Source organism: Caloenas nicobarica, chromosome 3 (assembly GCF_036013445.1).
Source record: "Caloenas nicobarica isolate bCalNic1 chromosome 3, bCalNic1.hap1, whole genome shotgun sequence".
Lineage (NCBI taxonomy): Eukaryota > Metazoa > Chordata > Aves > Columbiformes > Columbidae > Caloenas > Caloenas nicobarica.
Window position 1 is genome coordinate 92,639,690 of NC_088247.1, and position 576,716 is coordinate 93,216,405.

At 38.9% G+C, this 576,716-nt stretch overlaps 2 protein-coding genes and 1 long non-coding RNA gene across 5 annotated transcripts; 2 read left to right on the forward strand and 1 right to left on the reverse strand.

Moving 5' to 3' along the window:
• Positions 1 to 30,627: 30,627 nt before the first annotated feature.
• On the reverse strand, positions 30,628 to 323,525 carry PRKCE (protein kinase C epsilon). 2 transcript variants are annotated; one of them, XR_010605909.1, is made up of 16 exons: positions 322,431 to 323,525; positions 224,196 to 224,259; positions 141,160 to 141,319; positions 139,957 to 139,991; positions 138,696 to 138,781; positions 136,373 to 136,505; positions 133,685 to 133,827; positions 132,437 to 132,533; positions 130,557 to 130,771; positions 129,069 to 129,242; positions 82,504 to 82,658; positions 58,535 to 58,673; positions 56,683 to 56,871; positions 51,468 to 51,614; positions 33,255 to 33,786; positions 30,628 to 31,514 (listed from the first exon to the last, which is right to left on the reverse strand). XR_010605909.1 is itself a non-coding variant. In XM_065630857.1 (15 exons), the coding sequence occupies exons 1-15, from the start codon at positions 322,776 to 322,778 to the stop codon at positions 33,640 to 33,642; spliced, it is 2,232 nt and encodes a 743-aa protein (XP_065486929.1). In that variant the 5' UTR covers positions 322,779 to 323,525; the 3' UTR covers positions 32,740 to 33,639. The 2 variants fall into 2 exon arrangements, 1 of the variants encoding a protein (XP_065486929.1); XM_065630857.1 differs by lacking the exon at positions 30,628 to 31,514 and having other exon boundaries at positions 32,740 to 33,786.
• A 21,969-nt stretch (positions 323,526 to 345,494) lies between these two features.
• Positions 345,495 to 480,098, forward strand: SRBD1 (S1 RNA binding domain 1). 2 transcript variants are annotated; one of them, XM_065631093.1, is made up of 23 exons: positions 345,495 to 345,592; positions 346,819 to 346,951; positions 351,256 to 351,450; positions 352,771 to 352,853; positions 353,237 to 353,402; positions 354,458 to 354,820; positions 356,276 to 356,442; positions 358,632 to 358,749; positions 358,889 to 359,027; positions 361,855 to 361,951; positions 363,372 to 363,507; positions 368,994 to 369,097; positions 376,189 to 376,296; positions 382,226 to 382,383; positions 383,569 to 383,659; positions 384,735 to 384,842; positions 412,932 to 413,023; positions 426,908 to 426,990; positions 456,590 to 456,696; positions 459,600 to 459,776; positions 462,498 to 462,650; positions 476,438 to 476,622; positions 479,137 to 480,098. In XM_065631093.1, exons 4-23 carry the CDS (start codon positions 352,771 to 352,773, stop codon positions 479,424 to 479,426), a joined length of 2,925 nt encoding a protein of 974 aa, XP_065487165.1. In that variant the 5' UTR covers positions 345,495 to 345,592; positions 346,819 to 346,951; positions 351,256 to 351,450; the 3' UTR covers positions 479,427 to 480,098. The 2 variants fall into 2 exon arrangements, with proteins under 2 accessions (XP_065487165.1, XP_065487166.1); XM_065631094.1 differs by lacking the exon at positions 345,495 to 345,592 and adding an exon at positions 346,114 to 346,128.
• A 31,239-nt stretch (positions 480,099 to 511,337) lies between these two features.
• On the forward strand, positions 511,338 to 512,572 carry LOC135986443 (uncharacterized). The gene is made up of 3 exons (XR_010605892.1): positions 511,338 to 511,423; positions 511,510 to 511,628; positions 512,512 to 512,572. It is a non-coding gene; the product is annotated as an uncharacterized LOC135986443 (long non-coding RNA).
• Positions 512,573 to 576,716: the final 64,144 nt, after the last annotated feature.

A 576,716-nucleotide genomic window follows, 5' to 3' on the forward strand; every position in this document is an offset into this window, starting at 1 on the left:
GCAGCTATTTCATGTTATAACAGCAGCAAACAAAAAACACGAAACATATATATCATCTTGAATTTAGAAAGGCCAGCTCACTCAGCTCTGCAAGGTAAAGCACATGCTCATTTGTAAGTACGTGAGTAAATCCCATAACGACTCCTGCTTGAACACAAATATGCACTTCAGTGCTTGCATTTGGCTAGACCCTTTATTTCCAGCTCATTTGTGTAAAGGCTTTGGACATTCCCTAAGCAAAGGGAAGCTGTTACAAGAAATTACCTGCTTATTCTTCCCAATAATGAAAAAGCAAGTGTCATTTCCCATTCTCTTATTCCTCTTGGTTTAGAAAGCCTCATACCGATACACGACATTGATTTAAAAGGAAACACTTTCGGGCAAAGAGGAAACAGTATTTGTTTCAGAGAGCAAGACAAAATTGCGTATTCAGCTCTGCTTCGAACAGGACCTAATTTAGAGCTGTGGGTGTCGTAGGTACTGACAGTATTTAACCATGTAAGTAACAGCACTGGGATGGTTAGATCTTGAACTCTTTGTCAGGTAAGGCGTGCAGATGAAACTACCGGTGCCCTGAATGTTTCGTGACATTCACAGGCCAACTGTTTCCCTCTGCCAGAAAACCACACTGAACACTCATCTGGAGTGAGAGTCTCCACTCCCTCGAGCATGACAGTCTTAATTCAAAGCTTTCCTTGCATACTACTGGGTGAGAGGGTGTATTTGCTAGGAGGTGGGACATGAAGACTCTTGCATTTAACAAGAACACTTCAAATTTTAAGTAGTGCATACCATGACCACTGTAAAGACGAATATGGTAGCTATTAATAGTTGGTAGAATGAAACACTGGGAACAAATAGTAGATTGTTACTTTTAAAGGAAGCAAACTTAAAAAAACCCCCAAAACAACACAACAAAACACCCTCACAAACCACTTCACTAAAAGGTAAGAAATCCAAGAGTTGAGATTCCAAGAGCAGCTAACATCACTGCAATTTCCAAAAACCCCTTCTTGAAAACGCAGTCTACTGTGGAATCCACCGAACACACTGGGTCTTTGGATTTGCAGCATGTGGGTAGATTGCTGGAAGTTGCAGGATTGAGAATTAACCACCAAATTGTGAACGTGCCCAGGCTGTGTAATCAGACCATCATTTAACAGTGACCCTTATCCTTTCCTGTGTCTTTCCCTCTCCACCCTTTATTAGTGCATCAGCGTCAGGCTGTGGCCTCTTCAAGGATGGAACATATCTTTCCATATTTTTTTTCCTGCAAGATGCCCAAAGCACTGCCTACACACATGCAGGCAACTCTCAGGGAGCTTAGCTAAGTGGGCTACAATCATTGCACAGCAGACTCATATGCTTGAGCATTTACTAAATATGTGCCGTAAGAATCAAGTGGCTATGCTGCTGTATTAGCGTTGTTTTCCAGCTGTATCTTTTGCATGGGTTGACTGCAGTTTCCAGATCTATAGCCTTAGACTTCCACTGCCCTAGACTGGATCTTGCATATAACCCATTTGTGATATTACTGTAATATTTCAAAGGACAGAATTGGTACTCTATGTTGTATTCTGAGTTCCTTGAGTACACAGCATTTAACAGTAATTATTATTGTACAAAGTTTTGTTTTTACTGTTATCCCCTAATATTAGGGTTTTTTAAATATAATAATTGTGCCAGAAATTCCTTACAAGCTGCCCTTTATTTTTTTTAACACACTTTTATAAAACTGATCTTGTAAACTGATTCTCTCAGGACAGTTATTGGTAGTTTTGGAAGAAAGAAACCGAATTCCTAAGAGCTTCGAGACAAACAACATTTAAAAAGCCTCCACCCTCCTGTGTCTCCCCAAGAAGGGTTTTTGTAACACTTTCTAGCACTTCAGGAGAGCTGCACTGCCAGCACAGGAAAGCTCCAGCAGGTGACTGGAGGCCCAGAGGGGCTCAAAATGGTGTTGACCTGAAGCCCTTACTCCTGGCTTCTCACCCCACATACAAAATTTGTCCAAAGCATTAAGAAAAATGCTAAAAAAAAAAAAAAAACAAAAAACAAAACTGCAGCTCCAGGAGACCAGATGAGCAGAAATAACTGTTCATCACAGATAAAAAAAAAAAACCATTCCCGCACCCATTCCTGTCCTACATTGTGCAAGACCCGATGTTCATTAGACTGTTCTTATCAGCCACATTAGCTCATTAACCCAGGAAGAAAATAAAGTAGTACATAATTTTGTGCTGGTATTAAGACTGAATCATCTCAAGGAGTCCAAGCAGCACGCAGCAAAGAAGCACGACAGACATCCTCTGTGGTGAAAAACCAATGCACCTGCTGAATCCACCTGTCTATTTGCCCACCTGAGTAAGGGCACTGAAGGACTCCAGCTTGATTACTCCTAGGGCAGAAAGTTATTTTGAGATCAAGACTAAAACCAAACAACTGACCAGTGATTTCAGCTGTGCTACAAGAGCAATACCAGAAGTTCCTGATGTCTGAAACCATACGGCTGCCTCCTCCACAGCAGGAGAAAGTGGAATGTTGAAAAAAGAATCACCACTTCTGTTAATTTTCTCAAGATCTTGGCTTTTGAGCTCCCTGGGATACCTCAGGAAATGTGGGTTTCCTCATGCAAACCCGCCAATCTTGTAAATTGGTACTGTAGAAACCAGTAGCGGGTGTGGTTAGCTCATAAAACCACGGGAGAAATAAACTGCAGAGACTGTCTAACAATGCGATCGGTGTGAGGGCACGGGAGCAGCCACGGGCACCGCATTGGATTCCCTTGTCTCGGGGTGGCGGGGGGGGAATTTTACCATCCCTGATCTCAATCTAAGTTACCTTACATCAACCACAAGCCAGTCCCATACTAGCTGGCTGCTTTTCCACCAGCTGCCTGGGATTGCTGGCACATGGGGCCACCAGTCCCACGCTCTGCCTGGTGCCTCTCCCAAAAGGGGCAGAGGAGCCAGAGATGTTCTTTGCCTTGCCAGGCAGCTGCAGAGATGCAACAAGTATTCAAGCACACTTTGAGCCACAGGAATGGTGCAAGAGAAACAGCCAAAGGGCACAGCACTATTCTGTCAGACGTACTGGTACAGAAAAGTGGGGTTGTTGTTGGTATGTGTTTGTTTTGGTGTTTGGTTGTTTTTTGTGGTTTTGTTTTTTTCTTTTCCCCTCTCTCTCTCTCTCTCTCCACATAGACCCTGAGACTAAAAAGGTGGAAGGACTGACAATAAGCTTTTAAAATTCAAAGTAGGATTTTTTTTTTTTTTTTTAAGTGCAGGAAATCTGCATCTTTATGTGGTACAATAAACGTTTTGGGAGTTTCCTCATGTAATAATTTGCTAATGGCTGTTACAGATGGGCTGCCTGTAAGACTACGAAAGGCTTGAGCAAGCTTGCTGCACAGTTACTGGCAGCGCGCTATGCCAGCTGACAAGCAGCAATGCAGCACATGGTGTCTTCCACAATAACCTGCAAATTTGTTGGCTGTCTTCATGGCTTTATATTGCATTCTCACTTGGTCCTAAAGCATTTAACACCTTGTACAGTCCCTCTATAAAATAGATTCTTATAAAAGCAAATATCTGTATATGTTACTACACAGCAGAAAAATGGCTGAGTGATCTGATAGCAGAGTAGGGAGAAAAATTTGAGGTACTCTATCACAGCAAGTCAAATGTAAAAGTTTACTGAAACCATAGTAAACAGGTTCACTTTTAGCTGTTTACTGTATGCTATTTAACAGCTGAATTCACTTTAGACCCCACTTTAACACTGCAGTGATCATATACTTTGCTTTAAACACTGGTGTCACATACCTGAGATTAGGGAGGTATTCAACTAGATTGCTGAGAGTTTGTCAATAATTATTATAATTATTCCAGTTTAACAGGAACACTAATACTTCATCGAGTTCAATTTGGGCAGAAGAAACAGACGAAGTAACAGGTCTCCTATAAGAGCACATATAGATTTTACAGACCTTGAGCCAGGGTAAAAATCAATGAAGATCGAGATCTTTAATGAACGCTAAGGCTGAGCAATACTGCCTAAGGATCTGTCTTTAACAAAACCAATAGGTTTAATTAATCTATAGAGTGTATGAACAAGAAGTACTGCTCTAACATTTTTTTTTTCCCCTTTGGTTGAATGTTCTCTTTGGGGTAAATGGCAAACTCATGATGGGCTTCCAAGAAAAGGATGAAGTTAAGGAGGAACAAGTTTCCCTCAGTACTTTTTAAATTATACTGAAAGCATGTTTGAATTGCACCTTGTTCATCATCCACAGATTACACAATGAACAGAAGAGGGCCAAAAAGGGTTAGAAATAAGGACAAAGTTAAATGGAATAAAACCTATGAAAACATCAGCTACATGTGGGGTTTGGAAGGAAAACAGTTTCACAAGTGTTCATTAAAACACAATAACATGGAAGTGAAAAATTCAGAGCTGGGCCCCACTGCAAAGCTGTATCTTTTCAATTAAATTCCAGCAAGAACCAGTTTGGCCCTTGCAGTGAGAACAGGCAGTGCTGCAACCAACAAGTGTAGCCTTTAGAAGGCTTAAATAAGAAAGGGCAAAAACGCATTTCTTTGCAAGGCCAGTGACAATCCAGCAGTATTTTCATCTGAACTCCACAAAGATGTAAACAACTGTCAGACATTTTGGAGAAGAGCTTCAAAACAATTATGTGGTTGAAGGAACTGACTAAAGCTTCTTCACAAGTCCTAAACATATCTAGTCTGGCTGAGCAGTCTCCAGCAGCAGATTTTAATTGGTTTTGAATTTAATTACATGAGTGTACATGGGCACATCACTGGACTGGTGTCTCACAGGAGAGTTGCATGTTGGCAGGAAAAACAGACTACAGAGATCTAGTAAGTATTTTCTAATTCTTAGACCTATGTCTTACTGAAAACTGGCAATCCTCCCTGCATATTATTCCATCTTAAAATAAGCCCTAATTGTGGTGTAGTCCAAAGCTTGGCATCTGTCAACTTTATGGCACACAGATACACAAATATAGTAACATTTATTTTCTGCATATTATATCTTTCCGTTTATGTCAGTGAGAACCATTTTACGTCAAATCTTCTTCCAGTTCCTCTCCCCACTGCCTTATCTGCACACAAACTTCATGCTCTTGTCTATTTTCCCTTTTAGCTCAATTTTTCTCCCCTTTGGGAACAATAACTAAGGCACATAAAGTTTCCAGTTACATTTGTTTTTCCCTCAGAAAGTGATAGACATTGGTAGGGGAAACAGACCGCACAGTAGCAATTACACTCATGTTAGATACAGCATTTAGTCTGTGTATTTTGGTTGCATTCTGAAGGTCCTTTTATTCCAGCCCCAGGCCTACTTGGCTGCAGTAGGTCACTTGTTTCCGACAGCAATAAAAATAAAAAAGAAACTGCTCTGAAAGCAGCTTTTTTTTTTTTTCCTCCCTCCCAAGGATGTTGTTTTCTGGTCCCTCTCAGTTTCCGGTTCCCATGAACCAGCTTGTCACTGTTGTGTTTGGATTCACTGCGTCATAGGAAAATCTTCAAAGGCTTGGTTGCTTTTAAAGAAAGAGCAAGACAGATTTTAATAGAAAGCCATATTGATATATTGACTTCCATGCATTTAAAAAAAAAAAAACCTGACAACCTAGTTTTTCAATCTCTGTTTTCCACTCTGTATTTATTCCAGAAAATCTCTTCCAGCTTTCCTGAGACTGAGTGGTATCAAAGGGCCAGGGCTTGGCTTTTTGCAGCAACTCACTTTCCCTATGGATGGTGCTGCTCTGCCAGGAGAAGCTCTCGAGGATTTTACCCATTGCAACCGGCGTTTCGGGAAAGCGCGCTCTGTTACCCCTCGAAATGCCATCCCGTGTGACCCTACCCTGGCTTCACCAGCTAGCTAAGAGTGGGAACTGGGCCAGGGCCTCGAGACCATTCGCCTCCCTCTTCAAATCCAACCGATCCCTCTCTGCTCCAAAGACATAGGTGAGGAGATATGAGCACAACGGGTGGCAAAAGCCCAAGGAATGGGTCTGTTGCTCTGTGGAGATCACAGCTTGTGTAGAACACACACATATGTATAGATCTGTCTCTCTCTCCATATATAGATAAAAATATATCTCTATGCTCTAGTATTCAGTCATTACTGCAGGACTTGGAGTCAATAGCGCTTTTTGGGCCCCCTCCCTTATTTTATCTTTTTTTTTTTTTTTAAATAGCCTAGTATCAAGAGGTAAAATAGCTGACCCTGCTTCCATTAGTAGGTTGGAGTGGATGATCCATGGAAGCCCCTTCCAACCTGAATTGCTGTCCTATGACCCTAAAATGCAATTAAACTCTCAGTCCACTTCCCCACCTCAAATAGCTTTTGAACTCAACTGATTTCTATCCAGCTTGACAAAGGGGTATTAAAATAGAAGTAAGGTCCTGGAAATGTTTGTTGTTTTTTTAATTTTATTTGGTGATTTTTGTTTGGGTTTTTTAAATTATGGCAGGGTACAGAAGAAAGATGAAAAGCAGATTCCTCCCCTCCCTGGGAAAAGCAGACAGATTTCACATTTTGGATGTTATTTAGCAACAGTACATATACCAACCAGCCTGTTTCCTTCAGCTGTTTATGCCTGTGACTCTGATAAGTTGAAGACACCAACTCTCATGCAAACAGCCCTATTTTCCCCTCCTCAAGATGCCAACCTTTCTCCAGAGGTGCTCACACCCTGATCTAGCAGATGTCAAGCAGAAGTAACGATGGCCCATGGCTGCAGCTCCAAGCTCTGGGGCTCTCCCGCACACCCAGAGATACACCCCATACTCCTAAGGAACCACAAAAATAACCCCAAAAAGTGGCTTAGACGAAACCTGGGGGAGCTGCCACATACTTTTGTGTCACTGGCACAGATAAGTTGCATTTTTTGGTGCAGTTTTATGCCAGAGACAGCTGTTACATGCTCTGGCAATTTTCCTCTCAAAAACAGCTACACGTACTTCAGACTTCAGAGACTTCGAGATGCTCTCACGCCCCAGAAGGTTTCCAGCCCGGAGGAGAGGCACGAGGCAGATTGGAGAGTGAGATTGGGCCCCCAGTCAGCAAAACATTCAGGTTTCTAAGGGCACTATCTGTCCCTGGGCCAGCTCATCCGGACAGCGGGAGAAACCCAGCAGGAGCCACCCTTGGGGCGACAGGTGAGCAGCTCCAGCTGCTGCTGAACGGTGAAGGGTCGTGCCCCACCTGGGCTGTGCTCACAGTGCCGGTTCCAGCGAGGCACGTCGGCTGCCTGCAGGTAAAGGGGATCAGAGATAGCGGGATCCCTCGCCACGAACAGACCTGCGTTTCCACAGAGGAGCCAGGGGCCCCAGGTTGTACCTCTCTGGTTCCCCCTCCCTCCCCTGATGTTGGGTAAAATGCAGCAGTGATTGAAAGGTTTAAGTAAGTCCCATATATTTATTTATGTGTATATTTTATATATATACATGACACAGACAAACCCATTATGTCCACCCTGGGATTTTTACTCCCTCTGTCCTGCCTGTCCTCTCCTGTTTCTACTTATTCCTCCCAGGATGTTTAAAAAAACCCCAAAATAATTAAAAAAAAAAAAACCAAAACACCAAACCAAAAGAAACCAAAACCAAACTAGCAGAGTACTGGTAGTACTGAGGAAATCTTAAAGGCCAGATAGACACCTCATTGCATGGAGTAGTAATTCACAGATCCCTCACCGACCTCACATTGCACAAGGGTGTACTTCTGTGTACGACGGAGGAGAGCACCACTGAGCTCCCACAGGCTGCTGCTCTTCTGGAGAATTCCTGTAACCCCTTGAGAAGGTTCAGAGCTGAGGAACCCAACCAGGAGGTGTTTGTTTTGCCATGCAGCTAGCCTCGTATGACGGGCCAGCAAGCTGCCTGGAAAGCCTAAGTTTCCTCTGCACACATGATGTTCCGAGGCAGTCTGCAGCTGGCCTGTGAGGAGCCCTGTCCCAGGAACACACATGGACAGGATGAGGAACCTGCATAACCTCCAGCTGTCCTGACCTGGGTGCTGCAGCACTTGGTGACACCCACTACAAAGGGTGTCACTCCCAGCCGTGGCAGCTCGAGTCTGCCTCGCATACGTGGCGGTACCCTCTCCTGCACCTCATCCAACCCCTCCAGCCCATCCTCAAGATCTCTCAGAAAAGCAAAGGCAACACATTTTGGTCTACAGGAAAGACTGGTGGGCCACACCACCATCCTTGTGAGTCCTGATTTGGTGCCCAGCCAATGCAAATTACTGTTGCTTCATACGAGCACTTTTATACAGGCAGCATTTTGTGTCTGAAAGATCAACAGAATCCAAGTAACTGCAAAAATAGAATCAGATGCAATAACATCTTACATAAGCTTTGGTTAATAATAAACTCAACTTTACTCAAATCCTAGTGACTCTAGTCCTATAAGTGACAAGATAGGAGATAACTCTGAGAACATATTGAACTATTTACTGCGATTTTATGATATTATCCTTCCTACCCTTTTCAAATCGTCAATAAGGAAAGGACATATCTGGGGTCCCCCTTCCCATTGCTTGGGATTGTTCAGGTAGCTTGAATCAAACATCTGATTTAATGGACTGCTTACAAGTGTTACAGCACAGATTTGTGAATTACGTTTTACTTGGACCCAAAAGATGTAGAGACATAACAAGTGGGATTCTAAGTTATCTTTTGGTTTACCTCTCTTTAAAATAAACAGTAAACCCCTATTAAAAAAAAAAAAAAAGCGCAACATTACTACATTACTTCCACTAGTGGGATAAACAAGGTCCTTTTGAAGTCTCTCCTGGCTATCCTTGTGCTTCTTGATTAGACAAGCCAGCCTTTATAAACTATGTTTGCTTCTGCCAAAAAACAACCTGCTCGGTCAGGGAATAAACTGAATTTCTGCTAAACTACATTATCCATTTTGGAGCCCTTTGAACTAAGAAAATATTAGTCTTCCCCCCGCCCCTTAGCAGTTGTAACAGGGGTCTGAAATACTATCATCGAAACTAGCAAAGCTACCTGAGAGCAGGCCCTAGCCTGCTTGTTCCTCCTATTCAGGAGATGTTATTTGAGGAAAGTGTTAAATAGATACTATTATCAGCCATGCCCATCCCCTTCTGCCATGGAGACAGTAATGTTCTAGGACAGGTTAGAGACAAAAAGGCATCCAAGCCTTCAACAGCTAGGTGACTAAGAACACACATTCCAGGGGCAAACAAAGGAAAGGAATTTAAATGCATTGAAATGCAACAGTCTCAGCCTCAGAGATATTAACAAAGAACATGCCCTATAAAGGAATTTGCAAGGTCACAACCTGGTAAGAATATTCATATTCCTTCTAGACACTGCCAACTGGATTGGCCAGCTTCTCTAAAGCCTGCTCTAAGTTATGCATTGCTTCGAGTTTTGGTGTCTAAATAGCCTACATGCTGGTGCATCAATAGTACATGTAGCTGACACAAGTTATTTAGGCATCTTTGTTGAAAGCAACAGAAAACATAGGTTTGCTCATATCAGATCATCTGTTTTTCCTCAATTTGATGACAGAACTCCAAACCAGACATTAATTAGAGACAACACTTCAAAAGTAAAGGCTCTTCTCGGAACAACTTTGTAAGAACTTAACACTCACTTTTCAGTTACAAACTGAATTTGCTTTACCATTTTTGACCATGCCTCTATTTTTGGCTACTTATACTCTTGCTGTTGTTCTAGATACTTACTGAGGCAAGGAGTATTTGTAGAGAGATAAAATAGAAGCATATGCACTGACATAATGAGACACTTCCATAACGTATGAAAAAGGTGATAGATTTTTAACAACATTAATCATGACTGTTCTTTGAAGTGTTAGACTTCATAACTTTAACAATGTTGTAACAAATTTTTGATGCCTAATTTTTTTTTTTTCCTATTCTTAACAAGGGAATACACATGCGTGCATGTCATGGTAACAGCTGGCATCTCCAAGTCATCACAGAGGGAGTACTCAGGTTCAGATGTGAGCAGTAGCACTGCAGATGTCCAGCAGGCAGACAGGAGCAGGTATCAATGGATCACAGCATGACCCTGAATAAGTTATTTGACTGCTCAGCTCCAGTTTCTCAGTTTGTGAAATGGAATATTAATGTTTAACTATCTCAATAAACCAGCACACACAGATGAATACTGAAAAGGCCATGGCACTTCCATGCTAGAAATACAAGTTATTACAGGGGAGCTGCCTTTTACCAAGAATTTCACCCTTTGCTGTTCTCACTCCCTCAAAAAAAAAACCCAAAAAACCCCAATGAGTCTTAGAAGAATGACACAAAATTGACACATGGCCTCACAGCAAGGATGATATGGAGATTTAACTTATCGAAGAGAAGGTCAAAAGTTAACTTGATCACAATCTACAGGTACTTATACAAAGTGAGTAGCTGTAACTAGAGGGCTCCATCTCTCAAAGGCAAAACGACTACTAGAAATTCAAATTACCCATGGCTGAAATGAACATGCCAGCAGTAACAATCTTCAGATCAAGGCTGAAGAGCATAAATTTCTGAGATATGCTTGGTCACTAGGTTACCTGCAGGCTTTGCTGGCCAAGATCACACATGCATTCTTTGGAGAGGGGTCAGATTAGGCTATCTTAATGCATTCTTCCAGCCTCCATCTAGAAAATTGTTTTTTAAAGAGCAAAAATTCAATTAAAGATCAAACAGTGCATCCTTATTCCAGGGCTGGTAGTAACTCAGGAAAAACTAAGACTGAAGCACTAACATTGGCTAGAATGTTATTAAAGTTTCTGTAGCAACGGCTGAAGTTGATAGCTTTAACATTAGCTCAGTATGGTTTGAAAATGGTTTTCTTGGGGGTCTATGGGGGTAACAGGGTGGCAATTTTTGCCAGAAAGTGTTGGTGAGGATAGCAGACAGCTGAGGGCAGCCCCACAGCACACTGCCTGGTACAGGAGAGGGAGGGACAGGTAGAAGAAAGTTATTGTGTGTCATAAGCGCCAGGAATGAGAGCAAAGGTTTCACATCAACTGTCTCGCTACTGGGAATACTCAGCTTTTTTTCACCTGTGAGCAGCCTGTCTTCTTTCCCTGATTTGAAACCTTTGTGTGGCAATGCACAAGAGCCTGTTTGGCTTTCCCTTGTCCTCTCATTTTTGGTGAAGGTGGGTAGCTGGCACTCACTAAATTTGAACAGCAAAGTTTTTTTGAACAATTAGTCTAGCAGGAAATAACTACATCAGGTAAACAGTAATGGACAAAGACAGCCTTTTTGGACCCACAGTTCTTTCAAACAAAGTTTATCAAGCCTAGGAAATCAAAGCCCTGCACTGTTAGGCTGCTCTTATGCATCTCCAGCACAGTTGACTCCAGCATCTACAGGTAACATGACTCAGTAATGCAGGAAACCCCCAAAGGGCCAAGTTAAAACTACAACTGCAATCAGGGATTAATTTGGATATTCTCACTAGCCTGTTATTCCTTCACACATTCCAGAGCCGTAGGTAAGAGCCATCTTCTAGATCATTCCCCATTTCCATACAAATAAATTAAAAAAGAAAAACCCCAGAAAGTAGCACCCAGTTCCATGGAAACTCTCCCCTTTGGATTTAGATGTCTAAACAGATTGCCTTTCCATGAAAAACTGAGACATTCAGGCTCCAAATTAACCAGGGTTAAAGGAGCACTCTGTTTGGATACAGAGCACTTGGGTTTAACCCCTCCTCTTCTGTGTGATTTAGAAATTAAATATGAACCTACGTCTCCTACCTTCCAGAGGCTCAACAGGCTACTGCATCCTAAAAGTCCTCTGGAGCTAATACTGGTGAAAATTATGTTGAAACGATGCACTGCCTGCAGTATCACATTCCAAAATGTCACATTATTTACTGTAAACATCCATGAACTACATGTACTCTTATCTCCCAATTCAAAGGTAGTTGGCTGCAGAGACCAACAGGAGCAAAACCACAAACACAACATTATGTGATTTGCTGTTTACTTTCTGTCATTTACCCAACTGGCAAGGGATCTGGTTTGTGTAGATGTGTGGAGTTGTTTTTCTGTGTGGGTTTTTGTTGTTGTTTGTTTGCTTTTTGTTTAATTTGTAAAAAATTACAAGTTTGTAAAATCAAATAACTTTATGTTGCCAACAGTAAATAAGAACAGCTTTGAGTAAGCACTGCGTGTCTGACCCATTTAAATGCTCCATCTACTCTTTACCTATACAAACAATTAATTCAACCTTTTTAGATATTGCAGTTAAAACACTGCTCAGTGAAGAGGTTGGATGGAATCCTGGTCATGGACGTGAATGCCTCTGCAGTGCACTGAGTCCCATTAAGAAGTTCTAGGAAATACTTCAGATAACACTTATGATCCCAGACCTCTTGTTAAAAATCCTCTCTCTTTCCAAATATTTCACAGAAATCAGTAAAACATAGTTTCCAGGAGGACCTTTAAATTGGCTTTAGTGGAAGCTGGGCAACTACTGGTCATTAGGAGAAATTATTCCCCAGTTGTGAATCTCTCAAGTACACAGTATTTGTATTTCTACTGTCAAAGGAAAAGGGCTTTCCTCATTTTAGGGAAGACATTCTTGTGTGCTATAAACTTAGCAAAGTACAAGCCAAGTTCTGCATTGTTCACGTTCTCTGTGCAACACACCTGAGATAATCAGGACTCCATAGGAAAATAAATTTGGTTCCTTAAATGTGAAGTATACTTTACTAACAGACCCAGACTGACTGTTCCAGGTAATAATCAACTGTAAAAAGAGAGGAAGATTTAGAATGCAGGTTTTTCCCTTCACCCCCATCCTTAAGCATCCTAGAGATACTGCTCTGCATCAGTCTCAGGCCAGAAGAGGCGAGGCACCTTCTTGTCTGGCCCAAACTTCCCTGGTCCTGCTTTTACATCCCTCCCAGATGTCCAGTCAGACCTAATAATCCTGGCTAGCCCAGGCTGAAATTGTAGTGTAATCCAGAAACTAGCAAGTGATAGCTAGGCCACCTGTGTCCAAATAGGCAGGCATGCCCTGCATGTGCTTAGCACACCAGAGTAAAATAAAAACGCATATGCTTGATCTTAGAAACAAAAGTTAGGGTACTAAGTAGCACCAGCCAGCTTCTGTATAACAGCCTAGCAGAGTTCTTCCCAAGAGAGCACAATCACAGGGCTGATCCCTCCTTTAGAAGTTGTAGTATCATACAGTCAATAACGCAAGGGTCAAAATACAGCCTGAGCTGCCGTACTGCATGTAGGACACTCAAACAAGAGTTTTGAGCGTCTTGCTCACCACACTAATGCAAACAAACAAAAGAACCACACGGACACTGAGTAAGGGGATTGACCCTACAGCAGGGGTGTCAAACTCCTTTTCACCAGAGGCCACATCAGGCTCACGGTTGCCTTCAAAAGGCCAAATGTAATTTTAGGACTGTATAAATGTAGGTGAAAATGAGTTTGACATCCCTGCTCTAGGGTGATCAGTTTAACAGGTGTTTGGCCATTCTGAGTTGAATACCCTCCATGCTCAGTTTTGGCCACCACACTACTTGGCGCAGATACTTGGATTGCACATGAGAATTACTGAACATTGACTTCAGGGCATGCAGTGGCAAGGTATCCAAGTCCTACTGACTACACAGCACGTGAATGATTTTTCTTTTCTTTGTTTTCCTCTTATCTTGTCCTAAACCTAGCAGTTATTAAAAGAAATCTCTCTTTTCCAGCGGGGCTACATTTCTAAGAGGGCAATGACATTTTGTGTCTGTAAAAAGCACTTTTGCCTTCATCTGGTCAGATAAAGATAACCAAACTCTTATGTTCCTGACTACGCATGGACTGCTAATGAGCCTTGACAAGGGAGGACAGATGCCTGTTCAGCCTATTCAAGATATACATTCGGTGAATCTCTAGCCCAACACATACTGCTTTGCTGCTGTGTTCACACTCCCGTGTTGTGATTTGACAGGCACATCTCTCCTCAGCAGCAAGACCAACTGTAGCAGCCCCTTATCCCTTTACCTCAGTCTTTTTATTTTGCTCCTCAGTGTCTCTCATTCACATTATGCCAGTAGGTTTTATCAATGTAGCCATGCATTCAGCCAAGTGAGAACTGACTCTTGTTAAAAATAGGCTATTAAAAGTGTTGAGTTTTAACGCGGGTGTATTCACGGTTTGGTTCAATGAGCACAATTCAACTCAGTGTACTAGTAAAAGGGAAATAAAAAGTCACTGCGAAGATAAGCAAACTATCTCTGGGAAAGGTGCGCTCGGTCTCTTCCCATAGCTTGCACCTTGCCTTGCTGCCACCCAGTCCTAAATGGTGTTGTCAAAAGCCATAGATGGTAAGTTCTGGGTTAGTAAGCTGTCAGTTATACACATCAAGAATTCTCTTGCTTCCCAGACAGAAGAGGCAAAGACAGGCCCAAACCGTCAGCAGAGAACCTCTCTGCCATCCCCCGTGCCCCTGACACCATTCCAGTCCTCCTATTCTGCAGAACCACCCAAAGGGGCAATGAACAAACATGATGAAGAACTCCCAGCCTCCAAATTTTCGCTCCACTTTACATCACAGTTATAATTTTTCATTAGTCAAACAATGGACAATTGTGGGAAGAGGGATGAAGAGGTCTTGGTTCAGAAATGCACGTACACACCAAAATGAAGACTGCAAGTGACAAAGTGACAAACCAAAGGTTCAAATATGCAATTAATGTTCTTCTTATAGCTCAAATCATTAAATATGAGCTTCATTGTTTATAGGAGTGTTTCACACTCCAAATAAAACCACCCCTGCTTTTAGACACAGAGATACAACTACGTTACTTGAAATAAGACTAGGTGGGAAGAGAGGAAAAGAGAATAGAAAGCAAAGGATTGAATAAAAGATGAATCAAGGAAGTATTTCTCAATCTATGGATTGAAAGATTTCAGTGGGTTGTCCAAACAACTAAGAGAAAAAGACAGCTCACTGTCTTTTTACTCATTCAAGCAAAATCCACAAGGTTGAGCAAATATAACCAATATTCAAAATGTAGTCTAGAATTTAGTTTGTATTTGAAATAAGATTGTCTGCAGGCTTTTCTGCCCTAAAAAAATCTGAGAAACCTCAAATTAGGGCACCACAGTGTTTTAGATCTTATATTAATATAAGATTTTGAGAGAATAATTAAAAAAAAAATCATTCTTCAAAAAATTAAACCTTACAGCCTGCCGCAATAGCAAAGACATGCAGCAGAGATGTTTCCTGGCATTTAGTAAACACTGCTATGTGAGCCTCAGCTATAGCTTCCTTTCTTCAAGTTAATTCTGGTTCATGAGCACAAGAAAACACAGAGAATTGACATATAAAGCCTCGTAAGAAGGTGAACATTTACACATGCGTTGACCAAGAATAAGAAATCTAAGTAGCTTTGCCTTTTAGTCTTTTCTGTTTTCTCTTTTTTGGTTTCATTCTTGCAGGGAGTTAAACTTGGAGGAGATGATGCAACTGTAAGAGTGTATTTGGACCATAAAATCCTGCATCTGTAAGTGCTCTGAGATCAAGCCACATGAGTGAAAATCCTCTCTCACAGGCTCCAGTTTCACAGACACTTTAGCAGCTGGAATAAGCCAGCAATGCTAATTACAGAAATCTCACCACCGTCCTGCACAGCTTCTTAGTGTAACAGAAGGGCTGGCCTCAGCCTGGCTTCAAAGTAGCTCAGGTGGCCTCACCATCACTGCCCAGGGACAGAAAATACAGTACAGGTTCCCTGGGTCACTATGACATGTGGTTTCCCACAGAGATATTCGTATCTTTTCACGTGCCAATACAGGAAAATCACCTCTAGAAGAAACTTGACCAGTATAAAGAAAAATACACAAGGAAAGAGGGTGGACTGAAGTCAGTGTACTCACTTTCTTGTATTCTCCAGCTCATGGCAGCTCAGGACACTGTCCACTACACCACATTAATAGCAACTGCATTGGTGGCCAACAAACAACAGGTTCCTTATCTGAACTGCTTCATTTATGTGTCCAGTTGCAGCCTGTCCCATCCCAAGGGCTACCACAGACAATCCTACCAACTTGCTTATCCTTCCCACAGGGTCTCCAACGAGGAGCAAAGCCCCCATCATTCGAGTTAGTGCCTCACCACAAGTACGCTTTTTTATGAAGTAGTTTAGTGTTTTTTCACTCCAGGTGCTTCAGGGCAGATCTGCCACAGGCACTACACCTACTACGAGAATAACCACAGAGGTGCAACCAAACGTTTCACCTTCTATTTTAAAAGGGAAATATTTGCAGTTAAACTAAGGATAAACTGCACGCAAATGAAGCTAGCCTGAACCTTCACCCATTAATTCTATTCCAATCTTTCAAAGAGAGAGGGATGCATTAGTAATGGATAGTTTTTGCACACAGTTAAGGTAGAACACAGCCCTGTGTATTTTGTCTCTGCTTCTAACCCATCAGCCTCCCTCTACCCCTGCGAGACTGCTAAAGCACACCAAAAGTTCACCTACAGCTCCGTCCTCTGCCCTCTCATCCTTCCCACGGTGAGCAAGGGGCAAGAATAGGCTGATGCTAGTGTCGGAGGACTCTTTTTCTTAGCTTTTATGCTTTTACTGAAATCATACAAAACCAGCTGACTGCAGGGCTCAGCCTCTGATCCAGAACACATATGTGAATTTACTCGTCGTATAGCAAATCCGAAACAGAGATCAAGGAACAGATCTTGAGATTTTACTATAAACGACCATACCTTAAGGTGCAATTTTGTCTTTACTAGCTCCTCTTAATTGTACTTTTCTGATGAAAATAATAATTAAAAATAACCCTGCACATCAACATACAGTAGTGTAATGGGAGGCTAGTTTCTTCTGCACTTATTATGAGAGGCTGAGGGATACATCCAGTTCGTGTTTAAGTATAGTAAAGTCTTCACACATCAGTTATTTTTAGGATCACATAAGATTATGTCATTACATATCAGTAAATTAATTTCATAATACAACAATAAAGTAACCTGTTTTATTTTTTACCATATTTTACTCTACCACAGAGCTCACAAAACACAAGGCACCTTGTATTTAGTAGTGATAACTAGAAAACTCCTTTTTTTTTGCTAGAAACAAGCAAAGAATTTGCATTTGAACGAAACCTAACACAACAGAAGCCTGACTGAAACTCCTGCCTGCTACTACGAGAAACAGTTCAGTAACAACCAACCATTTACTAGAAAAGCATTGGAAATCCTGAACATTTATGCAGACTACATACAGTACCAAGGAAACGCACACCTCACATATCAGAATTTTTACAAGAGAACAATGAATTCTCCTGATAAGTTCCAAAATTGTCATCTTCTTTAACAGAAGACCGTTTTTACCAGCCTCTTCACAAAACATTCACAGGTACAAACAATACTTCCTCCCCCTGATCTTAAACTCATCCCTGATATCACCATCACCTTGAACAACTGCACTTTGTGCTGCCCTACCTGTATTTTTCCCATAGCAGTCCTGCAAAACCACCTCAAGACAGAAATGAGAGCACATCTTCAGACCAAACCCCTCCCTGAACTGAAGTCCTGACCATGGGGCTTGCTCAGGGCCTTACATGGCCACCACAGCCCTCGTTAGCCCCAGCTGGGCCAAGGGCGCTACCAGCAGCTGGACCTCCTCATGGTCTGGCCAGCTCCACTCCGCTGCTCAGCAGCCTGCACCTGCAACAGGAGCAAAGTTTCATGCCCTCCCAAGGTGCCTCCTCAGACCTGCTGGGAGGCAAAAAACCCCTAAACCCCAGTGCAGTGGGAGGTGGGTAAAACCACCACCAGAACCTCCCAAACATGAGTGAAAAGGTTGAGAAATAAGTCGCTTCCCTGTGGAGAATTGCTACCAGTAGTAAAAAGTTCTATGAGGACTTCAGCTGTCCCTAAGCAGGCAAAATAGCCTTACATATGTAAATGTTGAAAGAGTAAATAATTAAGTCACTGCATACAAAACAAGAAACACAGATTTCCTTAGCTCATAGGGTGTTGGGTGGTGGTGGGGTAGGCTGGAGAGCACAATGTGTTCATGTGATGTGGTATGCAGGGTGATTGGGGAGAAAATGAAATGCTCAGTGAGGGAAAAGGAAAGGCAGTCTCTTTTTTTTTTTTTTTTTTTTTCCCCTGAAAGCTCTTCACAACTCAGCTCCCCTCTGCTGTTGAGATCTTCCTCTCATTAGAAGATCAGCCCTGCTTTTTACTCTGCCAACATTTGATTCCCTTGCCAATACTTTAACTCCTTCCCAGACTACCTTTTACAAGAAGAATCAAGTCTTGCGTTGTAAGCACCATCTTCAACATTTCCCTCAGTTCTGTGTAATGCTCATCAAGTGCTGCAGTGCGCTGTCAGCTATGACCTCAGCTATTGGTTTTGAGTCTATGTTTGCCAATACAGCCCTTCTATTCGTTCTTCTGCTTTTCTTATCTACCTGCTCACCCTTCTTTTTAGATTAGAGATGGACTTCCGGGCAAGAATGACCATGTTTCCTAAAAATGTAGATCCTCAGGGTGGATAATGCTGTGGACATTTCACAGACAGAATGGAGGCATCTGGCGCTGACTTAAGTAAGGACTGCTAGATTTCCATTCATACAAGCAGCAGTTCCTTTGCTGGTCTTTGCAGTTAGCACACTACTTAAGAAATAGAAAGATGTGGTATCTGAACATACTTACTGCACTGTCAGACACTGGAAGGTGCTAATACAGATGGCTGAGTAGAAACTCTGAATCACTGCAAAGCAGCCAAAGTGATGCTCACTTTGCCACTCCTAATTATCATTGCATAACACAGAAAAGAATGAGATGACAATACATGTTTTTGAAAACATATCACCATAGCAGATGTCAGCCCTTCTTTCCCATTATACTTATGCCTATTGTACATGCAACAATGAAATCATCTGTCACTTCAGCTATTCTCAGGAAAGAGAGTTGTATATATTCACACTGACATGTCAAGCAACAAGTAAATTTGATGGATATCAGCAATATTAAAGCTTACAATAAGAGGAAAAATCATGTGCTTCTAGGTCCTTGTAAAAGAAATTCCTTCTTTTTATAGCTTTCAAATTTCAATTGGCCGAAGGAAAGCACAGGAAAGGGGAAAAAAATAAAAGGACATGACCAGCAGCACATTGGAGACGAAACATTATTAAATCCTGGCTAGATGCCTCCAAGTACAGCTAACATTGTTAAGGGCCTCATTTACTCCAACAACCAAGCTGGCACACGACTCTTTTACTCTTCCCAGTGCAGGGATATCACTAATATGCCGAATCCCGGCCCTGCCCAGCTGTGTTGGTGACCTGCACCTGTGAAGCACAGGGTACCCATTCCCACCCTGCCCCAGGCTCCCTCTGCCTCGCGGTGGGAGAGAATGGGTCATACGCTCCGGGGGGCAAGGCAGGGCAGGGCGAAAAACAGGACACTCAAACCGCACAGAGGTCAGAGGAAGCGGCTGCTGGGCTCTCACCAGCAGCGCAAACTGACAGAGGGAATAGCACGCACGACCCAGCACCATCGTGAAAACAGCCACCAGCCATCTAAAATCGATAGGAGCCCAAATGCCAGGGCTCTTCTCGTCCTCTCCCAAGCCACAGTAAGAGATTAGTATTTTCCTCATCTCACAGTCTCAAAGGGAAAGGAGAGGTAGCAGAGTGCTGACATTATTCCAGAAGCCGTGGGGCAATGGGGATCAAAGGGTCTCTCCTCTAACAAGCTCAGTCACTTCTCTGAGGGTTCTGGAGTATTTACAGCACAAACGTTTTAGGACTTGGGGCAACTGTATTTGAGACTTTCTGGTCTCAAAGTCATATGTTTGAGGAATCACCCTGCTAAACCCCTAGCTTAATCTGGTCTTTTCTTCATTTACATGATATACAGTACTATCACAGAAGAAAATCCCCACAATGTGTTTTTTCATTGATAGTTGCAGTATCAATATGGATTTCTTAATTTAGGGGTAAGTCTGCAAGGCCAATTCATCTGTCTCTTTCCACTGTGAATCTCAAGCACGTTTCCCATCTCCAAAGAACAGCAGAGGACTGATCAGTAGTCACAGCAGCTACCGACAAAACCACAAGTATTTGGAGTAATTTTTCCCCCCCTGTTTGCATAGATCTACTTTGAAAAAGATTTCAAAGAGTCGATTAGTGTTTGGTCGTTGGGCATCTGTGACAGAAAATGACTAAGTGAATCAGTAGTTCCTTTCACTTATAATCACTCATTGTGGGTATTGGGTAGCAGTTGCACAAAAGTGTATGGCTACTTTTATTGTACATGGAAACGAGCTTTCAAAGCAAACTGAGGGACAAATGTTGCTGCTCAGAACACCCATTAGCCTCCTGATGAAACCTCTCTTTGATATCCAAAGTGGTGTGTTCCAAGAGCACATGCTATTGACTGCAATACTGTGAAAACTGGCTGGCTCACATGCAGGATTGTAATTTGGGTAAATCTGTTTCCTTTAACATACTTTTTGCAGCGAGGTGGGAAAGGGGTTGTGAGGACGAGAAGGGGTGTGTGATACCAAAACAAGGCAGAATGCCAGCGTTTTCCTTCAGTCAGGGTTCATACCTATTAAAACATCTTGCCAAATCAAATAGATGAATTACCACACTGTTTCTGGAGTCTGATGCAACTCTTTTTTTCTCACTCTGAGCCTGCAGTCAGCTGGTATCATTTTGCAGGCTAGGAAAGCTCTGATTTGCAGTCTGGGGGCTATGAACTCAACAGTTGGATCACAAGTTCTGGAACTTTCAAAGCACAACATCGGGCGTCTGTTCTTTCAGGATGCGTTTTGGCAGATGGCAGTAGCCAAGGAAATTCATCCAGACTTCCACCTCCATTAAATATTGGCTGGTGGGTAACTAGTGCTCTGTGTTTATATGTAGTTGGTAGTATCATCATTGTTCTGTGCTCCTGTAATGAAACAATTTCTTCTCTGCTCCTGCTGTGAATGACGCTGCATGAATTGTATTATCTCAGCCAAAGTCACAGCAGGCACTGGGTCAACGGGTAAAACTGTCCAATGTAGGAAGAAATCTCACCCAACAGCTCAACCTCCAGCTGTTGACATGAACTGGAGGAAAAAAATGGAAAGATGGGGGAAAAGACAAAATTAGATTGAAGGGAAAGGAAATTAATCATATCAGTGGGAAAATACCCAGAAATGGACTAAAACCAAAGCAAGACACACAAAACAGTCAGAGTGAGTGTTTCTGACAGGTAACTTTCAAATTTCCACATAACTGAGGAGAATGGGCACTTTGAAGTACTGTTTTTCACATCTTGCATGCCTCCATTCCTGTGAATTGGAGTACTCTGTTTCCTCCTGAGACCTGAGGATGCTCTGCACCTCACAGACCAGGCTCTCTGCTCACTTGCTTTGAACAGCTGCACCCAACCTCCCGTCATTGTACTAGCCAAGGCTGCAGCTGAGCTGTGAGCTGATGGCTTGGAAGGGGCTGCTAAATACTGACCGCAGTCCATGGAAAGCACAGAAACAAAGATAAGTTTCAGCAAAGCAACTGCTAGCTCATCAGCTCTTTTGGTGAAATACTAAGCATGCTCAGTTCTTTGAATATTGCCACAGATTCAAACTGATGATCTACAATATCTGCTTGTAGTCTCTGGTGTCTACATTTTGGAAAAAAAATGTGGGAACGGCAGGATGTGTGGATCCAGCTAAAGGGCCTTGGACAGGTTATACAGAAGTATGTTTTTTATGAGCGTAAGGAGTGATAGCCCAGGCCAGTGAGAATGATATCTTGGGTCGGAAAACTGCCCTCGTATATATGATGTGTGAATGTTGGGCCTGGGCACGTGAATGAGTGGGTCGGAATGCCACCCACAAGATATGCGTGGGAAGGTGGCTGAAAACAGACACAACATGAGTGCGGTGTGTTTTGGAATAACAATTATTGAAAAAACATCCTGTCTAACCTCTTAGTCCAGGTCCGTATCTGTAAACCTATAAATTGAGAGCTGTTAATAAAAGTCAGCTCAGCCTGGCTCAGCTCTGCGTGGCTCTGCTCTCGCTGCTAACAAGAACTCTGTGTGTGTGCGTCTGTCTGCCTCTGGATGCATCGTTCCTCATCGCCGCAAAAAATCCATGAACATCTGCTTGTAAAAAACCAAACCAAACCAAACACAAAACCCCGAACAAACAAACAAAAAACAACAATCACCACAAAAACCTTCTGCTAAATTGCTACATTTTTGTCAGCCCCATAATTTATTACTTTCCACAGCCACCAAATAGGAAAGTGGGTGCTGACCTGCACCATTTCTGCAAGCCCTTAGGATCTCTGTGGGAGACTGGTAAGTGCATCAGGAACGTGTGCCTGTGATCAGTCCCTGGCATAACTCTGGATTCTGGTCCCAGTGTGAAGGCTACAGGGGGTATGCTAGTAAGTCATAGCCTGTTGGATGTTGTTCATGTTTGAGTGGGAGGAGTGGCTGTTGTTCAGCTGTAGGCTGCTTGCCTGAGGACAATATATTTTTTGACTGGAATCACTGGCAATTCTCACTTTGCTTGGGTGGGTCATTTTAACTTCTTTATCTAATTCCCTGTCGAATATTACCCCTGAAAACCGTGGGTGTTTTTTTATTTTTGTTTGGTTGGGTTTTTTTGTTGTTGTTTTTCTTTTTTTTTTTTTAATGCACTTTCAAGAACTTAATGTCTCCTTTGAATCACTACATTTGAACTGCCACCTTTTCAGCAACCGCATCCTCTAATTCATCATGCCAGCACTGGACCAGCACAGATTCCAAGACAGGGCAACACCGCACTGATTCACCAATTCACCAGTGTCGTTTCCTGCAGCACAAGATTGTCCTTTAGTTATTTCTCACCTTTGCAATGGTGCCCCTGAGCCTGCTTAGTTAAGGAGGGATAAGATGACCTGAGATGAACTGCCCAGCCCCACTAACCCAAAGAACAGCCTTTCCTCTTTCTCCCACCTTGCAATTCCTAGTTCCACGACCACACCACTTGCCTTCAGTGGTCCAGCATGCACCCGACCCTTTTATGGACTAATTCAGCCTTCTAAACTGGCGGAGGAAAAGAAAAAAAAAAAAGTGAGTAGTTTCCTATCAGAGAGATCAGGCAATTACCAGAGCCAGCACAAAGCCTGTAGCCAAACAGGAAACTCCAAGAGGCAGGAAAGGCGACTGCCCTCCTTGTGCTGTGGAGTGAGCTTAGCAGGCTCTACACACTGTCACTAAGAGAGTGGGTGTTGATCTACACTGTTTCCCATAGAAGCGTTTCAGGGAACTGGTAAGCAGAGAGGAGGAATGGAGCACAGCACATAGCACACTTGAATCTCAGCTCTCAGTGCCCAGGAGGTTGGTTTCACATGGCTGAGAGCAGGGAGAGATGGGCAGGAACACCCCTTTCAGCCACCACGAGCTGTCAGGCTGGTTTAGCTACCACAGCACGCTACACCTATGAAGGCGTCTCGGGCTAAAAAAAGTCCTGAACGACCCAAACCAAACAAAAAAAAGATCTTGCAAAGCACCCCTTTTGTCAGCTTGGTCTACCAGTAATGTTATGCTAGTTTTCCATTCTGAAAAGTCAAGCAAACATAGAGCAGAAGTCTGAATGTTGATTAACTAAAATACACTCTGAATACATTAAACATTTGCTCTAGCATAATTTTCTATCTATTACTTGGAAGTTAACAAGTTATTAAACAGATCTCATATTTGTCTTGTTGCTTTGTTTTGCCCTATTGCCTTTGATGTGTAAAAGAGTTGTTCTTGTATTGCTGAATGAACAGGAAGGACAACACTGAAAAAAATCAGTGTGCCCATTTGGTGCAGCATCCTGATAGCAGTGGGCTAACAGTGTAGACTGGCATTGTAATTCTTTACCTTATGATCTCCCTACCTTTTTTTGATGTTTCCATCATGAAAAAACACGCATATTTTCATTGTATGAGAACATATAGAACACCAATAATGGAGGTTCATTCTGTTTTATATTAGAACAATCCAGCTCTTTACTTTTTTTGGGGGAAAGCCCTAGCACAATATCTAGATTTTTAACACCAAGGCCGTAAAGCTTGGATTTCCTGCAGTGTTTCAAAAGCATTTTATTACTGGTTTTAAAAATCATGCCCTTCCCTTGAAAGAGCTAAATGCAAGAGCATTATGAACATACTTTTGGGAATGAGATGGTGGCCAAGCAGTAATCCTGATGGAAGAGACCATGTCATTCCATGGACACAACCTTTGGGTTTTTATTTAGATGTGCATCCAGCATAGGGCAACACTACGATTTGAAATTGTGTATAAACACCCTGGATTAGCTTTAAGCCAGCTTGCTCTTTACTCCTAGCAATGCAATCAGCAGCCATGTTGAGTTCTCCCCTCTTCAGGTGCCAAATAAATATTTGACCACGAGGCCGCACTGCTGAGGTAATGGTACCCACGCTAGCTATTTTAAAAGCAGCTTGGGCATACCTCGGGGCATGTCTTTGAAGCACAGACATCCACTTTGAATTTTTCATGTTCAATCCTATGTTTAGCTTCTATCCAAGATTCACGTTTCCTCCCGCAATCACCTTTCAGCAATCTTCTCACCGTTCTCTTTGATCACTGGACATCTCCCCCATTCCAAGGGCATTTTTCATTTTGGACTGCTGCTGCATTTTCTGTCTTTCCCGTTCTCACCTACTTGCTCCTCAGTCCTCCTGCTGCCATTAAAATAACCATCCTGTCCTTCCACTCAGTTCTTTGAATTCCTTCGACGACTTCCCGTTTCATGCCAGAGCGAGCTCAAATCGCGTGTCCTCTCCCCCTTGGCACGGCTCAGCCACCGCCTGCGGATGCCTGATAGCGCGTTAACGAGGGGCTCACGCACAACAACATCTCTGGGTTACATATTTCCACCAGGAGCTCCCAAGGGTGGGTGTTTTCCCAGCTGTCAGGCAGGAGGTGGCCTCTGCGGTTTCCCCACAATCAGCAGTGCATCTCAAGGTCTCGCATTCTTCAACTTCCAGATTCTTGCACTGAGGAAAGCATGTTTATTGCTAAGTACAATTTCGCCTTAGTAATGTATGGTTTCCAGCAGAATTCCTGGAATCTGCTGTTTACAAGCAGGGTCAGAGGTTATAGAAATACTTTCTATTTGCATATGAGTAATATAGCAGGAGTTTTTTGCCCATGCATAGTGTCTAAACTATATGACAACTGTGTTTTTCTTGGTGTTGGTAACCTCCCTGGCTCTGAAATCAACTTGTTCAGCTGTGTGGGTGGTTCAAATTATTGCTAGACAGCTCAGTAAATGAAAATTAATACTCTCCACTCCTCTTCATCACCCAGACTCTTCTCCCAACACAGGCAGGAATATTAACAAGAACAAAAACATCATTAAAGCTCTCATATTTGAAGTCTTTCAGCTGGAGACCCTCTCAGAGTGGGTCAACCAAGTACATGGTGGCTGTATTATTACCCACTGCAAAATACTCCTGTGGCGTGTTACTTTTATCCCTGAGCAAGCAAATGAGAAAAAGGATAACAGGACTGAGATGGGCATCTTGACAGTTCACCACTTGGCATGGGTCTCTCAGAAGGCTGATAGCACACAGGCTTTCAGCAGGGATGGACTGAAAAGATGTTGTACGTAAGTCGATTCCTTCTGGAGGAAGAAGACTGATGGTTTAATGCTGCTTTTGTAGCCCTTCAACTTGTCAGAATAATGGTGTTCTGCACTGTTTCCCATTTCTTCTCCCACTGAAGTCAGTATGTGTCCAGCTGCTGCCTGACCAAGCCAGCAGTGGTGATGTGCCGTGGGAGATAGGGTCACAGTAATCTCACATCTACAGTGCAAGATGACTATGCCATTAACAATACGAGGGACTCCTTGTAACGTGGACTTTGGATCAGGACTTTATGGCCCACATTTGGTAGACTGAACACACTGATGATTTTAGCAGGCTGTTTCTATGACCAGAGATGCTTTAAATGGGATCACGCATCATAGACTGTGTTTCAGAGTGCACATAAAGTTGTGTGGTGACAGCTTCTTAAAAAGTTGGTCCTGTATTTGGGAATGCAAAAGTGGAAAAAAATCTCCTCTAGAACACTAGCGAGATTCCTGCACTCCAGGAGAACTGATCTTGGGGTTACCCAGGGCCTCAGGTAGGAGGTGGTGTTTGAGGGATTTCACACAACCCTGTACTTCAGTAGAGCAGCATCATAAACCCTGAACAGGCCTCAAAACAGCAGAATTCAAGAATCCTGACCTTAATGGAAGGATAACAACAGTGCAGTTGCAATACACTAGAATGTACGGGGTTAGCATATCATTTAATCAAAGAAAAAATGTCTCCGCATTATCCCAACAAGTAAAGTTTAAAGGTCTTAAGTTTGCTTCTAAACAGGACAGTGATCCCCACCCTAACATAAACATTTACCTAAGCTAGATTTGCATAATCTCTTTGCCCCTCCATGTGCTCACCTTAATCAACCACATCATTATTTAGAAAAATGTGCCTCCCTGTGCCTGATATCTTTGCCTACTTTTCACTGCTCATTAACCAGAAATCAACAGAAAATGTTCTTTTTGATGTACCAAAGACTGAGCAAATAGCTTTCCTAGAACACAGAGGTTCTCAAACTTTGCCTGGGTGTGACCATGTTTCAATAAACATCTTATTCCACTGTAAAACCAAACAACCACATCCCTTATGCATCAACTACTGTATCTGATTGCACACAACTTTTGGCTGTCTTTTGGCTTAGCAAGTGAAAAGAGGAATGAAGAGGACTCTAGTCCCTTTCCTGGGAGACCACCACCAGATATTTAGTTAAGCATGGTTTGAAAACACCATGTGCTCAGAAACGCCAGCACAGTGAGAACACTGACTGGCTTCACCCATGCTCTTTCCCTAGCACTTCAGCTGATTTTATGCTAACACATTAACATGCAAATCATCATCATAGCACCTAGTTTCAGTTTGCTGATTTGTGATATGGCCACAATAGTATCTCTCCCTTTGCACAATTTCAAAGTCTCAAGCTCCATGCCACTTGTGTCAATGAAAACAGAAGGTTGCTTAGGCAACTGTACTAATTTTTTTTCTACGTGAAAGCACAAGTAATAAGTGCATTTCTGACATTTAGACACACTTCTTCGTGTTGATAATCAAGTCTCTCCCTCTTTGTAATTGTCACCATCTGACAGACATATTTGAACAGGGATGTATTTATCGCCACTCAAGAAATATCTGGCCTATTCCTAAAAGGTTGCCAAGAGTACAGCTACACAAGGTGACCAAACTAACCTAACAGCTCATGTGTGCCAAAAGCAGGACTCTTGTTCTTTACTTTCCACTTGTGACACCAATCCTAGATGCATGGCACCTTTGGGTAACATTCTGTCTTGACAGGTTTAGAGAAAAGAGAATGTACATTGGGACACATGAGCATCAGCCTGGCATCGACTCTTGCTGTTACTAGAAGATTTAGTCTTATCTTCATGTTGCCTCCTGTAGTACATAAGGCACTAGTTCAAACTGGTAGTATTGGATGGCGATGACAAGTGCATGCAATGCTCAATTCAGTTCTTAATCCAATGCCCAAAGCAGCAGTAGACTCCAGGTCACTGACTTTCTTCCTATTTTCCAAGGATTAAACATTAGTGTACAAATGTGAAAGTTCTTTAATGCTTTTCCAAATTTTGGACAGTCTTGCATAATCATTTCACAATATTTATAGTGGCAGCTTGTGTTCCACCTCAGGCTGCTGCTCTTATCTCCTGCTTCCACAGCAACGATGAGGTAAAAGGAAAGATGGAGTGGAAACTATTTTGGCACATATATACATTTTCCCAATGTGCTAAGAAAACCTTTATCTTTCTCCCCTTCATTGTAGCTAATGTGTCAAAAGGAGGGATATTCAAGAATACAGTAAGAGCCTGTTTTGATACGAGGGTAGCAGAGCACGTCCTATATCTCGGTTTTGGAAAAATATTTATTGCGTGCAATGTTCTAAGAAGCAAGGTAGGGAAAGACAGTCTAAACATAGCTATATATTGGGGGTACGAAAGCAGTGGGAAAACCATACTGAGAAGGTAACCATCAAAGGTTTACTGCTAAAATGGAAGCCTGCCCCGAAGCAGCATTTTGCACTGGTTAAATTCCTATTTTCATTATGTCCCGGGCAGAACCTGTTTTCATGATGACTGGAGAATCTAATAGAGAGCATGAATATTAGATTTACAACTGACACTAATCTGGGAAGGCCTGTGAAATAATTGAGAACAAACTTAGATTAAGAAAAAAAACCTGAAAAAATGTAGCAGAAAACAAAACAGAACACACTAGTCATTGTAATAATCCACATCGCATCCACATACTGAATCTTTTATGTCATTCTACTCCCCATCTTCAAAAGGGATACAGTAGAACCAGAAAAGATTCAGACAAAGTTGACACAGATGATGAAATATATTGTATCTTTATGAAGCCTTTTTACAGACAGGAGAAGACTTTTCAGTCTCAAAAATAACTCTCTGAGGATGTATCAGTGACCTATGACACCCAGGTAGCATAAAATGAAATTACAACCCAGTCAGAATAAACAAAAGGAGAGAATTTTTAATACAGTGATTAGTTAAGCTGTGTAGCTCTTTCCCACAGAATGTTTTTGCATGCCGGAACTTGACGTTGTTCAGAAACTGATTAATGAAAGTTAATTCAGAGATATTAACTATAAATACAGACATGACCATCTACTTCATAACATCATGGAGTCAAACTGCTGCAGGCAGAATACCATCTCATGCTTTCTTGTTCTCAGATTTTTTCCACAGGTATTTTCTATTTGTTATCCAATGAAAGCTGACTTCTTGATTTCTGGTCAGTGCACATCACTGCTAAGCTACTGACCATTGCCAAGTGCAGGATACCCAATGTGAACGATGTTTGGTTTGACCCAGTATGGCTGCTCATGCCTTCTTCTGATTGTATGAATACCTTATTTTTGTTACTCAGATGAAAAGTCTTCTTGTTCCTAAAAGAGGTCCACGCTGATCTAATGCATTCTCATTTTCTCCTCATGCTTGGGATGAGGCACGTTCATCCCACGTGTTTTTAATTCAAATACTTTTTTGCTTAAACAGGGTATATATAGGTGAAGACCCAAATTGAATTTCTGTAGCTTCTGTTAGGATATGTCAACCTATTCAACGCTTCAGTTCACCACTGGATAACTATTCTGATTTTGATCAGTTTGTTCAGGTGCTTATCATATTGATTTACTCATGGACCTTGACTGGACTATTAGGAGGCTAAAAACATGTAAAGTGATCTAACATCCCTTGAGTGGAAGGCCACCAAAGCAGACAGATACATGCTGATACTCTTTTGGTACCACATTTACAGCATGGACAGTCGACCAGACTTGCAACTCATTCCTCTTCAAAAGACTGCCATCTTTCCAAATTTTGCAGTCCACCAGTAAGGATAAAAACTCTTCTTAATAGACATCGGTTACAGCATTACAAGAAAACACAACATGGATTGATGTATTTGGAGACCAGTGATGCTCATTGCTTGCAAGATGATGGTTAAGTTCTTTGTATGTTTTTAAGGTTGCAAAACACACCCAGAAAATTGAGATGTTACACAGCTGTTTAACTGGCAAAATCTGTGTGACAAAGCTTATGCTAATGCTGTCAAGACACAGGATTTGGATTAGGCTCATAGGCTCCAAACACATTCAGTGACTTTGAGGAGACTCAGCATGAAGGAAAAAACCAGAGTTTTATGCAAAAGCTGCAATTTGATAGCATTCTTCAAATTATTATTATTTTTTTTAAGCTTAGTTAGTGTATCTACTAGCTAGGTATACTAACTGGAGATTGTTAACTGGAATTACTGCCAGAGTATGCTGATAGGTGATCTACTGAAACAGAAGAATTTTTTCCATGAAAATGGAAAGTATTTAAGGTGCAAACTGAAACATGAAGTATTTAAATATTTCAGATAATGTCACATTGACAGATTAAGTTAAATAACTCAATAAACTCTATGACCCTAATTAATTAAATTTATGCATACTATTAATCCCTCTAATCAATCCAGTTAAAGACTAAAGCAGTCTCACATATTTGCACACAAAGTGCCCTACTGAGGTAAGTTTTAACAATGGAGCTAAGCAGAATGCTGGGATCAGTCAGAACTCAGTGACCATTCTGTGACTGGTAATTAGAAAAAGTCTGCAAACTCACCTGCTTGGTGTTTTTAAGGTAAATGTTGTATTGCCCGAGATAAATAGTGTTCACTCTCTGTTACCTGTGCATAGTGCGTCACAGATGAGGCTCTTGTTAGCAAATCCTGCCTTTGCAAAATGTCCACTCCTAAAAGACAAGCTCACGGTATTTTGCACAACATGTAACAGGAAAAATATTCATCCTCCATCTTTGTTCCTTCCTCATTAGGAAATACTCAGGAAAACTTTGGGGAAAAACATAAGATTTAACATCATTGTATTTATTAGGTTCCGAAACAATACACATTCACATCCTTTTGAATACAGTACATTTGGCACAGTAATAATGTTTACGATGAAATAACACTAATGAATGGCAAGAGATTCAAATTACATCCATAAGAAAAAAATTCTGTACAAATAAATCCTCACAATAAAAAAAAAAACAACCCACAACTACCCCCCCCAACTGAATACATTTTATATTTAGCCAGAACTACTCTGCACATAATTTAAAAAGAGGTAAGTTGTAAGCCTTTTTTGGAGAGAATTATTTTTCACGCTACGGAGAAAAATGTATTTGCCTTTTTTAATAAAGTCTATTTGGGAGGAAAAACAAGAAACAATGGATTCTTTATAATTATTATTATTAATAATAATCTTTTTGGCATTTTGCACTCATTTTACAAAGAAGGAACAGGAAAGATTTTACAGAACAGGCAGAAATGTAACAGAATGTCCATTTTTAAGAATTATCTTTAAAAAATGTTCAGGGTAACAGACAAACCTTCTGATGTAAGACCAATGCAGAGGATCTAACTATTTATATTGAAGAAATATCTGCCCGTGCAAAGGTTTTTATCTCGATTTTGCTCTTAGCATCCTACCAAACACTGCAGGTGCTGAGGCCTCTTGAAATACAAACGTTTGCTAATTCTCTTTAGGTTAGAAATGGGAATACAGACTACCTAGCTGGCTAACAAAAGCTTTATGGGATGCTTTTATTCCTTCAGAATAAATGCTCAGAGTTTTGTGTAAAGGCCTCTTGTTATACAAACAGTAGTGCACTATCCGATAACTTGTCTTCCTAGCCTTCTACTCACCTACGGAAAAGAACGCTTTAGCATTGTGATCAGTCTTGCCTGGATGTCAAAAGCTAACCGCGATGAGAAATAAAGAGAGCCAGTGGCGAGACACAAATTGATGGGCAGTTCTACAATATATTTCTAGAAGAGAAAGAAATTTAAACATTGAGATGATGCAATCATTAAGATGTTTCTGTGCTGGTACTCAGCTCCAGAAGCTAGTTTTTTCCCAGTACAAAAGATTACTGAAGATAAATTAAATTAAACTAAAGGCTTGATCCATTATTACACCTGTAGGCCAGACAACACATTAATTGATATATCATAATATTTAATATTTTGAAATCATCATAAGAATATATATAATAATTACACCTGAGTTTTAAAAACAAAACAAAATGGAACTGAATGTTGTCATCAGTAACAGGCCATGAGCAGCCAGACGCAAAACTGACACAAACTAACTCATCTGCTTGAGACCAAGATTATCTCTTAAAGCCAATGATTCACACTTTGTCCACCACAATTTGTAACATTCCTTTCTCTTTCTGAGCTCTATCATGTCATAATAGAGTTGAAGAGAACTATACAAGAGATTTAGTATAGCTTAATATATGTCTACATCTTTTATAACAAAAAACCTCATCTCTCCGACAGTAACTTGAACCAATACACATACAAGAGTATTGCACATGGACATTATTATAATTATTCTTTCATAGACTAACATTTTAATAGTATGCCTGAACATGCAGCAGTTGATACCTCTATATTCAATGAATTCCACAGGCCTTGCAGCAAACACTATATACAAAATCTCACCTGTACAAAAGGCAAAAAAGCTTCTTTAGTGCCACTTTGCCAATCACAAGTATATATATTTTTGTGCAGCTGGAAATCCATGTGCAACAATTAAAATGGATTTCAATGACCGCTCACTCAGTCCAGTAAAATATATAATAAAATGACCTCAGCGATACATGTACACAAAAAAAAAAAAACCAAACCACAGGGTACTCCTGGAAATATAAGTAAATAACACTGTTAGCGTATCTACAGGAGGTAACTTCACATTAGCAATATTGTCCACATGAGTTACCATTTCAATTCATACACAAAAAAAAATTCAATTTACAACTTTCAACAATGTCAGTTTGTGAATGTTTGATCTTCAGTTTTTTAACATACTTCCACATAATGCATGTGTAGCCTTATTTTGTGTCTTCTAAAAGCAGATTTCTCTTTAGATCTTAAACTTAAAAAACAACAAACACAGTAGTATTATGGTTTCGTAAAAGTGTGCAAAAGTAACACACTGCTGAGAAAATAAATATAAATAAAAAATTATTTATCAACTTAGCTACAATGGAAAAGGCAAATGTATAATGTTTATAATTAATTTTTAAGGTAAAATTAACCATAAACATTTGCAAGCTTGCCATCACATTAATGGTTCATTTAAATGGATAGTAAATTTGGTAACACGGATAGTACACCCAATTGCCTGAAAAACTGTAAAATGCCTATATATAGCTGTGTTAAAGTACTATAGGCTTTTTATTCTTTAGCCCTTTAGTAACTATCCATATAGTTTCTATTTCCTGCTCTAACTAAAATTTCAGTTACCTTTGTGAATCTTCTTATTCCCAAGAGTTTTCCATAAATGGCACAAGGAACTTCATCGAAAGCCTGAATTGATGTGCTTCTTTTTCTGGACGGCTTTATTTTAAGTTTGTATCTCACCACAATAAATTCATAATTGAGGATTACACCTCCAAAAAGGCAGACTTCTTTGCTTACCAAAGGGCAACATATTACTTATTTGTTCCACATCTGAGTAAAGATGTCACCATAACCACCACTGCAGAAGAAAGTTCTCACCTTCTTGGCTTAAATATATACGACGATTACAGAATGTGATCTGTTAAATGGCTTTGAATAGCACGGCTTCATTTTCCATGGAAAAGATGCGAATTTGTCCTCTGGGGAGATCTTATGAATAAAAGAAAAGCTGCAAATACACAGCAGTGTGTTACATCTACAATTTCTGATACAAAATTATTTTGCATTGCTTTGTGAGACAGAAATTAAGAGTGCTCTCAGGCCAGAAGATTAAATGAAAAAAAAAACCAATAAATATATACTTTAACTGGGGATATGGGCTCAGGGTAAGAGAAGTAGTTCTTGATCTATTGAGTCTCAGTAATTTGATGATCTCTTCAGAATCACTTCTTGCAGCATTATTCATCTGTCAGCCTAACGTTGTCTATGGCAGCAGCTCTTCTCCAAAATAAGAGAACCCTTTAAATTCTTCTTGATTGATTTGTTTTATAATTGTCTCATCCACTAGCGTTAATACTGGTTCTTCTCGTGTAAAGTCTTGATCAAAGTTATTTACATCCCTTTTGGTTTTCTGAGAAGAAAAATACAAATAAGGTGAATGGTAAAACAGCACAGTGAAATAAAAACTGATCTCCCTCCTCTCCATCCCCCCGAAAAAGGCTGAATTTTCTGGAATGATTGAAAAAAAAGAGGAGCTACTTCGCACAAAGAATAACAGATGTATGAGAGAAGCTACAGGAGCAAGTACTAGAAATGAGTTCAGGAGAGGCCACAGAAGCAGTACTAAAAATGAGTTCCCAGAAACTCACGGGTCTCTGACAGGCGAAGGAGTAGCAGTATGATGATAAAGCAGGAAGCTGAGATTAGGACTAGTTTAAAGAAGGCTTTGGCATAGTAGGTGGTATGGCTGTTTCCTCTTAGGTTTGAACATAATATCTCATTTCAGAGGCACAGAGTGAACTGATTTAATTGATTGCCCCACAATATAGCCTACTGTTTCAACTCTAAGTTAACTGCCTCTTTATATCTGGCTACACTCAACTTTAAAATCAGATGCAGACCTCGCAACAGCTCTCAGTCCAAAATCCTTGAGCTCTGCATTGGCAACCCAGATTTCCTAATGAAGCCAAACGTTGTTCAAAGCATCATGGCAAAGTGTGAAATTCTGGCACCAGAGAAATCCACCTCAGAAGCTCTTCTTAACTTCAGTGGCCTCAGGTTTTCACCACTGAAGTCTAAAGAACCTCAGTCTTGCATTGAAGTTGGGCAAACAAAGTGCAAACATCCACGCTGTGGTTGGGATAAGACGTATTAATTAGAGACAGTCTTGGGGAGGCTGACTTGTTGTCCTCAAGGACCTCACGACAGTGACTATCTGTGACCATTTGCGTGTAGAAAAGCGTAACTCTACAGTCAAAAACTTTCCCCGTGGTCATTGCCCCGAGCCCCTGCACCGTACATGTTTTCCATATTAGCAGTGTATTTCAGGCATGTACAGGTTCAGGGAATCAGAACAAGCATTTTCTTTTACATTTTGTCTTTTTTTTCTTTTTGTTTGATGAAACCTAACGATTTCCTGAGTGTTACCTAATGGAGGCACACCGACATACTGAAAACTAGCTTTGTGTCCATCCTGCACACGTCTGAGATTAAGATGATACCAGAAACAGAACAGCAATTTGACTCGCAAAGTAAAATGATAAAGTCATAAAGTGATACATCAGAAAGCACATTAATGTATTCCAAATGGGATATACGCCTTCTTTCAATGTAGATAAATTTTCCTGTAAAATAAATATATTTTAAAACTATTTTCTTCATCAGCTCTACTGAGGCACTAAAACACAGTTTTCTTTCTCACAATTGTAAAAAGGTCATAGTAACTTTCACCTACATTGTAAGAACTTTATAGATATAGAGGATAAAAGGTCTATATAAATGCAAGAGACTGCCACTTGTAAACCAAGTACTTTCTAAGTGCAGACAAACTAAAATCCACATCCTCTGTCTACAAAATTCCATTAAAGAGAAAGGAATATGGACTTAACCAACATGTACATATATTTATATTGTTTACATTTGTAATATTTACTTTGTACATAAAGAATGGACATAAGGGGACACAGCTTTGGGCTTTATGTTTTTTCTCAGTCATTTGGGCTAATACTGCAAAATAAAAATGAAATTCCATATACATTTTTAAATGCATTACATTGCAACTACATCTACAGTCTTTTTGTTCCCCATGTCCTACCAGAGTATTTTCACACACAGAATAAATTTGCTACAGGAATAGTTACTAAAGCAGAAGGAGGCAAGTGAATATTTGTTGAAAGTAGAATTCAAATTCAGAAGTGTAGTTATGTGCAAGAGAAACATGACTACACTCGCACTTCAACCACTAGTTATCCAGGGCAAATAACCTCTGGACTAGCTGAGAACAAATACAATATGTATTATTTTCAGGTGTTCATACTGAACATATTTGTGAAAAGTGTTATCTCCTTGCTGAAGCTAAAAGAATAACAGGACAAGTATGGAGCAATCTGAGATTGCATGGATATGCCAGCAAGCCTCTATCCAACTGATGAAGTGATATTAAATAAATCACAGGGAACAAAAGTGAGTGGATTAAGCCACAGAAGACAAAAGGTAGAGTTCATAACAAGTGCTTCTTTTCAACAGAAAGATTTATTTGAGAAACCCTCCTTAGCAACTCAGGCACTTTCTTCCTGAAGCTATGACTATTTTGCAAGGCCCCATCTGCTAAGGTGAAACAGGTCTGGCCACATTTCTGCTACTATTGCTATTTTAATGTACTTGCATTGTGAATACTCTATTGGCCAACAGCATGAGCCAGTATAGAGTTGCAGCACGAGGGCTCAGGATGAAGGTAGGAAGGGCTGTGGCTGTCTCCTAACAGAAAGGCTGAGAAATGAAAGAAGATCTGCAAGGTAAGAAGAGTATAAGAAGGAACAGACTGCAGCCACTATCCAACTTTGAACATGAACAAAATAACGAAGAAAAAGGGAAAGATACTTAGATTGCCTGGCAAATGCATCATTGAAATACTGTCATTAAATGGATGGGATTTTGTTTGTTTAGCTTGCAGCTCCTGAGACTTTTGGACACATTATTTTTAATTTTTCCAACTTTTTTCCAGGTAAGACTTTTCAATTTCAGATGACTGAAGAAACTAGGGTTATTAGGAAAAAAAGAACCCCCAAAACCACAGCTGTCCACCCAAACACAGAGAAATTTGATTAGGTTTCAGATTCTACTTTTTTTTTTTCCTCTCTAGACTACTCAAACACCTTGTGTTCAGCATGCGCCAATGCTGCACGAGAGAAAGGGCATGAGCAGCTACCCAAGAGCTTACAGCAATAGGTGCCAAATTCCAGGCTGCCCTGAAACTGCTCTCCTGCGGCAGCACTTGGGCCGCCTGTCCCTGTCTGACAAAGAGCAGCAGCAGCGTGACTCCCAATTCTAAATCACGGCTTCTCCACCAGCACGGTATCTCTGATGGGAGGAATAGTGATTCACTACCTCTTGTGCTGGAAGTGTGCTGGCTAGTTGATATTTTCTATTTTTTCCCCCAGCAATGTGAATGCTTCTTCATAGGTCTCCTGTCTCAGCATTGACCTCGTGTGACCTGCTAATCCTGGGAGACATGGTGGACCTGCTTCATGTCGGTGGTACGATTTGATTAGTTGTAACACTTATGCTACAGAATTAGAACTCCTTGAACTAATAAATATTAACATGACCTACTACCCATCAAGGATGATAACTTTTAAGTCAAAGTCATGTTTTAGTCTATTCAAAGATTACTCCTTCTGTTTGAAAGCTAAAGATATTGGAAATTTTAAAATACTATCTCTTCATAGAACAGCATTTAATCAGCTTTCCTAGTTGGCCTGTACAACTTTGCGCTAAGCAATATTGTTTTACGAGTCAAAACGCTTTTTTTTCTTAGATCTCTTCACATATTTACTAAAAGATTTAAAGGAACTTCATATACCATTAATAAGCACACCTTAAATGGTGGTTTTCCAAACTGGTTTTATTTTCACTACCATTTCAACGACAGACTAATTTTCTACCTGCAGTCACAGACTCAAAAAATCCTCCAAAACATGCTTAATAAGCTTTCCAGTGTCAAAGATTACCAACCTTGTCTGCTAATGATTACTGAATGACACTGTATGAATTGCAACAGTGAAAAGAAATCTAAGTTGATGTTCTCACCAGTGAAAACACATTAAGAAAGGTAGAACTTGCCAGTTTTTCCATTAATCACATGAACCAAATGTGAATGACAGAAATCTTTGGTACTGAAGAGCCACAGAAATCCCTACAAGAAGGGACCTGACAGAGGGTGTTCCAAACCAGGGACCTCAGCAAAGCTTGGGCACCTCATCAGCTGTGTCATGAGGCCAAGAGGCTCAGTGGACTTTATTTCGCCTAACAAGGATTAAACTGATTCTCCAGCTTTGAGGCATTAAGCGGGATCTGTTTCTACTCCATTATTTATTTTCACTTAATTCACAGAAAATCACCAAAACTATTTCAAGCCCTTTGCAAGCTCAAGGGCTCCACTGAATTGGGCTGGAATTGTCCAGCAGGTTTGAAGGCTGCTCAGAGGAGGTGAAAGAAAGATGTAGGTGGTGGCTAGAAAACATCACTGCCACAAAAGCCTAGTTTTTGTATTTTACTCTGATCTTCCTACAAATTCATGATATGCTGTTTAAATATAACTGTAGAAATCCTTTCAAAATCAATTAATAGATTTATGTTTAGCTTAGTAGAATGAGGAGTTAATCCAGAACAGGCAGCCAACACAAGTGAGGCCAGAAATGATTATTACAACCATGAACAAATATGTTGGAAGAAAACATTATTGTGCTATATTTTTCATTAAGTCAACTTTAAGGTATACAAAGCTCATCCACAATTTTCACAGTCTGAGACTGTCAGGACAGAAATGCAGATTGGCTTTTCTATATCACTGAATGAAACATCTTTACTTCACTGCAATTTTCTGCCAACAGCAGTGCCCGATGCCTCTTCCTATATTTTCAAGCCCACAGTGAAATCCCAGAGTTTGTCTTTCGTTTGGGGAGCTTCACCAGAGAAGCCTCCCGGCGCAGTGCCTGGCTGTACCAGCAGTGCGTCAAACATGCCACAGGCACGTCACATCTGGGCAGGACAGACACTGCTGCAGCGGTCGGTGTGCAGCCACAGGGCACAGGGCAGCAGGAATGGGACACTCAGAAAGAGTCGCACCTTCTCATGTGTGTTACATGGCATCATTTGATTTTATCCAGAATTTTGCTTCAGTAAGGAACAAATGATTCCCGTGTTTGATACAACATCATCAAGAAGAAATTCTTAGATCAGGATGATCAGAGTTTGAATATCTTCTATTTCCTTTGTCACTGACAAGTTTTTCAGATTGTTTTGTTCAAGACACATGGAAACTAGACATCAAACAAACTGGTTTGAAGCACAAGGTTATGTGGCTAACCTCACATATCACTGTCCTCTCATTCACCTCTCTCTATTATGATAACAAAAAACACAGCACAGTCAGAGATCACTTTGCACCAATGACTGGATCTCTCTTCATAAAGATGTAGTAGTTTCTAAGGAGTTGAGACCAACTGTAATGAGCACTTGCTATCACACACAACTCATTCCATATATACAGAAAATTAGTATGAATACTGTGAAAGAACTCTGCTGAGCAGAACACTTCAGGCCTGCCTTTCTGTTTATCCTGTTGATGCCTCTTCACTGTATTTGCACACCCTGAGAATCTGTATCAGTATTAGAAGCATTTCCTAGAATGTCTCATTTCAGAAGATATAAAATATATGTTATCAGAATAACTTTACAGGTGATTTTTTTTCAGCATGTTCATTGCTCTGTTCACATATGGAAGAGTTACAACAAGATCAGACAAGAGCTGCAGTATATTCAACTGCAGGTCATGATTATAAAAAGGGTTTGAGTCCAAGTAGTTTTCACAAGCATACCAACAATCATTCCTTTCAAGCAGAGGGTGAGATTTCATGCTCCTGGATTATGCTTTCATGAGATGGAAAAGACACTAAATTAAGAGAAAGAAGAGGGGAAAAAACCCATTCAATAAAGATTTTGACAGTGAAAACAGTATTTGAAAAGCAGTCCACAATTTAACCTGTTATGGACGTACACAGATATTTAATAAACATCAAGCTAATTCACAGAACTATGAATTTTAAAAAGACCATTTGTGACCCAGTAAACTGATACAACCTTTCAACTGAAACAGCGTGTATCTTTCCTAGGAATGTGAAATGGGTCAAGTAGGAAGGAGGAATAACCTGAACAATTAGGGGGTACAAACATTTAATAACTACATAGCCAGGATGCCACCCATAGTATTTCACTTTTGCACAGTTTTTCTCCTATCCTCACACCACAAAAGCATCACAACAAAACAAACAGCAAGGCAAACAAAATCAAAGCTCTGCAGGTTCACTGACAACCACCCTGAATTCGCAATCTGGGCAATGAACCTCACCCAGAAAAAGTCGCTGTAAAGCTGTTGTTCCCTATGGCTATGCTTGAGTATGGTTTCAACATGAACGAGTACACGGTCACTAAAGCTATACATACCAAACCTGTTTTGCTCCTAGCCTGATTGCTAAAGTGCAACAGTTATCTCTGTCTAAAATATCGATGTAGATAGAATTCACAGGAGCTGCAGGGGAGGTCAGCACTACAGCTTCCCACCTGTGGTTAGTCCTTTACCCCAAAGATCCATCTTGTCCACCTTACCAGGGCTTGCTTTCGTTAGGACTCAGCCATGACATAACCAATGTACATAGGCTATGCTGTGGTAGAATACATGGATTTTTTAGAGTGAAAAAAATTGTACGAGATGAGTGCCAACTTCTGAATTTATACACCATATTTTTCCCTTACAGTGGGTTTCTTTGATGGTTTAACTACATGGGAAACAATCTAATACTTCTTCTTGAAGTGGGGAGGAAATACGAGAAGAGAAAGTAATGGAGCAATCATATGAAAATACCACTTATACGCGCAATGGAATTCCTATTACAAATTTTATGATCTACTCTGCAGTGCAGATTTTATGTGTGTGCCTCTCTAATTCACATTATATTGGCAAGCCTCCATTGATATCCTCAGCTGCTCTAAGGTCATGATCACCAATGTCACCTCCCCTCTTACAGCCTGGCACACAAGCAAGATTAGTCCATTTTTGGTTGTGCTCTCCTGAAATGGTATTTTGACCATAGTTATTGCAGCAGAGTAGTCAGGGCTGGTGCATCTGTGTCATGCTAAACCACCTGCTGGTGAGTCCTCAAATACACATGTAGAAGCCTTTTTGTCTTCCTGGTAACTAGCACGTTAGCACAAAGGACTGGCTATACCCAGAAAATGGAGCTGACTTGCAAAGAAGAGAAAAAAAGTGATGCAGCAGAGTTGGTAAGTCTAGGGCACGTGTCCCTAGAATTCCAGTAGCTGTCAGGAGACATCCCATAAATCACTAAAAAAATTACCCAAATACAGATAGGCTAGCAGTGCACTGAAATATTTGACCAGATTCATTCTGTAAAAGATCAATAGATTTACTTTGCTTTCCATTCTTTAAGCAATCACAAAGACAAGAAATAAATTAAGGAGAATCTGATGCTCGTGAATAGGTGAATGATGTAATGAAATTTGTCAAAACTCATATCTCTGCCATGTATCCTGAATAAATACTGACTGACTTTCCAATGTTTCATTCTGCCTGCAGTCACCTATCCCACTTAATTACAGAAATGTAACGCATTATGAAAACCTCTCTGAATATGTCATGAAATACTAAATATACAGCAATATCTTCTAATTGTGAGACCTTCCTCTATCAAGGACATGTGCATTGTGACACCAGACGCAAAGAAACACTGCAGCATGAAAGGTAACAGTGAGCACATACAGTGGGAGCATCATTCCAAGACAGTTACACACTAGAAATGTTTGCTCTATAGGCTGCAGAGCAGGAATGCTACAGAGTTTTTGGCAAGATTGCCTTCTTCATACCATTTTGGGAAACCTGTCCTCTCTGATGATGATCTCTAGCTCATTAAGGAAAAAGCTTGTAGCTTGAGATGGATGATGTATATGAAAGGCTTTCATACAGAGATATAGTAACAACAGGTCTCACCTTATATGATACAAATGGAGAAAGCTACACAGTGATAGTTTAATTCTAAGACTACTGAATTGTTTGAGATCATATTTTGAAGCCTAAACATTATTTTTAAGCCTTCGTAAAGACAGATTAAAACAAAGATATATGTGACTTTTTTAGAAAGCAGCTGAAGCTGGTTTTTTTCTTTTTTTCTTTAAAAAAACCCAACAAACAAACAACTAATGAACATACTCATACAAATTGTAGACTGGAAAAAAAAAGTCATTGCACAATTATGCACGAATGCCTACTATTAATACTTCTGCATCTCAATATATCTCCTCTCCACCTTTTCTCCAGACACTGGAACTGATTTTTTGGAATACAATTTATTAAAAGAGTGCAGTAAGAGATAGCAGAGTTTGTAGTGACATGGGTTTCATTCTTGGTTCTACTACTGATCTGCTTTGAGCTTGAGTAATTTTCTCCTCACTATGTATCTAGTTTTCTTCCTATTTTTGATCTCATATACATGGATTGTGATCTCTCTGTCTATCATCATCTATGATTTCTTGGCTGTTTCTCACTTATATGGCTTTTTGTACAGCAGGAACCTCACCTTGCTGGGAACTCAAGCTGTTATTGTGGACCTGAGGGTACAAATTCAATTTCTCTTTCTTCTTTTTCTTGTTAAATATAAACACAATCCTTCAGAGAGTCATGGGGAGTCATGATCTTCCACTCCTTCTTTTCCGTAATTAGGCAAATTGAATCATTGTTCTGTAGGTCCTTTGCAAACATGAATATGGCGTGCAAATCAAGAAACAAGATCTGTGCTTAAGGTTCTACATAAATATCTAAACCGAGTGTTCCTCTCATCCTATGTAATTTAAGCACATGACTCTGGAGCAGGCTGTTGAGAGGACCAGTACAAGGTCTGTGCCTCCGCAGTAGCAAAATCCCTTGTAACAGCACAGCAGCATAACAAGAGGAAGCAGCAGTTAATGTAGCGCAGGGATTCCTTAACACTTACAGATGCCTTCCCTGTCCTGCTACTGAAGAGAGGTGCTTACACATCAGCCGCTTCCATCAGCCATCTGCATATCAGCGCCTATGTCAAAGGAATTCAGTTTTGCACTAGTATGCTGAGCTCTGAACACATATGTTGACAAATTTTTGCGGCCTGTTTCGGATGAACATCCTAGTAAGACACTGTTAGCTTTACGCTCACATTAACATGGTATACTGCTAATACAAAAGGTTCTGAGAAATAAACGCAAAGCCAAAGCTCTTCTTATACTATGTGTTCAGCAGACTCCAGCTGTGAATGGGGCTAGTCATGGACTGCCAGCCTTTCCATGAGTCTTTGCTTTTTTATAAACTCCTCTCCACAGTCTGATAAAGAGCCAGATGCTACTGCTTCTTAAATCACCTGGTGTTTTGCCACTGGGTTTTAATGACAACAGAAATGGGCCCAAGGCAGGAATATTATGTATTATCTACATTAATATAAAAATAAAATAGTTGTTTGAACGCTTAAGAATGTACTGTAAGTAACCATAAGATGATTGCACTTCATGGTTTAGATAATTTTCTGAAAATAGCACTGGAGATTAAAGTAGCCAAAAAGTGAAACAGAATTTGTCTTACTCTGAGCAAGCTGAAAAGGAAAGCAGGAACACTCTGGCTGCTTATCACTCCATCCCAATGGGCACCACTTAACAATGTAAGTTTAACAGATGGTTAAATGAACCTAATTATTCAGTATGAAAAGATTTTAGTGCTGTAAGACGAGGACTCAACAAAACCAAACAAACACTGCTGGATCCCCAGTACAGAATCAAAAGAAGCATAATAAAAGTTGTTTAACTTATAAATATTTGGGAACCTGCAGTGCTGGGAAGTAGCTTTCAAACTTCTGTAATTCTAGTGTTGTGGTAATCAAAGCTAAAAACAGCTGCTGCAGGCACTGACACTGAAGAGAATAAAAAACCCAAACTAAACCAAAAAATAAGACTAACTGAATGGGCAGATTCTGGCAAACAGAACCTTGTTCACCCAAACAAACACCACCGACATCCTTTAAAATTACCTGCTCACTCTTGACTTCTCCAAGTTGTGATACAAGCTGCACATAGACTCCTCGAAAGCTATGTACTAACACTCTGAGCAAATTTAGTGGTTGTACAAAGTACCAGGCTAGTTGAAGCACTTTGGAAACCAAGGTCCTTTATTTTGTCGAGGGAAGAGGCAGCAGTGTTCCAGACTTCTCTGCCCTGCCCAGCCACACTCTAGATCGACTGGCGTGAGCTACATTGCAGGAAGTTATAGTACTGTTGTTCCACAACTGTTGACTGCAAACTAAACTGAGATTATGAACCTCATCGCCTGTCAACAGCCAAAGCTTCTCAATCAGCAGCAACTGGGCTAACACTTCAACCAGTAGCAGAAAAGCGTAACTTTTAGGAACCAGCTGATAGTAAATATTCTATTAATAATTCATGATACCCTGTGGCAGGGGCAGCGTGCTAAAAAAGTGTGTTGGATTTCAACCCTTGTGGCTGTTTGTAACAAAAAGGCTAAGTCCCAAAAGTCCACATCCATTTTTCTTTACTTTTTCTAAAGGATATATGCTAAACATTCTGACAAATATAGATCCCTCCCTGTTTCTAACCCCTTTTTTTTGTACACCAGTATTAATCACCACGGTGTCACTTTCAGAAGAAAGCCCACTCTTTTCCTATGCCTGAAATGCCTGCAGCAAGTGGGGAATACATAATGTGCAATGTTTAACAATGGTACATGAGGGTCTGAGGTCTCAAGATCACTCCCCAGTGTTTCCCCTAAGCAGTAACACTTCATGCAAAAACATGCACTATAGCCTCTTGCGTGCCCATCTGCTAAATGCTCGTTGCCATGCACTGATGACTGAATGGAAATATATTATGAAACTGAAGGGTCACCTCAAGGTTATTAGGCCTAAAAATGGACCTACCTTGACATTTTCCCCATATTGAAGGCCTTACCTTAAAGAGGGACATTCACACTGAAGCAAACTTGAAAAGAGAGAACATTTATACAAAAAGAAATTTACTTGGCCGGTAATTTCCTAAGTTCCTTTTGGTGCTACTGAATGACATTGCATTTTACAGGGCTTCTTCCCCACAGTGTAAAGGCAAAGTCATAATTCTGCATGTATGACGACACAATCCACTGTCACAAAAAATAGAGGCGTGCCAAAAAACCCCACCAAAACAGTATCATGATTTCCCAACACCAGGTTAAAAATCCCTCATTAAAAAGTTTAAAAAAAAAAATAAAAAAAAAATCTTTGCCTGTTAGCAGTCACGTATGCAAGCAAATCTGAGATTATAGAACTTATGTTTCAGGCGAATATATGGGAAAGTTTTCTCCAGAAACACGGTCCCTCTTTAAGGATTCCAGCCATTTTTCACAGTAAGCAGATGGCTGCTGCAGCAATTTAAACACACACCTCTCTAATTGAAGACATTTTCCGGAGCCGTTCAGTGAGGCACCCACCCATGAGGCAGGTGCGGCCTCTGCCCGTTTGCCTGCACAAACAGGTCAGCTGCACACTCCATAGGTGCTGATTTGTATTTGCTATTTACTACCCAGCTTCCAAACACTGTGGGCGTCCAGCTTGTCATAAGTCATTGACAAAGGGCTGCCAAAATTTGGCCAGTTTTTCACTCTTAGGGGAGGGGGAAAAGAAAATTCCCAGTGCTCAGTGACTCTGGTTGTAACCCACAATCATTGGCTAGCACTAGAATTTGGTATTTGGGAATAATTTTATTTCAAACCTTTGCTGCAGCACAAAATTTAAAGATGACACATTGCTGGCATCCTTAAGTCAAGACTTGGTAAGGGAGTACAGGTTCACGAGGAAACTGCATACAGACAATGCGGCTCATATAGTGATAACTAAGGGGGGAGAGACTTTGATAATGGTTTATGATTATCTCAGAGCTACCAGAGCTGAGAGAGATGTGCAAATTACTGTAGGAAATTTGAGACTGAGGATCGAGATTCAATCTGCTAACACTGAGGTCTGGTATAGCATAGAACATTCTTCCAAGGGAAGTGCTACACGTTCAGTCAATTTAAAAGCCAGGCTGACCTTGAGTATTTGGCTTTTAACACTTCTCAGTCATATTTCTTCACTGTCACAGAACTTGGCATTAAGCATCCTGAGATTACCACAGAGTGGAAACTGAGGTGTGAAAAGGTTAGGTGATGAACCTTGGACCACACCATCGATTTCTAGAAAATCTGGTAGAAGAACAACTGTATCTTGCAATTCTCAGGTCTCTGGTTTTAGCTGCTACACCAACTTTCTACCTCCAAGAAGTGAGAACTGAAGAAGGAACATACAAATATTCAGAAAACATTCTCAGTGATATAACGGTGGGAATGGAAGAGGCAGCAATGAATGGATTGCCACAGGCACAGATAAAGCCATTAGCAATGAAACTTTGGCTTAATTGCTAAAAAGAAATACATATGGCAAACATCTGTTTTACCAGGCTTTGGTAAATACTTCGTATTACTCTCTGGCTCAGAGTTCTTCAGGTTTTTCATGTTAGTCAAAGTCTCAAATTTTCCCAACCCTGACATTTACAACAAGGTGGATGAAAACAAGTCTGTCTGCAAGCACACGTTTCATGGGCTGACAAAGCAAAATCAGCTGGAAAGGACAGGAGCGTGCCCATGGGGAGACCATCATTGCTGCACAGTGTGTAACAGCTCCCTCCGGTCCCACAGCTCCGCACTGAGCCACTGTGACCAACAGTGTAAGAAATATGAGAGTGATGTTATTGTGCAGGTCTAATTCTACAAAAACCAAGAAGAAACTGGTGCTCATGTGAGGCTACCACTGACTTCAACCAAACGAGCAACAAATTTTGGGCCGTGATGTTCCTCCATCCCCGGCAAGTGGGGCTGGGATATGTATTTTTATGCCACTTGTGCACAGCTCTCTGAGCTCCACTGGTTGATGTCGGTGGCACGTCAGCAGGCCACAAGTTCAGCCTGGGAAGCTTGCGGCTGGCCAGCCATGCTGTCAGAAATGGCACAAAGAATTTCTTGCAGGGAATCTAGTAAGAGACGGAAAGGATAGAGGAAAAAGCAGAATACGACAAAATATACCTTTGCTTCACTGTTTCAAATATAGGCTTTGCCAGTAAATAACAACTTGGGACAATATAAATTAAATCAATACATATTAAAAGTGAAGTGACAATCTGTTTCAATCACTGTTTTTAATGCATATCTTATTATTCTGTATGGGATAGACAGAATCATCCCATCATGTCACTAAGCAAGATCTACCACACTTAACAGCCATATCAACAACTTTAGTAAGAAATTAATCTACTGCACCTTTGCTTTCACTTGTAATACGGCAAATGCAGTTTGAAAATGGAAATAACATATTCAACCAAGCCAGGAACATAACCATGGAAACGAAGAAAGATGGAGAGCAGACAGTCACTAAATACTATCAAGGCTTTTGTGGTTCTTGAGCAATAAATTATGTTGCAAACCACAGCCTGTTCTTATGGCTACTGATTAGGGAAAATTCATTCTCCAAATGGAATAAAATTCCAGGAAGAATACACGAGACAAAATATCTCAACATAGGAATAAAGTGCCTCATAGGGATTTCTGTCTCTCAACAGTTGCTCTGGAGAAGATACGTGTCTGCACTAAAACTGTGCTTTCCTCTTGCATATGCAGTTCATGTCGGCATTAGAAGCAGCAGGGAAGAGTAATATTATTCTGAAAATTTCAAGACAGGCTGTGAAACTCTAAGAATTAGGTTTTAAGAAAAGCAAAAATGTTTTTCAAGAGACACTGTCAAGGTCACTGGAGCTTAGACGTAACAAATATCCTCTTAATAGCCATTCAAAAGTTTGCTTGATCTCCAATGTACGTGCCCCAGAGCTACTACTTTTTCTACAGTAGCTTGACATTTATAATAGCTCTACATGGGACAAACCCTCAGTACAGTAAACCATAGCGTATATATCGATATAAAATAATTTTACCACTAAAAAGCCTCATAATTCTGCATTCATGAAAGGCAGAGCTGGTAGATAATACACATCATAGGACCCCAGTGCATTTTCATCCCTTCATATTCTCTGTTCCAAGCCATTAAGCTGGAGGAGCAGCGAAAGATCTTTCACAGCAGGTTTCAGGGTCACCCAATCTGCTTCAATTGGCTCTACCTGGCACAACCTGCTGTGGCACTCCTGTCACTGCCTAGCAATCTAAACCTCAGCCATTTGTATGAGTGCTCTGCCCAGGGCATTCTTGGAAGCCTTCAGAAAACACAGTCAGTTTTTCAAGGACCTTCTGGACTCCAGTAATTTTCATTCCAAGGCTGAAAACAGTTGGGAAAGAAATTTCAGCTTCCAAAACATCATTAGAATAATCAAATCATGTACAAACCAGAAGGACATCGATGGTATATTTCTGGTATAAGATGGAATATATTTGCAACCATTCACAGAGTGAATGAGATTTAAAAAACCAAACAAAACTCAAAAGTCTGGCTAATGAATAGCCATGCACTGTTTCTTCCAAGCCCAGTTGAAAAATTCAGACTTCAGGCTGGCAGAGCTGAAGACCCATTCCTGAACTACGGAGAAACACAGGCCTTAGAGGACCATGTAACATAACTCCCCAGAAAAACTATTATAGAAGAGAAATGAAAAAAGGTAACTGAAAAGGAAGACATCTGTGCTAACCAAGGAACTTGCGTGTTTTTGGGATCAGTGGAGTAGTGAGGCACAACTGAAGCAAAGTTTGTTTCCACGATAGCACATCCATGACCTCCCTTGGCAGATTATTCCATTGTCTGACAGGACCTCAGTGTTTGACCATTCTCCCTAATGACTTTACTTGTTCAGTGTCAGCATTTTATATTGCCCAGAGCTCATTTGAATACACCTTTTTTTTTCTAAGTATGTACTTAGAAAATTTCCCCCCTTAGTCATCTTAATAGTTGGTCAGAAAATAGAGGAATACCCATGTAAATATGTGCATTCTTGAGTGAGCCAAATTTTGTATGTGCATGCAAATCTCAATTTGAATGCACAAATGACTATATATACATTGTATGCCTCTTTCCCTACACATACGTACACTCACATATCACATGCAAGAATGTCTATTTTCTGACTAATAATCTGGCCTCTCTTCTCATAGCTGTTTTCACAGACCTAGGCTCTCCTGAACATCATATTAAAAAAATATATTTTTAATCCCCTTTTAACATTACAAGCCACTTTTAATAATGAACGGCCCTTTACCAATACTGAAAGATGTTAAAAACCAGAAAACATTACAAACACATGCATTAGTTTTGTTTTTTCCATAGTTATTGCATAGCTATGGAACAGTTATGCTTGCTAATCTGAATCAGTGAGTCTCAGTACTACATCCACAACTGAGTTTAGAGAGAAACTCTCTACTTAGATTTAAAAGTACACTTTATTTCATTAGTGTTCACTTACTTCCCTTTTGCTGGTATTTTTCAAAGGGAGTGCAATCGCTTCTAGCTTGGCAAGTATCCCAAATCCCCTTTTCAGCATTTTTAACTTCACTGTTCTAGACTCCTTTACCATTTCTGAAGTTGCATAATTAATAATCTTTCTCTCCAGCCTAGATATATGTCATACTTTACTTTCCAGGTAACAAATCCTTCAGTTTAAAGAGGACAAGTGAAAATTTCAGTATGATCTTCCTCAAAGATTTCTATACAACAACAAAATCCAAACAATTGCAAAATTATACAGCTGGTACAAACCAGCTGATGGATCATAGTGTAACTATATAAGGTACACGCTTTCTAAGTATAGAAAAATTATCAGTAAAAGTTGATAGGAGCAGGTCACTGGGGAAGATACCTTAGAGAGAGCAGACTAAGAAAATGAAAATAATAGAGATGCCTGTAACGCACTACATATTATCTGAATTCAGCACCGAAAAAAAGAGTTCAGAAAAAAACGAAGCATACAGAACCACTAGACTGCAGGAATCAGATTTGGTAGAATAAAGAAAGTCGGCATATACAATATGGAAATAAGTAGTATGAAAATCCGACATTATAGAAGCAGCCTGAAGACAAATGAGAAAAAGTGTAAATAAAGATGTATAAAATCGACCTAACAATTACTAAAGAACAAGCAGCTGTCTTGAAAGTTATAAAAAGGACTAGTCTGAAATCACTACTAAAACTGAAATATCCAACTAAAATATCATTAAAGGAACAGAAAAGGAGAAAAGGAACAAAATAACAAGAATGAATAAAATAGGAATGGCTTTACAATATAACAATAGTGAAATAATTACCAGATAAAGAAAGAAGCTGCACTGAGAAGGCAAAAGGTATTCACATCAGCAATGAATAAAAATGTCTGATATACTAAATCCGTCCTGACTTTTAAGAAGGACCGCCGCAGCAGGAATACTTACAAAAATAATAAAGGCCTTGTAAAAATACCTATTGTCAAAGGGACTGTGCATCTCAATCATGAAAGGAAAACAGCCAATAAATAGAGTAGATGTGAGGAATCTAGGAGTTACTAGATAAAGGCAGAAAGTGAAAATTATTCTGGAATTGTGCATCCTGATTTTATAACTGTATTATCAAAACATTGATGAATACTGAGCAAAACAATGAAAAAAATCTGTGAAATGAAAGGCCAAATTCTTGTGAAAACAGGGAAAGAGCTACATACAACACAACTCAGCTAAACACTGACAGAGCCTGTCTGCGACTATCCGAGAGCTGGGGAACCTGACTGGAAAGCAGTTAGTTACAGTATTAAATAAGCTTCAGACAGATACTAACGGGGTTAGTTGTTGTTTACACTTCCTGTATCAGTGCAGAGATTTCTAAGTCAGCTCTGGCGTTAGGTGCAGTCTGGCGGTCCCTCCGGAGCAGAGCTGGTGTGCCCAGTTGGCTGCAGCCTTTCCAGGAGACGGGCTGGTTCAGGCATCCCTCTGCCTGGAGCTACCGCAATACAAGGTTTCCCTTCTCCAAGAAATATATTAAGAAAATCTTCCCCACAGGATAACACTATATCTTACTATTACTCCCAGAAAGGCATCCGCAAGGCCTAACTTTCACTTACAGTTGTCAATCCCTTTGAGTTCTTTTTGAATAGCTACAGAGAGAGAGAGATTTCTCCAAGAATGGACACAGAGGAGCTACCTCAGGCTCCTGCTCCAGACAGGCAGCCCCGCTTTCACCACCTATACAAGGAACTTGGGCAAATGCATCTCACTGGACTAAAGGTAAATGCATTAAATACGGCAGACAGCAATTCCGCAATGACAGAGGGGACTTTTTCACCTCTAAATTTAAGTTAGGATTCAGTGTTGAGCCCCAAATTTTTTCTTTTTTAAAATACGTTTTTAAAGTATCTAAAGAAAGAAACAAACAAGTACCTTGGTCAAATTTACGGGGAAATCAAACATTGTAATTAGGAATGTGCGAAGTCAGAAGATGCAAATCAATCTCAAAGGATTTATCATAAAATTATGCTCTCGTAATGTTCAAGCACAAAATTTACTGCACACATTCTCAGCTGAAAAGCTGACATTTGGTGAACTCTAAGTATTTTCCTCCAGAGGAAGTTTTTGCTTGGCTTTTGTAGTTTCTGCATGTGGGGCTGCTACATATTTTTGTTACTTTAAAATGGAAACAATTATTATCTAGGAAAATGTAAGTACACCGATTTATCTAATCATGATCCAATCAAGGTATCTTTAGGGACACAGGAAAATAATTAAAACAGGGCCTCAAACCCTCTTGTGTTTTATGTGACTCAACATGAACATCTTCCTGTGCATTAAATCTGACACTTACCTTCACAGAAACCATGACAAGGCAATCTTTTCAGCGAGGTTTTCCTGTTACTATTTCAACCCCCAAATGTTGCATCAAGTAACCTCATGTCTCAGAAAAGCTAACAACTAGAATGGTCACGACCAAGTTTTTTCTGAATGTTATGCAAACTGCTACTTACAATCCGAGGCTTGAAGGGTGGCTTGATTTTCCTTTGTTCTAGAAGAACCCAGTCAATTTCCTTGAAAAACGGATGCTGCTTTATCGCGTCTTCCCCGTTTTGCGATGCCACACAGCCAAGTCGCTTATTTGGGTTTTTTGTCATGAACTACAGAGTGGGGGAGGGAGAGAAGGAAAAAGGTAAGACATGACTGGCAATGGCTGGAAACCATTTGCAGTTCAATTACACATCCCAATTCCTAACACCTAGTTTTTAGAGATAGCCCCCTTTCAGAAGGTTATTTTTTCAGTAAGAGTGACAAGGATGCCTCTCCAAATTTCAGAGGTTCCAGCCAAACTAGAAGATCCAGAGACTCTGAAGTGTAAGTTTCCTGCAGGAAGCTCTTTCAGCTGATTGCCAAGACCTCCTAACTTTGTACGGCCGGGAGTGCTACAGGAACAGATTCTCTTTCAGCATTTCTAGTTCCAGTTTTAGGCAAAAATACTACAGAAAAGAAAATATTAAACTTCCCAGAGACATTTCCAAATAGGTGGTCAGGATAGCTCTTATTTTATCTTATTTGCTCTATCTTGACTATTAATTTTGGGGATAGGGGCTACATATTATGCTTACTGGTTTTTATTTTCTTTGGGTACGTAGGTTGCATAATCATACACTCCACTGAAGCAGATACATGAAGAGCCATAACCTCCTTACTAATTTCTAGGATTTTATTCTAATATGAGTAAGAACAGCACCTGCAGCTACGTGTATTATAAGTGTTCTGTCCATATGTTTCACAAAATACATGGAGTGATCAGTACTAGCAGAAAGCTTCCCTTGAGAAACTCCATGACATTTGCACCCTCCCTTTCATCTTTAGTACGCTGTTAGTGGCAGCAACTGGAATGAACTGGTCTTTTCTGGTGTGGTCATTTCTAAACTTCTCACTTTCAAACTCTTACTCTTCCTTTCAGCAAAAAGCTGTAGGACCAGCATAAGACATTGATAACAAATCACGGCAGCTGATAGTATTTTGCTCTGTTATTTCTTCATTCTTTTATTAGCAATTGCTCTACTTATTTCTTAATGTATGTGGACGCAGAATCATTGCAATTCGAATATGCTGTTCGTTAACACATGCACACTCATATTATAGAATTATCCCAAACTTTGCTATAACTTCATATTCAGCCGTTACTATAACATTTTCTAAATTTACCAAAAAAAGTGTACAAATAAAACAAAATGTGATAATTGCTGATTGCCTTTTTAGCCTAGGTACTACATCATACTATACACCTGCAGAAAAAAATAAACTTAAAAAAAAATACCTCACTATAATGCATACCCTGGCTTTAGTAGTCCAGTTCTTATCTAAGTAGCTACTGAAGCCCTTAAGATGGTTTTAGATGGTTAGATCAACCATCCACAGGAGAATACCACTGCTATCATTGAAAAGATATAACATAGATCATCTAGGCAATTCTCTCCGTGACTCCTGACAGATACACGCTGCTCCAAAAACAACCCTTCTCTTTGGTCTTCTGTTCAACCGCTCTGCAAGTTCTTTTGCAAGTGGGCAAGTCATATCTAAACTACAGGTCACATTTTCTATGGGCAGGCGAAACAAAGGTTTTCAAAGGATTACTGTGCTTTGGTGAGGTCTCTTGAAGAATCACAAAATGCATTCCTACACTCCTCTGCTTTATTTCACCTCCAGGACTGGAGTGAGCAGGCCTGGAACCAGTAGCCACACATTTTGCAGAAACATGGAAACTACAGGATATGCTTTTTGTACCGTATAATCCAGGTATCAAAGAAGTAAAACCTGATCCTAGTATCTGTCATGCTCTATCTTTGTTTTAAGCCAGAGGCAGGGAAAACATCAGAACATGTCATTTTTAAGAAGGCCAGGACATGAAAATATGTCTAGATAGTACAGTTTAGTACTGTACTTCCCAAACTTCAATAAACTTGGAAATGGATGATAAGGGAGAACAATTTTTAAGAATGAATACTTAAACAAACAAAAAAACCCATATGCAGATACAATGAAATAATCTCAGACTTCTGAAGTGGACAGTTAATTCTATACATTTCATCCCCTGCAATAAATAGTGATTTTTTTCACCTTCTATTTCTGAAGTACAAGCTGACATTTATTCCCTGTTTATCAACAGCATCAACAATGATGCAACTGTCAGGGTAGAGACAGTTGTTAACTGTATTGTGTTGCTGAGATGGTTGCCAATGGAGCTGACAGCCACAGCTGTTAAGTGTTGCTGTTTTATCTTCCAATATTAAGGCAGGAACCTCCTTTTATGAAAAGAAAAGACTTCTACACTCAGAGTTCCTACTGACTTAAATGACACCAGGACAAAAGGTTGCTGAGATAGACAAGCAACTCGAGGCCCGAATCAAGGATCATCAGGCTCCTAAAATTTTGCCTCTTGAAATAAATAACAAAGCTTAAAAATAGAGTTCTGCTTCTGTACCCAGAGATCTCTGTCATCTGGGTACACAGGGAACACTCACTGGTGACACAACCTGTCTCCATTGCTTGCAAAGGAGCATAGAACTAATTTCAATGAAGAATTGTTTTCCTTACCAGACAGGAAAGAATTTTAAATAGCAATTCCTGTCGATTCACAGAAACAGGACTAATAAGATCTGCAGGATTTCATGGGATAAGCAACGTGCTGCTTTGTAATACCAAGCTGTAAAGCTATCCTCCTTATTGTTTGGTTAGAAATAACAAGAAAAATGTTTCTTCAGAAAATAAGAAAACATTGTTACTTAACACAAGAGAACATCTTCTTATTAAAAATTCCTTATATGCTGTTTGAAGGAGTGTAAAAATACACAGTTTCTAAAGAATAAAACCCATGCCTCAAAGCACAATGTGAGGAAACGAAGCATTCCAAAGTTAATCCCTTGCTACCATTCAGCAACAAAATACATAGACGCCTCTTTCTTTCCTCCTTTTTTCCTGTTCTGCATTTAACAGCATGTTGACAAGGATCAGATGAAGAACACAAGTTTCAAACATGTTTCACACCATAGTTGCATAGGCAGCAGGTTGCTAAACGTGCGGAAATCTTTTTATGGAGTAAACTGGCACAGCTCCATTATATTCTATCGATTTATGCCAATGAAGACATCTTGCCCAATGAGGGCAATCTATTATTATAGTGCAAATCTACTTAATGGATACAACTCTTTTTTAAGGTTTGTAATGGCATTAAGAATTAGCTTTAGACAGAAAGATGTGGAAAAAAAATGCTGCGACTACAGCAAAATACAAACCACTATGCCTACTTATCAAAATGTTGACCCAGGAAAACATCCTCATGAGAATTCATTGCAAAGTCAGCTTTAAAAGAAACTAGAGGGTTTAACACCCTTGCACTTATATTCTCAAAAATACATAGTTTACACCTGCAGCCCAATTCTGTATCTGCATTTGCATGTGGTTAATGAATAACATGTATTAACAGTTAGCCATCTCACTACTTGCACCACAAATGAGATAACTGTAAAGCTCTGTCTGTCAAATCTGTTTCTCCCTTTCCTCTGTAAAACAAATTGCTCCTGTATTACATGCTCAACCAAGAGTTATCGCTTAACTTTTCCCCTCCAACAAATATTTCCACAATTCAGAATAACAGAAAGGTCAGGTAACGTAGATTCGCTGAAGGAGCCTGTAGATGGCAAAGGAACAGATCTTACAAACTGTGAAACCAAAACACTGCAGAAAATCTCCCGGGTTTCAGTGAAATTCAGATGCAGATATGAATATTGACAACAACGCTTTCTCTGAAATAAGCCAAAATAACCCCTGAACCCTGGATATCAGTCTGAGTTCTGCAGCTAATGTCCATACATTTTAATTGCTGAACTGAAAATAATCAAAAGGTCTGGGAACAAAAAGGGATGCATAAAAGTATCATGTCAGCTAAAAGTCACCAGAGAGGTATCTGGGGGGAGATGGGAGAATGCGTATAAAGGTCAGATTTAATAAATCCATGTTCTCAGCAGGGTGAATGGAGCAAAAGAGATACTCCAGCAAACAATTCAGAGGTTAACTCTGACTTCTGCTTTGAATCATCTGCTCTCAGCTACAATGAGACTGAAGATATCTTTATTAAAAGAGCAAGATGAGCAGTTCTGCAGAATGTGCTACCTGTCTACTGGTGTTAAAATCAGCATTTGTTCAAGTTTTATATATACTTTCAAAATGTAACCCTATATGAAGATGTCTGCAGGGCTTTATACTACCAGTTGCCCTCTTAATTGAAAGTTTCCCTTATTCCAGATGCTGAAAGAAAAATAAATGTGAAAAAGTAGAAATTTTCCACTTTCAAAGAAGGTGAAAAACTGGAATAAAAACCAAGGGTTTTTTAAAGCCAGAAATCCTCCTCGGGTTTTCAAACTATGGGGACTGGCATACTGCTTCTGTTTTCTTTTGGTTTTTATTTCTATTACTAACAGAGAAGAAATAATTTATGTCAGTGTTACATTAATGACGTAATGATGTAAACCTGGCTTTAGGAAAGGTAATCTAAAAACTGAAGTTGCCCAGTGGCACATTTGGCTGATTAAAACAATTGTGGCATTTGGTGACACGCATTTCTGTCAAGTCACTACTCATATTGAAAAACACCAGCCAGGGCAGAAACAATTACTCTAGAGTAAGACTGTTTATCGAAGTGTTATGTGAGCTATAAAATAGAACATGCAGCTGCAAATAAAGGGCTTTCAACCCATCTTGATGATAGGGGAAGAAAGGCAGAGGGATAGGAAATTTTATAAGTGGGTTAGATAAAAACATGGTTTCTTTAATTACATAGTGCCTCCTCCCCTCTAGTGAACACACGGCATATAAAGTGTCAAAGTGATAGCACAGTTCTAGTTGGTTGAGTTTTCCCTGAAACATGAATCTGCAGTACACAGTTTTACACGGTGTATAACTGCGTGGAATACAAACATTCTGTTCCTTTCCCACAAGCAGTGTAATTTATCCCAGGCTCCATTATCCTAACAGTGGCACTCTGAACTGTGCTTGAACTCCCAGCGGTGACTGCTCTCAACAGCTTTCAGCAAATTCAATTTTAATCAAGGGAAAAAAAAAAAGCAAAAAAACAAAAAACCAAAACCCAATCCCGCAAAAAAAAAAAAAAAAAACCCAGCAAAAACACATGAAGAGGAGGAAAGCAAGTAATAGAAGACTCACTGCTTTTAAAATGCTGACAGCTTCTTTACTGAGCCAGACTGGATACAAGACATCATCGTGAAGGATGGATTCAAAGAGATCATCTTCATTGTCAGCTTCAAAGGGGGGTTGCCCAGCCATCATTTCGTACATGAGAACACCCAGCGCCCACCAGTCTACTGATGGGCCATATTCTAACTCCTGGAGGATCTGGTATAGAAAAAGAGATCGGATTGAATAGACAAGTTAGACAATACTCTCGGCTGCACATTTGCTGTTTCAACATGATATACCCCTTCTTTTCCCCCAGAGTTGGGCTAAATCCCACACTGATTTGGGTAACAGCAGGCATGGTTTCTTGCCCATGCAGTTTGCACTTGCACAGCTAAGTGTCAATGCATAGTTATTCTCAGAAGTACTGACTGAGTTTATCAGTCCCCTGGGCAAAAGAGCATGCTCATGAACAAGAGAGCTGTATATCCTTCCAAACTGCTCAAGGCAGATCACGCTATAGGGGAAAAAAGATCACAGATACAAAACAGACTGGTGGAAAATGTGAAACATTTCCTTGTCTCTATCTTGAACAAAACAAACTGAACCAGCTTGTAATGCTGCAATCATCTGAGAGACTTGTTCTAGTCCTTTAGGTAGGGCTGAAGGAAGCCAAAAGCATTTTTGTTCAAGATCTTTCTACAGCATTAAAAAAATGTACCATCCGTGGCAGCAGGACTCACTTTAGCTGTCTCTGCTTTCAGAAAAACTGGCTACAGTTTTTCATGTGGCACAAGCTCAACCTTGTAGCAAATACCTTTAGTGGGCAGTAGCAGGTTAGCATGATGGAGTTTCACTGCGCTGTACCTGGCGTTAGAAAACTAGTGTTGTACAAGGAGCAAGTTGAATTCTTGGCTCCTCTCCACGGAAGTTTGTAGTTTGGCTGCAACGTTTCAGCGTGACAGGGGACTGGGGAAAGGAGAGTGGGTGACTGTTCAAGGTGAAGCTGACTGCCTTAAAATGAGTTGAAATGGCAACAACTCCACTGTCTCCATAAACAGCACTAGCGTTACAGTCAGAAGCCTTGTGGTGAACCGCGTGAGCTTAGTGCTGTATTTGGGAATCACGACCAACATAAAACCAAACGCAGTCCTAACATGAAAACAGAAATGAGTTTTAACATTTGAATACAGAGGTCTGGATCCCAACTTGATTATTAGTTGAATGGATATTACATTTTCTAGACAGTAATTACAGAAAACGAAGCTCTTCAACAGCATACTTTACAAGTGTTCTGGGCACTCCTTGGAACTCATATATTGAGTTCCAAGAACTTTCTGTTCATCCATATGGTAAGAAGTATCACAAACATAGTATTATTTCTTTCATGCAGATACTTTAAAGAAAGGAAAAAAATTATATTCCCAAAAAGACCCTAGGCAAAATGACACCAAACATGCGGCCTCTTCCATATGAACATCCCCTTCTAAGTCTCATGAAAAATCAAAACAATTTTTGTAACTACTGAAGGCCAGTGCTGGCAGTACTTAGTTGCACCCAGCACCTTAAAGACTATTAAGTGCCTTCACAATGATGGTGAGTCAGAAATGAGCATATAGACAAGAATACAGTTAAGTTCGCAGAATAAATAACAGGAAAACCAAGCTTTGCCACTCCTATCAACAAGAAATACTGCTTATGAGCAGCGGAGTAACCAATTCCTGCAAGATTAGCCAGGAAAAACCGTGGCACAGTCTCTATCTTCTACACAGTCTGCACGTTCTACTGTTTTCATCTACATGTAAAACGTGTCTAAAATTATACATGTAACAGTCTGATGAGTGATAATATCTGTAATTCTTAGTGTAGTTTAAAAAAATACCTCTGGAGCTATATAGTCAGGTGTGCCACAAAAGGTTGTGGTGGTCACTCCATTCAGAATCCCTTCTTTGCACATCCCAAAATCAGCCAGTTTACAGTGGCCTTCTGCATCCAGAAGAATATTGTCCAGTTTCAGGTCCCTGAAATAAAATGGCCCAAAATTAAATCAACTCTCAAACTTTGATCACGTGCTCTTGAATTTCATCATAAGCTGCAGAACATGACAAATAGATGGTTTCAGAAACACCACTGAGAAACTATCCTTCACGCGTGTGCATGCAAAGTTGGTAGCAGTCACTAAACAGAGCTGGTTAAAGGCAATAAGGAAATAGGCAATGACAGGCATTTTGCAAGACTGAGCCTTTGCTCTCTTTAGCTGCATGAAAGCACAGCTGTATTCAAGACAGAACGTTTGGAAAAGATCAGATTCGTTTGTTACAAATCTAACATTCTGCCTATGTGAAATAGGTCGACAATGTCGAATGAAGCCATTCTCCATTTTTGAATTAATAGGTACGTTCATACTCGGATTATTTTGAATTGGATTCTTAATATATACTAGGAATTCCAAGTTCAGATTGCAATGAGAGGGACAAATAACAATGCGCTTGTCTTAAGAGTATTATTTTCTGCAGTTTAAACCTGCTCAAAAATAATCTCACAGGAATATTTTGCATTTATTGTTAAACACCACATCTTAGCAGCTGTCTCTGATCACTTGTTGTTCAAATGTCTTTGTGTCAAAAATACACAATTCTTCAGTTATTAAATTGAGTGAGGTCAAAAACAGGTTGAGAAAGGGATATCCACCTTTCCTGTCTTGCCGCCTGCACATTTTCTAAATATACCATTGATGGTTATCGCCTGTTCCAACACAATGGATGCTAGGTACCATTTAACTTACCTGCCACTTGCCTTGGACTAAACTATAAATGGATCTGGAATGTCAATGCAGAAAAGAACCCTCACTTGCATGAATAAAGCCCCACAATCAAAAACATTTTATTATTTATGAATAATAAAATAAACATAAAACAGAGGCAAAACCACCCATATTGCATGGAGCATTTTATTTTCAGACTTCTGTCCAGGCTTGAGATACCTCCGCTGTGTATTAAAAACACTCAATAAATGAATGCATTGTATGTATGAATTCATAGAGAAGTGAGAAACAAATGCAGAACACACGTCCTTAGGTGATTCTGTGTGGACACTTTCTGATCAGAACATTTTTCCTAGAAGAATTAGAGAAATTTCCACAGGTGGAATTAATGAGAAAAAAAAAAGTGCGGGTAGGCAAGTTCTAAATCAGACAGAGGAATAAAATCCCACACCAGCCTCTGTAAACAAATTTCACCCCAAAAGCCTACAAAAAGATACAGGTCTTGTTAAAAAAATCCTTTATGCCAACAAATTCCACCTGACTGAGGTATGATAATTCTTCACCTTTCTCTGTGGACTTTTTTCAGGGAAGTATCTCCTTATCAGCCCCCAGACCTTAGAACCACAGGCACCGTAGCATGGTGGAAGCATTCATACACTTTAAACGTTTAAATAACCCTTCCAGGGCTGCATTATGTTAAGAGTTTTTGTGGACATGTTCAAGGCTACAGTATGCTGGGATTTTGCTAGAAATGTTCTTTTCTCCCTATCAACCCAGCTTCACTAGGTGGATTTAATTCCTTTTTTATTTTTTTTCTTTCAATATTTGTTCAAAATTTTTGAACGTGCTGGTCCATCTGTATCTAACATATATTTCTCAAACATGTACACAGGATAGCATAGATATCAGATATTTCTGGGACACCGTGCGCTTACTACTCAAGGTCTGCGTAATCACTGCACATTTGTCCAGTAAGTCAGACACTTCTTGGAAGCACTGGATGATGTACTGTGCATGTAGATATCGCATGTGCTGTGTACATGTTACAAAGTGGTTTGTGCATATACAAGAAGTCTGACGTGGCAAAACAAAGTCAGATTTACCTCACTAACAGTAAATTCACTGTCTCCCACATAAACTAGCTTTATTGTATATGGTTTATGTAGCTGAAGTATATACTGGCTGCTCAAATGTCCATTGTAACCAATATGCTGTACACCAGAATTTGGTACCTCCAGATCAGTTACATGGCTCTTCTAGGTTCTCAGCTGGTCACCCATGTAAGGCCCCTTAGAGCAGACTGCATATTTTATCATTCCTTAAGGTCGTCCTTTTTATGAGTTCCTAAACAACCCAAGATCCAATTGGCTATAACACAATCTGGTACATCTAACCATTTAACCTTTCAAATAGCTACCCCTTCTTATCCCTGGAAAGTGATTTGCAAGAATTATCCAACATCATGCAAGGGCAAACAGATACCAACAGCTCTGTGCTCCCCAAAGAAGTAAAATAAACAAAATAAAGCTACCCACTCAAAAAATCACGTGCCTTCCCAAAACTGCTCTTTCAGTGAAATACAAGTGTTACAATCAAAAGACCTGCATTAAGACAAGACTATAACATCATCAAGTAGAATGTGATCAAGAATAGGATAAGGCTTTTGCAGATGGGAGAAGGAAACAAGCTTGTAGCTGTAGCTTTTAACCTCCCATATGCAATGTTATACATTGCATGTTCCTAATCTAAGGAAGAATAAAGGCTGTATCGTAAAAAGCCAAGATGTTCAGATAAAGAAATCAAAGTATAATCATATTTGATGTAATCTAGGAACCACTTCCAGCCACCATCACAACAGACTGTTAGGAAGAAGGTCATAATACAAATAATTATAGTAGGAACTGATGAAATTCAAGAGGCTGCTCAGAAAACTGGATCCAACTTGGTTCAGAGTGCTAAGTGATCATCAGAAGACCCTTACATGTTGTCTTAACTGTGATCCCAGAAGCAGGACTTCCCAGTGCAGGCAGATGACACAACGGAGCTGTTAGGACCTTAAAGTGTTTAAGTTTCCTTTAATGCCATCCATATGCTCCTCATGGAATTGAATATTACTGATATAATCAGTAACTCAAGAAACTCCTAACCTACGAGAAATCTCAACAGTAATAAAACACTAACAGTAAGCCACCACATAACGGAGAAGGACAGGATACTCACCATTGTTTTTATTTCCTTGAAGATTCGTATAACACACACAAATTAGCAATAGAAAGATAACTTGAGAGTAGAAAAAGAGAATGAACAAACTGAGCAAAGAGTAATACAGGAAGAGCCTAAATACTAACTTTTGACTACCTTTAAAGACCAACTGAAATTTTAAGCCTACCCGTAAAAGCACACGTCAATATAACTTTCTTACCATTTACCAAACTATAATGCTACTTCACAGAAGAAAAACATCTGGAACCCCTTCACCAAGCCAAAACAAAGCAGTGAAGTCTCTAAGCCTCTTCAAAACCCACCCTATTGTAGGCACTGATGACATCACCTTAATTACTCAGGCAATAATGGAATTTAATACCTGTACATTTTTGTTATCATGAAGTGCATCAAAGTTTCAAAAGAAATTTGGAAGAGGCTAAAACAACACCAGCATGACTTGTGTTAAAGTACAGATGGGAGGTTAAAAGGTAAGCCCCGAGTCTGCCAGTCAAATTCATAGCTAGCCTGCAAGGTTATCATGGTCCATAAAGGTGCTTGCATCAAACCCATTCAAAGCCATTCTGTTAAACTGCAGTTGCCAGATTAAAAAAAAAAAAAAAAAAAAAAGCAAAACAATAAACCAACAAACAAACACAAAAAAACCCCCAAACAAAACCAAAACCAAACCAACCCAACCAACCAAACAACCCCACCCAAAGCCCCCAACTATGCAACGTTGGAAAAAGCAATCTTAGTTAACTAAATAAATATAAGAGAATAGGTAACATGCTATTTAACACCTCACAGGGAAAAAAAAATAAAGCAAAACAAAGATGAAGTAACAAATGACAAAGTAACAGAGAAAGAGTTGTCAAGGAAGCTTGTCTTTCCAGAGTAACAGTCTGACTGAAAAGAAAAAAAAAACAACAAACCAAACTTCTAAGTTCTAGTTTAAGACTTATATCTCCCCAGAACAGCTCTCTTATATCTCAAAAATTAAACAGCTATAAATCCCTCGAATGTAAATTAATTGTCTGTACAGAATGATCCATTCTGATACATTCTGTCTTTTATTCGGTTCCTTGTATTAGTGCCAGTTGTCTACCTCTAGAACAGAGCATACCAAATAATGTAGTATCAGATAGCTCAGTGACAAAGGTCTACTAAATTCTACTTTTTCTCATTTTGTTCTCTTTTTGTAGGAACTAAGAAAGTCTCTGTGCCTGACAAAAAGAGTTCCTATAACCCGAGTAATTACATGCAACTGCAAACAACCTAACCAGTTAAGCCAGGAAAATGTCCAGATTGTTCGAATACAGTAATGCTACATTAAGCTATTTCTCTCCTTTGTTTGCCAAGATACTTTGTACAGTCAGTTCAGTTGACTTGAGCAGTCAATTGCATAATTTTTAAAAAAAAAAAAAAATTCTTTTTTTCTTTCTCAGACAACCTTAAACAGAAATTTAAGCCTCGGTTTCTATTTCTGGATACCCGCCAGCACTGCAATCACCTCAGAAGCTGGAATGACTGGCAGAATCTCAAGAAAGAATCAGGATTATAACAGCAAGGTTTATGCAAGTCGGAACAGAAGAGTGGGCGGACGGCAGGTAACCTGCGAGAAAACTTCCCTGACGCACATTCCTTCCTCCACACGCCAGTGCCACGAGACACGGACTGCCCCGGCTTCCCACGAATGCTCGGAGGACGAGGCCTTCACAGGACTGGGTTCCTAAGTCTAACTCCCAACAGTAGTCAGGCAGACAGCCACCTTGTGAGCGCGGCCCTACGTGTCGCACGTGTCATTTAGATAACAGGTAATTTTCTTGTTGAAAGTAAGGCAATTAAACAGTCAAGATGCGTCTTGACCAGTAAAATCAGAAAGTCTGCCAAACATTACTAAAGGTAGCCTTTGAACACAGTAAACATTAGTGGCTAAATAAATCCATATTTGAAGTACAAGATCAAGTAGCTAAGAAACATGATCCCGCGCTGGTTTAAGCAATCACTTTACAATGAAATACCTCTGCAGCATCTGCTTCTACTGTAACTGCTGAATGAGCAACAAAACTAGAAAGCATATACATTTCACAGTGAACGTCAGAATGAACCACAATAATTATTATCTACAAATAACAATGTCGGAAGCGAGAATATTTCTTTATAGGGCGAAAGTGTGATGAAGGACTGTACCTTACTAAACATCCATACAACAACACCGAAGAAGAAAGATCCAAAAGCAACATAGATACTAAACTTTTCTGGTGACTTTCAGCTGCAATAAACCCTTTCAATAGTGTATTTGAAATCATTGCCGTTGTTCCCCTACATGGGAAAATCACATCCTCTCTGCAGGCTTTAAATAGACAAACTGTTCACAGAAGAAACCACAGAGGGTAAAAGGGAAGCTTCCCCCAACAGCACGGAAAACCATCAGAACCACTGTCTTATTACTACAGTTCTTGAAACTCATAACCAAAGGCAAAATGTTCATTATATCAATATTCAGTGAGTAAGATGAAATATTTTTTTCTATTTAATTATTGTCACACTGTCTGAAATGGTATTTCCTGGAATACTGATAAATTCACTAAAATCTTTGTCTCAGTTCTTCAAACACATTGGTGCCCTCAAAACATTGATAACTAATGTACTAGGTTACAGTTTAAGCAAGAAGAAGTTATATATGGAACTGATCAGAAACAAAAAGAAACATCAACAATTTTAATGTTCTGATGTTAGCTTCTTGAGTGATTAGCTCTCACCAACTTATTCTTACTTTCCATACATGAAGTATGGGACAGATATATATTAATATTAGGACTGTACTTCACTAGGGGACTCTTTTGTTGCTTTAAGTATTTTAGTCACAGCACATCAGCAAGGCTTTCTCCTCACCCCAAAAGATCAGAGATTAACGGGAAAATCCAAATTGTAACTTCCAAGAAAACACAAACTAATAATATAATTTTTTTCCCATCTGAAAAACTGAATGCGAAAGAAGCAGCCTATACTTTCTGATGTTACCAAGCATTAAGATGCAATAATATCAGTATCATTGGGTGTCAGGTTCTACCAGTTGATGTGACCTTCTTTATCCACGGAGTAAGAAATAGGACACACGCTGGACTGTTCATGCTTATGAGTGGATTCATGACAGCAGGGCAGTTTTTATTAGCAGGGAGGGAAGACAGAAAACCCTGAGTAGAGACTAATAGTGAGAAAAAGATGGTTCTTCTGCTGCTTTTGTTGTAGGAAATCTCAGGAAGTCTTGCCTATGTTTATCTGAAAGTCTTGGAATTCCTCTGCTTTGCTTTCATGTTGACCCTTTAAGTAATTACTGGATTTATGATACACATTTTCTTTGTCACTGTTACATTAGTTGATATTATCAAAGAATAAAGATGTTATCACAAAAACAATAGGCAAAGCCATATTCAGCAATATACAGAAAAACCTGCTGCGCAGATTTCAAAACAGCTACTGTTCATCAGTGCCAAGTTTGGAATAAAGTGAATCCACCTTATACTGATGTATATCAGGATTTACGATGGCTAGCAGCAGATGAATTAAGAGCACACAGAGTCGGTTTCAAATAAAGTCAGAGATCATAGAATCATTCCAGCTGGAAGAGACCCTCAGGGTCATCAAGTCCAACCAGAACCTAACTCTAGCACTAAGCCATGTCCCTAAGAACCTCATCTAAACACCTTTTAAACACCTCCAGGGATGGTGACTCCACCACTTCCCTGGGCAGCCTGTTCCAATGCCTGACAACCCTTTCTGTGAAGATTTTTTTCCTAATATCCAATCTAAACCTCTCCTGGTGCAACTTGAGGCCATTTCCTCTCATCCTGTCATTTGCTACTTGGGAGAAGAGACCAACACCCTCCATGCTACAACCTCCTTTCAGGTAGTTGTAGACAGTGATAAGGTCTCTCCTCACCCTCCTTTTCTCCAGGCTAAATAGCCCCAGTTCCCGCAGCCGCTCCTCATCACGCTTGTGCTCCAGGCCCCTCACCAACTTCGTCGCCTCCTCTGCACTCTCTTCAGGACCTCAATGTCCTTCTTATGATGAGGGGCCCAAAACCGAACAGAGGATTCAAGGTGGGGCCTCACCAGTGCTGAGATACTACAGCTATTATTCATTGAAGCAAACAGTGATAGTTCAGATAGCAGAGTACACATTAATGCGACCATAGTGACTCCCTCTGTCAGGCACGTTTACCTCTAAAAACACACACATTTACTTTCCTTGTATAACATAAAGCCCATCACCCTGCCATTTGCACAAATATCTTGTGGACTAATGGGGTGGCAGAGATGGGAGGAGGGATGCAGCAGAAGGCAGTTGGCTGTCTACCTGCCAAAGGACATCAGAGGGAGACAAACACGTGACTGCTATCTGTGGCTCTGTAAACTCCAATCCCTACCAGGTAAAAGTATGGCTTGCACGATATATATAACATCACCCGTTCCAGCAATGTCTACCATTGAGAAAACTTTCAGGTCACCAAGGTCCTGAGATGGAAAAGGAGGCCGTGTGTTCATCATGTAGCCCTAACTATTTACTGAGATCTTAATGACGTATTGAACAAAGGTTTAATATTAGTTTCCAGTAGTTTAAGGAAACCAATGACTTTTCTGGCAGCCTAAAAACATTTTCTGTAAAATAATTTCTATATATGGCTTTTTAATGGCTTGGACAATAACTTTATTACAATTGTCGGTAGCAGCTTAGGACATTACAGTGCCTGATCTGCTTATCTTATTATGCTGAGTTTCCTTAAAATAATGTGCAGACAAATAAATATATTGTACTTAACAGCTTTCCTTTGTGTGGCTTTTCTTATTATTTCCACATTTTTATTTGTGAGGATAAGTGAAATATGTAGAAGTTTAAATATGCATGATGTGCAAGATTCTCAAAAATCGGCTAAGCATAGAGGGGAGCGATCTCTATTTCTTTTTCAAGAGAGGGTTGCCTTTTACATTCACATTGCACTGCTTTATAGGGGTTTATAAAGGGGTTTACAAGCCCCTACCTGGGAATGCAGCAATTTTTCCACGAGCCTGAGGCAGGAGTGGGATGCAGCGCTACAACTGTGCTTCTTGACTTAGCCTACTGCCAAAGCCCTCATTTAGACAAGTTTTGTGTTGGATCCCAGTGGCAATTTTGCCATGGCCAGCGGGCCTGCAATTTTTATACCAAGTAAGAACCATCACGAATGCAGCTGGCCTTTTGTACAGGACAAGCGATCTGCCCCAGAAATTTGCAGCTAAACTAGATAGCAAATTATTTTCTCATTTTGTAAGGCAGCTTGAGATTTTTACAAACCATTTGTGTTTCATGCTGGGTGAAAACACAGACTGTTCAAAGCTTTTTGTGAAAGTAGCGTGTGAAGAGCCGATGGCCCGGTGCTCAGGACAGTGACTCGTCTGAGCCACAGCTGAGCTGCCTGGTCATCCTTGTCCCCATCACCCGTGTGACTGCCCTGACATTAAGGCTACCAACACTTTTTTCTTCCTTCTTTCTCACCATTTCCACTTTGGATACCAAAAAAAAAAAAAAAAAGGCATTTTCTAACATTTTTTTCTTGAAGACTTCAGCTGAAAAATTCCTAACTGGCTCTATGTATTCAGGCTGGGAATGACAGAGTGAAATCTGTACTGCCACTAACGATATTTACTGTTTCAGCCTCTGCTACAAAGCCCATGTTATTGCTAAATATGTAATATGATAAACCCTGTCCTCACTGAGACCTCAGTGATCCCACTGAAGACAATAGAGGTCCCCAGGCTTAGCCAAGGGCTGACTCAAGCTGCGGTATTCCACTCTGTGAGGTTCAATGCTTGTTTTTATGTATCTCAAATGACATAAAAATAAGATTGAATATTACAACAATAGGTTAGGTGGAGCGCAAACTGAAAGTGCCTACTATGTATGTCTATAATCCTTTTAAACAAAACAATACTAAATTGTTATTTGATAAAACCACTCGATGAAAGACAGCAAGAGGATAGCGTGAAGCTAGAAAAACTTGTCAGATCAAGTTTTGAAAACTCTATTCTGAAAAAATGTTGCCATAACCTTAGAAAGCAAATTTATCAGCAGATACACTAGTTAAATTTGGATCTGTTCAAAAGTTTGTCTTTGGAAACAAAAAGCAATGTTTTCTTTCGTTGTTTCTTTTTTTTTCTCAGTGACCTCAGTAGGTAGGATGACAAAGTCAGTATCATTTGAACAACAATGGCATACAAATTATGCAAACGCAAAGAAAAGAGTACTTGGTTTTGGGGCATACAGTGTCTGTGGCTAACTGAAAAGACTGAAATTCTTTCTTCTCTTTCCTATTTTTGAATGAAGCTCTCTCACAAAGAACAGAAAAACATACAGCTAACAAATGCACGCCTATCCAGGTAGCATCTTGCATTTCTGTAGAAGATCCCATTCAGTTATCTCAGCACCGAAGCCTTGTAACGCTTAATAATCCACAACAAGGTTGTGTTACTGCCTTACACACACAATAGTAAAGATGGAATAGAAGCCTATAATGTAATAAACCACAATTCTATCCTTTAAAAAAAAAATTACCTTAACCATGTAAGTAACTACAGCTCTGCAACATTTTCTCTGGTTTTATGGTAATTTTCTTTCCTGTATTTTCCAGGATTCAGACCCAGATTTATCCCACCAGACATTAGGGTTTGAGGTATCACAGTTTGCCCCAGGCTTCCTTCATGGTCATCTCCACAGATATCTCTGAGCGGATGATTTATGGAACATGTGGGCTGCACAGCTTCCTAAAGAAGCCTACCCTTCTCCACCGACTGTAAATACACAAGCAGGATACTGACTCGGGAGCTTCACTTGCATTCCTAAAGTTAGGTGAGATGAATCTGAGCCTTTGTGTATATTAATGTAATTCATATCTTCCAGCTAGAGATTTCATTCAAATTAGTTGTAAAGGTCAAACAAAGGGAATTTTTTTAAAAACAGACCTGCGTTCATTTGTCTTGTTACTCATGGTGGAATTGCCGCACACACACACAGAGTTTACTAGGCTTTGAAGTTATGCACTGTAATACTCAATTTTTCTCACTTATGTCATATGGCACTGTTCTGTATGCAAAAACTCCCAAGACGCATATCCATCAAAAAGCCAAATGTTTAATTGCTCTAGTTGGGCATAGCAAATCAAGGGCTCCAAAGCATTATTATTCTACATTGTTTTAGGCACATAGAAAGAGCATTCTAAAAAAATAAAAACAACAGAAGAAAAGCTGCTACTGTAATCAGCCATGATTGAAGCTATTTCCTGTATTTTGCTATCAAACCAGTTGTTTTTTCCATTACATACTAAGTGAACTTTAGTAAGGTCAAGACACCAGAGAAAAAAAGGATCAGAATATCTTCAATCAACTAAAGTTGACTATTTTAGTCTCTCTCTTTCAGATGTTTAGTCCTGGATCTCATCCCACATCTCCAATTTTGTTACTTAAATCATAGATGCATAATCCAGGTCATTTTGAATTTATGATTTAGATAGTTGTTTTCAATGGCATTTAACTTATTAGCCTTACACTTCCCTCAGCCTAAAGGTCAATCAACCTCACGCTGCATAACAATACCAGTATTATTTTAGGATGCTATAAGTCCAACAGGGGAGATGGGTTTTCATTTACAATCGTAACACTGGGCCAAAAGCTTCCCTCAGTTGGAAGCCTATCATTTTCCGTCATGCTGCCTATCAAGATCAAGTACAAGTTTTGAAAGGACTATTAAGCAAAAGTCAAAGCTACTATAGCATAGGTTAATTTGATCCAATCCTGTATATTGTCATCTGGCTGTTACACTAAATACAAACTATTTTAAGGTATCTAGCATCCCTGTCCTGTGCTCTGACTCTATTCCTTTTCTAGAGAAAGCATTTTTTTTCCTCCATGAATGCTAAAAGACATTCTTTTACTTGTTAATGTAATACAAATGTTGACAGCTCCCTCAGGAATGACCAGTTCCAAGCATGTTGTTGACTCGATGAAGAAGGGAAAAGCTTGCCATGTTTTCCCAGCAGCTACTACGAAAATCCAGTTCTGTCACCTAAAGGAGAAGACCAGCCTGCCTGAACACTGTTGACAAGGCTGAAAGCCAACTCATCATGACGTCTTTTTGTCTGCCTACTGAACACAGGTGCACACAGTGGAGGCTCCAAAGCTCAGCTTAGGTCCTGTTCTTCTTTGCTCTGCACCACTTTTCTAGCTTTGGGACTTTAGAAAAGTTCTCTTTTTAATTCAGCTGAAGTTGTTTATCAAAAGAAAACGAATGACACTCACATAAATCCTGATTTTTCAGCCAAGGGACCAGACCTTCACCATAATGAAAGATGACAACGCATAGTGAAGATGAGCTCTTAAAATATTACAGTCTGCTTGTAAAAGGTAGCACAAATCTTTTACATCCTCAATAATGCTTATTTTGTGCTTCTGTTAGGAACAGACAGAACCACTATTAGATTCGGGGCAAAAATGAAAATGTGGCAATGGTGGGGACCTACTTCATAATTTGAATTGATCTCTTTTTCCTTCATTTCTTTGAGTAAACTCTATACACACTGTAGACTTTTAAAGAAGATGCTTTAAAAAAAAAATCTTAGTCTGGCAACCACAACATAGGGCATACAATAAAATGGCCAAACCCAGGTGATTGGGAGCACATCCTGAGCGAGCCATTGATGCACCAGCATGAGCTTACATTTCAGTGCCTTTTCTATACTAGCCAAGGCTCTCTGCAGCTTTGTGATGCCCAGAAACTGTAAAAGAGAAGGGTTGCTGAAAGTTTTTACATACAGTGTTTCTTTCACAGAAGAAACAAATTTATCAGAGTTCTCTTTCCTATGCTCCCAAGGGTGTCCTTAGCAGGGAACAAACGCAGCTCCCAGCAGTAAGCAGACTCCTGGTAAAGCTCCATATCATGTTTCCATGGTGAAAAATGCTTTCTTAGTCAGAAAAAAATCCCAACAACTCTGCAGTGAACTTTTGCACAGACACTGATTTTTTTCCAACCTCACTTTGGTCTCAGTTCAACCTCCGGGGTCTTTTTATGGAAAGCCTTTCCACAGATTGGTGCACGTAATATTACGCAGAATGGATTACATAAATTATACAGCATAAATGAAATGAGGTAACTCATCAAGAATGTTGCTTCCAACAAAATGGTTATCACTAGTAGATCGATTTTAATAATTTCTGCTTCTGATTTCAGTAGCATAGCTCACATGGCTAAACATGTTTGTACACAGTCATGTGGTCTGAATTTGGGAAGGGTATCTAGGCTCTCAATTTAAAATCTTTTCCAACCCTGCTGTATTTATCAAGGATCAAAACAACAGCAGTCAATAACAGTTCAACAGATTTCTGGAGAAATTATTGTAAAAACAGTGAGTTAAGTCTATTTCGTTTTCTTTAGCTTCTAAAAACATTTTGCTATACAGATAGATTTGTCTGTTTCAAAATTCTGTAGAGTTAACCATTTTCTATTTTGTTTGACAGCAGTGGAGGGATTCTGGAAAACTTAAGAAGAACCTCTACTGTTTGTCTGTAAAATACAAAGAAGATGCCTGAAAAAATGGGAGATGCTTGCCCATCTATATTGATCTGTACATAAAATAAAGTCCTAATGCTGCTTCCAGAGAGACTTCATAGAGGTCTGGGCTTTGTACTGATGGTTCCAACTCCAAACCTTGCTTCGATACATAATTAAAAAGGGCTATATATGCTAATACAGAGAACTGCATTTTACAAGATACTCTTTTAAAATTATGATTGTGTAACAAAATCAAATTCCTTGCACCCCCCTAGCTCTGCCTGAAAGCTGCACAAACATTCCTAGAGAAACTTTTCTTGTGCAGGAAGTTTCGGCTCCAGCATTGTTTCAAATGCAGCTCCTGCAGCCTCCCCCAGAAAACACATGCTCCGGAACACCACTTCTGCTGTAGTGCCAGTGTCTAATATTATCACTTAAAATCTACTTATACAAAGCACCCCACTATTTTTAATTAATATGAATGCTATGGAAAGATGACTCATGGGTTACTCACATGAAATAAAACACGGCACGACTTAGGAAATTTACAGTGTATTCACTTCTGCCAACATCAAAGTTGGCAAAGAGCACTATTACCAATTTACCTTCGGCTGTAAAGACAGAGAGGCTACAGAGAAGAGCCTAATAGTCCAGCCCAAATGAAGAAAAGAGAGGCAATTCTGAATACAAGATTCGGGAGACTAAGACATTATTTTAATCTCTACCATTTGGTACTTCCTGGCTAGTCACTGCATGTAAATACTGACTTCGGTAGGATTCTAAATGTAAACTATTGACCAAAGTGGGCTGTTCTTAAAACAATTTTGTCAACATTAAAAAAAAAAAAAGTTACTTTGACCCTGAAGAATTACCTTTGTAATTCCTACGTGCCCAGCCACTAGGTCTCTCTTGAGGGCCCTGATAATCAGACTCTATGCTCTGACAAGATCAGAAATTATCTTATAAAATTCCCAGATAGTTACGTGGGCAAAGACTTGCAAGAAACCTAATTATACAGCTTACAGAAGAACTATTTTACATAAAGTTTCATTAAATTATAATGTTCAAAAAGGTCTCTTTGCAGCCTTCTGACAGCACTAAACTGAGCAGACTGAGTACAATTTAATTCCATTGTAAAATTGCTTTGCTCTTCTGGTGTCAGAAAGAGCTTTTACTGTAAGTGAGAATTGTGATTTTTAAGGAACCAGTGTCTTATACACCAGATAGCAACCTCTATACACCCATGTCATGTTATAATCACATTCTGAATTCCACGTAAAAATATGCGAACAAATGTGTCTCTGAGAAAGATTATCAAAACACTGTAAAACAAAATAGGAGAAAAGCTGCAGAAGCTGTGCTATATCCCAAAGACGTGTATACCATGTATTAAACTCAACATTGCCCAACCCTGAAACAAATGTGGATATCAGTTTAGAGCCTCTGTAGCCGATCTGCAGCATTGTGTTAAGACTTGATAGTATAGCAAATGAAATATTAAGGGGTACGATAGTGTGGTTCTCAAACCGGATTGAGACTTGGAATGATGACATAAAGTACTCTGTTAGGATTGATACAGTTCAACACTTTACTGCCCGCCCTGCCCCAGCCATCACACCTTCCACTTTCTTTCATACACCCATGCCATCATCACTATAATTATGCAAACATAACTGTGTTTGACTGCTTTTTAAATGGAACTCATTAAATAAGGCGTGAAAAAATAAAACATTTTCTATGGCAGGATTTTGAGATTTTAGCCTAAAAGTCTTTCAGATTGGGTTTCTACAGACAATTAGCTTGGCCCAAGAGGCAATGACTTATACCAGATTTGTCACTGATTTATCTATGGCTTTATAAGCTATAACTCACTAATATCAGTTAATCTGTTGTTATTACTACACAGAAAATTTCCAGGATGCTCTTTCAAAATTTCTTCTGACCCTTTTGCTCACGGACAGAACAACTTCTACCCAATCTGCAGATGTTTTAAAAATCTTAGCTAAATCATTTTCCTCTTGGGTCACCCACAGAAAACCAGAACTTTGTTCTACTGTGTGTGCAAACACATCGCTCACTCTGATCTCGTGAAGGCTGACAGAAGATCCCCTCTTTTTCCTTTCATGAGTTTTACAAAGGTGAAAAGAGAACCTGACTAAACTCCAGTGTTGTCCAAAGGGTTTTCCACCTCTGCTATGGGTATCTCTCCCTCACCATCTGTGGAAACCGGCTCAGAGGGTTTTGGCAGAGGCAGCTTCAACCAGCTTGCAAAGGACTGCCTTCAGCCTCCTGCCAAGCAGGACGCTGCTCAGGCAACTTTCCCCCTTCACAATCTCAGCATAATTTTCTGCTATCAGGTATTTAAAGGCTTTTGCATAAATGAGACTCAGGGCCTCTCTGTCGTGGTTATGTAGCATAATAAACTGCACTGGCCCCATTGGACCTATTACAAATTATCAACAAATGAACTGCCACACATTTGGTATGCCTTTTTATGCCCTCAGTATACAGTACCATAAACACTTGCTGTCCTCTTACTGGTAGTTAAGTTTAGGTGAGTATGTACTCAGGCAATTTCTAAAGTGCGTATTATTTTTGTTATACAAGTACTCCTTTAGAGCTGTTTCAGATTTATTGATGCTTGGAAGCTTTTAAATATCCATTACCCACTTAATTGACCATAGCAATCCATCTGACTCATTATTTGTGTTAGAATATATTTAGGCATCTTTTTCAATGTGTGTTAATAGACCATAGGATCTCCCTTGGAAACACTATAATAAATCAAGTAAATACCTACTGAAGTGCTATAATGTTTATTTGTTACTACTTAATTTTACCCTCAATATTCCACATTTCGAACACATGATGTTCCTCAGCTCAGGTTATTAGTGACCTAGCTGTCTTTGGGCTTTTTTGGGGGGGGCACTGCTTCTATGTTATGCAGTTTCACACCAAGGTGCACACGTTCCAGCTGCTATATTGGCTATTTACTGTTAAAGCCACCCCATCCTTCCTTCCCCTTGACAGGGCAATCACATGCCCCGAGACTGGAATACTTTGTGAAAAATACTTTTACAGCTGCCACTGTCAAATCTACATTAAAAAATTATACACAACCACGTGTACTATTTGCATTTGATATGCTTTGAAGAGCATTATTTTCTGAGACTTTCATACATCAGCAGAAGGAAATAAAAGTCTGCAGGAAAAAGTATATCTTTGTAAGTATTGGCATTATTTCTGGCCTCTCCCCTTTATTTTTTTTTCCTCTCTCTGCTGTTTCGCAAGACTAACTACTGGAAACAAATTCTGAAAGCAGGAGGCAAGAAATGAAGACCCATCTGGTGTTTACATCGTGAGAAGTGCTGCTTGGGCTTCTCCTCATAAACTGGATGTTGCCGTAGGAATTTTTTTTCAATCTGATACATTACAATCCCAACATACGTGGTCTTGGAGGGTCAAAATTCAATTTGGCCGTGGTAGGAGAGTGTCTCTCCCTGGTGCCATCCACCCCTGGGTGTATCGCAGTGCAGAAACCACGCAAACTCCCATCCTCAGTAAAAGCTGGCCTTGGCCTCACTGCCGTTCCTACTTAGCCCCGCTCCACATCTGCCTCCTCCAGACGTACCCAGTGCTGCTGAGATGATGAAGACACTGTATTTCTGCCACTGTCCGCTGCTCTGGGCAACTCCTTGTTTGGACTCTGTGAAACTCTGGCAGCCAAGGAGAGGGGCAGGCAGCATTTCTGACACAAGATGGTAAGCTGAGTGACTCGTTACCACTCTGGCCTTGTTACTCCTCACCTTTCTGCTCATTTGCAGCACAGTCACAGCCACCTGATCCCTTTTGTTCCACTTTCAGATTCCCCTGGTTAGGCTGCACCTAGTCCGTCCAAGGTCCTTCTGATGTAATCCTCCCACTGTTTATTCTGGTAGCAGCAGAGACTTTGATGCACTCCCCAGAATGCTGGGGTTCTTACTGGCTGTATTTTCTCCATTTTAGTTCATTAGGCCACTTCAGTTAACCTCTTGGTGAACAATATTATTTCTGTTTTCTTACTTCTGAGTAAAAGCTGTCAGCTAAACAGACGTTTTGAAAGTTTTCAGAAGTTTCAGCGATAACTCAGTTATGTTGGCTTTCAGATCGGCTAAATTCTCATTTTCCACAGCCTTTTGCAACGGTAAGCAAAACAACATGGGTTTTTATAACAGTGCATTCTCAAATGATAGGATTTTATATTTTAAAATAAACACATCTTCAATCTGAAAAGTCAAAGCAAGGTCCCAAATCATGTGGGAAGCTGCACACGTCATGCATATGAATAATCTCATTGAATCAAAATCAGCCTATGAGTACACTGATCTTCACGCAGAAATGTTTGCTGGAGCAGCGTCTAAGTGATAAGCCCTTTTATAATGACGAGGTGGATAAAGTGAAGGGCGGTGAGAGGAGGCAAAGAGAATAAATGCAAACCTTGAGCCAAAAATAGCAAGGTTCTGGCCAAAAGATGGAAAAAACTTGCATGCAAATGTCTTTACCAAAGTGCATCATGCAAATTTTCTTTTAAGGTTGTTTAGTATTTTGAGTATCATTTTAAAAACACTAAATAGAGTTCCTTCCATGCTTTCATCTATTGTTTCGCATTACTGTCCAACTTCTCTGCTGCACCTCAAGAGCACAACAAAATCTTTGTGAAATGCCTATCACCCCCGAACCACGTCTGCCGAGCACACTTTGTATGACTATGAAACTTCAGCAGATGCACTCAATAGCATGCAAAAAGGCAAAGCCTCCGCCGTAATGTGACATAGTTTCGACACCACTGCAACTGAGTTATGGAAACATTTTCCATTCTTGGAAGACAAATATGACTGAAGGGCACAGCAAAATTTAGTCCTAACCTTTGTCTGTTAGCAGCAAAATTACATCTACAAAGCACCATCAGAGTTTTAATGCACTATGAAACACGTAACATTCTGTTCTGTCAGAAATTGTTTGAAGATAATGATTTTGTTTGGAACTGGTGTACGTGTTTCTGTAGAAACAAAGCTGTGTCTCGGCATTTTAGAAAAACGACAGGGATTGTCTTGTGTCAGTACATTTCAATTTTACATGTGCTGCAGCTCTAGGGGATTTTAATTTTGTGTATGTTTCCCTCAGCTAAAATCTTCTTATCAAATGCAGAAAGATAACACACATTTCTTCCTGTTATAAAATAAAAGCACAAACATCAGTCATCTAAAATCTCCAACATTCACCCAGAAATAAATACAAATACGCTCTGTAACATGTCGCTGCTATTATCTGTTGAGAAGCACTGCTGCCCTTTCTACTGAGCGTACCGGAACATGGCTGCCCTCGCAGGAATGTAAACTTGGCATTAACCCTGGCAGATTCCCACTCCCTGCCCTCTCTCATTTAACATTAACTCACTCCTATACTGTTATCGGAAGGTAAAGGTCATAGCTTCGTTTACACAATACAGCACTATACAAATGGTCATTAAACAAGAAAATCTTGCACCAAATAAACATGTGGCAAAAAAACAATGCTGACCTCGCTACCGGGAACTCCCCCTGGAAGTACCTTGTCATACCCGACATGAGGTCAATGGTGCTGCTCTATCCTTCTAAATATTAACTGCCCGGCACTGCTCCTTCGCATACCCAACTTCCATGCAAGAGCCAACTGAGGACTTATGTTCCAAACCCAGGAGAAATTTAGAAAGCATTCCTCTGTTGGCAAGACCGCGTGGTTCATATCCTATTCCCACAGCCTTTACTCATCCTTCCACAGCTGGAAACCTTGTCAAAGGCTCTCCTATGCGACAGCAGCCTTCAGCACAATACATAAGCTGGGCAGATGGCAGGGTGGACTCCCTCGGTCTGAATGCCAGAAGCCTGGGAACCAACCCTTCTTCCTGCTTCTCATCTCCCTCAGCCCTGCTCCTCTCCACCCCGGCCCACCGCTGCCTTTTCCTGCGGGGAAGATATCCTGCTTATTTATGGGTTTCATGACTGCTGGCCTGCCTAGATCCAGCAAGAAAATGTGAAAAGAGGGCAGGAGGCCACCGACTAAAATCCCGTCGGAGCTCATGCTTAGTTTTGGAAACTAGACCAGGCAGAGCAGAGCACGGATGCGGCCCAGGATGCAGACTGCAGGGAGCACTGGTCGGTGGTGTGGCTTGGACAGCCGTCCCTAGAGATGCTGGGACTCGGACACACACCCAGCAGCACAGTTCCCTCCTTGCTCCCTGCTTTTACTGAAGGTGATGGAAATAGCTTGTTGCTCACAGGAACAAACTGTAACTTCTCCACAGCAGACTCTGCAACAGGCAGTTTATGTGGAGAAGGGCTTGAGTTCAGGAAATTCCCATGCTTAGGGCTGAATATGATGTCTGAGGGTACAAGGTCTTTCTTGCCCTCCCTCATGGACCACAGCTCAGGCAGCAATTTAACCTTTAACTGTTTAGAGTTGCAATAAGATGATCTTTACATACTTAAAACCAAATTTAAACCAAAAATGCTCCATGTCTGGCTTTGTATTTTAAAAAGCCAAAAACAAAAAAGGGGGAGGAGGGGAATTTTATTTGGCTTCTGCCACTCAGAAATAACACAGTAAGGAAACTTGGGAGAATTATGACTTTTAACATGTTAACCACTGACCATGCAACATTTTAATCAGTGTAAATATAACTCCTCGCTACTCCGCCAAGGTTGCACTGAATCATACAACCACCAGTGAAGTCAGACTTTCTAAATATTCTTATTTCACATAAAAACACACTAATGAAAGTGCTTTTAATTTTAGGTAGTTCTTCTTTCTGAAACACTGGTGTGTGTTACCCTGATAAATGGGAATGCTGGGAAAACTGATAATCCAAGGAAAAAATTCAGTTAATGTTAAAACAAGTTTTTAGGGTATTTGTGTATGGAAAAAGCCCGAGGGTATTCAGGGATTGGCATCGGTATATTTATATTCGCATTCTCCTCAATTCAGTGTTAATATATCCTTCATCACAACCAACTTTCTAATTACAGAGTGCACAGAGCCTCAGAAAGCTGCAGCAAGTTACAGGCTGGATTTTTACTTCATATGGCTGAGGAACGTGATAACCACAGCTACGAACGAGGACTCCCCCGTGACCATGTGCTGTACGATTTGAAGGCAACATCTCACAAACCTTACATTCAAAACCAAAAGAATGAGTTAACCAAAAGCAGCTTCAGACATTTTTTTTTATCCTCTCAGGTGAACCAAAATTGTGTACATTCAGTTTCCTTATCTTGTGTTTCAGAGCAATCCTTTTAATCACTTGAATGGTCTGGAGCACACCAGAGATCAGGCGACATGCAACTACTGGCCCTTCAGGTCTTCACTGTAACAAGGTTTGTAAATCACACAGTTATTCTCTAAAACAAATATGAACTGGCGACACTGGCATTTATGTTAATGAAGTGTTACTCCATTCCATTGCTGATGTCCCTGCCTGGGGAGGCAACAGTTCTTTGTATGTATTTCAGGCCAGAGCGAGCCACTTGTGTCACCTCACTTGAACTCCTACAACGAGAGCCAGAGATGCCCACCCGGGTACTCCTGTCCTCAGCCCAACAGCTACTGGTGAAATAAGAACATATAACATTCACATATATCTGTGGGAAGTGCACAGGAATGCTGAAACTCAGTACAAGAGGTGAGCACAGAACTGGCAGTTTCTTAACACCCCATTTGTTGCATCTTCCCTACATGAGAATATCTATTAAGCTGATGATGACGGACTTTAAATATACCAGACTCCAGGGACAGGTGACAGTGAACACAGTCCACAACCTTTCACCACCGAGTTTGAAGTCCAGTTCAGCTCACAGGCAAAACAAGATTCATAGTCTAGCCCTTAATTCCTGAAGCTTGGATACATTTTTTCAAAGTGATGCAATTGCATAACACAAACAACAACAACTGCCAGAAACTGCAATTGAAACTTCTCTAGAGTCTGACTGACTCTACTTGTATTATCAGGCCCCAGCTTGACAAGTGCCTGAATAGCTGAATGCCAGATGAGAGGGAAGGTGGCAAGGATAATGCAAATATTTTTATTAAGTTGTTGAGGTGTTTTTGACACAACAACAATAACATTACACCCTTAAAAATGCCACACTGAAAATTATCCTAAAGTTTATGCATTTATTAACACCGGCATCTTTATATATAAAAATTGTGGGTTCATCTTGGTTTCAAACATAAACTCAACAAACAAAAGGAAGGTATGTAATTCCAGCGAGCATACAGAAAATTGGACAAGTCTGGGAGCAACTGTTGGGCCAATTGCAAAGATGTGAATTTAGAGAATAATTTCTATTGCCAAACAGGGAGCTAGGTTTCTCTTTGAACTTCAGGGGAAATAAGGATAAACTAGTTATTATAAAAGATGATCATTTAGTATCATCATAGCACTTTCTAAAAATCTAACCAACAAGCCAAAGCATGAGCTAAAACTAGTTATTTACTTCCAAAAATACAACTATGTTTAGCTCCAAACCAACACTTCCACATACATGGCTGAAAAAAGATCAGAAGGTATAGCAGCTATTTTGAAACCTGCATTTCCATCTTAGTTTATTTATATATTCCCCACTTTCCTTGAAGTGTTGCCCACACAAGCAGCATTCCCCACTTTGGAGAGTAACCATTAATTTCACACCACGGTGTTTTTTCTAGAGATATAATTACACAGAAGACAAGTATTCTTTATTAAAATATCTGACGGCATGTTAGGTAGTCATGACTAGTAGTTATTCAGGACTGTAGGTTTCTTCTTTTTTTTTTTTTCCCCTCCTCCCCTGCTTTCCTTTCCTTGTTTGCCAGTTAATAAGAGGTTTGGAGATGTAAAGGAGTGACTTGATCCCAATGAGTTTTTAACATTGTAATAAAAGATGCAGAGAGGTACTGAATAATCAGGCTGAAACTGTTCTGTGCAAGACAAATATTCTAACTTATGTGTGACATCAACAAATGCATTCTCCCAGGGACACACACACTATGAATGAACTGTGACATTTTTTTATGATTCATTCTTTTAAGGTAATCTTTAACTTCTTCCTTCTACTTGTATTTTATAGAGTAACTGGGATATTCATTTTTTGAATTGTTGAAACTCTAGTATTCCCTGGTTGGGAAAATGAGTTATTCTTACAGACCTAACTACACCCAGATCCAAAAGCCTGTGTCACAACTACATCTGTTCCTAATGTTCTTCCTGTTGCTTTTTTTCAGTTTCTGCCTTCATCCTACAACTCGTGTTATTTCTCTTCTTTTGTCTCTTCTGATAATATACCCAATGTAACATGCCATTTACAATTTTAGTGTTTTACTGTAGCACGCCAAAGACATGTCAGCATAGTCTGAATCAGAAGTTGCGAATTATCTTGCAAATTTTAAATTACAAAGCATTGTCTCATTGGAATGACATTTCTCTTGGGATTGAAGCATTTTGATGATAAAAAGTCACAGAAAGAACGCAGGCACACAAAGTGATTCAATGCAGCTAGGAATCAACACACAGTAGAAGCTACGTATAAGACAATAGAAAAGAGGAGAAAAAAAGGGATGTGTGCTGAAGGATGGGAACAGGGAGCTGGAGAATGAATGCACACTCATATAAAGAAGGGGGAAAGTAATTTTACCAATTCTTTTTTGCTGGTTCACAGAAATCACTAAACTGACCGCTAATTATGAAGTGTCTAAACTCCAGTTTTCAGGAAGAAGAAATTAGCTGAAGTATTTTTGTGGAAACAAATCCTCAAAATCCTTCACTTTTTGAAGTACCAATCTTGTCTGCTTCCCTTATGATAGATACTTGTAAATTCTGAAGTTGCCACATTCTTACTATGTAAATGTACAAACACATAGCTTTGGAAAAAAATGCGGACAACCAACAGGAAATGTGATATGGGCAGCAAAGGTAAGAAAAGTTTTGGATCTTCAGCACTTGAAAACAAACCCATGCAAAGTGGTAGGGCCGAAAGACCAACCCAGTATGCAAACATCTTACCAGTGTTCACGAAAGATGGAGATTAAGGGCTGCAGCTAGAAAAAAAGTTTGACTGAAAGACCACTTTCAGAGAGATTTGTTTTCCTTAGAATATGCGATGTCCTGCTGTTTCTGATGTCTCTGGAGAGGAGACTTCTTCTCTGAGAAGTTTCCCTTTGGATCCCGGTTGGTGGGAAAGCCAGTGGCCTCTGATGGAAGTTACCACTCAGTCCTGGTTACTAGACATTTATAATTCACTTCTTTCAATTTCTAGTACTCTTGAGAACAGCCTTAATATGAATCCAGGGATGTGACTAATTCCACATCCTCATCTTGAAATCTGAGACTGCCTGTCCCTGAGATGACTATGCCAAATCAAAACTGATAATCTGAAAGAGGGTGAGACTCTCAAGAGAATATCAAAATGCAATTAGAGCCACAGATCTCAGAATTTTTTGTAGACATGGCAGACCTGTGTCACAAAGCTGGTAAAGCAATCTGCTTGTGAAAGTCTGCATTTATCACAAGCAATGACAGGCTGCTAAAAACAAATAAAAAGAGAGAGGAAGGGTGAAATGATGAGATAAAAGACTTACTAAACACATTGACATCAGGGTGAAAATTTTCAAAGTGATTCCTTTCAATACTGAAGTTTATCCCTAAACCTGTTCTTCACCATAGCGCAACTATATGCATTTTTGTGTGTGTGCACAGGTGCTGAAGATCAGAGGTCTGGGGTGGGGGGGGGCAGAGGTTCGGGTAGATGTGGGGCAGTTGCAAGCACATCGAAATTGTCTGCAAAGAGCCCCTTCCTGCTGGTGACTGAGCCTTCACCCAAACAGTCAAGAGGAAGGGGCAAAAGCAAAGGATTGCAAACGACCATCGTGATTATATCAGAGTGGAGACAAGTAGGACAAACAAACTCAGGAAACGGCGGGGAGTTAGAAACCCAGAGGAAATCTATGGCACAGGGAGGAAAGTGAAGAGATTGCGCTGATCTGCAGAAAGGTCACCTCTGGGTCGCACCGTGCCAAGCTTTTTCAAACCCACTTTATTTGGACTATAATACAAAACTGGCACACACAGCTGGCGACTGCTGCAGGGGCTATTCAAATGTTAACGTTCTCAATGATAAACAGCCAAAAAAAGTTCTAGGTAAGCAAACTGGAACAAACAACTAATCTAAATCTGGTTGCTAAGAGACAGAGGATTTCAGCCAAAACCAGCCCCAAGCCTCAAGAACACTTTATTTTTGATCAAGAAGAGTACCTGTAGATGACGCCATGTTGGTGAAGAAACATGAGTGCTGATGTGACCTCTGCTGCATAAAAGCGGGATCGAGGTTCGTCAAATTTGCGTGAGCGCTGGATTTGAAACATTAGGTCTCCTCCATTTACATATTCCATGACGAAAAAGAGGCGGTCCTGAAATGAATTAAACAGTGCTATTTAGCTAATTTCTTTTAGTCACACAAAGGACTGCTTGAAGCGACTGCAGCATTTACGTCAAGAAAGGAAAGAAACAAACGCTAGAATTCTGAAAAAAGGAGAAGCTGACAACCAAAATCCCCCAAACTTAAAGAAAACGAGACATGATTCTCAAAGTGAGAAATTAGAAAAAGGGAATAGAATCAAAATTTGGTAATAAGCAACACACACACAAATATCCACACATCAAATGCATATGGAAATATGATAAATTTTATATAATAATGGACATACATATAGGATATTGCTTCTTTTAAAATTTAGCCATAACAATGAAGTGATAAAGTCAATTCTGCCAGCTACTGAAGGGCTCCTGGGCAAACTTCAGGCTCCTTATTTCTTCTCTTAACTCTTACCAGCTACTTTGCCTGCAAAGTATCTTTCCCAAATTATGTAAAAATTAATTACAGTTGTCAAGCTGTAAAAACCAGTGCTAAGAATCAAAACCACTTACATACAACTTTTTGAATTGCCTCAAACTCTCATAAGACAATGACATATAATTACATTATTAAAATACATATCTAATTATGTTTATTTTCTTCTGATGTTCATTGCTTCAAAGTTCAAGTTTTCAAGCCTTATTTCATGACGGAGAATGAGAAATGAGCTTTACTTGAGAACAGCAACGGAGATTCTTAAGCAATCACCCATTTTGGTGTTTCAGAAAAAATATCCAAAAGTTAAGCACTCAGTGAAATAGTGAGAGAATACCAGTAAACTGTGTGTGTGGCATCTTGAAACATTTATGATCTAAAGTGACAATGCAGATGAAGGCATAAGCAAAGAAATGACACACATTCACTTGATATAACTCAGATACCGTTTTTGTAAATGTTTCTTGTAAATTTTCATAGTTTTCCCTAACGTGTACTAACAGCCCTAAATCATCAACTCTTTGCATTTATAAGCCTACTTGTACATTATTTATTTCCTTACTGTACAACACCTACATCTATATGTACAAGAGTTTAGACAGAGGTGGAGGCAGTTCTCATGTGATGTGGAGAACGGATCTCCAGCTTCCAGGTCAGCTGCAGTTTGGCTCTAGCTCATCGTGTCTGGTGTGCTGGGTTGAAGAAAAGGAGACAAGATGCAGCGTTGCTTTGGATGAGCAAAACCAACAGAAGATGGAAGTTAATTAACCTCTCACAAGAGAATCCAGGCCTGCAGATTACATGGTTTATACATATGAGTCCAGAAATTCATAAATGTTTGCTGTTTGCCTTTAATGATCTAGTCTAGGGCTCAGATTCAAAGCATGGCACTTAAAAATATCCTTAAGCTTAAGCATGTGCATTAATCCTGCTCATTAAGTGCCTAAATGTTATACTTATCAGGGATGTTTCCTGGAGGAGGCTAGAAATGTTTGGCTGACACTTTGCTGATTACAGAAAGAGGATGCAGAAAAAAACCTTGTGCCTTTCCCTCTATATCTTGGGAACACAGAAACTGGCAGACTGGACCAAATTCAGGGTCCAGGTGGACTGGCATTCTTGGTAAAACACTGCTAACAACATTGGTACACTTTCCAACATTTTTCTTACCATTCCCTAGCAAGGAAAACCTACTAAAGAATAGAACAAGGTTTCTGGCTGTATCATACACCCAAAAGAGCATGGCTTTAGAGCCATGCCATTGTTCTTTTTGCAATGCTTAATAGTGCTGATAATAAACACTCAACATCATTACGCAGATTTCTCAATATTATTGTAGGCTTGAAATATCACCTTTGCTTGTTTTAACCAAAAATATGGGTCCTTGTGCCGTCTTCCTGCTTTCTCTTTGGAACCGATGAGAATTACAGCCATGCTTTGAAAAGAAAATCTGATAGCTGTCAGATGGTATTATGATTTCAGAAGCCAGAGTTTAAGGACAACACCCAGTGCAGTCAGTTTTGTGATAAAGAAGTCGGTCAAAACCATAGTTACGTTGGTGCTGTAATGTAACACAAGAGGGTACACCATCCCTAAGGAGATGATGCAGGCATTGTCTTTCGTTACGCTCCCCATCACTGCACTACAGACCAAGTGTCCTCTCTGAAGAGCAGTTTCACTACAAGTGTCTCTTCTCACGTGGATATGATTCAGTGTTTCAAGTACAAAACCCATTTGGCCTGCAGGCTGGGGAGCGTCTGACTAAAGTTTGGCTGAAGTAACTTCTCCTAACACTTGCTGAAGTTGAAACCTCTTACATGGCTGTTTTAACCTTTCCAAAGTCAACAGTCTGGACGTGAGTGGGCACAAGCAGGACAAGGAACCTACAATTCACATTCACCTGAGCAGCCATACTCACTCCCAACATTGCTACCTTTTTTCAGCACCTGCATCGTAAGTATAAAACGATGCTAATGCAAAGTGCAAAGTGACTGTGATGTAGCTCACAACTGTGACTTGCAAACGGTGATCCTCAACTTGCCATGGAGGTGGGAGCTGCTGCTCCCAATGGTGATACCACCAACCTTCCAGCTGCCCGTGATGGTACACAAACACGTACACACGAAGGCTGGTTTACACAGCTGTTTAGATCATGGTCATTTCCTAACATTTCAGGATATACATAATATCATTTTTACATTATATATTCTTTGTTCGATCTGAACAGAACCCGTGTTTTTTGCAATGTTCACCAAATGCCTAACTGCTGATTCTGAATACCACAAATTGTGTTGAGTTCAAACTTCAAGTAATTTTAATTTTGGTTCAGTCCTTTGTAGGACATTTCCAGTTCAGCCAACCAAAAATTTAACTTGCATTGTTTGGCAGAATATCGCGTCGTTATACAGCCTGAACAAAAGCTTTAGTAGCAGCACCGTTCCCAGAGCTGCAGAGCGCTAACTCTCCTGCCCTCTTTCACATCTTCCTATTTACGCACATCCCATTCTCAATGTGCAGGGGTGTTTCTGGCAGATTCTGCAGCTTAGTTGGCTACCTTTTCAGAAGTATACCTACTAAAACCAGATTTAACAGCTCAGTGACTGAAATTGCTCTGCCGTTGTATTTTTCTGCTATATACTGATATTTCAAGTTATTTTTCCAGCTTTCCTGGGTGCGCATTTCAGCTTCGTCATGAAAATTCATAGGAAAAAAAATAGTTTGAAAGTTCTGTTTTCTGTTTACAATGAGTCTTGGAAAGGGTTTGATTTCTGAGAGAAGAAAAATACTAATTGTGACCCACTAACAAGGGATAAGCAATAAGATGCACAACATGCCCATTTTTTCATGAAATATACTCAGTCCCCCTGAAAACTACTTTCTTAAAACACCTCTGTGGTGGTTTGTTTGTTTTTTGATCAGGACAATGACATGGTCAGTTGGGACTCAAATTTGCATGAGAAGAGGATATAAGAGACAAGAAAATATATGATGAATGTGAGCTGAGATTGATAAGTCCATTTTTTTCCTGATTCCCATAACCTGAACAACAACAGGGACATTATTTCGATATTTGGTACTTAAACTTTTTTCCTTGTCTTTCATCAGAAGTTAATGATCAAAATATAGGTTCTTAACACTCTATTTCCATTCTGTCATAATGTAAGCACACACACAGACCTCTGTGACTTCAGTGCAGAGGGGATTTCATTATGAAACAGCAATTGTGAAATAATTGTATTATGCCTGATTATATGCATCTCGCTACATTTATCACCACGATACAGTCAAATATTGAAGTGGGAGAATATAAAGTGAATGCCCTAAAGAATTATGCATTAAGGGACAACACAGTATTTACTCAGTTAAAAATGAGATACAAGGTATGACTTTACCATTGACTGTATTCCAAGAGAAAATGGAATGGTTCTGGTTTGGATTGCATTGGTTTTGGACTCTGTTTTCATAACATTTGAGAAGTATGTTTTGGTGAACAAAATAAATGTCAAGCAGTCCTGGGAACTCTTTTAATTATATAAAAAGAAATAAAAGGCAAAATCACAAGCAAAGACATTATAGATTAATCCTCTCTTGGCATCTATAAAGCAAAAAAAAAAAAAAAAAAAACTGCAAAACAAGCTAATATGTTTTCTGAAGTAATTACATTCTTTTACAGCATTTATTTTAGCCCTTATTCATACCTGGTTTTCCTTTAATTTCTTGAAAGGTATAGTTGAATGAGAACATTTAAAATAATAAATGGAAAGAAAACCAGCAGAGAGCATGGATAAGAGATTTTAAAACCAAAGGGGAATGAAATAGGCTAGAAGACAAAAAACATTCAACTTCACTCTGTATTTCCATAGTATTTTCTGAGTATGGCTTTACCTACTATACTGCAATGCATAACTGCCCGTCTTGACGTCTCTATTATTCCAGTCTCACCCCTTGATTTTCCTAATTGAGATACTCTCCTGCATGAGTTATGTTTTCAAAACTGGACTCTAAGAGCAACCTCTCTTCTAGTCTCTGTCCCTTTTACTATCTGGAGAAATACACTTGTCACTTAAACTAGAAATCTTGTTTCATCTTCTCTCTTATTCCACTCCTTTAACTGTGCCCTAATTTTGTTTTTCATCCTCCTTGACATTCAAAATAGCCACCCTTTAGCTCTGCGGTAGTTTCTAACTAATCCTTTACTCTTTATTCTGATTATTACCACAGTCTTGTCTCTTCAAAACCATTCTCTGATTTTTAGTTTTATTTATATATGTTTCGTAAACATCAGCCTATACACGATGCACACTCCCTACCAGCTTATATTTGCTTGTTTCTAGATGTTATGAGTTCCATTGGATAGAGCTTCTACCTTTTGTTTCTTTTGGAATAATGTGTAAGTTTTTAATTGAGAAAAGGGGGTGATTTCCAGAAATATCAAAAGTAATAAACTCTCAGGAGATTACAGACTCAATCCAGCTCCTTTTTGTGGAGGTGTAATTAATGACCAAGACCTTCCTGCTAGTAAGACCAGATAATCTTGCCAATCAGTTTTGATTTAACAGATGACACTATACGGTCTGTTAGTTGTTTACATGTGGAATAATACCATTGTTGAGGAACAAGCTTCTACGTAAACCCTGTATGGAAGCTTAGACATGGAAAGACTTTGATGTATTGTTTACATTAATTAATGTGTAGCCCTTAAAAGATTTTTGTAAAAATTGTTATCAGGCATTAACTTGCCCGTCTTTTGTTTGTTTTCCAATTAAAATATCATTAACATTAGATTGCAGCTTAAGGACAATCCATTGATAGACATAAGGCCAAGTATAATTACCACTGCAATCTGAAGAGTACAATTTTTTTTTTTTTCTTTCAAATGAGTCCCAGCAGTTGGGTGACCCAATATGCAGTTCAGGACAACCTCATTACTGAAATATTACAAGCCAAAAATAAATAATGCAATCTGTCTCTCACTTTCAAATCTGAGACATGCATCCATGCTACAAGCCTGAGAACAAATCTTTTCACTACTAGTTTTTGCTTCCCAGTTCAACCATTAAAACACGTAAAATCAGAGAATTCAGGAAAAGCATCAAACATGGACTCCTCACGTAAAATTCAGACCTGATAAATCTTACCAGCCTACTCCAGTTACCATTTTTTTCCTCCGTTTACGTTTTCATACAATTGGCTTTGAATAAATTCTTGCTGATTCTCACTAGTTCCCTAATTTAAGTTCTTCATGTGAATACACTTTTTTTCTCCCAATTTCATTAAGTCGTATTTAAATCAGATTTCTCCAGAGGCTACTGAAGATATCAAGGAAACCAATATGTGTATTAACTATAGGTAAATTTAAATACAATATAGTTCATATTCTAGTAGAGTACTGTTGTATAGCAGAACAGGTTTAGCCACCAAACTTGTTGCAAAATAAAACTCAAAGATGTAACTTTTATTGCACAAGACGTCAGATATATCACAACTTTGGTATGCTCCGTAAGATGATATTTTATTCATGTCATGCATGTATGGAATTATTTTCCAGCTAGTACAAAACTGTGTTACTTAACTCTATTTAAACAGGATGCTCCAACAGTTTGTTTAAAGTTACCTAAAACTACAGCAACTGTTCCACCCCTCAGAACTTGAATAAACATTTCCTGCTTCTGATGGAAATTGCACAGGCACACTGCACACAAACCTATATGCAAACCTTCAACACCCTGAGCAGAAGACTGACAAGGTTGGCAGATTCATTTTCCACAATCCCCAGCATTAGGAGGGATAAATACAAAAAAAAAAAGATAAACCAGGTACAACACTAAAGAGAACAACAAAAAGCTCTCTCCTCTCCATTTGATTCCGTTTTGAAGTTTACAGTAACAGTCTTCAACAGGACACTACAACATGTTATCTGTCTCTGATTCCAGTGTTTATACTCAGGGCTAACTGTGTTGTTTTTCCTGTTTTGTACCAGTGCTCTCAAGGAGTTCCAAATAAGAAGGGAACAATTTCTATGAATCCCATATTTCTTGGAATAAATGCCCTGTACATAGGAACTGCTATCTCAAATTTCACAGGGGATATTCGCATCTTCCGCTTAACAAAAAAAATGCATGCATACATATTTTTTATTAAAGGTTTATTTTTTGGCAACGAGACACTTGAAATTTTTCTCAAGCTGGTGAATACTATTATAGCTAGGGACTTATCCCTCAGCTTTGTCCAGTATTCAATTTCAAATCAATTTTTTTTTGCCCTTGAAAGGAGGAATGACCTCAAAGCTAAAACACAGGCCAGAGAGAGTCAGAGAACCACACAACAAACTGGATCATCTACCTTATCCCACAGCTGACAGGCAGGATCAGCTGTACCCAGGCTGAGGGGAACTAACCTTGCCAATGCTGCAAAAGTCAGCCTCTGGGCACTGCGAGCCAGCGACCTAACCGTGAACATGAGCGGCCCTGCTGAGCGGGCTCCACTTGGCCCACAAAGCCCTGGGAAGCAGAAGTCTCTGCTAGTCTGGCCTGCTGGAGGGCACGTGGGTTCCGCTGCACTCCATTGTGAAGAGGTCTCCTGCTGTGCCAGAAATGCTCTGTTCCCTTCTTGGTCCCCTCGGCAGCAGCAGAAGCCAGCAGTGAAGAGTGTTCCTTGAACATATTCTGCCTCGCAGGTCAGAAAATGGCATCAGTTCCTGAAATTAATCTGATCAGCTCTTAAAAATCACCACTGATAAGCACGGCTTGGCCTCCACTGGCAGTCTATTTCAGTACTTACAGAAAATACCACTGAGGACTCTTTCCAGTGCTGTGAATAATTTGCATTGCTTCTTGTGCTTACCTTACTCACAATATCAATTCCTGGCTGTGCTGCAAGTTATATGCTACCTTCAGAGAAACACTTCAGTGCTTTCCACCTTTGTTTCTTCTGTAAAGATCTGGTTATTGACTTTCCTGGATTTTATAAAACTGATCACAAAATATCTCTGTTCGCAGAGACCCCAGACATTATGTCAATTGAGCACCTATGGGATAAGAAACTCTTTAAAAGTCTTGAAAATGGTTTCAAGAATAGCTGGCCTTCCTTGAGACACTTCCTTGAGACACGTCCTTGAGACACTCAGAAAAACCCTCTCTATCCTATCATTCCATACCATGTGTAGGGGCAGAAAAAGCTACAAATAAACTAGAGTTTCCAAACAGTATTTTCAGAATCAGTACAGAGGTTCTCAAAAGCTTTAGACCGTGTTACTGTAAAGACTTGCATTGTAACATTTACTCATATATAATGTGAGTCACTGGAAAAGGGTTATTAAGCAAGATGTTTGTCTGAGATCTCCAGTCTTCATAAAGCAGACCTGGTATGTCGCTTTCGTCACGGGAGATTTATGTTGCCTCCCTGTGGAATACGAATTCATACTGAACAGAATGGGGTTCTTAACAAGTTTTTCATGCCCCTAACACATCCCATAGTGCTGTTCCACACGGAAAATATGGCCAGTGTATTTACATTGAGATACACTGGCTGGCTGTGGGTGGGGGACTTACCATGTGCCAGGGGTAGGTCACACAACTATGAAAATCACAACTTAGCATTCAATGCAGGAAACATTAGCCAGGACCTTGTATATATCACCTATTCTTTTCCAAAAATGTCAAGGGATGATTAGGTTTTACCTAGACTGGCATTCAAAAATCAAGTCTTGTTTAATGATTATTCCAAAGACAGGTCCGAGAATACTTTAAAATTGTCCAAAATTAAGAGAAGCCAGCCTCTCCCAAATTAGTAGTGAAAAAACGTGCCATTTGTTTATCCCCTTAGCACTAACGCTTCTAGAAAAGTTTAGTTGATTCTTTCCATCGTTCAAAGAATCTAATCCCACTTTACTGCAGCCAGCAAAATCCACTGACTTTTGAAATGTACAGATCTTCATTTGCACCATTAATTTTGGAATACAATAAAGTATGGATATGAAGAAAATCTATACCCTAGAATCTGCAACTAACAACCATATGCACATTAGAATAACAGATGAAAGTTACGTCCCTGACACAGAAATTTTCCCTGTGTAGTTTACAAATACCTGATGTTTGAATATTGTCTTCCTACTGTTTGTTCAGATAATGAATTCCATCAGCTTACTATCTGGACCAAGTTTATGAAGCACTGGATTAGTTGGTGTATCAGGCTCATAGTAGGGCAAATAAAAAGAAACTATGGTTCATTAACCCTGTTTTTTAAAAAAATATAAAATTTAGACTAATTCAATGTAGCACAGAAACAGGTGGAGAGTTGACAGCCTGCTCTCTATAGAGTTGTCATTTTATTCACTGAGAATGACATAAAATTCTAGCTCTACTTGAGTTTCTTAACTAGACTTTGTTTTGGTTTTGTTTTTTTCTTAGTTTCTTCCAGCTTTAAAAAATAACTACAATTCTGGGGTTTTGTTCTTCCCAGTCACTAACGGATATTGCGCCTTTTGCGTATGTGAATGTTTTCTGTGACACCTGTAATAGAATATCTAATGTTCTGACAGAGTATCTACAGGGCTTAGTGGTGAGACTCTCCGTAGCTTGGATGGGGTTTAGGTCAGGATTAAATTTTTAATGCTGTAATATGTGGAATTTGTTAGCTGAGGGCATGCAATGAAGATGCAGATCAAATTACACATGCTGCCATTTCATCAGCTCGATCCTGTACCACCTAACCTTAGAAATGAACTGAAACAAAAAGACTTTGGGAAAATCTTTACCCCAAATTGCCCTGGAGAGATACGTGTTCCATTGTCACTGGATTTTTCTGGTTAGTTGGCGCAAATCTTTTAGGTTGCCCCAAGCTGCGTTGTTGGTAGCCGGGAGCTCCACGGCAAGCTCAGGGAAGGGTTGGCAACCCTGATCCCTGCCCGCTCCCTGAAAGCCCAAGCGAGCCCGGAGAGCAGGGACCCCAGAAGTGGTCCAGCTGGTGTAACGTGTTCTTTGTGCCCTTCCTCTCATACAAGGCAGAAACACAACCCGAACCCTCTACAGAAATGGTGTGTTTTGTAGTTCCAGTCACTTCAAAAGGGGTATCAAGTAGGAAAAGCTTCTCAGGCCATTTCCCTAATACCTTCATTTGATGACAGATAAGCTGTGAAAAGCACCTTTTTTGAAATTCTTTGATCTCATCTTCTTTCGGAGTTTTTTGGAAAGAAGAACTGTTCTGGTGAGATAATTTTAAAGACCGCTCATTTAGTGGCCTGATGCACATGGTAGAAAATTATATCAAGCCTGCAAAATGTCATTATGCAGAAAATGTTACAATGTGCAGGCAGCAATTAATATGCCTTTGTTCTGATTCTTATAGGAAAAAATACAAACACTGTCTTCCAATTAGAACTAACTATATCGTTTTTGAAGGCACTTCAGAACTTCTAAGAACAACTTTTAACCTATCTATATTCTACCAAGGAGCTTAGACAGAGATTGCACATGTCCTAGGTGTCTCCTCAGCCTCTAGGCTGGTTCTGGGACCTTTCTTGTCTTTATAATTCCTATTTTCTTATGCTGTCTGGGTATCTAGTTTATGTCTTTGAGCACACAGGGAAATGCATCAAATGCTACAACTAATAGAGAACACTCTGGGAAATGCAGCCAGCTGCCCCAGCAGCAGTTGTATCAGAAGGAAAAGGAACCCAGTTAAGGAAGATAATGAAAATGATGGGACAAAATACTCATCTGGCAACCATTTTCTGAGAAATTATCCATTATTGCTGAAACAAAACAACTAGAAGTAATTAGCTGAGTGAGCAAGTTTTTATATCACAGTCATGATGTATTGCATCAGTGCTTTTTGTTTCTAGGAATGCAATCAACTGACTGAAAGACAGAAGTTGTCTTCTCAGATCTATTAAACCATCAGTCATGATCCAGGATGAAACTACAATTTCTTTACCAATGAGTTACTTGTATAAAAGTTACCCAGACAAAGAATTCTTTTGAGATATGATTTCCAATCACATACATGAGGCCCAGGCATACTGAATCAAATGGGCACTACGGCAGAGTGAGCATATTTTATATTTAAATTTCACTGTTTCAATTTTCAGAATTAGAATTTCACTTAGAAAAATCACCATAGAGCTAAAATCTTTGTAAGAAAAGAAAGCATACATATCTAGAGCTTTCATTTCTCCCCATGCAATGAGAAATTTTTGTCGTTGCACCAGCCTGTGAAAGCAGAGTTGTCTTGCTCTACAGAATTAGGCACTGGAAAAACCTGCCCCTTCTTCCAGCTGAAAATTGTACTTGCCCACAAACAGAGTTGCCAGCAGTGTAGAGGGAAAGAAGTCAATGCAGAAAGGTACAAAAAGTTATTCAAACATTCAATATGTTGTATTGTAAGTTAACTTGGCTAATAGGAGCACGATGTGACCATTAGTGCATTTATTAAGAAAGAAGTCAACCAGTATTCTCCAAAAGCTTTCAAACCCCATTCCCCGTAATGTGAGAATGAGCTTTGGAAAACTGCTGCAGTAGCACCAGCTTCTGCACATAACGCCTAGATATTCCATTTATGATGTTCTATGTGTTACAGAAACATTTGCTACCAGATATTCTTTACTGCTTTTAAATCGTTATTTTTGCATAAGCAAAAAAGGGGGGTGGGTGAAAAGACTGGTGCTCGCCTCGCAGCTAATATTTTTTCTGAAAAAGAATCACCACATGAAACTCCGGAAACAAAGTATGAGCATTAAATAGAGGGCTTTTACCAATGTCTCAGTATAATCTCCTCATGCTTTGGAGCTGGTAATTTTCCAGTCTCTAGCTGACTATCGTCTCCTCCCAATGACAATAAGTCATTGATAATCAATGTTCCCATCAGAGCACTTCTTTACATGTTCTTCACACTTCCTTACTCTTATAACTGACCCAATCATTCTGCACAACGGGAAAAAAAAAAAAAAAGTGTAAGATTATTCACTGATGCACCTACCAGCACCCAGTATTTTGCATTCAGCAATTTTACAAAAGTCAGAACACGAAAAAACATTCTCTGGCCTTGTTTTAGGAATTGATTTTCCAACTTTTGTTCATCAGACCAGGCCGCTGACTCCTACGGGACATTTTGCGAGATTAAGTGGTAAGGAATTGGCTCATTTGTACTTTTAGAAAATTCGTGGTGGGGGAGGAGGGGGAGCCCTGTGCTCCATTCAAAAGGAGGAGATGAATGAAGTCTTTGGCAACATAGAGATATTCACTACCACAGAAACAGCTCTTCTCTGTTATGTGAAGTGTTTCAGTAATGTTCCCATGTACTTAAAAACAAAGGTCAGCCAGTGACAACAGTTGGTTCTAGTTTGACAACACAGCAAGAAACTTCTACTGCACTGTGATCATCCAGATGGAAAATTTATATGAGATACTGTCACATCAGTTCACAAACTATGCCCTGGATGCCAGAAATAACTTAAACTCTACAGTTTACTTGAACATGATGTTCTGAATAGTAAAAAATAGTCGCATTTCCACTAACAAAACCTTGCTGAGGATTTAAAGTTCCCTAAAACGAGACATTAGAATGAGTAACTGCATCTCCACTCACATTAAAGAAAAACAGCATAGTATTATTTTGCAGTCTTTACAGAAGATACTTTCTTTTCAGCAACTTGGCTGAGCCAAAACAAAATAATTATGACAGCAAAAATATATGTGTTACTGCTGTAAAGTAAGTTAAGAAATGTTTCCATTCAGAAATATCTAATTCCAGCTTTTTCTTGAGACCTCCTCTTTTCTTACAGGTATGAATTCATAGCACTCTAACAGTGACAGACACATTAACATGCTGATGCGCATTTCCTCAAATTCATGCTCAGTCCTTCAGACTGTACATATACAAAAAATATGTTGAACTCAAATGTATACTATTATTAGTCGTAACAAAATACTGTAACAAGACCAAATGACAGACCAACTTTCCACTGATACTGTACTTAGTAATACAGACTGAAATCTCCTCTGCACAGGGACTCAGTATGTGCCAGGAAGGAGCAGAGTCAGAATGTACAGGGAGAAACAGCAACACAACTAGTGAAAGCAACACTAGAAAAAAAGTGCTTGTGGAATATCTGCCTAACCTGAGCGAGTTGCAGCCTTTGCTGAGTGCTGGAGCTGCTGCTGCAGCCATAGGAACTGCCACACTTTGCTGAGCTCCAGGGATTGCAAGTTATGCCTCACATTTTACAGGTGCCCAGCCTATTTCCCATTGAGTGAGCCGCATCACATTGACTGCAGCGATGAAAGAAAAGATGCTCATCAACACTTTGGGAAGTGTATCCTTCACTCAGAGAGGACAACAACAAAACTATCACTGAATCAGGCTATTTGGGAAGAAAAAGACTAAAAGATGTGTTGTTAGGCCAAACACAAAATTGCGTTCTCTCTCCATCTCCTTTTACACTACCTTTCTTACCCCTAGGCTGCCCTAGGTAACAGTTCACCTCACAGATTCATTATATAGCAATAATATAAAATAATTTCTCAACATTTCAGTGCTTTTTCTGAAATCTCTCTGTGGAAACATGACAACATCAAATTTCCCTCGTCATGGGGAGATGGAGCAGCCGTTTACCCACCCTGGGTAAATGTTCTAAGCAAATCCCTGTGCAGTCTCTATGGCTAAGCAGAAACCAGACAGCCTGCTCTGCTAGAGAGCAGCTGCCAGGGAGGGAAACTTAACCTTCATGTGCTCTCCCTTGTGTCTCTTGTATACACCACCATTGTACCCACAAACTCAGTGTTCTATGCTTTGATTTGAAAGAAAAAAACTGGAACCAACAAAACGAATAGACCCCAAAACAAAAAGAAATACAACAGCAAGTGAGAATGAAATTATAACTATAAATAAAGACTAAAAAAGTTAACATTTAACATGCTTAATACAAAGTCAAATAAATACATCTATTTCAAAATAACTAATATATGCACAGATTCTCCTATTCAGCAAATGGTAAGAGGTCGGCATATGTACAGAGCTACCACATGAACTGACACAGTGAGAAGACGACTGACAGGCTATGTCAGTACAGGACTTTCTGCTAAGCTGAGCACTATCTTTCTCTGTAGCCTCAAATTTAGCATTTGACTTTCTTTGCGTTTACAAAATTGCTAGTGGAAGTCAGGGCCCTGAGGGCACTTGCAGGCCCCAATGTCCTTGGCCAGCCCCTTGGCAAGGGACAATCTCTCAGCACTGCCCACGGGAGCCCCGTTTCAGCCCAGCCCAGGGCAATATGTGTGCACGCCTGGCCCTGGTTCATCCCCTTGCCATGCTGGGGCTGTTGATGGACACCCTGACCAGCACCCAGCTCTGCCCATAGTGGTCAGAGCCCAGGGGTCTGTGCCGGCTGGTGAGGGCTGGTGCTCAGGCTGGCCCTTGCCTCCCTGATAGATGGTGCGTATCTACCTTCAACAGTGTGAGCAAACCTGAAAAAATGGTTATTACACTTATATCTCCAAGGGAAGGCAATTAGCATTTGGTACAATGCGTCCCCTGGAATTTCACGTACAGGAAGATATCCTGTTTGAAGCACAGGTTGTCCCCTGCAGGACTGAATCAGTAGGCAAGCTCCTTATGGGAAAGAAAGCGGAGGGAGAGTTGCCTTTGCTTATTGTGGAGACGGCCAGTGCCTTACAGGTCACAGATCAAGACTTTGCTCTGGATTGAGTAAGGCTGAGCTCACTCTAAGACCCAGTAAAATGTTAGTAGTTTTTAAAACTGAATCAGCAAGTTTCCCCTGAAGCAACAAGCAGCGACACACACATCAAGTGATGCCATTAGGACGGTACCAGCAGTCACTGAGCTCTGACTTGGGTGAAGCCTTTGTGAGACCAGATTTGCACCTGCTGCTTGGAGCAGCATAGGGATGGAGGCTTCAGGTTGCACGTATTCACTGGGCATCTTCCGTGCATACTGAAGCATGGCTAATTTAAAACATTAGAACTGTAAATACATGCTTGTATGTGGAAATAATTGCATATTTTGACATACATTTATTTTTTTATGAGGTCTCTAAATTAAGTTTTGCTGCTAGTTGCCCAATGAATTTGTATCTCCCCATAGAGAGAAAGTGTTTTGATACACAGCAAACACAGACTTCAACTTATCTACAGTGTCTATAGCCTTTTAAAATTATCTAGAAATCTGCTTCTTTGATTTGTTCTTTGGCTGGTTAAAGGTTAAAAAACTTTAAAGAACACAGCATTTACTGCAACATCAAAGATGATTACAGAATAGCCTGACAGTTTACTTCTCTGCAGAATGCCCATAAAAAAGAAAGATGTATGTATCAGGAATTCGCAGAACACATTGCACTGTAAGATAAACTGAAAAAGGAATGCATATCTGCATGAATACAGTAAAGTTCCTATTCTGACAGTTACTGAAATAACTTAAGTGGCACCACTTTTTTGTAAATCTAGAAGGAAAGAGGTTTCTGAAAAATACTTAAAGATATGACAGAATGGATCCAGGTCAGAACGGCTTAACTCCAAGTTAAATAGAAAAGGTAACATGCTTCAAAGTACAAGAGAGAGCAATTACAAGGTGGAAACATTCAATTTACACTGGATTCTTTGTATTTTTACTGCCACAAAATTTTCAGCCATCTGATGCCATTACAAGCATATAATGCTACCCAACGGATGGAACAAATTAACCTCAGAAACTAAGACCTGGCTGTGGTTCATGAAGTCTGCAAACACACCTTGCTCAACAATTTCAGTAAATCTTTGAATTAAAATCCCTTCAAAACGACTCTATTTATTCATCTTGAAGAAATGAGGGGCTAATGCAAACCCAAGTTCACACCAACTCAGATTTGCAATAACGTGTGTGCAGGACTCCTAGAGTGGAAAGCCCACTGCACATACGACTGAAACGTCTCCCTTACCCAGAAAAAGGGCCTCAAGACAAATGATACAAAATGGGGCATCATCACCCAGGACAGTGGCACAGTGTAAATGGTTCAGCCTAAATCCTGCCCTGCCACTACCCATTATGCTGTGCCATACGTCAGTACCAACATAAAGGTGTATACCTCACCTGAACCACCTGTGAGGACAACTGTCCCCTGAATCCCCAGAGGTAGTGAGCGTATGGTGTGTGATGCCACAGTGGAAACAGAAAAAAATAAAATAACTTTCTGACTTTTTAATGATCAATTTCCACATCTGGAAAATAATATTGAGAGCACCATTTTTAGTCTAGCCCAAAACCCAGGAACGCTTGTGAGGTGATGCAACATAGATCCTACTAAGCCCTTTCAAACAGTTAGATGCTGTGCCAATGGTTAAAAAAACTCCAAAAAGGATCACTCAAACTGCGTGGGCAAAAGGGTGGTGAAGAGCTTCATAACAGATTAACTGTAAAGCAAAAAGACTTTCTTTCTAGGGGAAAAATATCTGAAACCACAGCTACACGATGCTGAACTTGGAACAGAGTTAAAACTTTGGAGAAACGGTGCTTTTGCTGACAGTTCTCCAAGGTGCAGCAGCACTCAAAAATGCCAACAAAATATTGGGTAACACCAGGAAGGTCACTGAGAAAAAAAGCTGAAGGCACTACTCTGCTGCTACATAAAATCTTTGTGTTCCCACATCTTGAATATCATGTGCAGTTCTGGCCTGCACAACTCGAGAAGGACACAGTGGAGGTACAGAGAGTACAGAGAAGGGTCACTGAAATGGTCACAGGGATGAAACAGCTGCCACACAAGAACTGACTGAAACCTGGGGGCTGAGGAAGAATACAAGTGAGATTCACATAATCACGAAGGCAGCGGGTCAGCTGAAAGTGGAACTGGTGTACACCAAATCCTGTAATACTGGAACTGGGGCACTGGTGAAACTCGTAAAACAGGTAAAAAATGTGTTTCTCCACATAGTGATTAGGGAACTTCAGGAATTCACTGCTGTAGCTGTGGAGGCAGGCTGTATCAGCTACTTGAAATAGAGATTAGAAACATTCATGGATAATAGATCCATAAGCAGACAGTAAAAGGAAGAAAGCAGAGAAGTCCCTTTTAACATCCCTCTACAATTCTGGATGCTGGTGAAGTACGAAGGGAATAGACTGCAGAAAGGGGCAACTACATGTCCTCTCTAAATAGCCTCTTTATTGCATAGTGTCAGTAGCAACAAAACGGATTAGACAGATCACAGATCACACACGGTAGGTCAGTTCTTATTTTCATAGGTTACAAAAAAGCTTGGAAGATATAAAATGGATTTGTTTTTAAAGATCATTAACCTAGTGAAAGTGGAAATTTATCTGAAGAATAAATGCATTGTTATAGTAATTATTTTAAAAGAACAATGAAGGAGGTGATACAGGCATCATCGGAACAAAGACTGAAATTATGATTGCAGCAGATCGAAAGAAGAATGATAGCATAAAATATAAAGGTCATGTTTAGTTTCACTTTATTTTGGAAAACAGACTGCAGATTACCTTGTTTCAGGCTTTCAATTCATACTTGGCTCTAAACATTCTTAATTTAGGAATAATGCACTAACATTAACGTGAAAATATTTAAACAAAAATTTTCGGAAAAAGCAAGAACAAACAGGCGTCTTTCAACTCTGAAAAAGAATTTCAAAGCCTTTTCCTCTGCATCTATCAATGAATTGTGACATCTGTTAACGTGCAACAATGCAGATCAAATACAAATCATAATCAAAAAATGCCATTGATCAATCACAAAGTCTCATTAAAAGCTTTCAAGAGTGTAGTGGAGCATTAAAAAAAAAAAAAATCTCCTTTAGAATATCATGTTCTGAATAAAGCTCATTATGGTTCCAAGCCTCCAGTCACATGGATCTACAGACTTTGCATTGATTGAAAGGTCAATTTGAAGATTTGACTGCTGAATGAGACCTAATTATTTTACTGGGTCTTTTACCTGTATGTATGTTCTGTTTGCACTCAAATACTAGAAAAAAAAGCCAGGGATGCACACACACATAAATAGATTGATTTCAAGCTGTGGATTAAAAAAGCCAACAAACTACACAAACTACACACAAGAAAACCCAAACAAAATCCCTGAAGTTTTTCAAAGTAAAGGTATCTATGTCAACATGAGTTTTACATAGATTCATACGACATATGGGAACACTATAGTTGTATAAGATTATCCTCGTAAGAGAATACTTGAAAGTGAAAATGATAATATTAGAAAGTAATTCCACAACAAAGCATAACCACCTTTGTTTCTGAAATATTTTTCAAACTATATGCATTTTACTTTGGTGGCAGGGATCACTTTTAGTTTCACTTATTGTACCTTGGAAAAAATATAAACGCACCATTGACTCACTGAACCTCAAATGCCTCTAAAAAAAAATGTTTCCATTCCCCCATCAGGTGGGCTTTTTTTTTTTTTTTCATTCTAACTTTAAAACCAACCAAAACATGTTTCTATGTCTGCAGTAAGCAGGAATAAAACAATAAAATTATTTCAGCTGCTGTATTTCAGAAAATAAAACAAAAACACGATGCCAGGGCAAGAAAGAAAACTCCTAGCTTTCTGCCTCCTTTTTCTTTTTCTACATTTATTATCCTGTTGCTAAAGTGATTACTTTGCTAGAAACAGTCCTTCATCAGTATTTATTAGGTTATTTTCTAGGATGATACAGCTTTGCTGGCTTCAAAGTGCTTTCTGGTCAAATCATTCAGACAAAGTGCTTCTAAGTGTGAAGTCAGCCTGCGAGCAAGTGCACAGACCGCACCCAGTGATGTGCATTTTCAGAGGATGTGTGCTGTGGTTTGCAAGTTGTATTACTGTTGAAATTCTACCGAATATGAAAATATTTTAAAAGTACTTGAAGAGCACAGCAGAAGGAAAGATGTTCAGCCTGGCAAGTTCAGACTTACGACATCTTTTGCACCAAAGCTGCCATAAGAATGAGGAAGGTCCCTCTGTCCAAGGCAGAAAATAATTCCTCTACCATTAAAAAATTTAAATAATTCCTTTACCATTTAAGCACCATTTTTACGTACTGCCTAGCGAGCATTTTAACACAACAAGCAATTTACTACTACTGTGGAACCTTTTTAGTCTTTTCACCTTACAAGTCCTTTTCATTTTTGAAATCAGTGGAGCATTAGGGTGAATTTCCACTCTAGTGCAAGTTACCAAGGTATCAGAGGCAGCATAATCATCAGCTTCTTTTGCACTTCTCATATTCTCCTTACTTATAAATGAGACACGTTTTACTCCTACCAAGACAGTAGTGACAGAACAATTGCTTTCACTAAACATTTAAAATTTTAAGTTCTACAATCTCCACATCAATAAACCATAAAAAATGCAAAGTAAATAATTTCGACCCAATGTCAACATGATAATGCCCTACAGCTGAGTGAAAGCAGATGCCCTTCTCCTCCAGCCATCGAACTTTAGTTAAATCCACCCCGCCAGAAAAAGAGTCTAAGTGTAATATCAAAGGTTTCCCCTGAGTCCTAAAGGCAGTCTGGCAACAATCGCTAAGGGTCCATTCACCACCTGGTGACTGCAGGAGTGTGTTATATTTCATTCTACTCTAAGGCCTCCAGGCAGCCCCTTTGCAACGAGCAAAACGGGGATCTTGGACCTCTGTGGGTCTGTTATGTGAGATTCTACTATACTGTGGAAATAAAACCAAACGCAGGATGATGCCATTCAGGCTTACTCTTATTAAATGATTAAAAGAAAAAAAATCCACTTAATTTTAATTATACAGAAACTAGAGGATATGATGGTTAAAATACAGTGAGACAGGTTGGACCTGATTTAAGTATTCTGCCCTTTATAGTTGCTAAATTCTGTGTCAGCCAGCACAGCAAGCCTTGCCACTTTTTTTCCCTTTCACCTTACTTAAATGCAGTCTTGTTTTATTGAAAAAATATTTAACATCCTGGACAGTGAACTCGTTGCTTCCAAGCGTTTCTTTCCATCGCAACGCAAGGAGTTGCTGGACCTTTGCCAGGGTGATCTTGGCTTACGGCGGGACAAGGCGCTTACCCTTTGGAAAGGGGTGGCCATGGCAGTGTCCTGAGTTGCACTGTGCTCTCTGCAGCTTGTGGAGTGTTCCAGTGCTGGTTTATTTGTGTCTTACCAGAGTAGAAAACATGTAAGTTTAAGTAAATTGAGGTCACAAGATGTAATAAGCTTCTACAAATCCAACTCCAGCACGGTATTAAGTTCTTGGCGAACTTTTGGTAATATGATCTCATGTGAAAAAAAAAAAATAATGAACTATTCACTGGTATAAGCAAGTCAAAACTCACTTGAATCAATGGATCTGTGCTTACTTAAAAGATACATGAAGCTGAATTGTCAAGATTTTTTTTTTCTGATTTCAGTACTGGTTGCAATCTTATTAGTCTGACGAAGACTGGAAGCAAAACTCTTAGATAGGATAAAGAACCTTTTTTTTTTTTGCCTACCCCAACTAGACAGAGGAAATACTCTGACATGATTCCTACTTGGGATGCAGAGGAAGAAAATTTCTAGTCCATACTAAATCAATCACTCCTCATTTGTATCCTGTTTAAAACTTTACAAAGCTCTAAAAGCCTTTCACTGAATCCAAAAGAGAAAAAGACCACTTTTATTCAAAGCACATTAAATAAAATCACACACACAAAAAGTGAACTATGTAAAGCCTAATAAGATCAGAATCAGTAGCAATAAACATTCTGACAACACAACAGTAGTTTTTAACTTTTCTTCTGGTAGCACATCATTTAATTTCATCTAATTTTATGTCACTTTATTGAGATTTATATGATCGGTTATAAACTAGTTGCTTTTTTTTGTATACCTAATAAATATTTGCTCAGCTAGCAGAACACTAGATGATTCTTTTACTCAGAGCTGTACTAATTCTCTTCCCTGCTACAAAAGTAGAGTCCAGTTGTTGAAGGAACGAGAACAGTATCATGAGCCTTGTGATGTTACTTATCTGTGGAGGCAGAAGAGAACTTACTCTCTAAGCAGAGTTACATTTTGAGGCAAACCCCCTGGAATGAGGAAGGGGGTGAAGGAGAAAAGTAGCCAAGGAATAAATTTACTGAACTATATTTTCCAGACCTAAGAAATTTCACTAATTATACAGTCAGACTCTGTACTATTAATTTCTCTGTGAACAGAAAGCAACGTGCTTCTGTGTGGCTGAAGAAAACAACTAATATATAACGTTAAACAGAAACTACAGATACTGGTAAGACTACACATCCTGTTACCATCAGCTTAAGCTACAGAAATAAGAAATGCACATGAATCTAAATGTAATGTTATCCCGATCCCGTTTGTTTCTTCTTTTATTTTTTTTTTTCAGTAGGCTCCATGAATCGCGTATCTGGGGATCCAAGCCCTACGTATCACACACTTCGAGCAGTTCTCATTAGAGCATCAGTTGCTCTGTGCCATCCTGGTGAGGTGGATCAGCATTTCTTCCATCAGGAAAAAACAGGTAAGTTTTTTCTTAACAAATGATCACTCTTTCCTACCTGCAGACTATCTCACAGATGACAGACAGAGGAGCTCACTATTTGATTTCCACTGGGCCTAGTTCTCCTGCAGTCAGCACATCAATAAGAAATATTTTGACTATATTTCAGTATTTCCAGCTCATGCTATACAGAGCATTCTGGCAACTGGAAACTATTAAATCAGCAGCTTCTATTTAGGAACAGATGTCCATCACTTAACTGAACAGACTATACTTCAAGTGTGATTTTGGGTGTAAAGTGGAGAATGGGAATGTGTTTTTCTTTAGATTTTGCTTGTAAAGCCATCCTCTTTTATTCCTGAAAGGTGTTCTTTACACAGTCTTTGGGGACTATGTCACTTGCTGTGCTGGCTCTCTTCTGGAGAGTTTAGCAGATAATTCTGGTGAACTATTTATCTCTCTCTGAGATAATACAGCAGGCTTTTTTTAAAAAAAACAAAAAACCCAAAAAACCAAACAAACCCACTATTCCTTGATTATTGAGTTTCACAGTTCTGGTCCGCCTAGATTTCTTCCTTTTTTCCCATTCATGGAATATTCTGGGGAATGGCTAAAAAACAACATTGACACTTTTACCATCCACATATTTTACGACTGAGCACAGCAGCAAGATGTTAAGTATTGATGGATTTGCAATATCTAGCATTGCTTTGGACAACTGACTTGAAATAAACAACATTATGATGCAATATTAATCTGTTGAAACCTTCTGTAGAAAATGACTGTCAGTTATTTTAATGCAATACATAAATTTCTGTCTCACACTGGATTCAGACACTGGAATTTTCACAAACAACTTTTCAACAAGTTGCCCGTTTGTTAAGCTGTCTTTCAGGAACTTGGCTTTAGGTAACTAAGTTTTAAAAATCTTTAACTACAGTTCACACGCAGTTCCAGAAATGCTTTAAGAAAAACAGAGCAGCTACAATTAAACACAGTGCTTTCAAAATTAACTTATTGTTGGACAGGGCTTTTTTTTAGCCTTTGAGGCCTGTCACAAAGACTCAATAAACATAACTTCAGTCCTCTCTTGCTTCAATGAAAGTGCATGATCAGTTCACTGTGTGCCATACAGATGCATATTAAATGGTAGCCCAGCACACTATCTCCCACTGGCCAGGTGGAAAGATGAGAGAGAAGCTTAGAAAAAGCCAACAATTATTTTTTTGTTTTGCTACAGATAAGCTTACACTAACACTTCAGATAGCATTCTCAGGATTCCACAGGAGGGACAGTTCCTGTTGTGGTTCTCCAAGAGAGATGTGAATTCAGAAACAATGTCCGCAGGAGAAGATCCAAAGCCAAGATAGACACCAGGGCTGCAAATGATACTGTGAAAGACGTGTGCTACAGATTCACAGCAATCCCTGGTCAACACAAGCTTCCCATGTTAAATGCTGTTAATTATGCACTCTTGAAAACACAAAGAATGCTGGATATAGTGAAACACCACATCAACATTAAATATAACATAACCATTCCTAAATTGGAAATGACCTATTGAAAGATCTGGAAAAAGCCCTTAATTTTACCTTTCAGTTCCCTTGACTCTGAATAGATGTGATGACATACAAACTAGGAGGTGACAATAACACTTAAACTCTTCTGTCATCAAAGAGCAGACTTTCCATTAATCACACAACAGCACATATGTTACTGAAATCACTCTGATAAAGGAATTTATGATAGGCTTCAGACATCGCTGTACACTTCATGTTACTGGAGACATACAAACAACAAATTTAGTAAATGCGGTCAAGGCAAGCCAAAGAAATCTCCCTGAAGAAAATAGACAGTATATGTGAAACTACTCTAAAGACAAGACGTAGCTAAAACTAGGGCCAAATTATGTACAGCCCTGAAATAAGTGAAATTGCTCATAGCAGTAAAAGCTGGATTTGGAGCTAAAGAACTAAGTTTGATTTCCCATCACTGTGTGCATATGTATGCATACAGCAGTGTATATGTGTTTTGTAATTAAACATAAAAACTACACACAAGAATATGTAAAATGGCATTACAGAAGCAGTGAAAGACTCAAAATCCAAGAAACGCCAGAATTAAGAATGCTTACATAGCCTCATCTATTCCCCCTTTGACTCTTTAGTCTGCAGTTTTATGTTGTTTACCTAAATGATAACTATGTTTTCTTCTGAAACCCAACTTCATTACCACAGAAAAGCTTAAGGAAATGTCACAAGTGAAGCTGATCTTTGGGGAAAGAATGGTTTCAGAATTAATCATCACTCTAAACAGAAGGAGTCTGTTCTTCCCTTGGTTACATCATCAACCCAACCAAGTCAGGCCTCTTATTTAAAAGTGGACATGAACAGTGATGCCTGAAGTCAAAGAAAAAGTGCTGTTCATAGAGTATAAAACACTAACACTGAAAATATATCAATATGCTTTGAGCAAATTTTATTCTATCCAGCTGTAAGACAGCTAATAAGGATGCCTAGTTTTGGAGCCTTGTCAATCTCAGCTCCTTACATGAAGACAGAGTTTATCTCCAATTTCAGTGCTACAGTTAGGCAGAATGAATCTGGGCATCCGTGAATCTTTACAAAAACAAAACTGTTGAAGATTATGGCTGTGATCCCTCTGAACTCAAGGTCTCCAGCTGTAAAACAGTCACAGCAGTTTGAGCCGCTCCCACTCTGTTTATTGTTTTGTGAAGCATTCAGGCAGTATGGAAAAAGAACCATAAATACACAGGCTGGGAAATAATTCAGCAAAAGGTTTACATCTGGTAAGTAAACAAGGCATCGCACTGATTATCACAGATGCAGAAAAAGACACCTCCTCTTTTACTACAGCAATGGCTTGAGATAAAAATGTACACAATCATGGAATTAAGAACTGCATTACACTGAATACTCAGAAGGAATACTCTCACAGGAAATCTCAGTACAATAATGAATTTTCCTAAACTTATGAGTGTTTGGCGATGTGATTTTACCTCAGCGTACCATGATGCACTTTTGAAGAAAGGTTATAGAGTGCTTGTTTTTAAGCTAAACATTTAAAGGATAGGTGATCAGTTTCTTTAAAAGTAGCTGTTTGCATATAAGAAGAAGATACTAATGTATGCTTGGCCGACCATTTCCTATGGGATGTGTGAGTGAATCACTGGAGTAAAAAGTTTCAGGGAGCTATCATGCAAATTTTTGTACTAAAAATTTCAAAGTACAAGCCTTTATACAGCACCTTAAGAGGTTTAGGAGGAGGAAAAGATACCGCTCCTTACAATAGTAATTAAGAGAGCCAGGCAAGCATCAGAAAACTAAAGCGAACACCTTCCTAAAAGTCCTCAATGAATTCCAGAGAGTGAGAATTTCACCTTGCACTATATCTGTGTATAGGAAAAATCCTCCAAAGGTAGGGAAACTGATCTTGGCTGGCTTACATTAAGCCAACTTTAGAAACTGTTGTCTATCTTTTTGCCTAGTCAGCAGGTAACTTGGTAAAGACAAGGTTTATATCCTTGAAGGCGTGCCCCACAATATCTGGGGACACATTACATTGGAGGTGCTGACGGAGAAGGGACATGTTTAACCTTGGCAGGGGGAAGAAGGGGAACTTAACAATAAGCAGTTTTCTTTTAAGAGCAGCTGGTATCTTGAACTTCACTTAAGCAGAGGAAGTAGCACCCAGCTGGGCTACTGCTATAACAAAGACCTTGACTAGCACAGAAAAGGGGCTGGGCAGAAAAGAGAGGAAATAAAAAAAAAAAATCTGACTTCTTATATAAGATAGTTTGTATGCCAGCATAGTTTCTTGGAGCTATTCATTGCTGGAATCCTCTCTTCTCTTCTAAACTTGTTGCTGCAGAAAAAATGAAAGAGCAATTTCAAAGTGTTGCAAAAAATGTTTCTAAGAAATAAAAAAGTAACTAAATATCATGATGCTGCCGCATAGATGAGGAATGTTTAGCACAAACACTATTGTGATTAGTGCCATGTAAGGACATAGATACACTCAGAGAAACTGGCCCCCCCCTCCATGCTTGGATACCTCAGCATTTATTTCACACTTATCAAAAATAGAAGGAAAAAAAAGCCGGAGTGGCAGGGACCAAAATGAATGCTCCAGCAGCTTTGGAGGGCTCAGAAGTGACTTTCTCCACTCAGAGGCAGTAATTCAGATGCAGGTGTTGCCAAGAAATTAAAACTCCTGAGTGATCTCCCCAAATATTGCTACTTCAAGTTACTCTTCAAGCAAAAACAAATTTAAAATACCAAGTGACAGATTGCCCAGTAAGAAATAGTCCTGATATGAAAGATAAAGTGTACAGACATTCTATAAATAAATGAAGATGATCTTTGCAGTCTGAAGGCAGCAGCCAAACTCCTGACAGTCCTTGTCCAAGCAAAGTTCTTAAAAATCCATTTTAGAGGGGATTGCCAACTATACACACAGGGTTTTACAGTCTGAATGGAGCCTCTTCTAGGACAGACAACAACCACTAATGGAAAAAGGATTACAAAACGAAGTGCAGTTGGAGAACTGGCCAGGAAAGGCCCCTGCTCCAGGGAGAGGAATTGTGGAAGCCCCTGGGCTCCTCTTGGGCAGCCTCTGTTAGTGATACAGGAATGTGACTGGTACTGCAGACTTTCACTATCACCAATTACATGTGGGTGACTTTTAAAGTTCTAACAAAGGGGAAATAAACCAATGATCTTCTGTGTTAATGTGATCGTCAAGTGAAACTCTGACATGGCAGCCACCAAAGCCAACGAGTCACACAAGCAATTCCATTATAAAAATGAAAATGTGATGTAGCCCTCAAAATGCCCAGATTATTCAGAGACAAAACACACAAGAACTGGAAGTCTGGATCTCTACTAAAACCCCCATATACCCATTCCAGCAGGCAGTTCCTAAATATCAACAACTTTTGTGTCCTGTACATTACAGATGTTAAGTTCATGTAATAGGTTTTACAAGAGTTATGAATTAATGTGACATAGTTAGACAACAGTGGCAGCTTAATGGCAGCTTTGACATTCAGATTCTTTGAGTCCAGACAATTTGTCAGGTTGTAAAATATATGTGTTATTCACCAAGAATGACTGCTGCGGTCCAAATATATGCCATCTTTTCCAATAATCCTGATGACCTGAACACCAGTAAAACTCTTTATACAACACTTTCGTTTTGCCACTCTCTTGTCTGTATCCACAAACACGTACAGCTACATCCCATTTCCGTTAAGTTATTCAACAGCCAATGTGTTTCCGATACACGATGGAATTTCCCATAACACTTTAACACACAGTAGACCATTCAAGAGACTAAGCCTGCAGAAACTGCTTTTATTATGCTCCCACCAAACGAGTTTGAGTTCCCTGCGAATGGCCTGAGCTGCTGCCACGTGAGGATCTGCTTGCGCTGTCAAGCTGAGAGACCCGGTGGCTCCAGGTGGAGTGAACAATCTGACCCTGTGCTAAGCATGTTTGGGGGCACATGTGCGCACACACCTGCACGATAGGTGGAGTGGTCCGTTCTAAGCCTAAATTTTACTATGATTATATGACCTGTTATTTGACATTTAAAAGAAAGTAGTATTAAAATATGAGAGATTTAAAATGGCATTGAGTCTGAAGCCACAGAAAAAACACGCGCACATAAACAAGGGAAGTTAGAAACAGAGTTAATGAACAATTCGGAAGGTCAGTAGCTCTTACAAAAATGACCTTAAAAACCTTTAATCTACACACACGCACAAAATGCTCTTGTTAACTGAATTTTTTTTTTTTTTTTTGCCTTCAGCATTACAGTTATGATGACATTAATGACAAACTTGTAACTGGTTTCCTCAGCACAGGCAAGAACATCTAGGAATGGTTTAACTTTCCCACTGCTTTAAAAGTGCTTCTTTCAGGGACCCCAGGAAAGGAAATGCCGACGACCTTCACAATGTGAAAAGGCAGAAAGTCATCCTGATTCTAGCTAGGTAAACCCTACAGGCATAGATTTCAACAACATGCATAAATCTCAAATATATTTTATTTCTATATGAAAACAATTAAATGATAGTTTTCTAAATTACAGATAGAAGATGATGCAAGTAATTTTGTGGAACACATTTTTAACCTGTTAGAACCTGACTTAATAAGAAAAACCATGAAGTTTGCTATAACTTCGATTTGACAAATTCAAATTTACTCAACTTCAGTGCTTAGATCATGAAGTCTACATTTTTCAGAGAACCGTACTGAAAACGTTCTTTGGGATTTAATGTTTAATGTTTCAAAATTTGTTTCTTGTCAACACTATCTCTCTAGAAATTTCTTTTTAGAAAAATCAGATCCTAATTGCTGTTTGTATGACTTTTCCCCTATGCCACTGTTGGACTGCATACTGTTTTTCCTGCCACATAAGCATGTCTATAAGAAGCCTGAACAAGTTCAGAAAGAGTTATATAACATTTCTTGCATTTTTGGGGACTATAATTAAAGTGCTAAGATTATGGCTGAGATCCTAGAACAGATTAAGCTCAGAATTCTATGATGAATGAACGTTTGGGTCACTAAAAGTGCAAACCTAGATTTTTTTTCTTTAAACCACACACAGTTCAACATCTAGTACATACAATTTTGCACTTCACAAACACCTCTAGTGGAGGTCAGCTAGAGTACAGGTGCATGCATTATGGAAACATCAACAACCAACAACAAAACACACAAAAAATACACACGAAACCAAACAAAAACCCCCAAAACATTTCTAGCAGCAAGCCTGACCCAAAATGTCTGTGCTGTACCTAGACTGAAAGTATTTACATGGAAGGACATAACTAGTCATAGATCTAAGAAATTTACAGGAATTCTTTGGGAAAAATCTTTTTAAGAACTCCTGACAGAGACAAATTGGATGTACACAGAACCTGATCTATCTCTGAACCCAAGTAAATCAATAGTTTCATAGATCTTGAAAGCCGTCTGAAGACAGAGCTTACTATTTAAATTTAGCATACCAAAGTGTAGGAAATAGAAAGCTAAAAGATTCCGTGGTTTGAAAAATGGAAGAAAAATAAAGTCACCAAGCCTCCAGCATGTATAGTGCTGGTTTACAGCAAAAAGAACCTTTCTGTTCTAAGATAAACATGAACAGCTTACCAACATAATATACTCCTATATATTTCTCCTCATGCAGACAATTTATTTTTGCATTAAAGATGTGACTGTGTTATAACACAGAAAAGTAACTACATGGACATCTGTTGTGACCTTCCACTTGCTAGACCATGAACAGCAGGTATAATTTCCACGCATCATCAGTCACAGGCCTTCAACACTGAGAATTTTTCCCAGTGACAATGCATTTCAATGAGGTTTTTTTTGCAGTCCAAGGTATTTTTATGTGGGATTTGAACTGTTTCTCTACTATTGAGTCATATAGAAATGTAAAAAAACCCCAACCAAACAAACAAACCACACAACAACAAAAAAGCTTCTATTAGTACATATCGATGAATTTAAGTTAAACCCATGTTTAAAATCCTCGCAGCAGATCTAGCTTTCATCTGTAATGTGAACATGATTTTAATCACAAAGATATATATGAAAACTCAAATCAATTCAAGAAGAAAGCCAAGACTTTTTGGAAAGTAAGAAGAAATGAAAGAGGTTAACTTCGTTAAACAGCTCCAAAAGCTTTACAGTTGCAGCAGACATATTAAAAAAACAGTTATGAAAACAACTAACCTGTGTGTAGAGGAAGCTAGATGAACACTGAACAACCAGGACAGAAATACATTCTGGCAAAAGCATACATGCTTTGGGTGCATGAGTATACAAACATATTCCTGCAAATGTTTTATAGACATGGTTTGGCCAGAAGAACAGTGACAGACTAATCTCCTTCTGTCTCCTAAAACATACTGTCCTCCATTCTCTTTTCTGATTTAGAACAGGAAGCAGAGACTGTTTCAAAAAGTAGTTGGAAGCGTGTACAAATACAGTCACTTGGGTTTCAAGACACATGAGAAAACACCTCATGATACACAATCAAAAGAGCAATGGCAAACTCACTTGTGCATGCCTTTCATGCCATTTCACCTATTTGGCTTTCCTATTTTATCAATTTCATCCCCAAAACTCCCGTAACAGTGGGTAAGGCACAAAGTAAATGTCTCCAGCAGGTTAAGACTTGTATCTATGTAACTGAGTCAGGCCTTGCTCAAACACAGGATGCCGGGATTGGAGACGGGAGCCCGGCAGGCCGGTGCTTGGCAGTGACGCTGAGCAGAGCAGCGCCCGGGGAGCCGGGCTGATCGCGCCCGGAGGGCTCGCAGTCCTGCAAGCAGATAGCGACAGGCAGGCACAGGGGAGACTTGAGAAAGTTCAGACAAAATTGCCCGAAGAAAGGAGAATACACAAGGACCTGCGAGTTCCTGAAAGACTGATGTGTCTGGAGAGTGCTAGCACCAGTGTGCATTAGAATACAAATGCTCCGCAACCTCTAGCTGTTTTCCAAATTAAGTCCTGCAGCTGATATACAGAAAACTACCCACCATTTTTTTTCCTGTCCTAAAAAAAAAAAAAAAAACACACACACAGTCAGATATTTTACATTCCATTTGAGATCAACCATTTTAAGTCCCCTACTGCATAGGTAACATACTGCCTAATCCACATAATCTAATACGGTTCAGAAGTGAAATAATTACTTTGAAAGATGGACGTGGAAAACTATAGCATGTCACCTTAAGAGTTTAATTAATTTATGTATAACAATTACTACTGAGGCTTTATTGACTATAAACACTAGAATTAACAAGAAATAAAACTAAAAAAAACCCCACTCAAGCCCAGAAAAAAATAGCAATTGCACACACTGCTCGCATATTTGCAGTGTCAAAAGCTGTATTTCTAACAGATGACAAACTGACACATCTCATCTGCAATACATACTTCTGGTCATGGCAAAATAAAAAAGGAAGGCTAATGTTTCTGACCCTTCTGAAGTCAGTGAGAATATAACCATTATCTTCAAAAGGATAAAAACTGAGCCACAAATCTTGTTTTCCATTCTCATGAGCAACTTAATAGCAATCATGAGAATAAAGAGTTTAGGATCACATCTAAGGTGATTACAGCCACAAAACACCAACGTGAAAAAACTGCAGTTCCAATTTTTTTTTTATTGATCTTTTAAGAAAATCCATTGCTGTCTGGACAGGCCGGGCTATGCGGGATTTCACAGCTGGCTTCACCGTCCCAGCAGCGACCTGCTGGGGCAGAGAGCGACGGCTGCCTGTCCCCTCGCTGCCTCTCGGTGAGTGCCCGGTAGGTTAGAGCTGCTCATCCACACACAGGTTATTTTTTGCAACTTTAGCTTTCAGCTCTACTAGCACACTGATCCAACCCATCCACACAAGGGCTCACTGGAGCAGATGCAATGGAAAGACTGGGAAGCCCTGGCAAGACGGAGCAGGGAGGCGATGTCCTCGCCCACCCGCAGCAGCACAGTCCTGAGGCAGTGTGCACAGATCATGAAACCGCACTATTAACTGGTCAATGTTCAAATGGCCTGGAATAAAACACCAGGGCTTTGGTTTTGTAAAAACAGATCCAAACTGCTTGTTTTCCATTTTTCACCCCTCAGGAGTTAATTTCATTTTTTTCAGCTTCACTGAAGTAAATGTAGTCACTATCAAAACAAACAAAACCCAACTCCTCCACCGCACACAAATTGGGCAATATCCTGAACAAGGTTTTCAATGACTTATACCTGGCTGTCAGATGCGGACTGAGGAGGTTTTCTGTATTCTTTGCATAAACACTCTCAACGAATGACAGACTGCAGCAGTGAAGTGTTATAAAACATTGCTAAAATCTATACAGTGCCATCACACAGTACCTTGCTTTCATCATTATGAGCCTGATCTAAAGCAAAGTAACTTCTGTGAGTTCTAGAGTTCTAGTTCAAATCACAATTCCAGTTAAAACTTTCGTAACTTCCCTTAATTTTTTCGTGCAAACAGTGATAATGTAAGAACATTACTTTTTTAAGACATGGCTTCAAAGACAGAGCTTTCAGTACCCTTTTCTCAATATCAAGCTTGACTACAAAGAATATATAAAGATTAAAAACACGCAAAAATAAGTACAGGTTTTGATAAGCAATAAGTAAAAATGATGAATGTTTATATACTCAGTTGTGTTGCTTACCTGTCAAAATTCCCATCCCATATGTATAACACCAGCAAGTTTTAAAGCAGGTTCAACAGCTTTCTATATTAAGAATATAAGCAGAAAGAGCCAGTGGCTTGGTGAGATTACAAGCATCAGCTATGAAAATACCAATAGTATTTACAAACAGCGAAGTGACGGAAGCTTCATAAGAGTTGGAGAAGATATGGAAAATTCCTTCCAGGAATTTTTTCTTCACTGCATATGCAAAGTTAAGGCAAAATGCCTTTTCTTAAATAATGCATGAATAATGCATTCTCTTTGGATAATGCAAACAGTATTGCAACTAAAAATTTTAAAAGACCACCCATAATAGGAATTTGCTGAATTTATTAAAAAAAAAAAAGAGAAAAAGAGGAGTTGTACCTGAGATTGCTGACACACACCCTCTCTCCATTGTGGTAGATAGACATATTTAAATTTGAGCTCTCATTAAATAAAATAAGCTCTCTTTCTTTTAGTTATAAATTAACTGATTTCACTCTGTGTATCAGAGAGAAGCATGGTCGCATTTATTTTTCTGTTTATTATTTATTTTTCTAGTGATTTTAGGCCTTAAGGTTCAAGCTGTGGAGTGTTCTGTCCCTGAAGTGGCAAAGCTTTCTGTCATATCAAAAAACATTAATATATTAACAACTTCTTGTTCACTGTCATCAGTATCTTGAACACAACAATTGGTGAATTGTATATTTCAAAAATCATGGCAAAGGTTCACAAAATTATTTTTAAAATCAATAATAAAAAAAAGGAGTAACTTCCAATGTATTCATTTTACTTTTCTTTTGTAGCAGTTGTGGTGTTGTGTGAAATACAGCAAGGAGAGGGCAATGTTTTTATCCTTCTTAATTCAGGATGAAAAACTACACTCAGGCAGCAAGAAATGAACTGACAGACCAACACAACAAGCCGGTAAAGCAGAACGATGCAATTGGAGTCTCATAATTAACAAGAATTAGAAAGAAATCCCATATGTTAGGAGAAAAAGAACAGTGGGATAGATTTCTGACTTTGTAAGATTACAAAATGTTGAATTTGTAGTTTATATTTGCCCCGGTGGTTTCGCATTGCATTTCTACAACGATTCCTGGACTAAAACATGTTCAGGGAATACAACGTGCCGTAACATTGGCCCAGTGCAATATTTCATTCTAAGAAAAAGTATATTAATCATTAAAAAATGTTCTCTGGAATTAGGAACAAAAGAGCAGTGGTAACAATTTGCACAATCTCAGCCTTTGTGATTCAGTAAGAACACCAGCAGTGATTTGAAGCTTCCCGTTCGGTACTTTGTGGTTGTGCTAACCCAGCATTTCAAAGCAAACTTCAGTTGTACTGACACGATTTCCCATGTCTTGAGTTCCATAGGAGAGGGGAGGTCTTTTTGAAATTTTCCCCTACTTTCACCTCAAGGCTTCATGAGACTTCTTTGAAGTTTATAACCTAAGGTTTCTATGGGACAACAATTTACATAATTCGAAGAAGAGCTTTAAGGAAAGATCACAAATTGCTACTTGTGAAATTACCAGACATCTACCCTTACAGAGAAAAAGAAGGAAAAAGAAAAATAATTCAAAACCGCATAATTTTTCATTTAACCGATTGTCATTCTTATAGCCTTCTAAGCATTCTACTTAAACACTCAAATAATTTTATTTGTAGTCTCTTTATCTTTCTGAGACCATCAGTAATTTGACAAAGGCGGTAACTTGCAAGCAAAAGTTGTGGGTAGGACCAACAATAAAAAAAAAAGATATAATTCTTCAGTGTATCATGATAAGATCTGGGAACTTTTGTCATAGTTTAGATTTCTTTATTCAAACATAACACAGTAAATTCAATTTGCCAAGACACAATGTTCTCTCTGCTGTCTGTTACTTGAGTAATGTAATTTAGCATTTGCTTCAATAATATTTTCAGAAAGAACCCCTAAACTCATATGTCCTCTAACCTCTTCAAGCGGTAGCTTCCGCATTTTCTCAAAGAATGTAAACAACTTTAAAAACAACATACTACTAATGGATAAAACAGTACTTTTCTCTGGACAAGGCCCATAAATAAACCTCTTTTCTGTCAATGTTATTTGCAGAATGATGTTAGCTATGCAATCAGATAATGGTTAATGAATTCTAATGAAGTCTGTATTGTCTATCAAATACGACCTTGTCTATCGAAAATATCACCTTGAACTTGGCAATATTTTAGGTTCTTGGGGGCTGCCCGTGGCTTCTTAGACCCAAATCATCAGTCTAAATCCAGTTAAAAAGCAGAGTGAAACAATACTCAGATATTGGGTTACACGTGTGGCTGAGATTACATGTTAGCCTAAGGGATATTCGAACCACTTCGAGTGTTTTCTATAATAATACCACACCGAACTGCATTGCAGAAAGCAGTTAATCTCCTCGGGCATATCACCCAGCAACAATTCTTTCCTAACTTTTCCCACAGATTCATGGCAAATTTCCAAAAGTTCAGAGGTTGGGTGAGTTTAAGCCTCTTGAAATTCAGATTCCTATCTAAAACTCTCTCATTTCTGATCCAGAAAGCTCATTCGATATGATCTGCCCGTTCCTCGTTCTGCTAGAAAAGCTCTGCACGCTTCCTTTCCTACGCTGCAGCAGCGCGGCAGTTGCCATTAAAGGACTTGCTCTGGAGCACTGCGAGCACGAAGCGGGTGTTTATATACATAACGCACAAAGGGAACATGTGGCAGAAGTCTCTATGAATGAGACCTCAGCAACATGACCACCAAGTTTCTCACAGCTGAATGCAACCAAAGAGGGCTTTCCAGGAGTTAAATACGTCACAGGGCCATATTGAGTTTTAAACCCCTGAAGACAGCCCCTTTTCCTGCACAAACCTTGTTTTATTTTTACTCTTTGACTATCACAAAACACAAGTGAGATTTCTTGGATCTCCAAAGAAGCTAATTAACTTCTCTTTTAGGACTTGTACTGTAGGGGTCCATAAATGAATCCATGAGTTATACTCATCGATGTATCCGACACAGCTATTCTCATTTCTGAAAGAGTTGTCTGTAGTCTATCTTTTATTTAAAAAATACTCAGATAAATGTGTTAAAAAGTGGCTGAATTAAGTTTAAAATAACCCTTACTTCATTTCTACTTCGGAAATTCAACAAAAGAACACTGCAGACCAAAAATCTGAAAAAGGATGGCATCACTCTTTGGCATGCTCCTTAATTGAGTCTAATGCATTATGCATGATGCCCTTTTGGCTCTGGCATGACATTGCCAGCTGTGGTTCACTGCCTACGGTCCTGATGGGAAAGCACAAGATACTGTAACACTTATCTCTCTCTTTCAGCATCTTCGGATGCAGTGATGGAAAATGTAACTTGAGAACTGTTATATCAAATTTTTTTATGTACTATTTACCTGTATTACAGCATGTAATATCTTTTTTTTATATGTAATGTATGCGTAACAACGCATTATGGAAGCACATATCAAAATACCTGTAGGGAATCCTGGGGTTTTTTTTCTATTTGAAAAACCTCAGTATGTTTAGTTGCTATTTCAGGGTGATCATATACATTATTTCACTACTGTAGAAGATGATGGAGCAATAGTGCAGCTACAGCAATTTGGATATTTTTTTAATGGCATAGACACTTTCAGAAACACCATTAAAAAGAAATGGTATAAATATTTACACTGCACTATAGGGTTGTCTGTTTGCAGATGTGGTATTAAGAGGATTTCTCCACTCCAGGATGCAGAACAAAACAAAATGCTCTCCAACATTTATATTTCTAAAGAGTTTCTCACTTTTAAACACTTCTCCCAAACAATATTACGTGCAAAGACGACAGTTCATTAAATGCAAACCCACCATCTTTGGCTCAGGAAATGCCCACGTCATCCATCTTCTGATATTGGGATAGTATTCTGAAAAAATGTCATTATATGCTTTACCCTGTACCTACATTCCTCCTGGGCATCTGCTTTGGCACTGCTAGAGATGGGATATTGGGTCAAACAAGCTGTTGGCTGTTCCTACATGTGTATGCCTTATGCAGCCCTCCATGAGATCAGAGCCTGGTATTGCCCTTTCTTTGGCCTTTTGTACAAATTTGCTGTTGCTGAGAGGAATCTAACAAGAGGTTAAAAATTCACGTTCCAAGTCAAAAATTACATAAGCACACAGAATTAATGAAAATTGGTAAATATATGCAAAATCCTTAGTCTACATATGACATCCTGCGTTCGACACATTTTCATAACCTCTTCTTTATAAAGATCCATCAATCTGTGTAAGCACCATATACTGATTTTATTGTTCTATATGGTAAACATGAGCTACCTGAGCCAGGCTTTTTAATATCTATCGAAAGGCATTATTCATACACCCTTCTTCACTGTCTGGATTTCTGTAGTTCTATAAATGCAACAGTGACCTTTAAGAGCATTAATTGTATCTACTTTATTTTCCATACTTTCCTGTTTCCAGAACATGATTATTTTTTGGCAAAGCATATGCTTTACACAGCTGAAAACCCTGGCAATTCACAAGTATAAATTAGCCAGACAACAAGAAACACTGTCCAAACTTCTGCCATCATTTAAGCCATCCAAACTCTCTAAAATGACTAAAGCAGCACAGAAGAAAATAGTGCACGTTATCTTCAGGGTGTAGTTTTTCCTACAAGTCAGGAAGCTGTTTTAAGGGGCAGAATTTTGTGTGATTATTTAAATATTTGGTTTCTGAAGACAGAAAAGAGAAAATGAGTACCACTATAGACATTTCAAGAAACCACTTATCAATTAGAGTATTTGAATTTACTTATCTTGTGTGATTCTGCAAAGCTTCTTGGAAAAACTTATTTATAGAACCTTACAAAATGGATCCCTTTCATCCTTCTATTGGCTGAATGGAAAGTTAGGTACCTAAAAGGATAATTTTCCTTCTTGTGTACTTTGCAAGGAAGAATTATAACTGGGCCATTCTTGGATGTATTACTCTCTAGGTCATAACTTAAAAATTAGTCTATGGAAATATGCAGACTTACTATGAGCTGCTATTATTCCATACACAATTAAAGTAGTTAAGTTTGTAAGTTACCCTTCAGAATGCCTTCCATGAACACTCAGTTCCCCTATAATGTACTACCTTTAAAAGAAGAAAGATTTTTCCAGCATAGGTACTGATTTATTTAAATTAAAGTAGTGTCATTGGGTGATGATTATTTTTAAGGGTCATACCATTCTGACAAAACCTCATTAATCCTTAGAGGACCTAGCAGTCTGATCACAACAAAGCTAACCTTACACACAGAGAGTCACTGTGCATGGGAAAGAGAATTATAGTTATTAAATACACTGTGTGATGCAGGAAAAGAAGGATTAGTACAGCCAGTGCAGGAAAAGTAAAGTATTCGTCCTACACTGTGTAGCAAAAGAGCAAATTAAGTAGAGGATTTCCCTTTGGGAAATAATTTAAAGCACCATTTTATACTATTACAGTAATATAATAGACATGTTAGTAGAATATATTCTGACATCGCAACATAAATGATTCATGTTTCAGTTATAATCAAAATCTATTTGCTATGCAAAGGAACATTAACTAAAACTCACAGCCCTTTCCCTCTTTTCAGTCTCATTTAAAGGTGACTATGCACATTTTTTAGACATGGGAAGTGGAGAATGGAACATGTTTCACAGTAGTTCGTAGCCATTAGCTGTAAGATGAAATAGCAGAGTCCAGAACCTCATGTTCACTGTCATGATCTCCCAATTGCTCAACACTTTGCATTTCTATGAACTACTGTTTTAACAAGCACAGCCAGAACTTGGAAGGAGTCTTTATTTCAGGTTTCCTTAGTTCTGAACAGTTACTTTTCAATGACAGATCAGTTTACTAGAAGCGAATAGAAAGCATTAATGAGAAGGCTCCAAGGAGATCCTATTGCAGCTTTTCGGTACTTAAAAGGAGCCTATAAGGAGGATAGGGACAGATGTTTCAGAAAGGCCTGTTATGACAAGACAAGGGGTAATGGTTTTAAAATAGAAGAGGGGAGATTTCAGGCTAGACAGGAGGAAGAAAGTTTTTACAGTGAGGGTGGTGAAACACTAGCACAGGTTGCCCAGAGAGGTGGTAGATGCCCCATCTCTGGAGACATTCCAGGCCAGGCTGGACAGGGCTCTGAGCAACCTCATCTGGTTGAAGATGTCCCCGCTCATTGCAGGGTGTTGGACTAGATGGCCTTTGAAGGTCCCTTCCAACCCAAACTATTCTGTGATCCTATGATGAGATACACTTTACCTGTACATGTTTTCTAGATCTGCATTAACTGTTTCTTACTATTAGTGGAATGTGTATATACTCCTTACACCATATCTCAGCCCTGGCTTAGGGGCACAGTAGACCCGCAGGCCCACAATTGACACTTGCTCCCCTGTAGAGAGTCACTTCTCTTAACTGCTAAGGAGACATTACAGATCACTTTCCTCGTCATCTTTTATAAGGAGATAATGCACTGAACACTTCTCAGCTTACCGAATGGCCTTGGACTCACCTTACGTGGAAATACAAAGCAGGTCTCTACATGTTTCCCCACACACACATGCACGAGACTACAGGCAGGGCATCACCACTCTTAGTCCACAGCAATTAGGCAAGAATAAACTCTGCTGCCATCAAAAAGTGTGGGTGTTTCTGCACAAGTACTCACCCACAAGTGAGATAAAATGGCATAAACTGGATTCCCTTCTTTCGTCTCACACACTCATTAACAGTGTAAAAATAATCTGACGGTGTGGTTTCAAGAAGAAGATAAAGTGTAATTTAACTTATGCCCTACTCAAATTTGGCCCATCTCACATATGTTGAATGGTGCAGAAGAGACATTACGCCAAAAGTAAAATTACTTGGTGTACATGCTAAAAAAAGCAAAGATAATTTTACTGAAGATACAAAACCAAATGTTTTGAAAATTCCACTTCTTTCCCATGGTGAAATTCTCTCGTGTACAATTATAATTTACTAAGTTTACTGTTGTTACCAAAAAACAAAGAAGAAGTTGTATTAAAGTGCCCAAATGAATTCCAAAGAGAATCATTTCCTGCATTTAGAAAAGAAGCTGCAGAAGAATCAAATTTTATATGCAGTTTCCTTTTTCCTGACTCTTCCTTTGGGGTGTGTTAGTTGTTTACTTGCAAGATCAACACCTAACAAACACAATATTAAATGTTCTCCCACAATCACTTGGGTAAAATAAGCTTTAAACAGCTTTTGAAATAGTTAACTAGCATAAATGAGGCATCCTGACAGCTACCCATGTGAGCATTATATTTCCACTTATTTTAAAGATACGTTTTATTTTTACATATTCATTTTTATATCGAACCCATAAGAAGTAAATTGTGAATAGTGTTTTATGGCTAGAAAAAAAAATTAAAAAACAAGAAAAAGCACGAAGAGTGCTAGGGCAAAGGGCCAGTGGGTGCCTGCAGGTCATGTACTCAGGTGTCTTCTGTCCAAATGGCGGATCATACACCAGGTGTGAGGATGGTCTCGAGACCTGGGTGCAGAAGGACAGAAAGGAGGGTCACGGCACATGGCTGCAGGGTGACAGATCCTGACACAAACCGATCAGGCACATTTCTTCCAAGGACTGCTGCCACAAGGCCAATTAGTCTTATGTTTCCCACTCCTCTCTTTCAAGACGAAAGTAAACTAAAAGCTACAACCCAGCCTTAATCTGCAGGATTTAATTTAAAGCAGCATTGTTCAATTATCCTGCTGGATGAGGAACAGTAGCCCATTCCCACAAAAGCTAGTAAGATTAAGAATGCCAAATGAGGAACAAACCCGCGCGATGTTAACACAGCCACAGTGCAAGCTTATACAGAGATTTTGTGGACCCACTAAGTTTTGGGTCTACTCCAGTTCTGTTCAAAGCCTGCTACCCCCTTTGCCCTGTTTGGATGACAATATTCCTGTCTCTCTGATCTCTGCTAAAGCCTGGTGTACAAGACAGACAGACTTGCCAGGAAAGTTACTGGCAAAGCATCTGGTAGACACTCTGAAAATTCCTCCCCTTAAACATGCCTCAACTGGAGAAACACATTTTTCCCAAGAGGAAAATTATGCAATATGTAGTTGGAGCTACTCTGTCCAAGTGATATGAAAACAGTACCTAACAGCTCCACCTGCTAAACTAAAAACCTCCTGTCTGCACATGATCACATCAGGATTAAAATCTTGAATTTTACGCTTGGCTACACTAAGAAGTTTCTAACACAGTGAACTACCGGCATAGTTAACTCTAAAGCCCTAATATGCAGACATGAGGACCACAGTAAATAAAACGAGTACAAACTCCAGCTTGCCCTCACCTATTTCATGATGGTAGTTGCAGCGAATTCTGGCCACAGATGCTGACTCGAGACTATTCCCGGGGCTGTCAAGGCCTCGGTTGGTTACAGCAAAGCGATCCATGGAGCTGCAGCTGCAGAGCTCACTTGTATACACGCAAACCAGGAACAAGCCCCAGCTTTGAGAGGGTGTGAAAGAGTCCTGTTCAGTTTGGGTGCTACATCACAAAATAAAAGTCTTTCCTGCCTGAAAGAGAAGCATTTACTCTTCTGATTGATGCTGAAGGAGTAATTTCTGCTACGGGCCCTTGATGAGCCTGGCTGCACTGACAGCCTGACTTGAAGTTTAACACTAAAAGGACTGATGTGAACAATGACTCTTCAGTGAGCTAACCAGGCTTTAATAATCCTTCAAGAGCAGCTAGCAATAACTGAGCTGCGTAATAGCAAGCTTCCCAAAACCGGGTCATCATGCTGGAAACGGGGGCTTGTGTGTGTGAGAGACAATGATTACAGTATTTAACCATCAGCTTCACTGTTCCAGCTATTCTTGACCACAGTGTCTACTTTTAGACAATACAATGATCATGGTCAATGCATTCATGCTGTGTAGCAGTCAACAGGAAATCTAAATTTAACATATACGGTACCCAAATTTCTGAAAAAGGCTATCCTGCCAAAATTTTGTGTATTTACATGACTTCTTGACTGTATGATATATGAAACATCAGCAGATACCACTCTAACTTCTAGCGCTTCAGGAAATACTCTGAAGAATGACCCAATATGAGTTCATTTTAATTTCCCATGATATGAAGTGCCTGTAGAAAACAGCAAGGAATTAAAAAATAGCTACTATTGCACATATTCTGTGTATATGCATATGTAATAATAGAGTTAAATACAATATTAAAATTAAGTTTTAATATAAATACGCATATATGTATATAAAAGGTACCATAACAGAAACAGTATAAATAACATTGCTCTATGCTTACTTGCCATTTTATTCTTTTTACCATAGTTAACACCATTAAGAAACGTATGTCCATAATTTTATAAATTGTATTAAAACATTTTAGCACTGAAGTAGTTAAAATACAGTGACAAATTTAGTCTTTTGTCTCACACACGTACAAATCCAGTGAAGCAAGGAACAGAATCGGGCCTTAAAAAGTTCTAATTTGACACTAATCAGTAATAAAAGGCAATGCAAACTTGTGTTAAACTGATTACACCCATATAGCAATATCTGCATAATGGCTTTAGCTGCTTAGCAACGAAAGTACAAGAATACCAGATAAAATGGATTATAAACTCTGATTAGTCCCAGATGAATATAACAGTGGCCAGTCAGTTAGGTTAATTTGCACTGTATATCATAAATGACACTCCTCTGAGCTATTATTGCAGAAGACATTTACTTTTTTGTACAAATACACGTAAGAGAAAAAAGACTTGCTTTTAGATTACCAAAGACAGTTTTGGTCACATACTACAGTGATTCTTCTAAAATTAACTTAGAAAACATAATTTAAAGATATCGCAAACATATGATTCTCTTTCCTTTTGCTGTTATACATTTTCTTACACAAATAAAACAAGTCACTTTAAAAATGGAACTCCATTTTACACCGCTTGCAATGTACCACATTTTCATAGTGATCCTTGTATGCTATAATAATATTGTACTACTGGACTTCAAAACCCTCCTTGGAAACATCTAAATACAAGCCATGAATAGAGGAAGGGCTGATTACTCTTGGTTTTTACAAAGAGGAGTCTGATGCAGACAGAGGTTCAGAGATTTGCCAAAATCACAAAGGAACATCATGACAGCCGAAACGGAAATAAAATCTCCAAAATCGTAGCTTTACAAACACCAGCCTTCTAGAATTACCCAGAGCATGCTAGATACAGTGCAAATGCGCAGCAAGGAATATTATGATACCTGAACCACGGTACTCACAATCTAGGACAAACCAGTAGTAAGCCACTAGGTAGAACATAACAGTTAAGGGATCAACATAGTTGTAACAGGGTCGCTACAGCCTATTCCTACATGTTCTTCAGTTCTGCCCTCGTCATGTGGCTCATCTCTACCTTCCAACATGGGAAAGAAGTGAATGGCCTTGCAGGTCAGCTCAGGAACTATGCTATGCATAGATATGCTGCTTTTAACACTGTAAGGAAAAAAGATGTTTTTATGGGTGGGAAAAGTCTAACTGTTTACCTGTTGTAACTGACTTTCTCTATCCCTTATTTACTTGTTTTCTTTAATAGAAATAGCTATAATACTGACTAAGGGTCCTTTACAAGTTATGCAACTCTACGATTCAACAGGAACATTGTTCTGTACTAACAGTACTCTCTATGTCTGTGTATGAAGCAATTTTGTTGAATATAGTACTCTGAAAAGAACAGGAGAGCACTAGTTTTGAATTTATCTAATTTCATGAAGTAGGATTAAAAAAGCAGATGGCAGATGTCAAAAGCAGTAGCTCTCTAGTCTTCTAAATTTATAATGAATTGTTGTAATAAAGCTTTCCATGTCTTAATTTTAAAAACATTTTATTTCTAAAGTATTTATTAGGATAATCCACTATAAATTACAGGTATGCACATATATGTGTATGCATCTCATAGGGCAAAGGTCTAGAAAATTTACTATGAAGAAGGTTGAGAGGGGTGTAGGAGGAATAAAGTGAAGCTAGCTATACCTTTATTTTGTAGAATCTCAACTTTCCAGCTAAAAATACTTAAATTTTCACAGTTCTGAAACTTCCAACTGTGAACACAATTATCACAAATACTAGAATGTCTTCAGAAAATAGCTTTAGAAATACTTAAAACCCCTTTGCCAGCCACCTGACTGACACATTACCAACAAAACCTGATAATACTGTTCCATAGTTGATCACTGAAGTATAGTGTGAGGCTGGAGTGAAGAGAACACTGGTGAGGGGAATTAGGCAGCATCAGAATTACTGTCAGATACTCCTTCCTGAAAACACAACAAACCAGCACATAGACGAGAAAGCGAAGATAGATGGAAGAGCGAAAAAATAATGTAAACATGAGTAGTCCTAAATAAACCTGACAATTTCTCAATAAAGGGCACAATGAAGTCCTGAATAAATGGAAGATTATGATAAGCAAAGGCCAGCTATTTCAAAAATGCTGTACCCTGTACCCTAGGCTTTGGGCAAGTTTTGCTATGGGATTGCCAAACAGAGAATGCAGTATTCTTCATTTATATCTCAGCTGACAGACCACAAACAAGACAGAAATCCAAACTCTGAATATGCTCATAGATGCACTGACCATTTTCTGGCAAAACAAGAAGGGAAATGCTGCCGTAGTATAGGAGTGTTGAAAATACCGTCCAACGGTGACATTGTTTTATAAGATACGCTACACTAAAATATCTGAGCTCCTTTCACATAAAAACATGCATTAGCTGAGGTCCTGCCCATAGATTTTACATTCTTTCTAATGTGTAGGACTTGGTTGCTGAGTTCATACCTCAAACTATTGCAGACAAAACATCATATATCAGCTTCACACACTTTATCCCAAGCTTTGGAAGAGAACCAGCTCTCTTGACTTCCAGGTTCCTGCAGAAGACTGCAAAACAATCCCTGAAGTATGATATTTGAATATATATAATTTTAATATAGTATGCTGATTGTTTGGGGGGCTAATTTTTGATGGGCTTAAAGCAAACTGGTTTGATCCAAGTTAGATTTTGGATTAAGAAGGAACATGAGAAATACCAGTCTCAAGAATATTCCTTTAAAATAAGGAACCTAGATGAGACTGCTAAAAGTAAATTCAGATATGTAGCGCTAAAAACACATTAGTGTATAACATATGCTGTTATTAGCCATTATTTGGTATAATTTCTGAATTCCAAGATCATTTTAAATATGATCCCTTTCTCCTGATAATAATTGCATCATTTAGTAAATGATACTAATGAAAAGTCTGCTCCTTGTAAAAAACAAATACTACTGAAGCATGCTTACTGTAAAAAGCACTTTAGGCAACTTTTCTGCACTGTCTTCACCTTATAACTGAAGAAACACACTACAATATATAAAGTCAACCTCATACATTTGCATTTTTTGTGGAAGAAGAACAAAGCAAGTAATTTCATTACATAAAGTCAACCTCTGAGTGCTTTGACAGTGAATATTGCGTCAATCTTCCCATTAAGTCAGGGTGTAAACGACAAATGTGCTCCTCTTGAAATGTAAAATTTAATTCCAGCATGATCACTTCAGGGACCAGTTCTGCAAAGTACAGCAGCCATGGCACAGCATACAATTGCAGTATAAGTAACTAGACACCACTGCTAAACACGTTTTAAACTATTGTACAATAGCCTTTGTCTCAGTAAAGCTATTTTAACCACAGACTGTGTGTGTTTGAGCAAGTTTTTCTACTGAACCCAAGCAAATCATTTGGTGACTAATTTACTTGGTACATTTTCATTTGTTGTCTTTCATAAATAATTTATAGCTTTAGCAAACGTATTGCTTTTCCTTTTACATATGTGTTGCTTTTTGTTTCTTTATAAACAGCTCTTTGCGAATTGTTCATCAGCCATGCTCAAAAAAGCCCTTCAATTTTTGAACTGTGGACTTTCAGTTAAATGGGTATCACTGGATAACTAGTTTTGGTTGTTTGATAAGAGTCACCAGCCTATTATTTGTAACTATAAAGGACGTAACTACCAATTCCTCTGAGTTCAAAGCCACAAACTACAGTTTCTCTCTGGTCAAGAGGTCTGGGAAGAGAAGAGATGGTGAGAAAAATTTCTGATTATCTTACTTTGATTAATGGCTTTGGAGAGCAGGAAGGAAGGCAGAAAGCATGATACAAAAGAGAGGAGAAAAAGGAGAAATACAAAAGAAAAGAAATCTCCAGGAAACCAGAAAACTAGCAGGACAACCTTCTGCTATAATTCACTTAATGTAAAACTGATCTTCACCAATGTTCTGCCACGTGATTTGCATCAGGCTGACGATAACATTTATTTACACTTCAGGGAGTGCAGTCTGCCTTAGTCCTGAAGGTCCCTCTGTGTTCACAGAGAGTTTATCCCTCATCCCAGCACAATCTTTTTATCACTTTCTTCATCTGAAATAATATGCTCAATTCCAGTTATGGATTTTAAAATAATACATTAAAACTTTTAAAGAGAATGTTCACACATATGTTCAAATGAAATGGAAGTCTGAACGCGTGCAACACCCTCCGTAGACATAAACCGTATACACACTTTCCTGGGCTATTTTTTTGTGTTAACTTCAAAGCATATAAAACACTACTGCATTTTTCACTATTTCAAGAACAGCATAAACATATTAAACATTTGCTATTTGCATATTCGAACAGACCATAATCTTGATCCTACTAGCCATTTTTCTATGGCTTTTCCACTGCCCTGTTTATCTTTCCTGAAAACTTTGCTGGAAGAACTCTTAGTCACAACTTTTCTGTAATTCTGCACACATAATTACCGCAATTGGTCATTTGTGCCATATATAGTTTTGGTTATAATATGTAAATACGTAGGTATTTACACATGCACACACATGCACTCAAACACACCATTAGTAACTTTTAATTTCATTCAATATGCTAATTTAATGATTCATTTAATCTGCCAAACTTTTTCCATTAAATTGACTCAAATACTTCAATGTAGTGTCTCACTGAAAGAAAAGAAAAAACAAACAAACAACACACCACAAACAAAAACTCCAGAAGTTTGAAAGAAGATGACTGATTTTCAAGTGTTTTATTTAAAACATACCTACATACTCATCTCTAAACTTATTCCCTATAGGTAAAAACTCACCCCATTGAAATAAATGGCATATTTAGTTCAACAGGAAACCAAAGTTCAAACCTTAGTGCTTTGAAATTGTGAACATTTTAGCAGACACTTCAAAACCAACGGATGCTTCTGTAAATTCAGTTATATATGATTGGTATATTCTATCTGCAAAACAGGTTCACCTTGTAAGGTTTTTTTCTTTATCCATAAAGCTTTCTGGACAATCAGATAAAAAACTGCCAGTTCAGTTGAATAACAGGAGAGAAAAAATAAAACCCAGCCAACTGAAAAATAAAACCCAGAAATATTCTGTGTTCACAACTGGTTTCAAGCACTTTGACTGGATTCACAAATCCTAGAGAGTCAGTTAAACTATAAACCATTCAAACGTTCACTTACATTTAAGCAGCAAATCCAAAACATGCTATGAAGGGGAATTCTGTATGAAAAATTACCAACAAGGAACACGCCATGGGAACAGGTTCTCATTATCAGCTCTCTCTGCCTTTCCTTTTCTCTGCCTCTCAAGCACATGAGAGGTATTAGCACTACAGAAACTTTTTTGATAAGCTATATACTTATTTCCTTTCATTTCTGAACATTTGCTATACTACATAGCACAATAAAATTTAAAAGATGAGTGTTCTGCCACAATCTCATTTCTGACAAGATCATTTTAGAATTTTTATTCTGAATACTGGGTGTTAAAAACGTTTGTACTTAATTCAACAAATGATACACCATATTAATGTACAGAAGAAACCCAGAAAATGGCACCTCAGTAGTTTTTTTGCGTTTTATGCATGTGGGTTTTTAAAAAGTGTTTTAACTCATTTACTGCCATCTCCTGGTACTTACACAGTAATAATATTCACGCTACTTAACATCAGCCAGTACTCCTATTCAATACGACTGAAACATTGAAATGCCAAAAACTTCTAAGAAATATTTTTGAAATATTGCTGTACTTTTTACATTGCTGTGTTTTATCCTGGAAATAGTGAATATTGTTCCTTGGGCACAAACTAGTAAAAGTTTCACGTAGCTTACCTTCGTCTGGAAGCAGCAGTAAAGTTGTGTTAGGTACGGATGTTTCCGTGCTAATGCCAGAATTCTCTTTTCTGTCATTGTACAGTCTACATCGTCATCTTGAAGTATGACATCTTTCTTCAAGACTTTCACTGCATATACTTCATCTTTTCCTTTTAGCTCAGCTAACATTACCTAAACCAAACAGACAGTCTGTTCACGTATGATCAACAGATACCATAAATGCAGGGCTGCATATGAGTTTGACTGCACTGGAAATATAGTTACATACTTGCCTGAATGAAGTTGTATGTTCATAAAATTAATGTCATTTCAGAAAAAGATACCAGTGGTATTCTTCAAATTTGAAACAGCTGATATCTATTTTGTTTGTTAGTTAAGAATGCAGAAGATAAAAAGTTTTTATCCCCTCATTCAAATGTCTTAATGAATCCCTATTAATGAGATCTCAGAAACTGAAAAAGGAAGGAAGTTGATATGGAACAGAAATTTATTTCCCACTTTTATCTCCCACTTTTGGTAGTGAGATTTGTGTGTGATGAATTTAGTATACAATCCCACGTACCATTCTGGCCGCTTTAAAGTTGCTGTTTTTAACTACTGTTGTTGTTTAAGTCCTATACTCTCTTTAAAGTCAGTTCTGGCTTTGAGCCAGGGTAATCTTCAGAGAAAGGATTAGAAAACAGGGAGACAAAAGAACTTCGGCCTTGTCCCCCTGCATCTGCAGTTCCCGTCTATCAAGGAAGGAAGAGCATACTTTTGAAACAGATTCGCATTTCAGTCCTCCTCTTTGATTCCACAGTGCACAGCACTGCGAAAAACAATCTATAAGCCCTGTAAATAGAGAAAGGACCTTCCCAACCTCATCAGTTCCCTACTGTGGGAAGGTATCTGGTGAGTTACACCTTTGCCACATATGTGGTATTTTGGGCAGCTGTCTAAGCCTCTTGCACTCATCATATCTGAGTAGAAATGTTTGAGTTTTGCTTCCTCCAGCACTGAACACACCTACTGAGGAAAAACAAGTATGCTAACTGTCCTGTGAAATAAGTAAACCAGAACTGGCTATTATCTAGACAGGGAATGAACTCAGAACTCCACAGCATTACTCTTGGGCCTATTTTTCCTACTTGACCACAACTAATTATCTTGTTGAACAGTATGTATGTAACTGTATGTACATCTTCACTTCATTACCAATATTCTGAAATAGTGAAACATTGACATTGTGTTTCAAAAGGCTTGACCCTGGTTAATGAAGTGAGCTAAAGCACAGAAAATGCCAGCTGATCAGGAGGCTGATATTCTTTACATGTGGAGTAAAAGCTGCTTTTACCCAAAAGGCAAAAAATTGAAAGAAACCCCTCAGGTGGAAGAACTTTCTGAATGTCACTATGAATAGTTTCAAAGCAGTCCAGTCAAAAAAACCTGAACAGAGGGGGGCGGGGGGGGGGGGGAGGTTGGGGGGGGTGGCGAAAGTCTACCCACCTTGCCAAAGCTGCCTTTCCCTAATACTTTGATGAAGTTGAACTCTTCAAGGCCTATTCGCTTGGTCTGGGCCTGTTTGACCTCCCCATTTTCACCATTCTCCCCAGGTTTGCTAAGCTGGTTGTCTGTTGACGTTGTAGCTGTTGCCCTGTGCTCCTCTCCCCGATTGTCAAACGATAATGCTTTCCTAATGTTGTTTTCCAGCTCTTTGATTTCTGTGGAAGTGAGAGAAAAAGCGTTAATTTCAACCAAATATCAGAAAAACAATCAGTCTTTGTATCAGTTTTGGGAAGAGACATTCATCAACCCTGAATGCTGTGTGGAGCATTCTGAGGTTAAGAATGCGTATTTAGCAAACTGCTTCTCCACCTTACAGTAATCAGCCAAAACCCTGCTCTAACAGGAAGGGTGGCCTTTTAAAATGAATCTAAGAGAATGACATATCCAAAGCCTGACAGATAAGTCAGCACAGCAGCTAAATAGTTGTTTTAGTGTTTTGGGTGTTCCTGTACCACTGAGAAGTACTTTGTTTTGAATACCCCTATCTTCCTCCAGCACTTACTCATCTTCCTGCTTAAGTATTTTAGAGCTGTATCTTCAAAAGTTCAAAGGATAATTTGGTGTCCCAGTCCTTGAAGTCAACATGAATGGAGCATCTTACTCAGCTCCAGCTGTTATCAGACCCCTTCCAATAAATTACCTGACCACTTCTTAGTGCCGCTTCAAGCAGCAATTACGAACATCTGCTAAATGGTTCTGAAGGTTTCTCAATGCTAAACACAGTGAGTCCTGGTGACTAATGGACCTTGGGGTTCTGCCTCAAGCTCTTCCACAGGCAGAAGCCCAATGGTCTTGGAAGCAACAACTTTAGTGGACAGCTACAGAAGTGAAATTTAAGAGTGAATTCAGACAAATTCTTTGTTCTTATTTTAAGCAAAGCATCAGATATTTAAAAAACATTATTTAACCAAAATGCTGTCTGTGAACCCAAAAGGTCGACAAATTTAAATCAGTTCTGGTCTCAGAGTCTTACAGTACTTATTACCATGGAGCTTTGGAAGTCTCTTCCCTAAAAATAAGGGTAAGAAATTTCTCAACTGTAAATAATTTTCAAAGAACTTGACACAAAAGCATCCATCTCCTTATGTCTTTGTGTAAAGATTTTTCATCCATCACTTTACACATGTGATGGTACATGAGATACCTCACAGACTTCTGATTTTTAAAAACAACAATCAGATCAGATTCAAAAAGTGCTGCTGCCACACATGTTCTCTCAATCAGGCTGCTCAGCTCAATGAAATCTGGTTGTACGAGTGAAGATTAAAATATTTGTCTCTATAACCTATGCATGAAAAAAATCACTTGAAAGCAAATATGGTTTTATGAAGCCTCTAAAGACCACACAGACACACTAGCATAGCCTAACTAGACAGAAGTTTTTGTTATCTCAAATGTTCAACATGGAATTGCAAGGAGGCAATTTTATCTCAAAAACTTTTTAACAGATAGAGGCTTTTCAGATAGATAAAGGCTCTCCCAAGTTCTGTGGTACTATTTAAAATGTTCTCACTCTTATAAAAGAATACATAACTTCCTTATATAAAGGTATTTGGCTAGGCAAGGACTCATCTAGTAACCTTAATATTTTAAGATGACTGTTTTACAGTTTTACCTTTAAAAGCCACTTAATTCCACAGATTTTAAAAAAATGAGAGGTAGGCATTTTTAAAAAGTTTTTGCAGTTTATGAACTTTCTTAAGTGCTTCATTTTCTGGTGGTGACTTCTTTGCTGAAGGGGACGATGGCTTTTTTATTCCTTATAAAGAAGAAAAATACATGACAATATATATTGGTTTGGAAATAAAGAGATGATTGACCTTGATCACATGGAGAAGTTGGTGCTGACTTGGACCTATCTTCTTCTGATGATGCACTTCCAGGAACTGCTTGTTGTGTCTCTGCACCTGCAATTAGCTAAGAACAATTCCAAAAGGGGTACTCAGCTATGAGATCCTCCCGTGCCAAGACAAAATTAATTTAAAAACATTAATTCAAAAGTAGAAGTATGAAGGAAAGTGAAGATGTGCTATCCCCATAGATTCTCACTGGCAAGACCTCAGTTGTACAGTGGATGTCATCACACCAAATGGAGGCCGTAATATAAACAGAGAAAAACCCAGCAATTTAAAGAAACATAGGTTCTTAAGACGGAACAAATACACAGTGAGTGGGAAAGTTTCGAATAGCCACCTTGAGCCTGTGTAGAAATCTATCTGGTAAATATATTCAACTACAACAAACATCAGCAAGCAGTGCAAACTAACTCGTGCAATGACAACATGACAACATCTTTCCCCAGGAGTCATAGATCAACTAATTTATCCCTGAGTTTTCTAAGTTTTTGTAAAATTTTAAAACAGTGTACATGGGGATCCAAGTGTGCAATCAGGAAAATGAACACAACCAAATGTCAACGTTTTAATGAATTATGGTAAAATTTGCCTATTTCTGTAAGTAAGAGAAATGGGTCTGTTGTCACAATCATGCAAACAGAAAGCATGGCCAAATTCCGATCCAGGATACATATTACAAATCCAGATTAACTCCATCAGCTTTGGGGTGACCTATGCTTTTTTATTTCTAGGATAGCTTAGTTCTTCCTGATGACAACTCTGGAACCGTCATGTGGCGAACAGCTCCTATTCATGAGAGTCAGCACATTGGCCCATTTATCAGCATTTATAATGTTATGGAGAAGTGCTGTGTCTCCATCAGTCAATTATCCAATAACAATTCTGAGCCAAAGAGACATTTATGTTTTTATGAACTGTTATGTCAGACATTGTTCCTGTCAAATCTCCTTCCTCAAAATCAAAAAGAGGAAATCCTTCCAGACTCTGTACAGATCCAGGTTTACAAAACTGTAGCAGGTCAAGATAAATTTCAGCTCAAAATTCTGATTAGATATTTGCACTTACAAATCAAAAGCCAAATCTTAATTCTGTACTGACTCAAAAAAAAAAAAAATTCTTTTGTAAGGCAAGTGAGTAGGATTGAACCCAAACTAGTGAAGTTACAGCACAGTCATGATTTTTTTCTTATGCAACACTACATAGCAAAATTACCTTTTTCTTCCTCTGCCCACTATTAGTGATCTTGTCTGGAGTGACTCCAAGATCTGCAAGAACTTTAGCTATGCCTCTTGCATCCACTCCACAGTTTGGTGCCACATTTGTTTCACAGCGTCGATGTACATTCATCTTGCAAACTGCAGTGAAATGTAAAGTAATAGAGTAAATTGAATATAACCTTGGCATGCATTTGTCTTACTTAAATCAGACCTCATTGGACCTACCAATAACATTTCTAAATAAATAGAATTTCAGTAGAAAAGAATACTTGGCTGGATTTGGGGTGACACTTGAATGCTAATATAAAATGATTAACCTGGTTATGATTCTTCTGCTATGATAATGCAGAACAGTGTTTTCACACAGTACCCAGAACAGACACAGGAAAAAATGAAAATATCTAATGACACTGTAAATCTTTGAATTAGAAGAAAAGTCTGTCAGAGATTGGGTTTTAGCAGTGCACTTGTGCTCTCATACTGAGCACACAACATCAGTTCCGCATATATTATTGCTTCATACTCTATTTTACTCAAGTAGATTAACTCCTAATATAGCCAGGCATAAACCCCATAGTGGTTTAAGTTTTAATAAATCTTTGGCACTTGTTAGACATTCTCTTTCTTTAGACAGCAATCCATTTACTAAGTGCTTTCTCTTAAGTACCATTTCCCGAAACTAGCATACTAGTATGAGGAAAAAAAAGGTTACATTGCTTTCAGATTATGGGGCAGAAGGGAGAACATAACTCCATTAAAAATAGCATAGCATGGATTTGTTAGGAGCAGATGACATTTTATCTTAGACTTCAGTGCCCTCTTGTGGAGCAAGGCATAAAGAAAGCAAAACTGCAAGTGTAATTAAACACTAGATTAATAGTCAATTCCTCAAATTTCTCACTTCATTACTTTTTCGAGAAAAAAAAATCATGTATTTATAAAGATGCATTTCACTATACTGTTCACCAACAATGCTTTCACCATATAAGCCCCAAAAAAAACCAAACCACATTTGTGTCAGACTGCACACAGGCACTGTACCTGTGACGGTAACCACGGGCTTCAGAAAGCAGGTGCCTTTCCTTTTCAAGGATGGTTCAGCTCGCAAGAAGAGCACAAAGAAATCGCTACACATGGTATTTTCAGTGTATGTATATTCAGTGACCAAAGCTCTGTGGCAAGTAAAATGTTTGACCTAGGATCCATAACTGGACATTGAGGAACTGAACTGCTTGAAACAAAGCAAGCGGGAAATTTTGTACAGGCCAACTTCATGAATGTATTTTGTAAAACAATAGCACAGGAATAAGCTGGGAAAAACCAGAAGAAGAATAAACCCTCTGGCATACACTTTTCATGGTGTTTATAACCACACTGGGCAAGCAAGTACATCTCTGACGAAGGAGGCATTGTTCCACACTTGTTAAAAGAGAAAACAGAGCACAGAGAAAATTACATTTCCAGCTCAGGTGAGTTCTAGATTTCATGCAGACAATACTGCATTTTTACAGGCACTGATTTTATGAACATGAAGAAAGCAATGTAGGTGCTCTGAATTATTGTTTCTATGCATCTGCTAGACAGTAAATGCATACACATGAGAAATGACATTATTTTCTATAGTTAAGAGGAACTGAACCACTATGGTATTTCAGAGAGAATATAAAAGTGAACTAATACATTTAGACTAAGTGGAGAGATACTATAGCTCTGATTAAAATCAAAGAGAAAGATATCAGGTTTAATTGAAAAATCTTCTCTGAACATATCTTCACCATAATTAAGATAGCATTTGAACCAAATCTTTAATAGTAGTAAAATAACAATATTTAGAGTCCCATATTTTATCACTTCTCATTAGCTAGAATCACAAGGGAAGGCCTGAACTTCAGGACACTCACTGTGCATCATTTTGCCATGAAAGAAATTTCTTCCGTCCCTTGCTGTTCAGCAATTTATGACATTGAGCATTAGGTCTGATCTTCACCTACAGCTCATCTTAAATACTGCAAAGGATATTTTGAATAGATTACATGTTTACACATATATATGTGAACCACATTTCTGTTGTTGAGAAGTGTACATAAAATGATTTTTCCATTTATGAAGATGTACCTACACATTCATAAAGGTGTAACAAAATGAAAATGCTTAAAATTCCACTACATGTTACTTTCAAAGAATCTGACAATTTTCATGGCATCGCTCCCACCAACCCACTAACTGAAGTATTTTATTCACTATTTCTAAAACATTGCTTTCCTTTGCAAGTGTTTGTACTGTTTTCTCCCTCTTTTAGAATACATGGATCTGATTGAAACGAGATGTGGAACCAGGCATTTGTGTTCGTCAGCTAAATGACATGAAGCAGTAACTTCATATACAGTTACTATACGGAGTACACAGCCCTTAAGCAGCAGAACATAATGAATCCTTTGCTTTCTGGAACAGAGGGGCTAGGCAGACCATCACAAAGGATGATTTAGCTAGATACCAAAATACCTCATTTTCTGGATATGGGTGCACGGAACTGGTTCTGCCTAGCCTAGCCGATACAGAATAGTAATTTTTGAAGACAGCATTAAAGGGAAAAGTAGCTGGAATAATGATGTTCAAACTTGAAGTCTTTCGGGTCTACTGCACTCACAAAGAACAAGAAAAGCTCTGAAGTGGTAATCCTTACCTTTGCATTGTAAACCTTGCCTCAAAAGACCCCAGAGCAATGAACCACAGTGGTCACAGAAGGTGGGCACTTTGTAATTGTGAATGCTGAACTTGTGAGGCATGTTGACACTGAAACGCTGGGATCCCACTTGCTGAAAAAGGAGAGCACAGCATATTTCATTCTAATTGATTTCTTCATAGTCAGCGTAAGCTCAAACCTGTTATGTTTTTAAACCACAGAATTCAAACAAGGTGAAACAGTTCTGTGATCGGATGATGATCTTTGCATCAGATATACTCCATCTCAAGAGTTATTCCCACTACTTTATTTGGGGAAAAGAGGGGGAAGGCTGCTGTTGTCCAAGAGATAAAGACTAAAGTCTACTCCCTAGTACTTCTGGGAACAACAAATACATAGCTATCAGGAAAGATCTCTTAATGTGGAAGGCAAGGAAGTCACTCCCAATTGTTTTTTTATGAGCAGGAGGCTGAACAAATACAGGACTAAGAAATACATCACAACCCCTTTACCTTTTCATGTCTCACTCTTCTTTAGATTATGAAAATGACAATGATAATTCATTGTGTTCAGGGATTCCAAGGTACAATTACTTAATAATTAAAGAATGTCATTGATAAGTTTTTATAGTGGCCACTGCATAGCAGGAGTTTTATTTTGATGTTTTGCCTTCCCTTTCCTATTACCACTGGCTTCTCTCCAGTGATCTAGTACCTCTTCTAAACAATGAAAGCATTATATCAGCAAAGCGTACAAGCCTCCATCAGTCTGGAGCCTAGGAATATAAATCTGTGCAAGATTTTGTATCTTCTTGTGGGTACTATGCAAAAACAGCCCTAGCCACACACAGTCCTTTATCACAACCCTATGCAAGCAATCAAGTTTTGGATGTAAAATACTGAATAGCAGATATATAGCAGATAAATACTGTATAGCAGATACTAAAGAATACTTCCAGTATGAAAAATGGTAGTGAATCGCACAGGAAGAATGAGATCAGTTAGTCTCTGTCAAATTCATATCAAAGTTGCAAGAGTGGTTTAAAACCAGTGTTACACATAACTCTGATTTGTAATTTAAAACTAGGCTTTTTAAAGCATACTAATATAGGTTTTTAACCAATAAAACTCAGAAATGTACTTTTTCTGCATGGCCAAGGAACTGGCATCACCCACAAACTACCTCACCTAATCCTATGGTGAAAGATAGCTGGCCCTTGCTATTGCACAAAACAGAACACGACAGCAAGCATTCATAGCTCTGCTGTTAAAAACAAGCAAACAAAAAACTTCTGTATAAGACAAAGCATTCACTGGTTACAGCTGAGGGCTACAACTCTTAAGCAAAATGTAAAACCCACCCTTCTCTCCAACTGTCCCCTATCAAGCCAGCCATAAGGGGATACTCAAAAGCTGAGGAGTCTAAGGGAGCTGAACACAACAACAGTCACATTGCTTTGTCCACAGAAAATAACATTAATTTCCTAACCATAGGAAACCTAAAAAGGCCATCATAGCTTAGAGAGGCCTGTAACCCAAGTGAAAGGATTGCTTTGTTTCCTCTTCTAATCCAGAACTGAATGTGCCATTGTCAGATATACTTCCCTCCCTCTGACAGTACAGTCCTGAAAGTAGCTAATTTCATTTTCAGGTGACATCTTCATTTATTTAAATGCATGGTAACATAAAGCACATATTGTGTTAATTCCATTAATATACAAAAGCTTGCTAGAGGTAGGGAGGAATCATGCTGGAAAACCTGTTAGCTGTGCAGTACCTTGTGTTATCACTACTGTCTTAAAGAATATCCCTGGGCCTTCTTCAACACACAGATAGCTTTTGTTCTACTTTTTGACACTTTGGATGCAGTCTTTGTTGAGGTGAGACTTTGCAAGTAAATTCTGGACAGCTGTATGTTGATGAAAGAGTCTCAAGCATCCTGTCTATCCTATCAGCTGCTAATGACTCAGCCACACAACATGTCGTCAAGGGATAAAAGGTCCCATCCTGCTTCTTTTGAATTAAAATGACAAAACTGGTATTAAATCAGAAACAGAGAAGGTTAAAAATGAAAAGGAGTGAGACTTCAAGCATTCAGATGTTATAAAGAGGTGAGTAATTAAAAAAAATTGCTGTATAATAATTCCTATGTAAATGAAACTGTTATGGTCATCTGTCATTCCAAAGTAAATGCTACATCACAAGACAACCAGAAGGGCACAAAAAAGTCTCTAATATTTATTGATCAAACAGAGCAGATGACACTACTTTGAAGAGATGAAAGACAAAGTTTAATCTAGAAAATTTATTTTATAAACATTTACCTCATCGTGAGTTTCCTGCTTTTTCAAGCCAGCACACTTCGTTATTATAAGTTCATGGCATCTCTTGTGGACTACACAAGTGCAAACTATAAATAAAAACCAGTAAAAGAATGAGTTTTCATGAAGAATCATTTTTAAGCAGAAGACTGAACTTAGAAGGCTAGAAATGCTGGGACTTGAAAGGCTGCAAGTGACTGGTGAGTTGGTCAGTCCTATGAAGTTAGTCTGGCTCACAAAGGCAGAAGATAATGGACTTTTGAGAGACCAATGAATTTTAAGAGAACTAAAGTATATCTGCCAAAATCTCAGTACGTAAAACCACAATTACCTTCTGAAACATTAACCACAATTTTTCTTAACATTCTTTCCGTTACACATTATCGTAAGTTGATAACAGTGAAATGTTTCAGAAGGCAAATGCTTTGTCAATATTCACATGGATTACTTAATCAATGAATACCATTTGCCAATATGACAGATAAGATTAAAAATTTCAAGGCCTACCTTACTGTGGGATTCAAGGTCATTAAGTGAAAAAAAACACTTCAGAGCGAAATAATGAATTTCATTTTCTTATAGCTTTGGTCATTGTAACAAAAAGAAAATTCTTACCATAGCATGTAAGACAATTATTTGCATTCATTTATTTAAAATGAGATTTCATTTTTTGTAACTGAAATAATCATCACTAACTGGATTATTTCTACTTGTAGACGAGAAGTCGAAAAACATAATCCCAAGACATGACTGCATAAAAAAATTAAGAGTACAAGAAGCTGAGCTGAAAAATTGAGTTGAAAATGAAGCACTTCTGCAGTCTTTGCTATAACCTTCTCTAATGATGACCTCTATAATTATCTCATCTATTTAATTACAGTCTTTGCAATTACCTGGCATTTTTAAACAAAGAATCTTAAGCAGAATTAAGAATTCACCATTTTAAAATGCAAGAAGTGAAAAATGAAGAAGCCAACATCTGCAGATATGCCCCCTAGTTGGATGTGCATCAAGAGACACCAAGCATCTGCTGTTCAGTGACATTAACAGTGCCCTACCTCACATATGCTGCCTAAGACCAACAGTTTTGAAGCATCTTCCTGTGACTTACTGTGGAGGCTGTATCTTTCATGAGACAAACCTACTATCTTGTGCTAAATTCTTAACACTGCACATATACAATGCTTGATGAAAATATCTTATTATTTATATATTAAAACATAAAATATATATTCAAACTGTCCCCCTATAGATTTCCTCTTACCTTGACATTGGTATCCCTGTTTTCCTATTACACCCCTGAAAACAAAACAGTGTTTTAGAAAATGAAGAATATATATTTTTTAAAAATGAAAAACATTTTTTCCTCTCTTTACTGGATATGCACAAGTTTAAAAGAATAGCTTCTTCTAACCAATCATCGATAACTGTTTGTCTAGACTGGGATCAGTTCAAAGTAGGAACCACGTTTCAGTTGCTAAGAGGTAACAAGTAGGAAGATAGACCATGAAGGGATTCAGAAGTAAAGACACATTTACTATAATAGAATAGGCAAAGCCAAAGGGTACATAGAGAGGGAAGCCACAAGCTAGGAAAATAGTCATCAAGCAGGCCTCTAAACAGACAGAAGATTGCATTTGCCAATATTGTTGCTTGAAATCACCTTAGCTAACCTAAAGCTTAAACTGCACACATTTCTTAGAAGGATGTAGTTGAGTTTATGTACAATTCATGTCGTTTCACATTAAGAAAGACTGATTCATTATACAGTCTTAAGAAATATTAATTATGGATCAGATCAGATCTTACGTGTATTAAGGTGCAAATCAGTATCTCCAGGTAACTTTGGAAAACATCAATAGAGTTGCTGAAAAAGAACTGAAAACTGAACATCTCCACTGCTTTTCCCTATCTGAAATTTGTGGGTAGTCAGAAATAATATAAATGATTTCTAAAAGGGAGTTCTTGTTATCTGCTGTAATAAGAAACACCCAATACACTGAACACCCAAACCCCCGGATCATTAGAAGTCTAATACTCCCACATTCCACTGTCTTCAGTAGGATGTAAGGGAGCTTGGCATTACCTAGGAGGGAGATGGTGATACTTAAGCACCTAAAGAAGAATTTAGTCATCTTGGCAAAACATAAAGGTCTCATATTAGGTCTAAAACTACCCTTATGCACGTACAGGACACAAGACTGGCTGTCTACCTAGAATTTATAGTGTGTACTAGACAGGAAAAGATTGAACTTTGTGGCTCAGAAAAGAAAAAATGCAAATACAACAAATTCTAACATTTGTGATGGAAGTTTAAGACACTTCTGTTAACATCTACAAAACTGATGACAGCTTAATATTAAAATGAAGAGGAAAAGAACTACTACTCTACACCATTTATACTTCAGCATAACAGGAGGGTATGTTAACTCTTCAATTCAGAGTTGCAAAGAAAGCGAAGTCATACCATATAAAATCTCTGCAGTGCGAACAATATGTTGGTTGCCTAAGATAGGTGGCCATAAACTTGTGTCCATTAACCTGATGTACTCTGCGTCGCACAGCACCCTGCCGCTTTCTGGGGCGCATACGTTCCCGGAACACACGTTCTTCATTGTCTTTGGGTGCTGAAACAAGAGGAAAAAACAATCAGCACTGGCTGTATCAGACACAAATATGGGAAAGCTCGAATGTGAATAAGTGGGTATTCTCCAAAAAGAAAAAGAATCCTTTCTAGCTAGCAAAATAACTTCCCTAAGTTTGGGTATTTTTTTTCCTTTTTAGCATCAATTACTAAAACGCAAGGGTTTTCATTGCCCAGTACAGGAACTTCTATTTGTTCTAAACCTTTATCTGTAAACTCACGCTAAGCTGGGAATAAGTCTTCTGTGCTTTATCACCATCAAGCACATTGACAACCTCTTTAACAGTAATTACACAGATTCTCCAAGCAGCTCAGACCCATCTCATTTGATCTTCAGGGGAAAAAAAATCCACAAAAAAATACCAACATTCCTTGGTTCCGATACACTCAGAAAGAGCCAACACAAGTGCAAGAAAGCTGAATACAAATACATATTATCAAGCAGAACAAAAATTCTATCCAGAAGTGATTACTCTGTAGAATTCCTGATCACAATCTGAGCTTCAGGCTCTAATAATCTGCTTTGATACTAATACACTTTCAGCAAAAAGTTCAAGGGAAGGAAGTTGTTCCTCTTAACCAATTCCTATTCAACTGTACATGACATGTAATGGTAGGGGAAGTAAAACATGAAGCTGAAACATCTCAGAATGAAAGCTTTTGGACAAAATCCTCCACTCACTACTTCAGTGCATATAACACTTTGAAATGTTTTTAACACTTGTCATTCTCTGAATTTCAGCTACCCTGAATCATTACGATGGCCTAAAGATGCCAACTTCGGTCTGTTGCAAGCTCTTCTGTACACAAATGAGTTCTCCAAGCAACAGTACATTATTTAGCAATAACACAAATAAAAAAGTCTGAGAACAACTCAAATCTATAATATTCTCAAATTATTTTACAAACAACAAAATAAACCCTATTTTTGATGGTTGTAAAATTCAAGTTATTGATTTAGGAGCTCTTAGAAATGGTCTTAAACTAAGCCAACAGATGGATATCCTGTGAAAATACAAATCACAGACCCATGAATCAAGATCAATTTCCTTCACCGCACGTCAAGGGCTAAAAACCCATGACAATAGTAAATTCATTTATGCACTAAAAGGCTGAAGCTCCTGACACATTCATATCTTCCAAAAACTTCTTACTCAGAGTGGGTTTTCACTGTAAGAAGCCACACCAGTGAGATGGCCAGAATGGCATTACTTTTCTGTTCTAAGTGGGCTCTCAGTAAATAAACACTGACTTACACACAAAATTACCCCTTTTATTTATGCCAAAGAACAATCACAAAGCAATGACTCCAGGTCCTCCTTCAAAAGACAAACACCAAACAGTTATCAGTTATGTTTATTTTTATGCATTAAGCAAAATTCTGATGTCTACTAAATACCACAGCCCCTCGAAAGACTGTCTTCCACAGAGAGCAAGTCTTTGGCAGTCCTACCAAAGACTCCTATTTCCATCTTCTGAATGATTTATTGACTTTACAAAGTTGCTGGAAATCTTTTAAGAGTTATTATAGGAAATCTATATTAACACAGAACTGTTCTTTTGGTCATCATCCAGACTGCAGAATTTGCTCAAGTACACAGCCTGGATGGGAAAAAGTTAAAATCCCACTCTCCTGGAAAGGGTTCCCCAAAAGTTATCTTCTTATATGAAACAAACAAGATGTTCTGACAGTGCACAGTTCACACATGATATCGTAATCAGTCTACAATACTGCTTTTCTCCTTTCTTCTTCTTAAGCTAATTCTTCACAGATGAAGCACCTGTAATTTTACAAAGCTGATAAAAAACCTCTTCTTATTTTGGCTAGATAAACACAATACGATGAAAATATTTTATTTTTAGCAACAAAGCCTTAAAATTAATTTAACTATATTACTTTCAGTTCTGTATTTTAAACTTTCATTTTTCACTTACAGTGCTTAAAATTAAACAACAAAACAATGTCTTTTTCAGAAATGCAATGGCTTGAAAACAGATACAAGCAGTACACCAATCCTGAAATCATCAGATTAAATGGCAGGTCTCAGTTATTGATATAATTTCCACACAAACAGCATCTCTGTGTGTGAGAATGATGCTCAAACAGCTCAGGGAAATGCAGTTTTCTTAGTCTGTCTTGGATAACGTTGGAGGTCTGCCAGACCATTGCCCCAAAACTGTCTCTCCTGTCAGCCTGTTGTCCCACATTTATCACCAAAGACTAGTGCTTGGCCAAGTCCCTGCACCGCGTCCTGCTCTAGCCTTGAACTGCACAGATGAACTGCATGTTCCAGAGCAGAGCCTCCCCAGTGGTGACTCTGCCCCACACCTCACCTCTCATTACAGCACACAGAGCATCCCCACCTCATCAGTTGGCACCAGAACTTGTCTGGGGAGGCTGGAATAGCATCTGGCACTACAGTGCATGATGGGACAACTGGATGACTGGACACCAGCCTTTCAGCAAAGCAGACCACGTCACAAGAGAACATAATTCACCCATAAGCTTTCCACTCAGTTTATGTTAAGGTCAGCTGGCTTGCTCACTGTTACCAACACAAACACATCAGCAATGCTTTTCCACAGTCCTCAAGCAAAACATGGCCATGTTTTCCATGATTCACAGCACGGTTGTGGATCACAGGCACCAGCTTTCATAGAATCACAGAATCATTTTGCTTGGAAGAGACACTTAAGATCATTGAGTCAAACCATAACCTAAATCTAGCACTAAACCATGTCCCTAAGAGCCTCATCTCTATGCCTTTTAAAAACCTCCAGGGATGGTGACTCCACCACTTCCCTGGGCAGCCTGTTCCAACCCTTCACAACCCTTTCTGTGAAGAAATGTTTCCTAATATCCAATCTGAACCTTCCCTGGTGCAACTTGAGGCCATTTCCTCTTGTCCTATCACTTGCTACTTGGGAGAAGAGACCAATCCCTTCCATGAAAGGGAACTACACTGCTTCTCCCCAAACTTCTCTTTGTTCACAAGCAGGAAAGCAGAGATCATTAAATGCTATCAGAAAGCAGGGAATACTTGGGAAAATCCCCAACATTTGTATGACACTGACAACTAGTGTTTTCAAGACATGCTATAGAAAATATTAGCATCCCAAACAAAAGTGGCCTTTAAATATATCTTTAAAAGTCTTACAGTGGTATACAACGGATTCTAGTAAATACCATTAGGATACTGCATGCTGCCTAATCGTGGCATTTCTGTTAGCAGAGGAGTTGAAATGAAAATCAAGTGGATTTGCTGTAGTCAGTCTATAAGCAAGTTCCAACATAAACAACAATTTCTCCTCACAGTATTTCTCCTAAATAGACACAGAGGGTTATCGTTTTCTCAGCAAAAGCTGTTTCTTTATGTAAAGTACATTCTGTTCCCTGTTTTGATTTAGAATCATTCAACCACTTATATTATTCAGTTTATCTTTTTTTACATGCATTTATTTAACTTCCATTTTCAAAAGATGGAGTAGGAAAGGCTCATGATAATTTCCAAGTGTTCATAGAGAATACTGTCAATGCAGCACACTGCATTTAGGCTTTATATGATGGTACTTGAGAACTGGCAAATTTAGAACTAATTTCCTCTCAAAACTATACCCAGTAATGCCACTACTTCTTTTAATTGCAGCCAAGGGTAAGTCTTGAGTTATTTGGAAAACAATGGTATATAATTGCTTTTATAGACTCATACGTACATACAAACATATTGCCTACAATTTCAGAGACTGAAAAGACTTACACAGCGAACTCCAAGCTCTCAGAGAAGTTTTACAAAAGTCAGAAGTATCTGGAAAGCAAAATTGCCCTAAATTCATAAATACTTGCAAAAACAATGTTTAAATGAACTGTCTGGAATTACGTTTAACGCCATTAATCTTGTAGAATCTCTTAAGTATGTATTATAAGTCAGAACTTAAAAGATAAGAAAGTAACACAGAATACCCCCTACCCCTCAAAGCAGGCAAGATTGGCAGAAAATGACCCTGTGCACCAAATAACAAAGGTTGGAATGTGTCAAGTCTCATTTCATACTAAAATGGTTTCAGCATAAGTAAGAAGGGTTGAGTGTGGAGCACTAACCACAACCGACAAAATTATCTTGTGTACCAAAATGCGGTATTTCCATTCCTTATCCTCTGCGTCGCAAGTACTTACAGAATTCCAACAATACAAAAAAGGAAAAAATATTGCAGAAAAAGAAAAAATAAAATCAGATGTTGTAATAAAATGGCTACTGACCATCAAAGCCAAACCATAGGTCATGTACAATGGTAACACTTGCAGTAACAGGTGTAGCTGCCAGGTGACCCCAAGCAAGAGAATCACAGAATCACAGAATGTTAGGGATTGGAAGGGACCTCAAAAGATCATCTAGTCCAATCCCCCTGCCGGAGCAGGAACACCCAGATGAGGTTACACAGGAAGGCGTCCAGGCGGGTTTTGAATGTCTCCAGAGAAGGAGAATCCACAACCCCCCTGGGCAGCCTGTTCCAGTGTTCCGTCACCCTCACTGAGAAGAAGTTTCTTCTCAAATTTAAGTGGAACCTCTTGTGTTCCAGCTTGAACCCATTACCCCTTGTCTTACTGTTGGTTGTCACCAAGAAGAGCCTGGCTCCATCCTCGTGACACCCACCCTTTATATATTTATAAACATTGATGAGGTCACCCCTCAGTCTCCTCTTCTCCAAGCACTGACTCCTCCGCGGCTCTTCTGGTGCAAAGTGACTTTCACCCTGGACACCTCTTGGGTGTCTTCCCATTGCTGTCATCCCTAACTACAACCAGCATGCAGAAACACCCGTTGGTTTAACACCACTCTTAGTAACTACAACAGAGATTAACCCAACAATGAAAGCAAAGCAACAATGATTGTACTGATGTTTTAGTGCTGAAGATGAAGCTTTTGCATAATATTTAAAGCTGACCACTTTAACCAGCATGTATGTACAGAAATAGAGCTTTTGTTTCAGCAACATATAACGTCTAAACGGAGGAAGGATATTGAGGCAGGAGAGATAATTCACCTAAAGTTATGTTGGAAAGTGAGAAGGGGCAGGAACAACGTCCAGGACTCCTCAGGTTCCAGAATGGAGTGTAACCAGATCATTATGCATCAAAATTAGGTCTCAAAGGATTATCCCAATACTCTGTTTTGGGCCTCTACAGTAGAAGCATGTATACAGTCATCAAGATTTCTCCAGGCAGAAACTGTGACAGGATTTGCCTTTAAGTTTTTAATCTCCTTTAAAGAAAAAAAAGCTGAAAAATCCTTATATATTTACATTTCTATTTCTCCTTGCTTTTAAAAGCCTTGCTTCAAAAACCTATGCAACACACTAATTTTGTAACTTTGAGATAAAAAACCAAGAAGGTAAATGCTACATTCTAATTTCATAAAGCTGTTACTGTTGAAAACACAAATTAACTGGTTAGTTTATCGCTGTTTAAGACTACATAGTAAGAGCATGCAATTATGTTAAGTCCTTTTCTAAAAGTATAGTATTTCCAGCCTATTTCATTAACAAGGAATAAACAGACAGGTTTTGCTTACTGTATCTCAAATCTAAAGAAAGCTGTCAGGAAATTTCTTGTTTAATAGGAGAAGAATCAGATCCTTAGATAATGCTGTATTGTTGAAAAAAACAAAGATGATGAGTGTTACTAAAGAAATGCAAAAATGCTCACAGAATGGGTTAGTTTTAGAAAAGATAGGTATCTTGACAAGTCATGTCTGTTAACAAGAGCTATTTACTGAAGACATTGAAGAATTGCATTTTAAAGTATGTCAAGCCTAAATATGGTGCGTGGCTTTGTAGTATGGGCTCAAGCTCACATTTATTTGCCTTCAAACACATGCTTATTTTTAAATGCTTCAATCTTGTCTAAAAGAGAGATCCTGCTTGTATGTATTTAAAGAATTCCCTTGACATGCAAACAGATAAAAATGGTTGGGGCTCGTGACGGGCACACAGTTTTGTTTCAGGGCTTGTTTTACTTTCCTTTTTTTAAAAAACAAACAAAAAAACCCCACCTCAAACAAAACAAAAACCCACCAAAACAAACACCCCATAAAACCAAAAACCAAACCAAAAAAACCCCACCAGCAAACAAACCAAACTATAATGCTATCCAAATGATTATTTACACACAGTTCAAACCTTCTCTACACACTTATTTATTATCAGGAACACATTCATTAGCTTCCTCAAAGCTGAAGGAACAACAGTAACTCCCCACATTCTTTCACACAGAAATACTTTCCTATTCAATACACTTAATAAAAGAGAACATAAAGTCCACAAGTACTAAAGAGTCTTATAGGTCCTGAAGGTCCGACTGCAATTTCAGCACCCAGAGAAGTCTGATTTAGTTTTCAGAAATGTGCCAACCTTGCTGGCTGGCAATATTTGGACCAAGCATCCAAAACCAGGAGCAGGGAGCCTGGTGCCTGAAGTCACAGATGCAGCAGCCGGTGCTGCCCCAGCTCCGGCCCGTCCGCTCCCTGCAGCAGAGCCTGGGGAAGGATGAGCTCCCACACGTGCTCAAGCAAAATTCTCCTTCAAATGACTTCGAGAATTTTCTTAAGAAAGCCCTCGAGATGAGCCCTCGCATGTTTCTGCTCTCCAACTGCACAGTGCCTGCAGCATTAGTGACAACTTACACAGGCTTAAGGTATTCACAGCATGGAATTACACATGGTCATCTTCAGATGAACATACAGCACGTTTTGATAAATCTAATATTTAATGAATAGATTTCTGTTTTATAGGAACTCTTTATTGGACAGCTGGTCAGGGATGGATATAAATATAGGGTACTACATCCATTTTTCAGACCCCTGGGGGCTCACAGAGATGAGAGGGTACTGACCTCATCTTAGAGGGTGAATGTAGCAATTCCTACAGATAAACAGCTGTCAGATTCACAAAGTAAGCAAACTGGAGACAGATCCTCCAATTTCATCTCAATTTCTTTATTGGTGGTATTTAAGAAATGCGGTATTCCTGAAATAAGCTTTTAAGTACAATTTTCATTATACATTTTATTTAGCAACAGAAGTTACATTGCTAGAAATGCCACAGGTTTTCCGAAAAGTCCATTTCACATCGCAGGGTTTTTAAAATAAAATTTCAACTTCTAAGACATTTTTCACAAGACAGAATTTAGAGCTTTTTCAGTTGGAAAGGAGACGACGTCAGAGACAACAGGGAGGTGGAAAAAAGAGGTGGGGGGGGGAAATCAATGCTAACCGAGGTTATTTTGGTCTTCCAGCATTATCTTTCTGGAGGAACAAACAGCCTCACTCTAAAAACAATGCCCTTATGTCAATAAATCTGCGATTGAAATCAGAGAGGTGGAAATGTATTCTACATATGGTTATGGTTATGTATCCTACATAAAGTTATTATTCAAGAGAAAAATCTAACTCCACGGAATGTAATGGGTCTACTCCTGTAATAACTAGTAATTTAAAATAATAATTTGCAAAATGTAGAACAGTTTTTGTGCCATAACTTCACAGGATAAGCTTAGAGGAAGAAAATTAATTTAGTTTGTGGCAGTGACATTCAGTTCATGGTGATACAGTGTTAGCAATGAGTAGTATTAGTAGCCTGGTGTTAGTATTGACAGTGTTAAGTCCTGACAGACTAACAAGGTGCAACAGCTGTTACTAAATCAATTGCTTACTAAAGCTAAAATAGTAATGATCTTTTGAATGAAGAAACTACATATATAATACATTATGTTATTATTATTATTATGATTATGATCAGACCAAAAGCCATCCTTGAGACCAGATTTCCCTACCCTTATTGCTGCAAGTCTGCAAACATGTCCTGCAAAATGATTGCAGCTTGCTCCTCAGAGCATGCTCAGCCCCTTGCAGAGGTGCTGGTCAATAGTCTCAGGACACACACTCATATTGTATGTCCTTTTGCCGTCTCCAAGGAAAGAAAGAAAATGTGACAAAGCCTCACAGCCAAGGCTGCTGTGGAACATGAACTTTCAAAGTGGTGCACACATGCCTGTTTATTTTAACCAAACCCTAGGCGATGGAAGTTTCTGCAGGATCAAGTGACCTCTCTGCAGGGTCAACACCTGAGCTGCTGGCCTTTGTCAGCTCCTGGAAAGGAAATGGTGGTGTGATGCTAAGAAGGAAAACAAGCATTGTGAAAATTTCAGGATAAAGCCCTTTTCCCAGAGGTAACTATTAAACCAGACAGATCCTGAATGACAGTATGTTAAGCATGTGTTTGTGACAGATCAGAGAAGTTCGGCAGTCCTCTTCTCATAGTTGCAAAAGCTACGCGGAACGAGATGAAACAGAACCTTGTATGACTAGGGTTTCTGGTCTTTCAGAATGGAGTTGTTTCTGAAATAGTCTTTCAACACCAGCTTTGTTCCTTTCCTGTAGAATAACAGAAGCGATGTGGCAGGCACCTAGGAAATGCCTGAGCCCAGCCCCCTGCAGTGGGGAAAGGTCTCATGTACTTCAGACATCCTCAACTTCCATTTTTCTAATGATTCTTCAAAATCTCCAATGAGGGAAAATCCACAACATGTTCCTGTACCTTGTTTCACTACTCTTACAGACAGGCTGTTTTGCCAACAGCCAGCCTAAATCCTTTTGCAGTAAATTATGCTTCATGAGTGAATGGCAATTTGAAAAAAGCAATTTTTTGCCAGCACAGAAACTACTGCAGCATCTGTGGCAAGACAACCATTATCCTGTTGTACACCATGCAAAAGACCAGGGGCTGGGGATGGCCAGAGACACAGTAAGATGTCACAGAAAAGAGAACTGTAGAAATTTCGCATCCTTCTCAGGCCATGGCAAGACAGAAGCTGCTTTGAACTAAACAGGTCCCCATGGATACCCCAATCTCATGCTAATTGCAGAAAAGCTGTGACATCTGCAGGTAAAAAGGGGAATGAAAAACACTTCCTGCCTTTAAGCTACTGAATCTCACAGTTGATTCCATTTCCAGATCCCTTTCCTGAGAGTGACAACTTCCTTCCATCTGAATTTACAAATGCCTGTAAAGAGGCTCAATTGCGCTAAAATCTCCATATTAAATCTGGTAATTCCACGTAACCACATTAAGGACTTATGGTGTATGACCTACACAGGTCCGAAAAGATGGCTTTCAAAACATGGCTTATAATGGTATACTCCACACCAAAGCTCAAGTCTGTGATATACATTACACAAATTCAGATTTCAGAGTGCTTCACAGTAGAAGCGAAATCTTCTTCCCTACAATTAGAAAATACACCATTCTGAGGTGTCACCGTTGCAGACATTAAAAGTACAGAAACTTCAGGAAGTTTACTTTGCAGAAGTGATCCTTTCTGCATTTTCCTTTTATTTTTCTACATTCATTTCTCAATAAAGTACTAATAACTTGTATCCTCCATGGGGCAGATGGAGTCCATTGCAGAACTGCTTGTGGTTCAAGAGAGCCTCACACAGTGCCCACATGATAACTGAGAAAGCCAGAGAAGATCATATAGCAGCGCCTTTATCCCAAGCAGGAAGAATTCTACCCATTAGTCTGACTAATTTTGAGAAAATTAGAAAGGCACTGAATCCTGAATACTTTGCTAAAAAAATGCTCAGGAAGGCAAAAGGGAGTTTTGAGGGCAGGCAGAATGACTGTGATACATTAATATTTACAGACTTTCTTCTTATACTTTCAGATTATGGCAATGATATTTTTCAACAAATTAAAATAGAGGCTGTAGAAATTTGGAAGTGATTTTGCCCCAACAGCATGAAAGCAATAAGGCATGAAGTATCTGTACCCTTGTGCAGGTAAGCCCACTGATGAGACTAATGGTTCTGATAAACAGAAGAGTATTTGACCCCAAGCAGTAGGATGTGTTATTAGAAATAACACATGAGACAATCATCTTCATAGCCACCGTTTGCCAGATAACACCTGTTTATATCACTGTAACTGTACAGTGCTTTGCCTGCTTAGACAAATAATTTGCAATACTATTAACATTTCAAAGATTTCAAAGAAATCTTTCAGTTGTAAAAACAGTTTGCTTTCTTGTTTTATTTCAAACTAACTTAAAAGGCACTGTTCTCTGAAGTAAGTTGATACTTCAGGCTGTCCACAGAAACAGTATCCAGCCACTGTCAAATTATTTCTTGTTCTTATGATATATTCTTGACAATTTTTGAGTTAGAGAATGCACCATAGTGTCATGATACATGTTAGAAACAAGGACCTGGTTGCCACTGGTGTCTGGACTCCTCTATGCCAGCTCTTCATCTAGCCATGAAGCCAAACCTGGGAAAATTCTGGACAGTCTGCAGGAATGTCTGGGGCTTGAGGTGTCACCAAAACATGCTCCAAGACAATCCCACCATGGCATCCTGGGGCACTGAGTCTGCATCAAGGAAACCCTGAGAGCCATGCCATGGACGGCAGTTAGGCAGCCTGACAGAAAGATCAAGCTTTCTAATATAACTCGTAGCAGTTTTAATCATGTTTCTCCTTCTGTTTCACCACTTATATATTTTCTAAGTTGGTTCAGCATGCTAGAAACACACAATACACCTTTGCTCTGCAGTGGAGCCTGCAGGGCACCCAACAGGTAAAAGAGTGGGTCCTCATTTGAACTGCACAGATAATTATTTTCTGCCTTGGACAGAGGGTGCTGGAGCCTACAGGACTTCCGGACTTTTCATTTCTCCTAACTCTACTGTGGAACTGAATAAAACAAGTGAAAGATATTATTGTTACCCATCAGCTTAGAAAGGACTGTTCTCCAAAACAGCTGCCACCAATAAACAGCATCCATCACTACTTTTCCATTTTTGGCCCAATATATAACCCATAATACACTTCTATTCATGTTCCAACATGTCGCTGCTCCTTCTGGTTTACATCTTTTACTAAGGGCCATATTATGACAATCCTGTCACCCTCCACCAATACTTCCATTTTGTTCATTTCCTAAGTGGGCAATTCTTGCAAGCATTTGTAAGAGGCAAAAATCAGCAGCAAAAGAACTCATTCCCTCTTTCCATTGTCTTTCTTGCAAATGTGGGAGGAATTTTCCTTATCCTTATACCCCCCCACATGCACACAACAGAAGCTTAATTAGGAATGTCTCTGACTCACAAGCAGTGCTATTAAAGCAACTCTCGCATCTATGTCTTTCAACATTAAATATGTTATTACTAATTTCCATTCAAAGAACAATAATAGATATATTATGTAAATCCTGAAGTACTCATATGATTTATTATCAGCATACTACTTTAAAACCCCAATTTAGCAAAGCACTTCTGAATATGCCTACATGAAAGAGCATATTTACTGTGCCATGGATTTCAATGGAAATCTACTAATATTTAAAGCACCACTTACCTGCCCTGCTACATGTTAAATGTACTCATCTATTGCAGGGTAAAAATGGAAACATGTGCTAAACAGCATCTCCTTTTTCCCTGACGGGCTTATGGGCACAGCATCATGAGGTAATTGCAAATGGTGAGTTTGCGTATTGTCAATAGAGCCTGAATGTGTCATATAGATTTTTACTGGGAGGAGGACTGACACATGACAGGGACAGGGGGATGACCACCACCATGAACTGTCATTGGCAGATCAAGTATTTCTCAGAGACAAGATTAAATAAGAGGAGTTTTAAGGTTTCTTATTTGCTTGTTGATTTCAATATATAGGTTCTTTTACTGTCCAAACTCCACATAATGATAAAAAAGCAGATTAATAAGATCAGACCACAGTGTTACCTCACCCTGCTTTTGCAGAAGGAATGTGGGGCCTATCATGTATTTGCTACCAGCTCCATCGTGTGCTCTTATTTTTAATAATGTACTGCTGATATTTCCTTTTGCAGGACTTCAAGCAGAAAAATAGTAAAGGGATCTCACTCCTCCTTCCTTTGACTCGCAGCAAAATTTTGCAGTATTTGACGTCTGGCATAGTGTGTTAGCTGAAATACATAATTACATGAGAATCCTGGCTCTTGCTAAACAAAGCAACATGTATCTAGCCCTCAGTTTATGCAGAGAACCTTGAAATATGTGACAAAAATACATGTAAAGACTGAAAAGCACACAAAAATTCTAGTGGAGAACACCCTCCCCAGCTTTACTATGGAAGATCTTACTTGTCTCTGTACACTGGATACATGTTTTCAAATCAGTATGGGGTTAGTCAAACTGCATCTTACTGTATGAGACACGGGCAGAAGACAAAACTGTGTTTGAAAAAGGTTACAAAGACTTATTTGTTCCTAGCTTTTGCTGTCGTTTTGATATTCCAGTCTTCCTCCAGTGCTCCCATATTTATTTAAATTCTCCAGCCTTTCCGTAAGACAGACCTATCAGTGTCTTTTACATTTTCAGTAACTCAGTGAGCATGTGGCTCAAGCTTTCATATAAAGTGAAAAGTGCTTCTGGCTTATGAAAAGATGCTTCACTGGACACCTGATTTCCGGCAGAGTCAGAATTTCAGAAAAGTTTTTAAGCATCAACTGCTTGAATTAATGTAATGGAATGTGGGCCACTTTTCCTGAACTATGGTAGATTAAATCTCTAATAAAAAAGTATATTCACAGAGGAGAAAAATTGGCAAACAGCCTTTGAAGAGGCGACGGATGCGCTGATTGAGATGCATTTTGTTTTTCATAGTTCTGTAAAACTGATGTAATATTCAAAAATGCTTAAGAACTTACTGATGGAAGCAGCTGGCAAGTGGGAAGGGTGGGATGTTAGATGATGAGGTGCCTTACTGTGGGAATTGAGGAAAAAAAGAAAAAAAGAAAAGAGAGATGACCAATATGGAATCATAGTTTTAACCCTATCACTTTGGAGAAAAACTCCGTGAGAAATAGGACATGAAAGGAAGGGAGGGAAAAAGGAGGGAGGGAAGAACGTCAACCTAGAGGTGATGAAAGAGAACATATTGAGAACACTCTTTTTGCTCCACATGGGAGAAACTGTGAGCAATGCGGCTCACTTCAGTCAATGGCCCAAACTCCAAGGTCAATCTGAGTTTAGGATTATTGTCAACTAGTAAATTAATTTCCTTTCTACTCATCTGCTGCAAAGAAAAGTTAACTCTCTCTATTACAGAAAACTCATATATAAGAGCTAGCAGATATATATACACAATGAGTTAGCTACAGAAAAGCATTCGAGGTTTGCATTTTTTCCACAGAGTTCTAGATACCTGCCTTGTAGTGCTCTGGGAGAATGGATATTCTCATGCAAGCAAACGTTAGACTTGCTAAGGTTTTCCCAAAGACATTGAGACAACAAGTTCACTGAAACAACCAACTTCAAAAAACTGATACTTCTTTAGAGCCCCTACTGTTTTATTCGATATGTGATAGTTGAACCTAGCTCACACTATGTTTATGCAGAACAGGTACAGAAAGTCGGATTAGCAAGTTAAGACGGTTACATATCGTATTCTATTACATTACTCTAAATTAACTGATTTTTTTTCTCCTTCAGCAAATCCCCTTTTGTTACTTCCATACTAAAAGCAGTTCAGTACTAACAAATCCCCACAGCACTCACTGAAACCTGATTTATAAAATATATGTGAAGACCCTATACAAGAGTTAATCAATGTGTGTGGGAGAAAACCTACTTCTAACATTTCTTAAAACTGTAAGTCTTCCAAGAAAAATATTTATTAAACTGTGGGCTGTGCATCTGTATACTGCAACTGAAAGAAAATGGAACGAAGAAAAAACACTGAAATTTTTTCTTCTCTTCTTCAGCACAAATATATCAAATGCTACTTCAAGATCCAAGCAACTTGGACCAGAAACTAAATCAGACAATGAAAAGAGAGAGAAAGCAATTCTTGCAATGACTGCTGATTTAATTATTCTCTTTCTATTCCAGTGCTCTATTTTCCATTCAGCGCTGACCCTGCTTCCCACCAAAAGTACAATCTTTGGATACTCTAAGGCGTCAGGTAAGTTCTCCTGTCACTGAGAGCACAAAGCTCCTCTGGAGACCTGTGGGAGCACCAGGAGGATGGGGTCCAAGGAAAGCCTGGGGAGAGCCAAGGGAATGACAAGGAAACTGCCTGCAGCACAAAGGACAACTATGCGTACATCTTAATGCTCTATGTGCCCAGTCACACGAGGATAAGATCTATCCTTGGTTACAGCCCTGCAGTTAAGACAGAGAACAGCAAGACATACATTAAACCAAGCAGAATTTGGCTCAGTTTACTTACAGCTGAGATAAAAAAAGAAACCTTGATTGCCTATGACCAAACTGTGAGGATACAAAATGTTCTAGCAATTGTAAAACACTAACCTCTAAAACTTGACTCCATTTACTGTTTTGTTTATTAACAGGTCAAGAGATAGCAGACACTTCAAAAAAGCTTTCCTCAAAAAATTCAGGTCACAGCCCATGCTCTCAAACCCTTTCTGTCCTCTTTGGTTTCCCAAGCACCTCTGCTCATATTCAAACACTACATAATTCATTTTCACTTAGCCTTATCAGGTTGCTGAATAAGGATGTGAAAGTCAGCTGACTGCAAGTTCAAAAAATAGATTCGGTGCCTCCTTATTGCTGCTGTCACCGATTTAGCTGTTCCCATGGTAAACTTAAATCCCACCACGGGAAGCTGTATCACCTATCAGTTCACAAGCTGGGAAGTGTGGTGTATGGAGATTTGATTTAACAGATCCCAGAACTGCCTGGTTGAAGGATGTGGCAGCTGAAAACTGGAGGCCTGAATTCTTCGCCCTTCCCCTTTTTTTTTTAACTTGTATAATCTCCAGAGAACTAAGACATATGGCAGCATTTCCAAGTTGGTTTCAAAGAGATTTTGATTTCCCACTTACTTTCTCTAAGTGTGAATTACCTAAGAAGGTGTCAGAAGTTCCTCGAAAAAATCCTTTTAATGCTGGTTGTCTTTAGAAGAAGGGCTTCTAGAGAGAAGCTCCTACTTCTTTTTAAGAAACAAAAAAAAGATTTTGACAGCTCTATAGCTGAAGCCTCTGACTTCACTATGCATATGACACACCACTGCACTCATGAATTAGTTTTTTACAAGTGTTCCAATTCAGAAAATAATGAAGCTTCCTCATTAATACAGAGACAAAAAAAAATGCCCTAAGAAGGAGATCATCCTCCAGAGTAGAGACTTCACTATCAGAAATCGCAGAGCAGATATTGCTAGAGCTAAGGTATCCTTCTTCCTTCAGTAAATAACTACCAAAAATCAAATATATTCTTACATGCTGAAATTATTTCTCTGAACTTTTCTTGAATAAAACATGGTCTTTGCCATTAGCATACCAGTAGCCAAATAAAAACACGTAATGCATTTTAAGAAAGAAAGACAGAAAAAACCCAATTTGTTAAGGTAATTTGAACTAAATAAGACCATGTTTATAGTCTGCCTTTTTCTTTATGTCACACCCAAATCCAGTAAACAAAAGATTTTAATTACAAAGAGAAAAAAACAAAACAAAGATTATTTTTAAAAAGTATAAAAGAAAGGCAAGGAAACAGAAATATAGCATTTCAAGATTCAATTACTCCAAAAAATGTCTTAAAGTGACTCTTCACTACTTGTCCTGGAGTCATTACAAAGCCCCCAGCAACACCACATCCAATACACAAAACTAAACCTTTTTTTGTGGTGTACTTGGAAAACTCACTGAATTTGAAAATCTAATATGACACAGTGAATCCAAACCAGTCAATTGTGAGTAATGATTTTGTGATCCTCCATTTTTGAGACCACCATAACAAGCTTATGTTAGAAAACGCTTATGTTAGAAAGGCAGATTTTATAAGATGCGGTGAAACTGTCTGAACCCAGCTACATTAAATGTGTTTTAAAACCCCTATGCAAAAGCAGAGGCATTCAGAATAGCTGCCCGTATTCAGTAACTCGGCCCAATGTGTCTACATTGCAGCATCAGTTTGCTTGTTCTCCTACATGCAAGAATATAATCTTAGCACGCACAAAATCCCTCATTTCACGATGGTGAAAAAAGTCACAGAAATTGGCCAAGAAAATTAGATGTATCTAAGCAATTTTCAGTCAACCCACACAGGACATTAGTGGGAAGAAAGCATTAGCACTATTCTTAGCAGCATCTAAACTTATTTAAAATAATTATTCCAGTATCTACTCCAGCAAGCAATACGAATTACACTTGTCTCTTAGACAAAAAGACAGACACAAAAACATGAATATGATCCTCCCTCTGCATTGTATTTATCTTTACCAGAAGCAAGGAAAACAGCATAGAAAACATTCCTGGAAACTAAGGGGAAAAATAAATCTTAGTTTAAGAGAGACCATTTTAAACATTATGATTATTGCGCCAGAGCTATGGGTTCGATGAAAATGGATTGTAGGTGATTTAGAAAGATGCAGAAAGCTGTATCACAGAATAAAAGTAGTAAGATCATCATTTTACATTGGTCCCATTGAATAGATGGAGATCAGCAGATCATTGCTTCACCAGCAGTGAAAGGGTGTGTGGCTCCACCACTGCATCAGAAGCACCTTGTGATGCACGCTTTCCAGAACATGGAACCATCAAAATAAACTGACCTGGGCATTTGCAAGTTTTAATACTAAGGGGGTAATCACGAGATGCAAGAGGCACTTGGCTTCAGACTAGTGAAAATCTCTAGTTGTAGTTACATCACATTTCTCTCTTCATTCCTACAATGTGTAACTCCATGCTGACATTGCAGAACATCGCTTGTCTGGTCATACATGCAACAAGAGGGAGAATTTCTACTAATAGCTTCTGGTAAATTACCTGTTTTAACATGGTGTTATACCACCAGTCCCAAGATAGGAACTATTTCAGCTTTTCACTCATCTGTTTAGGGAGTGCTACCTCTAAGACAACTGTTCCCCCTCAGATAGAAACTGGGTATTGCCCTAAAATACAATGGTCTTGGTCAGGGACTGACTCTGATAAACTGGCAGGAGCTCTGAATTATATTGCTGTAAAATCACACAAAAAGAATCTGTCTCTGCACACATAGAATTAAGTAATGATTCTCAGAATAACAGCTCTTTGGAACAGGTTTTTAAGGTGCTTTTTAGCTTAGTCTTAACAAAATTAAAGCAAAATGTATCTCAGCAAGTGTGAGACTTCCTTAAAAAATTGAAATAGAAGTTTTCCTTCTATGTAAAAATGAAATAACAGGTTATATTGGACTAGGCTAATAACGACTTGCTAATTTAAAAAATTTATTTATTTATTTACATACAACAGTGTTATGTCTTTCATTTAACTCTAACTCCTGAAAACCAGCATTTCTCCTAAAATATTTTTTTTTTTCTTCTAACACTGTCAAACACTGAATCTCCCTTTCCACCAACCCCTCGCTTTCAGAGGAACAACAGCTGGAACTGACATGGCTGGTTTTGTCTACTCCATGGCACCTTTCAAGAATTTTTGTATTCATCATCTATGCATTAATCACAGGGACTATGCCAGCTCAAACTTCGGGAAAATAGTCCAGTAATGAAATGAAATTATGATAGGTAAAATTATGAAAAGGCTATATAAATAAAATCAAATGTTCTAACCTAGAATAATGTTACTTTTAATTTCAGAACAACATACAAATAAGGCTGATAACATCAAAGCAAACGACTGCTACGGAAGAATAAGCCAATGATTTCTCCTAATAAATCCATATTTAAAAGCCAATTGACTCACCCAGAAGTTATCCCATGCATATATTATTATTCACATATCACAAATATATGAAAAAAACCCCATATTTGGAGTATACAGCCTTGCCCTCATATCCTGCTTGCCTTCATAACCAGCCAAACTTGGTTAGTACAGCAATAGCACTGTGTGTGACTGTTGGTAGTAGTCACAATATCTCAGAAACAGCTTTTTAAAATTTTTTTCAGGTACAGTTCAAAGGGCTTTACACAAAAGGCACAAAGACATTGAACGACATGCCTGAGGCCACCCAGAAAACTTGCGGCAGATGACTTGTGCGTGATGCCTTTGCAGTCTTCACCCAGGATTTTCTTCCCATCATTTCTAAGCACCTAGAGACTGATCTGGTGCTTACAATCAATATCAAATAATCGCTTCCTTGAATTCTCCTGCTTGATCACTAAATAAGGACATTTTGTTTTCCTGCGATTTTTTCCCAATAGCATGAAAAATACAAAGGCTGTTAGTCCATCCTCAGTACCTTTAAATTTGTATCTCTGTTTCTGAAGTATATTTTAACTCTGTACCATGTTATTTTTACAGGTTACACCACCTCCTAGTTGGGCAGAAACTGGTAACCAAAATCAGTTGCAGATAAAAGCCAATAGAAAACTTCCGTGACATCTAAAACAGAGCCAACAATACCTACCAAGTGTTTTTATCTATACTACAGGGTGTTGCAAAAGATCGACCCAGTTTGAAATCCCTATACCTCTGCAGCCACAAACTATCAACTATCGTCTCAATGTTGTCCATACAGCCGGTGAAGGGAACATAGAACATTCATAAGAAGGTTACTAAAACTTGATAATTCATTAAACTGTGTGTGAATTTTTGTGGGTCTGTCTTTTTGAAACACCCTGTACAGCATAGCTGTGTTTCTCAAAGGGAAACTAGTTTCATGATGTGTTTAGCTAAACAAAAAGGCAATGGGATCCACATGCATCTCTTTGTTTCAAAATTATACATGTAGTAGATATACTACAAACTTAGGCATCTTAATAAATTTGTAATCACCAACTCTCTGGTTACTTAACTCAATCCTGTATCCTCTTTGCCTGTCTTTTTGGTTCTGACTGAACGCTCATGACAATCACCTGTTCTTTGTGCCTGGATGCAAAATGATGTAAAATTTGTAAAACCACCTGCCTTGTGTATTTAGAAGGCATAACAATGTTTTTTTTTTCTGTAAAACCTTATTTTACTTGAAGAGCATCATCAATCCAAAACATAATTAAACGTCAAGTGAAAATTACTGTCCATTGCATACACACTGTTTTCATGAAGCACGGAGTAATTCAGGCTGGAAGGTGCCTCCGGAGGGAGGTATCTGGTCCAAACCCCACCTCAGGCAGTGCCAGCTAAAGCAGGCTGCTCTGGGCCTGCTCCACTCAAAATCCAAGTATATCCAAGGTTGACATCCATTCTCCAATAATCATCCTCCAAGTAGCCTCTGTTGGCATACTTAATTTTAGCCACACAGACTATCAATGACAAAGCCAGGGGATACCCCCAAAAATCTGAGTTTAGACCACGTGATCCAATGATCAGACTACAACATTTCCTCCCCAATTTAAAATATAGGAATTAATTTACTGTCATGAGGTCTGTAGTTCAAATGTCTATGTGCAAGATAAAGCTTCTCAGGTAGTACCTTCTTCTTATATCATAGAAAGGTCTTTATAAAAATATAAATAAAAAAGCAGAAGCTAGAGCAAGACCAACAAAAGAAGCAGGGGATATCACAATCATTAAAGTGCTGAACACAGAAAATGAGTTAATGGAGGAAACAGAAGAAAACTGATTACTGGTTAAAGCAAGGACTGGCACCGAAAATCTTTTGATACCACTTATCTTGAGGATGACCACTATGATCTTCTAAATACCAATTTTCTTTTCATGTCAGCATCCTAAAAATTGAACGATATTCAGTAAAATATTATGGATTTTAAGAAGTACATTACTATGGAGTCTGAATAAAAAGCAGAAATCTATTTATAAAAAACTATTTATAAAAGTTACGATTTCACTAACACTGACTTGGCCATGACTGTCCCCTTCCTTTTCCCCCCGCCCTTATCTAGGGCTAAGAAAATAGTGTCTATAAAAGCTGGCAAGACTTATATATAAAATTTACAGCGTAGTACGTAGGCAGGCAGATAGATCAATCAACTTTTTAAATTTAGTGCATACAGTTTACTGTGAAAGCAGATTTTTTCATGAGAGACAAGTTCAGGATTTTATGGTTTATTTTTGGTTATCACATCTTTCTAACAGATAATGATTCATTCACTAGTCTTCAAGGAAAATAAGCGCACATGAATATTTTTAAGCACAGTGCCTGCATGGTTTAACACTCATTTGCTGCAGAAAGATTAGATCTCTAATGAAGTCTCAGCATTTCTGCCCACATAACATGTACAAGGAGCTGTGGAGAGCCCTACAGCTCCTGCTGGATTCAAATTCTGCAGAAACCAAGCTGCAAAGCAACACACAGTATGGAGACTTCGCCGGACTGGAGTGAAATTGTGTTCCTAAACGGGGCCTTCAGCACAGAGGTGTGGATGTTTGATGCACTGAAGTAAAATTTTAGAAAGGCTAAATATTTTTATTTAAGATACTTATTAGGTGGCAGGGGACACATACAGGTACGTACGCAGTCAAATCTGATGTCAGAAGAGATGTACACAATGCTGCTGTGCCCTCCATTCCCTGTGAAATTTATAATCACATCTAATGTGCGGAATTTGGAGGACTGCAAATGAAAGAAAACTTGCCAGCACAGAAGCTCTCTCTTATAAATTTTATCAATGTAAATTCTATTTTGCAAATGCTGTACTCCTTTCATTACCACCTTTGACCTGTTCTGTCAAACACAGGCATAACTTTTGCACCTCTTGTACAAAATCGTGACCAAGTATCCTAAGAGGCAGCAACAGACAGAAGTGTTTTGTTTTCCCTGTTGCAGAAAAATCTACTCCTCTTTGTGCTTGAGGTTTTTCAAGACTACTTCAGTTAGTGACAGTCCACAAACTAGTACTCTGCTTCCAATTGTTGCTGAATTACTAAAAATTGGAAGTAACATTTAGAAATTTTAAGTGTAAGGAACTTCTGAGAGAACAGAATTCCTAGGAAACATAGCCTCTCTAAAAACTAAAACAATATGTTAATGTTCAAAATCATAAAAGATAAAGAAATGAGTCAATTATTAAAGTAGGAAGATTATAGGAGCTATAAAAATCCTGGGCATTTGAAAATCAGAGGATTCATAATCAAGGCAAACAAACATTTGCACATGGCAGTTCAAATATCCCATCCTGCCAGGCTCCACATTGAACAAACCCTTCAGTTTTAAGTGCAAAGCCCATATATACCCCATATATTACAAAATATTCCTGAAGGCTTTAAGTTATGATCCAACATATAATTAGAAATTTCAGGACTTTGCCTTAGGACAGTAAGCAGCAGCCATGACATATTTTATCATATCTATAAGTTGCGTGATATGTTATTTTTAAATTCATGCTACTTGTTCTACCCAAGTCAAAAATTTGATCCTCAGACACTCACATAAACTTAGTTATGCTTGGTATGGAAAGAGAACAGGCATGTTTTTCCAGAAAAAAAAAACCCAAACAACACTCAGAACAACTTTCAACTATTTAAGTCTCAATTACCATAGGTTTTTTCCTAATTACTTTATGGGCACAACAAAGATTATTTTTTTTTTTCACCTGGTCATAAATAAGTTGCCAAACTGCCTCCAAAGAATGCTATAATTCACATAGAGAGACCACCTGACAAAAATTAAACAGAGAACAATTACACGTAAAAATATGAAATAAATTTTAAATTAATAAAAGCAGCTTAGATTATATTTAAGACACTGTGACAAAGACACATGAGAATATAAGCTGGTTTCAGTTGCAGTGTTGCACTGTCACTTGCTTTAATGGGTTTCTTTTGCTAAGTGCATTAAATGTGGAGTTTGCTTCTCAAATAGGAACTACAAAATGAAAAATCGCATTACCCTACTGAAAAAGCTCACACCCATAAACCATTAATGAGCATATTACTGGTTTCAGGTGATTGCACTACCTTTTTTGTTTAGAAGAACTCACTTAAAGATTCTCTGAAGACTTGCTCCTGAACAGCTCTATGACCTAGTTTAAAGAAAATGTAAAAGGATTATATTTTTGGCTCTTTGCATCAAGGTTTTTTTGGCATTTACAAACTTTGCTGAATCGTTTTGGCTGTGGTGCTTTTCCTTATCTGCCCAAGCAATACTCAGCAGTATGGAATTTGCTTCCAGTGCACACTGAAAGTGCTAGCACTTTGCAAACACCATTATTTCTTTAGCAAAACATCTTTCATTGTGTTTTACAAAACAATTTTGAAGCCTTTTCAAGACATCCACACAATGTCCATCAGCACAGTAGAAATGTACTCAAATGCATCCAAGGAGATCATCCAGAGAGGTGCGTGGGTCTATCAAAACACGGCCTAAAAAACACTGCACAACAGAGCTCAGTGGATTAGTGAGTGAATATAAGACCTAGTGCTTCAAGCACAAAGGAATGAGCACCGAGAATCAACTGCTAAGGCTGTTTGTCTAGAGACGTTGACTTACTGAAGGTTTCAAAACCTGCAAAATCAATTAAAAGAATCAGGTTTTATTACTGAACATATTCTAACTCCATTAACAGTATAAGGCAGATGACTGAGCCTTAGAGTTAATGCTCAATAGAGTTAATAAAAAAAAAAGCCAAGCAATTTAATTACACCTTTCAAATCTGCCTGCACACATATACCCCATACTTCAACACTCAAACTTAGTTCCATCCCTTCTACTAAAAATATCTTTTATTACAGAGGAGTAAAAGCAAAAAGCTAATTCAGAACAAAAATTATAACTTTAGACAACGCATGGTGTGAAATGACATGTACCTTCCCATGTTAATGAGTATTTCAGTAGCAGCACAGCTTACGTAATAATCATGGGGTTTATGGCAGCTGGTTATTTTGACAAGAAATCTGAAGGAGCTGTATGAAAATAGCATGGAAAGAAGGAAAGAAAAGCAATAGGTCTGACACGTCAGAGACCCTTTTACAAAGCATGCCAAGTCTGTCCTTTGTTACTCGGTTTTCATATCAAAAGCCCAATTTTGAACCCTATGCACAGATAAAAAACAAATTTGCAGCAAAACCAGGAACCCATCTGCAAACATTTTTGCAAGCCCCTTCTCCCACTGAAATGGAAATAAGTGGGCATTTTCTTATTTTTCAAACAAAGCCTAACTTTTCAATACATTGTAGCAAATGGGGAAAAGAAAAAAAAAGGTTTAGTCAGTATGGTTCAACAGTGGTGTTGGAAACTCTAATTTCACTTTTCGTTTCAAAAAGTAGGGACCAACTCTGTTCTAAAATACCAAAGACAGACCTTTATTACTTCTTTTTCAACAGGAAAAAAGGCAAAAGCAAGAATACCTAATTTATAATAAATCATAGCAGATGAAAAAACCCAATTTTATTGAATGAAATGTTTTCTCATAAAGGTGTATTTTCAAGTTTAATCTTTAGAAACAGAAAAACATAAGTTTACATAGTCCGACCATCAAAAATAAAACAATTATGATAATTTACGGTCAGTTTTGGAAAAAAACCAGTAGAGCATCTTTCTTAAAATGGTTGTTGATTCTAAAGAAGATAACCACTTGGTGGCAGAAGAATCTACGTCTTGCTCAGAAACTGTATTGCTGTCAGGAAAACATGCAAACTGATGCGTTTGTACTGCACGGTAAATGATTTGCTGCTAGTAATGTTGATGAAAAACTCATTGGTTCAGTGTAACTCAACCCTCAGGGCTGACAAAGGCACATATTCTCCCAGAGCATTCTAGCTACCGTGAATTGAATTGTTACTTTATAGATTGAAAGTTTGTACAATTGGAAAATTCAATTTAAGATAAGATCAAATTATTGTATATCTAATTGTTAATAAAGTTTCAGAAGAAAAGAAACCCAAACAGCCAACAGCACTATAATGCCACTTTCAGCTTAAAAATCTGGAAGAGCTCCCATTTGAAAACACGGTACAAGTAATAGCATTTACTGAAAATTCTATATACCTATCCATAATTTCTAAGAGTTTCTTTCTGACTTTCAAAACAGATCACTGGTTAGATTAATAAATAGAGGCTCCTACCACCAGTCTATTTTACCTTTCTCTCCTTTGTTTCATTCTATCGCAAGACCCTCCCACAACTGAATGCATTATATTTTGCCACGTACAAGGCAGGAAGGGCTCGGGCTCCTGACCGTCCCCAGCCAGAGCAGAGCGGGGGCTGCAGGAGACACAGCTGGACCCGCCGAGCCCCAGCCCGCAGGATCGGGCCCCGCAGGATCGGGCCCCGCACGGCCGCCCGAGCACTGGCAGCATCACAGCAGTGAACCGGCACTCGCACCCGCACCGCGGAAGAAACTGTTCCTTCTTCCCGACTTGAGCACGATCCTGCCACAAACGCCGAAAAACGATTAACCTGCTAACCCAAAAGGATGACTCTTGAACGAGCCTGAAAGCTTTACCAGCTCACCGAGCTCAAGTGAAAACAGGCAGAAAATGTACTGAAGCAAAGCTCCAGAGAATACCTCCTGCAAAATTTCTAAAATGCATATATATTTTATGAATTAAAACAAATTATTCTGTTTTGTGATGAAAACCAAGGAGCCAACTAAAGGCATCTTGCAACCTTTTTATATAGCTCACTAAATGTAGCTGCTACTATTTATAACTTCAAATAATTACACATAATGCTTTTACCTCTCAACAGCGATTTTTCTTTTATGCTCCTCAGTGTTTACTGACAAAATTGAAAATGCCCTCAGATAGATTGCAGCAAAATAAAAGAATAAGTGATGACAGATGTAGACTCCAAAATGAATGACGGCGATGATTTCTTGTCATATTCATAGATATTAGTCAAGTCTGTAGCAAAATGATAACCATTGAGAAGTTTTTTCAGTTTGCTTTAGTGTTTGTGTATAGAGGAAAAAAAAGATAGCATGAGGCCCTCCTCTTACAGTGAATAAAAAGTGCATTTACACTGGCATTTTAACTCAGAATTAGTATGCCTGTTTGAAGCAAGTCTCATGATCATCCCTATCTACCAGTCTTTGCTTCACGTCCCCAAGTCCTCTCAGACAGCACAAACTGGACTCTTTTTCAGCAAAACCAAGCCAGACGAGCTAGCCTTCGAAACCTTCAAAATACATGTAGTTTGGACACTGGCTCCTCAGCAGCAAGGTTTTGCCTTCTAAGTCCAACCCCATGGTGCTGGATGGTGCGCTAATACAGACTCAGCAGGTTTTGGAAAACCTTTTGGGAATCTGAAATACAAGCAGTGTTGTTGCTGTCTAAAAGTATTTTAATGCTTTCTCACCTCCGTATATTTCTATGTGTCTATCATGGTACACCTCATTATTTGTAGTACATCAAGTACAAGTGTACTAAACCCAGAAAATACTTGTGCAAAATATCATTAAATGAGTTTTAAAATAATACCTGATTTAGTTATTGGAATATCCATACCAGGTACTGATTTCAGCAAGATTAGTGAGAAAAAGTAAGGATAAAAACACGAAAAAAAATCACTGAAAATAATTTGGGCAATATAATTTTCCTTTTTTTCCCCAAATCAAAACTACTACACAATATTCAGGAGCAAGAAACTACAATGGGAATCTGTAGTAAATATTTTTGGCGAGGGTATTTACATCATTAGTGTTTGAGTGACAAAACGTTCATATTGGCAAATAGCACAATCTAGATTCTGAGGCACACAGTTAAACACGTTAATGTTTTTCTTCTTATGATTTTCTTTCCAGAGAAATCAAATTTGAAAAAAGAAAGAAACATGCAACATCTGAAACATAAATTGAACATGATTAAAGTAAAACATTTATATTAAATAGTTTTTCGCCCCTTTTGTGCAGACATAGCTATCGTAGAATGCATTCATTACCAGCTTCCCACGGTACGCGATTAACTTCTGTTTGATTGGTGTCAGTTATAAGGAGGATAAAAGTTTGCATTTACAGAAGGTTTGATTGTTTGTGGTTTTTTGGTTTGGGTTTTTTTGTGTTTTGGTTTGTTTGTTTAATTGCTTTTTTGTTGCATTTGCAACAAAAGTTTGAATTATACCTACCCTTACGGAAAATTTCTTCCCTTGCTAGATTATACAAAGAAACATAATACTTCCACTTCTCTTTAGCTTTATTAACTCTCACATTGCTGTTTGCTTATACATCTACATTGCATCCAGGACTGAGGTGGCTTTGCATCCCAACCATGCACGTGCATTCATAATTTAGCCTGGAAAAGACCTTACAAGGTCATCTGGCTGGGAGCCCGCTGGAAGCAGGACTCACCTCAGCGTTGGTCAGAGCTGACAGCACTCCTCCCTGCATGTAAGCGCGCTCTGTTTCTCGCCCACAGCCTCATGGCATGCATTTGAATAATTCACAATGTCTCAGATTTCTCTAGCCACAGTACTAGAATAACAATAGTACATCATCTGTAACTTGTGAGATATTTTGTCAATGCTTATATATCCCTCTGAAACCTTAAAATTAATATAGAAGCATAAGGTATATAAACAGAGGAAAACATAAAACTTGAATTTGAGAAAGGTACTTCAATGAAGCATTTAGATATTCAGGTGTATTCTCTAACTGAAAAAGTTATGGGAAAAGTAAAGATATCTTGGATCCAGATTCCATGAAATCACATGGCTAGAAAGCTAGCTGCTGAACAGCCGCGATCCAAGCAACACTAATACTGGTCATAGAGAGCCAATTCCTATTCAAATTCTGAGAGAGAGAGAGACAGAGAGAAAAAAAAAAAAAAAAAAAAAATCACTGAGGTTCTTGTTACAAAGTCATTTTAAACTGCTATAAATCCATGCTGCCAGTGGAAGAAGTGACCCTCTTCCCTTGCCAGCTCTCCTAGAGCGTCACCTCTAGCTCTGGTGCTGATGCAATGGGTTCAGTCAGGGCACCAACCTGCTGAAAATCAGCACGAGAATGTCCAAGGAGAGCACAAACTTACACTAGATTACAGTGCTTGTTTAAATATTTTTAATTTCCCAGAACGATTCAACATCAGACTGTATGCTAGTTTTTAAAGTCATGCCTTCAAAGGGGAAACATAAGGCTGTACATTCTCAAGACTCTCCAAAAGACACTGTCAATTTGCCCTTACAAAAAGGCACATTGATGTTGGGCTTACTAGGCCAGAAATAGCAGTCTGTTAATTAGAGATGCAATTACAGGTACATCAGTTTTACACAATGAAATGCTCTTACATTTGCAAAGCCTCTTTCATATCGGACTATCGCCAGCTGATTTAACATCTGTAACTCTGATGCCCCGCTGTTCCCTTTTCTCCAACATAGCCCTGGAAAAGCAAGATTCCTATTGAAGACTAAAAGGTTGTGATGTGAGCTAATGGTTGGGGTGGCCCTTGCTGAAAAGCAGCAGTTCCCAGCTTTGCTTTTCCTACCCTGCAGAGAGAGCAGGAGTGCTGCTTTTTCAGATCAGCTCTATGTAATTTTTTCCTTCATTCACCCTTCATAAAGCAGGAAAACCCTGGCGTTGTCACCCTCACGATGGCAAAATGCATTTTCACCTATGCTTCCAAGAATATCTGAGCCAAACTCAGCGCTAAACCTTATGAAGCCCTATCTGCCAGAACTCGGCTCTGAAGCCAAGGAAACCTGATGCTGCCCTCCAGGCACCCAGCAATAGCTGAAGCGCTGCAACCTAAATCCTAAACAAAACCAGGACCCTTGCTATGCGTGACCACATTATTTATATCTGGTGAGATCTGGCTGGACTAGCATCAGAGTACAGATTTTAAATTTACTTATACAAATAAAACGAAAGCTGACTCAAACTAGAAACTTCATATAACAGCCTTATGAAACAGCCCTATGAAACAGCCCCTTCCTGGCATCAGTGCCCAGGCTGTTAACCTGCTGTTTAATAGCAGTATGGGAGAATTGCTTCAATCTGCTTTTGATGATCCTTCTAAAAGTGTTATTTCAGCAGTACTGAAAGCCACAACTATAGCCTTCCTGCCGCATGTAATTTCTGAAACTCATTGATGAAATAAAGAGACAATCTCTCCTGTAAACTTACAACCAATTAATTTTAACAGACAAAGAAATGACAATCATAGAAAATAATTTTGCTCCAATTTATTTCCTTATGGCATTCTAACTCTTAGAGATAGATCCAGATCTTGGCACCAGTTCGGAAAAAAATGATGCAAAGCAGCCATTCCCAGAAATCCTTTTCTATTTCAGTGGCTTCAAACAGCTCAAGACAAAAGGAAAGCTGGATTTGCCACACAATGTGAGCTATCAATGCTTGCTTAAAGCGACAGAGAGGAGGAAAAATTCTACAGTTTGAGGAACAATTTCTGCCTACAGACTGCACTGGTAATTGCCATTCAGGAGCTGAAGCCTCCTTATTGAAGTGTGAGAAACACACTAGAGAACTAGCACAGCTTGCTCGTTTGGGCCAGCTCCTTCTGTTTTCCATCTTCCATCCCCTTTTGAATTTCCCGCCCCCCTGCTGCATCACATTCCACATGTCTATCCCAAGACACCAGCCAAAAGCAGAGGAGAGAGTGCCAGCACTCTGAAAGCTCAGATAGAACCGCTGTGCTCTGCTAGCTTCTTCTACAAATGGGACTTCTGCCTCTCCAAACATTCCCGCCTGGATTCCTCTCCTTTTGATCCACTGAACAGTCTTGGCTCTTCCCCCTCACCCCCCCGCTTCATTCACTCCCAACTTCGTATCGTTTTTTCACACCACTTCTGGTGCACGGAACAGCATCCCAAATGTGGCCCAGATTCTGAGGACCTAAATGCTATTTAAATTCCTAGGCTATTTGGCTCCTAGTGCTAGGGCACCTCTGAAGGTAGAAAGCCAGATGACAGAAAACACTTGGCAAAGCGACGTGAATGAAATGAGGCTGCTTGACTTGAGTGTTCTCCCCTTCCCTTGTTCAAAAATGCTACATTTCCTATTTATTTCAGGAAACTGAACTGCTCTGTTTACTGCAGTGCCCTAGCACTGTTAGACTGAATATTGTTTGGGGAAACCAATAATGGAAAAGTTCATTACAATATCCTGCAGACAGAACATCTCAGCTGACATGATCACTGTCTACTTGCCACACTTGCTATTATAGACTGCTACTGAAGGACAGTAATTTTCTCTGTTTTGAAATGAAGAGACATTTCATTTGGCAATTTCCACCCTTTCTGCCACATGACACACCCTATGCCAAGGCATAAATACCAAGTTCCCATAGCTGGGAGCAGGCTATCCCAGCTCCCTCACTCCCAAGCACAGGGGCAGAATTATCAGGAACCAAAAATGATCACCTCCGTGAGGCAGCTGCTTTTTTAATCCTTTCCCCCCCAATCCCTGTGAGTGACACATTCTGACAAATCTCTCAAGCCTTCTTTCTGAATACAAGGGATCACCTAGCTAGGAAAAGTAAGCTGTGAACACCGTCACTCTCTGTCACAAATGGTTATTTTTTTTATATGCTATGTCTGAACTAGTTCGTGGAGAAGCTACGGCCCACTGTACTGTCAGAGCAGGAATTCTGCCTTTGCTTTCTCAGCACTCCCGAATTCAGGTTTTGGATCAAAGCAGACAGGACGGACGCTATCACAAAATCCTTTTGATACAAGGGTAGCAAGATAACATTAAATTGCTTGCTGTGCAGTAAGGAAACTAAAAAAAGAATCATACATCAAAAGGAATATATTAATTTCTGAATTAAATCCTTAAAGCAGCACTATCCAAATTTCTCAATGTTTTCCCTTTCCTTGGTCTATGTTCACCTGTTTGATTTTAGCAGTTCCACTCCCGCTCAATCTCAGACTTCCCTTTTATGCTTGATATTTTTGTAATTGCATTCAAACTGAAGTTTACGACTGTTCTAACATAGCTTCAATTTAAACTACCCTGATGACACAAAAAGCATCTGTCCTTGTATCAGAATTACTGCTCACACCAGCAGAGTTCTCAGAATAGGTTAGTGAAAATAGTGCCACAGGGCCTTCAAGAGTAGGTTTTTTTTCCCCTCTTCTATCTATTTTAAGGAAGTGACTATTATTTTCATAGGTACTTTGAGAGGGGGTGAGAGCACCTCCTGAATAATCAAAATGCTAACAAGTTGTGCATTATGACACCTGTCTCTTTGGCCCAAGGAAGTCTGTAATGGATGAAAAGTGACAAAACCACAGAGAGACTAACCAGAATGGGTGGTCCCAAATCTCCTTGTGCCTGAGTGCTCTGCCAGGGAATTTTTTTTGTTTGTTTATGTCCAGACTGAGAACAGAGATACTGGAAAATACACAATTTTTCCAAAATGAATTTGCCTAGGTTCCAGCAGCAGTTACACCAATTGCAGCTGGTCCTCGTCTGGTCTGAGTTGGATGAGGCACTCTGTTATTTGTAAGTGGTCATATAATACGTTGAAATAGCTTTCAAATCACTATCAATACACTAAATACAGTTTATTAACTCACTTTGTATCATGACAAAGAAGAGAGTTCAACCCTATTCAGCAGACACACATACAGAACAGCCTACATTATACATTTTAATTATTCACCCACAGCCTGCTGATCTAATGGAATAGTTCTGCAAAGCAACACACAGGCTAAATGTTTGCACACTGCCCCTCTCATTTTTAACAGTAAAAGACAGAAATTGGAATTAATTTTAAAAAAGATGTATTGACCCTGTGAGGTTTCATTGGACCTTCTACATTTTCTGTCTCTGAGAGACTGAATAACATGCATAGAGCTCTGTACTACCACAACTAGACCATCTTGGTTCTTAAGAGTTCCTTGAAAGCTCATTCAGAAATCCTTCAGAGATATAAGGAGAGCTGGGACTCTTACGGTGAGATAAACTATTTATTCCTAGAAGCAAATACCCATTACAAGTACTGCTCCTCCTCCTTTTCCCATAGCTCGTGCCCACAGAAATCCAACCTCCTTTTCCAGCGTTTCTCACTCTATACTAGGCCCTACACTTAAGAGCCACTTTATGCTCACACACAGAGGTATTGCTGTCAAAAACTCTTAATAATCACTATCAGTATTCCTTACTTATTTCTATTTTAAGGGAACTTGTTGGCTCAGGTTTCATGAGGACTCCCAGAAGAGTTACCAAACCAACTTTCCCTGCTCACACCTGGCAAGAATATTGTGCTTACTTCAGGCCAATCCAGACTCAGTCGCGGGACACACCTGCAGCACCCCCAGGAGGACCTCACGGTGCCCTGCACACCCATGCACCAGGCACGCAATTTGAGGAAGACCCAAGATTCACCAAGGCTTTTACACACTTAAATCCTTTTGTTTTCAATGGTCTTTGGGTTCTAGGATGCCCTCTGAGCCTAAATCAAAGTGGTTCAATTGAGCAGCTGCGTGTCCCAGAGAGAGAGTCATCACAAACCACAGTGCTCCTATGGTGACCTGCACAACCTACTGCTGCCACCCAGCCCTCCCACAACAGTACCACAAAATAAGCAGATGAGCAAACTGCTATCTTCTATTCAAACAAAACAAAGACCAGTTCTTCCTTCAGGTATGCAAGAAATTGTTTTGAGATGCTTTCTACAATGTGGGGGAAGAATTTAAGAAGAAAAATAAAAAGGAAGAATGGCTACCAACCTAACTGGACAAGGAGGACAAGAATCTTCTTAATGTATAAGCATCTATATTTGTCACTATCATTATCTTCCAATTAAATGACTGGTAATAATATTTTGCTCTTGTGTAGCATTTACACTCTATGAAAATTTTAAGTATTAAGCTCTTTTTGCTAGTGGATAACCTAATGCTAACCTCAGCTGGAAACAAGGCCAGACAGTAGAAGAATCAGACTCTCAGGTACTAGTCTTTAAGTAGACTTCAGACTAGGCCACAGGGCTTGTAACTAAGTGATGTTTAGTTTCCTTGCTCTTGATTTTTCCATAAAGAAGAATATTTGCTAGTCTGCAGGATGTTATATCACAGAATCACAGAATGTTAGGGATTGGAAGGGACCTCAAAAGATCATCTAGTCCAATCCCCCTGCCGGAGCAGGAACGCCTAGATGAGGTTACACAGGAAGGTGTCCAGGTGGGTTTTGAATGTCTCCAGAGAAGGAAACTCCACAACCTCCCTGGGCAGCCTGTTCCAGTGTTCCGTCACCCTCACTGAGAAGAAGTTTCTTCTCAAATTTAAGTGGAACCTCCTGTGTTCCAGTTTGCACCCATTGCCCCTTGTCCTATCATTGGTTGTCACCAAGAAGAGCCTGGCTCCATCCTCCTGACGCTCACCCTTTACATATTTATAAATATTAATGAGGTCACTCCTCAGTCTCCTCTTCTCCAAGCTAAAGAGCCCCAGCTCCCTCAGCCTTTCCTCATAAGGGAGATGCTCCACTCCATCATCTTTGTTGCCCTGCACTGGACTCTCTCCAGCAGTTCCCTGTCCTTCTTGAACTGAGGGGCCCAGAACTGGACACAATATTCCAGATGTGGTGTCGCCAGGGCAGAGTTAGAGGGGCAGGAGAACCTCTCTCAACCTACTAACCACCCCCCTTCTAATACACCCCAGGATGCCATTGGCCTTCTTGGCCACAAGGGCACAGTGCTGGCTCATGGTCATCCTGCTGTCCACCAGGACCCCCAGGTCCCTTTCCCCTACACTGCTCTCTAACAGGTCCTTCCCCAACTCATACTGGAACCTGGGGTTGTTCCTGCCTTGATGCAAGACTCTACACTCGCCCTTGTTATATTTCATTAATCTTTTCCCCGCCCAACTCTCCAGCCTGTCCAGGTCTCTGGATGGCAGCACAGCCTTCTGGCGTGTCAGCCACCCCTCCCAGTTTGGTGTCATCAGCAAATTTGCTGATAGTACACTCGATTCCCTCATCCAAGTCATTGATGAATATATTGAATAGTACTGGCCCCAGTACTGATCCTTGAGGCACTCCACTAGATATAGGCCTCCAACCAGACTCTGCCTCATTGACCACGACTCTCTGGCTTCTCTCCTTCAGCCAGTTCACAGTCCACCTCACTACCCAATCATCCAGACCACACTTCCTCAGTTTAGCTGCAAGGATGCTGTGGGAGACTGTGTCAAATGCTTTACTGAATCATTATATAAATAAATAAACAAACAAACATACATATACTTATTAGGCTTGCCTACAATGACTGTTGTTCATCTATTTTAAAGCTATGCTGTCACTGGCTACTTAATTTGCTTTAAACTAAATAAATAGCAAGCACAGTGACCACGGATTAGGCTAATACTGAAAACAAAACAAACCCAACAAACAAACAAAAAACCACTTTGCATTTATTTTCTCCTTAAGACCCAAATCAGAGAGGACCTAATTGGAAGGAAAGTTCTTGCAGAGAGTTCATGCTGCTGACGGCAGAGGAGGTGAGTGCTGACACGCAGCCTGCGCAGGATGTCTTTCCTATGGGTAGCACTTGGACGGGACAATAATTCATTCATCACTCCTTGAAACTATTCAAATACTGAAATCTGCGATCAAAGCAAGATCATTTTAAAACAAGTTTATGTAAAAGTTTTAATCAGCCATCAGATCTCTTGCCAGATCCTGCATGTAATTATACTACCAAGTAAATCCTTGTTGCTGCAGAAACAATCACTAAAGCTTTGGACAAATGCTTCTAAAGGATGTAGCTGTGAAAACGTCTGCACTGCACTGCACATGTTTATGTGATGCTACCAGTGTGGAGTTTTATACAGAAATTAAGCTTTGTTTAAAAAAAAAAATATCCCTTAAATTGTATTATGTGTACAAAAAGACAAGTTCTTCATGTGTGGGCTGCCGTCTCTGAACAGTCTCCCACATAAACCACAGGACATTTCTCCTAAAACCAGACACTTAATCTCAAGAAAAATAGATGTGTATTTCTTTCACCAAATTAGTTTGTATGACTGTGAGCAAAATATTTTTTTTTAAAAAAAGTATTATTTGCTTAACTGCCAGAAGTATATTTTTGTTGTGATAATCATTCAATACTCCACTTTCAAGCTTGCAAGTTCAGAGTTTACCAATATATTGGGCTTACTGAGTAGCATTTACAGCATTATACTATCATTAATAATTCTACTAAAAGCACCCAAACCTAGTTCACATAAACTTGATCTACTAAACTAATTTATACTGCCAAGGCTGCCAGAGGTCCAAGAAAAAAAAAAAGTGAAATGCTCTATGGAAGGCCACTAATTTTTAGATGCTGTCAAACCATCTCCAGTCTAGTTTTTATTATTAATTTGTAAGCAACTGTTCACTTGCTCAGCTGTAATCTTTCACGGAGGGCTGTTTTTCAAACAGAATATGAGGCACCAACACAAAAACATGATGGGAACTTCCCCTAAGGAGCCACATCTTGAAAATTTCCTCACATCCCACTCTTTGACAGCTCATCCTTATAACAGATGACTCTTGAGCTTTTTCCTGTCGCTCAGCAGTACGCAACCTTGCCGCTGAGAAAAGGGAGATCCACAGTTCACTACGAACGCAGAGGAGGGACAGGGGAGATCCTCCACTCTACCCCACTTCCCTTGGGTGGCAAAGGGAATTGCTGAGTCCTTTGCTTGTGATTTCTCTGGCAGATAGTACAGGAGCCAGCAGGGACAGGACACCGAGAAACCTGGCTTCTGTTCTCCCCTGCCTGCAGCGCCCCATGGCAAAGGATGCTGGTGGAGCGAACTACTGAGGCTGCTGCTCTCCAGATCCCCCCAAATAAAGCACGGTTCCCACAGGGAAGAGCCCACTCAGGCAGGTCAGGCAAGGCAACACTCTGCTCTGCTCTGCCTTGGGTTGTCCTGTATGGCATGGGCATCCTTTCCTTCCAACTCAGAGGTCCAGGCAAATCTATCAAGTACATTTGAGAAAATCAGCAATACCTACAGTGTGGTCAAAGATGCCATATACAGTGATGAGAGATTACTTATTATTTCTTACAAGACCGGTACGTTTATACATTACCATCTCCGCTTGAGGGTTTACAATCTCTACTACCAGTCTCCACATGTTGCACTTTTGAGACCACAGTGTTGCCAGAGAGACTCTGGGTCAGTCCTTTATTTGAAACGTACGCATGTCAATGCTTCATTAAAGAAACTTTAGGTAAATATTTTCTTGGATACTCAATGTGACATAAACAGTAATCTTATTTTCACCAGCTTTTAAAGGTATTTTAAAAGGTATTCTAAATGCATTTAAAAGGTACTACAAAATACCTTTCATAAAACAAAACAGAAGACATCCACTTTTGGCAAAAGCAGCAACATGAAAATTTCACCATTATGTTAAACAAGGAGCCCTGGTAAACTACTCAGTCCTTGTGGAAAACAGAAGTTTTGCCTCTTCTGGAAGAAAAAAGTAGGAGAATTTTCAGGGTTAAATATTTACTCAACCAATCTATTTAATGCGCAAATACAATAAAATTGGGTACAGATCTAGGACTAACATTTGGAAATGTCACAGGCAATAAGGGTGGTGCGGGGGGTGTGTATATAGATACATACATATATATATATATATATATATGCTCATATGCACAGCACCAGCAGATCAGAAATGCATCATATTTTTTTACTCTTTGTCTTTCCTCCCCCATCCCAAGTGTGCTAGAACAACATGAAGGAAGCATTAGCAAGGTTCTGCAAATGCAAAAAAAATTACACAAAACTACATAAGTCTAAACCAATAACTGCATAGTCATTGCACAATGATTATATTTAGCATATGCAATGCAAAAATTATCACATGTAATAACCATCAAGATGCTCACAAAATAACAAGATGTTCTTGATACTGATTATTTTTCATGGTAGAAAGTTCTCTCCCTGTCTATAAGGACTGCACACCTAGCACATTAATTCCTCTAAGTTTTATAATTATGATGCAAATTAATGCCATTTAAAGAAAAATATACAACATAAGATCACCCACAGAGAAAGTTACACTATTTGATAGTTTTTTAATTCCACCTTTTTCTCCTTTTTCAGTAGCATTTTAGCAAGTGAAAGTTCTTATTAATAAAAAGGAAGAATCACACTGTTGTTTGTACAAGCATGAGAAGGATTTGAAATGCAGACTGGATTGGATGATGGTAGCTCTAGATAATCTGGAAGTGTTCAGCAGCTAGTATGTCCCAAACAGCACCTAAGAGTGATTTTAAAGGAAGGTATTTAAACAATTGTGGCCTGAGCAATCCCAATCAGTTCTCGACGCAAATAAATACATATCTCTTAAGAGAAAGAGGGGAGGTAAACTAAACAAACAAGCAGAAGTTAACAGTGCTACCAGTTTAAAACTTTTTTTTTTGAAGAGCAGGCAACTTTTGGATATCGGTATCTCGACACATATTTGGGCTTGATTCTAGTTACTCGTATTCTGGCCATCTGGCCTATTTGACCCAATCTATGAAAAAAACAGCTGAAGACCACACACTGAGAAAAGATGAATAATTAAAACAAGTCGACCATATTCCTCACCTTTGAAAATTACAGAAAGAGAAATTTTACTACCAGCAACAGTAGCAAATGATCAGAAGAACTATCTGTGCATCATCTCCCCATAGTTTTAAATAAGTTTTCACCTTCTCTCCATTCCAGCCAGAAGCACACAATGATCCTGTCCCTGCTGGGGTAAATACTCAGTTCATCTGGCCCTCAGCTATCTCCATCTCCTCCAAGATAATGGTCAGCTTTTTATCAGCACCAGGATGTCAGATGCTACGAAAGTGGAGCATCTCCCTTATGAGGAAAGGCTGAGGGAGCTGGGTCTCATTAGCTTGGAGGAGACTGAGGGGTGACCTCATCAATGTTTATAAATATGTAAAGGGTGGGTGTCACGAGGATGGAGCCAGGCTCTTCTTGGTGACAACCAACAGCAAGACAAGGGGTAATGGGTGCAAACTGGAACACAAGAGGTTCCGCTTAAATTTGAGAAGAAACTTCTTCTCAGTGAGGGTGACGGAACACTGGAACAGGCTGCCCAGGGAGGTTGTGGATTCTCCTTCTCTGGAGACATTAAAATCCCGCCTGGACGCCTTCCTGCGTAACCTCACCTAGGTGTTCCTGCCCTGGCAGGGGGATTGGACTAGATGATCTTTTGAGGTCCCTTCCAATCCCTAACATTCTGTGGGAAAGCAAAAAAAAAAAAAAAAAAGAAAGAGGCATTTTATAGTCTATGATGGTATTCTTTTAACATTTTCGGGTAGACATGAAAACTGAATGAGCCTTCTTCCATCACGGTATTTTTGTCTTCGATTCTGGGACTTGGCCAGACCACCAGGGTCTGATTTCATTAAGCTTGAATAGTCTTTTGCAAAACCTAGTTTACGACTACGTGATAAATTGCTTTCTCTATTTGTATATTAATAAGCAGATCATAACTAGAGGATGTTTAAGGCAGCATTGTGGAGAAAACAGTGTTTATTAAACTGAGAAAAAAGCTGGACAAAGCTTCCCCCCCACCCTAAATGATTTACCTAACCTACTTAAGTTCCACATAAACCAAATTTTAATTTCTAGAATACTCCTAAAAGGAATAAAGAATTTAAAATGTTTCTCTCAGTGACTGAAGATATTTTAACCTGGTCTTTTTGCTTATTGTATTGCCAGGCATAAAATGTTTCAGATGACTGAGAAGATAGGAAGCTTTGCCGCATGGACAGATTGGAAATGGCAGAGCATGACAAAGCAAATATCCTGAGGAATACAGAAAAACTCTACCAGCTCTTCTATGAAAGTTAAGCTCCAACCACAGCTGCACACCTACTGTTTAACCCCAACCCTAGGAACGTAAAGTTCTCTTCTGTATCTCACATCCCCTAATTAAGCAGCGAAGAAATTCTCTCATCTAACGCCTTTGCAAGTGTTACTTAAGGATTTTAATAAAGAAGTAGATTTTTTCCTGCTCAAGAAGAGATAGTATTTCTCTGCTTTCTAATCTCTTCAGTGTAATTATCATCTTTTTGGCTTTCTGGTTTTCTCTTTTCGTCATTCTGATGCAATGAAATCCATGCTTCTCAGAAATGCTCCCAAATTTATGGAATAAGCTTGAGTAACAATTGGTGTAAATTTAATGCTACACCACGTAAGAAGTGATCTCAAAACATTCAAACATTTGTTCATCTCTATACTGATAAAGGAGTAAAATTCAATGGTAAATCTGCTTAAGTATTAGATGACATGGACACAGCACTTCCAGGAAGTTTATCTGTCAACTTTCCAGAAAGAAAGAAATGAGATTTATTCTATGTTTAAGATACTATAACAAAATAAGAAATAATACAAGTACTGTATCTATCTAATCCACATAAATGACACCTATAACCTGTTCGTGAAATTTCTATATAGACTCCCAGAATGGAACCAAGACCTCAAGCATGACAACATCTGTTATGTCAAATTTACTGGGACATTATTTTATTTTTATGAGACAAATAATTATGTGACACTGTAAAAGCATCGTTCTCTTAGTTAAAATAGTTGGCAGTTAAAATCATCTTGCAAAAAAAGATACACTGGATTCATATTCTTTAATATAATAAAAGTATTAAAGAAAACACTTTTTGCCATGATATCTTGGCTTGTCTAATTATTCCTTACACTTTAAATGAGCTTCTGGCTATTTTTATAAAAAGTCTTCTATGAGTTTTATTTTTAAAATGCTTCTTCTGCCACTTAATTTAAAAACTGTAGAATGATGAAGAATTAGCTGGAAGGAAAACTTCATGAGCCTCACTGAAGCAGTTTATTCTGGAACACCATTTATAGAAATGCCATTTTGACATTTTTACTCTGAACAGAAACTGTACGTGATATTTCCACCCTTATACAACTGAACTCATTATACTGTTTCCATAACAACAAATAGCAGTACATGAAATTAGATCCCAATAAGATTCTGAGAAAATTAAGTTACAGCCTGCTAATGTGTCTCTTAGAGACTCATACAGTGAATGAGAAACCAAATATGCAAGGCTGGCAATGCGGGTACCTAATAATAGTGGTACAGGAGGTTAATACCTCATGAAGGGAATCAAGGAAAAACTGCCTTAGCCTATACCCACTAAGAAAAATTACTGACACAGAGGCATAGAAACTGCGATATGGATGGACACATTCAACTCTGTTTCATCCAAGAGTTGCCCACATAGCAGATGCTTCAGAATAAAAGAATAACCACTCCATGGGGTAGATTGTCAAACAATAGCTTGTCACTTGGAAAATTTATTCCTAATTTTTAAGGAGTCCTACAGTTCTCCCTTTCTGTTCCAGATAATACACACAATTGAAGTCTTTAAACTTTCATAACTGGCTATAGCTGAAGACTATATATAATTAATTTCTTTTGGACACTACTTTGATTTTGTAAAACAAAAGAAGTGAAATGAGCCCATGACCGAACTCCTGTCCAAAGAACTTGGTCTTAACACAGCAGCTACTGAACTCCGGTGCTAAGCTCTGTTGCTGCTCTCAATCAAATAATTTTAATCTTGCAGTGACTCGTAACACTATTGCCAGGCACACAATACAGCCAGGTGTAAATGTAACTGTTCCAAACTAGAAGTCAGGGAAAGAGTCTTCTTTCTTCACTAGAGCCTGGCTTTGTATCTGTTCAATGATGACAGATAAAAGCACACCCAAAAATTTGTATGGGATTTAATAACATATGCCTGCAAACTCATAAGACAGTAATGGTCCTAGGTCACGCTACTTCTTTCTCTATCTTTTCTCCTGCATCCTTCGACTTGCAATGGCAAGCAGCTGTACAGCATTCCTCTGACTCAGAGGAATGGAGAAAAGAATGATGGAGATGCTAAAATCTCAATTAAAAAGCATCGTTCTTCGAAACTTCTGGTACAAAGCACACATAACTTTTCATACAACAAGCAATATCCTGCGTTAGATGCCTATCTCCAGGCCACTACTACGTGAGGATGGCAAAAAAGGAAAAATACAACACTTGACTCCATCTTAGCCCAAGGGACTGCTTGTTTCCAACACCTGGACACAAAATATTCAACATTTGAAGGACACAAGCTGGTTACTTAGAAAAAGAAAAAAAACCCAAACCCAAACACATTTAGCTTAAGCTAGAGAGTAAGATTTTTGTGGGCAAAAACTTGCCAAAAGATTTTTATCTGTCATTCATAATGCTCTTTTACATAGCTATAATGAATAGTCAGAATGCAGTAGAGGAGTAAATGGATATCCTGGGGAGAGACCAGCACTCAGAATATTTGTCTGCAGGGGACAAATAACTAGCCAAATTCAAGGGCTGAAATCCAGGCATTCTGCCATAACTCACATGGCCTGAGGACCTAACAAAAGCATAAATAAATATATAAATAAATATAACTGAAATAAAGGTCATTGTCAAGGCCAGAAAGTCTAAAATTAGCCGCAGTAGCCATGGTTTGGTTCGTATTGCGAAAGCCCTTTACTCTGCCAAGCAGAGTTTCTTTTGCTGGTCAGGTTACCTATCACCGCAGATGAATCCTCCTCATGACTACACAGAGACAAACCATTACTGTCTTTCGGCACCTGTTTTTTTCTCCGATTTGAATGAACAAGAAGGCAAAAGGGGCAGACTGTTCATGCTTCTGTCACAACTTTATTCCCACTTCAAACCAGATGATGTAGAGCTGCACAAAAGGAATGCCTTATTACAACGTATGCCAGACACCTTCCTTTGTGGGAGACGGAATTGTAGCAATAGTCTTCATATACGCTCTGGTGAAAAATGGTTCTTCAAAGCATAACAATCCATCAGTTTAGGAACATAAGCTGGATTTCAAATACGTACTTTACTTCTTAAAAATCTGCCATTTTATGGTGTTCTTGCAAGCACTAAATTCTGCTGTAAAATTTCTGTCATCCTATTGTGTGTTGCTCCTGAACTTCAAAAGGACTCATCCATCAAGTATTTGCACTAATTCAAACGTTCATAAAAATGGAGGCCTGATCTACGAAACATAATTGTGAGCATATAAATTGAAATACAGTTCCTTCAGTGAAGGATCTGATAATTTGCAAGAACAAATACGTAGAAACAATCCCTGCTCCAAGTCTGTTGTGATGACCACTAAAGTATAATTTTTTCCCCAGTCCTTAGAGGAACAGCAATCATAATATAAAGTAGAAGCATACAGCACACATTCACACTAAAATGCCTTTTACCAGTTTAGCCATACCGAAAAGGTTTCAGTAGAACAGGTTACATGTAGATACTTAAGTACAGAGCATAAAAAAAGTGGTTTTCTTCTAGGCTGAAAGCCATCCCTCAGGGATAACTCACTCCATGATGAGCCCAGGACATGTAGTCAGCGCATGTGAAGGATGGTGGACTTCGTGCACTGGAATCTGAATCAATTTTGATATTACTAGGAAATATTGTCAGTCACCCATATCTGGATACGAACACATGCCAAAAAATTAATCTTTCATTTAAGTACTAAATACGCAGCAGGGTTAGCTACTAACTTCGATAACCCAAACGCAGATTTCAGCCTTCTGAAAACAAACACAGTAGGGTAAATTCTGGCTGACAAAATAGACACAGAAGGAGAAATACTCGTCAGCAGGACATCAGAAAACTAAAAGTGCCTGTGGTCAAAACAGCTCTCTACACAAGAGCAGAGCAGGTCATTGCCACTGGGATACTCCCGTCAATTTGGCTGGCTAGGACGGGAGAGACACAGAGAACTCCTATCCCATTTATGAGGCCCAGAAGCATGGTTTCACTACAGTCAGCTAAGAGGTTGTAGACACAAACAAATTACTATGAAGTAAAATATGAACTTATGAAAATATGAACTTGTTAATATGAATCAACAATTCATCAATACTCCAAAATGAAACAGCATTAAGAACTTGATGTTTGGTTTATGTCAAGAGCATGCATCCGGCAGTCATTAGACAGAGCGGATAATGCTGCAGTAGAAAAAAAATGATAAAATAATCAGTTCCTAATCCATCACCACCTTTTATATTTCCTTTAAACCATCACAGTAGCTAATGATGAAGAAAACTTCAAAACACGAAGAGATTAAATGTCTGTAAGGACAACATACAGATAAAAAGCATTTATGTGATACAAATTTTGATACCATCTTTTAATTTTACAACAAATTATTCCTTCGGTCTAGTGAATAAGACAGGAGAAAGAGTAGCTGTTACTCAGAGAACCATATATGCCTGTGATTGCCTCTTCAATAATGTAAACTTCCACTGCAAAAAGAAAATAATTTCTACTCCTTGTAAAATAGATAACCCCTTCAACTGAGTAGATATGAAACCCAAAGGTCTCTTCAGACAGAAAGAAAAAACAATAGATTGTTGTAAAAACAAACAAACCAACAAACCAAAACCAACCACCAAAAAACCCAACATATTGCCTCTCCTCTCACCTCACAACTCTTGCTGTTTTAAGTTTCAAGTCCAGTAGTGACAACTGCATAACAATTTCAAATACCTTCTAATCTATGGATCACTATAACAGATATAAAGAGCAGGTATATTCTCTAATGAAATGCTGGCAACTTGAGTTAAGTCAAGATCTGGAACTATCAGCACCATTCACCATTCCTCCTGCAAGATTTCCAAAAAGAGGTCGCTTGCTCATTGAAGTAAAAGTTGCAAATAGCTTGATAAGTTTTCAAGATCCTAAAATAATTACAGATAATTAAGCTGAAGTTTTGATTTTTTTAATGGAGATTTCAAATGTAAAAAGGAACAATGTTGCTACTCATTTAAGTTCACTTCAGTCCTTTGGAATCTTTGAGAAAAAGCAGTACTTAAACTAGTACACACACAAAAAAAAAGGCCAAATCACATGTAGTTTTAAAGTGCCTCCCCCATACAAAATTACCATTGGCACTCTTACACTGTGCAACTAAATCTAAATCTCTAGGGGTTAATAACTTGACTTTCTGTTCCTAATAACTTTAATCTCAGAAGAGATTCCACAATTTCCACTTGCCTCAAGCATCCATAATTACACTGAAAAGAGAAATAAACTTTGTTAATAAACTGCATGTTGTACTACGAGTGGCACTGACTTTCTCTACCTCTCTGCTTTGGTAAGACTCAGCAATCACTGATGGGAAAGATGGATGTCTAATTTTTAAAGTTTTATTGAATATAGAAAGTATTAATACTTAAAATTAACCTGCCATCTTGTAAGTGCAGCATAAACACCCAGTGCTGCTACAGCCTTTATACATTTTTTTACTTAATTATGTGCTATCAATATTAATGCCATTCACTACGAATCATCTTTCTGGAATGGTTTCCTGTGCTGCTACACTAAAGATGATTAAGGCTAGCGAGGAAGCTGTAGAAAAGGTAATATTAATACTGCATTCAACTTGAAAGTCACACATGAGTAAGCTAGAAAATATTAAATGCCAACAGAAAATGTACTGCTAGATAATAAATTTTATGGCAAGAAATTAAAGCCCTATGCAGGAGAGCATTAACAGGCAGTGAATTACTTGTAAGACTTATAACAGCAACCCAAATATCAATAGTTAAAATTAATACAAATCCAGTGAGAATGCTGATGAAGTTGCAACTCCATAAATTATACCAGCAGGAGAAGCAAGAATCAGGGTAGCACAACATTGCCGTCCGAAAAAGCACGATTTAATTTTAATATACTTTTTTTTTTTTTCATCTGTTTTCTCCCATTTCTAGAATGTAAAGAGTACAAGACCTCTGTTGAAAGAAACAGCTTTTCTGGTCCAGTACAGCTGTTGATTCTCAGAAGAGATTTATTACTCTATATCTGAGAGAGCTGAAAGAAATAAATTCATACCCTCCAGTGATTCTGAAGCCAAGTCTTCCCCCTTATGGGTTCTTAACAGCAGTGCACAAATTAATGCTGGCTTAGGGAGGTTACAAGAAAAACAAAAAATATGCTTTTGGAGAACTTAACCTAAAATATACGTATGCAAGTACGTACGAATAGATAATAGCTTCCTATAATTTTGAATAATCTAGCACTAAAACCTCATGAAGTTAAAAATCAGATATTTTAAATTTTTGCTCCAGAGCAACCATTTAAAAACCAGATAGACTGATTTTGAGAATTGTAACAAACAATTAAAAAGAACCTAATTAATCTTCAATAAAAATTTTGATTGTGGGGTTCAAGTGAATCTCAAATCAATTTTTATTCCTCCCAGTAGCCAATTAAAAATGATAAATAATCAAATAACAGGGCACGGAAGAAGTTTTCTCCAAAAGTTCCCTGTCATAAAACAGATCTGAGAAGATCTGCTAGCTGCAAATATAAAAGCTGAATATGTAATTTAATGCAAGTAGCATTGTTTACTAAGATAAATAATTCACTCTTCCCTGGACTGTCTCCTCAAAATGCATTTGCAACTCAATGACAGAAATTGCCAGTCCTTCAGAACCATCATAGCTTTAAAGATATCTTCAAGAGAGGAAATCCAGTGCCTAAGGACCTCCAACTATCAGGAAAATAATCATTGCTACAGGCATGGAAGAAGAAAGCTCCCTGATCCTTTTTGCATTTACTTTTTGTTTTCCTGTTGCATTACATACTAGTGAACGCAGTAAGAGGGTAAATCTGATACGTATTTTACATTACTTCTCCTCCAAGCCCTCGGGCTTGGACTTTCAAAAACGGCGGAGGTGATTAAACGTTCCTGAAAGACAGAGCGCTTGGCACTTCAGCACATCTGAAAATCATCTTCTGGGAACCAAACTGTATGCCAAGAGCCTAATTTGATGCCTTTCGGAAGCAATGGGAGCCTTCTTACTATTTCATTTGACTTTGCATAATGTTTTACAGAAAATACAAGGAATTGCAGGTGAAACCACTCCCATAACTGACATGCTCACTCAGTCTGCAAAGCAGTCCAGGTAAAAACTGCTCCAGCAGATTATGGACACAGTGTAACTAACCTGGAAAAAACTTCCAATAGCTTTTATACATTAAAGTCTTCAGATTTGTATGCTATTCATGGATGTGACAAAATTTTCCCTGACCAAATATTCTGCTGAGTACCAGCCCTGTTGACTACGATTTCCTGTGATCAGTTTTAAAAGTGGTTGCTTCTGATTTTACTGGAGCTCTCTCAAACATTTCTCAGGAAATATTTACAGCAATATGTTCCCTAACTACCATTACATATGCCCCTGCTATGCTCTTCAATCACTATTTTACTATGATAACCAGTATAATCATCTCCTCATGTGTAGAAGTCCATCAAAGACTCTACTATTCTTTTCCAGGACTATTCTGCATGTGCGACAACCGCTTAGAGTAACAAAAATAACAACAGAAATAAAACATAGTATGAACTTACTTGTTTAACAATATTTTTCATACTTCTAGCATTGTTGCTCCATTCCTTTCTTAACATCACTTCATATTTGCTCATTATGCACTGCAATGGAGTTGGTCTTGGAGTACCAGATAACCACCTTGTGTGGGTGACAGCCCAGTGTGAAGTCCCTGCCGACAGCCCCGCTCTGGCTGTCACATACCAGCAGGCGATTTTGCTCTTTTCCCTGCACAGATACACAGCAGAGGACTAAGGAAAAAGCAGAGGAAGATCTTTCCCCAGCCACTCCATCTTCTGTAGAAAGATTAGTAACAGCATTCATCGTGTTTGAAATACGTAAGGACTTCCTAAAGGTAGAGAAAAACCAAACCGTACATCCCCCATGAAACAAACATTCGCTTACCTGTAAAACCCAATGATGAAGTTTTAGGAATTCGGGGTCAGGCAGAAATTTCAAGGTGAAAATGAAAGTCCCGTGGATTTGCAAATGTGACTAAGCAGATATGGTTCATAAACCATCTTTCCTAAATCCTAGTTATCTGAACTAGGATTTAGCAAAGTAGGCACATACAAGCAAGTTAATTCATTTACATTTAAACGAAATGAAGGAAGCAATTCCCACTTCACAGCTATTGTTTCAGGCTCTCTTGCAATCTCAGGAAATAATTTTAACACTTCTGAAGCTCTTTTCATGTTTGGAATGTTTTCCTTGCAAGTACTTGAAAGGTCTCAATATGAACTGTGCTCTATCTACTCATTCAAGTATTCCGCATATTTGACAGCTGAAAACTTTATTATTATATACATAAAGACTATATTTCTACAAACTTCCCGCATAATGCTATTTTTCACTCAAGAACATCAAATTCCTCACCATTCTAAGGAAAAATTACTCCTTTATTACTTCTGTGTAAACCAAAAGACAAAACAAAACCAACCGCAACTACACTGGTTTTCCATCACTTTTTTTTCCCCTTCAGTTTCTGGAATTTTGCTCTAGCTTCTATTATTGCTAACCACAGAACTGAACTTCACTTCATGCTTCTAGATTCACCATGAGGCTTCCTAATAATCTTATTACCTGTGCTCCTTCCTTTTTGGTCTTTCCCAACACATTATTCACCACCACAGCACACTCAGGAGAGGCAGAGGAGAGGAAAAAACCAATTTCCAGCAGCACAATCAAGTATCATTTAAATGATACAAAGAAACATTTGGGATTTTTTGTGTGGAATGATGTATTGTCACTATGCCAATTTAAATCATTCATAGGAAGTCCACATTTTACATTCCCAGAAATTCATGACATTTTTCAGCAGTCAGCTCTATTAGACTAATGTAATAACACTGCCAACCACCATGCATAAGTCATAAGTGGTATGATTGGATTTGTCTGCTCATTGTATTTTCAATTTGAATAATAGTCATATTATTCAATTGCAAATATCTTTTTTGTCTAAATACTCTATTGTTACACTTAGTTGGAGCTGGGACAGCAGCATCGAACACTAAGGAGGAATGGAATAGGTTATTTCTCTTGTACTGGTATACAATCAAATTCCTAAATTTTGGGACGTGCTCTACCTTACTACAGCACTGAAAAAAACAAACGAAGTCTCATCCCCTTATGCTACTGTTGTGAATAGCACAGTCATCAGAAATATTTTGAACCGGCAAAATTAGTCTAAATTCTTCCAAATGTTTAGTTGCCAAGTTCATAAGAAAGAGAGCTTTGTATTGGTCCAAAAAGGACGGCAAGTACAATGTAAGTGCTTGTCTACATTTAGAAGCAAGTTGGAACGGCTGTTCTACAGCAGCTCCCACCACAGATGCTCTTATTTCAGAAAAAGTGCTTTTTTTACACATTAAGAAAGAGTAGAAGGCAAGACACCCTGAGGCTTTGGCTGTGTGGAGTAATACAACCCTCATAAAGACTCAATGTGAAAGAGTTAGTGTTTTCCAATATGTACACTAGAGTATTTCATACGGTTTTTCTCTCTCCTCCCTTTCCTTTCATCCAGTAGGCAACTCTTAAGTGATTTATAGGGATTGATCAGGTTGAACAATGTAGATAAGAGATGGTGCCAGGACTTGGACAGAAGAGGCTTCAACCTTCTAGTCCAGGAGACCTGTCCAGTATGATTTCAGACAGGCCATACAACATTGCTGTAATAAGTAAAAAATAAAGATAACTTTTTTTTTTTCCAAAAATGGTTTAGATGTAGATTGATTTTTGTTCTGCAATCTAAAAAAAAACCCCAAACCAAAAAAAAAAAACCCACTCCAAACCAAACAAAAAACCGCAAATTAGAAAACCCAAAACCACTGATATTTTCATTTCTTTATTTAATTCAATGTTTATACTGCCATTTTGTCTCTTTCGTTTTTCTCCCTTCTATTTGCTGCTGAAGTAGACTGAAAAAAAAGGGATAAATAGGAAATAATTTAATTTCTTTTGAACCTTCGTAAAAAAAATTAAGATAATTTTTCCCCAAAACCGCTCCTTACATTTAAAGGCAGGAAGAGCCCTTTTGCTTTTATATAATCAGTTCGAGAGACATTTGATTCCTTTTCCTCCATGTATGTACATTTTGAATCCAAGAGTACCCAAGGGAAAAAGAGAGCATAACAGTCTTGTCCATATCTTAAATAACTTTCTCGTTTCTCAAAATTGTTAGCCTCTCCAATCATCCGAAACAATAAGCAAGCTGAATCTATTTTTACATTACATGCAAGTGTTCTTTGCCTTGATTTTTCTGAAATCCTCAAACAGTGGAGCCCTCAGGGCATGGGCCAGGGCCTTACAGGAAAGCAAAATAACAACTGAAACTACAGAGGATTGCGTTATATACCACGCTTCACCAGCAAAGGTCAGGGTTTGGGCTGTGGTTGTGTCTCCCTAATAAACTGGGATGACCTCAGGTGGAGGGGGTTCATCATTCACATGAATGGGCATCTCTTCCCCAAGACCTTGCCATAGGCACATACAAACCAGTGAAATATGCAAATAATATTGTAAATAATGCATATGGATAGAAGGGCTTCAGAATTTTTATTTAAATTGCATTTATTTTAGAAAACTGGTAGCAACTGAATAAGGGAAAATATTATCAGAAGCGTGACTAATAGTATTTAAACTGACTGCATTTGAGAATAAGCATGCATCTTGGGTTTTTCCCACTTCGGTGGCAGATTGGTAACCAACCTCATCTTTTATGCTGTCATTTGCAGGGACATCTGCAGATGTTGGAACAGCCACCAGAGGGCTCCCATATTTTTTCCCATTCAGGTTAAAAAATTGTTGAGATTAAAAAATTAAAATCATAATTTTTTGCCTTCAAAGTTTAAAAAGCAGAATTGAAAGACAGAATATAACAGACCATTATGATGATCTTAGTGGGATACTTGGTAGCCACAAAGATTTGAGAAAAGATAAAAATCCCCAGATTTTGAAGGTTACTTTAATGCCTATGTTCACATGTGTACCACTAAACAAAACAACTCAGAAACTAAGCCTAATTACTATGTCACCTGGGACACAGTCTCTCTAGAGAACGCCTAAAAATTACTTTCAAAAGAAGTCTAGGGAAAAAAAAACCCAAAAAACAAAACAAAACAAAAAAATCACATAAACCTCTCCAACACAACAAAAACCAACACACAACAAAACCCCACCCATGGCAGAACCAAGAAACCCCAAAAGTGCAATGGAAAACTTCATAGGCCAAAAAGGGTCTAAAATTTATCTTTTGAGAACCGGTATTCCCATCTGCAGGAGGAACCTTGTCTGTCCAAGGAACAAGAAGATAAAAAGAAGTGAAAGCCAAAATCAGTACAAATCTGAGCAAAGCAGTGAAATCACACAGACACTCAGAAATGGCATTCAAGTAGATACAATTCATTGCGTTCTAATTCACAAACCAAAGGGACCTGTTTGGTGACTGTAAAAACAGAAAGCCACATGAAAGGTCTGAACGTCATGAGATAAACCAATACATTCACAACATGTGGTGGAAAGATGGAATTTTTCAAAGACTTTGCACGACAAAGCTGCACCTCCTGAACTCCAGGTAAGTAGGGAACCTCTGGAGCACTTTCAGTTGAAACAATCCAAACAATGTCTGGCATTGAGAGGGTTGAGCCTACAGTAGCAACTTCACGGCTGTCCTGTCTCCCACTTCTGTATAAGAACAGCCATCAGAGGTGCATCATGGAAATGATTCGCCCAGCAGTGACCACGCAGCTTGTTGGACAGCACAAAAAGCTGTAAAGTTCTGGAGCAAGTTAGAATTCATAGCAAAAAAACAGCTGAGGAATAAATATCTTTAGAGCCATATGTTGATGGTTCACTATTTGGGACTAATGAAGGCTATAATTCAAAATTAAAATGGATCCTGTACAATTTAAACCAATTGTTAATAAAACCATAGTAAGATTGTGAGAAGGAAGAATGACCTTCTCACAAAGGCATTTTTAACGCAGTTTGCATTCCCTGCTTTGTGTGAAAAAGTACTTTCTGAAAACAAAGGCGGAATGGAATCAGTTTGTAAGATGGAGAAGCCATTTTCTAAAATTTAGGTGCAGGAACTCATAGAAATATAGCAAAATAAAATACATACTTTACTAAACTATGTGCAAGATACAGAAGCAAGTTCTACTGGATTATTAAGGAGAAGCTGAAAATATACATGCAGGCAAGAACTAAGGGATACTAAGTGTGATACAGTGCAGTGATCTCAATTTAGTGATCTGTCACGTGCAGAGTGTGCAAAAAAAATGGGTGAAAAAACATTATAGCATCTGTATATTTATATCCCTATAATCCTGGCAATGAAAACAGGAAAATTTAGGTCATGAATGAACTCAGCAGGTCTAGCTTCGAACTTTACAAATATGTTTATAAATCAAAAATACAAAGGAAATGCCAGAGAGCAATATATTGTGTTACCAGTTGTTACAGAGAAGCAGAGTAATTCCAGACAGTAAAAGGTGTATGTTATTTTTTAAAAGTAAATACGGTGCAAAATGTCCCAAGCCTTCAAGTTTTGGCATGTCTAACGAAACTATCATAAGCGGTTAGTGAAATTTCACATAGAGATTTCTGTTTGATACCAAGCAAAACCAAAACAAATATGCCAAGGACGACAGGTAGTGAAACAGCAGGCAACAATGCTGGGTGAATATCGGAGAATAACTCTATGCCAAGTGTGAGATACCGTCAGTGTCCAGCTGGACACCAACTTCAGCAGGAGCACACTACAAGATGAGAAAGTTCTCAGTGCTGTCAACTGGCCTGTTTGGTGACATCTGTAGCACCTCGGCACTATCTGGAAGAAGCAGAAGTGCCTTCCAAAATTATTCCAGAACAGAAAAGAGGCATAATACACCGATGATAACAATAATAATAATCTCTAAAATAAATTAAAAACTAAAGAGTATTTACTAAAGACAAACAAATCTAGTCCAAGTCACACATTCTAGCGGTATTTAACGAAAAATGTTATAAAACATTATTCCTTTGTCAGTTCAAACTCGTATCTCAAAACTGCTATGCCTATTTTCCTCCGAATGTCCCTAGCGTGGTTCTTTGCTGGCATGGGACTTACAGACAACCCTTTTCAGCCACGCTGGTCTCATTTCAGCGGTGCTAGAGTAAGGGTCAAAATAGGTCATATACTGGAAAACTAGTCACAGATACTGCTCTTTTTTTTCCTCTGCTTTTCCACAAACAGCAGAGAAAATTGGCATTAAGCCAAAAACTTATTTATAGACAACATCTATTTTTAGGTATTTATTTTAGTCACTGGAGAACAATTGCAGCTAAATGTACTTATTGCTATCTGGAAATCTATTTTTTGAAATATCCTCTGTCATTTTTTTTGTTGCTCTAACTGTATTTTGCCCTTTATGTACACGCTGTGTGTGTTAATCACATTCATTTCCACTGCATCTGAAAGCTGTGCGATTCTCCAAAGTAAAAGATGCAATCCTGAATTCTTCCCTCTGGTTTTATCTAAAAAACCTGATTGCACTGGTTGTTGCAGGAGAACCACGTTTCTGATCAACCCTGAGCACAATAACCTTGACCTAGACTCTCAATGCAGAGCCATGCATTTCCACCGCTGAAGGAGAAACATTGTGGCTTCAACACCATGTTTGTTGCTTACGCAGGCAAAGCAGCATGAAATGAAAACTGTGAACCCTCTTTTCATAGGCCAGAGCTTTTCTACTGAATTCACACTAAAAATTTCATGCTTCTGTCAGGGAGTCCTCTTAGTTTATAAAGCAGCAACTTCTTCTCTTTACATTTTCTGCAACTTTTCCCTTGCCATCTTGCATCTGACTGATTTGTCCCATGCTCAGGACAAGGCCTGAACTGACCTCAGTCTCCATATGTTCACAACTCAGTTATTGACATATGTTCAGGTCAAACTCTGCAAGGTAATAAATTTTTGTTTACCCCATTTTGCAGACCGATAACTGAGCTGGAGATTAGATGATTAAACAATACAATGACAAGCACTTGTGCTTGTAAACTCTGTACCACCAGTGTAATGTATTTCAGCCAGCCCTTACGTTTCAGGTCTAATAGCAGAGATTTTCAGAAGTTTCTGTACTGCTTCTGGGGCTCAGAGGGATGCTGCCACTTCCTTGAGCACAGGCCTGAAGAGGCTCACAACTGTGCGCACATGCACAAAATCAGTTTAATGCTCCATGACTCCTCACAAAACCTTCCTGATCTTTTTTCCTCTGTGGAAAAGAGGGCATCATAAGGACAAAAAAACCCCCACAACAAGACCAAACCAAACCAAACAAACAACAACAAAAACCCAAACAAACAAAAAAACCCCACCAAACAACAAAGAACTCAGAGATCAGCAGTTCAAATCACCGAGAATGCAGGATGCCAGCGACCTCTCCCAGCTTTCTCAGGTTGAGTGTGCTGCTGCAGTAGGTGAGCAGTGACCTATTACCCAGCTTCTCCTTTTCTTGTTCAACGTTTGGTATTGCTTTCTATTAAAAAGGTGACATAATTCACTGATTTTACAATATTTCACACAATGCAGTGACACCAGAAGCAGAAGCATTGTGTGGGCAGAGTGCAATGCAATGCAAGTCTTGTACAATTTTTTTTCCCCCTGCAAATGCCATTATGGCTTTTCCATTATTAATGATGACTTAGAATGTTCCAAAATGTTGTAAGGTGGTTACTAGACCCATATTCTACCTCGGCCATTAAGTGTTTCTCTGATTATATCAAAAGGCATCTCAATTCCCCATCTACCTCCCTGCTACAATTGCTTCATCAATATTCATAAGATCCAAAAGCTTGATATTGATTACTGCATCTAATGGACTCATTACACAAAGTCATCATGACCTTTGAAGCAGTTCTACTTTTGTGACATATCTAGATGCTTGCTGAAAATATTTTGAGACCTACCAAGGCAGGAGCAAGCAGAGCAGGACAAAGGCCACCACAGCATCTTCAACTGATGATATTTAGACAGGACGGACTTTGTCCAGGCCTGTATGAGATGTCATCCAACGCTAAAAGCTCTGTCACATTATCCCCAACTTAACAGGAGCCTTTGTTATCACACAGCAGCAAGAAGTAGTTAATATTAACTGATCATTATTAACATTCATTATGGAAAATCAATCTGATTGTGCTATAACCTCCTGCTGCAGTCAGCTGGGTTATTCTGATATTTACATAATATTGAGTTCCCACTAACCAAAACCACAGGGGTTATATAACATCTTTCAATGTCACGATGATTCTGCAAACAAAAATCCATTGTGTTTATCAGCACCAAGGTACAACATAAATGCATTTTGCAAATAGTTTCTAATGGCAAACCTTTTACTGCTTCATATGTCCAACATTAATAGTGACAATCATTCTTCTTCAGAAAGATAAGAATAAAACAGTACAAACACAGCATTAATTCATCTTCTGTTCTCAAAATCTAAATGTCTCTAGAATGATGATATTCAATAAGAACTCGCTTTTTAAAAAACAAACAATTTCTCTTTTTCATATGTTAAGAAATCAAAAGAGTGAAAACAAAAGTTAGACAAATTCTAGAGTAGAAATTAGGAATAATGTGTTAAACTAAGAAAAATAGCCCACAAGAATGAATGACCTAGAAAGAGGTGAGTCCATCGTCCATCTCTAACTCAGAAACTGTCATCCAAATGCAAGAATAATTTAGTAAAAACATTATTGGTAGAACTGCAGCTGTTCCATTGAAGTTACCTATGAAATGATTATTGGGATATTTTCTGCGAACTACATCTGATTAAATCAAAACGGAAAATAATTAGTACACAGGGTCCCCCTGCCCACATCAAATATTTTTTGTGGAATAATTATGACGTGTCAAAGTTATAATGATTGTCAGATTGGTTCTCTTCTACACTCTCGAATAATTTTCTCAGTCAAAAATGTTTTCATTCATATTTCAACATTAAATCCAAATTTAATTTGAAGACTCCCAAAATGAATCTAAACATATTATAAATATTACATATATGTATTTACACAAAAGATTAGCACCTTTCATTCTGTTCTTTAATAAGAGCATATGGTTGAAGACTTTTAGACTATAACCACACGCTTGTTTTGGACTTGTCCATTATCAATGTGTTAAATCAGAACACCTTTTGATTACATTGCTTTAACCTTCTTTACTGAAAATTAATCTAACCTAAATATAAGTTTCATATACTTCAAATAATTAACACACATTTAAGTGAAAATTTGAATATCTTGAAAAGGTGAAACATTTTTATCAATCTGAAATCAACTCAAATGACAAGACTGAAGAAAAATTGTCAGCTGTAGCCAGAAAGCAGAAGCAATAGATTATTCTACCCGAGCACACTTAGCCAGTGCATCTAGAGCTAATCTCCTTGGTTTACAACACAACTCATATGGCATTCACATCTTTAGAAGGAAAATACAGCAGAACATAAGCATCTTTTATTCAGGTCTGACTTCTGCTACATCTGAGACTCTTCCTAAGATAGAATAAGATTAGAGCCATATTTGGCCTATTTTATGCAGTACTCTAGGTAGCTACTTCAGAATTAGCTGAAACACACCTAAAAATGATAACAAACCAAAATACTCTTTGCCATAAAGTCTGTATTATATTCTTTCCTCACACTGAAAGGAAAACTACATTATGCTGCAGGATAAGCTTCAAACATGGCTCCAAAATGTGATTGCTTAATTAGAGTAATTCATAGGTACACCATTCACACTTGGGCCTGGCATAAAAGCCCTAATTTCATCTTCATTCAGAAATTTCCATTTTTTGGAGCAATATGATCTAAAAGGACAACACTTTTCTCCAGACAGGGAACCAAAATTAAAAATTCAAAGCACATACTCTCACTCTCTTTCACAGCTGAAATATCTGCCAATTAGCAAATCTGTCAGCAAAAACTTAACACTGCAAAAATTTCGAAGGTAGAACTAATTAGGAAGCAAGCATAATGACCCCAAATGATATGACTTCAAAACTCTAGTTAGTATTGAGATGCGTGTTTGAAGTGAGAGCATTTATGTGTATGAAACGGTGCCTTTGATTTACAGAACTGCAAAAATCCATTTCCCAAATGTAACTAATATAGCTGGGTTTGCTCTTTATCACATTATAGTCACTATTCATACTTACACACAAGAACACTAACGGATATAAATTAATGGATTAGCTTAGTCACTGGTATCACAGTTAAAATAGAAACTGAGAGTATGTGGAGGATTCATAGGTAAATCTTCAGCACGTGCTCAAGTAGGATCACAGCGGATTAAACAAATTAGCAGCTATAGACAGGGAGAGCGTGGGAGCTTGCTCTCGAAGCCCGTCCAAGGGAGGAAACAGCAGAGCTTGACCACGGAGCACAACTACACGCTGTACCCCAAATAGGGCAGCGTTGGAAGAGTGTGGTCAGACAAGGGCAAGGTGCTACTGGCTCTTAAAGGACTCAGATCTCACCCTCCAAAATTGACCTTCACTACACACAAACCAGCAAGTAGAGTTGATTAATTTATTTTTAAATTAAGTTCCTTACTTTATGTTTTCTAAGTACTAATTATTAGTAATTTTTTCCCCAGGTAGTTAGGCAGGCCTATTTATTGATTATCCTTCCTACCAATACTTTCTAACATTTGAATTCAAGGGAATTAATTTACACCATAAATGTGTGCTAAAAATCTAAACAGCTGCTACGTTTAATTCTAAATGTAAACCTACTCTGTGTCTACTTCTGATGCTACCATAACCTCAGGCACAAAGACTCCACAAACGTTTGGGAAACTGCAACGTTAAATGCTACAAAAGACAGTAGCTATATGAATGAAGTTACCCAACTTGATTTCGCACCTGCTGAAAGGTTTTCAGCCTCTCAGAGATCTGTTTCAGGTGCTCCATGACAACCAGCAGAATAGAAGAAAAAAACAAAACAAAACACACACTCTATGAATAGCACTAATAAGAATAATACGAATCAAGAGAAATTACAGTATATTCAAGTTACAGTAAAAACTGTTACTACATTTTGCCCCTGTCTACGATGACCATTGTTGTGATAGTTTTGTTTAACACTTACACAACCACTGATTAACCTGTAACTTTTATTTTTTTCCTTCCGTTTGGGAAGTCATATATCAGACATAAATAACAAAGGCAACTGATGACAAATTGACGTCCTCTTTCACAAAACCTCAACAGCCTGCAACCTTAGTTCTCCATTTACCCCCCGCCCCATAGAGGTGCTAAACACTTGTAAGATAGAGTTATACAGGTTCAGTTCTAAAACCCTGCCTATGAAAGCAGCACAGCAGCAAGCTGCCAAGGTCAAAACAGAGCTCTGAGAGTCGGTGTATGGATCTATGGAAACTTCTCCAATGGCAACAAGGGACTTTGAAAAATTACCTACATAGCTAAGATCTTTCATCCACCTAAAAGCAGATATGGTTGTTGGCACATATGATCTACGCTCTGAATATAACAACCAAAAAATAAAACTTAACCTGTGTGAAACAATATAAATGTATCCTGTTACCTTTAGCATAACAGCTTCTAGACATCAAGATCATTTGACTCTTTCAATAAAAGAGTTGTTCATAAGAAAAAGTCTAATCAAAATATTAATATAAGCCACGTAAATTCAGATGACATTGGATTGTGCAATTAGCACAACTGTGACATCAGCACAATGAATCTGACTGAAGGAAACTAATTTTGCATAGATGCTTTTCAGTATATATTCAACAAATTTATTTAATTTATATTGTGATAATCCTATTAATCCTACTCTAAGGATACCATAGAAACTTCATCCTATTTATTTTTTTTCCTTATCGCAATCTGCGTGTACCACAGTAACAAATACTGTAACAACAACAACAACAAAAAAATCAGTTTAGTTAAACTTCAATAGGACATGATCCAAAAACTCCTCAAGGCTGAAAGTTTAAAGAAGAGATTTGGTGGTCCTGCTAGATGGATGCTCCATGGAAGAACAGACTGGTTTTGTTCACTGAAGATTTCTTCTTTTTCCATGAGATGGACAACTCAAAGCCCTAGCAACAGACATGCTTCCTAAAGCTCTCAATCATCTTACGCTAGGAATCACAATTCCAGATCAGACATTTTTCCTCTTACAAGACAGGTTAATTCATAGAGTTTATGCGAGGTCTTCAAGACGGGGGTGATGGATCATTTGGTGTCAGAGACAGGACTATTACACTGCAATACGTGTTCTCAGTTCAGGGAAGTATAGTGAACTCACTCAGACTATTAAGGCCCTCAGATCACAGGTGTGCTCAACAGGGGCACAAGCTCAGCTTCAGGCCAAAGCTAAGAGGGCAAATAATTTAACCACCAGATCCATCCCTGCCTGCAAAGTGATGAATCAATGGCCATTACAAAAGCCTGTGCTTTTAAATCACATTTGTTTTGACAAACTTGTGGTCAAAGTAATGAGCATTTTTTTCAACAATTCCACTAAGGAAAACAAATAAACAAACAAATACCAGAAAAACCCTCAGCAGATTAAATAAATAGAGATGCCCACAATAGAGAAAAGTGCTTCCATCAAGCCTGGAATTACCAAAGCCTGCTTTCCTACCAGTTTGCATTCCAGAGCTGATGAACTCTAACAACTTCTGAAGGCTCCACAAAGGTGATCCCTTCTCCACTGTGCCACTGATTTTCAGAGAGCTTGTAGGAGCATTATTACCTTTGACACTTTTCCTGCTCCATCACATCTGAAATAAGGCAACAGGTTCACAGAAGGAATGATATCTTCTTTATTAGGAAGGAGTGGGCACAGACACAGAAAGATGGAATAGCTTTGAAGCTGCTGCCAGAGGGAGTGTATGCTGGGGCATGGAGGAAAGAAACACTAAAAAACCATGACTGGCAACAGGCCTGAAGTACACCGAATTTCCATGTTTCCATTTTTGTCAATCCATCCTTCAAGTTTTAAGAAATTGTCATCATAGTGGTTTTGACTATTGTGTACCTGAGCATCAAGTATTTCAGATCTCATTTTCAAGTTCCTGTATTTAGAACAGCACCTCAAAAAAAACCAAACCAAAAAACCCACAAAAACAACAACAAAAAACAACCAACCAACCACCCCTGCACCCCCCAAGTTTTGTTCTAAAGTTATTTTGTGAAGACATAAAGCTGAGTGGAAACACTATCTACAAAAAATTCAGTTTCAGTAGCCCCATACTACTTAAGGAGGTTTAGTTAAAATCACAGACTTTTTTTAAAAAAAATTATTTATTTTGACAAAAAGGCTTTTGGCAAAATGGCTGGGAAATAAGATTTTTGACAGAACCCTGCATTATTTTCAGGAGCTTCTACGTAAGATATATTTTTGTCAAAAACTCTCGTAGAAAGAAAAAAATATTTCCTGTCCAGTTCTGGCATCTTGCCTTTTAGCAACCAATAATAATAGCCCAGTAAAAACAGACAGCGACACACAGGATCCAAGTGTTTCCTCCAGATGCACCTGCATATGTCCCTTTGCCTCGTATAAGAACGAACATCGTCTCTCCTGAATCTAGTCTTTGGAGGATGATAATCTGAAAGAAATACACTCTGTTCCATCAACCGGATCTGATTTTCTCAGCATTTCTATTCCTTTCAATAAGTTTTTCCACAAGGAAGAGCATTCTGCATGGAAATAACTGAACATAGTACAGCTTGCGTATGAAATTTGAGCTAAGACTAACAGAAATACACATTTCTGAAACAGAAATGAAAACAGGGTTATAAAATGAGAAAGCCATCTTAGACTAAACATTTAAATTTGCTGTTAAGTGTGCAGTAGAAATACACTGTTATGTTTCTGCTTTTACTACTGCTAAATTTCACTCAGAATTTCTTCAGCCAACACTAAAAATGCTTTTGTCGAACATAGAGAACATTGCAACATGCTGATAATTAAATTTTATTAAGTTTCATCACAGTGATCCTTGCTGAAGATGCATGAGGGAGGCTGCCAGTCAAACTACACTAGAAATTCTCGTGCTGGGCTTAGTGGTTTTGGAGAGCACAGCGAGGAAGTGCGCAGCCTTTCGGCTGCAGGACTGCTCGGCTGGGGCACCTCCCGTTCCTGATTCCTGGTTTGCAGAATACTGGGAAACAACAGAAGCAGAAACATGAATGGTTTGTTTAAAGTAAAACATCCTCCAACAAGAAACTCCATTGGGTTTTTAGGCTCAGCAAATAGCTGAGCTGTACAGTGTTATTGCATGTGAAAGGATGAGACAGAAATGCTCTCAGCCAAACACGAGAGGGGTGTACAGCACCGGGAAACTACTGCAGCACAGAGAATCCTCATCCTCCACAAACACAAATTGTGAAACATTCTTATAATGATGACAAATGCAAAGGTTTGGGTGAATACTTTGTGTTCTGCTCTAAGGCTGCACAGCTCTTTCGGTACAATTGTCCAGAGAGATGCCTTTAAAAGCAGCAGCACCAATAACATGAAATGTTGTAGAGACTGAAATTAGACCATCTGCTGCATTCCTAGTCACATTAACAGGTTTAGATCAACAGAGCCTCTGGATGTAGGTGCAAAGCAATATTATTCACATTACTCTGCAGTTTCTGAAACTCCATGCATCCAGGAACCAGACTATTCCATGTAAGAAAAGTCACACTCTTTGCTACATTTCTGTCTCCAGTCTATTTTATGCAATCTACCAATTCTACCATCGATAATTTCTGGAAAAGTATACCAACATCTAAGTGTATTTATTCACTGTAGTATTTACATACGCAACACCATTTCTTAATAAACAGGATAATACTGAAAAAAGCTAGATAAAAATTTACCTAGGCAGAGATCCACATATATACCAAATAACAAAACCAATTTTAACTGCCTGTGGAATTTTAAAGTAATTAGCATTACCATTTGGAATTAGAAACATGAGTTATAACTTCTTAAGACCCTCATCCCCAAAGAATCCTTCTAAGAAACACTTGTATAAGAGAGCCATTTGTAGACTTTATTAACACCTTCCTATGCATATCAAGTTTATTTAATAAGTCATATATATAGGTTGCTACAATAACATTGATGCAACCCTAATGCACCCCTTCTGAGTACCTGGCAAATTAATAAGTTTCATACAGCATCTAGGGGCTCAAGGTTTATAAATTCTATGCCTACCTATTCTTATTCGCATTCAAGTTAATTTAAGCAATAACTTAACAGTAATAATAAAAGTCCATCTTTTAATATAGGATGTATTTTTCTTACATATTTTTAAAAGTCATTATAGACAAATATAAAAATTATCATGGTTGCAAGTGACATTATTGCTGTTCCTTAAGGAACATATTTCATATTGGAAGAAAGTGACAATACGAATCTCCATATTTCAGTAATAAACAATCACAAATAATATACTTTATTATATACATAATTGTCTAAAATCTAATGGTGCTGTATATGAGAATTTTCGTAGAATCATAGAATGGTTTGGGCTGGAAAGATCATCCAGTCCCAACTCCCCTGCCACAGGCAGGGACACCTTCCACTAGACCAGGTTGCTCAAAGCCCCATCCAGCCTGGCCTTGAACATTTCCAGGGATGGGGCATCCACAGCTTCTCTGGGCAGCCTGTTCCAGCGCCTCACCACCCTCCTGGTGAAGTATATCACTAAGAAGTTTATTTATTTATTTATTTATTTGGCTCCCATCAACCACTGTGTGGATTTCCTCAGCCATACCCAACAGGAGACAGTGTTGGAAAGTGGAGTTCCCTGCTACTCATTCTTGTTCCTTCTTTCGACTGACAGTGAAGAGCACTCTGTACTGCAAAAATACAACCTCATACACAGAATCTCATAAATCACGTAAGATTTACCAATTGTTAGTTTAATTAGTAAGGGCGAGGGCAAGAAATCTTGTAAGATTTAAGTATTAACATATTGCTTGCCTAAAGGTAAGACACAGTTAAATTACTTTTCAAGTATTCAAATCCAACTTTCTACAGCTAATTTCCTCTGCTTGCTCAGAAATGAGCAAACAGTGGATGGAGCTCCCTTCTTAAACTGTATCTGCAGGCTGATGTAAGGAAACTGAAATCCAGTAACAAAATAACACAGTGAGCACTATGCAATTTTCCCTACCAGTATGGATAGTGTTCCAGGAGTTGTAGCTAAAGGTCATAGAGGATTTCATTCCTCCCCAGCTCAGTTCTTGTTCCACACTGAATGTATCCACAAGGGTGTTGTTTATAACAAAGAGGGTTTGTTTGTTTGTTTTTGATGTATCCATGAGGAATTAGAGCTAGACCACCAACTGATTTCACACAGGCCACCCAAGTATTCCCTCAATATCAAAAGCAGAAAGAGATTACTTCTTAAAACTTTACGATTTTGTCTATAGTACTGATTACAATTTAACACGGTAAAGCACCACAACATATACAAGATTTTTACTGTATATCAGAACAGAACTCTGCATAAAAGCAAGGACTATTTAAAGATGAGACAAACACAGAGCCATGATGGAATCCATGCATTGCAAACAACATTGACATCATGGTACAGTTCACCCTAGAGTCAGTTTTCCATGCCTTAGGCAAATGCTCAACTGCCTTTTATCAGCACTATTAGTCATTACCATAACCGCAATATAGGATGAAATCAGCATCTGTTACATTGCATAGTTACCTTAAATGCCATCTAGCCACTGAAACACAGAGGGCTGGAAAATTACTTGGAGCAGTATTGCACTTTTGCTTGTGCTAGTGCACTTTTCAATTGATGTAAACACATTAAGACAGTTAATCAATTACAAATCAAAATCCATTCTCTGTACTATTAATGAATGCAACTTTGTTTAGGTAAAAGCATTGTGTTGAAATACTTTGAACTAAACATTAATGGTGTAAGAATTCTGAATAACAATAGCAAAACTAATTCCTCCAAAGATTTTCCCTTTTAAAAGCAATTCTTCCATCATCTAAAGCAACTTGTTTTCTTTTATAAACGTATATTCTAACAACGTGTCATGGATGAACCCTAATTGCTTGAAGTTCTCTCACAAAAGGAGCTAAGCAGTAGTCTAGGAAGGACCTGCAGAATCACACTTCTGCCTCGTGAAAAGCATACATGCTGCCTATTTCAAACATGATCTCCTGCAGCTTGTAAAACATGCTTCAGCTATTTCCATAATCAACCGCTCTCTTCAAGAATTTTCAAGCAGTGTAGTGTGGAAATAGCACTGTCCATATCTTACATTAAAATGAGTAGCATAAGGATAAGAGACTTGGCAAGAGGGAGCTGGTCGACACTCTACACTAAATCAGTAATGTGGAACATTTTATTAAAAAAATCCATTCATTAGCACCCTCTCATTAAGCTGCTGCTTTTTCACTATTTGTGTCACACAGGTGAGACATAGGATAAAGGACCTGATTTGAAACCTGTACATGAGCAATCCCCACTTGCCCTGCGTGAATAAGGATCGCAGTGCTGGATCCTGAAAAGAGATTCAGTCATAATTCAATAGCTTCAGAATGAATGACTTCCATGTCAATATTATTGCATGACTTTATATCCCAAACTTGATTTTCTTCTCAAGTAGGTCACAGGTGAAGCACACTGTGGGTTCTAATGCATCTTGGAAGTGACAAAGTGTTAATGGAAGTTCTGAAAAGACTGCCTAGCGCTGATCCTACGGGAAAAAACCTGTGCGCCAGAGCTTTGTCTCAGCCTTCATCAGCCACTGACAGAAAAGGGAAGCAGAGCAAACCAGAATCTGCACCAACCGCTTTTCCTCTCAGCTGACAGAACAATTTGATGTATTTACTTCATCTAAGTATGCAATTCAGAAATTCCTATTTTAAACTTATTGTACTTTAGTTACCTATTACTTGGAAGTTTTGATTTGAGAATAGTAATAGGGAGCATGTAGCTGCTAGGCCTCCTTTAGGGAACTGAACCCAGGCTCTAGTTCCCAGCTCCCAGAAAGCAACTCTGCCTCATAGATCTGCCATAGTTGGATGGCCTAAGGCAAAAGGTAAAGCACTTGCTACTAGCTGGAGGCTCTGAAGTCCTGCATTGAAGAAAAACAAACAAACAAAAAACCCAAACAAACAAAACCAACGAACCAACAAAACACCAAACAAACAAAACCCCCCCACCACCAACCAAAACACACACACACACAAAATGTGATATGATATTTTCCTCCAGAATCAGAAAAGCACTTTCTTGTCAACAAAAGGATTTAAAAGGCTACTGCCATGTAGCATCCAACACAGAACTATCCATTAGTTTTATGTAGCCTTTTTCTTCACAATGCCTGACTGAGTCCGGGATGGTACCATGGGCATCATGAGGATTAATCTCAGCTCCAGTACGCTCTGGTTTCTTTGCAGCCCTATCTGCTTGATTCAGTTCTCCATGCTTTTTATCCCTGACAGTCCGATTTAACAACAGTGTTCACACACAAAGAGAATTGAGATGCGGAGTAAATTGATGACTTGTCCAAAGGCACGAAAACTTCTTCGCTGAGGCAGCTTCCTGAATCCTGTAATCACTGACCAACCCACTAGCCTATAATCCTCCCAGTCTGGAGGAATGGCAGCATATCTGGCTTGGTTTCTCCTTGTAAAAATCACATCTTCTAAAGATGTTGTAAAGCTTACACAACATATAAAGTGTTCTACAATTATAAGAAATACCATATAAATGCAATTATTACCACACATAGGAGATCTCAGCTGTTTTCCATATGAGGGACATCAACAATACTAGCAAGAGGAATAAGATCATGGTGTCAAGATTATGGTTTATATAACATTTTAATTCTAAACTACATTACTGATTGTCCTCTAATTTGTTTGTAAAAATCACTTTTTTCATACCTCAGCTAACAGATGTTGATAAAACACTGAAAATGCCTTACATTATGTTTTGCTGCATAGTCAGTTGCTGCTTCAATTTGAGCGAGCTTTGCATACTCCTTACTTGCAGAAGCTCTTAGCCATCTTCTGTTTTCATTTTGACTTTTTAGTTAGTTTTCAAATAGTTATTTCTGTGCTTCTGTGACAAGCAATTAAAAAAAAAATCACCCCTAAGCCATAAGCAGAAACAGGAAGTAAAAGCAAATACCCAGTCTTACAGAACATTGCTGTTCTTTGGCAAAGGGATTCAAATAGAGACGTAGCCATCTCAGACTTAACAGTATCAAATAAAGGACACATTCACTTTGCAGGTTTGTCACCAACTGTGATGGAAACATGACTTAAGTTGCTTAGGTTTTCTTCATTCAGATAAATATGAATGTGGTGGGGGCAACTAGATGCAAAATTAGTGAGACGGGTACTGCTATTTAGGTGAGACAAAAAACAGTGCAACAGGAACATGTAGCACTGATGAGACAACTTTAAGTCAACCAAATTAGTAAGAGGCTGGTTTGTGTTCTCTAGCATCTTCCAGTTAAGTGATACAAATTATTATCCATAGGAAGACTCCATACAGGCACAGTGATAATGTAAAACTAAAACTGTAAGTAACTTGGTCATTTGAAAATAAAAAGCATTTATGCTAATTCAATACAAATAAATACACCAATACTGTTACAACCTTTATCGATTATTAATGTGTTTGATAAAACCATAATGGAACTACTTGTTTTTCTAATGTAACATATCAAATACGCTAATGTTTTCCAGGCACTAACAAGAAGTTTTTCAGTTATAAATTATTTCTTTAAACTACAAAAATATACATATTTACATATATAGACACACACACGTGTTCTTTTGACTCATGGAACCAGTTTAGTCTGATTTTTTTTTTCATCTTTTTCTGTCTTTTCAATTGTAAATTTAATTTTGCTTTGGTATTCTGAATGGTCTTTTAACAATAGGAGAGTATCTTCTATTTATTCTGTTGTACCTATGGATTGTCTTTATCTTCTTGAATGCAAAACGTACAAGAAATGGTGTTTTGGATTGGTGGCTCCATGTCTCATTATCGCCATATAAAGGCAGGCTAATTTATCCCCAAGACTTGTAAGAAAATACAAATATTACAATTTGCAATGATTTTTTTCCTAAGAGTGAACTCTAAATAATAGACACAGTTTCTCTGCCACATGAAAACAGTGACTTCACCCCACAGCAATTACATATTTCAGTAGCCTTTCCAAGACAAATCAAAGAGGAAAAGTCACTCTGCTGTTCAACTGATTCTGTCATCTATGTAACTGCTTTTACTTATCCTAACTGCGGCAAGCTTTAAAGATCTCGGCAAGGAAGGATTTACAGGAAATTACAGCTCCAAATACCGATATCCAAGAAAGAATCAGTTTTGCTAGGGCAGACTTTAGCTGGAGATGAAGCTGGCAGGAAGGGGAAGGGGAAGCAACGCACTCCGGGCTGGGATAAGCAGCGCAGCAGGAAGCGAGGGAAGGCAGCGACAGACCCGGCAGCGAGATAATGAATTCAATCCAACCTTGGAGTAACAGGGAGAAAAAGAAGTTTGACTTTGATTTTTAGCTGCAGATTCAAACAACGCGATTAATGGTCGTCCGCTCTCTTCCTCCCATTGTGATAAGGCATAAAAGAAGCTTTGGTTGAGCATTCACAGTAAGAGAAGACACTACTTGCATGCACTGGTGCTGAGAGCTGTGCATATGAAATCCTGTAAAAAGAACCATGGGACATATTTAGGCTTTAGTGGCTAGAGCCAGATACCAGCTGTGATTTTCACAAGAACTTAAGGGAGATAGGTGGCTACATCCCAGGGAAACTAAGGAACAAAAAGAGAAAGAGCCTTGCTTCCACATTACTTTGTGTGGAGAGAGATTTGCTTTCAAGCAACTGTTTGCCTCATTGCCATGACTTTTTCATTGGGTTCTCTAGAAGGAGTTACCAAGAATAGGCACTAAGTGAAAAAAAAAAGAAAGATTATGTCTTAAAAATAATTTAAAAATATCTTCACAATTAATGAAGTTTAGTGCCTGTTTCTTAGCAAACAACCTTCTGAAATGCTACTGATTACATAGCTACGCAGAAGTAGCAGTAGATTTCCAGAAAGGATATCAGTATTAAGAACACTAAGAGAATCATTTCAGACCGGAATTACCTAATCTTTAACAGTACACTTCACGTTCAGCTCATCTGAGATTAATGTATACTAACCTATGAAATCAGTCCTGAACTGTTATTTGAGGAAGATGGACTAGGAGGGAAACGAAGGAAAAGACTTAATTGCATTCTATAAAAATAGGAAACTAGTAATAAAATTCAGATCCTACTGAATTTAACAATGCCATTATTTACATTTATTCTGAATAATACTTAACAGAAACTTCCATCTTCTAACTAATTAAAAACCCTAACTGTATGTCTCCCAGGAACAGAGGGGAGAAGAATGAATAAAAAGAAAACTCAACATCAATACTAGCAAACTGAAAAAAGAGATTCCAGATGTTTAAAGACAGATTCTTTTCTCAGTCTTTCTAGTGTAGTTATGAAACTGGAAGGTTGGATTCTTTCCACATTGTCTTCCAGATTTCTTACTGATGTAAAATTGCTCCAGTGGAACCGGGTTGGCCTCATTACAAATCACAGAAGAAATACTGCATGCCTCATGTTATCCAAAGTTTCTCAGACCAGAAATGCTGCAACAACTTCAGTTTCGCCTGTGCTAAAGCAAATCAAATCCACTCTTAAAAGCTTTTACGCAGTCCTTCAACACTGGTAATGTCAGCAGTAGCAGTACTGCTAGAAAGAATCAAACTATTATGTAAATACAACCCCAAGAGACGATAGCTGTGACTTCAGCAGCATATGGTATTTGTAAATTAAAAAAAAAATTTGGTAACAAAATAATTTCATTTTGATATTTCATATGGTTAAAAGAGTTTGGGCAAAGAAATGAAACATATGCAAGTTCTCAAGTACAACCTTTATAGTCTATATATCTGCAACATACACAGTAAAGAGAAACTGCTTCCACTACTCTTACTATATGTTAAATTAGGAATGAGGAGTCTCGTTCCCTAAGGAAAAAAAAAACATATTAACACTGCAGAGAAACCAGTGTAGATTATATTGGACAGTATAAATTGCATCAGCTTTCCACAAGGTTGTTTGCGAATTACTTCAGGATTCTTAAAGGATTTCTTCTCCAAAGGCAGTAGCAATCAAATTAAACACTTTCCAGTACTTCCCATAGTTTGTAGCTAAACTGGCATAGAAGAAAGACATTTGTATTCCCTACTCAGTCTTCCACTGAGTCACCATTTCTCTGTAAGGAACAGTGTACCTGACGATCCAAGCAATTCATCCAGCGATCCTGGTGGCAAGAGTTCCACTGACTCCTGCTGAGGCTCAGGAAATGGGTCATGAGCCCAAAAAGAACACAGAAACACAAGCCCATGCTATTTGATAGCTCACATCCCACACCAGCCTTTCTGAAGCAATAGAGAGTTGGAAATCTGTAAATAACGGGGACTGTGGTGCTGAAAAGAAACAGAAACATGAAAAGGTGAATCACATCGTAATATGCCAAATGGTTTGGCAATCCTAGGTGGAGAGTCTGTGAGTACCCAGACCGTCAGAGACGCCATCAAACAAGTCACTACTGCGTACGTAAAGTCTCCCTTGCCTTCTCCCTCTCCAAAAATTAGGAAAAATACTTGAAGAACAATATATTATTTCCTTACATACCCTAGTCAAACATGTGAGCACAGGTAAAGGAAATGCTTAATCTACCTAAGAGAAGCCAGATAACATTTAGTGATGTATATGTTCATCTGAAACAAACACAATCAAACCCTTCAAAGCTGTATCTTAACAAAACAAGAAATGTCTTTTCTGATACTGATTATATCCTACGAAGACTAAATGAAGTAAAATATATCTTACACAGATTAGATGTCTGACCTTCCTTGAGCATGCATAATTTATGCTCTCTAACAATAAAGAACAGGCATGATAGCTTTTAAAAAGAAATAAAAAAATAAAATCCTGAAACTCATTAGTAGAGTCTTCAGCATTTGTTTTGGTTTGGTTTTGCTGGTTTAAGATCAGTTCTGAAATCCACTACACCACCACACACTGGGAGAAAAACCTATTCATTATGGTCAATTTGCCACTCAAATCTAAAAGTGTAACTAAGAACTAGCAACTCCTGCATGTATACAAAGGCAATGTATTCAGTAAAGTGTCCCAAGAAGGGATTTTCAATGACCCTTGATTACAATTTAGTAACTACAGTCAGCAAAAAGAGTTTAACAATAATAGGTCGTTGAAAATACAGCAAAAACCCTTGAAAACAAAAAGTTCTTAAGATTCTGAAACAGGTAAATTGTATTTTAATAACTGCAAGTTCATTACATCACACTGAATGTACTTTCTACTCTCTCAATGAAAACTAGGTAGTTATTAACAAAAATCTAAAACTCAACTCCTTTTCCATCCTTTATCAAGCTTCTTCTCACAAGGAAAACTTCCACTTATTGAGTATTAGCCTTGCAGCACAACAGGCATAGTCCTACTTTCCAGAGAAATCTGTTGATGCAGAGAAGAATCTTGCCCAAAGTCAAGATGGCAGATGTTCAAATCACTCCAGTTATGGGGTTTAACCAGAAAATCCTATCCCCAAAACCATTATTATAAAATGGGTTCATCAGCAATTCCATTGCATACAGAGTGCCATATTATCTTGCCAGAAGTATTAAATTTGCACCAGTCTTGAAGTGTATTCAGTATAATAACTTTGTATTTCTATTCACTCCAAAAGCTATGAGTACATGAAAACTGTGTGCTCTAAAGCAAACATCTGCCATCACGGATATTAGCAAAATCTGCTGTACTTATGGAATGCATACAAATGAATTATAAAAAAACCTTAGAATTCTTTATAAATTTTAACTCTATTTTTCTTCAGAAATACTTTAAAGCATTTGAAAGTAAATAAAAATGTATTTAGTCCACAAGCTGTTTTAACACAAAAGTAAATCAGACACTCAAATTCAAATTGCTGTAGTTTAAAAAACAAAACAAGCCCCCCACTATTTAAATTTTACTTACGGGGTTTACAGCTCATGAGACCTTTTTCTTCCTTTTTTTCCTCCTCTCTTCAGCATGTAGTCTATGTGATTCTCACACTGACATTTACAAAACACTGAAATATTTGTGAACTCTGCTTCTGAATAGAATTTTAAATATAAAGTTAATCGAACACATAGGGGTGCACTACTTGCTCACTTAATCAACTGAAATGCACAGGATTATTTTTGTAAAACTAAGAACTCACCCAATGAGGCAAAACCTCAAACCTGATCTTAAGATGACCTTTGCATCTGAAACTTTCTTTGGTCGCAAAGACAACTCCATAGTAGTCATCTGACTTTTACCCAGCCTCAAGTCAAGTCCTTGCACAGGATTACCGGGAGAACTGTACTGTTAAATGGACACTCTTGCAAAAAAAGAAAATAGAATGGCTTCAGTTCTTTGTTGTACAATAGTTAAATGCTGCATCATATTTTTAATAAAGGCCATACTAGATTTTCAAGCACCCTGACCAAAGTCTGAAAGCAATTATAGATTCACAGTTTCATTTTTCTAAAGTCTATATGGGGAAAAAAGTTCTTTCTTCTTTTTTAGTTATTTCTTGCCTTATGATATCACTGTGCAAATCTAAACAATTGCATTGCTGTGAAAAGAGAGAAGTACAGCTATTTCCAGTATTTTAGAGAGAGGTGAACTTATACACTGGCTTACTTTTATCTACTATAGAAAATTCATGGATTGCAATGGAAGATGTTTCCTTTAAATAGCACCACTCGCAGCAGAGCAGGCTTCCAAGACTCTAATAAAGAAGAAAAGAACATGCTTAGGAATTAACTGGAAAAATCCAGTTTCCTGGTACTGATCTGGGAATTATAAACAGAGAAGTAAGTAGAAAGCGTGTATTTCTCAGTGGTCCTTTACAACACTGTAATATAAACGAGATTTTTCTATCTATTCTGTCTCAGAGGAAGGAGCCCCCCTGGTGCAAACTGGAGATATTAAAACTCCTCAGATTTATTCAGGTTGAGTATTTTGCCCTAGATTCTGATATTGCTTGACTATTAACTGTTCGGTGTGTCTTACAGAAATATGATTTGTGAGAAATATACCCCAGCCTTAGTATAAGATAAATAAGGTATCTATACTGTATGCAATAGCTGCAAGTCCAATATACAAGGCAGTGTGTTTGTTAAAGCTTCTACTACAGATTAAAATCTATACTATACATTATTCCTGATAGCACATATAATTCACTTTTTTGGAAGAACACATTAAAGAAATATAGCAGAAGTAATGAAAGCAAACTAAAAGTCATAGCATGAAAAAAAGACAAAGGACTAGGCAGTGTTTAAATCTGAGTATGTATCTCAAGCTTCTGATACTGCCCTTAGTACAGCCTTTCTGAAAATCCAGAGAAATGATGAAAGGGCTTGCTCTTCCTTTTGAGACTTGCATCTTGTTTTCTTTGGAGTTTTCTTTTAAAAACTCTAACTTGCAAGTAATACACACATGCTCTACTTAGTCATTTTTATGTCCAGAGACCACCTTTTATAGTGGCAAAACAAAGCATCCATGAAAAGGATCTAGTAGAGAAAAGGAAAAAGTAAATTCTGAAGGACAGACAAAAGATACCTATGGAAAATAACTGCTCTACCTCATTGTTTTAGAAGTAACTCCTACTACATACCACAACCGTTTACCAGAGTATTTCTATCCTTTCAGCCTGTCTTTGCAGAAGGGTGAGGAAAGGACGAGAGGGCCGGCGAAAGGAGAAGCAACGTTAGCGAGTCTCGCAAACCACACTGTATTCTAAGAGTACCACAAGAATTAATACAGCATGGACATTGCGGATGCTTTTGCAGAGGCATTTCCAAGGACATGTTATGATTAGCAAAGTCTTTAAAGAAATAAACCAAACCAACACAAACTCACACCATTATAGTTTGGGATAATGAAGTTCCAACACATTCATACTAGTCTGGCATTGCAAAATCCACAGACTCCGTTAACAATATGCCTTAAAGACCTATCACAGACTGAAGATCTAACAAATCATGAGCCCAGCTGCTGTTATTAAAAATAAGGTTTCTGACTATGCAAACGTAACCTACAAAACCTGCCAACAAAGCTTCTGACAGAACTCCTGCCCTTCTGTACACAGCTTTTTTTACCTACTTCTATGGTCAAATATTTTTAGCTATGTATTTACTTCAGCTGGTAATACTCACTTGTGAAATACTGAGATTGTAGTTTGCTTTATTCTCCAATAGTGTAAAGAATGGCTTACCACTGAGAGGCATAAAGAAAGATACATATTAAACAGCACCAAACGTCCGGAGTCAATGAGTCCCTGCTAATGATGGCCACATTCACTAAAGACAAGGGCTTCCCATGAGTAGCGTTCTTCATCTCTTTAACTTAAATCTCTAATTTTTGGGATGCTCACTGTATTGCTTAAGCATTACCTCAAAACAAAAGTAACAGCAAGTATAAATTTTGCTGAGTTGCAGAATATATAATGTATTAACTTTTCTCAGATGCTTTGTTTTATCTTTACTGAAACTCCATATTATGCACCACAGGTTTTTAATATTGTTCACTCCTCTTAAATGGAAAATACAAAGGACTGAAATGATTTAAGATCCTGTGGCAAATGAGCACTGGCAATGGGACTGTCATTTTGGAACATCTGCTTATTATTTTTAAAAGAGTCTAAGAGTTTGAATGTCACACTTCTACCTAAAAAATAATGATGGAAGTTTTCAATTAAATGATTGATTCTTTTAAATAGATTTTAAAACATGAAAAATTATTTACCTCTACTTAGTATATTACAACACTTTTATGCTTATTTTCAATAGATTAATGGAATAAATATGCAACTGTATGCAGATTTTGAGCCTCTGCTAAGAGTGAGCTTTCCTAAATTGACTTCTGATTCCAGTCATACTCAAATATTTTAACCTTTCAATACTATACTCAAAAAATATATAGTTTTTGAGCCTCCCACTGCTTACACTACTGTAGAACTCTTATGTCAAAAATAGAAGATTTTTAGGCTATAGTGAATGCAGTAAACATTTGGCTGATGATGTTCACAAAAGATACTAACGCTCCCAAAGTTTTCACAACCTCACAGGTACATGGAATGACCAGGACTGTCAGACAGGCTAGACCCATCTTTAATGTATGTATTATCTATTCATCCCCTAATCAATTAATCAAAAGAGACAATACCATGACTTTTTTCCTCAATGACACTAACAATAAACAGACTTGACTATTGTTGGGGAACATAAGGATGAAGGTGGAACAGATCGATTCAGAGCACACTACTACAACAACGAAAGTGTAGAGCAAAACACTAACAAATCATAACAGGGTATAGGTTATGTACGTTATGAAGTACAACAAAACAAATAAACATAAACTACAATATTATATGCATTTTTCACATCATATCATGCTATACAATGAGCATTGGATTAATCGATGTTGGGTGTTCTATTATGAAATAGCTAGCTATATAACAGATCTCCTAACATGTATTTCTATTTCAAACCTTCTAACTAGTTCATTTTTCAATTATGTACGAAACCACCACTATAGTTTTTCATTCGATACTTTTTTCCCCAGTTTTTCTCAAAAAAAAAAAAAAAAACAAAAACACAACCACACTAGGCATATGCAGTGGTAAAATTAAACACGCCTATTCTAAAGGCCTTGCACAATTTTGTTAGGAAAAACCCCAACATATGGAAATCACAGCTTTTACTACATAAATGGAGAAGAAAGGGACAGCAGTTTGGAACATGGTATGTATATGAGTTTCATTACTTTTCTATTTCAGTCTAATGCAATTTTCCTTAAACAAGTACAAAATCTTACAATACAAAGGCGCCTTTAAACAAAAACTTCTACCAGCATCTTGCTCCCTGCAAAGCACTTGTTTTGGCAAACAGCTAGAAGCCTGCCAAGAAAAGGTCAATCTTTGCCTAAAAAGCTTGAGCCAGCTTTATACAGTAAGGGCTTATTACAAACACACAATTCTTACCAGATGTTCCATCAGTGAACTGGATGCAATCCAAGGATGGCTATAAATCCATGGAGAGATATTCATTATGAAGGCATTTGCCACACAGAGTCAAAATGACATTAGCACCCTTTGGAGAACCTCTTCACTGAGCAGCGCACTTTGAAAGGATCATGCAGCTGTCACCGAGTACTGATTTGCGTTTGCACAGATACCTTTAAAAATAATTTAGGGTTTGAACAGTTAGCCTGCAAGGTTCATTTTCCCAGCCTGCAAGGTTCATTTTCCCAGCCAAATGTCTGTGTCATTACCAACGTCAGTGTTAACACACAAGAGCAAAGAACTTAATGTGGACTCCCACACTACTATTTCACAGATCCCCCTCTCAGGCTTCCCAGTTATTGTCATTCAGGTAACACTACCCAAACATCTGCTTTCAGATGGCATGCTACCAACAGGTGAAATTTTGCCTCAGAAGAAACCTACCACACCAACAAGTAAATAAGCACTAGAGTCAAATGAATTAAGATATCTACTGACATAAACTTCTTCTAACAGAACTGAGAAAATAAGAGACTTATTGAAAGTTGTTCATTTGAGATATGAAAAAGTTATTTGGATGAGCATCGTAACCTTCAAGTTTCCGCATTAGATTAAATTCAATGCTTCGGGGAGTTTTTGTTGTTTGTGTTTTTTAAATAAACAAACTAGAAACTCCAGATCTGTAAGGGCGAAGATTTTTTCCAGTTGTAAACACAGTCATAAAATAGATGAATAGTTGCAAAAAGAGAAAGAAACAAACCTAGAAAAAAATTTAATTTTTGTAATAAGCGTCTATACTTCACACAGAGGCATTTTAAGATTAAACCAAATAAGACCCAAGAGAAAAGACATATTACTAATAGGTTTGAATTATCCCTCCTAAGGGGAGAAAATGAAGGCACTGCAGAAGGAGAAAACTTCGCAAATCAGTTTAAGCTTCTTTTATTTCTTTGATTTTACCCTTTTCCCTCACTTGTGCTTTGAATGAGTGCTGATCTTTTGGTACTGAAGAAACAAAAAGCTGAATGGGGAAAAAATGATCCCCGAAACCCTACTTACATAAAACCAAAGCTTCAAAGGAAATAGGTTCTCAGTTGATACACTGAATAATGAGTTTTTAAAACAAAGACTCTGGTTACATTGGAAGTTGGCTGACACACTACTGCTTGCTGTTGTTCTGTTAAAGCAATGAAGCCTACAGAAGGGAAACCAAAAAGCTAGTGCAGTATCCTACCTTCAAGCAAGTTATGAATAAAAACTTGAGAGTAGTTCTTTAGAAGATGGAGAGTCCTCCTTGCTGAGACAGAACAGAGCAGAGGAACAAATGTGTGCCTGGTTTCCCTGACTGATATTTTGCTTCACATTGGGAAGGGAAAAAAGCTGTAAGATACAGAGCCAAACTTTATCTCCCTGAGCACACAACATTCCTGAGAATTTTCAGGGGGAAGTGCATTTGTGAAAAAGTTCTAACTTGCAAACCTACCTGAGTCGAGTAACTGAAGACAGAAACCATCCAGTTAGCACTGTCAGTTCAGCACTGTCCTGTTCAGATAGTTTCAGATTACTTTCACTCTCAGAAAAAGCCCCAGTCTTGAGTCTAAAAATATGACATTCATGTGGCTTGCTGAGTCTTAGTAAATGGCTTCCCGGGTATCAAGCATCATCCTCACTTCACAGACACTTCACATTTCACCCCTGGAATACATGCCCCAATGCCACAACAGATCCATTCATGCAGATCCTTTTTGCTCCAACTATAGCTCCAGCGAAGTCACAGGGCTTCCTGCCCCCTCCCCACCCCACCGAGGGCAGCGTGCTCTGACTTCACATTTGCCTCTCCCCAGGATTTATATGGCTCTTCCTAAGCCACTTCTAACACACCAGCTTCCTCTCAGATACTAAAATCCAGAGGAATGTAAGGATGTGCGTGTGTTGAATGCACAATCAACTTCTGGGTTGCAAAAATGAGATAAGAAGGTCTCTGCAGTGAGGCTTTCAAGGGACTCTGCGACTCTTCTTTTCCATGTGTTTACCATTAGCACATGGGTTATCATGCAATAGGTCCTCCATCCATTCTCATGTAAAAACCAACCAAACAAAAAAAAACCCCAACCTAGAAAAGGGGTAACACCTCTGTAAACAAGTGGTTAAACCAGCACAGACAAAACTAACACAATGAAGAATGTTGACTCCTCTGTTAAAAATCTTAAAATGCAATTATTCACAATGAAAAGCTGGTGATCAACTTGAAATTTTCTTTTAGGAGAGAGATGTTGCTGTCAGGAGGAATAGCAAAGGTGGACTAGAGATATATCCTGATGGAAGAGATGGATCAGTGGGAATAAAGGACAATTTGTATCTTCTAAAAAACTTGAGAAATGTTTCTAGGTAGAGGCGAGCTGCTCTCCACCTACTGGAAGAATATTCAGCTGAGGTCTATCTAACTAGTCATAGACTTGAAATTCTGAACAAACAGCAGTAGTCTTTTACAGACTGTTCAACATCCCAAGATCAGCAGCTGATGGCTACCAGAAACTATTTCACGGTCTGCCTGATGTTTTAACAGCACCAAAACATCCCGAAATGGAAACAGTCAGAGATAATAATTTTTAAAAACAAACAAACAAACACACACACACAAACAAACCACTAAAAAAACCCCCAAAACCACCAACACCACCACATCACAACACACCAACCTGTAAAAAGTTGCATTTGCAATAGAAGACGTTAGTGAGAGAAAACATCACTCTTCACTAAGACAAATTCCTGAAACAACCAAGCAAAAAAACTAGCTCCTGGATGTGTGTCATTTAGACTTTGAGATTTCTGGGTAAGCACCTTCTGCTGTTCTCTGCTCAGCACCCAGCACAACCAGATCTCATCTTCTGGGCCCTTATAGCATTAAGAAGCAGAATTAACGATGGTGACAATGACAACCACAAAACAGTCTAAGGAGCGAAAGCTCTCACAAATGGATACGTTAGGAATTGTAGAGACAGTTTTCAACTGTGGGGTATTTTATACCAACAGATCTTTGCAAAAGGATGCTATAAGATGGAACAGAAATAGAATTTTTCTTGCTATATTGATTCTACAAAAGTTGGATGCCTGAAACAAATCCTGTAGATATTCTGATTAACCAGTTGTATCATGTTATAGATTTATCAAGTGTGAGACACAAAAATGGCATCAAGAACTATACCCTGTGTCTACTGGTAATATTTCCCTTTTTCCTGCAGAGCTTCTGCTGTAACATACACCGATCAGCAATAAATGTGTTGGCAAAACTGAGAGTCTTCAAGTAAATGAGCTCTTCTAAACTCATATATTTTGATTTAAATGTTAAATACATAATCTGATGTATTCAGAAGTCTAAAGACTTCTTTGTTGGATATTTCAATGCAAAAGGCCAAATAATCAACCTAAACAAAAAGTTTTGCATTTACAAAATGCTGTCATGACAGCAGCTAACAGGCTAAGAGGATTTATTGTCAAATATCACATGAAGTTATTCATCCTGTGAAACTTAAGTATCTTATGAGTAGATGAATCTGATGACGAATGTATCAGAAGATGTAATCTTTTATAACTACATAACTTGTAGACATAACGAAGAACTTCCAACGGGCTGCTTTCTGCAGTACCTATGACCTCCAGCATGAGCTTTGCTGTTCAATTGCAATTCAATGGCCCACTCTAAAGTGAGGAATTTGTCATGATAGACAATTGCAAATTTGGACATCTAATAATGATAACTAATCATTACAATTCATTACATATAGTACACAGACAAAAGTTATGAATAATTCTTAATTTTTTATTAAACAGTATGTATAATAAATACAGTTTAAAAAGCCCTAATGCGTCAGTCATTCTTAAGTCATTCTACAGTTGATTCAATACTGACATACTGCAAATGGTAATTTAATTTGTAAGCTGGTAGAAAGTTACCATAAGTAACTATACGTTTGCGTCACACGTAAACCAATAATTCCAAAGAAAGAAAAAAAACTACAATGACAAATACAGCAAGGAGGTCACAAGCTTTTAACTACAGCAGCATCTGTCTTTCAGTCTATATAAAACTGACTTTGTTGAAAATGTTTTTAATAATTCCTGAGGCAATTTACCTCTCTTATGCACTTGATGGCCACCTGTTTACGTGTTCAGTTTACCAACTGAATCATTGTGTCATCATATTTGGTTTTTTTATACCTCCAGTCTGCATTTGGATCTTGATCAGCTACACTGGAGCTCTTAAATTTTTCTGAAATCATTCAAAAAACTCCACTCACAAAACTCTAAAGCACTAAAATGGATCAAAAATACTGGCAAAGCATGTCAATAAAACAGCCAATGAGTGCACTAGTGCACTTCAGTCTTGAAATAATGCATATACTGCAGCAACACTGAATTAATACAGAAAAATCTATATGACCTCAGACAACAAGCATTACTGAAGAAATGAATAAGACAGCATGTCTTAGAGAGCCTCCTGTTCATCCAAATACTGACAAAAAGGCAAACCTGTCTCCATAGCCCTGGCAGAAGTTGAAGATACATGACTAAAACCCCATGTAATTATTAGATCCAGTTTGTGAAGTAACAGAGAATAATTATTATAGACCTTTCCCAAGCTAATTACTTCTTACAAACACGGGTCTACTATAAACCTTGTTTTTCTTATGACTGCATATATTAAGTGGAGTGATCAGATGTTTGGTTAATAGCAGAACTGACTGATTAGATGCTTTGCAAGTCTCACAAAATATTCCGGCAGCGTAACAACAATCACCTCTATTTTTAACTGGTCTCCCAAAAGCAAGTTATCAGAAATGCTTATTCTTCAAGATCCTGTATGCTTGTATATGGCTCAAGGAAGTTAACCAAAAAATTCCACCTAATACTACCAGATGCTGTGTCAGGTCCATAGAAGCTTCATTCTTCTGTTTGACCAAAGAGATTTGTTTTAAAAATATCCCTTAAAGTTTGAAGTATGCAGTTATTATTTGTCGCACTTAAATCCAATACAAGTATTAAAATTATGAACAATTTTTTTTTAAACAGAACTTCACCAATTAACTGTTGCAGTTAATTTAGCCTGTGAAGGGATACCTTCGCTTGTACCTACATTTGGGAAGTTTCCACTTACACAGCTGTTTCCATTTGTGGGAAACACAAATGCGTATTTACTCTGAATGCACACAGCCATTTTAAATAAATGTACAGAACTTAAATAACCCTGCAGCTCAGTTTTGGCATAGAGACTGTAGAGACCTGAATCACATGTGTTATGGAAATACTGGTGACATAGTTAAATTGGAGAATTTTAAAAATATATTTTAAGAGCTGTTTTCTCTCCCTGTTCCTACATCCCCACCAGCAAAAGCACACTGAAGTATTTTGCAAGACTGGCTTTGAAAGCACAATGACGATATTCACATTTCAGAAGAAAAAATTAAATCCTAACTTTTAAGAACATCACTTTCTGTGTCATAAATGGTTCATTTAGCATTTTCTTTACAGTATGTGGGCCAGATAGTTTCTACTACAGAATTTACAAAAGACTGCAAAAATAGTTACCTTCCCCCATTCTCAGAGCAAAACAAACATTCAGAAGCTACAAGCAGGCTTCAAAACAGAATTAGCGTAAAAAAGGTGATGACAAAAACATTCCTGTTGGCTCTGCTGTTGTAAGGGCTTTTTATGTAGTTTGCTTTCCACTTCTCGGACTTCAGCATTTGTGTTTTCCAACCTTTTTCTGCTTCAAAGACTAGAACTGAATGGGAGCAAGTTCTAGAAAATGATGTTTTCAGAACAAATCTAAATACCTTGACATTTGAAAAACCCACTTGGAGAGCTAGTAGTGCCGCAAGATGTGCAGTGGAGAGCAGTCTGAAGTCTTAAGCTTTCCAGGCTGCCCATTCACAAGTGTGCTCGCTGTTGCTGCTGGAGAAGTAGAGCTTCTCCTTCAGGCGGCTTCTGAAGGAAATTTTACAATATAGAAAAAGGCAGAGAAGCTGGCACAGCTCTGTTACCACCCATGGATTTGTAGCTTGTCTTTAGAATGGGAGACACATTGCAAGTAGCAAAGCGAGCAACTCAGACCTTCTTTCTACAGTTCCACATAAAAATACCTGCCAGATGCTGATATTGGTATGGCAGGGTGACTCTCAACAAGTCTCTCTCAATGTAACAAGGAGAGGCAGAAGTACTCTTTACCTCCTTCTATAATCCACCATATTTCCATCTGTTCTGTACATCTAAACCACACAACTGATGGAAGTCCATGAATGATTCCGTTTAGAGGAGAGGGAAGGAAGAAGAGAAATTGTGTACTTTTGTTGAGGAATTCAACTTACAACAATGAACTGTTTTCATAGTTTTGCCATGCAAGTGCAAATAGTGCAGAGGGATCAGCAATCTGGCAGCTGGGACTACGGGACAACTGAATTTGAAAAGGTATATGGTAACAGCATCTTATGTCAATTTTACGTAAAAGCTTACTAAAAAGTATTGAGAATATGCTACTAAGGAGAATGTTTCTTCTTTATCCACCACTTAGGATTTTATATGCAAACTTTCAATTTATATAACAATTTATTCACATAAGGGCTCACTTGCAAAAGTGGGACTTTTGCCTCTTAGAGGCTATTTAATAGAGGAAAAGTTCTCTGCACATATTAGTGGATTCAACAAATCTTAAATCAAGTATACCAAAACAGATTTTGGATATCTCTAAAAAATCTTCTGTAAGTGCCAAATAACGGAAGTTACATTATGGATTGCTCCAAATTAGAAACCTATCAGTACACAGAATTACAAGACAATACTGGTTGGCAAGTATATACCACATCTCAATGGCTGATTTTTTTTTTTTTAAATACTGCTAACTGAGAAACATGGAACAGAATTGCTTCCTCCAGTTAAAATCATTGCTACAGGTATCTCTATTTTCATTGATTTCCAATTTTTTCCTGTCCAGAATCTGAGGTGAAATAGTGATACTGATTTGCGCAGCATAAAAACAATGCTATGAATTCCCTCGCTGTCCACAATGAAGACTGGAGTTCAAAACCAAGATCCTGGTTAACTAATTAGGTCAAGAGTAGCAATCACCTCAACCAACCCTAGCCACTCAAAAGTCATGCATTTAGTCTAACCTTAATCTTATGTTCCTTTCATAGTCAATGAGTACAGATCAACTGCAGCGAACTGCCCATTGAAATGCATAAAATACGTCAGACATATTCTATTTACATACATATATAAATATGTATATATACATAGATCAAAGTCTACATGTTTCAAAAATGCCTCTAAGTTAGGTTCTGTTGACTACAAAAGGATGCATACAGTTGTTACAGTAAACTAGGTGCTTCACTAAGACAGCTGAAGTGAGAGGAGACTCATCCAAAATTACCCAGGCCTCAATCCTAATAAAGCAGTCTAAAAATAGGATTTCATAACATCACTAAAAAACTGTTGTACAAACCCAGTCCAATTTGTCTTGTGAGGAAAACCATAACTTTCCTAGAGAATTTTACGATACTTCTACACAACACTTCCACAGCCACTTAATTGTATGGGGAAGTTCTGAAACTATGTAAGTTCTATAGCCTTTTGTAAGCACACCAACTTCTCCAGATTTCTGCCACATTCACCCTAAATAAAGCCTCTTGGTCTTCCCAAGGGCTTCCTATAAAACAGCATTTCACAAGCTGTTTTCCCTCAGTAGCCTGTTACCATTCGAGTGCTCCCCTTTAACGCTAATGTAACAACACAAATCATAGTTCTGCAAATTGCTTTGCAAGCACCTTTCACATGTCACAGGGTAATGCAGCACATAACATAGGAGACATCACTCTAACCATTTTCTCTTTTCCTGTACAAAAGGTTATAGAGTTTTAAAGAACTTTTGAAGAACATAACACCATTCATCCCACCTTTTGACAGTCTGACACACCTCAATGCATCCTGTGATGGAACAGTAACACTGCGCTCCTCTGTGTATCAATTAATGATCAATTGAAGGCTGGAAGAACACCTACCTGCCCTATGACAGAACCTCACCAATGCCTTTAATGACATTTTAGTTCCATCATTCGTATGCTAGTTATCAAGATATGTGGAAACTACTATTTAACTGATATTTTCTTCAATAGGCAGGAAGAAAAAGAGGCAGAGCATATCTTATGTGGGTACAAAATGTGGCTACAAGATGAAGTTTAGAAAGCAGTTTTCTTTGGTTTTAAAATTCAGGATTTATAGCAATATGTGTTTTTGCAAGCTACTGTCAGCAATTGGTCAGAGCACAGCAGTTCATTACAAAGAACAGAAATATAAATGCATTCTTCTGCTGTTTCTCAACTGTTCAAAATAATTTCATTTCATAGCATTTTCTGTTTCAGCTCCTGCTAGGGTTTATGTGAATCTTCTTTATGTACTGTGAACCAACAACAATCTCATTTAGCTGCGCTCTATGAACTACTGGGGAAAGCTGACCAGTGGACATCACTTAAAATAATCAAACCCAAACCAGCCATCTAGGCCATTTCAGCAGGTCAGGCTGCCACCAAGAACATGACTAAGATACACAGATTTGTTTCTTCATAAACTCTCTTATGTCTGTCTCTGCTGATTTGACTAAAAATGAGTTAGTTTTCTTCATGCAGTTACAAACCTTTCTTTTTCATAGCTAGCACAGTCATTATTTGGACTTAGTTTGAGAACAAGAGATACCACCCCAGCACAGAGTTAATGTTTTTAATTGCTCTGGTCTGAGAGCCAAGGACATTCTGAGCACTCTGCCCACAGGTGTGAGGTATCAAGGAAGGGGGGCATGGATGGGGCAGAGCTTGACTGACATCCAGACTGATCAATAAGAGTATTCCATCACATTAGCGTCACGCTTCAGATTTAAGGAGAGTTGGGATCTTTTGGTCACTCTTTTGCTTCTTGGCTTTCTTCACTCTCTTTGTCAGAGCCGGGGGAGTCCTGCTCAGAACATTTATATCCGCCTTTGCCATCCTGCTGTTTTGCAGAGGCCTCTGGGCCTTTCTGCCTTTTTCCTTTTTTTTTTTTTTTTTTTTTTTTTTTTTACTTTCCTCTAATGGGCTCAGCTTTTGGACCAGGTGCTGCTTCATGGGACTGGCTGCTCAGTGTGGACAGAGTTCATGAGGAATTGCATGGAGTCTATTTTACTTTATATTCTATTTCTATTTTAGATATATGCACTAGTAGTGCATTAGTATTTTGTTATTTTATTAAACTATGGTTATCTCATTCCAAGCTTCTCTCTTCCCTTTCAATTCTCTCCCCTATTTGGGGGCAGGGGTGGGGGGTGAGTGAGCAGCTATCGTGGTTGTATTGCTAGCTCGGGTTAAACCATGACACTGTCATATACCACCTGACTCTATTCCAACTTTAAAGCAGAAAAATATCTCAAGAATTTAATAAATATTTCTCTTCCATCTTTGTTTGTTTGCTGTTGTTGTTGGTTGTTTTTTTCCAACATGTAACTGCTGTGTCATAAAAATGAAAACACCTCTTATCAGTACAACATTTCAGTCATTACTGAGGGGGGAAGGTGGAAAAATACCAGATATTAGAATAATTTAAAAAGCAAATAAAATCTTCCTCCCTACCTGTGACATCATATAATTTCTATCTACATAATAAGGGTTAGCATTCTTCCAAAAATAAGAATTTGGAAGTTTCTTCTGGAAATTAATACTACTATTCTTATTTCATTACTGTCCTTCAGCTGATATTGTTACCAACAGAGTAAGATGAACTGCAACTGCTCATTGACCCACAGGCAGACACACCAAAATGTGTTCACTTTAACTTGAGCTCATAGAGATTTAAGAGGATATTGACACAGCACCTCCTCTTATACTTCCATTGCAGAGGCCATTGGAAGATTCCATTCATGAAATAATTAGATAAAATATTAGAAGTCCCTACCTTCACCTGATGATCCTGAAAGGTCTATGATGACATACACTCTCCCTTCTGGCTCCAAGTCAATCTGCAATCAAGAAGAGAATTAGAAGAAAACTTAGAATGACTCCCAAAGCAAGTGACTGCACATGCAGGAAACAAAAAGTTTCCAAAACTCATGAAGCCAGGTGTAGGCAGGACACGTGGGCAGGTCTACAGTTTGCCACCAACAGAGCCTCCTTTGGCCAAGAGGTGTTGAGGACTCTGCACCTTCACTGAAGTAAAAAAAAAAAAAACCACCACCACAAAAAACCCCACAAAACAGAGTGTGCCCTTAGCACTTGGAAAGCTTGTATCCAGTGAATTTTGCAAATCAAATATTTAAAGCACTGTTCTGCCATACTTTTGCACCACTGTTTCCAAGGAGACGAGGAAGAAAGTTAAAAAGTGGTAGTATTGACTAACTTTGTTACTGTAATTTATACTGAGCCCAGCTATTCAAATGCGAAAGACAACACTGTGGCCTATTGAGATCCCAGTGAGACAAATCAGCTCCACTCACAGAACAGGGGAAATGAACACACACTGCTCATATGGCCAGTTGACACGTGTTTATAATACTCCCTTTGTATCTTCACTGGGAGAAAGAAATACATGCTTTATCCTCTTTATCTGAAATACAAAATTTGTGTATTTCTGCACCATTCTGGTGGATTTGAAGGAGTCTTTGCTCTTGTGGAGATCACTTTACTCAAAATGAAATACAGGTGCTCAATATCAAGCTGCTGTACTTCAAGATTTCACAAGCTGTGGGAATCAGATCCTGTACATTTAGGCACTGCAATGAAGAGCTCATTACAAATCATCCTGTATTTTACCACACATTTCATCTGCAACTCTAAGTACTGCTGGATTTGAGTACCTTAATGGTGCCCCACACATGATAGACAATTTTTGCAGCCACTCATCCCTCAAGAATTAAACTGTAACTAAAACACTATGTAATTGATAGCTCTTACTGCCACATCGCATTTTTCACATGATTTCAGAGACTGAGTGATGTTGTGTACATTGATACTGTATTTTAATTCTATTTTAGTAAGTACAGCACACGGATAAGATTGCATGCCCACTGCCAGGGTGCCTCAAAGGGCCTTCTCTGCCGGGCCCAGCCTGTGTCCCAGTACTGCGGCCAGGAGCAGGCAGTCGGGGCGGCACCGGAGCACCCCGGCCCGGCGCATTAGGCCTCTCCCTGGGAAAGGGAGGGGGCCAGGGCAGCAGGACTATGAGTCCTTGTTGGTGGCGGACAAAACAGATGCAGGGCAAAAAGGGCTTTGCCTGTCTGCATTCAGTGGGACACCTTTTTTGTCTGCAGGTTCCTCTCATCACCTGAGAGAAACTTTACAAGAGGAGCCCCTCTGCTGTTGCCCTCTTTTGGGCCACAGCTGCTGAATGCACCAGGGTGACACAAGCTGTTCCCACCATGAAGCAACTTCTCACAAAAACACTCCTGTGCCCTTCAAGAGCAAGCTGGTAGGGGAGTTCCCAGGTCCTGCTCATGTCATTGGACCAACAGATCAAGAAAATTATCTCAGCAGCTGGATTGTAAATAGACGAGGCAGGAAATAGGTGTTAGCAAGGCCAGGGGTTACTCAGAGGAGAGGAAAATGAAAGCATGCTTGAGTGTTTTTCCATAAATAAAGCATTGAATATTAAGTAAAGACATTTTTAACAATTTCTGAACTGGCAGCATGAGTTCTGTGGAGGAGTTTTTTGGTTCGTTTGTTTGTTTTTAAATAAAGCTACTGATCTTTAAATATTGCTCCTCTCCCTTTGCAGTTTCTAAATTAAAAAAAAAAAATTAGAAGAAGATCAGAGGCACAGGTGCATGAATAGACTTTGATGTCTATGCTAAGGGAGGCTTTTGAAAAACTGCTATAGCACTCAACAGATGGCTGTATTAATGACAGGCATGTCTAATGCTCTGTTTGTGTCAGCACTATATACTGTTTGGTTAAGCTTTCAGTAAAATACTCCATGCAGTTCAAATCTCAGTGTGCACACACATATACAAAACCCCAACACCATCCCTGCAGAAGAATCAGGCACCTGGAGGAACTGGTGACCACCATCACAAAAATCTGTTCTGCCCACTTAAGTACAAACAGCACAGGAAGCAAGAGCACTGAACCCAAGTTTCCATTACCCATCAAGCAGACTGTTTTCACAGAAATACTGCTAACTGATTTTGGGTCAGAATTTTTGCTGATGCTTTAGGCAGAATGAAGTATTTATAAAAGAGAGTCTCTACAAAGAAATTATGTTTCAGTCTTAAAATGTTTTAATACCAATGACAAGGAAATGAACATATTCTCATTTTTAGGTTTATAAAATACCCACATTTCATTTCAACATGTACCTCTGCTGACAGTCTCATCAGTCACATGAATTAGTACTTTTGCCAGAAGCCTGTAGCTCAGCTGCCTCGGCTGACCTTACAAATAAAAATAACACCTTCAAAATGGCAGAATCCCCTAAACTGATAGGAACCCCTCTTTTGATCTCAGGTCTTTCATGTATCAAAGGAAGTATGAAATGAAAAGGACTGATTCTAATTACGCATAAAACATTTCTAATTTAATGACTCGGAACATAATGGTATAAATACCTCGAAAACAGTCAGATTACTAGAATATAAACTACACGCCTTTCCTTTTAGTCTGGGCATTAAACTATACTTAAAGAAGGTAGAGATTATGCAATGTCATTTTATAAATAAGAAACAAAGGATTCATACAGCACAGTCCAAAGTTTCCATCATTTTTTTCACCAAATGCCCTGAAAGTTATCACATGTGAAATGCCCTTAGACATATGTAACCAGAAACAGAATGACTGGCCCAATTCAGCTGAATATAACAGACATCCTTGAATGCAACGGAAACAATGCAATCACAGCAGTTCTGATTCTGACCCTTCTCTTTGACTACAAATACTTCTCTCTGCATGCAGCCAAGCAGTTATACATGCAGTGAGATGCTATGGGAAGACATCTAAGATGACATGACTGATCAAAAAGACAACAGGGAAAAAAGCAAGATGCAAACTAGGGATAGGACAGAGGAGCTAAAAGAAGAGCAGCTCTGCTGTAAGCAAGACAGACTGCAAAATATATGCCTTGCACATACACACCACATTCTCTGCACTCAATGAAAATGTAACAACTATCATTGAGTAAAATATTTGATCACCAAAGTATTTTAATCTGTTACTGGCCTGTGCTATTGCTGTGACTTTTGTTAAAATACAGAGTATTGGGAGGTGCAAGTAAGATTAATTGTAAAGGCACTTCAAACAACTTCTATGTTGCTAAAATAATCCTTATCTGGCAACGTATTGAGATTAGTACAATGATTGCTGGAAACCAGTACAGATCTTGAAAAACTCCAGGCACGAATAAAGCCTATTAGTAGCCTGTTTTAGGGAACAAAAGGCAACCATCCATAAAACCAGACATACTTTCAGAGGAAAAAACCCATGTTGATACCATAGCCAAGTTTCAGCATATTGAAGGCATTTATATAGTTTCACAGTCATTAATAGATTTTATTTTCAACACCCTTCTGAGACAGTTCCCCATCTGTAAAATGAGATATTCCCAAAGGCACAAGCTAGACTAAATGACTTGCCAGAAAGTCATACAAGAAGTCTACAGTTAAACAAGAACGGAACTCTGGTCTCTAGAGGCCCAGACTGCCCACTGGACCATTTCTCCTATTCCTGAGTCAAGCTTCACTTTGTCAAGCTATACACACATCCTGTCTTCCTACAACAGCAGAGATGTGCAAGTGCCTTTTTTAAATTTATTTTTTTTTAAACAACTTTAATGGGCACATATCTAGGAGGCCATTTCCTTTCTTTTCCTTCTAGTTAATATTCATCAGTTAAAACAATATCAAACAAAAAATTGTTTAAGTATTTCTCTGCAGCATTTCCAAAGTATCATAATTCTTGGGCAATTCTGGAGTAATGCAAAACTTAATCAAACAATGCAGAATATTGTGAAAATAGTTCAGATTTCCTCAAGGTTTGCTTTTTGAAAGCTTTTAACTCCTAAGTGTTCTGAAAAACTGAGTCCTGAGCTCATCTAGAACCTCATCATTTTCCTTCTCTCGGGTGCAAGGTGTAATTCTCAAACTCAAAAATATGAAACTTGGACAAAATTCTCTTAGACTAAGCTTTTGCTCAGGAAACCACACACTCTCTCTAATCTTATAGGGATGAGGAAGATTAGCATATAGTACACATTTATTCAGGTTGCACCGATGCTTTGTATTTGAACATGAAGATTTTTTGTTCTTGACCACTCTACAGCCTGATGCATTCCATCAATGTTTGGGGGTGCTTTTTTCATTCTAGCTGATAGTACCAGCACAGAGATTTTTGCATGCTCTATGAAGCAAACTCAAACCTGTTGTAAACAAGTGATAAACCACTATCTTCAGTGGCTCAGTGCTCCGTTACCATAGTTTTCATTTGATCATAACAGAGTCCATGAGCCACCTATGTTCCAACACAAGAATGTCACCTCAGATTAGGTGCGCTGCACTCATTTAAGTGCCAGCTTGTCTCAAGAGAAATTTAAGGATAGTCATTGACATAAATCTCAGATCTGAAATAAACAATAACTAGGCATACACATTTTCCATAACTGAACTTCCTAACCACACAAATGCTAAGTTCTACTTTCATGTTCCTTAGCTAGACAGTATGTGAAAACAGCAAAAAGCCTTTGACCACAAAGCTGTTTAGGATTTTGGCAACAGTATAAATCTAAGTGGACTGTATAAGCAACAGAAATAATTAAATCCTGAAACCTGCTTAGCACCTCTTGTTGTGATGTTCTAGGATTATCTGATATTGGATAGCTTAAAGCATAAACCTCCAAGCACATGATCTGCCACTGCAGATGGTTATTTGAGTCATGTAGGACTTGAGAAGTCAGTATGTATTAACCCTTACTGAGCACAACATAACAGAAAGTTTCTCTTTGAATACACAACTTCTCTGAAAGGAAGAAGGAAGAGATCGTATGTTTAAAGAACTGATATCTGCAAAGGCTGGTGGGATTACATCTGCTGTTTTGGGGGGCACTTCTCGGATTTTCATAAAACATTATTTCCATGAAAATGTAAAAGAAAGACAGTTGTAATCTAATAGAGAATGACTGGAGACAGAGTCTGTGCTGGTCTTTTGTTCTTTAACCAAAAGATTTTTCTGCTTCAACTTATTTAATAGAAAATAAAAAAATAATAGTGACACTTTTCAACATACTAAAAATAACTGAAGACCAAGTGATTTAAAAGCTTTCAAAAACATCATCATTATTGGAACAGATGCAAACACTCGACCAAAACAACAACTAGAGGTAAAACTAACATGCAAACTTCCCCCAGCATTCAAGCTCAGCTCTAGCAAGCTCACCTAAAATGGATAGCTTTTCAACAGGCTCCATAAGACCTGCAAAATAGCTGAGAAAATTTTACTCAATAATATTGTCTAAAAATTAACAGATTTCCCATTATGTCATTAATTACACTTGACTTTTAAAGAAATTACCCAGAAAACATGTTGAGAAAACTTCCCCAGAATCTGTCTGCCTGCATGACTTTTTTTTCCCCCCACAGCGTCTTGCTTTTCTGGCCAAAGAAAGCAGGTCCCTTTCAGAGCCAGTACACTGCCACAAAGTTCACAAATCTGCCTTTCATTATGAATGTTACATATTTGATTATTATAATTACAGAGAAATGTAACACAGCTTGCCACATTGTAATTGACCACAATGATATACATAAAAGTTAAGAAATTTTGGCCACAGGGAATTCTATCATTTATTTACTCATACTCAAAAGTCAACAAAAAGACATCAAACATCTTGCATGACCTACAGAAAAGATCAAACACTTCTCAGTGCCAGACACATGCACAGACGTAATACAGAACAGAAGCAGCCAGGGAAAAACAAGATTCAGCTGAAATAACCACAGTATTCAGAAATCAATACTAAACCAAGAATCCTTCCATTACTTAATATAGCATATACCAATATTGAATTGAAGAGTCCTTAATCACACGCGATACGACTTTGGTCTTCCAAGATCTACTGTACTAGAAGGCCTCCCAGGCACCGATGGAGGAGCACTTTGAATGCACGGTGACACACCAATACACATGTGCTTGTGAAAGACATGCACATCTGCACACTCAGAAGTCACGTACTCATTTCATGTATTACAAGGAAGAACAACTTTTATGGACCGTTGTACTGGGACTAAGGTGTTCATGGTTCATTTTCTGGTGGAGTCCAGAAAGTGAACTTGGACAGACAGCTATATTTACATGCAACAAGACAGCAGAGCAGTACAAACGGCTGCAAAGACACCAAGCAGCACAACCACAGAAGGGTCACTGCAACCAAGCTTCTGACTCCCTGATCCAAAGGGAGGAAGAGATTATCTTCACTTTCTGGAAAGCTTCAGGTGGCGAGAGTATGTATGGCACAAGGTGTTAACTATTAGTAAGGCATTTAACAGTTATATGCCGAAACTGGTTAGGGTGTCTAAACACCTACAATCAGAATTCATGAGAGAGGGTGGTAAATCAGTGAGAGAAAAATTTATTCATAAGCAGAAAAAGAAGCCAATAATCTGAAGAGACGAGGCTGCCCAGAGTAACCATTTGGGACATTCTGCACATGAACACATCAATGGAGATTCGTACCAGTATGAGTGTTTCAGGCACATGTGTGTGTGCTGTTTTGTTGGTTTTATTAAACCAGTACGGTTATTCTGATCATGTAATTGTCTTCTATTAGTATGTTTTATGAAGGCAGAGGAATAAGCCAAAGTTACACTAGAAATGGAGGTTGCATTATTATAGCAATCCTAATGAAGATAAAGTACAAAGAACCTATTTCAAGCCCAGAGATAACATGAAGCACAATGTTTAAGAGCTGGCTTTGGCTGAACAACGCTCAACTAGCCTTTTTGACTGAAGGGACAGTAAAACCACCTACAAAACTAAAGTCTGCACAAAGCCATTCACTTGAAACATCTGCTAAATGTATTTCAAGAAAGAAAAGAAACTCTTCAGAGCACAATCGCTTTCCCAAGCAGATGGTTATTTGATTTAAGAATAAAGGAATTGCATCATGTGGTAAGATCTGACCTGTAATTTCATCACAAAGCTTTTCAAAAATCTATTATTTAATGCACTCCAAACCATAGGGAAATAATTAGCTGTCACAAAATATTTAAAGCACATTTATCGTCTTGGCTTATGGACATTTTTTAATGTCATGCAACAGAACAACCAGAAGAGAGGAGGTTACCTATCCACTTAGGAATAAAACATTAAATAGAGAATCAGGACTACAAACACATTATGGTTAGTCAGTTAATATGTTTAAAAGTGGTAAATACTGTCAAATTATTTTACTGCAGTACAATTTCAGATGACCACTTACTCATACATATAAGCCAAACTCCTAGTTGGCACATTTGTTCAGTCTCAGGAATCACCCAAACATGATGATTTAACTGCACAGATATTTGGATTTTCTCCTAAATTGCAATAATATTTCCTCTGAGTAGACACTTTTGCAACACTTTCGACAATTACATAGAAATAGTTATCCACATAACAATAAGTTAATGGATAAGCAGAGGACCTTAGGATTGACTGGTACCTTTCCTCATTATATACAACAGTTTCAGTGCAGTGCATAAATTTTTCCTCTTTTCCTTAGGTGATTTCCATATGTCCTTATTTCCCTTAAGTAAGAGTTACTGTGTGAAGTCTTGCAGATTAAAATATCAAGCAACACTGTTTGTTTCCTGTAAAGCATATGGCATTTTTCTTCTCTTTACGGTCAAAACACTGCTCCTTGCACTCTCCTCCTGCCAGGTATACTCCAGGAACCTCAAGACTGTGGATAGCAGAAAATACCCATATTGCATTACCATATCAAGAGTAAAGGAAAAAGCTGTGCTGATTTTTAGACCTCAAAAATCAGAGAGATTAACAGGTGGAAGATCCAAGACTGAGGTGGCATAAATTAAAATCCTTCCTGAAGGAGGGAAAATACTCTCCAAAGGCAGGATATACATAAGAGCTACGGAATGGTGATATTTAGATGATGTGAATTTGCCCTTCGCTTTTTCACCTGTTAATCCTATTCTAGTCCTCAGCAAAAAAAAAGAGAAAGGCTCTGGAACTTGTCTTTAACCAACTGCATTTTAAAACAAAACCTAGAAATGATACCTTGGTTTGAGTAAAGCTCTCAACAGCCTCAGAGGGAAGAACTTCCCAGACCAACTATTAGAAAATAAATTTACCTTACATGAAACATCAGCACAAACTGGGTAGACACTTTGGCATTGATCTCAGACTCTTCCCACAAGAGGCTTACACATTCAGTCTTTCAAACACTGCTGTGCAACACCTTTCCGTAGCTTTCAAGAGAGGTCCTACTGGACTTGCAGTCATCAGTTGGCCAGTTAGAAGAAAGCAGCAGGGAACCAAATCCACTTTGGTTCAGTTCTAGTTCAGGTTGATTTTTAAGTAAAGCTGTACTGGCTTTGTTCCAGTTAGCAGCAAAACTCACATCTAAGCCTAGGTTCCGTTCCAATTAAAAGAAAAAAAAAATTAAAACAACAACTACTGTTTATAAGTTTGAGTTCAGTTCAGCTCCCTGGGAAGAAAGGAGAAAGGCCCTTCTTATCTGAAAGGCAACTACATTAGATGTTCTCTCCATTTGTATTTATAATAGAAATTAAACCACAATTAGGAAGGAAACAGCTTGATTCAGTATGCTGCAAATGGACAAACTGTACTTCGATGACACCCGCTGGAACTTTTAAGTAGTTTGTTGATGTTTGACACTGGCATCAGCTGCGAACCAGAGTTCATCAGCAGAGATAAGAAAAACTACAATTGGTAAATTCTTACTCTTTTCCCAATTTGATATAAATGAGACTCCCTACCCTCACAGCCTCCAACTACAAAGGCTGAAACTGCAGATTACGCACTTAAGGCAGCCCTGGAGGTGTGCCCAGAAAAGTCTTTGATCTCAGCAACTGGCTATGAATTAATAAGGTCTGTCCCCCAAATTTCCAGAAAATGAACAATATCTTATTTGAGGAAACACTTCTAGAAGCTATCAGGACCTGCTTAAAAATTCTCAAGCACCCGAGGTCTTTCTGTGCAAAAGTGGTCTTTTCACATGAAAAAATCCCTGGTTTATCTCACAGTTAACTGAAGTGTACGTATCCTTCGTGAACTTTTGGCCAACAATCAAGCTGACCAAGCACAGCTGAACACCACGGAGACCTTTAAACATATAGTTCAGTGACTGACTTCAGGTTTTGTCTCAAGTCTCACGTTGGCATCCAAGGCCAAAGAAGAATGTCCTAGGGCTGAACTCAGACTATCAAGGTTGTGCCAAAGAGCAGCAGCTCTCTGGACTACTGCCACCGTGTAAGAAACAAAGAACACTACTCCAGGTAGGCAGAACTTGAGAGAGCTGATGAAATAACATAACATAGAGACTGAAATATCTTCAATAAAAAACCACAAGTGATTGAAAAGAACAAAAGATCTTGGGAAGAGAGACAATCATGGGAACATAAAAAGCCAAATATTTTATATATAGCTCAGAAGTGGCATGAAGTTGTCACAAGCAAACAAGAGGAAGTGAAATAATATTTCAAGAACACAACTATGCTAGAATTTTGGAAACAAAGCCATACTATTACTTTTAATATCATTCTTAAATCTTAGAACATTTCTCTTTACTATTTAAGCTGCTCTGCTTTGTTGAAAGACCAAGTTTCTCCCTAACATAAGGGCTAAGCTATTTAAAACTAACAAAGAAGTTTACAACAGTTTTAAAATCAACACACCAAAACCATGACAACTTAAGAGGTTTTATTATTCATCCAGGGAACTGCAAGGTTGTCATTTTAACAAATAAGATGTCTCTGTTTAGATATCCTTGTAACTGATCATTTTTAGTACCTTCAATGCACTTTAAAAAAAAAAAAAAAAAAGTATCTCCTACTTCCCCATTCAGATCCCTCTCTATTTTTTAGGAAAGAAACTGGAAACAGACACAAAGAAAAAGGAACAGATACTTTATAGAATTATCTACATTTGGCTATAGTAAGGGGAAGAGGTTGCAAAAACACCACAAAAATATTTATTTCCCAGTTAAAAAAAAAAAAAAATCCTTCAGTGAGCACCAAGATGAAAGCATGAATACACAGGCTTCAAGAATTACAAATAAACATTCTTCTGATGGGTTATGAAGATGGAAGGAAAAAGTATGTTCTACACAACTATTCTCTATGTCCTTTCACATATGTATCTGCAATCTGAGCTGCTTTACAACAAACACTGACATTACAATAAACAAATGTTGAATGATATACGAACCACAATAGTAAAACAGAATTGGCATCAAGTATTTAAACAAAAGTATCCTTCCTGGAAATAGCTCTCCTACTTACAGCCTGCCAAAAATTGCATCGATTCAGAGACTTTCTTCAAGTTATACTAAAAGTTAAGTTTTAAAGAAATTTGAAAGAAGAAGGAATAGAAGAGAATTAAGAAAATAAAACAAGTTACTTGCAAAAGTATCTTGGCTTTTTAAAAAACAATATATTTCTAAATGCTTGTTTAGCTGAGAGTGAAAGATTTCACTCTGCCTTCGCACAACGTGACACGGACAACTGCCGGCAGTATTTACAGAAACCGGCTGCCATGGGGACACGTTGGTCCTTTTCCACAGCAAGCGCAAGCACCGAGCACAGGCAGGATGACGCCGTATCTGCAGTGAGGCCTCTGAGCCCCCCGACTTCCCTGCCCATCACCCTTTCCACACTGGCCTTTTAAGTAAGGATGTCTAGAACTGGCAACTGGATGCACTGTTCAAGTCTCAGTCCCATATCTAAATAGCAAGACCATTCTCATTTTCTAAAGGAAAAGATCATTTCTAAAAACCTTGTGTCAGAGAAACATTTTGCCAGTGAATGTGGCAGTTTTAATCACCTAAAACTATTCAAATTAGTTAAATCATTGAATCCTTGAAAAACCGTGAAAAATTAAATTCCAAAATAGCACTAAAACATTTAACTTTTTTTTTTTTCCTAACAAATACTCAGAATTGGGGGAAAAAACCCTCAAAAATTTGACAGAAAACGTAGCCTCCAATGCTAAATTCTGTACCTTTCTAAAAAATTGCCAGAGGAACCAGTTTTTTATTTCCAGAAGAAATCATCATTGGAACTTTTTCTCTTTGGCTCTATTTGCTTTTCCCTTACTACAGTAAGATCTTTAGATACCATTTAATAGCATTGAGGTTTTGTTTAAACATAGTTTTTGATGATGTTTTACCCTCTGTTTAATTATCAGATTAGAAAGATTAATGATGTTAATTCTGTTAACAAAATGGCTATCCCGAGGACTACAATTATCTGTGATTCACTTGGACTTCCTCTGCAGCTTTAGCCATAACAAATCCAGAGCAAATCTGAGACTCCTCAGATGTTAGCTACAAAACGCTTTGTTAAAAGAAAAACAAAACAGAAAACTGCTATAGTCCATGCTACCCATGTTCAAATGCGAAAAGGAAAATCAAGTACAATAAAATTTAGCAGCTTGACACATGCTGCCAGGCAACCTATATTCCATGAAACGGATAGACCAGAACGCAACATCTTGAATACAGAGATTACAGAAAAGGAAATGGCAAAAATAGCCACTACTATTATTACTGTTCCTGAAAAGTCAGGCAGCAGAGTCCACCAGCCAAAAGTGGCACAACAGGAATAGATACATCTTCAAAATTCCCTAAGAAAAAACACATCCTAGCATATGCTATATCACCAAACATTTTTCTTTAGCATTTATTTTCATTTACTGCAGTGTTTTAAACTGAATCACATGGAGTTCTCACATGTTAGAAATGAGTTTGACATGAAAGACTGGGCAAATCTTTTTCAAATATCACTCTTCCAGATATCAATGAAGCTTTCCAGTATTTCCTGGATTTAAGAAAAAAAAAAAAATTCCGCCCTGACACTTAGCTTGCCTTGTATTGTAACAATTTTGTTGTTCCTGTATTAGTTCACAATGAAACAAAGTGCAGTCGCATTTGCATGCACATTCAGATATTGTTCTTTGAAAAAAACTGATTATAATCCAAACTCCTTTTTTTTAAAATACAAGAATATTCAGGTTTGGGTAATTTCTTTGTAGATTTTATACAACCAAATAGGGCTCCTGAAACTGGACTGACTTAAAATTTAGTTCTGAATGTATAAGGAACACCCATTTCTGATAATGGAGGGCACAGCATGCTGCATACTTACTCTTCTATTAATACAAAGCCAAGTAAGTATCGCAAAGCTAATGCCTGTCTTCCATGAAGTACTTTCAGTCTTTTCTGAAAATGTCTGGGGATGAAGGATCTGCTACATTCCTTGCTAAGCACTTTCATTAGTTTATCACTTTTAATGTGAAAAGAAATATGTGCTTTGCTGTTAATTTTAATCTATCTGGTTAGCCCTCAGTTCTCATTTTACCCTTTATTTTTCAAACAGTACTCTATTTTTTAAATGGTACTTTACGTACCCAAATTAAGTAACCTCCCAATGTTCCTTTTATATAAACCAAACCAGCAAGCTCAGAGTTTCTCCCTGTAAAGAATTTTCTCAAAATGTGAATACTTTCAGAAGTCCTACTGTGAGCTCTCCTATTGACCTGCCGAGTTACTCTGGGCAATAAACTTAATTCACCCTCCATGCGCCTTTTTCACCTCCTATGATTAGCCTTATTTAGAGTTCAAATTCTAAAAAATTCAGGCTTTCCTTAACATATTTGTCAAATAAGACCCTGATCTCTTTACCATTATTCATCAGAGTTTGCAGGTTCTAGGCACACTGCCATATAAAGAGTTTTATTTGAATTGTTAAATTGACTAGGAGCAATCAGTCATTATTGTAGCCTATTGATAAACTCACAGATACTTCTGCTGTGGCATAGCTCTCACTTCCCAAAAAAGCGAGGAGCCTTACCACTTGATTCACAGAAAAATCTCCATTTGGAGTTTACAGCATGAGGCCCTGCAATTCTAATTCCACATAGACAGTGCAGAGATTGGTCTTGCGGCAAGTCTGTCTGGCCTTCAATAAACTTTTTGTCTCAATTTACAACCAGTTTTTAAAATGCTGACCACCCATAATCCTTCTATGTGCTGCCTACAGAAGGAGGAGGAATAATTTCACACCTGGGGGAAGTGTCATGACAAATCTGCTATCTGTGACGAGCATGGAGGCAGGCAGGACAGGCTTCCTCAGGGATGCATCTAAATTTTGGATACGCTCATTGCTCATTCCTCCATCTCTGGTTGGACTACAATTTCCAGTAGCGTTATTCCACACAGCTTGCAGAAGTCTCCGCCTTGGACAGCCCTATCATCAAAACTTAGTCCTATCAAAGTTTGTTTCAAAACTCTCTCTCCAGTCTTACCTGAAAACAAAACAAAACAAACAAAACCACGCACACATCAAAACAAAACAACAACAAAAAAAAAAAGGCAAAAGCAAATTCAAAACCACACCAAAACTTAAAAGGTGATCTGCAATGGGAACTACATATTAAATTTTTTTGCTTCAAGCATAGAAACAGTTCCCAAAGACTTGCCTGACCAGAGTAACAGCAACAGTCCATTTACTCCAGAAACTCAAAGACAGAAGTGGAAGGAAAGTTACATCTGTGTTGGGGAAGAAAGGTTTTTAGTGTGTGGGTTCAGGAGTTTGTTTGTTTGTTTGTGATTTTTTTTTAATGTAGTGTTTTTTCCCTACTAGTAATAAAGATGAAAATGATTCATGCACAAGTATGACCTTGTTAACCATCCAGGCAACCCCCCCTTTAAGTAAGGCTCTCTGGGGAATCCTGTAGATCTCCATGATGTCTGTGTAATATCGCAGAGTGAGAGTTTTGGACTGTTTCCATTTCTGATTCCCTGACCCTATCCAATCTGTCGCTTGTGGCCCAGTCAAATATGTTGCATTTTAACTTTTCCCAGGAGTCCACACAGTTTCTCTTTTGGGTTGTTTCAGATTTCAATCTCTACGAAGCAGCTGCCTTTAAAAGTGCTTTCAATTTAACCCACCACAAAATCATTTCCCCCATCAAGGAAAAATGCTCCCTTTCTAAAAATTCAACATACATACATATGTGCATGCTAGTGAAGTTGCTATCTATTGAAGATAAAGATGCAGTGGGATCCAGTAAAGATAAAAGGATAAAAATGTTATCATTCTCCAGATCTGGCTCAAAGAGCAGCTGGTATCTGGCCATGGAAATGTGTCTATTTCTGGGTAATTTGGTCATTTTTCTTGTACTGTCCTCCAAAAAACCAAAAACAAACAAAAAAAGTAACTTTGGAATTGTGTGTTCAGAATTGAAGAAATGCAATTTATCAACATTTTCCTTATGCCTCAGAAAATGCTGGGAAAAAAAGCCCCACACAATTGCTGGTTTACTGTTAAAATTTCTTTAAGATCATTAGTTAACCTATTTTTTCCCCCCAAACCTAAGAAAAAACAGGTTAAGTCTGAACCCTGACCTGCAATTTGTTCTCATTTTCATCCTGGATCATTTTAAAAGAAAATCAACTGGTTTTAACACCATGAACAGGCCCGACAATAAACCTGAAACACTACCAGGTATTTTAGAAAGAGTTTAGTGAAGTTTCTTCTACTTCGTGACAAAGCTGAACGCTCTCTGCTTAATTTGGCAACGAGGAGAGCCCTTACTCCTGGGACAGTCAGGATCCTACAGGCATCCAGGTACCATCTATGAAGTAGGTACACCCTGAAACACCCTACAAGTGAGCATAAGGCACAACCTGGCAGCCACACTGGGCTCTCCTCATCCTCCTCACCCCTGAGCCCTTCACTCCTCTACAAAATGAGGCCTTTTATTTAATGCAGACCATGACAGCTTTTTTGCCTGCTACCATAGATTTGCCACAAAGTAAGGGAACTTTACACTGCATTTTGCTCTCACCCCTTGAACAATATCAAAGGAAGGAACTGGACCTCTCTGACTCAATGTATGAACTTATGACCTGACTAGTTTACTTGAATTATTTTATTATCATTTAATTAGGATGAGGTTCCCATCCCCCCTTCAACTTTTGTTGTAAAAAATGCACCATGAAAAATATAAACAGGAGTAAATACTCTAACATTAAAACAATGGAGAGAGACTGGCTTTCCTACTACATAGGCACGTTGCACAGAGCTCACAAGCTCTATCAGACATTTGGAAAGAAAAAGAAATACTGGAATAAAAGACAATAGACACAAAAGCTAAGTTAGCATCATTTCAAAACCTGCCATTTTACCTTGACAACCAATGTTTCTCAAGGATTTTTTTCAGGTACAAAATTTACAATTGATGAACCAATATTTCATTCAGAATGATTTTTATTACACACGGCTTTGATTTTATAACCATGAACTAAGGCACATTTTTAAAAGACAAAGAGATATCTTTTACATGCTGGAAATTGCAGTTAATTCTGAGTGTTCAAGAAACAGCAGCTCATTCTAGGAACCAGAGTCCAGTTAACTTATATTAGAGAAACAACTACTTCAAATACTTCCTATACTGCCTCTTGAATTCCTTTTTTATTGCAGCTTTTTCTAGGAATTTAAGCAGTTATTTGAAAAGATATTTTTATACCAAAAGATTTCAGCAGCTAAAGATAAAATCTATTACTTGCATTTAATTATTGCTACATATTTGTAATTTTCTATAAAATTACTAAATATCAAGCTTTGGGAGCTGTAAAACACTTATTTCAGAACCATGTCAATATTTAGTAGTGGGTTTTTTATAAAGTCATTAAAAATGGTAATACAATGCATTTAAAAAAACCCATGGCTTCCTTCTCATTTAGCTAGGCAAACAGTCAAAACACATCAAAACTGCATGTTTTACTCTCAACTACTTAGCCTCCTTTTACCTCCCCATACACTGTACATAAATTGGGATAATTACTCAGTTCACACTACAAAAATTTCTGTAAAGAATCAAGTTTAATGGTAGTGTCAGAGCTGTTGTGAAGGATCACGTATTGAAATGCCGCGAGCTTACGGCAGCTTTGCCCTTCACACCAAACCAATGACAAGAAATGGAAAGCTACCGCAAGGCTCCACGTTTACTGGGAACATATCTGGGGGGAGACAGAAACAAGTTATGCCCTTACTGGCACAATATTTTTTTTCTCTGTCCTAAATTACCTCCCCCTCATGACCAGCTCTACTGCTAGAAAACAGTTCCGCAAAAAGAGATGCAGTCAGTGAAAACAGAATAAAAGACAGACACGCTCCAGAAAAGGACACTTGGTCTTTCTGAGAAATCGGACATACGTGACAGCAAAAGCATCTAGTTATCTATCTCAAAGTTACTCTACCTGAAATTATCTGCTACTGCAGTAATAGTTATGAGTATGTACATGCTTTTCTTCTGTCTTTTTCCATTATTTCTGGTGCATTGATTTTACTAAGTGTCACTAAATGGATAACAAAAAAATAAAGATGCCCATGCAATGATAGTCAGAAATACTTTTATCCTTCCAGTGTATTACAAACCACATGTAGCTATCTCTGGAAAGCAGCATCAGAAGAATACAGAGTAGGTTTCAAAAGAAGGGAACTTCAATGAGAATGCTGAACAAAGTCTTATTTTAAGCTCAACCACAGAATCTTTAATATCACTCCAATGCTGCTAGGCTCAGATACGTCAGAAAAAAAAGACTTTTCCTTTTAAATGTTATTAATTTTATCAACTCTCAAAAGGAAGGTCTCAGTGGACCTACATTCAAGTGTGGCATTCCAAACCTAAGGTTTAATTAATTGTCTTGCTCATTTTATAACTGTATGCATCATACAAATGGCAATAATAAAATACCTTGAAACTAAAAATGAAATTACATACTAAGGCAAATTTTGTAGAGCAGATTAAAAGTGGGGATTCGTATTAGCTACTTAAAGAAAGCAAGATACTGAGCAGAGATATAAGTTGTGGTTTCTACATACTGTGTTAAAATAAGTCCATCTTGTCCACAAATCTCTATCTGAAAAATTAATCCAGCTTTAGTTTATGGAGATGAACTAAATGAACTAAGTATGAACTAAGTATGAACTAAATCTGGATTAAAAACAGTGTATGCAAACATTATTTTTTTTTAACTCTAAGGAGTTAGACAAATAGAAATAAAACTCCCACAGAGAATAATCTTCAGAAATAATTTCCAATGTGGAAAAATGTTAGTACTCTATGGAAGGCTATGGACTGAAAGAGGGGAAAGCAACCATTCAAAAGCATATGAGTAGTATTATTCCCCTTCCATGTTATTTTTAGTTTTGCTCCCTTCATTCTTCTTGGAAATGCCTGTGCACAGGGTAAAAAAATTAATCCTTAACTTTTATACGCACAAGAAACAGCTTTGCACTCTGAATCACATAAACTGTACCAGAGTGTCACTAAATCAGTATTGGGACCCGAGTGTGCCCCAAGATGTTCAGAGACGACTGGGAGCATCTGACACTGTAGCTCCTACTAAATAAATGGGCATTCAGTGTTGTTTTCTGATGTCTTTGTAGCCTGCATGCAGGACAGAAAGGACTTCTTATGAAGCTGCATTATTCTCATAACACAAGTGCTAATTCATGGAAGACAGAGGCTGAACTAATGAAAAAAAACTAACACAGATGGAAAACAATACTGATCCCTACAACTTCAAAGGACAGAGGAATACGGAACACCATGCACAAGCCAAGCTCCTATTCCCAATACAGAAAATTCCCGAATTTAAGAAAATCTCTGTAGACCTCTTATTTTCTTCTTTGCAACTTCAGCTGTGCCATATTTTTGCTGTTTTGCAGTCACGTAATTGCTATGCAATCTAACTGATATTTATGTTATGATCTCTAAGTACTACTGTAAGAGTCACTCTAAATTTTGGACTCTACGCAAATGAAAACATTATATCCATTAAGCCTCTCTTAAAAGTGTTCAGTCTTGATGTACCTACTAAAAACACATCAGAAAAGAACTAAGATGCTAATCTGCTTGATCCTCATTTGGCAGAAGTAGGACTAATACAATGGCGCTGCAGCCTCTGTGCCCGCTGCATTCCTTTGTTTTTAAAGTTTCAGATAAGCAAAGAAATTTGCACTGCTGTGCTACAAGCCAGCAGATTCAAGCAACATTTCAAGAATTTTTCTGATGTTATTACCGAAGAGACATAATACTAAGGGCACCTGAAAAAGAAATACAATAAATAATATGAAGAAATGCTTGCCTTCCCTCAGAAGAAAGCTGTCGAGGAGTCTCCTACTACATGAAAAGAACACTCTGCAAACTTTTATAGGAACTACATGATTTGATCCTTTCTACACAAAACTGGTTACATTTCCTGGCCCACCAAAATAGAAGCTGGTACACACAAAGTCTTTGATTTCTACACCTGGATCTGAGAATACTCCCTTTACAAGAAGCCTGGTTTCCCCTAGGTTGCATGTTCTTTCTTGATGAATTGCCAAGGAATTACCTATTGCTTTGGAGAACATCTGTTATTGTTCCATCTCTCAGAATTGCACACACATCCATTTCTAGTTACCACATACATGAAAAGTTTTGAAACTGCTGCTCTGTTCAGAGCATGTGTTAGGAAGAAAAAAGGAAAGGAAATCTTCCAAATTTTATAATCATGCTTTGTCTTTGATATTGTTACAAGCTGTCTATAACAGAGAAAGAACAAAATTACTTCTGAAACTACCAAGGGGAATAAAAATAATCAGAAAGTGATATATATATGAAAGAGAAAAAGCGCTAATTTGGGCATACAGTGATCTCATAGGGCAGGGGTGTCAAACTCATTTTCACCGGGGGCCACATCAGCCTCACGGTTGCCTTCCAGGGGCCAAATGTAATTTTAGGACTGCATAAAAATAAGAGTAGTTACAAAAGAGCTAAACTAAACCTTCTCAAAGTTATTTTAAAAGTAAATACGTGACCGAACTGTGATATTTTTTGCCCATAGTACACAACAGTAAATGATGCATCTTTCCTACCTATATAGTCATCACAAAAAATTGCAAATCATTCAAAGAAATTTATATTGTTTACAGTAAAAAGAAAAGCAAAGTACAAGTAAAAAAGCCACATTGTTCAAGCAAGCAACAAAAACCTCCCTCCTACTACCACCTCTCCCCTTAAAACACAGAGCATCATGTGAGATTTGACACTAGTCTAAGAGTCAGTACGGCAGAACATTTGAGGAAGATTGTTCCAAGTGACAAAAGCTGCAAGACAGAAACATCACACACTGGAAAAGACACGAGCTTCATTTAAGACCACAATACCAGAAGACATCATCCAACATGCTACTCATCCAACCCTTCACCTACTAGCAGGCTTGGAAAAAGAAATCCAGAAGCACCTGCCTACCACCTGATTTATCTACATTTGGACAACTTTCACCTGAAATTAACAGAGGACAGGTTTTCAAAACGTACCTTGAGGACTCAAGTGCTGAAAATCTCCTGCGTTGTGCCTCCTAATCCTCAACACACCTTTGAAAAAAAATCAACCCAAACCAGCACCAGGTACCTGGGCCGAGCATATTGACCTCGTTGTAAGCTGAATCAGATGCCTGCAGTATAAAGCCCAACTATTCCACCAACAATTATTTCAGCTCAGTAGAGTAGCTCAAGCAAAACATTAAAAGAGATTGTAGGCTCTCAACAAGAGTAATAAATTATTATTTCTGCAGCAGCAATGTTGAAGGGTGCCTGTGAGAACTTCTACCCTGTGTAGCAGCTCCAGGATAAAACACCTACTTCCTATTCTGGGGAACTGCAAGGAGTAACAGAATTTGTTTCGGTATTTCAGGTAAACAATTTTGTTCCTTTCCTTTGACACCATTCATGGGTTTCTGTTGCTTTGCCTCCTTAGGTTTTCAATATAAGGATTTATTAATTCCCACTAATGTATTAGTGGAATTTGATTTTAGACACAATGTGAGAAAAAAAAAAAACAGGAAATCTGGGAGAGAGAAAATCTGTAGAATACGTACTTTATCTTAAAAGGAAACAGGATAAATTATGGTACACTTTTAACCAGGAAACTGAAAGGTACCTGAACCAGCATAAAAAATACAGAGTTTTTTCCCCCATTCTCTTCTGAGGACTGAATTTGCAGCATATTAAGCTGCAAATAATTTTACTACTTACATGCTTAATATAAATCATCATGCAAACTAGCCCAAGCATGTTACAACTGGAAAACTAAAATCCTTTGTCATTTCAGCTGAAGGAAGCTTATAACATTAAATTCAGTAACACTTTTAAGGTCTCTGTTAGAAGTTCTTGAACCAAATGAGACCTGGTACCAGCACAGATAACAGCAGAAACACTGGGAACAGACGTAAGTGCATGTGATGATATGTAAAGAAAGCATTTCCCTGTAACTTCACAGACCTTGCAAACCATCTATAGTGTGTGTGTGTGTGCATACACGTACACATGTGCACACACACCCAGAGCACGCTGAGGGTCTCTCCTCCCCACACTCCCATTCAGAACAATTGCTTTTCTGATGGTAGGAACAGTTTCTTCACCAAGGGTCTCTCTGCTAGAGCAGAGCTACACCTGGCCTGACTCCAGTCTCTGTTACACTGGGGAGACTGAGGCGTAATTTCTCCTTCTCTGGAGACATTCAAAACCTGCCTGGACGCCTTCCTGTGTAACCTCATCTGGATGTTCCTGCTCCGGCAGGAGGATTGGACTGGATGATCTTTCGAGGTCCCTTCCAATCCCTAACATTCTGTGATTCTGCGAAAAGTACATATTTAAATCAGTATGAACTAAGCTGAGGTTGGCATCAATACCATCAGCAGCACGTGAATGTAGGAATAGACATAAATTCCAAATTTTTTACTCTCACCAGGACTCACCAGTCAAGGGCTATTACTAGTAGGCAGACTGTCCCTTTTTATCCATCTCTACAGCCTCCAGGGGCACTCCAACTTGTACCAGAAATAAAAAGCATTTTTTCTATTTTTGTTTCTCAACTACAGCAGTATTACTGAACCTACTGAGACAGTTTCTTGAAGACTTCCTGCTTGAAAAAACAGAAATATGTACCATGCAAACTATACATGCACCCCAGAAAATAACTGCCTACATTTATTTAATTTTATGATTAAATATTAATCTGAGCCATTTGACAGTAAATCTTGCTATAGTATTAACAAAAAAAGCCCTCACAGTCTTATAAGTTTGCTCTGCGTCCAAATATCAAACTCCAAAGTGCTGCCAGTGGTTTAATTTCAAAAATTTTTTAAATTTTTAAAATCTTGATTAAAGTTACACTTTCACTATAGTTTAGTAATGGCCCATGCAATAAGAGTTATGAGTAGGTAAAAAACTCATTTGCATATTATCAACAGAATTGCTGAAGACAAAAGGAAATCCTTCACAGTTCTCTAAGATTAGGATTTAGGGGAAAAAAAAAACAAAACACCACAACGATTCAAAACAAAGATTATTTGGAACATGTATGAGGTTTTGAAGGATGGTTAGATTACATTGATTTAGAACTCCATCATGTTTATAAATCCTCACGCATCTGTCATGTCCAGAGCAATAGTTAATGGAAAGTGTTAAGGGAGGAGAAAACAAACAAACCAAAAAAACCTCCAACTTGTATGAGCTCCATGACCTTCTGTAAGTTCCTTCCTTACAAGTGATCCAAGATATAAATCAGACAAAAAGATGAAGCAATGATACAATCTTTTCTCAATGATGCAATGCTCCAATGCCCCACATGATTCTGTGATAATTTTCAAGAGCCTTGTTTTCATTTGCCAGACAATCTTCGCACCACAAGGGCTTTGTACTATGTCCTTCATCCTTTCAGACAGGTGAATCTTTGATGAAGGGTTTTTCCAGCTTCACTGGGTGACAAAGGGTTAAAAGAGGTTTTGAGAGCAGTTGCCTGATTTTGTGATGTTCTCCAGCAGTCCGAACAAACAGGAAGCCCGGAAATGAGTGATAATTGTTAAATAAGAGCCCTTAAAACACCTGCTTAGCTCTAACTGCTAACTATTAAAACATTATAGCAAGTTAAAAACAAAATCCCCCAGAGAGATTTCCACCTGCTTTCCCCATCTATTTTCTTAATTTATACAATGAGACATTCGGAAACACCCAGTGGATCTGGAAGCAGGACCCCCTCCAGGAGCCAGCACAACCTGCGAGGCTGGTGCTCCCACTCGCAGCCCTTCGCTTTGCAGAGAAACGTACATTTTAGATCAGCTTGGTGTTTCTGAAGTTTCCACCCAAAGTTTCTGCCAAATGTGACTGTCTGTACTTCTCTTCTAGACAAAATTCGTATGGTCATTCATCCTACACAGCGAGGAAGCAGTTTGGAGGAGTGGGCCGTTTTGTAAGGCGATGAAGAGAGAAGGAAAGGATTTTCAGGTCCAAGCTGGAAAGGCGTGGACCTTCCCTGCCATTGCACTTCGTGGAAAGGCTTTCTGCGTTGTTAAGGTCAGGAATACAAGCAGAACCACAATTATTTACTTAGGTTTTTAAACCACGCAAGATTGAAAACAAAACAAAAACCTACACAGAAAAAAAGCAGCCATTCATAAAATATGACATCTTTGGATAAAGGAGTACAAGCATCAAACAAAAATCACAGCCAGTTGGACTGCTGCCATGAGCATTACCTCTATTCTAACTGCCCTCTTCCTAGTGTAGTGCATTTTCTGGGAGAGTTATTGATGGTCCTTGATAATTGTCTTGCCTTTCATGCAAGCACCTTCTATTCCATTAAATCAATTACTCTTGAAAGAGAAGGAAATTCTTTATGATTTACGTGTCTATATACATCTTGCTTCCCTAAACAGCCTTAACAAGCCAGTCCTGAGGATTAAGAAGAAAATTCTCCCCCAGAATTTCAAATAAATATATAGGAAGCTAAGGGAAAAGGTAGCGATTCATCCATTTCAAAGGATATTTGTAACTCTTTCGTCAAAAATTATCTCATTTGCAACAGAGAGACTCTACAGACACACAAGGTTGTTTACTCCAAGCAGGAGTCAAATTTTCTACAACTATATTGGTTTTCAATGAAAAAGAGTTAGAATTTAATTTCCTTTCTTCCTCAATAAACGAGCACAGTTCAGAAAGACAAAATGGAACAGAAAACAGCAGATGATTCTAAAAAATGTAAGCAGCTCATTGGGACTTGACCATCAGGAGCTTGTGCTTCTAAATCACCTTGGTAACTATGGGAGTTCAAATTGCTACCCACTGCCAATTGCTATGAAAACAAATTATTTACAATGTTTCCAGTTAAGTTTAAATTCCAGTTGCATGCCTGTCATTTGCTAAAAGCTGATAAACGGATAACTTTTCAATAACTCAATATTATTCAATATCCAATTTAAAAGTTAGAATTTAAAATAGATAGGTTTGAAAAGAAAATCAAGTGTGTTGCCACAGCAGTTTGGAAACAATTTATTTAAAAATTGTGCTATTAGCCTAAACAGAACAGCTTAAACTACAGCTCCCACTCAAAAAGCTATTGGCTCTGTCAAAGGCCAATGTGAGACTAACAAATCCAAGAAGACCATTCTCAAAAACAAATAACTGAAAATATCATTAGTTTTCATTTCATACACATCATCCCATATAAAGCGATAAAAAAATTACAAATATTAAAAGCTTATACGAACAGCTCTAATCTACAAACATAGCATAGTATAAAATTTATAAATGGATTACTAACTGCTTAACTTCCTTAATAAAATTAGTTTTATATTTAAATCCTTAATTTTCTTCAATGATTTGTTTAATCCTTTTCATTACGAACATCTATAGTAGAAACCAGATTTAAGAAGAAAAAGCACAGAAAACTCCAAAACCACCAGTCTGAATACCCAACTACTTTCACGTGCCACTGTAAACCAACAAACATTCAGGTTTTATACTAGCAAATTAAACCTTGAAACACCCAGCACACCTAACTCCTGCACAGGGCTGCTTTTTTTAGTAGGCTGATGAAGGACAGAAAACCTCAGACACAAGAGATGCAGGAAAGATGAAAGTCATCTATGAATGTTCTTCCTCTGCCCTGCAGCTTTCCTTTCTCACCTTCTGCCTCAGGAGGGGAAGCTTTTGGGGACTCATGTTGCATTCTGGGTCCTGAGGCTTCAGCTTCACAGTTCTGCAAGGCACATGCTGCTGGTAACAGCCTCTGGCTCCTGCAACAGCAGGTGGCTCTGGGCATATGTAGCACCCAACCACAGAACCACAGCCCAAGCATGGCAGCACTGTGACATTTCACACTTGCCACTGAGGTGTGAGCCCTGCACGGTGCAGGGAGCACAGGCACCTCCCCATCCCCACCACCATCACCCCATCCTCTCCTCTACCAAGCAGGACTCGGTGCAACTATGGCCGGTGGTCCGCATGAGGCTGGAAGCCCACTGCTGTCTAGGGAACTGTGGCTACGAGGGGCAACCACAGAGTTGCACAGCCTGAGCCTAATACAAGGGACTAGATCAAGGGCTGCACGGGACAGCAAGGAGCTGGTCTTACACCAAAGGACCAAAGCACAGGATTTCATTGATGGATCCCATCAAGTGCCCAAAAACCTACACCAGCTCCCACAAGCACTGACTTTGGGATAGCTGCCCTTCAAGCCAGGCAAGACAGTTGGCAGGCAGGAACCTGCACCTCACTATTAGTGCTTCTTCCTTCAAAACCCTTTCTTTGGCCAAGAAAGGTCATTGCCACGCTGCATAAAGGTAGCACTGCAACTTGGACTGTGACTACTTGAACCCAGCTTGTACTCCACCTGTACTCCTCCCCACCACCAATCCTACACCCAGCTTCTGCCTGCTCATGGTTTATGCCCTCCAGCTGCAGAGAATGAAGTGCATGTTGCCAATTAGCCTTGTTAACACCCCCCTTCAAGGAACTCCTGCTGCTCTATTAAGCTGTATTGTTGGATTGCTGGCAGCAGCTGTGGGGTGTCTGGCAGCTGGGGACAGAACTTAACTCCTTGCCTTCTAGGCGCTCCATGGGGCTGACCCACCCCACCACTAGTAAGAAATGGTAACGTAGGAAACTTGGAACAAAAAACCAAAATTAGAATCTCCACAACAAAGCCTGGAAAATCATTTTGAAAGCCTGAGCGGCCATACAAGCAAGGCTGGAACAGATAAAGAATGCTCCCTAATTAAAACTGGCTAACACTTCTATAATATTATCTGATGCTCTGTACTCTTTTCTGCGTTCTTTCAAAATTTCATGTGGTAAATCAATCATGACAAACAGAAATGTCTGTACTTTCTTTTATCTGCCATAACTGACGTATTTATATGTATTTGATGCTTTACAGCCACTGCAATACTTCTAAGTTCCGCTGTTCCCATAAAACATTCTCTGGCTTATTACGTAGCAATAACATTTTTCAACCCAATTTTAATTTCACTGAAGATCTGCCTAGAGAAGGACAAACGGCTTTTAAAACTGCATCTTAACTCCTACAAGCCTGGTTATTTCAGCAATGTCAAGTGATTCTTGCTCAGCTAAAACTCATGTGAGGCCACATAACACCCCCAAAAACATAGCACACAACTCAATCCAAAGTACAAAAGGAGTGGACTCCATACCCCTGCATCTGTGAGGAGCAGTGTGTGCATCAGTGACTTATTTATTATAGTGCTAGTTTACCTCAGGAATTAAGATACCCTGGGGTTGTTTTTTATAAATATATATATATATGGAACTAAGTTATTCTTCAATCTCTTCTTTACTATGCATTTTTATTTTTATATTAACAACTGACTCACTTAGAGAATTTCTCAAAAGACAAGAAAGATGACAGGATGTTTTTGCGCTTGTGATATTAAACTGAATTTTCAGTATTGGGCCAACAGTAAAAGGATAATTCTCAGATTAGTCAAATTAAAGTCAGTAACATTTACAGAAATAGCAATATGAAAATATATATAAACCTGCTGCAGTGGGAGGTAACCAGCTCAGAATTATCATGCACTTTCCCACTGCTTTGCATTTTGTTCAGGACTTGAAATTGTAGTCATCTCATTTTTAATTAAAAAATACTTTATTGCCTTTTTTAAACTGCCACCCCCATTATGTGAGAATCAGAAGTTTCTTAAGAAATGAGACTCTTCAGACTAACTTTCAGCCTCCAAGTTTAGAAAGCTTCTCCAGTTGATGTCAGTAAATACTTCTTAGATGACATGAAAATTACATTCTTAATTATCACTCAGAACCTTGTGATAAAAACAGGATGGATTGCTATGGCACAGAGAACTCCACTGAAATATGTTATTCTTTGGAAAATTGTTATAAAAATTTCCTACTTTTGTGCTGTATGCATCTCTAAATCTTTAATAGAGAATTTTTGCTAAATAAAAAGAACAAAAAACCTCTCTTCCTACTATAATTGTACCATCTCCAGACCTCCAGCACTCCACTGTGATCCAGCCACATGGCACAGGAAGGTCAAATTTTAAAAAACCCAGTGTATTACCTTTCCAAAGTAATAATTGCCACTCTTAGAATTCACATAATGATATGCTATTATTTGCAATTGACTCAAAACAAAATACGTCCCAGTTGGGCATCCTCAAGGTGACAGGGCTGCTTAATGGGATCAGAAGAGAAATCATTCCTAATCCCATCCTCCCCATTCAAGTCCATCTTGTATCTCCATCAAATACATATGTTGTAATGATCTAATGTGGAGAAAGCATTTATAGTATTTTGTTTATAAGGTTAAATTCTGACTTAAATTTAACCCCACAAAACGTCAGTGATATTCATGTGGTTTCAGCTGCTGTCGAATACAAGCGAAAGCTCACAAGAACTTTTGCAGCAGCACCTACCCCAACGTGATTCAGAGTGTTCTCCAGGTCTGTCAGAAACAGAACATGAATTTTGCAAACCATCGGGCCGGCTATCAGGCCAGGTTAACCCCACCTTGATAACCAGCTTTCATGAGGTTCTTATCTCTGCTTTTAGCACTAGCATGGGACAGATAATCCTTTTCCATCCTCCACCCATAGCACTACCCCTCTCATTACCAGTGCTGTGCTTTTCTTTAGCTGGAAGGGAAAAAATTCAGACTATACAGAGGAGTGGCATCTTACATGAAGTTCCTTACTCTGCTGGGCTTCTTTCACAGTATGTCCAGCTCAAGCTTACAGCTGACAGGTGTTTGACGGGGGGACAGAATTCCACTCAAAACCGTCAAACATACCCACTGTTAAGAAAACATGGCTCTGGCTACCCTGGTGGTGAATACCCATGGGGAACATTGACAGTCCTAGTTCAGATCCTACTCAGCAAGAGCTTGTATCACGTAAGTCATCTTCACAACATACTACCTATTCCTGTGAAATGTCACAGGAAAGATAAAATGCAACAGGTTGTGAAGGTCAACCTGCAGGTTATTGGGGTCCATGCAGTGTAGTTTCACTAAACCTAACAGCACTAGTATAAACAATACTACTGCAGGGTATAAGAAGAGAGCAGAAGGTCTTCAGGTCAGATGGTTGTTTTGTGATAGACAACTTCAAGGGTATTTGGTCTACAACCAGTTGAGGAAGGATACAAGTAAGGACTGGTGAGATGAGAAATAAAGCTGCTTGCTGGTGGGCAGGGAGAAGTCCTTTTAGTTAGGGCAAAGTATTTGTCAGTTCTCAGTGGGAAGGGACTGTACACCTAAAAGCACAGAGCTTCTAAGCCCAAGAGCTCCTGGGGCCAGCAGCAGGACCAGCTCTCCCAGCATAGTTTGGCAAGGCATAGAAAAGCCATGAAAAGAAAAGTAGATGTATGTAAGTTTTCTCTGTTAGTTAACTCCTGCAAATTGAAGCAATGCTTTATTTACAATCCCTACACTTTTTTTCCAATGAGTACTGAAGAAACCCAACTTTTAAAAACCTAACTGTTACTTTCTTAGAATTAAGAAGGTTAACGTAGAGTTAAAAGTGTTTAATTCCTTCCTGTCCTTCCCATCAATACATTTACTGATTTTAAAGACCAAATCTTTCCCTTGCTGCTTCATTATTCATAGAAGAGGCAGAGGACGCTGCTTGTCATTTATTTCTGCTGAACTTCAAATATTGTGCTGGCTTTGAAATAGGTCCATGGAAGCAGCAATAAGAAAAAGCCAACCGCTGAAAGCTGAAAAATAAGTGAAAGATAAAAGGGCCATTATTCCAAAATCAATAACACTGCTCCCTAAAAGGCGTTCTACACGGAGGTAATCACATTTGCAGTGGTGGAGCCGCAGCAGCTGCTCCGTCCGGGCAGGTTGGCAGCCGGGGACCATGCGCGGAAAGCGGTGGTGGGGGGCGGCGAGCGGGGAGGGCAGCAGCAGAGAGGAGAGAACGTGGCCAACATCTCTGTTCGCTTGGCTCCGTGGCCGAAGTTTGCCCATACCACACAGCTGAAATTTCCTGACAAAAACTTCTGGAAAGGTACTTTGCAAGCTTGCAACCTGTGGGATCATGACACATTATTTTTGGGAAACTGAACTGTTGCTCTGAATAGTTAGATTTGAGAACATCACCGAAACAAGTAATTCACTGGGATTGAGACTTCCATAAGTTTCTGCCTATTTTTCATTTAATCTAGATACATTTACAAACTATATTATACTCCCCACAAAATGTAAAATATTATAAATGTTTTCTGGAAATAAGAATCTGTGGATATGCTATTCATGACACCATGATAAACATATCAATAATACCAAGGAAAACTACATTTGCAAACTCTGCAGAATCAGACTTTTTGATAATGTAACAGTTTCCCAGAATCATCTGAGATGGTAAAAGGAATCAGCTATTGCTATAGGAATTATTGATCCCATCTAATAGAAAGCCTGATATACAAGCTCCCTGAAATAGTTCCAGAAACAACCTCGACAATGTGTCAGAGTACACGGAAGGGGAAAGCAGCTGGCAGGCGTTTTCAGCTTTTTCAATGTGGAACAGAAGAACAGAGTCAGGCAGGGAGCATTTGGAGGATTTTCTCCAAAACAACCATAGGTGATGCTATATGAAGTCTGGTGGATATCTGTGGGGATTCTCTGGGTCTGATTCGGAACCGTATACCTTCCAAGACTAAACGCCACAGTGCGCAGCATCGTATCAACTGGTACTTTCCGCACAAGAATAAGAACGAGCATCATTACAACCTGCATGTAATTATCAATGCAGAATTATTGTGTACACTTCAAAGTAATCTTGAAAGTACTTGAAAAATAATCTTTTATAAATAAAGTTTTGCTAGTGTTCATTTTTAAGCTTTATAAGGACAGCAATTCCACACAGTGAAAAATACCAAACACACACGTTTCAGGAGTTTTGGTTCTTTTTATCAAGCATTCATAAGCAAGATTTAAATACCACTTCCAAAGAACAAAGTCAATAGATTTTAGAAACTCCAGTTTACCCATCTTATTGTAGTTCAAGTGTCTTAAATTCAACTGCAAATAACAGAAGGGATCAGGATGAAAACTCAACTGTTAACCCACCTAGCATGAAGCCCTGAAACTGGATAACCTTAGTTATCTTTCATAATGGTGCTATAATTTGGGACCATGTTTAAAACTCTAGAACAAATTTGCAACTTTCAAAACACAACATGAAACACAGAACGAGGAGGAAACGGAGGCCACTCTCCTTATTTTGCAGTTGAATGAAAATTAATTCAATTTAACTGCATAAAGGCAGATTGTTTCAGAATACTTACCAACAGATGTTGCAATACAACAAACTTCAGAAGCCTAGTCCAAAATTACAAGCAAACCAATAAACACACACGCACAAACAATATTAAGGTAGTCCTGGCTTGCAAACAACACTTCAAAGCACCTATGAAAATGAATGCTATTCACTATAATACATATTGTGAAAAATATATAATCTTGAAGACCCTGGGATCAGTAGAGACTTTAGACTTAACAGAAGTGAGAAAAGCTTGAGGCTGACTCTCCCCAAACTTCCCTGATCCCAGCAGTCTAGTCTTGAGGTTCCTGCTACCTCTGGCTTTTGGAAGTTCTCTCCTCTGATGGACACACATCCAGTCTCACTTTACACATCTCAGTAATCATTTTTCTCATAACTTGGGAAATATGTTCCCTGACTTCCCATTGAGAGAAGTTTCTTAGACTGGAGTTGCAATTTTAACTGATTACAGAAAACATGCGAAGTGGTGGAGACAGTTTTTGGTCAGAGTTAATTACATTTAAGCAGCAAGACTAAGACTGAAAGTTTCTGGAAATTTCAAAGTAAAAGAGAGTAGTCCTTCACAAAGAAAGGCGGGGCGGGCATGATGGAGCAAAGAAGCCTTTTTGCTTCAGTATGGCTCACGAATAAAGAGAGAAGGAGCGAGAGCTCATGAGTTTTCATGATAAGGAAATGGAAGAGGAAAGGCCCTACCGTTAGTATTTCAGAAGACAATGACATACAAAAGATACATAAAATATATCCTCTCTGAAATTAATTCTTAATAGTGTATTTATATATAGTAGGCTTAGATATAGTATACAGATCCTTGTATTTCCAGAATTTAATGTCATAGTGGAATCTACTCACAGTGAGGCCCTTAATATACTGAATGTTTCCTATTACCCAATTTCCTTTCCCTGTATTTCTGTGGAACAAACATTCTATAGACAGTAGGCTAACTTGGCAATGTACATGCAAAGAAATACAGATGAAGCTTCAAATACATCATAGTCTACTAAACAGCACAAAACCTGAAATACAAAAATGCATGGTAAATAAAGTAACAAATTTAAAGACATGAAACATGTTTCTTGTTTTTTCCAAATCAATTCAGCATTGACCTGAGATAATGTTTAATTCCATTCTCCCAATTTCAACACTAAACCTCCACTCTACAAAACTGGTTGGATCAAAAGCCAATATTGCAGATTTTCCTTGTAGCTGTAGTACAATTCCATCTCCAGGCAGGAATTTAAGAACAGCCTGCTCTAGGGTTTACTAATTATCTCCAAGGCGTAAAATTCAGCCCTGCTTAAAAGTTCCTCTCCTGTAATCAAGAAGAAGTGATCACTGTTGTAGTATTTCTGTATCCCAGGTGGTTCCCTGAAGCTGCTCCTTGGCACACAGCGTGGGTCTCTAGCTCCTTTACAGAGCTCATCACAACAGACCAGGACAGGTTTTAATTTAGATTTTTCTCTCTCACTTTCAGGTCTATCAGTGAAAATCCACCTACATGCCAAGTGGAAGGTAGCCTCAGTGATAGCTTTGAGTATTCAACTGATGGGCCTTGCCAAAAGGAAGTATATGGGCAACGTAACACATGCAGGAGTATGTCTTGCTGAACTTGTACATGTACTACAGTGAAAGCCAGAGGAGTTCAGTGAAAATTAATTCAGGATATTTCCTTCTGAAATCAAACACACCAGTGCCAGCACACGAAATCAAGAAAGGCTGAGCAGATCATCAAGGCCAAATTCTCTAATATCTAACATACTTGATAATTTCCAACCCAGCCAATTAGTGCTCTCTTCTGCACTGGACAACAGTCTATAGGTACAATTCAAAGGAACTGCTCAGTGAGAGTACAGGTGACACAATAAAGTCTCGAGAAACTGAAAAGATTGCATAGGAAATTTTCTTATAACTAGATATCAAATATGATGTATCATAAGATACATTAAGTGCAATACAATTACCCATTCCAAAGCTGCAGGAATTTTTACTGTTTATATGGTTTATTTCTAGATCTTGTATTACACATTATTATTCAGATCATTCAGCTGCTGTCTTAACTATCTAATGCGTGTCCTTGCAGACATCCAACAAGCAGCAAGACGATATCTCTCTATGAATAGTAATGAACTACAGAGTAATGATATGGGAGGACAAATTCCAAAAAGAGGGAGGGAAAGAGGGCGAAGGGTCTTTGAATAGCTAGTATACCTGGAAAATACATGCTCAAGAAATCAAGGTCTTGGTTTCTCAAGCCATAACATTAGGTAACTAAAGTTACATCTGCAATCTTATTTTCCCCTAGAATCAAAAAAATGGTACTTTGGGGGTAAATAAAAAAAGTCCCTCATCTCAATTTTTAGTAGCAGATAAGAGGAAATGAGGTATTTGAGTTGCAGATGTTACTACATTCTTGACAACACAACATTCACCCTGGGAAGGCGGTTATGAATAAGAAATATACCCCACTACACTGCTATTTTCAAGTTCATTCAGAATGCAATAATAAGAGGATCCCCTATAATACTTCAACCATATTTCTTTGCATGTGCAAACTCTCTCTAAAAAAAATCAAGTTCAAGAAAGGTTAGCAATGTAGCTCTGAAAGCATAGCATGTACAATGGATTGGAAAACCTGCAGGAAAATTAGAAGGAAAAGTTGGGCAGTTGGCCTGAGCTAAACATTGTTCTCTCTAAATAATGTTTTTTCCAGGGTACAGAATAACCAAGGCAGTAACTTCAGGATACCCATGTCCTCTTTGAGAAAGAAGAGCAAAGAAGGCAGACAGAAATTATTCTTGCTGTAACATATCCATAAATGTTTCCCACAGTTTTGAGGAATACCTTCTTAGAAATCCAGAGTGATTTGAAATAGGGATTAAAGAACCACTCCTTTTATCAAGCCAGTTCTCTTTCATACAGTTCTAACAGGAAAAAAGCAAAAAAAGCAGCTCTTTTAAAATGATGTTTAAAAAGAAAATTATGGCAAAACAAATAAAAACACTTATGGAAATGCAAGCATATACTATTCTTCTTATTTTCCAAATGAAGTAAAACCTGAAAGTTCCAATTATTTCTGTCAGTTCTCTTCTCTATCGTAATAATGTAACTGCACTTGCTGATTAATTCTGATTACTTTTTATCTCCTTAAAACATTATTTACTATAACAAAGACCACTGGGCTACTGGCTAATTTATTTTCACACTCCTTATCAGATTTGTCCTTTTTCTCTTGGTTGCATGTCCTGTCAGAGAATTACTATTAAAAGCACTATTGTAGCATGCAAAAGATTAATACTAGGAGAGACACAGAAAGATTAAGAGAGAAGATAGTTTAGAATCCATGACAGTATTTCAGAAACATTGTTCTGAGGAAAAAAATCTGTTTTCACAAATCTTGTCTAGAGTAGGAATTTTAATGTACATTTATGCTTAGAAAACTCCTTTTCACATACGAATGACTAATACCTGAAGATCCACAAAAAGCAGCCAATCAAATGCCAATCACATGCATGAACACATTTTCCGATTTGACAAAGAGCACAAGCTCTAGTGCTTTGGTACAGCTTTGATCAATTACATTTACAGGTGTATTAATGTCTTTTTTTCAAATGCTACAGGGCCACAGATGGGATATATTTTCTTCTCAAACAACTAAAATACTCCCTGGTCATTGAAGGTAATGATAACTGCCACTGAGAAGTACTGAAGATTCTGTATAAATGTCTTCAAAAGTCCTGATTACAACAGAATTACAGATTACAACAGTTACAACAGAAGCAGTGGTATTACTTCTGAAATATAAACCGCTGTGATCACCCAAACTAGAGCACATCGTCATCAGTCAAGCCTGGACGACAACTGACACTAAACAAGACACAGCCTTCACAGTTTTTGTCCTGCAGAAGTTAGTCTGGAATAAATAAAATGACAGGAAACACTGGGAAAGTTACCTGAAGAAATGATACAAAGGTTCTAGGGTCATTATGAAAAGGGACATGCTCTGAGAAGGCTTAAGGTTACAGAGTTTTACCAGAGATATTGAAGGTGCAAGAGTGACTTTATGTGGAGTAAGGGAGAGCTCAGATGAATCAGGAGGTTCAATCCAAACTACAGGACAGCAAATTTAAATTTTGACTCTGCAGGCCTAGAAAAACAAATGGAAAACGGCAGACACCTGAACCCTGAATGCCACCTGAACTGATCACACTGAAAGGTGATAAGTACATTGTCAGTCTCCACCAGTATCCAATACTGACGGTCATTTACATCCTTTGTATACTTCAGCACTTGCATGCCAGCCTTCCCCTTACTCCTCCTCTCTTGCAGCTATTATGGATATCAGGTCCTAGTCCAAATTTTTCTCTTACCTGTAACTTTTGCTTGCTACGACTCAAATGTGAGCAGCACTATCACTATAATAAATTTAGACCTATAATAAATATCTTCTGATTGCCTTGAAGTCCTGTTCCAAATAAAGGAAATAAACATCATGCAGCCCTTCTTATGAGGAGGCTGGATCTCAGCTATTCATCCCAAGCCAACTCAATAGTTCGAACTTGAAAACTTTCTCCGGTCACAACTCTTACCTTTGCAAAGTATGCCAAACATACCTCACCCAAATACGAACGGTAAGACAAGGCATCACCAGTGATGCAGCACTGGGTGCAAAAAAACAGCTTAGCAGTACCAATTGCAATTGATGAAAAATAGATAAACATCCTCAAGCAAAGAAAGATGATTAAGAGTCAACACAGAGTATTGAATATGACAAAAACACACAGATTTGTCTCTTTTATGGATCATATAGGTTTTCAGAAAGACAGGTAGCAATTTGCTTGCCAAGAGATGTGTAAAACAGTCTAGATTGAATTCAGCTCATTGCTGGAGGATTGGGCGGGGGGGGGAAAGAAAGAGAAGAAGGAGCAAGAAAGTGATAAAAGCGACACTGTCATAACCATTCACTCTGCTGTTGCTCTGTGCTTTGAAACCAGAGCGAGGTAGAGTGTGCATTAGTAATTTCTCTTTTAGCACTTTGATTCAGAAACACGATTGGGCATGAGAATTAACTAAAACCATTACTGATGTATTTAGAAGTAGTGCTTAGGTTCTTAGGACCTTGAATTGCTAAGCTGCAGACCGATGACTAAAGCAGGGAGATTAATTAAATGCTATGATTAAATCCAAGAAAAAAAATGCTACTTAGCTGATTCTAGCCAGCTGCACCTTCAGAAGAAAAAGTGTAACAAGGCAACAAAAAAAATTAATTTAATCTGGTGTCATCCTGTCTTCACATCTATGAACACCAAGTGGACCCTGATCTGAAATAAAGGGGGGGGCGGGGAAGGGAGAAGAAACATTCTGGAAGTCACTTTATCCCAAAGCTTCAGCCAAATCCTACCTCCTCCTCTGTTTCATTGAACATTTTCAGTATATTTTTGCACATATATCCTAGAACACTTTGAATATATTTTTGCACAAAGGCTTGAAAGGGAAAAAGATGCATTTTTCTAATATTCTTGACAGGTATCAGAAAATCAGCACATTCAAAGGCTTAGGTTCACCTGCATGTTGCAGAGGCACTGACACAGTGACATTGCCCAAACCGCCTGTAGCACAGAACAGCCACCCTCTCCTTTGATGGTGTAGTTTAGAAAGCAGCTTGTAAGGAGCCACATTTGGCTCTCTGCAGCTGAAAAATATTTCTGATTATCCAGCTGTACATGCAATAAAATGACACGATTTTCCCCATAGTTTGGGGAAAGAGAAGAACTGCTCTACATTCAATAGAAACATGTGTTAGACTCCAAGAGAACATAGGCCAGGTAACAGTAATCTAGAGGGAGGAGCATGACAGGTCAAAATCTTCACTCCCACTAGATGGCAATATTGGTTTTTTTGGAAGTGCAGAATATGCTCTCATTGAAGGGAAACTGCAGTATTTTTCATGTTTTCCAAAGTTGCATTTTCTGTTGAAAAAAAATAAATCCAAACTAGGCTTTATTGATCACAGGAGTGGGGAAAAACGAGAGTTTATAACACATTTAAGTTAGCCAACATATGCATTAAACCATAAATAGAGGCTACAGTACCTCAAAAATATTCTAAATGAGTAATAAAAGCAGTATACGCTTTTAAGGCTGAAAGGTTTATAATTAGGCCCACAACAAATGAGATCTTCAATTTAATCCTTTACCACTGTATCAGCAGGATGTAGCAATGGAAACAGCACATTTAAATCCTGCAGGAGAGAGCATCTCAATTTACTCTCAAACAACCTCCTGTGACATTAAGCAGGAGCTTAGAGCAGTATTAAAGAAGCTCCAAATTAAAGAGGGCTCCAATTCTAGGTCTCATGGTCACAAAAAGGGTCACTATGACAGTAGGCCTAATAAATAGGATAAATAGTAAAACCTTCCGTTTTTTGAAGGACACCATATGTCTCTATGCATACATGTGAATGAAAATGCATGAAGACATGTTTCTAAATTCTTCAAACCATTCTACAAACAACATTTTGGGAAGTTTTTACGGTAGCCTTAAAAAAATCAACTAAAAATAGAGCTAACATCGAAACCTATTGAAAGCATCACTCAAACAAACAAGAACGCTCTTTCAAGAAATGCTACAGCTTAGAGAATAAAATTAATTTTCCATTGTGAACAGTTACAAAGAAATAGCCAGATGCCAGTCATCATACTACTACCTGTGGTTAACTTTGTCCTCTAAAATTTGCTGAAGGAGCAGGGTATGGACACATCCAAAACAGAAGCAGCAATAAGCAAAGGATGACAGAATGGCCCAGCGACCCAGACACATGTCACACACCAGATGAAGGGTGACATCTGGGGATTACAAACCTGGGACTTGGAAGAATCAAGTTCAAGGTTACATTGACTTGAATTCCGGTGCTAATCAATGGCCCTTATTTACAGCCTGGAAGCCCAAGAAGAATGGAGACTAAGTTTGGAAGACAAATGCTCTATGAGGTGATCAGACATTACAACAGGGGACATAAAATACTAACCCCAGTTACGCAGCATTTTGTTCTTTTAAAGAGACCTATTTCTGTTATGCAAGGATGCTGGCACATTCTACAATTTAATCACCTGCAGAAAGCTTACACTCTTCTTACAAATAAAACCACCAGCTTGCAATCTCAGATCAGTCCTGACTCCTGAACTCAAGCTGGTTTAGAACATGAGACAGACAAGTCATTTAACTTCTGTTCATAATTTATTATTCCACTTTGCCAGTAATCTCATTAAACAACTTTGACAGAATTGAATGAAGCATGATACAAACCCATTCCCCCAATATCAAATATTATATGTGTACTTCCCAGCTACTTCCTGGTATTTCCAGTCTTGAAAAGGCCTTAAAAAAAGTGAAAACTTCATGGATCCTTTACACAATGCCAGAAAACAAAAAGAAATGTTTAGTAACAGTTAACAGATTCAATCTCCTAACTGCTTACTTAAAGGTTTTGGAAAGCATTTTGTAAATTGTCAAAATATCTTTAGGTTACAGTTTAACATATATTCTGCTGGTGGTACACTGGCTTCCAGAAAAAGTAATCTATCATCAAAATCTTGTTCAATAAATGGACCTTTCCCCTTCCCTTTCCATTCTTTTTCCTCTCCTTTCCTCTGGTTTATATTTGCTTAGCATATGAGATATACAGAAAAAATGTTCTCCTCTAGGAGCCAGTAATACTGTCACATTATTGCCAAACAGCAATCCAGACAGAGAGCAGAAATTACATGCACAGTAACCGTAACTTGCTCTCCCTTTGGGCAATCTGCCTCCAACCCAATGTCTGTCCACACAAACTTACACGCACATACACACATGTATTTTACTGTGTTGAAAATAGAATTCAAGAATACATCTTTCAGCATCTTTCAGCATGTTCTGAAGTATTAGAAAGTATTAAAATGTTTCCTGAAACTAGGCTTTACGTGAAAGAAAAATGTCGTATCTTAGGAAGTTTCCCTCCCAAATTCCCCACCATCCTTGAAAGATCCCCAAATTCTACAAGCCTGGCTCCACAATTTTTAAATACTAATGCCAAAGACAACTCATGAATCCATAACTGACAGCACCAGACAGATCCCTAACAGTGCCAATGTCATATAGATCTGTCCCAGTTTAGAGATCTCCTTCAATAGAATCAACATCAGTCCCTTCATAAGCACATGTAATATCTTACAGCAGACATAACTTAAAGACCATATTATATGCAACAACAAAAGGAAAATGGCCATGTCTCCAGCCCTTTATTTTCCATCAGCTGGTGGTGCTACAGAAGATCACGCTCCAGCGAAGCAGAGAAGCCATGACATACTTTATGAAACCATGCTTTGTTAATGCTCGTGAAAATGAGAATCCTCATCAATAACACCACTGGGTCACTATATCTAATCTGAAATGTGCACGTCATTCTGGGCTGCAGTCAGACAAGGGGTGAGGCATTCAGAAATCAATGAAGGTGACTTGAATGTATCCATGCAGACAAAAAAAACCTCAAATGCCCTCTATGTAATACTGACTTTCCTCATTTCCCAAGGAGAGGATTCTGCAGGAGCTGTCAGCACTCTGCACAATGAAGTTGTAAGTGATGCTGCTTCTGCTGTTGGCACACAGCATTGCCCATCAGATGCTGTGCTATGTGGGTATTTATAATCAGTGGGTCTCCAATTAACCAGTTGATACTCTTCTGCTGCTTTTCAATGCATGAATCTATTCTCTTCTTCCTTGACATTCGATGGTAGCAACAGATCAAGACATGCTTGAATATTCTGGATGATATCAAACATCAGGCACAGCCAGACATTCACAGAATTTTTAGGTTTTGAACCCAAACTCATCGTTCTGGCATGCTTGATCCAAACACATCACTCAGACCACTCCATTTTGAGTATATCAATTGTTGCATACTGCCCTAACTTTGCAACCTGTCCTCTTTCCTACCTTGTGGCAGCCATGTAGAGCACTCGCCCTTGGCTCACACAGTCATAGCTACCATGTCTTCATAACATATTAATAATAGATTGCTCTCTTCGTTTGGTGATTAAGGCTTAGAGTCAAAACCCAGGCACTTGATAGCTGTGCCAAATATGTGATAATTTTGTTTTAAAGGCTAAGAACACCCACTGTGAATTGACTGAATTTGCCAAAATTAATATTTTATTCTTACAATAGCCATATGCTATTCATTTGTACCTTAGCCTGGAAACAGCCATTATAAATATAAAAATCTCAGTAAAAACATTTTGCAGCAAATTAAAACAATTTATTGCACCAACAAAGAGGGACAGGACAGATCCTGTGAGGTCAAAGACAGTCAGTAAGCTTGACTTCAGAGAATTCATCAGGAAAAAAAAAAAAAATCAAAAGTATTCCAAGCCCAAAACAAGAAAAGAGCTTCCAAGCACATCAGAAGGAATGTAGGTGAGTAAGTCACTTGGATCAACTTGGTTGCAAAGAAAACAATCTTATCACACAGAGCTAAGACAGATTGGTCAGCACGGGGATGGAATGCTTCACATGAGGGTCAAGTTTAAAACACCTCTGTGTTGGGCTTTATTGTATTGATACAGAAAAGTAAATGCAAATATTGTCCAGACCCTTAAAAGATCAGGCAAATCCAAACAGTCTTCCTTCCTTCCTTCAGCAAAAGTAAACATTTAAGGCAGAACCTGCTTCAGCTAATAGCCAGCAATCTTTCCTCCCAGGTTTTCCTTCCTTGCTCTCTACAGAAAATCCCAGAGACAGAGAAACAGCGTGTGTGGGAACTGGAAGGGAGCGTTAAGGAAGCAGAGGGGAGAGCAGGGGGTAGTGAAGTACGTTTATTCTCTACAGATAGCCCAGCTGCAAAAATCCTTCCATGCTGTCACTTCTCGAGCTGAAAGGAGACGACCAGTCCTGTCCCTGTCTGCATCCCCCCACCTCACCACACGTCAGGAACAGAGAAGCGGGCAGAAGGTTAGAAGCAAGAACTCTGGTGTTACCAATGCTGAACTCAGCAGTTAAAGCACTCACTCTCTTCAGCAAGGCCAGAATTTTTTGCCAGATTCATAAACAAGCCATTTAAAAAATTCCAGAACAGGTCCCCAAACTGTCTGTCAAGGAAAAGCAAGAATCTGATGAGATATTTTCCCCCCAGTCTGTTCTTTCTGTTAGAAGCTTTTATTTTATTTGGCGCTAGCTGTAACGTATTGCTAAATGTCATTGTAAAACGCAAAAAATATTCATTCATAAATATTCAGTAACATACTGAACTTACAATGAACTACACTGGCTGTAGCTGCAAATTTAACTCACAACACACAGAAACCTAGAAGCCACACAATTAGATCTAATTTATTTAGTTGCTGATAACAAAAGAGTTGCATGATAATAAAGCAGATCCTTGCTTTTCAGACTACATAGCCCATAGTCATACAACAGACTGGTTACAAAACTCCCAGGAAGGTATTCCATTAACCTTCAGGACCTGAAGCTGTTATCATAAACAATATTTGCTCTTCTACAGATGTATCTCTCCAACAGATTCCTCCATGACATTCAGAGTCCCTCACTTTGCTTTCTCTCCCCATCACATACAAGAAAGCACAGGCTGTTTATGAGGTAGGGCATCTTGTAAGGGCAAACAGCACCATTACAGTGATGTTGTGGCGTTCCTTCTACAGGCAATTTCAAACATGTACCTACCCACACACGGTACGTTCTCTGTTGCAGTCCTTTGACTGTAGGGCCTTACATGCGCTACGAATCAGTTGAACTGCTGTAGAAAAACAGACTTTGGGTGTGAAACTTCAGCAGCCTAAGAACACAGAACTAAGATTTTAAGCAGGAAGTGAATCACATCACATACGACTGAAATGAAAAGTTTGTTACTCGGTGACCGACTTCCCTCTTAGGCATGGCTATCCTTCTAGTTCAATGCTACGGACTGCCTGGATGTTTGGAGGAGAAAGAGATGCATCATCTCAAAATAGGGAGATTCATACTCCGAAAACAACATAGAAGTCATGGTTCTATCATGTAAAACAAGGCCTGGGTGCCATGACTACAGAAAACAACACAGGTGTCACTACTATAACCGAAGCTCTTCCCATTTATGTTCCAGTCACAAGAGAGTATTTCCAACTACCATCCCTCCGAAGCCACTGCTGAAAAACTGGCACTTGAGTTAACACAGGAAAGTGCTGCCCACAGGAATACTAACATCTGTTCCAGGGAAGTTTAGGTTTGCAGCCTATCAATTGGAGATAGATGCTCTGACGACTTCTAAAATAGTCATAGCAAGGTTTCAGGGATTCCACTCTACCAGAAACTACTGGATAAGGTACTTTTATTGGTGTTATTATTTTGATACTCTTGAAAGTATTCAACTTTTTTCAGCTGATAATGAAAGCTGAAGTTAGCATTGACAATGATTCAGTGATAACAATGATCCATTAACTTACTGCAAAACAGAAGAAAGACTGCTTCTCTTCTCAGTTAAGGAATTTTCAGGTCTGCATTGCTGTGGCGTCAGTAATATTTTGGAAAGGTGAGATTCACACCAGGTATAAATCAGTACAACTCTAGCAAATTCCAATGGAATTGCACCAAACTCCACATACCGTTGCCAAAAAGGAGAGAGAGGAATTGGGCTACAGAATGGTTTGGCTTACACTGTCCTCATGGGGAAGAAAATGTCCATGTATGCTCTTTTTCAAACCCAGGCTAAAAAGGCAGGACAGAGAATGTTTAAAAGGCTGAGCTTAGTTTAGTCAGCAGTGTGTACTAGGGATTTTCTAAACTTGTGAAAAGGAAAGACACTTGATTTATAATTGTAAATGTTGGAAGTGGAAATATTTCTCTAATACTAACAGAATCTACCTGAAAGTAAACTTAAAGCACAGGAAAATAGCAGCAGCAATCATGATAAAGTCACTAATGGAAGCAGGGAAGTGCTTCCTTTTCTGCAGTTACCATTTGAATGCAGAGCTCCCTTAGCAGCAGTTTTTCCTAGAACAATTTTTCAGCTGTCTTACCCTACTTCACACCTAGCCAAATCCCATCCCCTAGTGAGAGTGCAGATGGCAAAGCCGAGGACTTAGGAAGGAAAAGAAGAATGGCAGAGAAAGAAATTTTTGAGACATAGCCCAAATTTTACAGAAGAGGCTTTTAATTCCCTTGTTTTCCTGGTTCAGAAGAATAGCTGGTTGCCTTACTGCAATCATTTTATAGACATTACTTTTATTTTTAAAGGTAAGTAAATAAGGAAGAGAGTTGGATTTTCAGAAGAAAACCAGAATTCTCCCTTGTACACACAGACTCTGCAGATTGGGTGCAAGACTTAAGTTACCGGCAGGAGGGCAGAGGGAGGAAATGGGCAACCACAAACTTAGCAAGGCTGAAAGAGCGTTTACTGTATACAGCAGCGGTAGAAAAAATAAGAAATAAGAAGAGACTTCTGCTTTTGTCAGTATGCAGGTTCAGTTTATTACAAGAATATGAAATCACAAAAAATGTTCTCCCATCTTCGTTTGGGCAGCACCTCTGCTTGGAAACAAGACTGCTCTTGGGTGTGTTCACTCCCAAAGCCAGGCAAGTGAGCATTAGCCTAGAATTGAACCAGCTACAACGGCCTCTTCAAAGACATGTTCAAACAAACAGCCCAAATCTTCTATTTAAAACACTTATCTTTGATCCTTCTCCAGGCTAGCAGTGCTGTAAGACACTGCCCAGCTGCAGAAGAGGAACACCTGGAAAGATATCTGCAGAGACGAGAACCTGTCACTGAAGGTAAAGTAGCTGTCAGACCACACTGACTTCCAGCCCATCCTTGGCTGTCCACTCAGAGTCAGCAGGCAGGTCTGCAGGAGCATCACCGGCAACAGCCTAACAGAGTTCAAGAAACCCCTGTTACCAGTGACCAGAAAAGTTAATTTTTCAGCAGATAAAACATCAGCATCCAGAAGTGAAGACCAACCGCTTTCAGAACTGTTCCACTTCGAACAGTTTGTACAAAAGCAAATGTAATGTTCACAGACAGAAGTATGGACCATTAAAATAAATGGAGGCTATTTTTCGTTAATCCAGAGATGGAGGTGGAAAGGAAAGGACACAGAAGTGAGAAAGAAAGAGGAAAAAATCAGAAAGCACTTTTAGGAGAAAAAGGGCCAAGGCATTTGCTATTCACTTGTGGAGCAAAATGGAGTTGTGGCTATCAGCTGTCTTCTGTTTGCTGGCCTAGCGTTTGGGCCTACTTTGCTTCATTTTGGGTCTACATAAAACAGTTCCCATCAGGTCACAGCTTCTCTACTCCTACAAACTAAGAAGGAAAGGAGAATTATTGTGTCCATTTAATAATCAATAAATTCCGAGTTCATGTCTTTGTCAACACCTCCATCTTGCATGCCTCTTCTTAAAGCAGAAATGAGCCCTCACTTCTGCTGCTCCCCCCACCAAACAACTCCATAGCTAAGAAATTTATTTTCCAAACCGAGTGCTCACCCATAGGAAAAAAACTACAACTGCCAATTCCCCAGCCCTCTTCTGACCTAGAGGCGCACTATTTTCTCAAAATCCTAAGAATTTTATGAGGATGTGTTCTTATCTTGCTGTTCAGTGGTCAAATTACACCTGTGTTGCTCAGCCTTTTTGGCCAAGCTTGCTGATTGATTCACCGTGGTCCCATAGCCAGGATGGATCGCGGCCATGCTCTGGGGCCACGGCAAATCAAGGATTCACTCCAGGAATACCCTACGCCCGCTGAGAGCACGGTTGAGAGGTCCCAGAGGAAGGTGGCAATGGCCTGGCAGGGCTACCCCCAGAGGGGATGAGGAGCTTCCCATCGTACAGAGCCCGGGTATAATAATGGTCTGACACCATATACTATTAATCACCTCATTAGCTGGCAGGTGTCAACAGCTACCAAATATTTAGTCACTGAAGACAGGTAAATTCTACACTCAGGGTCCAGACAACCAGAGCTGGCAGGTATTAAAAAACAGCAGTGATTTTTTAACCAATATAATCTTCTAACAGTGAACAAAAATCTTTGTTAAACCTGGGGAGATTATACCTGAAGTGTCTTGCCTAGGATCCCTGCTACGGCAAAGAAGCCCTGCACGGGTGCCATCACAGAGACTATAAAAGACAGTTCAAGGTTAAGAAAGCAAAGGTACAGTGAAGAGAAGAACACAGCAATTTAATAGGTTAGGTTAGGAAAGGTTAGGAAAACAGCTGAAAAAATTGCTGAAGTCCAATTCAGCATTATCTCACAGTAGTGGACCCTGCCTTTTCCAGCACTGATTCACATCCCCCATAAAGATGACCCATACGCAAGGAAGCGATTTTTAGAGAGGGCAGATTTACAAGTGCAGCCTCTCAGGGTAGTCACAGTCCCAACAGCCACAGGTGGAGATCACTGTAGTCATGACTTGGGCTGCAAAGGTGCTTCTTCATCGTGCTAAGTGAGACACAAGTCCCAGCCTCATAACGTAACCAGAGACAGTCTTACAGAGTCTTCATGTTCATTGCTCTGCCCCACCTTGCAGTATAATCTTCAGTAACAGTGGGTTTTCAAAAGAATCCATTATCTGACAGGCTCTTTAAAAAAATGATAGGGGAAAAGGAGAGAGCCTGAAGATGGCAGCAGAGAAGATACAGGTTAGGTAAACTAATACTTCCCAATGTTAACATAAGAGAAAGTCCTACTATTGCAGTAACGCAAACTTTCAAGGGACATACAGACAGGGTGAGACATATCTGGCTTAGCAGAGGATAATCCTTGGCCTCCAAATAAAATTTTCTTTAGTCGCTTTCACTGTGCTAATATCTTCCATTGCAAATTTCAGTTTGGAGACTTTCCCAGTTCTCACTATGTGTCACGAGCCAAATTATTCACATGTTCAGGCTACTGCAGTAACTGGAGTCCTACAAAACATCAGACCCTGCAATTATTAATGATACCTGTTGCTCTAGCCTCACTGTCCAAACTCAGAGCTAAGGAGACATTCAGTCATTCCCATAAGTGTTTCAAATTGAAAATATCTTTTCTTAAAAACATAACTTCTATCCCATTGTGTTCTGAAAGCCAAAATGAACGCGACAGCACAAACAAAAAACGATGTTAAAAGCTATGACCGGCAGAGAAAAAAACTTTGATCAGTGGTTTGAAACAACTTTCTGTGGTTACTGCACGTGTAGCCACAGCAAACACAACAGTGGCTGAGGTTTCCAGTGGTCAGAAGCAAAATACAACCAATGACAAGTATTTTCACATGGGAGCTGTGCATGAAATTACTGGTGCTTGGTAGCTGCCACATAACAATTTAGGTTCCTTAAAAAAAATCAGATATTAAACTGAAGTAACACACAGTCAAGCTGTAAGACTCACATCTTACCTGTTCTATTTTAAAAATTATTTTAAAGCTTGTGAAACTTCAGGAAATGCAACATTTCTTTGTTTATCTTGTGCAACTGGCTGCTGTATATATAATGCTGATACTGTGAGGTTCATACAAAATTAGATTACAAAAGCAGAATGTTGTTCCTTCTGCCTCCAGCCAGCCCAGCTGTAACGTACCCTTGGTCTGATTTGATATGAGGAAAAAGACTCACATTAATTTTTCTTGTCCATACTCAGCAGTATGGAATAGCGCCAGAGAAATAATTTAATAAGCCCTCTTCTAATCCCTAATTCAGAAAAGTTGTACAGATAAATTGTTTGTACCTTCATCTTCAGGTACCTGTTTCTCTGCCACCTCTTCTCCCATATCTGCTCACTATTTGCTCACTATTTTATGAAAAGCGAGGTACGCAGCCTTTCCGGAGGGTCAAAGCTGTTACCTACCCACAACCAAGCGCAACGCATATTTGAACAGGACGACAAGGAACTACTCAGTACATTGAAAAAACTTTGGTATCATCTCTATCTAAACCATCTTACCAGTAATTGACTTAACTGAAAACCAAAAACCTGCTGAGGAGAAATTTAGTCAGATCTGCTACAAAGATGTGAGCTGTGTTGTTACTGTAACACGACTGTCAGTCAGTGACGTTTATGTCCTATTTCCCAAGGATTTCTGCATAAACTCTGGAGCCTGTACTCAAGGGGGTTATGCAATATTTAAAGCTACAAAGAGACCGCCCAGCTTGGCTTGAAGATTTTAATTCTGAGATTCAAAATCATTTAATGAAGATGAAATACAAATCTCATCTTTTAATAAGCCTTTAGAAAGTACAACATAATCACAGCCTGCAAGCTGGTTGGTCAGTGACCTCGCTAAGCAACAGATAAATTTTACCTTGATTTAATTCTGCAAACACTGCCCACAATAATTTTACAGGGAAAGATTTACAGCCTTGAAGAAGTCATTAGACAGGCTGCTCTGCGTTCAGGAAACACCGAGGGCTCCAGCGATGCTGAGCTCTGGAAGAAGAGGTGTGATTCCCATCCCAGCAGACAGCAGGCTCAGCAGCACACTGGCCTCTCTGTGGAAACCAGGTGCCAAAGTTAATTCTATCACAGCCAATGTAGTGGTATTGATGAAGAACAGACCCTAAAACTGCCGATAAAAAACTGCTTCTATGCAATACAAGAGATGTGGCTGTAAAATTCACAGACTGCTTACTTAACATCACGCATTAAGCAGAACGGTGGTCTATTTCGTAACATACCCAATCCGTTGCTAGTAACAACTGCTTTTCTAAAGAAGTAAGACATCTTTGTTAAAAATAATCACAATATAACCTTAATGGAAGAGGGCTAATTTCCTCTAAACATTGGGCTCTTTGCAATGGATTTGCATCAATTAGCATTCCTGTTTCACGTTTGTTCTGTACAGAGGAATGGGGTAGGGGGAAAATGTTCCCTTTTTCTATTAAATAAAAAGTATGCAGAGAGAGACTGAACATCAAACATCTGGTACAGTGCAGAAAAATAAATGCAACATGGCTGCAGTAAAAACAAAGGATAACACAGGCAGTGTAAAAGACATTTCACAAGAAATGCACATCAGACGTCCACATGGTCTTCCTGAATACTCTTTGAATCCCAGTTTTGAGTATCAAGGTGGATGAAATTAGACAGCGGCTCATTGAAAGCACAGAAAAGCTTTAGTACATATATTGGTTCATTAGCTTTGTTACAGAAATAAACAATCATAGTCTTAAATATAAAATTAATGCCCTGACTGGACTGATAATCTTGTTTTTACAGAAGATTAAATACTACTATGGTTATTCACTGAAATCATTGTAAGGCAGAAATATTCACGGGACACAGATTGTCTTCCTTGTGACTATGGCAACATACGCTCTAGGACAGTATTCACATAGTCTTTAAGCATCTACATTTGGGTGGCTATGCTATGCACCTACTTTCTCTATTAAACTGGTTTAGAGATACAGACCTGTGCTCTCAGCTGTTCTGCAAAAGCACTCTTTAATTTACTGGCTCCATGGGAACCTTATTCTCCCTGTCCAGTTCCTAAATTCAGCTCCCTAACAAAAAAAGTCTGAATATACCTTCCTGGCTGACTTTTGACATGCCTGGCATTGCTGGTTTCAAAGAACCACTGTAGTTACTTTACAATCTGTAACTGATTATTGAGGCATATGTAGCAGAAACACAAGCCTTAAAAGTTTTAGGAAGATCCACCCTGGTAATTTCAACATTTTAATCTAAATTAATGACATTGTACACATCAGTTCATCTCTCCTTCACTTTGACAGCCCATCCAAAAATATGCTGACTGCTCCAAACACCCACCAAAACCAGTTCTGTGGCAAGTAGAGTTGCTGTAGACATGCTGCTGCTGTAGACAGTGCCTACGGTGATTACCTCTTTTCTCTTTGCTAATAATCCTTCTTTATCAGAAGCCTTGCATAAGAAGCCTCAAATGCATGACTATGATCTGACTTTGAAGAAGGAAAAGGATCACTAGAGCCATTTTTCTGAGATCTGGAACACCTCCATCCACCACCAGCCCCCGGCACATTCTGATGTCCCAAGTTAAGTGGCCCCAGCATGCAGCGGACGCCCGTTCTCATACCCCTCCCCGGCTTGTCTTTAGCCACCATCAAGACAAAGAGAAGCAGATAGCAGCTGTTAATAAGAAGCTTCTTCATCCAAATTACTGCTGCTACCCTCTTCTTCAGTAGCTTAGCAAGCCCAGGGAATACTTGCATACACACTTCTAATATTGAAGCTGGTCCCCTTGAAGCCAGTGCAGTTTACAAGGGACTGAAGTCTTTTTTAACAATTCAAACTGGCAGAAAATAATACTCAGGATTATAGTACCTTGCTGAACATACTTGCTCCTGCAGTCCTAAAATTTTAGTTCTAATCTTTCTCCTTGGCAACAAAGAGAGACTTGGACTGTACACAGTGAACACACTTGATAAAACCTCTTTTGTCATTCACATTTAACTTGTACATTGCCACTTCTTTAAGAGCCAAGAGATGCATTACTTGCCTGGCATCAGTAAAAATGTTTTCCATTCATTTTATTCAGAAGCTATTGCAACTGATGAAGAAGATAAAGAAACCTACTGATAAGGTTCACATGAGAGGCCTTATCTTTTCATTTAGCCAAGGCCCAAGTTCCTTCGATAGGATAAAAGAATATTTTTTGGTTACATGCACTTCAGCTCCACCAGCCCAAAGAATAAAGTATAAGCTCCATTCCTTTATTTGAGGCTACTAATAAAAAAGGTCATGCAGAACAGAGCTTGTACATTTTTAAAAGAATGCTCAATGCTTCGACAATCCTCTTCTGTTTCCCTCTCACAAAGTTTAATGCCCCCTATTAATCTATATCTGCTTTTATGTGTGTTCATCATCATGGTACCTGAACACAGCATTAAATCAGAGATATAAATAGTGCAGCTTCCTGTGGTGTAGCTAACCCACACTTGAGTTGGTGAGGAAAGCCACTGAATTAAAGCTATATTCCATTCATTTCTATGAGCTATTTATGCTTATTATTTTACTGCCTGTATTACAGAACCCCCAAGCAGACTTGCTTTGTATCATACAACCTCACATTGTACATCATCTTGGAGGTTCCACCTCACTTCATGAAGCTCTCATTTTCATGTTGAAGTTTGTAGTAGGATGCTACAAACATCCCACATCCCAGTCCAGATATCTCTCAAGTGGGTCTTGTGCACAAAAGGAGGATTAGCAGCATTGCACATCCTCAACAGGCCACCATACCTCCCTCTCTACTTTCATCCCCTACAGAGGGTCATCTTCACAATGCCCTTCCCTTCTGCCTTCTACTGCACTGCCAAAGGAAAAGCCACCACTTTTCCAATTTCCAACACAAGTTTTTCTCAGAATAGTCAGACTCAGCACAGAAGGAAACCATCATGCAGAAAGTGAGCTTCCTCTGTAAGCCATCCAATCTGATCCAGTTTCACCGAGACTGTTGATATTACATATCTCATAACAAGTCATAACTACAAAAATCCTCTTTGCTCTAGGGATGAGACTTGCATAAACAGTATTACAGATGTCACATGAATGTGCAAATGTCCCCAGAGGAAACTAAACCAGAATTTGTCTTAAAGAACATTCTTCTGTCTGCACTGTTCAGAGCATCATCTAAATTTACCTACCATAATGAAGGCAGAAGGTAGAAAAATATAGTCCCAGCATATCAACAGTGAAAAAGATCTAAGAGTCACTGCAGAAGAAAGTCCCTGTTTACAAAACAATCTGCGTTACTTAAAATATTTGGGAATCTGTGAAAGCATGATAGTTACAAATACTGAAGGAAGTCCTGAAGGAAGGATTTTTAGCAGGCATAAATTAATGGAAGTAGCCTGCCAACCAGCCCTGAAGTTGACATGCTAGTAAATGCAACCATGAGGATTTGTTTTTTCCATTCAATGTATCTGTACTCCTGTATGTTTCCAATCATTGTATCATGTAATTACTCTAGATGTTAAAAGTTTAACTTTAAATCTTCAAGTTTAACTGTTGGAAATAAATTATTTGACCCATCTTCTTCAATCTCTATTTTGTTTTCTGTTATTCCTACCCTACCTTGCTTTTTCATAAACCATTAGAGTAAAATTATTATACAACTGGCTAATCTACCCATCATAATGCTACAACTTTCCCAATTCAAAGCAGGAGCTAAGACAGTGGTAAAGCAATGGAAAAAGAAATTTAGTTTCAGACAAATTCAGAGTAGAAAATTTCTGCTAAGTGTTGTGCATTTTGATGTTCACGTGATTTCATTCCTAAGTAACACTTAAAAATACTAGAAGTCTCTATGAATGACCGATGGAGGTTGTGCAGCAAGAGGACTAATTGCATTTGTTTAGACAAGGACAAGGACAAAAGAGTGGACCAACAGTCATGTACAGGTTTGGGTTCAATGCATGTCCTTTTCAACCTGCCAATTTTCTTTTTAACCAAGAAACACAATTCCTTGTCTTTTGCATTCAGCATGCATACTTTCCAAAATACTCTGATAGATCAGAAAGATTTTGTCATCTTTTTATAATACCTGCTCGTCATAGTCACTGTCTCTTCCTAGAAAGAAGGGGATGGGAGAGATGGGTACTCGTGTCAGGAAACTCTGATGCAAGTGGCTCAGTCCATATGACGGTAACTTTGACGGCATGCCTACTTCTTGCCAAACCCAGGGCTGCTCTTTGATGAAAATGCAGGAGTTTCAACAGGCAATACTTGCAGGTGGCTTATACATGTAATTATTTCCAGGATGATACCTGGACACAAAGTGTCTCTTACTCACACCTACATGGGCTCTATGCTCAGGGTTAATGCATTTACACACATTTTACCAACAGGTCTACCATGTGGGGATTCTAAACTACCGTATCATCAAATTAATGCTTGAACTGTCTCTGTTTCCTTAATAAACCTGGCTTGCTCTTTTTCAGCTTGCAAATTACCATGTACTAAGGTGCCATGGTGATGGGAAAAACAGAAAACACTGAAACAGACATATTCCGTTCTCTTTAACTGAAATGCAAATTTCTTGTTTTGCACAGGAAATTTTAGTCAGAATGACTGCACAGGAGCAAATCTCCCCAAACGTGAGTTTTGTGAATGAACAGTTAACATAATGTAAAGCTGGGCTTTGCCCCCAAAGATGCAAAGTTGAAACAAAGATAGAGGCCATAGGAAAAAAGAAAATTCTATGTAAAAATAAAATAAACTGGGATCGGGTAATATTAATCTATACAAGCAAATAATGAAAAGTGTATACAAAGTGTTCCAAAAATTATGGTTGCAGAACCATGATGGATTGTATTCAGTGAATAAAATATTTCTCCAAAACTATTGGAGGTCAGGCCTATGGGTAAGTTTCACGAGCATGTTATAGGACTCGCAGAGCAAGCAACATGCAGTTCCTCAAACATCTGCCTTTAAAGTGGCACAGCTGTAACGCAAGCACAAGAAACATCATGCAAACAAATCAAGTGTGGTTACTTGGGAGAAAGTTCGAAGATCAATTCAGCATTGCTTCATTTCTGGGATCTTTAAAATGCTTGGGCTCCAGACAGTTAGATGGAAATTTCAGCTTTCAGTTGTATATTCTTTTTTTAAGTTTCTACCCTTCAAGCTCTGCCAGGAAGACCAAAGCTTGAAAATATTAAATATGGAAGTCTTAAAAACCAGAAGACAGACAAAACTTCTCACAATTATTAAAAATTTACAGTCTTTAAGACTAATTGCATTTTCTTTGGAGTCTTGACTTAAAATTTGAAAGCAGAGACTAGAAGTAATATTAGCAGTAATTAACACAATGCAAAACAGTGCAAGCAAAACTGAGTGTCATCCTTCATGACACAATATTCAACCAGCAACCATATATATATGACCTTCAATAGGAACAAAAGCAAAACTTATTATTTACATATCACCTCAGCAAACGGGCAGCTGGAGTCAGCAAAATTAGAAAAACAGGCCATGAGAGAAAAGAATTATCATTGCTAGTTACTGAAAGCTCAGAGATGCAGGAGCCTCTGGTACCATTATTGTTCTTTGTATGGAAAACTTCCTTTTTTGAATCATTCAAATCCAGTGTCATTGCTACCCTCTAACAAAAAATCTCTCACATGATGATTTGCATACCCGCTCAGGATCTCTGTAAATAGCACCACACACAAAAGAACGGAGCCATCTCGTACCCTGTAGGTGGCAAATGATTAGGAACTTAAATATATTGCAAGTCATGTCCAACATTGGTTTACTCCCAGCTTAACTACGCAGCTGTCAGCACACAAACCACCAAGTTTGTACCTCTGTTTCTGTAATCCTAACTGTGTCAAGCAGCATCTGCTAACAAGTTTAGTCCCCTTAAGAAGGATTGAAAATATTTTATCACATGAATTGAACATTTTTATCATGTGGATTTCAGAGTAATAGTCTTTTTGATTTGCACACAGCTTGAAAACATGTCAGACATTTCTTTCAAAAGCTCTTGCCAACAAGCTATGAAAAATGGATTTCATTTCAGGCATTCTGGACTGTTATTGACAACAGAACAGCTTCTCAGCCTGCTATAAGAGTTTCCAGGATCCCAGATTTATCTCTCAACCTCCACACTTCTTGTTCCCTGGCAGCTTGTGTAACTTACCAGTGATACATTCTTCAGCATAGGCTGTCAGTTCTGTACCCATCTGCAGTGACGTTTTAAAGTCACTAACATGATGACCTCATCAGCATCTGTTCTTGCTATGCCCATGTGCTGCCATGACATTTATTTCTTTTCACCATGAATTTTTTTCATATGTAAAATAATGTTAAGAAGTTCTAACATGACAGGCAAAGATGTAATGTTTTTTTCAGAAGCAATATCCTGTTTCAATGACTTCTAAATTATTGATATACTTCACTTGTCACTATGAACAACAGGATAAGTGCTCGTTTTACTTCTGATCATTTATTTTTATCCCTTCTTTTTTTAGGAGAAGCTCTGCTGCACATATAGCATGGTACTACATGTGGTTTTCCCTTCCTGTTACAAGCAATTCTGGACATGGTCGCATCTCTAGCTCAGCTGTATACTGGGTCAAAATAAAAGGCACATTACTTGAAATTTATGTCATTTATTTTTCTCTCCATAAATCTTATGATAATCTTTGATATGGCTTTTATTTCCAGGATGAACTGTGCATTCTGAAGATAGAAAGCAAACGACAGACAGTGTTTCCCAGAAGCCATGAACATGCTGACACGATTGTAGGTGGAACAAACTCAGATAAACACTGTGAAAGAACATAGATGATGGTGTGCCAACAGATGCAGGAAAGGCAAGTCTTACACAGTATTTACAAGGGTCCACTGGAAGCAACTATCACTGTAAATGTACAGCACAAGAGAGCAGACCAGAGGCTGCACCGAGGAAGGGGCAGGAAAAGGTACCACGTTGCACATCACCGTAGGCACAGCCAGCCTTTCAAAAGTACAGCGTGATCTCCCCTGCGTCACTGTGGCCCACTAGCTGGGACCGAAGGGGAGGAAGAGGAAGATAACAACCCACCAAACACCTGTCTCCTCTGAAGCATCTGGTGCCAATATTTGTAAGAGAGAGCCTTAATTTCAAACCCCCAAACACACAGATTGTCTCCTTACTCTCACTCACCCTTTCAGAACTACCTCTGTCTTTGTTTGGATCTTTAGGACCTAACTCTGGTAGCAGGGACTCAGGTCAGTCAGAAACAACAAATATTTTTGTTTTTCTTTGCCCTAGAGGAAGTACGTACAATATTACATCGTTAGAATACATACAAAAATATTCCTCTGCAAACAAAGCCCCCCTTAGCCTACTCCTACAACAATTAGTGCACTGTACACTCACGAGACAGAGAAATAAAATTACAATTGCTAACAGAGAGCACCTTTATCTCATTAAGCACTGAATACAAGATCATACTCCATAACCTCAATACTGTAACCATATAGTCTGATAACTAGCAGAGCACACCGATCGGCTCAAATCCTTGCAATGCAGTTGTATCATGATATATTTGCATTGAATGTCATGTTCCAAATTGGAACTGGCAAGCATCTTAGCCTCACACAACAATGCCATATGGAGTTACATCTGACACTGCTCGAGCAGAACTCCCTTCCTATCCAGAATACATCAAACGGTGCCACAGATATGCTATGGCATTTAAATAGTAATAATGCGGATGTGAAGGCTAAATTAAAAATGTGTTGCATATTAGAAACAATTTGCGCACTAAGATAAAAAAAGGGATTCACTGGCTTTTGGCAGCAAAACTCACAGATATCGTAAAAAACCGCAACAATTAATTACCTACATGTCAACTTTTCTAGTGGAACCATTATAGGACTAAAGGCACAGCAAAATTATTAGCACAGAGAGAAAAGCTCAACTAGCAACAACAAAGATTTTGTTGTAAGCAGATAAAGAGGAGCTGGGCACTAGAAATTGTGCATCCAGCTAGAACAGGGTGCAGGGTCGGGCTGGCTGTCAGAAACAGCAGCTCCACTTCACTTGCTGCTTCAAAACTCTGTAGTTGGAGGTTTTGTGCTTGTGCAAATCAGGTTCATGTTTTCCACTCGCACAAAGAACAGCTGAGATGTTTGTGTTACCTCACCAGTACACTTCCACTCTGGCCAACTAGGGTTACTTATGGGGAAAGAAAAGTAGTTCAAATCTCTGATTTTACTGCTTCTGCAGAACCCATAGTTTATATAGTTGCAGTGTGCTGTCGCTCTCAGCACAGTTCAACCACTCGCTGTCAAGAAAATTAAAAGATTATCAGTTATAACTCATTGCAGTAATTTTTCTCTTTTTTAACAGCAGACCACTTGCCCAACTCATGCCTAGACCAGACAGGCATCAGACAGAACCACTCACTACAGCGTGCTCCAGGATTTGAGAGCTATCGTGTCACTACAGTCCTGTTACCAATTGATCAGGTTGCCCATCATCTCTTGGGAAATCTGTTACTCAGTGGAGGTGACTACTCAAGGCACCAGCATTGGACATCAGAAACAAAAAGCACAGTCCTTTTATGAAGGAGCAGATTATTCCAGAAAGCCAGACAAAGAAGGTTTTGTCCCAGGATCATTTACAAAACTTTTTTTTTTTTTTTCAAATTACTATGTGGCATGATAAATACTTCAAAAACACTACAATGACCAAGTACTTGATGGGTCAAATCCCAGAGGTTTTTCTTCAGATCAGTCAGACTCACTAACGACTCCACCTGGAATGCAGATTGAGCGAAGACAACAGGATTCCTTAAAAAGTTTTCATTTCCTGGAGCGAGTTGCTAACTAATATCTGCAACCTGTTTTCTGGAGGTCCCGAAAGGTCAGAGCACTGCCAAGATGTCCTCTTGTACCAATACAGAAACAGCCCTTCCTCAGCCCTTGAACAGGGCCACCACATGCCTCACCCTCTGCCTGCTCTGCAGCAACTGCTCTTCCAGCAGAGCAGAACTGATTCTGCCATGTGTTTTCAAAGATCCCAAGTTAATGCATTTATAAGACAACTGTGCTAAGATAAGCTCAAAAAAAAAAAAAAACAAAAACCAGCAACACAAACAACCCTTCAAGTTACTTCATAATTGTTATTAATGCTATAGCTTAAGGTATTCAAACTATTCAGAGCATCCAGAAAACATAAATATTGTATTTTGCATAGCACAGCATGCCTGTGCCTGCCAAGTTCCAAGTTCCCTCAACAAAGCACAGAAAACAGCTACTCTGAGGGACCAACCAACCCAACCCGAGGCGGCAGCGAATGACTATCAAACTACAACAGCCTAGTACCTTTTCAGTAACTTCATCCATTCCATCAAAGCTACCGAGTGTCTGGGTAGCTTCTGAGCAGCAAGGCAGGGATAGCAGCTGGCCCAGGTCAGAGGCACTCTCCCCACGCCGCTACCAGCACCGGGATTGCGGCAGATACCCGAGACACGTCCACAAGAAGATGAGCCTTAAATGCCCCAGCATCCAGAGCTCTCGCTGCTCCCTTCCCCTCGTGCTCTGTCACAACAGCCGGTTTCTGACACCAGGCTCGTGTTCTGCAGGACAGCCGAACCACTCCACCGTGGCTGGTGAGCACCTGCAGCAGAGGCGGCATCAGCTCCAGGGGCTGCTCTTCCAGGCTGGTCGGTCTGCCATTGATACTGCGCCATTGGGATACTTACCGCTTTTTTTTTTTTCACATGGGAACTCAAGAAGTACATAGGAGATTGGCAGTTCTCTGGACTTGGGTTGCTTAGTGACATCACTTTTAAACAGTTTTAATCGCATGCATCCGGACAACAAAAAACAGTGCAATGTTAAAACCCAGCCTTCAAAGGCTGTTATTATTTTTCTGTCTTTGAATAGCGGCAGCAATATTTTCCACATATGAGGATAGTTAGGAACTATGGGTATGTTCAAGATTTAAAAAGCTTTAGAACATAATTTGTCTATGAACTTTCAGCAAGAAAGGATTCCAGGAGCAGGTAACTTCCTGTGAAGTAAAAAATTGTGGAATAAAAGAAACTCCAATTACCCTGGGAACATGAGCCAGGCTTTAAAACAAACATGTGCCAAGTACAAGAAAATGCCAGTGTATAAAGTTTGTCAGGTGATCATTTTCACATATTTAGGAACTAATTGCATCATAAAATATGTACTAAATATAACTTGTCTGTGCACTAAATCCTTTTGGCATTTGAGTGGTTGTCATCCAACCTTGTACAAATTTTAGCCTAACTCCACTTTTGTGTAACAGTTCTATGAAAATCAATATATTCCATCAATTTCACATAAGTTTTGCTTTAAAATATCAAGTTTTTGCTGCTGAATTGCTTTAGACTAGACCTGACATCTCCAATTTTGCTGACTGATGCAGAGACCAGATAGTTACATTCAAAACTAACAAAATTATATTTAAGTATGTTTGTGTGCAGCTACGGCTACATGAAAAGACAAGATCTGTGCTTGCTGGTTATAAACAATCAGACATTTCCTAACCTTCAAGTGGAGCTAGGTCAAAGCCATGGCGCTCTGGCACTGACCGTAGTATATATGAACTGAGAAAAACAGAATAAGGACCTAATGGTCAAATTCTAACTTGTAACTCAGTGTATTAGAAGCAAGTAACGGCAAGTCCAGAGCTTTACGTGCCGTGTAAAACCATATTATCCTTAGGCAACTAGGGAAAGCTTTACAAAAGCAGCTAATGGTTTTGGATGGCTCATATATTGGGAGCCTTCAGGAGGAACTGAATTTGGCTCAATTTTCAGAATATGAATACTTATAACATCCCAAAAGATGTCTCAAATTGCCAGTCAAAATTTGGTCTACCAGTCACAAATTCCTGCAGCTCAGCAATGGAGCAGTTAAGTAATCAATACCACTCTCAGCCTTGTAAATCATACGTCTGACATACACATATCCAGAAGAGTGTTCAACTCCAGACAAGATGTTATTCTTTCCCATCCCCCCAGGGGTTTCAGAGAACTCAGGAGCTCCTAGCAAGAATCCTGTGTGAATTTTTAAATGCAGATGAACTAATATTAGCTATATTGGGAATCATGGTCTAGAAACAACACCAGTAAGTGATACTTTTCAGTGCAGTTCTCATTTATCTCACAGATTAAACCATAAAATTTCCCAAATCTAGAACTTAAGTCACATACACTTCAGAAACCACCTAAACATTTCATCCATTTGTCATCTTCATTCATCTTTCGAGCAATACATCGTTGACAGCAAGATATATAAAAGAGGGAAAACAAAATCAAATTATTGTGTCATTAAGAGCCAATTATATTTTATCAGATACAGTTTATAAACATTCAAAGGTTTTAATTTTATATATATTATTAGCACATCTAGTAAAGTTATCTTGGATTTTAAAAGTGCTGATTTCACTTTCTTCTGTTGCATTTCTTAATTCCAGCTGCTATGCTACCAGTATATGGATCCATATTTATAAACCAATTAAGTTTTCAAGAATGCTTAAGTGATTTAGATGTCTAAGCCCTATTTTCAAAAAGAAACAACTGGAGTGAACAGGATATATGTATCCCCAGATGATGAACTGCTCTTGCAGGTCTTACCTGCAATAATTTTAAAAACTTTGTGTTGTCCTCTCAGCCTTGTTGCTGTTTCCATAAATGCTATGTAACTTTTTACCCCATTTCTTATCCTTTCATTAGTAGGCTATTTGTACTACTGCTTGACCTAGAGGCTCAAACCAAGCTTGAGCGCTTCATTAGAATGTGTATGTCTTTGTCCAGAGCTTAGAAAGAGACAAAGGAAGCCATACCCTCTCTGTCTTAAACAGTCAGGCACACAGAAACTAGGACCAAAAAACTAAAATATTAAATAGGCAAGGTGCATTTGAGAACATGGGCTTAAGTTACTTCCTAAAATTATAAAAGTTGTCTCTGGAATTTGCAGAAATTAAACTCAAGTTGCTGGTTTCCTAACCTACTGCCATAAATATTTTTGATTGCTGTTCTCATGTACTATTTTCACTTCAACATGCATAAATCTCTTGTCTTGGCAAAAGATCTCAACATAATAATGACATGGTATGCTGCCTCCACAGAGCAGAGGTGTGGGTGAAAGGATGTCTGCCAGGAGGCAAACTCCCTGCATCTTCCCCTACAACCTGCATAGCCTTAAACAGAGAAGACAGTCTGACTGTTACCAAATACACTTGCCCAAGGAAAAACTGAATTGAAAATTTAAAAAAAAAAAAAAAATCACAGCATCACACCTACTGAATTTATTCTTCTTTTACTAAGCCACATCTGTTCCTCTTTGTTCCGAGTTTACGTAAACTAAAAGAGAAATACTATAAACTGCATCTAACTATGACTGGTTTAGTAACAGCACACATATCCACACCACTTTACTGCAGAATATGGCCAAAGCCCTGGCCTCATTCCCAAATTAAAAGTAAAACCATTTGAATGAAAGATTCTCTACAAACAAAAGGTAGCTGCTAGTTGCTTATTAAGAAGATAATGACTAACAAGCAGGTAGGATTAAGCTGTGCAGAATCTGTTGTTCTATTTTTAGAGTCCACAGCCCCAGGCTGAATGCTGAGGTACTGTGAATTACATGAATTATGCTAACATGCTCCACAGTTGCTTACTAGGCATGCTTCTTATTATCTAGACAGGATAAGAGTCTAAAGAACATCTGTACAGACTGAATGAGAGCCAAGACCTCAGTGGATGATCCCGCTAACACCAACTTTTTGTTGAAATTATCTGGACTAGACATGCTGTAAGAAAACTAACAATTTGGGGGATGTTTCTTCCCAAAAGAAATTATTTTAAAAGATAGTTTAGAAATGCTAAATAAACAAACACATGGCATTCTGTTCACTTTTGGCAGGATGTAAAAGATAAATAATCTGATCATGTGGAAAAGGAGCTGACTTCCAGTATAAATACATAATCTAATCCCTTTGTGTTATAAAAAGAGAAAACGAATAGGATTTAGGTCATATCCTCCACACTGCAGAGAACATTGGGAGACAGGCCCCGCATCTGACAACCAACACAGCCTCTCTCCACGTGACTGTAAATGAGCCACGGTCACTTCACATCTCCACGCTTTTTCCCTGAGTCATGGTGTAAGACCGGTGATACCACCATTTGTTTTCCCATGGATGCTTTTTCATTTCACAATTCAGATCAATGCTAATCACTGGGCAACTCTAATCAGATCACTCAGGATATGTCTTGCTATACCTCATGTTACGACGCAGAGTAGAAGAAGCAGGTAGCTCCTGAAGAAAACTTTCAGAAGACAGTGGAGCTCATAAAAACTCTGGCAAGAGAGATGAAATTCAGTTTGGTAGGACCTTGAAGAAGCCTTGGAAGAATCAAGAGACTGCTTACACCACAACAAGCAAAAAACCATCTTGTTGTCAGTGAGGACTAGAAAAGCATCTATCTTCTCTACCATACAGGCATATGAGAAAACACGGGACAAAAACAGCAAACAGAGAAAACAGCCTTTCACCCTAAATAACCATCAGGTTACACAAAGGAATAGACAAGTCTGGTGAGCTGAATGAAGTTCATCCGATTCCCAATGAATTGCCATCCCTACTTGTGGGTGCAGGAAAAAACAAAATCATTCTTTTCTTCCACAGTGGCTTCATAATGCAACTTATTCATATGAAAATGGTAAACACCACAGATGCTTTTTTTCATCTGTTGCTCATGGGAACTCCTCCAAAAATACAAACGAGTTCCTCTAAGCAACTTCACATCCGTATCCAATATTGCAAATGACACAGTTGATCCAAGACTTAGATTTGTAATATTGTAAAGCTAACTCTTCACTGAGCTGGATTTACAACAAATCCTTTACACCCAGAGGTAGGAGTTCAGGACAGACAACATTTTGTAACATTTGGAACTGGGAATCATGTCCGTAACATCTATATCCAATGCTTACATTAATACCCATCTGTTCAGATGGCATGGTGCCTACTTAGAAGTCAGCTGAACCTTGTCTCCAGGACACAGATGTCAAGAAGTTCTAGATGATTTTCACAGCAACGCTGTGGAGGCCATACATATTGCAGATGGGCCCTTTCTCCTTCTCATTTATGTGGAAGCACTGTCGTTAGAGAGGCTCAACTGCATGTCTTTAAAAGACAGAAAAACTTTCAAAAATCAGTGAAAGGTGTCAGAAAGATGAACTTCAAGGGGTTTCTGGCTGCCAATTAGACTGTGTTGCTGCAGCTATAATCAAAAGATTATACAAAATACCAGTCACTGTCCTCTTCACTCTGCAAGTGGGCATAAGGGAGAGACAAGTCATGAAGGCAGAGATGAGTAGTTCACTAGTTACAGAAACAGACAGCTGACAGAGCTCTGAACATACACCAAGGAACAGGTAATCAAAAGAAGTGCATTCCATAGGACCTTTACATCTGATATTACTTCTTGTAATCCGTTAACAAACATGGCACATGGGAAAAAGCACACACACTTATAAGGGATTGTTTTTCGAGACAAATTTGCAACTTCTAAATATGGGAAAATCCTTCGCAAAGTGAAATGGAAAAAAAGACCATTGTCCCCACATAATGTTAGCCGATCCAAGCTAGAAGTAGCAGCAATCTGGAATCCTGGACATGAGGAATACTAAATGCGAATGCACGTGGTGGTTCACAGTACAGACTGGCTGAGGAAGCTTAGAAGAGTTCTGATCGGAAGCAAAGACCATGGCACAGCAAAGTCTAAATTCTGTACCACAGTGGAAAAAAAGTAGTAAAATCTGTTAAATATTAAGGACATGCTTCATGTAGGAAGTTTAACAGTGAGCAGAAGAAAAATATGTCTCTTCTGCATGAAATTCATAGGTCTTGTCAGATACACATAACAACAGCATCTGTGTGGCATCCTGTGAAATCACTCCATTTAAATGGCATTCTGCAGATGAAACACAATTTTTTGGCTGCAGTCTCACAGGGTTTTGAACCAAACTTCATATCCACTCATATCTCTACACACACGAAGGACTGACTAATGCACCAAATGAATTTCAGGCAATATGTGCGTGAAATTAAAAACAAAACCCAGAAAAACCCACTTGTGACTAAATGTTCATAACAACATATTTTTCATTTTATAAAAAAACAGAAGTCTTGTTGTAAGTACCTGTGCATCCATAATTTAAAATACCACTTATCATCAACTATTACATCAATCAATTATTTCAGCATTTAACATTTAAATTACTGTAAACAGAAATGATATGCCATATTTCCATCAGGCTTGGATTATTTCTGTGTGTCAAAGGGAAACACTTTGTCACCCACCACAGCCAAGTCTGGCAGAAGAGCCCTTCTGCCCACCAATGCAAGTCTGGTTCTTCCTTCCCAAAGTCCGTCCTCTCCGCAGTCTCGGCCTAGATACATCCTGGTGGGCAGACAGCAATTTTTTTCCTATTACAAACCACCTTCCTACCAGACGAGGCTATACCTCACCATTATCTCTCCACTACCACATCTTGCAGCTGCATCTGTCACCTCAGCACCACCAACTCAAACCTCTCCTTTCTATCTCCTGGAATTTTCCTATCTTGTCATGGACAAAATTATCATGCTCCATCCCCAAAACAACCTTTCCATCTTGCCACTACCATCACATCAAGAACACTGTTCTTTAACTTCTCTCCTTACATCACTGGGAGCCTCTTTCTACCTTCCAGTATTAATTTTACTCATGACTACTATAAAACTACTATAAAACTTCCATGTGCTAGAATTATATTCTTTCTTTGATAACCAAGGCGGCCTCAGGACTATCAATACTCAAGGCATGGTGAATGCAGTAACTGAAGAAAGTGTTGTGATTATCCCCACATCAGCACCATTCATAGATTCCAGTGACCAGTATAGAGAATTGGTTTGACTGACACTGGGCTTTGGTACAGACTCAGAAAGACCTTGAACTCATTACTCTGGCTTTGCAACAATATATTTCTTGGGCCATAAAGACAGGCTGAAGTCCTCCTCTTTTTACTGTAGAAAACTTCGATCAGGATTTTGTTTGGAAATTTGCCACTCCTTGTGCATTCAAAATCCCATATGTATTCAAGTTATACAAATCTGGCTCTCCTGTGGAACTTTTCAGATGACAATGATGAGGATCTAAACTTGCAAACATTTCTATGTTTGTTCCAGCATAACTATTCTATTCAAGCCTCTAATTTCTTCCAATGATGTTTAATACCATCTTATATGATTAATTATAGATAAAGAGCTTCTTACTGTATTCTAATGCTTAAATCTATTTCAGCTAATTAATGAAGTACTCTAGTCATCAAGATGAGGATGAACTTCATTTTACAGATACTTGACATTCAAAAACTACAGTTCAGAACAGTCATTTAACTTGCTTCATTTGAAGAAACTTCATTAGTGAATGCCTTAAGAAGTAGAAGCCAAAGGCAACTCCTTCAAGACAGTTAAGTTTTTCAGTAGAATAATCCTGTTAAAAGTTTCAAACAGGCAGCTTAATCATCAAAGATACAGACTCACAGCACCATACTCTTATTTAGGAATATGGATCATATTCACATTGTTTTCGCTGAAGCTGTATTTTATTTAAAATAATTTGTTAAAGTTTTCTGCATTAAGTATTTAAATAACTTGTGCTAAAACAACGCTCTGATCTAAAATACCATGATGCTGAATTCTTATTTCAAGAAAAAAAAACTTTTTTTAAATTTTCAAGGTTATGTATATTAAAATACATAACTATACAGAAAAGTTTGGGTCTTATGTTATAAACAAGACAGAATAATAATTGTTCTAGTTTGAAATTGTCTTTAATCTGTGCTTTCTTTAATCAACAAAGCACTTTTGCTGCTCAGTCCAAGAGCTCTGAATGTTTTTCTTCCAGCTAGAAAACACAGTTTGGGGTTTCACACACAGAGGTGCATCTGAGATGGAAAATATCCTAAAAAGAGCTCATTGTCTAGCTAACTGGTATCAAATGTGCCAAGAGGTTGAAAGCTTTTTCTTTAATGGGTTAAGATATATTGAGCCCACATCGAATTCTTTAAAGCATGAATTACTCTTCTAGAAGGTGATAACCATAATCAGTTTATTTAAAATGTACTACTGAGCTTGGGTTCCCATACTAAAGCTCTCTCAGAAATATGCTTTTTGAGTTGTACAGTTGTCTCTCATAGTTGTCATTAGAAACGCTTGAAAAGATGGCACATACAGTATTCATTGAACTGCTACTGAGAACATCATAAACTGCAACAGCAACTACTTTTATATGGCAAAGAACCATCCTACATGTTGTTGTATAACCTTCCAAAAGGCATCTTATATTTCTGTGAGTCTTCTATAAAATATCTAAGCTTTTAGTGAAATAATTTCACAGTAAAAAAATTTGACATGAGAGAGTTATTTTATTACCACTGCTCACATGATATTACCTCTTCCTACATTCCAGTCCATACCAGCTTTTCAGTTCTGCACCACTGCACTGAATCTGCACCACTGAAGTCAATGAGAACTTGTTACTGGACTTACAAACATTTGATTTTGCACACAAATATGTACAATATAATAATTGCATAATAAGGTACAAATGTGACAATATAACACACCAACAAACATGCAATTTCTACTCTAAGTACTTTTTTCCCATTGTGTTAATGTACTGTTACAGTTAGATGCTATTGCAACAAGACAGTAATTGAATCCCACACATTTTCACAATATTACATATATTAGTCTCATACCTTAATCCAACAAGTCATCGTAAGTCAGCAAGCAACACAAATACAGATAGACTCCAAATGAACTAGTATTACAACCTATACTGGCATTCCTCAGAAAATAAAGATATTAATAAAGATGTTGGTCAATGGGGCAGAGTCTAGTGGGAGGCCTGTATCTAGTGGAGTTCCTCAAGGGTTGGTACTGGGACCAGTATTATTCAATATATTCATCGATGACTTGGATGAGGGAATAGAGTGTACTGTCAGCAAGTTTGCTGATGACGCCAAGCTAGGAGGAGTGGCTGGCATGCCAGAAGGCTGTGCTGCCATCCAGCGAGATCTGGACAGGCCAGAGAGCTGGACGGGGAAAAATTTAATGAAATATAACAGGGGCAAGTGTAGAGTCTTGCATGTGGGCAGGAACAACCCCAGGTTCCACTATAGGTTGGGGAATGTCCTATTAGAGAGCAGTGTAGGGGAAAGGGACCTGGGGGTCCTGGTGGACAGCAGGATGGCCATGAGCCAGCACTGTGCCCTTGTGGCCAAGAAGGCCAATGGCATCCTGGGGTGTATAAGAAGGGGGGTGGTTAGTAGGTCGAGAGAGGTTCTCCTGCCCCTCTACTCTGCCCTGGTGAGACCTCATCTGGAATATTGTGTCCAGTTCTGGGCCCCTCAGTTCAAGAAGGACAGGGAACTGCTGGAAAGAGTCCAGCGCAGGGCAACAAAGATGATTAAGGGAGTGGAGCATCTCCCTTATGAGGAAAGGCTGAGGGAGCTGGGGCTCTTTAGCTTGGAGAAGAGGAGACTGAGGGGAGACCTCATTAATATTTATAAATATGTAAAGGGTGAGTGTCACGAGGATGGAGCCAGGCTCTTCTTGGTGACAACCAATGATAAGACAAGGGGTAGTGGGTGCAAACTGGAACACAAGAGGTTCCACTTAAATTTGAGAAGAAACTTCTTCTCAGTGAGGGTGACGGAACACTGGAACAGGCTGCCCAGGGAGGTTGTGGAGTCTCCTTCTCTGGAGACATTCAAAACCCGCCTGGACGCCTTCCTGTGTAGCCTCATCTGGGTGTTCCTGCTCCGGCAGGGGGATTGGACTAGATGATCTTTTGAGGTCCCTTCCAATCCCTAACATTTTGTGATTCTGTGTAACCAATATTTTCTCTTATACTACAAGCCAGTGGTAAGAAACATGTTTGACACACCATGCTGCATGTATATACTTTGGATAGAAGTGCTCGAAAAGTTTCAGATAAAATGAATAATTTAATCAAGTTACAGATTGTATCTGTTACATTGAGATAAACCCAGAAAAGTGCTTCCGGGATCTGTATTGTAGAATAAATAGGCTCCACACTGGAGTTTCTTTTTGGATAGTGACTGTTACATAACTGTTATGCTTTATTGAGCCAAATTACATGAATTATGTATCTGGACTCCCAAGGAATCAAAAAATTCCACTCAGATGAACAATATTTATTAATGTTTTTGTTTATGTAAATACCCATTTGCTGTATCATTGTATTCTAATAAGATATTAAAAAGAAGAAACAAAAGAAATGCTAAAATACTGCATAGCTCTAGGAATTTATTTTCTTATCTATCCAAAGTTTTCCAGAGAACACCAGAAGTGTCTCAAAGTGCCAGAAAATAGATGTAAACCTTAGTATACTGAGATACCTCCTTTGCTACCTACCTATCTCACAGATTCAGAACAGAATTTTGCATAGGAATTCGTACACATTATCTTGCTTGATATGTTAGTTTAAAACAGTTTTTTAAATGTGCAGTTGTTATTTTGGTAAGTATCATTTTAGACAAGGGAGCTGCAATACTCAAACTTGTAATAGTAAAAAGGGTATAAATTGTGTACCTTCTTCAACAACTGTGCAGTTGCTACAGGATTACAAGGGAATGAAATGCTTGAAATGAAATGCCTTACTCTCTTCTCACCATCAGCAGAGCACCAGAACACCTTCAGTCTCGCTTTGTGCTGACCACACCATGAGACCACGGGTGGTTTTAACCTCCCACAGCCAGTGAACGCAGAGCTCTGTGTGCACAGAATATGTCAGGGAAATAAATCCATGAAAACTTTGATTTCGCAGGAGTATTTTAGTGAGGTTACAACTGGAACCGACTGCAATCTGCTGTGTTGGTATAAACCCAAGGTCTCCACTGCAAGCAACTCAGTGTAAACATTTCACTATTCTTTGGCACTGAGTTGTGGACTCCTACTCTGACTTCTCCTCCCTGCAGCTGACACCCCTCTCTTAAGGTATGCAGTACAGATTTTTTTTCAAATAAGTCAAGAAAAACTTGTTATTAATTTTGACTGTGTAGGATAATTTATTGAAGGGTGCATCCTGTATCCCCACTGAAGACAGTAGGAATATTTCCACAGGTTTGTTCTACTCAATGTAACCCAACGTGGAAAATAATCAATCAATTTAATTTATTCACAAGGATTTATCTGGTGAATTATTGACATGGCTCTTCTTTGAAAAGGAGATCTGGGATGGAAAAAACAAGCTACCTGCTCAGAAGAAAGAGCCTATGAATCTAATTTATTAGCTCAGTGATGCTGAGTGCACAGTTCCCTCTGCATTTCTGCAACTTAGACCATTTTCAGCCATAGTTGTGCAGGCAAAACCCACAGCTGTGAGGCATTCCTAAATATAAGTTAAGGACATCTAGACCCAGCTACATTTTTAATAAGAAAAACTGGTACGTGAAATGGCAGTGAGAGTGCTAAGCCACCCCAGCCAAATCTGAACTCGGGCACAGAGTAGAACAAGTTGACGGAACTGAAAGAGCAACACAAAGGCTGCTAAAACAGCAACTTTTAGCTGTCGTGTAGCTCCTGTGTTTGCTTCCCAAAGAACCAGCAGTTCAGACTGATAACGGCAATCCAGGGACACCTCACCAAAAGCAGAACCCTCAAAACCTTCTTGCTTCTGTTCTGTGCAGCAGAAGCACACAGACAGCAGAAGCAACTTTTAACAGAGTACAGAGCATTTTTGCTTCCAGCTTCAGGATTCATTATTTCATCTGTTGTACCTTCTCTTAGGAAATCCTGAAATTCCTAACAAGTCAGTGGAAATGACACACCAAACTCATTGACTACTATGCTACTGCAGATGTTACTTTCCAGAAGAATAAGAAGTCTGACATTCATAATAATTGAAGTTCTCATTTGTTTGTGTTGGCAGGACTTGGATGATATTCTTCGATATAAAGGGAAAATAGTTGAAGAACTCTGCTTAAAGAATCTCACATAAGTTTCAAGACAGGAAATGGAGAGTGTTTTTTAAATTATTCTATATATTGATGTGAGCTACTAGGTTTTACCTTCAGCACAAAAAATAAACATGTTGCATCTCACCAATATCTCAGCATATCTAGTAACAATGAATCATTGTGGAATTCTTCAATACGAAAAGCGGTAAAAATGAAGAGTGAAATTCTGGTTTCACTGAAGTTCAGGCAAAGCTGCCACTAATCAAAAGAACTCCTTGAAACTTTGCCACTCACTTCATTGAAAACAGAATTTCATTCAATATTGTTCTTTTGAAAAAAGTAAAATTCAAATTAATGGGGTGCCTGTGAAGCTGTGTTTTTATAGGAAATTTCTGCCAAAACAGTTCGGGACACAACAACAGCATTTTTCAAATCCTACCTCACCAGGAATTTAGGACTTGCATTTTCAGCTTTACCAGCCTGAAGATTTAACATAATTCTGTATGCATGCATCCCACATCACATGTTCTATAGACTACCTCCTGCAGCGTACACACTTTCACAAGCTCTGTTCCTCACTGGCTAGCTTCACAAAAGACATTGAGGAAAGAAAAAATACTTTAGGAGAGTTCGTGAATGCAGCAGCAGAGGTTTTGCTGGAGCACTGTGAAAGAAGGACAAGAGGTGAATACAAACCAAAAGAAACAGCAACAGCTTACAAGCAGTACGCTTGGTCTGAGCATAGAGTGAAGCAGGACAGGAGAAAAAAAATGAATGCTGGACCACATGAAATAATACGTGATTTATGCAGTGTTCCTAACAAATCAATAATTCCCCTTTAAAGGAATACTAAGGTATTTGGTTGCTCTATTCTTAGCGGTTGCCTTCCATGGACAAGATTATTGTCTGAGTCAACTGAATTCATAATCTGCTATACATGAACAATGAGGATGCTTAGGCATACTACTCACTAATATAACTGAAATTATTGAATCAGTATAACTTCTGAAAGCTATTATCCTGCATTTATGTTTATTACTGTCATCACACACTGCTGCTTAACAACAAAATCCATAGTATTGTGTGGATATCAGAGTCATCATCTAGAATTTTACATGAAACCAGGAAAAAAGACACAATCGCAGGCTGGACATCAAGCAATACAGGTCTGGTTCTCAAGGTTAACAGATGGTGTTATCCTTTCACATGCCAGCAACAGTGTTGGAGATACCCTTCATCGCTAAAAGATGCAAATTGAAGACGAAATTAACCCAAGCTCTAGTGTGAACATCACTATTTTAAAAGATGGCAATTGGCTTCCAAAAAAGAAGTGTATCAAGAAGTTGAGTCACAATATAAAACGCACTACACTGGCAGCCTCAAGATTATTCAGAATTTAAAATTATCTAAGCATTCAAACAACTGCTAAAGAGGTCACCATTTTCTAAAACTATCTATTTTTAACATGCAAATATAGGACTCCGGCAAAATTAAAAGACTCTTTAATGTATAAAACAATTACTTCTAGGTTGAATTCAAGATTAGGTAGAGTTACATATATACCCACCCTTGAAATATTTATAAGAATAAATAAGATCCCCTCTCAGCTTTCTCTTCTCCAGGCTGGACAGACCCAGCTCTCTCAGTCTCTCCTCATAAGAAAGATGCTCCAGACTCCTCATCATCTTTGTAGCCCGCCGCTGGACAAATGTATATGTTATTATATTCATAAGAAAAAGAATGGTTCAGATATGTGACTGTGCTCTTGGAAATTTCTTATGACTTTTCTCAGTTTGGTTTATCTACCCAAGGAACCATTGAACGGCTGCACAAGTGACCCAGCTCCAGCTATATCCATTGAAGAAGTGAATCCTCTTCCCTCTTTCATGCATGTTTTATAATCAGTCGGTAAAATTGTGCAGGACTTGGAATTGGGTCCTTCCAAGAGCACACATAGAGTTTCCAGTGCCTAAAGTCAAAGGCTACGTATGTTACAGTGTGTAAGATTATGCACAGTCATCATGGCCACGCACTTGCAATGATTAAATTCTAACAGACTAAATTAAAGCACCTGTGTAAATGTTAATAGAAACTTGCAATGTGTGGGTCAGTGTAAGCCTTGAAGACTTAACAGCCACAGAGCATCACCAATGATCTTTCTACCGTCTCACTGGCTACAGTAAATGAACAGGTAGTATCAAATAGTACAAATGTTTCTATCAATACATAATCCATGAGAATACAGCTTTGCCTCCAGCACCCGACAAGAAACTTGCCAATAACAGTAATATCTGGGTGTCTTATGGGTGGCTCTGACCTTTGCCTCCTATGCAGACATCTGACATCTGTGCAAAAAAATAAAATAATCTCAAAACTAAGTTGAACCTGCTGGCCTAGACATCAGCTGTGTCCATCACAGACAGCGGAATCAGACAAGAATCATAATTTGTTGCTGTTTGTATAACACTAAGATAATGGATCTTTGGCCCCCAGATAGTAACATAACACATACAAATTATAGTAAAAATAGCAATACTAGACATCTTGGAATTCAAGTAGTGCCTCCCTTCCTTCGGCCTCTAGGAATAAGTAATTTGCAGAGAGAAGCCAACTAGATATTCCAGTTCCTAAGAGAAAAGCATCACATCAGTGATGTCCAGAACCTGAAGATAATTTTCGAAACGTTGATGAGACTTTGTTCTGAAGGGAAACAACCCATCTTCCTTATTTTTCATAGTCACTCCACTCTCCTCCATGCTTTCATTCTCCAACTTTTGTCTTCTGCATGCCCCAGTTTCAGAGAAGTTCAACTTCTCTCACATCATAGAGAAAGCTGAGAACGCTTGAACATCATCTGATGTGATGCAATAGATCAGATCTTTGCCAATATAGGCTTGGAACAGATAAGAGTGATCAAGAACATGAAAGATCTGGGTAGTAGTAAACTACTATAAATTATTTCCCCGCTCTGCTCCCTTTCAAATAAAATCACTTACAAGAAAAAAAAAATAATAATAACATTCAATCTTTGAGGCAGCAATTTTCTTTTTGTGAAATACCTATTAAAACAAGACTCATTTTTTCGCTTACAGCCTAACCAAAACTAGAGCCTCAGGAACTACAATATAAAACAGAAATAATATGCGAATTATATGTCTAGAACAATGCTATCCCCTCAAAAAGCTCTTGCAGAGCTGTGTGACTAATGCTAACTAAAATAACTAGCAATAATTTGCTAGCTTCCCCATTTAATTAGTATTCTGAAATGTGATTTATGAACCATAGGCTGCTGGGAAAAAGTGTATCAAATAAGGTACATCATTTCTTATTTATTAAGAATGCTAGTATTACCAATAAAATAAAAAAAAAATAGCAGGCTGCAAAGGGCAAGGGCGATTCAGCTTCTGTCACACTGAAGGTCATATCGTTGCTTGTTTGCTCATTTTTTCTTTAGAAAACACTTTTTTGTTACCCATAAATAAATGAAGTAATCCAGCCTCCCTTTAGAAATTTACGTAGCCAACTGGCCTTGCATTTTTTGGGATTTGCAATAAAACTTTGTTTTATAAACTAAGTAGTTATTGAACTAACACACATTTTTCCAAACATTTGAAAACTCTCCCTGTTGAATCCCATTACTGCTGGAAATCAACCTGGCTGCTTCCTAACAGTTCAGATTACCTTTTCCACCATCCACTCAGCAATCCCCAGAATCTGAAGCAGGGTGGAGGCTGCTATTGTTTTAGCTTCCTGGTTGTATAAAGACGCTTAATCCTTACTACCATCATAAAGAAAGGGCCCAGTTGCACCCTCAGCTTCAGAGAGGTTTAAGTTAGCTAAAAGTAAGATTCAAAATGTAAAGAAAGTGAGCAGAGAATGAACCAGCAGGCAATACGGCACAGCACAGGTTTTCTTCTGTGCTCAGATAAAGTTGTCGAGGACACCACAGATAAGGTAATTTCTAAATCTCACACTCTACCAGTGTAAAGACCACCACTGGTGAGAATTAAAGACAGGCAAAGTATTTTCGCAAAGCATTAGGGCATACCCAGGGTACCAACTACTGCTCCAAGCTGGCCAGAAAGTGGCTTCCCTCCCCCATCCCATTAAAATTTCAACATTATTCTGCCACGTATTAAAATGAAACCAATTATCTTTGGAGGTCTTGAAATGAAATGGGGGGGAAGGAGGAGAGAGATTTACCCCTGAACAGTAACATGGTTAGGCTTCTCAGATGCGACATGGAAACCCAGGGTCGGCAAGGAACACGGCCTTGAAAGCGCTCTCCTGCGTGCCATCGAGCCGCTCCCATCATGAGCTGCTGGCTGGGAGCAGTAATTCCACCCAGGACCTCATAAATATTTCTCCTGTGTAAATTACATGAAAACGGCTGTGCTCTACTGAAAAAACTGCAACAGATCAGTATTTCCAAAATGAGAATTGGATTAACAGCAAAGTCCTGACCAGCTGGAATAAATAGGATAGGCTAGAGGTCTCCAGTTTGCTGATCTGGCTTTCTCCTGAACTTGGGAATGCAGACCATTAGCCTTGCTTTTTGGCACACCCACGTATCTGAAATAACAAAGCAAGCTACCTTTATACTAACAATCTTTATATTAGTCTCCAGGTAACCCTGACTGCCAAGGAATTTATAGCTTCGTTCCATGGACAATGGAAACTACGCTAATGATTTATCAAGCTATCATCCAGGCAAAATTCATCTTTGGCACATGCACCAACACCCACAAGTGTTTGACCAGCTATACATGATGACACGTGTGTGGCATTTTATACATGACTCAAAGTGTGTCAGTACAAACTGGCAAGGACTCCTGCATCTCTGCAGGCTACTGACAACAAAGGTATTCTGCACACCAGTGTCTAACCACAATTGCTGAAGCACCTGAACCAGGAAAGCTTTGTGTCTCTCTACTCTCCAGCTAAAGATAAAATGTAAGAGAACTGTAGAATAATGCAAATAAATATTCAATTTGGTTAGATACTGCCTGTATATTTTAATTAAAATAACACACACTGTACACATTTCAAATTTTATAGACCACTGGGCCCATGTAGCATATAGATTCACCATGCAGCTTGAAAAACTCCTACACCAAGTTGGTCAGGCTCGAAGAACAGTGGTTACATTGTCAATACGTTGCTGCAGTATGGTAAAAGGTTTTCTAGGCACAATTTTAGGATGGCTACATTAAAAGCAAATAAGACAGGAATGAATTTAAAACATTATCCTTCCAGAATAGCGTTAATGCCATTCTATTAATATTTCTCAGCACAAACAACCATGAATTAATAATACATATATACATGTATTAAGAAAAGCATAAAATACATCAGTACTTTGCTATTTGGGCCTTGCAAATCAAAGAATCTCCTCTTTCCAGTTTTATATTGCTGGAAGGTTTGAAATGCTAAAACAGTTTTTGGCAGAAATGAAGTAGTGGAAAGAAACAGAGCGTTAGCATTCATATGAATCAATCAAAGCCACAAAATACATAAAATTCTATACAGTGTGCTATTTGGCTTTGAAATTTTCTATACAGAAGATAGGGGTTTGCTCATTTACAAATTAAATAGCTTCATTTTTAGAAAGTCAGTGTGTTGTTCAGTATCCTTCTTCTAGATGCCCGAGACTTTTTGAAAATCTGAAGTTAACACTGATGCACTAATCTTTGTAATGAAAAATATAAGCATATTTGCTAATACGTTGCTCAAATTTTACCCGTAGGTTTTTTTATGAAAATCATGTTCTTATTTACCAAAGAACCAACAGATACAAATTTATAATGCTTATTTTTCAAATGTCTTAAATTTTTGAAAAAGCGAGGTATAAAACAGTCCCAGTGGCCATTGCAGAGTTGTTCCAGAGGTGCTTTGAACAAAAGGTGCTAATGATACTTAAGACTCATACATCTTCATCAAAAGCAAATTTGGAAAGCTAAATTGGAAAAGGTTAATCTTTAAGAAATCACACATCCCCACAAATAGGTGCTCTCACGGGGACAATCAGTCAAGATGGAGGGCAGGCTGTATAGGCCATATTTAACAACTAGCAGGAAGCTGGAGCATAATACTAAAACGTTCGTTACCATCAAGAGTTGCAGGCAACTCTGCAGGCTGTATGTCCTGAAATGGCCTCTCGCTTTCCTATCTTCCCCCACCGCTTTGCTCTCCACAATCATAAAGGGACCAAGGTTTTTCATTATTCAGGTTCGCTGTCATGCCCCAATGCTGGAAAATTTAATTGTGTCTTCCTGACGACCAGAAGAGATGCCGGCTGCTTCCTTACTGTATTTGTTCCCACTTGTGATTTGCAGCAAGCCTATTCCTGACTGCGGCCATCCCTGTGTTTCCTCCCATTGGTTTCCTATGGGGCGGATTCAGCAGCCCCTACCACAGCGAGACTTCCACACAGAGTTCCTGCAAACCCTTATAAAGGCACAAACCTTGGTGCAGTCAGAGGAAGAGTCTGTCTGGCAGCACTCTAGTTGCACCCTTAAAGCCTGAACGAGTTTTGTTTTGAGTTACTCTAACTATTGACCCCAGTTTCATATGGGTTTAATATGATTCCTTATTTTCCACCAACTGGCAACTAACTCCCATGTAAAGATACTAAAAAAAAGAAGCATCCGTAAGATAAATGGTTACCTGTCTGTAAGTGAAGTACCATGTCACAGTATAGGCCGATGTTCAGTAAGAGATTTATGTATTTTTATGCTGTGATAGAGTGTCAGGTGGGGAATTCACCACGACAAAGAAACAACAGAAACAGTGCGCATCTTAACTCCTTTTGTATCTACATTCAACCTTTCCATGCTAAAAATTATAATGTAAGATGAAAATCACAGGGCATGACTAGTAACTTAAATCCGGCTATGCTTTATTCCTTCTAAACCTCTGGCTGTGGATGAGCAGCACTGAGACATGTTTTAGATGACCCTGCTACCTCTGCACAACCGCTTTGCTAACCCCAAGGCATGAAGTTGGCATAATTTTTAGAGGATGTGTTATTACTGTTATCCCAAAATGAAATTATTTAAATTAGAGAAAAAGGGAGATATGATGGGGAAACAAATCTCACTGCAGCAAAAAGTAAAAGACTATTTGGCAGACCATATGGCTGGCACAGTATTTTTGACAAAAATCTGCAACATACCTCTGAAGCCTTAGACAGGTTGAAAGCCCACCAGCCTTCCCTATGCCTCCTTCCCATCCTTCTCGCACAGAAAAGCATATATGAAAAATATAACCCTCAGCTAGGGACAAAAACAAACCAAATACTTAATTGGACATCCAAATAAAGCAAGTAAAACACAGAAAACACTTTTGTAGCTACGGTGCCAATCAATCAACACAGCTCTCCTAGTGCCAAAAACCTGAAGGATTCCACAGTTCCTGTTGTGAGTAAATCTCTGGATGCCAGACCAGTGCCTTCTCCTCCAGCCTGCCAGGCAATTCCCCCAAGCCCTGGGGACGGCCAGAAGGCCGTCCCCTTTCTGAGAAAAGGAACGCCGTTCCCTTGTATGCATTTCTCTAGAAGCTCCTGCTTCCTTCCAAGAGCTTCACTCACTTTGGAGATGAAGTGGCAGCTGCTCTTCCCAGTAGCCAAACCCCGGTGGCCAACATCTCTGCCCACGTCTGCTTGCAACAGCAGCACCTCAACTGCGACGGCATCTTAAATTGAGAGAGTTTAGTTTCTGTCTGTCTCATACAGCCATGCCAGAAGAGGATTCTTCTTTCAAAGTTGTAACTTCAGAGTAGTTCCAGCAGGTTTTAAGACAGACATGTGAAACCAATTGCTGAGCTAGGGGGAATCTTACAGAGCTAGGCCCGTATATGGTTGTTCTTAATATGGTACTTCGTACTTTGCTACTAGAGACACATAAATATTTTATTTTTGGATTACAAGGGTTGCAAACAAGGTATGCCAACTAATGTCAAACAGAATAGCTTTACAAATTCCAGGAAAGTTACGTGCAACGTTTAGACAACACATACCCAACAACAGGCTTATTCGTAGTTACAGTAATAAGAGACGAGACATATACTCAAAATAAATGACCCCACTGGAAAATTCGAGGCACATTACTATAATTAAGCTAGAACATTTTATGCAAAGTCATGTTATGTAGACTTTTTAAAGTGGGACTTATATCTGTCCATAAATTTTGGCATTGAGACATCATAAACTTCATTTTCCAACATTTTAAAATATGATTCAGCCCTGATCCTTAACAACGCTGATTAATTTTTAATTACTTTTAAAAACAGTTTTGGCAAAACTAGCTGTGAGAAGTTCACTAACTATAATGACATAACATTGAACTTAAATACGAGCAACTTTTTTGAACATCTAAAAGTGACTACTGTCTGACACTACGCTTACATATCTCTCACATAAGGCATAGTACTGTCTCTCCAGGCATATGATTGCACAAGCCCTTTGATTTCTACTTCATCCCCAGCCTATGATTTAATGTAAAAACTGGCCCGTGATCAAAGATGTCTATTGATTGATCTAAACTGCTACTGCATGGAAGTGTCAGCATCTACTATGAGGCCTATATGGCATACTGCCTTCTCCTAATGTACCTGAAAGTCCCACAAGATATTTAGTTTCGCTTCAGTAGGGCTTATCATTTACATTTATTTGCATCTACTGCATTCACTTGTTTTTGAGAATTCAAGGAAAAATTTCTAATGTTTACCACATCCTATGGATAAGAACAATACAGGTTCTACATAATTAGCAATTGCAATACTTTTATAGGAATTTGAGTTACAAAATATTATTTATTAATTTTCTTGCTCAAGCAATGGAATGTTGCTCAGTGATCTCTTTGTCACTGGCAAGCTTTTAAAATTAAACACTAGAAATAAACTCCCCCAGGTTAAACAAAATAATCCAGCAAACAAAACAAAAGCAAAAGCAAAAACTGAGCAATCTCAGACGTATCCCCTCTTCATCGTTATCTAGCTCTAGCCAACACCCACTTCCACACAGAATCAGAAGAAAAAAGTAGGCCTTGCCATATGTCCCGGAGGTTAGCAAATCTGGGCTGTTAAACTGCAGGAACTGGCAAATTCTAAAGTGCAGAGTCCTCAAAAAGACGCCTGCCAGATACTTCCCTCTCCTGCTCCAAAGAGGCTTCAATTCAATGCCTTCCAGAGCCTGTATCTCTGGCATAAAAGGCTGTAGTTTTGCATGCATTTAACTGCAGCCATACTCAGTATCTGCACAAAATTATTACTGCTAATTTGCTCCACCACAGACTAAGTGTGGCATGTTACTTGCTGTGATCATAACAACATTTTTGCCTCCTTCTCAAACCTGCCAGTTACTAGGTGTTCTTTGACTGCCTTTAAGCTGAAGGCACAGAGAGAGAAAGCAAGCAACAGAAAATGAAAAAAAAAAAAAAAGTGAAAGCAAACATAAACAAAAAAGTGCATGCAGAGCCAGATTTTTCAGCGTGGAGTTTCAAATACTCGCCACTCAAAATTCAAATCAGATTTTCGAAAATACTAATCCCCAGTAGTTTCTATTGTGATAGTTACGATTAGATAAACAGATTTTAACAATCTGATCAGTTATTTAGCCAACAGCTAATGAACGCTACTAAAAAACCCTCTTGTAACTTAAAATTACATTTATTTACACATAAAACACTTCAGTAAAAACTCATGCTCTGTATTTTGGAATCTCTTGTTATTTATTTAAGAAAAAATTATCAAAATTTCTCGAAGTTTGGTTGCTGGTTTTTTGGTTTTGCTTTTTCCACGGTATGTCACTTTTCACACAGCTGTGAGAGGATGAATTGCGGCAGTGAAGTTCATGGTAAGGATGAGATTTTGAGTAGAGGAATTCCTGTTCACTGAAGGTCATGTGTCAGAAATACCCTTTTCTGTATACCAGGCTTTAAAAGGACAACACCTCACTTCCTGGTCTGAGCTGAATCTGCTGTGAATTTTCAAAATAACTCTCATGTGTTTTTAGTGGTTCAATTCGTAATGAGAAAATCTGCAGTTAAAAACCCCCAAAGCCTAAGAACAACAAAAACAAGGCTATCAACCTGTAGCTGGCTGCACTCAGCCTGCCTGCTTGTGGTTTACTTGCAGAAAAACTCAATAACAGAGGGATTGCTCCATTTTCAGGAGTAGGGGTGAAATAAATATTTTCCCAATATGATCTGTTCCTATTTATCTTCACACAAGCTCTGTGAGGAGGGAATATAAATTACTTTTTATTTTTAATATTTAGTTTATTTGCAAACTATTTCATTTTGTGCTGGAGCACAAAGAGCAGAAAACAAAATGAACTCAGAGTGAAAAGGGAGCAATGACTATATTTTCTCTACCCCTTGCCAAAAACACTACAAAGAATGAAAAAAAACAATCTCTCACTTTAAGCGCCAGAACTGGTTAATCGAAGCAGTCGATGTTCACACACACCAGCTAGGAAAAAAATAGGGTTTTTATTGATACTATACTTCTAACCACTGCCTCTGGCAGCCTCAGATGGAAACCAGGAACCACCAAGCTTGTGTCAGAGGTCTGCAGGGGGAAGAAATCTGTAAACCACCCCCCTCCCCAAAAAACACTGAGCAAAGGTGCAAGAAACCTCCTCGTGGGCAAGTACTGAATAATCAGATCAGCAAGGACAGTCACCTAACCTCCCTCAGCCTGTACCTGGCCCATATTCAGATGCATGACCCTCTAAGGATGAGGTGTTGATCAGGACTGCAGGCATCAGAACAGCCCACACAATTTTGTAGTTAATGTACTAAGGCCTTGGTGTCAAAGGTATATAGGAGCAGACAGTTCTGAATATATAGGCAAATTTTATACATCATCCAGTACAGAATAATTTAGGTACAATCCAGTAACTTTGCAGTACGTCTTCTGAGCATATTGTTTCAGCCAGGTTACAGGATCACATAATACACAGATGGATGTGTTAAGACCACACAGGGCTGTACATGGCCTGCGATGACAAGCTTCTCGTAAGCATTTTAACAACAATATCAAAGCTTATTTATCAGGGACATGCATTTCTCTAGGTACCAAGGTATTTTGGACATTCCTTATCTTTTTAACGTCGTGATTATGATCCCAGTTGTCCTCTTCCCTCCCCTCCCCACTCAGGCAATGCTACCTGGTGTGACCGACAGCCCTGCCAGCTTTGATTCACACTCTCCAGTGGAAAACAAGGGGGTGAGATGAGAGGGATGACCAAGCTTTACCCTCCTCATTCAAGAGGAGGGGTGCTCAGTTCCCAGTCAGGTGTCTGGATAAGCACACAGATTTCATTTTTGTTCCTTGACACTCAGGGAAACAACAGGAATGTTTAGCCCTAACATTCAAAAGCAGCACAAGGTATTTTTAAAGCTCTGTAGGCTTCTGGGCTCCCTTTTTGAAGCCATCAGTCTGCAAGACAAAAATATCACACAGTTACTTATTCATTGTATTGGTAAACAAGCTGGGAACGGTTCTTTCCCTACTCTGGATCACTGCAGGCCTGGTTGCAGGAGAGGTAGTCATACCTTCCATTGCAAAATTAAACACTAATATTCAACTAATTTAGACCCTATTGGCACAGTGAAGAGAAAGGTTTTGTCTGGTTCTTTTCTCAGAGTGGGCACTGTCTGAAGCACATTTATGGTCACACTGAGAACCCAGAGATTCAAAGGATGGTCTGCAAAAGTTTCTGAGGAAGTTAGCCTCATCAGTATTTTTCAGGGAAGTCCTATACCAAACACCTAGGACCAAGAAGATGTAATGGGATGTGTATATCCTAAAGGAGGTTAGAAATGCAGCTACCAGAATAGCTTCCCTTTCTACCATCATGCTGACTTTGAAATACTGACTTCTCCCACACAATGATGTCATACGATTATGCAATATTGTCCACTCAAGATTACTGTATATTAAGGAATATCCCATATTTCCCAGGCTTGTCCTTGGCATTATTTTCTGGGTGATTTGCTCCATTGCTTGATGGGAAACAAGGTTCCCCAGGCTTGACAGGAGACTGTCTCCCCTCCCCAAAAGAAGCAACTTCCTTTCTCACTTGCTAAATTTGGTTTAGCATCTCTGTGGCCTCCCAGAAGGTGTCACCATGCACCTAGTGAAAAAAAGCTGCTCTAGAAAACAATCCATTGCTCCAAATTATTATAGCTCGGGATCTGTACTTCAGATATTTCCCAGGTGCTGCTGGTTCATGGGAATGGAGGCACCCTTCTCTTTCTCTGCAGTAGTAGTAAGGCTCTGAAGCCTTGTAATTAATTGAGCATGGTCAGCTTGACTCTCCTCAGGAGGAATGAGGAAACAGAGGTAGAAGAACCTGTTTGATGAAACTCTGAGCCCTGAAGCCTGAGGCAGCAGCTTTGGTAGAATTAAGCACTGTTTCTTTTCAAAGTCTGTCTAATTTTTTGTCCCCTTGGCCTCCAATTTGTTTACAGTTCACATCTTGGAAGGGTCAATGAATGTACAAGTTTTATTCAAGCCACAGAAAACAGCAATACACAAACCCTGGGAAAGGTATGATACAATCAAAATCCCTTTGACTCAAGACAGTCCAAGCCTTCTATCACATTTAACATTAGCATAGATATATTTCAGCCAAAAAAAAAAAAGAACCATGCTTCATTTCTGTCATGTCACTCAGAACTTCTGCACTATTTCAGAGAGAGTTTTATTTCTACATGCTGTAATAACTAGATGCAAAAAATTTTAACCACTTGGTTATTTTAACAGCACTAAATTATGAGAGGACTGAATCATTCTGACTATTGTATGAACATTTTTCAGTTCATGCTTAGAGCAAATAGATTTCCTTGTGTAACTTCTTGGAACTACTGTGAAGAAACAGGTAGCTTTCCCCTTCAGCGTAACAGTGAAGTCTCGTGTACCCACCCTTAGTTCAAATAACACCAACAATGACTGCACTCATAATATTGGTATCAAATTAATCTTACAAGGACAGTAAAGTGTGTATTAGTAGGAGAGGAAGAGTCTAATTCAAACATCCTTTGCAAGCTCTGAATCTCAATACGGGCCAGTTGAGACACTCATACACCAGGAATGGCTTCACTGAAGTCAACAAAACTAAATGTGAATATCCAATTCATCTGAAAGCAAAGCACTAAAACCATGGCATGCTCCTCTACCCAAAGGTCTTGACTGAATATTCAATACATTCAAAGTGATATCCACTTAGGAACCTACTGATGAAAAGTACTACACAAATTTGGCATTATTTTACTCTAGAGAAGCAAAAACCATGTGCAAATGCTCCTAAACATGACAGCAAAACTAAAGAAGCATTTTTCCTTTTGAGAGTCCTTCTGCTTTACCCTCTTTATGTCTCATTTTCATATCGGAGTTCTTATTAGTACAACAGACAAACAATGAAAATGTGAAAGTGATATGGTCCCTGCAGATCAGCTTCTATCTTTACTCGAGTGCTGTACATGTCTGTGTACATACAGAGCACTGATGATGTGCACTGCAAGCAATATTGGCAGTTAAAAAAAGCTGATAGCAGTAACCTGATTTTACTTCAGAGAGCAGATCTAATCTTAGAACTTGATCCTGTCAGGAACTAAGAGCCATAAACTTACTGGAAATCAAGCAAGCTCAGCATTTCACTGGAGACACTCAGCACCTCACAGGTTCAAATCCATACTTTTAAAAAGTCGCTTCCTTTTTGTCCTTTGTTTACACTGGCTTATCCTGAATAGCGAGGCTTTCTGACATAGAGATAACTTTGGAAATGATTACTCTCGTATTCTTTGATGATTTCAAAAGGCAGGAAAGAATGTCTCCCCTTTCCGAGGGTCACCCAGCTGAAGCAAAGAACATTACTTTTTTCCAGGCATGCTAATAACAGCCAGTACTAACTTAATTGAATCGCCTTGGCCTTGAAATACCTGAGCGAACTTGCTTTTGTTCTGTCTCAGTAACATACTTTCCTTCTGTATCTGCTTTCACAGTTATCATTCAGACAACCCTAAAAGGGAGGCTGCCCAACATCTCCCTTTCCAGTCAACACAAGCTCTTCCCACAAAACATCTTGACAGTCTTAATGTGTTTTATCCATCATACCTATCTCACATTAGAATGGCGCCGCTGGGAAACACAGTGTAGCAAAGTAGGTCTTCAAGTGAAGCTTTCTAATGATTAAATATGTTAACTGTAACTAAAGCTGCTACCAGTCTCTCTTTCCCCACGGTAAAAAAAAAGAACACGCAGGTGGTGGAGAATGACATCTCCTTTCCTAGACTCCTAACAGGAAAGAAAATCCGCAATGAGTTGGACATACATAGCCAAATAAATGAAGATAAATTATTTCATCCCTTCTCACCCTCATGTACTCCAGTTATTCTGAGACAAAACCCTTGTTTGGTTGTTTGGGGTTTTTGTTTTGGTTTGTTTTTAAATCAGATTAGTAGATGCATGGTCTTCTGTGGCTATGTACTCTGTTTCTGAACCAGGATCCCTCACCACAATTTTTAAATTCTGCCAGGAGCAGAAGTAAGGTACTTCTCAAATGAGGAGATGCAAACAGCAACAGTGAGTACAATTACCACTGGAAGAATAAGGTACAAGAGGGAAATGTATCCCTTAGTATAGCAGGGTTGAAGAAAAACAGCACTGAGCCTGTGGGTTTGAAGATGCAAGTCCTGGGACATGGGATCTGAGCTTCAAGCCAGATGGCATTTTGAGGCACAAAGGAATTACCTATCTAGCATCTTCAATTCCAGCTCTTACTGGGAACCTGGTTTGTGAGCAGAGGTACTTTGAGGACTGCTGGGTACCCTTCCCATACACTCTCTTTTTTGCTTGAGATGAACATCTAACAGCCTTGAGATGAACATCTAACATACCACATTCATATTTTAAGAAGGGAGGACACAAATGTTAACTTCACACTGAAGCAATGATAACTGATATGGTCTCACGTTGTACAGTAGACCTGCCAACAATATTAATAAACAAATCTGTATTCATCTAGTATTCATGCAATTCTAGCATACATTCAAAGCATTCTGTCTTAACGAAGCTCATCCTTAATCAGAGTTACTGTTCCAGGAAAGTAAACCTGTGACACAAGGAAAATGTTAAGAGAATTGGTAATATCTGGACGGCATGTCTTCTCATGTTTGCCTAATGCAAGAAAATTGTAGCTTCTCTGCAGTCAAAGATGTCATACTATCATAAGCCTACAATAGGAAATCAACCCGTTAACATATTCCCTTAAGCCACTATTGTAATTGAATTTCATGAGCCACATATATTTGAAATCAAGCAAATCTATTAGGCTATATTCTAAGGGTGGTGGTTTCTTGCAGTAGATCACTGACCAGTATACTGTAAAGTCAGTATTAAATTTTGGATGGCTACACAGAAATGCATAAGTTGTGAGTTTAAAGTCAATTCTCATGAACAGATGAAAACTCTTGAGTAACTGAGGCCAGAAGTTCATCATCTTTGCACTGCAATGCTTTCAGTTTCACGTAATACCACAAAACTGATATTCCCGTCACCAACTACTTTTAGCATGATGGACCTTAACAATGCACATTTTCACATTTTTTCCTGTAGTGTCTGCACAATACCTTTTGGATGAAAGAACTGGAAGTAAAAAGCTTTACTACACTTAAAGGTCTAGCTGTTGAATTTGTACTGATCAGGAAGCTAAGTAATATACATAATATCAAAAGACCCAAGAGAATGCCACTTCTTCACTGTGACAGGATGGCAATGGCCATGTTCTGTTGTTCCCTCACTTCACCTGAGCTCCAAATACAATAAATAATAAATAATCCTGCGAAGCAACTCCGAGTAGCTAAACTGACACCTTCTTTTAATTTCCCCAGAATCTCTCCTCCTCAAATTCATAAAGCCTTGGTATCTATAATCTGCACCATGTCTATCCCACCCCAGATCAATCTTGAAGTGTGACATGTTAACCCCAGGCCACATTAGCACATCCAGTGTAGCGACTCTTGTGGCTTTCTCAAAACCAGGGACAGCCTTGTGTAAACCGCAGGCTAGTAGTTTGCCAGGCAGGCAATACCAATGTAATCTCACTGTATGTGTTTTATAAACATGCTCAGGTGTTGGGCTATCGGGCTTTGCCGCGCTGCACAGCTGTTCCACAGCACACACCAGCTGCATGTACTCCTGCTTCACACAACTCCAGCTGTGGGATCCTAAGCCTTTCTATAAAAACCTATCACATCTACTGCTGGTAACAAAGACAAGGCCCTAAAAATGGAAAAATAAATGTTCTGTTTCTTCAAATGAGTGACCCAAATGGAAATCCCCTTTCCTCTGGATTTAGTGCATGAGTGATCAAACAACAAATACTTCAACTTCTACATTTTGTCTGCTGTTGTTATCTACCATCTCAACTACAGTTACGGCATTATAAATGATATACAGAATTATGAATATGACATCTTTCAAAGGTGCTCAAAACAATTTGTTCTACATTTAAAAGGGATTTGCACATCCAGCTCTTCAGCCCCTTTGACAGCCGATGTATATTAATATATATATTATAGCCTCCCCCTCTACTCTGACCTGGTGAGACCACATCTAGAATATTGTGTCCAGTTCTGGGCCCCTCAGTTAAAGAAGGACAGGGAACTGCTGGAAAGAGTCCAGCGCAGGGCCACGAAGATGATTAAGAGCGTGGAGCATCTCCCTTATGAGGAAAGGCTGAGGGAGCTGGGGCTCTTTAGCTTGGAGAAGAGGAGACTGAGGGGAGACCTCATTAATGTTTATAAATATGTAAAGGGTGAGTGTCATGAGGATGGAGCCAGGCTCTTCTCGGTGACAACCAATGACAGGACAAGGGGCAATGGGTACAAACTGGAACACAGGAGGTTCCAGTCAAATTTGAGAAGAAACTTCTTTCACAGTGAGGGTGACAGAACACTGGAACAGGCTGCCCAGGGAGGTTGTGGAGTCTCCTTCTCTGGAGACATTCAAAACCCACCTGGACACATTCTTATGTAACCTCATCTAGGTGTTCCTGCTCTGGCAGGGGGATTGGACTGGATTATCTTTCGAGGTTCCTTCCAATCCCTAACATTCTGTGATTCTGTAATATACAGGTAGGCTCAATACCATGGGTGCTCCAAGTATGCATGCAGGATATCTCTAGATAGTTGGGTTTGGTTTTTTTTTTTTCAATATAAAACTGGTGCTGCAGCTTCAAACTACTGACTCTGCTTTGACAGTCTGGAAGCCTGGTTTTATATATCCATACCTCTACAGAGAAAGCTCCAGTGTCAAGAATGCAGGAAGACAGAGGCCCTGCATTTCTGTTTGTTCGCTGCAATTGAAGGGAAGCATCCCCACAATAAAGCAGTGGAGAATTAAAACAGAATTTAAAAAAATAAAAATAAATGAAAACCAAAGCCACAATAGCGTACAAAAGCTATGCTACAAGTAGGAAATAGAAACGTGATGGTAAGAATCCTTATTTTAGAAAAGGAGAGTAGGAAGAGTGATTGACAGATGAGGAAGAAGCCGCAAGAGAGAAGGAAAGACACCTAAAAGGCAGAAACCTTATTACAGTCATCTAGGTCTCGGCGCTGGTCCTCCCCCTACAAAAACGAGGATACTGATACCTCCATGGCAAAACTCTGAGATTCAAAGCATAATGTTGCGCCATACTTCTGGGTGACATGAAGGAATACAGTTTCTCCATCCAGTGCGCTTCCTCTTAGGAGTGCCATGAAGATGGCTACATTCAAGATTCTCCAGACTCTGATATTTTGCTAGTGAATTTCATTACTACCTGAGACAGATAATTTAATAATTGTAATAATTGTAATAATTTACACTACGTGTAAATCTAAAGCAGACAAAAGCTTCTTCTGGAACCATAGATATAAAAGGTAGGGATACATTTTATAAGAAGATTTTATCCCTGAGTTATGACTGAATGCACATCACATCATTTCCCATTACCGACATCCTCATTTGCTTGAAGGAATTGCATGAATGGAAATCAAGGCAAAAATCACAGGAGAGGAGATATCATGTTATATCACAAGTAGATGCAGGACAACTAAGTATGTAAAAACTTGTCTGACCAGTTCATAGCATGCAAGACTATGATGAAGTTATTACACTTTATCTCATTGCTCACTTAAACTTCAGACCATAAAGTAATCAGGACCAGGAACACTTTGTTCACTGTGAAAATTAATTCACCAGCCTCACCTGTTATGACAAACACTAGGGAGAACCAAGCAATACTGATGACAGCCATTTTTACGTTGTGACCTGGTATGACAGCTTGAAACTTTTATTTAAATAAAGCCTGCTGCAAATATGATCTTCCTTATTTGTGTAATCTGGTCTATTACAAAGTAGCTTCACGTTGGTGGCTGTCTGTCTTATTACATGTTCCTTGGCTTGGCACACAACTTAAGTTTCAGCCTCTGCCTCTGCTGACTCATGTGAATCAAAACACTCTCCCTTAACTACTCAGTTAGACAAGTACTGCTTCCCCAAGGGCCATCACATACATTTATTAAAGTTGCAGTAACACACCATACATTTCTTCTTTTCTGAAAACTATAGATTTGTATTTTTTATGTATTTTCTGTGACTTTTGCACATCACTTGTGCCTTGATACACAGGCACAAAACCTTCATAGATCTTACATTACAGCTTGTGACCTTATTAACCAAAAGTGAGGTAACAAGTTTTCTCATGAGCTCCTCCAGGAAGCAACTATGAATTTTCTGATTCTGCACTACCTAACACATAGTGAGCATTATCAAAGAGAAAGGAATAATTCCTACAGTCAAAACCGTCACCCTGCCAGAATGTATGTATCCACACTTTGAGAAGGTTTCAGGACTTCACTCCTGTCTTACCAAGGATATCACTAGCATTAAGTACATTGTCATAGGTGCATAAAATGTCTCTCAGACTTCACATTATTTGCATCATAAAGTTGACTACCCATGCATAAAGCTTACATACAGGGGTTCTGCAGACTGGCACAATGCTGCTGAGAAGCAGATTTTACTTGCTAGTCTGCAAATAGGGTGCAGGGTTGATTCACAGCTGCTGGAAGAGCTGCAAACTTTTGGGCAGTTCTACAAAACATCTGGCCTGTAATGTGTCTTACTGATCACCACCACAATTATGACCTGGTCCAAAACAGAACAAGCCCATACAGCCCAGTGTGAGATTGCTGTAGGGAGAAGAGGCTTGATCAGAGCTGCCTCCACCTCAGCCTGATGCTTTTTTTTTTTTAACCTCGGTCTTCCAGGAACAGCATAAAATACAAAATTACATTCTCACACTTCACATCTGATTTTAAATCTGATTTAAAGAATGGAAAACTTTGGATTACACTAAGGATTTTGAAAGCTTTATGGTATTAATAACACTGATACAGCAAAACAGTGTTTGGCTAGAGAGTGCACACATTTTAAACAAAACAAAACAGTTGGAACATGTTAGAACCTGTCAGTTTGATGTCCAGAGTACATTCAAACAAGGCTAGAGATCATTTTCATTTTATTTGTTCAAATATCCAATGATTTACGATAGCTTTATTAATGAAGTATCAGTCAGGAAAAATAAGGTTTTGGTTTTCTGGGTTTTGATTTGTTTTGTTTCTTTAAAAATGCTCTGAACAATACCACTTGCAAGAAAACATGTACGTAACAAACTGAAGAGAAGGCTTGTTGGTCAGAACCAACCGTACTGACCAATGCATTCACAAGCAGTTCATAAAGCATTCACAAACTCATACTCAAACAGATAAGACACTGGAATAACCACTGATGAAAAGGCAGATGGGTTAACACTTCCAAAAGACTGCTGATTCAGGAGCCTAAATTCTTCATGTGACTTCCACATATCTGAAAAATTTACAGTAGGCCTCAGTTCTGAAAAATTAATAAAGTGCAATATCAAACACACATGGAATTCAATTGATGGTGATGTAACTACCTGTCTCCCTAATTCAGCTACAAGCACAGAGGAATCACTATGTATGCAACTAAACGATACACGTACTCAACAGTTTATCAGCAACAGGGAACACCACTCAAAGAAATTCCCATTAAAATCAGTATAAGAACATCAGCTCTGAACTGGTGTGCAGACAACTTATGCCCCCAGTCATCAATGTATGGCACACACTACAGACTTAAACTTCTTTTTTGTTTGTTTAAGGTATGTTGGTTTTGCTTACTCACACAGCTACTTACCAACAAAACCAACACAGAGAAGATTTTGCTTTTTGCACTGCAATGGGCTATGACGAACAGAAGTCTGATCTACTTTCTATACCATACCACCAATGAACAGTGAGTGCCTTTCAAAAAAAGATCAGGGCCCTATATTCCTACTAAATGATATATACAAGAATGTAATATGGTAGCCCCTACCCAAGGCATCTTGCAACAAACGGGCAAAGCAGACACAAAGAATGAGCCTGAATTGGCAAGGACAGAGCACCTAAAGAGATCATAGGAATGTGTCTAGGTCATGGTGTCTGGACTGCTAATGCACCACAGAATTGTTAAAAACCAGTTTAGCTGAATTAGTACTTCAAAACCTTTCACACGGCCTTATAAAAATGCATATACAAAGCTACGTCCTAAATATGACCACTAAACCAATATGCTTTTTAAAGTAATAGGTATTACTATATATCTATATAAATAAACAAAGTATTACATAGAGGTCATCAGAAAGAGCTACAAGGTGAAAAGTACTGTCACTTGCTTCTGATGCAATGGGTAACATTTCTAGAAAACCATTGTGCGAGGTTAATAAAACTCTTCTTTCCTCTTTCCCTCTCTCATCTCAGAGCCCTGACATGGATCCCAGAACTTGCTGGCACGAAGAGTAAAAGTGTGGAATAAAACTTTAAAATCTCAGCCCAGTGATATTAGTATGCAATATTAACCCTATAGATCATGCTTGTATTTGATTATTGCACTGGTAGTGCTTTAACCCAGCTATTGATAAAGAAAAAAGCTCAAATGTAATAATACGGTTAATATCATCTTTCATGGAACTATACAGAAAAATCCCATAGTTCTCTAAAAGTGGGTGATCCCAAACATTGTTAAAGCTCAGAAATAGCCATGGACTAGATCATAAGGGTTGTCTCTCTAAACCCATCAATTCCTTGAGGAGAAACATCACATCATGCAAAGCATCAGGATCTCCAAATATCTCCAGCAAAATTTCCACTATTGCCTCTCCCCTTGGGATCTTGCATTAGGGACACCAAGCAAAGCTGGACTGATAGGATGCTGCTAAGCTACTGCTACAGCCTTTCACACTGGCAAGTATTTTCCTATTATTTCTTTTCCTCAATCTGCCTTTTTTGACTTGTGCTTGGACTGTAATTTCTTGAAGACAAAACCATAATTTTGCTTTATATAAAAAAATACCGAACAATACTAGGTATTTTCTGTGATTTGGAGTCCTTGAACATCCCAATAATTAGTATCAACTAAAATTTTAGAGCAGTGTTTCCATTGCTGGGGAGAGTCCAGTTTTCAGGGACAGATCATGCTCCTTCAACGCCACACTGACTCTGCCAAAACCAGAGAAATTTGCTTGAAGTTCAAAGATACCATATTATGCTTCTTCCTTCAACCATTTCTGTAGTATAACTAACTGGAAACTCAGTGCATCCCTTCTTCTGATTGAAGATAACTGTTCTGACAGCCACCAGTCTGATCAGTTTGTTCCCTGCTCTGGATGAGAGCAGCTGGGCAAACTCCAGAGAGCTTCAGGTCCTGAAGACGCTTCTGAGTCCTAGTGACACAAGGAGCTCACCAGTCCACTAAAGTGTCAAGAAAAGGGAACGAGGTGGAGTGGTGAGAATAACAGCAATATGGATATATGAGAAATAATAACAAGAAAAATGAAGGAAAAGTTAAAACAGACAGCCAGGACTTCAGGACAAGGTGATAGCAGTGGATTAAGGAGAAAAGAAGTGGGCCATGAGGTCAAATGTTCGAGAGACGCCAAGGCACTATGAGGTTACAAAGAAAGAAGGCAAGGAAACTCAGAGGAAAAAAAAAAAAGTCCTCAATAAATCAAACTAGAACCACGTAAAAAAGAGAACAAAGTAGACACAGCGTGAGTGACCTTTAGCCTTTCCTTTTCCAACACATTCTCAGACAGTTTTCAAAGATCATGGGTCAATCTCAACTTGAAATAAAGGGAAGTTGACAGATACCACAAAGCAATGAATAAACATGGTCCCAGCAAGAAAACTGCACTTGCAATAGGTCTATGTAAAGAACTATAGCAGGACATTTCATTCACGTAGCCTGCTAGCATGGTCAACATCAAAATCTTATGCAATCCTGAGAAGTTCATCCTATCATTTCTTGACCATCTTGAAGTCAGATCAGATGAAGAAAGATGGAGAACTGGCAGCATGAAGAGAGAAGAGATGACAAAGAGGAAACTGAAAGAAAACAAGGAAGGAGAAAACACTACTGTCTTGCTAGCTTTTAATCTGTGAAACAGAGCAAAGCAATTCCAACTATTTCCTCATCACCTATGCAGAGAATATATCAGTCTTCCCTCCATGTGTCCACCACTACATCTGCTTCATTGCTACCATGTCACTATCTAAAGATACTTAGAAGTATTAACACTGACAAAGCCATGTATTTTTAATGGCATTTGTACATTTTAAAGGCCAATGTACTAAAGAATGAAGATTTCTAAAATGCATAAGAAACCCTCATCCGCCATGATAAGAGGCTTGACACATATTTATACTGTAAATTACTGAAAAATACTAAGTTGGAAACACTAAGTATTGAATTTGCCAACTCATCATTTAAGATATAGAGATGTAATGGGGGCTCACTGTTCAAACAATGCAGACGTTAAATTTATTTGGTAACATCTAGCCATTATTCACACTTTTTTTGTTCCTGCCTGTGATGAAATCGCCCAGCAGGACACCAGAAACAACCAAAATGATTCTATTGTCTGGAACAATTAAATCAGCTCAAGTTAGCCAATATAATGCAGAATTGGCTGCCTGCAAGCCTTCAATGGAATCAAACTTTGCCTTTTTTAATTCTAAAAGCAATGGTCTTTCTTTACTTCTGTTCTTCAACAATTCAAACCCTACAGAGTTCAGTGGGGAAAAACGCTTAGAAATGTATAGCATTTCTCTAACGCTCCTTCCAATAAAATAAATGTTAAACTCCCATTAGATTTAATGGGAACATGCCAATATCACCACATTTTTTAGCTGTGCTATTCAGAAATATGCAAAATCTTGGCTTCTGCAACTTCTGTTAAATCACAGCAATGATAATTTAAGATGTTTTAACTCTTAGAAGAATGTAAGTGAGAGGACACTCAGAAATCAACTTTACTAGCAATTCAAGCTACTGGCTGTGAATAATGATCAGAGTAGACAATAATTCTGCAGATGTTCTTACATCATATTCATTTGCATTTTGCTTTACTAAAATATAGTGCAAAGTACATAACTGCCATTAAAGTTACCCAATCTCTAGAATCATTTATTAGCTTTACAGTTGCAGTTTCATATTAATATTGCTGAATATACTTTTAAAATCTTTTAGTGACTGCCTGCCAAATAGGAAAGCAGTCGCTTAGAAATACAAGGTTAAAACTTTTTGTCAGCCTTCTGTAATGACTGCTTTACCCCTAAATGGTAGAAACCCCTTAACTGCTACAATTGGCACAACTCGAAAGGGTACATGAAATATCCCCATTCTTCAGATCTTGCTCTGTCTAGCTTCTTGTGAGAGACGAAAGGGTTTGTTTGGTTCCACCTTCCCCTCACCCCCAACCTGGCAGGTTTCCAAGCTGTCTCCGGACTTCTGATCTTATTCCACATCTGGATAGTTCCAGCCCTACCTTTCCATGTGAATGGAGGGAAAGTCTCTTCTCAGCCCTCTCTGACCACAGATTTCCCATTACTTGCATAACCCATCCTTTCCAAAACCTCCCTTACCAGGAACTGCAGATGTCTTTCTCTTACAGTCTAACAATTAGGGTGAGGGAAAGGGGCTTAAGACAGTACTAGGTGAAGCAGAACTAAATTCAATCAGACAACTCCAAGAAGAAAGGATATCACCTCTAATTTTTTACAATTTGTATTCATAGCCCTCTTTCAAAAGCTGAAAAGCTCTCAAAAGTTTATTTAAATGGAAGTTTAGTTAGGGAGTGGAAACTAATCACACTTAGATGCCAAGTCCTACAATTCCAACTTAAATCAAATCCTAATTTCGGCAGTATTTGAAGAATTCTGGACAGGGAGGGCAGAGATTTAGTTCTGATGGTTGAGGAAAGCAGAAATCAAGCTTGCCATGTGCAAGATTTTCAGAAGAATAATAAATCTGTGAGAGTAAAATGAAAGTAAAGGACGTTGTTAAATGTTATTTATTCTCGGTTTTCCCTTGGAACACAGGCCCTAGTTGAAGAAAGAATTTAAACACATGTCTGCATGAAATCAAGTGAACCCAGTGAGATCAGTGGTTTACTCACAACCATGAAGTTCTGCATAGTGTCTATGGAACCGCCTGAGCTGGAATAATGATACGCACTGTCTAAAAACCGGCACACGAGGGACATGTAGGAATCGTTTTCACCCCATTTGGAAATTTGTTAGACTCCAGCTTTGAAGTAACACCTATGAATTGGACAGTAACTGGTAACTTTTTCTAATAAATACTTTCTACAGAGTTCAGTAGAACTACTTTCACTATGTGGAACTTTGTATCAGTATTAGTATCAGTAACAGTAGGACGAGATTCTGATCAGTTGTGGGACCGGCTCCCTGACCTTACGTGTATGGTAATTCAGTGCTAACTGAATGCATGCTCTACTACACACTTTTCATGCCCTGAGCAATTTTTTTTTTTTCACATTTGAAGTGAGATTTCAAAAGCTATACACTGAGCAAAGTAGGCAAAAGAAAAAAAAATGAAACAGGTCAGTGAGCAACATACAGCCTTCAACGAGTCAATTTGCCTACGCCAGCTCATCCCTGTCTCCTACACGTGTAGTTTTCTGCTGTTGCCAAAAGGGCAGCTGGAGTATTTGGGGCAGCAGCAACTAGTCGTTACCCTCCTCCAGGTTTCCCTCCATGCCTCATCTCTTCTTGTCCCCACTTTGCCCTTTCCCTCTCCCTGCAGCAGCTGCAGAGGCAGCTTTTCCCTCCCTCCATTGCTTCTCAGGAGGCTGGGAAGCACTGCAGGTAAGCAGGAGCTGTTCAGAGAGAACATTTCTAGCAGGGAGTAGGAGTAGATTTATGCAGCTGTAGAAAGGCATTGATACAAGATAGTGGGTGAGCTGCGTTGGTGACTGTACCACATCCCCAGCAGAGAGGGAAAAGCGGAGGCACAGGAGGGAGACAGGCTGGGGGAGAAGGCAAGGAACACCCCTACCTCTGCAAAGTGCTCTCCAAAATCTCTCACCTCCTCTTGACAACCGCTCACCCTCACACTGAGTCCCTGTGAAATCCTGTTGATTCCCTGCAGCTCGCTCACCCCCCAAACCTGACAGACCTTGCTCAGTGACAGCCTTGTCATGCAGAAACGTATCGAACAGGACAGCAATTTCCCTTTCATTTCAACAACTACTTTTCTGACAACAATGGTTTTCAGCAGCCCAGGAACTGCAGTTTAGATGAGATGTAAAGCTTTCACAAGCAAAATCTTAAGCCTTTCAACACCATCAGCACAGATAAGTTCAGCCAGTAGATGAAAATAAAAATACACTACAATCGCACTCTGCTAACCCAATGCCAACCTTCAGCAGCTTATGGCATAAGCAGAGGTTAATGTGCAGGGGGACCTGCACTAAAACAATAACAATTCCACTCTCTGTCTGCCAGCTACAACAGATCACCCGCTGAGTGAAAGGAGTTCCCATTTCAGAAAAAAAAAAAAAAAAGAGGCAAAAAGCAGTCTTTCCAGTTAATTCAGATTAGAGGCGCTGGGAGGAGACCATTTAACTTCTCACATCCATAGAGAGCTCACTGGATCAAGAGAGTTTTAACTCCTCCCCTGGTGTTGCCTTTCTGGGTGCCTGTGGGCACCTACTTCTCAATTCCTCAAAGAGAAGGAATATTGACCTTTCTCTAAAGAGCTTTCAGATTTTTCTAATGTATGAAATACTTGTTACTGCTATTTCTCTTATGAGAGAGGTGGGCACCATGACATTCACAGCTCTGGTAACCTAGGTGTCTTAACTGTATGCACTGCAACTTAAAAACCTAGTGTTTCAAACAGGAAAATGTCTTCAATAGTAGACTGTAAGCATGATGTAAAAATACATAACTCAACAGTTCAACAAGTATGTAAAACAGTGTACCTCTTCTCCATGTCATTTCCCATAACTTATCATCAACTTGCTATTGAGATATTATATGGCACCATTGCATGACTAACTTCACATTGATAAAATGGAAATATGAAAGGATGCTTTCAAAAAAGTACAGTGTTTTAAATTTAGATCTCAAGAAGCAGCATTGAAGAGAAAAAAAGGGTATGAAAGATATTTAGGACTAGCAAAAAAAAAGCTCACTCAATTCCATGTTAGTTTTTTTTTTTTTCCTGACAGTGTTAGGGATTTTTTCAAGACAGCAGAAAATTAAACTTGTTTCATTAACCTAAATATAGCTATAAAATATTTCTGGTGGAAATAGAGGCTTTTCTTGCTAAATGTTGTCATGTCCTGACTGATTTAGTGAGTTCTGCTACTTAGCCCACAAAAGGATTTCTTAGGACGACTCAGTAGGTTTTCTCGTGTCCAGCTGGGCTAATGGCTAAGACCCCTAGATGGAGTCTTTGGCACAGGTCCAATTACACTGATTTCATCTACCATCAGCTCTGGAAAGTGGACTTGAACTCAGATCCCATACTACCAATCATCCAAACACAAGCATTGATGGTGCTAATTCACAGGAGCGTAACCACAAAGCTAAATACCAATGGAATTTTCCTCCCCGATTTCAATTCTACTGATTAAAATGTAGCTGCATTACCAACTCAAGTGCAACATCTACATATGCTGTATGTAAGGAAACTAGATAAAGACATACTTTATTATTACCTGGATTACCCAACTCAAATAACATAGCCACAGCTTTCATGTTGTTTGTTTTTCAGTCAGAACTTGCAGGTTGTTTATTGCTCTATATTTCGTATTTTTCAAAGTGTAAGTTCACCAACATCCTCTTGAATACTCTGTGCCATTCTATATTTTTTTTGCATGTACAGAAAAGCCTGTAATCTCATAAATCCAAGGCTCTCTTTAAAACTGCAGTGTATCCATGACTAAAAAAAAACCCTGCAAAACTGACACTTTTACTGTGCTATGTCTGTATTGATGCACCACTGGAAAAGCAGCCATCTTTTAAATTGTCACTATACCTTTTTAGAAACCCAAACAAATATTTCTATATTGATCTTTAAAAAACCATTTTTTTAAAAGCTTCCATCCAATAAAATCTGAACCACCGGTTTTAGGCCATAACTTTGATTTATTAAATAGACATATTTTCAGGGATTAAAAACATCATAAGGTCAAAAATCATTTTTGCAACTGCTGAATACCCTGTAGATAAAAGGAGCCAGAGTTTTGCATATTTATGTGATTTGTCTTAATACAATAGATGCTATCATGATTTCAAGCTTTGTACTTGTTTATCATTAGTGTTTCCACTGTAACCATGGAATCGGTATATAGCACAGGCTTAAGAGTGAGAAAAATACCCAGTATTTTCCTAAAAAACTCATCTCAGAAAAAATACAAGGATTTGCACAATGGCAAAAACCAATCAAAGTAGGCAAGCTGGCTAAAAACAGTTTATGTATATGGGAAAAAAAATTCTTTGCAAGTCTTTTTTGCATTTTGGACTCCTGACAAGAACCTAGAAATATATTACATGGTAAGTAACGTAACCTTGACCCTAGTGCAGATATTATAAAACAAATATTGAAATTTCCTGACAAAAATACATACTGTATTATATGCGATCTAAGGCATTAAAGCTATTAATATATTGACAAGAGCTTCTCGGCACATGAGCATTTTCTCAAACCTATTTAAATAGTGACAGTCCAGTCCTGCAAGAACTCTTGCATCATTCCGAAGGCGAAGAGGGGCAGCATTTCAATTACACCAAATGCACTGGTTCCCAGTTCAAACTTTCAGGACTGTTTAAAGGAAAACCCTCAGAATGGCATAAAAAGACTTCATGGTCTCCAAGAGTGTTTCTTAGGTTGCATTTACTTGATATTTCACGCAGGAAGAAGGAACAAGCTCCTGTGATTGCTGCTTTTAATTTGCTTGTTATAAAGTTAGGAAAGTATACTACAAAAATATCTGCTTTTAATGCCAAGAGTGAAATGAAGAAATTAGTCCTCTTATTAAACAGAAGAAATTGACTGTATCGTACCAGCAGATCTTAGCCCAACATTGGTTTAGGCCACGTGCATTTTCCTTGTACTGTGAAACCTATTCATTTCACAGACAACTTCTCTTTTTCAGGTTTTAATATAGATTCCAGACACTGATGAAGATACCAATAAATCTATTTACTTCACTATGGACTGCATAGAGATGTCATGGCCACAGGCCTTATTTTAACTTGGTGAAATCAGACAAAAAACCTGTGATTTTGAAAGAGCCAGTTCTCTATCTGTTAACAATCCAATAAACACTTGCTAATACAAGTACAGTGGCACATTCAGTAAATGGGGAGATTCTAGAAAGCGTAAAGCACAGTTCCACAAATACTTGCCTCCTCACCAATTCTAACTGTGATACAGGGATACACTGTGTATTATATGTACTGTACAAACATAATCCAAGCTATGAGGATTTAGAGCACAAAAATGAGGTAAGTGATGCTTCAGAAACTGCGTTATACTGAGCTGACCAGTTATAATCCACTGCCATGTCCTCAACTCTTGTCACATCCACAGACAACAAGCGTAGTCACTCCCTCGTCTCCTCCCACCAGTGAATGCTGGACAGCAATGAATCCTGGTGCAATAAAACACAGCCTTTATTTGATTCAGCTACGTAGTTCCTCTCAAATCATGTTTACAACGGGTCTCAATCTGTTAAATTCCACTGTTTATCTAGGGAACGTGTTCAGATGTTTGAGTTCACCTTAAAAATCAGAGCCAGGATGCACCCCAGCACACCAGCCCCACCAAAATGCAAACTGGACGTCTGCAACCTGCAAGGTCCTTCCAGATTTGGCGACAAGCTCACAACATGTACCACACACAAAAAGAACATACAAAATTATTACTCACTAAAAATGTGTGATGTCCTCTCCCCATTGGTCTCAAAGATGTGCCCCCTCTTTATCTTCAGGAGAGCCACAACTTGATTATCATTCAATCCAGGTAAAAGACATCTGCAATACTGCTGCATTTGTCTTTTCCTGATTTGGCTATTTTTCCTCTGCCTATCATCCAGTTTTACCATCTAAGCTTACTAATATGTAGCTTTTACAGAGCATCAGAATAACCTAGCTCCTAATTATCACCACGTAACATGTAACAGAAGTGAAAAATATTTTAAAGTTGCAAACATAAAAGTTTCAACGGTAAAGTTATTCAGCTCCTAATCAGCATAAATAGAGTCTAATTCTCTCATGCCTTTCCATCATTCTGACATCTCTTTATACCACGGCATTAAGTAAAAAAGCCCTAAAGAATCCATGAAACTCAGAGCAATTAACTCTCGCTATTTTCACTTTGGTGCTGGGTTCTCTGTCTGTTTGCAAAATAAATATTGCCCTGACTAGCATCCTCGACCATAACAAATAAATACACAAAAAGATGAGCATACACATTTCAGATGGCTGGTCAAGCAGGGCACATTTAAAATGAGAAGACAGCTACTACTGTTTTATTATATATCCTATTTAAAGGGTATACCATTTAACTGTTTAACTGCAGAAACATGAAAAGTGCATATTTGCGTTTCCTGTGTTTCTTTTTGTTTATTTGATTTTTCCATGTTAAATCACAGAACCTGAGGATGTCAGACCAAAGCTTTTCCGGCTTTTTTGTACTCACACTGAGCCATGCTACCCTCTGGGTCTTTAAGACGCTGTAGCTGTCAGACACGTTCTGTATACAGGCAACAGAATTTGTCTGGTTGAGGCCAAAATCCATTAGGACCCTTTTTATCAGTTTCACGTATTTGAAGAAGCATTGCATTAGCTCTATACATAAAGATGTAGATCATCTGGGGGAAGGAAGGAAGGAGGAGCATCAGCACTGATGCAGTGAGCTTTCAAGTGATACGAAGACCCTGAAGTGTCTCGTAGAAGAGTCAGGTCTGGATTTTTAAGGCTTGTAATTGCTAGGCTGACCAAGAGCATTCACACTGAAATTATGAACTCAGTCTAAGTACTGGATCTGGGCTTTGCAGTAATGTTCTATTTGGATGCACTTGGTTAGGGTTTTTCAAACACAATAAGATAACTAGACTTGTATTCGCGGAACATAATTTCAGAAACTAGAAGTGGTAATTATACATCTCTTACTTAGATTCAGCATATTTTTCTTTCCTCCCTTGCCTGCAGACCACATGCATTAGATATACAGTAACCATGACTATCTCCATATAACAAAGCATGGAAATAATGAAAAGCCTTCAGAGCCATTACATGCCCTTGGCAACCCAGCTCTGCAAGACAGATGTTGCATCCAGGGCCATGCCACTGAAAATCATATGTACAGGCTGTATCTACAGCGTGAACACTCACCCAGTCCTCGAAGTGGCGGCTCCCGTTCTGCAGCAAGTCCTCAAACTGTATAGTGCAGTTAGCTACAAAATCGTCGTACCCGATGGGGGCATCATGGAAAACAGCCATCTCTATCTTCCTGCCATTACAAACGTCGGTGACAAATTCATCGTTCCAAGCAGGACTGTTGGTCTTTTGCTTGGTCGAGGTCTGCCCGATCCTGGAGTCGTCCACATTGAGGGCTATGTAAGGGTCCAGCAGAAAGGTCTGTGGCCTGGGACCCACCGCATGCCTCAGAGACCACGCCGTGGGTTTCAGATTCACCGCCTCACAGATCTTGATTTTCAGCAAGCCATTGAAAACCACCATGGCTGGATGGCTGCACGTTTCCCGAGATTAAACACTCACACAACGCACTCGCACCAGGAGGGAGGGAGGAAGGTCTCGCCAATAAATAGAAGGGCAGGTCTGGGAATGGGCGAGCAGGATACAGTGCGGGTCTCTTCGCCTCGCTGCTGCTGTTACCTTTGATTATTTAGCCTTTGCTCTTGCGACACCCAGTGAATACATTTATTTTCTCGCCCGTGTTTCTAACGGAAAACAAGGGAGGGGGGCCGCCGAGGAGGGGGAGGCGTCCGCGGCTGCAGAAACCCCCGAATGCAATCAAAACCCAAGCACAACAGATCCTCGGGGTGAGCAAGAGCCTTCTCCCTTCACCGAGACCATAATCCTGGATCAGTCTTTGCAGAGGAGGCAGAGCCGCGACCCCAGGCTCCTGCACACGCCAGCCCTGCCCGTGCGCCGCACAACAATACACACACACACACAAATCAGAAACACCGGCCGACCCACCAGCCCTGCCTACTGCACAGCCTCCGCTCAGCAAACATCCAGCCGGGGACCTTCCATCCGCGCCGCAGCCCGGAGCCGCCCGTCCTGTGCCGCCTCCTCCTCGTCCGCCGCCGCCGCCAAGGCCAAGGACCCAGCGGAGCGACCCCCGCGCATTGGGGGGCGACGGCAGCGGAGCGGGCCGCGCGGGTCTCGGCGGGCTCCGGGCTGGGCGGCCGCCGCCCTGGCGATGGGCAGAGCCGCCGCCGCCTCCCTCTCGCCGGCCGCCCCTCGCCCGCCTCCCGCCGGCCGCCTCCTTCCCTCCCTCCCTCCCTCCGCGCCGCCCGCAGCCCCAGCCCGCCTGCCGGTGCCGCTCCGCCGCTCGCGCCAGTGCAGGAAATGCGCAAAAGACGTCAGTGTGTGTGTGTGTGTGTGTGTGCGCGCCGGCAGCCCCGTCCCTGCGTGTGTGTGCGTGTGTGCAGAAAGTTTTGCCGGCGGGGGGAGCAGTGCGGCCCGCCCGGCCTTGGGGTCGGGACCCCCGCGGGCCGCGCTCGCCGCCCCTCCACACCCGCCGGACGGGTGTCCGCGGCGGCCTCGCCCCTCCCGCCCGCCCTCCCTCCTTCTTTTCTCCTCACAGGATAAAGTGGGGACCCAAGCGTGGAAAAAACACTCCGGGCCGTAAATAGCCCGCCTGGCTTTATTAACGTGCTACCCCCGCGGTAGCGACCTCCCCCGCACCGGGCACCTCCGGCCCGCAGAGCTGCCCGGCCCGCAGAGCTGCCCGCCCCGCGCTCTCCTCCCGTGACAGCGCCGGCCCCGGGACCCCCCAGCCGCGCCCCGGCCCGCGCCGCCAACCGACGCCCCCCCTCCCCTCCCCTCCCCTGCCCGCCGCCCCCGCCCGCCGCCGCCGCGGCGGCAGAGACACCGCTACGTCAGCGGGGGCCGGGCCGGAGGAAGAGTTTCCCCGCGGTGTGCGAGCGCCGGGAAGTGCCGGCCGCCGCCAGGGTAAGCGGCCTCCCGGGGCCCGGCCCGGCCCGGCCCGCGGCCGCCCTTCCCTCGGCCGGGAGACGCTGCGCGGGGCGGCGGCCCGGAGGGGCAGAGGACGCCCGTCGAGCGGCTGTCTGCCCGGGCGGGGGGTCGCTGCCGGCCCGTTCGCTCGCTGCGGATCACCTGGCCCGAACGTGCCCCACCTCAGCCCCTCGGCGCCCAGCGCCTGCCCGCTGGGGCTGGCGCCGAGGGTGGACACGGCGAGGGTGCTGAAAGGGGAAAAAGAAAAATACTCTGAAAGGGTAAAAGGGTGTGCTTGCAGTGTTACTGGGCGTTATCTACACGTCATGTAAGATTTCAGTCAGTTTCACCACCGCGGTACCAAACACTGTGTTAAAATACCAGGAAACAGTGCAGCCTGGCTTTCTCCTCCTCAAGAGAAACATACTCGGGATCTAGATGTTTTCCTTTGGCGAAAATTATTGCTGCCTTATTTATTTTTAGTTACCGATTTTACCAGCCTTTTGTGAGAACGGCATTGGGAAAGGAATGGACGTTGCCCTGTGAGGGGATTTGAATCCACTATAATATCACGACAGACACCAAGGGCCAGTGCTAGCACCCAGGGTGCTTCAAAGGTTCAGGCAACATAAAAAGAAGAAATTCAGTTGCCTGGGTCCAGTTGAATAAGGACATAAAAGATGAGCACCCAGTCCTTGATCTGGACCTGATATCCCTGACTGGGGAGCAAAGAACAGATAATTATGGATTTCTACAGGTAATGGCCCAGGAGGAAGGTGTTACACTTGGAGCTGATGAATTAGCTCCAGTATCTGTTCTTCCAGAGTAGTTTCTAGATAGAAGATACAGTACTAATGAAGCCTAAGGGTCACGAGAGCATTCATGTTAATGGAAGAAAGACTTTTTGGTGCCCGTTGCCACTTAATCTACTAGTCAAAGTAGAAGTACAGTAAAATGTCCATGTTCATTATCATCTTGACAATTCCCAAGCAGAATCATTTGATACAAAGCTGTGATATGGAGCCAATTATAGGAAATGTCTTCCTTCGCAATTCAGCCTTTCCTGGGCTCACAGCAGCTATGATACATCTATCACGTTATTTCTGCCCCACCAGTAACACAAGAATCACCTACTCCTTTCCTCCCACCCACATTCACAACCCAACATATATAGTAGTATATATTAGGCTATATGGTCTTATATTTAGTGTGTCAGAAAGAACTCTGTAATTAAATCTTTCCTCTGTATGTGTTTGTGTTGTTTCTCAATAACACTAACGTAAACAATATGCTCCATTTCTTTGGATATTGGGAAATATAAAAGCTGAACTGATACACTGTTTCATTTTTTCTGTTTATTTTTAAGAGACTTGCAACTACGTAGAATGCACAAGGTAAGATTTAAGTAAACACCATCTCCATGGTGAGTTTAATGACCTAGCATCTCTGTGAGATCACACATGCATATTATGGAAGTCTGAATACAGATAATATTGACACTGCGTACAAAATAATATTAAAAACTCCTATATTTGGCTAACTACCTATACAACCCACTGCATACATAACTAGACCCTGATATCTGATTTGAGCCATCTGTGCTTTTCCATGCACTGAGCAAGCTAAGGTTTGGTTTCATAAATCATTTTTTCTAGAACTGCCTGCGTGAATAAAGATTTACAAGCTCACTTAGGATCAGACAGCTCCAGCCTTACACTGCTTAGGAAAATACACATACCTTGCACTATTTTAGTGTTTTTTTTTTTAATTATACTTTGGGAAAGCATGTTTATGTCAACACCGAACTTTTAACACTAGGCAGTTTTTAGCTTACCAAAATAACCCAGAACAATATTCTTAAAATTTAGTAACTCAGGTACACTGAGCAACATTACAATGCTTCTTGCAAAGTTCATCCGAAAAGTTGGCCCAGTGGTCTCAAAAACTGTTAAGTAACAGACAGCAAAGAAGTAAGCACCATTTTCCACTTGAAAGGTTTTAAAATATTTGTTTGCTTGACTTGATTTTCTGTTCTCTTGCTGTGCATTCAGAAGGGTTTGGTTAAGAGTTGAAAAAATGCTATTCCTTCTATTTCTGATAGGAGAGTCAGTGGAGGAAGATAGAGCACATGCAGGATTTCTGCCTCAGAAAGACAATAAGAAGGGCTCTAGATTCATTTCTTTACTCTGTTACAAAGGCAACAACAGAGTAGTATGTGCCCTGTAGTTATTACTCTGTAGGTATGCTTTCCAGCTGTGTTTCTTTTAAAAGGACATGGATGGCCTACAAGGTATACAGACTCAGGACTGGTTGAGGAGATCTATCTACTCCTCAAAAGTAACTGTTGCTGGTAGGAGTCCCTCTGCTCTGCCCTCTGAGACCAAACTGCCCGTACCTTGGTGCCAGGTCTGCTCCCGGAGTATGCTGCTCACCTGTGGGAGCAGCTGCACATTGGTGTTTTGATTTTTTCATGACTGTTGCCTCAGGCTGCCCCATCACTTGATAAGAGAACTGCCTCATTAGGGTGTCCTGTAAAGCTGTAAGGGAAAGACTCCCGAAAGATGGGAACAGCAGCAGTGGGAACTCCAGCACGCAGTCTTCTGCAGAAAACAGCCTACCAAGACACGGGTTTACTCCCGCAACTCCTTCCGAGGATGCGCCTGCCCTGTATCACGGAGAGTGGCGGTGGCGGTGGCAGGGAGGGACGAGCAAGCTGCAGGCAGCTCGTCACCTCGAGTCAGCCCCTGACCTTTCCCTGGCCTGGGAATCCTCAATAGCTCTGTGGAGAAACAGCACTATCTGGTGGAGGGAGTGTGTAAAGTCCTTCTAGGACGCGCAATGGGCTATATTCAATTATTAGACACACCATTGTAACTGCTTTCGAGGTGTTCTTGCCCAGTACTGATAGATAGTTTGACTGGGTTTTCAAGAGGATTTTTTTTTCTTTACAGTCCAAGTGGCAGGGGAATATATTTGGCTGAGTCTTCACAAAACCAATTCTTGTATCAGTTCCTTGTGCTTTCCAGAATAACTGCTTTGAGAAATGTCAGCATATTTTCAGAACTTTCCAAATACAGCAATATGAGAGAACAAGAGGAGATTTTGTGTTGCTTCATTTTTAAAAGGAGTGTCATTTCTTAAAGTTATATGAAACAGATGCACAAGGAATAAAATCAGGCTTGCATGCCAGAGAGATTTTCAGAAATATCTTTATGTCAAAAATGAATAAAAGCTAGAACCCAAGTTATAAACCTTGTGAAATTTGAGGAACTTTGGCTCTGAATCTGCACAGAACACGAACATATTCCAAGCATCATGTATGTGAAGATGTTCACTACTATAAGTACTGAATTCCTTTGAACTTAACGGTTATGCTTATACAAGTGCAATAGCTGAGTGCTAGTGGGATCAGTCCCTTCCTGGCAGGAAATCAAAGATTGCTGGTAAAAGCTGACTGTCATTGAAAGTCAAATTATTATTTAGATATCCAATTTAGGACATACGGTTATGAAAAAAGCATCCTCAAGAGCATTTTCATTCCTGTCATGCTGCAAATGGTCTTTAGGCTATACCAATAGCTAATTAATCTTTTCTAAAGATGAAGAAAAAGCCCAGTCTCACTGAGCTTGGTCCAACCTCCAACTCTGTTCCAAGGTTTCCTTGTGTCGAGCCAATTTCCTAATAATTTATTCTTCACTTGCAAAGCACGTACCTGAAGTAGTTACTTAAGGCACTCCTGATGTTCTCTGTGAAATGTCTCAGCAAAAGAGATCTTGTCAAGGTGTGATTAATTAGCTCTCCAACTCTCTCTAGTTTAATTATACTTTTGGTACTCTTCCCAGCCTCTTTTAAAAGAACATACTAAACACTGCCTCAATTTGTTAGCTTTCATTGAGAGTAAATCTCTCAGAATACATCTGCATTCCAGCTGATATGGGATTGTAGGATTTGCAGCTTTAAGGTACCTGGTTCTGGCAGACACAGTGACACAGTGACTTCAGAGCACCGTCTACCAGCCAGCCTGATACCACATATGCACCTGGTTTGCTAGCCAAGACTGAAACCCATGATATCATACCTTCCTAGCAGTTCTTATCTGAGCTAGATAGATTAGAACCAGCTTAAGCATATCTGCATGTGCTACAAAAACATACCACCAGTTGCAGAACATATGTTTAGGTCACATCTAGAGACTTCTGGCTCTGTCAGGCAGGGCTGCAGAGCAGTATGATCCCAGACAAACACAGCTGTGCCAGGGGCTGTCACCATTATGGTTTTTAAAATTGTTTTCTTGCTTGTGGATGGAGATTTTATTATACTGATATAAAAAGCTTTAGCACCACACATCTCTCTGGAAAAATACAGTGGTATTTCTATACTGGAAATGTATTCTAAATTTATAAATAGGCATTCACTTGGTCTGATAGATGTATTCTCTCAGCCTTCACATATGTAGCATTCATTGTGGGTTTGCCATTCGCAGGGTTCTTGCTATTCTAGACACGGAGTTGTTGGAGAAACTCATGGAGGATAACACCCAGAGCTGATCCGCTCTTGGTTTATCAGCCCTCATCTGGGGAATTTAAAACACATTTCTTGGGCAGGGAAATTTGCAGTTCACTGGCATTGCTCAGGGCTATAACAGGAGTCTGTTGATATTCAGACTCAATGATTAGAGATTGTGCTTTCTGGGAGTGATTTTGGGACAGAGTGACAAAGAGACAATTCTAGAATGGAACAGCCTGCAAGAGAGAAGACCCTGCCCTAAATCAGCCTCTCCAGGCACACAGGGTGAGCCTTGGAAAAAGTGTTTTTCTAAAGGTACACGTCAGTCTCTGCATCAGGACCAGAAGAGGACAGGAATGTGAAATTCAGTCTTGCCTTTCCAGGCTGTTGCTTTCTTGAGCAGCACAGAGGAAAAAAAAAAAAAAAATATATATATATATATGCTGCTTGAGTGAAGGATTTTGTATTAAAAACAAACGAACAAACAAAACACAAACACAACATGCAGATTAAGTAGGGAAAAGGACAGGTCCTTTTCATTCCTCTCTTCTCTACCAGCTAAGTAATTTCAGGCAAGAAGCACACGTAGTCTAGTGCTAAATGCGACTCCTTCCATCAGAGGAAAGCTGTTTTCTCGGGCTGTCACAATCATCACAGCCCCCGGAGGCCGGACACCCAATCTATTTTGAGAGCGGTTGCTCCATACTCCTCTTGGCTTTGCTCTTTCTATTTCTCTCTGTCGAGTACCACAGTATTGTCGCTACTGAATACTGTTCCCCATTTGAGGGGGACGTCCCTGAAAGAAACTCTGAGAGGATCTGAACATGTTTGCTTCCAGGAAACAGAATTGACTCTCTGCTTCTCCACACACTACAGGAGTACAAGCCACCCTACATATGGCTGGGTATAGCATAGCAGAACAGGCTAGAAAGGCCTACGGTTCTGCTGAACCCTTTAGTGTGAGTACACCAGGAGGAATTTAAAAAATAAGGGAACCTCTGAGTCAGGGCAACTTGATATTTGCATGCCTAGCCATCCCTGGCTGTAGTAAGGTTCCTGAGAACAGGGGCAGGATATATGCACCTAACAGAAGCACTGCTGAAATTCCTCTTACTATCACCCAGAACCTTGTACAGAATTTGGACTATTTGTCACTAGTATGTGTGACACTCCAAGGCAAACTCATTTCACAGTTGATGAGCTGCACCAGAGTAATACGTGTGCCCAAGGTATAACTATCATTACCAGCTTCTGCTAATTTTTTAAATTATGCATCAGTTCAGTAGTATCAATTAAATAGAAGAAGAACATTCTTTTCAAAAGTAGGTGTTGTCACCACTTTACAGAGCAGAGGGCTGGGAAAGAGAATGATTAAAGGGCTACATTTTGGAAGTGCCTCTGAATTTTGAGTGCTTTAATTGTAAAATATCTGACTGGAGATATTTTAGGTATCTCAAGTGGACAGTTTTGAGAATTTAGTCTTAATCACCTGCTCATATGAAGTCATTAAGTCATTAATAAACCCTGTATTTCATGATTCCAACAGCCTTCCTCCAGCCCTTTCCCACTGTAGTGTTCAAGAACTCAAACTTCCCCAGTTTTCACTCTAACGTACTTCTCATAAGGGAAAGGAGTCAATGATTGGAGAAAGCTTTGAAGTGTGGACCGACAGAGAAATCTTTTCCCACGTGTTGATGCCTAATGGACCTCTACTGGCAAACACAGAATAGAAAACAGTTGACCAATAAACTACTGTGACTCATGACTTTAGAGTTCTCAAATGGAATAAAGACACAATGGATTAGCAGGTCACAATTACTCGTCCACAGTTTTTTTGCTTTTCTTTCTCCTTTTTACATTTGCAGGTGTGGTTCTAAGGTTGTCATACTCCATTTTTCTTCTGTATTGACATACCCAAAACATATCCACCTCACTTTCCGTCCAGCTAAAAGCTTCATCTCTTTTTCTTAGACTTTTCTGTACTGCGTTGTAGAAGCTGTCGATAATGCAAAGAATTTTTTTTTTCCATCAGTGTAATTCCAGTTTCTTCTAACAGCACAAAATGGGCAGAAGGCAAGAGATGTGATCCTGAGAAGCAGAACACTTGTGGCAAGATGGGGCATGATCCCTTCCTGTTACGTGCAGGTAATAGGGAACTGCTGAGCCCGAGCAAAGCACCACACATCTGAGTTAGTGCTACTTAATTAGTAACTATACCTCTGTAACCTCATAGCTATCTACAAAGCTTTCACATGTCTCATAGCACCCTTTTGACGTTCATATTTTCACTTTAGGATGTGATAGTTATTCTATAAGGCAAAGAAAAATTGTATTTGATCTAACTAGAAAACAGGTTTTCTTCCTTATGAAATTCAAAGAAAACAGCAGGTTTTGGGTTTGTTTTTAATTTTATCTAAATGCATTCAAAAATAAGTCTAAATTTAGCTATGTTTAGCAGGTAACTTCTAAAAGACGGGTTTTTTTCTCTCTACCATGAATATTTCTGCTTTTGGACATATCTAGCATTTTGGGACAAAAAGAAAAAAGGAATACCATGGACTACAATTGTTCAGTATCTGAAACCCATCTAGTTCTCAAGTGAAAATAATCCATCACGGAATTTACATTTTTTCATATGTAGAAAGGCTTGCTTGGTTTTTTGTTTCATTTTGTTTTGGGTCTCACTTGTTTGTTTGTTTTAAAGAAAGCAGACACTCCAAAAGAAATGTGTGACAGTTGACCGTCTTCATCTAAATCTCATACAATTACATCAGTTACTTCTTCTCATCTGAATGTAAATGATTAATAGGGGTATACTTGCCCTAGTGCTGCTCTTGTGAAGTCCAATAGGTTACTGATCCAATGGAATCAAATGAAGGGCTGCTGACTGTTAACAAATCCAAGATAGGACAAGTTTTTTCAATTATTTTTTCCAGGTAGTCTGAATGTCAATTAAAATGTCTAAATTTGATTAGTTACAGTGTTTCTTTGAAAAACAAATATTAATAAAACTATTGTGTATTTATTTTATTGTTCTGACTTTACTTGTAAAAATTATTTGATGAAAACGTATGTCATAATCATAGGGGCATGGTATTTTTCTGAAGTGCTGTTCACAAAAAACATTTCCCATCTCTAATATTAATATAACTGAAGGAGTCCCTTGGGAGATCCTCGATATCTATAGTTTTAACATTCTGTCTGAGTCTGGGGAATCCAGTATTCCTTACGCATCCTTAGGGGAAGTGGAAGAAATTAACTGCATCTAGAGGTCTAAATGTGATGCTTAAAAAGTAGCATAGAGAAAATACTGACGTTTCTGCTTTTGAATTACTCTACTATTCTTGTAGGTACCACAGTCCCCACACCACTTCATTCTCCATAAAATAAACAATTAAAAGTATATATTTATTCAGATCTTGTAGTACATCATTGCTTCGGTTTTGTTTCCCCCATTTATTTGTTTTAATTGGTTTGTTTATACTGACATTAACATATCTTTGCATGCCTTTCAAAGTAATGAGATTTCTGTTTCGTGTTCTTATGCTCCAGTCTGTATTTGAAATTTTACACTAGATTTAGCCTGGAGAGAAATGTTGGCACTTTATTTATTAGGATAAACACATATTTATAAATTAAAGGAGCAGTTCCTTTATGTACCTCTTCCTCCAATATACGGAGGTAGCTTACACTTGCTCCAAAATACAGAAAGCTGTGATCTGCACTAAGGAGTCATAAGGGAGAGAGGAAGGAGAGAGAAGATAGCAGCCACGTTAAAAACTGTAATATGGTTTTATAATTAGCAAATATTTGTTATCACAGAAACAGCTATTATCCAGTATAATAGAAGTATAGAATAGAATCATAGAATACCAGGTTGGAAGGGACCTCAAGGATCATCTGGTTCGACCTTTCTTGCTAAAAGCACGGCCTAGACAAGATGACCCAGCACCTTGTCCAGCTGAATCTTAAAGGTGTCCAGTGTTGGGGAATCCACCACTTCCCTGGGGAGATTATTCTGATGGCTGACTGTTCTCATTGTGAAAAAATTTTCTCTTGTGTCCAATCGGAATCTTACCAAGAGTAACTTGTACCCATTACCCCTCATCTTTTCCATGTGACTCCCTGTAAAAAGGGAGTCTCCATCTTCTTTGTAGCCACCCTTTAAATACTGGAACACGGTGATAAGGTCTCCCCTAAGCTTTCTTTTCTCAAGGCTGAACAAACCCACTTCTCTCAGTCTTTCCTCACATGGCAGCTTCCCAGTGCTCTGATCACCTGTGGCCCTTCTCTGGACCCTCTCCAGCCTGTCCACAGCTTTTTTCATAGCAGGGACCAACACTGGACACAGTATTCCAGGTGTGGCCTGACAAATGCTCCTTAGAGCAGGATAATGACTTCTCTGTCTCTGCTGGTGAAGCCCTTGCTGATGCAGCCCAGCATCCCATTGACTTTCTTTGTCTCAGCAGCCCACTCTTCACTCACACTGACCTTGTTGTCTACCAGGACCCCCAGGTCTCTTTCCGCAGCGCTGCTGCCCAGCCGGGTAGGTCCCAGCCTGTGCTGCACTCCTGGGTTATGTCTTCCCAGGTGCAAGACCTTGCACTTGTCCCTGTTGAACTTCATAAGGTTCTTGTTAGCCCACTCATCCAGCCTACCCAGGTCTTCCTGCAGAGTGGCTCTCCCAAAGTGTCCACTTGCCCACTCAGTTTGGTATCATCAGCAAACTTCATCAGGGTGCACTTGATCCCATCAGCCAGATCACTTGTGATGATATTAAACATTGACATTAACAAAGTAGAACTTCATCTATAATTCTAATACATTTTTTCAAGTCTATGCTGATATATTCATAACTTTACAAAATAGCTCTTTTGGACAGAAACTTTTCTACTTTTGCCTAAACTTTTTATATAAAAGTTTGAGTAATATCATTCCAAACATTTCTAACTTATGTGTGGGTTAACAACATAACCTTTTTCAGATGTTTCAGTAGCATATTTTATGCTTGAATATTTCAATAATTGCAGAGGACAGAAACATCACATCTAGGTTGGGGGTTTTTTGTTTGGTTTGATGGATTTTGTTTGTTTGTTTGCTTGTTTAATCTAAGAAATGCCAAGCCTGGAAAAAATGAGTAGAGTAGTTTCAAAGTTATCAGTTTTGAATGGGACATTTTCCTCAATAAAACTTTTTCTGGGTTTCTTTTTCTTCTCACTCTAAAAGGACAGAAACTAACATTTTGAAATGCAGTGAGATATCTAAATATTGAAGTTTTGGTGTCCAGGGATGATGACAAGATCATGAGTCAAAGCTCCCATTGTACTTAGCACCTTTTAAAGCTACAGCATTGTGCTGAGAAAAAAAATGATAAAATACCTAATTTTAACAATCTATATTTTGGATTTTTGGAAAGAATTCAGATGTCTTCTTCTGATTCAGAAATTTATCTGATTATTTCATCCATGTGAACGTCTATCAGGAAAACAGACAAGCAAAAGTGAGCTGGAGTTCAAATATTTGAAGTCTGGGATTGTTTGACTAAAAATCACAGAATCCTACTTCATCCACTAGGTCACAAGGGAACAGTTCAGGTCTTTCACTGACACTTAATGCTCCTTACCTGGAGAATACAAGTCTATTGATGAAAGACGGCATTCGGAAATGTATTTGAAGTCGGCAAGCTGTGACATATTGCCACTCACCTTTTTCCTTAAGGAGAGCGCGTCACTATGTGGAATATAAAATGTGGATGGTTTTCTTCTCTTTCTTGATTATTAGTGGATTGGATGAAGGAGATGATGATGTAATTATTGACATAATTAAGCTGTCTGAAATACCCTTTATCTGGATTTTTTTTTCTACCTTAGCAGGTGAGGGCTCATTTACCTCGGGAGATAACCAGTAGTCATCTTACAGATGCTTGAAGCCATGGAGCTGTATAGTGAAGCAGATATTCAGGTTAAAAAGAAATCTGTAACTTCAGCAAAGCGCTTCCGAATAAAAAAGGACACATTGCTCATGTTTTTCTGAACTGTTTCTCCATTTGACAGAAGTGAGTTCAGGGAGCTTCAGCTAAAGAGAGAGGAGACTAAGCAGCAGTGAGTTACTGCACTGGAAAGGGGTAATTCCTGCAATGGAAAGGCACAAATGTCCCATCCTCAACAGATGGGAAACACAGGATTGTTTTACATTGCATGATTAAAGTTAAGCATGTTCCTGGGAATTGAGCTGGATAGGAATGTTTTCTAGATTTGTCCTTCAAACAGTTGTTCAACATACTTGCCCATATCCTTTTGCTTTATAAGACAGTTTCCCAAAACTCTCTTAGGAGGGCAAAAAAAATCATTTGATTCTATGGAGGACCTTTCCAAACTCTATAGGAAACTCAGTACCTCCTTGAATGGGCCAAACACTGAGACTTGCATCTCTGTTTTTCTCTTTCAACCTTCCAGTTCACTTTTTTCACAATAACACTTTATAGGGAAGCGTTTCTCAAACTGGGTGGAAGAGGTTTATCTAGATACACACAGGAGCTTGACCATACTGGTCATTTATGGCAAATCTTCACCACATTTGCCAAAATCTGCACTCAGCACTCCCATCACACAAACAGGGAGTACAACAAGCCCAGAGGAGTTTGTGGCTGATCTACGAGTGAAACATCACATATACTTACATTAGTACCTCAGATCCCTGTGCTAGCCTTTCTATGTGAAACTGGTGATCATATATACAAAATCAATTTTTGCTAGATACAAGTTCCCTGACACAGCACTTTCTGATAATAGTCTAGCCTCTGGTAAGCATCAGTTTAAGCAGTTTGTAGTAAACTAGTAGCTTGACCATACGACTTTCCTTGGATGGATGAGAAGTGGTGATAAAATAGTGTTTCTACATAGAAAGGGTCAGAGTCAGACCCCAGTCTATATTTACTACTGGTGCTTAGAGTGCATGACAACATTTGGATATTTATTGTACAAATGCAAAAATGTATCATGAACCCATCAAATATCTTGACACTACAAAATCTTCAAGACATGGGCTATGAACTTTAGGGCCCTTGCACTCTTTCTCTCCAATTATTAATGGCTCACTCTCAAGCCCATCTGATGGGTAGGGTGCTGCAGCCCAGGCTGATGCAGGGACACGCTTGTCTTCCAAACCTCCAGAGCTACAGGGGCCGGAAAATCAGGTGTCTCATATCCCTGTTTTTCTTTGCTGGAGCAGTTGTGTGTTCTCTGTGTCTCTGGGAGAGGAAAGGGAGGAAGAAATGAAAGATCTAGAGCAGTGGAGCCGGACCACAGGGAAGAGGGCAAAGGGGAGTACTGGGAGTCCTCCGTGGTATCGTGCGTAGTTACGATCGGGGTACTGTTGTGACACTGGGCTATTGTCCATCAGCAGCATTAATTATTGTTGTTTCAGAAGCAACACTGCTGAAGTATGGGTTGTTGCTTGATGTCATTTTGTTTGACAAGTTGAGAACACAAATATCTGCATTTTTGTGGGAGCTGGTGTTGAATTGCTGCAAACGTATTCAAGTACAGAGACAAAACAAACAAGTTGATATGATTTTTTCTTTTTTCCCTATCATGAGTCTTTCTTGTTATCTGCATTCTTGCTACACCGCTGTCAAGTCTAATAATATAGGCATCATCTTGTACTCCAAATTATCTTCAGAATTTGTCTTGCTGATTTTTTTGGCAGTGAAATCTTCAATCACAATGTGTCCAAGATACAATGGAGCATCAAACCACTTTTTCGGTTTTGACAGATGTATTCCTGCACCACTCCTGTTCATTTACAGTGTTGTAAGGATTTGTATAGGCTTCTGCCTAAAACAACATGCTGGTTGCTCTCATTCTCTTTTATGTTTCCATAAACTCATGCTGTTGATTCTCACTTTCAGGTTCCTACGCAGCCCATCCTCACTCTGCCTACAATGGCTCCTTTCTAATAAGATGTCAACACCCTTCTCTGATCACTGACTCTGAGAAGCAGGCAAAACTCCTTTCTTAAGTTTTAATTCAGGTACAGAAGTGCTTTTCCTATGCTGTCCTTGTGCCTAGGAGTTCTCTGGAGACACTTGCCCGTCTGGCCCTTGGGCTTCAGACTCAAATCTCTCCTTTACTGTGACACCTACAGATGTGCACAACACACATCTTGGTGTGTTGTGTGTTGCGTATACCTACAGCTTAGTAGCATCCTGTTTCACCAGAGCAGTTCCCAGATCTTATGATAATATTAATAGAAACAATAATAAGGACCAAATCAGCAAAAGGTATTTCATAGGAATAGACTCATCTTCTTTCTGAAAGGTCCACATGGAAAACCAGCTTTGTCTAAGTAACGACAAGCAGAGAAGAAAAAATAAGAGACTTTCAAACTCTTACGTAGGTGCCCTCTATACTTCTCACACACAAACTTGTTAAATCCCTACCAATGAAAGGTACAAAGGATGAACAGGCTTTCTAGTTTCACCAGCAGTAGTAAGCAAAAGCCCCCCAGTTTATGGGCAATAACTCTTTCCTTCACTGAATGGTAGAGATGACTGTAAATCTATCTTCAAAGGTATTTAAGCAGTGTCGCTTCCTACAGCAGCACAGTATTCAAGTTACTTAATATCATCTTCCCTCTCAAAGACTGATCACACATTTATTAAGATACATCACTTTTCATCTGATCTAGCAATTTATCTCACTTTTACTGCCTATAACTGCCATTTTAAAGAGACATTTTTAAAAGAGTGGGATTTTCAAAATAATATTCTCTAAATAATATATCCAAATCCCCAAGGTCACCCAAAGCCTTTATTATGCATTTATAAATCCTAGCTATAAAGTAAGAATAATAAAGAATTGCAGTATATTTGGTGAAATGACTGTACTTTTCTTCACCAATGAAAGGTGAAGTGGCCAGCTAAAATGAGAACTAAGCAGCTAATGGAAGAACACTTCATTTAGGAATGTGAGGAAGTGTAGTATGTCAAGCATATCCTAAATTAAGTCTTGTGGCATTGCGGAGCTATGACTGCAAAGTCATCGTGTGTATATGGGTAGGAGTCGGCAAATAGCTGTGATGGAAGCTGAAAGTTTCTCTTTAATCTTGTAATGTGTTCACTGGTATTTTATTTACAGAAGCAATTACTTCTGGCTATATATAGTTGGTAACTGTAATAGTTATTTTACAGAAATAGCAACCAAGTTTTATGTGTCAACGTTCTCTATTCACTGGAATTTTTGGAACTTCTTGTCAGAGAATGAATGTCCTGCGATGCAGCAGGATAACCGAGACAAATACAAGCAAACGAACTGCCCATTTTCTAGGCCTGCTACTGCTATTAAAGCTGAGTTTGCTGTATCACTGTTTCTTGAACCTAACAACATGGCTTTAATTCTAGCAAAGATGAGGCATTACCTGTTTTTATGTTACTCTCAAAATATTGGCCTGGTTACAAAATACTGTGCACACTTCGAACTGACCAAATACTGCAACTGAATCTGCAAGACTGACTGTAATTATTTAAAAGAATGGTCACTAGGACTACTAACAGAGCCATTTTCAAAGTATTTTTAGGAAAATTGCAGGCTGCCATGCTAGTAAAAATGCTGACACATTTCACAACCACAACCAGAGAACATCTCTGACTTCACTCGGGGAAGGCCACGCCATGGTCCAGCTGCTGCTGGCGTCACCAGTTCCAGAAGGGCTGAATCTGAAGGGAAAACACATCTCTCCCTGCAGCCAAGAGCTGCATCTTTCTCAGCTCTCACCTAGGATCAGGCTAATCCACCTGCAGCAGCAACTCTGCTGAAGATGGTGGAATTTCAGGGAGGTGATAAAAGCCTTACGTGACTCTTCTTTTCATCTTTACAATTGTGCGGACTTGTCGCATGCATAAAAACCCACTTAAGGCCTTTTGAATTTTAAGCACCCACTTGCTTTCAAAGACGGGGAAAGAGAGGAAGCGATGACCGAGAAACAAAGAAGTTCTCTAAATGATGATTTATATCATGGTATCTAGTACTATGAGTACATTTTGACCATACACTAACTTTATTGTTTCAAAATTATCCACAGATTGCTTGGTTAGAACTGTTAAAGCATACCTGCAGAAACTGTTGTGTCAGTCAGTAACAGACACGTAGGGAACATGACAAACATCAGATACTGTTACTGTCCATGCACTGACTGGGACTGGTCAAAATTTTTCTGGCAGGAATTTTCCTGTAAAATCTACAGTTACTAAAATCTAAGATTCTTATGCAGTGCCCTTTATGTGATAATGCCCAAGCGCACCATAGTTATTATTTATCCTCACACACTGTTTTAGGAAACGGTATTAGTAGCCCATTTTACTGATGAAGAACCGAGGCACAGAAAGAGTCACTCATCGAAGGTCACAGAGGACATCTGTAGATGAGAAGGGAATTGAGATTCAGATTAATGTTCCCTAGACTGAAGCCCTTTGCATAGCTTGCCGAAAGCATCAGATCAATTCGTAAGCACTTAAGCTGCTATTCGAACAGACAGGAATAATGGACACATTTTGAGGCCCCTCCACTTGGCAACTTCATCTCCTGCTTTCAGAAGTGATGGATTCGGTCCCTCTATAACAAGACACGTGGCCTCATGGCTGTTGAAGGTCCTGACCTGGGCACTTCTGCAAAGTCAGCAGAGGGAACTGAAGACTTCGATTTGCCTCTGAGGTGTCCTAGTCCCACATGCAGAGAACTGATAGGCAAATATAAGTGTATATATATAGGGTAAAATAAAGAGAATAAATGCTTTTATATGGAGAATAGTACAGCAATAATGGGTTTTTCTACTTCAGTGGACTAAATTTGAGTGAAGTACTTTAGGTCTGATTCCTCAAAATGCGACTTTTCCCAAAAAACTGTTGCAGCCTAGAAAAAGGTTTACTATAACCTTGGGCCTGCTTATCTACAAAAATCAGAACTGACCTCTACAGAAGTAGAACTGCCCTCTAACAATCCCTAAGCCACTGTTTGCTTCTGGTTCTGAAGAAATCTTCTCTTTTAAAATAGATGCGTGAAGTAATCCAGGAACAATAGTCTACACTTCAGCCTAAATATCCTTTGGTATGCCTTGCCTTCCTTCCGAGATTTAGTTATTTTTCCATTCCCTTATGTACGGACTGGACATATTGGCACATAACAGAACTTCAGGAGTAATTCTGCAAAACAGCTGCCGGATCAATTGGGAGAAGAGCCACACTATCTTCCTCTCCACAGCTGTATGGTTAACAGATTACGTATGGAATACCAATGGATTTTGAAGACACAGTTCTCTACCTTTGTACAAGGCATATAATTTGTCTGTGCCTTCATCCTTCTCAACAGAGGAACAACAAGGCTGTGAGGATAAACACCAGTGCTTCCTGGAGCAATTCAGAAGCTCTTCAATCACACTCTGAAAAAGGGTATTTCAGCCTACACATGCCTAGGGACTCTACATCATATGGACTATGCACCCTGTGTCATCCACACACAAAGAAGAGCTGCTGTAAACATGTACAGAGCAACTACACAGCAATGGCCAGTAGATTCAGCACGTATTGGGCTAAGGAAACTTGACTGCAGTGTCTGCTTCAAAGTCGAACTTGGGATCTGAGCACAGAGGAGCCTCATTTTGAGAAGGCATCGTGATAAATACTGTAAAGGCTGCAGGGCATTCAGTTTGCAGTGGTGGATGTCACATTAGTATTCTTGACAGGCAGGGCATACGCTAAAGGTAGGATCTAACTATTATATCTGATGAAAGCGATAAGCTTGCAGGAGTGGCAGAAGTAACAGTGACATGGACCTTCCACTTGCAAGCGCTCACTACCACACAAAATAAAGATATTGGTGCTTTGTCCAGCTGGCAAGTAGAAAATATGAATGCAGTGCAAACTATTTCCTGACAGAGCTCAGCTTCTTCTGATTGACATTTCTATCAGTCCCAAACCAAATGGTTACTTAATACAGTTCACCCATATCACTGCTGGGCATACAACAGCATTTAGGAGTCAGAGGAACAGATGAGGATGTCATCACACTGTATTTTTGTACAAACACAGTGAGATGGGCTTTCTCTCAGAGACCTTTCAATATAAATAAGAGGCAGGAAGAAGCACAAGAAAACAAAAAGAGATGGGGATTACAAAAAGCGCTTTGAGAGCATATTGGTAAGGTGGACAGTAGACTTAACACTGGCCATGTTCTTCTAAGCCTCGTAGACAAAGAGAAATTGAGGAGGTTTTGAAGCAGGACTTTTTTATTATTATTATTCTGGCAGATGCTCATATGCCTGATTGTTTGCAAAAAGCCTTTGCTAATTAATTGTGAAACTACTTCTTTTTTCTTCTGCAGGGCCACGCAGACAGGTGCAGACAGATTCAGGCAAGCTCTGCTCATGCTCTGAGCTGCCCAGACATAAGCTAGCTTGGGTCTAGAAGATGTAGAGTCGTGTTAACGTGGCACTATGCCCAAACTAGTATACCCTGCCTCTCAGCAGTGCTCATTAGCTTCGGTTCATGCGGTTATCTTACTTCTGGACTGTGGCCTTGCAGTGTTTGACAAGCTAAGGGCACCAGCAGAGTTCTCCTGTCTTTCTAGCCTCCTCCATGTACATATACCTTTATGTCTTTACATATTGTCACCTTTTGTTGAGAAACAGACTGTTAAAAATTACCAATTCTCTTCTCCCAGTTGCACATCTATGGAAATTTTTGTTCATCTGCCAGGATGATAACAAAACACATGAACATCTCGAGGTTCAGCTCACACCATCACCAATGCAGCAGTAATGGCTGCAGAAGAAACTAACCCATGAGCTGCCAAAGCGCTGAGGTGGGAAACAGGAGTATGGATTACATTCTTTATGAAGCCTGAGCACAGACCATACAACCTTCAGCACATTCCTGCAACGTGGCCAAGAACCAGATTGCACTCTCGCACCATAAGTAATCCACCACCTTGCCCCCAATGGCAAATTTCAGGAACACTGCAAAAGACTGAATTTCCTCCAGTTCTCAAGGAGGAGAGAGGAAGACCCAGCACATTTCCCCACCGGCTCACCTCCCTTCCTGACCCTTCAAGTGGCATAAATTTTCCAACTTCCAGAAGAAGAGAAAGAAATGCAGCTCTGCAGAGTTTCTCCCATTGACCATTGTTAGGACCTATAATCCATCATCCTACACTAAAATGATAAATTTGACTGGTTTTGTATTGAACTATGGCTACTGTAGAAAAGATACAGGATTCAATCCCCACTGGGATAATAGGATATGGGACAACTGCACTCAGTTTAGCTTTTGTCTTTCTATCGGACTATGAAATTGCACTCAGCTGTGTGAGAATGCTACTGAGAATGCAGCACAAAGGACTGAGCGTGGGGGGAAAGGAACAATTCAGGTTACTCCTCAGATTTTAATTCTGTGATTATTTCACTGAGATAGTCTCATAATTTTCTATGGGATGACTCACTTCATCAGGAAGTATTCGCACAAAGTGTAGTATAAAGATGACACAGGGAGTCCGAAGTGTGGCTGTTTGCTTGACTTTGCAGCCTAAATAACACTCTTTAAACATAGCTTTAGAAAAAACCAGCATATATAGCTGTATGGTGACATTTATCTTGACATATAGATGAAAGATTTTACCATGATTACACCTGGAGTGTCTTTTGCAAGCGAGTATAAGCTTATTTTGTCCAGCCTGCAGCCTGCTAGGAAGCCATCACCGCAGGAAGCTGCAGCTCGTGCAGTCTATGTTAGTTCTGGTTTGGTGGTGCCCCAGCTTCAGCCACCCAGCTTTCGGGCAGCACAGGGGCATCTTTTGCTTGGAAAAGAGCACATACGTATGCCTCATGCTGAAGAATTTTTAAGCACGAGCTTGAGAAAGCATTCTGTTCAGGGCAATACTGGAATAGGCTGACACTTAAATCCTTCTGGAACCAGAGGGGTAATCTGTGTTTAAACTTAGTCCTATGCTTTAATCTGCTTTTTTACTATTTCGTTATCCTGAACAGAGATAAACGTAAGCATGTGCTTTCCTGACTGGAGCTCTTAAAATATTAACATGCAGTAGTTCAGACAATGATTTATTGGTGTCAAGTTAGCCCTTATCAAAGAACAATAATGTGAGGAACAAGCATTACATGTGGAACATGTTCTAACTATATTGCATTGCATTAGAAAGTAAATCCTACATGTGCAAGAGGGAGAAAAAGCCTTGTACGATTAAACTAAATTTACTGAAAATGATCCAAATTAAGGAGTTTCAAATTTTATATACGTAACTTGAATTTACAACTGGTTGGTTCTTTTGAACTGAACTGTGAAATAATTGGGTAAATGCCTTTTTAAAGGTTTAGAGAAACGTCAGTCTTAATCTTTTGCAGCAGGGGTCACTATAAACAAATCTAAAAAAACCTGTCAGCATAGAATACATATGCCAGAACAGACAGTAAAATTACTGATTATTGATAAGGAACAGTGTCACTGTAGGGGAGCATGAGGAAAAAATCAAATCAAAACACTCCTCCCCTCCCCAACCAAACAACAACAAAAACAAAACAAACAAACAAAAACCCACAAAAAAACCCAAACAAAACCCCCCTCAAAACCAACCAAACAAAAAATAACCACACAAAAAAATTTTGTATAGGTAACTTCTTTAAAATCAGTTGTACAGGCTTAGCCCATCTTTACAAGAACAGTGACCTAATTTCAAACTATTAATAGAAAAGAAATAAAGCTGACTCCATGATATGTACTTAGGCATTGGAATTTTAATGCAGTGCATCAAAGGAGTCAGATGACACAGGCAGTATTTTTACATTCTGCACAGTTTCACTGTATTACAAAATATAGCCAGGCCAAGTATTTAAATATTATTTCGAAGGTATTTATAGTCGCAACTTTTTGTCCTTAGTTATATATAGTGCATCAAGTTCCTATATTTAAAGGTTGTTTTCACGCTAGCATAAGAGCAGCATCTGATCCGAATATAAAAAAATCAGAACCTTACCTACTACAAATGACTACGTTTCAGCTGCAAAACTGTCTAAGGTTCTAACATACTTTCATATGTATTACATTAGCTGGTTAAATTACAACAGCTCAGCCTTAGCAAGGGATATTTCCCTAGAATTAGATTAAACTACCCTTTGCTCAGCTCTTACTGGGACAAAATTCCAAGTGCATCAGCTTTGAGCCTGCAAACGCTTACACACTCGATTACCTTTAAACATGTGAACAGTCCTATTGAGGTCTGTGAGTCAGATTCTCAACTTGTGTAAATCACAGGCCCTATTTAAATCAACAGAGCTGTGATAGTTTATATCAGCTGAAGATTTGGCATTGGAGATAGAACTCCATGCATAAAGACAAGTATGTGCAGAAGTCTCTCTCCTGGCCCCTAAAAGCTGTAGAGGTCAGGTAAACTTCACGGATAGAGACTGCATTGAACATTATTGTGCTTCAAGTCATTCCAAACTGTTAAACACACATTTATTATGAAGTCAGGATGAAAAATTATGAATTATTTAAGTTTATTATTACACCTTAGTTACATTTAAGATGTTGCCGTTCCAAGGCTGGAGGACAGCTGGCTGGTAGTTATGACCACAAGTTACAAATATTTATGATACAAAGCAGAAGACCTTTTAGGGTAATGGAAGCTCGAAAGGCGGCTTTAATGTAACAGCCTACTGGCTTCATTCTTCTAGCGATGGCTCCAGAAACCAGCACCTATTAAATTTTATGTGTGAGACGGACTTCACAGGATCATTGCTGGAGGTTAACTTAGTAGATATAGACGAAAAAGGAATAGATGCAGAGGTCGCAGGGATGCATAACTTTATATGGAACCTAAAGATGGGCAACTTACACTTGGACAGCTTTTCTAGCAGTGAAGTGCAAATGTTTATAGTTATAAGGAAAAATAATGCAAGTTCTAGTCTGCATGGGTAAAGGAACAGGAGCATCCTATGTATATTTGGATCTACATGCTGTTTTCTACCCAGTGGGCTGAAAGGGCACATATTTATTTCTATTGGCTTCTGTGGTCACCTCCAATAGAGCATCTTAGCTTCACACAAGTTATTTCAGCTTCCCAATAGCAACACGAAACGAAACAAAACAACACAACACAAAACAACAAAACGAAACCTCACTTTACAGGGGAGTTTTTTTGGCTAGTGGAAACGTTTCCAACACCTTTCAAACTCCCATCAACCAGGAGCAGGACCGAGACATCTCGCACCTCCACGCTTCAGTTTACGGGAAAGGTCCCCGGCCCTTCCGCCGTGCGGCTGAGGCGGGGACGCTGCCCCACGGCCCGCACCCCTTCGCCGGCCCCGCACCTCGGGGAGAGCCGACCGACGCGGGGAGGGGGAGCTGACAGCCACCACCACACACCGTCGCCGCGTTAGTCCCCGGCGACCGGTCCCGGTCCCTGTCCCCAGCGGCTGCTCCCCTCCCGTCGGGGCCCGGCCCGCCGCTCCGGCGCCCAGCGCCACCTGGCGGCAGCAGCTCGACACGCCCAGGCGGGGCCTGCCAGCGGCGGGAGAACAACGGGCACCGCTGGCCCGAGAGCTGCCCGGCCCCACCGACACCGCCTGCGAACCCGCCGGTTCCGGGGGCCGCCCCGGGCCCGTGGGTGTGGGGCGGGGCAGTGGGCGTGGCTGCCGCTGACCCCGCCCCCCTCCGGTGGCCGCTTCCTGCGGCGCGGCCGCTGCCGCCGCTTCCTGCTCCTCCCCGCGGCGCGTCGGGCGGGCGGCTCCGCCATGGCTGCCCTGGCGGCCCTTTCAAACGCGGCAGCCGGCAGCAGGGGGTAATGTCTGGGGAAGCCTCCCACCCCTTGCCGGGCCCGGGTGAGGCGGGGCGGGCAGTGGCCCGCGGGGCTGCGCCGGCCGCTGCGCCCTCCGTGCCGGGCGCCGGCAAGCGGGGGCTTCCTGTTGTCTCGGCTGTTCCAGGGGAAACGAGCCATTTTCTTCCTGGGCTGCCGCTTCTGCTCCCTGCCTCCTCCCCGGCCCCGGCTGGAGGGTTGCTCGGGGCTCCTCTCGCTGTGCGGGAGCCGCGGGGGTGGGCGAGCGGGACCGGGGACGCGGGCGGCAGCGCCCGGGGGGGCCGGGGCCCCCAGCGGGCTGGAGCTGGGGCGGGAGGGTCTGCTGGGACCCCCCTGTGCCCCCGCATTCCTTGGCGGCAGGACGAGGCTTGCGAGGTGGCTTATTCCCGTGGTTCTGCCCGGGACCTGGTGCTCTTCCCAGGCACCGGGATGAAATTTAGCTCGATGAGTCCTGCCTCTTGAATGCTGCCAACAGATCTGAGGCAAGCGGGGTGCTGTCTGGGGAAGGATAGAGCTTCCGAGTACGTAAAGTGTGTTTTAAGCCTGGTCACGTTTCTGGTCCGAAAAGCAGTGATTTGGTTGGGAGTGTGTCACCAAGCAAGAAACAGTGCTTTACTTTCAAGTCCCCATTTGTGCCTGCAAGACTCTGAAACAAGTGTTATCAGTGGGGTAAACTCTGCTGTGGCTGTCGCCATGCAGAACAGATGCACATCTTCTGTTTCGTTCAGGAGTAAAGACATCCCACCTAATTAAGCTGGACGGGAGTGTCACCATATGGCTAGTTTGGTGGACTGGAGAAAAGGTGTAGCAATCTGTTACTGAATCTGAAGCAATATCCCCCTGGTTCCTGATAACGTCAGTTTTTGTAGGTGGTTTGAGATAAGTGGTTTAAAAAAAGGCATGGAAAGTGTTCGTCCTCCTGCCTTCCTGTGCACACCTCTTCTGACTGACTGACAGGCTCCTGCGTAATGCAGGTTGTTCTTTTTCTGCAGCAGGACCACAAGTTATAGGAACAGGCCTGGAGGGAGTGTGCTTTGTAAGGGCACAGCCTTGGCGGTTTGCCTTTTTGGTGGTACTTCTGTAGGCAGTAGCAGTAGGTGATATTCCTGCTAGTCTTACACCTTTTCCTCTCTGATTAGCATTGGGGACTGATTTGCTCTGTGTGCATACCGTATATGTCTCTCACTTTCTTTGTGGCTGTAATTTTCCAGTTAGCACTGGAGTCTCCTGATGTGTGCCCTGACTGGCTTTGTGCAGGAAAAGTCCTTGGAAATTGGCTGCATCAGCTCCTTTGAGCAAAAGTGTCTGGGATTTCTCCAAGGTTTTAACCTCGAGAGGATTACAGTAAGTTGGATTTATATTTTGAAGTATAACTTAGCTGTTACAGGTGATTAAAAACCTTCTGGAGTGATAGAACAGTTTCCATACAAGTCCCTACCCTACAAGTCTGTGTAATGTTTTTTCCACTTTGCTGCTGCCACTGTGCTCACACTTTGATTTCTTCTTAGGATGTTATTCTGGCATGCAATAGAGGTGTCTTAAAATGACAAGCAAAATGAAACTGTAGAGTGCCTACATATAATTATTGAAGTGGACCATTCTGCTACTACTAATGGTCTGAAATTCACTTGTCATGTGGGATTCACAGTGCTTTTTATGTCCTGCCCCAGGTGCTTGGTGTTGTAATAAACTGTCATTTGACTAGTACTGTGCGATTTAAGAAGCTAAAATGCAAAATTCTGTTCTACTTGCTATTTTGTTCGTACTAGAAAAGCAGAAGCTGCAGAGCAAAGTTTGAGGAGCTTCCTGCATAGACAGATTTCCTTTGTGGAAGAAACGTATAGCTTTAGATTAACTGGAAAGGGGCTTTAGAAGTTTCTATGTCCTTTTCTGTTGGAGATAGATTTTGTTGTTGTTTGTTTGTTTGTTTTCCCCCAGTTGCTGAAATGAACATAATTTCCAAGTATATGTGTGGTGGTGGTGTTGTGTTTATTTGGTTCTGTGTTGTGTGATTTTTTTTTTTTTTTTTTTTTTTAAATAGTGTAACTTCAGGTAGAAGAATCTATATGATTGAGTTGTAAAGTGCAGTAGACTTTGTTGGCATTCAGATCTATATTTATCTGTTTATGTGATTTAATGTAGTAAAGTTATGAGATTTAAATTTGCTGTAATGACATTTGTTTGATCATACTGTGGAAGTATAATATTTTGTACAACTTTCAACTATTAAATACATTTATTTTCTAAAGTGTCTTGTAGAAGATTCCTAGTCTATTAGGATTCCTGGAGTAATTTCTGACTCTGAAAATTGTTGCTCTAATGGTAGGGCTACAAAGCATGGCCTTGTGCTAGTGCTGGGCTTCTTGGGGTTTTGGGAGAATGGTGAGGGGGGTAGGAGGCTTTTTTCATCTAATTACTTTTAAACTGTTATTAAACTTTTATTTCTGCAAGTAGTTTCTTATGCTGCCTGGATTCAGAAATGATGAAATTTACTTTTAATGGTTTGTATCTTTGCGTGAATAGGGACGCTGGAGAGAATATCGATCTCTAAGAGAGACTTGGATTGCTATTTAACATAAAAAGGCCTGTAGGGCCTCACTCTACTTACATTCTACGTGCAGCCTAAGAACTCCTATTTGGGGAGAGAGTCCAGAAGGATGATTACTTCCTTGCTGTATGTCTTGTGTATACCTGTCTTAAGATTCTGTACAGGGAAGTGTATAACAAGAGCTACCCTGTCACTCTTTATACTTGGCATGGCCAAACACCAAACTACACTAGCCTTATTTTAATGAGTGGCTGACAGGCAGGGAGAAGCATGGTGTTTACAGCCATCAGGATGGCTCTGGTGTGTTGTGGAGCTCTGCATTGGATGCAGAGAATAGAAGTGGTGGGAACAAACACACTGGCAACAAAACTGATGCCAAACTATTTGGAGAGTAGGCCTGAGAGATATGTTTATCTACAATAGCAATTATTTAAATAGCTTCAACTCTTTTTCACTGGACAGTGTACTAGCTCTGCAAAGTCCTCTTTCTTTTTTTAAGTGGAAGTACTTTTGAAGAACTTGCTGTAACTCTCTTAGTGGTTACTGAGAGTGTGAAGCAAAGAGAATTTGGGTGTTTCAAGCGATGATGTTTCATGCTTCTTACTGTCATCTGGGAGATGGACAAGCGGAAGTGTTTTGATTCCCTTGAACAGGGAGTCAAGGGTCTACTGCGAAGGTTCAGCGTTAAGGTTTCCGCCTATTGCACAGAAGCAAAAGATCATTTGCAGACAGATCTGATATGAAACAAGAGTTGGGAGCTGAAATATGGCTGAAGTTTCCAGGGCCTAGCTCGTGTTGCTTGGCATGGAAGTAAGGTACTGTTGATGAGATGATTGCTAAGAACTCTTCTCAAAGAACAACACTTGAAAAATTATGGCAAAGCTTCTGACAATATACGTAAAATAAGAAAAAATGTGTTAGCAATTGTTACTTGGAAGTTTGCTGGCCTCAGATGTGAGGAGAGCTGCTAGAATGGGGCTTGTAGGATAAATCGGTTACTCTTAATTTTTTCAGCTTTGTAATTGGCTTTTCTGCAGCTATGGGACTTTTCTGGATTTGGGAAGGGGACACAGATCTATGCAAGCTATAGTTTCTTTTCTCGGGGTAGGAACCAGCCCTCACCTTGAATATGGTTACCTGAAGGTGACAGAGAAGGAAGAGATAGAGGCAGTTTTCCCACTGAGGCCAGGCTATCTGGAAGATATAACAGGAGATAAGTGTTGAGCTTCACACTGTCTTGATCCTAGCTTGCTGTGCGAGGATGAATAAGCTCTTCCAAGCTCCCTCAACACTTGAGGCAGGTGACATGGGGGACCACATCCCAGCAGAAGCAGAGCGCGGAGCAGGCGATAGCTTGCGTGATTGCCTTGTGCGTGGTCAGTGCAGTCAGCATTGTAGATGCCCCATGTGGAGCGAACTGTGTTTGCCTGTTTCTTGAGTCTTCCTGCCTCACTTCAGGGACTGTCTCTAAGCTTTTAAAAAGAAATAAAAATCTGTAACATTTATTCATCATCATCATCATCAGTGGCATTTAGACTCATTCCTTTTTCATCCTTTTCCCTGCCTCCCCCTCTGCAGTGAATCACAGGACTGTTTTTCTTAGTCATTACTGTAGGTGTTAGCACACCCTATCGCAGGCAGCTCAGGGGGAAAATTTAGCAGAGAGCTGTCTGGCAATTTGGAATCAAATCAGAAGTACTTTTTTGGATCTGAATTTAAAAAAAAATATTCTTTGTAAACAAAAAGAATATATATAGCAACTGCAAGATTATTTTTTCTGCAAATATGAAATACAGTTTAGTATATACTTTGTTAGAAGGGGATATGGTTATGACTTGGCCACACCTCACAGTGAAATAACTTGACTCTTTTTTTTTTTTTTTTTTTTGCTTTTGTGGTACTCCATGTTTGGTATTCATCTCACTTTTATTTTGAGCTGGAGAACTCCATTTTGTCTTCTGACCATTACTTGTCTGTTCCTGCAGAGTTATTCTGAAATAAGTTTTGCGCTTTAAGTTCACATCATGCCTTTGTTCAAATTAACTTTAAGTGCAGATACAAAAGCCTTTAGGAACAAAGTTACCACTCTTTGCAAGAAAATTTAGTAGATTAATAATATGTGTAAAGTTGGACTTTATGTATCTGAGGCGAATCCCAACTCAATACGTACTTGTAAAAACTGACGCAATATTGATGAATGGGACACGGCAGATTCTGTCTTTGTCGTCTTTGATCTGGATCAAGCGTGTTTGATACTACTTCAGCTTTCTGAAGGACTGTAACAAACACTGAAAAGATGACGTGATTTCTAAAAATGGAAAATCCAAGAAATCAAAAGAAAAACCACAAACACTGAAGTGTCCTATAAAGACTTAACCTTATTACATATCACTTTCTAGTCTATTTCTTGCTTTCCTATGCCATTTTTATATTTGCTATATGGTAATTCTGCTTCATTCCGTGCATTGTATGAAGACAAGTAGACTCAGCCTTAAGGATGTAGGAGCAAATACTAATCTTTCACGAAGAATGTGGAAAATGCCGCCTAGGCGCTAAATCTCCTGTTCTTACGCTGTTACAAAGAGTTAAATCAGTCACCAGTGTTGGACAGCAGGAAGGCAATTAGCTTTATGGCAAGAATAAAGCTTACTGTATAATCTTACTTAATGTAACAAAGCAAATGTTGAGATATTTTGAGACCATGTCCTTGGCCACTTGAGATGAGAGGGAAAGATTAGCAGAAAAAAGACCTTCCAGATGAGGCTTTTCTTTTACCTGGGCTTTTGGGTACGTCCCAAAATGATCATGGTGTTACGCTGAGTGTTTAAAACTGCCAGGGAAGTTTCCAGAATTGCCTGGAATACTAAAAACCCCAGCCACCTAGTTGGATTAGCTGAAGAAGCACGACTGATAATGATACTGTAAGCTAAACAGCTAGTTTGAAAACGGAGAGAACTGTGAGATCTAACCACATGAAAAGTGTCCCAATGCCTGCAAAAAGTGGATCAGAGGTCCATCTGGCTCAGGTGATACCTAATTCTGGGAATCTTGATGTTGCAAACATGAATAATGTTTGTTTGTTTGTTACTTCCATTCACAGATTAAAGTACAATATAGAATGGAAACATTATTTTCATGCCTCTGAGGTAATGGAAAGAAATATGTAATTAATGCAAGACTATGATAGTGACCATTCAGCTGTAAAGAGTAAAGGAAAACAGAGAAGCAGAGTGGCTGGTTGAAGTTGCAGGTGTCTCGGAACTGACAGTGAAAAGTCACCTGGGAAGCTAATAAGGTGTGTAATATTTTTTGTGTTCTGTGAAGATTTCTATTTTCCTGTGGTAGATGTGTATTCTAACCAGTCACATAATGGAATTTCAGTCAGTGGAACAGCAGAGAAATGCTGACCTGTTACTGACCATGGCGATTGCTACAACAAAGTGTTTTGTAACCAAGCTGGTGGTGTTTGATGTGGGCCTCAATAGTCCTTCCACTGTGATGCTGAAAATGGTCACTTAGATTCTGGTGCTGCTTTGCAAGGAAAACTTGCTGAAAGCTATTTATAACAACAGCTATGCTTCTAGTGCTTGAACAGAGGCCAGAATGAAGCTGGATTAAAGAGCGTTTCGCCCCTGACTTAAATGACACTTTGCAAAACACTTATCCTATTTGTATGTGCAAACATGGGACTTTAAGGCTTGCATTGTGGTTGTAAGGCTGGATCAAAGGTCAAAGTGCAAGAAGTTTTTTTGGGTACCAGAGCTGGAGAACAGAACTTGAAGAATGGTTAGATTGTGCCAGATATAGGTAAGATATGTTTATGAATTTTACAGTTATAGAAATGCTTTAAGGTTTTGATTTTTTTTTAATTATAATTTTCTGGCAGATAAAATTTTGAGTGAACCTAAAATTCTCTAACTAAAACTGCAAAATATGATTATTGAAATTCATGGGCCCAACCATCACCAAAATTCTACAACTGATTAACTGAAATGCAGCTATTGTAGGTATGGGTCTTGTGTTAGGAGAGAGTCAGTGCCTTTCCTTTTTACCTTTGGTAATTGTTTTATGTACTTTCTATGTGCTAATGAGCAGCTCTTTCAAAATCGTTGGTTTTGTTATGCATGCGAGCAACGGATAGTCTTTAAAGGTGAAATTCTAGATCAAAATAGAAAATCGTGTAGTTCTCTTCCCATCAAAACCATATGCAAGCTCAGTTTACTAGATGTTAATTTTATTTTCTCTGTTTTTTAGGTTGGTTGAGGAAAACCTGGCACAGTATACAAGTGACACCCAATAATATGCCTAAGAACCAGTACTCTTCTTGCTAGGATAGCATTACATGCAAGCCAATTAATTGCATCCTTTTGAAGAGAAAAATAATTTGAGAGGCTATAGTGCTGATTTGTCTGTTTGCTCAGTTGAAACGGTTGTTGAATGTGTGCTACTGTGGCCTAAATTCTTGGATACTAAGAAATCCGAACTTGCTCTAGAGGAAACTTTTGTAATTGGCGAAGACATTATGAGGGCACGCTTGGCAGGGAGTTAAAGGGCTAAAGAAGAGAGTACAACTTCAACCTAATGTTCTATTTCTCTCTTCTTGCCTCTGTTTCAGATGTCGTCTCTACCCAGGAGGGCGAAATCTGAAGCCAAAACCTTTACATCAGGAGATGATGAACTACCTTCACTTCCCAATTCGTAAGATTACTTTTTTCCTTAGGATTTTTTTAAAAAGGCTTATGCTAAGCATGAGGTTGTTTTAAAAAGTTTTAGTGCACAGAACTTCAGTTATAAACCATGAATTACCTATGCTCTTCACGCTCGCAGTAAAGATAGGGTGAAACTGAATTGCCAGTTGTACAAACAGAAACAGGTGACCAGCTTCAGGAAAGCTTGGTAAATTTTTCCAGCCATTAGGTCTGCAACAGCATGCAAGACCTGTATTTGTTGAGTCTACCTACCTTTCTATTCATTTTTCCTGCTTGCTTCCTTTCATGTCAGAAAACTCTGAGACAGGCTCGCTTATGTATTTTTTTTTAATTCTTCTCATAAGCAGTATTGTTTACTTGTTTGTTTTTCAGGAGCTCTGAATCAGAGGAAGAAGAGGAAGAATGGGAGCCAAAAAGCAAAATTGCCAAGAGACCTCGGTTGCCAAAGAAAAATGAGGCAAAAACTAAAAAAGTTGCTGCTCCACGGTCAGCAGTGACCAGAAAAAAGGTCAAGAAAGTAGAAATAAAAGAGGAAATGGTGAGTATCTCTAAGAAAGAGGCATTTAATTAACTGTGGTTGGCAAGTAATATGAGCAAAATTTTTCCGGCTCTGGTTTACTTGGTCGTGTGAATCTGATCAGCTCATCTGATTCCACTGTTGCTATGAATATTCAATGCATTTGATAGACATGGTTTTCTTATGTATTTAAGTGTCTCAGATCTAAGGGCCCTCCTTTAAAATTTTGGCCAGTGATAATGAGACATGGTTTTCCCTGGAGATTTCTTTCAACAACAAAAATAAATAAATACCTCTGTTCTTTCTGTAATTAAAAGCAAACACTCTAATATCTCTGGTTTCTGTGTTGCACCTTTGATGTCTTCTACATTTTCACCAGCTTGGTACCACAGCAAAAACAAGGCCTGTACTTATGTTTCCTTGCATGGCTGTTTGACCCAGCAAGGATCACAGTTTGATTATGAAGAATGTAAGATGCACTTCTGTCAGAAGTTAGTTACTTCTGTCAAAGATTAACATCAGATGTCAGGTCATGACAGAAGCCAGTCCTTCTGGTTTATACTAATGTTCCTGAATGTTTTGACATATGTGGCATATTGAGAAAAACATTCTTGATCTCTGAAGATCATCTCTGGGGAAATTGAGGGAAGAAGGTGTGGCTTGTTCAAGGTTAGAGAACATTTTAGCAGACCAAATCTCAGTTCCAGTTTCTGTGCAGGACCCAGCACCTCATTAAAAGGGTGCTTCTCTGCCTGGCTGTGCCGTGTTTTGTTGAGATGAGTGGAGGCAAGGGCTGTAGGCTTATGTCTTCTGAAGGAGAGACCAATTGAAGTATTTTCTGGATAATTTTATTTCATATTTCAAATCACAGTTCTGCTGCGTATGTTTGTATCATTTCCTCCATGAAAAATACCATATTTCAGGTTACTTGATTTCTGGCTTGGCATTTTCCTGCCAGTCAGAGACATCACTTGGGAAAATAATGCCTAGTATCGAGTCTTCCTAGGTTTTAACTGAAATGTTGAACCAGTTTCTAACAGTCAATGCTTAACATGGTTTCAATGCCTTCCTGGCAGGATGTATCCTTACCTATTGCTCCTGCAGAAGATAATAAAATGCAGCTTCTAAAACCTAAGGAAGAATATGTAGGCACTAAACCAAAAACTTTGAATCAAAAGCCAGAAGTGCCTAAAAAAATGGAAATAAATTCATTCCGAGGGAAGAACATAAAGAGTTTAGAAAGTGATGAAAAACCCTCAACAAGTGTTCCTGTAGTGGGAAATCAAGTGAAACATGAAAAATCTGAGGAGGATTTTGCGTTGGATGAACCACCTTTTAAAAAGATTAAGTCGACTACATGTCCTGAAGGAAAGCCGGTTAAAAGTCTAGGAGGCAACAAAATAAAAGAAGAATTTGAAATGAACTGGGATATTGTACAGGTATGAGATCTTTTCCTTTTCTGAAGTATCGATGAACCCATTTCCTACATAATTACCACTTAGAATCTTAATGTGCAATTTCAGTCCTCTTGACATCAGTTGTAGTCATTGTGCTGTTAAGTAGTCATTTAACCTCTGCTTAAATTGTCATAATGCATGTATAAATGTAAATGTTGGTTGGTAACTCTTAAAACTTCAAACTTTATTCTAGTATGTGACCTAGACAATCCTTAGTACAAAGCTTGCCTGACATTTCTTCTGTATCAGCACGTGGGGTTTTTGCGGATATAGTCAATGGAAACTCCTGCAGGAGGGGATGCGGAAAGGCTTGGGATCTCTGTGTGCACAGTTTCAGAATTTAAGATTTAGCTAGTGTGGATCATTTCATTGTGGAGACTCATTTGGGAGCGCATATCCATTTACCATCAAGGAAGAGATTGCATTCTTGAGACAACAGTGACGTCAAGGGAGATGTTGTCTTTGGTTTTGTAGGATGTTAACTTTGAGGCTGTTCAGGTGAAGACAGTTTTAGGATAGCTCCTCTTCTGGGAGGCTGGGTAGATTTTAATATGAACAGAATGGGAATAGATTGGACACATTCTATTCATCATCTTTAGTACTGACTGCTTAAGAAAGGTGTAAAATTTTGTTCCTGACTTTTTTTAAATATTCCAGGAAATGCAAACACAGAATTTGATCTTTATGTATTGCTGCTCTAAAAGCAGTGAATATGATTGTGCAGTAGTTGTTATATTTTTAGGCGTCAGAATAAAACTTCTGAGAGCCTTTTAAATTAGCTGCCTATGGGACTGACTTTAGCAAAGTACAAACAAACTGTGATAGTTAAAATGTTACAGAGCTTAAATAGTTTGTGCTCAATTCTGTGTTAATACAATGTAGCTTTATCTTTACAAAATCATGTTTAACTTTGTGAGGCTTGGTTCACCTTGAAACCTTTAGTAATGTCATGCTGATTTCCAATTGTGGATGGAGTGGGATTTGGATCAGCTTTGGTTTTGTGGGTTTTGTTTGTTTTGTTTACCCATGAGTTATGTCAGTGTTGGTTTTTAAAAAAAAAAGACAAAGGTCCAAGTTTTCTGAGTTGCTATGTGCAGTTTGTTGTCTTTCTGTGTTGGTTTTTTTGTTGTTTTTGTTTGTTTGGTTTTGATATTATTGTTTCCAAGAGGCATTCCTTTCTGCATGTTTTTTCTGTAGCTACAAGTTTCTGGAAACACTGGTTGCTTCATGTCTTTCTGAAGTACTGAGTGTGGTGGCTGGATGCATGGGAAGCCTGGCAGCTTGCCTTAAGGAGGACAGTAGTCCCTGCTGACTGGCATAATATTTTGGGGGTGGTTTTGAACTTTGAGTGAGAGGCTGTTTAAAGCAATCTATCATCTCTCTTAACTGTTTTGTTAGTTTGTATTTTGGTTTTTGATTTTTTTTTTTTTCTGACAGGCCTTGTCAGAAATAACGAATGTTGAACCATGGGTATGTGCAAACTTAATTCGCCTCTTTCAAGAAGAAAACACAATTCCTTTTATTGCCCGGTATCGAAAAGAGCTCATCAATAATCTGGAGGCTGATGCTTTAAGAGAAGTGCAGCAAGCACTGGAAGAGCTGCGGTAAGTAAGTTAATACTAATCTGGGGGGAGGTAAGTAACAAGTGTCTGCTTTGTCTGTGTCCCTTGTTTTTGGCACTTTGTAAGTGCTACAATTATGAAGGAACTCCTAAAGAAGAAAATTTAAGACTGAGGTAATTATGCTTGATACTGGTCTGTTGTTTTTGGTGTGTTGGTTTGTTTGTTTGTTTGTTTGTTTTTGTTGGTTTCGTTTTGTTTTCTTACTATAAGTAACAAGAAACCTAGCATTATTAATTGCCAAAGAAAAAATAAGATATTAATTTCTCTGCAGTTTACTAAAACTGCAGAGAAAAAGAGTAGTTTATAGGTTCTGGAGATATGTAGCCTGACTAGATGTGAGCTATACCCTTTGAAAAAGAATCACTAAAAATCCCTTTGCTCCCTGCTTGGAGGAGCAAAACCTCTAGTGAAGAGCACTACTTGAGGCTATAGCGTACCAGGAGGGTGGGCTAAACTATCCCAGACCACTGCAGCAATGAAATGATCACCAAAGCCTGCTGCAGGGGTGGATGAGACTGATCCATTCCTTCTTGCTTTTGGGTGGCTTTGTGTTCTTGAGAGGGCAAGGGAATGGACTTATCAGCTGTTCTGTCAATATGGTGGCTTCCTCCTTGTGCTCCCTGCTATCCCCTAGCAAGAGATTCTTTCCAAAGAGGGAATGTGGTTTGAGCGAGTTCTTGTCTGAACGAGTAATTTAAATCATAACAAAATACCTTTGCTGCTTGCAGTTGCTCACAGGTATCTTATTGCCATAGAATTGCATGCCATAGAATGTCCTGAGTTGGAAAGGACCCACAAGGATCATCGAGTCCAACTCCTGTCCCTGCACAGGACAACCCCACAGGTCACACCATGTGTCTGAGGGCGTTGTCCAGTCTCTTCTTGAACACTGTCAGGCTTGGGGCCGTGACGCCTCCCTGGGGAACCTGTTCCAGTGCTCCACCACCCTCTGAGGGAAGAACCTTTTCCTGATGTCCAGCCTAAACCTCCCCTGGCACATCTTCCTGACATTCCCTCAGGTTCTGCCATTGGTTGCCAGAGAGAAGAGCTCAGCACCTGCTCCTCCTTCTCCCCTTGTGAGGAAGCTGTAGACCAGTCTTCTCCAGACTGAACAACCCTAGTGACTTTAGTTGCTCCCCATGGCTTCCCTTCCAAACCCTTCACCAAATTCGCAGCCCTCTTCTGGATACTCTCCAGTAGCTTTATATCCTTTTTATCCTGTGGCACCCAGACCTGCACCCAGTGCTCCAAGTGAGGCTGCACCAGTGCAGAGCAGAGCGGGACAATCCCCTCCCTGCCCGGCTGGCCGTGCTGTGCTGGATGCACCCAGGACATGGTTGCCCTCTTGGCTGCCAGGGACACTGTTGGCTCATATTCAACTTGCCATAGACCAGAACCTCCAGATCCCTCTCCGCAGAGCTGCTTTCCAGCATCTCGTCCCCCAGTCTGTATGTACAGCCAGTGTTGCCGTGTCCCAGGTGCAAAATCCGACACTTGCTCTTGTTGAACTTCACATGGTTGGTGATTGCCCAGTTCTCCAATTTGTCCAGATCCCTCTGCAGGGCCTCTCTGCCCTCAAGAGTGTCGACAGCTCCTCCCAATTTTGTGTCGTCGACGACCTTACTTGGTGTTCTCTCAAGTCCTGTGTCCAAGTCATTTATGAAGACATTGAAGAGTGCTGGCCCTAAGACAGATCACTGCAGAACCCCACTAGTCACTGGTTACCAGCTTGACATAATCCCATTTACTATAACTTATTGGAGGTCTAAGAGTTTAAAATCTCGTACCCTGTATTTGATGCTGCAGAACTATCTTGATATGAATTACAGCTGTAAATGCTCATCAACAAGGACTTAGTTTAGGTCCTTTTCATTTGGCTTCCAGGCCAGTAGTCTTGCAAAAATGTATGTAGCAGTAATGACTGTCAGTATTGTTTGATGATTTTTCTTAAAGCTACCAGAAGATATTTTAATACAGTTTTAAACTAATCAGAGAAAGAAAGTAATAGAAACTCTTTTGGGTTGTCAAACTTGGTTTGCTGAGGATTAGCATGAGATACAATCTTCAGGGCTTTCAGAGAGCTTCAGCAGTGTAATAAACAAGTTCACGATCAATAGCTGGTTGAGTCCGCTGTGAAATGTGACTGTTAATATCAATCTCTTACATTTTAGTACTGTTGCTAAGAAGACACATACAATGATACAGAAGTTGAAGAAAGAAGGGAAATTATCTGGATGCCTTTTAACAGCATTATTAAATTGCAGAACTTTGGAAGAATTAGACCATGTGGTCAGTACACTAGTCTTTTTCAGATCATCTTTCGTTTAAATGTAACCTTGGGTAACTAAATAGTGCATAATGCAAAGTACATAGCATGACTGAAATATTTCCTTGCCTTTTAATAACTGTGGGTTTTGTTTGTTTTAAGTCTGCACCGTATAAAACTGGGAGTAAAGGCACCAAAGCCCAGAGGGCCAAGCAGCTGGGATTAGAACCTGCTGCTCTCTCGCTCCTGCAGAATCCTATGGAACTCAATCTCTTTTCTTACATTAGACCCAATACCAAAGGTAAGTGCTCTGCTTCTATCAGCAGTTATGTCCTAAATGTCTGAAAATATTTTTAAAAGGAGAATTACTTTGATTGTTCTTGCTGGAAGTTATGCAACTGTTTTAAATTCAAGAGTAATTTAGCAATGTGTGGTAAGGGTCTACATTTAATGCCATGGCTCTTAAACATTTCCTGCCTTTTTATGTTGTAAATACTAATAATTCTGGTATAAAAGGGACAGAAGGCTGGAGATGTTATAGTTGACATCTGTATTTACTGGTAAGAGAGAGGGAACTGCACTGCACCCCTGAGACTTCTCCGTGGTTCTCCTCTTACTTCAGTTGTTTACTGAAGATTCAGTGCTGATTGTACAAGGGGCTTATGCTCGTACTATGTACTGAAGTAAACGTCACCCATCAAAGCATATCTTAATAAAAACTGGCCTTGGTGATTGGGAGTGAGCGGGAGAGTTTTTGTTGCTGAATGACAGTAGGGTTTGGAGAAGATGTAATCTCTGAAATGTGAGCAGGAGCTTTGACGATACAATTGTCAAATACAGACTGCAGAATTGTTTCTTTGTGAATGCAGGTATGGGTGAATCTGTAGGGGGCAATCTCTGACAATAAAATACAAAGACTGCTGCGACCTTCTGTATGGTGTTAAAATAGAGTCATACTTTTCTTCTTCCTTGCCGCAACACTTAGTTTTTATTATTAACATAAAGGTATTGAACCTTCTTAGTGAGGCTGACTCTTCCTCTTCCCACTTCAGTTGTTCTTTTATTTAAATATTATTTATCAAATGATCCTAACTTTGCATTGAAAATCAGTTGCCAAATATTCTGGCTGTTTAATTACTACATTTTAGCGTATGTCATTACTTCATACAGCAGTATATTGCAACCACACATCTGACTATCGTGGCAGAGTCTAAAGAGGCAAAATAAAATTTTCATGGTGAAAGTTCAAATAAATTATTGAGGGTGCATTCAGAAGGAAGTGCTATTTGTTATAGTATAAACATTTCAGGTTTTGAAAATCAGTATACCTATTTTCAATTGTGTGCTAAAAATACTGTCGCTTAGGTTTATATAATGGTTTTCATTTGAAAGGCACATCAGAAATTACTTATATCTATGAACTGGGTCACTTTTATCAACTTGGGAGCCAGTTTGACAACCTATATACAGCTTGAGATCAGAGTGGATTTTTTTTTAAAGGGATGAGCGATTTGCTGTACAGAAGAGTTTTCATCAAATTTTAATCTTTGGTTCTTTTAAATTCTTTTAATCTCATACTAAAAATAAACTGAAATAAAAACAGCAGTTCATGTTTCAAAGCCAGATCTTTGAAAGTTAAGGAAGCGTGCTCGCCAGAAAACTTTGTTCTTCCTTTTAGTTGTATGCACGGTCCAATATTTCTTTAATTACACAAGCATGTGCTGATTCTGCAGTGGACACAGTAATATGCCCATGTGAGTGGTGCTTGTTGAATGGGAAAATTTTTATTATTTCTTTAATCCTGACTGGTTTTGTTTTATTCTATCTCATTTAAATCCTCTGCTAGAATTAATGTTGCCATGTATACTTCTTAAATCATGTGCAATATAATGCATGTTTTATAATTCCCCTTAGCTTTGTATTCTTACATGACATTACTTCTGCCATAAGAAACACTAACTCTTAGATCTGAGGATCTAAATTCCTCAACCTCTAGTTAGTTCAGGCATTGAACATTTTTCTTCTCACATTTTTATTTTGCTTTCTGGCAGGTAGCTTTAGCTTCCCCTCCTTAAATAAAGGCCAAGTTGTTTTTTTTTTTTTTTTTAATATTGTGTAACTCTGTAGCCCAGTCAGAAGCAGGGTTCTGGATTCATTTCAAATATTAATTATTAGAGCTATGCAGGTTTATTTTAATGGTGTTAATAAAGCTCTTTCAAGCTATTGGTAGTACATCAGACAGAAGAGTGAAAAATAATGTGTATTGAAGGAGACAGTTAATGCCGCATCTGCCAGCTATAGGGTTCATGCGTTTTGCTCTGAAGCATTTATTATGGACCGTTGCTAGAAACAGGGTCATATATTGATTTAAAGTACAAGACATCAGTTTTATTTCAATCCCTCCTGGTTCTGCTCCAATTCAACCTCTGTGCTAAGAAAAATACTGTGCCACTTCTGCTCTTTTCAACCGAGGGATGGTTCAGTGTGTTGGAAAGCTGAATGATTCTGGTATTAGCTCCCTAGAGTACTTTGTCTATGGAGGCGTTTTGTAACTTTGCTGTTTGGTGTTTCATGGGAGAAGATTAGGGTACCCTGACCTCAGAAGTATCACTGTGCAAACTCCTGCTACAGACCGGTGGAAATGTAAAAACTATCACACAGAGAAAGGCAGGATTGCCTGCAAAGATTGTAGGCAGCTTCCATATCAGTAGCAAAAAGCATAGACTTCTGCTGCAATTGCTCATTTTATTACAACCTCAAAATTTACACTTGAATATCCATTTTTACTATTGTAAATAATGCATTTACGTCATATATGTCAAGATCTGTTAGCATCTAAGTAAAAAAACTATCTTTCATTTGTTTTAATGTCACTTTGACTTATGATACTGCATTGGTCACTTAAGGCTCATGAAAAATATGATGGTTTCAGATGTTTTGGAAAGGAGGCTCAGTGAATAAAAAAAAATCTAGTGAATTAGGATTCTTCATTGAAACTTATGCAAATCAGTGAGACATCTTGCATCGGTTTTCTTTCAGCTGGTATGTATTTTTTAGCGCTTGTGCAGTTGTATAAAGTAATTTTTCATATTAGTTTTTTATAATTATTAACTGTGTTTTCTTCTAAGGACTTTCAAATATCCAGGAAGTAGAGGCTGGAGTACAGCATATTTTAGCTGACATCTTCGCTAAAGATAAAGATACACTGGATTTTATCAGGAAATTGTAAGTTCGAGTCTTACTTTCTAAACTTTCCTCATTACATGGTAAGATTCAGTCTCCTAGCGTACAGATACATCACTAACTCTTTTAAATGATGTGAAAACGTGGTTACTGCACGATTGATTTAGGTTGATTCATTCATTTGTGCTGGAGATACATTCTTTGGCCTTTCTGCCCATCTGGCTATCAGTGGTGGAGAAATCTGCTGTGAGCCTGGCATGATGCTGCGACTCCTAAAGACTGAAAAATTTCTCTGTGGCTCTGCTCCATATAGAGCCACTCTCCCTTGCAGTTATTGATCTATAAGGGAAAGCTTTCTCTCCTTGCACTTCCTTCAAGCTGTAACTTTTCAGAGGTGCATCTGCTTGAGCTGTTGCTCCAATATTTACTGCTTGACACCGATCAGTGTAATAGTGTGCAGTGCTGGTTGATTTTGGCATTGATAATCAATAAGGCAAACAAATGTGACTATCATTAAAGCAGGGGTTACTGATCCTTTGACTGTGTTAGCTGAATTTAAGTTTTCTTGCATTACCTAGTGACTTCAAGGTTGTCATGTCTGGGAGGTTGGTGTGACAGAGTAATAGTTGCTTGTTATTATTTTTTCCTCTGCTGTGTACCATCTGGGCCAGAGAACAGGGTTATTGAAGAGCAGGTCCCTCCTTAGGAGCATGCGATGTTGGCTTGAATCAGCTCATTTCTGTTTTATTGACCCTTGTTTGCTGTTTATTGTAAGTAATAGCCAACTTCATCAAAAGGCTAGAGCACAGCAATGTGATAATTTCAACAAAGGGAGTGTTTTGTAAAGAATGTGCTGCCACTACCAGACTATCACTTTCATTCCGTTGATCACTAGAAGCTCCTTAATTGGATACACAGTGCTCTACAAATGTATCCTGTGGATCTAAAGTGTGTTGTGTGTATAATAATCATGAGGAGCATTCGGGAAGCTATCTGTTTGGGATCCCTGTTACTCCTAAAAATAACGACAGCTTTTATGCCTGTTAAGTGCTCAAAGCAAGAGATTAATTCTGAAGCTGGGTAGATTCAAGAGAGATGTTGCATTTGTGTAGAAGAGGTAACTACTATAGCTTTTTTGCAACTTCCCAAAACTTGTTGTGTGAAGTGGAACCAATAACTGACCAAACTGAAGTGAAAATGGTGGCTTTTGAGTATCCCTTCAGGAGAAGGGCTGTGTTCAGCTTTTTCTGAGGTCTGCTTGCATTTCTTCTCTTGGTATGTTCCAGTCAGTATCTGTCAGTCTTAGTTTTAAGATATCTAATACAGTTCTGCAGGTAATTAGAGTTAACATAACTTGTAATTGGGCAGACTTCAAACTTCATTTTTATTCAATACAAGCACTAATGACTTGTTAGAAGTTTTGTGCTGAAATACCTTATTCATATTTGTTTCTTTTATTCAGATGTCAGCAAAGGTACATTTGTATCCAGTCAGCCTTGGCAAAAGTGTCATCCAAAAGTGGAAATGAAAAAGATATTGATAAATTCCAACTGTACCATGAGTTTTCTTGTAATATAAAGAACATTCAGCATCATCAGGTACACCTACAAATTTTTATTTTTTTCTTTGAATTTTAGCTACAGCAAAGGTGGCTTTGCCTTTGAATTTTGTTGCTTAAAGCTGGTTCCAAAAATACTTGATTTTGCTTTTCAGTTATCAAAGGTAATAGAGACTTCCAAATTCTTTAAATGCAGGATTAAGCTATTAATCTGTCCCAAGAAGCTGAGCAAGGGACTGCTTATATAGTATGCCTAATTAATTCTCACTAAACAAATATTTATAATAATTTATGTATCAGAGATTTCAATACTGCTGTGATTTATTTTAGCATGTGTTCTGCCATCCCTCTTGCATAGCGTTGTCAGGAGGTAGATAAAAGCTAAGTGATAATTTATGGTGTGACGTAGTAGTGGAAGCTGCGTGGTGGGAGGGTAAGTATTGGAAGTGAACTTGGATAAACTTATTCTTTGTTTCTTTTGGATGTTTGCTCCAGCACTGAGTTGGAGTGTTCTGAGCCATTTGACGCTAAACCCATCAGGTGAAACTGGTGAGAAGTACCAGGAAAGGATCCAGAAAAATGAAATTCAAGGTGACCTACAAAAGCAGCTCAGGGGAACATCCCATGCACTACCCTGACAACGAGTTGGTTTTGCAAGTTATCCCTACTACCTTCTGTGAAGTATCTTTGGTTATCCTAAGCCCCAAGCCTAGGCCTATATGACTAGAAAAAGAAATGAGGGACAAGGCAAACTTACTGGCTGATGCCCTGATAGCTTGTCTAACCCTGTTGCTGATGCTCAAAGGCTGAAGTGTGATGCACTCAATGCAACTGTCAAGACCATTGTGCTGATTCAAAAATAATCACCAAGAGAAACAAAACAAAACACAAACAAAAAGCCAAAACCAAACAAACCAAAACCCCAACCCCAACAAAACAAACAAAACCAACAAAACCGAACCAACCAAAAAAACCTCCAAAAAACAAAAACAAAACACCCCCCCCCAAAAAAAAAAAAAAAAAAAAAAACGAACAAAAAACCCCCAAACAAACCAAAAACACACACACAAAACAACCACAAAAAAGACCCTGGTCCACACTGAAGTGTCCTTTCCCTTTGGAAGGCTGCCTTATTTTACAGCAAAATGCTATTCCTGTTATCTATGATGTGCTCTCATTTTTGCTCTGCTTGCTATTTTAAAACAGTGTGATATTTTGAATTAATGAAAGATTTTCTGGCATGTGTTGAAAGGAATTTGTTACAAAAAATATTTAACAATGTATATGGGCTAATTTTTAACTCTTTGTCCCCTCCCCAATAATTTGATAATTATTTGATGAAAACATGCTTCTAGAGTGTCTTGAGAAGTCAACAGAGCAATGTAAAACTGCTATGGTGACATATCACACAGATTTGTAGATTCACCAGGAGATTAAGTGTTGTGCTGTATGAATTTTTTTCTCTTTGGGTGCTTTACTGTTGAATGAACACTTTGGCTGTCAGACTGTTTAGTTTTTCCTGCACTGAGAGTGGTGAATACGGAGATATTCAACACGTATTGGGTGCACAAGTGTTTCCTGGGATGATGGTATGATTTATTTCTTGTCTGAGACATCCTTCATTTCTGTTTTATGTAAGGAAAACCGTTGCTTAGCTACAGCCAGGGCTAGAAACCAAAATTACCAAACCTGGTCAGCACTCTGACTGTGTGACTGCAGGATGTGTCCTTAGTTTGTTTGATGTGAAGATCAACTCGACCTGTTTTGGTTTATTTCTCCTTGTGTCTGTCACTAACCTTAATGCCTCTTTCTTTTCCCATTCTGGCTCTCCAGTGAATGAATAACCACTGTTCTTGCAGCTGGTAGCCCTGTAATCACAGGATGGTTTTGCACTCTTATGTGTTGGCTTTCATCTGTATTTTACTGCTATTGACTATTCTAACGCATTGCATATTTTTCTGTTATGAATCTTAAAAATCTGAGTTTTATGTGCTTCAGTGAAGTTTCAGGGCCCAAGGTGTGTCAGGACTCTTTTGTACTAGTTGAGGAAAAAATGCCTTTTGTTATCATCTCTGACATATGAGGTTTGTAGTTCTGTTGTGTAAAAATACTGTAACTTCTCATTTCTGTGATTTTTTTTTTTTTTCCCTGTTCTGTTAGTTTGCCAGTTCCTTTCTTTATCTCCCTTTTGTGTTTTGATGATGAAATAAGAAAAAGTGTTTTCTTTATCTGTCATTTCTTTCCTAAGCTTAAGCCCTGGTACTGTACTTTCAAAAGTCTTTCTCATAACTTTCGATTTCTTTATTACCCAACATTACTACCCTGCTGATGCAAATGACCATTTTTTTCTCTTTAATTTTCTTGGGTTGTAACCATCCATTTTAATACCTAGAAGTCTTTAGTCTCTACCTCACCTAAGACTTTGAAGAAATACTTATTTTCTGCATTCAAACATCTGGTTAAAAATGTGGTCTTGAATGTGCTTTGGAAGAGGTGTAGATGTCTTCAAGTGAAGAAAGTCTCTGGTTTGGTTCAGGATTTTTAAAAGAAGCTTATACCTAAAAAAAATACAGGGAAGCCTGAAACTTGGAGGGATTTATAAAATTTACTTCAGGTTAAATAGCTCTTTGAAGAACACTTGGGAAACCAACTGTTTCGAAGACCTTCTCAGCTCCTTTGGTGGCTGCGCACAGACAAGTGTTCTCAATGCGTTTAGCTGGAGGCAAAAGTAGAAGTCAGCTTTGGATCACCTCCTTTGCAGACTTGCAAATAGAAGGTTCCGTAAAATACTGCACTGAAAATGGTCATTGCCTGAGTATGGAAGTGCTAGTAATCTTAAAGGTCTGTGTACAACCCTAACTCTGCTCTAGCTTTCATGGAAGTTAAGGGGATGAGCAGTAGACTAGCACATTACCTATAAGAGAACAAGCTGTGTCTTTCCGACCAAAGCATTTGTAGCCGTGATTTGTGCCTTGCAGTGTGTATTACAGTGGGGTGAACCGGTGTGCAGTGACCTGCAGCTGTCCTGGCACACGTGGTAGTTCTGGGTCACTTTCTGCGCTGTTGTCATCTTGTGTGCTGAGATGTGCCACCAAATAATCAGGACTGGTGTGGAGTTGGGTTGTTTGACTGAAAAAGTTAAAATACTAAACCTGAAATGAGAGAGAAACTTATGTGTTTAAAAAGCCTGATTCCAGATTTTCGCATGGTTGGATACCTGTGGGTGTTTCCAGCTGGAACGTTTTGCTGTCAGGAGGTTCAGCCACAGTTCCTTCCTTTGGCAGCAAGGAGAACCTGACAGGGCTCTCTTAGGCTGGAGCTGGGTCGCTATACCAATATACCAATAACTAAGGAAAAAAAAAAATCTTTCAAGAGTTTATTTGAATTTTTGGCTAATTGTAAACCGTTCAGGGTTTTTGTATGCCTTGGGCTTGCTTTCCTCAGTTTGGAGATGACTAAATTGGTGGGAGGAAAAGAATTCATGAATAAAGTGTAATGGTTGAGGCAAGTACTCCATTTTCAATCTCATACTTAAAAAGGAATTGGAAATTAAAGTCCTTTGCAAAACAAGCAAAACTTATTCAGTGAGTCTGAGTAAGTCTGCAATGTAGAAGAGAGCTGTGCAAAATGAAGGATGTTGTATTTTTTTGATAAACAGAATAAGGTTTGATGAACCTTGTGACTAGATTGAATTATTGTTCTTTCTTTCTCTGAAAAATGTATGTTGTTTTTATTAACCCTGTCTCTGGATCTTTTCCAGTCTTACATAAAACCAGTCTTTTTCCAGAACTGAAAAATTGTTTCGTGTCAAAATAAACAACAACAAAGAACCCCACCAAAAAAAAAAACCAAACCACCAAAACCCAAACCTTCATTATATTAGGGGGAGAAAGTTACTAGTTACTTCCTTAATTGATCATTTCTTAGATGATAATTCTTCTCTGAACATACATTGCTTGGAAGAGGATAGGGAGATTGTTTAAGAATAAAAATGTAAATAGTATTAGTGACTGCAATACAGCTGGTTTAAGTTCAGGTGACTGACATATTCTGGGAATGTAGTGCCAGGAAACAAAATGTGATGCAAATATTGGCCCTGCTAATGCTGTGCTAAATAATGACATTATAATTCTCAGATACATTTTCTGTCATGAGCATCATTTTGATTTTGTTTTAGCTTGACATTTAATTTTCTCTCTTTTTTAAAAATAAAATCAGAATAAACATGAAAGCATTTGATTTGTTAAAATGTGTCTTTCTAATCTCTACATGAAAACATTTGCTTTGGCAGTCAAGGTACCAGATGCTATAATATTTCACATGCAATCTTTATTATTAGCTTTGTTGTTCAATGATATGTCAGGCCTGGTATGTCACAGGAGCACTAAGGCTGAGGAATATAAATTGGTACTATGTCCTGGAGTCATTTTAAACCGTTGTATTTAACATATGTGACATGTCTGAGTTAGCTAGTGATTGAATTAAAGTTCATGATTGACACATAATGCTCTGTTGTGACAGTGCTCAGGGCCTGCTACATACAGCAACATGTGTAGTCATACAGGAATGTCAACTTCTAGCAGGTTTTTTTTAAATTTTTTCACTTTAAAGTATTTTGGAAGGGAAAATGAAATCTAGAAATGTGAGGTTTTTATTTGTAGTTGCTTCTAACTATTATTCTTTTTCTAAAATCCCTTGGCCAGTGAGCTTTCTTAGTATTATAAGGCCTACTTCAGGTGAACATTCAACGCCTTCATGGCGAGATCAGACTAGTAGCTACCTACCAGTATCCTCCAGGATCCACCACTCGTATCGTGATCTTGGTTGTAAACGTAGCGCCACAAATGTTCATTTCAACTCGAACTCTGTATGCAGACAGCATGTGTGCAAACAGATTTAGCTTTAGATCATGAATATGCAGTTGTGTACACAAGACTGTGCCAGAAATATGTGCATACTTTTTACGGCTGGAGTGTTTATGTAAAGAGTGTATCTACAATATTTTCTGCTACTTATGAACTAGGTGTGAAAAGCTTTAAATTTGTCCTCTTTCAAATTAAGCTGATTACCTTTCTGTCACAAGTTCTGATTCATAATTAATTTTAAATTTGGATTGATCTCAGGAAGAAGAATGAAGCCTGAAGCATAGGACCAACTCTTTCCCATTCCGATTTCTAGTTCTCATTGGAATCACTTTTAAATTCGTGAGTTTTAATTTGGATTATTGAACAAAATTATTCCACCCACTAAATTCATGCTGACTTGTATTCTAAGTGTGTTTAAGATAAACTGGATTTTGAGATTGCAGACTCCAAGAAAAATGTATGGTTTGTTTTGGTACAGCGTTATTTAATGAGTGTTCTAAATTGTGGATGTTATCTGTACATGTACTTTGTGAACTGATTTACTGTACCACCATCATGATTTGCTACAGAATGTCAAGCAAGTGCGTACACAAATGTTGATAAGTTTATCTTTTGGATATTTTGTGTGTCATCTGTCTCTGCCATTTATGTTTGCACTCAGATTCTGGCCATTAACCGAGGGGAAAATCTGAAGATCCTGACAGTGAAGGTCAACATTCCTGACGGGGTGAAGAATGAATTCTGTTGGTGGTGTGTCAATGAAAGGTCTGCATGGATACATATTCTTGTAGAATTTTTTTTTTCTATAGACAGCTGCATACTGAAATGTACCTCACGTCTTGTTACATTAAGAGAACAATTTAAATGAATACTTATTAGATTAGATGAAATTAGCAAGTGGATAATTCTTATTCTGTATTTCCAACTGCTGTAGCATTATGCTGAAAAGATCATGCCTTTGGTTGTATTTGGGGAGTTCTGGCACCATTCTTTAAGCAATTGAATTTTTAAAAAATATGTGAAGGCTGATGAAATGTGAATGTATTTTCAAATTGTAATATGCATCTCATCCAGTAGTCTTTAATGAAAAGAATTTGTAGAATCCAATAGAATATACTTTTAAAAATAACTTCATATGCCTGATTATGATTGAAGAAGGCCACCTCAGATTTTAGATCAGTAAAGTATGTAACTTTGAGTTTCACAAAAGTAAGGAATTACATGTTTAAAAAATGTATTGGATTTAGTGAACAAACCTAAATGTGGCTGTCTTCAGTCAATGATTCTCAAATATTATGTGACCTGACTCTTGTGTTTTGATGTCTAGTTAAGTTAGAAAACTAGACTATAAATCTTGGGTGATTGTTTTATTTCTTACTGATTTGCTACTATAAATTGCTTTTTAAAGCCTCTAGTGAGACGTTTGGTTTTGCATAACTTTGAGGATCTTTTGCAGAAGTTTAGGCTGAATATATGTTCTTTTGTGCAATATCTCAGTCTTTTTCTTGGAAACTTTGCATTGATGTCCTCTGGAGTATATTGTGTTCCAAACCGTGCATATTCTTTGCGTGTGTAAAAGACAGATTTCTCTTTCTCAATAGTTTGAGATATTGGGCATTGCTCTGAGCATGTCTTAGAAACTCCTACTTTTTCATCCCAAAATTGAATAACTGAAAGGAGGAAAAAAGATAGGAAAATATACACTTTTTGATGTATAGAATTGTATACTGTGATCCTACTTTAGCAATTATTTTTCCACACTAAGTCCAAGAAAGGGATGTGGTAAAAAATGTTCCTTTTCACTGTAGAAATTTAGAATTCTGTTTCACAGAATCACGCAGAATCACAGAATATTAGGGATTGGAAGGGACCTCATAAGATCATCTAGTCCAATCCCCCCGCTGGAGCAGGAACACGTAGATGAGGCTACACAGGAATGTGTCCAGGCGGGTTTTGAATGTCTCCAGAGAAGGAGACTCCACAACCTCCCTGGGCAGCCTGTTCCAGGCTCTGTCACCCTCAATGTGAAGAAATTTCTTCTCAAATTTAAGTGGAACCTCTTGTGTTCCAGTTTGAACCCATTACCCCTTCTCTAACTATTTGTTGTCACCGAGAAGAGCCTGGCTCCATCCTCGTGACACTCACCCTTTACATATTTATAAACATTAATGAGGTCACCCCTCTGTCTCCTCCAAGCTAAAGAGCCCCAGCTCCCTCAGCCTTTCCTCATAAGGGAGATGCTCCACTCCCTTCATCATCTTTGTTGCCCTGTGCTGGACTCTCTCCAGCAATGACCTCAGGCAGCTCCCTCAGCACCCACAGGTTCATCCAATCTGGATCCGTGGATTTATGGATGTCCAGATTGCTTAATTGCTCCCTAACCCAGTCCTCATCAACTGAGGCAAACTCCTCCATTGCCCTGCCTTCCTCTGGGGCCTCAGGGGTACGGGGCTCCTCAGGACAGCCTCCGGCAGAGTAGACAGAGACAAAGAAGGCATTCAGTAACTGCCTTCTCTGTATCTTCTGTCACCAGGGCACCCACCCCATTCATCAGTGGGCCTACATTGCCTCTAATGTTAGTTTTATCTGCCATGTATTTGAAGAAGCTCTTTCTGTTGTCCTTGACCTCTCTCGCCAGCTGTAATTCTAAGGAGGCCTTAGCTTTCCTAGTTGCCTCCCTACATCCTCTGACAACAGCCTTGTATTCTTCCCAAGTGGCCAGCCCCTGCTTCCATGATCTGTAAACTCTCCTCTTCCACTTGAGCTTACGCAGCAGTTCCCTGTTTAACCACGCAGGTCTCCTGGCTCCCTTCCTTGACTTCCTACGTGTCGGGATGCTCTGATCTTGAGCTTGGTAGAAGCAGTCCCTGAATGTTAACCAACTATCTTGGGCCCCTTTACCTTCAAGCAACCTTGCCCATGGGATTTCCCCCAGCAATTGTTTGAACAGGCCAAAGTTGGCCCTGCTGAAGTCCAGGGTTGCAATTCTGCTTGGTATTCTGTTCCTGCCACATGAGATCCTGAACTCCGCCATTTCATGGTCACTGCAACCAAGGCAGCCCTCCACCTTTACTGCTTCAACCAGCCCCTCCTTGTTAGTGAGGATGAGATCCAGCACACCCACAACTGTATGACCCCTGCCAGCCTGCCCCTTAATTCTCACCCATAGACTCTAAACTCGCTCCTCATCTGTGCCTGGACAGTACTCAGTGCATTGTAGTTGCTCTCTCACGTAAAGAGCAACTCCACCATCTTGCCTGGCTGGCCTGCCTTTCCTGAGAAGGACACAGCCATCCATGACCACATTCCGGTCCTGTGAGCTGTCCCACCATGTTTCTGTAATTGCCACCAGATCATAATCTCCTGACCGAACGCAGGTTTCTAACTCCTCCTGCTTACTCCCCATGCTGCGCGCATTGGTGTACAGGCATTTCAGGGAGCGAGCTGAGCACACCGATTTCACCCTAGGGGTTTGGGAGGCCTCCCGGTCTTCATCAGTTCTAGAGTGCTGCCCCACTGATGCAAGCTCAGCTACAACCCTATCTCCTTTCAAATCTAGTTAAAAGCCCTCCAAATGAGCCCTGCTGATTTCTGTCCCAGCATCCTTTTGCCCTTGTGAGACAAACCTTTCCCACGTATCACTGTCCGGACTGGTGTCTTATAAAACCAGCCGTTATCAAAGAACCCAAAGCCCTGCCTGTAGCACCAGTCCCGAAGCCAATCATTTATGGACTGAATTTTTGTATTCCATCCCATGTTGTCACCCAAAACTGGAAGGAGGGAAGAGAAAATCACTTGAGCCCCAGACTCTTTCACCATCCGTCCCAAGGCCTTGAAATCTTTCTTCATTCCCCTCAGGCTGCAGGATGCAGCTTCTTCCCCATCTGTCTGGAAGATCAGCAGCGGGTAGTAGTCTGTTGGGTGCACCAGGTTGGGGAGTGCCCTGGTGATATCCCTGATCCGGGCTTCAAGTAGACTACAAACTTTCCAACATGGAAGCCTCCGAAAGAGTTAACATATCGTTTGGCCAGATAACATAGTGTGTTCTAGGACTAATAGTAAGTAATTTTTTCTTTTCAGGAAAGTATCAGGATTCATAAATACACCTAAGTTTCCTTCTAGTTTTAGTATCTGTAACAGAATTTCTGCCTTTCTCCCAAGATGTATATTCTGTAAGCAGAACACATCTGTCAGCCTGGCTTTTACTGCATCTATGACAGAATTTGGAAGCACTGTGAGCCACAGATAATGGAACAGCTTGTCAGTGCTACACAAGTGAAAGTGGGATGTAAAATGAGATATTTTGGGTTGATTACACTTTTGTGAATCATCCTGAGATAAAAAGAATATTGACCTTGGAAATGGAACTACTTATTAATACTTCGCATTCATGAGGCTGTAAATGCTTATGGCTTTTTACTATTTAAGGATAACTTCTCCACCATCAGAAAGCTTCTGAAGGAATGATTTTAGCAGATCTTGGTGCATTAACATGTAGGACAGATTCTGATCTTCCTCATAAGATGGACAACTGTGTTATCAAACTGACAAATTTTAAATATGTATTCTGCTCTGCAAGCTTGGAAATAACTGTGCAAGGGTGCGAGTTGCATTATTTTCATTGCATTGATTTATTGGTGAGAGCAGAAGGTTAAGAACTTTTGTTTGAGGCAGGGATTTCAAACCTTTGCAAAGGTATTAACTAATTTGCTGAAGGTCACACACAAAATCAGTTGCAGAACCAGAAATGCCACGTTGCTACAGAGTGCGGCTGGTATTCTAGTCACAAAACAGTATCACCTACTGCCTATTGAATTAGTGGCAAATATACTGACCTTTGTGTTCTTCAGAGGCAGATTTTTTTAGTACTAAATACGCCTGTGATGGAACATGGGTTGGAATACTGGTGTTCTTCAGTATTGAGCTCTACTTGGATGCTCTCTAAGATGACTGTATTTTCTTTGCAGGTTCAGAATATTTATCTGCCTGTAGAAGCATCTATAATTTCCTTGAAATTCAGATTTGTGCTGAAAACTCGTGAAAATCCTCATGGCTGGCCCTATGGATTGTATTTTTCCCCAGAAAATGGCATCTCTGCTGGGTTTGACAGCGAACCTGGCTCCATTAACACTAGAACTGTGCTGGTCCCAAAGTCTTAGTTGAGAAGTGGGACACAAAAAAAGGGTCAATGAGAAATAGCCAGAGAGGGGCTCCTTAGCTGGCTTTGAGTGTAAAGACAACATGGAATTGTTCCTTGGGAACGGGTGAGATTTTGTTCTAAAGTGGGACTGAAGCCTTGAAAATGAAGTTTGGTGTTTGACAATCTTTTTCCAGTCTCCAGACAAAATTCTGGGGTCCTGTGTGAAGTCCCTGGTACAGGCCTTAAAGGGATGCTTTGTCTTGAATGCATGACATTTACAGAATGTCTTGGAAGACAACAAAGCTCTGCTTTGTGTGCTTCAGGTCTAAAAGCCTAGCTGTGCTCTTCTTGGAACAGCTGTTAATTAATACTAATGATTCATAATGTGGGCTACGTTAATTCTGTTGATGTATGGTTTCACCCTCTGAGGCGTATCGGTAGCCTAAGCGATTTATGCTTCTGGTGGTCCCTGTTGTGAGCACAAACACACAGAGAGCTGATGAGGAGAGTAAGACGATATTATTTATATGGACTTTTTTCTAAACAGGGCTTCGTTTAAAGGGCTTTGAAGGTCAACTCTTGATTATTTAGTCAAGAAAAATCTGTTCTTAGAGGGAAGCTTAACTAGGCTTTGACGATCTTTAAAATTATACACACATGGCTTTTGCTTTGTTTTCTGCAGTCAAGTGGATTTTTCTCTTCCCTCATAAAGTATTGGAATGATTAAAATGCAGCATTTGCTATGATTTAATGGACTGTTGAGGTATTTTTTCATTTGTAGCAGTTCTAGGATTTCTTATAGAATGTTGCCTAAATAATTTTTACTTCTGTATAGGCAGGTAATAAAAATATCTGCTGTGATAAACTAGTTACAGAGAAAAGGTTTGCTATGTAGCTTTAATGGATGGAAGAGAGGGAGGAACAGTTGCCACGTTTCCAAAATCATTCTTATTTGTGCTGAGGACACTTTCTGGGAGAGTGTAGTCATACTTGCCACCTGTAAAAACTTCATGTTTATAGAATTGGATGGCAATAAGGAGGTTTAAAGCCTCTGCCAGTTTTATATAGGTATGGAAAGAGTCTCTAGTTACAAATAAGTGTAATATAACTATTTGCAAAAACTGTTAGCAAAGTGATGAGGTCATGTGGCTGAGCACTCACAACTCTGGATGTTGTAAAACTAAGTGGTGAGCTTAATTCTGCTCCCATGTCTGTCTGCATTAATGCAGTGTTGACTTGATCACACATTTCTCAACTATTATAGGTGCAGACACTTAAAGCTGTTTCAGGAAATTGTAGATCCCCTTAAAGAACTGCAAAGCTGGCTGGGTAGGAGCAAGTTAGGATTCTCGGTATTTCTGAGTGAGGGTAAGTAAACAAAGTCAAAAGTAAAATTCAGTCCTGTTTTTGCTTTGACTTGCATCTGGACACATTATCAAATGGCCAGAATTCTTTCATTTTGCATTTATTTAAAAAAAAAAGCTATCAAACAACAAATTTATAAAACTTACATATTTTTTAATACATCTGGGGTATCTCGCTTTGCAGTGAGGGACCCAGGCATGTAAAATATACACTAAATGAAGAAAATTCTGAATGTTATCAATATGAATACAAACCAACCAACCAAACAAACAAAAAAACCCCCCAAAAAACCCAAACCAAAACAGATGGACTATAATTGAAAATGTTCGTAGTCTTTACTTCTGTTTGAGTATGTCTGTCTGCATCTCCTCAATCTTTCTGCCTTCTCATCGAGTGGACAATCTCAGTGAGTCAGTTGTGCTCGTTCAAGAAGTTTCCTCTCCTTGCCCCCCATAGTAACATTTCCCAAAGCAAAAAGATGGATGGAATAAATATCTGGGATCTTTGTTCTAGGGACCTTTGTAACTGATGTGTATTTTAGGACACAATTTCAGGTATTTGTCATTAGGGCTATGACCACTGTGCGCAGTCTCCTTAGAGAAGGAAATGCTCCAAACGGTTTGGCTTAGAAAATGTTGAGAAATAGTCTTGTGTGTGTTTGGTATTGTTTATTTCATTTCCCCTTTTGCTGGAATATTATTTACACTTTAAATATATTGGCAACAGGTAAAAGAGAAAAATCATTTGCCTTTTTTTTTTTTTTTTGAGGACTACTGCAAAACTGTCAGATTTCATTTTGAGTCTGTATAGAGATACTCAAAACATTTGAAAGGAAATTTGAATTTGGTTTCATTAATAGAAATTAGTTTAGATCTTGAATTTCTGTCTGGACACAGTTGCCTTATATCAGCAGCTCTGCAGTGATGCTCGCAGAGGATGTTTAGTCATTTTTTTATGTATCAAGAAATAGCAAATCGTGCAACCCTGATGGTAATATGGAACCAAGTTCTCTGTTCAGTTGTGATAAGCTTTGACTTCTCGAAGTGAAAAGAAACATCTTTTTATATTTTCTTCAAAACATAAAATATGATTGCATTCTAATACCTAACAAAAAAAGAGAAAAGATAGGCCTTGTCCCTTGTCTGATAGTACAACCGTGAGCAATTTCTCATTCCATTCATATTCAAAACTATGATTTCATTGCCTAATTATTGCGGTAATTCTGCAGTTTATAGGACATGACACTCAATGTAGAACTTTTTTTTTTCATATTCCATTTTATCTGAGTTTTTGCATATGTTCTTAAAGTATTGCTTGAATTTTTTTTTTCTCTTTTTCTATTCTTCTGTAGATGGAGACCAAAACATTTTTTAAAACCAGAATTCATGAGGATACTACGGAATTCAGTAGAGGATGCATATAAACGCCTTATATATCCTCTCCTCTGTAGAGAATTCAGGTAAGCCCAAAATGAATGTGTATTTTCATACTACTAATTTCTTCAAAATTCCCTCCTCAACTTTTTATTAGAATATCTTTTATATACTTGAAAATATCAGCATGTTTTTAATCCTCTGTGCTTACAGAAGGAATGTACTATGTAGTCTTGCTTCTGTAAATTTCATTTGTGACCTAGGCTACAGTAGCTAAATGATTTCTCTGTGAAGTCATTTTACATGTTTACATATTTATTGCTTGTACATTTATCTAATGATGTACAGTTTAGATCTACATTACTATAATACTTGCATCTTTATTCTTGTATTAACATGAACTATCATGTCATTGAATTTTCCCAGCATCTCCTCATGTTACAGCAATAGTACTGTCGGTGACATTGTTCTGACTCCTTTTTTACTTGTCTGAAAGAAACCAGCAAAGTAATCGTGATTGGAAGTGTCACTCGTGTTGATCATCTGCACTTTGTGGTACCTGAACTAGTCATAGAGTTAGTCTGATACCATTTTGTTGGTACTGTGATGGCTCTAGAGAAGTCAGTAAACTTATTTCTGGTGATACAGTAGTAATGATGTCATCAGACAAATGGTAACTTGTATGATCTGTTCTAAATTCAAAGGAAATTTAAAACTTGGTATCCAAGTAAGATTAAATAGGATATTTTCATGGGGTAGTTTACCACATAATTGAAATTATTTAATATGTAAAAAAGTCTACAGTCTACGTTCTAAAAGTGTTACTTTTCAATGTCTAACAGTACTGATGGTGTGATTCTTCTCTGGAATGCAAAAGAAGTTCCCCAAAGCATATAACATGTTTGATTCTGGCAAGGCTTTTTGATATGTGACCTAGGTTTTCATACCTGTTTTGAGGTAGTTCAAATGGACTTTATCAAAGAGACCCTGCTTATTGGACTAGAAATGTTGAGAATACTTGTATCAAAATGCCGTTTATTCAGTATCTAAAATCAGCAATCAGATTGTCAAATGTAGTTCTTCTGTACCTGCCTGGCTCTGCTCTGGTGTTTCTTTTCAAATCTGAGTTGTTTTCCTGGCACTTCTTTCCCTGAGCATCACTGACCAGATATTCTATGTTCTTGCCCTCTGAAAAGAACTGTCAGCTGAAGTTTTGGGAAACAGATTTTTCTAGTGGCTCTTGGTTTTTTTTCAGTACAGTTTGTGTTTGCTCATTACTTCGCAAGCAAAATAGCTTCACCTCTTCTGATTAGTGACCCTGGCTTTTGCTACTGTGAATTTCACAGATTTTGTTTTGTGACCACAGTACATGTAGCTACTTAGGGGAGGCACTGGTGTGTATTGTTTGGCCAAAATGATGAACATCTCATGATGGTGAGTCCAACTGTTGGTTTCTGTTACGTTGGTGTGAAAGTAGTTGTCATTCCTAGCCTTCTCTACAACTAAACTCTTCTAAACAAAGAAAAAAGACTTACCATTTAGTGGAGTTTGGTTTTATCATAAATAAGCAGACTGACATAAGGGTTCTTCAAGGCTCTTTTATGGTGTTTTTGTTGCATGGTTCCTACCACAGGACTGCTGTGGCTTGTGTGTTTGTATAATACTGAGGCCTGCTGCAGCAGTGGGTTGCTGAAGGTTTTCTGTTCTCTTAAATTAAAATAAAAAAAGCTTCTTTCCCTACTACTTCCTGGGTGTAGCTCACAAGTCATAAATGCAAAGAATACAAAGATCACTGCCTGTTCCTGAGTGGGTATCTGCTTGTGTTTTATTCTGTGATAATTCTGCACGATTGACAGTGTCTGGTTAGGAAAAGCTGAAACATCTCTTGTAGGGAGGAATGCAAAGCACTTAACCCTTATCACTGTTTTATTCTCTTTGTGCCCACACCAGCAGCTGATTTTTTTAGGACTCTTGCAAAGGGCTGCTAAAGTATTCGATATCTCCTTTTAGCATTAGTATTTCCAGCCCACCGCCCACTGTTCTTTTTTTTTTTTTTTTCCTTTTTATTATCATTAAATGTTGGAACAGAAAGTTTCCAAGAATGTATTGAAGTTTCTGGTGCTTCTAGTGATCAGAATAATGAAACTTGCCAGCAAGACAGTTACCTTATTTATTGTTTAATTTCCTTTCTTCCACTCTGTCAGATATCATCATCTCTAATATCTGGTATAATAATGTCCAGTGTTGCTTTTGGCTCTTTGAAATACATTTTATTTTGTTGCAGTACTTCATGGAATGATTCCGTTAGGATTTGAGGCAAGCGATGTGGCACGGACATATTTTTTTAATGGATAATCCTTTCCTAATTTTCCATGCTTTCTCAGAGTGAGTGCTTTTTCTCCTCTGTCTTCAGGGACACAAACATTTCTCTGTATATCTTGTTTCGCACCTGAAGCTAGTTTGCAGATATTTTTCCACAGAAGGGATTGCCTCTCAGACTGTATATGGAAGTGGGGAGTTTTAAATCTCAATTTAAAAACTGACTCTTACAACATTGAATATAGAAGCTAGTAGGTCATGATTAGGTTATTTGCTTTTTTTACAATATACCTGTTGGTGATCTACAGTCTGAGTGCTTCATAGAATTCAAGAGAGGGGCTTGAAAAAAAAAATTACTTTTTTGTAAAGTAGCAACTGAAGGGCTTTGTTTTGTTTTTTACAAAATAACCATTCCTCTTGTGTTTAGAGAGGAGGACTGCTATCCGCCTCTGCCTTAGATCTCTGCCATATTAATGAGAATTGTCACAAATTGGAAAAACATGAAGCTGGGCATCTTGCCATTTGGATGAAGCCAGTAGTGCACTGAAAAAGAGAAAGATATTAGATTGTTTGAGGTAGCTTGATATTTGTTCAAAGATCAAGTGACTATTCCTAACCTGAAATGAAGGGCCAGTACCTGGGACAGTAGATCATGTCGTTGATACAAGTGTTCAGTGAGAGACAGAGAGAAAAGAGAGGTCTATATTTGAAATTAAAAAATACAGGATATTATGTAATAGAAAGGACATACATTATGTTCCCCCTACGCACCTGGCACTCTCAGTAACATTTCCTGTTACTATAAAAGTTTCTGTATATCCGTGCCAAATTTAAACATGATTTCCATAAGGTGCATGTAACTAATAGCATGTGTTTAGGGGCAATTTTAATTCCTGCACAATTTTCCCTTCACAGGTGGACTGATGTGAATTTGCAGTGTGGGAGGACTTGGCTTTGTGGGCAATAGGGACCCCATATCTCTGGGATAGATGGAAAGCTGAAATTGGCCTGTCCCTGTACAAAGCCTCCAGTCCAAGAGCATTCCACCTTCCCTTGTTTACAAGCCACTTTTAAACTTCATTTCTATGCACGTATGACTGGTTGAATCTCTGTCGTGTGTGTATGCAGAAGATCCATACAGCTGTGAGGCTTAGGAATTTGCTTTGTTTTCTCTGGTCTCTCGCAAGTGGCATCAAATTGTTTTTTCCCTTGACTCTCCCTGGAAGAAGCTTTTTCCGTGGTTTAGGTTCTTTTTGTTTAGTTTTTCAAGAATTCAAGACCGAGTGATCAGGAAATGAAATGGCAACTAAAATTCAGTGGAGATGAGTGGAAAACGATGTGTGCGAGGGCAAGCAAGTATTGTATTATATAGAATATTACGAGCTCTAAACTATCCTGACACTCAGGAAAGACATTGTGGCACTGTGGAAGGTAGCTCCACATAAATGTTATGTGCTTAGAAGATAAGATTATTTAGTTAAGGAATAAAGATGAAACAGAGAATCATTGATTTAGGTTGCCCATATATGGAGTGCTATTGGCCATTTTGGTCCTCTCACCTCAGGGCGGGGTGAAGAAGTAGTAAAAGGATTCGTTAGAACTGGAAAATGCCCAGTGAAGGGGAACAAGGTATGAAATAATTTCTGTGTGAAAAAGTATTGACTAGGCTATGACACTTCAGATTGAAAAAGAGAGGACTTAAGAGATGAATGGTGTGTGAAGAGTGGCATGGAGTTTCTAGGGATACATTTTTACTTCCTTCCAATGTAAGATCTATGGGGCCATAAGAATTATAAAGAATCAGCTTCCAACCAAAAGGTGGCAGCTTTTGGTTTGCATGGTTTGGACCTGCAGATGGACCTGCAGAACTCGCTGCCAATGGACTACATGGATGCAAGAAACATGCATGGGTTCGGCAGGAGATTGGGTAGTTGGACAAGAGATCTGTTATGGGCTACTAAAGACACAAATCAGGGTAAGCTCAGGAAATACTCTGAGCTGGAAATCGTTGGAGGCTATGATAAGATTATGGGGTAGGTAAACTAGTGCTGCTGTATCAGCTCCCTAGGTAGCTGCTTGTAGCCACACTTGGAAACAGAGCACTGGGACAGAGGGACCACTTACATCAACTAGTGCAGCCATTCCCAAATTCCTGGTTTTAGTGGTGGCAATATACAGAGTGTCTGCTCTTTGGAGCTGAGGGCACATTTGAGTTGCTAAGTCTTAGAACACATGTATACCCTCCACCATCGCACTTTAAATCATGTCTGTGTTGATTTGGTACACTTGATACAAACCCAAAAAGCACAGGGATCTGAGTCTTTTGTTGTTGCACACTTTCTTAGAAAATGTCAAATCAGCAATTTGTGAAAGAGAATCTAGATCTGTATCTAAATGAGAGGTGATGATGACTTACAGCTTTTTCTGTGCCACTGTGGGATGAGACAGGGCTGAGATGGTTGGTTGGATCTTGGGCAAAGTCAGATCAGACTCAAGTTCTTCCACATCTGAAAACTGCTCAGAACAGCTTCATATCCCATCATGTCAAATAGCCCTTATGAGGGTTGTGTTTGAACTTTGTAGCTTGCTTGTGTTTTCTTCTGTAAAAATACTCAGATGTTGTGGGTTTTTTTTTTCAGTGATGGGTAAAAAGAAAAGGAGAATAAGGGCACTGGCTACTATTTAAGTTACGTGAAGGCTTTACTGGTCTGCTGTTGCTTGCCTAATCATAGTTATTGACAATATATTGCAGCTGAAAATAGCAATGAGTACGTGTAAATGTAAAAAAAAAAAAAAAAAAAAAAAAAAAAAAAAAAAAAGCCGCTAGGTCAGGAATATTTGTGTCCCCGTTATTTTTTTTAATTTTTGCTTATTTTATATGAAATGCCATACCATGACCAAAGTACTTATCCTTATCAGTCATTGTCTTACTGATCACGTCTGACAAATAAGACATCATGCATCTTGTACACCTTCACTCAACAAGACTGATTTGTTTCTTATAACACTCTACTCTAAATGTTCTTGCTTGAAGTCATCAAAGTCAATCCTTAGTGCACTATCTCACTTGTTTCTGTTGAAGGATATGGAAAAGAAAGGTAGGGAACATCACGACCCCATTAGCTTCCTAGTTTGGTTCTGAGGAAGTGAAATACCCTCCTAAAAAGACCTCAAGTCTACTCACTTCTGTGATGACTGTTAAATAATGTAATTTGTAAATGAAATTAAATACCTCAGGAGTCATGGTGTGTTAGCAATTAATTGGATAGGCCCTACCAGTTTCTCTGTAGTACCTCTCAACCTAAATGATCATCTTTTTTGCTGAGTAGTGTTTTTTCTCAGAACTGGGAAGTTATGATTAAGTCAATCCATGTCATCTTCAAATTAACTTTTCTTTGCAATTAGGTATGAGCTTTGATGAGAAGCTGTTCTTCACTCAAAATTATGAGTTGAAATTTGAATGTTAGTTGGTGCATGTACATTCTTATAGGTGTTTGTTATACTCTTTATGTTGATTTACTTCCCTGGAACCAGAATGAGATAATCATATAGCATCAAAAACTTGATTAATAGTTTAATATTTAATTAAAGATAATGAAAACATGATTGGAAAAAGCCTTCCAACTTTGAAACAATTCAAAAGTGCATTTGAAAGCTAATTGAGGGGAAAATGTTTTTTGCTTTCATCCTTTTAAGATCAAAGTTGACATCTGATGCAGAGAAAGAGTCTGTGATGATGTTTGGGAGAAATCTCCGGCAGCTGCTTCTGACCAGCCCTGTGAGGGGCCGTGTTTTGATGGGAGTAGATCCTGGCTACAAACATGGCTGCAAGTTGGCGATTATTTCACCAACCAGTAAGTTTCAATTCCAAATATTTTTGAAAGGACTGATAAAAAATATATTCATTTAGAAGAAAGGATAGTTTTAAAACCTGCTTTTTATTGAATTGATTTTTGTCTTAAGCTTTTAGTGTTTTCCACACATCCTGTCATGCAAATTCCTTTCTTCAGGCTCAAGGTTATGTTTCTAGCACCTGGATTTCAGCGTCTACTTTTGTGTTATTACTCCTCTCTAAAACAGAATTTAAGATCTCTTCTGCTTTCTTGAATACAGGTTCAAATAATTGTGCCTCTCAGTAGTGAGCAAAGAGAACATCTGGCATTTTTATTGTTTAACAAAGAATTTGAATTTAAATACTTTGCTTTTTTCATGAGTAATGTCGTGGACATCTGGGCACTTTATCAGCACTTTTTGTTTAGTATTATGCATGTCAATGTGGGAAGTCGGTAACATTGTATTTGCAGAACTTTTTAGTCCAGTTTTTAGACAGATATAGAACAGAGCCTTTCCAGTTCATAGTAGCCTGATCTGGGGATGCATACCTCTTTAGACCCATGTGAAAATGGTTTGTTTTCCTTTGATTTTTGTCGCTGCTTTTTGTCTGAGAATATATCCACCCAGGGTGGGCATAAGCAAAGATATGTTTTTGACACGTGTTAAAATGGCAATAAAGGTCAGGCAAATGGTTATTAGCATGCATTGCACCATAAGCCATCAGTACCGGTTAATACAGCATTATTTCCAAATGTGATAGATGGGATGACGGCAAGAGCTGGCACTGGAGTTTCATAGCTCCTGGGCTGCAAGTCCTGACTCTGCATTGCTAATTTTCATGTCTCTTTACTCGATCTGTAAAATATACTAGACTGGAGCAATAAATCTTCACAGTGAATTGCTATTTTTTTCTTTCATAATATAATACACTTTTCTTGCCTAATATGACTAGATGCTCATGATTTGTTTTGTGGATATGTCCTCAGGGAACTAGAAAATATATCAACTCATTTTGCTTTGGCAACCAAAGCATTTTACTCCTCTGCCCACCATACAGTTCTTCTAGTTGGGTACCAAAATTAAAGGGAAAGATGGCTTATTGAGAAGCTTGCTTTGTGAATCATCGAATGAACTTTAGTTCCACAGGATGTAGCTTTTGGATCTTTGTGGTTTTTATCAAATGGCTTTGCCTTTCATTGTTCTAGGTCAGATACTCCACACCGATGTCGTTTACTTGCATTCTGGTCAAGGATTTCGTGATGCTGAAAAGATAAAGAGGCTTCTGCTGCAGCACAGGTATGCTAAAGGAACTTCCATTTATTACACTTTCTTACCAAATGTAATGAAAATCTTCACTATATAAATACTTGCTTTTGGGTGGAATAAGAATTCTAATGATTTAACTGGAATTATTCTTTTTTATGTAGTTCAGAGCTTATTTTTCTTTTAGTCTGTGTTCATGCTTTTACACTGTGTATATGTTAGAAACATATGAAGTCAAACCATTGCTATGACTAAGGCTGCATGCTATGAATGTATTCCCATAAAGCTCTGTCAATCCATTTATTTTTAGGAATAGAAATTAACATTCAGCTAAGGAATAAGTTTAGCCTCACTCTCCTACACCCCCACAACCCCCAAACCACTCATCGATCTTTCCCTGTTCCAAAAGCCACATGGAGTCTTTGGAAGAGTTTTATTAAGCAAAGGAAATCCTGCTCTGATAGATCTCCAGACGGACTTGCAAATAGGGGCAGCATGTTTAGAGGGTTATTGTACTGTTTTGGGATCCCCTGTGGACAGACACCTGGTCCGCTGAGGCAGCTGCTGCGTGGCCACGGCATACAGCCCAGTTTGTCTTTCAGCATTAGACTGGCTTTAAACAAGGTGATTTGATGGTTGACTGGCTGTAGTGGGGGCAGTCAGAGGCAATGACCTTACAAGCTGTTGCAAACTATGATGTTCCCATCAAGGAATTAAGATTCTGATTGCTTGGGCTTCTGCCCTTTTTCGTGACTCAACAGATGAGGGAAATAAGAGGGGAAAGGGTTTGAGGACTGTAAAGAATATTACATTTCTTTTATGAATGTTAAGTATCTGGTTTTTTGTTTTGTTTTGTTTTTCTGCGGTTATTGCCACTGTTCAATTCCATTACAAATAATTGAAAATTTTTACTCATCTTGTGAACTGTCACATTGAAAATGGGTTAAACACAATGTGATATTACTAGGAATATGTTCTCATTAAATCCAGGCCTTGTGTCATGTAAAATAAGATGTACTGGTCATTGTCGTGGATTGAATGCTATGTATGGAAAAGTCTAAAAGAACATCTAAGAATAACTGGTCATTTTTTTTTACTCCATGCGAAGCTGTAGCACTGTTGTGATTGGCAATGGCACAGCCTGCAGAGAAACAGAAGCTTACTTTGCTGACTTAATTATGAAGAAATATTTTGCACCACTGGATGTTGTTTACTGGTAAGATCACTTTGCTTGCTGGAATATTGATCTGTCCAGCATATTTTGACTTAACAGGTAGTTTTAAATGTGATTTTTTTTTTTTAAGTACTTCTTTTTGTTGCCTTATCTGTCTCTGAGTCAATCTTGACCCATCCTTCTAGCCAAAGGAAAATGGCTGTAGCTCTTTGGACCATGAAAGTTCTCCTGAGTCAGTAAGAGAGACTCACTGAAGCATTTTATTTTCTCTTCCTGAGGTTCACTCTGTTGTTATTATCATAGTAACAAAGTATGCAAGAATAGCAGCTCAAATTGCCAAGGACCTGTTTGGCATTCTGTGTTTATTTCTTGATAAATGAGGTTTAAATGCAAATGATAAAAGCTTGTGTTGTCTGACTATGGTATGGAATGCTTGCTAATCCTATGGGTATTAAGTGGTCTGGAAATAAATATTTTGTTAATACCTAGCAGAAAGTAGTGAAGGCATTTATCCTCATTAAACTTCAAATTTTATCCATTAGTTTGTTGAATTAAAACTAAACTATTCTGCTGTTGTTTTGGATGGAAACTCTACTACTGTACTATATAATTTTCTTTTCTCCCATGAAGAACTGCTGTCTTTTTTTTAATTCACACTTCTATTTTTTCCAAGTGTTTTTGGTGGCTTACCTTGGATTATCTTTTCTGCTGAAGTTTAACAGCGGTGTTTACTTTTCTCTGTCTTAACATACTGAAATAAGTTATCTAAATTTTTGAAAAAGTTATGGCCTTTCTCTGTTCAAACTACTATATACTTTTAATGCAGCCTTTAAATTACGAAGTTGTCTTACAGAAATGTTCAACATATGTATTATTCCTACTAATATATGCTATCATTTGATTGCACATGTTCTTTGTTTCTAAAATGTCTAAGTACATTTGCAACAAGATATGATACTTAAATCTCCTTTTCATTTCAGGACATAGTAGGGTTTTTCTGATTATAATTCTTTGCAAAGCAAAGAGGCTGTTGAAGCTTCTGAAAAATTAAGCATACTCTTTCCTGAATCCAGGTCAAAACCAGTAGGTTTTTAATGACTGTAGAGAATGGAAAACACTTCAGACTGTGTGGTTTTCGGCAAATGTTTATTTTCACTGTTGTTCATAAAAATACATTACGCTGACATAAGCAATTTGTCTGAAAGAGTAAAAATGTACATAACTAGTTTACACAGAAATATTATTTATATAATGCCGTGGCAGATGGTTTTCTCACTGTATATTATTCTTTTGCTTTCATAGTTTCTCCCTGTTTATAGTTCAAGATTATAGAATTTGCAAAATAATTTTCATTATTGATTGGTTGGGGGGGGTGAGGACAGTAGAGCTACCAAGTTCTTGGAGAAAATAAAAGCTCTTGTGAAACAGAAATTAGTATAAATGCTCTAAGGTAGAAGTTGGGTTATCAGGTTGTTGCTTTTTCTAGTACTGACAGATAATCTTGTAACTTCTCATTTTTTCCAAAACGTGTTGTGATATTTGTAGGAAAAATACACAAAAGCAATTGTTTAACCTGCAAGATTAATTCCTGGAAGTGAAAATTAGCATAATCAAAACCATTTTTGCTTTCAGTATATATTTATGTTGCTATTGGTTTTCTTTTTCTGTGCTTCTATATGGTGAAGAGCTAGTCTCTACTTCAGAGTTTGTATGCAGAACACTCTGAGGTACTGCATGTTAAAATAAAAATGAGAATAATGTAGGTTTTTTTGTATTGCATGTTGTGTGTGACATATTTGGTGGTGTTGAACTTTGTAGACTGCTGTTGTGTGTGCATTTATGTATGTGGGTATACAAATAAGCTGGACTTGCAGTCCCTGTGTCTCTTCTTGCATTTTGACAGTCATGACTAAGTTTCTTTCTTGAAGAATGGGGTTCCCATGTTGCCTTTTCTGCTGAACTGGTTTTATGTGCCTCTCATTGAGTGATCCAGTGCTGGGGTTTCCCAGCCTTGCTGCTGAATCCTGCAATATAGCTACTCTGCTTGTTTGCTAGCTCCAGAAAACTTTCTCCTTAATCTTCTTGGTATTTCTTAGTAACAATAAGAAATGATGAGTCCAGACATACACCGCCCTTCCACTTCTGATAATCCAGTGGAATGCCTGGGATTTATGTCTGTCTGAATTCAAATGTGATACTTACTAAATGAGGAGCAATTAGTACAGAATTATCATTTGAGCAATAGGTGATAATAGGCACACATTGTGAGAACTGTTATACCTCTTGAGGACAGCTGTGAAAGATGAGTTGGAAGAACGTGCTCTGCTGATCCTCTTTTCTTAAATAAAAAAAAGTTCCCCAGGGCATTCACTCACACATCCCAAAAAACTTTTCTGTTTCTATGTACAAAGTCTTCCCTTGATTATGTTTTCTTATGATAGGGGAAAATACGAGGGCTTTGTATATACATAAGCTGAATGCAGATCTCTGATCAGTTCTGTGGAAACCTGTGTTACGCTTTTGGGTCAAGTGATCTTTATAAATTATTTTTCAATTAAAACCTCTAAGAAACAATTTAAATAATGTTGGAACAATTCACTTCTAAAGATCTGGTTCAGCACGTTGCGGTTGTAATTAAAAAATGGATTTACAGATCAATTTAGAGTTTGAACTGAAAAAAAGCCCCGGAAAAAACCCACAAAACCCCAAAAAACAACAACAACAAAAACAAAAAACCAAACCAAACAAAAAGCAGAACAAACCAAAAACTCTCTAGTACTTAAACTGTGACAGAATGAGTCAATTGCATCTAACACGATACCCTTTCCCAAGCATTCAGCTTCTCACTGTGATGCACTGAGTTGCACCAAGGTGGAAATCCTTGCTTAGCAAAACAGAATTCAGTTCGTTGCTGTGTGCAAGTTTCAGAGAATTGCCAATTGTATTTGCATTTACAATCTTTTTCCTTAAAGGAGTCCAAATTTAGAGTGGCTTGCCAGATGCGTCTAGGTTGTTTTATAGTGTTTTAAAACCAAAATCCCAATCAACTTCTTAAGCTGTCATTCAGAAAGGTGGCTGATAGAGACCTGCTACGGACTTCAGCTTTCTTGGCAAATAAAGCTTGTAATTTTTTTTTTTTTGAAGTGGAAAATAGTTTCAGAAATTATTATTAAAATAAAAATCCGTTCCTACTTTTATATCCAGTTCATTATATGGAACTTGGATCACTCATTTCCAGGTAAAGGACACAATAATAAAGCCTGTAATTTTAAAAAGAAGGTGTGTGCAGTTGATGCATGCACAAATAATCTGGACAGGTGTGCACTCTAATGAAGGTTAGTGGTAATAACCAGCTGAACACTTAATTGTTTGCATGTATGTGCAGCACATGCTGAAATAGTCTCCCTACTACTAAAGTCCTGTACGATAATTTCAGAATTGTTATGAAGTTATTCCTTGGCTTCAGTGTCTGACTCTGGGCAGCACTTAAATACAGACTTAACTGAGAACACTGTTTCATGGTTTTTTTTAGTTATGTGGTGAGAATCAAATGAACCGATTCTCACATTAGAATATTTCAGTTGTATCAGTATCAGAAGAGGCATCCAAAATAATTTTCTTCATTTCAGTTTCTCCATTTGATTTTCTCTCAAACATTACAGTATTTTATTTGACGACTGCTTTGTCTTTTTTAGTGCTAATAAATATATGACAAGAAAGCAATTAAAATAGCAAATCTTCAGCAATGGCAAGTACCAATTATGTATAGTTTTACTGAATTTTTCCAAAAAGAAGACAAATCAGTGAAGACAGTAGTAGGAAATGAGGCATAAGGCACCATTTTGTGTGTGGCTTTAAAACCTGTCTGGACTGAGTTTGACAGTTTTTCATTTAAAGCAAGTATTTTTTTACTATTTTTGTAACCAACATGCTTTCGGATACCTACATCCAACCTAAATAACTGCAGGACTTTTTTTTTTTTTAATGTAGTTTCCCTTTTAGAGCTATGTTTATTGACTTAGATTAGGACTGGACTAGAGCCCAGAGACAGTCATATCTAGTCTTCAGGTTTTTTGTTACAAATCAGTTTTTGTTACAAGGTTCAATAAATATTCTTGATTATTTATGTTAGTTCTATTGTGAGTTTTTGCCAAAGATACATTGTATTATAACAAAAACAGATGTTCTGTTTTAGACAAGTGTATTTGTTTTAACAGAACCAGAAATGTAAATGAAACAACAGTGTGTTCAGCATTAACATGGCAAATGATGAACTCTTAAGATTTCATTGGCCTTTTTGGATTAGATGAAAATCTTGAAAAAATATTTCAGGAATCTCGTTCCGTATTTTGATCACCGCAACTGTTTTTCTTTGGTTGCTGTTGGCTGTAGGCATCTTGGAAATGAAAGCTATCTGAATGACAGGTGAACTATGCTAGAGCAAGACAACATGAACAGCTCAATCATCATACTGGGAAAAATAACATCACAATTTTACTCTCAGCCTCAGTGGTTTCATTGTCACAATACAAACATTCTTACTGGTCTGACTTTTTTTTTATGTGCTTGTTACATCAGTGCACACTTAGAATAAAGTATTTCAGCTCACATTTAAAATAAAATTTGATAGGTATCATGAATTGTTAATTGTTTTCAATAAGCAGTAAAGAATGCAGCCAGGCAAGTGTATTTTGTTATTGTTTTCTAGGTGGCTTAGAGTTTGCTTTCTGTTACACTTGGTTTTAAACTTGATACAAAATCTTTTTCTGCCACTTTCAGGAAAATCTTTTCTTGCTCTAGAGGCTTTATTAGCAACGTAATTAATAATTTACTGCTGTTTAAGTTCAAACACTTCTGTACCATGACAAATAGGGGAAAGTCTGTAATGTCTTGTAAAGTTCTCCTTGGGTTTTCTTTAATGTTTAAATTGTCTGCTTTAGAATACTTAGAAATGTTCTGCTAAGGTAGAATAGGACTGTTTAATACCTTTTGAAGTTGGACCTTGGTGGTAAGAAATTGATTTGGAAATGTTTGTTCTACAGGATTTTAGGTCCGCTTGTATTTTATAGGTGTCTGCACATGCTTTACATATCCTTTTCAATTTAAATGTGTGTTTTATGTTGTTGAATATCTACATTATACTCTCTCAGCTTTAACAAATGCCACTTTCAAGTTCCATGCCTCTACATTTCTAATGTTACACTAGCTTAATTCCCATTACTTTTCTGCTTCATAGCACTCGCAGTTTGAAAGGGACCTAACATTCGGGTTCACATTATGATAATTAGGTTTCAAAGCAGTGTGGGGGATTAAGATGTCTGAAGTCTAGTTGCCGAATAAAGTTCAGAACTACTTGTAAAACTTGTTTGAGTGGTTAACAGAAGTGGTTTTATTTATTCAGTGCTCATGCAGCATTAATCCGTATTTCATCAGGTACCCACAGTGCTGTAACTCTAGATATGACCTTGGGACTTAATTTACCCCATCTCAGTTTTCCTTATTAATGTGCCATGAAAGAGGTACATGAAAGATAGCCAACATCAAAGCACCTTTTCAAATAAAGTGGTTGATATGAATCCTCTGGTATTTAACGCTGTCTGTCAAATGTTTCAGCTGGTTTGCATCCTTTTACAAGCTATTGCTTGCTGCATTAATGCAGTTGTTTCAAGTCTGTTGAGAGTACAAAGGGGGGTAGGGATATGGGAAACTTTATTCCTATTTCTTTTTGATTATATTTTCTTTAAGCTGTTATTTTTTGTCTGTTAAGCTATATAACTCTATTGATGACACATTTATTTATGTGTGCACACCCACACGCCTTATGTCATTAGATGTCTGATACAGAAGGTAGAAAGTAGCTCGCAAAGTTTTGGCAAAAGGAATATGTATTTGGCGGAAACAATGCACACATCTGAAACGTGCACTGAAGAACCTTTGTTCTGCTTTCATCTCTTTCAAGCTCTAGTGGAATCAAGAGAAGCCCTAAGGAATGAAGAAATAATTTGAGCAACAAACAGGTTTAAAATGTGCGTGAAGAGGCCATGGTCAATGAAAACATTTTAATTCGTAGTGATTTCTAACCGAACTGTCTTCTGTGTCTTACCTGAAAGTTACTTTCTGTTGTGATTATTTATCACAGTTGAGTAAGAGCTTATGATCATGCCCACTTCAAATGAAAAAATCGTTTCGTGTATGTTTATATTTACAGGAGAAATTCCTATAAATTGGAACCTCGTGCAGTATAGAGGCTTCTTTCTCCTGCTACTCTTGATTATTCATAATTTTAGGTAGTAATTAGTCTGTTGTTCAGCACAACAGGAACTGTAATAAGTGGCAGCATTCAAAAATGGTATCCAGTGTGTGTTCCTGGTGCATCCACAGACTGGTATCTATGTTAAGCGGAATCCATACTTTATTCGAAAGGGAAATTCAGAAGTTGTCTTGAATTTTGAACCAGTCCAAGAAAGCAAAGATTCCTCTCTGCCTCAGCTCTGTTGCTTATTTATAAGTTTACTGTAAGCATCTCTAGCCATGTTTTTCTGAGGAGAGGAAAATAAATGGATAAGCAGTGAAGATGCAGTGGGACAAGTGAAATAGCAGCTGATAATTTCTGGCTTGTGTAGCATGAATTTGAAACTTTTAAAAACAACTTTAAGCAATGCACTCGTCATAATTATGGAATACCATCTCTGAATTCTATTTCAGAGAAATAACTTCACAGCTTTAAAGATGAGAACGAGGACTAATTGGGAATATGTCAGTGCAGGTAAAGAAATTATTAATTCCTTTAGGTTCAGAAAAAGAATAAGATATGTGGAGTCTAGACTTTAGCAGTGTGAAGGCAGGGGGTCAGGAAATAAGTGTAACTAGTGAAAGAAATCTAAATCTTGAGGAAAAAGTCATTTTTTCCAGAACACTAGGACATGTTGTTTGACTTGGGTCCAGGGCAGTCTATGGGAAAACAGCCCTAGGGGAGAGAGGAGAATTATTCATGCAATTTCCCTTCTGAGTTTTCTCTTTCCAAGAGAAAAATAATAGTAACAGTAATATCAAGCAGTTATTTTAAAAGTTAGGTTCTTTCAATGTGTAAATCTCTTCAGATCTTTAAAGGATGCTAAGCAAACAAACAAAAAAAATCACTTATGTAAAAATGTGGGAAGATTTTAGGATGAAAAGCCATTAAGCATATGACAATATGTTTAAGGCCAACTTTTCCTACTCTTCAATTAGAAATGTACTGATCTCAAACTCCTGCAGATTAGATAATAAATGTGAGGAATTTACCACAATAATTAATCTCTTCCCCCTTTGTTTTTTAAATGAGAATTTGTTCTGTTTAGGATTGCAAAATTACTTCTCTAGTTTCAGTTTTATTTTCTGTATTCTACTGAGCAGTAACTTGTACATAAGCTGTTTCCTTGTGGATCTTTGTTATTTTCAGATAAACAAGACGTATTCTTTTAGTTTCTGGTTTTTTTCTGTCCTTTTGGGGTAATCAACTTGAAGACATCTGATATTGCAGTACAACAGAAGTCAGGTGAAGAGGGAGAACTATCAAAAAATATTTACAAACACAAAGCAAGAACATGTTGGAAAGGTAGAAGGTTAAGAGATGCCAGGCAATGGATATGCGCAAGTGCAACAGTTTCTGCACGGAGCGTGCCCACCAGGTCCTCTGGGAGCAGTTTGCATGGGGTATATTCATAGAGCAAGACACGGAGTTTCGTTCCTAAAGCTCCCTTAAAACGAAATCAGATTTTTACCAAATATGTGTAGAAGTGATTTTAATGTTCAGCATAGAACTATTAAAACTATACTATGAGCAGGGGACTTTATTTTTGGGGTGTGTTTGACTCAGTAGTAGAAGTCTTTAAAATACTATTTTTATAGCTTAATATTGTGTGCTGGTCAGTGTTTCCAGTGCAATCTCTGTATGTTGGCGATGAAAATTACTCTGGCCTGAAGTCTCATGTTCAAGGCTGCTCCCAAAGCTTGAGAATGAAGAAGAATATCATAGATTTAAAGAAAAATGGATTATTAGATCTCAAATTTGCTAGATTACCACAGTGAAATGGAGCTAGTTCATTTGAGTTGCTGGTAATCTGTAGGGGGTGGGGAACCTAAGAGGATAAAAATAAGTCGTGGGGGTTTTTTTATTTCAGACTGAAATAACTTTCGTTGTTGTTTAATGTGGTTACAGCATTTAAAGTTATTCAGTGCCAGGTTCTTATCAGTGTAATTTCAAAGAAAGACTTCCAAAGACTTAGCAAAACGAACGTGCCATGAGGTATATGATAACATGCCCACTTCTCCTGGAATCAGTATTATTTGGTCTGACATCCTTCTTTCTCTGAAGGATCACCAAACCACCCTTCCTTGTGGTGGCTGTTGGCTCGTGTGCATGATGTTTGGGGTATCGGTAGAGGTATCGCAGGATGAAATTTTTCAAGTAATTGTCTATGTCTGAAAGGTTCCGTGCAGATCTCTGCGCTGTGTGTGCCATCCTGCACTTCCGGCAGGAGAAGGCCAGGAGCCTTTTGTTAAGAGGTGTCTCAAGTGATGGCCAAGGTCTAAGGATGGCTCGAGGTGAGCAAGAAGCATTAAGAACTGGGTAGCTGGTGGAGGAAGCGCTGCAGAAAGAACGAGGGTGCAGTCAGGGAATAAGGGCACTTTGAAGGTGCTTCCTGTAGATAGAGGCACTGAAATACAGTCTGTGGGATCTTTGTACAGCTTTGAGCTTATTTTAGCTGTGTGTTCCTTCTCTTTTTCAATGCGCCGGGTCATGTCAAGGGAACAGTTCCCTCTCCTAATAATGTGTGAGCGTGAATGGATGATGTACAGTCCAAGCTTAAAATTGAGGTTTGGACTTCAGCTGAAAAATGTGACCTAATGACATATTACTGCTTCTTGCAGTGAGCATTGGAGACAGACTCTCAACAGCTGCATCTATGAGTCTTTTCCCAATACTACCTTTTTTTTTTTTTTTTTTTTTGCTAGAGTGAGCACAAGTACACTTGCTCCACGCAATTCCAGAGTGTGTTTCCAAATACTGTCTGTTAATCATAAGACTTAGGTTTTGGTCAGTTACTGTGAGACACCACATGAAGAAAAGAAGTCATGCTCCTTACGCAGTTTGGATTGTGAAGGCTTAATGATGTGAGCCTTAAATGTTCCAGACTTGGTATTGGTACTGATCTCAAACAAACCAGAAAAGCTTAGGCTTTCAGGTAAGCTGTTGCAGCACTGTTTTAAGAGCTTCCAAAATCAGCATGTATGGTTCCAGTGCCTCTGTAGTTTTAGGTGGACTTCTTAAAGTAAAGGCATGCGTGGTTGCCTTCATTTCTCTCGTAGTAGAAATGGAATGTAATCAGATTTGGATGCTACCTGCTCAAACAGAAGCTGAGGGAGGTTAGATAGTGACTAAGCTGAATGATGTATTTTTGATTTTCAGACCACTGAAAATTCACTGGTGGCAGTGTAGAATTCACTCCAGAGACTGTAAGACTACTGACAGTAAGCCAGTTTATTCTGTGTCCTTTGTGAACCCTTTGGAAGAAGCCTGTGAACCCGGTATAAAACCACTGGGTTTGGACCTGAAAATAAGAAAAAGTAGAAAGACCCAGAAACTTCATCTCTAAAATAGGTGAAATTGCACTTAGGAAATCCTCCCTCTCGTTTGTAAAACTTTGCAAAACGTCGATTATGGAAACATGTGGTGTGATTCTTGTTACCCATGTCTGTGCATTTTACGCTGCCGGCCTTTACATGTTACCTGAGATGAAATAGTATGGTTTCACACTAGTATGGTATCACCATGCTAACATAATCTTTGATACTGAGAAGGACATGTAAATTAAAACCATTAAAATGTTAATTTATTATTTGTGTCACTATTGTCTTTCTAAAATTAGTGATGCTTGTGGTGTTTGGGATAGTATTCTATTATCCTCTTCCTATTTAAGAGACATCAGACATACATTTCTGTGTTTTAAGTGACTTTGCCATGAAATAGCTGCGGCAATTGGTAAATTTTCACCAGTAAGGATTGGGAAAATTCATTTAGGCTCCTGACCATGTAAAAAAGCTCCAGCAGGAATTACTTGTGGAATCCTGTCAGGAGTTAATTTAAATGGAAGCATCCAAATACAGTGTGATTAATACTGAGAGCATCCAGATTGAAATTATATAAATACAAGATGTATCCTCCGGTTTGTGAGGTACTAAGACTGACTGTTATTGCACAGTCTGACCTGGTTGTATATTTGGGTAGTGTTTTGTCTTCAAGTAGACATTCTGTAGGAACCTAATGGAGAAGTAAGCACTTTTCCATTTGTGTCAGATTGCCAGTAATATGTTTTTACTTAAGTTGAGATTCTGCCAAACTTCATACCTATTCATTTGTGAAACTGCATTTGGTGTTCTGCATTTCAGCTCTTACTGGGCTTCTTTTATTGTTATGAGATGTGATATACAGATTTATTTGTTTATTTTTAACTTACTGTGCTATTATTGATGCTGGTAGCACAAGCTTAGATTATGTGGTTAGATTACACTAGGCTAACAGTCTACATTAGATATCTTAATTTCAGTAGCTTTTAACTGGCAGAGAGTTATCTTTGGGATAAAATTCTTCATCCTAGATCTCTATTATTTAGAAATACGTGCAACTCGCACATATATACTCTCTAACGATTAGAAATGTTTAAGAAAATAAATATGCACAAATGCTGTCATTAGTGGGGAAAAGTTTCTTTTTTCTTTGAAATATCAATACTGTTGAGATCTAGTAAAAAGGAAAGTTTGTCAGCAGATCCAAAGTTTGGATATAAGTCTCCCTCTGAAAATATGTTCAAGTTTGTTTTGAGTACTAAACCTCAGGAAATTGCCACTTGTGCAGCTTCTAACAAATTCCTCCAGTACCAGGAGAGCAACTGTTACAGACCTTGATTTTTTTTTAAAAAACAAAATGGCTTGGATTTTAGGGAGATTAGAAAATTAAATGTTCATGACTTCTAGGTGTGTGATAACCTGAAAAATCCTCCAGGACTGAAAAACAAATACAAGGCATCTGTCAGTAAAGCAAGGGCTTTTTCTCTCTGCAGTTATATAAAATTGCGATTTCTATTCCTGATTTCAGTCTATCAGCTCTTCAAGGCTGCTGGCAGTGCAGGGACGAGTGCAACCCATGTTGCACCTTCACTTGGAGTAATTTTGTGTGATACTGAAACTGGGGGCTACACTTGCCTCCACTCATTTAACTTTTCTTATCAAGAAAGTGTATGACAGTCTTAAAAGCTTTGTGAACGACATTGAAAGAAGCCACAGCAACAGGAGATGCTTCAGCATACTTATGTTTTCAGAGCGTGAGAGGCAGAGAATATAGACGTGCTGTGTGTCTCAAAGGGCTTTTGAGTAGGTTATTTCAGCTTGAAAAGGGATTAGATTTAGATGACTGCAGTGTCAGGCAGTTGTAACTGAAGGTAACTATTGAGGATAATTCCTTTCTATAACTGGATCCCAGCAGTTTTGTCCATGATGAGTAAGTGGAGAGAAGGAGAAATGATCCATTTGTTGTGGTGGGTGATACGGAGGCGAGAGAGAGTACATCTGAAAGGAGACAGCAAAAAGCACAAGCTACACGAAGCCCCTTCTTCAGTAGCAGGCACTCCGAGCAGCAACAACTGGGAGCAATGGAGTGTGGAGGGGAAAGGGTGGAGAGGAGAGAGCGGTGCTGGTTTTCCTGGTCATTTTCAAGTTTGGGAGATTCGTGTTGCTTTGGTGGCTTAACATACGGTTGTAAATGTAATTGTCAGTCTAGCAGTTCCGTACATTAGTTATTTTTCCTTCAAACACCCAGTGTTCCTGAAAGTAAATTCGTTGCTCATGTAGAAATAACGTTTTCACTTTAATCCTATTTGCAACTGCAAGTAATATCACAGTTTCTAATTGTATCAGATTATTTTACGTAACAGCAAATACTACTCAAACAGCTCAGTTGTCTGTGGAGCTTTCTAAATGAAAAACCTGGAGGTGGGGGTCAAGATATCCATCTATATGCAGTTGTAGTTGTTGCTAATATTAAATTGGCTTTTCGCATTAAACTCCTCTCTCAAACCTAATTAATTTTTGTATTTTGTTAAACATCTTTGGCAGCTAAGGCAACATGCCTACTGCCTGTTCAGTTCTTTTATTGGGTTGAACTAGAACTAACATTTGGATAAAATACATTTTGACATTTGAATTTGACATAAACGTTTCAGGGAAACAGTTTAGACATGCATCCTCCATGAGTGATTCTCTTGTCAGGGTTACGATGTTGTACTGTAAATATACTTTGGAAGTGGCCTTTCAGTAAAATCAGTGATGCATTTATTACTTGTTCCTGGTCTATTTTTCGTCATAGTGTAAAATCACAGCTCAAAGTTACTTTGTCATTTCTTTTATTAAAGTTATTTTCTAGAAGTTAGTTTGTCATTTTTAAGTAAATCAAACTGGATATTCCTGTGTTACTTCTCAGTGATTATCTTTCTGCTGAAGGAAAAGTTATCTCTAATCTTCTGTTAGAAGAATAAATAGAAAGAGACATTGTCAATTTAAATGTTTTAGAATGAAATAATTTTGAAATCATGATATAGTATCCTTTTAATATATCTCATTTCCTTAGCCAACAACAAGAACGTAAGACTTTTAAAGGGCTGTTTAATTCCTTTTAAAGGGATGCTTAAGGCTGTTCCTCTGGTTCCCCCCACTCCCGTGGCCCTGGTTGGCTCTGCCATCACCTGCTGCCTCCTTGACCTGCCTGTCCATGGCCACTCGCTGCTTTCTCCTTGGGGCAGCTGCCCAACCACCTCTTGGCATTTCTGGAGAAGACCATTGACTGGAAAGGCCGTGCTGCTGATCATTATTAGCAGAGCAAATTAGGGGAAATTGTTTCTCCTTTTGCTGGCTTCTTTTTGATAAAGTGGTTACAGTAGGTTGTAGGTTACTGGACTTCTGACATTAGTGGGACTAATGTTTTCTGGCTGAGACAGGATTTTGGATAAAGGACTTGTTCTGGTGCTAAGTGAAAAGAAAAATCTGGTGCCATCTAATTTGGAGCAGACTCTCTTCGGTTTTATAGTCTGTAGGGAATTCCTTCCAGGTTTTTGTTAAGTGAAGATACAGATTAAATGTTGATTATAATGGTTTGTGTAAATATATTTTATTTAATATGCAATGCAGAAAGTGCAACGTTGATTTATTGGTTGACATTGAAAACCAGGGTTATGAAGCCAGGCTAATTTGTGGTTAATATTAGATTGTGATAAACTAAAATTTTTAATTAGTACAGTGAACTTTGGGGAAGATGTTTTCTTTATGTAAATCGTCTTTGGGTCATCTGAAATACCACTTTTAGCACTCAATGCAAGTTGGAGCTTTTAATGATTAAAACAGGTCTCGTATAATAGTTTTAATGGAATATGTATGGCCTAAGGTCATGTCTATTCCTTATTTATAAAGCATTTGTAAGTTAATTTCCATTGAATTTAGCAGCAAAATATAAGTTTGAGTTTTCTTTACTGTGCCACAGTTGGTATAATTAAATTGCGTAGATCACACGGTGCTTATGATGGTGATGTTGTGAGCCTTTATGAACTTCGGAGGAAGGTAAGACTTGAAGCTTGTGAAATGTGTTTCTTCTCGTTCTCAGGGTTTGATTAAACGCAAATCCAGGACATGCCAGTTTGTAGTATTAATAATTTTAAAGTTTTATTTATATTTTGTAAAAAAAAAAAAAAGTTTCAACATCTTGAACAGGATTCTGAAAGTACCTGAAAATAATTTTCAAATATGTAGTTTAGAAGTATTTACATGGCCTTTTAGGATTAGATTTTCCTTTATGTAATTTCATAAATTAGTAGGGGGGGAAAAAGTAGCAATTAGACTCTTAATATTGAAATCTACTTAAATACTTTCTTAATATAATTTGGATCTGAATTAGCTGAAATTTTAGTTATGCCTAGACTTGGAAACCTATCCTTTCGCTAGGCGGGGAATATTTAATCTTTGTGCCTTGTTCTTTTGGCGGAGGAGGAGCTTGCTACCCCACCTCCGCAGGGGATGTAAGAAATGCTCTCAGCCTTGTAACAACCTGACCAGTAAAAGCCCCAGAATGGTCCAGCGTGGATCTCGGTTGTGATGGTGCATGTGACGACGTGGGTGTGCGAATGTCAGCGTTGTGCTGCTCTGGCTCGGGGCCGCAGAGATGCTGATGGCAGCGACAGGGACGGCCTGTCAGTCAGGGCAGGCCGAGGACAAGGCTTGGCCTCTGCCACCTTCAGCATGGGCCAGCAGAGCCGAGCGGGTGCCCGAGGGCAGGAGATGCTCTGGCGGGTACTGCGTGTCCCACACGGCCATATGTTCTCCATAACCCCCCAGGAGTTCTCTACATCAGCCAGGACGCCGGCGGGCTCTTGGCTGCTGCGCTGCCGGGGAGTCTCCATCAGATAAACTCCTGTTCTCAACTAGACGATTATTGTTTTAATGTTGCGTTGTCTCTTCCTCTATAGCCCTGATCTCCAAATGGTGTGGGGTTTTTTTAAGTAACAGCTGTTAGTTATCAACTGCAAGAATAGTCTTAACAGTTTAACATCAGACACTTGAAATTAAGTGGGCCTACTCCGTTACTGTAGGAATCAGCAAGGGACAGACTTCCATTCATTTAATTTCCAAACAATTTCAGGTTTTCTTTTCACTTGTAGTGTTTGAGGAACCTAGGATTGTTTAGTGAGTTTTAAGTGCAGCACTGTTTGAAAACAGAGTGTTGACTTTTAAAATCTACGTTTGTTTCTCAGACACTGTCCTGGGGTGGAGATGTACTTTTCTGAAATGTATACATGGTGCTAAATTCCTAAACTGCTGTTTTTTAAAAAGATTCTGAATCTCAGTTTAATATAATCAAAACCTCAGTTCTCAGCTGCAGAGGGTCCAAGTGTTCCTGTTAATAAGTAGTAAGTTTTGGAGTCTATGTTCATGGAAATACTTGAAACCTGACTGCACACATACTCGAGTTGGTTGACCCTGCTTTGAGCAAGGATGTTAGACCAGCTGATCTCCACAGGTGTCTTTCAACCACCATGATTCCCTGGCACTCAACAGTTTTCCCAGTGCTGAAAGAGTCATTCCAAGACCCTCACTCTTCATTGCTCGCTTGGTTTGCAGGATCCAGACATAGGAATCTAATCCAGAGAAGCAGGTGTGGAGTACATGTCCATTGCCCACCTGATGGGTAACTGGAGACTCTGCCGGTGTTCACAGGTGTAGGCTCTGATCTGTGATTTCTGTGTGATGCTCTGCAGAAGACTCTTCAGTTGAGTTCCAGAGTACCTTTCTTGCTGCCCAGATATGAATTGGCAAGAAAACTTTGAAATAACTTGCTCTCATTTTGAAGTAACCTGTACCATGAGGAGAGAGAAGATATTTGAATGGGGGAAGGAAGAAATCAGTAGTTCATATTCATTCCAGGGCATTGGTTTTGGGTGGAAGTTGGACTGTTGATGGATTTTTTTTTTTTTTTTTTTTTTTTTTTTTTTTTTTTTTTTTTTTTGGCCTTTCAAGAAAAAAATGAATATGAACTTCCCGGTGCAAACTTTGTCATCTGTCAGAGAAAACAACATAATTGTGTTTGAAAAGGATGAGTCAACCATTTTACTTTTGTTAGTGCTTTTGTTTAAAATTATGTAACTGTGACCCGCAATTCCTCAAATGTTTCTAAGAGACTTTCCCATTATAAAATGGGGGGTCGAAAAGAGGGCTAACCTGGTTTGAAAGATGCATGTTCCCAGATCTTATTTTTCTGCAAAATATTTGCCATTGGACTCACGAGTAATTAGATGTATAAATGTTTTAATGAACCTTTACACTATTGTGAGATATTTTATTGCTAGAATGGCAAGTGATTGAGTCTCTAAGTACTGTGTAACATACCTGGGACTGGAGAATCACTTTGAAAATTCTGGTGTAAAAAGTAGGACATAAAATAATTTAGCTGCACTTTTATGATCTAGATGGAAGGATATATTTTCAAAAACTAGAAAGCCATCTTATCCTACACTTTCATATTTGGATAACTAAAAAAAAAAGAGGAGTATTTTATAGCTGGAGTGGTTTTTGAGTCTAAAAGTAATTGGTTAGAAATGACGCATAAGAAATTTCTGTTCAGAAGAATTTTTTTTAAGTGTTTGTAACTGGATGAAGAATGTGTTTTAAATGAAGTGGTCTTTCAGCATATGTTAATGCCAGTTCTAGTGATACTGCTCATGGAAAGTCTCCAGTGTGGATCTGTCACAACCTGAGGGAACAAATTATTCCCTTTTAAGAGAAGGGGGAAAACAAATATAGCACTACCTAACTGAACTTTTATTTCGCTAATTCCAGATATTTGGTTTTGTCAGTATTTTTTCCCCCTTTCGGTTACAGTCTTCCTAAAGGAATTTGTTTTCTGTAAAAACATAAAATTAATGAATCTAGTTTTCTGTAAAAACATAAAATTAATGAATCCATTTGAAGTTTATAAGGATTTGGTCCTGGTTGGTTGGTTGGTTTTGGTGTTTGTGTGGTGGTTGGTTTTTTTTGTTTTTGTGGGGGTTTGTTTGTCTTTGTGGTGTTTTTTGTTGTTGTTTTTACTGAGGTTGATACATCTGTTTGTAATACAAAATGAGAAGGTAGCTACTATTTTAAATGGTTAAAGGATAAACAATAATACACCTAATGTTTAACTCATTTTCATTTGGAGATATATTTCATTCAGATTAGCAGCTCTTACTGTAGATGCCCAGCAGTTGCATATGATATGGGTAAAATAATAGTATTTAAAACTATGATAATGAGGACCACCAAAGAAGGCATGAAAGAACCTTAGAGGCCTAAAAAGAGAAAAATGGATCATTTAATAACAAAACACTCAGTCTACTTATGTTGCTCTACAGGCATTTGAGTATGTCATCTTACCTTCAAATCTGTGTCTGAGTAAAGTAAATGAGCTATTAAAATATGCTTGTTAAGGTAAAGCAAACTTCATTTGATTTTTTTTTTCTGTAGTTTTGCATGAAAAATATTCCTTTTTTCTGAAGAATGAGTAACCTACTCTTTTTCTTAACCTTTTTTTTTTCCTGTCTGTTGCTATAATCCTATTTATACTATAACGCTATGGTTCCTTCATAGGTGATTAATAGATTTTGCTGGAAGCACTAATCTACTATCTCAGTTTTACGGCCTTTTTTCCAATGAAGAAAAACAATTTCCTTGATGGACAGAATGGAACGCTTTTTGATCAATGTCAGCTTTGAATAGTCAAAAACTATAGGAAAATACCAAAGCAAACTGTTTTTTCCTATATTAAAAAATTGAAACAAACCAAAAAACCAAATGAGAACTTTAAAATTGTAAGAGCACTGTCGTGATTAAGTTTTCAGAAATTATTTTTGAGTGATAGCAGCATACGATTTTGATCAGGTGTGCATGAAGTACCATTTGCTTTATGTAACATTTGTCGAGCTGGAGAATAAAGACAGGAGGCGAATGTATCTTCTGTGAACTAAGGCAGACAGCTTTTTTTTTTTTTTAATAGGTGAGTTCCAAATCAAGGTAAAGAAGAAATGGCATGGCTAGAAAGATGCGGTCATACTTTTCCTTAGTATTTAATACCTCAAAGAAATTTTCCTGCCAGCATTCGTTCTGATTGCAGAATTCTTAATTTATTTTGAGTTTCTTTATGTGGAAAACCTGGCTATTTCAGAGTTCAGTAAACTGTGCCAAGAAGTGTCTGTAGGTTAAAAGTATTTAATATGACGTCTTCGGATACAGCCTAGATGTGAAGAGGGATGGGGAGGGAGCAGGGAGGAGCAGCAGCAGAGGCTCCGTGATGCCCTCACGCCGTGCGCTGTCTGTCCACACTGCATTGCCCAGCCCTTGTAGAAGGGGTGTAGGTGTCTCCAGCCTTCCCTCGTGGCTCCGTGCTGGGGAGAGGGCGGCTTGCTAAGGAGAGATCGAGTACTAAGATCAGTGATATTGTAGGAAGGGGTTGGGAAAACAGAATAAAGCCTGACTCGAGACAAAGCTACAGGAATTTTGCATGAATCGGGGCTGCGGAGGCTGCACGGCAGCTCTGGCCATGCAGCTTCCCAACTGCCTGGAGTGAGCATTAAAGAAAATGACAGTTGCTGGAGGTGCCATTCTCCAAGAGGCATTTTGCTCCATATGTTGTGGTCTTGTCCGGTTATGCTCCACTCTGGGGACAAAGTCTCCATGAGAGTTAACGTGACTCTCAGCTCCAGCCTCTGGTCTGGCTGAACTAACTGTGTTTCAGCCGCAGCAGTTTCTGCATCTGTGTTGCCCATTCTACCGGATAAAAATTATTCCTGAGAGCAATTATAGCAACCAAATAGGATGTTCTTATAGCCTTTCTAGATAATTTCAAACTGACTGTTCACATGTGACACTTCTTGATCCGATTTTTATTTGACCCAGTCTGAATGCTCTATGAAGTTCACTGACAAATGAAGTGGTCGGGAGGTTTGTATTCACTAGACAATCTGATGGACTCTGCTTAATGGATTATCTGTGTCTTAAATGTGCTGTGTCCCACAGGAGAAGGATGGTGTGGGTAGGACAGTACCTGCAATAGGGAAATGTTTTGGTTTGAAAATTAGACAGACTTGAGGCAGACATTAGTTTCCCAAGTTATAAACAATTGGTCACAACACCAAATATAGATGGTACTAGCAAAGTCTACATATTTCTTTATAGGCAGGAATATTTTTTTTTAAACTCTTAGTTGTTCCCAAACCCTTGGTTCTTGGTACCTTATAATGCTCCAACTTGAATAACCATGCATGAACATGAACTGCCAAGTTCCAGGGTTTTACCCTTTGCCTCAACTGTTTTCTAAAAGCAGCTAGGACGGGTCTTATCTCTTGCTAGATCCCGCGTAGCTAAAGATGGGCTGGATGAAACGCCAGCTTTCCCCATGTGCTACCCCTGCAGGGGTTTCTGCTTGGCTGAGCTGAGATGGAGCTACTGGCCAGGACATCATTGGTGATGGTACCTCTGCTCTGGAAGCTGCAGCTTCCCTGAGTCTGCTGTGTTTCATGAGGCTGGGTCAAGCTGTTGGCTTGAGAACTGGGATGGGCAGGGTCCAAGTAAGGCTGCTCGTCAAGCTCTTCAGCGTGGAATGGTTTTGCCAGGATTTTGGGGGAGCATTGTCATCATCATCTTTTTGGAATGTGCTGTGTTTTTAGTGTATGCATCTAAGCAATTTTATTTCAAGAGTCTCTATAAATATATAAAATGTTCAGGGTTTAACATCACCTAGTGTTTCTCTTCTTCCTGAAGCTGTGACTGCCAAAATTGGTTGTTTTTCTTTGTCTCCCTGTGCCCCACTGCCAGCGGGCAAAAAGGTTAGGTAAAATCTTGTCAGTGTTTGGCTGTATCTTTCTCTGTTGTATATACAGTTTGTTCTTCTGATGTCATTGAGATAATTTAGTCGTGTAAAACTGTGTGAGTGTTGGCAAGAGTGGTCTTGACCATACCTGTTTTCATGCCTAGTTTTGGAAGTGGACTCTAGTATTTTCATTTCCTATGTCAGTCCTGAAACCTTCATTGCTGTCCTTGTTTTAATGTTAATGTTAATTTGCTATAGATAGGTACCTTTTTAACGTATTTGAATGTATTTAATTATCATTAGTTCTACTTAGAGTTAATGCAATTTTATTTCTGATCACATGAAATGTGGTTTTTTTTTTTCTTTTTAAACTTGTCCTCTTATATTAAGGTAATATTGTATTTTGTAATGGCTGTATTGCCACAATTCTTTTCAATAGTGTTGCTACCACAGGAAGAAGAGCAGTAGTTAAATTTTCTCTCTCAAGTTTCTACTGTACTACTGTGTTTAAAGTAAAATTAAATCACTTAAGTGCTTTTTAGTTGGATGGTTAACTTGGAAGTAGATTTTTGGACCCAGAGTTCAGATGTTAAAGCTCTCTGCAAGAGCAGAAAGGAGCTTCAACTCCAGCTGCGTTATGAGCAATGACAGGGCCTGTTTTCTGAAACTGTCCATGAAAGTGGTGGGGGCAGTCACAGGTGACTGTCACCTTCAGTCTCGAGACATGCCACCCTAGGTCTTTCACTTTTCACTGCAGACATGGGGACGTGTATTTCTCCTGGGGATGAATCTGCAGCACCAGTTTTGTTCTGATAACAGCATCTGGCACGAGATTGATTTAACAGGCTCTGAGGTTTGCTCTTTTCAGATATGCACTTGTACGGCAGCTTCTGTGCAGCTCTGACATGGCCACACGCTACTCTTGTTTTTTCTGCCTCCTAGCACCACGTGTGAAGCTAAAGCTCTTTGACACCTGCCATTTGGACCCTTTTCTTACTGAAAAATGTCATTGTTTTCAGACAAGATGAAGACAGATATCTGATCATTCCTCCCTTTGCAGGGAAGTGCTGAGGGCATGGTTCATACACAGATGAATAAAGGATTCCAGGCCATAGCTATACAGTTAGTTTTATCACTTTAGTGCAGTAAGTAGTTTTTGATTTAGGCCTTCACAGAGTTATATCTAATACAGAAGAAATTAAAGCATGATAACTTATTGTTATATCTTGCAATAGTTCTCAAACCTACTTTGTTCTGTTGCAAGTAGCAATTGTCTTACTGTTTTAATGGGAGGAAATTTCATGCCACTTCTCTTTCGGGAGGCGAATGATAGTAGTTGAGGAATTGAAATCAGAACATTTTTAACTCTTCTGTCATCAGCGAAATGTCCTATGTGGAATATGTTTTCTGCATTCATCCAGATCTGGAAGTTAGTAGAACTGGGCTGCATTTTCCCAAGTAGTAACTCTTTTAAAGGAGAAGCTTTTAAAATCCTGTGCCACAATTGCTACTCCCATATTCTTGAAGCCTGTTTTGTGTGAACAAATAGGCAATCAGGTTGTGTGGCTCAGCCTTGTGTTTGAAATATCCTTTTATTATGTTTGATTACAGGAAAAAAGCTCTTAGAATGTAAAATCAACTCACAGTGCTCTTTTACACTCCAGAGCAGTGAAAGTCACAAATTTGGGCCTTTGTTAGCCCTAGTATTTCCCAGCTTACAGGGAAGTAGGTAATAGTTGAAGACAACTATTTCAATAATTGCAATTTTTAATATACTTACTAATTTTTCAGTCTTTGTCATACATTTCTTCTGAGGTTTAGATGTAGGTCTTTTTAGTTAACCTTGCTTCGATTTCTTATATTCCTTTTAATTTCTTATAAAACAGACATTGAGGAATTTGTGCATTTTATCTGATGTTAAAAGACTGTAATTTGTTACTTCAAACCGTTACATTTTTCTTTTGCATATTGTTCTTCATCCGAAAGTGCGTACTTCAGTTATTTGGTAAAGTTTAGTTCTGCACAAGCATACTGGAAAAACGCAAAATCAACTTTCTAAGACATAATGCTATCTTGAGATAAGTCACTTTTAATGACTTGAAGCAATGATACAAGCTGTGATCAGATTGTCTTGCTAAACACTGGTAGAAACAGGCCTAATTCTTTTCTCTTCAGTAGGTTCTGAAGACCTGTGCTGTCTGTCAGGAAAGCCATGAGCTTGACTGGTGCTAAAAATCATTTGTATCTGAACAGGAGAGAATGAATCCCTAACGCAAGGACGGTTGCCATGAAATTCTATCATTTCAGATGGTGCTTTATAAGGTGCTTAATTGTTGTCCCTGCCGTAGTGTCAGCAAGCTGTTTCAGAAGTAGGGTTCGTGACTTAAAGACATACTATTATTGTTCTGTGTTGTAATTTGCTGTGTGACAGAGTTCTTGGTTTGAAACAGTTTAATATTTTTACTTTAAAAAATAGATTGAGTTGATCAGGACAAGATTGCTTTTTTCTTGACGTGGTGTAATTTCTGGTGAACTTTGCAAAACACCAAGGAAGTTCATTCATGCATGAGTAGAAACACAGACTTTTTTCGTTGTGAATTCAAGCCACTGGTTGTGAGCAGAATTTCACCTAATATTTTCTATGGGAATTTACAGAATGTGGCTGAGGAACAATTTGGGGTTTGTGTCACTGATTATCGTTTGGTCTGTCTGAAAATACCTTGTGAGCTTTCTGTAGCATTTTTGTGAAAGAAAATGATAACACCCCTTGGCTAACGTGACTGACTTTGAAAGGTGGGCTTCTATATAAGCAAAAACTTGGTGGTATGGAGTAATAGAAATACAATGAAAATTCCTTTCCTCTCTAACAGTAGATTTTGTCATTGGAAGATATATTTAATACTGGAGTATCTCCTGAGTTCTATGCATTGTTAAAATTTAAAGCTAAATCTTTAGCTTATTTAAAAGCACAGCTGAATTGTATGGGTTTTGGCTTGATTCTGTTGAATAATGATTGCTTTCTAGTGTAATCTTTTTTTTGTGATCCTAACATCTTTCTTTGCCATACCACTAGTTCATTGGAGGTAGGGGAAAGACCAGATTTTTAATTTCATCTGTCAGAATAAGTAGGCTTTTAAAATCTTTTTGGACTTTTTATTCTTTGAATTCATTATTTTGTATATACCAGAACCTTTTTATCTTGCACTTTCATGACATATGTTCCTCATAAGAAGAAAAAAAAAAAAAAGTAATGACTCAGCTGTGTCAGAGCCAGGGTCTGTCAAGCCTGGTGTCCTATTGTTCCTGTGGCGAAGCACGTGTGGCTGAATAAATCCCAGTGTCTTCCTCAGCCTGTGATGGACTGCAGTCTCCAGTCTCCAGTGGGCTGGATTCCTCAGCTCCCCAGCAGAAGGAACTGTGCTGTGCATAGTGTGTAAAGAACGCGAGACCCTGGGAACAGCAGGTAACTCTGCCCAGGGTGCCAAGAAACCTGCAGCTTGCCCTCGGTAACGATGAGCAGCTGGAGGGGCTGTCGAAGTTGCCTCTGCCATGGGGAACGTCCTGCTTGACAGGAAAGAGCGAGACAGTAGTCAAAATGCAAATAAAGGGATTATTGCTGTTTCATATGAGTAGCTTCTTTGACCTCCCCTAGGTGGTTTTCAGTAGTCGCCAAAAATAGGTGTGTAGGGAGATGCATAAGAACAGACGCAGACATCCTATTTCTCTAGTACTTCCATAGCTTTCAACCGTCTTTGGTTTTGGGCTCTTCTGGAGCTACTTGTGACTTCTCTGTTTTCAGTAAGGACCAATGGATTTCTTATTCGTGAAATAGCTCGATCTTCTTTTGAGCCTGTATTCTTAATTAAGTCTTCCTTGCCCCTCCTCAGTTTGTTTTAAGTCACTAAATCTATTGACATAATTAAAGCTTTTAGCATTCCAAGCGAGCTTCTAAATGTAGCGTTCTTTTCTAGCAAATATTTTGTAAATTTATTTAATTTTATTTTTCTGTCCTGGGTAATTCTTAAGCCAATTACTTTAGTAACACTGAATAATCCTTTTGACCCTTCTGTACTTCTGCCCTTTTTGGGAACTTCTAACTTTTGTTGTCACGAGCTATTGAAGAATGTATATGTCAGTTAATATGTAAAAAGTTGGCTTAGAGGAATTAACCACAGTTACTAAATTTTTGTATTGAAGGCAGTTACATTTTGACAGATTGTGATTTTATGACCAAATATGAAAATCTGGGCCCATTTTGACGTTGACATACCCTTTGCTTTTAGAGTGACCACAATTTTCATCCAAGTATTAACACCGGTCTCTTCTTTGTGCTGGTATTGTTTCTTAAAATGTTATTTTAAGGGCTTCAAGTTGTAAATCAGGGTTTTGGAGACTGTAAGAACAGTTATGTAAAGTTGGATAGTTACTTTTTCTCTCTCTGTACGTTAGTAATCCAGTGTTGCATTTGATTGTGGGGAAATGACTTCAATGTAATAAAATTGTCTGAAATGTTGATAAGGTTCATGAAAATGTCAGGAAGCTGCATCCATCTTTAACCCTAGAAGCCTCTAGCCTGATATATCTTTTTCATTCATTCCTCTTTTTCAACAGATTTTTGCACATAGTTTTGAAAAGGTTTTCAGTGAAAATCTGCTACCTAAGCATCTTATGTTTTTTAAAAATATGCCATGTACGTGAAACTGTAATATAGTTAAACAACATTTTGTTTGTTATTTGCAGTTTTTACCTTTGTGCACTTTTGTAGGTACGTAATACCATTGAATATTTTTTTACAAAAGTAAATATTCTTAGATTATTTTTTTACCTGTTACAAGGAAGGCTTTTTTTCCTGTAAAACCTAAGAGGTTGAAAATCTGAAAATTTTTAAGAGGTCTTCAAATTATCTTTTCATACCAAAAATATAATGCTTATTTAAGCACAGTAAGAAAATAACTTGCTCTAGTAAGTGTTAAAAGGCTCCTTGAAGTATTTTGAATACAGCCAGCATGGTCTCCAGCATAAAGCTGAGGGACCACCAGGTGGTGCTAGTGGAATATATTTCATGTTTGGTTTAACAGCACTTAAAATGTGTCTTAGCAAATGCGAATGAGATGGGTGCAGTATACGAAAACTTATTTTCTATGCCACAAACCTGTTTGTACAGTTAAAAATAAATTGAAATAGTATGTAGCGGCTTCGTGGTTTGGGCACTTCTCATTTTTAGAAGTTGGATTTAGATGCTGAGGAAAAAAACTTGTCCGTAGGATGGCTAATGTGGGAAGCCAACAGTATAGAGGCATAGTCTCAGATTCTTTACCTGCCTTTTTGTTTATTCGGAGCCCAATTTATGGAAATTGTCCATTCATGTGCTATAAGCATATTATATCATGACCACTTGCTCATTTGCCTACTACATTTTAACTTTAAATAGCAAAATAACAGATTAATTGTGTCATTTTAACTGTTAAGATTTTGGTCAGTGCAAGAATCTTTCTTCTTAAGGAATGCGCAGAAATAAGGATCTCATTTTACGAGGGGCTGGGGAGGCCTAGTTTTCTGTTCGAATGCATGATATGGCTAAAAAAGTCAAAGTAGAAACAAATTCTAGTTCTAAAGATATACAGATTTTTAGATAGAGATTTTACCAACTCTTACGAGGGTTTTCTTTTGACTCTCTTGAAAATCGTATCCTTTAAAAAAACTGGAAGGAGGAGGTTAGAGAACAGCGCGGGCCCGCAGTAATTTTGAGTAAATTCCTATTGCCTACTGATTTGAGCAGGTTTGCTTTTGTCTTAATGACAGAAAATATGCATACTCTTTGAAAGCATGATGTAGAGTATTTTACAACATTAAATTAGCTTCAATTGCCCTATATGGCATCCTCCTTTTAAAGACAATTATTAGAATTTGGAAAATAAGTGAGCAATATGTCTGAACTAAAGTGACTGTGTCCCATCTAGTCAAAAAACAAAATCCAGAACAACTGCAAACAAAAATCTCCAAACTTATTTTACTTGTAATCTCAGTATTGTGACCAGGCTAAATGTTCGACATCGTACGTACCAGTGTCATATTAGTAACCACCTCACTGTAGCTAAAAACAAACTAAATAAAACCACGTGACAGCCACTAATAGGTCTGTAAAAGTTTGGTTGACTGTGGTTGAACGAACCAGAGGATGGTTTCTTTGGAGTTTGTGGCCCTACGCATTTACTCTGGGTAACAAATTTATTTAACGTCTGGGTTTTTCTGTCTTTGGCGCAGCGGTGCGGGGTTCTGCCTGAGCGGAAATTCTTCCCCCCCTTTCCCAAGTCTGCTACACCAAATATTTCATAGAAAAACTGCATGCAAATACAAAAACATCTCAGTGAATGTCAAATATCCAGTGTATGCTGCTTCTGAAAGTACTTTTTATATCTTGTTTTCCTGCTTGAGATAATTTTTTTCACTTGGCTTCCCCACGTCCTCCTCCTCCCAGTGTATAAATGTTCTTGCACTTGAGGAAGGGAAATGTGCTCTTTTCAAATGGCTCTTTCGTCCATTCTGAGTTTTATTTTATTTACTCATTTTAGCAAAGAGTTTTTGCACTGCCTACCTTAAAATTTGGCACGATTCACTTACTACCATAGAATGATGGTATTATTGCAATCCCCTCACTTAAGAAAATTGTCAGTGTACCTTTAATGAGAATCAATAAAAAGTCTAGTGTGTTAAAATTCCCATATTTTGTCTTTTTTCACTGCAAAAAATACTGGGAGGGATCAAGCAATATGCTGTGTGCGGTAATACAATTTACATTACAGCAGTGTAAAAACTGTGCAAAATACTGATTTTATTTTTCTTATTCTTAGTTTCCTTTCTTTTTCTTAAGCATAACAACAGTGTATTAAATTTAGAAATTACATGAGAGGTAACTTTTTAGATCTGTTCGGATACAAAGATTGAAGAGCCATTAGTGAAACGCTCTTAGAACTATGTGCTAATGTACAGGGGTTTTTGGAAGCAATATCCAAAAAGGGAGCATTTGCCAGATGCTGCCTTTATAAGGTGTGAACAGGTTAAGAAATACATTCTGCTGCATTGTTCTTTACCCATTCATCAGAAAAATCAGTTTGAGACTTCTGTCAACATCTGTTTTTCAGCAGTTAGGTTTTTGTGATATGACCATATTTCTGAACTCTGCGTGTCATTTATAGTGAAGGAATGCCTGTAGTACTGAATCTCTTTAAAAGATCGTATAAATAGTTCCATTTTCATTTGCCCTGTTCAGCTAGTCTGAGCAATTTTTTGCTCTAAATGGGTCTGGGGTTGTGCTAATACAAAAAAGAACAGTATTTTCCTCTCTGTATTTATTGAAAGATCCAGTCTGTCTATAATATTGGAACATTCTTTTGAGTAACTATAAAATCTGATTTGTGTGTACAGCACTCTACCAAATTCCAGTTTTGATTGGGGTGGGGGGGGAATCTGTAGAAACAATACTAAGAAATTCTTACCTTTTATATCCACATTTTACACTATTTACCGTTAACATACTTGGAACATTGAATGGGAATGTGTTTGAGCTATTCTCCAGGTTTTTTTTAAAGAGATGGGCTTCCAGGATTCAGTTTCTTTATTTAAAAAATTGACTGACTAAATGTTCTTAAAAGGAAAAATTATAGTCTAATTTTAAAACAACATAAAGCAAAGTTATGATTTTTATTGAAAGGTCTGGTTCTTAAGGATTGTGGTTTCCCTCCTTATGGCAAAGATATGGTTATTCTAAGAGTGGAATAGTAAAAGTAAAAATAGTTCTGAAACCGATAGTATTCCTCTCTCGTGCAGTAGCTGTACGATGCCTTAATTATCAACCTGAAATTCAAGTTCCGTTGGAGTTACTTGAAGATATATGCTGTTGATTCAGTGGTGTCAAAATTTCACAGCTGAACATAAACGCAGACTGTGAATACTTGATTGCCGTTTTCTCTTGAGTGGAACTAGAGCGCTCGAGGGTGTTTTAATTATGTGCCCTGGTTTGAATTGGTGAGTTTATCATCTTTACTGAGTGAGTCTGAGGTGTGGGGTAGATGTGTGAACTGTAGTTTAAGTTACTGAAGACAGGCAGTCTGTGTTTTTCTTTGGGGATGGCAGTGAGAGCGGGGAGAAGACGGTATTAAATGCCGCTGAGAAGCAAGCTGCGGCTCTCTGTGCCTCAGTCTGTGTCACATTGGGGTTTTTCTGGGTATTTTAGGCAGCTGGCTTTAGACAATGTGTGTGCACAGTCATGACTTGGTTTCATGTAGTAGTTTAAATGATGTTAGACTTTAAAATGTGGGTGTTTTTAATGAAATCGTCAAGTAGGTTTTTGTTTTATTTTTGGAAGCTGGTTTGCCTGTTTACTTCTGGGGACACTTGTTTCTCATGTTCATTTCCTCCATTGTAAGGTTTATACAGAGGCTGATATCACGCGCAGTGTGTATTTATAATAGGGTCAGAATTGAAAAGAATCGAAGTTGCCAGTCAGGGAGGGGTGTTTTGTCTTAAATGGAAATCTTTTCCTTTGTCTGTCCTGTCTTACTTTTATAGGTATTCAATCGATTCAAAAATATTTTTAAAAGACGAGGCTTTAAAAAAAAAAAAGCGAATATTCAGTTAAGTCACTTGCTGAGTCTTTCTGTTGTGTCGTTCAGTTGTGTGGTGTTTTGATTATTTTCCGTTTTCTTTTTCAGCATTGTCAGTGAAGCAGGAGCATCGATCTACAGCGTCAGCCCAGAAGCAGCCAAGGAAATGCCAGACCTAGACCCCAACCTAAGAAGTGCAGGTATGAAGTGTATTTATTTTATCACCATCTCAACACAGAGCTCAAGCCCCAGTTCTCAGATGGTATTGTTTATAATGTTAAGCATAATCATACTCAAAACTGTAAAAAGTGAAGGTTTGCGATGTCTTGTTTCTAAACTTTAATTTTTCTGTTGTTCCACATTCAAAGTTGTAGGTATGCAAATCAATGGCATCCTCTTCTACTAAGGCCTGTAATGTGAAGGTCCTTGTGAATGTGTTCCTTCAGTAGACTGGTACAGCAGAATTTATGGAGATTAATATCACCAATGAATTGCATAAACTTTCACAGCTGGACACGGCCATGCCCACAAGAGCTAGACCTTCTCTCTCTTCTTTTCTCCCTTGTATGTACACAACTGTCTCTAATAATTGAATGCTTCAAGGGCTAGAAAAAAAATGTAATACTAGAACAGATAATTTAAAGGTGTGCATTCATTGTGATCACTTTGAAGTCTACATGTAGCTGAATATGGTCCTCATGAAATCCTATTTAGTTTTAGTTTTTTAAAAAATTACCTACTCCAGCATAAATATCATGGAGATATAATACAGCCCAAGTTCTTAGAAACATGCAAGTGTTACCACTATTACAATTTTCAGTGTTTGGTTAAAGAGTAGTCTTTAAAGATCAAATTCCCAGCAGTTTCATTGGTGTCCAAATTCTACTCTTGGATTTGTTTTTTTGGGCGACAGCTGTAAGGGCAGGTCTGAGGTTATTTTTGGGTTACTTCATTTTTGTGCTCTTATTTGTGTGTCTTTTTGTATTTGTTTTTATCTACCTCAGGTTTTTCGCTTTCTTGGTTTTCCTGCAATTTGCTGTCATAATCAAATATAGCATATTTGAAAATGCAGTAACACTCGTGTATAAATCTTTTCTAGTCAAAATTATGCTGTTCTTAATGTTCTAGCAGGTTACTGGCCTGGAAATCCTTAGCAAGGTGTAGAAGTAGATCACCAGAAAACAGTTCTGAAGTTACATGGTATTGGGGGTAAAACTTTCCAGAATTCCCCATGTTCCCCTTTCCTCTTATTTCCATGAAGGGGAAAAGGGATTTATGTTAACTCAATGTCTCACGTGAATGTTTTTATAGGAATGTTCTTTAAATGTCTATATCAGTCCTTCCCTTTGCAGGACAGGCCTCTGGCTTCTTTTTGCTTGGCTCTTTCCTCCCTGCCTGCGAATGGACTCCGTTGCGATTATTTCTTCTCTGGGCCACAGGGGTTTTGAATGTGTCGTGGTATGGCCAGAGCAAATATTAGGCATGTGACATTTCTGTATTTGTGACAGATGCCACTAACTTTCCCTTGGGCCAAAGTTTTTTGTATGTCGCTGATATATTAAATGTGGGTTTATAGTTGATGTAAATGAACAGAAGAAGACTGAAAAATGAAGAAATCTAATTATTAACAATATAATTTTCCAGATGTACATGATTTTCCTTTTTTTCTGAAGTTAATTTTTTAACATTTCAGACACTTTTATTTAGTGTTATGCATCAAATACAGGAAATAAAAATCAAATTTGCAATACATGACGAATTTCAGTATTAATTATCTAGTGTTCATAATTTCACTGTTATTACTAGGAATTGCTTCAGGCATAACTTAAGTGCTGTTGCATCTGGTTTGAAAAGCATCAGCAATTTTAACGTGCCACAGCAGTAGCACAGGGTGGACAGGAATTGAAAAAGGGTGGGACAGAAAGTGAAAAATAATTGCTTAGTTCCATGTGTGTTGGCTGTTATGGAACTGACAGCTAGAAGTATATTTATTACAACATAGTCTTTCTAGAAGTTTTAAACGTTCTTGACGTCTTTTGGTGTCAATTTGTAATTAGCTTCACTAAAGCTGTGGACATTTTTTATAAGCTGAACATAATGTGTCATAACATTAGAGGGAAACATTAACTGATGTTTGAGGTTTTTGCAAACTTTTTTCTTGACTAGCTTTTATTTTTGTACTTTTGATTTTCTTTTAATTTGCAGCAAACAGAAAAGTGACATGGTGTCAATGCTGACTTGCTTTTTATTTTAATTGTTGTGTTACATGTCAGGTTCTGTGCTTACATGATAGCATTTAGTACATTAAAAGAAGCTGACAGCTGCGTGATGAAGTGTGACATTTATAGTTAAAATAAAAGGTACAACCGACGTGAGATATCTGTGATCTTAACACACTTTGCCACTTTAACATTTTTCTCAACACAAACTTTACAGAAGGGTTTAGGGGTTTTTGAATTACACAGGTAGGCCTATGTTTGTCCATCAGGTACATAAATGTAAAATATTAAATAATGCATATTATATTGGAACTTACTTTCACATCTTGTGATAAGGTTGATCTCTGTCATATTTGCAGTGCTGTTTAGCAACTGTTTGTAGTAAGTTTTCACTTCATACAAAGAGAAGACATCAAACATGATAAAAATATATACCTTATTGATTTCTCCTTGGCTGACTGTTGTATATAGGAGGAAACTCAGCAACCTTTATCATTTCTTGGGAGTGCTGATTGGAGATATTAGTTAAGCCAAGAACTCAACTGGTTATTATTTTTTTCCCCTTTCAGCTGTCTCTGAAGGTCATGGATTACGTGGGTTTGTAATAAATGACTGAGAAAGATCTCATTATAAACCAGTGGTGTACATATAAACTATAGTGGAAAGTCTTCATAGTCATCCATACAGCACATAAACCAAAACTGCACTTGCTTGGAGAAAAAAAAAAAATGCTCTTAAACAATTTGCTGGTATCTACAGAGCAGAGAATGGAATAGGGTCTCTCCAACTTTAGAATTGTCCTCCAGAGATGGCTACCTTCTTTCTAGCCCTAGACAATATCAGCTCCTGATATCAATTATTTACATTGAACCAGAATCTTTAAAATGTTCATAGCACCAAATCTGAATATTTCACAGAAGTGCAGGAGCCTCTGTACTGCTACACCAATTCCTATAAAATCTTGTGGAGTGGGACTCAACTAAGTAGCTGGTAAGGAACTGGATGAAACCTAGTTACTTGTGTTTGAGTAGAGTGAGAAGGTCTATATCCCCTTCTGACAGTCATTGTAGGATTAATGAGCAGAACAGCTATTCCCCAGCCTTGCAGAATTAGGAGATAAGAGGCTTAGAGGCCAGAGCAATAAAAGGATTTCCTACTTGATAGGCTGAGGAAGTTCAGCTGCAGCAGATTAGGAGGGTTCTGCCTACAGAACAAGCTGCTGGAGTTCAGTCCATGGGGGTTTTTGGATGAACTTGCTCCAGGATGTGTCCTCTGGCCTGCCTCTTAGAGAAGAAGTTAAATGGGTTTTTTTGGTGGAGTTTTCATAGAGCAGTCAAATTCATATTCATGGATAGATTCTATATTTACTTTGCTATCCTGTTCATTTTTGTTGTTGTTTTCGTTTGGTTTGGTTTTGGTTTAGTGGTTTTTTTCTTTTTTTTCTCTTTTTCCTGAACTACCATCATTGTAAACACTTCATATTTAACCTTTGGTTAGCTTTTATTCGTGGCAACTTCAAATAGGAGTTTTTCACCATAACTTGTCCATAAGATCTTCTGGATTACTCTAAGTAGTTGAGATTACTGGATTACTCTGTAGTTGAGATTTGCTTGTGCCTTTTTTTAATGGAAGGCCTGGATGCAAGTTTCCTTTTGAAGTCGCTGTAAGTACAGCACTCGGTGAGCTGTTATTTTGCCTTTCAAGTTTACCCGTAATTCTCCTTGCCATTAGTTGTCTTTCATTATCAGAGTGGTTGAGAAGGCTGTCTTCATGTGGTATTCTTTGCATAAGTAAAAGAAAAACAGCTAAACTCAGTGATGACATCCATCCCTTGAACCGATGGTCTCTGTGGCAATCATGGTTGCTGTCACTGGGCCTGTGAACTCTGGAATTAAATCGTTTTCCAAAGGTTGAGATCTTCTTTGTTTTACCTTCATCCTGTCCAATATAGTTTTGCCCAAGAGTTTATTTCATTGTGCAGAACCTGTATTCGTAATGAAAACGAAGCTTCTGGGGTGAGAAATAAAATGAGTCAGTGCACAGACTCTTCCACGCTTTCTGTTTTTCCAATAAGACAGTGCTTCTCCACCTCTGCAGTTCCTTGTTGTTGCAAATGCTTGTTGGCTTGAACAAGTTTGGCTGGACAAAATGGGAAGACTGTGGAGGGACAGGTGAAGTAATAGAAAGTGTAAGCATGTACGACTCATGTTGAAGGACTGACACAGAGAAATATGGAATTTGTGTATTTTCTGGATGCCTGGGAACTTCTTAAGGTATGGTCAGCTAGTGGTGGTTTTGTTGTTGCCCTTAGTACAAGAAGGCTTAAAGAGGCACCAGTTGTTTGGCATGCGCTCACATCAGAATTTCTTTCTTCTGCTGCCCCTCCACCTCTTGAAGTGGGTACCACGATGAAATGAATGTTGCTGAATAACTCTAAGAGCCAGAGAAAACTGCTGAATTCTGGTGAAACAGTGGCCTGATGGTGGAAAATCACTATGAGGCAGTGGTCATACTGGGATTTTACCCTGGTTTCGATATACGGTCAGTTAAATTAAATGAGAAATGCCGTCATTATATCGATGAACTATCTTTCATTTTGAGATGACTGTTCTAACAAATAAGCAGTCTCTTCTTTCTTTCACAATTTAAAAAGCAAAATAAAAACCGAATGCACTTCATTGCATCGATTTATAAAAATGCAGACAAACCTGAATATGTAGAATTCTTTAAACACAGGATGAGGTGGGAAAGGGAGTTATGTCTTTTCAGACATCACGTTTGTATAATCACTTGTTAGAGGAGATCTCACACTAAGCCTTTCTGATTTATTTCCATACCTTAATGTGTTCATATGCATTTTTTTAAAATTTGCCATTCTGTGTTCAGATGCTGAAACAAGCAGGATACTTGTGGTTGTCTAATGCAGCAACTCCACGAAATGCTCATTTTCTTCTCAGACATGAAGTGCCAGGGGTTCTCTGTTAAGACTGCATAGTTGTGTCACCCAGTTAGGAAAGCGACAAATGTAAATAAAATATTCCCTAAAGTTGCTTTTTTGCGAAGATTTGGAATACAAACAGGGCAAGCACGTGTGTCATGCTGCATGGACAGGTATGATCCAGTATAGAAACTGTGTCACTTCTAAAGGGTGATTTCTGAGGATAAAGAAGAATCCAAAAGAGCAAAAAGGTCACTCGGCACAGCTTGCCTTAGCATTGTCAAATCCCATCTGCTTGTCTCCTCTCCACAGGGCAGAATACATTGGATTATTGTACACTCAAAGTTCAGCACACCACTTGCACTTTTCCTTGCAAAAGAAAGCCTGATAGGCTTTGGGGGCTTGTTAGGACTTTGAGACTGTCATGCTACAGGGTTTTATTCCCCGGGGTGCTGTTAAAGATAGAGACATACAGTTCAGAGCTGTCATACTGGCCAGCAAATAGAAGGTAGAGATTGGAAAAAATGTAATTTCTTTTGACTTTATCTTAAGGAAAGTAAAACAATTTGATGATTAGATGTGTGGGACATGGTGCCTTGATGTCTACTTGAGCTAATTTCTTCATCTTCTTAAAAGAGCACTGCTCCCCCTTGGCTACTCAGGAGAGAAGGTCATTTTTCAAAAACTTTATTGGACGGAAGTCTTACAGTTAAACCATTCGCACTGCTTTCTGAGTGGAATCTTCCTTCTACAGCTAATCGCAGAGGATAGGTGCAAGTTCCACAAGTTTTCAGAAAGAGTTAGAAGAAAGGGAAGTAAACGCTGAATTCTTATGCATTAAAACATTTTGCCAGCCTGTTTAGTTGGGTTGTATGCAATTACAGCAGTACAAAATGAAATTGTATTCCATCTTTTCATCTGCTGTATTCTGTAGCATTTAAGAATGAGTTTAATTATACTGTTGGAAGCAAAAGCGTGCAGTGGTTAGAAATAAAATGGATGGTGAACAGCAGTAATAGGTAAACAGAGGCTTGTTCCTTCTCTCCTCATAGGACCCAGCTGCTACTAGTGATCAGAAGCTCATCTCAAGGTGTGGACTAGGCTTTATAATCTAAACAGAAGTTACAGGGAATCTGTAGATAACTTTAAAAAACCAATCTCTAACTGCAGATAGTCTGGAAATGGCTGGGCCTTTTCACATTTATAGTTGTGCATGGACATGTGTGCCTACATCAGGATTTTGAGAGAGAGAAAAATGGCCTTCAGTTGCCCAAAACCAGTGGCACAATGGTTTGTTGAATGTGTTGATCTTCAGGTGTTAGGACATGTTTGTAGCCTTTGCTTTCTTGTTGTCGTAGACAAGAATCTAACATTTTCCAACCTGTGGAAACCTCATGGCATGTGTGAGAGATGGTGTAAAATCATTAATGTCCTGCTCATCGGCACTTTATTTCCTCTGAAGCTGTAGAGTGTAGCAGTAGGCTGGAGTAGAGGGATTAGATCTTCTGTAATCTGCAAGATCAAAACCTGCTTAGATTCCCCTAGGCTTCTGCCTTGTTACAGAATTAAAGCATGAGATTATTTTGAGCCAGGTGAAAGCTCTTCTGTCTGGCTGGTTTCGATCAGTATTTTCACTCTGCTGAGAGAGTTGTGTGTGTAGCTTTTAACTGAGCATCATTCTCTGTGCACATGTTAATGTCTGCAACTGATATCTAATCTTTGCGTGCTTTGTGGAAAGCTGTAACATTCAACTTGCCTTCCTCTCATTTACCTATTTCTTGTATCCCAGACGTATCTGAATTCAGCAGATGGACTTGGCCTTTTATTTACAGAGCATCACTTTTCTGCGCTTCTGAGCAAACTGCAAATACCTGTCCAGTTCTGTGTAAAGGCAATCTCCAGAAGCAGAGCACTAGTCCAGGCTCTGGTAAAGCCAGCTTCCCTTAGCATAAAAGAGTAACGAAAACGATTTCCTTCTCTCCCTCTGGATGTGACTCTGTGTGTGTGTGTGTTTTCCTTAGAATTCTTTGTCGCCTCTTTGAAGTGTGGAGCCAGAGGAGCGAGTACAAGGATGCTCTTCAATTTGAGGAGTTTGGGGTTGTTTATAATATAGCAGTATGATGCGTTTACTCACCAAAGCTGCTTTTCTTACTGTAGGCATAGGAAAGGACCTTCTGGTCTCTTATGAAAGGTTAATTTTTGTTGTGGATCTAAATGAATAAATCTTGTAAGTACAAAACTTCAAGTAATTTTTTACTTTTAGTACAGTAACCAGTGGCATGGCGATGCAGTTAAAATTAGTACCAGCGGTCTGATTGTGAAAAGCATACTGACGATGTCTACCTTTTAGGCTGAGTAGATGGGGAAAGCTTTTTCTGAATTTATACTATCCTGTAAGCCTAACTCATTTCTGTGACAGAAAAATCACATCAGGCTTCAATTAAATGACTATATGTCTCCCATCTCACCTTGGATTAAAAAAAAAGTGCTACCATCCTTTGAGACAGAAATCACTAATACTTGAGAAAAGTGTTTTTGAGAGCATTTCTAAGAGAAAATATTGACTTTAAAAAGCTGCATTGTAACATTCACTTACTGAGGTTTTCTCTTGAAATGTATTTTTTACTTCCTTTTTGTATTGAAGCCATCTATTTTAAAGATTTTTGTAGTAAATAAATAGAACATTGTCATTCATTATTTCATTAATCTTAGGCAAATAACAGATTATCAGTTTTATGGAGTTAAAAGTAAACTAAAATGTAACCTTTTTAAAACAAAAACCTGCTCACTTGCCACAGAAGAATTTTGGATGAAATGCAGCTGTTGAGCAGTTGCTTAAAATAAATTGCATACTTTAAACCCACCAAGAAGATATATGAGGATTCAAAACTGTGTCACAATTCCTGACCTACTGAGAAAGAATGCTTAATGAAAAGACTACTGTACGTTTCACTGTATCCTTTGCAAGGAGGGTGAAATTCAGGTCAACAGGATAGAAAGCTTCCAGGACTCAGGAAACCTGAACAATCGATCACTGAGTAAACATTATTGCAGATACTTATGGAGAGTAATTGATCTTGAACGCAATAATAGGCTTTATAAAAGGATTTAAATAAGTTGTAATGATTCCATATCTACCCTGGTACAATAGATTGACAGTAATTACATATGCATTTGTGAATGACTCTCCGATTACATTAATATATAATTCTTTTATTTCATTGACACTGAAGTTTCAACCCAGACTTTTGAGGTGCTAAGGTTAATTTAAAATAGGGGGGATGGGTTACTTGGATGCTATAGCAGCTTGTCTCAGCAAGAATGAAATACTGAGGTTTTATAAGAAAAATACAGAATGTTCTCGTTTGTGACAAAATTGAGGTTGAACTAATCATAGACTAATAGCTTGCGGTTGCTGTGTATTTTTTTGTAAAACTATCCACTGCCTTCACATCTGGAAGCTTCACATTGTTTCAAAACACAAACAAATGCTCCCACACAAATGAGGTAGCTAAACTCACAGTTATTGACTGGGACATGTTTTTTATCCTTATATAAAGACCTGTATGTTTAAAGGAAGGAATGCCAGCATCTTGGACCTCTGGACAGAAATGTTTTTCTGCTTGCAGTGGCAAGTGACATTTGAATACCACTGCAACTGAGAGAAATTGGAATATTTTTTTCTTCTTCCACCCATAATCATTCCTGGCAGTCTCTCGCGCTGCATTTGGCAGAACTCTGTATGTTCATTTTTACTCTTTCTCTATCTGCAGCCATTAAGCTTTTGCTTTATGGAGCGGCTCTTACATAGAGCAATGCAAAAGGAGAACATTTTAATACGCGATTGTCTGAACACAGAAGTTGGCAAGCTGCCCCTGAAGCAGGCACAATACTTGAAACTATTTATAATAAAATTTATTATGTAGTTGACAAGATTTCTAGCTGCTCTTTTGGTGTGTACATACGATTTGGGAAGTAATGATTGCTTTAGATCTATTCCATTACTGGTGGGAGGCAGGTAACCTAATTAAGAAGTTAGCACTAATTCTGGGCTTTTTTAGGACTGGCAGCTGATGTGGCCCTTGCATAGACACCATGTACAGAAATAGTTGGAAGGCTGCTCTATTGTTTTTTCCCCCACTGTTGAGAGTGAGCACTTTTTCAGTCTTTAGTCTGAAAATATTTAGCCTGAAAACTATTATCAGTATTCCGGAGTGGAAATTCTCCCCTTTTTTAATCCCTGTGAAAAATTGTATCACTTGCTGTAGAAAGTACTAGTAAAAATAAAATTACATGATGTGTATATGTGTGGAAAATAGTCTTAATTTTTAATTTGTCCATTTGGAATTAAGAGAGATTTGAGACAGAAGCAGCCAGATAGCGAAGTATGCTTGCAAGTTCGTGAGGGCACATCTGCTCATTAGCCATTAGGAAACAAAATCTTTTAATACAATTCTTTATTTTCCATGAAGATCAGAGACGGAGACTTACATGAGCTGTGCAAGCAGCTCTCATGGAGGCTTTTCGCCTCCTACACTGTCATTGTACTTCATTGCTGACAGGCAAAAATACTTAACTCTCTGGTGGGTTTGCCTTGTTAAATATCCAAAGTATGGAATGAATCGAGACCACCGAACAGTTAAAATGCTTTTTTTACAAAATGGCAGAAAATGTCTGAATGACAGGACAGGATTTCAGTAAATATGCTTTCTGGAACCTTCTTTATTTCTCGTTGCATTTAAAGGCGAGGTTCGTCTACATTAAAGGACCACCTAGGCCATCCTGTCCCCTCAAACATTAAAATTTTACGTGGATTTACTGCATGGCAGCACAATATGTTACTGTCATTCCAAGTATTGCAGTAATGTTTTGTTCTTAATTGACGACTTGAATCTTTGCATCTATCAGGTGTGTAATTGTTGTGGTGATTTTCTAGTAGAGGGCCATATCATCCTGATCTTAATACCCTGTTTAATATTGAACAGGGTTTGGGTTTTTTTCACATTTTACTTAAACTAGCATATTTTAAGAATGATATCTCAAATGTTTCATGTTAGACCCTTCTGATTACTTTTAGGAAATCTGATTTTCTGTTTTTGCCTCGCATGCCACCATATAATTTAGTTTGTATTTGCTTGAGGAAAACTGAAGCATACCTTAATAACTGTAGAAGTGAGAATGCATTACCTGTTGTCAGTCTAAAAACGCACAGTTTCTAGCCATTTCTACAATGTACTTTAAGCATTAAAACAAATAGTTTTAGATAATACCTCTATTAGTGTAAAATAGTTTCATATAAAAATCCTTTTGAAATGTATTTATTTAATTTTTAAGGGGAAAATGTCAGGTTTTGCCGCCTCTGTCTGGTCCCTGGTAGCAGACGTTGCACTTCTGCAGGGCCCTCATGGTTTCAGTAATAACTCTGCTGGTATTGTAAAAGTTGGGCCATGCAGCTCAAATCAGCAGAACACTGTGTCATTGCCCCCTAAAAACATCTGTTGCAGCATCCTAGTAGCATAACAAAGTGGGTTTGCCTGTACAAGAGACAGTATATGCCGATCTTGACTGAATTTGTGCCTAGAGAGAATGTGGACAACTCTCATCTTTCCGCTGTTGTGCTCTTTCATTTTGAATTTGGAAAGTTCTGGAGTAAAATTGCAGCTTTAGTGAGAATCCAGCAGGTCAGCTATCTTGCTGGCGTGGCATTAGGAGCTGCATCCCTTAAATCGTGTAACTGCCTGTTAGTTGATCTTCACGCTTCGATATTGTAATATTAGGCCTGGTCCAGGAAAGCACTTAAATGTCTGTGTAACTTTATGCATGTGAATAGTTTTGCTGGTTCCAGTGGGAATACCGACATGCATCTGTGCTGAAGTGCTTTGCTGGATCAGGTCCTACGCCTCCGCTGGAAGCCTCCGAGGGATATGACAGCATTGTCAACCTCGCTATTATGACAAGAAGAGTCTAAATTTTACTTCTAATTGAAGGTTCCCATGAGAAGGTTGTGCTTGGAACATTCCTGTATCAACCTATCCATGTAGTTGTCTATTTTTAAAAGATGTAACGAAAGGACATGTGGACAGTAAGAGATATATGGACAGTGAGAGATATTTGCTTTCAGCTTATCTAAAATGTAAGTTGTGAAATGGGTTTTGCCATTAGGTGGAACTAAACGGAAATTCTCCAAAGCATTGTATTGCTATTGAACAAGTTGAGTTTAAGAAAGCTTGATGAAAGACAAGTTTAGTACCTATACATAGAGATAAATACATTCAGAAGAAATACATAGTTTTAAATGTTTCCAGGTTTGGATCAGTCCTTCCATTGGTGTTTTGATCTACTTTTGTTTGTGAGGTGACTGGTGATACGTACCACTAGTGTTTCAAAGTAATTAATACAGATGATTGTTGTAGGCAGGCATTTCTGTAGTAAGCAATAACCAATGTACTTACACAGGTTATCCCTTTGTGATTTCTTTTTTTTTTTTTTTTTTTTTTTTTTTAACAAGAAGGCTTATGTGATGGCCTTTGAATTCAGAACTTCTCTGTCAGGGAGGCAGGCATATCAGATGTCACCCGCACAGTGCTTTCTGAGCCTAGCTTGCAAACTGCCATTGTCAGCGTGTGTTTAAATGGATAATCATGGATATGAAGTCTTGCATGACCGAGCAGTGAACTTCATGTTAACTATACATTTAGCAGTGCAGATCTTTAAAAGTGAAATCTCAACTGCTCTATTTGATTGATAAATTTGCACCTGTGGTTTGAGAAGCCTACATAGCTAATAAATAAGCGTTAGGTCTATCTACTATTTTGGCTTCAAGTATCAATGTTTAGTCGAGTCCCTTTCCAAAATGCTATGAAGTCTTTAACACCCTGCAGTAGTGGCTGTTGCTGTTTAAATTAGGGCTGCAAAGATGATTAAGGAACTGAAGCACCTTTCATACAAAGAGAAACCGAGAGAGCTGGGAGTGTTCAGCCTGGAGAAGAGGAGGCTTGGGAGGATCTTATGAAGGTGTGTAGATGGGAGGGAGTGAAGAAGAGAGCCAGACTCTTCTCAGTAGTGCCCACTGTCAGGACAAGAGGTAATGGGCACAAATTGAAATGCAAGAAACTACATCTGACCACAGGAAAACATGTATTTACTGTCAGGCTGTTCAAACGCTGGAATGGATTGTCCAGACAGGTTGTGGAGTCTCCATCCATGGATATATTCCAAACCTAACTAGTTGGACATGATCTTAGGCAACCTGCTCTAGCCGACCCTGCTTCAGCAGTGGAGTTGGACAAGATGACATCTGTCCTCAAGTGGTCTGTCCAATCTAAACAATGCTGTGATTCTGTAAAGGTGCTGACATTTATGCGTGTATCTATCTCATATGAATATGGTAATCATGTTTGTGATTTTATACATATATGTGTGTACAAAGTCAGCCGTTGACCACTGTAAATAGTTCTAATTTTCATGTTTAAACTTCATGTATGTATTGTTGACCAAACCACCATGCATATACGAGTTTACTCTTGACTCCTGTCTAGTCTTCCTCTGATCCTCTCTTGTTTTTCTTAAAAATGAATTTGAATGTAAAGTAAATTTTAGGAAACGTGTCTTGGAATGACAAGTGCCAGCTGTGGGGGTGCTTTTGGAGACAACTTATAAAGGATCACAGCTTTCTTCAGTGACACCCCGTTTCTCTCATACTTACTCACAAATGCATGTGGTAGGAAAAGCAGCCTTAGCAGTAAGACCTGGCCTTGGTTTTTTTGTTGATTTCCTTTTTTTTAATTGTTGTGGGTTGTTTGGGGTGGTTTTTTTTGGTTGGGTTTAGTTTTCCTTTTGTGTTGTGGTTTTTTTGTTTGTTTGTTTTTGAAAGACACTTTGTCCCTTTTTTGGAAAGACCTTTGCAGTACTTCCAGACACACCTGTTCTTCATCAGTGTTTCCTTCACTGGAAGGGTAGAATGTGTGTTCTAAGAGCTCCTAAATCAACCAGCCTGTCCCTACTTTATTCAGGAGAAAAAAAGTTTATAAATGCAATGCTGGTAGAGTGGAACTCTTCTAGCTCAGTACACGTGAGACAGAGCACTGTTGCAAATACTGACCAAAACTCAATGTCTGCACAATTCGACCAAGGTTGAGAATTTACAAATTGACATTTTGCAAATAAGTATTTGTTCTGTGATGTGAGTAAGGAAAGGATTTATCAATAAATATAAGCTTCAAAAATTCAGACTTGATTCAGCATTTGGATTTAGAAGACCACAGATTCTTCCAACGTGCTCTTAATGACACCAGAAATGTTAGAAATGGCGCTTTTTTTTTTTCTAAGCATGGTTATAATGATGGCAGATTGCAGACAAATGTGTTTTGGTATGCAGTTTAGATTAGTAAAGTCCGAGAACCATTTTCAAAGTGAACACTGAATTTTATGGTTGACTTATATAAATATATAATACATAAGTACATAATATATACCTTGGGAAATACTATATTAGGTAAGTCTGTGAACAGTCATTTCACTTCTAAATGTTTGTTTATTTCTACATATCTATGATTTAAAGTTAAAGGATATTTCAGAGTTAAATTTTAAATGCTACGTATTAGTGTGGATACAAGGCAGAAATGAAGTGTATGCAGTTATATTTGTTAACTCTGTAGCCTGAAAAAAAAATTTAATGTCTTGATTACAGTCTGAAGTCTCCTTGGGTCTTTGCTTGAAGTATTCAATCAAAAAGTTTGATTAATATACATTTTATGTCATGTGTCTAACAGTGAAAAAGGATTTTGCTATATTATAGATTATTTCCAGGTTTAAAAAAAAAAAAGGAGAGATTAAATATGTAGAAGACTTTAAAAAATAGCAAAAGCAATTACATGATTCCAATTTTCAGATAAAATCCATAGTTGTTTTCTAATTCTATTTTTCAGTTTCCATAGCTAGACGCGTCCAAGACCCATTAGCTGAGCTAGTGAAAATTGAGCCCAAACACATAGGAGTTGGAATGTATCAGGTAAGATAATACGTATCATTTCATCTAAGTAATCTGTCATGATAGAGAGAAACACCAAAGTGCTGCTTCGTAATTGTCAGCTAGTTACGTCTCCTTTAAAAGACATTTGTAGAGCGGATAGAATGGTAGTAAATACTTAAAAGTCATAGACTGCCTCTTTTTTTAATCTCTACTTTTAACGATTGTGATTGAGGCTCTGAAATGGCTGTAGCCAGATTTATAGCCTATTAAAACCATCAAATCAGACAGGTAACCTGATCTGTAAAGCTTTCTCTTTTTTTCTTTTTTTTTTTTTTGTATTGTTACAGCAATGGGGTTTTAGCTCTTTGTGTAAAATACAATGAGATATTGATCCTCCATTTAGAAGCCGTTAATTTGTACTATTATGTGCATTCCTTCTTAGAAGTTTGTAATAAAAGCATTTGTTTTGAAGTTTTTCATTTACTACAGCTGAATTGGAACATGTTTGACAATTCTTATTTTTATACATTTTTGTAGGTTATTTCTGAGAAGTAACTTTTACCTTTTAAGTGTCTTTACAAAGTGAGTGGTATTGAGAAGTGGTACATAAGTTATTGTCATTTTATGGCGTATTGGCATCCATTCAGGAAAGCATTTATGCATGTGCTTAAGTCCCACCAAATAGAGAAGTAAAAAAAATGGAAACTTCAGCATGTGCTTTTCTCTATATTTTTGAAACTATAGAATGTGACTAAATCTGAAAGGCTGGAACAGAAGTCAGAACAGAAAGCATAGAACAGTCTGGATCTGTACTTTCAGGTTAGCACAGAAGAAAGTGGGATAGAATACAATTAGTGGCATAGAATCCTTTACTGCCACTGCTAAAGCTGGTATGACAAAGAAAGGTGCTATGAAAAATGTCGAAGAAGTGTATATCCTATTTTGTTTTTCAGCAAACTGAGGTCAACAGTTTAGTTAAGGTAGTGCTCAGTACTTGTATTCCCACAGACTGCAAAATGTACTCATGTTGCTTGCTAACTGCAAAACTTATCAGTAAAACTAACTTATATAATTAATCTTTCAATATGAACTATACCATAGTTCTTGAGGAAAATCAGTTTGAAGGGCTGAAATACTGTAGATTTCTTTATTTTCACCAAAAATTTGCTTTAATGATGACAGCTACAAAGCAGGGGGTGGTCATCTGGCAAAAAAGAAGCTTCAATCTGAAGCATACTTTGTTTCCTTACTTCACGAAGAACTGTTGGTTGCTTTTTTTAAAACAAAAATTTTAAAAAGTCAATTCCAAAATGGGTTATTTTACTATTTGAAGTATACTGTGAACTTGTAAGTATTAGGAACTTGCATTGTGGTGGCTAGAGGGTATTCATTTAGATGCATGCTATCTGCTGCAGCCCACATGCACATTGTACAAACATGCATCCAAAGCAAAAAGGCACTGACCTGGTTGTGGTTGTATGGTTTTGGGAGCATGCTGTTGTCAGACGAATGTTGCAATGAACATATTGCAGCAGTTCACCACTGCCTCAGTGACTGAGGCTGGCATCATCTACCTTGCACTGAAACAGACCTGGGTAAGTACCGCATTCTTGGCCCTTTCAGGGGAGCTTCTTCATCCACTAGACCTATTTTTACAAGTAAACAGCGAACTATATTATTTGTTCATGTCCAAATTGGTTATATGAAAAGTTTTGGAGAAATAATTCCTAAAAGCCTGGTGAAGGTAGACCTCAAAAATTGTTCTTTACCAACTATCTTTTTTTTTTTTTTTAAGTTTTGTCGTGGTTTGCTTAAATCCTCTGAGAGAGAGAGACCTCCTGTCAGATTCTTCACCACAGGAGCTATAAGGTGCTTGTTCAAAGATACAGACATTTCTGAGGTATTAGAGTTTCAAATGACGCTACTGAAAGCAAATTCGCCAACTCAGAACCTCTGCTGCCTTCTGGGGGTGAGCGCTGTCTCATGGCAGGGGAGGGGAAGGGAGGACAAGAGGAATTCAGCTGTTGAGGTTGATCTTCCTTCAGAGAGAGCAGTCACTTGCTGGCATCTCAGAGGGCAGGCACGGGAAAAGCTGTGGTGTCGTGCAGGGAATCCCAGAGTAATAGCCGATGTCAGCCTTCAGATAAGGAGCATATCAGGTACAGGATTTTATATTATCCCAGCCAATCTGAAAAAATTTGTTATACTTTAATTTATAACCCATTTGCTAGCCGCAGCTTTTTATTAAGTTCTGAGATGAAATATGCAATGTGTAGTCAAGATCAACACTGTAACAAGCTTCTTACAGAGGAAGTTACTTTCTTGGCCCCCTGTAACTATAAACCTAGCATTTAGGTATTACCTCTCCTTTCTTAACCACCTTGAAGTGGATATTTAGGAATCTGACAAATCCAGGTTTTGGCATTTTTGTCCTGAAGGACAGACAGTGATGAGTCCTGCACCCAGCGCCTGCTTCTTCAGGCTGAAGCTGTGTGCTGCCGCCCCTGTCTGTGGAAGCCATATAATAGCACAAACAGGATGGTGGTTTCTTGAGGGATGCTTGCATGCTCATTGTGTGGTGATCAAAGTGTGAGCTCCACAAAGGAGCAGTCCTGCCTTTTCTGCTACTCCTGCCCAAGTGCACTGGTCTTTTTTCTGGTGCTGCTGATGGCTACATGATGTCCCAGGGTGGCATAAGGCAGGAGCAGCAATGCATAGCTTGGGGAAGGAGTTATCCCCTTGGGCAGGAGCTGCTGCTGCTGTCAGCGATGACACTAGTGCTACAGGAAGATGAAGTGGCCATGTGCTGCTCAAATATGAGCTTTCTCAGTCTGTGGAGTGTGTGGCCCGTCAAGAGGACTGACTGAAGTGGCTGCGTCTTCTGTAGTCTCTGCTTCCATGGGATTTTGGATTGCTCCACCTGGCCTCTTGGTACTTCATGTGCATGTTTGTGAGAATATTGGTGTTTTCTGGTTTTTCTAGTGCAAGTTTTCCAAGCAAAACCGCTCATTTGGGTATGGATACTCTGGGTATGGAAATTCAAGTTTATGGGTAGCAGGAGATATCTGGAAATTGAGGAGGAACAAGATTGAAACTTGTACTTGACCACCTGCTTTTATTCTCATTTCAAGTTATGATTCTGAGTTTGTGCACTACCAAGAAAATCAGGTTTGTCAGAGAAAAATAAACAGGACCGAAATCTAACAGGTATTTCCTTAAACTAAGAGAAGCACAACCTAATTTATTAGGGCTTCTCTCAGACCAAAATTCCAGTTGCCTAAAAGTCCTTTTCATCTTTAATCGTTTTCTCATTAGGAAAATTGTTTGTTCCTCCTGGACAGGAACCTAGCCAAAATAATTTATCACCTTCAGCCCATATTACTATGATTTCTTCTCTAGTTGAACATGAAAGTGATGCCCAGATTCTGCTCGATACAGAATGTATTTGCCTTGCCACCTCTCCATGCTACTTCAAAGCTAAATTCCAGTTTGGGAAGAAGTAGCTAGTGGCTCAAGTCTTTATTACAGTGCAAACTAAATTTTGCCTGATGAATCGCCGCTACAGTTGTAATGATCTTGAGAGATGTAGATAAGAGCCAAGAGCAAAGCTGCTTCACAAATTGTGGACTTCTATATTCCATCGCGTTTCTGAATGAACTCACTGGGATCTGGAAGACAGGGACGTGTGGGACAGTATTTCACAGTGCTCTTAGCTCTGCTCCTCAGTAAAGGAAATTTAAACCCCTCCTGTGAACCTGTAGGCTCCTGGAAAGAGACTGTTGTTGCAGAATTTTTTTGCTTTGTGCTGTAAGGAATTGCTTGCTTTGAAATTTGTGGAAAAAGGAGAGGAACACTCAAGAGTTTTAAAGTATACAAAGGGATAGGGTGTGATGTTTCTACCTATAAAATTTTGTGGAGGGCAGGCAAAAAAACCAGTGTCTTGTCAGTAGGGAAAAGGTGTGTATTTTTTTTTTTTTAAAGTGAATATGTTTATGCTTAATGCAGGATTTTTATCACCCAGTGACTTACAGAATCCTTACTTATCGTGTAGTAGTGGTAAAACATTAGTTCTGTGAGGAAAGCAGGTGAAAAACATGTGGGTTTTGCCCAACATCATTTTTAGGGTAAACTAAGTGCTTTTCATTTTAAAAAGTAAAGCCCTGTGAATCAAGCCATCTGACATCCATGGGAGCAAAGTCTTTGCAGACAGCTTTGTCAGGGAGACCTAATCACCCTCTAATGTTTTTTGGATGCTTCCCCTCAACCTTCATGCCCCCCTTCTCCTGGAAATGAGGTGGGTGTGCAAAGCTTAAGATTCATTTCCAGATAAGATATACCTCTGGCAAGTTTGTGCAATTTAATCTTCAGCAGCAGTTTTGCTGGCTGCCAGGGATGGTTTATGTCCTGTAACTTGGCAGTGTCTCTCTGATTATGTCTACCTGAAGAGAAATCAACTGTCCTGTCAGCAAAGCACAATAAACTTTCACTAGTCTATTATGGCTGGTTAAAACAAAACAAAGGGGTGTAGAAAGAAGGTAACAGTTGTGTTATTAATGATTTTAGCTAGTACACCATATATATTTGCTGGCATCTCCCAGAAAATGTGCTGGCTTGGCGAGGTGCCATGCTGCGCCTTTAAGGCAATGAAAGCAAATGCGTGCGTATTTACAAAGAGCGCAGGGGCAAAGCGGTGTCACTGCATCTGCTCGTCACTCGTGATGCTGCCCATGGACTGCATCTCCTTGCACTGCTGTCACCAAAAATGCACTGTTAGACAGCATTTGAAAACTTGTCAGAGATGTGCCTTTGTAAGCAACCTGAACTGCAGGTAAATTTTAGACATTGCTGCTAATAATCCCCCTCTTGTACCGCTGCTGTTTATTATTAGAGAGTTTATATCTGCGTATGCAGGGTTTTATAGAGCTGCTGAGGTTTTAGCAAAAGTAAGGAAGCTTCAGAAGAAATGTTGTTATATACTGATGTGGGATGATCTAAGGGTGTTGATAGGAAGCAGCTGCTGGACAGATTTGCCCTCCCTTGTCAGTTTGTTTCCAATTGCATAATTACCAACTCTCTTGGCAGAAGTTTGTTACCAAGTTTTTTTGTTGCCCTGTGACAGCAACAGACTTGGTGCAAGCTCTCTCATGTGATTTGTGCTCTAATTGGACTAAAATTATACGTGTTAGTGTTCACGAAAAATAGGTGTAAAGGTTACTTCCAGACTACCACAAAAGCGGCAGGTGGGAACTCCTGAGCAGAATTGCCCAGGCACAGGTTACCCTTTGTGCAAGAGAGTTTAATATTTGTTTGATTTTTTTTTTTTTTTTTTTTTTTTTTGTGGACGTACTTGGGCAGAGCTCATTCAAACGCAGGTGAGCTGAGTTATGATGCAGCCGGGTGGATTTAAACCCTTGCGAGACGCTGTTCTGGTGTGGCAGCCGAGTGGCCAGAGGAGCAAAGAGGGAGTTGCGAGGCTGGGATCCTGCAAATCGGCTCGATACGGCTGCTCGCTACATTTGGAAATGCTTGGTTGACTGAAAGCTGAAAGAGGATGATAAAGTCTGTCTTTTCAAAAGTATTCTGATTGAACAGCTTCTGAAATGTGTGAGATGCTGTTGAGCTTCCTGTTTATATTTCAAGTATTTAATAACTTTAAGCAAAAATACACAATTTGAGCAATGAAAAATAGTTCAGCTGCTTTCAGCTAGGTTTCATTGAGATTTTAATAACTTGAGTTCTTTGCATTTTTGAAACATTCGTAAAAATACTACAGTAAAAACCAGCCAGAGAGCCACAGATTACTCTTGGCATTACTTATAGCCATGATGTGATATTTGTGTTCATAGAACTTGCGTTTTGGGCTCAGACACTCATATTTTATGTAAAGTAAGTTAATCTTTAAGGCTCTGTATTATGAATCTAGTCAGATTTTAACGTAAATATTATAATGATAAAATTGATTAACCTGTGACCATAATAAAAGCATTTCTTTAGTGTCCAAAGTCAGGTAAAAGTGGCAGTGGGCATGTGAATCACTTGCCTTGAATGTATGTGTGGGGTCAATTTAAACATCATGAATGTAAATATTATTTGTTAGTGGAATTCCGTAGTCACTGCTTGCAGTGCAGCAGTCATGTGTTGCATCTGTTGTTTTGGTTTCATGAATTAACAGTATTCATTTGGATCACAAGGAAAAATACTAATATTATTGTACTTTTGAGTGATTCTGCGTGAGTTCATAGCACAGCAGCTGTTGACTTGATATGCAAAAATCTGGAATTGGCAATAAATTCATACTCACCTTCAGCAGAAGACCATAAGTGGCAATTAGAATTCTGATGATATTTTAAACCCATACATGGTTTGTTAACATGTATGGTTCTAGTCGAAGATATCATCTCAAATAATAACTTGATATGTTTCACAGTGCAAGACAAAATAATTATTCTTACTTAGACTGAACAAACATCGAATTATGAAATGCTGCAAGAACTTTCATAGGTTCGCTTGAGCTGTGGTTTTATATTTCTCAGTAACTGTTTACTCTAAAATGTGAGTAACCAATAAAAATCCTACATTTTATGTTTAAGTTGTGGCGCGGTGTTAGTGTACGTATTTGTTTAAATGCTGGATCTGCGATCAATTTTTTCCTCTCTTTCTTACCATAAAATGAACTGAAATTACTGTAAGATGAATTTAAATTGCTGTTGTTCTTCCTCATAATAATCCTGTGACAGGTTATGTCATTCAGTAGTTATCAACAAAAATTGTAGTCTCTTTTCAATGAGAGAATATAACATGCAAGATCTCTGATGCTTTGTAATTTGTTGCTTTTTAGATTTTTATCTTACTAATAACACTTTTTCTAACAAACAGTTCTGAAAAAAACATTTTAGAAACTAAAATCATGATTCGGTAGACAGTGATTAATATCTGTGACCTTTATTTTTGGATCAGGAACATAAATATACACTTTTTTCTGTGTCAGTCATTGTCTAAGATTTCATCTTTCTTCTGCTTTCCATTACATACCATGAATTATATGAAATTAATTTAATCGCTACTCCAAACAGAAATTAAATGTGCCCTAATCCAGAGTTACGTTGTTTGCTTTTACAACTGTAAGTCATAAGTAATTAATTTTCCTTGGAAAATTAATTCACTTACCATTCCCAGTAGCATCATATGTTGACACAGGGTTATAGATAGTTTAATATTTTTGTTCAGCATGTTGGCCTCAACTTTGGAAGACCTTAAAGCAAAATAAATTCAAATTTACTCAACTGTATATAATTCAGGGTTATTTAAAGTGAATGTTGTCTTTATTGCTGTCAACCAGCTGACAATGATGATTTCTGAAATTATATGCAGTCTTCCAAAAACCTAAAGTCTACGGAGAGATGTGAGATTTAATTTTTAAAAAAGAATTGTTTAATGTCAGACATTTGAATAACATGGCCACTGGAATGCCATCAGTAGTAGAAAAATTTAGCTCCTCAGAGAACATAACTATATATTACAAAGCCTTGGATTAGGGGCAATTTTTTTCAACATGCCTCTTGTTGCTTGAGAGGCCAGTACGTGATCCGTTATTCCTGTTGCACTCAGAAATTTCAAAGTTGACTTAATTTGGAACATTGTTTTGTTTCCTATATTGTCGTGTCCAGGAGGGCAGCTCGTTGCTGGCGTGGGTGGCCCGAGTGTCCCTCAGCACGGGCACTGAGCGGTGTGGGCCCGAAGCCTTCCGGAACGAGAGAGGCAGCTTTTAATTCTAATCTTTCAAGTTTGCCATGAGGAGCTGCTGCTTTTTTTTTTTTCTTTTTTTCTTTTCTTTTTTTTTTTAAAAATTCTGCACAGCTCCATAAAACATGGTGTTTATTACTTTGGTTTATTTTTATTTATTTAAGTCTCCCGGGTGAAACTCCAGTGACGGCAGTGTTGCAGTTCAAACAAGCAAGGCTCATTTTATAAATGTCCCTTTGTGGGTTGGTGGCTGCATTTTGCCTGAATACAGGGGGTCGGTGTCAGTGGCGTTTAATTTAGAATTTTGGGGGTGGAAAGTAGAAATTGACATTTAATTCCAGTGTAAAGTTACTGCTAGATCAGGCATAAAAATATTATTGCATTAGCAATCACAGGAAGAAAATAAACTATGAGTGCATTGACAATATACAGTGGTATGGCAGACTTGTGTAAAATAGAGCAGTAGATGAAAGAAAATCCTTTTTCAGATGCTTTCTTCGCAACACATTTTTATTAAGTAGAGGGTGTACAGAAGAGTATTCTACTAATAGAATTAGATCCTACTAATAGTGCCAGCAAAAATAAATTCATCTGTTCGCGGCAAAATTGTATATAGAGGAATATTATCACACATCTCTTATGCGTACGTGTGTATATGCAACATCAATGAATGTGTTTACAGAGATCTCCATTAAATTCTCTGTTACTTTCAAATTCAATTATTTTGAGCTTCCTGGTTCTACATAAGGCACTTAATGCCATTGTGTGTGTCTTTTAACATAACAGGTCTCAGTAGATATTGCTACCTGTTCCATTATTATGGCTTAATTACTTTCAAAAGGCTTCACAATGATATTTGAAAATACAAAATCACCTGCAAACAAAATGTCAGTCTGATGAACTGAGTTTGGCCCCATACTTCTTGACAGTCCCATACGTTACAAAAGCGGCATCCTACCTACTCCACCAGGCTGTTTGTGTCTTCCTTAACTGGGCTGGCAGCTTTAACGAAGTAAAACTCTTACCGAGCCTGCAAAAGTTAATTTCTTCGTTTTCACTTAATCTTTGAGACGTTGTACCTTCCATCTCGAGAAAACGAGACGCAAACACCAGCTCTATCCTTCTATTATCCTTTTTTTGCAGGGGCTTGTGCTGATTGCCTGTAGCAGCAGCAGGGTCAGGGTACCCTGTCCCAGTGTATCAGCATTCTTTTTACAGTTACTGTTCTATGGTACTGCTATCTGTGTAATGTATGTAAAAAGGGTGTTGTGTATAAAATATTTTGGGAGCCAACCAAAAACTGTTACTGTTCTTACAAATTTCTTGGCAGTGGAACTTTTGTCTTTCTTTGGGGAATATTCCCATTTGTTTTATGATGACAGCAATTGTCTAAATTTGCCAGAAAGATTAAGTTAAAATAATTATTGTTTAAAAAAAAAACCTGCAGAAACTATTTCTGCAGGCAAAATTTATATTTTGAGCTCGACTGTAGTTTTGGATTAGTTAATTCAGAGTTGGCATTAATTCTGAAAGAAACATTGAGCTGTGAAGTACAATAGGAAAAAGCCCAAGAAGCATCAATAAATGAGTACAGTGTCTCCTAATGTAAGTGCCTGGCTATTCCGAGGCCACCAAGAAGTCTACAGTGATTGACGTGCATTCTGGCAAAGCTCTCCCCCTTCCACCCCCCCCGCAACAGCATTGAAGTCAGTCAAAGTGTATAGACAAAGCTGAGTGAATACCAGTTTCCCCAGTACAGGGGCTATTTTTTCAGGAAGTCTAACTCAAACCAGATGTTTTGCTTAGACCTAGAGTTTGTTGCTGCCAAGCATCTCATCAGAGGTCAGAGTTCTGGGCTCAGGGCCCTGCTAGAATTCTTTCACAAATTGCTATTCGGTGAGGTTTTAATCCTAATGGAAAGAATAATGTGCTTGTAAAATCTGCAGTTATTACAAACACAGTATACATATTGTGGACTTCAAATGACTACATATTTCATTCCCATAAACAGGGAATGCAGATGAATGCAGTGTGTAATAGTTCTAGACATTCAAACTTAAACCAAGTATATAGTTTATACTACTGTTAACCATTTGCATTCTTAACACTCCTGTAAAATGAAAAGCAATCTTGACTAACAATTGGCAGCTCAAAACAAAACGAAAAATCCTCCAGCACGTTGTGACTTGTAAGCTGTTTCCTGAAGTAAATATGCTTTTGAGAATGTTCAAAAAACCACTCTCTACTTGCTAAGGCACTAGGTTTGGTGCAGTTTGTTTCTTTCCTTTTTTTTTTTCCCTTCCTGTCTCAGTTTTTAAATAGCTTGGTAGCAACATTTTATGGTCAAGTTAATCTTATTTCAAGTGTTTCTTCATACAGCTGATTATTCATCCCCAAAACCTCAGAGTAGATTTTATAGATTCCAGCTTACTTAAAAACAAATGCTGGTGATAAAAAGTGATAAGAACAAGAACTAGTGATGAAAAGTTTCACTATATTTTTGTCTTCTTGTTTGGAGCATTATTGATAAACTTCTGCTGTGATTCTACTGAAGTGAAGTTTGAACATAAGGAAAAAATCTCAGGCAACTTTGTTAGGGTGCTGCAGCCTGCAGCTGGGGAAATGCAGCTTGGTATAGTATGAAGATGGAGATTTTGGATATCAGAAGTTAATGTATGCTATAGAAAACACTGCTACAGTGTGAAATTGGATGATGTAACTGATATCTTAGTACAGTTAGGCTATAGTAATGAGTTGTTTGAGTTTTATGCTGTATAGCATCGTAGTTTGCAGCAAACACTGCTGAAGAATCCTATCTGCTGTTTTCCAACTTGATAACTCTTTGAACTTTTAAGTAATAACTACGTTCAATTATATTTAATGTAACTGTGATGCTTCATCTCATTCCAATTGGTGAAATTTACCTAAATCATAAATGTGTTTTCACTTTGGTGAAAAGTGCAACTTAAGGAAAAGGCGGTGTCACTCAAGAGAGTTAGTGCTATCCCATTCGCATGATGATCATAGTGATAGTCATGCTGGGAAGGAGGTAAATGTGTGAAAGGCAGTATGTCTACATTAATACTCTAAGCTTTGGGACATGCTGAGGTGTTCGTCTACTGTGCAATTTCTTTATTTTTTTTCCATTGCTTGTTTATTATAAGAAAACTGCATAATGAATGTTGATTCTACAGTACAGGTGTTACCTTCCTGTGGGGTAAACCAAACCAAACAAAAAAACCCAACACTTCTAGTACAACTCTTGTGTAAGCCTCCCTATTGGCTAAATTTGTTTCACAGCATTGAATGTGGAGATTTATGAAATAAATCACTGCCACATCAGTCCAGCTGTTGAATAAGAAATTGATGAAGCTGGTATTTGGACAGAAAACTCGTTTTCAGAGACAGTATGCATTTTTCAGAGAATGGAAAAATTAGGTTTGTTCCTGCTGTATTATCCAGAAAGGAGGATGTGGCCAAAGTGATATTGGTAAGCTTCTTTTCCGCTGTAGTGTACACTTGTATAAATAATATTTTCCCCTTGGTTTATTGAGTAAATGTGGCTTGCATTTGGATGTACAGAACTGAATTAGATAACTTGAGTTCTTTCCGTGGGTAGATTATAAATTTTAGCTTTGTTCTGTTAGAATCTGTGTTTTGATCAACTTGAGACTGTTTCTTTTGTTTAATAAACACCTGAAACCCCATAAAGACATACTACTTTTATTGCAAATTGGATGATCTTGGTATAAGCTGCTGCCCGAAGGTGAGAAAGCGAATATTAAACATGGATTGAAATTAATACGTACAACCTGATCATTCAGATGTTATAAGAAAAAGTGGAGACAAGTTGCGATCTTAGAAGCTTTTTCATATTAATGAGTTTCCATTTGCCCATAATTCTGTCATTTATAACTTGAATCATTCATCACCCCTGCAAATGGTTCTTTCAAGACATTATTTGCAATTTTGTCTTATGTTTTTGTCCTTGATGTTGTGAAAATGACCATCTACTGTTACAGGAATGAAAAGAGATCTCATTCAAACATCTTTTGTGTTTCCACTTTCAGTGAAAAATGTTTTTCAAACCTGCAGCTGGTTATTTCTGCAGGAGTTCCCACTTATATTCAGGTTTGATTGACATTTTGAAATGGCAGCTTTTCATGAAAAGCTGTTAACTTGTAGAATTTGGTTATGGTACTAAGACAGACTGACTTTGTTCTACTGTTGGGGCCTGTCCAACCTAAACACAACCCTGCATCTGAATTTAATAGTGCTACTCAGCACAGGGAGCGCAAGCTCTTTTCTTTTTTCTATTTTTTTTTCTTTATTTTCTTAACACTGGTGCTTCTGATGTGTTTTTGAACCTGACCTGCTAGGTACTCATCCTGATGTCTTTTCTGTCAGTAATTGAATTAACTGGCGTTCTTCATCTTTCTCCCTCTCCTGGGCTAGCAGGTTGTACTAGGTAGCACTTTCACAATTTGAGTGGTGGAATATATTTTCATTTCACTGGACAAAAATAAGTGGAAAATGTTTTTTAATTACTGTACAAGTACTACAGTGTTGGTCTTAAGATAAAAATTACTATCTGCAGACTTTACTACTATTTTTATTTGAAGTTTTGAGTGTGAGGGCAAGCTTATGGTATTAACAAATCATCTGGGCAATAATTACTGATTTGATTTCTACTCAAAAACTGAGAAAGCAGTGCACAACATAATTATTCTGCCCTTGTCCTTACTGAGTTGGTCTTTAATATTATGCCAGAATGTTGAAAATGGGAAAGGGAGACTTTATGCAAAATCAGTTACCCTCTGCGTTTCTTGCCAAGTTCCTAAATAAGGATATGAAAGTACCCATATACATTAGCTGAGAGGAAGAGAAGTATTTTTAACTTTGAAACAGATTATTATTTACATAAGGGAACTCAAAAAAAAGTAGACAGCTAAGCATCCTGACATCCATCACCGATGTCTACTGTTGTTTTACTCAAGTGTGAGAAGTAAAACATGGGAAATATTTGGGGTTTTCCACAGGTTAACTGTACAGTCCTGTAAGCGCAAATTTGTATAATGTGTATGAGGGAGCATTTGAATCTTGTTTTATAAGGAGGTGAGTAATAGTGTTGATTACAAGTGATTGTACATCGTTGTGCTGATTAATTAAAAAACTTATTTTCTGCATACCATACTTAGAATTTCCAATGAACTGTTATCTTAGCCGGTTAATTACTTATATAAAAAAAACTCTATAGATTTTTGCCTGCCCATAGTGATACACAAATTGATATACTCATGCAACCCCATACCACTGTAGTTTGTTTAGGATGCTGAGATGGTAATGTAAAATATGTTGTACTTGTGCTGTCTCTGCCAATGTCTCCTGTCATTTGTGATATGGCACTGGTACAGCCACATTTTGGTTAATATTCAAAACCATGTGTGTTCTTGCTGCAAAATAAAATACGATTTGAATGAATGCTTGCAATCTTCATGTGAGCTTTCAAAGTGAAAGCAAAAGCGTCCCATTTGCCACCCAGATGTTGCTGTTAAAAACTAATACAGGCCACTGCTATTCTTCCAAGCAAAGACAGGGTACATGGGTACAAGCTTTCTGCTATACCCTTAAGGTCACTGTGAAATACTAGCCCAATTGAATTAAGTGGCAAACTGCCCACTGACTTTAAATGGAGCCAGGATTTTGCCCTTTAACTCTACCAAGCCCTAAGGGCATGCAGATTTCATTCTTAAACAGAGCAAACGTGGTAGTGTTTCAAGGGAAAGCTGAGGTGCTCTGAAATTTGACCTGAACTGTGCAAAACGCAGAGGGCAGCACGAGGACCTTGAACTGCACTTGGAAGGACAAGGGGTACAGGTAAATGGCTACTGTCCTGTTGGATGCAGTGGAAGGCAGTTACCATTTTAAAATGCTGTGTTCCGTGTCATTTTCTATAGGAAAACATTCTTATGCTTATTGATTGCAAGTGAACATTCTTTGTTTAAAAATGGGCAGGAAAATATAGAGAGCAGGAGACACTAACCAATGTTCCATTGCTTCACATTATTCCTGTGCCGAGTAAAACTGGTTGGATTTTTCTTATTACTTTCCCAGCAAGAGGACAAAACAATTAAAATGGATACTTTTTTTCATTTTTTTTTTTTTTTTTTTTGGTTACATATGTAATGGTAACTTTTTCTGGTATTCTTTCATTAGCATTCTGTGGTAAATTTTCAGTAATGTGTATGACCATTTCATATTTAAAGAAGGACCTGTTAAGACGGACTTTTTAATCAGTAAATTAAGGACTGAAACATTAGAATGATTTGCTGTCACAGAAATCTTGGTTTGCAAGATAAAACTTTAAAGAAAAATATTTATTTCAACCAGTAAGCATACATTTAGGGTTTTCAAACTGACTTGTTTTACAAGAGCAAATGTAATACTAATTTGCAATGGCGTAAGTACTGTATGTTATTATTATGGAGAAAAATGAAAAATTTTTTGTGAGCCTGGACTTCTGACATATTTATCTGGGCAGAAGAATTAAGCATCCTTAAAACATTTATTTTTTCTCTCTAATTCACTGTTTTAAGTTACCATACTTTATTTCAATTTTACTTCCTCAACTTGCATAGAAATGCTGCTGTGAATCAAGATTCTCATACCTTAAGACTAGCGTAAATTTAAACACCAATCCACCTACTTTGAGGTTTTGTGATAATCTGGAGAATCTTTGTAAGTATTAAAACCTTCCCTGTCTGTTTGGGTATTTTTACCTCCAGCCTTTATTCCTGCTGTGTAGTTGTCCTTCATTTTATTTTAATCTGGCTGATGGATGCAAGTATATATTAATGAACTGAAGAGAGGAGTTAAGGAAATTTTATTTCCATTATGTCCTCCTAAATTTCTGTCTCTTCTGTGGAAGAGGTTTGTATCAGTGACAGGTCCCATTTATTCCTAAATTATAGTGAAAGACTACTTTTAATCTTAATTAAGTCTGCTCTAAAGCAGCGTTTCTGAACACACTTGCAGTCACGTCTTCTCAGAAAGTGTAAGTTGGCAAGTTCGCCTGCTGCCTTCTCTCTCTGCAACTGCTTCTCTCTATGGTGGGATAGTAAAGCCGTGTTGATGAGTGTTATGTGTATGTGTTACGATGAATGTATATGTTAGGGATATGCCAGGTAAATCTGGTTTTGCCGTAGTGTTTCCTTCCTTACCTGAGGGCCTTTGTTAGGAATACTTTGAGTAGCAGGGTTAAAGAACCTGGATATTTTGCTGAAAACACTTGTAAGCGTTGGGTAGGAAGGGTAACGGTACAGATTTTGACCTGAAGTATGTGCAAAATAGTATGTCCATGCTCCTGATTTTCATAGCATTCCTTCCCTCAGTGTACAAGTCATTAGAGTGGCTTTCTGATTTATCACATCCTGAGATCTGACCCTCTGTTGCTATTGCTGGGTACCATATAGTTTCCCAGTTCTATTTAATAAGCCACTATGCTGCTTTCATTATCTTTTCTGAAAAGCCAGTGTCCCAGGTAAATGGCATATCTTAAAGTGTTGTGGGGTTTCGTTTTTCAGGGCTTTGGGAAGAAGTGTGCTAAGGCTTCTGTCACTTTGAGTGTCTGCAACCTGAATTTTAGAGAGACCTTTCAGAATGGCTTTTTTTTTGTGGGTGGGTTTTTTTGCTTTTTCCTTCCAGTCATAAGACGTGAGGTACATAATGAAGACAAATAGAAAATAGATTAAAATTATTTAAATATATGGATGCTTTATGAAACCTCTGAATGAGTTGGAAATGAGTGAATACTGGGCAAGTGTTATAGTCTTATAAAATACCAGTGTGGTTTTACGTTCCAGATATCCAAAGAGACAGAAAGCTGGAGGTGGACATTTGTGCTGCTTCTGAGTTAGTAGCTACTGGAAATGTTCTGGTGCTGCAGCTCTCCAAGAGAACTCTTTCAGTGGCTAAAATTTGCAGACAGAATTTCAGATTGAGAAAATGTATATTTTAGTGCGATGAGGTGCAACGTGTGCAGATGGGAAGAGAAAGAGGAAGAAATTAAACTCTCCTGAACAATCTGAATCATGAGGTATCCATTTCTTAAAATTGACTGATGGAGAAGACTGAAAGAACTTAAAGAAGATATCTGTGCATAAGGCATCAAGAAGAACATTATTAGTTGTAGCTTCCTGTTTGTTCCAAATAGAAATATCAAAATGGCTGATGTGGCTAGGAGCATTTTGTCTTCCTTTGAGAAACATTTTCAGGAGGAACTGGTTATTTCTTTCATGTGATATGACATAACATATAATCTATGTGCAATACTCTCTTCTCATTTTCCTAGCTATCTGTATTCCATTATCCTTTGGAACAGGTTTCCATACCTCATACCTAGAGGTCATTGTTATGTATGTAACTTGAACCATTTGGATGTTGGTTTCCAGTTGTTTTTCTTTGTTTGTTGGGATTTTGTATGTGTGTGGTTTTTTTGTTTTGGTTTTGGGTTTGTTTGGCTTTGGTTGTTTGGGGTTTTTTTTGGTGGTACACATGCAATAATAAAAATCTGCTCCTCATAAATCCCATCTAACTAAAAAAAAAAAATGAAGTACAGGCCATTTTGAATTTTACCTGTTTTACAAAGTATCTTAGGAAAAAACTTAAAGAATTTGGAACCGTTCATCCTATTTGGTTGTGCATGTGAGGTGGTCTGGTTGATGTTGTCGGCAGTTAAGCAGCAGCAGCAGAACTTGGCATCAGCTGGTTTTATTCCCCACTGCTAGGATTTGACTACATCTGTGGTATTAAATAGTTTTGTTTTCCAACTTCTTATCCAGACCTTAAATCTGTTAGTCTGAGGGAACAGTCCAGTTACATCTAAATCTTGATTGCTACCTGAAAATAACTTGTAAAAGAGGGCAGTTTAATTTTTATCACTGAACTGGACATACAAGCAATTCCTCTGGAGTGGGATAGAATGGATTCAGTCGCAGCACATCTTTTCCTCCAGCTGTGATAACTAAGACAATTTCTTAATGAGCAGTGGTTATTACCTTCTAAAGTGAAGGGTATTTAGAACTACGTTTTAGTTGTTTCCCACTGATGCATGGGACAACTCAAAACAAAAATATGAAAACATTTGTAAGCTGACCCTGGGCCGTGCAGTCACAGAACACAGTGATCAGTGCATCAACATCATAAGATATTGGAGAGGTAAAATGTGTGCTGTTTGCTTCTGGGTAATGATGCTGAGGTTGCAGACAGGAAATTAAGAATTGTAGTCTCTTCTTTTTCATTTACTACTATGGTTTAAGGGAAATTCTTGTGGGTTTGATTTGTCATCTGTAAAACTGGGACTGTTTTCAGGTACCTGGAAGTGTGAAGTTTAAAGGTTCTGCAATGTCTGTGCGTGAGCGGCTGTGGCAGGGGAAGTTACTGCTGTTCTAATGTCACAATATAGTGGCAAAACCAGAACTGTTACTGTAAGAAAATATCTCCCAGAAGTTCTGTCACCTACAGGTCAAAGCAGTCTGAATAAGTACAGCAAAGCAAAACCCCACCACTTCGTATCCCTGTACTACCAGCTATGTGTTTTCTGCCACTGAAAGTTTGGGAGAAGTTAAGAGTGCTTTCGATGTTTTATGTAAGGACTTCAGGGTGTTTGACAATGCACTGCTCTTATGTGCGGGTTTTCTAGACTCTTAGGAGCAGGATCTAGGGAATCAAAAAGTGGTAGCTAGAGACCGAGGTTCAGTGACTGGTTTGCTCTTAGTTGCAGGATGAGTAACTGGAAGAATACCATGTGTATTCTTGTATACAGGAGCTATTTGGTATGTCTTTTCGGGATGCCTAATACCCCCAAACCAAAATCTAAAGGTGTTTAAAAGGTTGTGTTCGTTTACTGGTAACTTAAAAAAAAATAATAATAATAATTGAATGACTTTAGATTTTACTTTCCATCCTCAAAACCTTCAACTCCGCTTACATGCCTCCAGCTGAAATTATCTCATGTCCTAAAGAAGACTGAATTAGGGTCAATTCAGCATTTTTCATTGCTAATGACAGACACAAATTATAGAACTTCGTATAACTGAATCCTTTGTCTTTTGTGATGAGCAGTCATATACCTGTTACTTTAGACTAGTAGCATATTCTAATGATGTCTAGTCCTAATTATAGTTATACTGTAAAACAGTCAGAAATTTCTTCATCTTTCTGTATTCAAAAGGCTAACAGAAATGAAAATAATACTCAAATGAAGACAGCCTGTTAGGCAGATCACCTCACATTAATTCTTTATGTACATGTAGAATTATTCATATATGTAAATATTTAGAAAGAAATATTGAAACACTAAATTCCGGATTCAGCTAAAACCTCTCAATATTTATGTCTATTTTAAAACAAAAAATGATATTGTTGAATGTAGATTTTAAACCCATATCAGAACTGTGTGTGTTCCAACTGTGGCATATGAACTTGAGAGCTTTGCTAGGGTAGAAAACTAGCAAGCTGAGATTTGCTAAGCTTCCACATAATTCCTGAACTCTGATCTCTTTCTGTTGGGACATGATGCTAAACCTTTTCAACAGCTAGTCCTGATCTGCTGAAAGCATTATGTCCTTGCATGTGCGAGTCAGAAAGCAACAGTCTTCTGCCTGGCACTGAAATGTATAATATCTTGAAGATGGAGCAGTCTGAATATTGTAGTTAAAACACTCTTGTATACTTTTTTTCTTAATCTGCATGTGAAACGCTTTAAAAAAAAAATCTTACGTTGTGAGCTGACTAAGGTTTTTTCTGTTTTGTTTTAAATAAGCTAGGCTAACTATTTTAAGGGAAATTGTTCTGCCTTTACAATGGAAGAGCATTCGAGGCAGCACAGAATCACCAATGCTATTACATTTTAGCCTGCATTTTTCTCTTCACATTCTTGACTGCCTGTGTTTTTAGAGGGTAAAAAATAGAGTGGTTTTCTGAATTTTCTCTAATGAAGTTTCATATTTTGTCTTCCTTGAACTTTTCTTAGTTTTTACAATCGAATTATTTTTACTTTTTTAAGTCTACTGAACTATCTACCAAAGTACTGAAAAGTTCCAGTCTCCTGCTAGATTCTCTTTTTAATTATGACTGAATCTTGCAATCACTTAAGCATATGCTCAGCATTGAAGTGGCTTATCAGTGAACTTTGATAGGTCTTTGCTCCAGTTGGGTGAACTTGGAAGTGTGTATTTGCAGGATTGGCTTTGGATGAAAGAATGAATTACCTTGGAGCCTCAGGTGGCGCACACCAAATGTTTGTGTGGCTGAGACCTGCATCCTCAGGTGTATCTCACTCTGAGATGAGCTGGCAGGCTGGGAATGGCATTAGCTGGCCATGTATCCTTTTGCATCAGAAGGCAGATGTTGCTTGGGCCAGGGTTAGTGATGATGACTTGCCAGGCATAGCTGTCTTCCTCATCTTGCTGTGGCTGGGATTAACTCTGCTCCTTGCATCAGCCTAGGCAGCCACATGCTGGAGACCTCACTACAAGACCTGCACTTGAGCTTTCATAGAATCGTAGAATGTCCTGAGTTGGAAGGACCCACAAGCACCACTGGGTCCAACTCCTCCTGTCCCTGAATATGACAATCCATAAATTCACACCATGCGTCTGAGGGCGTTGTCCAGTCTCTTCTTGAACACTGTCAGGCTTGGGGCCGTGACACCTCCCTGGGGAGCCTGTTCCAGTGCTCCACCACCCTCTGGGGGAAGAACCTTTTCCTCACGTCCAACCTAAACACCCCCTGGCACATCTTCCTGCCATTCCCTTGGGTTCTGCCATTGGTCACCAGAGAGAAGGATCAGCACCTTCCCCTCCTCCTCCCCTTGTCAGGAAGCTATAGCCACCATGAGGTCTCCTCTTCTCCAGGCTGAACAAACCAAGTGACTTTAGTTGCTCCCCATGGCTTCCTCTCCAAACCCTTCACCAAATTCATAGCCCTCTTCTGGACACTCTCCAGTAACTTTATGTCCTTTTTATCCTGTGGCGCCCAGAACTGCACACAGTGCTTCAGGTGAGGCCGCACCAGTGCAGAGCAGAGCGGGACAATCACCTCCCTGCCCAGCTGGCAATGCTGGGCTGGATGCACCCAGGACACGGTTGGCCCTCTTGGCTGCCAGGGCACACTGTTGGCTCATGTTCAACTTGCTGTCATCCGGAACCCCCAGATCCCTCTCTGCAGAGTTGCTTTCCAGCATCTTGTCCCCGAGTCTGTATGTACAGCCAGCATTGCTGTGTCCCAGGTGCAAAGTCTGGCCGTTGTCCTTATTGAACTTTCTTGTCAAGCTTTGTGCATTCCAGAAGGTCAAGCTTTGCCATAGCTGATCTAAGATTTCTCAGTTGTCTAATTTCTGATTGCAGCAACTTCTGCCTTGCGTGAGGAAAAGTCCAGAGCTTGATGCCTTAATCTAGGTTACTGAGGAGAACAACTGTCTTAAAGTTGTTCTTAAAGTTCAAATTCCACATAGAAAGGAGCATCAAATAATAAAGATTATTTTTTTCATATTTAAATATTCTGGATTCTTGTAGTATAAGTAATAATTTGCGAAAGCAGACAGACATTGAATAAGCCCATTTAATCATTTGGTTGATCTATCTGGTACCTCATCTCTTCATTCCCAGTCCGCACTGATAAAACTTGTATTGAACTTGTGACCTTAATTTGTGTAGTGGGACATCAGACAGTGATTTCAATGGAGCAGGCCTTGATTCTGGATTGCTCTTCACATTGTAAGGGGCATACTTCTGCAAATGGTGGGAAGCAGACAAAAGTGCTGCAAAATCAGAGATTATTTTAATTCCCTTCTTGCTCAATGGTCTACCAGCTTGCTGCTGTGATTGTTTGTACAAATAGAGAACTCTATTCCCCCTACCTTACAAACTTTACCAAAGCCAAACTTAAGGCAGTAAAGTTGCTTTTTGGACTAAATGGTTTTATAATTAGAATTCATAAAGATACTTCATTTTAAAATGGTAGTTTTTAAGAGTTTTTAAATGATTAACTCTTAGATTCTCAAATACTTTATTTCTTATTTTATTTTTTTGTGATTTCCTAAGCTCATGTAAGACTTGTTTTGGTTAAGCTTTGATTAAGCTTTAGATCCTTTATTTTAAAAAAAAAAAAAGAAAAAAAGAAAAAAAATATTTTTGCAAGGGGAAATAGAGGTCAATCTTTAAAAGGAATGATGCCATAATCTGTGGTCAGATTACACATTTGCAATGAATATATTCATATCTGTAATATTAAAAGCTCTAAGTTTGTAAGTAACTTGTAAAATTTGCAAGTCAGTAATAGTAATGCAATAATTTTTTACAAATCTTCCACTAGAGAATACCTAAGGAAGCTCCATGCTCCAAGCAAGTTTCATTAATTTGTTGCACTATAAATTTTTATATTATTTTATACATTTATGAATAATTTAAACACTATTCCTTTTGAAGGAATTTCTAGACCTCGAATAATAGTAAGGGTCATGTTATGAGGCCACAAGTCACAGTGTCTGTCAGGGATACTGGGAAAATAAGTGCTCTTTGATTTGTGCTTTTCCCTTGTACCTACTCAGATATTTTTTAAAAAAAATGTATATTGCAAGAGTACTCACTTGCTATTTCCATGTACAAGGTAGTACATGCATTATTCTTGTTTATGCCATTCTACTAGCTCATTTTGATTTCTCAGGTTTTATATTATGTTAATCACTGTAGTAGTAACAATCATATACTGTCAATATTGATGGTTGCTTGGTTTTGAGAATGAGAAAAATGTTGGTGTTCTCATTTACGTGTAAAAATTGTCATTGAGAACTTAATTTTTATAGTGCTGACAAGTTAGTGCAGTCCTGTCAGCTTTTCAGCCGCCAACGTGCAAACACTTTCCTTGTGCTATATATGTAATAGGAAAGGTACTGAACACATTTTAATGCAAATTTTGTTAAGCTAAGTGCACAGCAGATTTTTAAAAACATATAAACTTACTACATCATGGAGATTTTTTCCAATTTTTTTTAATGCTTTTGCTTTAAGTATAGCTTGCTGTTATATATGGTGAGCTGTGCTGAAATCGGTTTCAGTTATCAAGATGTGAATGACACAACGGATGCTTATGTACTCTGCCTGTCAAATCCATAAATGCTGGTACTGAAGAAGCTTTTGTTTTCTCATGTTTCCTGGTTTTCTGGCAGCTTTCAGTCTTCCATGGGTCATTCAATAAACACTACCCTGGGTGACTTTTTGAGTTGTCATACGTCAATCAAAAGCATATGCTTTTTAGTAAGGAGAGAAAATAAGCTTGCTTTATTTGAGTTTGGCTGTGTCTTTTGCAGACTAATGTCTTGCATTTTGCTTCATTCCTAGCTTATTTTTGCTGTTAGCTATGCTGTGGAAGAGGTTGGGGGTGCAGAAGGGAGGAGAGCCTGATGAAAGCAAAGGAGGAGCCAAGTAGAAGAGAGGGAGAGAACTGAACAGAGAGGGATTTGAGTGTGCTATTTAAGCATATTCAATTTGAACTGATCCATTTTATTGGGGGGAAAAAAAACCCAACAAAACCACCAAACACCACACACACACACCAAAAAAAAAAAAAAAACACCCACCAAAAATCAAACACACAATAAAACCACACACAGGCAAAGGGTTGAGAAAAGTCAAATTTCCTAAAAGCACTTTCCAGCAAGAGTTTCAGGAGGTAGTGTCACATTAAATAAAAATATTTTTTCCTCTTCATTGTATCATGACTGGTTCTGGTTTGGAATTAAAAAATTGCCAAATGTCATTGTTTGGCATATACATTTCTAATGTGGAGATGGATATGTCATTGTATTAAATATATTCTCAGTCCATTGCTGATATGAGTCAGCTGGTGTAGCAGTTGCCAAGTGTATTTGTATACTAACTTCGAGAAAGCCAGCGAGTTTGAGAAGCTGCTTTCATTAGAAATCTAGGGTATCATAAAATATGTATCAACTGTACAAATATTTCAATTTTAGCAAATACCCTTAAATGAATTTGCTGTTTTTTCATAGTTTTATAAAACATTCCAAGTAGCACATTTCCTCAGGAGAGAGGAGTGAGCAGAACTCTACCATGTCTTCAGTGGAGCTGGAAGAAGTCTGTGTATTTATAGAGGCATTTAGCAAGCTCCTCACACCTCCTGGGGGCTGCCTTTGCTCTCAGTGAGGCCAGTGGGAACTTTATACCCAGAAGCTGCTGTTTCTCGCCTGTTTGCTGCAGGGAGATGGATGGTCACTGACTTCAGACTAAACAGAATTCCCACATATGACCAGACTCACCTGGGCTTCATGACTTCTGCCTTGTCCCTCTAGAAATTTACTCTTTCTTCTCCCCTATCAGTGTAATTCCCCTCCTCCCCCCCCCACCCTTATCCTTTGGCACTTTCCAGGAAAATCTCCAACTGAATTTGTTGCTGTTCAGCCATGTGGTCTATGAAACTCCACTCCTGATGGTCCTCGCTTTACCTTTCTGTACTACTGCAGGGTATCCCCTATATTTGTAGAGCTTTAACAGCCACAAAATACAGTTTTGGACTGAAATTGAAATGTAGGCTTTCCACCTAGCAGTTTGGGCGGTCACCTTTGTTATTAACAGGAAAATGTCCCATTGGAATCTTCAGGAGTTATGTGGTGGTTGATAATTGCAATTGAGATTGCTGCCCCTTAGTCACATAACAATACGCGTTGGAGAAAACTGGTTACCTGCGCTGGAAAGAGGAAGATGTTTTTGGATATGTGTCATTTGCTGCTAGCTTGTTTGTGTCAAATAAGTTAGTTTTAGAAATATGACATGTTAGCCATGGGTTTGAATTTGTGTAACAAGCTTAGCAATATTACTGCTCCAGTTAGAACACAAGCACAAGTAAATATATGATGAATTCCAGCAACTTGCAAGTGACTTGAAGCATTTACAAGATCAAGTGTGCGTTTTTGTTTTCTTTTTTTTTTTAATGTCAGATCTGACAGACTTTGTTTTTGTTTTATCATTTTCTTTGAAAATATAAATCCGTTTCTCTCTCTGGGGATATTTCAGTAATAATAATATGCTGTTAAAATAAACAGAATTTGGATTTTTGAAAACAAGAAATGAGTCAGAGTTAAGTACATAGGATAACAATATATCCTATAACAATATAACACTTGGAGAAACCACAAGCAATCTTCAAAAGAAATTATTGAAGTTAGGTCCTTTTATCAAACATCAGAGGGATAAGCTTGTTTTCTTAGAATCTAACTGAAAGGGATTTTCCAGAGGACGCTAGAGATTAAAACCCCCTGCCTGAACTTTCCAATATTTCCACCTGACATGTAAGGTGTATTTTAATTTTTTTTATATTTCTGCACATGAAAAAGGTACTTACCATTACATAATTTGTGTTGCATTAGTCCTGCTGTACTTAAGGGCTTATCCTGAATGCATTTTACTTTTGTGGTTTCACAAGCATTTGAAATGCAACTGATTGTATGTAGGCCACAGCACAAGTAGGGAATGTTTTTTCCCATTTTTAAATTTTAAAACATGTTTCTGTGGATTGAATCTCTGTAAAATAATATAATTTCGAACTTTGCTTGGGATGTGTTGTCCCACCTAATTTCTCATTCAGTAAATGTCATTCAGGCTGCACAGTTACAGTACTATTTAAAGAAAAAAAAAAAAAAGTGTTTTTTCAAGAGGCTTGTTGGCTAGTCTCACATGTCAATATTGAAAGTCATGGATATAGAAGTTAATGGTAGGTACCAACAAAATAAAATAACATTTTATGAGGTGTTAGAAGTGTTTTGGGACATACATTTAGACAGAAAAAATTAAATTGCATTTACTTCATTGAAGGTTGTCTTTTGGATTCAAAGGACAAGTGAAGTATAACTTCATCAAAAACCAAACTGAGTTGTCGGACACGCAGCTTGGTCTTGTTTAGGATGAAAGTTGATCTTGTTACAATACTGTCATGCTGAGCCGGAGTCAAAAACCTGCAGGTTGCTGCCCAGACTTGAGAACTCTTCCCGTCCCCACCGCTTTGTGTCCAGCGTCATTAGGTCATGTCTGCACTACATTTGTAGGTTCTGCAGGCTCCGAGTCATTCTTGTTCAGTTGCGTTGGAGGGTGCCTTACGTGGCTCTTGGGCATTGTAAAGTAATGACACTGCATGGGCTGGTCATGTTGATGTCTACTAATGTTTGTAAATGTAAAATAAAAAGTATTTAAGAATTGCTGTGTTTTGCAGTAGAATTTTAAGCTGTTTCAATTTGTCTTTCAGGAAGGCATGCAATCGTACTGTATTTTCTGAAATTAGGATTTTTATAGGGGACCAGGAAAATCTTGCCAAATGCATTATAGTTACGTGTATTGTTTTAGTATTTGTGGGGTTTTTAAGTTGCCAAAGGTAAAGAGTTTAGAGCTATGATGTATTTCCATGTAAAAGCTGCTTGTTAGGGCTGTTCTAGTCTAGCACTAGTAATCTGGTGTTTAGTATCTATGGTCAGGCAAAGTCAGGGTAATGGCCTCACCACCTGTGCTCATGTAGACCAAGTTCATCCTCCAGGCTTCATGAGAACAGTGGTTCTTTGACTTGATAGATTTGTCATCTTAATGACAAATGTATTTTTACAGTGTCCATACTGATATACTGCTAGAAAGAACTGAGCTGAGAGGCTATTTAAAGTACTGCCTTCCTGTTGTGTACATCAACAGGGTTTTGATTTCCATTACAGTTGTAGTAGCACCCTCTCAAGGAACAGATAGGTTTTCAGTAATGTTAATTATTTCTCCTGAGTGTTGATAGCTCTTGAAACTGAGCATAACAACAATCCTTGCTCTCTGATTCGTACCATATAGAAAGAAAAGATAGATGAAGTACTGGCGGAAGTGAAAATAGCACAAAACTATTGTGCCTAATAGGCAGTCATTCTTGAACACTATTTTTAGTGTTAAACATTAGTGCTGTGTTTAATGAAAGTACATGAAACCATGTTGTATTAGTTTTTTAGCATGGGTTTGCAGAATGGTGGTTTTAAAATATGCAATATAATATTATTTTTACTGGTAATTTTAACGAATTTGCCACAGACTAATTTGAGTGGTAATCATGACCAGAAATCAAAACAGAAGCCCTTGATTTTCTTCCAGATTCACGAATGTAAGTTACATTTGGGATATTGAGATAGTCTTTATAAAAAGATTAGAAAAATGTAATGTTTGAATTTAATTTATTGGTCAACTATGATTATTTACTGTAGCTGTTTCAATTAATCAAATGATATAATTTTATGTATCTTGTTCCCTCTCTCATTGATAATTCTTAGAAGACAAATACTAAAATATGGTTACAGTGCCTGCTATTTCTGCAGGCAGATTAATTTCCATAGTGCTCCCCACAAAAAACCCCAAACCAAACAGATGTCTAAGTACTTCCTAACACTATCTGAGAAGCAAAGTGGCTTTGCTTTCAGGAGAGTGATGATAAAAGAAAGTTTGCAGATTTGGGGCTGTGCAGCGTAAGATTCTGCATAAGCACCCTTGGAAAGTAGCCTTGCATATGGGTCTTGGACTTTACTTGTGCAGGTTTTATTCTGATGTGCGTAATGCAACAGTTGAGAGGGACTCCTGTTTTTACAAACCTGTTGTAGAGAGTGAGTAACGTGGAGTACATGTGCTTCTAGCAGTGTCTGAATAATCTGATAGCATCACAGTGCATATAGATAGTACATAGCTGTATATAGTATCATCTAGGCGCTAATGTTTGAGATGAGTGAAATTCTTGGAAGACATAAAAATGCTTTGCACTTGAAACCTTTCTGAAGTGTAGCATGTTACAGTAGGAAGTCTTGACAATGGTATTGGGATAATCATGTTTTTAGTTAACTACTTTTAGAAACTAAAGTCCTAACACCTGTCTGTGCTTTGTGTCATTGTAAAGAGGGATGTAGAAATTTCTTCATCATAGCAAAAGGAAGCTGTCACAGTCAGTAGCTGCATCTTGGGAGGCAGATCCACTGTCTGGAATGTTTTCCTAGTGTCTGCGACTTAACATCATTCACTAGCTCAATATATCTTCTGTGAGGTATTGGTATCTTAGGGATTGTTTGAGCCATGCTGTCTTGCACGGTAAGCAGGGTAACTGTTCTGTCCTGTCTGCCCATTTATTTTATGCCTTCACATTTGTGCTGTGATGTCCATTCCAAGTGGTACGACTGTTCTGTGTTGGAGTAATAAAGAACAACTTGTGTGTGTCTTGGTTTTTTTAATGGTGACCGTCAAGCAGCAATCTAGTTAAAAGATTGCAAATAATCTTTGTGAGACTCAATAACTTCTTGTCTTCCTGGCAAAAGAAATAAACAGTTGCATATTACAGTTTTTCCAAATTGCGTGTATTCCATCACATGAATTTTACAAAAACTATTGCATCCGCGAACTTAAATCTTCACATAAATACCACGTTCACATTTGAAACTCGGGATCTGTGAGCACTGGTCTTTCTTCCATTAGAAGAGGTATTTCAGGAAGCTTAGCTTTTGATGGTGATATATCCTTTCCTTGTTTTGGGCAGGGGTGGGGATATAGTTGGCTGAATCGCTATCTAGATTCACTTTCAGCAGACTGGAAATAAAGCTTCTACTGAATTAAGCTTCTTCCAAAGCAGTGTTTAGAAAGATTAGGCCGTACCTATGGATTACCATCTTTGCTACACTCTATGCTGTAAGGCATTGCAGAGACAATGACGAATGTCTCAGTTTTGAATTGTGTAACTCCATGTTATTCCTTCTGAAGAGTGATCCTCATCTTACAGAATGAGACTGAAATGCAGGGAAACAGCAGTCTACCCTATTCTCTGCCACAGACTGTATATTCTGAGTTGTTCTTTCAGACCTAGACCTTTTTTTAGAGGTGGCCAAGAACTGCTACAGTTAATGGAACCTGTTAATGTAACTTGTGAAACTATATGATAATCAACTTCCAAGTATCTTGGAGTCAGCAGCCTTTCCTAAAAGCAGAAAGAAATTTTGAGTACTGTCCATATTTTTTCTCCTTTTGCCTTCCTCCATCATAATGAAAAAAAATTGTTAAATTAGTATCTTTCTCTTATTAAATTTTTAATTTGTGCTTCATCGTGGAAAATCTAGCCCAGTATTTGGCAGCCGTACTTGGTAAACAAGAGGCCAAGTTTTGTTTCTGAACAGTTTTATTCTTGTTCTTGTACTGTGGTGTGTAAGTGCATCCTTGCATGAGCGCGTGTGTGAGCTGGAAGCCTCTAGCTCTGGTACGTCACCCAGTTGATGGCGGCAGGAGAATGGAATATACAGAACATCCTCACTAAGAGAAGCTTCATCTTCAGTAAGTCAGAAAAACAGAAACATAAGACTTCTTTATAGGGTGTGGGGGGTTTTTTGTTTCTCTTTATTCAGAAAAGTCGTCATTGCCTTATAGTAGCAACACATTAGGAAGCAGAAAATTACATTTGATCTCCAAAGGGTACAAGTAAGCTTTGTGGTTGCGAGGCCAAGACTGTTTGCAGATGCGAGTACTTATGCACGTACATGGCTTTTGGCATGCGAACTTTATACAGGAGGAGCAACATGGGTGAAATTTGCGCTTCTTGTTTTTCAGTAACTTTATTATGTATCGCATCATGAAAATACATCACATGACCATTACTTGAAATGAGTGGGGTATGGAATACATTGCAATAAGTTTTACAGCTGTTTCAGTTATTAACCCTTACTTCAGGAACTACCAACATTAGTGGACTGGGATTGATGCTGTTGGCATGTTAAATTTAACTGCAAAGTCTTTAAAAGATCTGAATGGTTTAGGAGGTAAAACAAAGTATTGGATGAAGTGTTATGCTGTCTTGGCTTGGATCCAGCTTGATGTCCTAAATGAATGCATCACGAAACCACAACAGATCAACCCAGATTTACATGAGTGATGTATAAGAGCCCTGAAGCTAAGCCAGCATAGTGATTGAATTAGCTCCTGCATTTAGAGAGGCTTCTCCCTCCAGGTCAGGCTTCCGAGCATCGATGGGCTTGTGTGGGGAGCTAGCAGTTATGGATTGAAGTATGCCTGTGTTGTCGAGGAAAAGAAATCTTAGAGCTTCAGAACTTTCATCTTTGACAAGTGTGACTGATTTTCTTTTGGTGGGGGGAAAAAGGGGGAAATACTAAGAACGATAATGGAAAAACTGGAAGAATTTCCATTAGTGGTGCTTTGGTCAAGGACCTGCCAATCTTTCCAGAAATATCTGTTAAAAATCTGAAACATTTTGTTGCTGTGGGGCTGATATGTGCCTTAGGTATTGCCCACCCTCATATAATACTTGGCTTGTTCTTTTAGTAAATGATAACTGTACTATAGTGTGGTGCTCATAAATAGGACAATTTTCAAACATTTGTGTGTGCAGGTGCAAAAGTACAGCATTTGTGATGTTTTCTCTAAATACCTTTTAAAATATTGTCTTATTTTTAATAAACTGTTCTTATAGCTAAATAAATTTCAGATTAAAGACAAGATATAGTGGATGAACAGAAGCATTATGCCTTTGAGCAATCATTATGTGTTTAATATAGTTTTGTTTTTACATGATGCAGGAAAATAGTTATTAAAAAAACCAGTAACGTGGAGAGTGTCTTATTCTAGGGATTTGTATTGTGACAAAGATGTTGCAAAGAGAGTAGACCTTGTAAAAATATGTTCTACAGTTTATATTTTTAACTGGTACCCACACATAAGATATTGATAAGTTCCAGCAACTCTTTTATTAATGTTAGTATTGTTTGCAGTTCTTATTTATGTACGCTTCGATGTTTCAGTAACCTGATATCTTCATTTTTGTTTCTCAGCATGATGTATCACAGACTTTGCTTAAAGCAACTCTGGACAGTGTGGTCGAAGAGTGTGTCAGCTTTGTAGGAGTTGATATTAACATCTGCTCAGAAATACTATTAAGGTGAGTCAAACATTTTCCTATTCCAGTAATTACATGGCTCTGGATCACAGAGTCTCTGTTTAGTCTGCCATCTGACTCAAGCTTAGCTGGAGCAAATGGCTGTTATGTTAAACTTCCAGTTACATGAAAATGGCACATTAAGGCAGTCTTTCACTGGATCGTTAAGAATCAGCTTTTAAAGCTATTTGTGATTCTCCAGGGTAAAACTATTTTTTGGAGAAAACCAGATATTTAAAATTTTTAAGCCAAATCTCAATTTTAGAAAAACTTGATATAATTAATCTGTATTTTTACACTGAGAAGGGGATTTTCGAATGTACTTTCTGTCTCTTCGAAGGTATTTTTATGGTACTGCTAAGTGGAACAGGTTGTAAAAGTTGGGTGAGGAAAGAAGAAAAGGAAAGATTTAAGGGGAAACCGCTGAAAAATTTATCCCTTTTTACTGTTTTCTTTTTCTGTTGTTTTTTTAAGTTATGCCACATTTACTTGGAAAATGTTCTGGGTTTTATTTCTCTTGGTTAGAAATTAAAAGCTTGTTTTCTCTCTTCAGTATGTTGAATTCAGAATTGTTTAGCTGAACAGCCTCTCAGAAGAGCAAAAGTGTTACTGTCATCCTCTGTAGTAGAATCCTTGAATCATTTCAGTTGGAAGAGACCCTCAGGATCGAGTCCAACCATAACCTAACTCTAGCACTAAACCATGTCCCTAAGAACCTCATCTAAACGCCTTTTAAACACCTCCAGGGATGGTGCCTCCACCACTTCCCTGGGCAGCCTGTTCCAATGCCTGACAACCCTTTTCGTGAATAATTTTTTCCTAATATCCAGTCTAAACCTCCCCTGGTGCAACTTGAGGCCATTTCCTCTTGTCCTATCACTTGCTACTCGGGAGAAGAGACCAACACCCTCTGTGCCACAGCCTCTTTTCAGGTAGTTTCAGTAGGAGGGGAAGAAAATGAATGTCCATAATCTTGATAATGATAATTATATTAGGTATCAAAGTTAGGAAAATGTATTCCTGCTAGCTCTGTCTTTAGTTATTTTAACCCCTTATAATCATTCTTAAAAACAAAAATGTCTTTCCATATTTTGAAAGACACTCTCTTTCTGTTCTTTTTGGTTTTTTCTACTTTGTCTTCCATATTTTTTTCCGTGTATCTAATTCTTAGCCTGACTCCTAATTTATCTTCTGCCTTACCTGCTTTCAGGTTGAGATCAGCTATTAGTAAAAAAGCGGTACCATTGGTAAATGAGGCTGCCCAGCTTTCATTCCATGAATAAAAGCCTATAAAAGCAAGCGCGGTGGATGAGCACTGTCAGCCTTCTGCAGGGTCCAACTAGACTGTGCAGCTCAGCAGAGGGCACCAGGCTGAGGTGCTGCTGTGTCTCCTCAAGACAGTGGACATGGAGTGACACTGTCCAGTCATGGTTACAGGAGGTAACCATGTTGGCTCAGTAATTTGTTTGGTCTAATTAACCTGATGTTTGTATGCACTTGGTGCATCAAGTTCTGGATCTAACTTGATACTCAGCAGTTCAATTCTGCTGTTCTGTGTAGATGTGGTCCAAGTTTCCCACAGATGTGCAGAGTATGAAATTGTTGCTCTGTCTAGAATATACCATGAGCAGAGCTTTTTGCTCATGCTTTCTGATGCATCACATATACTTTTTGACACATTTTACACATGGAAGGGATGACAATGCTACAGTACCTGCATTACTGCTCAGTACCATACTTGAGATCATCAGTGGAAAATTCTGTGAACTCTGTTGTGTTCCTTTGTCAGTGTAAATAAACTGGATTTCTTAATGTTTCTAAGAAATATTTGGACAAAATTCCACTCCTAATGATTAATATTTTTATCTGTAGTTAAACATGTGTCTCTCCAATTTAATTCTGAGCTTTCACCAACTTTGGATTATTTTTTTAACTTTTGCTTGAGGGCGAGAATAATGGAAAGGTTTTTTAATTTTATTTTTCCCTGATTTTTGACTATTCTTGCCGGGTTTGCTAGTGGTGTCATTCTAGAAGCAGTCTATGCCATTCCACAAACAGGTCTCTGCTGCTGTTGACTTACAGCAATGGCATCTGATATGTAGAGCCAGATGGGAGACATGTCCTTCTCTAGTGCCGGGAGTAACTGCCCACCACAACTCTTTTCCCTCTTTCTATGCTTAACTCACACCATACACAGAAAGTTGTACATGTACGTACAGAAAGTGTGCAGCAAACCCACTGTGTCCTGAAGGAGTGTGGCTAACTGCAGTTGCACTTCACAGGTAAGTTCTTTGCCGGATCCGAGTTGCCCTGAGAATACCTCATGCAGCTTGTTCCCAGCTGTTCTTTTAACTTGAGAGCAGCTGAGAGAAAAGGAACAAGCTGTGTGGATCTGTTAAATTATGAGGAAGGCAAGTTGCTCCCAGCCACTCTCCTTCTGGGTAGCGGACATCAGCTCTTCACATTGGGGCAAGGTGTTGTGGTACCATTGGAAGAGAATAGCTGAGAGGGGGCTGTTCTCACAGGAGCAATTTATCTGTCCTGAATACTCCTCTCACGTCCTTTCCTGAAGAGGGCAGCTGGGAGCAGGCCATAAGACATGACAAATTGAGTTGGCATTACAAAAATAGCCAAGAGATCATAAATTATGTGTCCCTGGCTTACTAGTCAGGTATGTGCAGAACTGTATTGCCATACCAACTTTTGTTGATTTGAATGGATTCCTTCCATAGAACTGAGGGAAAGAAGGGATCGTTTTTAACATGATGTCTTTGAGTCTATTTGCAGATATCTGCAAAGTTTCGTAAACCAGATTTTCTACAGTAACGTATATCCTTGTAATGGATGGCACATGTATTAATGAATGTTCAATGGTAATAAATGTACGCTGTAAACTTTTCTCTTAGACACATTGCAGGACTGAATGCTAACAGGGCTAAAAATATAATTGAATGGCGAGAGAAGAATGGACCATTTATAAACAGAGAACAGCTCAAAGAAGTTAAAGGTCTGGGTCCCAAATCCTTCCAACAGTGCGCTGGCTTCATCAGATTCAATCAAGAATATATAAAGACCTTCTGCAGGTAATAGGATGTTAGCTATCTTGACTAAATAATCCAAAATAGTATGAGAAGATTTTTTTTTTCTCCTTTTCTGTTTTGTATTCAGGCTTGAGACTTGAGGAATCCTAGGCCTTTGCACTCTGAAAGACAACGTCTTAACAGATAAACTCCTTGAAGTCAATGGCTGAAGCTAGTTCTTCCTCTGAATAATCATGGCTTATTAGCCTAGTACTCTTGAGTCAGGGTTTCTATAAGTGCAGAAGTTCAATTACAAATTCTGCCACTGAGTTGGTAGAAGAAGTTTGGCATTCAGTAGTGTCATTGATCTGAGATACCAAAACCTTAGGCTTGTGTTTCAGGCATAATTTAGAGATTTGCAAATTCATTTTAATGTGGTAAAGATTACTCTGCAGAACATAATGGTAGTTAACTAGAGTGGATTTCCTGAGAGTTTCAATTCCATTATCTGGAGAGAGGAAGTTGAATAGCTGCCTGGATCAAACTCTGTGTTATATTCTTGTGCCTAGCAAGCGTGATGTGTCTGACTTCTGTCTCAAATATGTGAGGCCCTTTCTCAAGTCCAGTTTGTCAACAGTAGGTCATCCTTTTCTCTACCATCTCGTTCCCTCATTCTGTACCAAGCCTTTGCTTCTTGCAGGCATTCATTGTGCTCCTCTTGGCCTGAAATCGTTCCTCTCCACAACTGAAAGTGCCCTTTCTGGGACAGTGTCTTTTCTGCTTTTCCCATTTCTCCTTCCAACATAAAAACCAAGAAAGGGCACAGTGGTAACACCCTTTTGCCACTGACTCTTCTCAATAAATATTTTCTTGGGAAGCACATGCTATTTGTTCGCTAACCCAATGCTCAGAAGCAATATTGTATTCCTGGTTCCTGCTGGCCAAAGAGCACAGGCACAGCTTCCAGGCAAAAGGCAGGCACATGAGGCCTGGCTTACTGCCTGGGTAGAAGGTGTACAGATTGGTTGCCCATCTGGCAAGGAAGCACATGCTGCTGGCCAAATGGTGCACACTGCAAGTACCAGAAGACCAAAGAACTTGCTTTCGAGGCTGTAGATGATCGATAGCTCTTACGCTGTACAGATCTCTTCTAGTGAATGCTGCAATATAACTGAGGAAGAAAAGGCTGACGCCTTGGGTTTTTTTTTCCTCCTAAAAGTTCACTGGTGAAATGTTTAAGAACATTGTATTTTTTTTTTCCTTGCTGGAGTATGCTTCTGATGATAGTTGGATTCAATAAAACTTGAGAACACTGTATATCCTGAGAAATCCGGTATAACTTTGGAGTTTGAGGCCAAAATAAAGCTCAAACACCATCGCCTCCGCAATGTTTTTTGTGGCTGCAGGTGGCAAAACGAAATGCTTTTGACATGGACTTTGAGAAGGTTTCGTTTTCATCCTCTCTGATCATGTTGATGGCTATGTAGTGCTGTGTGAATTAGGTTTTGTACTTTGTACTTGGAAGTTAACGAATACTGGTTATTTTAAAAACCTGAAATGGAAAGAGAAAGTTACGTCTGCATTTCTGCTGATGGTCAATGCATGGGTAGAACCCAAAGTGCAACTGCTAGTTCCAGGTCCTGCAGTGCGTTCTCTTTTGTCCTGCAAAAGCAGGAACCACTTGTGATCTAGGAAACAAAAACAAACAAAAAAAAAAAGAGGCAAGAAAGGAGCCTTCGCCAGTGGGAGTAATTTGATGCCTTTACTGTATCCTGAGCATTTTTTTGCTTAAGGGGAACTTTAAAGGAAGAAGTGTGCCAGTAGGAAATACACTGCACACATGAAGATAGATCTTTCTCTCCTGTCATCTGTAAAGTCCTCCTGCCAATGTGGGTAGTCTGCCTGTGGTTCTCTCTGACTTTGGAACCTTTTCATTATTCAGCCAATCAATCAAAGGAAAAAAAAAAAAAAAAGAACCCGACCCAAAAGCTAACTGAAGCTGACTGATTAGGATGCAGTTATGTATTCACTAAGTTTTAGGGAAAGCTGTACTAAGATAATTTTTCAAAAATGGTTTCTAAATTCTGAAACAGAGGTAGATTCTACCTTTAGCTTTTTTCCTGTTCTAAGCAAATCTTGATCTGAGTTGTTTTGATTTGAAGTTTTTCTTATTTTGACGTGGCCCATGCTTGAGCAGAATTCTTCAGAAATTTAAGTCTAGGAAGTCAATAAGTGTGGTTTAAGGAGTTCTGATGTTTAAGCATTCACATACTTTCCTTGTTCTGTCCATATGCTTGAGATGCAATTTGCTTACCTAAAGATGGTATGAATAGAAAATTTTGTTTATACATTTTTCAAAATTAAAGTTTTGCAGACTATTAACTGACAGTTAAGTATGAAAGTATCCTCACAAGATCTTTATGAAGTAGTTAGATGCAATTGTCTCCATTTTACAGACAGAAGATACTATCCAGATTGCAAACACTACAATAGGTTGTTTAATGTTTTCTTTATAATCTTGTCATCATTAAGAAATTTTGAAGTACAGAATCCCTTCCCAATGATTTCTCCTATTTTAAATTAATATATGCATGCACCGATATGCTATATTTTAATGCTATAATTCTATTGTTAAGATTTGCTCGTAATGACCTTTTAGGGATTTTCTACTTTTCTTTTTTAAAGAATTAACATATAAAAGTTCAATTGCATTTTTTCATGTGTGGTCAGTGGGCTAGGATCTTGCTCGTTAAGAATGACATGTCTGGTTTTGATTTCTGACAGTAATAAGAAAACTGAACTTGGACGTCATGAACTTTTGACTAAAACAGGTGTACAGGGTAAAAAGAAGAGCAAACCAACACCATATGCCTCACGACAGCCCAATCCTTTGGACCAAACTTGTATTCATCCAGAGTCTTACAACATTGCAACGAGGTAAGCAGTGGGAAAGCTATTGAACCATTGACACTGTCAATTTTTAAAATGACAGTACTGATTTTTTTCTAACAACAGCCTGCTCAGCCTTTTGAGACAGGAATACTTACATTAATTTTGTTGCCTTCTTCCCTTTCTTCAAGCAGGTATGATTCAGAAATTCTTTAGAACTGAAGGGTTTCAACTGATGTGTTTTGCCTCTTGTGTGCATGCAAGTTTTTAGCTTTATTCATTTTTTTTTTTAGTTTATCTGTTGTTAATCAGTGAGGAAATTAGTTAATTTTCAGAACTTTGCCAGACCTTCCTCCCATGACCCTGTCTTCATATCACCAGTTTGTACCTCATTGAGGCAGCTGGTGAATGCTCACATAAGCCGTGATCTCTTCTATCATCAGCCCTGGTTCAAATTGGACTCTGCTTGTCCCTTTGAGAAAACATTCTCTCCTACTATAAACGAGCATGTATTTATTTTTTTTAACTGATTTGCGGTGAACACGTTCTTTTCTTTAAACGTGCTGTAGGTAATTTCAGCAGTAGCTAGATGCTGTAGGGTTCTTATCTCTGCTGAGAATATTATTCCTGGAGAAACACGGTTTTGCTTCCTGTTAATAACAAAACCATCTTTAAGACTCAAAGAGATATGCTGAATTTCTGAATTCATGAAACTTGAGTTTTCTATCTAAAAAACTCTTACAGGACTTTGCATCTTTAGGACCCCTTCCCTCCTGTGCTTGCTCTGTTCTCTCTCTGGTGGAAATAATCGCATATACAACTTCCTACACATAGCTCTGTGTGCTTTCCTTCTGCTGGTCAGTCCAGTTTTGTTTCATCCTCTCCCTGCCACAGCTCATTCTTCTTTGTGCACGATTCTAGTCCATTCAATTGTGCCATTCAATTGCCTGCTAGAGTCTCTGCTCTTTGTGCAGGGTGTAGGTAACTTGGTTTTCTCCTTTCCCGCAGCCATTTCCCTTTTTCTGTTGTACATCAGCATTTCTTACTACCTCTGTGCCCTTTGCATAGCTGTGGAAAAAATCGGGCAAGGTGCAGATCTTAACGATCTCACATTTGGTAGGTGGCTTATAGGGTGAGGAAGCTTGGTCACCACTACTGGAGATTATTCAGAGTGAGTTAATGTAATTTTTTAAAAAATGGTTATTCAAAATTAACGTTAATGTTCAATATTGTATTTCATTCAATTTAAATATCAAGTAGTCAGGATTTGGTTAATAGTCCATTTAGTTTTCCAGGCCCAGTATGGTAATAAAATAATCAATAAAAGTGTTCACAGTGTTACCAGCTTCACTTAAAGGCCCATGTGGAAAGATCACTTCAGAGAACAGAGGAGTGTAGCCAGTTAATGGTGGAATACTACAGGAATTTATCTACATAGAATACCAGCACAAAGGTTTGTTAGAAAATAAAGAATTGTGACGTTGTTTGCAGAGCAGCACAGATTACTTTTATATCTGAAGTGGTCGGTGTGATTATTATTGCACAGGGTAGCTCAGGTATTTGCATACGGCTGAAATTCTGGAGACAATTTTAGTAGGTATCACAAATCAAATTGTGATTTCGAATTTGGCTGGGAACTCAGGATTAGTACTATTTAAAAAAATCATGAGTACAAGTTTTACATCTCAACCAAAAGGTAGTGGTTTGAGTCACAGGTTTATGTGTGATTCAGAGAGGAATCTGCCACCTGTTGCAAAGTGTATTGTAGGTATTGTACAGTACAGGGGGGTTTTGTGCAAAAGAATATCAGTTGACATCAAATGTAAAAACATAACAATATTGGTGATATCAAAACAAATGTAAAAACGTAACAATATTGGTGATATCAAAACAAATGTAAAAACGTAACAATATTGGTGATATCAAAACAAATGTAAAAACGTAACAATATTGGTGATATCAAAACAAATGTAAAAACGTAACAATATTGGTGATATCAAAACAAATGTAAAAACGTAACAATATTGGTGATATCAAAACAAATGTAAAAACGTAACAATATTGGTGATATCAAAACAAATGTAAAAACGTAACAATATTGGTGATATCAAAACAAATGTAAAAACGTAACAATATTGGTGATATCAAAACAAATGTAAAAACGTAACAATATTGGTGATATCAAAACAAATGTAAAAACGTAACAATATTGGTGATATCAAAACAAATGTAAAAACGTAACAATATTGGTGATATCAAAACAAATGTAAAAACGTAACAATATTGGTGATATCAAAACAAATGTAAAAACGTAACAATATTGGTGATATCAAAACAAATGTAAAAACGTAACAATATTGGTGATATCAAAACAAATGTAAAAACGTAACAATATTGGTGATATCAAAACAAATGTAAAAACGTAACAATATTGGTGATATCAAAACAAATGTAAAAACGTAACAATATTGGTGATATCAAAACAAATGTAAAAACGTAACAATATTGGTGATATCAAAACAAATGTAAAAACGTAACAATATTGGTGATATCAAAACAAATGTAAAAACGTAACAATATTGGTGATATCAAAACAAATGTAAAAACGTAACAATATTGGTGATATCAAAACAAATGTAAAAACGTAACAATATTGGTGATATCAAAACAAATGTAAAAACGTAACAATATTGGTGATATCAAAACAAATGTAAAAACGTAACAATATTGGTGATATCAAAACAAATGTAAAAACGTAACAATATTGGTGATATCAAAACAAATGTAAAAACGTAACAATATTGGTGATATCAAAACAAATGTAAAAACGTAACAATATTGGTGATATCAAAACAAATGTAAAAACGTAACAATATTGGTGATATCAAAACAAATGTAAAAACGTAACAATATTGGTGATATCAAAACAAATGTAAAAACGTAACAATATTGGTGATATCAAAACAAATGTAAAAACGTAACAATATTGGTGATATCAAAACAAATGTAAAAATGTAACAATATTGGTGATATCAAAACAAATGTAAAAATGTAATAACAATATCTACTAATGAAACACCAAAACTAAAAAGCATGGCATCTCTCTCTTAACTGAATCAATCTTTATTGTTTTCTTTAGGATTTTTCCTTTTTATCTGATTTCTTATATTTATGAGTGTCTGTATACATAGTTTGATACGTAAAAAGTCTCAAAGTGCTCTGTGTTCAACAGTATTTTTCTTTTCTTTATAATCAAAAGATAGTTTCCTTGAAAGCTTGTTAAATCTGAAGGTAGATAACTTTTATGTATAGATTATATTTTATGTATAGATTATATTAATATGCACTAGCTTGACATCACAAAATGATGTGAGGAAGGGGCCAAATATGTCTAATGTTTTTTCATTGCAAATAGCTGTTTGAAGAAAAGAAAAACATAGCTCTGCAGCAAACTGACAAAAGCCAAGAAATGTAGTATTAAAAATTGACACTGGTGACATAAGGGCTAAGTATAAACCAGACATCCTTCCCTCACACAACTAATGCTATAATTTAGCAATGATTATATCTTTTAAATGACTTCTCAACAAAAAAGTATGAGCTGTTAAGCTTCTCAGAACTTATGGAAACAACTTTCCAAACCAATTTGCTGCCTAAATATGAATTAAGAAAAAAATTCTACTAGGAATTCAGACTGCATGGAGAATTCAGTCCAAAGCTTATTGGGACCGTTGATGAGTTTTGCTGCCTTTGATAGGCGGTGCGTGGGACTGGGCTTGTAATTCCCTGTTGCTGAGCCTGTGTTTTTGAGGGATCTTCTGGGAGCCTGAAGATGAAATCATGTTCGTGTTGTTGATTGGGGATGTCTTACTGAAATCAGCCAACATTCAAAGGACTTTTTAACATGTTAACACTAAACTAGATATAAAACCTAATTGATAATTTTTTATAATTTAAATTAATGTGCATGAGAAAAACTGAGACTGTTAGAAGCAGGTTAGAATCAGTATTTAATACAGAGATTTTTTTAAAAAATACGTTTTAAAGGAGTTCTGTTTCTTTGCCACTTTCAGGGTATTTCTTCTTTTTCTGTGCTTGAAAGAACTTTGTCAGGGACCATGTCAGGCTCACAGGTGGATCTGTGCTACCAAAGAGCAGAATCATTGTCTTGAAGACGATGAGCAGATTTGATTCAAGGCATCAAAATACAGTATTACATACCTCTCACCACAGAAATCAAAATGAGTGGAATAGGTGCAGCATAAATGAGACATAAAGGCTTCCTTATGTAATTTCTTCCACATCTTGCCATGAGAAAGTCATTTGTGAAAATTTTATTGGATTAAAAGTTTTCATGGGAAGTTACATTTATTTTTAAACAAAATAAGCGGGTGATTTTTATCCACTGCTTCTATCCAAAATACCCAAAAGCAGCAGTCCACATTACAGATTTATGACATACAAAATTATCAGTTTTTAAAACAATGTTTTTGAGGGATAGAAGTTCACCAAAATTTGAAACCACTAATTTTATTTTTCTGAACTATTTTGTAGCTTGAAAGGCCAATCCATTAAAAAAAAAAAGGTTAAAAGAATTGCTCCCAAGTGGTAAGTCTGGTTGCCAAGCTTTAGACTGGAGCCAATTTTTATGGCTGAATTAGAAACCCCTGAAAAATAGGGGGTTTATAATGGAAACACTGATGTAATCTTTACTACGGTGGCACAAATGGTGCTGGTATGATTGATTTATGGCATTAAAACATCTTAACTTAAAATCTGTACAATTTCTGTAAAATGATTGGAAAACATCCTACTGGTGATTTAACACACTCTGCAGATGACCAAAACATTTTTGTTCATGGTTTCCACACTGTCAAAGCTTGGCTTTGTCATGTGCAGCTTATGAACACTTCTAAATATTATGGTTCTGAATTTCCTAAAAGTTAAATAAATAAAAAAACCCCACCTTTGTAGGCAGTGTATTTTCCTGCAAACCAGAGCTATGTTTTAAGTTTCAGAAGAGTCTGTATGTGAAAAGCAGTTTATAGTGGCAGAATCTTCTACATACAATTAATACAACATGTAGAGCATATCCGATTTCTTGGTACATGTTGTAAAATAACTGCTAGGAAAACCAAGAAAAAGTCTAGGAAGTCCCAAGAAGTTACAACGAGGTTATGCTTGTGAACCAAAATGCTGGAAAGAAAATGCAATATTTTTTCTTTGTTGTATCAGTCTGCTGGGTGCAGTTGGTTTCATATGACTGAATCTTAACATTTAGTCGTTTGTTTGTTTGTTTAAATCTTGTAAAAACGTTCTTTGCTAAAGATTGGTGCTCAGAACATGTATTTGCTGCTCACAAATTGCAGCATCTGGCGGGCAGGTTGTATGTCAGTCTAGCTTAGAAATATTTACCAATATTTATAAAAGATGTAAAGTTGTGATTTAGCATAAGGCGGGTGGGGATCTTCCCTGGGTAATTACCCAGGCTTAGGACCTTGCCTGGTAGAGAACAGTACTGCTCACTGTGGTCGGTTATGCCTCAAGAGAAGTTTTTGAGATACTGAGCAGAGTGACTTGCAGTTAAGATTCATATCTCACTCCTCGCAGTGAGGATGCTGCTTGGGTATCCCCAGCAGGACTTCAAAATCTCCGGAGGATTCAGCAAGGCACTCATTCACAAGCCTATTCTTCACCCAAGTAAAACAGTCAGAGTTAAATCCTTTGCTGTAATGAGCATCATGTTGATAGCATTTGATATTTCAGTGTAGATGGACTGATCACTTCTAATATTTCTGGTGTTCCTGCCACTCTGTTACACGGATGGATCAGGAGCATCTCAGTTGCTTTGCTGAAGAGCTGCAACAAGTAGCTGCGCTTGCTAGCTTTCAAGGCAAGCACTGACACGTAAGAAAATGGAGAAGGAAAACTATTGGTGAGCTAGAGACCTCCAAAAGCAAGAGTTGTTCTTCTCCTGCCCTTTATGCAACTGCACATGTCTCCTTCGACGGCTTTTCCAGCTCTCTGCTGGCCTGGAGTGCTTCCATCCAGGTCCCCTCCTTGTCACTGAGCAACCAAGGCAATGCTTAAGGGGAGGAGAAATCAGGGAGGAAATAGAGCAGTTAACTTGGTATGGTGTTTGAGCAATGGAAATAAAATGTTGTATTCTATGTAATAATGCACTCTACATGTGAATATTTTACAGAGGATAGGAGTTTTTACTGTGGTAGGATGCCTTTCCTTAAATTCACTACAAAGTCATCGGAAACATATTTGTCCACTTCAATAAGACTGTACTTGCAGCTATGTAATGTGAAAATGAATGCTTTTTAGTAGTCTTTGACTTCTTTTTAAAAAGCCTAAAGTAAGTTAAGCCTGGTAAATTGGTTAATCCTTATGACTATTTCTAATAGGAAATGGCTAACCCTAATTAAGGAGAACACTTGCAGGATTAGGACCATTAAGCCAAATAAATAACAGTTCATATTAATCTCTTTAGAAGGCCAGTTCATTTGCAGGTCTGACTATTAACTTAGTAGCTGGATTTTTAGAGGACACATTTTTGAAAGCTATCTTGTCAATAAACAGAAGAGCAGAAAAGGCTTTCACTGCTAATTGCTATCCGATAAAGACATTTTAAAACTTTATTATGATGTAAAATACACAGTTAACAAGAATGATTAGAAGAACTTGGAAATCATAAAGGATTATCTTCTGATTACATTATAAATACTAGACCCATGAATCAAGTGGTATTTTTTCATTTGTTGAAATTTTTGAAATTTAACTTCCTATTGGTTGCCTTATTAAAAAAAAAAAAAAAGGAAGAAAAAACCCGAACTTTTTGTGTGTAATGATCTCCTTTAATTGTAGTACTAATTCTTTGTGGATAACTAATCATGTTTCACTATTTTGTATCTCACATTACACTTCAGCCATGTGATATATTGGTGGCCATGAAAACAGCTCACAACAGCGTGCCAAGCGGTACAGCAGCAAAGGGGCTGCGCTGCAGTGTAACTGCGTCTGAATTGCTTTTCTCATTTAGAAACTTGTTGTTTCTTAGATGTGTACGTTCAAAGTGTCATAAACTGAGTGCTTTCTGGTCTTCTGTGTGTGGTCGGATAATCTATGATACTAGTAATTTATGCGTTTGAGGAAAAACATATTGGTTAAATATTCTTATTTGGCTAAACCATGTAAGTAGTTTGAAATACATTTGAAACTTTCACTCTCTGTGTCCAGCAATTAATTACAGAGAGTAATGCACAAATATGTTTGATATATAATCTGCATGAGTAGTCGAAAATTGAGGAGCTGTATCGCTAGCGAGAACAAGAACAGTCAACATCTGCATTATACAAATACTGCTTTTGCATTTTAAAATGTTACTAAAACATAAATATCTGCATAATTGAAGTTTGTTGCTGTCGTGAATGTACATTTTACCTGACAAGGCACACGCTACTGCGAAGTTGTTTTGTTTTCAGAGTGATTATGTTGCATTACCATTAATTCATGTGTGCACTGTGACAAGATGTAATGGTGTATCATGTTGCTTTAATGTAATGAATCCAGTACTCCCAGCTCTTAAGTCGTGTTGCTGGAAATGATTACATAAAACAGAAATCACTGTGACTAAAACCCTTGCAAAGCTTTAGAACTCCTGCCCATTATAAGAAGCTTTTGGGGGGGTTTAAAGTAACTTCTTAAAAATTTACTGAAGGCTTCCCTTGGTAATACTTTTACTCTTTTCTGACTGTTTTTTGCATTCCACTGAAATTTGCATTATCTTTTAAGCATTGCAAGGGCTGTGCTCTAATTTTGTGCAGATGTGTATGTTAAGTGAACATGATGTGCTTATTTGTTACATTTATGCTACTTTTCTATCTTTATCTGGGTAAGAAGGATGAAATTATGTATTAAACAAAAACATCAGTGATTTAGCCATGCCCACTCTCTGCAGGTCCTGTAAGACTGCGAAGATTGCTCTTAAAACTAAGGTGGATGCAGAGGTCTCTGAGTATCATCTAAATCTTAAAACCATAAAACTCAAAGTCTCTAAACTAGCTGAATCTCGCTCTCTGCTGGAAGACTCTCCTTAGACTCTGGCAGCTTTTATCTGAGTTGATGTGCCTTGAACAGAAAGTTTGCCATTCACTCAAACACTCAACATTTGAGGAAATAAGGATAGTATATCTTATAAGAATGACCTCACTTCAGAAAAGACATCTCTTCTTTCCCCTTTCCATTTCTGTTAACTTTTCTTTAGGTTTTATCTTTCTAGTGGATAAACCTAGCACTTCAACTTCTGAAACATGTTATTTAGTTCACATATGCAGCCAGGAAAATACTTGAAGAACTTTCATTTTTGCACAGATCATTCATGTTCCTATGTCGTGCAGCCGGAACTCTCATTTACAAGTTGGGTGAGGTATTTCAAAAATTCTAGAGAGACAGTTTAACATTACAAAGATCATGATATGTAAATTAAGGGAAACCTCTTCTCCCCCCCCATAGTCATAACCCAGTCTTATTACTGACAATATCTTTTTTTTCTGACCATGAAATAACTCTTGAAGGAAGTTGCTGTGTTGCTTTTTTAATAAGGAAACATGTAACTTTTTTCTCAGCAATGACATTTGAAAATAGAAATGATCAATGTAATGTGTCACTGTTCAGTCAGATTTGTGCTTTATATTGATTTTTTTTTTTCTAAGTGCCCTCAGGCTATGTTCATTTGAGTGAAAATGATACATTAAATATATAACTAGATTTCAACGTCTGTAATCACTATGAAATTTCTTTTATTTGGAAATATTTTAATACATAAGTTTTACCAAAACCTAACCTAAAAAGGTGAGAATTTCCAAAATAGATTGTTTCTGTTAAAGATTATTTCTTATATATGTATGTGCATGCTGAGCCTTGTTACAGTGTTCTATTATGCCTGCATCGTAATTCTGAAATATTAGTAACCAAATGCCTGATTTTTAGAACATTAATAATTCTTCTGAGATCAGTGGGACTTCTCGTGTACTCGGATTTGGACTCATGTTTATGCATCATCTTCAGGTGGAGCCAAAATTTTTTTTGGAGCAGTAACCGTATAAATAAGTTATTTAGATGACTGTAACTGATAACGCAGGGCCCAAACCTACTAACCTTGTTTAGACAAGGAATCATTTTTAATATCAGATAAATACTTTCTTTGGTATTTCTGGAGAGTGGGGGAGGCAGAGGAAGGGGGGTGAAATAACTTTCATGAATAGTAACTGAGGGCTCAGGCACCTGGGTTGTGTCCTGTTTCGGTCTGGTTTTCTTCCCAGCAGCCTGCATGTATCGCCATGCATTCTGATTGCATTATCCACACAGTCGACAGTTTTGTACATAACAGCCTTTTTTTTTTTTAATACATTGGTGACTGTTCCATGTGGTTGCACTTATTAGCAGCGAAACCCACCCTGTTATCGATTTACAAAGTGAATGCACTTCTGCAAAATCCTAGTGGGGAAAAAAATGTTACTTAGAGGTACTTGAGCTGAATTTCCATTTGAAGTAAAATAAAGCCAAGTACGTGAATGTCAGCAAACTTGCTTATAGGAGTGGATGGTAAAGCACATTATTTAGAAGGTTGAGTCATGAGGCTGGTCGGGTTTGCCGTGTTACATCTGGCACGTCAGTCAAAGCTGGGGCAGCTGCCGCCTGTCACTAGTGCTCTGGTGGGGCATTGTCCATCCATCAATGTTAGCAGCCAGCAGCACCCAGTAGTTTTGTGAAAAGCACTTAGCCTGGACTATGTGTATTTTCAGTATTGTCACGGCAACCACTTTTAGTGCTCTTCTGAGATGAATAGAAAACAGTTTCGTAGAAGGTCTGATATTTTTCATATATAGGATCTTATTAGACAACATATTTGAGTAAAGGTAGTGGTATGTTGTTAGTTTGCAGAAAACAAGGTATTTAATATTGTGAACAATTTTGCATCTGTTTTGATATTTACTTGGTTTACAAACTACCTCAAACTACTTTAAACAGTGATGTTAAAAGTTGAAATGCAGTCAATCAAAACAAAATTCAGTAAATCCTGAGAACAGCATCATCCACTGAATCCTGATTAATTTTATTTTTTTGTCTTCATATATTGCCACATGACAGATGTGTATGCAGTAAGAAAATTAATGTGAAAGTTATATTTCTAACTATTAACTCCAAATATATGTGTTTCAGCTAACAGTACACTTTAATTGCCATGCTTGCACTTGAATTAAGTGAAAAAGTGGAAGTTCTGACAGCCAGTTGTAATGGATGTCGTCCTTTTGGTGATATTAGTGGACATTTTGGAGTGAAGACAAAAGAGTAAAAGATAATTTAAAATGTTTCTATAAATGCATTAGCAACAGAAGGAGGGCTGAGGAAAATCTCCATCCTTTATTGGATGCAGGAGGAAACATAGTCACAATGGATGAGGAAAAGACTGAGGTACTAAATGCCTTCTTTGCCGCAGTCTTTAATAGTAAAACCAGTTGTGCTTCAGGTACCCAGCCTCCTGAGCCAGAAGACAGGGATGGGGAGCAGAATGAAGCCCCAATACTCCAAGAGGAAATTGTTGGTGACCTGCTACACCACTTGGACACACGTAACTCTATGCGGCCAGATGGGATACATCCAAGGGTGCTGAAGGAACGGGCAGAGGTGATGACCAAACCACATTCCATTATTTCTCAGCTGTCCTGGCTAACCAGGGAGGTCCCATTTGACTGGAGGTTAGCAAATGTGATGTCCGTCTACAAGAAGGGCCAGAAGGAGGATCTGGGGAGCTATAGACCCTGTCAGTCTGACCTCATTGCCAGGGAAGGTTTTGGAGCAGATAATCTTGAGTGCCATCGTGTGGCATTTACAGGACAGCAAAGTGATCAGGCCCAGTCAGCATGGGTTTAAGAAATGCAGGTGCTACTTGAGTAAACTGATCTATGACAAGGTGACCTGCTTAGTGGATGAGGGAAAGGCTGTGGATGTTGTGTGCCTAGACTTTCTGTTTCCCGCAGCATTCTCCTTGAGAAACTGACCACTAATGACTTGGATGGGTGTACTCTTCATTGGATAAAAAACTGGCTAGATGGCCAGGCCCAAAGAGTTGTGGTGAACGGAGCCAAATCCAGTTGGTGGCCAGTCACAGTGGTGTTCCCCAGGGCTCAGTATTGGGGCCGGTTCTGTTTAATCTCCTTATCAATGATCTGGATGAAGGGATTGAGTGCACTGTCAGTAAGTTTGCAGACAACACCAAATTGGGTGGGAGTGTTGATCTGCTGGAGGGTAGGAAGGCCATACAGAGGGATCTGGACCAGCTGGATCATTGGGCTGAGGCCAGTTGTATGAGGTTTAACAAGACCAAGTGCTGAGTCCTGCACTTGGGTCACAACAACCCCAGACAGTGCTACAGGCTGAGGGAAGAGTGGCTGGAAAGCTGCCTGGCAGAAAAGGATCTCGGGTGTTGATTGATGGCCGGCCGAACATGAGCCAGCAGTGTGCCCAGGTGGCCAAGAAGGCCAACAGCATCCTGGCTTGTGTCAGGAATAGTGTGGCCAGCAGGACTAGAGAAGTGATTGTGCCCCTGTACTCGTCACTGGTGAGGCCACACCTTAAATTCTGTGTTTAGTTTTGGGCCCCTCACTACAGGAAAGACATTGAAATACTAGAGAGAGTTCAGAGGGGAGTTACAAGGCTGGTGAGGGGCCTGGAGCACAAGTCTGATGAGGAGCGGCTGAGGGACCTAGGGCTGTTTAGCCTGGAGAAAAGGAGGCTGAGGGGAGACCTTATCGCTGTCTACAACTACCTGAAAGGAGGTTGCAGCATGGAGGGGGTTGGTCTCTTTTCCCAAGTAGCAAGTGATAGGACAAGGGGAAATGGCCTCAAGTTGTGCCAGGGGAGGTTTAGATCGGATATTAGGAAAAAATTCTTCACGGAAAGAGTTGTCAGGCATTGGAAGTGCTTGAGTCACCATCCCTGGAGATGTTTAAAAGACTTGTAGATGTGGTGATCAGAGACATGGAGGTTGCAGTTCTAGGTTAGTGGTTGATCTTAAAGGTCTTTTCCAACCTAAATGATGCTATGGTTCTGTGCGGATTTGCCGTTGCGCTCAAAGATTAATTTTGTCATTTATTGACAATTGGATATTGTTTTAATTATGTTACTTGAATTTATATTTTCACAAAAAAGAAATTTAATTTTGTATTTCAGTGCATATAACTTTATCACTCACCACCTGAAATAATGTCAGTTGGGTTCTTCAGGTTAAAAACCAAAAAAAAAAAAAAACAACCAAAAAAACAGAACAGAAAAAAAACCAAAACACTGTGGGTCCTGCCAAAAGGAATGCTAGCCTCAGGTTTTGATAAAAGCACAGCATGTATTTTTGAAGGGGAAAAAAGGAGGATGAGTACCAGGGCTTTTCCCTCCTTACAGAGTTGGAATGTCTCCCACCACTCCCAAGCACAGGGCATGAACCTGCAGGTCAGCACTTCTGTTACAGCTTGTAGTTCACACCTGTTGTGAAGCAGAGTAAGGACAGGAATGAGGCTTTTTTTTTTTTTTTTAAGGAATTTAGAAGGAACATTTACTTGGACTCTGGAGGACAGGGACAATAATTCTACCTGTCTGCTGTGGTGAAAAACATGCAAAAAACTATGTCTCTCCCTCCAACAATAAGGGACATGATAAAGCAGGGTGGAAGAGGCTTATTCATGGTGAGATGCAGAGCAGGGCACCAGGACAGCTAACTGAAGTGTCTATTGAGAAAAGGGCAAATTACTTTATGTAGTACACTGTGGCTCAGCTTCTATGAGCTCCATCCTCATTTTCATTGGTTTATATCCATTAAAGAGTTGTTTTACCTTTTTGAGTCCTTCAGTAAAATAAGGACATTTATTCAGTGATAAATAAACAATGTCTCAGGCATCAGTACTGATAATAAGGAGTAGGGTCTGCATGTGAATTTTTGTCATCTGTTCTCTGTGCTTCTCAGCATATGTGCCAACATTGATGAACTAAAAATCTCAGTGTGGTTTGGGTTTTTTATTGACTATATAATTTATTTTAAAAAAATATATCTCAGATCAAGACATGCTTATTTTAAAGTATTAGTATTTCTTTTCAGCCTTATTAGATGTCAGTCCAAATTTGTATCAATCTGTAATATGTGTGTGTGAGACAATAGGGAAGGAAAACGGTGTTTGTGTTGTGTGACTACTTTGACTTGATCATTCCTTAGCTGCTGAAAAACTAATTGCTCTTAACCTTGAAGTTCGTACGCAAGAGAAGTATTTTATGTAAAGTTTTTCTTATTCTTAGTTTCAGTTAAAGATTATTTGTATTAATGTAATATTTTAAATGTTTATTGTTGTTTTACTAAATTGCCATTCATTTTAATTTGAATGAGAGTGACAATAAAAATGATAGTATTGTAGCACTCTCACATATTTCCAGGGAACTATCACGGTAAGATAAATCTTTCAGTCAAAATCAGATTCAGTTGTTAGTATGACATAAATCATCAGTCCGAGAAGTGATTTACATGTTGAAATTTTGCATCTAGTTTTGTAACCTGTTCCAGGAGATACATAAGTACAGATAGACTCTAAATTTCCATGTTTGTCTTGGATCAGTGATGAGTTGAGAGGATATGAACTTGGGAAACTGTTCGCTGTTCATATTTTTTTTTAATTGGAAGTTTTGTTCATGCATCAATGCAAAACTAATTAAAACCCCTAAATGTAGCAAGGGTTCCCACTGAAGGATGTTACAAATCTCTCTGTATCTTTGTTTGAACCTCACAGGTTTTTATCTCTCATTGGAGGAAACGCAAATGACATAGGAAAACCAGATATGCAGCAAAAAGTAAATGCAGTAATTCAAAAGGAGGGACTGGAAGGCACAGCCAAAAGGCTAAATACGACAGTGCACACGCTGCAGCTGATCATCGATGGTCTGACTCAGCCCGAAGGCTTTGACATCCGAACAGGTAAACCCTTGTTGTGAAGTTTGCAATCTCAGTTTGATTGTTCTGCATAGCAGTTTTAAAACAGCACGTTTTCTTCTTCTGAAGTCAGTAGTAGATTTTCATGGTGCATCCATCACACATGGACATGTAACTCCATTTCTTTTCTCAGGCAAGGTAAAGGCTATGTCATAGTCAGGTAAGGAATGTGAATTCTTTCTTAAATCATGGTATTTTCAACCATAGGAAGGGCAGTTGTATGGCTGTTAACAAAATAAATAGTTTCAATATGTTGACTCTATACTGACTAAGTCTGTGGTGGCTCTCCATCCCAGAGGGGAAGCTGAGACCAAGCTGAAACAGTAGTAGTAAAGGTCTGTGGGGCAGTAGCGTAGTCACGTGTACTTTTACTCTTTTATTGCACTAGTTCCTGGAGACAAGTGTAGTTGGAGCACATGGCTCATGACCTACCTTGGTTAAAACTTTGCAGTAGTGCTGAACAGTTTGAGGTGGAGAAGAAAGATGAGGTAAGCAATAAAGTAAAACATCTGGAGATGCTCTTGTTTAACAAAACAGATGGATTGTCTTGTAACAGCAAGAGATAAAGGTAGGCAGCAAAGATGCAGAGTTGTAATAACAAAGAATAAACTTATGCTTAAAAAAAAGTCCCTCTTTTTTTTTTTTTTTTTGATTTATTAGTAGTTTCCTTGCAGATTTTATAATTATTTCTCACTAGTGATCTTGAAAATGAGTATTTTCTATGTCTCTGTTTGTTCTGGTGGTCTCACATCTAAATTACACTAGAATAGACTATTAGCATAAGAAGGTATAAAAGCAAAATAAATTCTTCAGTGGAAATAGTCATATTCATCTCATCCAGTATATTCAGTATTACTCTAGACAGACTCTGGCTAGAGTAGACAGCCTAGTAGCCTTGTATAGCTGTAATTCATTGTATTTGCAACCCCACTAGTGACTGTCAGTGAGGAAACACATCACATCTAACAGGGCTCAGGCAGATCGAATGGTTTGTACTCTACCCTGATTCAAAAAGTAGTCTTGGTTTAAGATTCAATTCCCTTGTTTTTTCCAACAGTAGAGATGTGATGTTAGGGAATTACAGACAAGGAGTAGCTTTCCTAAGTACCCTCTTAAATATAATTGAAATTTGATGTTGTTTATTTTTCTTGAATGATTTTAGTACAAAGGAAAAAGGGAAGAATTATTTGGAGAAAGGAAAAGAATATTTTTATCATATTATTTTAAAAGTATTTTTCTAGCCAAGCTCTTGCAAGGCATTTCTCGCAATAAATCGTCATCTTAACGTTAGAGTTGAACAGCTAATCGAGGAACTGTAATGAATTAAAAAAACAGGCTTGCAAACATTTAAAAAGATTCCCATCCTTCCTCTGATTCTTCTTCCAGTTGTTGCTCTCAGTGGCTGTTTAGTTGCTGTTTTCCGTTGAAGTGCTACTGCACAATATAATGTTACAAAAGGATTAACCATTTTGGACTTGAGCAATTAGGTACATTCCTTCTGTAAATTTGATTCCTTCAGAAAATTCGATGTCATTCAAAGCCCATTGATCCACTGGCCAGCTTGTGTATTCGTTTGGGTTCTGATGCACAGCCTGGTGAAGTTATAGACTGATTTGCAGTGCATTTTAGCTATGAAGTTGCTCAGGCTGTATTTTATTTCTCAAAGATAAATATAGTAAAATGGTCGCAATCCTGGTTTGGTGATGCTCTCTGTGGAAAATCTCAGTCCCATTGTATCTTGGAAAAGGTAAAACAGGAGTAGGAAAAGGCTGAAAGGAAGTTCTCAAGATGGCTCAGAAGGGGTTTCTGCGGGAGCAGAAAGTGGTAAGCAAGTAATAAGAGAGTTTAAAAGAAATATATGTGCCCTTAAATGCAAATGGCAACTTTAATATATTGGGATATTACCCGCTCATAATCACATGTGTGTGATTTTTACGTTGTCAGTGCAAAGAAGCAGCTGATCATGTGGTGTGCTGGGAAGCAGTTGATTGTGTGATGTCGTGGTGCAGGTGAACAGCAAGCCTAAGAACAGTGCACTGTTGACTTTTCTCTTTAGTATGTGATGAGACTGAGAATTCACTTTCTTGCCTACAAATTTGTATAAGAATAGAATTTTACATGTAATTTCTGTAGCTCAAGTAAGAGCCACCTCAGGTCTTTTCTCCCTAGCTCTAAGAAGATTTAAAGAATCTTTCCATCACTAGCTATTAATAAAATACTACAGGCTTCTGATCCTCTCATGGTAGTTTCATACCACAGAGTTCTCTATATTTAGTACTCCATTAATTGTTTTTTTAACGTGATTCATAAAATATAAGAAATTAGTTGTTTATCGCAGATGGATCTTAATTTTTAAAATGTAATGAAGCTGTACTTGGGACCTTAATGCTACTTTGGGATGACTTCTTAATTAGAAACAATCAACTAGAAACAACCCTTAGAATATAATGCAAGCTTTTTCTCCATTGTCTTATTTTTGTTTCTTGTTTCTTATAACAGATTTTGATAAACCTGACTTCAAGAGAAGCATAGTCTGCCTTGAAGACTTAAGTGTTGGTACTGTTCTGACTGGAAAAGTGGAAAATGCGACACCATTTGGAGTTTTTGTTGATATTGGTGTGGGAAAAGCAGGCTTGATTCCAGTACGAAACATAACAGAAGCAAAACTTTCTAAAGTGAAGAAAAGAAGAAGTCTGGGGTTAGGTCCTGGAGAAAGAGTGGAAGTTAAAGTGCTTAACGTCGATATTCCTCGGTTGAGGATAACGTTGGATCTTATTCGCGTTTTATGAGAAGGTTCTTATGATTGAGCCTTCATTTTAAAGGTTCATGTCAGCAAGGTTCTGGTGATTCAGGCATTTAATGAGTGTTGAAAATGAATGAATCTTGAAACCTTCAACTTTTTTTTTTTTAACAGTTTTTCCACATTTCTTGAATCTTTTCTGTTAATAATTGTTGGAACAGTTTATTGGATTACCTCCAAGCAACCTTGTTATTTTGTCTGCAGAGCAAATGAAATTCCAGTGGACTGTCAGACAGATTTCTTATCTGTTCTGTCTGTGCAGGACTTGCTGTCTCGATCTTTAGTCAGTACTGCATGAGCAGACACATCTACTGCCCCCCTTCAAAAAACAGCCATTCAATTTGCCTGTTTTCTGGTTGAGACTCTAAAAGAGGGTACCTAGTTGTAGAAGAAAAGGATCTTTGTAAGTTAGGTGGTGATGACGTTACTTCAAAAGTAGGCTGAAAAAAGAGCATCTGCTAATATTGTTAGTAGTTCAGAGATACGTAGCTTTAATTTATTTAAGCAACATTATTAGGAAGTCTGTTTACCTGTCTTATTATTGCTTATTCAGTTATCATTGATTAACGCAGTCAAATGTACCTTGGAGTTTAAGGAACTGTGCTCAAAGGTATCAAAAAGACATTTATGTTGTTCTGCACTTGTGCAAAATAAAAACATTTCTGGCCATCTTTTCTCAGTGTGTTGGTTCTACAAGTGATTTAACAGTCCTAGTTCTCTTTCCTTCCAACATGGGCTCCATCAGTAACACTTCAGCTTAAGGATGCAGCTTGTGAGGATGCACTTGTCTGACATTTTGAATAGTACCCACTTTCCTGAGCTTTAACACTGAACTACAGCCCATGGCCTGATGCTGTTCCTGATTTAATAAAATAGTTCTAGTATGTCTTGGACTCCTTTAACCTGACGTATTTTTTTTTTCCATCTTTGATATAATGTATTTTTATGCTTGTTTTGAGTGATGAACAATTTTTCAACACTTGTCTTCCCACACTATGCTCATGAAGGCATGATTTATTCTCCATAAAAACCTTTTTTCTGTTTGTAGATGTTTGCAAAGCTTTTCTAGACTTCTGTTTCAATAAGAACGCTCATTGCTTCCTGCTAGGAGTGCCTAGCATGTGAGATTTTTTTCTTCCACCTACAGGCTTTTTGTTTTGATGGTGTTTCAAAGGGATTATCAATTTGGCCAAGTTTGCAAAGGACAGGCAAAGGTGTAGTGGCAGAAGAACCTCCAGCAACAGCACATGTATGTGGCTTTTCCAGGGAATTTTTGGTGTATTGGGTATTTCTTCCATTGAAGCCATCAAGCTCACCTGTAAGCTGGCAGAAGCTCCTGTCTTTAACAGATGAGCACAGATAACACCTATAGCAAGTGTCAAACATCTTGGATTACAAGATTTCTAACTACAAATGTCCAAATAACTGTTGGCGCAGGGACTATATGTTAGTTAGGAAAAGGTTGGCATCACTTAATCACCCACCTCTGCTTTAATTTTCAAAATCAAGAGCTAGCTGTAGACAGTGTATTTTGGAGATTATGGAATTGTTTAGCCGGGGCGGGGGGGGAAAGGAGACAGATCTTACTAGCTTCACTGCATTCTGTCTACTAAACTAAAAAAGACCATTTCCTATGACACAAAAGTGAGCACAGATTGCAATCATGTTTCTCTGGCTTTTTGAAATATTCCTGTCGTACTTCTGTGAAGTAGATTTTGTTGGTATGAAATTAGAAGCTGTGATACCATGTTACTGTCTTTGAAAACAAAGATGCAAAGCAAGCAAGCTGAGATTTTTTTCTTCTGCAAGTGATGCATTTGCTGATGCTGCTGCAGTATTTTCTGCTAGCTCCATCAGCAGAATTATCTAAGTTCTGTTGGGTTTAATGTATGATCTTTACAGTATCTAAGAATTAGCAAATGAACTGAATTTGCTTGGCCTTCTCTAAGAAGGAGATAAACTTGAACTTTTCCTGAAGCTCATTTCAATGCCTAAGTTGAAGAGTATATTTTTTTAACTATTCTGTTTGTTTGAAATTCATTTTTTAAATCTTTAAAAACGCAAGGACTGTAGCATCCTCTGCTTTTTTGTATCTATCTTTTGGATGCTCATAAAAGTCTCTAAATGAAAGACGTCTCCTTGGAACTGTTTTTCTCACTGTTAATTCCCAGGAGGCTTCTTGCTTACTCAGAGGACTGACCTACAAATCAATTTATGTATTCGTGAGCTAGTTTGGTTTCTCCATAGCAGAATTCAGAACCTTATTCTGTGGCATCACAGGGACTATCGGAAAATGTCATCTGTCTTTTGAATTTTTTTATGCCACCAAAACGAGAAGCTTATGACTATCAATATCTTAATTGTCTGCAGCTCTGCAAATGTAATCCCATTATTTGTCAGCTAATTCAATGTCTTAACTACTTCCCACAGAAATATTTTTCTTTCTTTGCCAGAACACAGCCGTTATACCAGCCTAGTGAAGGTCTAAAAAGGATGAATATGTTCCTATGACCTTCTCAGTTTTTGTCAGATCTTTGTCTGGAGATGTTAAAATTCTGTCGTCTTATTCACTTCCTCTTGAACTCTCGTGACTTTCAGATTTCTGTTGTCAAAGCATCAAGACTGTTTTCGCTAATTTGCCTCCCCCTTGAGTTTCTGAACAAAGTAAAAACTACTGGCTGGGTGCTGTTTCCCATTTGAGATGCTCTTCACGATGCAGTCCAGTCTTCAGAACAAATTTTGCAGTGCTTAGTGGTGATGCCTCCAAGATTTAAAACAAACAAAAACTATCCTTGCTTCATCCTGATCTTACTTAAATGCTTCAAAGTACAGTCTTCTCAGGGGAAGAATTAAATATGAGTATTTAAGTCTCACTAAAAAAATGTACTTTTGCCTTAAGCTGTAGATTCCAAGGCATTTACTCACCGTTCCACCTCTCCACAACAGAATCCAGCCCATTGATCTTAGCTGACAATCTGCTTTTTTAGTCCCACCCACACTTAAAATAGTCTGGTATTTTGCAATCACCTTCCTCCAACATGCAGACCCATAAGATGATCTTCTAAAGATTTCCTGTGCTTTAGATGTTACACAAAGGAGAAGGATTCTTCTACCAAACAAGATGGCACTTGTATGCCTGGCTGTAGTAATGCAAATGAAGAGTTTAAAAGAAGCCATTTGTTTTAGTTTTATTCCCGCCTCAGGCAGTTTTAGACAGCATATATCAATTTTCCAGAAACTTGTCAACCTCGGGAATGATTTAGTATGCTGTTAAACATAATAAAATCAATAGGAAAACAAATAGAATTTCCATGAGGAGCCAGACAGTTGGAGAAGCTTGTCCATATGGCAAATAGACATGTTGGAATTTGGGGCTTTGTGGGGCACTTGCATTAGAAAAGTCGCATACTTAGAAAAGGTAATGCATAATTCAGTAGAACAAATAATCTAACAGCTTAGTGATAGTGCATCTTGAGCTTGGTGTCTGTATTTATTTAACAACAAAGACACTTAGTAACTCTATGCCTGGAAGCTACAAACCAAACATGAATCATATTTGCCTAATTTCAGAGCTTTATATAAGGAGAATCACCTGCTCTGAAGTGAATGCTGCGTTCTTGTTTCAGCCTGAATAGCATCTTTGCTTTTCCAGCCTTTCTGCAGGTAATTTATGTAGCTATTTGGTTTTGCTTAAGGACATCCAACTTCAAGACTATCAGTCCTGTAAAAAAGTGGAGGGAACCCATTGGTTGCGCCAGCCCATGTTACTCTCTGTAACTCCCATGTGTTCAAGGTTTCCTAAAGAGCTGTGAGGGAGTTGGTGTGTCTCCATGTGTACATAAACGTTTGGTAAGTCCGATATTCCACTCCACCCCATTAGAGACCTTCTAGAGTTTTGTGAGCACCTCGGTTTATGGGTCCCAACTGTTGTTCATCCTCTCCACAGACATGTAGAAGCTGTAAGTGTTTAGAAATGTTTCATCTTGAGAAATCATTGCAACTCCACAAAGCTTCATAAGTAACTGATGTGTCTGCATGTCTTACAGCAAACCTCAGTGACTGGTTTTTAGAGAATTTTTGGTTGCCTGTTTCCAGTTGAACCTCTAAATGGTCCCGTCAGCAGAGGTTGCAACTGTTTACTGGCTACGGGTACCTCCTGCCAGGAGGCTGTTGAAGAGTGCTGCTTATTCAGAGGTGTCTCTAGGAGCTGACCAGTCACTTCCATTTAATCCATGCTGGAACTTTGACTGGTTGGGCGTTTTTCCAGATGGACATAAATATTTGAGTCACTCATGGCAGGTCAACCTGTTCTCAAAAAGCTTTTCTGCAATTGATGGCAATTTCTAGAGAGCTGAAGTTGAATAGCAAATCATTAAAAGTCTATGTATTGCACCACGGATTTTACTACAGCTTCTGCAACTTTGAGATCAACAGTCAAGATGCTTCAGGCTGGGAGGGACCAGTGCTGGAATATTGCTTCTGTGTGAGCTTCCACAATGGGGCTTGCTACTGTTAATCAATCTTCTGGTTTTCATGCTGTTCCTATAGCTGTTAGGTCTCCCCTGGGCATGTTTTAGATGCATCAAGAGTCCCAAGAGATCCTCCACTCTGGAAGTGAGAGAGGAGTGGTGGCCATGCCCAGAGCGGGATTACTCTCATCCCATTGAGAATTTTAAATCTAACCAAAAGTTCAGTGTAAAGCTCTCAAATCTCATCTCAGCTGCTCTCTGTCCCTGACTGGGAGCTAACAACTTTTGAAATTGGCCTGGTTACTCCTTATTTCACTTGTTAGAGCTTCTACCTTGTTCAGCTTCTTCTAGAATTGAAGATTAAGGCATGCCCAACACAGCAGTCCAGTTAATACTATTAGAAACATTTTTTTTCTTTGTCTTCATCTCTTGTTCTTTTCCACAAGGAGCAGCAAAGAAGGGAACACTTAGTAAACTGAGGAGCCACGTGATTTCTTTAGCTTTATTAAATCTGGTCACGTTCAGGCTTTTACCTGTGGAAAGATTGTTTGTCTTCGACAAGTAATTAGGAGACCACCACCTCTGAAAAGTTAATCTAAGTGTTATTTTTTCCTTATCTTACAGATCCATTTATCCTACTACACTTGTATGTTAAGTGAGAAGTGTTTTCAATATGCAATCGGCTAACCTGGAGTTTTGCATTCTCATATCTCATCATCAGTCATGTTTCTAGTAAAGACTATGACTTTATTTGTGGTCAAGCAGTGAATTTTTTTGTGTGTGACTCATGATGAGGTATGTGGAAATAATGTCATGAGAAGAATTATGCTTGAGGGTCGTTTACAAAGACTAAATAGAAGCGAAATCTTAGGAAAATCTTTTCACCTCAGAATTAAACGTGTGGAATAGCTTGGCAGAGAGTGGAAACTGCCACATACCAGAGGCTGTGCATTGGCACCATGACTGCTTTTTTGTGTGGTGGGGAGGAGGAGGGGTAGGAAAGGGGAAATGGAAGGAAATTGAGAGATTTGGGAAGAACATCCTGGAGATGTAAATCGTCTTATGGGAGTGAAGTTGAGGATGAAATGCAAATGGTGGTAATGTAGTAGTAATGGAATCTGAGCCTGGTTATCTTTTACTCCCTGTGCCTCACATGAAGGTAAAAAGAGTAAGGATAAATATTTGTTATAGCTAAAGGAAATTGCATATCTCATATCGGTGCGTATTTCTACTAAAGAGTAGTATGGAACCATTTGGCTTCAAGTGGGAGAAACGCAAAGTATGTGCTGATAATTGATTTGCTTCTCATTTCCCAGTGCTGCTGTTTCTAACTAGTTTATTATGAGTAGATCAGTCCCTGCTCATCAGGACTCCTGGCTGAGACAGTGCAGCTGTCATGTGTAGTGTATGTGTTGTCCATCAACCAGGGGCTTGGGAGTGCTCAGGCACCATCAGCAGTTGCAGCCACTAGAATTTTTAGTCATGTATACCTAGTGGGAAGAGTCCTTGTGAGACTAGAGTTTGTTGTAGCTGTATTCGATCCCTTGAAATTAGTGTACTGCTCTCTTCAGTGCACAAGGATAGATGCAGAGCCAATCAGAAGCTGAAATTGCAGAAGATCCAACTATTTGTATACTGGGTGGAATTTTTCTCTGAAAGCATGCGTCATCAGTGATTTAAGATCTGCACTGGTGATTAACATTTTTATGTAAGCATATGCTTGTTACCCTCTAAAGAAATTAAATCTTTGCTTACCTGAAAGACTGTCTCTCCTGGTGTGCTCCATGTCTGAGATAGTTATTCGGTTTTAAATTTGAGCACGTTCTCAGGGTGTTGTCTCCTATGGACTGCCTAGTTTAGAATCAGGCCAAAGTAGCCCAGGTATGTTAATATTCGATGCCTTTTATGAGGTCTTGTGTTTTCTGAGACACACAAGTGAGTGATAATCCAAGAGCTAAAAGAAGCATCTTTCCATGTTTGCTGTTGGCAGATTCTTAGTTTATTGTGTGTGATGACATTATGTGGGCATTATTCATGGAAGGGAAGGGCAGGTGGTAAATCTTACAAAATGAATAAAAGCATTCAAAATTAGATGAAAGGAAAAAGTCTGCCTGGCAGTAGGAAATCCTTGACAGTCTCTGTCACAGTCTGTTTCCCACATTTCAGAATATTAAGCTTCTTACTTGGATCAAGTTGCAATAGCAAGTCTCTTGGGGGACCAATGTCCCTTTGTGCACCCTTCATAGCTTGCAGACTTTGCTGGACCGGTGACAATCTGTCCATTTTCAGAGACTGGCAAACCAATGATAAAAAAATCCCTGTTGTGGGAGTGGAGCTTTAGCTCATCTCCAAAACCAAGACTGCCTGCAGTCCAAACCCTCTGAAACGGTTCTGCTCCTTTTCCAGTTGTACAAGTAGGGGCTTCCTCAAGCCTTCTCTTGTCTTTGCTGAAGAGAATATCACTGGGTTATTATTATTTCTCTATGCCAGTCTTTTTTTTTTTTTTTTTTCTTTTCCTAATGCTCTACAGTGAGTTATTTACTCATAGGTAAACCAGAGCACTGCAGAGCTTTATTTTCAAATGCAAGTACAATTTCATTATTTCAGCATGTGTACTATGTCCTTCAAATGTAACTTGTATCCGGGTTTGTTGTGAGAAATACTAGAACACTTTCCTTATAATCAGGGTGACAGTTACGGTATTAACTGATTTGGTGGTTATCAGATCACGACCATGTGGGAAGGCACAACTCTCTATGGACTGTCTGTCTCTCTTCACGGAGAACTTCTTGGTATTGTATGATCTTTAAATGTAGGAAAAGATTAAAAAAGGAATGGTGCTTAAATTAACAAATTAGGCACCTGAAAGTTGGGAAGTGTTTCAGAGCATCCTTTGGAGTGCCCTTTCTCTGTGCTGAGGTATGAGTTCCACAGCAGATATGTTGTGTGGTTACCTCGTCAGAAGCAAGACAATGGTGTAGTGCATAGCCGTAGCATGGTTAATAGAGGGTGAGGATAAGTATAAACGGTATTTAATAGATTTCCTAGCCTCTGAGTGCTTCACTTTTCAGCCTGAAGGAAGTTTTTTTTTTCCAGAGATGTCAGAATGTCCCTTCTTGGCTTGTTCTTTAAATGAGAGACCAAAAGTGGGTTAGGAACAGAAGGCAGGACATCAGTCCTGAGTCCAGTTTCCACTGGGTTCAGTCTCGTTCCATCACAGATGTCACACCACAGGATCCCTTTCATGATCAAGTCCTTTTTTAAAACCCATTTGGAAATGTTACTCAACAGAAGCTAATCATTGTGTTCTCTGTATAAAACACCTCAAATAAATAGGGGAGACCCCAACCAAACTGAGACCCACTGTCAGTGAACTGGGATATCAATCATATCCAAACGGGAGGGTGACTGTTCTGATGGGATTTACATGAGGATGGCAGGTTTCAGTACAAGCGAAGCTGCATTTCAGTGGCATCAGCTTCCTTGTCAAATCCACAGAAGCTAACAACATAGGCTCTAAAAGCAATGCTAATTACAACATTAATGTTGTTAGTCAGCATTTCAAACTGAAGCCTTGTTGGTCATAATTAAATGAGGGACCCTAGCCTCAGAGGCAGACCTTAACTTTGCCTTGCGTGTAAGCAATTACAGCATTCCAGGAGCTTCTGTGTATCTTGATGATTATAAAAAAGTACAATTGTAGCTGAAAAATGAATGTCCAATATACTAATCGCAGAACAAAAATATAAATATGTATGACATATTCCATTACTTCATTTCTGTTTGTATACTATGTTCATAGACAAATCTATTTTGTGTATTTCTGGTTAATGGCTGGCAAGATAGACATAAATATGTCTAGGAATGGACATGCCATAAACAAACTACCCAGAGGTTTTGTTTTTTAAAAGCGTGTTTTTGTGGTTTTAACAATAGGATGACTGGTCAGCAGATCTTCACTGCAGATCACCAAATCGACATGCCAAGTAATGGTTGCTCACATTTCATTTGGTTGTGGGTGCAGGTTCATAGTTTCCTACTGCAGAAAACAAAGACAAGGTTTTGGAACTACTTATGGGAATTACTTATTTAAAGAGTTAATTAAATGAAACTTAGCAACATCTACTCCAGACTCTCTGGTTCATTTTTCTAAATTTTTCTTTTATCCTCCCTGTGGCTTTAGAACTTGTAAAGTTCTGATCTTGTATACTCCTAATAACATCCTAAGGAAGTAAAACTCATCTCATCAGCAAAAATACAAAGGGGAGAAAAAAAGGCAAGAGGCACAAATGTATTGTGTTATTTAGGTGCATGCAGCCTTCCTACTGTATCCTGCAGAAACACCTCTGGTATTTTTTCATTTGAACTCAGCTAAGCAGTACTTCACTAAAATAATTCTTGAAGGAACTTACACCAAACAGAATAGGAAAATTTTAGTAAGTAAAATGTTATCAATGGAACAGAGAGTGACTGTTCGTCATGCCTGGTATATATTGCTTTGTCTAACAACTCGCCCCAGCAGGCTTACAATTGTGCTCTCTCTGAAGACCCTCCCAGCTGCAAAACCTGATTGACGGAATCCGTAGGCAGATGCACTTGCCTGACTCCAATAAAGACGGGGCCTTGGGAAAATCTAAGGCAATTATTGACGGGCAGCAATCCACTAATCAGACAATTTCAAAATTAATCCCACAGTCCCTTACTGTATTAGCTTTCCTCCTTGTTTGTATTTATACAGCAAATTCATGGCTTCAGTGAATAGCTCTCCCTTCCAGCCCAATTATGTCTCTCTGAGGGTATTAAATTAAAAACAGAAAAAAATATTGAAAGTGGCTTGCAATTAGTTTCTTTAAAAGGTGGTGTATGGCACTTGCAGGCTGGGATTCTTAATATGATGCATGATAATAAAAGTAAACAGGATTTTTTTTTTTTCATCATGCAAGCAAGGCAAGTATTCCTAATATGCCTTGTTATAAAGTGGTCTATATATAATGAGAGAAAAAAGTGATTTGATTTTGGAGTTTAATTATATTTTCATAAAATTCTTCTAGACTAACTGACAAGTCCACGGTGTCTCCAAATAACATAAATAGATTTTGGTTTGTGCGTTTTGATTTATCTTTCCCTTGTTTTATTTTGATCACTTTATAATACAAAATTGCATTGCATTTGATTGTAACCTGCCTTTTAAATGAAGACTGATCCAAATAGAACCTTTCTTTCATGTGGAAATGAAATACAGAACCATCTTCATGGTGCACCTCTTCAAACATGAGTCACCATTCCTAACCTCCTTGTCTATGTACAGTGTATCTCATACTTTTGAAATTTGGAATTATGTATTGAGTTTTGCACTGGCTGCAGAATTGTTTCTGCAGATCTGAACCTGAATGTAGAATTTCCTTTTCTATTATCAAAAAGACGCAACCAAAGAGAGACATCATTTTAATGGAATTGTTTTGCATCTTTGGACTGCAGATGGCTATCAGCTCACGTACTAAGAGCACTGTGCACTTCTAACCATTTCCCACATGCAATAGGAAGCATATGAGTTACTTTTTGTTTATTACTGATCAGTTTGCTTTCATGTATAGAGGAATGAAAAAAAAAAATGAACCGATCCACTTGGAAGTCAACAAGTAAACTCAGTGCACACATGGGTTGGAGAGTAGATGGTGCAGGGCTGACTATAAGAACGTAGAAAGTATTTCTGAGTCGAAGAATATGTGTGGCAGAGATTCAACTTGAGAGGCTTGAGGCTTAAACCCCTCCTTTCTCTGTATCTCTGATTTCCATCTGTATACTACCTTGAATGGATGCTATGGAAAGATAGGGATGTGAAAGTTTTATTGGGTTTTATTAAAAGTGTTGAATCGATGTAATTTTCCAGTAAAAAGGATAAGTAATTCTGTAAGTGACAGCAGACCTGGTTAACATTGATCTTTTTGGTAATTGTACATGGAGCTGGTGAAATTATAGTTACAAACACACCACCTTATCTTCTACTTTGAACAAAAAGATTGAATGAACAGTGTTCATTTTGGGCTTTTGTACTCAGTCACAAGTTGGGGTTGGTTCACAAGGATGGAGGACATAGTAGGCAAGAGCCTTACCCTAAGTAAACTATTTTCTGATTACTCGACTGATTTCTCTAACTCTCTTTCCAGAGCTGCGCAGTCACTTTTCATGCAAAAGGGCTAAGGTAACAGGCTTGTATGGTTGGGCACATTTACACAAGAAGATGAGGCTCGGGAGTCACAAAGGTAAAAGTTCTTGTGCTTCCTTTATGCTCTAGTGTCTAACAACACATCTGCAATGATGCCAAGCTGACTTTCCTTGTGCAAGCAAAACCCAGGATGGAGCTACTGGTAGGCCTTGTTTTATGTTATTTCAATTTGATTTATTGCAGAAGTTGTTAACACCCTGTAGTTCTTTGAATAAAATAAAACAAGAAAACCTATAAGAATCAGCAACAACATAAGCCAGGGAGCCTTTCATCTTCATTATGAACTAATTAAGCTGTTGATTACCTAGGGATTAACACCTCCATATGTAACAAAAGATTCATTCTCTGAGTAGGAAGCTCTGTAAGGTAACAGCTCATGTGATTTGGCATGTTTCAGTCTAGCTCAGGAGGGGAGAGTATGAAACGAGGGAGACTAGCAAACAAAAAAGGTTATCCAGATTTCTGCCTATCCTCCCGAAGACCTCTTTTAAAATCTATCAATTCATCAAGTAGATTTCACATGAAATGCCAAAAAAAGTGCTTTAAAAATCACAGTGCTTGTTAAGAAACTAATACTTGATGAATTAAGGTCACAATGTTGGTGGAACTTTGCTCTTTAGCAAGGGGCTGAGCTTGGAGGTTTCAGAGCCTGAAATCCTTTCATATAACTAAAAAACGTTTTAGTAAATGAGGGCAGCTCTTCAATCCACTTCTGCCTAGTAGGATCCTCCTTAGATATGGATACAGTTCAATTTCCCTGCTCGCAGTGGAGCTCAGCCAGCTGAACCTGCTTTTACTTTTGGGTGTTCCTTTGTCTTCATTTGATATGTGCAGGTGGATTCAGACCACTGGGTTTACATACACCACCAGCTGGCAACAGCTTTTGGCTGTGGTTGACCTGGGTAAAGTTAGAGCTGGTCACCAAAAAGTAAAAGTTGCCCTTTAGTGGTTGCTGGTTCTAAAGCAACAGCAATTAGCTTTGTGTGGCACAATAACCAAAAATAGAAAGTGTGTTCATATGGATAATGTAAAGATTAAAGCTCTTGCACTCTCAGCTGCACACTGAACAGCTCGTGTTTTTATATGCTTTTAAATAGAATCGCTGCGTAACCTGACCCTCTAGTTGAAAGGATGCAGAATCGCTGTACTCCCATCTGGATTATTACATTCAATTTAGGCCACATGAACTCCTGTGCTGAAGGTGTACATCTAAGAAAATGGTTGTGAATTGAGCGTGACTTGCATAAAAGAGCAAGTTGCACCTATTCTCTCTTGGAAAGCATCTGCTTTTAGTTAAAATCACAGTTGGCTCACTACCCAGCTGTGGGGCCCCCATCTTCTTTTCTGTATCACCCCACATTCACATGCTTAATATACTAGTAATTTTATTATGGAGCTGTGGTCAAGACTCTGTGGCTAAGGTTGCAACCAGGTTCTTTTATAAGCTCTGTTTTTTGTCTGCCCCACTAGAGCTTTCACTAGGAAAACTGACTTGAAAATTGGCAACATTCACTCTGCACTTCATATCCATATATTTACATTCTCAGGCATGTTTAATTGTCATGGTCCCTGCTTTACTGCTCTTTCAACTTTAATGTTAATTATCGGGCTCCTCTTAAAGTTAAGCCTTTCTTGGTGTCTTTTAATTATAATAAAGCCCTAGGCAGTTGGGTTACTGTGACCACCGCGTATTATACAGTTCTTGGCTGTGTCCCTTACTTGCCTTGTTATGGCTTATTTGTAGACTGGAAGCTCTTTGACTTTCCATTCAATTTGTTTGAGCATGTTGCAGGTCCCAGTCTGCAACTCAAACCTCTTCTTATTACTGCAGTAAAAATAAATGATAGTAAACATTCTAACAGTTCATAGACACAACCTGTCTTTAGTTGCAACAGCAGAATTTCCACCTACATCAACAGGAATGGGGTGCAGCTGTGGCCCTCATTTTGTAAATGACCATGGGTGCTAACTCATCCTACCTGTAAGCTCAACCAGTGCTGTTTCCCAATCAAAGCTGCTTTATAATTGCAAAAATTGAAATCATCAGTTTTGGCAAGATACTGAAAGTCTGCACACTTGAGTGTAGGAAGTATATGTGCAGCAGAGTTGACCGGTTATAACTGGAAAATTTTCTTCTGAAAATGGTGCAGAATTTGAAGAACTGTAATGCAAGTGCTTGTTTTCTTTTTAAATTGCCTTTTCTCATCACTTTTTAAATGCAAAATCCAGCCTTGCTCACAGGAGCTAAGTAGTGGTAGAGGATTTGCAAGCAGCCAGTTGGCTTCGGCACCTCAATCTATGTTCAAAGTGAATTCAGGTTAAAGGCAAGGTGGCAAAGTGTCGATTTAAAATGCAGCAGCGGTTGTTATTGCATAGGAAGAGGACATTTTTCTTGTTCAATGCGGTCTATTTTCATGCAATTTCTGAATAATTATTCCTGACTTTGTGTAGGAAAGCTGTAAAGAATCCTATATCCAAAAGTGACTTAACAGTATCCAGACCTCTAAATAATGAATATTTTCACATTCAGCGTCCTCAGTGTATGATTCATTATTTGTAATGAAACAGGATCCTCTAAGCCCTCTCCATGTTTTTCAAAGTTTAATCTAGCTTCTTTAAATACATAGGTTCTGCGGTCAGAGAGGTTTTAAATTGGTGAGAGAGCCAAAATTATCTGCAAGAAACAATAAGTCCTTTGATATTTTCAGAAGAGATTTGATGAGGGTCAAAAATTGAAAAGCGGAGGAAAACAGAAGAAAGTCCACCACTGGAAGAGAGAGAACCTATTCAAAATAGGGCTAAGAGGGTGATGGTAAGGACGGTAAGGGGAGACGAATCTGGAAGGAGGTATGGGGTGTGGAAAGGGAGACATTTTCAAGCAAAGGCAGAATGGATAGACACGAGTCCCTGTGCAATCTGCTCTCGGTGAACCTGCTTTAGCAGGTGGGTTGGACTAGATGATCTCCAGAGGTCCCTTCCAACCCCAACCATTCTGTGATTCTGTGAGTATTCTCAGGAATGTTAGTTGCTTTGTAATACCTTATTTTGAAAAAAAGTCTTTTTTTTAAAAATATGTAGATTTTCCTCCTCTTCCACTGAACTGTTTGACATATTCATTATCCCTTTTGTGCAAATTTCTCAGACTCAAAACACAGTGATTATTCTTAATGTAAAGTGAGTATCCTTGCCTCTAAAGTATGAATTCACATCTACTTGGGGAAAACCTTATCCATTCTTCTAACAGAAAGACTATAGTTCTACCATATGATAAAGAAGTTGTGTCTGAGAAGTCTGTGCAAAGTCAGTAGTCTCAAAAGCATGGAGCTGAATCTGCCAACAGTACCAGTCCAAAGAAGGATCTGTCTTACAAATGTATGCCATTATGCATGTTCAGAGGAATTATTGCAGACCTGAGACCACAGTTGCTTCTAGCTTTAAACAGGTCATGCTATTGTTAGCGATGCAGCAACAAATTGCATACTTCTCAGAGAAACTGAGGAAGTGCTTGGGCTGTAGTTGTAGCTGGATGATTCCAGGAATCTCTGTTGTCCAAGAAGGACTTGGAGGAACACACAGAAACTGGCCATTCCTACTTAAGTGAGTATAGCTAAATATCCTAATTTCAGACTTGGTATAGTTCATTCCTCTGATCTGAGAGGTAATATGAAGTAATACTGTATTACTGCTACCCTATTGATTGAGCTTGTACATTCCCTGTCAAATTGTGCTTTAACAAGTTCTTTGACAGCAAAACCCTCTCTAAACCGAGATTCTGGGATATTTTTATTGCATACCTACCACAGAGAGTTGTCACTAGTTTATACTCTGCAGAGAGGGTTTGAGATTTCTTGGAAGATCAAGCTTTTTAGGAGACTGCACAATGAAATCTGCCTTGTTGGTTTATTCGTGTGTATTGCAGTTGTAAACTTAGTGATGCATATATTAAAATGCACGTAACTTAGTATGATGCTGTTTACTAACTTTGTGCAATATATATCAGTTTAAAAATTCTCTCACATTATGTGTAAATGCTAATAAAATGAAATCCCTTGGCAGTCAAAGAAATTAGCCCATAGATGTGAAATACCAAGGCAGGTCTTGTTGTTTTTATGAAACTGTGAATAATATAAGCATCCAATTGATAAAATTTTATTAAAGCTGACAGCCCTTAAGTGATCTAAGTGGTAAATATTGAAATGAAGTTTCAACAACACTGCAATACCAAGGGAGGCCTAAGGCAGTAATAAGGATTAAACAATGATTTAATGTTGTTCCTCGGGGGTAGGGATTGTTGTTTTAATGGAGAGCGAAAGCTCACTTCCTTCTAAATAATTAAACTGTGATTTGAGAAATTGATCTAAGGTAGTTGTAGTGGTTTGTTAAGTCCGAAAGAGATAAATGAAGGCAAAGTGTCCTGGGGCAAGGGGAAGTCAGGGGAGAGTAGTGAAGAGATAGTTTTGCAGGATAGATTCATGACAAGTGTCCCTCAGGAAGGGGAAAGCTGGCAATGAGCATATTTTATCTTTTATTTGTAATGTAAACAGACTTGTGCCGCCTAAGGCTGGGTAATAGCTAATGAGCAGGGGGTTTCCATGGGGTGCAGATTTTATTAGCACAGCTTATAAAAAACAGAGCTAAATTAAAAATGTGGTGTCTTCTAGATAATCCGATAATCACTGATGCTACGGGGAGCACCTCTACTTAAGCAGAGCAAATGCATTAGCATGTACATGTAAAATATCCAAACGATTTGTTCAGCAGTTTTTGTGACCTGAACAGCTTTCCCATCTTTGTAGCGGGAGGCGGATTTCACATAACAGGGCTGAGTATTTTGAGCTCTTTTAGGAATGCAGGAATTTTGTAATGTGTTTCAAATCTATCATTTGTGCATAAGCAGTGGGAGACTTGGCCAGAGAACTTCTCATTGTATATGCCTCTTGGGTGATCGTTACAAATGAGATGACAGCTAGGATGGTGGTAGAGATAGGATATAAGTGGAAAAAGAGAGAGAGAAAACTCTGCCTAATTAGATAATTGCTTAAGGTAATTTTTTGGGGGTTAACATGATACACAACCCTGAATAGTTCTACACTACAGACGCTGAGCTTCCGAAATTGGGGTGGATGATTTCCAACTAACGACCCCCCTCAGTCTGTATGTGCGGATCACTGTTTAGGAACACAATTAGAATTAACATCCAAGAAAATGTTGAACTTCCCACTACTTACTGGAAAAGACTGTCTCTGTGCTCAATCTATGCCTTCAGGTGCAGATACAAATGGGCAGGGTGCATGTTGTTTGTTCAGAATAACGTCGTATTTGGGCTATAGCACACCAAAGTAGGAATAAGTTGAAACATCAAAAGTCCCTGAGAATATACACCACTGTCCAACAAAGTCTCATAACTACCACTGCCAATGCCTCCATTTTTTGCCACCCAAGGCAAAGCTCAGAAGGTAAATTGATTGCAGAGCATGAATGGCAAAATCTTCTACAATTTCAGGTTTGTGATATCTGTCATTTCCATTAATAAGACGAAAGGATATTCCAAGAACATGTGGCTATCAGGAGCTTTGGGACTCAATGAGTGAAGTCTACTTGAAACAGGAAAAATTAACAGAAATGTCCCTGTATATCTCACTCCAGGCTGTAAGGCCTGGGGCTGGTAGTGTAAAAGGCAGGGTAACACAGTCAGAAACATGTCTTTGACTCACCTGCTCCTCTCTGTGTAATAACATGAAGAAATGGAAGTGAAACCATGCAAGCAGACAACTGTGTATAAAATTATTTGCTGTTTGGATTTTTCCAAGCAGATTATTTTATGTTGTTCTATTTTGGGTATATTTTACTGTGATTAAAGGAAAACCTCAGGACCACCCGGTGTACAATCAACATTGTTCCCTACACCCCAGGCTAGCAGAGAGAAGACATTGCACAATGATCAAACAATCATTGTTATTATTTACTGATGGTTTTTTATAAGTGCTATGGAGGTTGCAAGTTCCAGTCTATGTAATTTCTTAGAGTGCACCCCCTGATGCACTAAAGAGTGCATTCCAGATGTTTGGGTTTGAGTGTTCTCCACCTGTTCAGTCTGATGATTGAAACCTATCATGTGTCTGCTCTCATCTTCTATCAGAAGGCATGAAAAGTGTATGGGATATTAAGTTTCGGTACATTAAGTTGTCAGATTGGATTTGGTTTTGCATGTATACCTCTCGCTTTGTATTTCTGTTGGAGAACACAAGGCAGAAGAAATGTCTTCCACTTGGAGCCAGAAGGTAAAACTAAGTCTTGGGAAATAGGTTTGTCCTACCCATGGGAGTTCATTCCATGGGGTCAACTCATCCCTAAGAAGATTTCTGTCTCCTGAAGAGGCAAACTCTGCTTTACGGAGAGCTCCATTGTATGAGAGAAGTGATACACACCTGAGGTTTTTAAGAAGCCCTTTGAGGAGATGAATGGGGAATTCTGAACATGATTCAAGTACTGTGGAATGCCAGAGTGGGGAGCCGGGACAGCACTAACATGCTTATGGTAACTCATGTTAGTCAGGAGGTGTTATCACAGCATTGAGGTTGGAGGGCACCACTGGAGATTGTCTAGTCCAGTTTCCCTGCTCAGAGAAGTGACATGTTCGGGGTTATTTATTTTAGTACTTGATATCAGCTGGAGTTTCCAAAGGTCTAAATACTTCCTGTGTAGGTATGTCACATGGATTTGACCCATACTTGAGGAAAGGATGTGGTAGGTAAGTGAAAGTTATCACCTGCCAGGATAGAGTAACAGGGTAATGGTGGAAGCATTACTTGTTATTACATTCAGCTAATATCCATGTGAAACACTACAGTATTCCTAAGACATGGAACTAATGAAAATAAAATACTTAAAAATAATTTAATCTGCCCCCAAGATGTACTTCTGCCAGCAGGTATTCACCCATGAACTTGTCCTAGGTATTGGGACTTGTCGATAGTAATGAATGTTAATACCGGTTGACTAATGACTACAACAATGTACGTGATCTTGATCTAGCTGGCATCTGAGTTTGTGTTGTCAGTTCAGCTGTTTCAGAACAGGAAGGATTAGTCAAAATGAATAATCGAAGCACTTTACAGTTGAAAAATTAGATTCTGATCCTCTAGAGAACCAAGACCTCCATCTGTTTCAGTAGACCAGCACTGTGCTGTGGATAGATTTGGAAGTGTGCCCAAGGTGAGACCAAAGATATCTACACTATGGAGACCAATATTTTGTATTTGATCTTCTGTAATGATACAATCCAAATTCTTAGATATCACAACATGGCATTTCATGATGTTTATTCAGGGAGAATACTGCTCTATTTTACATCATAAAGTGGTGCACATCACTTCACTAATATCTCCTTAATAGGGTGTCAGTAGACAGTTCCATTACTGCCTTTGCCCTGTGCTTCATGAAGAACTATCATGCAAGTCACTTGTCTTTCTAGGCTTTGGTTTGCCGTATCTGCAGCAGAAGTAAAAGTAGTTTCTTTCTTACAATTTTTCTAATCCTACTACTTTGTTTAGATGATCACCTCTTCAGTGCAGCAAGTGCCCCATTCTCTGCATCTGAAATGGAGCTGAAAGAAGAGCTTTGAACACAAATGTGAAGAGCTTTGTCGCTGTTGGCTTAAACATATTTTTGCCATGGTCCGGTTTCTTCCAACAGCTTGTTTTTTGTGGCAAACAGTGTTAAGTTTGGACTTAAATATAGCAAAATATTCAACATGATGAAATGGCAAAAAATGTCACAGTTCATCATGCTACAAAGTATAAACAATCATCAAACAGGTGAAAAATACATTAAAGAAGAATAAAACTTCAAACAGGTTTTAAGTAGTTCACTTTTATGTTTTAATGGCTCTTTAGGAGCCTGTAAATAGAAAGTCAATTGGACTTCAGACTTGTTTCCATAGTTATATTACACACAGGGAGTATTCAATAAAACAAATCTTTTATTTAGTTCCTGACAGGTAATTAAAACGTGCCTCTGCATTTTCTTGTCTCTTACAGTAGGAACTAATATAAAAGATTTCTAGAGTTTACAAGTATTCACAAATAGATTGAAACTTAATTTTATCTTTTGGGCTGCAAACCCAGTGCTAACGGGAAGTCTTTAGTTAGTGGAAAGTTTGAATCCTGTTTGGCATTCCAAGCCTAACATTTCTTTTTTCCTACAAAGATTTGCTCTCAGCTTCAAAGATCCTGTGTCCCATTTACACATTTTTCAAAGTAAGAAACTGTAGGGAAAGCCAAATATGTAGAAAAACAGCAATTAGAAACAGATCGCATTTAGGAAATAAATAATAATAATAAAAAGATACTGTGATACTGTGTCAACATTCCTGAAAATACTGGGGGAATATGTTCTTGAGGATTAAAGAAGTACGAAATTTATTTGAATTCCTCAGTAGTCAATGAAATTGTTTTTGTTTCAAGCATCTGATATTTTACAAAGTACTATTCCACAAAGGACCATTCAGTGCTGTGGTCTCATTACTATATATTTTTAGCAGTTTTAGAAGACCTCACCCGTGAATGTCGAAGAAAAGCTAGAGAGATGCTTCTCGTTATTGCTGACGCGCTACATGGATCATTCTGACTCAATTAGAAAATTTCAGTCTTTGTGTTTTACAGGATTGTATGTGATGGCACCATGAAGCAGGATTTCACAGCTGGGGATCATATTAAGATTAAGCTGCCTTTTACCAACCTTACATTTTTCTCTGGTATATCATTATAGTCTCTTGTGCTTAAAATGTCGTCGTACCCAGTATAGGGCATGGTGACCAGTAGACCTACTGTATCAAAATCAAAATGCCTGAATTAGAAAATGGCTCACTTTTACGGGAAACTGCCTCTGTGTTATTCCTTGTTTATCTTGCGGATACATGGAGGAAGGTCACTTTGGGAAGGGCTTTATCAATTAAGAACAGGTTTATGGTAGTTAAGATTGGCCACAGTTTTGCATTTGGTAGCTGTCCTCTTTGATGAATTTCTGACACCTGCCTTGTCCTTTTGCCTACAATTGCCTGCGTGCATGGATAACCAACTGCCTTGTTCTTTGTTCAGTGTTAAGCATCGGTTGTTCTCCCTATGTTTATCTAAGACCATTGTAATTTTTCTTCTATCAGGCATGCTTAAGGCAATATATCATTTTTCAGGTGTATTGGGTGTATCTGCCTGTTAGCAGCATTTGTATAAGGCGATGCCATATTCCATGGTTCTGGACCTGCTCAGTATTCTTGGAGGACAGTTGATGGGCACTGAGAGAAAAGGCTGGAGGCAGCAGGGTCATAAGAAGTGCTCCTGGATAAAACAGTCAGGACCAATATGGGGCTTCCCAACCTGATATGAGAAGGCTATATAATGAGATGTTTGCTTTCCAGATGGCAATATCTAACCAAAGGCAGCAGTGTCCAAAGGGAGGGATATCAACTTCTCCGGGATTGCCAGCTTGGGCTGTTGACTGTTGCAGGTCTGTTGAATAACATGAATAGTTATGGCAATTACTTCATACAAAAACGCATCTCTGCCCCTTGCTGAGGCTTGACATTAGGCAATAAGCTTATGTTTTATGAGTATTAAAATATCATAGCTGTAGCACTAACCTGTGCAATTTATGGTATAACTTCCCCACCCTCACTTCTTCTTTTATGTTGGGATTAGAAGAACAGTTACAATCTTTATTGTCCTTTAAAAATGAGCTTGTAGAAATTATTATAGCAGTGGTGTAATCTCAACCGAATGATGAGATCTGTAGTATTGCTGATGGGCTCAGTTAGGCCAATAAAAATCTAGAAAAAACCTAAGCTGCAGGAATTTACAGGAATTTATGAGTTCTTGGCACAATAGGGAGTAACTATTTCCATGAATGTCCATTTTATCAAAAAGAAAAATTAAAGAGTTGTGTAGCACAAGATGTTTGCTATGGTGGAAAAAGTCCTCATTTCTGGATTACTCTTGGCACTACCGTCAAAGCAAAACACACTGGGCAGTTCATCTGTTCATTACCCTAATATTGTATTTACAGCATACATAAATACAGCTCTTTTCATATTAAGCCTGATAGCCACTTTAAGCCTGTCTTTTATCTATTGCTTTTACATTTCTAACCCACTTATTGCATTTGCAGATACTGCAACAAATTTATGTGTTTTATAAACCTAACAGAATGCCTCGTGTACTGACTGATGGAAAATCAGTTGTTCAGTTGCCAGGCAATGATTGATTTTCCAACACAGCTGCTCCAGCTGTGCTACAGATGCTATTTTTTCTCAGATACCATGGATGATGTTGTAAGCTATTGAATATGATCCTTAATTATGAAGATCTCTGAGAAATCAGTCATTTCAGCAGTCAATGTCTATTTGGTCCCCATCTTCAGCTATGCTTTGTTTTTACCTAGTAAGCTTGCAGCTAGCAGTGCTACAATACTTGAAGGTTACTTTGTTGTATTTTGCAAGAAGCTGGTCTGAAATCTGTGACATAAGTAAATGCTTGTCACAGAAAATTACAGTTCATAACAAAATGCTGTAGCCAATAACATGTGCTGATGACAGCAAGCCTTTTTCCTGGAATGCATTTCAGATTCCAGTATTTTATTTCAAACTTTGCTCAGCTGTGTATGACTAATAAATAATAGAGGAAAGTATAACTCAACAGAAAATTTGAAGACCTTCTTTTGATCTGGGGAAGAAAAAGCGTTCTTTTAGATGACCTTCATAATTTAGTTGCAAGCTGTGATTCAGCTCTGCTATCCATTTTCACAGCAGCATAAAATATTAAAGTCAAGCAATATCAATAATTCATACTCTTATGGCATTGGGGATATCAATGAGAGGATCATTTGGATTTTCTAAAATTAAAAGTGCAACTCTGCTTAAGGTACAAATGCAAGTTTAAGGCTTTTAATGCTCATTATGAGAGAGGAAATTAGACTAAGCGTCATGTTTCATAGAAAGAGGAGCTGCAGTTGGTAGTCGCCCTGTTGTTTGTACTTTAGCCTCAGCAGGTTACATTATTCACAGCAGGGTAATGTGTCCACTTGCTAAAATAGAGAGACTTGTTGGCAGTGTGCACCCTTTTCCCTACCTTCCTCAAAAAAGCATTTCTTGCAGTTTTCTCCCGGGTATGAAATCTGATTGTTTTTAAAGAGAGAGCTACTAGTGGCATCGACACCATGGCTGGTGGGAGAGCAGAGAGAATTAGAAACAGGGCATGGACTGGCTTCTAAACCTGGTTTTGCCGCTGTCTTATGAGTGTCCTGCCATCTTCTGCATTTAATTGGAAGATCCTCAGGAAGAAGTGGTTTTCAGTGTCTAGTCCCATAGTCTAGTCCCATAGCCTCTGATTTCAGTGGGCTGAAGCACTGAAGTAATATGAGTAGGAAATTAAAATGCTATTCATTCCCACTCTGACTTCTAGAACGTTGTGTTTTCCTTGATGTTTTGTCTTTTAAAATTAGTTTGACATCTCCTTTGTCTAGTCTTGTCTTCTACTAAATCCATTTCTAGATGGTAAAAAATGATAAATGGCTTAATAGTCTGGTAGACTTCCATGCAATAATTTTTTGAATAGTCATTAATACTTGCCCTGTGTGTTTAGGTAATATCCTCATGCATATCCATTTCTTCAGAACTGATATTCTTCCAACATAGCAATAAAGAGTCCCTCGCCTTTTCGGTTGTAATTGATACCTTTCAAAGCCAGCCTACTAGAGACATTTTAGAATAAATTTATGTTTTCCATCTGTAAGTTTTTTCTAGTGCCTTCTTCTTCAAGATACAAGAGTCACCTCTGCTTCTTTTCTTTTGGTAAATTGCTCAACTTTTGAACAAAGACCCGTCTAGCAAATGTAAGATACAATTATGAGAAGTAGTCCCAAACCAAATTCCCATTGGGTTTACTAGTTTTTATTTAAGCAAGAATGATCTTCCCTTTAAATTAAATATCTCCCTCTTTCCGTATAGCTGGTACAGAGTGGCTGCATCATTTTAACATTTCTGTTAGAGTCAGGTAGGCTGCAAGCTGTAGTCACTGCATGAGAACTTAGAAGAGACATGATTTTCCAGTTGTGGTTGTGTGATGATATCTGGGTAACTACTGAAAAAAAAAGACAAGCCGAGGCCTGGGTTGTCTTCACATAACTGTGCATGCTGATGCCAGGCATACAACAGAAGGATTCACCTTTTAAATTCTGGATAATTTCAGAAATGTGGGCAAGCTGTAGGGATCAGCTGTGAGAAGGCAGCTTTGGCAGTCATGGAGCAAATGAACAGCCTGGTTCTTCAGGCCCAGAGGAGAAGTTGGAGGGAAGTGGCATTAGCATTTCCATTCAGTACTGGTATTGCAAGGAAATAAGGTAAAATGAGATCCTTTCCATTGCTACATGTCATGTCAGTACATGAAAGGAATTGCAAACTACAGATGACTGTATGTCAGGGGTACTTTGACCTCTCCAGCTAAAGCTGTGGATTATGTTAGGTTACTTAGGGAAAGGCAGGTTGTTGTAAGAGAAGAACTTTTATGGATCCTTGACTCATTGCACCCTGTTACTCTTCCCTGAACATCTCTACCATTTCGCTGTGAGTGAGGACTTTGAGAACTGACCCTTCAGTCATATTTGTTTTCTTTTTTGGCTGAAGTGCTGCTCTTGCTTTTTGTGAGGAGGTTTCAATTGGCTGTTTTCTAGCAACAGGAGAAGAGGTAATCACTGGGATTGCCTGATCTGCAGAAATGTGTAAGACAGGTCATCACACAACTTCACTTAAACTCCCATACTAAGTCTAAAATCTTGTTATATCTATGTCTGGTGAATTAAATAGCCCTTTACTTTCATGGAGCCACTGGCCCTGCAAGTGCTTGCAGACCGTGAGTGAGTTCTTTCCTGACCTTTGCACGTAGTCAAGCTCAATAGAACTCTATTAGGCTTTGGTTCTGGGGTGCATATGGCATTCTTAGTAATTCTCTTTTGAGCCATTTAGCATCTTCATCTTATTTTCAAATTTTAGATATTAAGATATTCTTGGATTTTTTTTTTCACAGCTATGTCCTATTCTTTGCCATCTTTATAAGTAATGAGGACATCATAATGGTAAGCATATCCCAGTACAGCTTTTACTATAAATGGTGGAAAGGAAGCCCTCACTATTCCTCCTGAATGCCCTTCTGCCTAACAGATCAAGATTTAGAACCTTGCTTAGGTACTACACGCAATGCTCTTTGTTCCCCTTATAGACCTTTTCCAACTCACCATCCTCCTTTTTTTGATCATACATAAAACATCTAGTCCTTTATCCCAAGTTATATACTTGTGATGAGTATTATTAAAAACAACATGATTTTGCCTCCTTTTCATTAGGCCAATTCAGATCACTTCATATGAAAGATCTATCATTATTCTCATTTACCACTGCAGCAACTTTGTGTTGAACTTTTTAAGCATCACAATGATTCTAGAAATAAATGTCACATAGCTCATGAAAGAACGTGAACTTCAATTATTTGTGTGTGTTCCTTTTATTTTCAAGAAGTGTTTCACTTTCTTTTTTTTAAATTAAACCGCAAATGCCAAACATGACATAGTGTTTTCCTTTTTTCCTCCCACCAGAATAAGCAGAGGATTCAAGCTACTTCTGTCTCCCACCCCTCCTCCTATTCCTTTTGGGATTTGTAACGTTGGAGATATGTAGTGACTGCTGAGGAAATTGCCCTAAACGATATTGGAGTAATTCTCCTTCATTTCGGTAATAAAGGTTGCATATGTTTTATGAGAATAGCACCCCTGCAGTATAGAGAGCTACTGTGATCCATTACTTTAAATCGAGAAATCATTTGACACATTTGTTTCCTGAACAGGAAGTGTTCTGTCAGATCAGTTGGAAACCCTGAAATCTGTATGTGGTAAGATGAAAGTTGGAATAGCAGATGCTGTTATTTTACTGGGCCAGTTCCATTTCCATAGGGAAGCCACTCTGCCAATGGGGTGCTAAAGAAGTAAAGTATCCCTTTCTTTCCTTTCAAAGTGTATATGTCTGAAGAAATCTTTCAAAATAGGGATAGGGATTGCAGTTAGTCACTTCGAGAAGATTGTGTACCTGATAAATTATGTGGTAAGGTCTGATCCAAAATAGAAATATACTTTAAATATATCATATATTACATAAAAGTGGTTTTAGCAGAAAAGAAAAAAAGTGAGAAAATTTCCCATGTTATTTTAATCAGAGAGTTGTAAAGTATATTTTGCAAGTTTAATGCAAATCATAGTTGACTCAAATGTATACACAGCAAAACCAAAACTAGACAGTTTGAAAAATACTGGTAAGCCAGGAGGTGGCCAGGATGGCCAGTTGCACTTCCCTTGAAAGCACAGGTTGCACAATAAACACGTTGTCTAGATTGTAGGTATTGAAGGGGCTTCCAGAAAATTGCTAATTGTTTATGTGTTAAAGCTAACTGAATATTCTCAGGTTGTTCAACTTCAGCTTAAACATTAGCAATATAAAAAACTTCACTGGAGATGTATAAGCCTTGCATGCCAGCTGCATTTTTATTGGCCATCTGCAACTTCAAAGGCTTTCCTGCTCTAAAGCCAAGGCAGGTACCGTAGACTGCCATTAGACCTGCCTTTGCTGACTTACTGATTCTCAACACGGCTTTACTAAGTCAGTGGGTTTGTTTTCAGTGTAAAATTATCTTGAATGTACGTTCTTATTGACCTGCTGAAGATTTTTTTTTAAATTTTATGTCAATAAATATGCATTGCTGTTTTCCCTCTTCTTTGATTCTGTCTGTTATTTCACCTGTCAGAGAGACCTGTTTAAGTAACAGATGCATGAAGTATTTTGACAGGATGTTTGTTTCTGTTTCCAGCATAAAACTCATGATGACAAGCAGACAGTAAAAAGAGATTTGCCCCAAATGTGCTAGGGCCCACTTTTCCTATTCCCTTTCCCACTTGAAAATTAGCTTCAGTGTTATTACTTTGGCACGTGCCTTATTGAAAAAAAATCCCTCCTTGCCCAGGACTAGGGAATCCCTCTTCTTCTTTTTGCACAGATGTTCCTTGGCAAGGTTCTTTGTGTGGTCAGGAAGAAATACTAATGTCTAGGAATATTGTTGAAGACAAGACTTGACCACCATCTTGAACATTTGAGCAGCTGAGGAGGAATCCCTGAGATACCTGCTATCTTCCTGAAAGTCAAACATAGTAAGTGTGTCTTGAAACTTGTTTGAAGGATTCATCTTCAGAGTTGTCAGTGTGTATCAAATGCAAAGATATAGAAGCATAACAAAGCTTAAATTTGCCCTGTCTTGGTTCTCGTGTCTGATATGCAGTTGAATGACTCAGTTATTTCAGGCAACTACACTGAATTCCAGTATTTTAGTTAAGATCAAAATCTAATATTCTGCTAGTACTATTTTTTAAATAAGCCTATGTTGATTACCACATAAGATAAACTCACTGCATTTTTAAGTTGTCATTTTGAAATACATATAACTTTTGTCTTTATAGTTTTTGTTTTTATAGTATCTTTGCCTCCACTACCAACATTTTATTATAAAACTTATGTCAGCGAAGCTCCCTATGGTCAATTGTAACTCAAGATCAGACTTTATAGATTCAGTCATGTCTGCAGCCTTGTTCTGGAGCCTCATTTATGCCATGCAGCAGAACAAGGTTTAGAGATGCCCCACTGAACAGCACTCAGGCTACTTAAGGAACCAGATGGAAAATTGCCCTCTGAGTCTCAATTAAAGAATCTCTCTATTCTCATACAGTAACTCAAATGTTGTTATATAGTATTAGCACCAAAAGTTTCTTTATAGTACTGTGGATGTACCCCTATGGGCAAATGGTATCTGAAACATTACACTGGCATGTTATTCTGCCACTTAGACTGCAAGCTCTCCCTTATTATGTCAGAGTAGCAGCTAGTCAAATAGGATCCCGATCTGGGATGAGGGCTTTAGATACTCTTATAAAATGGTGTAGTAAAGACCAGGCTGTTGAAACTGAAAAATACATTAAGCATCCAACTGAATTTCCTCATTGTTCCCTATTCTTACAAATAAAAACTTGGCACAGCATCAGTGTATCTGCTTTTCTGAAGTTCTTGTCTTAAAGTCTTGGGATTAAAGTATAAGTGATGAAGGTTTACTTGACTACAAAGAACGTCTTTACTATATGTTTTCAGATGAACCGTCCCCTGCCTGATTAAGTGTCAGCACTGTAGCTGGACTGTAAGATACTGAAATTCATTTCAGTCACAATATGTTTAATGTTTATATTCAGGCACGAGCCTGCAGATAAAATCAGTTCAAAATCCATAAGTCAGCATGGCAGAGAGATTCCAGGGCAGCCTACCTGTCTGGGCATTAGTGGAGGAAAAGCCCTTTGAAGTCACAGACTGCCAATAAAAATGCAGCTGGCATTCAAACTTTAAATGGCTCCAGCACTGAGCCTTTACACTGTTGTTACTTAAGCAAAGGCTGAAAATTTTCAGAAAGTGCCTTTGAATAGTGGTCCACAGTAAACTTGTGTACCTACGGTGTGACCGAAGCCCATCACCCTCATTTTCTTATCATTAAAAGAAATTGTGAGAGATGCTCCAGATAAGTCACAATGCTGAGAAATGTAGAAGCTCCAGGCTGCTGTCATGTCCAGGGACAAGGATAGCAAGATCCTGCAGCAATTCATGGTTCCCTCTCTGCAGGGCAGGACATGACACCAGCTGAAGAGCTCCAGAAGGTCTTTCTGTGCCAAGGCTGGGCAGTCGGCTGGGAAAAGCCAGGTGAAACTCCTGCAGACGTCTCAGAAGTGGGGACATGCATCTCGCAGGCTGGTATAACAGCTATGTGAGTACTTTGTTTCTTTTGCATTTTTAAGTTGCCTGACTGCTCCATTTCTGCATGGTGGCTCTGTGGATGTTGCGTGATACAAAAAGTCAGAAGGGACGTGATCTCTGCTTCCCCTGGCCTGTGGTGGGAACTGGAAGAGTTGATGTTCTCTCTCTCTGCTTTGACCCCTTGGTGGATGCAAGCTCTTCCCAGGGCCTTATACAGCCCCCAGCATGATGATACGGGGGTTTCTGAGCTTACTGGCACAGCTGGAATACAAATACTTATGAATGAAGCTGGGATGGCTGGTTCTCAAACAAAATTTAAAATAGCCCCTGGCTTTCTGAATTATCCATGTTTATTGGTTCTTGAACAAGAAAAAGATTTAATGCAGACACATTAGATACCCTTAAGAACTGAGTTAATTTTGCATTTCCACGTGATAGAATGTGATGTGTCTATTCCTAATCTTGGAAGAACTCTAAATGTTGTTTTTCTGGTTTATAAGGGTGTTCCAGGGAATTTCAAGTAGCTTGGTTTTTCCTGTGGACGTGTTCAAGGGTGGAAACTGGGGGGAGTAAGCAAGAATGGGGACATAAAGCTGTTCTTTTGTTGTAACAGGATCATGGTATGGAAATGGCTGGCAACCACTGCAATAGGATTTTACAGGGAAAATCAAATTATCACACTAAAAAAGAACCCATTTTTATCATTCACAAGTCCTGAAATAGCATGTCATGGATGTAAGCACTGAGCATTGCCTGTGCTTGGCCTCAGGTTAAGCTAATTTGGAGCAATGATAGACAAAATTTTATTGCTGACTTTTTTTTTTTTTTAGATGACAGGTGTTAGCAGCTGGTTGGTGGTTCGGAGTGTTAGAAATAACCCAAGCACAGCTAGACCTGTGAGCAGAGTTCAGGTAAAGCAGCAGTCAAAGAGGCATGGGGCTTTGCTGTTTCCTCACTGAGTCAACCTATAAGTGTATAGGTGGGTAGTATAGCCAGTTTATTTCCAGATAATTTATGCTTTTATCCAACTATAGAGCACATAATAAAAAATGTTGCTTCAAAATGTTTGCAGATGTTCTCTTTTGGCTTTTTTCATTCCAGTTGCAAACTTCCTGTGTTTCCCATGTAGAGCAGAGTCTTGTCTTTGAGAAGGAAAAGCGTGTTTTAAAAGTTGTAGCTACTTCTGCACCTCACAAATGAGATCAGCTTCAGCTTAGCACAATAATTTCATTCTGGTGGGAAACGTCTCTTTACCCTATGTTAAAACCTCACCTGATTAGATTCTAGTTTTGAGTAGAACAGTTAGAAAAAAAATCAAGCATTGCTATTTACAGATTGAGTGCTATGCTAGCCTGATAAAAACTTGCTGTTCTAAATAAATGCATCAAACATTCATTGGATTAGGAGTGTAGAAAAGCAAACGTGTTCAAATCTTAAACACATCATAATTTTAAGCGTCCACAAGTGTTTAAAAAGTGTTGGTAGGAATAAGCACATATATCCATCCACTAGTTAAATATCATAACCTGTTTCTTTTCTAAACACATGCGCAAGGGAACAGAACACATTTCAAATGTTAAACACATTGACATGTTTACAATGTGTTGCAAGAAAGTGTTTAACTTCTTGTGCTCCAAAGCTAAACACTTTGGAATTAGACAGTTTACTAATTTTGCGTTATTGAATATGACTCTTATATACTGACACTTATTGGCTACTTTGAATGTATTCAGGGAAGATTAAAAAAAAAAAAAAATCACACACTTTTTTGCTTTGGAACCATAAGGGAAAAAGATGTGAGTTAATAGTCTATGGTGTTTTGTGGTTTATGCATATGTCCCAGTGAGCAAATAATTAAAAAAAAAAATTACCCCAGATTTATGAACTGTCCCATATCTGGTTCACGTAAATACTAGTACTGATCATTAGTTCGAATTAGAGGTCAAATTAGAATTCATTTACAAGGTGCATTTAAAACAAACCTTTAAATATAAACCCAAGTTTTAAGTAAAACGCTATCTCATTGGCCTCCCAGATCACAAAATTAACCCTAGGGTACCTAGATCAGTAGAGCTGACACAGCAGTACAGCAAAGGCAGGGTAGGGCGGTAACACTGCTAATCTTTTCAGGTGGGATTTTTAAAAGTACGCTGTTCCAGCCTAGTTTTATTTTTTGTTGACTCTGTTCTGAGGCTTTCTATAGTTTACCTTCCAATATCATGGAACTGAAGATATGCTCAGGGCTTTTAGCCCACTCTGATCTGCAGCGAAGTCGATGGGGAAAGCTGGACTTAAGCCCATTTGGTGAAGAAGATGCTCTCTGCTGCTTCTGGTGCAAGCCACTCCGTGTGATGCTGTGCAGGAGCTGAATCTTCAAACCAGGGATTCATCAGACCTCAGGTACGGGCCAAAGGATTCAGTTATGCTGCAGGACACCACATGGTTACCTGCACTGACTCCAGATGTAAAATGAGCGAAGTAAATCCCTGAGTTAAAGCATGGAGCTCTTAAAACCTGTCGGAAGTTGAAACTCTCCAGAAATGTGGAGGATAGCTGAAGGCAGTTTCAACAGCTCCTTGCTGGAGCTTTAGGCAACAAGTGCCCTGGTAAAGAAAGACAATTAGAAGACATTCTTATTGCTGACATCCCTTCTCGTCTTCTTCATAGGTTTAACTTAACTTGGGCAACAAAGGCTCACTAGTACCCTGTACAGCATACAATTGAGATGTACTGCATTCCACAGTACCCATCCTCCCAGCTTATGAACGATATATTTTAGACGGAGATCGTGAAAACAAAAGTGAACAATCAGTGTAACTGATCTAAGGTTAAGAGCTACATTTGGGAAGTTAAGGCTACATTTAAACTGAGTGATGGATGCTCTCGCATGAGGGATCCATCCAGCCATAATGCCTAGTTTTCTTCCCATAGATGTAATGTGTATCCTTGGTAAAACACAAGATAACTGCATGTGTAATAGAAAATCTCAGGATTATAAAGGGATACCTGAGACGAAGACTCATGGGTCTTGAAGGCAGCAGAAAGCAATGGATATCAGAATAAGAATAGCATGACAAGTGGTTGATAATGAAATGCTTACAATGCGAAAGGACATCTTCACGGGAGTATCGCAGCAAAAAAAGGGCTTGCATCTGAGAGTAAATGGGCATTTTAAATTTCCTGTTGGATATGGGAGCCTTAGTCAAGATCACACTTGTGTAATACCAGGACTTTTGGTTAAGAGGAATGCTAGTTTTGCATGGCAGTCTTGTTGAGGAAATGAAATCTAGGGGTAAATAACAACTTGGAAAACTGTAATCTATTGCCACAATTTGTTGCAGGGTGACAACAAACCATGGTGGATGCTGTCTGTTAATGCCCTGCCCTCCCCACTAATGAAAAGGAATAGGAGGAAAAGGGAGAGAGACAAGTTGGAAAGTTAAAAATGCCTTACTAATAATACTAATAATGAGAAATAATGCAAAATATACAAAAGCAATATTGAGTTTCCCAGTGTAGCGCAGCATCAGCCTGTGGCAGGAGCTGGTGTTGCTCCAGCAGCTACAGGGCAGGCACCTGCAATTCCTGGGCTGGACTTGGCAGTAAGAAATAATAGAGCATGTGGGTTTCCCATGAGGGGTGCAGAAGGATCCACCATAGCCATACACACCCTTGAGGTGGCTGACCTTCTTGGTCTCATCTTGGGAGGCAGCAAAGGAGTATTTGTCACTGCTCTGGCTGGCCTGACTTATTCCCCAGTTGGATGTGATGGCATGAACATGGCCACTTTGGACCCCACCCTCCAAGCTCTTCAATTTAAAGCTGACCTCACCAAGTTGGCCAGCCTACTGCCAAAGATTCCCTTGCCTCTTCCAGACAGGTGGATACCATACCTTCCTAACAGGTTATAGTCATAAAAGAATGTCCCATTGTCATAAATCCAAAACCCTCATGACGGCACCAACCTCGAAGCCAGGGGTTAATGTGCATTATCCATTTGTTTCTGGCTGCCCCTTTGCCTTCAACTGGTAGAATGGAGAGAAAGATAACTTGGGCACCAGCATTTTTCTGTTGCCCCGCCTGGCAGTTTCATTTGTGCCCACATGAAAGAGCAGCAGTGGACAGTAGTCTGTGTTCTTGACAAGTTGTGGAACCTTCTCAGCAACAGCTTAGATCGTAGCTCCCAGAAGGCAGCATACCTCTCATGACTCCCTGTCAGGATGGCAGATGGGCGCTTCAGTGCCCTTTAACAGAGAGTCACCTGCTACGAGCAATCTTTGTTTCTTTTTATGGTAACCACTGCATGCTGTTGCTACAGTTTCTCCTTGCAGACCTTGCTGGTAGATGTCCATGGCTGTTGAGCTTCCTATCTGGCCTGCGTTGATGGTAGAGGAAAAACTGGCTCCTGAAGCGAAGTAGGGGGGTTTGTTTGCCTAGGCAAAGAGAAGCTATATATGTGTTCTAGAATATAATTCTGGTTTTTATGTGATGGCTTTTCTAGAAGATGCATCTGAGCAGAAGAGTGACCGCTGAGCCCTGGGCTGATCATCACTGGAGTGTGTGTAGAGAGAGACATGTGACCACTACTCCACATTATACCCAGTCTCCAAGCTGGTACAGGTAGGTCCCAAAATAATAAAGCATCTACTTTAAAGGGATTGCAAGGTCACATTCTGGTAGATATTTAGCATGGCAGAGTAGAGCCGGTGAAGGACGGAGTTGTCTCCACTGACACAAAATAAGAATACACGAAGCATCAGAAGCAAATGCTAGCATCACCAGAGGTTTGCAGAGTGTAAAGAGAGTCAATGTGACAAAACAAATACTTGTAATTTGAGATCCCTGAATCAACACCTCCTTGTTGAAAAGAAATGCCCTATGTCTGATATTTCACATTTTCCATGATGACAGCAGGCAGTGGTGTTGATTTAGGCTGACGCATCTAGAAGTGGGGAACCTGCAAACACTTCTCCCAGCACACAGAGGAAAAGCGAGGGTGAGTGCAGTGGGATCAGGCAGCTGACCAGGCACGCTGCCTGACCCACACCAAGCTAATGCATGCCAGTTTTACAAGGCAGATGGGGTATGACATGCTTGGTGTGTTGTGTGTTCACCCCGTGTTCAACAGCAAATTCGGACATGGAGTAGGAAAGACCTCTCTCAGACTCTTGGGCTCCCACTGGTTTCTGAACAGCTTGATGTTTATGTCTTGGGGAAAGCAGCTAAAATAGAAAGATAACAACCTAGCACAGCCTGCTTCTGCTTCTTGCAGCTTGTGGCTTTCAGCTGCTTGTTCTGATGTCTCCTTCTCCAAGAGCTCTTTTCACAGAGGGCAGATCATTAGCAATTGCTGCTCCACTGGGCCCCAGGCCATTGAGTGTTTTGGTTTTAGGTAGATTCATTATTTGATTAGAGCATCCTCTGGTTAATGGCAATGCTCAGATAGTCTTGCTCTCTCTCTCTGGACACACCTGTGTGATTGGTCTAATGTTTTCTTACCCAGGGTGCTTACTGGTGCTGAAACAGTATTGGTCAGACTTCATATTTTCGTCCTGCAAGAGGTTGCCTTGGGTATGTGAGAGGCTGTAGAAATCTCTCCCTGGGTGCTTGGCAGCTGGGAGTCGCTCTGACATGCAGTTGAAGGCTCTGGTGTCATCACAAATCCTACATTTTGCTTCATACTCCATTCAGGTATTTTTGTTGGCACAGAAGTGACAACAGGTGTAAATCAATATAAAGAACCATATGGGAAATTTCTGGTTCAGTGGAAGGTTTTCTCACAGAAAATGTGTCAGTGACACTGCTAATTAAGATGTTGTTCTCATCTTATGCACTCTTCATCTGTATAATGAGTTTGAAGGAAACCTTAGCATCTGAACATATGGGCATCAGTATGGGAAGTGAAGAGATTACATGTATCAATGCAGAATGATATGGATGATATTTAAAGCTAGTGGGGATGACAAATTTACTGGTTAATAGATCCAGTAGGATCTACTTCTGAGGAAGCAACAGAGTTGTAATATTTGTCAAACACTGTTGGAAATGGAAACACGTTTGTTACAGAATTACGGGAATCATTAATATCCTGATTTTCATGATTTTTCTGAAGCTGCACATGATCTTTCTGTTGAGAAGGGCATTTGTGTGAGCAAACAGAGCAATGGAAAGGAATACGACAACTGGAAATTAATTCCTCATAGGAATGTGAGGAGTCAACCAAAAAATATTTCCCCTCATGACCATAAGGCTGGATCTACAGGAGTTTGTAAGAAAGGCCCCAGATCATACATGTAATGCAACGCAACAGCATGGATCAGGCAGAACAGTGGAGTAGCATTCCTTCAAATTGTAACACTGGGGGAAAAACCCATTGCAGCCAAACTGGAAGTATGTGGACAATGAGAACAAAGGTGGTTAAAAAAATATCTGAATGAAATTTACTTTTACATAAAACATTTTTAATCATCAGAGATGCTTTCTGCACTGGTATTTCTACTGGAAAAACCCTAGAAGTAGAATTTTTTTTTTTTTTTACACTTATTCTGGAAAAAAGATCGGCTAAACTGCAAGGGAAATAAAAAAGTGGAAAAATAATTTTTAATAGTAAAATAAATTTTGAAGTCTTTAAAGAAAAGGCCAAGAAATGCCTTTTTCAGTCTGGGAGTAAGAAAATTTCTTCAAACATTTGAGTGAATGGCCCCTCAGTTCAAGAAGGACAGGGAACTGCTGGAGAGAGTCCAGCGCAGGGCCACAAAGATGATGGAGTGGAGCATCTCCCTTATGAGGAAAGGCTGAGGGAGCTGGGTCTCTTTAGCTTGGAGAAGAGGAGACTGAGGGGTGACCTCATCAATGTTTATAAATATATAAAGGGTGGGTGTCACGAGGATGGAGCCAGGCTCTTCTCGGTGACAACCAATGATAGGACAAGGGGTAATGGGTTCAAGCTGGAACACAAGAAGTTCCACTTAAATTTGAGAAGAAACTTCTTCTCAGTGAGGGTGACGGAACACTGGAACAGGCTGCCCAGGGAAGTTGTGGATTCTCCTTCTCTGGAGACATTCAAAACCCGCCTGGATGCCTTCCTGTGTAACCTCACCTAGATGTTCCTGCTCTGGCAGGGGGATTGGACTAGATGATCTTTGAGGTCCCTTCCAATCCCTAACGTTCTGTGATTCTGTGAATTCCTTTCATTCTTTTCTTAGCCTTGAGTCACTGCTTTTGAGTGTCTGTCACCGTTTTGGTCAGTCAAATGCTCCAGATAATTTGATAAAACTGTTAAGTTCTCATCATAATTTCTTTATAGTATGTGTTTTCTATTATCCACACATAACAGCAGCAGAAATGTTATGTTTACTACTGGTTTATTGATGAAAATTTTAATATCATCCATGTTAGTTCAGATTCCTGTTGAAGCAGTCAATGGCAGGTCCTCATCAATGCCTTCTTTCTGAAATCTGTCTGTTATCCTGTGCATAGCTATTTGCCATGTAGTCCACCGATCATGTGCAGTGCTAATTAGAGTATTTGTTGTACTGATTCAAATGCTTTGTGAACGTTTATAGATATTTTTTTTTTGCTACTTTTTTTTTTTTTTTTTTTTTAGCAATCACATTCCTAATGTCAAAAACGAAAACAGACTTCTTGTACAGGCTTTATTTATCTATTTTATCTAGGTCTGGTGTCCTCCTTGTTTAATATCAGCCTGATATTAGTTTGTCTGACCTGGAACTTTCCTAGTGCTGCAAAATCTGGTCCACTTTTGAGAGCTGCAGTTTGTTCAGGATAGCAGATTTTAAAAAGTTTTTTCTAGCTGACTTTTAACTTTGGTATTTGCTATCATAATGTCATATCCCTCACCTACCTGTCAAATACATGCTTAGTTAACCACTTACCTGAACAGTACTTTGTCATCCTTGTGTGTATATCATCCTTCTTTTCAAGAATTAAAACAGAAAAGATAACAGATACTTCTACTTTTTTAACAGTATTAACACACTTTTTCCTTCATATAAAGGACAAGGACATGCTGAGACTAATTTTTAGTTTCCAAACACAAAAAGTCCTTCTTTCTCTTTCCCTCTCAGATCTATCAGTCCTATATTTCTCCTGAACTTTCTGTTTCCTCTTATCTAATTTTTCATTTCGTAACTTTGCATTATTATCAACTACTATATTTTCTTAATATTCTGTGATTCTGTGAATATTGTTTATTATTATATATTTTTAATTAATTACATTTGGTTTACTGTTGACTTGACAGTAAGGTTTGGTGTCTTTTTGGCTGAAGTTATTCCCTCTCCAAAATGAATCACGGCTTTTGGGACATTTACTAAGCTCTACCTAAAGCAGTCTCAGACTCCTTTAGGCATTGTTTTAAATGGAAGCAAGATCGGACTCAGCTGTGACTCTCTGAGTTGACCGTCATGATTGTTTTATTGCTGAGCACAGAAGTGGCACCTTTCCCATTGTTGCCCATTTGCAAGGGATGAGAGACGTGGAGAAGGACAAAGCAGGATATGAAGGGGAGACACAGGAAACTTGAGCTCACTTCCTCGCTCTGCTTCAGGCGTCTTATGGTACGTGGGCAAGTAACATTGACCCTCTGTGCCTTCCTTCCTGCAGGATGGAAATAACAATACTACGTTGCCTCCAGAGGGGCATTGTGAGAAGAAATCTTTGATGACTCTGAAGTGCTTTGAAAACACGGGGGAACAAGTAAACAAAACATCTGAAGGAGCCATTTTTATGCTTCTCTCCAGTCCTGACTTAGTGACTCTAAAGGCCACTCTCCTTGCACAAAATAAAGTCTTTTGAACCTGTTGGCTGTGTGTGGAAGACACTGGGTGGAGTTTCAGTGCCTCCTTCATTCTGTGGCCTCTCCAGAGACCTCATCTTCTCTTTGGAGGCTGTCCTCTGGGGTTGGTTACTATTTGCTCCCTGAAAGCTTCCAACTGTTGTCTTCTTTAGGGCTGCAAGTTGTTTGCTTTTCCCAGCACTGTCCCCCGCTGTTCTCTCCGCGCCCAGCCCCCCCCCGCCCCGCTATATTTTTATGTTCCATTTCCATTTTCCTAGTACCATCTCTTTTTAAGCTTTTTTATTTTTTTCATGTCTCCAGCATGATCTTTTTCTGCCCAGCTGCGAATCCTCTCCCATGTATTGCTAATGAATGGGACAGAACATGTCTGTTCAGGCACTGCTTACCACTTGCTGCCTTGATCGACAGCTCTGCTGTACTGCTGGGTCTGTACCGCATCGCAGCCCTCCTCAGTGACAGATGCCGGCTCTCCTCACTCGGGTATGTGCAGGCAGGTTCTGTTTCCAGAGCCATATACATTACACAAGTTTGCAGTTACACAGGTATGTGTTGCATTTCTGTGCTGGAGATGCTATGTGTTACCACCACGCTGCTCCAGTGGGGAAAGGTGTGGGCCAGTGACAAACTGATCCGGGTTCAGAATAAGCTACTTTCTGGTGTGTTGGGAGGTCATTTAAATCCCAGCGAGTTCATATATCTCATTCACTGTGCAGTTCCCCAAATAGATGTATCAACAGAGCTTTATTGCAAAACCACAGAGCACTAGAGGTTAGATAACCACCTTCACTTTTATCACTTCCTTAATCACTCTTCTACCCATACACATTACTTGGGCATTTTTTGGCTTTAAACCATTTATGGTCCTCTCTGGACTAAATGCCTTTCCACTCCATTTATGTGACAGCAGGACACTTCATAATATCAAGTTACATATTTTTCCCTGCTGCACCACTGGTAGGGGTGTAATTTACACTCATCCAACAATTTACAGCCATTCTTTTATTGGCATGGATTTAACTCTCATCTAATCAGCGCATCAGATTCAAGCACAATTCCAAAGTGTAAGGAAACCAACAATGGGTCATTATTTCAGTAGCCTGTTATTGTGAATATAGTGCCATGTAACATATAAGAAAACGTGCGATGTGTTTTAATAGAGAATAAAAGGCATAAATTGTATACAAAATAGCCTCAATATAAATTCCTTTTTAACTGTTCATCTCACTCTTGCACAACCTCGGGTAACTTGACCTTCTTAACTGCCATATTTACAGTAGAAATTTGATACTGGATTGATTGCAAATGTGTTTCTAATGGATTTTCCCCAGAGATATTTCAATAAATTCTGCTGAGAACCTTTTCATTGCTTTTTGTATTACTTGTAAAAATGTTCTTCTTAGAAGCAGTCAGTTTTAACAAATGATCACCCGCCTGCCTTTTTTTCCCTTTGATTTCCTTACTGGGCTTCCTGTTATTTGAAATTTATTGTCATAATAATGGTGCAAGGATTTTGTTCCAGGAGACTTCTGTTATTTTGAAAAAGTGACCTTAAATTTAAGTTTCCTATAGTTAATGGGGCCTTCAACTCAGTGCACCTTTAAGACGACAGTCACTCAGCCTGCATAAATAAGTAAAATAAAAATTAAAGAATGGAGGGGGGGAAAAAAGAATATCTGCAATTCTGAAGTTCATTATGCCTCAAAACTGCCAAGCTCTGTGAGTGAGAATGCCAGCATTGCCTGTCTGTGTTAGTGGGTGCACTGGTGCAGCTGGTAGCTGTGATATAAGGAAAAGCCCCAGTCTAAGTTGGAGCCTGATGGAAATTTATGCAAATCATAATTCTAGGAAAATTTTGCTTGGGGATGTTCACTGATTTGACAGCACTGCCAAAAAGAAGGGATGGGGACCAATCAGAAACACGGTAACAATCAACAGTAGTGGGATGAGATTTGGACTTCAAGCAGGTTGGAAAGAACCCAAAAGAGACCAGATAGGGAAAGCTTTGTGGGACCTCTTGGAAAAGAAAAAGAACAGAAATATAAATGGAAGGCTATAGGAAACCTTAGAAAACAGTATAATCAGACATGTATTTCTTGAAATGAATATATCTTTTTCTTCAGTGTAATTCAATGAAGTATGTTCTATGAAATGTTCATGCGCTACTTCATCTTTCGGAGTTGCTCAAGAAGAAAATGGCTTTTTTACATTGAGCATAATTACACATTGATCATAAGATAAATGTCTTCCATTAGATAGGACTGTCCTGTAATGAGATCTGCTTCAAATGTATTAAGGCAGCTCGAGAGATTCCTGTGATGAGATGCTGGGCTGAATCCCACAAATGTGTCTATGAATGATGTTTCCCTAACTTCCAGTTTTTATCCCCTACCTTCCATTTTTATTTTTTTCCAAATTGTTTCAAGTGTAAAAAACCCAATCTTAACCAGTGAAAAGTGTTTGCTGGAAATGTGCAGAGCACTCTCAGCCCTCTCTGGGTTGAGCTGCTCACAGTCTGGATTCAGAAACTTGGCCATATGCAGTAGCTGACTGTTTAAATAACAAAATCCTGTTGTGCAAAAACTGCCCTGAGATATTCCTTAATAACAATAATGTTTTAAAACTGTCTTTGCATGTCTATAAATTAAATGTATACATCTCTCAGTAGAACTTAGAGGATGATAGAGCTATTACTCCTTTGATTTTATTGTTTTTATGTGAATTATAGAACAATTAATGAAGAAAATTCTCAGATGGTGGAAGAAAATGTTGGGATATTTTTTAAGTGAAAAAGAAGTAAAATACTTGCATAAAGATCTGTATCTGCTAATCAGATTGCTGGCTGCCTTACGATTTAATTTAGTGCTGGTTTACTGCAGAGTTTACTGGAATGCCATTAAAAAATCCACTCAGTGTCTTTGATTAAGAGCAGCCAAACAGACACCAGTGATCATTTCAATGATTCAAATAAAAATCATAAAGGTTCACTGAACATGCTGAAATTACCAGAGTCCAGGATTTTTCCCCTCCCTTTCAACTAGGGGTTATGATTATATTTTCCATTCTCTACAGTCCTAGATTAATGGATAATCTTGGCTCACCTAGGACTATATGCTGGGTATTTCCTTCCCTGCTGACCATGTCATCTGGTGTGTTTGTGCAGTCCTGCTGTGACTTGCTCACATGCTGGATAAACAAACCTTTTTCTCATTTTCTTTCTTCGCTCTCATTTCCCGTGCTCTCCTTCTCATTGAATGGGCCCTTTAACTCTACTAGAGCCCTACAACAGAACTACATACATCCCCTTTTAAAGCTTGTTATTGGGTTAGAACGTTGCCTCATGACAAGTGTCTTGCACTGGCGATATTACCTTTTCCCACCCATATTCCTAAGAAATTCAGCAGGAAGGCAAATGGTTCATGACACAGTGGATCTTGTTCATGAGCATCTTCCCTCTGAGAATCTGTAATAGTTTGGAAGTAAGTTAGGAGAAGTTAACTCCTAAACACACCACCAAGCCAAACTTTCAAACTGTAGGACTGGAAAACTCCTTGGATTCTTGCCATTTTTGAAAGGAAGAATATGGGTCAGTGTTCATGCTTCAGGATAGATTGGATAGATACTGTGTGTTAGGAGGAAGTATGCTTGTAAAGGATTTTCCATAGTTATAAGCTAAGCATAAAAAATAAAGTTATTCTACCCTTCAGCAGTATTAATTCAGCTGCTTGAAGAAACTCTAAACCGGTGATGCTGGTCATGCAAGTTGCCTCGTCATGTTCTGTCTTTCTAAATGATTAAAAAATGCCAAAGAAGGAGAGATTGTCAGGTTATTTAGAGTAAAGTAATTATCTTAGCAATTTTTTCCCCTTGTTCCCAAGGCTCCTTCCTGTCTCTGAGTTAATAATGTTTTTAAATGTAAGAAACTGATTGTGACAGATGGCCCCTGTGTACAGTTGTGTGTGCACATGTGTGGATGTGTGTGCACACATACACTTGGGGTCCTTTGAAGCATATAAGGAAATGTGATTTTTGCATTGCATGCATTACTTGGGTAAGAAATACAAAACCAAGCTGGTGTCAGTTGAACATTATTTTTACGGCTATATCATATCACCGGTGAATGCAATTAACAGGGAAGGTGTCAGTTCAGGAACATGCAGGCCATAAATTTTCTGAGCAGCAAAAAGACGGAACCAGCAAAAATGACCAGAAAGCATAGCTGTCCCACACTGACTCACTACTTGTTTTAACTTTCTTTAGGGACTTATGAGACCCTGACAGATCTCTTCCATTTCAGACTACCACAGGTGTGCTTTTGTGGCGGGTCTGTCAATGAAGATGTTACTAAGAGAAAGGTTTTGTAGTGCCTGGAAATAACCCATGAAGAACGTGCCACTGCTAAAAAAACTGCTGCATGGGGGTGTCTGCTAATTTGCGAAATATTTTAGTCACATCTGGACAAGCAAGTCAGATTTGTGACTTTAACTGGGAAGCAGGTGATTCCTCCTCCAACCCTCCCAGTTCCTTGGTGGTGATGGGGCTTCTTGTTTTGAGCATAATGGTGAAGTGAGAGAACTGAAATGTGCGTTAATTAGGGTCAAAAAGAAGGACCTCTAGCCTTGCCTGGGAGCTGTAGTTTTTCAGCAGTTTGATGGCTACAGTGGTGATTTTCTTAAACTTCAGGGCTGAATTTTTGGCTGTGTCTCAAGTTTTAGAAAAATAGTAATTTTGATTTGGAAATCACCTGATAGAGTTGTCCTAACTCTCTGAGCGGCTCTCCCTTGTTCCCAGGAGCACTTTTTCTCCTAAGATAATCTCACCAATTACATATTAATTTAAACTTGTAGCCTGATCTTCCACTGGTAAAGTCAAGAGAAGCTTAGCACTGATATGCAGACAGACAGCTTGATTTTGCAGCAGTATGTCTTATAAATATTTGCATGTATTGTTTTTATGTGTGTATGATTAATATGCAATGCATATTTATTAATCATAGTTTCAGGAGACAAAATCTCATCCCAAGACTTGTATTAACCTTTTAATGCCTGAGCTTAAGTCCAGAGAGGTCCCAGAAGGCATGTTCTTTGATCTTACATCCTCACAAGGTACACAGATCTCAATTTCCAGATTATTAACTATGTTGTTTCATCGAACACTGTTCCTCACATTGCTCACTACATCAAGTGCTTGGCTGAGTTTGTTATTTCTTTTAAGATGCCTTTATGTTTTATTTGATTTTCTTTCAATATTGTTTTAGCAATTTTTGTAATTACCTTACGAGAGGCGGAGATGGAAACAGTCTCAGCAAATTCTGTCAGTTCTCCAGATTGGTTTATGCTCCTCGGTTCAGACCTGCTAAACACATATGTGGGTAATCTCAGTCCAGAGCAGAAACCAATAAACCTATAGCATATGACAAAATTCTTGTCATTGATGGGAGCTACTTTCTGCTTCTATATGCTGTTGTCATATGAAAATATTTTTACAATATTTGATAGGAATATTCTCTGAGATAAGTCCGTGCAATTATATTTATTAAAAGCTATAAAACCTTCTGTCCTTCATAAAATAAAAACTATAGTAAAAAAACCAAAACACACAAACCACCCCCCAAAAAACAACAACAAACCCAAAACAAAAGAAAAAACACAAAACAAAATGGAAAAAACCAACAACAAAACAAAACCAAACAAACAGCAAACAAACAACAACAACCCCCAAACAACAAACAAAAACCCCACAACGCAAACCACTAAGGCAAAAAAGGGTATTTGTGTAGGGTTTGGGGCTTTTTTCCAAACTCCTTTCTTCACAGGTCTTAGAGAATCACTTTCTACACAAGATTTTCATCTTTAAAATCTCTTTGACTTCATTCTGACAGAAACATCCTCTAACGTGAACCAAGCTTCTTCAGGAAGGAAAGGAGTGTTTCAGGGAAAAAAAAAAATCACTTCCTGGAAAAAGCTTGTCAGTATAAAACGGAAATGGACAGCAGCATCTGTGCAAATTTTGAGGAAAAACTGAAGTAATCTATGTGTGTGAGAGATTTTTCAGCAACAGGAAAGCATGTTATTTTCCTCAGCCGGATAGACCATACTTCTTGCCTTTCCCTTGGGGAAGCTGTTTGGTCTTTGTTTGTGGGGGGTTTTTTGTTTGGGTTTTGTTCTTGTTGTTTGGGGTTGGTTGGTTTGTTTGAGGTTGTTTTATTGTTGTTGTTTGGTTTTGTTTATTTGTGTGCGGGGTTTTGTTGTTTTGTGTGTGGTTTTTGTTTTGTTGGTTTTTATTTGGTTTGTTTCGTTGGTTGATTTTTTACCTTGAAAGGTTTGAGAAGGGGAAAAAATAGGGGAGGGTAAGTTATTAGTTGTAAATAGATGTATACGATGAGCTTCTTTTGCTCTTGAGTTAACTTTACTGATCTTAACCAACAAAGTAAATACATCTGTGTTACAAATCCCTGTATTCTCTAATCCTATAGCTTTGTTTTGCCTTTTTTCCTAGGTTTACAGTACATGCCGGCATCTCTGCCGTCGCGTCCAGGTCTCACATTGAGTGGCGGCCACAGGAGGTCTCTGTTCGATCCCCACCTCCAGGGAGGAGGAGATGCTGGTGGGGCTGGACAGCAGTGGTGAAACCCAGGTGGGGCAATGGGGGTGCTAGGTGGTCCCTGAGGGGTGGGAGCACCTTTGCTGCACTGAGAGCTCCTTCAACTCATGTGAAATGTCCACTGTAGTGATCAGGGAGAAGCCAAGGGGATGGGAAAGATGATAGAAAAAGGAGACTCTGAGAGTCTCAACCACACTGATGGTGTTTTGACTGTATGAATGTGGTATCTATAAAATATTGTATTTTTAAATGGGATTTACTTTTCATAATTATGTATTATTAATAAATAGATAATTATAATTATTATTATTGTACTACAGGGTGTTTCAAAAGAGATGAACCCAATTTCAAAGCTGTGTGATTTCACATTGGGTCCATCTTTTTGAAATAACCTGTATGATAATAAAATTTTATGCTATATAGATTGTATACTATATAATATATAATATAGAGAGAATATACAGGCAGATAAAAAATATATATGATGCATAATATTTATTACATATTTACTTCTTATTGTTTGCTATATTTTATATTATTTATATGTATATTATATATTCTAAAATGTAATATTTATTTATAATTATCATCTATTATTATACTATAATTATTACATCATTATATTATTATATAAAATAATACATTACATGACATATTATATATTATACACTGTACATATAAGAATTATTATATGATAAAATGATATAATATATAAGCAATAACAGTAATAACTATATATTCATATTATTTATATATTATTTAATATATATTATTATTTCTGTATAATTACATATTAATAATTATAAATAAATATGAAGTATTATTACTGGGAGCATGCTTACAGTTGAGGAAATGGTAGGGTTTTTGAGAAAAAAGTTTTCAAGGAGGAACTATTTGGGGAAATGCTGACACTGGGGGTTCCATCACTTTTTCTTGCTTTATGGGTTTGTAGATGACAAACTGACATGGGACATCTAGAAACAATTTCTGTGGGGACCAGTACTGCTCATCAGCCCTGTCCTGGAACAGGTGAATTATCAAAAATAGAAAAAAAATGGAGTAAAATTTAGACCATATTAGACATTGTTGAAAATATTAGAAGTGACTTGAGCTAAATGTTACTTTTTGGCTTTAATAGATATAACCCAAAAATGCTTAATTCCAGAGTGCTGTAGTAGTGAACGCTTACCTGCCCAATGCCCGCTGGTACGATTATCACACAGTAAGTAATTTTTAAAAATATTTATTTTTCTTAAACCCTTCAATGAAAATTATAATTTATTTTCCAGGAATAGAGGGGAAGAGGACAAAAAATTTAAACAGTTTCTATTGCCTCAGGCTTCAAACATCGCTCGATCATCAGGTGTTGTGAAATTGGTTTATATGTGTAGAATTTCAGATTTTATCTTGAAAATACATAGTTCTGTGTTAAAAAAGGATTTGCAGTAACAACTTCTTTAGGATTCATTTATATTTATTTTGTATTTAATTTATATGTATTATGTATTTATTTTCTACATTATTATGTACTTATCATATATTTATTTATTGCTATATTATATATTTCTATAATATGTATAATATAAAGGATATATAATATATAAAAATATATTTAGTCTGTATTTACAAACTTTCATTCAAAAAAATTTTAAATGGGTACTTCAACAAAGAGACTATAATTTTTAAAATTATTTTTAATTTATTAATCATAAATAGGATGAGTATGTTGGCTTTAGGGGACAATTCAGAAATTTATCGGCTCCTTTGGGACGTATCAACCTGCACATCCGAGGTGGCTACATCCTCACTCAGCAAAGTCCTGCTAATACCACATTTTACAGGTATTAATTATTAATTAATTATTATTATTATTATTCCTTTTTTAAAGGAGATATTTAATTAGTGGACTGGCAAACAAATTGCGTCTTAATTACATAATGAGAGCATTTTTTTCACTCCATAATTTCAATCTGGGAAAAAAGAAATTTTCTGCTTTAATATCTCCCATTTTGTGTGAACATTTGCAGTCCTGAGAAAATCAATCTTAATTATATGATAGAGTTTTGGTTGGTTTTTTTTTTAATCTTCTCTTTTTTGTTTCCTCCTTGTGGTCACATTTAAACGCTCTGGATTGGGGAAGGCTGGTACCAAAGATAAATTGTGTAAAATGTCTAGAATATAAATTATAGCACCTGAAAAACATGAAATGTGATTTCCCATGAAAAATATTATTATTTTTTAAAATTTTATTTTATTTCGTAGCTGAAAAAAACCTTTGGCACTTATCATTGCATTGAAAGACAGTTCAGTTGCAGAAGGGCTGCTTTATTGGGATGTCAGTGTGAGCATCAGTAAGTGCAACATTTAGGGTTTTTTATATTAATTAATAATGATAATGTTTGTGATTTACAGCTCAAAAACCTTCTTCCAATCATGGTATCAAAGCTGTCCTACAAAATTATTAATTTTATTCCCTAATGTTTCTCCAACAGAACAATGCCTGGAATTTTGAAAGAAATCTGAGAATTTCAATCTTTCTGCAAATTCATTAAAAAATTTAATTTATTTATTTCCGCTTTTTTATTGGTAGGTGTGGCCAGGAAGAACTGTCTTCCCCGACTTCACCAACCCTGAGTGCACCAACTGGTGGGTGGAGGAATGTCAAATATTTTACAACCAGGTGCCCTACGACAGGATCTGGATTGTGAGTAATTCCCCAAAATTTTCACATTTTGCAAAAAAAGGCAAATTGATCTGGATTGATTCGAAGGAAAATTTCCTGCAAATAACCTGAAATCCATGTGGAATTTGTGTATTTTCTGTTCAGTGTATTTGGGTAAAATCCTTGTTTTTCTGGTGTTGGATGGATTTTGTTAGAAATTTAATTTGATGTTTCTTTCAGTAATTTAAAATAATTTAATGTAATTCAATTTATCCAAGAACTGAGTCCAGGATGGTAACTACTGATTTAGCTTTTAGTTTTAACAAATGGCACCTTTTGGGAGAAATTATTTTTCTCCAGAAAATAATTATAATATACAATTATAATATATTAATTCTAATAATTTCCAGGCCAGTACAAGTAGCATTTGTTCTTAACGTAGGATTTGGGAAGATTTATTTTGCTTAATTTCTCCAGTTTGTGTGGAGTGGCCATCGCCGCTTAAAATCAGCTTTTTGACATTCTGAAGGATTTTTTATTAGTAGTACTTCTCATTTTTATTCTTATTTTTATTTTCATTTTAATCTCTTTTATTTTTATTTTTTTTGTTTTTAATTAATATTTTAAATTTTTATTTTTATTATTTTAATTTTTTTAATTACTTTGCAAATTCATGTCCTCCTTGCTGGATGAGGAGTTCAGCAGCTTAAAAATATTCCTTATATTCTTGCATCCTCAAGTCGCTGCTGGGCTTGCAACTGTATATCTGGCTGAAAACCCAGAAATTATTGTTATGCATGAGCATGATATTTGAAATTTGCAATTCTTTCAGGATATGAATGAAGTAGCCAGCTTTGTTCCAGGCTCGAGCAGGGACTGTGAGCAGAACGACCTGAATTATCCTCCTTTCATGCCCCGTAAGTCCCTCATCTTTAGCTGTGGAGTGAAAAAAAATATAAATCAAAATATTTGTGAATTATCATCCGATCAGCTAAAAAGTTTAAATTCTTTCTCAAGAAATTGAAATTTGCCAGTACATGGTCAGATCAAATTATTCAGAAATTTGAGGTGTCGTTGTTTGGGGTAAATCATTCTTTGCAGGCAAAATCCATCTGGAAGCTGGATTTAAGTTTATTAAATTGAAAAAAAAATTAAATTCCTAAAATTGGAAACCTGCAGTAACATTGTACAACACCAGGGAGAAATTGTTGCTTTGGTCTTGGGCTTAAAAACTGAGAAAAGGTGCAAAATGTCATTAATGTGCATGAAGGAAAAAAAAAAAATAGAAATGCCGTATTTTTCCCATAATTTAATTGATTTAATTTAATTTTTTCAAAAAGTAAGGGAATTTTATCAATTTCAATGCACTGCGGATATTGTTGACAGACTCCTGTACGCTCAGACGCTCTGCATGGATGCAGTGCGGCACTGGGGGCGACAATACAACGTTCTCAACCTGTTCGGCTACTCCATGACCATCTCGACACAACGGTGAGGAATGTGCCTGAAAATTTGGGTGGAAAAGGGAAATTTTCAATATTTAGAGAAAATTAGCAATTGCATTTCAAGAAAATGAGCAATTTTATTCTGAGAAAAGGAGCGATTTCATCCCCCGGAGAATCTGGGGATCAAGATTCATTTTCCTACAACGGATTAGGGTTAGTATTAGGGTTCGGGTTGCAGTTAGGGGTTAGTATTAGGGGTTAGGGTTAGTGTTAGGGGTTAGGGTTAGGGTTTAGGCTTAGGGTTAGGGTTTAGGGTTAGGTGTTAGGATTAGGGTTTAGGATTGTGGTTTATTTTTTATCGTCTCCTGCTACTCTTTCATACAGGAACTGAAAATTACCCAAATACATATTTTTTAAGAAACACCATAACCATGCAATTCTGGTTTCTATCACACCCTTGAAGGGATATTTTCTGATCCTACTCTCATGCTGGAAGGCAGGAAGGGTGTATTCTGGCTTTGCAAGCTGAAGCAGGCAGACCAGCAGAGAGATGGAAAATGCAACTGTTTGTTATACAGAATATGGTTATTTTGGTGTCTTGCCAGTAATGCCAGAGTACCAACAGATGTTTCACAGGTGATTAGAGCCTATACAGGTAAACAGAAGGAAACTATGTGGGTTATGATATGGCTGGAGTTTCTAGCCTTGAGTTAAATTGCTAGAACTCTAGATAAAATCCACCCACCTGAAAATAACTTGCATTTGCTCTTTTCTTGGGTTGAAAATCATTTCCTGAGGGAGGTGCTTGGGTCTTAAGGTAATAACATTTGTAGAGGGAGCCAGATATTTTTATTTTTTAAATAACTCAAAGAAAATATTATCTTTTTTTAGGAAGAGCAACAGTTACTCCTAGAAATACCCTATTTCTGGCTTTCAGATTTGGAAAGCCAGGCATATTGTACATCACTTCTGCTGTGCAGTGTGTTATCTTTGACTATAAAAAGGCAGAGCTAAGCGTAGGTGTGGGCGAGGGTTGGCTTTGGTGGGCAGAGGTGAGCCTGGGGAGATGGGGCAGCCTAGGCTGTAAGGCTGGGCTGCTTCCCCAGGCTTGTGTTTCCCTGACATGGTTACTGCCTGGTCCTCTGCTGTTGGCCAGATATGCTACATCAGTCCCCTTAACCAAGGTGGACATGTTCACATTTTCTTTTATCTCTTTATTTATGTTATTAAGAGATAACAAGTGGCAAACCCTGCTTCCAGATCAGAAAGTGCCATAGCTAATGCTGCAGAGCAGCCATGAGGCAGGGGTCTTCCCCAGGGGGAGCACTGGATATGGCAAGTCTTCCCCCTCATCCTGCTCCCTCTGCAGCTGTGAATCAGCTCCACAGTGCAAGCCTTGAATTCAGGAGATTTTCAGAGCTACCATTAATTCCGGTGGGAAATGGCACAAATTATGTAGAAAATTGCATGGTAGGGAGTTGCTGAGTTTTACACAGTGACTTCAATGGTGTCTTTCATACGACTGGAAGACTAGAATCTGATTCTATGCTTTACTTTCCCTTGGATGTAACCTAAGAGGAAAAGTGGGAGACAGAACGTTACTTTTTAGGAATTCGGCCCTTCGCCTTTGATTTTATTCCAGAGCGGAAGTAGCAATGTTTGCAGCTCCCACGTTACCGGTGTGTATTTCATTCTAGACAACAACTTCTTTGTTTAAAGTTGCTTTTAGATGTAGGATTGAGTGTGTTGAGTGCACTGATGCTTGGCCTTGTTTTTTCACTCATATACCTGCAGGTCTTTCATGGCTGTAGTCTTCTGTTGATGCATATGTTTCTGGTCTACAGGCAGTCTTTCACAGCATCATTAACTGCAGTATGCTCTTTAACAGAGAGCCATGGGAAACACCTGCCTTCTACGGTTGCCAAGTTTTTTTTGTATGTAGTCTTCATTGCATTGTGCTTATCTTTTATATAGACATACGTGCATATACATATATATATAATTGAATAAAAATATGCATATATATTTACACAAATGTTTCTATATAAAGATATTCTGGCAGCTGTCAGGAAATAATAACAGTGCATCAGTGAATAACTTTAATATCCCTACCCTCAGCAATTTAGTACTGTGAATTTATATAAATTCATTGTTTTCAGTGATACATTTTTTAAAAATCATCATGCATTTTAATTAACAACAAGAGATTAATGAACAAGTGCCTGCACTCCTCTGTAGAGATGTTTATTCAGTTCTAATTTTAGGTATTGTTTTAAATTACTCCTTTATTTCTTTTAATTAAGAGGGCAGTGCTTTAGCTTCCATGATGCAGAATTTGAGTATATATTTATAGGGATAAGAGAAAAGGTTACAAAATGGCAAATGAATTACAAAATGGCAAATGAACATGTATCTCTGAATAAGGTAATTATTTTTGTCTTGAAATATACAGGGCTACTGTGTTAAAGTGTAAATAGTCTAGTTTGTATTTGGCATGACCAAATTGGAGAGAAGGGTGGGAAAATGCAAAATTTGGCATGTTAAATCCTGCGCAGCAGTGAGCTCTGGTGAACATCTCATAGACCAAGAAAAGCTAGTTTTGTGAATTGATCTTTAAAGGGAATACTCTGCCTGAAGACGGAGAATAAGTTATCTTGGAATAGATACTGCTAACATACAAGCTACTGGTTTTTTGGTCTTAGTGTGAGAAATAGAAAAGCTCTACCTTGTCAAGGAAAGAGCTGTAAAAGCACCAGCTCTCTGGCCCATCACAGCAGTTGATGCCCAATAGCTCTGCTGATGGGTAACTGGGGTGGTACTAAGATGTGCTGCCATGGGAGACCATGCACATAGTGTGTCAAAAGGTTGAAAGTCATGCTGCATCTGCCATCTTGGAAAGGAAGATAAATTTAATGTTTAGTTTTTTAAAATGTTTCTTCTCTGAGCTGGAATGGAGAAGTCATCCTGAATACCGAAGAATGCACGAACACAAGGGTGGGGAATATTGCGTGCCACAGAAAATTGCCAGAGTTTGTAGCAACAATAACAGAAAAAGGCTTCCTGTGTTTTATTATATATTATGGCTTTCCAGCCAATATTGACGTTCTCCTGCTAGGACAGGCTGGCGGCGCCCAGAGAGCAGCTCCTCCAGATGACTGTTTGCGTTCACCTGTAACACGTTTCCCATCCAACTGTTCCGAGATGCTTTCCAGTTTAAATACAGCCCCAAACCAGCCATCTACAAAGAGCTGTTGCTTAACAAATACTCTTTGAGAACAAGCACAAACCTGTAAATTTCCTCTCCATCTTGTGAAAGCATTTCAAATGCCTCAAAAATGAGGAGAAGAAATAGCATAATCTGAAGTCTTGGAGGTGGGGTTATTTAGGTTTCCAAACATGTTTCTAGCTGCTAAGCTCTAGACACATCAAGAGATGGCATGGAAATAGTGTCTCTGAGTTAAAACTGAGCAGCACCATGTAAAAGCTAGTGTTGGGGATAAGATATTAATAAAACAGGAGTATGTCAACCAGCACATTGTGAGCTGTGATTACAAGACTGTTAAAAGCCAGCCGTGAAGGTCCTGTAGAAGCACCCCCTTGGGTAAGGAGAGACAGCTTGGTGAAGAAGCTATGAGCTGTCAACAGGAATAGTTAATGGAAGGGCTTGTGAGGATGCAGCTTCCCCTGCAGATCAGGTGGTGACATTTCAAAGCCTTTTCATCAGGGGAGGGGAGTGAGATGTACAAGGCAATGATCTTAGAGCGTTGTGATAGCATTCCCTAAAGGGAGAAGGAAAAATAAATTAGATCAGTGATCTCTCTGAGCAGAGCTGCCAGTTGTTAGCATCTCTGAAGGGAGCACACAAGCCAACATGACACCGCTGAAGGAAAAGGAGGAACTCGTTTGTCTAAATGTACAAATGTATTATTTTTATTGTACCAGTGCTGTGGGCCCCTGTTGCAGGAGGTCAGAGCTTTGACAAATGCTGGTTAAACAGCCCCTTTCTGAAGATAAGCTGTTGCAGAAAAGAGAAAATAGGCAGGACTGAAAGTGTTGTTTTCCTCCAGGTAGTATATGTGGAAGTGTCAGAGTCCTGCTGGCCGCTGCTGCTGCCCTGGAAGAAGGGTTGGCAAGAAGAGCCCTCCAAGTTTTCCAAGGTATTGTGAGGCCTCAAAATGCAGTTGTAATCTTGGCTAGCACTGGTGTCCCTCATTACCTTGTAGATGCAATGTCTTACAAATGTAATCTGAACTCATATTTTTTTATGGAGTGTATGCTACTAATCACTTAAAAATCAGCACTATTTTTTCCCTTTATAATGAGACTGAGGTTTTTATTTGTATGTGGATGGAGTTTTGCCAGAAAGCGTTATGTCAAGTGGTTTCACTCAGCAACTTGAAAACTCTTGTGCTTGTCTCTGCAGGTACAGAGAAGTGGAAATCAAGCAGTTGCAATAATGTCAGTAATGACTCCACTTCTGCACATGACTTTTTCAGAGAGCAAACTGGTGTATAAGTCTTTGAAAATGTGACTCAAAATGAAACAAAATTTTCCTAATCCGAATGCTTGAGTCTGTCTTAAAACATAAAGATCGCTTTATGGGACCACCATGCGTTACTGTATAAAATTTTATGTGCAATAATCAATAATTAGTTGGGAAACTGCTGCTGGTAATTTTAGTAAACTGTTCGTGACTTCAAGCTATCTTGATTAGAAAATCAGAAAATAGTTTGCATTTAACTTGCAACCTTAGTATCCATTGACTTCAGCAGGCTATAGACCAGGCCCAGAGTGACTGGATATTCATACTGTGCTGAGGTCAGGGTCTCTCCTGTCAAGCAATGTCACCCACATTTCTTTGCAGCCACCACCTACAAGTGTGGCTTTACCCCGCCAAGCAACTGTTTAGGTTCTGGCAGGAGAAGGTGATGCCAAGTTGAGCCTTTACAAAGGAGGTTTGTCTTGTCACAGTCACAGGTTAGTTCTCTGTTGTCCTGTGTCTTCTACTGGCCAAAGCAAGTGTGAGTGCTACTGCCCAACACTATTCATTACAAAGTTCAGAGCCACAGGAAGAATGTCTTGGGACATCCCATCTGCCTATGGTGACAAGGAAATAATGGTAAGGACTGATACCTCCCACGTAGTTTTAATATCTGGTTTTAGCTGCAGCTTGCGGTGGAGATGATCTGAAGTGTGTAAGAGTGTAACGTGTAACTTGGGGTCATCATTAATGGGGACAGGTGGCATAGTTTTGGAAACCTTTTTTGTCAGACCTGGCTGCAGGGTGGGGATAAAACTGCCTCTCCAGACTTGAACCACCTCCTCAGCAGCCACATCTGCGTTTTCCCTCAGCAAGTTAATGTTTTGTTCCAGGAAAGCAGCAAGGTGTGGCAGGGTTTTTCTTCACTGCAACACATTCAGTGCTGTGCTGAGTTTTGTCATGCCTAATAATTGAGCTGATTTGGCCTTTCAGCAGGATGGTGGTGGTCTGAAAAAAGGAATTAGTGTGATATCTTATGACAGAACTAATGTCAACACTTTTATTTTCCCACTGGCAATGTGGAGCCTTCACTTGGCCTTGCCATTGCCAACAGCTTTTCCAGCTCATGGGTGACAGCCTCCCTTCACTATGCTCAAAAATATAGAATCTCTCTGTTCTTTAAAAAGGGAAATGAAAGAATTAATTCCTAGTGATACTATGGAGCCAGCAAAGATCAGCAACCATGAGAGATTAAGACTGCAACGTTTTAGTAAGATTTTTCCTTTTAGAGATGTTTCTAAAGGAGATTGATGACAATAAGGGAGCTGAAAGAGAGACTACCCATTAAAGAAGATCTAGTGTGACGCCAAGTAGAAGCCAGTTTTTCTGAAACTAACTGCTTTTCAGTTTTGATTAATGACTTGGCACCAGAAATCAGACATTTAACAGTACTGGGTCCACCGTGGAAATGAGCTCACTAGGAATCCCTGATGCAAAGCTAAAGGTTTAGAATAATGACCAGACAAGACAACTATTCTAAATTTTTGTATTTTCTGTGTGTGCATGCAAAGAGTGGGCACTGTTGTTTATCTGACAGCCTCTGGGTCAGAGGCTTTTGTGCTCAGAATAGTACTGCAGCATAAATTCCAGCATGAAATCAAATCTAGAAATAAGCAGAAATGTATAATTTCCATTAGTGATCATATATTTCAATGGGAAACATATTCTGCACTCAGTAGGAGATGTTTAGGAAAATATTTGACATTGAGAGAAAGCAAATGAGGTTAACAGTATTTCTCCCATTTTATAAGCGAACTACTTAGCAGGTTATGAGCTCAGTTCAGTGCAGAAGCTTACTTACCTCACCTTATTCTTTACAGAGAGACTAGCTCTTTGCTAATTTTCCTGAAAAATGGATAATCAGAAACCTTCGATCTGATTGCCAAAAGGCAAAGAAACAGCTTAGGAGATGTTGTAAATCTAAATACAACTAAGCATATCCGAATGTCTAAAAAGACATTTCAGGCTTGAATTACATGAAGAGAGGAGTACAGCTTCCCTGAGTGCAGGGTGCTGCCCTTTCTGTCTGGTGGCCGGGTCTGGCAGGGAATCCACCGTCAGAGTGCATCACTGTTTGCAGCCATTTTACTCTTTCCCGACAGTTTGCTCTAATCTGCTCACAAGCACTCACGTACCTCAGCACCTGCATCAGAAATGTGTGTTAAAACCGTGTAATGGCTGTCCAGGCTTTGTTGCGATCAAAGCTGCTGTGAGCTGCTCTCCGGAGAGTCGGGCTCTGGTGAAAAAGGTCCTCCAGGAGGGAATAGCTCAGAAGCTCGCGTCCGTCTTCTCATCAAGTTTTGGATAAAAAGGCAAGTCCGAAAGCGGCTAATACTTACATCTTCATATTCAGCTGCGCTATCTGAGGGCGATAGCGGTTATCAGCACTGAGAAACAGACCAAAGAAAAGAAAAAGGAGAGAAACCTTGTGCTTACAGTAAAACACTGATTCTGTTAAGCTCATACCTCAAGTGTGGGAGGGAAGGAGTTAGGGATTAGATATGCAGGGATGTGTTAATAGAGGTATTTCTCCACCGACTTCAGACAAGATCTCTCAAGGCTCACAAATTTGACTAGCAGGGCTTTTGTTTCTGTTGTTGCTGAACGATATGCATCACTAGATAGCTTTTTTCTTTTTTATTTTGTTTTGGTTTGTTCTGTTCTGTTTTATTATTTGCAAATTCTCTCAGATAAAAAGAAACTGCCAAAATAAAGAAACCAAAATAGCCAGTTTTTCATTTAATTTCATTTCATACATCTTAGCAAAATCCACATGACTTTTCATGGGTGTTTTTCCTCCTGAACTAGCAAAATTTCTCCTTCATTATGTAAAATTTCTGACAGTGTTCTTCTGGAATATATTATTTCTGCCAAGTTGTTTTATAAACTACAGTAAGATTTCTAGATTTCTAGACCCAAGACAAGCCCAGTCCTTACCAATTCTATAGATTCCACAGCCCACATCACTCTTCACTGAATGGGCTGTAGCCCCTCCTGGCTGAGGCCGCTGATGAATTGAAACATCCCGTAACTATCCAATGTGAACTCATGAAGTTAAAGAGTAGCAAGGAAGAGAATCCACAACTTCCTTTTCTTTCAATAGAGAAATCTGTATTTCCCTCAAGAGCCTTTTTAAAACCTTCAAAATAAAGCTCAGGAGACTGAAGTGCCATCAATTAATCACAAACTGAGTTTCTAACACAAGGCACACTGCAGCTTTCAGGACTGATATTTGGAATCCTGGGCCTCTTTTGCAGAAGCACCTGTCTGCTGTGTCTTGGAGTTTGTCTTTTTTTTTTTTTTTCCTTTTTCTTTTTTACTGTGTTCTCTGATGATGATTCACCCATCGTTTGAGTTATTATTCTGGCATTAGTATCACTGAAGGAAATATTAGAAAGGGAAATGAAGTTTACCGAGAAGAAAGAGCTGATCTGTTTTTCACAGTTTTAAGCACAGATATTCAAAACAGAATCTTCTTTTAAGCTGAGGCTGTGGCATCCTTAGTTATCTGTTTCAGGAAATAACTTTTATGCAAAAGTCTTTCATTTGAAGAAAACTATTTGAGGTTAGTAAACAGAAGCACTGACTCACTTCACAGTTCTGTTTCAAGATTTGGTCATTTAGGGGTTTTTTTTCTGGCCTTTTCTTTGATACTTTCCTAGCAGGCTGCTTCTTATTTAAAACATATTTCAGACAGTTTTGTTATACTGACATTTCTGTATGCTTTGTGCTTTTGGTAGGTCTCTTTCTTTAACAGATAAATGATGTAATCTATCTTGTCTGCACCAATAACTGTTTTGTCCAGGTCAGCTTCTCAGTCTTTTGTAAATGTGCAAAAACTGTCAGATTAAAAAAAAAAAAGTCTTTTTCAATATATGTTTGGATTAGAATTAAATAAAATTGAAATGGAATATGATGTGGTTTTAATCTCTTAATTAATACATAAAATGTAAGAAGTGCACTATGAATTATTTCTTTATATGATCAGACACATGACACTAGGACAGGAAGGTCACAGCTTCAGACAGAGAGACACGGGACAGCGGGAGATTTCCACAGCTCATTTAAAATATGTTCCTAGTTTTCTGGCATCTCTAGTCTTTTGGGTCTTGTTGCTAAGGATAAAAAAAAAACAAAAACAAAAACGAAAAACTTAAGGACAAGGGAGGCTTAAAACCTGTTGTAGCTTTCAGAGCCTTTTGACTAATTCCAGCTTTCCTGTATGAGCTTCAGTTTTATTAACAGTTTACATATCAAATTATTATCTATCACGCCATTGAAGAATTAATGTTCATGTAGATGTGCAGCTTGATTCAGTGTTGATTTTTTGAAACATTTTAGGCATTACTTCAATATTAGTATCGCCTTCCTGTTCAACCTGTATACTCAGAGTACAGGGACAGCAACTGCTGCCCAGTTTCTTCACGGGGAGAAGGGGGCAGTGTTATTAATAGTAAATCATTAACATCAGCCTTTCTCATCTGAAATTTTCCAGTGGTCCCTGTTAGATGTGTGGTTCAGCCATGGTTTACGATGGCATTGCTAATATGAATCTCCAGCCGGTGCTTGAGCTACTCTGCCTTGTGCACTTGTGCTGAGCACAGTTACTTGCAATAACCATTTTAAAATGCCAAAAAAATGTCTGCCTATCTGCAGGCTCTGCGTTTTCCCTCTTTTCCTCAATGGTGAGACTGTGGCAGGACTTTTGGGAGAGAATCTGGAGACACCAGCTGTGGTGGACAAGTCACTCAAAGTAGGCAGAGAAAAAGCCTTTTTTTAAAAAATTTGAGGATCCTCTTGATTAGGAACCACATCCATATGTGTGCCACAGAATCAGCAAAGTTCCAGTGTTTAAAAATCGGCTGGCTGGCATGGAGGTACCTGCTAGGATGTGGGAGGAGGAGGAGAGGAGAATCAGAGCAACCTCAGAAAAATGCCGCTCCTAGAGGTTTCCATACCACATGTGTAGGGGCTGCCTTATGTAAAAGCAAAGAAAAAATGCCATCGGAAAGAAATACTGCTTTGTGGGCATCTTGCATGCAAACACATCTGTGCACACATCTGTGCTGGAATACAGACATAGATACAGATCATTAACATCTATTTTCTGAAGGTGATCCAAAGTATCAATCACCTGAATTACTGCAGTAAAACCTGTCTTTTAATGAAACAGAAGTGAGACGTGAAAATAAAAGGTAACCTACTTTTAAATGTTTATAGAAGATAAAGGTTTAACCACAAGTCTTTCATCAAATGGAAGACAGTAGGAAAAAAAAGTTTAGAAAATGCCCTTTGGCTGCTCTTTACTGTGTGGTGAAACCTCACAGTATCTCACCTCATATACTATATAGGCCCTAAAGGCAGCTGGAAATGTTTAGAAATACGTCTATTTTGGTACATGGCTGCCTCTCTATCTGTTATATCCAGCAGTGTTTCAAGGAAGGGAGATATTTGCTTAAATGAAAAGCCCAGACCAAAGTGTGAGATGGTAAATGGCGCTCGAGGGTATACAGCAGTCTAAACGGTGCCCTCTGTTAAAAGAATCAGCCACCTGACTGCTCATTAGTTAGCAGTAAATAATGAGGAATAGCTTGAGGCAGGAGCTCAGAAGTGCAGATGTCCCAAAATATTCACCCAGTTTGTGGTGTCATGAGATCTGTAGTGTCGTAAGGTAAAATACACTTAATCCCTCTTCTGAGTGAAGTAAAGCATTTTACAGTCTTTGTGCAGTCTAGTAATTTTGTATAATCTTTTCAGTGAGGATATCAAAAAAAGGAAAAGCAAGGTCCGTGAGACTGGGCAATGGCTGCACACCCAAAAGGCATTTAGCAATAAGTGTGCACCCCTGGGAAATCCCCCATTGAGATGCTGCCCACTCCTCTCTCTCAAAAGGTAGTAGGTGATGCATTTTTAATTAGACTAATAACAAATCTGAATTTCCTGGATGGCTCTTGTTGTTTTCATGGGAAGACCAGCATCTCAAACCAGTATTACCCTGAAAGGAGGGCAGTCTGGATGAGGAGGATGGGCAGTGGCAAGGCTATGGGAAAAGCCCTATTTTAAAATCCATGGACAGCTTTAAAAAATATTGTATCTTTTTCTGCTAAGGCATTTTTATACCTTAGAGACTTTCTCTCTTACAGAGTTCTAGAGAAAGTCTTATTTTCTTTGCTAAATTTTAGGTTGCTTTGTATTTTGGGTGCTAAGTTCAGAAGGTATTTGTTGTAGAATTTTTATAAGCTTTTCAGTGACGAAGAAGCTTCAGTCCCATTAAATTTTAATGAAACTTAGGCTCCTAGGTGCCTAAATTTTCCTTTTGCTGAGCATTCCTTCTCCTTCCTTCTTTCAGTTTTTGCAGAGTTTGGGTACAGCTCCTCATTTGTCTGATGCCACTTGAACTTGTGGTCTTGGGAGGAAGATCAAAATAAAGACAAAAGCCGAGGTCTGGTCTCCTGACACAACACACCTTGTTCTGGTGAGTAGGAGATACCTCCTGTTCAGGTCTGTTCTGGCTTCTCCCTGTCTCCTTGACCTTTCAGCAGTGCATCAGGGCTCAGCCCCTGGCTCCAGTAGGTCTCACCCCAGCTCGTATCAGGGGCCATGTCACCCTTTCCCTGCAGCTCACAGCAGTACCTGCCTTGATGTTTCTTTGATGTGTCCAGCTTAGTCTTGTACCAGACAGCCCCTGTGAAGGCGGCTGCACAAGAGGGTACCCCAGGCAGACTCTGATGCCGTGGTGGTTACACGCTTTTCAGTCATCGACTGCTGTAATCACTGCCTGCGGGGGCACTGGTTGAGGTCCCTGCTTTTTTTATCTGTGCCCCATTCACAGTAGGTTTCTTACCTCCTCCTTGCAACAATCTGCCTCTACTTGTGTCCTGTTTACTATGCTTTGTATGTTCGATATCTTAGCTAAGATGCCGACCTGAGCCCCCCCTCCCCCTGCCTTCTTACCTTTCAGCACTGCATCAAATCCTGTTTGCTGAGAACATTAAACACTTTTTTCTCTGGTCTGAAAAATCATAGAAACACTGCTTGAGGGCTACCTAAATCCCGTAACCAAAGGGTTTAAATTAGGAAGTGTGGAGTGTAGGAAGAGCTTAAAAATGTGGGCCTAGGCTGCAAGTCCAGGTTCCTTCTTTTGTTCCTGAATGGGTCTCATTGATCTCGGCATATATGCCACAGGCAAAGGGGACACTTGCAAACAGATGGGGAGTTGGGCAGTAGTGAGAAAATGTGCAGAAAAGAGGATGGATGCCAGTGCCAAGGGTGCTTAGCCAGAAAAGGGTAAATCCAGCTGTATCCTCTGTGTCTGTGCCAGGATGGAGCCACGCTCACTCTTGGCCTCTTCTCCCTGGGGTGCAATTCCAATTTTTGGTCCTGCATGTGCTCAAAAGATTTTATCTGCCTGGGGTTCCAAACTCAAAGGTAAAGGAGATCTCCACCAAATTACCTCTGAATGGCAACAGCCCAGGGAAGGCTGCCATGTGACTGCTCTGGAGATTTTGATGTGTAAGACAACTGATCTAGCAATTTTTATGACCATTAAGCTTTCGAATTATCTGTTTCTTTCTCTGTTATGCATTTACACATATAGAAATCTAAAAAGAAACTGCAAGTGGAAAGAGAAGTGGGAAATCCAACTTCAATAAACCCTCCATAAAATCCACAAATTAAGGGCAAGTATATCATGAGGGCATATTAGTCAGAGAGCTATAAATTGCAGCAAATTGATTGTCATATATAATCAAAAACATACTATAATATATAATAAGTTGAAATAAATCCCGCAAACCAACCTCAGGCTGTGAATGTTTAAGATTAGTCCTTCATACCACATATACCTGAGGTATAAATAAAGAAACCAGGAAGACTTTAAAAAAAAAAAAAAGGGAAAAGAAGGGAAAAAGGTGTGTGTCCTAAAAATGGGGATTGAAATGAAAATGTGGTCCTTTGACCTACACTCAGAAATTTACTGCAAATCATTAGATGGCTGGAAAGGTTTTCACAGCATAGACATGTTTTCACGCACTGCTTACTACTGATCAGTCTCCCTTTCTTGAGATGAACCCACAGAGAAGCCTGCAGTGATGGTCCTCAAAGAGTGCATCCTACTTGCTGTATGCAGAGGTGGCAAATACATAGGGTGGCTGTGACACAAGGTTTGTCTTGAGCAGCCAGTGTGGCAATGCCTTGTCTTGCTTGGGAGTGGTTGGAGAGCATCAGCTAGGACTGCAGGAGCCCCATTGGCTGCAGTATGGCTCCAGTCACGTCCCAGAACTGCCCATGATCCCTGGGTGCCCCTTTCCACCCACAGTAAGCTGCCTACCGCCTGGGCCACCTCAGTTAAGGATGTCCTCTTTCACAGTGGTGGGACACCTCCAGGAGATACCTCGTGGTTTGCGACGCTCACCAGGACCTGCTGAACACTGATGGCCTGATGGATTTCAGATCACTTTTCTAATGACTGTCTACACTCTTTTAAAGCAAAATACTTCTTTTAACCTTCGAAGTTAACCTATGGACCTAGTAGCCCAAAACTAGCAAGAGCCTGTATTTAATCTAAGAGTGTGCAATTGTTTCTATGTGTAATCTGAAATGACCTGACCAGGATTCCCAGTGCCTAGGCTAGAAGCCAGTTTCTTCTTTATTTAGCACATATTCAGTACCAGTTGCCTAGGTGCCTTCCTCTCTGCTTTATTAATGTGATATAGGCCTATGGTTTCCAGTATCATATATGTGGAATTTATTTTCTCAGATCCTGAGCAATCCACATCTAATCCTTCAGTGGGAAAGCGGCTTGGAAGTCACAAAATGGGATCTTCTGTTTGAAATTATTTAGCTTAAAATGAGATATACACGATCATAGAATCATAGATTAATTTGGGTTGGAAAAGACCTTTAAGATCATCAAGTCCAACCACTACAGCACTGCCTCCCAGCTGGAGGAGCCACTGCATTATTAAGGACACTCTTGGCTTAGCCAGCAATTAATTATGTCAAATGGGAGAAGTAGAGAGTGAAATTATACTGAGAAACCGATGGGGATGGTTGACAGTGGGATAGGGCAACCCCAGCAAGGCCAGACTGAAGATGCCAGCTCTGGACCTACACAACGCAGGTCCAGCCCATCTGCCGGAATCCACACCAGGGCAAATGCTGATCGGGAAGGAGAAATCCGCTGTTGGCTGTGGCTGTGGTTTGGAGGGCGCAGTGCAAATAAAATCACTGGAGGTGGGGGCTGGTAAAAGTGAGTGCCGCCTTACCCCAGCCTGCTGTGGGCACCGACTGCACCACCTTCCCAAACACTTAACCTGAAATGTTAGGCAGTTTTTGTTCACGTGGAGCCTGAATTGCACCATGTTTCCTTCTGTCACTAACTATTGCCAAAGCCCTTCAGGTGAAGATAGACTTGAGAAGAGTCCTGAAGCTGCCCGAAACCTGATACTTCCTTCCCGGCGGGATTAGAGTCCTGCTGTCAATAGCGTGTCAGTGCAAAATGGAAGCAGCAGTGTTTACAAAATTAACAAATGGACTTCAAGTTAAACACTGGGCAATTTGTGAGACAGCTTTTTTTTTTTTTTTTCCAAGCATTGACCAGTCTCCTGAGATTACTTGCAGGTGAATGTTCTGTTATTCTTTCTGGACTGACTTATTCTAACATCATGTCATTTTTAATTGCTTTTCTTGAGAAAATATGCTTGCAACTCCATCCTGTTAGCCTCTTTAGTGCGCTCTTGATGTTAACCTTTTCCAGGCCACATTCACCATTCCTAAACCACACGTACAGTTTTACTGACTTCAAATCGGTTACTGCAGTTAGGAATGCAAAGTTGTATTCTGTATATGGTATGTGCCCTGTAGTATTAAGATCTGGGCTTGCACATAGGACAAGACTAAATGGCACAGGCTTGTTTGTGTTGGGCCGTGATCCTGTGAAGATGTACATGCTGTAGATATTTCGAGCAGTCTTGCTGACTTCCCTGGGATTGCAGACAGGAAGAAAAAGTCTAGCACATGCCTGAAGCCTCACAGAATTGGGACTTATGGTATTAAATCCTATAGCAAGGAGAAGCTGCAAGACACCCCTAGGGAGGTGCAAAGCAGAAGGCATCTTCTTCTCTACCAGCATGTTGTCTCCCTGCCCTGCTTTGTTAGACCCCGATCCTCCCTCCAGCCATTACAAAACTGGACGATCCCAGTGCTCACACCCAGAAGTTCACATCTCAGGGGGTGCCTGGTAGGTACAAAGCCTTGGCAGGAGTGGGTCCCCTCTGCTTATCAGCACCACTAACCATTTGGAATGAAACACATAAACAACGTGCTATTTTTAGCAAATCCAGCTATACTTGGTGGACTGAAAGTGCATCACTTGTTTCGACAAGTAGCAAATATGAAGCTGGAGGAGCAGACAGGAAAGCATCCAGAACTGAAACGAATATTACCACTTTTCAACAAGATAACAAGACTCCTTGCAACAGGATCAAAATAGCTGTTTGTCAGTTATTTTGAAAAAAAAAATGGGGAAGGGGGGGAAGATTTGCTGCCAAGGTTTATGAGGAAGAGACTATAGTAGTGCATTATTTTGGTTATACAATGTTCATGACTTTTTTCCTTTTACTCTGCACCATTAAATGTAAAAAGCAAATCTATCAGCATCTTACGTTTCTTCAAAACATTGTGTAGTGTCTAGAAAACTGAACTGTCAGACATGCTTGTCATGTACACATATTTTGTTATTAAATATGTTCAGGCATGAGTTTTGGCAGGATTTCTTCACAACTATCCTGAACTTTTCTTGACACCTTTTATGGCACGTAATACATCTGCAACTTAGGGCTTGGTAAGCCCTTAACTCTTTAATTATGAGCCTAGAAACTCCCTTCCGAACTATTGTCCTATAAGCAACTTGATCTAATTCTCATGCCAAAGCACAGAAACTCACACTGCAGGTGCTTCGCTTTGTTTGGCTGCCTTTTGCTAATTTTTTTTGCTTTTTATGGTGCCAAGAGAGTAGTGTGTGCTCTATATTCTTGTATCAGTGCAATCCTGGAGTGCTTTGCAGTCGTTTTGTAGCTGACCTGACTGATATCTAGTATTTGTCACTTTGTCTTGCATCTCTTCTTCCAGCTAAGGATGGTGCTCAGCTCTCGGGTGGTTCATGCTCTTGAGACCAGGTTTAACCAGAAGACCGATTTCCTCCTCTAAAGAGTTGAGGGTTTAGCATTGGCGTTTGTGTAGCACCAAATGATGCCAGAAACCTTCTCTTTTAAAGTGAGTGGGACTCATATAACTGCTGTAGGAAATAAAAGAACAGGACTTACATAGCTGACGTGTCTAACACTATATAAATCCCATTTTACCCTGCAAGGAAACTGAACTGGAAACTGGCTCATTGTCTTGCCAAAGGCCACAGAGGATATCGGTGCCGGAGAGCAAACAGACCCCATGAATCCCAATTCTGTAGCCTCTATGCAATCACTTTGAAAACTTCATTTCCTTCTATTGGACTGATTTTAAAGAGAATAATGAAGCAGGGAATTCTGCTCTCTTCCTTATGGCCTGAGGGAGGAAGTCAGGAAAAAGTTTGTGTGATGATTTAATTAATTTAATAAAAGAGGAATTACCTACAAAGTTGTTTTTGTGAAATTTCCATAGAGACCATAAATCATGCATATATTTTATTAAATATTAAGTTAGCAACCAGAGATACAGCAACGTACAAAAATCTAGAAGACACTTCCATCTTTCCAAAGTATGAGAAAGTCCTATCTATTAATGCCATACTTATATAAATTTTTACGCACACAGTTTTATGTAAACTTAAATATATTTAGGCAAGAATATTTTACTTTCTTAGGCTCTAAACTGAAGTTATGTAATTCACTGCTAAGTATTTTTCTGTTAGTTTTCATATTGATTCTGCACCGTGTATAAAGTCGATTCCCTTACTAAAAAAAGCTTTCTGTTCTCCATTAAATCTGGAGTTCCCAGCATGGCCCCGTCAACCAACAGTGTCCTTCTGTAGCCTTTCAGAACACGTACAAATGGTGCAAGGTGTTAAGAGATGCAGGCCACGAGGCCAAGAAGTTTAATGATGGATTTATTATTGAAAAGTGTATGCACTTTTCTGAAATACTAGTTGAACTTCAGGCTCCTCTTAAAATTGCTGTTTAAAGAACAGAGTTCAGTACTGAAATAGTCCATGCAATGTCCAGAGAGGAACCCAAAAGACACTTTCTAGGTAACGAATTATGGAAAACTTCCAAATCAAGTTGTAAACTTTCTTTCTGGGTAAATAACAATCATCAAAACCGTGCAGCTGTTCCCTAGGTTTATACACTGAAAGAATATAACTTCATCAAAATTCAAGACCCAAAAAAATTCAAACTTTTGGATTAGTTCATACTTGGATTTGAATTTAATAATTTGGACTGATTTCTATAGCCATACTGTTTTTGCAATAGAAGCTTGCTTATGGCTGCATTTTTCCAGGCTGATAATTTTTGATAAAGCTTTCTGAGGTTCAAGATCAGCACCACCTGGAATCTTGTTTAAAAAAAGCCAAGTATTTTCCTACCTCTTCCCATGCAGCTGAGTAATTACTTTAGGTTTGATGTCTTTGTGTTAAATGGCATTGCTTCAAACTCTGTGCATGTCAAACAGCAGAAAGCTGGGAGAGTTTGAAAGGTTATCGCTGTTTCTCTTCGAATTCCTGCGTACTGAAACCCTTCGGAGATGGCTGCCTACTGCAAATCATTGTTTGACAGCTTCACTCAACTTCAAGACTTGTCAACTCAGGAGGCAATCTGACAGCTCTCAGGCAATAAAGTAAACAAGGGATCTGGAGCGTCAGAGAAGGAATGCTTAAAATCATTCCTAATATTTCTCCTATTCATAACATGTCACCAAGCCAGTGAAGTTATGAAGGCAGCAAGTCTCAGCTTCTTATGCATCCCAGGTGGCGTTCACGGGGTGAGCAAAAGCTTGGGGGGACCCTGGCAACCAGCTTCCATCAAGTACCATCCAGATTTGTTCCGCTGATGGTGTTCCTGACAATAATGAAAACTCAAGGCATTCTTCTTCAAATGGATGGTTTTTCAAATACCAGTCTCACTTAAAAGGTGATTCAGTGTTGGTGGAAATAGAGCCTCATTTTATACTTGTTCTTTAAAGCCAAAATGACTAAGTTATAGGTTTTCTGTGTAATAATGTAGTGAAATGATATTTCTTTCACAGTGACCAGTAAACCTGCAGACACTTTGATTGTACAAGTGCTCAAATGTAGAATCTGTAGGGGTGCTGTAACCTGCTGAGTCTTGATCACTACATGGATCTGACCACTTACATACCTGTTTATGGACTTACAACACATTTGCACACAAACTAACAGGTATGTTTTATGAAGTAGTCACTTTTATGGGCTCCTGCCTTTGCGCGGGTTGTCTGAGACACCTTAAAAAGCTTTCTTTTCAGATTCCAATAATCTGGCTAGGTTAATGTGGAGACAATTGAACGCTCAAAATTATTGGTAGCTTTTAGGAGTGTAAACTTTTTTTTTTTAATACTTCTCCGTGTACGTTTCTGTATTCCTATCAGGGAACAATTTGATAGTATGTCTAACATACAATTTTGTAGGTGTCTGTACCAGGTAGGTTTTTACAGTTCTAGCAAAGAATGCAAAACAAAGTATAGAAAATCTGACCTAATTGTTAGACTAGTGTGACTGTTCCTTGCACATCTATTTTGAGAATTCCTGCTGCTAACACACCTAGAGCTGACCCCTTTGTTAATTGTGTGGCATGTGCAGGACAATAAATTACCTGTTGTCATTATTGAAAATGACTAATGGTCTGTTACCCTTTTAGGACATTATTTAAAAGTCATTTTTCTAAAAGAAGAACTATATTCCCTCTTGAGGTAATGCTTTTATTTTTCCCTTTTAAAATAATTCCATTAACTGTTGCTGCTCTATGATATGGTAGGAGGTTTTCTAATTACAGTAGTTGCCATACAGCAAAATTGCAATTACAGCTAAATTGTCTTTTGGTTCTTTTTCTAAGAAGGACATCTAACTGGGCACCCAGTTCATGTAAATCTCTGTAGCTGTGTTTTCAAAGGATCTAGTCTAATATAGACTAGCTGTAACATTTAGGAGTAACGCTAAAGTTCTTAATTTACTGCAGTATTAGAACTCCATTAATTCAGATTTTAAACTAAGCCCTGACCAAACGCACTAGAGCAGCCACTTGTGCTTGCTAAAAGATTAAAGGCTCTGAACCATGTGAAGAAAGGAAATCTTTATAGATTTCTAGCTAATGGCTGTTTTCTTTACTGCTGAAGTCAGTGAATTGAATTGTAATGGACTGGATTGACTCCACATATGGAAATTGCAAAGAACAGCATCATTTTTTTACAGATGAAAATTTCAGTCATTCTGGAAGTCAGCTATACACTCCAAAATGCTGGATTGAATGAAAATATTTGAAACTCTAATGGGTCTTTTTAGCATAATACTGCTCGCTTATGTATCTGTTCTATACTTTGCACTAGCAACTTAATAGTTGCTATGAATGTTGTTGATTTGACATCACTCAGGGAGGTCCATGAAGCATCATGTAAAAGCCGTGACAGTATGGAATACCTGGGGTCTCCATCTCCCAATACACATGAATATTTGGTCAAGGGCTCACATTAATTTCTTTGCTCCTAATGTGCAAGTAAAAATGTATTAGAGGAGTAAAACTGCGGGCTTATCTAGCCTAAGCTGTTTCCCAGATTGATGTCTCTTACTGACACTGTCATGACAGACTCAGACACATTATGGCTGCTCAGACTAAGTGGCAGAAAGGCAAAGAAAGTTTCTGTGGCTAAAACTACTCTTACTGTGCAAAGCTAGACAGAGAGTGATGGGAGTTAATCACTGAAACATGAACAGACAGGACTAGCTTGTCATAATAAGAAGCTATCAAATCACAGCTCTGTTAAACTCTTCAATGTTTTATCATGAGCAGCTGTCAAACTTACAATTTCATGATTAATATATTACAGAGTGATTTCCTCCCTTATTCTGTTGCCTGTAGCATTTTTTTAATCTGGAAGTGGTATTGGTCATATTTATTTAAAGTGAGCTATGACTCTGTGTGTGCATGTATATAAATGTGTAAAAAAGCACAGAGAGAAGGAAATAATCCTTGAGCCTGGCTCCATGCATGGGAGGGGACCGCCCCATGTGTCCTGCCTTTCATCATGTCCCTTGGATGGCAAAGAAGTAGGGCTGAGAGCAGTATTAAAAACCTGTGTTAAGGTAGACAAATGTAATTCAGTGCCTGCACTGCATCTCCCCATGTTAACACCTGTGAAAGGTGCCACCGGAAATAGCTCCAGTGCCATCTATTCCCATGGAAAAGCAGAATGAAAAAGAGTTGTTGCTGATTTGTACATAGCCAAATTTGGGGATGATAGAGAGAATTTCATTATTGCCAAGTCTCTCTTCGGGTGTTTTTACATGAAGGAAAAAAGTATGGGTCATCCACTTTCCCAAGGAACACTTCGGGCTGCAGATGCAGTGTTACAGAACTCATGGAGCCCTTGAACCAAAGTAGATGAAACAAGATGGCCATTCAATTACTTAAAACTATGGCCACCAAGGAACTTCTAGGCTGCCCCAAGAGGCCACCACTGTCCCTTACTGGGTTGGACAAGGTGTTTGGAAAGTCCCTGGCTTTCATGTCTGGGCATTTCACCTGAACTGAAATGGATTCCCCCCAAAATTACTGCTAAACAGCAGGCATTCCAGGCTGTAATAACCAATGAGCTGCTCTTTGCCACAGTTGACTCCTGCCAGGTCGGGATTGCCATCTTTGGGGAGATATTTCAAATCAGCCTGTGGCCCAGGATATTTTTGGACCTGTGGCTCTATGGATTTGCTTATTTAAGACTGTTCGTGTTTGATTTAAGTTTTTAAGAAACAAAATAATAATAATAATTATAATTTTTAAAACCTTTGAAGAAAATAAAGCTACTGCCAGGGGCTACTTCTTTTGGAATTTCTAAAAAGCTTTCTGAGAAGGAGTCCTTCATGACAATATAATTAAGCAATGAGACATGACAGCTAGTCATTTCAGGGTTATTATTTTATGCCTAAGATGGCACCACAGGCATGAGGCTGAAGGGTGAGTGGCTTTAATCACCCATTAAGTGCAATAATCCCCTTGGTATACACTGTCTGGAGAGACTTATCAAAAAGGAATTTAGGAACAGTATTAAGAGGAACAGACAAACTGGTGAATGCACTAGGTGTGAATATTAACCTGGTTATACCATCACTGACAAACACGCAAAAGGCTCTACTTGTGTCAAGTTTTCATTATTAAAGACAGTCCAAATGAATGATTTTTAATAAGAAGCAAAATATTGCAAGGACTTATTTGTTATTTTTGCTTTTTCCTCCTTAAATATTTGTCTTATATGCTTCAAGCGTCCATCATATGGCCCTTAGAGTGGATCAACCCATCTATGCCGTACAGCTGGATAAAAGTGCAGACGGCAGACAATCATGCAGCGCCAGTCCATAGCAGGACAGTCCTACCATAAAACCCATTATTTGGCAACCCACAATCCTAGCTCACTTTGGCAGCTTTGCCTGGTGCTGTGTTTTCAATTTCTTCTGAAGGAGAATTCCTTCATACAGCATGTGAAGATCGGTGGTGCGGTATCCGCACCTGTTCCAGCTGGTGGAGCTGGAAATTGAGCTATAGCCCTCAACGGTGATCTAGAGAGAGATGCCAAATTGCTGAGCTACTTCATTGACCTAGTAAAATATTTTGATTGGTTTTAAAGGAAGGGCATAAACCATGGTTGTCTTCATCTGAAATTGTTTATGGAAATATATAATTTTCAAAATATATAATTGTGTGAATTTTTTAAATACAAAGTTTTGTGCTAATGTGCCTTTAAGTGGAGAAATTCAGTGCCCACATAAATGTTGGTAACACATTCTTCATATTTACAGGTCTGACAATGTTAGCTTTCCCTTGGCCTCCTTGATATATATTAATACATTAAAATCATGATCAAAATGTAAATATGAGACATGAAAATAGGTGCTATGACTCAAAATAGGATTGCTTTATGCTATATAGAAAGGAGTATTTTGCTGAATTGGCCCTTGATTCAACTTAGGTGATGTTTGTGGGTTTTGTACTGTATAAAAAACCTTTGCCTTTTATTTGAAGCCTGTTTGTCTCTGCAATTACCATGCCCCAATTTCCATTTGGACAATGAAAGTTCTCCTGTCAGTACACACGGGCTGAACAACGAAAATCTTACTGTTGTGGTTGCATGGGGGGTTATGGTGATTCTGTTTTGTTAAAGAGGAGGGATAAAAAATGTAAAGCTGTAAATGCAAACTGGTGAGAACTGGACCTTGTGTTTTGTTTTGCCTTTCAAAATAATTTATGGAAATGCAGTGAAGCATGGCTGTTGTCACTGGTTCCCTCCAAAGGAAAAATGTCTTAGTACTAGAGAAAATGTATTCTTTGAACAATATTTGAAGAATTAGACTTTAAAAAATTTAGCAAAATTCCCTCTAAAGAAAGGGTTAAAAAGAAAACCACTAAAGTTTCCCTAGGGACAGGATAGTCCAGTTTTGAAAAAAGTCATTGTTATGCTAGTAATAGGATATGCCTTAAGCTTGTTCTTAAGTCTTATTTTCTTTACTGCAGGTTGAGAAAGTTTCTCTCCATCATGTTCCATGCAGTTGTTCTGGAAAGGAATGGCAAAGCTGTTCAAGGCTTCGTAATGAAAAAAACCCTCTTCCTGTAAAGGCAGGACTCTGCCAAAATAAATAGGGACTGCAGCAAATGGTACAGATGGTCATTTCTTTTGAGTGCATGTGTATGTATTAATATTATATGTAATATTATATACATATACAGTGTGCATATGCATGTGGGTGTATTTACATGAATTTGCATACATATCAGTATTTTCAAAAATATACGTTCAGAAGCTTACATAGTCAATGCAAGCTTTCCTGGAAAATGGGCTCTGGCACAGCACAGCTCCCCCACAATTTTGTCCTGTAGAATTCTGTACTGAAGATGAACGCGCTGGGATACAAAACTAATTTCTTAATAATGATAAAGTTACTGAAAGCAATGCAAGCTCTTGATGCCTGAAACGGCCAGATAAAAACGGCATGGTTTAGTAATTAGGAGTTTTTAGTAGGAAATAATACTTTTCTTGTCACTGGGCTGCGTTGGAAGAATGAGTGCAGCAGCTGGAACACATATGCAGAGTGTTTACTGGAGCGACTCTTACACTTTCAGACAGAAGGAAATCCTGTGCAGGATTGGAAAACGCAGAGAGCTGTCACCAGGGAATAGGCTGTCTGTGTGTCTCCATGAAATAAAAGCTGTGCGGACCACAGACCCTGCAGTGGGCACTTCCTGCCCCCTTCACTGCAGCAGTTCAAGATTGCTTTTTCTTTTACCTTTTTATACTTTTTTTTTTTCCTGGAAGATATCAAATCTACTGGTATTATCAACAGAAATGCTGATGAAGTTCAGGATTTACTTTGTATTTAACTTCAAAAATCTGATTAAGGGTGGACTTTTTTGTTGTTGTTATGTGGTTTTTTCGTCTGGCAAAAGGAGAAACTGGAAATTTTGCCATCTCTCAGGTTGCATAGGTTGATCTTTCTGAGCTAATAAGACATCTGATATTACTTGAGGTGGTTTTTTTCATGGTTTTTTTTGTTTGGTTGGTTTGGTTTGGGGTTTTGTTGTGAAAGCTGTGTAGGTTTCTAACTACTGTGAATGCATTTAGAGCAGGAGCAAATCCCAGCAACTAAAAGCTGCTAACACAGGGAGTGTTTTATTGTTTGCTGATGTTAGAATGATGACCAGTATCTACTAATGAATTAGAAAACAGGTTCATTTTCCAAATAAGTTTTAAAATCTTAAATTAATGGCATGTTTATGTGACAGATTTGTGGGAGGGATTTCAAACATAATCACCATCAATCTGCCTACAGCCAAAATAAATTTTATGAAAAGTAAAACAAACTGTTGCACAGACAAAGTAGGCCTTCGGGGGCTTATGCAATAATCTGTGTTTTCTTATTAAGCTGTGTATAATATTTCTGTTCATTTCTTGTCCAGATAGAATCTCAGTGTATATAACATTGCTGTTAAAGCTAAGAAGAGTCAACATATGCCACTACCCAAAGTGGGGGGAAGAAAGAAATGAAAGAAAGAAGTGCATACTTAAAATTTCTGTTTTAAATAAACAAGCCATGCCCAGGTAACTGTGTCAAGCATGGTGCAGTTGCAAAGGTGAGCATTAAAAATAAAAGCTTTAATTCTAGGATGGTGATTTTCCACAGAAAATTGTGACTATACTGGAGTATATGTTCTGGAAACCCCAGATGCTGGTGTCACTACTAATAAAATTGTTATGCAGTTAAAATTTTTGGTGAAGTTCTCGCGTATGTTCTTTCTTTTACTGAATGGAAATGTCAAAATGAATCAGATGAAAAAGAGAGGTGGAGCCCCAGTTTCAGAAGAACGTACGCAATGCTTACGCAGGAGCAACGTGCTCTGTAGCTCCCGTCAGCACCATCTGCTCTGGCCAGGGCTCGGTGCCACGCGATGGATGGGGGAAGCCATGCTGGTGTTTGAGTGATCGTGAACCAGGTCAGAAATGCTTATACGGGCTGACGTGCAACTGACTCCCATAGGACCTGCTTCTTTAATTTGTATCATCGACAAGGAAAGGCTTAAATTCCTGAAATTGCATGTTCAGTAAAAACGCATTGGAAATTTTGATTGTCTTCTTGACACTATTCTGCAAATACATTTTAAGGAGATTTTTGCCTAAAAAGGACTTTTGGGTTGAGCTGAAGGCATGTTACCATCTTTCATTTGCAAGTTCAAATGCATTACATACAGCTGCCAAAAAATCTGCTTTTGCATCCTTGTCCAGCTTCTCTGTTCTTGTTATTGGTTTCCAGTTAGTGTAATGGGAGTAGGTGGCTGTCATTCAAACAGATGAAAATCTTTGGCATTGAAAATATATCAAGAGGTGCCTGTTTTTTAAAGGAAATATACTCCTTCCTACTATTGCATGGTTTCTTGATCAGATAAAACCCATCTTGCGCTAATGTTTAAATTAAATGCACTGCATTCTGACCCAATAATAACAAAATCAAGCCAACTCATTGCCAAGTATCATAAGCTCTTAAAATACAGTCAGACAGTGTGATGATATTAATAGGGAAGCAGATATCAGGTTTCGGCCAACAAAGCAAACCACACGGTGGAACATGAGAAGTACTGTACTTACTGACTTCATAATAAAATGGAAGACAGAAGCCCTATCAAAAATTATACTAATAATCTGATATTGCACATGTGTATGGAGACTTGGCCTGGAATATCTCAAAGATGCTTCACAGAGAGAGACATTTTTATCTTATCTCAACATCTAGGTAGCTGAGGTAAAGAGGTTAAGCAATTTGGACTCAGGTTTCAGAAAAAGCTTTTTCCAAGGTGTGTCTCAGCAAAGGCTCTTTAAGAAACTGGGTTGTATTGCAGCAAAAAGATACAGCATTAGACCAGGAAATCACCAAACTCCATCAGAATTTGGTAAGACACAGAGCAAAGCTTCACTATCTCCTTGTCCTCTTCTTAAACTCTCGTTAAGCACCTCTTCCAGCTATATTTAAGGCTATGAGAGGGTAGTGGGGTGGACTGTTGGTGTTATTTACTGTGGCTTCTTGTGGTGGAGTTCAAAATAAAACTCAGCTGCAGTTTTTCAAAGTCTGTAGTTATCATAGATAAACATGCATCCACAATACATTATCTGTTGACATATTGATAATTACAATACATTTTTAGGAAGCTAGCAAAAAACGTTGTTCAGACATTATGATATAATTGATAGGAAGGCTGGATTTCCTGGATTACATATTGTTGTCCCCATATATCTAGATCATACCTGCTCTGAGAGAGAAGATTATTGAGTTCCATAATGTTTTAACCAAAAGAGTGGACTATGAAAACAAATTCATTCCAGCTCTGGTAGCTGCCTCATGATTTCTGACAACACAGTTGTTGCAGCTGTATCAGCAGTTTCCATACCTATCCACAGCCATAACGATCATCCTGGAGGGTGTTCTGCACTGGTGGGAATGCACGGCTCTTTCTGGATCTCAGTAAGAAAGGCATGTAATGAAATTGCTTTAATAATAAGGTAGAAATTGGAAGAGCAATATAGATAGTAAATCTTACATCCCTTCAGATGCTGGGAACCCTGCTTCTGTGCTGCTTCAGACAGACCCTGGGTAGAAAGTCATGGCACACTGTGCACAATTCCCCTGCATGGAGAGGTTCTGCCTCCCTCTCATACCATGGCGCCTTTTGTTTAGGGTAACAAACAAAAAACTCTGTTGTTTATCTTGGCAAGTAAGACTGTTATCTCTTTCTCTCTGTCCATGGGACCATATCCAGCTGCACGGGTCCAGGAATCGTACCCAGGAACAGTACCTGTTCGGGTTGGTCCAGCATGTCCTCTGGCATTGCCGCACACATTGTCACAGCAGTCACTTGTGTCAGCATAAGGGTCACTCCGTCTAATGCATTTGGCGTGGCTTGCCCAAGATCACTAACTCCCCAAAGGCAGTGTCTTCTGCAAGGCTCCCAGCACAGAAGGGAACTTCCCAACTATAGAGCTGTAAAAGAGTTTTCTCACTGATACAGCAGGCCTTGCGTTTTATTTGCATAGTCATCTTCATTTGCATGGGGAATACACAGGGGCTGATTAAGTGAAGATCCTTTGGGTCAGGATGCATCAAATGAAGCACAGTTTTCCACATGAGTTATGCATGAGAACAAGATTATCGTCTTTGTATTTATGTCATTTTTTCCTCCTGGGTAGAATTCGTTCTTCTTTTCTATTTAATTAACCTGTTGTAATAGTAGACCTCAACACATGGCCAGAGAGCCTTCTAAGGGAAGGCAAACCAGTCTTGACTTCTGTGTTAAATTTGCAAATGTTATGCACTATTATAGACAGTATTATGGACATCTGGAATTGTGCATTTCCTGCAGTCTTTGTTGTAGGCTCATTGATAATAGTTATTTCATAATCTAACTTACAAGAGCTTGCATATTGGTACATTCACAGTAATTGCATGCTTATGATAGGTCTTGGAGCAAACTCATGAAAATAATGGAAGAATCTCAGACTGCTTAAGGGCTAAGAAATGTTTGGTTCAGCTTTGCTAGTGTGAAGGACATTGGTAAAGAGAGTAAGCTAATTTGTATACTAGTTAAAGCCATCCATCACAAGAGATTAATTCGTTACTGAAGAGTTAAGGAATTACTTGTGCAGAAGCCAAAATCTTTCTAAGAATTTAAGCTCATTTAGCTGATGTTTTCCATGGGTTATCAAAATGTTGTCTTCAAATGTTTTGATGAACAACTACAAAAAAGACATTCCTGGGAGTGTCTAGGATCCAGTCAAGACTATGAACCTGGATGCCCAAATATTTATCATGGAAACAGACTCTAGAACAAATTCCACTATTGGTATCACTGTGCACCTGTGACCCCATAAAGGACATACAAAACTTTGTAGGAAATTTCTCCTCGTGCCTTGTTTGCATTCTTTGTGTTAATGGGCTTAAGTGCTGCTGCTATTACGTAAACAGGAATTAAAACATAGGTTGTATAAATATGTTGCATTTGAAAAATTGAGTGAATTTCATTCATTGTCAGTGATTAAATGGCCTCACTGCTTGATATCCACCAACTGTGCACAGAACCAGCCTGCTATAAAAAGTTGAAGTGTATAATATTATTCTGATAATGCAGAAATTCAATATTTGTATACATATTCTTTTCGCAATGGGGTAGAATACAGTGAGTACTACTGATGGGATGTGACCTCGTGTCACAGTATCTCTGCCTCTAAGCTGAGCTATCTCCAGAACAGTGTACTGTACCACAGAGGCAAAGTGGTAAGTGTGACATGGTGGACTGATGTTCTGAAAAAGAGAGTTTTGTGCACACAGATTATGTGGGCTTCATCTGACTGACAGTCTCTGCACACCCTAGCAAGTAATTTGTGGCACTCCTGAGCTTTGCCCTCAGGATTGTCAGTCTTTGTCTACTGTAAAGTGGTATCCTTGCCACTTGCTACCTCCACTGGTTAAAATTTCCTATGTTAATGTGCTTGCATTTCAATATGCCTGCCTAGGGAGATGCAAGCAGAAGTGCCAACTTCTATGTTAAATCCCTTATTCTTCATCCAGCATCCTCTGCTGATCAATGGTTGTTCTCAAGAATAAAAGAGAGCTATTTCCAACACTTCTGCTTTTGCAGGCAATGCTTCTTCAGCATCCTCTTTTTTGGTTTAGCCACGGGGGGATTCCTCTGTCACTCAGTGCTCACTGTGGCTCAGTTAACTTTATACAAACCTGTGCATCAATACCAACATGGCATTGGGGATATTGGGTTATGCCAAGATATCCAGGCTCTGCCATAATACTGATGCTGTCTCCACCAAGAAGCCCAAATACCCTCAGTTCTTTCAGCATATTTCAGCCCATCTCATTGCCTGAGGAATTTATTGAAACTCTGTCTTAGATTTGCATGAGATGAGTTTTTTTCTTGAGCTCCTCCCTGTCTTATCCAGGTTAATCCTCGGTTTATTATTAGATTTTTGCTGAATTTATCACTCTTTCTTTTTCTGATATGCAAAGTGGTAGGGTTTACCAACTTTTTCTCATAAGCTTACCAGTGTCTTTTATGGATCATAATCAGTCATCTTCTTCCTCAAGCAGCCATAAAGTTCGTAAAAGAAAGTAGGAATACACAGTACTAATTAACTGGTGAGGGAGGCACCTGTTCAATATTTGAATTTGTTGAGCCAAGATACAACTTAAGAACTAGTGAACTTTTACATGCTTACTTTGGAATAATCATATATTTTAATCATTCCTAGTAACTGAGAAGAAAAATGTGTAAGGGAAGCTGTAAATCAGGATCTAAATAGAAAATAATTTTATGCAGTGTATGATACACTAATCAATATGAAGTTACAATTTTGCTGCTAGAATTAATGAGCTCTGCCTTTTCTTCTTGGTAGATATTTAAGGCCAAAGAGTTAAATGGAAAAAGTAATTTAATTTTGTAATCTCAATTACTTATTTTTTAGCCATTTACAAGATCCAGTTTATTTTGGTGGAAATATTAGTAGTCCTTTCATTAATTTTGTAAGAAAAAAATTGCAGAACATTTGTTCATAGGCATGTTTTTTGATGTATGGTTCCAGATGTGAGTAAGGAAACTGTTTTGTATGTTCTGGGGTTTTCCTATTGAGCATTTCTGAAATTTCAGAAATGAACACTGAGTGGGTCTAAAAGATACAGTATGGGGTGCATGAGAGATGTTTTTGACACAATAGGGTCAGAGAAGTTAAAGACACGTTCTTTGTTGGCAATTTTGGCAGAAATACTAAAACACAATGTGGGAACTGCAAACCTTATGACATTTGGTAAAATGTGAAAGGCTTCATGTCTGTAATATATGACTTGATGTCATGTATATGAGTTGGTAGCTTTTGCACAATATATAATGAATCTCGCTTTTTTCCTGAAGTTTGAAAAGATTTTCCCAATGTAAATAACTCATGCTTGAAGTGAAGTGTGAATTTAAAACCCTCTGTTGTCCAAGTGAAAAAAAGTTCATTTCATGACGTTGCAAAGAATTCATTCTGTATTCTTAGCTTAATGGGTCCTTATAAAAATGTAAACAATTTTGAGAAACCTTTGGTATCCAAATGAAGTATGTATAAAGAGAGGTACATATAAAAACAGGGAACCAATTACCCAGCTGCCTCACTGGAGCCCGAAGTTCAGTTATAGCTTCCATTACTTTACTGAGTCTTTTATTTGATGCTCTTGTGTGGGCTGCAATAAATATAACACAACGAGACCTTTCTGCTTTTGTTAGCTGAGCTCCCCTGACTTCCACCGTTGGAATGTAGCATTGTGCCTTCAGAGGCAGCACCAGTGTTTCAAAACCATTTCAGAAAAAGGTCTGTAAACCTTTTCTCTCTAATTGTATTCATATTGTATTCAACTGTATTTGCCCTTAGGGGAGTGGGAAGCTCTGATACTCCATTGTACTTGAGATGCCCATTTGACTGGGAGAGAGAATGTCCACATGGCAGCAGAGAAGGAACCTAAGCAGACAGAATGAAGGAAACACCTAAAACGAGCTGTACTGGTCTGGCCAAAGACTGATGTTCTGAGTAAGGCAAATCCAGAGATAATTCACCTCTGATATATACTGTGCCACCATTGTAGGGATGATACAGCAAAGCTTAATCTGAAACCTTGTCAGAAGAGAGGTGATTAGTGCCACAAAGATTATTGTAGTACCCAACATATGAGGAGAAGCTGAAGAAGCTGGGATTGTTCAGCCTGGAGAAGGTTCAGGAGGTCTTATAAATGTGTGTGAGGGTAAGATAAGAAGATGGAGCCAGACTCTCTCAGTAGGGCCCAGTGAGGACAAGAAGCAACAGGCACTGGTTGAAACACAGGGAATTCCATTTTAACATAAGAAAACACTCCTTTATTGCGATGGTGATCAAACACTGGAACAGGTCACACAGTGAGGCTGTGGAGTCTTCATCCTTGGAGGCATTCAAAACCCAGCTGGCCATAACCCTGAGCAACCTGCTGTAGCTGACCCTGTTTTGAACAGGGGGCTGGACTGGATGATTTTCCAAGGTACCTTCCCACCTCAACAGTGCTACAATTGTGCAAGCCTATTTTAAAACAAAACTGGTGTCACTCACTCACAATCTCAGTCTCATACCCACACGTGTCCAGATACTCTTGTCATAGGCACTAAGACCTCTGTTCCTTGAGGTAAAAGAGGACAAGGAACTCTGGATATTAAATTCTTATCGCATCTCCTGTTATCCTTGGGCTAGCAACTATGTGCTGGCTCTGGATGTCTTGTTCTACCCTTCAGGAGCTGACCATGATTGTGATCATTTGTGTCTCCATCCTATCTCACATTTCTGAGTATTTATCCACTGTCTGCTTTACCTGGTGTCTTAAACCTCCAGCCCTTTATCTCCCTGCTGCTTTCAGTGATGTGAGCCTTTGTCTAATCTGTGTGGAGAATGACCCTTGTTCTCAAATATTCCCTGATTTCTCATTCTGGATGTTGTGGAAAGTTGCATCTAGATGTGTTGGAAACTTGAGCATCTGCTAATCTGGGTGCCACTGGTAGCTGCAATTCTTATGTACCTTTTTCTGCTCTTCTTTCTGATGCTTCCACACTCAGATATCTCTCTTCATTTTCCATTTATCCAGTCTTAGCATTTCTACTACAAATTTCTATATCCCAGCTGTCCTTAGTGTACTCCCAAGGACTTCCTGAGCTGAAGTCAGTATCTATAGGTTTAAAAACTCTTGGTGAACTTTTAATTTCCTTTATTAATTTGTCAAATTATTTTTTGAACATATTTATAATTGGGGACTTTTTCCTTCCACACCATTGGATGTCATTTAATTTACTATGGATCTTGTGGGGAAAAATGCTTCCTTTTATTTGCTTTACAGCTGCTGCCTGAGAGTTTGCTTTGGCATCTCCTAGGTCTTGTGTCAGGAGAAATAACAAATAAGTGGCCCATATTAACCTTTCTATTCCAGTCATGATTTGAAGACTCTAGCATACCTTCTGTTAGTCCTTTCTGTTCCAAGCTGAAGAATCACAAACTATTGACTCTTCACTTCTGGAAGTCATTCCATCCTTCTTGCTTTTCTCTTGTCTTTTTTTCTTCTCTCCCACATGATTTTTGAGATCTAAAGGTGTGCACAGCACAGAAGGTACAGGGAGGGCTAAGGAGTTGAACTATGACATAATGTTGTGTCACTGCTTTGTTCTCTGTTCCTTTCCTAATACTTCCTAAAATTCCATTCACTTCTTTTGCCTTTGCTGAGCACCACCTTCTGATGGATGTGTCCACAAAAGCTCCAGAATCTCTTTCCTCTGTTGTGCTGAGTACTTAACAGCCCATAGATGTAGACGTTTTTCCCTCTGCATGAGTCTATTTGCACTTCTTAATTTTGAATATTGGCTGTCATTTTATTGCCCATTTCTTTTGTAATTCTTTGCACTCTTGCAATCAGGCAGTTTTTACTAACTGCATATTTTGGTACCATCACCAAATTTTATAACTTCATTATTTACTTCCTTTTCCAAACCATTGTTATAGGTCAGATACCACAGGTTTCATTCTCATTTATTTTTCTGAAGAATCTGAACAGATCTGTCCTGCATTGCTTCCCTCTGCCAGAGGGACCTAGAATGACCTCCCGACAGTTAAACTGTATATATATATGCAACTGGTTGCCAGCATCCCAAATTGTTTCCTACCAAGTTGTCCAGTAAACAAGTCAGACTTCCTGATCTGTTCTTTCCCAAGCTGCTCATCTGCCTGCTCTGAAAAGCAATGTCATGTTTGCCATCTTCCCTTGCTGTGGTACTGACACAGATTCAGGCATGAAGTTGTACCAACTAACAGTCTGAGAATTTCATAGCTGAGTTTCTTTAGGTTTCCTGGGCAAATGTTACCTCCTCGGGCCAATTTCTAACTGGTTTAGTGACTTATTCTAAGACCTTTTCTCCTGACTTTTCGATTTGAGACAGTTCTTCCAGCTCATTCCCCTAAAAAGAAAGGATCCTCTGTAAGTTTCTCAGTCATGAATCGGAGAGAAGCAACTCTTTTGCTATAACTGTATCTTTTGCAAGTGCTTCTGTGATCATCTGTCAGCCCTAAAGGCTCTGTCAGGCTTCCTGCTTGTGATGTTTTTGAAAAAGATTTTGATTGTTAGTTCTCACTCCTTTAGAAAATTCTTTCTCAAAGTCACCTTTGTCCTTTCTTACTCTGGTTTTACTTTTGACATGTTTAAATTTAACTGTTTACTGGTTTTCTCCATTGTATATGATCTCCACATTTTGAAGCATGCCTCCTTGTTTCTAATGTTCCTCTTTACTCTAGTGCTTAGCTATACAATTTTTTGTCTTACTTCCTTCAAAATCTCCAGCCAGCCACATATTTTTACAGTGATGTCTATAAACAACTCTGTATCACTTGTGCGTAACTTTTGCTGATTCTTTTTACTTCTTTTTGTCTAACCTACCAATTAATTACTCCTGGGTGAGATTTTTGGTTTTGGCTCTTTAAAGTCCTCCAAGGAGGTAAATTATGAGTACATTATGGTCCAAATTTTCAAAAGTAATGTTTTGAATCAGAACCTCTGCTCAGTTCAGAAATTAATCAAGAGTTTAACAGTTTCTTTCTTTTTTTTTTTTGGAAGTTCTCTGACTAGTTGATGACAGGAAATGACAATTATCTATCTACCTGAAACCATCAAATTGCCTCAGTTCTGTGTGTTTTCTGTCCCTCCAGTGGCTCTGGTCTCACTCAGCATGTCAGCACTGACAGGTTGATATGGTTGTCATACTGTCTTTTACCAAGTACTAAGAGACTCTAAAACCCATGCTGTCAATGTCTAAACCCAGACATTCTAGGTCAGTCTTTGCACACTGCTAGACTTCTAGCATTTATATGGAAATAAGTATTTACTTGTGGTCTTCTTGTTTATTTTGGTGTGCGCTACACAAATAGGACTTTATTTACTGAGACTGCTATTGAGATGTCACTGTTTGCAATAATAATTTTATTGATTTCTGACCTAACTTGTGTTTTTTTCAACAGATAGAGAGTTTTTATGACTTTCCCAGGAGAGGATGAGTCAGTCCACTCTTTGTGTTCTTTCCACAGCCTTTCATTTCAAAACTCCCCTGACACCTTTCTAACTTTAAGTGCGCAAAATGTGATTTTTTTTTTCTAATGTAGACAGAGACTGTCTTTCCTCTGTAGGCCGATTTCAAAATGTCCTTGGTTACTAATTAATGCTCTTTCCTAATTAGTCCCTCTTCCCTGATCAGAGAGAGAGAACAGTTAACCAAAGTGCTAATTTATAGGACATTTGAATAATTATGTACTGGTTGCCTAGATTAATTCACATCTTCTGTTAAACAAACATCTGTTGCAACTAGTAAGGTGGAATCTGGTGTCTCCTGGAGTGGAAAGGGTTGCACCAGAGCTTCAGTTAGGGCTATCAGCCTGAATTAGTCATGTTGCTTGCAGCACAACTGCCTTGTTCAGAGTTATCACTGTTATCTCCACACGACAATGCACTGGTTTATGTAATCACACCATGAATTCCTCATAGACTACATGAGTAAATGCAGATATCCGAAATGGGATTCACAGACACTAGTGGTTCTATGAGTACTCTCCAAGTAGGAAGTAATTTAAACCAAACAATAGGAAATACTGAGAAGATGACGATTTTGAGAAATATGTTGCTCAGTAAGACTTATATATTTAACTCAAAGCTGGTAGATGGTGCCTCAGTGGAACGAGGATTCACAATTCAGAATATTACTCTGGGGTTTGTTACTGAAGACCATCTTTTGGATGCCTTAGATGTAGCAAAAGTACTTGACAGGAGATCAAGGATGTAGAAATGGAATGGTAGTTTTCATTATGTATATACACACTTACAGGATATCCCAAAGGCTTGCATAATAGAATATTATTACACAGCGTAACAAAATACTATCACTCAGTATAACAAGAACTTTTTACTTGCTCTGAATTTTTTAGTATTGAATAGCATCCTCTGTGATAAGAAATTTGACTGACATCACAGGTGAATCTGGAAGTGGAATTTTCAGGCAAAGCATACTGGACCCATGAATGAAGACAGAACTGTGGACACCATTATTTTTAATTTGTGTAAGTATCAGTTCATATTGCAGTTAGCATAGATGTGAAGATTTGACCCATTCTTTCAAATTCTGAAGTATCTAACTCAATTTTGCATTAATAGAAAAGATTAAAAATTATACATGAAACCTCCCTGCAAAATTTCAAACCATTTGAAACTGTTGATGACAACAAAAGACACTTTTCTGCCTGAAAATGAAACTGTGTGTCTTCACCATAGGTACTCTTCCTGGAGGCAGATAAAATTCCTTAAACTCAGTATCTCACTGACTCTTCCAATACGTAATGAAGGCTGAACAAGATGAAAAGATCTGAAAACATATGTCATTATTCTAGGGCCTGTATGTTCAGTAAACGGTCAAAACCATCTGCAAAATATTTTTGGAGGGCATGAGCAACATGTCACTAAATGTTGCAGTGAAGGAGAAAATGAGAATTCATTTCCAGGCTCAACCTGGCTTACTGCTTCCATGTAATAGGAGACCATTTCAACACAGGCAGCTTATAAATAAAGTCTTCTCATTGAATGTGGAAAATATTGCACACGTTGTGTAATGTATATGTTAAATAAAAAAGTCTCCCTTGTTGGATTGGCAGCTTGAGGCTGCTCCATTAGCTCAACAGCAGAGTTGTGAGCCCCTTGGCCCAATCCCACAAACCCCCTCTTGGCTTGGGAAGTTAATTTTGAATTTGGCGTGGGCACAAATTTATTTAAGGAAATGTTTGTTAGATCCTAGCTGGTGAATGGAAAATATCGTATTTGATGCCCAAATTGTGACCTCCTGTGTGTGATTCCAGCAATGACTTAAAACTAAGAATAGGAGAAAATATAAAGTGTAGGCATAGATGTGCTTCAGCTACAATGGCATCAGTCAGCTAAACCACTTGGCGGCAGAGGCCACAAGAAAAAAAATCCTGGTCCTACAAGATCCTCTGTGACTGGGCCCTAAAATTCCTTGTAACTAAAAGCACTTTGGACTGAACTTATTAAAGAAAAGGGGTTAGCGGAATAAGATTTTGCTGGATCTAAGTTGCTCCAAATTAATCTCTATTTCCCCTTCAGTCAGAGTTGGCTGTCGGCTACTTTCAAGGACTTTTTTTTGAGCATGTGCAATTTTCTTTTCCCTTTTATTAAAAAGAATTTGACTGTGTTTCTGCACTAGTAGCTCTATCTACCCTTCAGCAATTTTGCCCTCTTGCCTAGTTCTTTATTTTGTAGATGACTAATATTGTCTCTCTTCATCTTTCTCACCCTCTTCCTTCTTCCAGCTTTCATAAACACTGTCATTGCCTCGGTTTCTGTGGTCCACATAGGCTTTGACCAGACTAACAGTGTTACAGAACCACGATACCACTGCTGGGGAAGCAAAGAAACTTTAATAACAAGCTCCTTTTATGAGAGAAGGTAATCTTTCTGGGAAAGAACAAATAAACTTGCTCTTTGTTTTGAAATTTATTCTGTTTATTTTCAGCTAAAGCCCATATTTTTCCCATGTTGTTAATGTTTTCAGGTGCCTTTCTTATTTTTTATGGTTGTTGTGACCTTGACATTCATCAAAGCTGAATAGCTAAAATTGATTTGGTTTAGACATAGCAATAGAATGAGTCATGTCAGTAAACTTGTTCAACCATTCACTGAAGTCTGGAGCCTCATATGCATTTGCAACACATCCATGCATGAGAGAAGCCTTGCTTAATGGTTGCCCTAACACAGACATTTCTTTGGGTCCCTCTCCATTGGTGACTTATTCCTGCCAGTGCCAGTGCTCTTGTGACTTTCCTCTGGTTTTTGGCATCCACAATGACATGGTGAAAGAGCTCAAAGGTAAAGCTTGGTTTTGGGAGGTGGAGATATGAGCAACACGCAAGTTATCCTTTGTCCCCTTGAAGCAGGGCTCAAGTTGAAGAAAAATATGGGTAGCATTCTGACAAGCAAGTCAGCCAAATTAATACATTGACTTTTCCTTAAAAGAAATACAAGTCTTCTGGGATTTATTCGTTCCCCATGAGAAGCCACATTTGTTTGTTATAAGATCAGAGATCTAGATGCCAAACTTGCATTGTGTCATGCATTATTCCAGCATGTGAGCCCTATTTTTTGGAAGATTAAGAAAAAGATATGCTTAGAAATCATCTTACATTTATTAAGCTAAAATCACTAGTAACTTGTTTCTTGGTGAAATCGGCTGTAGTTATTTGCCTTCAAACAAATGCAAGATAACCTGAATGCATTTGAATGTTACATGGCTGAAGCTGTTGTTCAGATATAAGGTCAAAAGATTTAAGAACATAAAAATATTTTCGAGTACTGCAGAGGCACAGATGGGATAGTTATAGTTTTTCTGGAAAGCATATATCTGAATTTCATGAATCTTGTTCATTCAACCATTCTTTTCTAGAAAAAAGATGTGCTGTCGCTGTGAGTGCCCAGTTTTTTCGAGCTCAGTTTTCATAACTACATCTACAAAGAGTTGCAAACAGACTGCAAGTCAACTTTAATGGTATTTTATAATATCCTTTAATTTGGTGGTCAGTAAATTATAGGAAACACTCTTCTGCTAATCTTGCCAATACATTTCCCCAAACTTTCTTCCCGTAACCACATTACTTTTGCTGCCCAAATCACTATAGTTTCTTGGACTTGATTTCCAAGTGGCTGACTGATGTCTGTTGAAGAATTTCTTGAAATGCAGAGTGACTGAGCTGATGAATGAGTTTCAACAATGTGACTAATCCTCGGTGGCAGAAAGTCCATGTGAAGTGCTTGAACTTAAAAACATATGCACAAAAATGCAATGGTAAATACCATTATGTTGGCTTTCTCTAGGAGACTGCTATAATAAAAGCACGTAGAAGGTCTGGCTTGCATCTTTCTCTTGAATGAAAATAGTTATTGTTACTGGTTTTAAAATAAGGTGTACCTATAAACTTGTATTCGCTGGTGCTTGCATGGAATGTGGGTTTTGAGTGGTTTAAAGAACATCTGAGATGCAATTGACAAGTATGCTGATATCATGAAAAATGAGAATCCTTTTGAATATTACACATGGATCTATTATAGTAAGTACTCTTGAATGCTAACAGGGCTATAGATTTGTAGAATTTGTTGAATGCCCTGTTAGCTCAACTGGAATGCAACAACATACATTATCTGAGTGAAATTATTTTCTTATATTGTGTCTGTCACAATGACAGCAAAGCTGAGCTTCTGCATACAAATAATAAATATTAATAAACGGACCTGGGGGGAATTCTGCCGATTTGTTTAGGCTACCATCTCAGGGTCTGAAGTTTGAAGAAAATTCCAATAAAATCTGATGTAAGGTGAAACAGTTGAGTTTTGCACTCCACTTTTCAAGTAGCTCTGTGACTCCAATAAAGCAATGATAGCTGTAGTTAAACACTTTTAAAAGCAGCCTTGAGCTAGTCTAGCTACTTTTCAGTGTGTGGCACATGTAAAAAGCTGTCTTTAGACAGGTTCAGTAATATTCTTTGGCACACTGATGTTTTTATAAATTATGTCTTTTGCATTTAATATTTATGTGGAAGCTGTTTGTATGTTACGGTTTGTGATGGGCCAGTTTCAAAAGGCTTAGAATTCCAGCTTCAGTTAAGCATTTAAAAGTTCAGAGGCTTGTCCAAGGCTTATCCAACCTCTCAAGTATGAAAAACGAGAGTGGAAACAGTCTGATGGGAATAACATATTGCCCTCAAATGGAGCCAGTCTTGTAACTCCTTTTGTTTCTTTTTTTTTTTTTTTCTCACTTCCACTTGCTCCTTTCTGCTCTGTTCCTGACGTAGGATCATCCCCTAGACCAGGCCTTAATATCCTCTTCATTCATACATTTTCTAATGACTGATTACTTCTACAAATCCCACAGATGCTAAATCAGGTCTGCTGTACTCAAGTTTCTATCCTTCTCCCCAGGACTGTTTAATATCTGCTGCATTATGTGATTTTTGTGCCGTTTTATTATTTTTTACATAGATGTGTGATTGAAGGAATACACCTTACTCCTAGAGTGGAAACCCAATAAGGCTGGTGGCTGTTGCATCCAGCAGAGCTTTTTTGTAGTTCTGTAGAGGCTGCAAAGGAAATTGTGTCTCCTGTCCAAGAAAGTTTGCCCTTACCATAGGCAACTCTATCGTTCCTCTGGGAACACACTGGGAAAGCGCTCTCCACTCTCCAGTGTTATTTTGGTGTGGAAGCAGAAAAGAGAAAGAGAACAAATTGAATCAAAAATTTTAAAAATCCCTCTTTTCTCAGGCTTTCTAATTAGATTTTTCTGCCATTTTCTTCTTATAGTTAAGGTGGAAATAGTGCCAAGAGAGTTTCCTTGGTGACATTTTGGTGGTCTCACCTGGAGTCACTTGTAATAACGAAAAAAATAATACAACACTTTGAAGGCTCAGTTAGACTCAGTTCAGGATTTATACAAGTTTTGGATGAATTTGTATTCCAGAGCTGAATACCCCCAGTCTTTCATGAATTTGAAGTGTCTCTTTGAAAACCAAACTATTGGCAATCGTTTCTCCTCATCAAAAAGGCTGACAGAAAGTACCTCAGAGCAGCAAGGCTTTTAGAACCTGATTCAGCAGTTTACCAGCTGAAATTGCATCTGAGGAGGTCGAAGGCTTTGGTGGTGTCATGTGGGACGGGAGTGCTCCTTCTGCTGCTCTGCCTGATGGGGACAAAACACCCTGTTACCTGTTCTTCTCTTGCAAGCTCTGCCTCTTTTCTCCCTATTTATCCTGGCAGGACTATGAGGATGCTGGGTAGATTTTAATGCTGATCATTTCCTAGTTGCTTTTTGTTCTAGTGTTCTTTTTGTCATCCTGAAACTCTTGAGAAGCCAGATCGCTGAAGGATGAGCTGCTTTACCTACCATCAGCAAAGATTGCCACTTTGTCTGAAACCATGGGCACTGTGAGAACACAGCACCCACATGGAAACAACCACCAAGTCTATTTTCTTTACTAAAACGCTTTATTCTAAGAGGGCATATAAAAAAATAGAGAGCCACAAGTTTCATGAATAAGTTTGCACGAAAAGTGTAAACACTTAGGAAAACTGTTCCTCCACTTGTATTTGTTTTTCTCTTTCTGTCTGAGTGGTAGCCTTAAGGCTATATGAGTTACCGTGACAGGGGAGGCCTGCCAAGCTCACTTTCTGAATAGTACTAAAATGTCTCTGGAATCTGTTGTGTGTGAGCAAACGACAGACAGTACCTTTCCTCCAACTCTCACAAATTAGTTTGGTAGATAAAATATGTGACCGCAAATGGGGGGGGGGGCGGGGAAAGGGTATATAGGCATCAGGCAGACTAATTTAAGAAATGGACACACACCAATGAGTCCATGGTCATCCACAAATGATATAGTATTTTAAAAAGGCTACTTCACTAAAGTATTTGTGACAGAAATGTGGGCACCTGTAATAAGTGTGGTATGCTGCTAAGAGACTGCATATTCTTAAAAAAATCTACCAAGTAATACGGAATTTGTGGCCGTTTATCTTATAAAGCTGTTTCCTGTTTTAAACTCAGTGGGTCAGAAAATCTGCTGTAAACTGCACAGATCCAACGACTTTTAATTCATCAACTGAAACCAGGGTCTAGAAGGAGTCTAAGCAGGATTTGAAAACTTCTGTCTGCAATTTTTTTCGTCTTTCTATACAGGATAAATAACAAAACTGTGTCTGAAATAGGGAATTACCTATGCTAGAGGGCATGGGATTGACCTAAGCTGATTTTCTCCCTCTTACACATGTACTCTCTGGAAAGGCTGTTTTGAAAGGGGTTGGGGGGTTTTTTTTTGAGGCAGAGGTGAGAAATTGTTTTGGAGATTATACAACTGTGTTTCCAGATACAAGAGTCCCAGCTTTAGCCTCAGGTGGGGGAGTTTTCCATTTCCCTCTCAGCTTATATTAAATTACATTGCTTTCTTGTCATAGGCATAATCCTTTGATGAGAAAACCTTGATGGTATTTCAGAAGAGGAAGAAAATCCGTCTCCGCAGAGTCACCAGAGACTTTAGCTATTACTAATTGATTCTACATGGAGAGCATGTGGTGGTGACAGCCATCAGTCTGAAATGGTGAGACAAAGAGTTTCTGACCTTCTTTGAAGTGCTGTGTGCAGGAGCTCTTGGAAATGTAAAAAGTTGTTCTTTGCCTGCTGAGGTCTTCTGTGCCACAGGCTGTGTCAGGGCGATTTGTTCCGTGCATGTTGGGAGGGATAAGGATGGGGACCTTGGGGGACACCCTTTGGGTGTAGCACTAAACTCACTGCTCAGGCAGAGGGGAGGTGGCAAGGCCACTCAACCCCAAGACTTTTCTCAGTTTTAGAGAGATCATTGTGATGATTTGCAATGCCCCTACCTGAGGCCTTGATTTCACTTAGAAATTTGTCTAGCGGAACAATCGGCTACAAGTGCAAAATCATCATTTGTCTTGTCTGCTGCTGATAGGCAAGATCCCCAGTGGAAATGGAGCTGTGGTCTATGTCCCAGGCATGGGCAGTGAAAAGAGCAGGAAAAGGATGCCTTCTGGCAGCAGCAAAGGGCACAGATACTGAGGCAGAAGTGGCAAGCACGCCAGCAAGGCTGTTGGGGCAGATGCTCCCGGTGCAATCAGCCTTAGCTACAGCAGCTTGCCCAGGGAGCCTAGTCCACTGTAGAGGTTGTCCCAGGTCTCAGTAGATGTAACCCAGACTTTTCAGCCTGCTATTCCCAAAACAAGTCCAGCTGTCTCTGTTTGACACTTGCAAGTGGGTCCTCAGCTGTACTTTTCCACAGCTGTGAGAGGAAAGGTTTTCCCAACTTGATACGGAGTTTGCAGCGTCTCTTTGGTCTGCTCCTGTTCTTTTTGTAGCATAAAGGAAGGTTTTGATTTTTGTTACAAGGCAAAGAAGTCCTCCTTCTCTGGTAAAAATATTGCTAAGCTACCTGTTGTCAGCTGCAGCCTGGTACAGTGCAGTAGCAAATTATTTGCCCTTAGGCAGTGTCTTTGCAATCCCTGCAGGATGGGCACCATCCCTGGCAGCAGTCATTTGCCAGAGAGGAGAGATGAGTCCTACACGTGCCATGGAAAGTTGTGCCACATCTTCCCTACCCTTCTCTGGGTGAGCCAGCCATGCACCCCTAACTACACCTCCACGAGAGTGTGGGAGGCTGGGAGGGGAGCCTGGCAGTCTTGCTGCTCCAGTGGGCCCATTTGCTGCTGTAATCCAATGTGCTGTGACAGCCCTTTGCTGGGCTAGCAAAGAAAATAAATGCTTTTAAACAAATTTCTGCTGATCCAAGAGATGAAACTGAGAAGCTGATAATAGTGAGCGGTTATGAAAGGCATATGATGGTAATGCAGTACCTTGGCAGGCTCCTCTCAAAAGAAAACAGGACATTCCTGGCACACCAGGTAACACTTCGCTTTAGAGTTACTGCCACAAAAGACTGATTTACTTCTAAAACACAAACAAATCCCCTATACCCCATTGTGAGGACCAGATAGCGAAAAATTCAGGTGCCCTGTACATTTTAACAAGGCCTCCTGTAAGTATGAAGATGTTTAATGGAGTCTGACCTTTAGCTTTGGGAATTGCATTTTTTCATTGTACCTGAATTATTCCATATAGTTAATCTTGAATGAAGCTATAAATTCTGTGCTTGTGTTCATATAACCTAAATGTATAGTTTGAGAAAAATATCACTGAATGTTAGTAGACTTATAAAATGGACTCGTGCTTAAAAACGGCGTTTGTGTGTAAGTAATAACTGATTAGACTTAACAGTCTTGCATGATTTGAAGATCTAGATTTGAGCCTGTATATAAAAAAACATTTGTCTTGGACTCATTTCAAGTAAATTTTTATTTCGTATGAGTGGCATGATTTAAGAAGTTCTTTCTCAGTCAGCAGACCTGAAATTAAACACAGCGGTCACATCTTAGGAATTTCAGAGTTCAACTGAAAGGTGTTTTCAACAGTGGTATTTTGAATTATCCATGTTTTGTGATCACTTCTTCTGAGTTCTGCTAGCAGTATTAAAAATAGCACAGGCTGTCGAAATTGTGTCATGCATAGAGCCAGTCAATACCCAAGGTTTTCAATGAGCAAGACATTTTGATGTTTTTGTGGTTTGTTCTTCTGAAAATAAGTGCAATAAATAAGTAAATAAACCTAACGAGATTGAAAATGAATTATTATTTTTATTCCTACTAGTGTTTTTATTTGACTTCTCTACCAAAAAATCCAGTCATTTACACAGCTCTGATGATGAAGAGATTTCTTTTGCAAAAGTATTTGCTTTTTATGGTATTTTGTTTATTTATGTTAGTCAAAAAGTTGAAATACCTTGTTGGAAAGGGAAAATATTTGGGTTGGAATTTAAGTCCTCTGCTACTCTGTAGGCATGAGAATTGCCTCTGTGGGTAGGCTCTTCAGCCAGATCACATTCAATGTGCTCTTTAGCCAGAGCTTTTCCAAAGAGCCCCTCTGCAAAAGGGGAAACTATTGTACAAGAACCTGTCACGTGAAGCTCTCCATGTATTAAGGATTATTAAGCTTGAACATTGAAAGCAGCTCTGAAATATTTAGGATTTTTTCTAAAATAACTCTTCTGGAAAGATAATATCTTTTTCTAAAAGCCTGTAATGGAAAACTTCCAACATTTTGGCTGAATTATTTGCAGTTAAATAGGAAAAGACAATGTGATGTTCTTAATAAATCCAGAAAATATGTTGCTTGTAGAGACAGGTATCTTAGGAGTAAAACGTAATAATTGGCATATGTAATAATCTGTCTCAGCTAATCAAGTGTGGTTTTAAATGATACATTTTACTTCCTTAATTTTTCCACTATGGAAAGCAACTACTTTTTAATGTAAATGAGGGTACTCTTTATATGGCAAGCCTCCACCTTTTCAAGTGTATGTGACTGCTATGTTTCTGGAAATAGCTCCACTTCAAAAACTCAGTAGTAATTTTTGAGAGCAAGCTAAATCTCCACAGTCCTTGCTGAGCACTTGCAACCAGTTCAAGTACAAACTATGTTTACCTTCTGAGATGTATCTATTACAGCATTTATACATGATGACATCATTATATCTGGTTTCTCGATAGTGTCGATAAAAAAAGTCTTGCTGACTCTGGAGAGGATTTGCCTTTTGGAGCTTGCAGACTTCCAGGGCTTGGTTACCCTTCCTTAGTGGATGAGAGGGCTGATGGACCTCACCATGCTCTAGGAAGGTCATGTTCAGCCTTCAGTCTCACGGTGCACTTCCTGATCTGGCCCATGCCATGCAAATACGGGAGATGGGAACTTGTTACACCCTCTGACATATGGGTTTTGACTTGTGCTTCAGGCAGGCCGGGGTATGATGGGGAACCCACCACATCAGCCTGACAAGGCAGGAGTTATCACCAAGTGCAGGGCTGGGACAGGCAACATATCGGGGATCTGCCTCCTCCCCAACTCATCTGTTTTATCTCATTGTGCTCTTTTTGTGACCTCTCAGGAAAATGGGCAGAGTGAAGAAGACTGATAAAGTACCCCTTTAAAAACTCCCTGTATTTCAAGCTGGTCTTATTGCATTCATGCTACTGAGGATTTTGACATGAGGGACGTGTAATTCTCTGTCTTCTTCTGCCCAGTGAGAGAGTATGAACAAACCATTAAAAAACAAAAACCACCTTTTGCAAAAAAAAAATATATATTACTGTTGGCCTAATTTTATGAAGGTTTGTGTTGCTGTGGCATGCTTCCTTGTGCTCCCTCTGGGAAACAAGAAAGAAAAGAGTATTTTTAAGTGTTTTAGATGGAAATGGAGGAGAGGGTACTGCTTGTGACATGAAAATTGCCCCTGTCAAGACTCAGGATACCCCTGTCTTTATCTAAATTGACTAAGCATGGCAAACCCTGGAGAACCATTGCTCTAGTTCCTGTTTTGGGAGATGCTCGTGGCTGGTAGTTGTTTTGCAGTATGGGCAAACAGCTGCTTTCAGTACTAAAAGCTGAGCCCCTGAGTAGATCTAATAACAGCAACCTATAAAGGGACTGTAGATAGGGTGATACTGAATCTACAGTTCTGGGCTTCATTCCTTTGAACTAATAATACATAGTTGCTTCCTTAAGTCCAGCCTGGGCCCAGCTCCATCTTCCATTTCTGATTCACTGATTTAATTCATATAGCCTTTTGGCTCCTCAGCAAATGCCTGCTGATGTTAATGAAAATCCTCCCATTGGCTTAACAGGACTTTGTGTCAGCCTTCTGAGACATATGGGCTAAAATGATTCCTGATGCCCTCAGGAAGAAATGCATTGGAGGGAAGATCATCCCATCCCACCTGCCTAGCCTTCACAGCCCGTTTTTCTGTGGTGCTGAAAAAAAAAAAAAAAAGCCTTTGTAGACATCTCATTGTCACTATTAGAAGTCTTCCTGCCATCTTGGAGATATCAGCTTCTTTATATACTATGTAGAACCAAAAGATAACTTCTGTCAACGTATATCTTACAAACTGAATTTGATTATGAGCTGCAGTTTGTTGAAAAATTAAGCCAGCCCTGATAATGCAGAAGTTTTCGCTGAGTAACCACGAGAAATCGAAGTTGTAGATAATTTCACAGTAAGTAAGTTTCCCTCAACAATTTATCGTCAAGATAATAACATAACAATATTTCAGTAATACTGACTGAGCTCTGACGTATGCTTCCCCTCCTAAAATCTTAATCACCAATACTCCACAGAAGAAAACTTGCATATTTTTGTGCTTTATCAACTAATTTGAAGTGACTTTCTTAATACTGCTTGTTGTTAATGATTCATAAATGATCAGTAGCTGCTTCCTCATTCTCTGCAAAGAACTTTGAAACCATTGGGGGAAAAAAAAAAAAAAACAACCACAAAAATGTGCGCACAAAGCCTCATTTGTCCATGTGATTGATGGTTAAATAACCCAGAATGGCAAGTTTCACTCTAGATTTTTTGGTAAAGCAAGAAAAGTACAAAGACCAGGCTAATTTGCAGATCTGAGCACTTAAACTGCCTTAATTCTGTACGAGTCTTACTTCAGCCAAATCTCAACTGACATGCTTTTGATTTCTACCTGTAGGCTACCAACAGTTTCTTAGGGTAAGAACTAGCAAGTCAGTTCTGCTCTAGTCACTTCCAGAAAGCCAGAGGCATTTGTACCTGTGAACAGAGGGGAAAAACTGTACTACAGTTAAAAATCTGGGAATGGAGGCAGCTATACTGACAATGCATTTACGAGTTCTGTTATGAGCTTCAGTCAAGTAATTACACAGGCTCGTTGCTCCCTTATAAAAATCTCAAAGAGCAGAGCTCCCAGTCTCTGTCACTCTCACTCCCACGTCTCTTCTGCATGAAGTAATAATCTTTTTACAACACTGATTTTAGGAGAATGGCCTTGCTCCTCCTCTACCTGCTACCTGACTTACACACACACAAGATCTCTCTCTGCAATGAACAGTGGGAAGTTGCTTCTGTCACGTCTCAGCTGCCATCTTGTTTTGGGAGAGAGGTTTCTATCCACCCGTGTCTCACCACAACATTTCATTCTGTGATCACCGATAGCCTCAGTGGTGTCTAAGAGAGGTTCACCTCTGCTGCCTCTGAGCCCTGACTGCTGGGTGATGAGAACACCGGGATTCTGCATGGCATACCTGGTGCCCATTCCAGTAGCCCCTCTGAGCAGCTATTCATGGCCACCAACTCTGTACCTGGGATGCCGCTTTCTGGAAAGCATCTCCAGTTGCGGGTCAGGAGGGAAGTGGAGAAACCCTAGGGCCACATCATCTCTCTTGCCTCGAGGTTATGTTGTGTAGCCTCAGATCTCTGGCTGCTCTTCAGCTTCCTTCCAGATTCAGACCTCTGCCCCTTGTGCGCTGGCCCATATTGGGAGATGCTTTGGTGACAGCAGGCACCCTGAACTGGCACCATGAACCAGCACAACTCCTGAGTAACCCAGTAACCCAGCCACATGTCTCCTCTGCTTGATGGGCTGGTATTGTTTCCACTGATCTAAACTGCAGCAAGTTTTCATTCTATTTTAGCGGCAACAAAAAAATGTAGAAAGCATCCCTTAAATCACCCATCCCTGGCCTATTAACATGCCTGTGTCCTTGCAAAGCACAAAGCCAAACCAAGGCTGCTGAAACCTCTAGTTAGAGCTGTCTGTGCCACTTTGCACGACAGCTGAGGTATTTGTGGTAAAGTGACTAACAGGCTTTTGGAGCCTGGTAATGGGATGTGGATACTTTGACTTATAGGTTATATTCAAGTAGTGGTCAATGGTAACCAGAAGTTAGTGATTTACAGACGTTGTTGTCCACCTAAAACAAATAGGCAGTCACAGTTCTATTCAGCTTTCTCATTAGAAAAGCACAATCACTCAGGCAAGTGGTACCCTTGTTGCCTCTCTCAGCAGAGCCTTAAGATACACTGGAGACTCTTTGTTTGTTTATATTTTATTTCTGTTGTGCCATGGAGCAGGACTTCTCAGAAATGTATATGAATCTAAAAAAGGCTGCAGGGAATGGAGTAGAGATTTTTCAAATGAATGTAACAAATCACATCCTGAATTTCCACCGCTTGGCTTTAGGGACCATTTATTATTAGAGTTTTCACCAAGGAGTGTCTGCAAGCAGCCTGAGGCAGGTATGGTTGCTAAATGGGGGAGCCTTTGGCACTAGCAGGTGGACTGCTTATCTACTCTGCCAGATTTGGCCCACAAAAACGTTCAGGAGGTAAAGCAAAGATGAGTCCTAAATCAAGAAGAGCAGTTTTGTGGGACTGATACTTCCAGTACTTCCAGTGTTTTGATGTCCTACGCTGCAGAGGGAGGAGAGGATACCCATGCAGGGGTGGGGTTGGCCTCGACATAGGGACCACCCTGGGCTCTTAGTCTTACATGGGCTTAAACCTGCAGGTCAGTCTAAGAGGCTTGCTGTAGAAATGGCTGGTGGGTATGTGATTTAGCATGACGTTAAGGTCAGGCCTTGTTCTAAATGTGCCCCATATCTTTGAGTATCTAAGTATTTTTGAAAATATGAGCATTATTCATTTTCTCACTGAGTTTGCAATGCAAAGGACCAGTAGATGCTTGAGGATTATCAAAAATTACAAGTGTTGAGGGGTCTATTGCAAGACTGACTTCACTTAAATACAAGCTTTTCAGACACAGATATAGTCTTTCGTGGTCAGGGCTGATTTAGACTGACAGAGCAATGCTGAGATTTACCCTTCTGCACATAAATAGAGAGTAGCAGGCTTAAAGCTGTCACTGCAGCTCCTTTAATCAATAAAAAATTTATTCCAAAGTTTTGGAATGGGAAAAATAATCAAATTAAGATAAACGTTAACAATCTGATCTTCGGTGTTTAAGGTATCATTCTCTTTTAATCAGTTACATCTGGAATATTGTGTTAAATTGTAAGACCCACTTCACCTGAATTATATTGAAATATTTCTAACTCAGAAAACAGTGTTAGAATTAATCATGGGGAGGAGATGTAAGACATCTATGGACAGATAACTGTCTGCAAATAATAAAAAAGGCAAACTTCTTCGACAGAGGAAAAGTATTCAATCTGTAAGAAGCAAATTTTTTTTAAAAGTGGTTTGGGCTGGGCAGCAGAATATCAAGACTTTCAAGAACAAAAATGTTGTAAAGAACAAACTTGGACTGAAACAAAACTGCAAGTTTTAATAGCTCTTTCTTCTTTCTATACTCTCTGATTAATATCAACCGTTCAACACAGAAATAACAATATCTCCTCCCCCTGTAAATCGAAAGTGAAATGTGGATGGATTTTCAAACTGCAAAATATGAAGCCTGTTTAAAAGAGTAGTTGAATGTGCCTTTATACAACCTGAATAGAATTTCACAGGCCCCTAATAAACTAACAGGAGTGTAGGTACAAATTTGGGACTTGGTAAATCTTGCACTGAAAACCACGCATCAGTGTGTTTCAACAGCTGATGAATAAAAAATGTGTAAAGATCTGGAATCCAGGTGTTAGAGGCGAACATGCAGAGATGAGTGATCGGCTCTGTTGCGTTTAGTCATTTAGTCTGTATTCACCAGAGATGGTCCTAAGGCTGAGATCACCAATCTAATTTCAGTTGTCTAGGCATTGGTCTGGAAGGAAGTAAGGTCCCTAATATAAAGACCACTGCTTTATTTAGTAAGCCATGTAATCCTCTTGTGTAACATGAGCAATAATATCACATTACACACAGTGTAACTAGCAAATTACCAAGATTGATCTTGTAAATCCATAGAGAGAATGACAATTTACTACCCCCCTGTAAAACATTTGTATAATCCAAGCTATAGTTCCTAGTACAGAAGTAGAAAAAAACATCATTAGGCAATCATTGCAAACATAATTTTCATTTCTGCAGAGGTTGTTCTTTAACTTTGTTTTTCAGTTACAATTTAGCCAAAGACAACTAATAAATGCAGATAGCCTCTTAAAAATACTGAAGTGTTAATTTGCCATACAGCTGCTAGGAAGAAAAAATATTTGTGATTTCCAATAGATGATTTAATCTTTTTTCATTCTTAAAATCCATGTATTTTAAATGGACAATAAGAAGAGCATGGAACAAAGCCAGCTATATTCTCCGTTCTATATTTAAAAGGGATGTGTTTCTGACTCATATGGTGGAAAGGTGATTCAGGTTTTATATTTTTCCTTTTTGCAGGGTGGAAACCAATGTTAGTACAACAGTGCTTGGGAAAGTATGCTCTAACAGTATGTTTGAGATCTTAGCTGGGCCCAAAATCAAAATAAAAGCAGAACACACTGTGGGTAAGAGATGAAACATTAGCAACAAAAAGAATCTTTTAGGTGGAGACGTGTGCAAGTGTGTGCAGTTTCACAGCCCTTGGATGGCCACAACACGATCCTTCACTGTGTCACCTACCAGCAGTGCTTGCAGCAAGGACATGGGCTATTGAGTAAGAATCAACCCAAAATGTCATGCTGCTTCCTCAGACTCTTCAGTTCTCTCTTTCTTCTCCCTCACACGGGCATCAAGGTGGATGTCTGCACATTTGTAGCCAAAACATCCCAAAGATGAGCACTGCAGGAAAAGATTCATGTATCTGGACATTGAAATCACTTCACAGATTGTTAGAACCACAGGATGTCCTAGCTGGATTGTTTCACCTGTGTGGGACTAACTTATGCTGAGAAGATGTCGAACATGCCCCTGCCCTTGTCCAGTAGCTTTGTGGGTTGTCACTCAGGGCAGGTGATAGGAACAAACATGCTCCCTACATTTCTGTAGGAGCCAATAAGGGCAGCACTAGCTTGTACTGTTGTTTCCCTCCCAGGAAGCATCATGAATGGCCAGGATGACAAGATATCATGTCATTTCCACTCATTTAATATGCTTTTATCAGCAGAAGTCTCTAGTGTGCATTTGCCCTAGTTCTCTTGTCTGAACTGATAGAATGCTGCTGATAGGGTAGAACGGGATAAAAAAGTACAAATTTGGATTAGTCTTTTCTTATGGAAAACAGTGATTCTGATCTTGATTATTTCCTAGCAACAATTTTGCAGGTACATGGGTAAGGATAAACTCAGATGCTATTTAAATTAATATAAAAGTCACCAATATTTTTTTTTAAAGCAGATCAAAACAAGAGCAATAATTTTGTTCATGGTTAGATTCTGATTTTTTCTTTATGTCTAAGGGACAGCTTCTCTGCACAGTTCAGTTATAGCTCTCA

What these genes read in the sequence shown, in the direction of transcription:
- PRKCE (XM_065630857.1), bottom strand. Translation starts at nt 322,778, where the DNA reads ATGGTGGTTTTCAATGGCTTGCTGAAAATCAAGATCTGTGAGGCGGTG. An exon ending in AGCAGGAAACTCACGATGAG is followed by an intron (nt 136,506 to 138,695) that starts GTAAATGTTTAT and finishes CTCCTTTTTCAG; the next exon opens with CAAGTGGGATCCCAGCGTTT. An exon ending in GCAAGGTTTACAATGCAAAG is followed by an intron (nt 133,828 to 136,372) that starts GTAAGGATTACC and finishes ATTTCACTGCAG; the next exon opens with TTTGCAAGATGAATGTACAT.
- SRBD1 (XM_065631093.1), top strand. Translation starts at nt 352,771, where the DNA reads ATGTCGTCTCTACCCAGGAGGGCGAAATCTGAAGCCAAAACCTTTACA. An exon ending in CTCCTCTGTAGAGAATTCAG is followed by an intron (nt 376,297 to 382,225) that starts GTAAGCCCAAAA and finishes CATCCTTTTAAG; the next exon opens with ATCAAAGTTGACATCTGATG. An exon ending in TGCTCAGAAATACTATTAAG is followed by an intron (nt 456,697 to 459,599) that starts GTGAGTCAAACA and finishes CTTTTCTCTTAG; the next exon opens with ACACATTGCAGGACTGAATG.